General features: G+C 37.9%; 3 protein-coding genes across 19 annotated transcripts; 1 reads left to right on the forward strand and 2 right to left on the reverse strand.

The window, feature by feature from the left end:
* Positions 1 to 8,619: 8,619 nt before the first annotated feature.
* NRCAM (neuronal cell adhesion molecule) lies at positions 8,620 to 316,736 on the reverse strand. Of its 13 annotated transcripts, XM_054564305.1 has the most exons (33): positions 316,607 to 316,736; positions 257,531 to 257,688; positions 125,127 to 125,213; positions 90,075 to 90,275; positions 87,926 to 87,943; positions 84,866 to 84,971; positions 82,828 to 83,024; positions 81,291 to 81,413; positions 78,752 to 78,922; positions 78,179 to 78,235; positions 76,221 to 76,332; positions 73,405 to 73,589; positions 71,841 to 71,972; positions 64,388 to 64,531; positions 62,827 to 62,938; positions 61,265 to 61,431; positions 61,024 to 61,171; positions 59,367 to 59,491; positions 58,885 to 58,914; positions 57,248 to 57,349; positions 52,941 to 53,138; positions 52,774 to 52,844; positions 51,427 to 51,652; positions 50,937 to 51,052; positions 47,932 to 48,136; positions 45,462 to 45,584; positions 44,454 to 44,630; positions 43,365 to 43,400; positions 38,185 to 38,310; positions 36,887 to 37,039; positions 29,291 to 29,422; positions 28,640 to 28,718; positions 8,620 to 11,026 (listed from the first exon to the last, which is right to left on the reverse strand). In XM_054564305.1, exons 4-33 carry the CDS (start codon positions 90,178 to 90,180, stop codon positions 10,789 to 10,791), a joined length of 3,915 nt encoding a protein of 1,304 aa, XP_054420280.1. In that variant the 5' UTR covers positions 90,181 to 90,275; positions 125,127 to 125,213; positions 257,531 to 257,688; positions 316,607 to 316,736; the 3' UTR covers positions 8,620 to 10,788. The 13 variants fall into 13 exon arrangements, with proteins under 13 accessions (XP_054420280.1, XP_054420270.1, XP_054420267.1 ...); XM_054564295.1 differs by lacking the exons at positions 36,887 to 37,039; positions 38,185 to 38,310 and having other exon boundaries at positions 78,182 to 78,235; XM_054564292.1 differs by lacking the exons at positions 36,887 to 37,039; positions 38,185 to 38,310.
* Positions 316,737 to 353,980: 37,244 nt separating this feature from the next.
* On the reverse strand, positions 353,981 to 397,447 carry PNPLA8 (patatin like phospholipase domain containing 8). 5 transcript variants are annotated; one of them, XM_054564171.1, is made up of 10 exons: positions 397,288 to 397,447; positions 390,226 to 391,374; positions 389,940 to 390,089; positions 383,368 to 383,519; positions 379,241 to 379,335; positions 375,201 to 375,372; positions 370,697 to 370,754; positions 368,388 to 368,582; positions 358,188 to 358,383; positions 353,981 to 355,016 (listed from the first exon to the last, which is right to left on the reverse strand). In XM_054564171.1, the coding sequence occupies exons 2-10, from the start codon at positions 391,285 to 391,287 to the stop codon at positions 354,742 to 354,744; spliced, it is 2,355 nt and encodes a 784-aa protein (XP_054420146.1). In that variant the 5' UTR covers positions 391,288 to 391,374; positions 397,288 to 397,447; the 3' UTR covers positions 353,981 to 354,741. The 5 variants fall into 5 exon arrangements, with proteins under 5 accessions (XP_054420146.1, XP_054420147.1, XP_054420150.1 ...); XM_054564172.1 differs by lacking the exon at positions 397,288 to 397,447 and adding an exon at positions 397,103 to 397,277; XM_054564175.1 differs by lacking the exon at positions 397,288 to 397,447 and adding an exon at positions 397,103 to 397,218 and having other exon boundaries at positions 390,226 to 391,243.
* Positions 397,448 to 466,216: 68,769 nt separating this feature from the next.
* Positions 466,217 to 509,676, forward strand: NME8 (NME/NM23 family member 8). The gene is made up of 16 exons (XM_054564196.1): positions 466,217 to 466,250; positions 466,546 to 466,585; positions 466,664 to 466,721; positions 466,911 to 467,017; positions 470,586 to 470,657; positions 474,614 to 474,730; positions 481,105 to 481,171; positions 482,083 to 482,156; positions 484,382 to 484,474; positions 485,591 to 485,778; positions 497,425 to 497,600; positions 503,080 to 503,224; positions 503,913 to 504,020; positions 507,894 to 508,045; positions 508,616 to 508,760; positions 509,439 to 509,676. Exons 2-16 carry the CDS (start codon positions 466,553 to 466,555, stop codon positions 509,674 to 509,676), a joined length of 1,773 nt encoding a protein of 590 aa, XP_054420171.1. The 5' UTR covers positions 466,217 to 466,250; positions 466,546 to 466,552.
* The last annotated feature ends 24,138 nt before the right edge of the window (positions 509,677 to 533,814 follow it).

Raw genomic sequence — 533,814 nt, forward strand, 5'->3', positions numbered from 1 at the left:
ACTGCATTTTCACACTCCCTGGCCCTTTCTAGGCATTGACGTTTGCTCTGGACAATGGCTGAAGGCAATTTCCTTATCCAAGGCAAACCCATTTGAGGTGTCCAGATATGGAGGAAATTAGCAGGATCCCCAATTCCTATCATTGCTACTTACGCTTCTGTTCATACAAACTGCTCCACAGCAGAAGCTATTTTCAACAGTGTCACAGACTTCCTCATGAAGTCCTCCGCACGCAGCCAAGCAGACGCCTCACAGTACAGACCCTTTTCACCAACTTGCGTCACCAGGGAGTTCACGCCTTAACAACTTGGGCTCAGGCCAGGGGAATCCCTCTCTCTGGCGCCAAGGTTATGACAGACAAATGCGCTCTGCTCCCAAACCAAACAGCAGAGGCTCTCCAGATGGGGACGTATCCCCTGGGGAGGCCGACCACACTTCGTCAGGCAGAGCGGTTTCATCGGCCAGCTGCCCCTGTGCTGAGGCTTCCAGATACGACGTCGGGATCATCGATACTTACACCGGGCTCCCGTTGACAACCCCCTTGTGGAATCCCTTTTCAAAACAGGTCCTCGCTTTCCTTACTAAATTGATATGTCTTTGGATAGACAGACATTGACTCTGACCAGTGCACTACTTTACCTCTGAGGAGACTCTTCAACCTAATCTTCTTTGGGACTTCCGTCCAGGTCCACGTTCGCAGGCAGCTGGACGCCCCACCCCGCTACCCCTCCAAGCGTCCTAACAATTGTCATAGAGACATTACTTAAGTCACTCTCAGGCAAGTGGTCGTGAAGTGGAGGGCACTCTTGCCCTAGACGTTACTAGCAGGTAGCATCACCATCGATAAGCTGAGACCAGCACAAAACACAAAACACAGCTATTACTGAAAGTAGTTCTATTGGAATACAGCCACACCCATTTATTTATCTTACACAACATAAGTGTTAAGTCTGAGGCTGCTTTCATTCTATAGCAGCAGAGCTGGGTACTTGGCAACAGTGATCATGTAGCCTGCGAAGCCTCAATTATTTATTCTCTGGGCCTTTAAAGAAAAAGTTTGCCAAGTCTGCTCTATTGTGGGGTATAGGCTTGCTGGCGGGTGAGAGGAGCCGGCAGTACACAGGATCCACCAGAAATAGTGCCCGGTTGAGTGTGGTTGGTCGGGTAGGTGAATGTCTCGCATGAGATGGACAGCAATTTGAACTTTTCACCTAAAATGTCGTATGGTGTGCTTGAGCATGCTTTTGTTATGTTACAGAATTGCATGCTTATGATTTTGTAATAAAACATTTTGTAATTTAAAAAAGGGGATTATTTCTGCCAGACCCTGTATTTGGGAGACTAGAGATAAGGAAGTGTGGATGTAGTCAACACATATTTTGGGAAAAACCTAGGGAATTAGCTGTTGGTTTTGTTGGGGTGGGGAGGAAAAGCAGTGACTCCTAGGGTCGCCGGCACCCTGATCCATGTGGTGTCATCTGCTGAGTTGGGTGCATCGAGGAAGGGAAGAGTTACAGAGCATAAAACAACTGAAGATTTATCTTTAAGCAGCTTAATTCTGAGATGTCAACGAGACCTCATTTGGATGGAGAATTGAAAACTAGGAGACACAATGTTGTTTAAGCCCAGAGGAGCAAAACTGAGCAAGCTAGCAGTGAGGAGTAAGGAAGATAGTGAAAAGCCTGAGGAAGAACAATAAGGAAGAAAGGAGGGATGGCATGAAGTACCAGGCTGGAGGCAGTAAGCAGACCGGGGTTCAGACAAGCCCCAAAGGTGGCCTGGTCACACAGAGATGTAAGTTACGCAGGGCCTGTCTCCCGGACCTTGACGCACTACCCAGGTAGGTGCGAGTGTGTGCTGGAGCCAACTAGGAGGCTCAGGTGCCTGACAGACTCCCTGGACACTGAGTGCAGGGCTGGCTGAGGCGGGGAAGAGAGGGCCTCTGGAAGATCCTTCTCCAGAAGGCAGGCCGGGTCCTGGCCACTTGCACTTACCACACGGAAACAGGAGCAGAGACAAAGGCTCCAGCCCATGTCCCCTGCTCTAGCCCCTCTTTGGGTAGGTAGACCCAAGAAAAAACAAAAGAGGATCTCTTAGACCCAGTTCCTTATTTTTTTCCTTTTAAAACCAACTTTATTGAGATATAACTATGTACAGTAAAACATACCCATTTTAAGAATTTAGTTTTGAGTCCTGACAAATGAATACAACCCTGTGAACACCACCATAATCAAAAGATAGGCCATTTCCCTCAGCCCTGAAAGTTCCCTCAGCGTCTCTGTGGCAAAGCCCACCCACTTTCAGGCCCCAGGCAACTGCCCGTGTGCTTTCTGTCACTATAGGTTGGTTTTGTCTGTTCCATATAAATGAAACTGTTGTGTTGGCTTCTTTCACTCCGCAGAATGAGTTCAGTAGTTTATTCCTTTTTCATTGCAGATTAGTATTTTATTAGCCTAAAAATTGATGTGATATACCAAAAAGTGTTCATCCATTACCTAGTGTTGGACATTTGGGTTATTTCAACATTTTTGCTATTATGAAAAGAACCTAGTTTCTTCTTTTAATCTCAACAGATTCCTATTCCTACTCCTATTCCTACAGGTGGCAGAGGAGAGAGCCTGGCATGCAGGCTGAGTGTGAGGCTTCTCACCTGCTACTGCTATCAGGATCTCCCCGAGCCTTTGGTAAAACAGATGCTGCTCTGCCCCCAGAGCTTCTGATTCAATAGATGTGGGTGAACCAAGAATTTACATGTCTAACAAATAGGGTGCATGGTGCTATTCTGGGACCACACTTTGAGAACCACTGGTCTAGTGATGTGTCCTTGAGGAAACAAGAGGACAGGGACATGGAGTGGCCTGTACTGGTGGTGTGTTCATCATACGTCTTGAGCACTTCTCAGACATGCATGTAAGCCTAGAGATGGTTAATCTTAACAGCTTTATTGAAGTATAACTTACACATTACAAAACACATTTTATGAATACAATTCAATGATTTTTAGTAAATTTACCAAGTTATGAATCATCAACAAAATCACATTTTAGAACATTTCCATCACTCCAGTAACATCCCTCCTGCCAAGTTACAGGTCATCCTTGTTGCCATTCCCAGTCCCAGACAACCACAATCTGCTTTCAGTCTTCATAGGTTTGCTTTTCTGGATATTTCAAGTAAATGCAATTATGCAATGTGTGGCCTTTTATGCATGGCTTCATTAATTTAGTGTAATGTTATCGAGGGTCCTCTATATTGTAGCATCTGTCAGTACTTAAAAAAAATCACCACATAGTATTCCATTTAATTGCATGGATATACCATTTCATTGTAAGAATAGGCCACGTTTTGTTAATTTATCATCAGTTCATATCTTTTGGACATACACCCAGAAGTGGAATTTCTGACTCATATGGTAAATTTATATTTAACATTTGAGGAAACTGCCAAACTGTTTTGCAGAGTGGCTATAACATTTTATATTCCTACCAGCAATGTGAAGCCAATTTCCCCTAGGCATTTTTTTTTTTAATGTGAGAAATACAGGAGAATTTGAGATTAACATGTATGAAGAAATGTATTCAAAATACTGTTCATTAGCTACGTTAAATGCACACACTAGAGTGTGGCAACATGTTTCTTTCCTCTGACCTCCATCTCGGCTGCACACGGCAGTCATCTGGGGAGCTGCGGCAGGGCTGCGCCTCAACTGCAGCTGAAGGTGAGAGGGCAACAGTGGGGCGCTAACCCTCCCCAGTGATTCCAATGTGCGGGCGGAGAACCCCTGATTTAAAAAAAAAAAGTTTGAGTCCATCATTCTCTGAGACAACAGCTACATAATTACTGGTGAAGAAAGACAGTGTCTTCGGACAAACTGAGGGAGACTGGAGGTTTTATGGCTATAGAAGAAACAAAGGATGCACTCGCTGGCAAACAGTAGCTTCTACGATTACCGTCATTTAATTTTCCTGGTATTATTTCAACTTTTCCAACATTTTTGACCATGAAGTAGAGGAGAGAAAATGCTAACTGAAGGGGGTGCACTTGCAGGGGAATCAAAGCTTTCAAAGTCTCTTTGTTCTGGGTGGGAGAGACTTCGAGGGTGCTTAAGTGTCAACAGAAAATCCAGTTGAGCAGAAGGGATGACTGACAGCTGAGACTCCACTGAGGGGAAGAGGAGTTTCCAAAACCCAAGGAGGAGGACTAGCCCATGGTGGAAGGACCGCTCCTCTATCTTCACAGGAGACAGAGGGCAAGAGTATATTGAGGCAGGCATTCTGGTTTGCTGGTAGGGGAGGGAGCTCCCATCTCTGCTTTTCTTTCTCTTGTTTTAACTAATTGTGATGTAAGGTCATTTTATAGAGAATGATTTGTGAAGCTGGGTGGGGAGATGAAGCAGGGTTGAATGTCTGAGGAGAGTAGAAAAGATGTGAAGTGGACATTGCTGGGTGTGAGAATGTAAGTCTGCCTGGGGAAAATAAGCCGGTCCACTGTGCAGTGCGGAGAGTTGAACCGTTTGAGGATATTGATGACTTTATAATGACGCTGACCTCTGCTCTCTCTTCCAGCTCCTAGGGGCAGGCAGTAGAAGGCAGACAGTAGACTTGATCCTGAGTAACATGATCACTCCACAGGTATTTAGAAAAGACAGAAGGGCAAAGGACTTTGGGGTAAAGCAAGAGTATTTCAAAAATAATGAACTCTATGAATGTCAACTGTAATTAAAAATAAAATTTAAAAATGAACTATAAAATCCATGCTAGAAAAGGGAAGGAAAGACAGAAGCAGCTAAAAGATTGATAGAAAGTAGAGGGGTCAGTAGGTTGGAGGAGAGGTTGGGAGCAGAGAGTAGGCTCTATATTGCAGAGGCAGAGGTGTCAAGGAACCGAGCCAGGGACAGGTAGGCTGTCCAGGGGGGTGATGGCAAATCTCACTGTCTGTTTCCTCACCTCCTCCTTGGTCCTCAACTCACTCCATTCTGTGACCACACTCCACCCAACAGCCTTTACTGAGGTCTCGAAGGACCTCCATGCCTTCAAATCCAAAAAGTATTTTCCAATCCTCACTTTGCTTGATTTTTCAGCAATATATAACACTGCAAACCATTCTCTATTTTTGAAGTGGTCTCTTTCACTGGCTTCCAAGACAACACAGTCTCCTTATTTCTTCCCAACTTCTCTGGCTCTAGTTTATTAGTCCCCTTTAGAGGTCCATCTATACATGGGATTTTCTTAATAGGGTTAATCCTCAGCCTGCTGCCTATATTTTTTCCCTGGGCAATTGCATTGGTACTTCGTGGCTTCAATGACTACTCATCATCTTGGAAGTTCCTTTTTGAGCATTAAGCCCATATATCCAATTCCGACTAGTCATTTCTACTTCGCTGTCCCAGAGGTTTTTCAAACTTCTCATTTATGAACTTGAACTCATAACTTACTCCAAATCTGGTTCTTTCCTGAATTTCCCTCCTAAGCCTACCTCATGTCTGGGTATACAAGTCAGAAATCTAAGAGATTCCCTTTCCCTCAACCACCTGTATCCGACCTCTTACTCCCCTCACTTTGCTTCCTGAGAATCTTTAGAATCCACCACTTCTCTCCTTTTCCAGTGTCACGGCCCAGATCCAACCTCGACCATCGTTTGGCCAAATCACTGCCGAGCTTCTCGGTGCCTTCCTCTCAGTCTTTCTGGCTCCCCTTCAGCCCATTCTCCACACTGAATCTCATGAATCCTGTCTCCTCCCGAAACGCAGATCTGATCATATAGCTTTTTCTTTCAGCTGCTGTAATTTCTGCCCACTTCCCACTACTCCTTGAATGAATACAGAGACCTGTGCTGTAGTCCTCAGGCCTGAGCGTGGCCTGGCCCCAGCGTCCGCTCTTAGCACACTGACCTTGCCCTGCCTTCTCCTCTTCTGTTTGTCCCCCAGCTCTCTGCTCACGCTCCCTCAGGCAAGCCTCCCTGGCCCCTCTGCACAGGTCAGCCTCCTCCACTCTTTGTTCTCACACAACTTCATGCCTTCCCTCCACAGTGCTTATCTCAGTTTGGAGTCACACATTCATTCAGGCGGCTATTTGGTTAATGTCTGTCTTCTCACACCGGACTTCAGGCACTGGAGCAGGAACCCTGCGTCTGGTTTAGCTCATCTTGTACCCTCCCCACACAGCTTACCCTCCCCGCTAACCTATCGTAGGTGCTCAAAATACATTTTTTTAGGGAAGAGCAGGTTACTTAAAACCACGGGACTTGATCAGAAAGGGAAATTAGAAGTCATCTGTTTTTTGTTGTTTTTAAAGTTGGAGAAATGGAGGCCTGAAAGAGGCCGGAGGCGAGAGGACTTTATTTACACAGGGTTATACAGCGGAGCTGGAATGTAAATTCTGGTCTCTTTCTACCTCAACCTGGGAACTGTTTGTTCATTTTCTCAATATAAATACTCTGGTAGTATTCTCCCCCACTCCTGCTTTTTTACAAGTTAAAAAAATAAAAGCTGTCTGTGTGCAAACCGTGCTTTTGTGCTGTCCAGTCACAAAACAGCAGAGCATTGGTGGCAGTCAGAATGGCATGCTCTGGGGCAAAGGGAGAACCACATTAAGGCCATGGCCATACCCTCACCCTCACCAACCTGCAGCTGCAGGGGGTGCCTAGTGGGAGCCAGGAGGCTCCCTCCTCCCCTCCCCTGTGCCCCGCCGCCAGCTGCCTGCACAGTCAGTAAGAGGGAGGCTGGGAGGCTCACAAGGCTCACAGCGACACACTCCCTGGGAGCTGCAAATCCCATTTGCCCGGCGGGTGGCCACAGGCACTCTGCCTGTGCTGTCAGATCACGGGCTGTTTCTACAGAGACTTCATTTCCTCAGTGTTTCCTTTGCACTGAATAAAGCACGGGAGCCCTCTGGTGCTCATTTGTAGAAAGATTTATTAAGAGGTAGAGATTTGCTGAGTTTGGGTGAGAATTCTCAGTTCTTAGTATGTCTCTTGCCTCCACAAGCCATTTCCAAAATCAGCCATTAAAAGTAAACCAGCCCTGACTGGTGTGGCTCAGTGGGTTGGGCGTTGTCCTGCAAACTGAAAAGTCTCTGGTTTGATTCCTGGTCAGGGCACATGCTTGGGTTGCGGGCCAGGTCCCTCTCACAGAGATGTTTCTCTCCCTCTCTTTCGCCCTCCCTTTCCCTCTCCCTAAAAGTAAATAAATAAAATCTTTAAAAAAGAGAGAAAAATAAATAAAAGTAAAGCAGGGTTATTATAAACCATCTGAACAAGAAGGCATCAATGGACCAGTGCTTTTTGTGGTCAGGCTTACAACTTGCCAGCCCTGCTGCTAAACAGAGTTGTGACTGACGATGCGCCCTGAGGAAGTGGACGGTGAACCTGGCAGCAGAGTGAAGTGGGGGTCCCGGTTTTCTGTTCAGAAGCAAGTGCTCTCCGTGTGAGACACTAAGGTCTAGGCAGCATTCTACCGTTGACTTACCTACAGTAGTCCCCAAATCCACAATTTTGTTTTTTGCAGTTTCAGTTACCCACAGTCAACGGTGGTCAAAAAAATATTAAATGAAGAATTTCAGAACAATTCCTAAGTTTTAAGTCACAAGCCATCTGGAGCCATCTGCTCCTCCAGCATGAGATACGAATCATCCGCTTGCCCAGTGTCTTTGTGCTGTAGAGGCTCCCCTCCATTAGGCACTTGGTAGCATCTTGGTTATCAGATTGATGGTTGGGTATCACAGTGTTTGTGTTCAAGTAACCCTTATTTTACTTAACAATAGTCCCAAAGCCCTGCACATAACTTTTATTACAGTATTGCTATAAGTGTTCTATCTTATCATTAGTTATTGTTGTTAATCTTTTACTTTGCCTAATTTATAAATTAAACTTTATCATAGCTATGTATGTATGTTTTATGCATCTACAGAGAGTCTTGGAACCTTATTCTGCTTGGATAAGGGAGGACAATTGTAACATGTTGTTATCCAAATAACTGCAGAGAGGGGGCGCTCTGTGCCAGCAGGGGGTCTCGTGGGTGGAAAGCTGGGACCAGGGGACAAGTGAATAAGGGCAGGTGGTGGGAACAGCGGAACGAACCAGACGTTGGCAGTTTACAGAGCTAGACAGGTTTGAGACAATGAAAAGAACAGGGCTGGGAAGAAGCAAGTGGATGACATACCCGTAATACTTGTAAATGCCCAAACTGTCTCATCAAGAAGGAGAGGGTAAGGAGTCCCAGTTATCTGTGGTGGGGAGGGCAGAGATGAAGGCAGGAAGAAGACAGGCTGGCAGCAGCGTGGCAGGGAGCCAGGCCGGTGGGGGTCAGGCTCCAGGACGAGCAGCAGCACCTGATTTCTCAGACTGTTTCTAAAAGGGCTGGTAATATCAATTCCTGGTTTTCGTGAAATTTTTTGATATGCCCTACTTTATTAGCTCTATTTTATGTGTTTAATTTTGTGTTTGATTTTATCAGCATATAGTATGGTTTTAAAGGCAGAAATAAGAATTTGCCCTATTTTAAAACATTAGGAAATATACGTTTGAAAGAGTTAAAAATTACAAAGAGATCACGACTGTTTAATAGTTACTTTTTGATGAAATCCAGTCATATCTGCCTGTACCGTTACATATACTGTTGGACATTCATGCTCCACTAGGAATATGATATATTACAGAAGAGAGAGGGACTTTTAAAACCACATTTAATTTTTAATACAAAATGTGTTGCACTATTACAGAAGTGACCCCTTCATGCACAGATAAATTTAGCAACTACTGTTATGGAAGAGTAAAAACTATACTTTTATTGTTTCCCCCAAACACTGGCAAATTTAAAGTAACGTTTATCTTTGTGCTCTCTGATGCTAAGGCAAGGCTGTTTTGTCTTTTGGTATTTCCATGAGAAAGGCTGATCTGTAAAAAGCAAATATGGAGACGGGAAAGTATTTAGGGCCATCTTTACCTGGGATTACTTCAAACTGTGCTCTACCTATTTGTATCAAAGATGCCACATGACTGAGCCCCAAGGAAAAGCTCTGAAGAGTTCATCTAGAACTTGTTGTCAATATGTAGAATAGTTCACTATTTCAGTTTCACAGCAAAAAGGGAAAATAAAGACCCAAAGATATATAAATGCTTTCCAAACCCATGCACTCTATTAATTAGCTAACTTTTTATACAGTACAACATAAACATTGTTTGCAGGTTTATTTGTATGTGACACCCATAAGCATATAGCATCTACATTTTAAGTGTATTTACAAATTCAACAAAATATCTACATATAAAAGCTTTACTTAAAATTAAACTTGATGCAAGTTATGAGAAACCAATTTATTGGCAAATGAAACTGAGCACTCCTTCAACCATAGGTTGTTATAGAATTTCGTATTTGGAGGTAAACCATTCAATAGATATTATTTATGAATATGGCATAGTATATATATTTGAAACTGCAGATGTAATCTATTTGACTCTTGACCTTGTTAGCACTTACCAGATTTTTTTAGATTCTGAAATGTGTCCATAGCAATTTGCATACATATCTTTAAATGCTGCAGAGAGTTTTAAAAGCTGCCACATAGATAAGAACTTAGAGACAATAATAGATTCCTGTTGGCTTTTCCTGTATGCTTTTAGTTTTGAAATAACTTGTTTTTAAAAAATTTTTTCTACCAAGTTGACATCTTTTTCACTAACAGGGACATGTTTTAGTAGAAACCATAAAAGGCTAAAAAAATCATCATGCACTCCAGTTGGTGATAAAGTTTTTCTTTTTATACATACGGGGAAAATGCCTCTTAAAATAAGCTGTCTTATTAATTTTATTTTCACATTTCCTTTCCCCTCAGCACTGCTACTTTCATCACCTCTGCTTCTTTAAAGGTTACTCTTAGACAATGACAGTCACCTAGAACTCTGGGTCAACCGTACCTTTGATACAGAAGGCAGTATGTTATGGAATGCTTCTTGTCTGAAGGCACTGCATGTGTCTTGCCCTGTGCTTTCTGGAATAAGGTTTGAAATTTAATTAGAGTGATTTTTTTTGATTCTTTAAGTATGGCACAAATGCCAAAATGCATTGTAATACACATTGTTTATGCCTAAAAACAACTGAACACAGAAATGATGTAAAAAGAACACTGTACTGCTGTAATACCTGGAAGATTAAGAAGGCTATGAAGTAACAGGAGTGAAGAGCAGGTAACAGAGTCTCAGTAAGCATCAGCAAATGCAACTGTCATTATTAACTCATTTAGCAAGTATATACTGTACATACTGTTCCTAACAGTCTCCCAAAAAGACTACAGCTAGACATAGAGTCACCAATTTCACAACAATGTCCACAAAGACATTGAAGTTCTAAAGAACACTATAGTAACACTCTTGACAGTGAAAATGGAATTCATATTTAGGGTTTCAGCTGAGGATAGTATAAACAAAGTATCAAACCATGTTTTAGTAACATACACAGGTATGTTCTCTAACTGTGCTGCATTTTTCATGCATCATATTGACCTGTATCCTGAAGAGGAAATAACATGACCTGTTGATGATGTATTATTTTTTATCAGTTTTCAGAAAAGCAAGAATGCCTATTTTGAATGCAAAAGTGTATGCTTTGCACTGCAGTTCACATTAATATATCATTTGATTGAATTATGTTCTTACTTTAACTGTTCTCATAATATTAGCATAACAGCAGAATATACACTTTCTGCCTCTATGTTCATAGTATGAGAAGGCTGACAGATAAGTGTTTAAGATAAACATTCTAGAGGAATGGGATATTGGCAAGAAGCTTACAAATTAAACAAAGGAATTCATGGCGTTAACGGGAGAAGGTGCCTCTGAGCTCTCGTTTCCTTCAGCAGGTTCTTTCTCCTTCTTACCACTGTATTGTCCAATAAAGGAGCCATCCTCGTTAAACTGGCCATTCACGCCCTCTCCATAGTCAACTAGGCTGTCATCACTATCTTCTTTTTTCACAGTCCTGTCTGAAGGTGTTCGACTACCTTTTTTCAAAGGCTTGTGGTCTTCTGCATCACTGGAAAAACAAAGGAACTTTTTGTCAAGAGTGGCATTTAGGTAAAATGTTTTGTTCTAAAGATCATGCATGCAAATTATGATAAAGCATATGGAGTCCTGAGCCACCACATCTAATCGTCAGGTTAACTCCAGTGACTGGCGTGTGGTTGGAATGAAAATCAGGTGCAGAAATGGTTTAATCATGAAGTCTTCAGTAGGTGGATGGCTTCTTATTGTGCATGTCACTCAATATCAGTGTCAGATTTGGACTCCTGATTTGGAAACAATTCAGAAATAATCACAAGCATTAATAAAGGAAGACTTGAAAAACTATGAAAATTGTCACTATTTTGAATTCAAAAGGGGATAAAAGATTATGGCAATTAGAGAAGTTAGTATGTATTAAACTGTGTAATATCTGATTCCTTGGATATGAATGAAGATGATTTTGGTTAAGTGTGAAATGTGGATTTTTTTTTTCTGAGCAAGAAGAAGAAGCAAAATCCTGTATTTCAAATAATTTTGTTATTGAGTGCAGGGCAGACTTGTAAACTTTAACCTTACCTTTCAAGAGACCTACAAATTCCATTAAAAGGATGCAGAAGAAACAAATGAAAATAGCCTAAGAAGAAAAGCAAAATCCTTATACTGATAATATACAGTATTTTTTGTTTCTGTAAGATTTCAGCTAATGGGTAAAGATTTATTATTTTAGAAAGCAACACAACTGAACTTCAGAGAACTACATTTGTACTACTAAAGGTTGGCCAATATATTCTAGAGTATGAGTGATTCCAAAACTGTGAAAGCAAGCATTTCCTGTACACTTCGCCCCACGGCTCCCTTCTCCCAAGTGGGGTATGCAGCCCATCCACGGCAGATGGGAGTCTAAGGAGTGCAATTTAATAAATCTTTATATATAACATACATTTTTTTCTCATTTCTCTGTTGAACCCCTAAGGACAGTATCTTGAAATAGAAGAGGAATTGCTATGCTTTAGTATATCCACTCATATAGCCATATAACTAGGTATGCACATCGATCTGTTCCTTAATTGGTAGCATTTGGCTTTAAAAAAAAGAAAAAAAAGACAATAACAATATTTTTTTCAAAGAACAAAAATACAGGCAAAATAAAAATACCATAAACAATACTAGTAAAAAATAAAAAGGCTTAATGTAAAAGGGAAAAAAAAAGGTCTCATTACCTACATGTCACCCACCAATTTGGCTAGGACTTTATTGCTCCCTTTGTTTCTGAGAGTGACTTTTTTTCTAACCAAGATACATATATTTCAAAATGCACAAATATTCTGGCTCTTTGGCCAATAATTCCTACTAGTGTTTACAATTTTTCTCCAGGAAGAAAATCTTAAAATAATTGTAGCTTAATAAGACATTTGCGTATGCCATTGAAAACTACCCACTTCAGCAAAACACAAGTTTTTGTCACAAACTGAATAAACTATATTATCACCACTACTAATAAACAACTGGGCCCGTATCACAGAGCCTTGAGGTGGCCTGTGCTTGGGCCCTGTTATGGGACATGGCATCCATTCTCCAAACTGCTGCAAGAATAACTTGCACATCTTTAATCATTAACTTCTAGGTTTTGCTTGAATACTTCCTGTGAAATATTGCTCATGACATGGCGACACTGAATCCACTGATTCCATGACTTAAATCCACTGAAGAGAATAAGGAGAATTCTGTCACCTGGATTCCAATTCTAGCCTTTTGCATTTCTTTGACCCATCCATGCATTCATCCATGTATCCATCCATTATCTAATAAATGTTTATTGAGAGTCTATTGTAGGACCAAGAATGTTCTAGCCGGTGGGGATATAGCAGCAAACAAAATAGACTCAAACCCTGACCTCACTGAACTACTTCTAGTAGGGGAAAATACAGGTATAAACAATCAACATATTAAAAAATTAGTTGTATTAGTATATCAGAAGGAAAAGTGCCATGAAAACAAAGAGCTGAGTGAAGAGGAAGGACGTTGTCAGGGGAGGATGTGAAAGGTTCACATTGAAATGGGACATCCAGGGAAGGGCTCATGAAGAAGTAACATCCGATCAAAGGTTTAAAAGCTGAATTATCCAGGTGGATAGCTGGAGGGAGAGGGATTCCAGGAGAAATAACAAGCAGTGGGAACGCCCTGAGTTGGAGGCAAGCCTGGCATGTTCTAGGAACAGAGCAGAGCTTGTGTGGCTGAAACTGAATGTGAGAATGAGGGGCAGAGAGAGGTGGAGGGGTGAGGGGAGGAGTTAAAGTAAAAGAGAGGAGACGGGGTTAGACTAGATCCTGGCCTTCCTTGTAGGACATTATAAGGATTCTGTCTTTAACTCTGAGTAAGATGGGAAGCTATTGGAGGATTTCCAATGGATGAGTGACAGGATCTCATATTTTAAAAGGATTACTGTCATCGGTGTTGAGAACAGCCTACCCTAGAGGGCAGGGTTGGTAAACTGCAAAATTGGACCATGTCCATTTATTGCATACTGCCTGTGGCTGCTTCTGCACTGCAACAGTGGAAGTGTAGAGTTGCAGCAGCGGCCACGTGTCCTGTAAAGTCAAACATTTGCTATCTGCCCCTCTACCGCGGAAGTCTGCTGTCCTCTGCACTAGGAGGCCAGGGGCCCATTGCAGCAATCCAGGAGTAAGATGACTGTGACTTGCGCCAGAGTGGAACACTGGGGGTGGCACAAAGCAGTCAGGTTGTGGACATATTTTGAATGTAGAAAAAACAGGATTTTCTGATGGATTAGGTAGGAATAATAGAAAAGAAAACAACACCAAGATTTGTTTGGTTTGAGAAACAGGAAGGCTAGAATTACCCTCCTGGAGTACAACATGTTTGGTGTGGAAGACCAAGGTGTTCAGTTTTGGAAATGTTAAAGTCTGGCGTGTCAGAAGAACCACTCTTTTAATCATTTTGGGAGTCTAACACAACACTGATATCTGAAACTAACAAAAACACTTTGAGAAATTAAAATTACAGGCTAATCTCATTTATGAAGATAGATGAGAAAAATCCCAAAGAAATAATGATCATACAGAATTTACCAATCTACTAAAAAGATAATATATCAGGACCAGGTTGGGTTTATTTTAGGAATGCAACTTTGGCTTAGCTTTAAAACACTAATTCATATAATTCCTCATTCTACCAGAAGAAAAGAACAGTATCTTATGATCATTTCAGTAGATTTAGAAAATGGTATAAGGTGATATTCAACACCCATTCACAATAAAAACTTTAATACACTGGAAAAAGAAAGGACATTCATTAACCTGATTAAAGGTACCTATAAGGAACCTGGAGCAAATGTCATCCTTGATGGTGAATGTTGAAAGCTTTATGCTTGATGTCAGAAATAACAGAAGGGATGGATGCCTGCCATCGTTAGTTCTCATCAGAAAGAGCAAAATGATAAGAAAAAGATATAGAAGGCATATATATTAAGAAGAAAAGAAACAGTCATTATTCATAAATTATATCATTATGTGTGTACAAAATCCAAAAGAATCTACAGGCAAACCTTAGAATGAAAGTCAAGTTTATTTATGTATTTGCAAACAATTAGAAAATAAAATTTAAAAATGATTCCATTTATGATATCTTAAAAATGATGTATATAAGAAATAATTCAACAAAAATATGTGTAAGACCTCTATGAAGAAAATGAAACTTTTAATTAGAGCTACTAAAAAAGAGCTGAATAAATGGAGGAATATACCGTAACCATGGACAAGACGACTCAAACACGGTGAATAGGTTAACCTTCTCCATATTGCCCTTTAGATTCAATTTCTGTCCAATAAAAACCCAGCCAGTTTTTATATGGCTCTTGGCGAGCTGGTTCTAAGATGTAAATGTAAATAAAAAGGGTGAGGACTGTCTAAAAAAATTATTGAGGAAAAATAACAAAATTGGAGGACCTGACCTACCAGATATGAAGTCTCATTCAAAGTTATAGTATAAATTAGGATAATGTACTTTTTGGTGCAGAGATAGACAAATTGACCAGTGAAATGGAATACAGAGACCTGAAAGAGTTAGGAGATCTTTTTGTTGGGTTTATTCTAACATCATATTTTTATGCTATAATAACTGGAACTAATTTTAAAATTTTATTTTTCAACTGTTTGCTGGTACATAGAAAGAAATACAATGGACTTTACATTTTTTTTTTTTGTCAAGGAACATTATTAAATACTATTATTAATTCTACTATTTTCTTGCAGGTTCATTTGGATTTTTCCATACACAATCACAGGGATTAAGAAGGGGCTCCCTGGAAGCATCCAGTCCAGTTTACGGGCCATAGTGGAGGAGAAAGGAACTACAGCAAGAAGGGCTGTGACTGAAGAAATGAAGTTCGAAGGGGATGCTCTAGCCACAAACAGAATCTTTCAAGGAACAGCTCTCCAAAGGCAGCTCAAGGTCTTTTTAAGACTAGTTTTGTAAAAGTGGTGTGATGTCATGTCAAACTTCCATCATTAGAATCTGGTTACATGAGAAGAAATATGAGGCACCAGCACAGTGCCTGGTGTGTGATGTGAGCCCATTCACCTGCCCTCATACCTTTTCTCTCCACTCCAGGTACTCACCACAGAGATTTTTTTTTTTCTGAGAAATACTTTGTGTAACACACACTTAGAACTTCCTAGATGTAATGAGTGGTTTCAAGTCTGTGTTGAAACACTGTATTAGTGCTTTCCTTTTTGAACTCAAAGATGAATTTTATAATGAAACAGTAGATTGCTTTTGACATTGTACCAAGGGAAGTGTCTTTCTCAAGTTTAAGTATGAAGAGGTAGTTTCCCAAATGATAGAAATTTAAAAGGTATAGAAGATGATTTAAAAGTCATATACTTCTTTAGGTACATTGTATTCAAAGCTTAAAAAGTTATTCACATTTTTATGAGAACTTTTAAGGACAGGAGAGATCAGATGTTAATTCTGAACCTAGAATGTCAAAAATTAAACAAATTTCAGAATGTCATAAAATAATCATACAGTACTAATATCTAGCCACAAAATATACTTTTGATACTTTTATCCATGAATAAAGATGATCTTGCAGTGAAAATAAATGTTCACATTACAATATTACAACTCAGTTCCTGCATCACTGCTTCTGGGGAGACTATTACTCCATTCTCCTTCTTTGCTACCCACTTGGCTTTGGCTTTCTGCTTCTGCTCCCTTGGCACTGTAGTTTGTATCACTTTCATAGAAGTTCTCACACTATGCTCAGATTGTTCTTCTACCCCCTGCATCCCTCATTGGACTATAAATCAGTGAAACAGCATTTTATTAGTTTTGATGTGTCTACAGGCTGCCATACTGTAGCCACTCAATAAGTATGGGTTAAGCAAATTCATTCTAAGTATGCTAACAATAGAAGAGATGGTAAGCATTTTAGAAATTTTGCAGAATTCTAACATTAAATAAATTTTCAGCCCTGGCTTGCGTGGCTCAGTTGGTTGGAGTGCCGTCCCATAGATTGAAAGGTCATGGGTTTGATTCCTGGTCAGGGCACACATACTCAGGTTGTGGGTTCAATCACCAGTCAAGGTGCACATAAGAAGGCAACTGATCACTGTTTCTCTCTCACATCAATGTTTCTCTTTCACATCGATGTTCCCTTCTCTCTCTTTCTCTTTTTCTCTCCCTCCATTCCTCTCTCTCTAAAAGTGATGAAAAAAAATGTCCTTGGGTGAGGATTAAAAAAATATCATTCCATCTTAATTAATTTTAGAATATCAGGGAAAGCACTGGAATACGTGTGTATTCCTTCTACTCTCTTACCGTAAGAATGTATTTTAGGGAGTTTACATTTTTTTCCAAAAGCACTTCAGGGTTGTGCACACTGAATGTACCTTTACTGAGTAAAACTGAGCAACAGTGGATAAATCTGTAGTCATTTGATCTCATTTCCTATGGTCATGACCCTACCATGGCCAAACCATGCTTCAGTTTCATTGACTTCGTGACCCAAATATTCTTTCCAAACACCCTCTCTAAAAGTCTGTCATTACTTACACTGCTCACACACTAGTTTATGTTTTTAAGCAGAATAAATATAAAGTAATATAACAAATGTGACACATTTTCCTATCATTCAAGCCTTCTGAGCATGGATTAGAATGCTTGCAACGAGACCGTGGTCACATGAATGACAAGATTCCCATACCAAGAGCCTCTATTTATGCTATGAGTTCAAGTATCATGGCCATATGGCTTATGACCCAGGTTCATTCTCATTTTTAGTAGAATGATTCTGAAGAATAAAAAAGAAAAAGACTTACGGTCAAGAAGGAGGCATAGGTAACATGGCTCGCCTCCTTGCACAACCACAGCAAAAATTACAACTAAACTACAAAACAACTATCACCCAGAATAGTCAGAAAATGGAGCTGTATGGAAATCTGACAACCAAGGAATTAAAGAAGTGACATTCATCCAGACAGGTAGGAGGGGCAGAGGGGCAGAGATGTGGAGATAAGGAACAAGTGGTCCTGTACCCACATGTGGTGGATAAAAATCGGGAGGGGTACCTTGGAAGTGAGGGATCCCAGTCCCACACCAGATCACCCAGTCAAGGGTTCCAGTGCCAGGAAGGTAAGTCTCCATAACTACTGGCTATAAAAACCAGGGAGGGGTTGGGGTGGCAGAGGACACTGGGAGATTCTTAGGAGTCTCCTTTTAAAGGGCACACAACAGACTTAGGACTTACAGGCTCACTCCCTCTGGGCTCCAGCACTGGGCCAGCAGCTGGAAGGGCACCAGAGGCATACAGGGAGAAACTGAAGTGTCTGGCATTAGAGCAAGTGCCAGGGGACAGCTTCCTTCCAGACAAAACTCCAGAGGCCAGGCAGTGGCCATTGCCCCCTTTCTGAGTCCTCAGCCATACAGAGCCACAGACCAGAGACACCACATCTGACACTCCATCAACCTAGTTCACATGGGTTGCCCCGCCCTGGCAATGACCTAAGGCTCCACTCCATCCAACTCACACATGTGCTTTTCTACAATAGGTCACACTATTAAGACAGGGAGTCAAAGCATCTCTACCTAATACGCAGAAACAAACACGGGGGCTGCCAAAATGAGGAGACAAAGAAATATGGCACAAATTAAAGAACAGAACAAAACTCCAGAAAAAGAACTAAACAAAATGGAGATAAGCAATCTATTAGATGCAGAGTTCAAAACACTGGTTATTAGGATGCTCGAGGGACTCACTGGGTACCTCAACAGCATGAAAAAAGGCTCAGACATAAATAAAGGTTATACTAAGTGAAATAAATAAAAATTTATAGGGAATCAACTGTGGAATGGATGAAGCTGGGAATCAAATTAATGATTTGGAACATAAGAAAAAAACATTCAATCAGGACAGTAAGAAGAAAAAAGAATCTAAAAAAAAAAATGACGATAGGGTAAGGAGCCTCTGAGACAACTTCAAATGTACCAACATTTGAATCATAGGAGTCCTGGGGAGAGAAGAGAAAGAGCAAGAAATTTAAAAATTATTTGAAAAAATAATGAAAGAAAACTTCCCTAATTTGGTGAAAGAAATAGACATGCAAGTTCAGGAAGCAAAGAGAGCCCCAAACAAGAAGGACACAAACAGGACCATACCAAGACACATCACAATTAAAATGCCAAAGGTTAAAGATAAAGAGAGAATCTTAAAAGCAGCAAGAGAAAAGCAGGTAGTTACCTACAAACAAGTTTCCATAAGATTATCAGCTGATTTCTCAAAAGAAATTTTGCAGGATAGAAGGGACTGGAAAGAAGTATTCAAAGTGATGAAAAGCAGGGACTAAAACCTACATTACTCTATCCAGCAAAGCTATCATTTCGAATTGAAGGGTGGATAAAGTGCTTCCCTGACAAGGTAAAGCTTAAGGAGTTCACCATCACCAAGCCATTATTATATGAAATGTTAAAGAGACTTATTTAAGAAAAAGAAGATTAAAACTATAAACATTAAAATGGCAATAAATTCACAACTATCAAAAACTGAATCTAAAAAACAAACTAAGAAAACAAGTAGAACAGAAACAGAATCATAGATATGGAGATCATTTACAGTGTTTTCAGTTGCGAAGGGGAAGGAGGATAATGGGAGAAAAGGTGCAGGGATTCAGAAGTACAAATTGGTAAGTATAGAATAGACAGGGGGATGTTAAGAACAGTACAGGAAATGGAGAAGCCAAAGAACTTACACGCATGACCCACAGATATAAACTAAGAGGTGGAACTGCCAGAGAGAATGGGGGGTACCAGGTGCAGGAGGACAGAGGGGGAAAAATTGGGACAACTGTAATAGCATAATCAATAAAATATTTAAAAAAGAATAAAAAAAATACATGGCAGATTCCATTGTTTCTCTAACTTTTCTATGTACTAGTAAGGATGCAGATCCTATTGTCTGTATAATCAAAGAAACAAAGAAAGCTACAGGTTTCCAGAAGAGAGAAACTGCTTGGGGGTGGGTTTTAGAGTGAGGGCACCAGGTTATAGCATATAAAAAAAAATCAGGAAGGGAGAAGATGGCAGAGGAGTGAATGGGAGTCACGCTGACCTCCTCCCAAGACCAAACTGGAATTGCGACTAAATAGTGGAGTAATCACCTGGAAAACAATGGAATGATAGTGGGAGAGGAGCCTTGGAGCCGCAGACAGACAGTGGATTCGACTCTCACACATCCTAATGGGTGAGAAGTGCGGTGGAGGCTCGAGAGGGTGGGCTGGGTGCCCAAGGGGACTAGCACCAGAGGGACATTGAAACGGCCAGTTAGCTTCCCCCGAGAAGAACGGGGTCTGAATCATAAACAGGGACCCCTAAACTACAGCAGCTAAAACCAAGAAAATACAGACAAAACGCAACCCCAAAAAGCTTAGGGGCGCTCTCTGCCAGAGACAGGTGGCTGGGGATGCAAAGAGACATTTAAAGGGCCAATGCAAAAATTGCAGTGGCAGCCATACTCCTTGATCTCTGGGTACAGGCAGCAGCAGGGTGGGCTAGTGCCTGGGAAAAGACCGGTGAGGAAAACTTTGTGAAGAGAACTGACACAGCCGAGGCTGCTGGTGGAGCCCGGTGATAACGCACCTCCCACTCTGCAGCTACCATCTCGCTCAGGCATAAGGGAATCAATTAACCCGCCTTTTGTGCGCTCTGCACACAGCTTCTGCGTGTGTGAGCTGCAGGGCTGAGTGCAGACTGGCTGGGAGAGCCTTGAGGAGAGACTGGAGACGGAGGCATTGGGGAAAGAACAGGAGGAGGAACCAGGGAGCCCTGACTCCCTCCCCATTCTTTAGTCTCCATTGTGGGCTGGAAAGGTGCGCCCCCAAAGAGGCAGAAGAGGGGCGCGCAGGAACCAGACTGCCTGCGATTGAAACACAGGCCACACAGGTGGTGGATCCTTGGCCAAAGGGGTCACAGAACTGCCCAGAGACCCCTGAGGAGAGACTAGAAATGGAGGTGTTGGGGAAAGAACGGGAGGAGGAACCGGGGAGTCCGGACTCCTTCTCCTTGCCATAGTCTCCATTGCCTGGGAAGAGGCCACATTCCCAAAGAGCCAAAAGCCGAAAAGCACACATAGACACCCCAAAAACACCCAGTGCAGGCGTGCACACTTGTGCTGAGTGACTGGCCAGGGTTGGCGAGTGTGTGTGTTACCTGCGCGGGCTGGCGAACACTTGCACCGGCAGGCAAGGCCTCCCACAGACTGGCACCCATGCGGCCTGGGAGGGAGTGCACAGCTGCAAGTGCAGGCGTAAATTGACCCGCCCGCCTGCGATTGTGGAGCGGCCCACAAAATTAGTAGAGCTGCCCAGAATCCCTGGAGGAGAGACCGGAGACAGGATAAACCAGAGAGCCCTGGAGCTGACTTCCTCCCATTTCCGTAGTCCCCATTTGGCGAGGGCAAGCAACGCACCCAAAGAGCCAAAAGTGGGGAAAACACACAATAGAAGTCCCTAAACTGACCAGTGTCGGGGAGCTCGCTGGCCAGGGGGGCCAGATGAGTACGTGACGTCGCGAATAAGCCCCCTGGTCTGGGGCAAGCACATGCGAGCCCGGGCAGGTGGGGGATCTTGCCACACCGGGAGCATGCTCAAGGAGCCGGCGTGAGAGGGCAGAGAGATCCCAAAAAATAGCCCAGCCCTGACCGAAGGGGTCACAGAGCTGCCCCCGCAGGAGTCAGACAGGAGACTCCTAGAAGGCTCAAACAAATAACCCAAGGTCCTATAGGGTCAACAACTGACATCATCAGAGGCAGGCCCAGAAAGAAAAGGACAAAAATACTTAACAGACCCTCACAAATATGGGAAGAAAAAGAAGTTCCCCCCAAATGAGTGGAAAAGGGGACTCCCCACAGAGAGAGCTCAATGAAATAGAGGCAAGGGAACTATCAGATACTGAATTCAAAAAAATGGTTCTAAGGAAGCTCAATGAGCTCAGCCAGCTCAAAGATAACTATAAGAAACTGCAGAGAAACTATCACGATCTTACAGCAAACTATATCAACCTGGAAAACGACATAGAAACTATCAAGAAGACACAAGAGGATACGAAGAATACCATTTCTGAATTGAAGAACACAGTAGAAGGAATCCAAAGCAGGCTGGATGAAGCCGAGGATCGAATCAGTGATATGGAGGATAAGATAGAAAGAAACTCCCAGAAAGAACAAGAAATGGAAAAACGACTCAAAAAGAATGAAGAGGCATTTAGGGAAATGCAGGACAACCTGAAACGCAATAATATCTGTATAATAGGGATACCAGAAGGAGAAGAAGAGCAGCAAGGGATAGAGAACCTCCTCGAAAAAGTAATGATGGAAAATTTCCCTAATTTCAGGAGAGAAAGGCTCTCATGGATCCAGGAGGCACAGAGGACCCCACTCAAGAGGGACTCAAGGAGGTCTGCTCCAAGACACATCATCATTAACATGGCAAATGTCAAAGAGAAAGAGAGAATCCTCAAGGCAGCAAGGGAGAAGGAGAAAGTAACATACAAGGGGGCCCCCCGATATGCCTAGGTGCTGACTTCTCAACAGAAACACTACAAGCCAGAAGGGAATGGCAACAAATATTCCAAGCCATGAAAAGCAAGGGCCTATAGCCAAGGCTGCTCTACCCAGCTAGGCTCTCCATTAAAATAGAAGGGGAAATACGGAGTATCCCAGACAAGAGAAAACTAAAAGAATACATTTCTACCAAACCAGCACTCCAAGATATGCTAAGGGGACTGGTTTAAGCAGATGAAGGAAAAGAATGAGAGAGAGAGGAACACAGGTACAAAGAAAAAAGATGAGTAAGTTTCTATCAGTAATATCTCTCAATGTGAATGGACTAAATGCCCCAATCAAAAGACACAGGGTAGCTGAATGGATAAGAAAACATGACCCATACATATGCTGCCTACAAGAGACCCACCTCAGAGCAAGAGACCTACACAGATTGAAAGTAAAGGGATGGAAAAAAATATTCCAAGCAAATGGACAAGAGAAAAAGGCTGGGGTTGCCATACTTGTATCAGACAAAGTAGATTTCAAAACAAAGGCCATAAAGAGAGACCCAGAGGGGCACTTTATCATACTTAAAGGAAGAATCTATCAAGAAGACATCAACATTGTAAACTTATATGCTCCCAATAGAGGAGCCCCCAAGTTTATAAAGAAATTGTTGGATGACTTCAAAAAAGATATAGACAGGAACACACTGATAGTAGGGGATTTCAACACCCCACTGTCAAAAATGGACAGATCTTCCAAACAAAACATTAATAAACATATTGTGGCGCTGAATCAAAGAGACTTAACTGACATATATAGAACCTTACATCCCAAAGAAGAAAAATACACATTCTTTTCAAATGCTCATGGCAGTTTTTCAAAGATAGATCACATGATAGGACACAAAGCAAAAATCAGCAAATTCAGGAAAATTGAAATAATACCAAACTTTTTCTCAGACCACAAGGGATTGAAACTGGAAATCAACCTCAAAGAGAAACTTCAAAAACTTGCAAACTCATGGAGATTCAACAGTAGACTATTAAACAATGAAAGGGTCAATAATGAGATAAGAGAAGAAATCAAAAAATTTCTGGAAACAAATGAAAATGAACAGACAACTGTCCAAAACCTATGGGACACAGCAAAGGCGGTCCTGAGAGGGAAGTTCATAGCAATACAGGCTTACCTTAAAAAGATAGAAACATTTCAAATAAAAGACCTAACACTACAACTTCAAGAACTGGAGAAACAACAACAAATAAATCCCAGAGCAAGGAGAAGGAAGGAAATAGTCAAGATTAGAGCAGAACTGAATGACATAGAGACAAAAAGAACAATTCAGAGGATCAACCAATCCAGAAGCTGGTCTTTGAAAAGATAAATAAAATTGACAAGCCTTTAAGCAGACTCATCAAGAATAGAAGGGAGAGGACCCAAATTAATAATATCAGAAATGAAATAGGAAAAATAACAACCGATACCACAGAAATACAAAGGATCGTCAGAAACTACTATGAACAATTACATGCCAAGAAATTTGAAAATCTTGATGAAATGGACAAATTTTTAGAAAAGTATAATCTTCCAACACTGAAGGAGGAAGAAACAGAAAGCTTGAACAGACCGCTAACAGCTGGGGAAATTGAAGCAGTCATCAAGAAACTCCCAGCACACAAAAGCCCTGGGCCGGACAGTTTCACAGGAGAATTTTACAAAACATTTAAGGAAGAGCTAACCCTTGTCCTTCTCAGACTATTCCAAAAACTCCAAGAGGAGGGAAGACTCCCAGAATCTTTGTATGAGGCCAGCATCACCCTGATCCCAAAACCAGATAAAGACGCTACAAAGAAAGAAAACTACAGGCCAATTTCGCTGATGAACATAGATGCTAAAATCCTCAACAAAATATTGGCAAACCGCATCCAGCAATATATTAAAAAGATTATCCACCACGATCACGTGGGATTCATCACAGGCATGCAGGGATGGTTCAATATATGCAAATCAGTAAACGTGATACATCACATAAATAAAAGACAAAAACCACATGATCATCTCGATAGATGCAGAAAAAGCATTCGATAAGGTACCGCACCCATTTATGATCAAAACACTGAGCAAAAGGGGAATAAATGGGACATTCCTCAACATAATAAAGGCCATATATGAAAAACCTACAGCCAATATCATACTCAACGCGCAAAAACTGAAAGCCTTCCCACTAAGATTCAGAACACAACAAGGATGTCCGCTCTCACCGCTTCTTTTCAACATCGTAATGGAAGTCCTAGCCACAGCGGTCAGACAACAGAAAGAGATAAAAGGCATCCAAATAGGAAAGGAGGAAGTAAAGCTATCATTGTTTGCAGATGACATGATAGTGTACACAGAGAACCCTGTAGACTCTACCAGAAAACTCCTCAACCTAATAAGTGAATTTGGGAAAACAGCAGGATACAAAGTCAATATTCAGAAATCAAAGGCATTTTTGTACACCAGCAATGCAATAGAAGAAGAAGAAATCAGAAAAAAAATACCATTTGATATAGCAAGAAGAAAAATAATTTTTCCTACCTAGGCATAAATTTAACCAAAGACGTAAAAGACTTGTATGCAGAAAACTATACAACATTGAAAAAAGAAATTAAGGAAGACACAAATAAATGGAAGCATATACCGTGCTCATGGATTGGAAGAATTAATATCATCAAAATGTCCATACTACCCAAAGCAATTTATAGATTCAACACAATCCCTATTAAGATACCAATGACATATTTCACAGAAATAGAAGAGACATTTCAAGAATTTATATGGAACCATAAATGACCCCGAATAGCCTTAGCAATTTTGAGAAAGAAAAACAAAGTAGGAGGGATCACAATACAGGACATCAAACTCTACTACAAAGCCACTATACTCAAAACACTCTGGTACTGGCACAAGAACAGACCCATAGACCAGTGGAACAGAATAGAAAGCCCAGAAATAAGCCCAGGTCTATATGGGCATCTAATATTTGACAAAGGGGGCAGAAGCATAAAATGGAGCAATAATAGCCTCTTCAACAAATGGTGTTGGGAGAGCTGGACGGCTACATGCAAAAAATTGAAATTGGATCATCAGCTGACACCATACACAAAAATAAACTCAAGATGGACAAAAGACTTAAATAGAAGTCACAACACCATCAAAGTCCTAGAGGAGAACATTGGCAGGAAACTCTCGGATATCCCACACAGCAATTTTTTCACTGATATGTCTCCTAAAGCAAGGGACATAAAGGAAAGAATAAACAAGTGGGACCTCATCAAAATAAGAAGCTTCTGCACGGCAAAAGAAAACATCAGAAAAATGAAAAGGGAGCCAACCCTATGGGAAAATATATTCGCTAATGATACATCAGATAGAGGTTTGATCTTCAAGATATAAAGAACTCACTTGACTCCACTCCAAGAAGACAAACGATCCAATCAAAAAATGGGCAAAGGACCTGGGCAGACGCTTTTCCAAGGAGGAGATACAGAGGGCCCAGAGGCATTTGAAAGGATGCTCAGCATCACTAGCCATCAGAGAAATGCAGATCAAAACCACCATGAGGTACTACCTCACACTGGTGAGAATGGCCATCATAAACAGATCCACAAACAACAGGTGCTGGCGAGGCTGTGGAGAAAAGGGAACCCTAGTACACTGTTGGTGGGAATGCAGACTGGTGCAGCCACTGTGGAAAGCAGTGTGGAATTTCCGCAAAAAGCTGAAAATGGAACTGCCTTTTGATCCAGTGACTCCCCTGCTGGGACTATACCCTAAGAACACCAAAACTCCAATACAAAAGAATCTATGCACCCCAATGTTCATAGCCGCACAATTTACAATAGCCAAATGTTGGAAGCAACCTAAATGCCCATCAGTAGATGATTGGATCAAAAATTATGGTACATATACACAATGGAATACTACGCAGCAGAAAGAAAAAAAGAGCTACTAAACTTCGCGACAGCATGGATGGAACTGGAGAGCATTATGCTAAGCGAAATAAGCCAGGGGGCGAAAGACAAATACCATATGATCTCACCTATAAGCGGAACCTAACCAACAATACAAAAGTGCAAGGAAAATAAGACCAGCAACACTGAAAGGAAAAGAAACCAACGGAGAGAAGAGGGAAGTAGGGGGGGGCGGGGACAAGGAAGAGAAGGGGAAAGTCAAGGAACATATAGCAAGGACTCATGGACAAAACCAAAGGGGAAGAGCTGAGGGAGGTAAGGAGGGAGGGGGCAAGGGAAAGTGGTTGGGGGGAGGCAGAGAGAAATGTATTTGAAAAAATAAATTAAAATAAAATTTAAAAAAAAGAATTAGGTAGTGGAATGAATCAATTAATTATTAAAATAGCAAAATTATTCAGATGGGGAGATGGTATATAGTAAAATAAGAGAATTAATCAATAAAATACAGACAATTAAAAAAAAAAGAAAGAAAATAAGACCAGCAACACTGAAAGAAAAAGAAACCAACAGAGACAAGAGGGAAGGAGGGAGGGTGGGCGGGGGAAAAGGAAGGGAAAGGGCAAGTCAAGGAACATATAGCAAGGACTCATGGACAAAACCAAGGTGGGGAAGGACTGAGGGAGGGAGGGGGGGCAGGGGAAAGTGGTGGGGGGAAGGCAGAGACAAATGTATTTGGAAAAATAAAGAAATTAATTTAAAAAATTAAAAATGGAAAAAAAAGATTAACTTCATCAAAATACATATGCAAGCATTTGCATATCTTATGTAGAATTCTAGCAGCAAGAACTCTAGTAATTATCAGCTCCCGTTTTATAGGAGGAACATATAGAAGAGCGAGTTAAATCAGCAAAGCTTTCAACTCGTTCAGTTTAGGACGTGGCTGCCCTCAGCTGTGGCCACCTGCAGGCTCTCTAATGAACAATGAAAGCTTCCGGGTGGGCTGGGTTGGGGGCTGCAGGAGGATTTCATGAACTTTCTGCCCCAGAGTCAGCATCTGAAATCACGACAACCCTCACTAGACATTTTCTATATCATGAGATACAGAAATCCTGAGAATAAGAAATCATAGTCATCTCTGTTGAAGAGACCAGAATATGCAAGTTCAGTGCAGAGACACAAAGACAAAACACTAGTAACTGCATGAAAACTGGTATAAAAATCAATCTTGTCAAAAATATGTTTTGTCCCCAATCAGTTCAATTATCTCTTATCTTTGGCATTATTTCTCCCCTCGGGATGCTGATATAGAAATACCAAAAATGAGCTCTACAGACAGGTAGAAATTAATACAAATATTTACAAATGTCACCTGGAAATCACAGCAGTGAAATATTTTATTTCACCTAATAGCCTTTTCTTCTGCCAAAAAAGCCTCAAAGTGGACTCAGTGTCTATTTAAAGGATTATATTTTATGTAATCAAGAGGCTTATAAAAAGAAAACACAAGGTGTAAAGGCATTTTATAAATAGAAGTATTCTTCCAGCACACAAAAATCTCAATCTTTTAAATGAGTTAATATATATTTTGTTTTTTAAAAAACATATATAAAGTAATCATTTATCTTTCTTTAAAAAGGCCTACAGCCCTTGACAAGAATACCTTTGTTTAAAGTTTCTTCCTACCTTCCTTCCTTTATTTTTAAACTATTTTACACATAGGCTATGCTAAAGTTTGCACTTAATGATAGAGCCAAGCCAAGAATGTATAATCAAAGTACTGTGAGTTTACATACTCTGCCCAGAGCTGTGATATTTCTTAATAATTAACAGCCTCTAAAACAAACTAGTCATCATTTTATGATTGGTGGGGAGTGTTATAGATACTTGCTTTGGAAAGGCAAGTTTCAAATCCAGGGTTAAAAAGGGTAACACCAGTTTCTAAATTTACTTCTTATGTTTATTTATTTATTTTTTTTTATGAGGACAATGTTTTTCATTGCTTTTAGAGAGAGGAAGGGGGAGAGAGGGAGGGAAGGGGAGAGAACGAGGGAAGGAGAGAGTGACAGACAGACAGACAGACATCAATTGGTTGCCTTTTCATAGGTCCTCTGACCTGGGATCGAACCTGAATCCTGGATATGTACCCTGACCAGGGACTGAACCCACAACCTTTCAGTTATGGGAAAATTCCCCAACCAACTGAGCCACACCAACCAGGGAAAGTAACACTGATTTTTAAGAGGACTGTGTAAAAAATGACAGGCATAGTTTTGTGTACAATGCAGATTTGTAGGGTCTTTATTGTTGCTTTAACTCTTGTTGTAACATACCAGTTTTGCTAGTTTGAGCAATACAACAAGGCCTCTCTATAATATTTCAGAGAAGAAGATACTCTGCCCCTCAACTTATGACTAAAATGGAAATTTGTTATTGAATGAAAAGTAAGAGACCACTTTAACTGTGAGGGATGTGTAAACATTTAGACATGGAAGTGTTTGTAAATTAATATTTGAGGAAAATATAAAATTACAGGGAGATCCTGTTCCTGGCCTGATCCCACTCCAGGGAGACGGAGTCAGTGCCTGCATGGGGCAGGGAAGGCGCGGGTGGAGCAGAAGCAGAGGCTCACCTGTATTCTCCAAATGTGCCATCATCTTCCTTCATTGGCTGGATTTCAGGGTCAGCATGGGCATCCTCCTTTTCTTTAACTAAAAATATCAAAATGGCATTCTTTAAAATTTTTTTTTTATTGTTGTTTAATTACAGTTGTCACCATCCCCCACCCCATACATTCTTATCTATTGATTTTGTGTTTCCTTATCCAAGTTTTTAAGAGTGCACTCTGGAGAGTACAGGGGTAGAAAATACTTTTATACAGCCGTATGGGTTGTATAACATTAACCCAGGAAAGCAATGTTAAACATCATGGTATGGTATCAACACTCAGTTCATGCATTATTTCCTCTGGAACACTTTAGGTACCTTCTCCCTCCCTGCCTGTTGCTTGGAGGTGCTATTTCATCACCTATGGTTTATGTGGAGCCTAAGGAAGCAAAGCCACTAATATCTTCAAAGATATTTTCTCCCCCCACATGCCTTCTGATCCTTGACAATGTTTAGGCACTATTAGATTAAAAAAAAGACAAAAAATTGAACAGAGTCCAAATTCATGGCTCTGGAAAGACATACTTATTACAATCCCCATGATTTACTTTCATTGATTTTACTTCAGTGGATTGTTATGCAGCATTATAAGGCAGTTTTAATTTTTATTTCTTACCTGGATATTTACCACCCTTGTTCCTTCTGATGAAGCAAACAATCAGCAAAATTAAGATAAGGAGGGCAACAGCACACATTAGACCAATGAACCAGCCTTGAGTTGCAATGTCCACCTGTCGGCTTGCCATTGCTGGAAAAGAAATGAATGGTGTCAATGGGAGTGGATTAACAGAGAGATGAGAACTGTTGTCTGTAGTGTAAAAAATTGCCATAGTATATAAACTTTTACAGATTTTACATGTGGCCCCAAATTGGAATCTGTCAGTTATCAACCAGGTATTATATAAATACTTAACTTTGAAAAATCAATTAAGACAATTCAAATAGAGAAATCTGAATGCTAATACCATTAAATACCAACAAACCCTGCTGAACAATGTGTTCACAGTTATTTTAACTATGTATTCTCACTGGAAACATAGTCCCAAACCAATTAACAAATTTATTGTTTATAAGATAAATTGTTCATTAAGTACAATGGTAAGACTATAAGACTGAATTTTAAACAGAACAGAATGTATACATCTAATGGAGTATTTTTCCTTCAAAGGAAGCACTTTAGAGGCTAAAATATTACAATGCTGCTGTTTTTCAAAATGTTGTGGAAATCTGTTAAAAAAGAAAACTTTCCACAAAAGAAACCTGTCTGTATAAGATAACCAGTCTTACTATTTTATACCTCAATTTTCACCCAAAATATTAGATTTGTTATTCATCTCCATTGTTATTAATTTTATTTATAAGAGTTGGTTCTAATGACTTCTGCAAATTTCTAAAAAATCCAATTTATCCTCAAAATGTCAATATTCAATACGCTTAGTATCCATATAAAAGACTTTGAAATATGTCTTGATCAGTGGCATCATTATTAGAATAAGTGACCAGTTTAGAGAGAAAATACTCATTCACATGTATACATATTTAAGTCTTCATCTATTCTGTTTGAGTCAATAACTGTAAAGCCTCTTTTTCAACCAATGGTAGTTTACAAATCTCCTAAGAAAAACAGAATAATTAGCATTTCTAGTGTTTTCAAAATTGTCAATCAAATGGGACAAAGTGCAGCATCAATGGCTATTCAGACATGCCCATGAGGATTTGCTCAAATAAGTTGGTATAAATCTTTTTTTTAAAGAAAAGGTCTTTATTTTTCTCTTTTGACTATAATCAAGATAGTCCAAATAAAAGGTTTTCTTCTTTTGATTCATAAGCATGCCTCTGCCATGCTTTTAATTTGATTGAAATTCTTCTGAATATATTTAACATTGTTGGGTCAGGTGTATGTAATCTCTGGATGCAGATATAAGCATGGCTTCATGTGTCTCAGGTTCTGATATATGTACACAAATGCCACCTCATTGCCTTTTTTTCTCCACACAAAATACAAGGAGAAAAATGAAATGCTTAAAATCAAGTGTGAAGAGGAATGTGAAAAGTGTGTAGATGTGTGTTTAAGAAATAAAATGAGAAGTGAAAATACATTATCTAGAATACAAATCAAATGCCAGTAGCTCTTCCCCAAATAGCCCCTCATTGGGTAGAGGGGTTTTGAGTTGTATCATAACTTGAAGCACCAGCATGGACAGTGCTCCCCTTCCACACACACACTGTCATCATGATGATGATGATGAAGATGAAGGCAGTCATAATGAGAGCTTACATTTTGAAATTATACTATCTGTGAGGCACTGTGCTGGGAGAAAAAAATCTCATTTAATCTTCACAACAATCCTTTGAGGTAAGCATGAAGAATAAATCCATGCTTGCAGAGGGTAAAGAACTTGCCCAAGAGCTGGAGTTCGACCCAAGTCCGCCTAACTCGAGGGTACATGGTAGTAGTCATTACATTCTGCTGTTATATCATATTCCTGAAAACATGTACAGACATCAAATCTGCAGGGGTCTTTACATATAAGAATAATATGTTGTAGGGACTTTCCATTCTGAGACAGGTAAAAGTATTTTAAAAGTTCACCATTATATACTCTTTAGCAATATATTTCTGTCAATTCTCATATAGTTTTTGTGTGTTTCTTCAAAACTGAACCAAAAACCAACTGGTGTTAAGTTTCTTGAGCATTTGATTAAAGTTAAAGAGTTTTTAGTATGCTTAATGATTTATAGCCTTGTCATAAATGGTATCTGCATTTACATTTTTCCCTCTAATTAAATGAAACTTATAGGGAAAAATGCAGTAAGATACTCAAAAACTAGTACAAACATTGTTTTGCAAAGATGGTGACTATCTACATTGAACTGCCCACTAGCAGCTTGCTACTATGCAACTATGCAAAGAGTGGAAATGTTTCTCTGACAGTTCATAAAGAAACATCCAAATTGACCTTCAAGTTTTGCTTCTATGTCTACAGAAGAAGTGCCAAATATTTCACTACCCCATTATTTAAGTGTAGGCAGACACAGAATGCTAACAAGTGCATGTGTGTGCACACTCATACACACACAAGTGCACCAGAAATTGATATAAAACAAAAATTATGTAAGTTAAGATAACTTTGAGATCCAGAAAGAAAAAAAACAATGGTTTCCTACCATAGAATTTCACACCACAAAGTCAGGAAATCAAGACAGATCAATTTAAGAAGCAAAAGCAAAAAAGAAGAGTCTAACAAATAATGAGAAGACAAAGAAACACTCCCCCCTCGAAGGGAAAGGAGGTATCTCCATAAAGAGAAGTAAATGGAATAGAGGCAAGTCAACTATCAGATACTGAGCTCACAACAACTGTTCTAAGGAAGCTCAATGAGCTCAGTGAGCTGAGAGAGAATTAGAGAAAACTACAGGGAAACTATGAGGAACTTCTGAAAACTCTATCAGCATGAAAAAGAGCATACAGAAGCTATCAATAAGAGACAAGAGGAAATGAAGAATACAATTCAGAATACATTTCTGAACTGAAGAACACAGTAGAAGGAATCAAAAGCAGGCCAAATGAAGCAGAGGATCAAATCAGTGAGCTGGAGGATAAGATAGAAAAAAGTGCCCAGAGAGAGCAAGAAAATGAAAAAAGACTCAGAAAGAATGAAGAGGCATTTAGGGAAATGCAGGACAACCTAAAATGTAATAATATCTGTATAATAGGGATACCAGAAGGAGAAGAAGAAGAGGAAGGGATAGAGACCTGTTTGAAAAGGTAATGATGGAAAACTTCCTTAATTCGAGGAGAGAAAAAGGCCCACAAGTCCAGGAAGCACAGAGGGTCCCATTCAAGAGGAACCCAATGAGGCCCACTCCAAGACACATCATCATTAAAATGGCAAATATCAAAGACAAAGGAGAATCTTAAAGGCAATAAAAGAGAAACTGATAGTAATATACAAGGGAGCCCTGGTAAGGCTAGCAGCTGACTTCTCAACATAAACACTACAAGCCAGAAGGGAATGGCAAGAAATATTCCAAGTCATGAAAAGCAAAGGCCTGCAACCAAGACTGCTCTACCCAGCAAGGCCCTCAATTAAAATAGAAGGCGAAATAAGGAGCTTCCCAGACAAAAGAAGGCTGAAAGAATATACCTCCACCAAACCAGCATTGCAAAATATGCTAAAGGGACTGCTTTAAGAAGATGAAGAAAAAGAGTCTTTGAATACCCAGTTCCTTTCACAGTCTCCAATACTTGATATTACCAATATTTTTAATACTTACTAATCTGAGTGTGACAATGATGTGTTATTTTGTTCTTTTATTATTTGTTGAAACTAAACCTGTTTTCGTATATTTCTTCCCTATTTCTATTATTTTTAAAAAGATTTAAATGACATTTTGGTATTCTTTATCCAATTTTTGACTAAATGTTTGTAGAATGTTTTTCCCCTAAAAAAACAACTATGAACCCTTTTTAAAATGTGTTGCAAATAGTCTCGTATTCTATTACTTATCCTTTAACTTTTTTTATATATATATTACTATAGAGTCTTAAATGTTTAATATAGGCATATTGTCAGTATCTTACTTTATAGCTTCTGGGCTTGAATATTTTACTTCAGGGTAAGAAAAGTATTATTTTGTATTTTCCCCTAAAACTGCTTAGATTTTACATATTGATTTTTAACTCACCTGAATATTGTTTGTATAATGTGTGAAATAGGGCTCCATATTTGTTTTATTTCAAGGAATAGTGGTCCATGCATCTTATTTGTTGAATAAACCTTATTTCCCCATTGATTTGAAATATCAATTTAATCATGTATTACATTGTTAGATATATATGTTGGTTTCTAGAATGCTAACTTTATTTTATTGACCTGCTTGATTATTTCTATGCTGGTGTCAGGATGTTTTAATGGCTGAGATTTTTATAATGAATTTAAATTTTTAAATATTTTATAATGGATTTTGACATTAAAAATAAATAAATAAAATCTGCGTTAAAAGAACAAACTTCTATTGAGTCCCCATCCATAGAAGAAAGGATCTAAAGACCACAATGATTATAAAAGGCTTCAAGCCTTCCCAGGACACTCTACAATCATCTTAACTACAAATGATTTCACAAACCGAAGTCGTGGCCATCACTGTGTATCACACACACACTCATGCAGAATGAAACCTGTGGGCTGCTTCTTACTGAGTCTGGTTTTTAATGGGTGGGTTATTAGCAGGATTGGGTAGAAGAAAGGATTTTTAATTTACCTAAAAATTTTATAATAAAATTATATCGTGTATTACTTGAATTACCCATAATGCCATAAATTAACCAAAGAGACAAATATTGAGACTATGAAAAAAGAAAATAAGCTAGAGGAATGAAATTTGCTTTGTTTCTGAGAAGTCAGTTTTAACAAGTCTTTTGCTATGGCATCGCTTCTTGTCTCATGGATACTTTTGTGTTCTGTGGTAGTAGGTCTCTGAGGAAAAATTTCTAAGTACTTAGAAAATAAAATAAACATAGACAAGACAGTGGGATGAATGGTTATGAAGAATCCATTATAAATAAAAACATGTCCTGTTCCATTAAAATAGAAATGTATAGAAAGGGAAAAATTACCTTGGCCAAAGTTTGGAGGCGGCTGACAGGCCTCAGTAAATACAAATCTGCTCTGAATTTTTTTGTGATACGAGAGAAGAGACAGGGTAGCTGAGAGAAAGAGCTGAGAAAGCAGGAAACGGAGCGGGGCTCCTACCAGGAGTGTGGGTAAGAGGCACAGCACGAGGACACCTCCCACCGTCATGTTTGATTTAGTGCTCAGCTTGTGCCACAGGAAAAAAATTAAGAAATATATCTTAAAAACTCAGACCATCAAAGGCAGAGATGGTGTCATGTTAAGAAGATTCATGAAACAAGTATAGATGAAAGTTGAGTATATGTCGCTGAAATTAGAACTCAGAGAAGCAGTCCATTAATTCAGAGTTAAAAAATTAGCCCGAATGGTATGCTTCCACGCCCAGAACTGACATTCAGTCTCAGAACCTGGCATGGAGGAGAGGAGAAGTAAAAGCAGTAAAAGACATTCTTTTGCACTGGAGGTGATCCAGTAGCCCTACAGGATAGAGCAAAGAAAGTGGGAGAACAAGTGGTTGGATTAACAATACATTTTTGCCCCTAGGGGTAATATGTTACACTAAAGTCACTAGGGTTTAATTAATATTTATTCTTTTTAATAGTTACATTTATACGTAAAAGGCGACAATAACTGGTTGCAGCCTTGTCCTATTTCTCCATTGCTGGCACACAAGAATGGCCCATCCATTATGTTGGCTTACCTTGAACTGTCAGCTGCAGCTGTAATTGTAGATACTGCAACATTGAAGAAAATTTTTTTCTGAGGGGTTCACTTTCTGTCCTATAAAAGGACAAAAATGCCACACCTTTTTAAAGGGTGGAATCTAATTCTAGCTACATCTGCAAACTGGCTGTGCACTGGACTGTGGGTTCATAAGAGCTGAAAAGATTAAGTGGTTATTTCTGAGACTGCCTGTTCCCCTCACACGTGGGCCTCTGTGACCCTGTATGGGGCCTGTAGTGAGAGCCTTTCCCACAGTGGTGGAAGGCCGAGCCTCTGAGCACAGCTCTCCCACATTCTGGCTGGGTGATAGGCAGGCCATAGATATGATGTATAAGTGGGTAATAACACTGCCCACTTCATAGGATTGTTGTAAGGACTGAGTGAGAAAAGCTGTGAAAACCATTCAACTGGTATAGATTAGAGCTCATTAAATGCTAGTGCTATTATTACTACTAGTGTTCTAGCTATAAATGGTCTACTTGAGCTTTTAGCATTTTGAAATTAAAAGTTATCGATAACAGCAAATACCTTGTAATACTGCCAATTGATATTCCTCTCTTAAGTTTAATACTGAACCACTTCTAGTACTTTCCTAGAACTTTGTACACAGATGGATATGAAAATACAAGAAAGAATAACAGAAAAAATTGTCTTTATACATTATGATTTTAGCTCATAAATACTTAAAAATACGTTTAGTACATTATTATTACCTTTGGTCTCTCTTTTTAGAGAAACCAAAAGTTTCTTGATTGTATATTTTCTACATTATAAGCAAGGACTTTAAAATCATAATGCTTGGGTAACGAAAGATAAAAAATACATTTCGCCTGTAGGTTCTACAGGAAATGCAACATTTCCTCAAGAACACATGAAATGACTGAACATAACGTGGATGTGTGGATCAAAAATGAACACGGGTTACCACACAACCCTTCTTTAAATTTAATTAATTGTGAGTAAATATGAATATTTTTGACTCTTATAGGAACATTTTTCTTTATGTTAGAGACTATTCTGTGTTTTGATAATGTTCAAATAACTAAAACAATATACGGGCAGTCAAACATGGTATGATAACAATGAAATACATGACTTGAACAATTCCTTGTTCTATACAAATTTAACAATATTTACATCAGTTATCTAACCAACCTACAGGGTTCTGCTGGGTTATAGTCCATTTTAAGATGAAAAATTGTGACTTTATCAATTAGTTATTTCAGCATCAAAAGTGTTTCAAAAATTGCATTCTAACTCTGAGGGAAAGTTGATACATGTAAATGATGTGAACGATTGAACTACCTAACTAATTTAATTTGATGGTTGCCATCTGGGAGGGGGGTTGAGGGGACGGGTGAAAAAGGTGAAGGAATTAAGAAGTACAAATTTGGTTGTTACAGGGGCTGTAAAATACAGCTTAATGCTGTACTTTAACTTTATGGTACAACTGTGTATGGAGTCAGATGGGTGCAAGGTTTATTTAATGGGATAATAATTTAGTAAGTTATGTAATGTCTAATCACTGGGATGTATACCTGAAACTATTATAATAATATATGTCAACTGTAATTGAAAATAAAAATGACCTAAAAATGAAAAAAAATCGTATTTAACTCTGTTTTTGTGATGCTTTTTGGCAATAATGTGGTTAAAAAATAATTTGCTCGATTCTATAATTCATTTGATATAAAGAACAAAAGACAATTAAAAACACAACTCCCAACCCAACCGGACCCCACAGAAAGACATTCACAGCCCTCTCCGTACACCACTGGCTCCCATCTCCACCTGGAGCGCTCGGTGGCTTCACCTGTGAGCATGAGCCAGGGCTGGCGTGGCGTGCACCTCACCTGGGCCTGTCTCAAACACATCCTCTGAACTCACAAAACCAGAGTCCCCCTCAGCACCAACTCGAACTTTGTATGCTGTTCCTGGCATTAGACCCTTTAACCCAAAGAAGCTCCGAGAACCATTTACAATTTCTTTCCTCCATTCTTCTTTGCCTATGGAAATTTTGCAAAAACAACAAATTATAATATTTTAAGGGACTGGAAGTCAGCGCTTCAAGAAAGGAAAAATCTTTATAAGCTAAAGACAAAATCTAGGATGCTTAGGTATATTGTTTTAGGTTAAGTCAAATAAATCAATTAATATAAAGAACTACATGAAAATATCCTCAAAGAAAAACTGACTGGATATCCAGATTGCTTAATTGCATATATTCCCATACATTAAATTTTCTTTTTAATACAAAGGAAGCTTTTTCATCTGCACTTTCCTTTGTAAAATATTGAGTTTTTCTATTAATGTGTATGAAAAGAAGTGTTATACATTAAATAGTTTAAATGAACTATGGTAAGAACTGTTTTTAAGATTCACAAGATGAATCTTTTAGTAAACTTAAACGCCCTCAACTTTATCCATGTTACAGATTCAATCTTTCCTGCATATTAGTTTTCCTAAAGGAATGTTATTTCTAAAAATATTTATTTGCCGGACTAAAGCCTACACAGGAAGTTGGACTATGTTCAACATTTTCTTACAAATGTTCCTTGGCCACCCAGCTTATTATGTGCAGAGCACACTGCGTTAGGAGGGGCACTGGTTTTTCATAAACTGCTGAAGATTAGAGCTGCCCCATGTCCTGGTAGAGGTAGCCAGGGTATAATAAGGAGCCTGGCTCAGGAATACATTTAACATTGAAATAAAAGTAATTTTCTGCAGTTTCTGATAAAATTCTCTTGTGTAGTATTGGCAAAATGACTACTTTAAGTAAATTTGACTCCTTACTTCAAGGCCCAATTTTAAACTTTTCTTTCTTTCCTATGTTACTTACAAATGTAATTATTCATTGTTACACTTGTTTACACATTGTGGTTATAGAACAGTCTTAAGTGCCATGATATGAAAATAATATATGCGATGGAAACATGTTCCTTCATTTTAATAACAGGAACAAAATAGATTGTTTGTTACGTACAACATATACAGGTTGATGGTTTGCTCTAATTTTTTTTAGATACATTTGATTCATTTAATTGGATCAAGTTATTTTTCAAGATGATATATAGTAAATCCTTAAAAATGTTTTTAAGCTCTTTAAATGTATCCCCCAAATTAAAAACCAGGCAATGAAGTTGTTTCTTACTGCCAGCTACACCATATTCAACATAAAAGTCGACATGCTCTCGTCCCTCATATTCCCAACTGATATTGGCATAGGTCTCAGCAGCTGCGACAGTAAGTTTGTTGATCCTGGAATATACTGCTTGAAATAAATATACAATAGAAAAAGAAAACAAACAATCAAATTGCAACACCATATATACAAATATAAAATAATTTAAGTACTCTGAAACTGTGCAAATAAAATTGAATTATAATTTACTGCTAAAATATAGGGTTCACTCATACATCACTTTCACTACAGACAGGTTTTTCATTTAACTACAGCATTAGGAAATAAATCAATAATCAGAAATAATGATGCACAATATTAAAATTTATGATTTCTATTATATAGGTCCCGAATAATGTGAACTGGTGTCCATTGGATACTGTCCCAGGAAACATCAACGTCTTCATTTACTGATGTGTGGTGAGGCCTGGGACTGCTGAACAGTGATCGGGGCGGGGGCCACGCGTATCAGAGACTGCAAGGTAAAACCCAACACTAAGTGGCTACTTTTCAATTCTGTTTATAATCTCAATGTGGGTCTTTAAATAATTTGTGTTGGGGTGAGAAAGGATGCTCCTTAGAATAGCAGCTTTTGACCTCTTTGAGTCAGAAACATCTTTAAGATTCTGCCTCTGAGGAGTTCAGGTAGCCCAGGTAAAGAACACCTGCTTTGGAGGATGTTGGATGGTTAGGGTACACTGAAGAAAAGCTGTCAAAAGAACTGTCAAATACGATTTTATCAGAAGTTAAGAAAGAAGAAATAAAAGAACTATTTTACTTGACACATCCCAGAGAGCAATACGATTTTACCTGCTAAGTGCATCATGTTCTGAAAAATCATGGTGCAACCTAAGTAGCTTCTTAAAACACCAAATTATGGAGATTATATGATGATACATATACTTCCTACTGAGCAAAGATGACACCTATCGCTATTAAAAGATGTTATTTGGCCATCTAAGGCTGAGAATTTTATCAGCCTACTGCAAACTGCCTGAACTAAAATGATATATTTTCTGATATATTAACTTTGGTAGTTAAAACTGGCAAGGTCAATTTATTATCTCAGAGGAAACATCCTAGGATAGTAAATTAGAAGGTTTACTCAGACACCAAAATTAAATTTCAAATTATGTTCTATAACTTAGAAGTGAAAGGCCTCTACTAAATCTAAAATGTGATGAAACAGCATTTCTTAGGATAAAAAAAAGAGAAGTATATTAAGAAATTAAATAAGGCACTTGACCTCTGAGATGTAACATCACTTGTATATTGTCTGCCTCTCCATGTTAAGGGTAGGAAACAAAGAAAAATTAATTATTGAATCATGTAGAGTTCTTCTGCAGACCTAACTGATTTTGTACTTAAAGGCACAGATGATAGGAATGTGATCAATAAACAGAGACACTAAATAAGAACATGCATGTAAAAACATCAATGGCAAAGAACCCAGGCAAAACATTTATTTTCTTTAATATATTTTGGAATCATGGAGCCTAAACAATTTAGTCAGGTGTGATTATGGAAGACATTCAAGGTAGAACCATAGTGAAATACTTTCAACAGAAGAGCATTTAGCTTATTCTTAAAGGCACCCAGCGAAGATACCACAATTTCCTAAGGTGACACTGTCTGGCAGTTTTTACCAGAGAATTCTGCCTCTCCTTGCGTTGACTCCCCACTCATTCACTTTCTTACTAAACAAATACTCACTGAGCACTTGTGATGTGCCAATTTCCTGGGATGTGCTAGTGTCATCTCTCAGCTGCGCTTTGTCAGGAGTTGGCTTCTAGTCTCCCTTCCTATTGTGTCTTTCTTTGCAGATCCTGCCAGTGTAGTTACCTACATTTTCTCCTCAAAACTACATATCTGATTCTGTCATTGCTGTTTAAAACATGGAGATGACTTACCACCACTGACAGGTAAACCTAAATTCCTTAGCAAGCCATGCATGGCCGTTAAGGATCATTCTGGCCTCATCTACCTCTTCAGTCACATCTCAAGTTCTCTCTTCCATGCATTCTATATTTCTGCCAAATTGGACTTTTGGGTATAACCCAAATGTTCTGTGGGTTTCCAAGCCCCATGCCTTTACTTGTTACTCTACCAAGAATTTATACACCCCAACCCCGACTCCTCTGCCAGAATTCCTGTCTCAAGGCCTAGTCCATTATTGCTTTCTTTTTCAAGTTTTTCCTGATCCTGTTTGGCAAAATAAACGGTTCACTCCTCTGTGCTTAGGTAAGATTTTGTTCAAATAACTAGCTTAGCATCCATTTGTACTTTTTTGTATGTTGGCCTTAACTGGCAGGTGTTAAACATATCAAAGGTAGAGTGTGTTTTACCATCTAGATACACAGTATCTTACAAAAGGCTGTTGCATTTTATGTGCTAAGTAGACATTAGCTGTTGAACTTGACTGAACCTTCTATATAGTTTTTTTTGTTGTTCAGGCCAAATAAAGTTGTGAACTTTAAACTTGATTTTAATTTACTGGTTCTTTAGCTTTTCCTGTTTCTTGACCTAACTGGTAGTGATGGGATCAATCTGACATAATTATATAGTGAAAATCTGATCACAGAGAGGGTTTGTTAGCAGCTCCTCAGTGCCCTCCTTTTAATTAACAGTCAGCTAGCTGCTCATTAGGTCAAGTAACACGTTTAGATTCTGACTTGCCATTTAGTTTCTCCCTACTCCTGTGCCCTAACTAGTGACCTTACAAAGTCTTTTGAAGACTGGTCTCAAGGGTGAGAAAGTAAAAGCTATGTATAAAGCAGTGTCTGTCTATCAGCCATGCTGAGACCTTAACTCAAATTGATTATTTGTGTTTTTCGGTTCATTTTTATAGATGCCTTCACAGCTATATTTCCTGGAGTTCCAGACACAAAACTATTTAAAGGGACACAGAAATTGAATAAACGCAGCCAAGCTACTACGATTCTTATGAAGATACCGAAAACAAATAAGGACATGGTTCAAAATGAGTGACTCCTGACAATAAGAGTATTTCCACTATCAAATTGAGGAGAGTGCTTGTTAAGGAAAAGGGAAAGTAGGCATAATACAGCAAATTGAATTATCCAAGCTTCTTTTCTGCGATTTAAATAGTTCTTTTAAGTATACATTTGTAAGCTTGGGTTTCATTAACATATCTTAAAATCTGTAAGAAAATTAAAAAATGTAAATTTAGATGCATCTCTTTCCCCACCCCTCAATCAGAAGTTAATTAAAATCATTAGGGACTGGTGCTTCTCTAGCTAAGGCCATCACGCATGTTTTCTTTCAATCACTTCTCTCTTATTTATTCTCTTTCATGTTGTTTTAAATTAATATATAAAAGAAATATAAAAATATTACAATATGGAAGGATTGCGGTGCACTTTTCTTTTTCTCTCTTAGGGAGTAACTAAACTTTGCCTGGAGAAGAAAAATGGAGAAGATAAAATTTATTCTCAGATTGAAAAAAATATTTTCAAGGATAACAAATTTTTGAGCAGCTTCAAGTCTTATCAGTAAAATGTCACCATTTTATGCAAGCAATGTTTATTTACTGGGGCACTATTAAAAGAAATAATATAGAAAATAAGGATAGAGTTAGCTTTCTTTTGAAATTTAAAAACCATTTCTCTTCTTATCTGAGATCCCAGATTTCAACACTGGGAGGCTTCGAGAACCTTCTGACACTCCATTTTTATTTGTCTGTATAATCATAAGTAATTTATATTTCAATTTAGTAACAGTAAATGGTAAAACCTATTTTACTGAAATTTATTTTTGTTAGTTTTAATTCATTGAAATAAGCGGATGATTGTCCCCAGTGGATTGCATGTCCACTAACATGACAGGTTAATAAAAAACTCAGACTCACTTTGCAGGCAGCCCTATTGCCACACAACCGCTCTGCTCCGCCCCGGCAGAGCAGCCGGGCCACGCCCGCCAGGGAGGAGGCCGGCTCTCCGGGCGCCCCAGTGAAAGGCTAGGAGGGCAGCGCGGCAGTCAGCTATTGCAAAACAACCAAGGATTTTAACTGATATCTAATTATCTCAGGAAAGAAAGGTATATATAAAGGACAGGTTTACATCTTTCTACAATACTGTGGAAATTTTGAATTTTCACAACTTGTTCATGTCTAAAAAGCACATGTATAACATATTAAGATTACTGATAATGGCTGCAGTTCTTCAATCACTCCAAAATCTATCTAATCTACATTTAATAATTTACCAAGAACATTTCTAAAAATAACTAAAAGGTATATATGAGGCCTAAGCTCACAAGATTTGAATAATTTAGGACAAAGCACTTATTTCTCTCCGTCTTTCCCATTTGTACTCATTTAGTCTGTCAAAGCCCCAGGAAACTCTACATGAAAACAGTAGCCAAAGCTGCAAATGGGGGATCTTTGGCATTGCCTCACATGGAAGACCTATTACAACTTATTTAAGCACCATTCTCCCAACAAATCCCTCTCACCCAGAGAGCTGTGAGAAATAAAGGAAAACGAAAGCAATCCATTGTGATAGCTGGCTATTACCCAGGAGGAGACTTCAGCAGTTGGTGAGGACAGGATGAAGTAACACAGCTGAGGAGAGCATGCAGGCAGACGGGAAGACGGGCTCTAGGGAGTCCTGGTGGGGAGAGTTTTAGTCTCAGCCCAGTTAGAGGGGATCCAAAATTTCAAACGGACAGTGTAGTGTAATGCCAGCAAAGTGTACACTGTGTCTATGAGGAGTAAAGCTAAATCAGATTAGAATGGAAAGCTCAGTTGATCTTATTTGCTCACAGGCTATTTTCATCACAGGACTGATATTCCTGAAGCTTTAATATGTGGCATGGCCATATAGAGGACATGTGACAAATCCACAGTTTGTTCCTGTCTGATCCAGTCACAATCAGGTCATAAGAAGCTAACATTAGGATTTGCACCAGGGATAAGGCTTGAGAAAAGTCTTAGTAGAATTTAATGTGCGGCTATTTGTAAAAAAAAAGGCTATAAATTTTAAAGTCAAGATCTTCCAAGATCTTCTCTTTCTTTAGTGTTTCAAAGCTTATTTTATTTTTTCTCTTTTAACCCATGCTGCACTTCCCCATGTTTAATTAACATTGCAAATTTCACACATGTATAAAGTCATGCATATGAATTATGTTACCTTTGCCTGCACCTACATCAGGTGGAAGAATACCAGCTTTAATGAAGGGAAACAGAAATAGGACACTATATAGTTAAATGTAACACACCCAAGAGCATGTAAAGCTATATAAATACACTTCTTATAATGTTAAAGCATGCAAGAAGAATGAAGTATACCATGTCAGGTACAAGAGACAAAGATATGTCGGTGTTCCCAAAATTACCCAGTATTCAAATCCACACTTTACTTAAGGTACATTATTCATACTTGCCTATTATGTAAGAAGGCTTAGGATATCTGAAGCCAATTTTTGGGTGGAAATGTGAATTTCTTAACATATAGAAGAAAACCAAATAATTAATCCTTAAGCAATTCTACAACTTAGAGACATGCAAAAAGAGATTTTTTTCACAATATTTTTCATCATTTTTATTGAAAAAAACATTTTTAAAAATAATTTTTAAAAGTATTACAGAAAGTGTTAACTCCTTTTCTAGATACCTTAATAGGGTATTTTGCTTTCTCTATACCAGATGGCCTACCAAGATATGGAAGTCCCATGCTCAAACACAAAATAAATGCACTATTTAATAACAGTTTCAATTTCATTGCTGGAAACCTAAATCAGTATGTGGACTAGCAAGTTATTTTCTGGTGAATCAGGACCATAAATAGAATTACATATATTTATTTGTGTATATGTATGTATACCTGTGTGTACATATATGTATATTACATGTATGTGTATGCATATGTTTGTGTGTATATATGTGTAAACTTGTAGAAAAGAAAATACAATGCCTTGAACTTTGAATTCAAGTGTGGCATGATACTGTGTAATTTCTCACTCTCACTCAATATTTTAATATAAGTTTAAAAATTTCATATGGACTTGGAAAATAAATATCGTTATCATTTTAACGTGAGTTAAATAATTGATTTTATACATATCTGAATGAGAAATTACAAATAAGTGTTTGTATTAATTGGGTAAGATGAATACTTCATGGTCAGAAAAAAAGAGAAAGTATAAATTCAAGTTAAAGATTTTTCTTCAAAACACTTTTACGGATTTTTTACATACCCATTTATACATAACCATCTTACCTTCATCCACAGTTGTTATTCCTTCCTCTGTTATTTGACTTCCTGATCCTGCTGCTGTTTGTGCATAGAAATAAAACTTATACCGAGTGCTGAAATTTAAATTTTTTAAAGTCCAACGAGTCTTGTTGGCAGGAATTTTCAAATCTACCAGTGGGCCTAATTCATGGGTGCTGTTAACTGTCAAGAAGAATAACAAACAAGAGCATCCTCCATTAACTGCTATAGGAATACTACTATAAATAAACATGTCCACCAGAAATGTCCAGCTTCGATTCCATTGATTTTTGTAACCCTACTCACTTTTTGCTTGACATAACAGATAACCTTTTATAGCTCCTATAATAAGGCATAACAAGAGAAAATATATTCTCCATTGGTTTATAAGCTGGGGGAATTTTATAGTTGAATCACAGCAGTATTTCTCATCTCCACGTCTTTGCAGGTGGAGCCATATATTGTTAAATAATCCCAAACCTCATCTTCAGAGGACTTGTGCCAAAGGAACCCCTCTTCTTAGTATTTTCTCATTATGGATAATGTCTGCCTAATCTAATGATAGCACCTACCTAAACCCCATTGCTCAAAGGTCTGTACTATTCTATAGAATACTTAATTTTCAATAACGTCTATGTAATTTTTCTTTAAAAGTATGATTTGAAGTTCCTTCTGGAATAACACTTGCAAGTATACAGGGTCTGGCAAAAGTAACGTCTGTTTGAGTATCATTGGTAGGTTAATAATATGGGTATAATAATTTATAATTTTAATGTGAACATTTCACCTAAAATGTCATATGGTGTGCTTGACTGTGATATTTTTGTTGCATAATTACATGCTTATGATTTTGTAATGAAAGATTTTGTAACAAAAAAGGGTGTTATTTGTGCCGGTCCCTGTATGTATACATTCTACAGCTATAAAATAATAACCAGTTGATATTTTAATATAGCAGTTAAGTTTTTTTCTTTTTGAAAGATATTGTTTCTTTCTCTTCCCCCAAGAACTTACTTGGCTGATATTTTAAGATGTACGCAGTCAAAATGCCATTTGGGTGGCTTGGTGGATCCCATTCCAAAGTGAGAGAATCTAGTGTTGGATTAATGATCTTCAAAGAGGACGGGGCACTGGGAACTTACAATGAGGACACAGTCAAAATAAAGGTTTTCCAATGTTTCAAAATGTATTAAAATGACATACTTCATTGTGTTCACACAATTCATCAAGGTTTTTGGTTTTTGTAACACATTCTTGTTTCTGATTTAGCTGAAAATACCTTTACAGAAACCTGTGACAGGTACCCATTTATCTATTCTCTTCCTCTTTTTTTCCTCACCATTTCCATTTAGATTCATTAAAACCATTCTCTCAAGATATATACAGACTTTGCCCTCATGTGGATTCAAAGCAACACTTTTAAAAGAGATAATAAATTTGATAAAATTAAAAAAGACTGTATTTGTTTGTTTCACGAATGAAGCCTTAATGAAAACAAACTAGTGACTGATACTATTCTAGCCAGACCTTTGAGTAGAAGCAGCTGTGTTCTGGGCTATTGAGGGCTGTTTTCCCCAACAAACCAGGTGTCTCCAAGCAGCCAGAATATCCTGCCTGCTGGGCTCTGGGCATGAGCGAGCCTGCCCAGGTGCAGAGTGGTTCTTACCCGGAGAGCTGACAGACGCCCAGAATCTCACGGCAAGGACGGACAAAAGCCCCAGTGCTGGCAAACCCTGACCCTGGGGCACGTCTGCAGGTGACATGTGCTTTGTGGCAGAGGCTGGCAAATTACCAGAGGAGACATGCCTGGGCTGCTTTTCGTCACTCCTTAAGAGGAGAGGATGATGGATGGTGGCAGCTCGCCCTCATGATCATTACCTCTTCCACCCAGCCTGCCATAGTTGCTAGACCCCTGAATGGCACCACTGTCCCTCCTGTCACTCTCGCCAGAGATCAGGGAGTTTTTCTGAATGACTTAATTTCCACCACTTCCTGGGACACTAAATACTGTCAGCTCCACTTCATTCATCTCAACAATATCCATTACCTCCTCTGCTCTCTGCCACCACTGCATCTCAGGGCCTCTGTGGCCTTTGTCTGGGCCTAGAATATACCTGGCACATAGTTCTAAGCTTCCCAAAACTAGTGAATGGTTCCTAACTTTAGAAGGTCGCAGACCCCTTTGAGAATCTGATGACAACCATACAATCCCCAGAAAAATGTACATCTTTTTCTCTAATATTTGGGTCCATGGAGCTCCTTAAACCCATTCATTGATCCCCTGTGAAACTAGAGTCCCCAGGTTAGGAGCATCTGGCTTAATATCCACAGCATTGAAGACCATCCATGATACGGGTCCTTGTTAGCTGACTTTTCCCTCTTTTCTCACCATTCTTCACTACAGTACTTGCAGTTTCCTGAAGGACCCATGCTGTTTCATACCTTTGTGTTTTTGAACATACTACTTCATCTCTTCTTCATCCTTTCATCCTCTGGTCATCTCTTCTATGACACCTCCCCATGAGCCATCTAAAGGGCTAGAGTGGTGTCTCACTAGGGAAAGCTGTAGCGGCAGAAGCCCTTAACCTCTAAGGAGCAATGAGACTGAGGACCAGCGGTCATAATGCGATGGAAGCTGGGACACAGGATCACTCTCAGCAGCTGGGAAGCTGCTGATATCATGAGCTCTTCAACTGGGAGCCAGGACAGAATTTGTCTGCAAACCGCTTTTATCGAAAAGAACTCATGAATCCAAAGAAGTTCTCTGGTTCATTTTCAATACTGGCTTGAGGCAATACTCAAAATAGGTAAGGCCCATTTTCAGTGCCTTCTCAAATCCCTATCTTTCTTACGTATGGCCCCTCTTTCCCTCATCCACTAGGCTCCCATGTCCCTGTCCAAACTCCCACAACGTATATGTAGGCCTCCCTTCCTCTTCCCCTGGTGGTGGCCCATACTAGCAATGACTTTTTCCTTCTCTTCCCAACCAGTTTTGTCAAGACTTCCAACCACCTAACTTAGCTCATGTTTAGCATAAACTATGAAGTGTACTGAGAAAGAAATAAACTACCATTTACAGAATTATTTTCTTTTCGAGATGTTTTTCTTAGGATATCACAATTAGGTCCAACTTTTCAAATGAGGAAACTGAGGCTTATCGAAGTTATATAATTTGCTTCCAATCAGGAAGTTAACAACCCAAATAAACATTGAATTAGCAAGGTTTCTGACTGTGACTAAACGTGGAGAAAGAAGTTTAAGTCAAGAGAGAGATTTTAGGGCAGCATTTTGTGATGTGCAGTCTTTATACCCTGAGTCTGCATACAAGCTGACACCCTGTCAGCTTTGTGCATGCTGTATTCATCTCCGAGAAAATCACATTTGGCTTCCAGAACATACTTTATTTGGAGGCCATTCTGTCATGCAAAGCCTCTCAGCCTGTGCCATATGTTGCTAGGACATCAGAGACATGGCCACCTCATACCTCCTTCTGGAGTTTCAAAGACTCTGTCCGGGCTAGCTGGGCCCTCTCCCTTCCCGTTGACCACGCGGATGTTCAGTGTGTAGTGGCTAAAGGGCTCCAGCCCGGGCAACATGCCGTGGGTCTTGCTGCCCTGGAAAGTGAGGATCTTTTTCTCAATGTGGCGTCTGTTTCTTTTTGATGAACCCTGTGTCTTCCAGTAGTAAATCTGAAGCAAGAACAACAGCCAAGGACGTATAAGGAAGCAAACAAGATTAAAGTTTTATGGTTTTTTTTCCCTAGAAAATTCCCTTTGTACATTTTAGAAGATCACTGGTTAAACTGAGAAATATTGGCTCTGAGGCAAGAGAGTAAGAGGCCCACAGATAATGAAGAAAATTAAATTAAGAACATGGGATGAAGCTTGGCTATATTATTTTGTTGAAAGTATATAAGTGAAATAAATGAAATAATATGATACCCATACAGTTCTCTCTAAAAGACAACAGACGGATTTATCTTTCACCGACTGGCTTATTTCATTTAGCACAACACTTTCCAGTTCCAACCATGCTCTTGCAAATGGAAGGAATTTCTTCTTTCTTTCTTCTGCATAGTATTCCATTGTGTAAACGTACCACAGTTTTTTTAATCCACTCATGTACTGATGGGCACTTAGATGTTTTCCAAATTTTGGCTATTGTAAATAGTATTGCTATGAAATAGGGGTGCATAAATTCTTTTGAATGGGTGTTTCAGGGTTTTGAGGGTATATTCCCAACAGTGAATCACCAGGTCAAAAAGCAGTTCTACTTTTAATTTTTTGAGGCAATTCCATACTGCTTTCCACAGTGGCTACACCAGTCTACATTCCCACCAACAGTCCACTAGGGTTCCCTTTTCTCTACATCCTTGCCAGCACTTGCTGTTTGTTGATTTATTAATGATGGCCATTCTGACTGTTGTGAGGTGATACCCCACTGTGGTTTTAATTTGCATTTCTCTGATGGCTAGTGATATTGAGCATTTTTTCATATGCCTATGGGCCATCTGTATGTCTTCCTTGGAGAAATGTCTCTTCAGGTCCTTGTCCATTTTTTAATTTGACTGTTTGTCTTCCTGGTGTGGGGTTGTATGAATTCTTTATATATTTTGCAGATTAAATCCTTGTCTGATATATCATTGGCAAATATGCTCTCCCATACAGTTGGTTCCCTTTTCATTTTGAAGATAGTTTCTTTAGTTGTGCAGAAGCTTTTTAATTTGATATAGTCTCATTTGTTTATTTTTTCATTATTTCCCTTGCCCTAGGATATATGTTGGCAAAAATAATGCTACATGGGATATCTGAAATTTCTCTGCCTACGTTTTCCTCTAGGACATTTATGGTGTCACAACTTATATTTAAGTCTTTTACCTATTTTGAGTTTATTCTGGTGTAGATGTAAGTTGGTGGTCTAGTTTTATTTATTTATTTTTTTTGCGTGTACCAGTCCAGTTCTCCCAACACCATTTATTGATGATGCCATTTTTATTCCATTGTATGCTCCCTTTGTGAAACATTAATTGACCATAGAGACAAGGATTTATTTCTGGGCTCTCTATTCTATTTCATTGATCTATAAGCCAGCCAGTGAAAAACAAATATTATATGATCTCAGTTTTAAGAGGAATGTAATGAGCAAAATAGAATCAGAGACATGGAAACATGGAACAGACTGACAGCTGCCAGAGGGGGGAGGGAGGGGAAATGGTGGAAAGAAGGGGAAGGAATTAGTCAAAGAACATGTATGAGGGACCCATGGACATGGACAGTTGTGGGGATTGACAGTGGTGGCAGGGGGTGGTCGGAGGAGGACAAAGGGGTAAAAATTGGGACAACTGTAGTAGAATAAACAATAAAAAAAATTGAAAAAATAAGTAGAAAAAATAAAAGTCAATAGAAGGATTTGAGTGTCTTATGTAAAATATTCTAAAAGTTAAATTAGTGGCCAATATTTATATACTTTTCCAGAGTTAATAGAACTTCATGTACAATATATCATTTAGTTCAATCCTAAAAACCACAGTGAAGCTTTTATTATTATTATTAGTCTTAAAGTACATATGAGCCTCCCTGTTACCAAGTGACTTGTCTAAAGCCGTGGGGCAATCAAGAGTGACAGGGACTTAGCCCTTCATGCTAAGTCTGGGGCCTATTTATTTATTTATTTATTTATTTATTTATTGTAGTTGATTAACAAAATGCTGGTTAACTTTGGTTAAAAATCCAGAATTGTTGTTTATTAAGTCCTCTTAAGTTCTTCTCTGGAGTTTAAAGCCATGATGTCAACTATACACAGAATCTAGCAATGTTAAAGAGAAAACACAATTGAACATTATGTAGAGCAAAAAGTGACCTCTAGAGGTCAGGGTTGACAAATCAAAGGAGTGACCTTTCTTTTGTGGATGTAAAAACAGTTCTTTGACCATTAATCTGTCAAAAAGAGCCCTCTATAAACAGTCTTTCTGTGCTTCCCAAGAACAAAGATAATTGATGTTCTTAAGAATGACCCATTTGGCACTGACTGCTGTGGCTCAATGGATTGACTGCTGGCCTGCGAACCAAAGAACGACCTGTCTGGTACTATATAATCTTAAAGTATAATCTGAATTATTTTTTAAGAAGTCAACATTACTTTCAGGATAATTTGTGTATTCAACACATGTAGTCAGTATTGTTTTAAACCTAGGTGCATTTGGTTATATCCTAGTATTTTAAACATTAGTTTTCCCCAAGTTGTACATATATTAATTGCTTAGTTGGCAAAATCTTAGATTATCTGTGGGAAAAATGGAGAAAACATTTTCTTTTCCCACTTTGGATGCAGTAAGATTTTGATTCAGCTTCAGCGGGGGTTATTTAGTTGTGGCTGGTCCAAGGAGATAAACCAGAGGAACTCAAGGCCTCCTCCAACCAAGAGAAGTGCATCTGACATTCACGGATGGGTTATTCCTAAGGAAAGAACAGGAAAGCTCCCCCTACTTACTCGATAGCCTTGCAGGTGTCCTCGGATACTTTTTGGAGGGACGGGGTCCCAGTGTACCTCAGCTAAGGTACTGTTCATCACTTTCACATGCACATTCCCAGGAGCCACCATTGGGACTAGGGATAAGGAAGGAGGAAAGAAGTATCAATGTTATTTTGAGTTTCATGCAAAAAATATCACTGTCTAAAAATCTGGCCTCACTGAAGCATGCCTCAGCCCTATTCAATAAATTATCAAGGATAGAGAGTAGATTTTTGGTATCTGTTCATTTGACTTTGTAAGAATAACATATCCTTTAAAAAATAATAACTTTCAACATTTGGAATCTATTGTCTACATAGCAGGTTGTTTAAATCAAGAAATGTTGAACAAAATAATCGCTGCATGTCTTCCTCCCATTCAAAGCTCCTCTGGAAATAGACTTGGATTATACTTTGGTAAGTCTGTTTTGCTGGGAAAAAGTATAAACAAAACAGTATCAGGCACTTACGGTCTTCTCCAGAATGTCCCATGACTACGGCTGGTTCCGGAGCAAAGCCTATGTCATTCAGGGCCTGAACTTTTATCAGGTATGGAACAAAGGTTGGTGTGCCTGAGACAATGTATTTGGATACGTTTGCCACAACCACAGATGTCCATTCATCATCACCATCTTTCTGGCGCCAGCTCACTTTGTACTGAAGGCCTGGCCCATTTGATTCAAAACCACTCAAAGGCTACAAGAAAAGCCAGATAATTAGGGCTTATAAAAACAGATCGAATACACAACCTTTTATAGGAACAGCAAAACCAATTCCCAGACTTAAAGGGGGCACTGAAACACTAGAATATAAGCTACTAACATATTCTCTAAGGACCTTTTTTTTTTTTTTTCATTTTTGATGAGATTCAAAGCTTGTTTTCGAGTCAACATTTCAAAAGTTGTTAATTTCTATCTTGAAGTAGTAAATACCACATAAGCCTCTCAAACTCTGGCTCTACAGTTCAGTTATATAGGTCCCTTTATATTCCTGTTTATGTAATAGTACATGATTGTCTATCTCACTTGGAGACTAACACTTGTGAACTGTTTCTTTCTTTATTAAAAAAAAGTTGACTTGTCATCCTATCCTTTTTCTACATGTAGGTGTGTATATAAGTATGTACAAATATGTTTGCATATAAGAATGCACAAACAGATCTATCTAAAACAAGTTTTTAAAATTATATGGTATATGACTTTTCCAAGTCCAGAAAGTACAGATAAGCCAAGAAGGAAAGAAAGAAAAAGAAAAAGAAAGAAAGAAAGAAAGAAAGAAAGAAAGAAAGAAAGAAAGAAAGAAAGAAAGAAAGAAAGGAAGGAAGAAAGAGGAAGGAAGGAAGGAAGGAAGGGAGAAAGGAAGGGAGAAAGGAAAGAAGTCAACTATGGGGAATAAGTTGGTACATGTTGGTATATATTTTCTGGATGGTTCTCTATAATAATGATAATACGAGCTAGCATTTATTGAGCACAGGTATGTGCTAGGCACTGTTCTGGGCAATATAGATATTAACTCTTTAAATCTTATGGGGTTGGTTCTATTATTATTTTAATTATACAAATACATAACAGAGGTGTTAAACAACTGGCTTAAAGCCACACAGTAAGTGGTAAAGCTGGGATTTGCACTCATTTGTATTTGCTTCAAGGATCAAGATTTCAACTACTAAACCTTTTAAATAAAGATATATAATGTATATATATATATATTTTCCAAAAATGGGTAAAATGGGATTTTAATACACATTATTTTAAAACAAGTGTTTTTTCACTCTGAAAATATACTGAGGAAAGTTGAGGGCTTTATACATAGCTCACCTTCCATGTAATCACCAAATTATCAGGCTCTGATCCTAGCCCTTCCACAGTCGTGGGATTTTTATCCGGTTCTAGAAGTTAAGCAGCCACATACATGTAAGCTTTGTCTTTTTCAAACAGTGGAAAACTTTTTAATTTTATTTCACATCACAAAAGTCCTGTTTTACCTGCAGCTTTAGTCAAATACTGTTCAGACGGCTCACTGGCCAAGCTCCTCCCGAGGCTGTTCTCTGCCATCACTCGGAAGGAGTAGTTCACATATGGTGAGAGCTTCAGCTGGGCTGTGGTCTGTGTCCCAGGAACTTCGGTTTGGTGGTGCCATCGCCCTGCCTCATGCATTGCATCTTCATATTCAATGATAAATTCTGGCCGCAACATGCACACACACACACAACAAATGCAAGACAGTGAATTCAGTCACTCAAGGATGGTTTGCTAGAATAACAAATAGGCCAATCTAACATGACTAGTCAGACATGAATTATTTCACTTTCAAGAAATATTTCATTAGAATATTTTGACTGCAGAATTCTATCACCATTCTCAATACTTTAGCATACCCAACAATATTTCTCTGGCATATTGAATTTAGTTACTTAAAACATTTTAGAAGGGATCCATATACATCCCTAGGAAAATTTAAGTATATGAAAATATGGTTAATGTTTTCATAACAGAAGTTACATTAAATACAGTGAGATACCATTTTCCACTAAACTGGTAACAGTCAAGAGTTGAATATACTTCATTGACTGTGACTCAGGGAAACAAGCATTCTCTTACTTTGTGGGAAGTATAAATTGGCACAACTTCTATAGAGGACAATTTAGAACATAAACCATATTTAACTCAGATACCTTTTGAGTGAAAAATTGTACTTTATTTTATAGTAATTTATTTTGAATAAATGCACTCATGCATATACTCAAAGACACATGAAAAAAGAGCCATGTTGCCGCATTGTTTGCTCTTCAAACAACCTGATTAAATGAATTATTGTGCATCCTCTCAATGGAATACTTTGCTGCTGTAAAAAATGAATGGGGCTGCTTCATATGTACTGAAATGGAATGATTTCTAAAATATATTCTTAAGTCAAACCAAGTAGGGTATAGATAAGTATGTGCCAATACTAACTACACTTGTGTAAAAGGGAAAAGATTTACTATGACATATATATATTTATATATGCTTGAATGCACATGTATTACCTCTCAGAGGATATGTATATACACTGGTGTCACTGGAGGAACTGGGAATTGGGTGGGAGAAAGACTCACTTTCCAGTGCATACTGTCTTGCATCTACCAAAATTTTGTGGTATGTACATGTTTTACTCTTATAAAAATAGGTATTTAGATATTTATTAATTGCCTAATAAGCACCAGATGCAAGAATATGAATTATAGATATAAAGATGAACTAGAAACATCATGTGTTACAGTGCTCCAAAGCTCAGTACTTATGATTTCTCCATTCAATCTACATTAATTTGGAGGTGATCTTTAGTCTCATAAACTGATGACTTTCACATTTGTAACTGCAGCCCTACCTTTTCCCTGAACTGAAACTTGGATAGTTAATTGCCTATTCCACAACTCCACTAGTTTGTCTATTACAGCAGCCTAAATTGGATATGACCAAGACTGAGATCCATCTTGCTTTCCTACTTCGTAGTGACAACTCAGGTCAAAACGTTGAAGTCCTTAGTTCCTTTCCTTCTTTCAAACTCCCAGTAGTCCTGTTGGCTCTACTTTAAAAATATATGCAAATATGACCATTTTTCAGCACCTCCATCTCTCTCTGCCTATTCCAAGCCTCTATAATCTCTTGTCTCAATCATTGAATAACCTACTAACTCACAGGTTCCCAAGCTATCTCAGTTCATGGTACACTGAGTGTTTAGTAATTTGTTTCATGGCTCCCTTATCAAAAAAGAAACGACTAACATTTCCATATAAGTAGTTAGGTCTATTTACCTTAATAAATATTCATGTCTTAAAAACTTAAAACCTACAGGTACTGTGTAACTTCTGAAACCTTGTAAACAGATTGGACCCCACTTTCCTCATTTCCTGTTCTGCATTGATTTTCATATGGTCCTTGCTTTTTATCACAGAAAAGGCTTTGCAGAGATATGACATCATTACAATATGATATAACATTGTCATATTAAAACTGCAAACTGCCTCAAGCTAATATTTTATGTGGTGCCTGATTGATGACTCTGTTTTCAAATATCAACATTTAAAAATCAAAAACTTAAAAAAAATATTCTGAGGCACCCCTGTGAGTTTGCTGAGGTTCCACAGGGTACTCAATGCAGTTTGAGAACAAAGAGACTACTGTTATTTTCAATAGAATTACAACAGTGATTCATGAATTACAACTCTACTTAAATCCCTCCAATGACCTCCCAAACTTTTCTAATGGCCTACCCAGCACTCCAAGTTCACACTCCCCCTGACTCATGAACTGTACCTCTTTGACATTTTCTCCTACTTCTCCTACTCCTCTTGTTCATTTCACTCAGCCTCACTTTGGCCTCCTAGCAGACATGTCCCTGTTCTAGGGCCTTTGCTCTTTTCTTGCTGTGTTGGGAAAGTTTTCCCTCAGAAACTGCGTAGTGTGTTCATTTTTTTTCCCCTCTCATGTCTTCATTGGCATACTCAAATGTTATCTTCTTAATGTGGTCTTTACTGACCACCCTATTCATAATTATACCCCGGACACCTATATTCCTTAACTTCCTTTTCATGCATTTTTTTTTCCTGCATGGCTTAAGTACACACACAATATATATACACACACACAACCATGTGTATAGATATATATGTGTTTGAGTCCTTTAAGAAGCAGATGTTAAGACAGAATTACAAGAGCAAAAGGCTTTTGGGGGGAAATGCCCATGGAAGATAAGAGGGAGAGAAAGCAGGAGTAGGCAGGGAAGGTCTTCAGACCAAGGTAAAGGTCTGATGTCTGTGAAAGGAGAGGGAGAAGGAAGGAGCAGTGTGTAGGAAGAGCCTGACTGCAGTATAGTCTCAACCACATTAACAAGGAGCCCAGAGTAAAGTTCTGTGCTGGGTGTGGCTGAGCTCTAGGACCCTCACTGTCCTCTGTCACTGGAGTAGCTTAGGAAGAGAGTGGGGTCACGTGAACAGTGCAGCGGATCTTTGGGGAAGGTGCGGCAGATGGAGCTTGCTGTTAACAGTCCTTGCAGCAGGTTCTCTCTTGAAGGGAGTTCTGAGATGTGTGTGTGTGTGTGTACATATATACACGTATACAAAATATGATCACATTATTTATAATAACATAATATATATTATCTTATTTGTGCCTTGAAGTAAATATAAGCTCCAAATAAGCAGAAACTATTTTATTATTTTGTTTTAGAACAATGCTTGGTGCATAATGGACACTCAATAAATACCTGTTGAATGAAGAAGTGAAAGAAGGAGTGAATAGAGATGCCTTGAAATCTAACACTATCATTGCAACCAAGTCTCCAAGCATCCCAGACAGCTAAATCGGGCTAATGTATTGAGTTACCTGGAAGACTCAGCATGAATGAATGAGTGTTCTGATCAAGGACACTAAAAACTCAATTGAGAAAGGAACACCACTGAATTACACAAGATAGAGAGGAGGTTTATTTAATTTTATTGGCAATATTCTGCTTTACAAAATTCTGCAAAAAATCAACACACATATCACTTCAGAATAATATGAGGTAGTCATCAGATAGGAATTTAGTCTTCCTGCAGTATGTACCTGAATGTAATATTATAGGTTTGTGTCTTGTTTGTGCCTACACTCGAGGATCTTTATGGTTTTAACATTTCTAAGCTTATATATAGCCTAACTTTATTCAGCTCTTCCAGTACCCTTATGGCATGGTCCGCCACCTGATTTTGTTCCCTAGGCTTAAGTCATCAAGGTGAGGAGCTGACATTGCTGACTGTGCCGTCACCTTGCAGTAAGGCTAATTAGAAGAAAGAGACCTGGGACTGGAAGTTAACAGCCCTGATGTCAACACACAGTTCTGTTACCAGTTGTAGGTTTGAAAATTCATTTTACTCTCCGAGTCTCAATTTCCTAATATACAGATTAGGCATTATAGCGCCTGGCCTTCTTATCCTTTTCGCATGTGTTAATGGGCAAAATGAATAACTTAACAATGCATTTTCCTCCTGTGGTAGAAATTTAAGATGATCCTAATGGATCTTAAACACAAAATGATAGTGTATTTGTGTAATTAACATCTTCAGCAGTTAATTAATGTCCTATACCAAACGCTGAACCAGAAATACTCTAGCTCTGAAGAGAAGAGAACCATAAATAAATATTTTTCTTCTATTAGTAATGAAGCAGAGAGTGCCAGCAAATATCTCTGTAAGGAATTTCAGCTGCATATGATAAAGTGCTTCAACAATGGTCGTTATTTTTATGTTATAAAGCGAATGACACTACATACTTGTAATAGGGCTATTGTTGTCATCGCCCGGGGTCCATGACAGCTGAACACTTTTGTCAAGTTGATCTGTCAATTCTAAATCAAAGGGACGATTTGGGACATCTGTGAACCAAATACAGGCGTCATAATTAACTGTCCATCCTTATAAGGTTCTCCTTTACTTGTGATATTATTCACAGAAGGGACATATTAAAGACATGACACACTGAATGGTCAATAAGCATGCAACTGAAATTAAATGGAAACAGCTGAGGTTGCTGGGACCACACAAGCACACCCAAGACAGTCCCTCAATGAGTTTTGCTTGCTTCTTTTTCAAATGAAACTAAATTACTTGTAACAAAACCAGTGAAGTGGGCATGGACGGTTCACCAGCACTCTCAGCATGTGTCTTCTAATGAACATGAATGAGCGAAGACAGAGAAAATCATATAGAAACTTAATTTCTAATAAATGAAAAAACAGAATGATAAATGCTGAAAAACAAATACAGGCAAGTACATGTACAGTTTAAAGAAGACTAAAAATCACTCAAATGCTCTTCCTGAAACATGCAAAGTAAACTGTAGATTTGGGGGCTCCTGAAGAATATTTATATTTTTAAGGGAATTCTAAAATTGATACTATATAGGTAGCCCCCAGCATGCATACCTCAGGCAAATACTCAGTACAACAGTCAGTCAGGCAACTGGGGAGGTGTGTTTACTCCCAAAGGACACAAGAGTTCAGAGACTTTTTGGGATGAAGGTGTCCCAGAAGCAGTCTGTCTCTTTTAATGGTGCTTCTGAGATTCAGAGAGTTAATGTTCCTCCCTGGGACTTTTCCTGACCTTGCTCCTGGGCTAACTGTGGCTCTTGGGGGATCAGAGGGCATATAGAAATATGGGCACTTTTTTTCTTATCAGTAAAGCAGCAATAAATGCCTACGAAGGACAGGTCTTCTATAGCACAATTAATAATACTATGTAAAATCCAGCTGAGTTTATGCCACAAAATTAATTTATGTATTTATATACTGAATGAAGATGAGGGTTCTTTAAGCAGTAAGACTTCTGGAAATAATTTCTGATTTATTTTCCAGACTCAGAAAATTCACACAACCTTAAGTACCCTCCTTTTGGTCTCCCTTTAGTGATTTGTCTTTTGCTAACATACAGTGAGTTCGTTTTCTCCGAAACAAAGGTCAAATGTTCTAAACATCCATTGCTTTCCTATGTAATAATCGCCAGACATTTATTTTTCTAAAACAACTATTAATAGACTGAAATAAAAATCTGATTTGTGGGATATTTGAAACAGCTTTTTCATTCTGTAAAATGTAGATGATAGCTTTTGAGAAAACACCATGCTTCTTTCAACAGAAATTGTATCAAACAGGGGTTTGTATCAAATGAAACGACTTTATAATAACAGATTCCAGATTTCTGAAATCTTCAGAAAGAGTGGCAATCTATTTAGCGGAAAGTTCTAGAGTTATAAGGAAGAAATGATGCATAGCAGTAAAGGAGCAATCCAACAGAACACCTGACAGAGCCCCTTTCCTTGGAGAAACACAATGGTATGATAAAGAAGAGTAATTTTTTCTGCAAATGTGAAATTGTTTGACAGAAAATAGAGAAAGAAGAGTCATTAGTTTACCGTAAATGGGAGCTGGAGTTGGAGTAGGAGCTAGAAAGGACATTAATATAAAGGATTTTAATCACAATTAGTAATGGAAAGATATGATAGCACAAGAAGACAAAGATTAAACATGATCAAGATTATAAAACTAAGTCTTATGCTTAGCTGTGAGATATGGAATTGATAAACATTCAGTAACAATTTAGGGGGAAAACCTTTCCTTTTAAATAAAAGTAGCTTATTTTCCCCATTTTTTAAATACAAATATCACTAATATGCATAGCCACCACTTTATTCCAGTACTGCTACAGACTATATTTACACTGGATTTACCAGCTCACGGGTATCTTGCAAAGAAAAAACAAACATGTGAGTATTTAATTCACCTATAAAGCTGTAAAACTCTAACAAACAAACAAAGCAAACAATTACTATGAACAATTTTTCCTTTCTACCTAAAGCAGGGCGGCCAGTGGTGCCATGAGTGGCCCAGTTCTTACCAACAACGCTAAGCACAGCACTGGCAGAAACGTTGTCCAGACTTGTGTTGGCCACACACATGTAGGTCCCACCATCATCGTCACTTACATCAGTGACCACCAAATGGTCCTGGTCTACAGTGAACCTGTGAATAAAACACATTTAGAGCAACGGATATGGACATCTAAGCACATCTGATGGTTTTTTACTGGCATGAAACTGAATTTGATAAAAGAGAAAGATGATGAAGATTTGCAGCACATTAGAGCTAAAACCTTATACAACATGTACCACTTTGATAATGATTCAAGTTGTAAAGCAATTAGAATGAATTATCACCTGGGTTATTAGGGCTGTCTATCACCTGGTCTGGTGGTGTTCAACCATGCCTCTGGAGTTTTAGGAGCTTCCTTAGAGACCAGAGACTTCTGGAGGTGGGGGTGGGGGTGGCAGGAGGCAGCTCCAGTTATCTTACTAGCGGGCTTTCCTATGGCTTCTGCTGCTAAGAAACCTTTGAACACCACTCATCCAGCTCAATTTCTAGCAGAGCATATATTTTAAAGTAATTCAGTTTTTACTGTAGAAATTTTGTGTCATTTCTGCCACATGCATAAACTCTTATAGGAGAAAGTAAATGCAAAGAATACAATCAGCTATATCACTAGAAACAGAAAGATTTAGATCAGTAGTCACCACGAAGAGTTTTCTAGAGGTCACTGCAGTCATGAGAAATAACTGAGTAGGTCAAAAATCCATGTAAATAGGATTCATGCAAGGTTTTAACAAGGCTGTATAAATCATAAACTCTCTTCACAGAGAATTTCAAAGTTAAAGATTTAGCCAACTTAGCCTAAAGGCCATTACTTCATATTTCCTTCTCATCTTTATCACTCAGATCCCACAAACAAAAGTGACCAGTTGAAGGACAGAACTAGATGGAAACTCTGGGCACACAGAGAAGACCACATTGTTCTTTTAGGGGCCGTTAACAGCAACAGGGCACCATTTCCTCACCTGGCAAGCAAACCACAAGGACTATTTCCACCAGCATCCGGCATTCCTTCCAAAGGGGGTGATGCTTGTAGCTACACTCTGGTAGCTAAAATTCACACCTTCAACTCTGTACTTGCTCAGTCAAATTGAAGGCCTTCACACATTCAAACAAGCTAAAGGGTTGTAACGTGCTCAGGATCTTTTAAATGCTTTTTTAACTTTTTTCCCCTTTTTTATTGGCTTTAACTAAAATCAAAAGAAAACTCCCTATCCAAATAAAAACTAGTGTCCTTTAAAACACAAGGATTGAAGTGCACCCTGGTGATTAAACAGATCATATTTTCTGCTTATTCATAGAATAGTAATGAAAATGTCTGCTGAATTTCACTGTACAAAGCAGAAAACAATGGATGTTGTCCAAAGCCTGAAAGGTTTTTCTCATCCTGAATTACAAGGAGACAACATACAGTGATAGACAAACATTCTCAGGGTCTTGTTTAAATAACTCAATGTCTTTTTAGGTATAAACATTATATAGTGGGGAGGAAATGCATATCTATTTTGGAGAGAGCAGACTTCAGAAACATTTAAAACATCATGGTTAAGTAATTATATAATAAACTTTTAATTGAATAGCAGCTTAAAGAGAGAAGCAAGGAAAGGAAAGAAATCATTTTCAAATACCTTCCGTCATTGGGCAGCTCACCATTGTCCTTCAGCCAGATGACAGTAGGGATTAAGGTGTGATCGTGTTTCACTTTACATTCAAAGGACACCGTGCTCCCTCTTTGTACAACTGCATATTCAGGCTGTTTAATGATCCTGGTTGGATCTGAAATTTAAAGTTATCGTTATCGATTGCCAAAGCTGGAGAACTTGCTCAAAGTCACATAATTCTTAAAAAATTTTGTCACCTCTGCCTTACCTTTGATTTCTAAGTGGACTTCATTCTTTGCCATTCCTAACTTATTCCTTGCAACACATGTATAAGTTCCTGTACTGTTTTTTTGGGCCACAGGAATTTCCAAAGTTCCATTATCATGTAAAACATAACTATCTTCATGAAGAGCACTACCTTCAGCTCCTTTAAACCTTCATTATGGAAATAACCACAATGAGAAATAAAACACATTATAATTTGAAGTCAGACATAAAATGTCATGTTTGCAGTCAACATACCATGATCTGCATTATAGTATCAAGTTCAAAGGTGCTTGGAACCTGCACAGCATATTGCATGCTTGTAAGTCAGTGGGGTCCATGTAAAGATAGGATGTAAAACTGGAGAATTCAATGATCAACGGTGCATAAAGAATTAAAGCGACAATTCAAAATACTACTTAAATTGTAATTTTCATTATAAGAGATTCATAATTTTATAAACACATTATTACATACTCTCTCTCTAAATAAGTGATAAGATAGGCAAAAATGAAGACTGCTCTTTCTGACGTTTTCCCTCTACAGTGGTGTATTTGTAACTCTGCCCGCAGGATACAATTCTAAAGAGATTTTGATTTCAAGGTTACAAGGGTTGTTCTTTTGAAAAGTATGACTAGGAAAATATTCAGAGAAGGAAAAAAATAAAGCATGTATGTAAATCATGTGTACCTGCAGCTTCCTGGTTAGTATCAGATAGAAGTGAGGATGGATGAAGAGGCCAAATCAACCGGGACTAAGGGTTACCCTGCCGCCTTCACTAGGAAATCACCTGCACAAACACCCACGCTTCTCTGAGGGTGAATTGGGGACATGGAGAGACTATCCTTTAACCCTGCACCTGACTTTCATCTCTCATTGTAGGCGGAGCCTGGCACAGTGTCTGGCACCTGATGGAGGACCAATAAATGAATGTTCCAATTTTCTTTCACTCATTCTTTCTGAGCTGTTGTTTATGTTAGCCTTGTTCCTTCCAGCTCATGCTAAAGTCAGCAAGTAAGGAGGATGAACAGAACTTGTATCAGGAGTGTTAGAGGAAAGAGGATGGTTGAAAGTGGGGAGTGAAAGAACACAGGAGAGCTTGGCTGGATCCAAAGTCAGGAAATTCAGGTGGGAGAGGCACTAAAGATAAACACTGGTGGTAATAACAATTGTGATTTTGTCCTTATAGACTCTCTCCCCAACCCCAAATGATATTTTATAATCAAGAAATGTCCCCTAACCAATCCTTCCAGCCACCATTCACAAAGTCCCAGGTAATGTGCATGGCACTGTAAAACACAGCAACCTCAAATTTTTTCAAAATCATTTACGTATATCTCTGTGGTTGACAAAGTGTGCTTTTTTTTTTTTAATAAATAGATTATACATGTAAAAAGAAACAGCACAGAGCAAGTAGTTAACAAATATTTGTGAATAAACCTAATGATTAATAAAATGATGGGTTCTGTGCTGCCTTTCCCCTATCTGTTCTCTAACCCAGCACATTGAGAAATATAAAGGCTTTAGCAAATGCAAATATTAAAAAGAAGTAGGACCAATACTTACCACTCAATGGTAGGCAGAGGAGACCCAAAGAAGGCACAGTCTAGTAGAGCGGGCCTGTTTGCAATGACCTGATAGAGTGCATTTGCAGATGTAAGGATCCGTGGTGGCTCAGCTAAAAACATTATAAAAAGGTAAATATAAAATAGAACAACCATTTAGATGCACCATGGATTTTATTGCATTTTTTGTTTTAAGGCCAATAGAGTTTATGGTAAAGCACAACAAATAAGCCTCTGTTCTTATGTTTTCTATCAGGTGTGGTACTACCAGTGACTCAAGCAGGAAAAATGAAAGTGTTCTCCCTTTACTGCATGCCTCACGTATTACTCAGGCATAGTATTTTAACGATTAATTTATTTATCTAGTTCTCCTACTATACTGCAAGCCCCTTGAGGGCAGAGAATGAAACTTTTATTGTTTTTCCTCAGAAATTAGCGTAGTGTCTAGCACAAATATCATGGCTAAGTACATTTTTGTTGATGACTGGCCCATCATAACCCCAGGGTTAAAATGGGTGTTGGTGGGTGAGAATGGAGCCAGCGCAAAAAGGCAGAGTGCTGATCAGTACAAAACAGATCCGGCCCTGGCCAAGTGGCTCAATGCGTCGGAGCGTTGTCCGTACATCCCCAGTTGCGGTGCTTATGGGAGGCAACCAATCGATGTTTCTCACATTGATGTTTCTCTCTCTCTCCTTCCCTCCATCCATCCCTCCCTCTCTTCCTCTCTCTTTCGAATTAGTGAACATATCCTTGAAGGATTGAAAAAAAAGGACCAGAGATCAAAAGTGCTTCTTAAACATCCACCAATACTTAGCTGCTCAGCTCTTTGTTTGACTTACTGGCCTTCATTTCAAGCACAAAGGAAAAATACCAAGTACTGGTTGGCTTCCTAACTTTTATTTTGTTTGAAAGGGAGACTAATACACTGAAAGAAGTGAAATATAATTCCCTGGCACCATGAAAACAATTTTCACATAAAATTTAACAAACTTGGTATTTTGGTAATTTTGTCCATTATGAGAAATACAATGTTCACATAAACCAAGTGTTTCAGGATATGCTTGGATGGGCCATGGTTTTCTAAATGTATTATTATGAATTAATAAATAAATGCACATCTGTGACTTGGATGAAGGTCAAATGTGATCAATGATTTATTTTAAGAAAATCCAAATCAAGAAACTGTTATTCAAGTTGTCATTTTCTAAGGATGGAACAGCAGTAATATCCCATTACTAATGACAGATCAATGCTATTTTTCTATTGAGGGGTTTGACACTTGGTCTAACCATCTGTGAATTGAGTGGCCTGAATATTTGATTATTTGTACAATGAGAATATCCATTGATGAATACTGTGTTACAAAAGAACATTAGGAGCAGACTGCAATACCCTTTAGACAGAACAACAGTTGTATTTTATTCTTCTTTCTATGTCCTTTATTGTTCCCAGTACTAAGCATTTCCATTTCACATAGTAGATGCTCAGTGCATTTTTGCTGAGTGAACGGAAAACAATAGAAGTCATTAATTTAATTTGCCTTTAATAAAGAAAGAGCTTACCCAGCACATTTACAAATGCATTTGCCAGTAAATATCCATATTCGTTAGAAGCATTGCACTGATACACTGCACTGGATCTTTCTTGAACTTTTGAAAAAATAATGGTATCAACATCTATTTTTCTGCTGGGGTCATCGGGGGCAACTGTTTGGGTGTAAAAATAAAAAGTATATATTTATTCCTCTTTGCTTAGAAGATATAAAGCTTGAGGTCTACATTATAGTAAGCAAAACAGAAATACAGATGGATGAATGTATTATCCAGTAAGAAGGAGAAGACCATGAACCCAAGCAGAAGCCGAACTTTTCTTCCTCAGAATTTAGTTATCACTTAGCATGGGTGTATGCTCGATATTCATTTAGTTTTAAGTGGATTGATTCTGTAAGACTGAATATTATTTTGAGAGATGCAGGAACAGAAAAGCACAAGTTAGGTGAAAGCAACAATACAAATTTAGGAAAACAAAGAAATGGGGGTCATTTATGAGGAGGCAAGTTAATAATATATTAACAGGAGATAGCAAAGCTGGTCAAAAAAATATAGAAACCCTCTAGCTAATCTAAATCTATATTTTAAGAACCTCTTATTGAAATAACTAGATAAGTAAATAAATATAGAACTAATAATCAAATGTGAAAATATTTATGTTTTTGCTTTGGAAATTCCTGAGGCTGATATAGAAATAAATTGGGTAAAATTTCTCTTAAAGGTAGTATTTTCAGTTAAATCTCTTAAGTAATTTAAAAAATGTTAACTCCAGGATTGATCCTTACTGAAGCAGAATGAAACTGGTTGGGAAACATAATATGTGAGAATTATATCCAGGGCATGCCCAACAATTTGGAGGAGCTGTGCTACCAGAGATAAATTCCTTTTTGTAAATGCTAAACCTTAGGCTGGGACCCTGCATTGTTTTAAAAGTACACTAAAAGGGATGATAGGTATCTGCCTCAGCATGCTGAACAAAATCAAAACTAAATAACAGCTGCCTTTCCCTTAAACTGTGCTTGCAACTTGAACCACTTAAGTAGATTTTACTTTCATTCTACATACCATTTTCCTCTTTGATGACAGGAAAACTACGTGCATCTAAGACATGATTATCACTGCATTTAAACTCCTTTGTTACTTTAAAGTCTCAAATACTTGGTTCATCTGTGACTTACTAACTCACTAATAAAAATAAGCTAAAATATAGTTATTAATCCTTGTTTTACTACATATATTTAAAGCATTGTGCTCACTCTTTCTGCATTAGTTTTCTACTGCTGCTATAACAAGTTACTACAAACCTAGTGGCTTAAAACCACAGAAATTTACTATCATACAGATTTGTATGTAGTTGTTCAACCCTCTGATCACAATCAATAGTTAATTTATGAATCCTCTTAGATACTCCAGTTAATTCCAGTTAATAAATGGTCCAGTTGTGCCAAGACGCTTGAGTCAGCATCTTACTTCTATCTGCTGTTTATGGCTCTGGTATTTTCAATATTACCTTAGGAAACACATTTTTTTTTTTAACCAGAAGACGAATACAAGTTCTAATTCCTTGAACAGGTATAGATTTCACCAATAAACTACAGCAGAGGACAGAAATGTCATTCTGATCTAGGAAGTGAACTAGAGCTGCGGCTCGGTAGCCGGGCACCCTAAGAATGCGGCAGGCCTTGGGACAGCCAGGTTCCTCGGCTCAGATCCCAAGCGTAGCATCCTCAGGGTCTTTCTGGCTCACACACTTTCAGTGATGTCCATCCACTGCCCCCCTAAGGCGTGCTGGAACAGAGCAGCATTTCTGAGTCTCTTTCTCTGACAATTATTCTTAGCATTTTTGGACCTAGCACGTGGCCACTCACTGTTGGGACTCCTCAGAGGACTCTCAGTGTCCCCACATGTCCATTCAGACTGCACCTCTGCGGTCATGCTATGCAGTGGAGGGCCGGGAGTGAGTGATAGGCATTTTAGGCGGTGTTGAGGCCCGGGGAGAGCTCTGGCTAAATCTATCTGGATGGGTGGCAGACTGAGTAAGAAGAGCTCCTCTAATTCCTTGAGCATATTGACTTCTTAGGAGTTATATCACTCTGTGATTTAATGGCATAGAGTTCCAGTTTTGCAAGATGGAAAAGTTCTGGAGATCTTGTTTACAATAAGGTGAATGTATTAACAATACTGAACTGTATGCTTAAAATGGTAAATTTTATATGTTTCTTAACCACAATAATTATTTTAAAAAGTTATATCGCCATGAACATGGAAGACTGCTCAATGAACAAAGCCAGTAGGACAATCTCCCAGTATGGACTTTCATCAATTACATTACAACATAAACTATTTGTAAAAGGTTTTGTGCAGCTCACAGTTGTATTTTTTGATGTTATTCTTTACCTGAAAGGCATCGAACTGTATGTACCCTATATCCACTAAATGGAGCAGGATTTGAATATTTTTGGCAAGGTATTTAGGAATAAAATAAACCTTTAAGTAACAGTAGTGAATAAGCACGTCTCTCTCCATGGGGTTTGGGCTACATTTTCCTTAAGCACCAACTAATGAAATGCAAACAAACCCAGGAACTGTCCCTATGACATATGGAGGCTCAGCTGGTATTCGGACAAAGAATGAAATTGTTAGTACAGAGATATTTGAAGCCTTTGACTCTGTGCTGGCTACTGGGTGGGGATAACTCTCTAGCGTCCAAATCTAAGTTATCCAAAGGAATAATAATTGATTCTGGAAATAATTAATTTCATTTGCTATAAACGAACACTGGAGAAAGAAATTTAAGAGCATAGGATCACTGCACGTAATTTAAAGTCCTGAAGGTGAGGCTGAGAATTGGGGTGGTAGCCTTGCAACAATACTTTCTTTTATCCTTACTGTCCTGACATGGCTGGCCAAACTCTAAATGCTTCCAACATTCAGAGAATGAGAATAAAAATAATTAGGGCCATCTTACATGTATAAAGTACTATCAATTTTAAAACATTTTCTATCTATTACATAATTTTATTTTAAAAAGAACTCTGTGAACTAGGTTAACTAGATACAATATACATTTTGGAGATGGGAAACTCAAGACTGGAGCACTTAATAGTTTGTTTAACATGAGATCACTGCTCTGAGTTAGTCTGCTTCTTAAACATCTCCGGAAATCTGAATATTTGGGAATAATGTAGAACAAGTCTGTAGGTGAAGAGATAAATTTTCCTCTTCGATTACTTATTCCATCCACTCTAAGGGGGTGCAAACTAAGCCCTTTACTTTTGAGCAACAGAAGAAGATGCCTTGATGGAATCTTGGGACTATCCTGGTCCATCTCTCCATCTCCCTGGCTGCTTATCATGTGTTTCTGGTTTTCAATCTCTCCCTGAAATGTCTGTAATATATGTAATTGTGTCAGGAGAAGGTGTTCTGTGCATTCTTATTCTCCTCATTCCTTTTAACATAATAATGGTGTGATCTTATATATGCTCCCTTTGGAAAGGTCTGAGACCTACCACAACTCACACGGAACATGATTCCAGATCTACAAGCATTAGGCTCTCCTGCTGCCTCCTGGGACAGGGACAGAAACTATGGTGCACACACCCTTGGACATTTTCTTTCTGGTCCTGGGTTCTGCTTCCGCACTATCCCAGACACTGCCAGTCATGTGATAAAATCAAAGTTCTCTTTCAGCACCAGCTCTTGGCAGCTGTGTTCTTTTTCCTGACTTCTATAGATTGTTTAAAAAATATTTTTGGTAGATTTGGGCGAGTTACATATTTCATAGTTTATTTTTTGCTTCAAGAAAAGTTTAAAGTAACCCGTGAATTCTGGGGACACAGAGTTTTGGAAGACATTGAGATTAGAGCTCAGTTGTTGAGTTTGTTCTTTTAGTTTTGTAAAACAGGTTTAATGTCTGAAATACTGTCACAAATCAAAAAATCCCTCTCTCTCACTTATCCTGCTTCTCCCTTTATAGTATTTATGTGTGCTTGCAGCTAGGGCCTGCAGAAGTCAGAGGAGTGTCACTGTCCTTAGGTGACTGCCTGCAAGTCAGGGGTGGGGAGGCTGTGTATCTGGGAGTGTGGCACCTGGCAGGAATGCTACCCAGCTCCCTGCATGATAATGCTGCAGAGGCACAGCTGTTCCCTGCTCCTCATTCTCAGCAGCTGCTCTACCCAAGGTGTCGGCAGCCTCTTTGATGAAAGGTGTTGTCAGCAAGTCAGGTTGCACTCCCAGCTAACTTCTGGGGACAAGCCTAGGCCCCCCTGAAGGTTAGGAATATGTCCCATGCCAAATCCGTGCCCCTGTATACTGCTGCAGACTTTGCTCTCCTACCCCTGCCTCCCTGCCATCCTTTCCCAGGGACCCATCATTGCTGGGTGCAGCAAACTGCAGATGAGAAACAAGCCCCAGTCCCCTGTTTCCAGAACTCAAAGGCAATTCTGTTTAACGTCTTCTAAATTCATAGGGGTACCATCAAGCAAGGTGGAGAGGCACAAACCTCCTTGAATTTACATGAAATTCTTCTTCCTCATTTATTCCTTATGTTGACTTAGGGTAGGTCAACACAAGGTTGGGGCATGTTGGGTTGACTATGAACTTAGCTGTTTATGACTGAGCATCGAGCCAAAAGGTCACTCAGCAGAAGCTGTAGGTGGACCAGCTGTTCAGGGCGGGGACAGGGAACAGGTGTCCCTGTAGTATCATTGTGCAGAGAGCTATGAGGATTCCCAACAGGTATATCAGCAATTTACGTTTTAGTTATGAAATTTAAAAGCAATCCATACACATTGAGGTTGGCCACCAAATGTGGAGAAAGACACCTTTTATGGATGCTTCACATCACTGTGGTATAAACATACAGCACCTTCCCCTGGCACCACGGGCCGCCTGATGGGCCAGGGAGGGCTCTTGTCCGCTACCATGCTGCACCGTGTTTCTCCCCTTGCTTGTCCACCAGAGTGACAGCTCTGAAGCACACCAGAGCTCGAGGGACCTGTGGCACTGTTAGGATTCTGATCCTACCTTTGCTCAACCTCCTGTTTCCTTCCAGTGGGGACTTAAATACTTTTGAAATGGAAGAAATGAACTAATATGGAAACTGACTTGAGAGATTTTTGTTCTTTTTCTGCTTTGGACCTAATCAGATGACTTGAGGTTACAGTAGAAGGGCCTACCTTATTTCCTGAGACCACTGTCCCGTGCCAACACCCGCCCCCCGCCCCCCAAAAGCAGGCCTTTCACAGTTAATCCTCCGCCAAAATATTTCATTTAAGGAGGAGTGTCTGTGAGTGCATTTCAAAGCTCCTAATACAACTGTCTGTGCTGGGTTTGGAAGGGCAATAAGCCAAGGGCAACAGGAGGAAAGATCAGCTTCATTATTTAATCTCCCTTTTTCTTGTGTCACTAACCACTTCTGTCTCGATTTTCCTTGCCTATAACTGCATTCTGGCTGCCAAACTCAAGGGTTTATTTTTTCAACATTCCCTGGTGCCCTGGTTTTCCTACTGAGTGGCTAGAAGGATGGCCCTGCCCACTGAGTTCCACTGAAGCCAGACCTCAGGTACATATTTAACCTTCCACAAATGGGCACAGGCCTGTCAGCTGTAAAATATGGTGTCCAAGTGAGGAGCATGCTCCATCTTTTACTGCCACGCGTTCCTAACAAAATCAGAAAATGTACCATAAACCTTGTTTTAGTTTTGGACTTTCTTTCACTTTTTCTCTCAGTTTTCATTCATATGTCTCTGAGAGTGGTAACAGCTTCCCAATGCACAACCACTCTCTGCAGCTCTTCTTGATTCTGATTACGGTTAAAATTGATAGTAGAAATATCCAAACCACCATTTGCTGGGGTTTAGAATATGCTTTAGAATCTGTTTTCTCCTGGGAGCATATTTTCTTTTATAGGCTGTCTGTTTCAGAGTAGAGCCAGTCACTGCTTAACGACAGGGATCACCCTAAAAAATGAGTCATTAGACGATTTTGTCATTGTGAACATCATAGTGTGCACTTACACAAACCTACTGTGTGTGGTGTGGCCTACTACACACTCAGGCTAAATGGTATACCAGTGTTGTATATGCCTTCTGTCATTGACTGAAAAGTCATGGTGTGACTCATGACAATATCTGATAACTCCTGTGTGACAAAAACAAATTCATAAAAAATACTCATGGAATAGGGTGCTCTTACTCAGTCTAGACCTGCAAATGTAAGACCTTGCTTGCGAGAAAAAGGGACTTGTGCCATTTCAAATCTGCCAGCAGTTTTCAGATTCATGTTAGGATAAAGACTGTTTCGGGTAAGCCAGTTTAACAGACCTTTTGGTTATGTAAATGTAAAATCAATTTTTGATTCTGTCTTGAGGCAATGAGGATCCAAGCTGCTCTACATCATAAGTCTAACAGGTTGTCTTTATTGTGAGTAAAGAGTATCTTTGCAGGTTGTTATGCTTTTGAATGAAAGGGTGAACCTGAGGTTGGGTTTTAAACAGAAACTGATTATATCTTTTTCTGGTCTAAGGGAAGGTCTGCACTCTAAGGAGTGTGGAAGGTTTCAACATTCTCCCTCAGGCAGCAGCTGGTGATGGGCGAGGTTGAGAAAGAGGAGACTCAGTGGGTTCTCTGTGGGTGGCCGTGGCTTGGGAACCCAGGGGCAGAGAAGTATATTTGTCTTCAGTTTTCTTTTGCTAGAAACCCCTTCTATTCTCCTCAAGGCTTTAACCACTTTTTGTAAAACTGGTCTTTGCTGTGATTTAGGAAATTAATGGAAGGGCCTGTGGCCACACTTGAGGAACTATCTGGGCAGCAGAATGGCAGCCTAGAGAAGGTGGCTAAGAAAGTTGCCTGGAGGGGTCCAGGGAAGGTGGCAGAAGAGGTGACATGCAGAAGCCAGGACTCAGGGACTGAGTCAAAGACCGAGTGTCCCGTACACGACTAGGGTGAGAGGATGTGTTTTTCTCTGGGTGTTCAATGGGGTGGCAAGCCCTGAAGCCTTGAGAGCTTGGGAACATCTGGGCTACATATAGGAATAAAAACTCTTTAAATTAAGACAGCTATGTTTCTTATTTTTATATTACTGGCTCTTTTTCTAGTCTCCCTACCCACCTCTTCCAATTCTTATGATGTTTCCACAAACCACTTCATGTTGTGAACAAAAAAGGTAATCTGAACTTCTCCGTGATGTTTATTTCTGACCCTGCTGTTCCTCCTATGATGAATGTAAAATAACAAAGGAAATGTCCCCAAGTCCCAATCAACAAGTACCACTACAGTACAAAATATTCAGTCATAACAAACATCTAACAGTAGTATGATAAAAATCTAAAGGTAATTTGGTGCCTTTTAACTTATACATTGCTTCCTTCCTTAATCCAAATTATTTTTACCACTGTGTGTTCACTGTTGAGATGTGGTTATGCTCTGAAAATACACCACAAATGGAGCCGGTTCAGGAAACTTACTTTCTATCGGGACTCCGTTTGATAACCAGCTAATTCTGGGCTTGGGGTTGCCGTTAGCCCTGCAGATCAGGGCCCCATCCTCTCCTGGGGACAGTACAAGATTTTGAGGTGCCATGATCCAGTACGGAGCCGCTTTATTGGGGAAAAAAATACAAAAATTTGAATCAAAGAAGTATTCTAGAAAATTTAGTACATTAAACTATTTTAATAAAAAGTAATTTGCAAGATATTTGTTAGTTTCATTTTTTAGAGTGAATAGATTTATAAGTGGTGCTTCAAACAATACAGATTTTCAAAAGAATGTTTAAAGAGATGCATTGACATCTATGTATTATTTCTAGACCTTTTTGATATAATTATCATAATCTGTTTTACATTAATTAATCATACATGAAACAGGCGACAGTTTTATCTGAGGGTGAGCAATTACAGGCATAGATAGAGCTAAAAATGTGAATTTAAATTTTGAGCCGCACAGAATATATGTAATTATGAAATTAGGAAGCAATCTTTAAAACTTTGAAAAGTTGCAAAGTTGATATTTGTTCCCACAAGCCCTCCACCCAGCCTTCTCTAATGTTAAAATTTATATAATCATAGTACAGTTATCCAAACAAGAAATTAATGTTGGTACAACACCATTACCTAAACTACACCCTTTATTAGGACTTCCTCAGTTTTTCCACTGCCTCATTTCTGCCCCAAATCGCTGTCCTGGGCACCACATTGCGTTTCCATGTCATGTCTCCTCACTTAACTTCCTCCAGTATGAGAGTTTCTTAGTCTTTTGTATCTTTCATGACTTTTAGACTTTCAAAGAATACCAATGAGTTATTTTGTAGAATGTCTTTCAAGTTGGGTTTGTCTGTTTTCTCATGGTTAGAATGAGGTTTTGGGTGATGGACGCTTCTGATTACACCATATCAGGGAGCACATGATATCAACATGACTTATAACTGGTTATGTTAATCTCGATCACTTTGTTAAGGTGATGGTTGCCAGGTTTCTCCACTGTAATGTTACTATTTTCCTGCTTTCCATACTCTTTGCTCGTGAGTCACTAAGTTCAGCCCACATTCAAGGGTGGGGAAATTAAGATCCATCTCCATAAGGGAGAAATAGTAAAAAATAAGCAGACATATGTTAAAACTGCTTCAGTAATTAATTTTTTTTTTTTTGGTGGAGGTGGGGGAGATAAATACTTTGAGGCTATGCAAATACCCTGTTTCCCCTCCTAAAGGTTTCACCCAATAATTTTAGCATTCATCATTGGCTCTTGCCTGCAGTAATTATAATGGTGGGGTTCTAATGGTGATTTTCCATTTCTGCCCTTCTTTCTACCTTTATTAATTGGAATTCTTTTGTAAGGAAGATTTGAGGGAGATAATTTTTAATCTGATTTAGATGCACTATAAACATTAATAGCAGTAAGCAATTCAAGGTATCCTGAATGTGATATAAACTTACATTTATTATTATTAGGAATATAATGAAAGACATGCTAATTGAAGATTAAGGGTCTCTCATGAATGCAAGAGTAATCCTTTTAAGCAATGATATATACCTTTAACTGTGACAGAAATGGTATGATGTATGGCTCCTAATTCATTTTTTGCTATACACTGGTAATTTCCAGAGTCTGCTTCTGAAACCTGAATGATTTGTAGTGTTTTCTGAAAGTTCCTATAAAATGTCCGGTTGACGGGGAGGGTTCCATCTTCTTTGATCCAGTAAATAAGTGGGGTAGGCCTGACAAGATAAACAAATACATGACGATGATACAAAAAAAGAAGTTGACCTACCTGCTTTTGAGGATGAATTTTCATGCAAGTTTGTAACAAATTCTTTATATACTTGTAAAGCTAATGAGAAGTATATAGGTACTTTACCATCCCACTTTTATAAATAATGCTTACAATCTTATATTTAGAACTATAAGCTACCATCTTCACATAAGCAGAACTGTACTACTTCATGGGCATACCGTGAACTGTGAGCTCAGTGAAGCAGTGAGAATGCCAGCGTGACCAGCAGGAGTTGCTTTTCTGAAGGGATCTAAATGTTTTCTTCAAAGTTCTGATCAACTAGACACTCATGGAAAATTTTGCATGAAGGTATTATGTTAATAAAAAGAATTACCATGAAATTAATGATACTGAGGTAGAATTTTTTACCAGCTAGAGTTAAAGACACACAGAAAAAGAGGTGATACACATATTTGTGCCCAGAAACTTTTCCCCACATTTCTATATCAAATGGAAGAAACTTTTTATTTAATAGCAGGCTATTTGGTAGTGTAAATGAAGTGACTAGAGAAACAGTGATCTTTCTTTAATTTCATCATTAGTTATATTTTAAAATATTTAACCAATTGATAAGAATAGATTAAACTCATGTATTATTCACACCACTTCTTATGGTGTTTTTCATTAAATTATGAAATATAGAGACAGATGAAGAGCCAGAACATAGGCTTGAAGTTAAAGATCTACTGCAAAGTCCCCGCCCTGTTCCTAAATTGTTCTCTGACCTTGGATCCCTGAGCTTCTTTGGGCTTCAATTTCCTTAGCTGTCTTACTGGTGGTAAAAACAAGTGGCTTTAGAAGGTTTTCATGAGGGTAAAATAAAAGTCCATTTGACACATTTACTAAGCACTGAACTAGAGACCAAGCACTGAGTTGTGTGTTGGGAAGATAAAGATGAAAATAGAATGATCCAGGCCCTCAAGAAGATCACAGTATTTGTCATTAGACATGCAAGTGGGATTAATTGATGTTCATAATTGATTTTGGTTTATTTGGTTGAATAAAAATAATTGAACATGCATAGTTGATGAAATTGTTTCTAAAATGAGACATGTTATGACTATAACAAGATGTAGAAAATGTGAAATCATTTTGAAAAGTTGAAGATATAATACACATGTGGAATCTCATAGCATATTATGATGTTTCCTTATAGTCAGATTAATCTGTATCTTATACCACCTGAAGGTGAGAGAGCTTGACTAAGTCATAAACTGTCCCAGAGGCCTACTACTCCACTGAGCAGGGGTTAAGAATTAGAAATATTTTGATCCCATGAGTCTTATGCTTATTGATTTGTAAGTGACAGAGCTGCAATCTTAATCACATTCCAAGCTTTTAAAATATTTTTGGAAGTTTGATGCACTTTCCAAATACTGACCATATTTGAGTTCTTAGTCTTAATATGTCATTTGTGGGAAGGGGGATCTCTAAACCATGAGAATGAGTACCTCTACTCCCATAGGGTCGAAGGTTGGTAGATTAAAATTTTTAACACAACAATGATGAAAATTGCAAGGGTTTTGTATTTTTTTTTTTTAATTTTAGTGAGCAAGATATGTACTTTAAAGGAGGTATTGCTGGATTTCAATTATTCGAGAGTGTGATTTCTGGCCATGACCACAAGAGGCCTCCATGTGTCTCCAGCAGTAAAGCTGTTCCTGAAGGCTGATTCTGGGAACGAATGTGAGACTGCTGAGTTAGCAGGTCAAGAGTAGCATGGATCACAACACATGATCACAACAGGTTTCTGAGAGTCTACTCAATGTTTTCAGCATATATGCCTATAAATAGTACTTGCTCTGTGCCAGGCCTAAGAGGGGACTAGGTAGAAGCTTGCCTCTAATGTGTACCTAACGTAAGGGGTTCTTATATCTGAGTGAGGCCTCCCTGCAACTACTGTCGAAGGTACGTGGGTTCTAGGGGTGGTATCAATTTTGAGGTGGGCACAGATGAGACATTTGCAAAGAATCTGGGCTTGTGACTTGCCATGAGGAAGTAGTGGAAGGAACAGTGTGCCAGTTCTGAGGCTAGGCCTTAAGAGGTCATGTGTACCTCTGTTGTTAGGAGAATTAGCCTGGGCTGGACTGCAAGAGGGATATAAGAAACTCAAAGCCAAGAGCTCAGCTGCCAGACTCTCAGAACTGTGAACCCACCGCTGAGCCACCTAGCAGACACATGAGTAGGCTCAACCTATACCAGCTGGATCTAACCCATTCTAGCACAACTTCCCCAAAGACCTGTAGAAAAAAGATCAATGAAAAATAGCTATTATTTTTAAGCCACTAAGTTTTGAGGTGGTTAGTTAAACACCGTAGCAAAATAATATACCCTATTTATAATCATAGGACTCATACGATGATTTCTGATACTTATTTCAGGAGAAACTATTACATTAAGATATTTTAGTAATATGAGATTTATTTGGCCTATTTTGGAAATAATTTTCAGATTCTTCCTGATGTTTGATGGAATTAGTATAAAACAGTGACTATTCCTGTGATAGTAATACTTTTCTACCAATCTGTTAAGTTTTTATAAGGAATGTACACCAAGACAGAAAGTATTAACTCACAGTCCTTCTGCAATGCACTCTAGTGAAAGAACATTTCCTCTTAATTCCTCTTTGTTACTTGCATTGCCTTCTGGAGTTAAAAATGTTGGCGGCCTCTCTCTATTTGATTTAGCTGAAAATGAGAAAATCGATATCCGTTAAAAGTTATGAATATGTATTTCTAGAAACACAGTTCACTGCCTGAAAAATCTAACGCCTTTTCAAAACTATTTAACATTGTAAAATTTGTTAAACTACACATGCACACTCTCAGCCTTACAAATAGCTGTTGCTCACTCAGCCAGGAATACAGACAATTTTGGTTGCATAAGCACTAATTATAGTAAGAACTATTCTCTTTTGTATATTTTCTTAATTTGGGTTATATTTTTATGAATTTTTTGCGAGTACATAAAATTTCAAAATGTAGACATAGAAAGGAAAATCATATTCTCAAAATATACATCACTTAAAATTAGTGCTCAGGTCAAAATGAAAATTGACTATTTACAGTCTGGAAGATGTTATATTTTTCTGAAAGGTATGACTATGGAAGGGCTATTTCAGTTTATACTAGGGACTACATTACACTCAATTCCATAGATTAACCATGGAGATATATCTGTGGTAGATGTTTAACATATCAAACTCCCCAAACTGTAAGATTTATAGAAAACAAAACAAAACAAAATAAAACAAAACTAGAAAGTTACTGACAGAGGTCTGGCAAATTTTACCATAAATTTAAATAGCAGTGGAGTTAAAGAAATTGAAATTGGTTTCCTCAATGAAAATATAAAGAGGACTCAAGTCAGAGGTCTCAGGGAGATTTAGGCAGGACACCTTCTTTCTCTTGGAGACATTGCCTAAATGTGGCCTTATATTCTGATGAACTCTCAGAAAAACTTAAAAGTAGAAATCAACACATTCAGAGTCTTCAGCCCTTTAGAGTTTCAAAACTTCAACGCATTAACTATTTGATGCTCACAAAAACTGGATAAAAGGCAACATATGAATTATTCTCATTTCTCAGAAGAAAAAAATTGAACATAAAAAAAGGTATTACCTGAGAGAAATTAGAGTTTTCCTAAGATTTTAGAGATAGTAGAGGAAATCTTACCCTTCTGAAATCACTTTGGGAATGGTTTTGAGGCCCATATCTTTCAGGAGTATATTAAAATAAAATAAAATACAATAAGACAGGAGTTGTGGTATGCATATTCTGGTCATTGAGAGAACCTTAATGTTTTTTACTTCACATTTCAAAGGTAAAAAATTAATACAGCAGAAATTCTGCCTTATAGATAATTAAGAAGACCCCATATCCAGAACCCATAATTTTCATTGATTAATTCTCTACCTGAGACCCACATTTCCCTTAAGGAAATCAAATTCTTTTCTTTTTTCTAATAAGAATGTTCTATTTTTAGAAAAGTTACTTCCACTGAAGATAGTGACTGGGTTTTAACAGAAACTAAGAGAAATACTATTGCTAATTTTATGATTTTGATAATGTCATGTGAAAACAGATGGGAAATATGATGATTTACTTATCAAAATCCACTTAATGGTAGTTGCTAAAGGTTACTAAGATTTTAAAGAATTAGTATTTGAGCAGGTTAATGTACCCTGCCAATTCTTATTTAGTTTATGAGGAAAATTTATGAACAAGACAAAAAGTGAAAAGTGTAATTTTGAACATACATGATAAAAATTTTCCAAATAACGTGAAATGGTTCTTTACATGAAAACAGCTATAATAATTTTCATTATTAAACATACAAAATGGAAAATGTTTTAGTGGCATGTTTGCAAGCTTATAGCTAAATTTCATAAGAAACATACATTTATTCTAGTGGTATTAAACATGTAACTAGGAATTTCATAAAGAAATAAGGTTAAATAGCCATGGAGGTGAAGTTAGTGAACTAAATTCTACAATGAAGGAGAGAATATCAGTTACAATCACCATAACTCACCACCATAAAACTCAGTGTCACTCAAATTAGCAGCTATAGTGTCATTCAATTCATCCACTGAAATAAACAGAATATTATGAAGAATGTAAAAAGTAGGGGAGAAGGTATTGTACAAAAAAGTATTGGGCAACAAAAGCAAACATATACAGCTACGCTGGCCAAGTACCATCCTTACCAACTAATAACAGTGCTTTATATTGTACATAACTAACTTGTTAATTTACTCAATTACCCCCAACCAGTATTATGTGAACATATAATTGAAGCTGCAGGACTGCCAATTAAAGGCATCGTGGGACATAAAGCACATACAAATGTGCAGAACTCTAAGTAGATTCAGAAAGTTATCAGGGAAACAGATATGTTAATAACAGCAAAGCATGTAAAACATAGTATTAAGGGTATGTGTGCATGCCCTTTATAGCATATATGCCAACACTTTAGTCACTATTCACAAGTAGTTGCCTGATCAATGGACCTCCTGTTTACTTCAGTCAGTAGTAATTTGTAGTTAATATTTTGCACATATTTGTACACAAACTGAAGGACAGATTCAGGAAGCTAAACTCTTACCTGAAATCACCTTCACAGAAATAGGTTGCTTCTGCTGAATGGTTTGAGTGTGGTTAAATCTGGCATAACAGATATAGTCTTCGCGGGTATCCTCTGGGAGAACATTGGAAAAATAAAGGTCTCCATTCAGACCCTGGGAAACCCTCTCACTTTGTGGAAGTCTTTGAAAGGCTGGAGAAAGGCAGAAAGATATGCAGGTCATCCTATCATAAAGTGACCACTTCCCAAATTAGCGAAACAAATGTGTAACTAATAGTTCCATGAATTTCACTTGAATATTTTTTCTCTAAAAAGCTCTTTGAGTAAAAGCATATAACTAACTATAAGCAACAACAACAAAATAACATATTAGAACTCCAATTGTACCTGTTGACCCTATTTTCTCCAGAGCAGAGCAGAGGTGAGATTAGAGTTGTACAGTGAAATGTTTTATTAAGCAAGTGTAAACCAAAAAAGAGTTTGACAAAAAGAGTTTGTGTGCCTTTTCCTAATATTTAAGTAGTTCTTAATTATTAAACACATATATACACACATGCTTTGCAAAATGCATTAAAGAAGCTTATAAAGATGTTAACCTGGGTTGCACCTTCACAAGCGGCCAGACGTCAAATACTATGAGAGCACCTAACTGTGAAGTAGGCCCTGCGCGAGGTGTTGGGTCACACCAGCATCCCTACCCTGTCTGAGCTTGTCTGACAGAAGAATCAGACAGCAAAAGGGCAAGTAACAATAGGGTGCAATGATGACACTATTTGATGCTGCAGGCTACCTAGCCTCCTTCACATACCCTACTTTTTCTTTTCTGAGTTACTTATCATCTTCTAACATGTAACATATTTTATTTGTCTCATATATATGGCTTATTGCCTATCTCCCCATGCTGGAATTTAAGTTCTAGGAGGACCGAGACTATCATCTGCTTGTCTACTGTTGAAACACTAAAACAGCAACTCTTTCTTCGCCTTGTCCTGGGGACACCACTTTTTCTGTCTTCTCTTCTTTCCTCAGTGACACTCCTTCTCATCTACTTTTCTGGTTTCTCCCTCAATTCTTGGTCCTGGGGGGCTCCTGGTCTCAGTCTCCCAGGCTGTGCTCTTCACCACCTGCACTCCCTCCCTCCCTCTGTTCTCTCATCCAGCCCCTGGCTCTACACACAAACACTGGGGCTAAAGCCCTGAGTCTTCCTTCTGACTCATGAAGCTCTGACGCCTGCCGGCCATCTCACCATCGATATCTCATCGGCCTCTCCCATCCAAAACGCTGACTTCCTAGTCTAATAGCTGAACCATGCACCCCCTTTGAGGCAACATGCTAACCACTTTGCAGAGAAGGTTTCGGAGGGTGGAGAGACAGAGCGACAAAAAAACTTCCCTCAAGGAGAGGCACAGGAGAACACATGTTAAGCTGCCTAATGGGTGACTTCATGTCTCCGTGCCTTGGTTACCTCATCTACAAAGTAGAAAGAATAACCAGACATACTTCATGGGGTTGTTGTAAAAAATTGATGAGATAATGCATGGGAAGTCCTTAGCAAAGGGACTTAGTAAATACCTAATAAATATTAGCTGCTGCCTGGGATTAAAAAACAAAAAACAAAAAACTGAATAAAATTAAAACAACTTGATTTCCTCTCCTTTATGGGCTTCTGCTGTTTCAGGAAATGGAAATTTAATTTTACCAATTGTTCAGTCCTCAACTTTGGAGTTACCTTTGATTTTTCTCTTTCATGCCTCTACCTCAACCTCAATAAATGCTAGAGGGTCTACCTCCAAAATATATCCAGAATCTGACCATTTTTACCCACTCAGCTGCTACTTAGCCTAATCCACCATCAACTCTTGCATAGATTATAGCAGTGGTCTCCAAACAAGGTGGCCCATTCTCACTTTGTCCTCTCTCTTGTCCACAAATAAACCTAAGTGATGTTATTACTACTTGTTTGGTTTTAGGTAAAGTCACTCCCTTAATGTCTCCTACTTCATTCAGGGCAAAGCCAAATCCCTCTGCACTGAGCCCCTGGACTTGTCTGACCTTTTCTATCACTCTCCCCTTTGATGCGCTACTACTGGCTTCCCTGCTGTCTTTTACATATACCAAGGTCTTCCTGCCTTAGGGGTTTGCCCCATTTTTTTTCTGTCCCCCCAGGTGTTTAGAGGTCTGCCTTGCTTTCTCATGTTAAAGCTTTGCTCAAAACTCTGCTTATTTTCCTTCATAGCCCTTATTGCTAACTGACACATGTTTCCTACGTATTTTCTACAGATCTATTGTCTGCTTCCTTCTCTACCCCTATTTCCACTGCATAGAATATAAGCTCAAGGAGAGTAGGAAATTTGCTTGGTTTATTTAGAGTAGTGCCTAGAACATAGTAGATGCACAGGAAAATCAAATGAATGAAATGACATGTTATTTATTTAAATGAGCATTTATTTTCCTGAGCAGCTCTAAAATACTTTATGAATCACAAGCGGTAATGATTTACTGTGACAGAAAATAATTTTAAGACACTTTAAGAAAGAAAGTTCATATTTTTAAAACTTACAGTTATCCATCCAGAATATTATAGGTGGTGGTAATCCAATTGGGGGTCTGCAGGGAAGTACCAAAGCCTGGCCACTTCGAAGTGTTATTGGTTCAAGTTTTTCTTTGGTCCACAATGGTGACCCTATGAAATAAAATAATAGCTTCTAAGTTATTTCTGTACTGAAAAATAAAAAGAGTACTAGAAAGAAAGACAAACTAAACTTTTGGGAAAATAGTAACTTGGCATTTATATGCATTAAGATAACAAAATAATTTTTAAACACAGTGTTAAAAGTTTTAAAAAATGACAATTTCCATTCACTGCCATTATTAGTATAAATTCTGAGTCCGTGATTCCAAGCCTAAGAACACACACACACACACACACACACACACACACACACACACATTTAGATTTTATTTATTTTTAGAGAAGGGAGAATGGAGGAAGAAAGAGAGGGAGAGAAACATCAATGTATAAGAGATATATCGATCTGTTGCCTCTCATATGCTCCCAACTGGGGACCTGGCCTACAACCCAAGCATGTGGCCTAACTGGAAACTGAACCCGCAATCTTTTGGTTCACAGGTCGGCAACCACTGAGCCACACCAGCTATGGCTTAAGATCTTATACTAAATAAGTCATTAAGTAGATATAAAATAATTTTGTTAAAAGCATGTTATTCACAAAAGAATGAAAAACATTTAAATGTCCAAAGATTTGTAAAACAAAAAACATAACTGTACAATTACACCTTTGAATATCATACAGTATTATTTATTATTATACTTATTTATAAGATTGATATGAGAATATTCATATCATAGGTAAGTCAGAAAATGTTATAAAATAGTACTTCAGAATGAGCTCATTTTAAACACAAACCTATCTAGAAAAAGAATGGAAAGAGCAGTAATTATTTTCTTGAGTGGGAGAATTCATAAGTAATTTTTAAATTTTTTTTGCTTATTTATAATTGATTTTTTATATAATGAACACATGCTATACATGTAATAAAAGAAAATTTAAAAAATGACCAGAACAGCAGTAGTCACTTTTCTTTAAATACATGCTCTTGGGTCATAGGAAGGATTTGGGTACAGACCACTGCAAAAGAACCACAGTAACACCAAGGTAGTGAGGCCACTCTATCTCCATCTAAATTTTGAAACAAAAATGTTAAAAAAAAATTACTTAGCCCTCAATTAGCCAATTCATACTGAATTTATTTCCATCTGGCTGTAGGAAGTTCACTCACACATAAAATACATAAGAAATTAATAATTAGATCAATTTGGGAAAGAAACACTTTTCTTAGCCCTCGTGTTTAATTCTGGACTTTACAAGTAAAGGACACACTGGATTGGCAAAGTATCAGGCTGAGAAACTTAGGGTAAAGTGGAAAGGAACAATAGTTTTCATGCAAAAAAAAGAGTATTGGAATCGATGCCATTACTTTCTTGTAATAGTATTTGGATGATGTAACAGATGCTGAGGTTTAGAGCCATACTTTAAGAAGGTCCACCTGTTTGTTGGTGGACAAGTCCCACTTACTAGATGGACGGACAACAATGTTATTAGAAATTGCAGCTCCACGGTCATTCCTAGCTGTACACTGATAGACTCCTTCATAGGTCTCCGCTTTCCCTTCGTTCATGATGTTAATTATGAGGGTTCCTGAGCCAGGCTTCATAGTAACAAGAGGGTCTTTATCTATGTCAAAATGAGTCCCATTTCGGGTCCAGGAGAAGCTGCCCAATATATAAAGGATTAACCTTGTTAATGGTCCAGAAAAACAGGATTATTTACTATTTAACAAATTCTTAGCAGTTTACGGGTTTCCAGAAATAGCTATTAGATTTTAATATTCAGTAAAAGAGCAATAGGCTCCATAGCTAAAATATTTCATTGAATCATGACTTACAAAAAAGTGCTGGCCACACATTTGAGGTACATGTCTTTAATAAAACTATCCAAAAACTGACTCAATAAAGAAATAATGTGCACAAACTGCCTGCCATTTTTTCAAAGAACTATAGAAAGTAGGTCTCCTAGGCACACTATATTAGAGCTTCATTAGCATTTTTATTGTAAACTCCATTGTTCATAGCTTTGACAACCTAGCTACAAAAATTTGCTCTGGGCTGAAATGTGATGAGAAAGGTCTTCACAAGTAATCAGACAAGTTTCAAGTTACCAAAATGCAACGTGTAAGTTTGGGGGAGGGGAAGAACTATGAGTTCAGTGGCATTTTAAATGTTGGTTGTTAAAAGTGGTAATTCTATATATAATATATTTTAAGAATTTTTAATCCTAGAGATGATTTTGTAAATTGCTTAGGAAGTATTTCGTATTATCAACTGAAATTCTTCTTTTTCAGTTTTATCTCTATAAAAGATTTCCTTATATAAAAGTCACAGTGCTCATGTAATTTAATACTTTGTAACTAGTCACAAATAAACAACGGACATGCTCATACAAAGGCATGAATCTCTAAACTTTACTATTTTTCCAGGCCCACTTGGATTTCCCTTCCTCCAGCTCTCCTTGTAGCAGTAGTGGTCGCAACTGCTAGGGCAGGAGGTGGTGGTGGGTGCTCCTGGCATACGCTAGGTGCAGGTCAGGGATGCTGCTAAATAACCTGTAATGCACAGGACAGCCCTGTCCCACAGTAAAAAATTATCTTGCCCACAACATCAGTAGTGCTGAGATGAAGAAATTCTGCCTTACAGAGAGTTACAGGAGGTATTAAGTAAATGTGAAACTAAAGGGGAACTCCATCAAATGATATCATGTTAGGGCTTGAGTGCTAGAGAGTTAGTTTCTAATGATATGGCAAAATATATTGTTTTGCAGCAAACCTTTGAAGAGAGTTTTTGATGTACTTCAATATTTAGTACCCATTCATTTTTTTCTCAGGTGCTAGTCTGTGATACTTTGGTAAGGCCAGTAATAAGATAAACTCAAAATATTTAGAAACTTTCACTTCTTTATTACCTAAAAATCTAATCTAAATTACATTTTAATAATAATCATCCAACTTTCCCAAACTCCTATATGTTACTAGACAAGTTATAGATCATCCACTAATTAGCCATGGGACCTTGGATAAGTTATTTGGGCATCAGTTTCCCATCTATAAAATATATTGATAGGATCAGATAATTTCTGTATCTCTTCCAACTCTAAAATGCCATGAAGTGCTCATTGAACCCAGCCAAGTTTGGAAACCCACCTAAGACTATGTTATTGATCTCTCTAGAGATAGGAGAGATCTTAGGAGTTATCAAATTCAACTTCTTTATTTTACAAATAAAGAAACTGAGGCCCAGAAAAAAAGGGATTTGCCCACGTCATAAATCAACTACAGCCATTGAACGTTCTTTCCACCATCTCCCCACAATTTTTGAGCATTTTGTAGAAAGGCATGGATACAGAAATGCAATCATCTGGGTTTTCAAGAAGGACAAACTGACTAAGCAGAGAGACAAAACAACGAACCCACAGGTGACACTTGAGAGATGTGCGGGAACTTCGGTGTTAATATCAATGCTTACTTTTGTTATTATAACAAAGCAGAAAGCACACCCACCTTGGAGGAGGTTTCCCTTTGGCCTCACATTGGATTACAATATTCTCTCGAGGGTCAATAATGTAATCTTTTGGAGACTGTTGAGTAATGGTTGGAGGTTGTACCACTTAATTGTGGAAAGAAGAACATTGTAAAGAAATAAATCACTTAATATCATAATAGCAATCATTTTTTTCTTTATCAAAATCACTTACCCCGGACTAAATATGCACCAAATTTTTAGAAATTTTTATGGTGGCAGCACATACGCAGTCAGTTTTTAACCAGCAGTCTCCTAAAACTTTGAAGTCAAGGCATAACTTTCTTTTGGTAGCTTTATATGTACTACTCAAAGCCCATTTTCTCCCACTAAAAGTCTGGGAAAATAATTATCAAAACCAGTTTAATATTAAGACAGTTTCTTTTCTGATGTAACAATGAGAAATTCCTTCCTCTGATTCCTTTTGTTCAGAAGGACTTCCCATGAAATTTCAGCTATGAATTAAATTTGCATTTCTTAGGAAAGAGTAACTGACTTACAGTTCATTAGTGAGCTAATGTAACAACATACAGGGTGGGGCAAAAGTAGGTTTACAGTTGTGAGTATGCAAAGCACAGTTTAATCTTGTATTATTATTTTTAAATTATTGTATTATTTTCCATATGAACAACTATAAACCTACTTTTGCCCCACCCTGTATGTTGGGAACAAATAAATATGAGAAGTTAATGTTAAAAAGATGGTTAAATTAGAGACTTGACATGTCTTCTTAGAGCCAGGATGTACATAGGTGGCTAGTAGGAACAAGGATAAAAGTCTTGTTTAGGAGATAAATAGATTTGGGAAGTTCTCTGTTATAGGAGATAATATTTCCATTTCACTCTTCAAAGTGTTACATGATCATTTATTATCAAATCATAGAGGTAAACGATTATGACCCAGAACAATTTAATATGAAGAAAGCTGGTATCTGGACATCCAGCACTCAAGTCACTCAAAAATTGCCATGTTCTTCTTGTGAAATCAGAATTAGAGTGTTAGAATAGGTAGGACTCAAGAAATAATCTATTTCAACTTATTTTTTGCTTAGGACAGTGACTAGGCTTGATGAGGAAGGCACAAGCAGAGTAAAGAACTACACTCTCCTGGTAGAAACCACCGACTTGCACAAGTCCAGGGAGAGCTAGTGGTTCCCAACGAGGGGCAATTTGCCCCCTCCCCTCAGGGGACATTTGGCCATATATGGAGACAATTTTGGCTGTCACCTCTGGGGCTGGGGGTGGTACTGGCACTTACTGCAGAAGCCAAGGATGCTGCTAAATGTCTAACAATGTATAGCCCCCCTGGAACAAAAGTTATGCCAATCACTGAAGTTTCTCCCCTTTTCTCTCTGCCCATGCACTGTGCTTCCTTTGTGAAATCTCTTCCACCTGCCAACCAAGTGCTTCCCTAAGCTTAATAATTGCCCTCTGCTCTTGTCTTTCTTTACTGTGGTTAAATGTTGCCAGGGCTAAATTTATTACTTCCATGTCCAAGTCTTATAAATCTGCAAACATGGTTCTCTTCTCTTGCTTTGTCTCCAGGCCAGTACTGTTCACCAGACATCTTTCACTAAGTATCCAAATGACACCTAAAATACAGATCAAAAGCTGAACCCATTATTGTCACTACTTATTGTGCATCTATTACACGCAGGATACTGGACAGTATCAATTTCCCCTCCTTTTAGCAAGGTCTGTTCCCCTCCTGGTCCCCCTGATAAGCCAGCTGCCCTTCTCGGCTTCCACAACAACACAGAGCCCTCATTCTTCCGGCTCTGTCAATTCCCAATATTGCTTAGGGGTTTGGTCTGGTGGCTAAGAGCTGTTTCTTTTTTCCCAATTTTGAAACTTCAAGCAAGTTTTTTAACTTCTAAGTCCTAGTTTCCTCAGCGAGAAAATGGGGTATAAGAGTGGTATCTAGCACCTACAGTCACTGGAAGATTAAATAAATTGTATTAAATTCTTAGTACATGCCGCTACTATAATGGTTTAGCGATGTTGGCTATGTTTACATTATTATCAAAATTATTTTTACTCGGACCAGCTTCACCTTTGAGTGATCCTTTAAGCTCTGGGAGTACAGAGTTTGGGATGGTAGAAAGAAATCTGGAATTTCACACCCAGAAAATATGGACATACGTGGTAGGTGAGAGAATTCCTAGAAGTGACTCAGCCCAATTTTTGCGCTTTTCTATAAGCAGGAGAGGTGCAAGTCTGGTGGCTTTCAGACCCAGAACTTCTATTTTCGTGTTAACAGAGCTGGCTCTGATACCACTCCTACCTGCCAGGCGTTTACCATCTAGACTGTGTGCTTAGATCACCAGGCAACTAACAAATGCTTTGAAGTAATAAGGAAAATAGGTACTTTTACATAATTGCCTGGTTAATCCAACATCAAAAGATTTTTCAAATGCTTGAAAACTATTTTTTAGGTAGATGATAGATGCTGCTCAACTGTTCGAGGCAGCAGAAGTTTTTGCTTAGAGTAGGCCACTCAGAAACGCTGGGAGGGAGCGCTGTTGATTGCATTTTGCACCTTTCAAAACAATATTCAAGTTCTTCAGGGCATTATAATGATAACACCTGTCTACACAGGCAGCAGGCTGAAGGAGGATAAGAGGGTATACATACAGATGCTGACTTGGCTGAAGTGTCTGCATGCATCCACTTTCTAAAAGATACCAAAGACATGTCTGTATTCCAGCAAATATTTAATAGCATTTTGAACCAGGTAGTCATTCTCTTTAAATTTTGTGAATTTTCTCATTGAGTTACATCAGAAGTGAATAAAACACAGAAGTTAGTAGAGCATAATTTAGGTAAATGAAAAATAGTAATACCTGAGTCTTCAAAATTCATGCAGGGACTACATTAACTTGTATCTTGGTATTTTAATGTTTAGCCACAGTAAATACACATGCTTAAAAATACTTTAGTCACAAAACATAAAACTGTACAATTTAATTCACACTGTTTCATTCAAAAACAAAGACATGGCCAAATTTTCACACTGCCTAATAATTACAGAAAGACACTTACAGTCTTCAAGAAGTTTTGCTTTTTCCCCATCAATATCAGCAGGTGAGTGGGCAAACAGGATTAAAGAAAACCAGATGTTAGTAATAAGAATGTTAGAACCCTGCAGATAAAAGGGGTGTCTTATCTATTTGGTTCGACCTAAAAAACTAGTATAGCAAAGCTTGAAGTTGTGAAGTTGGAGAAGAAACTCCCATTCATGGTCCTGTTTATTCCTTCAGCAGTTATCCTACATAACATATGGAAGAACCAAAAGGAATGTTATAGGCAAAAAGAATGGTTCTTTCAGGAATAAGAATGCCTAATGCCATTGTATCCATGTTGTACTGGACAAGTAATTATGTTCAATTTGAAAAACTGCTGAAATCTATAATTAATTCGAGTTGTCACATATTTGTAGTGTTTGATCCTATTGATCCTATTATCCCACACATCACTATGCACACCGTAATGATACTTAACAATGGGACAGGCTGCAATGACAGTGCTCCATCCAAGCCAAAACCCAACACTGATCTTAGGTTTTTAAATTTCTATGGTTAACCCCCAAATCAGACTGTTAGCATACTTCTTTCAAAATCCCTTAATCACCCAGGGGTTGCAAGTAGCCACACCAAGGAGCAGCTCATGCAGAAGGGATGTAAAGAATAGGGGCAGGGAAGAAATTACATTAGTATGCAATTCAAATGATTCTGCAGGGCCGCCTGTCACTAGTACTTGCAAAGGTTAATGCAGGAGCGCCTGGGTTGTCTGTGACTTTCTTTTCATCATGGTTATGCCTCTTCTCCATTAGGAGGGATAATTGAGTTAGCCCTAGGTGACTGTTTCCCCCTGATTGTTAGATTGAGCAGTCAGATTAAAGGGGACTATATTTAACACAAAAGACAACAAAAGCATTTCTCTCCAGTGCTTTTCTTTCTCTCCTATATATCTCTCAGTGCAAATGCTTACTTAAGCATTCCAACTCCAATGAGTGTAAGCAATCTTTTTTTTTAATTGAAATTAAAGCCATTGAAATAATATTTTTGAAAATAAGTAAAATATTGCATTATATTGTACTTTAGACTTGTAGAGGCAGAGTAAAGGAATTCAACAAAGTGTAGGGCAAACCACTTCTTAATGTCTTCCCACTGGCAGTTGTAACCTCATTGGCAAAAAATGACATCCCAACAAATGAATAGTCCTAGGAAAGTGCTATCTTCCTTGCACCTTGGAAAGCTTGCCAAACAGATGTTCTATTCAGGAAGCTAATGGATTTAAAGTAGTCAGGCAGATTAAGGATAAAGAATAAATCAATTCTGAAGTATAGTAAGTGTCCAGATTTGAAATTCTGCTTTCCATTGCACATAAAATGTGACCAGTTGAAGCCTAGCATTACCTTTATTTTTCATAAATAGGCCACCCAGACCAGGGAGAGTCCTACATATACTTTACTAATTAGGAAAAGGTGGCTAATATAGTAACTGTTACTTGCTCTATTTTAAATAGCATTTTTGTAGATGACTTATTTTATTTTCAAAATTTACATCTCAATCTTTGATTACATTTTTTAAATACAGAGGACCCTTTGCTGGGCTTTACATAAGATACACTTGCTAGACCTAAATTCATATTTAAGGTTCAAAAATCAAAGGTGAATTTTTCATTGTCTGAATCAAGAGAAGTGTATTAACAGGTATAGTCTGGGGATATAGAAGTGGTGTGGGGTTGGCTGAGAGACCATCTCTCAGTCTTTTCCAGAGCACTGTCAGCATATGAGAGGGTGAAGAAGTGGGGAGGTGTCTACAATCATTTTAAAGTAATTCATATAGTTTTCTTGGAGGACTGCTTCTATAAATAGTCCCCTGTTGGGGACAGCCCACAACGCAGTCCTTCCTAAGACCCTCCCTCCCCAACCCCTCACAGTACACAAAAGGCACCTGAGGGAAGAGAAAGATAAAGAGAGGGAGGGCAAAATGTGTATGACCATTTCAATGGCCATTTCTGTGGTGTGATTCTTTATAAACACCAGGTGCTGAAGGTAAAAGCCAAATTAATTTTGATTAGCTTTCAGTATCGCACAGACACCTCCATTCACACAGTTGAGAGTGATGGTAAATGCCGGGGAGGTTTTGACTCCCAGGCCTAACAGCTTTAAAATGTTAATACTTACGATCAAGAGGTACTTCCAGTGCACTAATCATCTGGCACAGGAAGAGAATCAGGGGCACTCTGCCTGCAGATAAGCGCTTCTTTTTTGGCATTATTTTAAGCTGCATTAGCTTAACTCCTGCTGAGACCCACAGACTGAATTTCCTTTTCTTCTTTCACAAAAGATTTGTGAGCAATGTCTAAGTAATTTTCATGCAGGAATCTGGAAAAGGATAGAGTAAGAGTTATAGTGTATTAAAAAAAAAGGAAATGAGTAGAAATCTGCAGCTCTGAAAATCAGTCCTGGATTATACATGAACTCTAAAAGTGAGCTAATTTTTAAATATTTAACTCTCAGGACTAGAATAATCATTTATTCATAAACCAGCTGAAATCAGATCAGAAATACTTGCAGTGATGCTAAGCAAATCTTCCTACTCTGCCATCTTTATGGCTTTTTCATTTTAAGTGTCTGCATTTCTGTCAGAGGCTGCCATGCTATTCCTCCTAGGTCACACAAACTTGGTTTACAAGTCAGTCAGAAAGTATGACTTTAGGCTTATTGACTTCTTTATGCTAGAGATTATCTCAGGGAAACTTGAGGGTACTGCTGCAAATTTGCTTCAAACCACATACACTGATTTGCCAGTTGAACCACGGACAGCTCAGGCCTTCCCCATCTCTCACTTAGACTATGGCAACAGACACGCCTGGGCTCTGAGTTCCAGGCCTTCTTCACTGAAGTCACCCGCCTGAACAATGCTGATTAATTCTTCCTAAAGGGTCTTCTTTAGTTAAACATTGGAAGTAGCCATATGGGATCTACCAAATAGAGTTCTATATATCCTTAAACAGGTAATAAAAAAATCTTCAATAATTTGGCCTCAGTTTATCCTACTGACCTTTATCTCCTCCTGTTTCCACATAACTTTTTTTGTTTGATGGTCTGATTCTGTTTTTCTTTCTTTTCTTTCTGATGGGTCAGTGCCTTAAAATTTACCACCTTCTTGCCTTTGTTTATTCTATTCTTTCTCCTTTGAATGCCCATTCCACCATATTTCCATATCAAAGTTCAATTTATTTATGTATAGATCAGTTAAAATTGAAACCTTAGCTGATCACTAAAACTAGAAGTCATTTCACCACCTAAGAATTCCTGAAATTCCTTGTTTTAATGATCACATATATTCTATAGAGAGACAGAGAGATAAATAGATCTTTTTGGTATGCACGCTCCCTCCCTTACTCCTTAAGGCAAAGATTGTGTCGCTCCTGTCTGCATCCCTCTCCCATCACACCATGGAGTGTGCCTTGCACATTAAAGTGTTCACTGTGCACAGGAGAGCATGAACACAAACACAGGGCCCAGGTCCCTGTCCTGCAGCGGACCCCTACCTGAGATGACAGGTTTAATCATGCCTTCTCATTAATGAAGAGAGGTGGCAGTGACCAATGGTTCTCTTGAGAAGGTAGAAGGGATGTCATTGTTACAAACAAGGGTAGCTCCAGCTTAATTACTGAATCATTTATGTGATTTTTACTATTTGTGTAACTGCATTTTTATAATGTCCACCTTTCCTACTAAACTGAAAGCCTCTTAAAGATAGTGACTACATCTTTCCTGTCCCCAGAGCCCATCATGGGGCACACGGTAGGAAGTAAATTATTTAGTATTGGAGAAAAAAATGGAGGAAGGAAAGGGGAAAGAAATGGAGACAACATCTTTGAAGATGAGGTTTTATTCACATAGGCAGTCTGACCAAAGTCGTCTAATTCTATATTTATACCTATTAGGTTTGAAAACCAAACTCGTGTCAATATGATCAAATTAGATGTCATATTATGTCTGTGTGTGAAATAGAGTTTAAATGATTAAAAAGAAAAGGAAACGATACTGATAACATGTTTTGCTAGCAACTGAGTTCTGATTTTAATCTAATTGTAGTTGGACACTTCTTGCTAAACTAATACAAAAAAACTTACTGTGTTAAATATAAACATTATACATATATAAATATTTTGTGAATAAAACATCCTTTCTATGTGGTTTCATTTAAGGTCTAGGAAATCTGGCTTTCCATCCATTATACAATATATAAACAATCAGGCCCATTAAGCATTGAGAGGCAAGTATAGAAGCTCACACAAATATTTCTTACCAAAATACAAACCAGACTACCTTTCTGTGTATGTAAAGCATAATTATATCAATTAGCTAAATTTACTTAGGTCTGTCATGATTTTCTGTTAAAATGCTAATTCTGCATTTACATATAAGTTTCAGGGAAAATAAAAGTAACTGACATAAGAGTTGATGTTATGCACTGCACATGTTGAGAGAAAACTACAGAATCAAACACTGAGAAAACAAGTGGCATACCTGCCTGATTTATGTGTCAAGCTAATTGAGTTTATTAGATTTAAGTGCCTGGCTCTCTGAATAGGTGCCAGAGAACTAACACACTCTCTCAAAGGTGTACTAATAAATTGCAATGCTCGTAAGGTCTTATGCAACTACATACAATTTCTGTTATAACTTCTTCACTTATTATTTATTTTTCCAGGATGCCTTAACTACTCATCCTTCAAAACAGAGAAAACCATTAGCTAACTTCATATAAGAGAAATTATAATTCAGCCTGCTTTACCTTTTCAGAATATATATAGAATAAAATATTACACATTAAATCACAGCATTGTATAAAGAAAAAAATTAAGAAAAACTGAGAAAGCACTTACTTAAAGAGACATGAGTAAATCCTCACAATGAGGGAAGGGCATGAACTATGTTAACTGAAGATGCGATCTCTCTTCCAAGAAGCCATAAGTTAACTGCACCAGCAGCCACAAAATTGCCTTCAGTGTAGGTTCTGTTTAAGGAGGACAAAGCAATGGTCCGGTCCAGCCTCTGACTCCTGCCCATGGAAAATCACCCAGTCCTCCTACGTATGTCGTCATAGGTGAAAAACCCGATGCCCAGGGACAGCATTAAGTCCTCAGCACTCAAAGTAAAAATTAAATACAGCTACAAAAAATTAAGTTTACTCTTTGGAAGAGTAATGCGCTCCGCATGCCTCGCAAAGAAACACCGCTGCTTCTGCACTCTCAGTACTGCTGTCCACGCCCGGCCCTGCTAGGAGCCCACTACTTTGTAGTTTACCTTGGGAAGTGATGGCCACTCTCTTATCAGAGAATCAGGAAGTTAAACTAAATTTTTTATGTAATTACATTAAAATGAATGAAACCCCAATTTGAAACAGCAAGTCATGTTTATTCAAGGCTAAAGAGTACGTTAGTACAATATAGCTTGTAATTTGGGAAAAAAAAAATATTTGCCACAGACATTTTAAAGCATGCTTGAATGACAAATTTTAGGTTCATCTTCGGAGTATAAATCACCCTTATATTTGAAACCACATATATTGTTAAAATGACCCAGAGTAAGATAAATAATAAAACCTTTTAATATTTCATTTAACTCCATTCAAAGCAGCTATTCACATATTACCTACAGAACATCTGAAAGAGTAGGGAAAAAAATTTCTCCTTCTTCAGTAAACTTTTCATCATTAGAAAAGAAATGCAATTCAAGTTCCCTTACTGCTTTCTGCCTAAAATTCATATTAAATCATAGAGCAAATGTTCCACTGCATTATTTATCATATATTTTTTAAAAACCTAATGCTTTAACAAAGGACTCATATGAAGCCCAAGAAACCTGGCTCTTCTGTTGTTTACTTAAGGAGTCTTCATTAGAAAGAAAATAAAGTCTTTTTCTCTCAAGTAAAAGAGGAAATGAGTTATATTTTAAAAATACCGATTTTTAATCAGAACTGGAATTCCATGCATTACTTGCCATTTCATTCTAGTCAGGCGTTTCAGCATCCCAGTACGGGCGGCTCAGTGCTGACTGCTCAAAGCAACATGATCGACTCTCTGAGCCAATAAACTTGTGACTGGACACTCTTTGGCACACTAATTATTGCTCTGGTGACTCATCAGTGGCTGGCCTTGCTGACTGGATAGCTAGCTGGGTGTGCCATTATCTTGATTATGAAAGGTATTTTTCATCAGTGAACCTGAAAATGGTAACTTTTTATATTTAATTAAATATTTACCATAAGGAATAAGCACTTTAATGCCCATACTTTTACTTTTCAACCACAGATTTTGAGTCTGAGACTATGGAAGTGAGGCAGGATAGTGAGAAGCTAGGAAAATTCCTTGGCAAGTGGAATAGGGGACCTGAGACAGAGAGCTGAACACGATGGCCGAGCAATTTACAGCCAGGTGCAGACGGTCACCAGGGTGGAAGGCCCCCACTGCCTGGCAGGCGACAAAACCGGGAAAACAAGGATCTGGCCCCCAGGGTAACCTTTCCTCCCCTGGCCTTTCCTTCCTGGAGGTCACATCCAGGCCTCAGGTGTACTTCAGCTCCAGGCCCAGAAAAGCAGCAAAACCAGGTGGGCAAACCAGGAGCAAGTGTAATGACTAAAGACCCCCTGCCTTGTCACTGACCGGTCAGAGGAGACAATGACCCTGAAAGGGCACACCTGGAGACAGGTGCGTACTTTCCTGAACCCTCCCCAGAGATCTCCTCTGAGAGAGAGAGAGAGAGAGAGAGACCTCAAGAAGAAGGACCCGGCTCGAGCTCTCCCTCTGGGGAGAAGCCAAAGCCATTCCCTTCTTCTTCCCCTACTTCTTTCTCCACAGGCATGTGTTTCCTAAACCCTAAGGCAATGGGGTAGCTGGCCCAGACTAATCCCCCGTAACTGTCCCCAAATCCCTCTTCTCTGACTTGCCAGTGAGCCAGGGCAGCCCAGCCTAGGCTCTCCTGTTGCTTCTTCCATGCTAAGCCCTTCCTTGTCTTACTGTCCCCAGCTTTAATAAACATACTCAATAGTCATCTGGACTCGTGTTGTCAAAGCTTTTGTACATAAAGTCAAGAACCCACACACTACAGCTGGCCCTAGGCAGTCCCATTCAGGGCCAGGCCCCTGGTAATAACAGAAGGAAGGTTAGAGAGTGGACAATGACTGCATAATTAGCACATCAACAAAGTCATGCATAAATCTACACAATGATGCTACCATGAATGTGCCTCAAAATAAAGGAGTTTGAGATAACATGACTGCAGAGATTATAATGATCTCTTTAAAAAAACAAGGCAAACTTTATGAAGTACTAAGGAACATGTTTCTAATTTCCTCCTAGCCCAAAGCAACATCTCATGGTAGAGTTTCTACAAGGAATCTGGTAGCTAGAACCTGCAATAGTACTGAAGGAAATGTGAACAACTGACAGATTTTTCTTTTTTACCCAAATAATAGATAATAGAATACATCTTGAAAATAGCTCAAATCTCCCTTTCTCAGAGCACTATAACTGATTAACTTACTTGATATTCATAAAAGCTTCTGGAACTAGGAAAGCTGGTATTATACCCATTTATTAGATGAGAGAGAAAAAACCACTCATGATGGCTATTATTCACTGAGAACCTTCCATGTGCCAGGAGTCACACTGAGTTTACTCCATGCAAACTTCATTTCTCTTCTTGCCAATTCCTGATTAGGAATCTAAGATGAGGGATAGTGAAGTCATGTGCCCAAGGACACACACGGTCTGAGAAGTGCCAGACCTGGAACTCCAGTCCTGAAAAGCTCTGGAGCTTCCAGTGATCTCACTGTCACATTCTGAGAAGCCCATTGTAATGCCCTCCCTCTTCTCTCCTCTTATTCTGCATTTGATCAATTGGCAAACAGAATTACCTAGCTTAGGCTCTGATGTTAAAAAAAAACATGAATGGTTTCTGAATATCAACAGATCTTCACAGCGGGGGCCTCTTCACGATGTAGTCTAGGAAAAAGGTGCCAGCTGGAATTGAACCACATCTTGGCCCTGGCCTTTTAAAGGAACTGCAAGTCAGGACAATGTAGACAAGACACACTTTTAAAAAAAGTTAATTTTAAAAGTAGGCAACATATTTACCTGTTACAACATTCACAAGGTACAAAAGACCATATAATTCAAAGTAAGCAATGCAGAAACCCAGTTTCTCCCTGGGAGGGTTACTATACAAACTTGTGTTAATCCTTCTAGAGATATTTTATACATAAAGAAGTATAAAAATATATAAAACAATGTTTTAAGGACCCCTTGGATTTTGCAAAAATTTTAAAAGCCTCTTTGATATTGATATTAGACAATCAAAAATACCAACGTATTTCAATAAAATCTAATTACTTGCAACACATAAAATTATTTGGATACTGGATTTTTCATACTTCCTTTATTCAGCACAGAAATTACAAGGAAGGATATAGTAGACAGTGATATAATTGAGAGATCTACGATAAAGGATAAAGCATGTTTAATGAAAGTCCATATGCTTAACACTAATAGTGACTCTGATGAAGGGTGGCACCTGTCCTACACATGTTCAGCCAGTTATCTGATGACATTTGCCAGCATGAGCTTCGGGAGTGAGAGAGCTGACTGGAAAAGAAAGGAAGGGTGGAACAAGAGAGAAAAGGAATAGTGCTTCTCAAAGGACGCCTTCCTCACTCCTACCTGCAAATCCAACCACAATTAGCTGAACAGAATGGAGAGAAGACTATTCTACTCTGAAGGCTTGCTGTGCTCACGGTCTGACTTTCTGCACTGACTCCACCACCCTGACCAAGGTTAGAATTAGGGCATGGGAGGCGTCTGACCAAAGGGAGCAGCTACATAGAGCCTGTGAGATGACTTGCTTGTTTCAGAGGGCTGAAGAATGACCGATGAAGTGGTAGGAAATGTCTTTCTCATGGGGCGAGTGAATATGAGGCAGAATGAGATGAGTCAACAGTCTGAAGCAGGAAGAAAGGTCAAAGATCACACAGAGGCAAGACAGCACAAGAAACCATGTGTAAGCAGAGGATATGATGTATCAAGAGCAGAATCAAGTCAGTGAGCAGCAGCAAGATCAGCAGAAATAAGACCAAGAGTCACTGAGTGACCACAGCATCTGACAGGTGATAACGAGTATCTGCTCCTGTTGCACTATGATACCCAGGCCTCCAAACCTCTTGGTATCCCAAATGATGTTCCAATTCTCTATGAATTTTGCCAGAATAGTGATTGTAGTTGAAATGTCTTCCTGCCTCAGCGGTATCTGTGAATTCTAAACAAGCCTTCATTAACATGGTACGATGGGTAGACTGCTACCCTGCCGGCTCACAGGAAGCACTCCTCCCAGAATCCATACCCTTGGGTAGTCCCCTCTCACAATGACTCTGGGCTTGGCCATGTGACATAGTTTGGTCAATGGGATTTTAGCAAGAACTATGCAAGATGAGGTGTGCTGCACACTGGGGGCTTATTCTCTTGTAATGTTCCCTGGGGGAATTTTGAGCTGGACTAACGAATGATAACAGGCCTGTGGCAAGAGACCCTGGGACATGAACGACCATCTTGGACTTTCTTGTCACAAATGAGCTACCCCAGTTGAAGGCAGTTAAGTGACTTGTTAATCCACATGCAACAGAAGAGCCATCTGAGAACAGAAGTGGATCTGAGGGTTAGCAAACCCTCAGAATTATGATAAGTAATAAATTATCGTTGTTTTAAGCCATAACTTTTAGAGGTGATTTGTTACAAAGCCCAGATATCTGAAACAATTAATTAAGATAAAAGGTGATGGTTTGTTTCATGTAATCAGCAAGACCCTAATGTGAACATTTGAGAGAACACTTAATGATTCAAATACACGTGCTCTCCTTACAAGAGCTTGATGGGAACCACAGGAATTCTAATTGAATAGTATGGTGATGTAGGGTTTTCCCTCTAAAATGATGTATCATTTTTCCTAGATATATTTTCTTCTATACATGTTGGTGCAACCAAAAGACAAGTTACATTTCTCACACAAAACTTATACTCAGGATAAATGGAAGTTATTTATCACTGATGTCTAACAAATTTGTTTATACTGAAATAATTGTGGATTATGCCTAATTGAGAGTCAGGTAAGACCAGGTAAGTGGCTGCAAATAAAAATGTATGCGTTGGTCCTTTAAATGGCTCCTTGTGTCTCTAGCTACCGGTTCTGGCAGAGAGCAGCCCTGCTGCTTTTTGCAGCTGGCTGTTATTTGTGTACTTTTTGGGCCTCTGGTGCTGTGGGCAGGGGATCCCCATGTATGTTTAGACCACACTCTTTTCAGGGGGATCCAACTGGCCATTTAAATATCCCTCTGGTGCTGCCACACATGGGCGCCCAACCAGCCTTCTTGAGTATCTACCACACTCCTTACCAGTTAGGTTGTGCTAAAGCTGATTTTTATGTCTGTCCAAGGTTATAAGGCTTCTCTCTAGCTATTGCTCAGTTGTTGTTCTGGGTGATTTCTCCACAATTTAGTTGTAATTCCAGATTGGTCCTGGGAGGAGGTCAGTGTGAATTCTATTCACTCCTCTGCCATCTTGCCTGTCTCTCTAAATAATATATATTTTTAAAAAGCCAAGAGAGAAACGGTAATGAGCCATTCAGGGTGGAGAGGCAGTGCATGGGCCAAAATCTCACTATGTGCTCCTCTCCTAATGGGGGTGAACGGAAGGTTAATGCAGAAGAGAGAACATGCAAGAGAATGAGTCTATACTGTAGTAAGAATTAACCCAGAGATCTCAATGCTTAGCACAAAACAGATCATACCTCACTCATGCTAACGTCCAGAGTGGGTGGCAGGGCCTCTGCTCCAGACTGATGGAGGGTCCACCACTTTGTGATGCTGTCATTTCAACAGGTGGCTTCCAGAGCCCCCATTTTCCCCTCCTCTTTACTGCCTCTACTTAGAGATGATGCACACATCTTTTGCTCACAACTCATTGACTAGAAGTAGTCATGATTCCAGCTACAAGGGACTCTGGGAAATGTCAGGTGCCTGTGGAATATTTAGTGAGCACTTCCACCTGTGACAGAGTATGTACTTGATTCACAGTAAGTCTGAAGGTGTATTTTTTGGACAGAATTTCAGAAGCAACATTCTACAGGAAGGCTGTCTTATGGTTCATCTCAGTGATCAGTTGGGGAGCAGAATGATGGTTATGAGCAAGGGCTGTGTGGGTGTTGGTTGGCTGCAGTCACCCTCTCTGCCTACCTCCCAGCTGTACTTCTGAATCCCTCTTTCCTGAAAGTTGGGCTTTTTCCAAACACAGGCCTGGGTGCAGGGGTAAGGGTGCAGAAGACCCAGATTTATCAAATCTAAGGGACATCACCTCTTCTGTGTCACAGGTTACTATGATCTTCACGGTAACATTTCCAAATATATTTTGCTAAGGTATCCAGGCTCTGAGTAATCACAACAGGACCATGAAAATGAGAAATGGAGACTGACATGACATGAAGAATTGTGTTTTCCACTTGTCATCAGCGCTGGGGAAGATATATTATCATAAATTAAATAGCTGAAAATCCTTCATTCCAGCCAGAGGCGATCTTACATAAAGAACAAATCTGAGTCACTTGCTGATATGCATTTTGTACTGCAAAGGATTTACCAGCAAAACAGGGGAGTAATGCATGAAATGCTATTTAGCTCCAGGCACATTTAATTTTAAACAGGCCAGCCGAAAATCCAAGAAACAAATCAGTAAGTGATCATTTGCATCCAAAATAACTTATCAGATTTACTCCAAAGAATATCTTTCTCCTGAGCATTTAGAATATAATTTGGTTTCCAGGAAGTAAAATATTAGTTCCTCAGGAGCCCATATTCTCTATAAAAGCTATGTACACAAAAATCTGAATGTTAAAAATGACATTCTCTGCAATGTGAGATTTAACCAGCCTAACATTCAAAGTTTTAGCATACTCTGCTGTGTGTGTAATGAACACCACCTTCTCCAGAATGACATTTGCTATGAGAAGATCGTATTGTATTTCCATTACTACTTAAACAGACTCTATAGAAAGAATATATTCCATTGCTTTGGTGTGAAAGAAATGGCAAGTTAAAGAGCAGGTCAGAAATACCATCAGGAAGAAAGGATTCTTGGTTCAAGTGTCCATTTCTCTGAAGGAATCAGCACAAAAAAGGTCCTCAGAGGTTTTTATCAAAGTTGGTTGATAACATTAAACCCAGAATTACTGCCTCCTTGTGTTTCTTCAGTTGAGTTTTCATGGAAAAATTTTTTACGGTAAACTGAGCATTTATTTCCTAATGACAAATGTTTGTGCCTTTCTAAAAAGAAAGTTGGGAAGTAAGAAGGAAAAGTGATCTTAGAGGACAAAGAGAAAGCAGTAAAAGAAATGTCATGGGTGCAAGAAATTTCCAGTTAAATTATTATTATCATCATTTTGGGGGGGATTCAGAAATTGTAATTCACAAAGAAACTGGGCAGAAAAATACCTATAGAAAAAAATTTTAAGCATATGAAAGGAATCACAAAAATTTCAATGAAAGTGTTTACATAGGAGCACCTCTGTAAGGGCTCATGCTTAGACCACCTGCAAGATATCTTCCAGTCCTACTCTTTGAATCATGAGAGCTGCATCTGCTACACTGTAAATGGAGTCAAATAAAGTAGTCATCAATAAACAGTGCAGCCATCAGTAAACTGTACAGCCACTGAGATGCCACAGCAGAAGTAAACACCAAGACCAGAAATTGGAAAGCAGGAAGTTAGGCATCAGATTCTGTGAGGCTGCTGGTTACTGGGTCTGACGAAGGTGGGCAAGGCAGGAATGAAGAAATGAGTGTTAGCCACATATTTCTGTCTCAACAAAGGGCAGCACGATGCGAGCAGGTAAGGCAAGTCTGTGCCCAGTGCCTTCTCAGAGAGGAGTGCGCTTGGAGATCGTGGTTGAGACTGAACAGTGGTTTCTTAGTCTGGGCACCACTTGATGGATCTCTGAGTCTAGTAAAGCCAACTTGGGCAAAACAAGAGAAAACCTCTTGTGGAGAAGGCAATTCAAAAGACTGGCTGAGCAGCCAACAGAGTCTGGAAGTGAAAGGCTTGGATAAAGAACACAATCCAGGTAAGAAATAGCAGAAAAGTTCCTAAGGGAGACGACAAGGTATGAAGTTTGAGAGCAAGGGATGTGGGAGACAAAACCTAGAGACATTCCTAGAGCTGAAAAGAATGATTACATATGGCTTTTACAGGGTTTTGAATGTTAGTGTGGGAATTGCTCAGGCACAGGTGGAGAGAAAGAGTTAAAGTTCCCCTCTCTGCTGGGTCAGCAGGTTCAGGATTAAGTCAGTAAACATTGGGGGCTCTCTTGCCACACTTCACTAGGCTGAGGGCAGCATCTTAAATATGTCCAGTTAGTCTGTCTGAGGAAGGCAAAGTTTAGGTTTTTGTTTCCTTCAAGAATTTAAAGTAAGAGCGTTCTAGGCCATTGCTAGAGTAAAAAACATTAATTGTTGGTCTCCAACTCCTCTCACAAGCCTTGTAGAGAAGAAATTTGTGTTTGTTTTTGGAAGGCCCAGTACACTTCTAGAAAGATCTGTCAATACTCCATGGCAGCTCAGTGTTAATTTCTAATTTCTCGTCAAAATTGATTACAGAACATGATATTTACATTCTTACTTTTCTCATATATTTAACTAGTTCACTGTGGGTTGATTGATTGTAATAAGTGTCCCACTCTGGTGCAGGACATTGACAGTGGGTGAGGCTGTCCATGTGGGGGCAGGGGACATATGGGAGTTCCCTGTGCTTTCTGCTCAATTTTTCTGTAAAGCTAAAAATGCTCTGAAAATAAAGTTTACTATTAAATAAACAAAGAACCTGATTCTTATTTACATCAAAAATTGTGTTAAACTCTCAGGTAGACAGGCAAGAAGCAGAAAGCAATAGTCATGTTTAGAAAATGTACTTTTGGTTTCAGCTGAGAGCAAGGGTTTAAATGGAGAAAAACTATCTGGATATTTTTATGAGTCTATTTTGCTCATGAGAGGGAAGCAAGTGATAAAATCTCTACATTGGATGCTGAAAATTCTAACTGGAGGGCAAGGCTACAAAATTGAGAAGAAAGCTCACATTAGTGGCATGGGGGCAGCAATGCCTGCGAGGGCTGCCACGCCTGGGCACTTCTAAAATCACAGAGCTTAAGGGAGAGTGCACTCAGTTTTACCCAGAAGCTTTAAAACTGCAGCATTAGAGTTGTGTCTAAGTACAATTAGATAGTCTTCTTTGTAGGACTGGTTTTAAACATTTTCTTTAAAATATTCATTGCATACCTATTAAGTTTCAGATATTCTAGAGGGATTTCAAAAGTGAATTTGACATAACTCATGCCCTTGAAGTGCTGAAATCTGAGCTTTAAGTAAACTCTATAAGAACTAATATTAAAACAATGTGATAAGTTCTCCAGCAGCTGTAGGACCTGAGCTGATGGGAGCGGGGAGAAGGACCAGGCAAGTGATTCTGCTCAAGAGGAGAGAGACCCTTCCTGAGGAAAGAGCTCAGGAGGTGAGATCTGAACTCTGCCTAGAGTAACAAGAATCCTCCAGGCAAAGAAGATGGAAGCCCTGAGTAAAGTCACAGGCCACTGAGGGTACTGCATGTTTCTGGCAAGTGCCTAGATGGTGCTGAAGGACACAGGGTGGGAAGGGAGGAATGGGGTAGAAGGGGCGAGCTGGTGCCAGACTGTGAGTGAACTTAAATGCTATGTTGCTGGGTTTGGACTTTATCATAATATTAGATGAGTTTCAAAGTACTAAGCTGGGTACAGTAAGTTAATTTTTTCAAAAGGACTATGGGTAGTACCATCTTCTTACGCGAAGAGTAAAATGTACAGGAAATTTTAGAGGATTCAATTAAATTCAATAATCTGAGAATCAATTATATACAGATAAATGGCTGCCTGAAGCTGAGGGCAGTCAAAGAGGAGGCGAATGGCAAACAAGCAGGAAAGTATTTCTTTTTTTAGTATAGTGCTAAGCAGAATGAATGATAAAAGGCTTCTGGGGCCAAGTTGTATTTATTTAAATACACAGGTCTCCTGACCCCTATCACTACCACAACCACTAGACCAAATATACCTTAACTGTGAGAAACAGACTGGATTAAGTAACGGCTCTGAGTCTCAATTTAACATATTTACTTAATACCTCAAATACTGCATATAAATAAGTTTTGGGACTGTGATTAAGAAACTTAAGCCCTGGCTGGGTGGCTCAGTTTGTTGGAGCATCATCCCATACAGCAAAAAACTGCAGGTTTGATCCCTGGTTTGGACGCATATGGGAGGCAGCTGATCGATGTTTCTCTCTCATATTAATGTCTGTCTGTCTCTTTCTCTCCCTTCCTCTCTCTCTAAAATCTATAAACATATCCTTGGGTGAGAAATTAAAAAAAAATAGAAACTTAAAACATAGAATTCTCAAGTCATCCGTTTAAGTTTTCTTTGTTTAATATATCTAGGTGACAGTTTATTTCTGGCATTTCTTGCTTAAATAAGTTCTTTTTTTCCTCATTAATAGTCCCACTTTCAAAAGCTCAGCATAAAGAAAAAAAATTAAATAACAGGAATTTTCTTTTCAAGTTACCATTATGAAATAAAAAGCAAAGTATTTTTAAAGACAAAAAACCCCATAAAACTAACTAACATAAAAGTCAATAGTTCTAATGCAAAAAAATAGCTTTGTGATTTTGGATTAGTTAGATTTCTTAGATATGATACTAAAAGTATGATCCATAAAAGGCAACAAAAGATAAATTGAACATTATCAAAACAAAAACATTTTTTAAAAAAGGTACCAATAAAAAATGCAAAGCCATGCCTCAGACTGGGAGAAATATATTTACAAATCATATAGCTAGTAAAGAACTTGTATCCACGACACATAAAGAAATGCTTGCAACTCAAAAATAAAACAAAAAAAAAATGGGCAAAAGTTGAATAGACACTTTCCCAAAGAAGATATACAAATGGCTAATATGCCCATGAAAAGATGCTCAGTATAATTTATCATTAGGGAAATGCAAATTTAAACCATGAGATACCGCTATACATCATTTGAATAGCTATATTCAAAATGACTGATTATATCAAATGTTAGAAAGAATGTGGAGAAACTGCAATGCTTATACATTGCTATGGGAATGTAAAAAGGTATAGTCATTTTGGAAAACAGCTCGGAAATTTGTTAGAAGGTAAAATATATACTTACTCTAAAACCCACAATTCCATTCCTAGATATTTACTTAGGAGTAATGAAAACACATGTCCACAGAAGTAGTTGTATGCAAATGTACACAGCAACAGTTTTTATAATAATATAAAATTAGGAACAATCCAAATGTCCATTAGTTGGTGAAAAGAAAAATGAAGTATATTCATATAATGGAGAACTATTCAACAATACCAAAGAATGAACTACTGATAAGTGCAACAACTTGGATAAATCCTCAGAATTATGTGTGAAAGAAGTCATACACAAAAGACTATCCAGTTGACTCTTAAACAATGTGTTAGAGTCAATAACCTTGTGCAGTTGAAAATCCTTGTTTAACTCTTGATTCCCCCAAAACTTAACTACAGTCATCCCTCAGTATCTGCATGGGGATTGGTTTCAGGACCCCCACAGCACCAAAATCTGTGTATGCTCAACTCCCTTATATATAATGACATAGAATAATGCATACAGTCAGCTCTCCAAATCCATGAATTTCCCAAGCATGGATTCAACATAGTTTTCCATCTGCAAACGGTTGAATCCATGGTACATGAATACCATCATGGCCCATGAATACAGAGGGCCAACTATATTTATTGAAACAAAATCTGCATATAAGTGGCCATGCAGTTCACTCATGTTGTTCAAGTGTCAATTGTATATAATCCTATTTATATGAACTTTCTAAAAAAAGTAAAACTAGAGAATCAGAAAAACAGTTCAGTGGCTGCCTGGGCCTGGAGTTGGGCGATGAGATTGACTAGAAACAGTCATGAAGTAATTTTGGGGGGCAATAGTAGTGTTCTAAAGCTAGATTGGGGTGAAGTCTGCACAAATGTCTAAATTTACTAAACTCATCAACTGATACAGGTAGAACTGGCCAGATGTCCTAGCCAGGCACCGAAGTGAGGGAGGGGTTGCAGGAGGCAGTGGGGGTGAAGCCATACTGCTAGTGTAGCATGCGATGACAGGTTTCCCTACAGCTAGGGCAAAGACACTGCAGGAGGAGGCCCTGCATGGAGTATATGTGAGGCTAGAATGATGGACAAAGGGGAAAGCCCTCCTACCCGCTTCTGATCCCTAATTAAAGGGGGCACCAGAGGGTATGGTCACCTGTACCTTAAAAGTCAACATGGTAGCAGGGGAAGGTGCTGCACTGGAATAAGACCTGTCAGTCTAGGCTGGGAAAAGGGCAGGATTGACTGAGGGAGCTAAACCCTCTGAGTGCACGGAAGTTTGGATTGGGAGATTTAAATGAAGGGAAGGCAGAAACTTGTCTCACTCTCTTCCTCTGGGATGTGCAGCACTGACATGTGGGCAAGAGTGCTGTGGACTGGTGGGCTCCAGACCCTGCAGCTGGCATGACAGAGCCCCTGCACCACTGGCTGCAGTGTTTGGCAGCGGCCCAGGACCCTGGCATGGGAAGCCGTAGCAATGGCAGTGCCAGCTCCATGTGCAGACACCAGGGAACCTGAAGCCAGAGAGCTGTCTGCCTAGCAGCGACATGCTCCGGAGGACAGATAAGGATGAGCGGTATTTCTGGGCATGGTTTGGGTTTCAGTCTTTTTGGCAACAATTTTTTTTTTCCTGTTTTGTGGAAGAGATTGGCTTGGAGATGAGGAATCTCCCATTCTCCCAAATTGTTCAACATTTTAGTAAAGACCTCTCTCCTTCCCCACCAACCTTTGTCTTTGGAATATATTCCTTGTTGTCCCAATTTCCCCCCATTGCCCACCCCTTCCCCTTCCCACCCTCCTCGGCTCCCACAGTCAGTCCACGCCTTGTTGTCCATGTCCATGGGTCATTTATACTTGTTCTTAAAACTACACTTAAAATGCGTAAATTTTGTGGTATGTAAACTATATCTCAATAAAGTTACAAAAAAGGAAAATAACTTGAACACCCTGTATTTTCCAAATCTGGACACACTTCAGAGGATATATTTATGGCTTTATTTCCCCTGGTATTATATGTGCTCTCACATATAATACTCTAGGCCCAGTGTAAGTTAAATATAGATATATTTTTTTTCTAAAGAGAAAAGAAAACTAAGTAATACTGAGAGAAATGACAAATAGTACATTACTTTATGAGTCTAACTGAATTATTGACAGAATCATTTTAAGAGAAGAAACGTAGAGATAGGAGCTTTTCTAACTAAAATAGATAATGCCAATGAAAATAAGCACATTTATCACTTTGATGAAAAATAATTTCTATCATCATCTGCAAATCAGTTTCCTTAATAAGAGATCAGGACAATTTTAGTATTTTAAAATTATTTTTAGGATATATTAAGGCTCACTTCTATATAATTTTGATTTCAAATCAAAAATACATTTAACCTCACATTTACTTCCACCTCAGCTAAGGCACATGAGATCTTAAAACACAAGTCAGGCAGAGAGGATCTGCGTCACCAAGAATTGTAGGTGAGGGCATATGCCATATCTTTACATCCCCAATGCCTCCTCCCGGCTTCATGTTGCTTAGCATGTTGAGGGTTACAAACACTGACTTTTAAAACTCAATGCTATTTATTTCTATTTCACTGAGCAAAAATATGCCACCAAAATAGAGATTTAAAAAAATAAAACTTTTGAAACTCAGACTCTATTTCTGAGAAATCCGTTTGTTCACCTGGAGGAGGAGCCTGGGTCTCTGCCTGTTGGAAGAAGAGGAGGTTGCCTATGTGCTGGATGGGAAATTTGCCAAAGGCTTGCTCCACCAATTAACATCCTCAGTTCCAGGGCTGAAAATAGTCACATAGTCCTCTGGATGAAAGCTGCTAAAATGGCAATAATCCCCTCTGACCATAACGTCCTCACCTGCAGTTCTCTTAATCATTGCACTGTCCCTGTTCTTTGGCCTCTCTTATCTTTACTTCTTTCTCTTTCTAGCCTGCGCCATCCTTCATTTTTCTGGCCAGTCCTCTCTACCCCTTTGTCTCCTTGGTTGTACATCATGTCTGCCTAGGAAAAATACCAGTGCAGACTAGTCTTGCCTAAAATGACAAAGCCCAAACTACCCATGTGGCATGCATAGTGGGGTGAAGTAATAAAGTGGGAAGAAGATAGGCTGTGGAGTCAGACTTTGCTTTAAATCTTGGCTTTGCCACTTAGAAGCTGTGTTGCACTGGCTATGTTAAATCAACTCTGTGTGCCTTAGTCTCCTCACCAATAAAATGGGGCTAATTAACCCAGCTCCAGTGCTGCAGAGAAGATGAAATAAATATGTAATGCACATAGCAATGTGCCAGAAGCTTAGTGTACACTTAGTAAATGGTGACTTAGTAAATGTGAAAAGTTGCCACACATAGCCTCCATATACATTTCTAGACTCTTTTTTGGTCACTTGATTTATCACAAGACTAATAAGCTGACACACTGATCTCCATGCCTTTCGCTGCTGTTCCCTGTGATTGGGACACTTGACTCTCACCCTCCCCATGACCTGGATAATGCCACCTAATTCCTGAAGACTCAGCTAAGATGTCATCCTCTAGAACAGTGCTGTCCTAAACAGTAGCCATTAAGCACATGCAGCTATTTGGATATAAATTACCTAACATTAACCACAATGGTGAATTCAGTTCCTCAGTCACACTAACCACATTTCAAGTGCCCAATAGCCACATGTGGCTGGCTAGTGGCTGCTGTGGTGGACACTGCAGAATAAAACTCATTTTCATCCCCACAGGAAGTTCCGTTGCACAGAACAGCTCTAGAAGAAAATGTCTTTGCTAACCTTTGACCAAAAAACCAATGTGTACTTTGAAAAAAATTGTTGTTTTATTAGAGTTGTCCCAATTTTCCCCTATTGCTCTCCCCTCCCTTCTGACTCCCCTTTCCACAGTCAATCCCCAGCCTATTGTACATGTCTCTGGTCATTTATACCTGTTCCTTGACTGGACCCTTCTCTTTCTTTCCTCCCTTATCCCCCTCTTCCCTCCCCTTTGGGCCCTGTCAGTTTTTTCTGTTTCCCTATCTCTGGCTCTAATGCTCATTTGTTTGTTTTGATCATCAGGTTCCTTTTATAAGTGACACCATATGATATTCGTTTTTTGCCACCTGGTTGATTTCACTTATCATAATACTCTGCAGTTCCATCCATGCTGTCAAGAAAGCTAGGAGTTTCTTCTTTCTTTCTGTTGTGTAGTATTCCATTGCATAAATGTACCATGGTTTTTTAATCCACTCATTTACTGATGGGCACTTAGGCTGTTTCCAGCACTTGACTATGTAATAATGCTGCTATGTAAATAATGCTGCTATAAACACAGGGATGTAATAGGTTCTTTTGAATTGCTGTTTTGAGATTCTTAAGGTATAATCCCAGCAGTGGAGTCGCTGGATCAAAAAGCAGTTCCATTTTTAGTTTTTTGAGGAAATTCTATACTGTTTTCCACAGTGGTTGCACCAGTCTGCATTCCCACCAACAGTGCAGGGTACCCGTTTTTCCACATCCTTGCCAGCAGTTATTGTTTGTTGATCTGTTAATAATGGCCATTCAGACTGGTGTGAGATGGTATATCATTGTGGTGTTAATTTGCATCTCTCTGATGGCTAATGATGTTGAGCATACTTCCATATGCCTATGGACTTCTGCATGTCCTTGGAGGGGTGTCCGTTCATGTCCTTTGCCCATTTTATAATTGGATTTTTTGTCTCCCTGGTGTTGAGTCATATGAGTTCTATGCATATTTTAGAGATCAAACCCTTGTTCAAGGTATCAGTAGAAAACATGTTTTCCCACATGGTTGGTTCCATTTTCATTTTGATGTTTTCTTTAGCTGCACAGAAGCTTTTTAATTTGATGTAGTTCCATTTGTTTATACTTTCCTTTATTTTCCTTGCCCTGGAGGATATATCAAAGAAAATACTGCTGCATGGGAAATCTGAAATTTTACTGCCTATGTTTTCCTCTAGGACTTGTATGATGTCATGGCTTATATTTAAGTGTTTTACCCATTTTGATTTTATTCTTGTGCATGGTGTAAGTTGGTGGTCTAGTTTCTTTCTTTCTTTCTTTCTTTCTTTTTTTTTTTTGCATGTACCATTCTAGTTCTCCCAACACCATTTGTTGAAGAGACTATCTTTACTCCATTTTATGCTCCTGCCCCCTTCGTCAAATATTAATTGACCATAGAGACATGGGTTTATTTCTGGGCTTTCTATTCTGTTCCATTGATCTATGTATCTGTTCTTATGCAAGTACCAGACTGTTTTGAAAACAGTGTCCTTATAATATAGTTTGATGTCAGGTATTGTGATTCTTCCTACTTTGTTCTTCTTTCTTAAGATCGCTGAGGCTATTTGGGGTCACTTTTGGTTTCATAGAAATTTTCAAAATATTTGTTCTAAACCTGTGAAATATGTCATTGGCATTTTAATAGGGGTTATGGTGAATCTATAGATTACTTTGGGTGGTATGGACATTTTAATGATGTTAATTCTTCCAACCCATGAACACGGTGTATGCTTCCATTTATTTGTGTTTTCCTTAATTCCTTTCCTCAGTGTTGTGTAGTTTTTGAATACAGGTCTTTTACCTCCTAGGTTAAGTTTATTAACTTATTAATATTATTATTATTAATAATATTACGTTAAAGTACTCCCAGGTATTTTATTTTTCTTGTTGCTATAGTAAATGGGATTTTTTTTCCACAGATTTTGTTTCAGATATTTTTATGGTTGGTGCATAAAAATGCCTTCAATTTCTGAACATTGACTTTGTATCCTGCTATTTTGCCAGATTCACTTATTAGGTCAGGCAGTATTTTGGTGGAGGTTATGGGGTTTTCTATGTACACTATTACACCATCTGCAAAGAATGACAGTTTTACTCCCTCCTTTCCAATTTGGATGATTTTTATTTCTTTTTCTTATCTGATTGCTGTGGCTAGAACTTCCAATACTATGTAGAACAGAAGTGGTGAAAATGGACACCATTGTCTTGTTTCTGATCTTAGGGGGAAAGCTTTTAGTTTTTGCCTGTTAGCATGATGTTAGCTATAGGTTTCTCATATGTGGAATTTATTATGTTGAGGTACGTTCCCTCGATACCACTTTGCTGAGCATTTTTATCATAAATGGGTGCTGTACTTTATCAAATGCTTTTTTCAGGATCTATTGATATGATCATGTGATTTTTGTCTTTCATTTTATTTATGTGGTGTATTACATTTATTGATTTGTGAATATTATACCATCCTTGATTCCCATGGATGAATCCCACTTGATCATGGTGTATGATTTTTTTAATGTATTGCTGGATCTGGTTTCCCAATGTTTTGTTCAGGATTTTAGCATCTAAGTTCATCAATGATATTGGCCTGCAGTTTTCTTTCTTTCTTGTGTCTTTACCTGGTTTGGGGATTAGGATGATACTGGCCTCATAAAAAGAGTTTGGGAGTCTTCCCTCTTCTTGAATATTTTGGAATAGTTTGAGAAGGACAGGAGTTAGCTCTTCCCTAAATGTTTGGTAAAATTTGCCTGTGAAGCTGTCTGGTCCAAGGCTTTTGTGCGCAGGGAGTTTTTTGATTACTGCTTCAATTTCACTAGTTGTTATCGGTATATTCAGGTTCTCTGCTTCTTCTTCATTCCATTTTGGAAGATTATATGATTCTAGAAATCTGCCCATTTCACCCATGTTGTCAAATTCCTTGGCATATAGTAGTAATTTCTTACAATCCTTTGTATTTATGTGGTATCAGTTGTAACTTCTCTTCTTTGGTTTCTGATTTTATTTATTTGTGTCTTCTCTCTTTTGGTCTTGATGAGTCTAGTTAAAGCCCTGTTGATTTTGTTTATCTTTCCAAAGAACCAGCTCCTGGATTTATTTACCCTTTGAATTGTTCTTTTTAGTCTCAATATCATTTAATTCTTCTCCGATATTGATTACTTCCTTCATTCTACTTGCTCTGGGCTTTGCTTGTTGTTGTTCCTCTGGTTCTTGCAGTTGTAGGGTTAGGTTGTTTACTTGAAACTTTTCTATCTTTTTTAGGTAGGCCTGTATTTCTATGAACTTCCCTCTTTGGACTGCCTTTACTGTGTCCCATAGGTTTTGGGCTGTTGTGAATTCATTTTCATTTGTTTCCAGAAACTTTTCAATTTCTTCCTTGATCTCATTGTTAACCTATTCATTATTTAATAGCATGTTTTTCAGCCTCCATGAATTTGAATGTTTTTGAGTTTTTTTCTTGAGGTTGGTTTCTAGTTTCAAGCCATTATGATCTGAGAAGATGCTTAATATGATTTTAATTTTCTTGAATTTTTAGAGGCTTGTTTTGTGTCCTGCCGTATGGTCTGTCATTGAAAGTGTTCCGTGTGTATTTGAAAAGAATGTATATTTTGCTTCTTTGAGGTGAAGGCTCTGTATATATCAATTAAGTCCATTTGATCTAGAGCGTTGTTTAATGTCACAATATCCTTGTTGTTTCTTTGCCTGGAAGGTCTATCCATTGTTGACAAAGGGTGTTAAAATCCTGTACTGTGAGGGTTTTGCTTTCGATATCTATCTTGAAGTGCTCCAAGATTTTCTTTATATATGTTGGTGCTCCTATGTTGGGTTCATATATGTTTACACGGGTTATATCATTTTGATATATTATTCCCTTAAGTATTACAAAGTGTCCTCTGTTGTCTCTTTTATATTTTTTGTTTTGAAATCTATTTTGTCTGATATAAGTATTGCTACTCCAGGGTTTTTTTCATGTCTATTGGCTTAAAATATTTTTTCTATCTCTTCACCTTCAGTCTGTGTAGATCTTTTGTTCTGAGATGGGTCTCTTGTAGATAGCATATATGTGGGATGTGTTTTCTTTTCCATTCAGCTACCCTTTGTCTTTTGACTAGAACATTTAATCCATTTGTATTTAAGATTATTGATAGGTATTTATTCTTGCCATTTTTTTCCCCTTTGTACCTCTGTACCTGTGCTCCTCTCTCTCTTTCTCTTCATCTTCTTAAAGCAGTCTTTTTGGCATCTCTTGCAATGCTGGCTTGATGGAGATATATTCTTTTAGCCTTTTTTGGTCTAAGGATCTTCTTATTTTGCCTTCTACTTTAAATGAGAGCCTTGCTGGATAGAGTAGTCTTGGTTGCAGGCCTTTGTTTTTTATTACTTGAAATTCATCTCAGTAGAATCTAGTATTTACCACTGTCTTCTCTTTCCAGATCCACCCTTGGTGATGTCAGATGGTGCCCCAGTCTGGCCCTAGGAAGCTCGTTGGAGACTATCTGTGATTCATAGAGTGGCTGTCTCCTTCAGTTGTTAATCTAATCAATCTGTAATCAGCAGTCAGGCTTAAGCACCACAGGGTGGGGCAGAGTAATTTCTGTGGGCTTCCTCTCAAGCTGATGCCACTTGTAGGGTATTGCTCTGCTTGAGCAAGGTGGCTACTGTAGTATGGAGAATGACTCAGCACAGTGATCCTGGTGGCTGCTCCCTCAGTTTTCTCCCCAAAGCCACCATCTCCACACTCTCCTCAAGTGTCTCTAGTCCACTCTGTCCCCCTTTTGCTGGAGCCCAGGATAAGTGGCCATAAATGAAATTTTGTGCATTGGCCCTCTAAGAGGCTCTGTGTGTCTCCAGCTGTCTCTCCCTGGCAGACAGAAACTGTGCTGCCTTTCATAGCTGGATGTTCCTTTCTGGCTCTGGTGCTGTAGGCTGGGGTTTAGACCCCACACTTCTCAGGCGGAAATCCCCAGACACTGATATTTCCCTCTGGCACTTCAGCTACCACCTGTGGGAACCCAGCCAGCCCTCTTGCTTCTTCTCTGGACTCCAAACCAGTCACACTGTGGTGAAGTGGTTTCTTCTGTCTCTCCATGGTTATAAGGCTTCTCACCAGCTATTGTTCAGTTGGTTATTTTGGATGATTTCTTTACAATTTAGTTGTAATCCCAGATTGGTCCTGGAGGAGGTTAGTGTAGCTTCCATTTACTCCTCTGCCAGATTGGATCCTCCCAATGCATACTTTTATAAGAGTACTCATTGTCTCACATTTTGATTATTGATTATTTGTTTTTCCCTATGACCTATGAGTTTTCTCAAGTACCACCTCAATTAGTAAGAGTTTGCTAAATAAGTTACTGAGTAATTGATTAAAAAGTTTAAAAAAGTCTTTTAATTGTCTGGAGGCCCCAGAGCCATGAGGAAGGGGCTCCTGATATCCTTGCTTTCACCAGTTGGACCTGAATGGTTTGCCTTGTTTGATCTCCATTTCTTAATCCATTCAGAATCCTTTAATTCAGTTTCTAACCTCCTTGACTCCTGACCCTTGTCTCTTTTCGGATGTGTCTCTTCCCAGATCAGCTGCTATGTCCTGCTTGTAATGTTCTGTCCCTGGTGTCCCTCCTCTGACTCTCAGTGTGTGTGTGTGTGTGTGTGTGTGTGTGTGTTTGTGTGTGTGTGTGTGATTACATTTGTTTCTAGTCACTCTGATTCCCTAACCTGTTTGGGCAAGCCAAGCTCTACACCATGTGGCCAGGATTTTTTGACCTCCTGGAAAGGAAATTAAATAATATAGCTTCTGGGAAAATATATGATGTCAGATAAGTCACTGAGTATAAAAAAATCTCTGTACTTACAGTGTCTTGGGCAGTATCCAGCATGTAATATGTACCTTACAAATATTAGTCAAAGGAATGATTGTGCTATGACTTTATCATGGAATACAATCTCAGGGAGGATTGAAGTACAAGTGGAATGAGCTGAGAAGGAAGAAGAGGTAATATGGGGAAGTATATTAAGCTGCTGAGCATGACTGTCTAGTCCATAGACCATAGCCCCAAGATGCTGTATCAATGATGGTTAAGAACCAGCCCTAGGATAAAGTGAGAAAAGGAGGGAAAATTTATCCTAGATTCCACTTGGTCACCTCTGGGTTGTGCATTCCAAGGCATGGCATCTAGTAGGTCCTGCAGTGGGTCAATCCCAAAGCCTACAGCTGGAGATCAGAAGTGTACCAGCGCTAAGTTGGTCAGAGTCCATGCAAAGCTGGAACAAGAGATGGGGAGCCCAAGAGGATCTGAAATGGAGCATGAAAGATACCTGGCACAATGTATATAAATTTGTCTTTCAAATTATCTAGACATCATGGGCAGGACTTGGATACCAGAAGTTAAGACATTTGGAGAAGATTTACAACATTCTGTGTTGTAAATCTTCTTGCCACACTTGACTCCTGGCATGGTTCTGGATATGATAAGCATCAGTAAGAATCGACTAAATGACAGCATAGAGGCATCTGAGCAGTCCAGTGGGATTCTAGGTTCCCAAAGGGTGACGATGATGCAGAGATAGTGAGTATGGGATGTTAGGGGAGACTGACGGTCAGAGAACAGCTGAAAACAAACATGATCCACTTTATAATTTTGCCTGGAGTAAAGTGTATTTCAAAAGGTTTCCTATGTCCTCTTCTTAAATTTCATGTTAATAAAACCACTCTGGCACCCCTTCCAAAGTTTCACCTTTAATAAGATTACCTGAATTATAAAAACCACTTAAGGCCCAGGTAATGGTTATGGGTACTAAGAATCAATAAATTTGACCTTTCACTAGATTTTCCTCAGAGCCCAAGCACTGATTTCTTTGTTTTCAGTGTACATTACAGCTGCCTATTCAGTGTTTATTTAAACACTGGATATAACTTATTTTGCTCTACACCTTGTCTACCACACCTCGTCTACAGCTGGCAGATATCTTCTGGAGAATAAATTCTGTTGCTGTGACCTGCTGTGTCCATTCACATTTTATTAAGGTATTTTTAGCAAGGTTTTTTCCCATTTTCATCAATCATAGATGTGAAAGGCCAAAGACACTCCAAGAAATTATTTCAGTACCTTCCTTTTAGGGAAAAGGACAAAAAGAGGCATTTCCATGAGAGGTAGTATGTTCACCCCTTTTCTGAACCACTCCAAAACCATCAGTTGCTCCTTCTACTTCAGACACAGCTGTTAGGGTCTTGTTCCCCTGTAGGCTTTGAGCAGCTTTGCCCAGGAGTACCTAGATGGCAGCCTCACCTCATCCCTCATAAGGGATTGTTGCTTCCTGCCTGGGGCACCTCTATTCTGTAGCTCAAAACTCCCAGGAATTCACTCTGCACTCAGGCACGCTGAGCCCAGCAGAGCCCAGCAGAAACTTAGTGCTGTGGGGCCACCCTTGACCAATTGGAACCAGTGAATAAATGCATCACACTTTCATCTCCTGGCAGACAGTTCTGAGAGGCATTTCATATCCCACCTCACAGGTCCTGGGGTAATGAAACAGCAGTGCCATCATACATCCTTGCGTTCGCTTTCCCTTTTTTCTCTTTCATTCCTCCTGTCCTGCATTTCTATCCCCTGAGATGACATTTTCAAACAAACTAGCTAAGCACAAGTTTTGGTCTCTCACTCAGCTTTTGAGAGACCCTAAGCTAAGACAAAAGGGTGCAGTCTTACATTGGATTTGCAAAGTCTCATGCCATGAATTCATGCTTCAGGATTACAACATCCACAACTGGCCCCTTGAGGTCTCCGCCCCTCCCCCCAACACAAGGACTCCTCAACTGCACTGATTTGTCTCTTCATTCCAAGGCTAACAGGGGAAATGGAAACAGCTATTCCCTGAACACTTACATGCCCAGCTTTATTTTAGTTTTCTTATTAACCTCCTTGCACAATGCAGAAACAAGTTCACTATGGCTAAATAGCTCAGCCAATATCTCACAGTGAGAATTCAAACTAGGATTTGTACTAAGTCCTGTGGGTTCAAAGCCCGTAATCTTTCCACAGCATACTAAGAGTAGACAGGTCTTTATTACTACAAGTCTTAAGCATCCTTTTCTTCCTACGTTCATCCTCTGAGGATCTGCAGCACAAGTTTTATACAAGATGTATCTCTAGACATGAAGTTTCACTCCTTCGTGGGACCATTTTTCTCCGGACTCTGTGATCCTTCATCTCCACAGGGAACACAGGTGTCCAAGGGGCTCACATTGATTCTCACAATGTGAAAAGTCTTTCTGCTTCACTGCTTAGAATATTTTTTCCCCTTTCCCCTCCTTTTGCATCACACTTTTCCACTTTGAAGCCTCTTGGCTTAACTGTTTATTCACCTTTGCCTCACTGGAAACAAGACTACAAACTCCATTGGTGCAAACACTTCTTCTATGTAAGAATGCATTATCCAAATCTTGGAGAGGCATCTCTGACATCTTTAACATCTCATCAAGCTTGGCTACCAGCTTGATATGGGGACACACACTGGAAGGAAAATAAACATACCATAGCCTGGGAGACAACCAAAACCACTCTCAATTTCCAAGGCGCTAAGTTAGAGCAAGTACCTTTCGTCTATGGCCCTCTTGAGAAATACCTTGATGCCCTGTGGCAGCAAACCTCAAATTTACTTTCAGGTTCTAGACCCCAGGAGAAATAATCAAATCATATTATTTTACCTGTTTGCCTCATTTCACTCTGTTAATTCTTCTTCACAGAAGAGAGTTTTACTACTTTCCTTACCCCACTTTTTGATGCAAATGAGAACTGGACGTCCTTTGTCCCCCAGGGTGGGGACCAGAATAACCCTAACTCCAAAGGTTAGAAGAAAGCAATTCTCTGCATGTGAATGACACAATAGTCTGGACTCTTTACTAACAGGTGCAAGGTGGCTTCCTCATCAGGCAGGGCTGAAGCTGGCTTGCCCCACGCCCGCATTCTGCCAGCACCGTTTGGCAGGTGCTGCATTTCTTAGCCATGAATTGCGCTGCGTGATTGCCTCAAATCATGGGGTGTTTCTCTGAAGGCTTTAGCCTTGCCATAAGCACAACTGTCACACAAAACCCACTTAGGAAACTAGAAGCCATTCATCTCCACGAACAACCGACTCCACAGAGCTTGGCTCATGGGCTTTTATGAGATGACTTAATCAGAACAGCTCATTTTCATGAGCTGTTGGGTGGGTGCCATGAGTGTGGAACACATGTTAGACAGCTGAAAGTGACCTGGGTCAGGACTCATACTAGCCCAGCAGCCTGGAGAGTTCCTGAACTTTATTTACCCTATAATCCATACAGGTCTTCTCTGATTCAGTCTTTCCATATTGCATTGCCTGCTGTTTCTGAAACATACCATAATATTACTGTTATGTTTAATGCTATGCATTTGAAAATAAAACATGGATTAGCATCTTCTACTTCCTGTGTAAAGCTCTTTGTTCATTTATTTAAGAAGCTATTTAATGCTGCATTATTTAATTTTTAATTATGCTTATATTCTCTGCAAGCTGTGTTCCATGTTTTGTGTTTTTCAGTTTAATTTTTAAAGATAACACACAACTGGAGCTCTTGGGGAGATCATGAGGACCTTAATTAAGGTCCTTAGATCTCACCAAAGCTAGGATTAGTTCTCTACCTTTAATTGAAATGATCACTCCAAAAATGGTCCAACCATTGTAACAAGCTTATATTTAAGAGACATATTCATATCCCATACTGAATAATACCACATTTAACTTTAACTGGCATCAATTGTTTATACAGCAGCTGTCTTTAAAAGCCTTTTAATGGCAACCCATTGTTTCTTACGGTCTTCTCCAGAGTTAGGACAAAAAACAAAGACCACTGTTCCTGTAACAGACATGTATGTTTCTCCTTCCCTGGGTTGTCCTCTTTAATCAGAAATTAGAGTCTGTTTCCAGTCTGATTAATTGGACCAAGCCTTCAATCAGTTTCTTGGTTTCTAATTCTATGGAAGTGGGAGAGGAGAAGAAAAGTTATTCTTTTCCTCTAGGCAAGGTATACTGAAAAAGCAGCACTTTCTCCCTCCAACAGCAGATAAACACAATGAGGGTCTGCTACTAGGTAGGTAGTGAACATTGACCTTATGTTTTCTCAAGAGGGACTGAAATATTGAGCCTTAAGCTCCATCAGGTGCTTTCAGGGCAATGGTAGCACCTGTGTAACCTCTGACAACTGATGGTGAAAGATGTTCATAGCTGATGTGTGGCAGCTAAGGCTCACACAAGGCTTCAGGGAACACAGCTGCATTTAGAAAATAAACCTGTTTGACAGTACCCAGGACACACTCCCAGTTGTCCCTCCCTTTATCATCAGTGGAACTCTGGTGTTCTGCACGGTGCTTCTGGATCTTGCTGTCAACCCTGGGTCTTTGGGATAGAGGTTCATGGAATATCCCGCCCCCTGGTGGAAGGCCTTACCAGTGAGCTCAAGCTTGAGTCAGTGGTAATGGTGGCTCACCTCATAAATGGATCCCAATGTCCCTCTGTGAGACATAGATGATTTCACCGCACATCTATGTTTAGACCTATCCTAATTTGACCCAGTTTAGCAAGTAGGTAGAGTCTTCCTCATCACCTACTAGGAAACAAATTCACATCTGACTTCTATTTTATACTTTTCAAATTATACAGCAGAATTTGGCTCCCTCTGGATACTCCCAATGTCTAAAATACTCATGTTTTAAACTGTTCCTTTCTTATAATAATAGTCAACATTTACTGAGCATTTACTACATGCTGAGAAATTTCACACATTACCTTATTTGATCTTCAGAGCAGTTCTGTGAGTTAGGTATTATAATTAACAGATAAAGACTTCTTAATATAAAGTTTCACAGATGCTTAGCAGAATTCACAAAAACTACAAGATTCTTCAAAAATTAACTGGCACAATTTTATCCTGACAGAGCAGTTCTCTTTATATCATATCTTTCTTATTTGCAGTATATTTTACACTAAATATACCATAGATGTTTAGACAATGAAAGCATACCTGTTAGAGGAGAAAACTGGTGAATAAGAAAAACAGTGGTCATGTAAGTGCTAGAATAATATTCAGTATTTTGGATAGTTCTGAATGGTTGAAATCATTTGAAATATGCCTTTCATGCATCTAATCTGTTTTTATTGAAATTTACCATTTTTTTAATTCTTTCTTTTTTTAAATATATATTTTATTGATTATGACATTACAGTTCCATTGTTTTTTCCCCTTTATCCCCCTTGATCTGGCACTGCTCCTTCCCCCAGCATCCCCTCCCCTTAGTTCACATCCATGGGTTGTGCATATAAGTTCTTTGGTTTCTCCATTTCCTATACTATTCTTAACCTCCCACTGTATGTTTTGTACCTTTTTCCCCATTCTTTTGCCCCCCCCCCTCCCCTTTGATCTCCATTTCTACTATTCTGTTCCTTTTCTAGTTGTTTGCTTAGTTTGTTTTTTTCTTTTTAGGTTCTGTTGTTGATAGTTGTGAGTTTGTTGTCATTTTACTGTTCATAGTTTTTGATTTTCTTCTTTTTCTTAGATAAGTCCCTTTAACATTGGATAGAGTAATCTTGGATGTAGGACCTTGCTTTTCATGACTTTGAATACTTCTTGCCAGCCCCTTCTTGCCTGCAAGGTTTCTTTGGAGAAATCAGCTGATAGTCTTAAGGGAACTCTCTTGTAGGTAACTGTCTCCTTTTCTCTTGCTACTTTTAAGATTCTCTCCTTATCTCTAATCTTGGGTAATGGAATTATGATGTGCCTTGGTGTGTGCCTCCTTGGGTCCAATTTCTTTGGGACTCTGTGAGCTTCCTGGATCTCCTGGAACTCTATTTCCTTGGCCAGGTTGGGGAAGTTCTCCTTCATTATTTTTTCAAATAAGTTTTCAATGACTTGCTCTTCCTCTTATCCTTCTGGCACACCTATGACTTGGAGATTGGATTGTTTAAAGTTGTCCCAGAGGTTCCTAAGCCTCTCCTCATTTTTTTGAGTTCTTTTTCTTCATTCTGTTCTGGTTGAATGTTTATCTCTTCCTTTTGCTCCCAGTCGTTGATTTGAGCTCCAGTTTCCTCCCCTTTACTATGGGTTTCCTGTATATTTTCCTTTATTTCACTTTGCATAGCCTTCATTTTCTCCTCCATTTTGTGATCATACTCAACCAATTCAGTGAGTATCCAGATTACCAGTGTTTTGAACTGTGCATCTGATAGTTTGGCTATCTGTTCATTGCTTAATTCTATTTTCGGAGCTTTGATCTGTTATTTCATTTGAGCCATACTTCTTTGTCTTGACATGCCTTGGAAATGCTTGGTAGAGGTGGAGCCTTAGGTATTCATCAGAGTGGGGCAACCCAAGTCACTGAGTTGTGACACTGTCTGTGGGGGAGGGGTCCAGGAGGAAACAATGCTACTTGCTCAACTCTCAGCCAGCTTTCCGTCACTTCCCCTGCTACCCACAAGCAAATTGGACCCTTCTGGTGCTGATTCCTGGATGGGTGGATTTGTGTACATTCTAGGACCCTGTGTGTCTCTCCAACAGACTCTCCTGTGAGGCTGGGAGTTTCTCCTGCCACTGCAACCACCACAGTTTTTTATAGCCAGAGGTTTTGAGGTTTTCTTTTCCTGCACTGAAACCCTGGATATCATGATCTGTCTCGCTCCCCAGATGTTCTAGGTTTATCTGCAGGCAAATGTGGAACCATCTGGTCTGCCAGCTGCTGCCTCGCCCACCTGGTCCTCCAGCCACTGCCTTACCATGCGTCCTTTCCACCCCTGCTGCCCATCTCTGCCCCTCTTACAGGTCTGGATGAATGTTTCTTCTTTAGCACCTTGGTTGTCGAACTTCCATACAGTTCAATTTTCTGGCAGTTCTGGTGTTTTTTGTTTTTAAATTTGTTGTCCTTCTTTTGGTTGTGTGAGGAGTCAAAGTGTATCTACCCATACCTCCATCTTGGCCGGAAGTCCTAGAGTTTGTCTTTTAAATTGAAACTTTTATTTTGCCATTTTCACATGAATATCTTGAATAAGTAAAATTAATTTACAATGAATTTTCTTCACTTTTTAAATTAGGATTTTTTTCCTGTTTACTCTTTATACTATTAAAGTGTAAGCACAATACCTTTGCCATAACAGAATGATTTTCATTAAAAAAATGCTTTATATGAATAAACAGAAGGGTGTTAGGCTCTGTAGAATCACTGTGAGTGAAATTTAAAATGGCACTAGAAATAAATGCTAGCAGAAGGCTAGGAATTTCCCCACAGAGAGGAAGCAGTGGATTTTACAAGTGGGGATCCTGACGATAGACTCTCTGTTCACGCATGTACAGAGCTCTGAAAAGGCTGTGTGAGAAACTCTTTAGTAAGTGAGGGTGAGAATCTAAAGGTGGTGCTTATCTCATAAACAACACCGCAGTCATGCAGAGGCTGGCACAGCCTCAGCGCAAGAAAAACACAAACTCATGAAATGTTCTATGTTTCTGAAAGTGCCTAAAAGATGCCATTGCCTGAAGGTGATGGTGGACTCAATTCTCCACCATCTCTCTGGTTATTTAAGAGAGGAGGAGGAAGAGGAGGAGGAGGAGGAGGAGGAAGAACAATGAGGAGGAGGAGGAGGAGGAGAGGAAGGAGGAGAAGAAGGAGAATGAGAAGAAGGAGAAGAAGAAGAGAGAAGAAGAATGAGGAGGAGGAGGAGGAGGAGGAAGAGGAGAGAAGAAGAAGAAGAAGAAGAAGAAGAAGAGGAGGAGCAGGAGGAAGGAGGAGGAGAAGAAGAAGAAGAAGAAGAAGAAGAAGAAGAAGAGGAGGAGGAGGAGGAGGAAGAAGAAGGAGGAGAAGAAGGAGAAGAAGAGAGAAGAAGAAGAAGGAAAAGAAGGAGGAGGAGGAGGGGGAGGGGGAGGAGGAAAGGCAGGAGAAGGAGGGGGAGGAGGGGGAAGGGGAAGAGAAATGAAAAAGAAAATGCATTAAGCAAGTTGTCTACTTTTGAAATATACAGCCACATTAGCTATAAGACTTCCTAAGTAGTATGTGCAAATCTAGCAAAAGTTCTGGGGGTTAGAAACCCACTCATGGCAGCCTGGTGAATTCAGACATACAGGATCCAGCTCATATTGACTCATTTGGTACTAAGCATCTTTCTTCGTTACACATCTTAAATACATGTAATACTTTGTGCCTGGCATGAAGTACATCTCTGATGCTTTACAAACATTAATTTATTTTAATATTCCTGACAATCTTTTGACATACTACTATTATTATCCCCATTTTACAGATGAGGAAACTGAGGTACTTTGTACAAGCAACTTGCTCAATGTCACACAGCTAGTGAGTGGCCAAACCAGGACTTGAAGTCAGGTAGTTTGGCTTTGGAGCAGGACTAGGGCTAGGGTGAGGTGAGTGAGGCACTAGCCTTAGGTGCAAAATTTAAGGGGGCACCAAAAACTCAATAATCAAGATTAATAATATTTTAATAAAGTATTTGAGAAGACAAATTAATGCAAATCACCCATTTGAACAAATATCAAAAGCTGAAATAAAGATAAGATCAATATTACTGACTTACCCTTTTGCCTCAGCCTCCAATCTGGCTCAGCATGGCTTTACTTTGGAGTTTGTGTCTGTAACTATTATGATCAATGATCTCTTTTAAAAAGTCTCTCTCTTCTTCAAAGCTCTAATTTCGGTTTGTAATTGTACAAATTTGGTGTGTTTATTAGGCTACTGTTCCTCTGCCTTTTAGAAGATGATAAACTCTGTGAGAGCAGGAGTCTGTTTTGCATCACTATTTTATCCCAGACAGGCTGAAAGAAGGGTCTGACTGGGAGGTAGAAGGGCCTGACAGGGAGGTTGTTAGGCTGTCATAAGAAGGAAGGAATATGGCTCCTACAGGTTACACACTCAAATATGACATAATTACACATCTGATAGGAGGAACCCATATAAAAGATAATGAATACAAAGCTAGGCAAAATTGTGAGTAATAATACACTCCAGGAAAATAATCAAAGTCCTATCTGCCTAAATCATAAAAGAAGTTGAGCTGAAAATAAATTGAGCTGAAAGCAAATTAAAATTTTTATTAAAATTGAAAATATCATCCTAGTGCTATTTCATCATATAGCTACAAGATCCAGCCTTTATCACCATAGCACTTGTAGGAGTAGGAAGGAATAAATAAAAATTTGTAACTATATAAAAGGTTTTGAATGTACTAGAAATGTGAATGAGGTTTTCTGACATGATAACCATAATCTACATTATCTGATTCTACATCTAAAAGAGACATTGCTTTTTTCACTCTGTTTTTAGAGTTCATTATATTTAATCTAAAAAAGCTTTCCTTATCTTCACAACCTATAATGAATTTGGAAAACAATAGTTTTCCCTATTTCATAAATCTTCATTATTCCTATTTTGTAAGGAGATTATTTGTTGATTACTTGAAAAACTGTAAGATGGAAAAAGGCAGCAAGGTAAGAAGAGCAATAGTTTGAGACTCAAAAATAATTCAGAAGGAAAACCAAGCACTTCCCTTTCCAGTACATTTTAGATTCTAAGGTTAGAACTGGCCTTCAGGACCTGGAATAAGAAATCTACCTGGTGGTGCTCTTGCATGTTTCTTTAGTCAGAGAAGACCAAGCACTGCCCTTTTCAAGGCTCTCCTAATATAGAGACTGGCACCTTAGTAATTCACAGGTAGGCAACAGGTGAAAGATCAGTGTTACATGGTTAAATCTTCAATTTAAAACTGCTGTGTATGCTAAATTTCTGCTATTGAGACTTTAAATAATCAAATTAACATATTAACAGGCTTATTTTTATTATAATATGAGAATCACTGAACACACAAGTAATAACTATACTAATTCAAGGTCAGACATGTATATACCCATGTTCACAGTAGAACTAATCACAACAGCCAAAAGGTAGAAGCAGTGCAAGGAGCCATCAATGAATGAATGAATTAAAAAAATGGATATACATACATATATGCAAACATCATTCAGCCGTGAAAAGGGAGGACATCCTGACAGATGATGCTATAGCATTTATGCATCTTGAAGACATGCTAAGTGAAATAAGGTGGTCATAAAAGGACAAGCGCTGAATGATTCCACTTGTCTGAGGAACCTACAGTAGTCAAATTCTCAGACAAATGTAAAATGGGTAGTTGCTAGTGGCTAGAGGAAGGGAGGAGTGGGGAGTTAAGCGGTTATAGTTTCAGTTGTGGAAGATAAAAAATTTGGTGATAGATGGTGATGATAGTTGCACAACAATGTGAATGTACTTAATACCACAAAACTGTACATTTAAATATGGTTAAAACAGTAAGTTTCATGTTATATATTTTTTACCATAATGAAAAAATTAAGCAGTTGTCAAAATTTTTAAGAATTAATCTTTCAAAATGTAACATAAAACACACTTTTAAAAGAGATTAAAATCTACATACTTTGATTAAGGAACATGTATAAAGGACCCATGGACAAAGCCCAAGTGAGGAAGAATGGAGGATGGGAGGTGGAGGGAGTGGGTTGGGGGAAAGTGGTGGCGGGAAAATGGAGACAACTGTCCTGGAACAACAATTTTTAAAAAAAAGGAAAAAATAAATCATGTGAGGTAACAAAAATAAATAATGGGCGTGAAAAAGAAAAGGATAAACCATGAAAAAAAAAAACCCAGGCAGATATGCTAGAAAAAAGTGTCTTTAAAAAAATTCAGGCATGAGAGAGACACAAATTAAAACCACAATGAGATATCACTTCACGCCAGTCAGAATGGCCATCACTAACAAATCAACAAACAAGTGCTGGTGAGAATGTGAAGAAAAAGGAACCCTAGTGCACTGTTGGTGGGAATGCAGGCTGGTCAGCCACTGTGGAAAACAATACGGAATTCCCTCAACAAAACTAAAAATGAAACTGCCTTTTGATTCAGTGACTCCACTGCTGAGATTATACCCTAAGAATCCCCAAACACCAATTCAAAAGAACCTATGCACCTCTATGTTCATAGCAGTGTTATTTACAATAGCCAAGTGCTGGAAGCAGCCTAAGTGCCCATCAGTAAATGAGTGGATCAAAAAACTCTGGTACATTTACACAATGGAATACTATGCAGCATAAAGAAAGAAGGAACTCCTACCTTTTTTGACTGCATGGATGGAACTGGAGAGTATTATGCTAAGTGAAGTAAGTCAGGCAGCGGGAGACAATTACCATATGATCTCACCTATAAGAGGAACATAATGAACAAAACAAATAAGCAAAATTGAACCAGAGGCATGGAAACAAGGAACAGACTGACAGCGACCAGAGGAGAGAGGAGGAGTGGAATAAAGGGGGAAAGAAGGGGAAGGGTCTAGTTAAGAAATAGGCATAAATGACCCACGGACATGGACGACAGGGTGGGGGTCGACTGTGGGAGTGGGGGATGGGCAGGGCAGGGCAGGGGAGAACAATGGAGGAATATTGAGATAACTATAATAGAACAATGAGAAAAAAGTTCTCCTGCCAGGACGTGTTGAGTAACATTCAATCAAGACACTCTCCAGCACAATGCCCTCCCTTTTCTCTTCCATTTAAGAAAGTATATCAGAACCTAAGAAAGTGAAAAGGACGTTATCATATAGTAACCTGAAATAACAACTCATTTACTTTTTAATTAAATAAGTCACAAACTCAGGTACTTTATATTGGTATAACTTTTCATGAGACAGCTCACACTGATCCTGGTACACCAGTGAGTTGAAAACTGCTAGTCTAAGGTCACATCAAGCATAAGCTAGCAAGCAAAAGTTAGCATGAAGAAACATTAGTCACTTTAGAATGTTCAGACACTAGCTGAACTAGTGAAGTGATTGATTTTTATCCCCTCAAGTAAGAATTATGGCAAAAGGGAAAAAAAGCTAAAAATGTGCTGGTGCTAATTTTAACTGTATATAATGGAAATCTCATTTCCTGTACTATATCTGTAATTCTGATCTTATCAATCATCTCAGAGCAGAGTATCTATCAAGATCTAAAATTACTGAAGAAAGTCATTTATGCCCTTTTGTGAGTATTTTCTTGAAGAGTGAAATTCACCATTTTTTAAAGTATTATAATGTCCTTTTATGAAATTCAGTGGGAATGAGAGGATCATGGTGAGTAGAATTATTCACATTCCAATTTTTGTTAAGAGAAGAAATCCACATTATCTGCCATTAATGCTAATAAAAACAACAGCTACCATTGGTAAAACAACTTCTATTTGCTGTACAAATACATACATCCTCAAAGAAAAGATTAGTACAGGTTCACTTATCCATAAATTCTGAAAAAGGCAACTTTTGGTGACAGCTTTGACCCATGTATACACTCTATCCCACTAAATGTGACTAGTATGTTTTACTGCAGAATTACTAATGTATTTGATTATATGATTCTTCTTTAGACCCTGCTGGGGCTGTTATATAACATTGGTATTTACACTGGGTTATCTTTCTAAAATGAAAAATTTAAGAAAACCCTGAATTCTAAAACTCACCTGGTCCCAAGATTTCAGAAACAGAATCATGAATTTGCATTCTCATTTTACAGATGAAGAAATCAAGTCTCAGAGAGTGGTGGTATCTTGCCAAGGCAAATAGCAAGTAAAAGGCAAAGAGGTATTGAAAGTGGGCTTTCTCTTTATAATGCCTGTCCACTTTCCATTATATTAGATGACAGGAAAAGAGTGTAAGGTAAGAGATTAGTGATTTGGTGCTATCTGGGTGGCCTTCCTGGCATAAGTGGAGCAGGACTAAAAATGTTGCACAGACACTTACTGCTTGAGCGTGACACTGGTAGGATTTTTAGTTTTTATCAGTTCTATTTTCTTTGTTTTTATTTCCTATCTTCATGAAAAAATATGAAAATTTTCCACACTCACAAATCAAATAGAAGCCTGGTTTATGTTTCACATTTTCTACAATTTGTTTCATATGCTTTTAAACACTATGAGCTTAAAATATTAAAAATATATTGTATATAGCCCTGGTTGGGTGGCTTACTTAGTTGGAGCATTGTCTGTATACCAAAAAAAGGTTGTGGGTTTTTTTGTCCCAGTCAGGCCACATACCTAGGTTACAGGTTCAATCCCCGGGTTGGGATGCATAAGGGAGGCAAGCAATTGTTTCTCTCTCATATTGATGTTTCTATTTCTGTCTGTCTCTCTCTCTTCCCCCTTCCTGTCTCTTTAAAAGCAATAAACATATCCTCAGGTGAGGATTTATATAAATATATTATATATAGTATACATAAATATATAAAAATATTATATTTTTGGGAATTTGGGGGTGTGGGAGACTTATGCCCTCTCCCACAGTAAGATTTTTCCCCACCATTTTAATTCTTCCTAAAGGAAATGGGTTTTATTTGTAATTTGGCAGCAAGATAACTATGGGCAGAGTGTTTTAAAGGGGGGGGTGATCTGAGCACTGAGGCAGAAGAAACAATGGCATTTCACATTTTCAGCTGCATATTCACAGCTTCAGTAGAAACAATGCCAACATTTACTATCAAAACCAAAAGTCTGAGGTCTCTCCAGGCAATTTTTATCCAAACAATTTAATAGTAAATATAATTTTAAGAGATTAGGATGAAAAGATAACAATGGAACACTCTGGGGTGAGGGCTGGCCTCCCGTTTGTTTCAATGGATTCAGCATCATCTTTCTTTTGGTAGTTCAAAATAAAATGATTCTTTTTATTGGCTATCAAGCACTGAAGCTCCAGCAACTCTGGCACCTTTCACTAGAATGAAGGTCAATGCAAAAGGCAGGAAGAGGCCAGAGCTTTAGATGGGAGGAAGAAATGAGATATTTAGTATGCAGTGTAAAAGCCTCTTTTCTTGCCCAGGAGAATTAGTGGGATGCCCAAGAGCTACACATGCTGTCAGTCCGTCCTAATCAGTTACGATACGACTACCTTTTAGAAAGAACTATTGAAATCACAGAATGGTAAGAGTTGGGACAGAGCCCTCCCATTGAACAATAACAAATGCACACAAATCTGTATCTCAACATCATATTTTTCATTGAACTGTCTCAAAAATTATGATGAGGTTAATCCAGAATTCTACATGTACTGCTTTTGGTGCTACTGAAAATATAGGATCCGGCAGAAGTAACACCTGCTTGAATGTGTTTGGTAGGATAATAATATGGCTGTAGTAATTTATAGCTTTAATTTGAACATTTAACTTAAAATGTCATATGGTATGCTTGAGTGTGATACTGTTATGTTACAGAATTACATGCTTATGATTTTGTAATAAAAAAGGGGAGTTATTTGTGCCAGACCCTGTCATTTGAGCCTTGTCCATTTTAAACTGGATTGATAGGAATAAAAATGTCATTGTGTTTTACATAATAAAATAAAGGATCTGGAAATAGAGCTAGCAGCTGTTATAAAGATACAAATGCTACCTTAATATAATTTCATAAAATATTTAATAAGTTGTTTTATACTGCTCACTAACACTAAGTCAGAAAAAGATGAAATTATGAATTATCTTCCTCATAAAGACAGGGAAGGTAGATGGAAGCAATGGGCTTATTATGCCAACAGCTCTTAAAATGGAAGCATTAAATGCACTTAAAGATTAAATGATGAAAAACCTGTCCTTCTAAAGTCCCAACAGTCTTTAGAAATGGGTTCCTTACTAAAGGAAATAAGTAATTTGCTGTCTGCTCTTTGGTGTAACACAATCACTATGATAATTACTTCATGGAATAACTTAAAATGTTTAGATAAATTGCTCTAAATGATTGCACATGTTTCCATTTTAAAATACGTGAAAAAAACTGTAAAAACATAAATCTACTTTATTTCCCTAACCTAATGAAATAAACAAAATTAAGACCTTGACCAATTTTCTCATGTGTTCAATTATACACTTGTTTACATATGTAATATTAGCTTCATATGATAATAACCTAACTACGCATTTTATAAATGCCTATATTTTTACTTTTGTATCCTGTACATTGTGGGCAATAAGAAATGAATGATGAGACTTCTCAAGGAGCTTTGAATATAGCAGGGGAGATAAGACAGGAGACTGCATTATAAATAACTGTAATACAAGGAATAAAGGAATAAAAGGTTTAGAAATAGCACAATATTCTGTGACAGTTCAGAGAAAGGCAAGCTATCTTGGGATTTTGAATCAAAAGGTTTCGTGGGGCAGGAAGTATTTAAATTAAACTACGGCAAAGATTTGAAAGGATGCTGCCCAGGGGCTGAAGGAGGGACTATAATCTACCCTCCAGAACATGCAGGTAAAAAGAGCCCAAATGGCAGTTGTGAGGTGGGAGGGGGGTGTTCTCGGGCACTCAGGGCAGAGCAGTGTGAAATGGCTGTGGGCTAGGGGAGGGGGGGTTCTGCCCATACCAGCGGGCTGGAGCCGGGGAATGCGCAAAGCTTTGGCTTTCAATAAAGTTGACAGTTTTGATGAATAAACTAAACTGGACATAATAATGACAGAACTCAGAGTGTGTCGGGGCTTCAAATGTCTGGAAGACCTTTCATTAAACACAGCGAGTGGATAAATCGAGATTTCTTCCATGAGCAGAAGTGTGGGGGCAGCCGTGGGAAAAATAGAGTTGCTGTCATTTAGTCCTGTTTCTTTGACATAACTGTTTTATAAATATAAAATATTTTAAATAACAATAAAATTAATTCCAGTAGCCATGTATGATAATTTACTTAGTACTTTAAAATAAACCTAGCTCTTTATAAAGAGTGGATATATACACAAACTTAGTAATATAACAAGGTATATTATAAAGAATAAAAGATATTACTACTGTTTCTAATGAAATGACCAACATTACAATTTGTAACAGAGAAGGTAAGTAGGAAATCATTTCTCCCATGAAACACAAGCAGGAGTATTTTACTAATGTCTGCAATAAATTGATTGATACCTAGGGTTTCTCTCTTGTTCTTTTATTTCTCTTTAAAGAAAGAAACATTCTATATACTTTTTTTCTTGAGACATGATTACTACGGATACATAAAACTTGGGCAGTAGCACCTATCCAACATATTTTTTATTGGGAATTTCAGTTCAGTGGAACTTATTAAGAACAAAGCTAATATGGGGACTTAATACCATTAATGACATGCATACACCCCAGAATTTCAGTATAAAATATTGTTATAGATTCAAGGTTTTGTTGTTTGCTGGCATATGGCCAAAGTGACTCGCTGATAGTAGAGAGTGGCATTTTTCTCCTGGCAGAGAGAACACTTCTGTCAGTCATGCTTTCAGGATTGTTCTCTCATGGGTTGGGAGCGGAGAGTAGAAGGAGAAAGAGGGAGAGGGAGAGAATACATTACGTTTGAAATGAATTTCTGCTTTATAACTACGCACAGATTTCAATGTAGGAACAATAAGTCACCACCAGCAAAAGATGGGAAGCTTCAAATGCAAATCAGCTTGAAGAACAGTGGTTCTCAAACTCTACTGCTCACGAGAGCCACAGGAGGAGATCTGAAGGCTCCCAAAGCCCAGGCCACCCTCCTCACCAGGGAAGTCAGAAGCTGTGAGGGTGGAACCCAGACATCAGTGTCTGTGTTTTAAAAACTCCCCCAGTGATTCCAGTGTGTGAGAACCAATATTTTCAAATGCTCCCCTGTTTCATGCGCCTTACACATACTAGCCTTTTGTAATCAAATTTAAATTCTCTATGACAATGAAAAATGTAAGAATATTATAAAAGAAAATCAGCTTACCAATTTCATATCACAAGTGAAATTTCTGATAAGTGCTAAATTTTGGTGGTGGAGAGTTGATTTGGGGTTATTTAAATCATTAGCCAAAGACAATCCCATGTTTTTAGTATGACTTAACAGTTGAATCCTAAAGTATTCTGCAAATATGATTTGTGTGCTTTGCAAGTGAGCATAAAGAGGGTAATTTCATGAATAATTATAACACTAGGTAGAAGGTGACTAGTGACACAGAGATATAGTACAGATAAAATGCTATGATTGCTGAGAAAAGGGGAGATCAATCCCAATTCAGTCAAAATAGAAGGTGACGGTATTTGATATGAACTTTGAATCATTCATTCCATAAAGTAAAGAGAGCAGGAGATGCAAGTTGGAAACTGAGGAATACATCCAGGAAACAGAATAGTTCAATTTGGCAGAAGAGAAAAGAGAAATGTGATACATCCAAAAAAGGAGACTGAAGCGCTTCTGGGAGAATCATCCATGTCAAAGTTTGAGATTCTTGGGACAGGACTGGCAGTTTCTTTTGTGGTCTAACTAGATCTTCCTGCAGTGTGTGGCACTGGTGTCCGCTTGCTGTCCTCCTTCTTGTACTCTTTTCCCTCAGGATCCACAATGTCCTTCATTTTCTTGCTTTCTGGTGCCCTTTTCCAGTTCCCTTTAGACTTCTCTTCCCCCACTCATCCTATATATTGCTCATTTCCAAATTTCTATTACAATGTCAAAAATTTTTGATCCCTGAATTTACTTTATCCTGTCTTCATTTCTCATACAGCAAAAGTACAGTGTTTGAACTACTTTCATGTGTTTGGACTTCAAGCTGGAACCTATGTGTCATCTACTCATCTCTCTCCTTCTCTCCCACCTTAAGAAGGTATGTTGTTTAGTTGAGGCTTTCTCCTCAATCTTTGTTTTTCAGCTTCTATAGATACCCTAATTGCTCTTACTAGGCTTTCTGCTTCTGGCATTAATACACTGCAGTCTGTTCTCCACATGGCTTCCAGAGCCTCATTACAAAATCCCGATCACATGACTCCCCTGCTCAGGTTCTTGGGTTCCCAGGTTAATGTTCAGACTGCCTACCTGGCACATTTGCCCCTCATGATTTGACACTTGCTCACTTTTAACGTGATCCCTTTCATACACACTTGTGATTCTAGCCATTCCAACCCACCTGCACTTAGTTGTTCAGGTCTGTACGCCTTCCTAGACGTGGTTCCTCCTTGGCTGCCTTACAGTCCTCCCTTCTCATTCCTCAAGTCTCAATCCTCTCCCTGGAAATCTTTGGAGATTCTTACTTTGAGTCATATGTTCTTCTGACTTCAACTTGTGGCTTATACTGAACCGTGACTGTTAGTTTAATCGTCTGTCCCCAAGGCGAGATTTTCACTCCCACAGGCATCTATTAGGAGCCCACCATACTTCACTACACTTGTTTACAAGTCTGTCTCTGCTGGGAGCCTATGAGCACCTTACAGTGGGAGGGCAGGAAACACTTCTTGTTCTGCTTTGTGTCTCATGCACTTAGCTCTATGTCTGGCACATAATTAGAACTCAGCTGAATGAGTGACTGACTAATCAGAGTTGTGCGGGAGAAGGGCTCATTCATCTTCTCACTGAATGACTGGAGCAGCAATGTGAACAATAGGCTGTGGTGAGACCGAGAAAAGAGAGAAATAGAGGCTACCATGAAAAGTTAGGAGAACTGATGCAATTGACAGATGGCATTCATTAATTTATTAAACACATTGGCTTGTCTAATTCAACCATCTGAGCTTTAAGTAGTCCACGTAATGGTTTTATTCCTCTGTCTGCTCCCTCTGTGTCAGTCATTGGATACCAGATCACACCGTGTCTTTGACATGGCTGCAGGAAAAAACCAACCTCCAACCCTTTCCTATTCACCCTGTTCCATTTCTTTAGAGCAAAACACTATACCATTAACCTTCCCAGGAATAGCTATTTGCATTTAATTGAAAAAAACAATACCCATGTGTTCACAAATGTCAGTACTGGCTCCATCTGGGGGTACTATCAAGGAATATGTGATCAGTTTCAACCTGTTTCTAAAAAAAACATTTACAATGGGTTTCAAGGTGGATACTTGATCTGGTCAGTCTTCTCCTAAAGAGGTACAATGGAATTCCCAGCTTGCTCAGGGAAAACAATGGATTTCTTCAATGGAAGGCGAGGGATTTACATTGTCACTGGATATCTTCTGAAATACAGGTCCAAACCATTCCTGGGTATTGTTTTAGTGAAGCCCTGCAGCACCCGTCTCCCCCAGACTAGTGCCCTGATTGCTTCATAGATAGATTGGGCTAAAAAGCATCAAGGAGCTAGTAACAAAACTCCTTTGTATATGCTTATCATTCATTAAATTCTGTCAGGAGTTAACAGAATAAAAGCAGAGAGGTGGATTTTTGTCTCTGTGTGGGCAATTCTATTAGAAGCTCCACCATCTATCTCCTTGAATGCTCCCCACACAGTCACCTGAGAAGCTTAATACTCATTCTAACCCTGCAGCAGCAGCTCCTACCACGAAGCTCCCCTTTCAGAAATGGCTTCAGTACCAAATTAAAATGCACACATGTTCCGTTCCTTTAGAGTGCATGGGTAAACTTCTGTAAAGGGTCAGCTAATAATTATATTTTAGATTTTGTGACCATATGCTCTCTATTGCAACAACCCATTTCTGGCATCATTGTGTAAATGCAGCCTGTTTTTCCATGGTGGGGATCCAATAAAACGTTATTTATGGACACTGAAATTTGAATTTCATGTAATTTTCACATACCATGAAATATTCTTCTGATTTTTTCTTTTTTCTTTTCTTCTTTTTAGGGGATAAGAGAAGAAGGGTTTCCACCAAGCATGGCTATAGAATTGTCCCAGAATGCTTTACCTGATGAAGCTGGTAATTCTTTGTTTGCAGTCAGATCCAGTCCATTCCAATTCTCCATGCTGAGAGTCTGATTTTTTTTGTTTCCAACCATTTAAAATTGTAAAAACTATTTTTTACTTGCAGGCCATACAAACCAGGCAGAGAGCTGGATTTGAAGCAGCAGTAACTTGTAGACCACTGCTTTAGAACAATGTTCACCAGCCTTATTCACAGGTATAGCATTATTTATAAATGATATTTGACCATTTCAGAAATTAAATTCAACCTCACAGGTGAAAATGATGATAGAAATTCAATGAGATGATTTTGAGAGGGGTAGTATGCTCTGATACAAATCAAACAACGGAAATAAAAGGAGAAGGAAGTAAGTCCAGGAAAAAGGAGGAGGAGGGGGAAGGAGTAGAAAAAGGAGGAAAGAGAAGTAGAGAAAGAAGGAAGAAGAGGAAAAGGACAGGATGAGGAAAAAGAGGAAGAGGAGGAGGAAGAGGAAAAAAGGAAAGATTGGAGGTGGAAGAGAAAGTGAGTAAAATTTATTGAGTGATTAAAAGGCATCAAACATTCTTCTAAGTACTTTATGTACCTTATTTTATTTAGTCCCCCCAAATCCTGTGAAATAGGTATTACTTTTCCCATTTTATCAACACCCAGCTATTAAATGGCAGGGCCAAGATTCAAAGCCAGGTCTATTTTACTCTATGGCCCATACTCTTTCCATTCTGCTTTGATGTCTATAAGATCAGCTATGTCATTTTTATAATTTTTAACATCTTATGTAGCAGCAATCTTCAACCTTTTTAATCTCATGGCACACATAAACTAATTACTAAAATGCTGTGGCACACCAAAATGTATAGTATATTTTCTGCCAATCTGACAAAAAAATAAGTTTAATTTTGATTCTTCACACCAGATAGCTATTGTTGTGTTAACTCTTGTAAATTTTTTATTTGACAGTCTAAGAGAAAAGAGGTCAGTGTTCCCAGACTAAATAGTCAGGTATTGTGTGTTTCAAAAATTCTTATGGCACACTGTTTGAAAGTTGCTGTTATGTAGTAATGTCCCAGTACACTGAGTTTTTAAATCATAAGAAATTCTAAATAGGAAATATTTATGGCCACATAAAAGATGTTTGCACGTGCAAACTGTTTACTATTTTCTAACATTAAAATGCATGTATTAGTAATGGTTACTTAATGGTACATGGGAAATGTATATCAGTATAGTATTTTGAGAACTATAAGTAAGCAACTGTAAATGTGCCTCTCTTTGCCAATTAGTTTATTTTTTACTTTTTAATTTAATTTTAATTTTTCATTGAATGTGCCAGTTAGTCTAGACTCAATAAGACACTTTTATTTTTAGCTCACATTACATGGGTTTACACATTTATTGTATTCCTCTATCTTTGCTTAACAGTATGTTTTATTGGAGACATGAATCCTTCCTCGGGTTGGTAGGCAGTTTAAATTATATTAGAATCTTTCCCCACTACTACCTCTACTCTCTAAATGCTTTTCAGGGTAAATCACCAATCTGCAGCAGCCAGGGAGAGAAGGGGGAAGTAAGTAGAGAAAGAATAACAGTTGAGACAGTGTTTCCCGCACTAAAAAGATGTCCTATAACTAACCATATGGGCCATCACTTCTGAATTTGCTTATTTTTATCTTGGATTCAGGTATAATCTGCCTTCTGTGGGAGAAGATATGACTTAATTCTTCAGCCAAAGACTATAATTTAGACCCTGAGTCTCTGTTACTGCTTATGATAGCTTTTCTCCATTCCTATTTTTGGGTCGGGGGCAAAACAGGGGATGGTGAAAATCAGCCTGGTTGGAATAGCACATGCTGTGAATTGGGCTGGGGTTTCTCAATATAAAGGTTATTTAGGGTTCAGAGTAGTCAGAGGACATGACCCCCTGTTTCAAAAAAAAATGCAGACTAACCACTGCATTTGGAATAGTATGATCAAAGAATTTTGACATTATGTTAAAATTCCTATATATACTGCTAACAGTGTAAACAGAAAAAGTACAGAATCTCTGCCTCTCAGTAGTTATTTAGGTACTTCACATATGTTTGTAAGCATTTTAGGTCTTTGTCTAACTCATCTTTGTTTCACTTCTCACGACTAGCTATATCTGTCAGAGCCAGGCACTCCACGCACTCAAGAAATGATTGTTGAATTAAATTGACTCAACAGCTAAGTCACAGAAGTTAAGGCTTCAGAGCCTTATCTGCGAATTCCTCACTAGGAGAAATTTTGACCTGCTGTAGATAAAAGTCTTCTAACTCAGTGATTCTCAAAGTATGGTCTCCAGATTACTAGCGTCAGTGTCACCTGGAAATTTGTTGGGATGTTAAATTCTTGCGCCCTATGTCAGCCCACTGAATCAGAAACTCAAGATGGGATTGGAATCCATCTGGCAACAAATCCTTCAGGTGATTCTGACACACACTAGTGTATGATAATCACTGTAATCAAATTAATAACAATATTGTGGGGTTCCTGCTTTCCTGAAGAGAAGGCTGCTAAGAGGAAGAAATACCTTTCCCACATTTGGGGCAAAACTATGGTACTGCCAAACATAAACTTACAAGGTTTTAAATAAATAAGTAGGCTTAAACATTAATCTCATCAAAGTTTGAAGGCTCCATTTCATCTCAGAGTCTCAAAATTCAGCACTTAGTGCTAAATCCAATGAATTTGTCATATGGAAAAAGAATAGTCATGAGGCATTTACCTTTTTTTTGCCCTGCCCTATTTTGCTGCATGAAATATGGACATTCCCAGCAGTCAAATGCAAATAATGAGGACCAGGGACACAGCCTAAGGAGGGAAGAGCAGAAAGCAAGAAGGATCTGGTATCTCGATCATCATCTGTGGAGTACCATATTTCCCTGAGCCGTAAAGCGCTGGACTTCTTGGTCTGAGCAAAAATAGTACTATGTCATTTAACTCACTCTCTTTCAAGTTTCTGTCAGCTGAACCCCATTCCTATGTCATACAAAAGCTAAACAACATTTCCCTCAAACATTTAAAAAGCAATCGTTTATACCCTTAAAAAGTTGAATCAGCAACAATCAGCATAGGGCACAGCAGGGTCAACAGTACAGAACAAAGCAGGCAGTTCTGCTCTTTGTGATTACAACTGTCTAAACATTTCTGACAGATTTCATGTGGCAATGGTTTTCTGATTGTCATTTTACAGAAGTTAAACAATAAAGAATTAAAGTCAAAACTTGAAAAGCTAATCAAAGAAAATGAACTGTAATTGTCTTTTGGAAGCTATATTGCATCAACATTTGAATAGCCATTATTCCTTTCCTCATTTCAGCATTATACACTACCAGTATCTATTCTTTCTGAGTTCTGAAAAGGCTTTAAGAATCTGCTGATTGTCATCAACTAGTTACTGAAGCCACAAAGCTCTGCAACACCACTGGACCATGGTAAATGTAAAAAAGATAGTTAACTACTGCAAACAGGGCTTCTGTTGCCAGATAAATGGTATTACAAAGCTGCAGTTACAGTGTTCACATCTGAGCACTTCCAGAGACCAAAATGTATGTGAGCATGAATAAAACCTCCTGGGATTAGTCACATTTCCAATGGTTCCACAGGAAAAGAAACTGGCAAATCCAGAATCTAACCACTTAGCTGTTGGCAGGTGAAATACACAAGATCAAAAGAAAAGAGCTGTGTTTCTGGGCAACCTCTTCGTCCACATACCTCTAATCCGACAACAAATTAATTTGTGTGCATGACTGTTTTGAATTAAACATGCCATAAAGACATTTTATTATCTCCTGCATTTACTTTGGGTAAATACTACTTAATTTGTCACCCTTCTGAGTAATTAAAAATACATTATTTGAATGGAAAATAGAATTAGTTTCATTATGCAATTTATTTTTGAATTAAAAATAACCAGATAGCAAGCAAATGCTTATAGGTCATAAGCTTGATGATACATAATTAGAAACACAGAAATTAATACAATTTAATGACTGGCAGAACAACATAAAGAAAGACAATATGATTCTAAATTACTTTTTCTTTCATGTGTCTTTCTTGAGTCAAACATGGGTCACAAAAACTAGCTAATGACAGCATCACCAGTGTTTTGGTTTAAAAAAAAATTAAAAACTTTACATTTTAGAGCAGTTTTAACTAAAAACAAAATTGAGAGGAAGGTAAAGAGATTTCCCATGTATTCTTTATCTCTACACATGCATAGTCTCCCCTATTATCAACATTCCCCACCAGAATGGTACATTTGTTATCACTGATGAACCTACATTGACACATCATAATCACCAAAGTCCATAATTTATCTTAGGGTTCTTTCTTGGTGTTGTACTTTATAGGTTTGGACAAATGTATAATGACATGTACCCACTATTATGTGAAGTATTTTCACTGTCTTAAAAATCTCTATTCTTTGGCTATGCATCCCTTGCATCCCTCCTCCCATCCTGACCCCTGGCAACAACAAATCTTTCACTGTCTCCATAGTTTTGCCCTTTCCAGAATGCCATAAACTTGGGTTCCTATAGTAATATAGCCTTTTCAAATTGGCTTCTTTCACTTAGTAATATGTATTTAAGGTTTCTTCAAGTCTTTTCATGGCTTGCTACCATTTCCTTTTAGCTCTGAATAATATTACATTGTTGTACCATAGTTTTGTACATAAGTGTTATACTTATCTATTCACCTACTGAAGGACATCTTATTTGCTTCTAAGTTTTGTTATTATATATAAAGATGCTATAAATATTTGTATGCAGGTTTTTGTATGAACATAAATTTTCAACTTATTTGAATAAATACCAAGGAACATGATTGCTAGATCATATAAGAGTATGTTCAGTTTTGTAAGAAACCTGAAACTATTTCTCAAAGTGGTTGTACCAGTTTGCATGCCCAGCAGCAATGTATGGGAGTTCCTGTTGCTCTACATCCTCATCTGCACTGATGTTATCAGTGTTTGGAGTTTGGTCATTCTGATAAGTGTGTACTGGTTTCTTGTTCTTCTGGTTTCTTTTTTTTATTATGGAAGTATAATTGACATACATTATATTAATTTCAGGTATATAACTTAATGATTTGATATTTGTATATATTGTGAAATAATCACAACAGTAAGTTTAGTTAACTAACACTCATGACCATACATTGTTACAGATTCTTTTCTTGTAATGAGAACTTCTAAGGTCTATTCTCTTAGAAACTTTTGAATATATAGTACAAGATTATTAATTATCGTCGCCACGCTATATACCATATCCCCATGACTTATTTATTTATAACTGGAATTTTGTAGCTTTTGGCTCCCTTTACCCATTTTGCCCACCTCCCATCCCCCACTTCTGGTAATCAATCTGTTCACTATATCTACAGTTGGCTTGTTACAAAATTTATTTTTCATTTTGTAATGGGGCACTGCCAGGGCCCCCCGACAAAGGGTATTTATAACGGAGTCCAGAGATTGGGGTGTCCAAGAAAAATATATTCTCCCTACCCCAGGGCGGGCTGCCACAGGGGATGGGAACCTTGAGCAGGGCCATTGAGAGTCATTTTGTATGTCAATAACAGGATAACTTCGTTCCTCATATGCAAAGAGGGTTATTTAGCATATCACCAAGGCTAATCAGAAAGGTTTGAAAGACTTAATAGAGAATGTAACTGGGAGAGAAAGGAGGAGAGACTGGGGCCCGCAGGAGAGACAAAGGGACACAGACAAAGGGACTTCACACTCAAAGGGAACAGTGTGAAGACCATGCAGGAAGAAAGAGGGGAGAAAGGAGTCTTGCTAGTGGGCCAGGAGAAGGTGCCACATGGTTATGGATTAAGAGCTGGAGATGGCGGTGACACAGTGGATGGTGCTGCCTGCCTAGCCAAGTCCCGGACTTTTGTTCTTTTTCTTCTGAAGGCTGGTACCCCTGACTGGTCTAATTGGGCAAAGGGGGCAAGGCAGGATGGTGTGTGTGCTGGTGGTTGTTTTGAAGGGATTTGGAGGTTTAAAGGTGACATTTAGCCAATAATCAAACCTGTAAAACTTGTGAATAAATAGTTCCTTTTCCTTTTCACCAAACTCTGCCATTCAGAGCAATAATTCCAAGGGCGGTGGGCAAAGGACCCACAACCGAGGGGTCCCGGGGAAGGAGGGTGTCGCTCTTTCGGTAATAGCATCTGGGCATCCCCTCCCTGGGTCTTTTGTTCAATAACAGTTTCACATACAAGTGAGATCATATTGCATTTGCCTTTCTCTGACTTACTTCATTTAGCAGAATGCCCTCAAGGTCCAGCCATGTTGTGACATATGAAAAGATTTCATTCTATTTTATGGTTGAATTATATATTTTTAAATAATGTGTGTGTGTGTGTGTGTGTGTGTGTGTGTGTGTGTAAATAAACATTTTTATTCATTCATTCATCAATGGGCACTTAGGTTGTTTCCATATCTTGGCTATTGTAAATAACACTGCAACGAACATGGGGGTGCATATATCTATCCGAGTTAGTGTTTTTATTTTCTTCAGATAAATACCCAGAAGTGGAATTGCTGGATCATATGGTAGTTGTATTTTTAATATCTTGAGGAACTTCCTCTCTGTTTTCAATAGTGGCTTCACCAATGTAGGTTCTCACCAATAGAGTCCAAGTGTTCCTTTTTCTTCACATCCTTGCCAAAATTTGTTATTTCTCATATTTTTGATAGTATTCATTCTAACATGTGTGAGGTGATATCTCATTTTGATTTTGATTTGTACTTCCCTGATTATTAGTGATATTGGACATCTTTTCATGTACATGTCTGGCCATCTGTATGTCTTCTTTGGGAAAAAACATTTATTCAGATCCTCTGTCCATTTTTCAATTGAATTGTTTGGTGTTTTTTTTTTTTCTTTTTTTTTTTTTTTGCGCTATTGAACTGTATAAGTTCTTTATATATTTTGGATGTTAATTCCTTATCAGGTGTATTATTTGCAAATACTTTCTCCCATTCAGTAGGTTGCCTTTTTGTTTTCCTTGATTGTTTCCTTTACTGTGCAGAAGCTTTTTAGTTTGAGGTAGTGCACTTGCTTATTTTTGTTTTTTTTTGCCTTTGCTTTTGGTGTCAAATCCAAAAATCACCTCTAAGACTGATGCAAGAAACTTACCACCTATGTTCTCTTCTATGAGTTTTATGGTTTCAGGTCTTCAATTAAAGTCTTCAATCCATTTTGAGCTAATTTTTGTGCATGGTGTAAGCAGTGCTCCAGTTTCATTCTTCTGCATGTTTTCCAGTTTTCACACCATTTATTGAAAAGACTGTTCTTTCCTAATTATATGTTTTTTTATTTCCTTTGTTGTAAGTTAATTGACCATATATGCATAGGTTTATTTCTGGAACCTTTATTCTGTTCCATTGATCTATGTGTCTGTTTTATACCAATACCGTACTCTTTTTGATTACTATACTTTTGCTATATAGTTTAAATCAGGAAGCCTCATGCCTCTAGCTTTGTTCCTTCTTAAGATTGCTTTGACTATTGGGCTCTTTTGTGATTCCATTCGATCAGTGTTATTTTAATTTTCATTTTCCTGATGACACATGATTTGAAGAATCTTTTCATTTTTATATGATTTGCCATCTGCATATCTTCTTCAGTGTGCCACCAGTTTTTAAATATATAGGTATATATTTATGGCATATAAATGAGGAGAGTGACTAAACTTTCTTTTGAACATGCCTGAAACTAACGTGTAACCACAGGTCCTTGGAGAGGAGAGGGGAGTGAAGAAGGGGAAAAAAAATGGGGTAGGGATGAAAGACACACAACTTCATCATCTCATAAGAGAAGTTAAACAGACTATAATCTTCACTAAAACACTTTTTAAGGTATCTGAATTGTAAATATCTGTATCATTTGCTGAAAAGAACAATGTGATAGCGTAAAAGGACTTGATTAGAATCAGGAAATCTTTTTCCCAAACCAGAAGTCTCACATTAAAATGCTTATGAATGGCCAAGTAGTAAAAGAGAGACTACGGCCAATGGAGAAATGAAGACTCAGGCTCTGCAGCTACAGGCCTGCTGCTTGCTACTCAGCTCCTGCTCAGTGTGGTCAGAGGAAGAAAAACCCAGAGTTACCAGACCACCTAATTTTTTTAAAAAACAACCAGAAATTCAAATTTACATATTAAATTAACTGTTTTTAAAGTAGTAGTAACTAACGTAAAAGTGTTGTGTGGCTCCTGGATAAAGAAACACATCGATAGCCAGATGCCCTCTAGATATGTGCTGCTACTAAGTAGCTGTGGGTCTCCTTGAGACTGGTTCCTTATCTGAAAAACTCATGTCCAAGTTTCTCTTGGCACAGATGCCTGCTCTGGTGCTTTTATGTAATAAATTTCTTTTTATTTAAAAAGAAATTAAAGTTTGGAAAAACTTTAATTATTGGTAAGAGTACTAAAATACATAATATCAAAATCCAAAAGGAATTTTTATTTAAAAAGAAATTAAAGTTTGGAAAAACTTTAATTATCAGTAAAAGTACTAAAATACATAATATCAAAGTCCAAAAGGACAATCGCCATCCAGAGACTCGATTACTAACTCAGTAATATGATTTAACTGCAGAAGTTTCTGCTGTTAAATAAGCCATATCTAATGAGGCGAACAATCACCAAAAAATAAGAGACATGAAAGAAATTTCCATTTTTGAGAGGCAGTGCTTCCTAGCGGTCAAGAACATACACTGGAGCCAGCCTGGCCTGGGTTCAAAGCCCATTCCTCCATTTAGTAACTGTGTCTTACACAAGTTGCCTAAGATCTGTGTGCCTCAATTTTCACATATGTAAAAAATCGGAATCACAATTCTTACCTCATACGGTTATTATGAAGGTTAAATAAATTTTTGGTAGGGCTTAGAACAGTGTCTGACACAGAAAAAGCATCAGGAAAGAAATGGCTGTTATTATTACTAGTGTAAAATATGTTAATAGCTAAATCCACCAAATCTACACTGGTTAAACTAGCATTTTTCTCTAGAATATATAAAACAAATTAAACGTTCATCCAATCAAGGCCAAAGTCATGTCTAAACAACTCCACTGACAACTTGTAAATGAGGACCTAACATGCCACAATTCAGAGAAATCTAAGAGAGGTCAACTTAGGAAATGCAGGTCAATGCAGTGGAACTGGGGCCATTAGAAATCAAAGGGTGTGAAGGCTTCATCCTTGGTTTCCACCCCCTTGTGATTAATTAACAGCCTTACTGCATGCACCCACCTGCTGTATTCCAGCTCTTATGCCTGACCCCAACAGAGGACTACAACAGTATAATGAAAACTGTGCTTCTAATTGTCCAGCAGGCGATCATGGCTTGGCTAAGAAAGGCTCTTTTCACTCTTCTCCTTTCTGATTAACTAGATGGCTTTATAAGTCCCCTTAATAAGTTCATTTGTGTAGCCCAAGGCTAGCTGCCCTTCCTTCCTGCTGCTAAGAGGGCTCAGCTGCTTATCTTTGGATGTGACCCATCAAAAGAGAACTGTTAGATTTTTTTTAATCTGCTAAATTGACAAATACCACTAATCTCACATCTCCCACAATTTAGTAATGTTCTCCTGTATCATAAAGGAAGTCTAATTCCATGCAAGAATGGCAATCTTTCTAGTTTATAAAAAGGCCCTTATGATTGTTTCATAACAGGTCTGTGTAACAACATATTCACAGAGAACTCTATCATTTTTAAACAGTTTCCATATGCGTTATCTCATTTAGTCCTCAAACAGCTCTTTTAGGTAGTACTATTATCATTCTCATTTTACTAGCAAGAAAGATGAGGCTCAGAGTGATTAAGTAACTTTGTACAAGACCACATGACTACTAAGTCTTAGATATGGGCTTGGTTTCAGGTCTTCTGATTTTAAATCAAACACTCTTTCCATTATAATTATGCATCTGTTGTCTTTCAGTTCTACACCTGTCCTACCATACTACTAGGGCTAGGAGTTTGCAAGCTAGATTTCCAAACTCTTTTATCAGTTGTTTTTCCATTTTGTTCGGCTAACTGTAGGTACTGGTAGGTAATACAAAAGAATGGTAAAGACAAGATTCGTGGTTTTGACTCAAAGTGAGGCAGTTGACGGTAGTTGATACAGTAGCAGTGGGGCTGGTGTGATTCTTGACGCCAGCAGCACCAGAGGGACCGCCACTTTTCTCCTATTGACTTCAGCCTGGTTGACTAGTACCTCTTGAGTAGATCCAGAATCAAATGCGTGCATCTCCATCCCACTGGCAATAGCTAAAGCAAGTTCACGGGTTCCAGCTCAGACACATTAGCTGCTTCTGAACTAGGTATCACCTTTTTTTTCCTTTTTGTCCCTCCAACATATCTCTCATATATATATAAAATCAGCCCCAGCCTTTCTAATACAGTCTCTAGTTTAAAATACCTAAAATGGCTTCTGTTTTCTTCTGTACCTTGTCTTCTACAAATATACCTGCTGTGTGGCAACACTTTGGGAGAGGGATACAAAGCCTTGCCCTGATTAAATCTGTAATCTACCTGCGTAATAGAACTAATACATTTGAACAACAAGTAAACAAGAAACAATAGATATATTTGATATATTCAAGGGCTGAGATAGATGGCACACAGATTATTTGGGAGATGGGAAAGTACATGGGTAATACATCACAAACTTTGCCTGATGCAAGGGGAGGGACTTGCACATGTGTTTTCCCTTCAGCACACAGTGAAATCCGTTCATAGCCGGTCCAGATGCAGCCCCTTGTCCAGTCCACTCTTCTGGTCTTCCAAATCACTTCCCCTTTCTGGACATGCTGGGTTTATACTTCCTGCCCTGAAACCATCTCTGGTGCCAAGTTGTCTGCCCCATTCTTGTTCAGTTTCCTGTTCATTAACTTCTGGCTCATTATAACATTAGTATCCCTTAAATCCACATTTGCATCACCATACATCAGAAACTTTTTGTCTATAGCAAAAAGGGGCAGAACTATTAATTATAACAGGGGTTAAGAGTGGGAGAAAAAGGGATTAAATGATTGCTAGACTGTCACATTTTTTCAGTCCTTATTAAAGCTACCGATTTTATTTTTTTCTCCCCTAAAATGGAAGCACTCTGTATCATTTGGGATTAAGTTTTATTTATTTTTACAACTATTTTTTACTAAGGGCTTACACTGTACCAGGTACTTTGCATATGTTACTCCTTTATACCTCTTCAAAACCAAATGTTTTCCCATTCTACAGATGAAGAAAGTGAGGCCCACAGTGGTCCAGTTACTTCTCAATGTTCCTTACTTATTATTGGTAAAGCAAGGACTTATGTTGTCTAATTAGGTTGCCTGACTCCAGAGCCTGCACACTTGAAAACAACACTGAACTGGCACTGTTTACATGGATGGAGAACAGCATTCATGACAACCACCAAAGTACCTCTGTGTTCAGTGTCCTGTGCCAGAGGAGAGCATCACAGAGCAGGGCCTCTTCAGGGCACCGGGGAAAAGCTTAAACGGAGGGGCTCCAGAACAGCTCAGCTCTTCTCTGAGTTGCATGCTGGGATTCTACACATGACTATATTTGAAAAGGGCTCCACTGAACTTACTGAAAGCAGGCACCTGAGCTAGTACCGAGTTCCCAGAGCTTGTCTCAAGAAGCAAAGGCTACTTCTTTGTTCTGCGTAGTTAGAGATGTAAATCTGCACTTCTGCCTGCTGTACTTTCACACCTTCAAGGTCTTAAAAAGGGTGGAAGAAACAGGGCATCTACTCAGAGAACCACAGGTTTTCAAGCAACTGGCATTTTTATCCCTATAACTTGTGGACAAGGCTGAAACTCTATACAATTTTAAAGCCGCGAAAGTTTCTCTATTGTACTTTCCAGTTCAGTACCAGTATCCGAATATTTTTTTCCTGGAAAGGGCTGAAATATGGAGCCACTAAATCATTATATGTGAATGAGACCTCAGATTTTGGTAAGGATCAAAGCTTAAAGGTCCTGGCATATGGGAAAGTATATAGGTGACTCAGTGCTAATGCCATGTCTGATATGTGATTAAAGCAGTAGAAGCTCAATAAATACAGAACTGAATTAAGGAAACCAAGCTCTAGCAGAAGTTTAGATACTAGCCAGCAGGCTGGAGAGCTCCGAACATCCTGAATGATGAATGTGACATCAAGGGCGGGTCTTGGTGGTTGATAAAGATTTTTACTGTTGATAGAAAACCAACTGGCTTCAATATTTGTACCAGAAAACAGATCTAAAAATTGGAAGACCATTGGGAACACTGTTCTGATTCACTGTGATTTTGCAACCAGCAAATTAAATGAATTATTGGAAAAAGGAACTTTTAAGAAACAAATAATGATAATCCCTGTCCCTAATAATCTGTTTCCCTCTATCATAGAAACTGTTGTGACTTTGGCAGAATTCTAAATGTTATTTATATCTTGAGCAGTGCATTATTTTAATCTAAATGAGAACACTAGGCAAAAAAAAAATCAAATTTCTTTGAGGACAAGCATCTTTACTTAAAATATATGTGCCTGCGCCAGTTCAGAGCCTCCTCTGTGGCACTGCCAGGAATTAGTCACAAACCAAATGCCCAGTCAGCCTTTATAAACTTATGATTAGCTTTCATCCCAACAAAGCCCATTTTTGTCACTGGGACACATGCTTTTCCAGCTACTAGTTAAAAGATCAGTGACACACTTCAAAGATTTTGGGAACAGTTTCTGTTCTTTGCGAAGAGCATTTGTTCTCACAAAATCAAATGCTAGATTTGTTCATTTGTTCCAAAAAATAAGAGGCACATTTCTTTTGATTGTTTTCCAACTCCACCTCCGCATTTAACAATGGGAAACCACAGTACCCTTTCTGACTGCTAGGAGAATATGTGAGTAAGCTGAGTTCTTAATCATGACATTTTTGAAACTCTCGAAGTCAGAATGTTACACAAAAGTGAAGCAGAATTTATTTAGCTAATGATATTATCTGACAAACGGCTGAAACTTAAAATTTTCCTAAGTCTACATTCACTCACTCATTGGCTTATTCGTTGAGCAAATTAAGCACCTACTATATGCCAGGCAGCATTCCTGGTGCTGGGATAATTAATGAACACAACCGGTAAAAGTTCCTGCCCTCATGGACCTTACACTCCAGTGAAGGGAGACAGATAATAACAAGATAACAGTTTATTGTACAGTTTGTTAAGTGGTAAGTATTCTGGAGAAAAAAATAGAAGTAGAGAACTAGAGAAGGAGGTAGAAGTTCCAAGATTTTGTGTGTGTGTGTGTGTGTGTGTGTGTGTGTGTGTGTGTACATGCATAAGTACACTTTCTTACCACAGGAGCTGGAAATAGTTCACCAAAAAGTGATATTTGAGCAAAGGCCTGAAGAAGAGGCAGCAAGCAATTGGAGCATATGCAGGAAGTGTTCCAAACAGAGGGAATCACAGAGTGAAGACCCTAAGGTTAAGAGTGTGCTTGGCTTGTTCAAGGGACATAAAGGGGGTCAACATATTGAGAACAGAGTTGGGGAAGGGAACAAGAGTGAGGTCAGGATAAGGGGTTTGGCTTTGTACACGCTTAATTAAGATAAATAAAAAGTAATATCCACAATAAAACACTTGATAATAAGATAGTTAATAAAAAGTACAAATTTAAATAAAATGTATGTTGCAAAGCCATATTTTATTACTAATGATCATATTTAAAGAAAAGAGTACATATTAATCATGATCATTTACTGACATTATTATGATCTATGTAGGTGGGGGATTCATGAATAGATAGTTTTACTGTGTAGTACTTTCAGGGGCTTGCGGGACAGTACTCCCCTGTCCACAAAGAAAAACCCTCAACATGGAATTCTACTACTTTAATGATATTCCTGCCTTTACAATTCAAGGCCATTTATTTTCCAGATTCTTCTATTAAAATACAAACACTGGGTTAGGATCGGGAGGGAGCAGGGAAAAGAGCAGGAAGTCACAACGAAAGCAGTTCCATTATCAGGTGATTTCTGAGAAGCAGTAGGCAGCTGGCTGTTGATAATCCTGTGCGAATAGAACATGGCAAGGGTCCCTGTGGAAGAGCTCTAGGAGGAAGAGGTGGGGTGGGCAGGGGGTGACAAGGTACAAAAAGCAAGCTTTAATTATGACTATTTCTATTAAAGTGGAAAAATGTTTTACCTGCGAGCAAATCACACTGACACTAAAATTCCAAGAACTTTTCTTTCAGGTATAATCAGCCACATAAGAGATAAGAAAAATGGCCAACACCGATGTCATGGTACCTTGGTAGCAAGCAAGCATTCCTAACTGTATTACACTGTTTGGCCTAGAGTTTTTTTCTCATTCTGTAGCCCCCGTTTATTCCAAACAATGTGCATGGACATGAAATGGATATTTAGAACCACAGGTGGGGTGTCAACAACCTCTGCAGCCTTTAGATTTATTATTTGACGTGAATAGGCAGCAGTGCAGTAGCTTTGACTTCCACAGATATTTTATTTGTCATGTACACATAGCATAGTGACCAGAATTCCTAAGGCCAAGGGCTTCTCTTATTAATGAATTAAGCATCTTGTGGGCACATCTCTTGCCCAGGGACAGGTGTGGTGGTGAGGCATATGTGCCCTAGAATTAGATTAACTTGGTTTGAATCCCTGCTCTACGATTTATTAGCTACGTATCTATGGGCAATATGTATAACTCTGTACCTCATCTATATAATGAAGATGGCAACAGGTTACCGGGAGGATAACATGAGATAAAACATGCTTAGAGCCTGGTTAGTACATAGTAAACCTTATGGATGGTGACTATGATTACACTAGAACATAATGTTTTTCAGCACAGGTACCACTGAGAATATTCAATTCCACTATTATAGTATTACTGCCTATATAAAAATTAATCCTTCCCCAAACTTCTGTTGACATTTCCTCACCCAAGGACATGCTCATTGATTTTAGAGAGGGGAAAGGAGAGAGAGAGACAGACAGACATGAACGAGAGAGAAACATCATGCCCTGACCAGGGATGGGACCTGCAACTTAGGCACATGCCCTGACCTGGAATCGAACCCACGGCCTTTCGGTTTACAGGTTGATGCTCCAACCAACTGAAGCACACTGGCCAGGGCATTCTGTTGGCATTTTTTATAGGTATGAGCTAAAAAAAAAAAAAAGAAAGAAAGAAAGAAAAAGAAAAAGAAAAAGAAAAACTTGATATTAAAAATAAAATACTGCTTAGGGCATATTTTGATTATTCTCAATTGTTATTGTAACATTGTGCTAATTTTACATTATTAAATATTGAAGAAGGGCCATCACCTTGGGAAGAAATTAAAATATATTATATGAAATTAAACTAATTTATCTTTATGGAATACAGCCTTAGAGGATCCCAGATGCTATTTTTATAACAAACATCTATTTTCCAAAAGGCCATCGCGTTGTACATATATGCCAACAAAACAGAGAAACATAAGACAAATGCATCCCTGGGTAAGTTATGACCCTTTGGAAGAATAATTTGCCTCTGTTGTGCTAAACTAGGGGCAACACTGAGACAGGAACAGGTCTAATGAGCAGTTCCAAAGAAGAATGGCAAATGTCTACCATGGTGGACACACATAGCCAGGAAGAAAGGTGAATTAATAACAAAGGGACCAGGCAAAATTTGTATCAGATCTGGCTTTATAACATAGAATTTCTTCATTTTCTTTTCTAATTTATTATAAGATTAAAATTATGGTGCTAATTTTGTGGCACTAAAATATTTTATGAATCAACAGAAGCTTAATCATGAAAAAGAATATTCTTAAATTCAAATATTTTTGATCAAAATATAATACTATCAACTCTAAAAAAAACCCTCTGTTTTACTTTACATTTTATTCAGGAAACAAACTGTACTTGTATTGAATGAATATTTTGATAGAGCTAGATTTCAATGATTCATAAATTCTCATTATAACTCTTTAAAAAACTAATAAAGGAAAATGCACAAGATTCTCTGTATTCTATAAGTAGACGTAAAACATTTAATTACAGTGAAGAAGTATACAAGGCACACATATATAATGCCAAGAAAGGATAATTTTAATAAGAAAATAAATTTAAGTTGTAATAAACTCTGTAACATCATTTGCAAATTCTACAGAATTTGAATAATTTAAACATAGTGCTATTGTATATTCTGACAAATATGTTCCATGTCTTTTATTAGGAAGCAAATTACTGCCAGGTGATAAATATAATTTCATTACAGATGCCAAAGTATATTATATGTAAACCAGATTCAAAACAATACAAGTAAACTTTGAAAAACAAACCAGAGAGTTTCCACAGATAAAATTTATAGATATTAAAGTAAGTATTAGACAATTCTCCATAAAAATAGTTTCCATGGTCCACATGGATCACCAGTATGACTTCTAGGACAACAGGAACAAATGAGGAGTTGGTAGCAGGCACCTGGGAACTTATTAGTAACAAGACTTAACTGGTAAATTGTAGAGGAAGCAAGTAGGGCGCCCCCATGACGTGAACCACATGACCGCTTACTCTTCCAGCCCATGCTTCTGGGATAAATGAAAGAAGGGCCACGTCAAATTTAGAGTTTTTCCTGCTTATCTTAAGTGCATGAGAAGTAGATGAGAAAGTAGATAATTTTTTTATTCTTAAAATAACTATAGTTCTTTTCCTTTTGATTGATTAAATAGAAGATGAATGGACAGTAATACCAGTTTTGTTTTAAAAATACCTAGGAGCTCAAAATTAAAAAATTATGAATATAAATTATGATTTGGGCATTTAAAATTATGATTTGGGGTACTGATTACACCAGAATTTGCCTGTAAGTACACACAAATGCCCTCCGTAGCCAGTGCACCATGGCAGGACGTTATTTCTGAGACTTGGGATTCATGTTAGCACTACCCTAGGGTTAAGTTGCCTTTTGTCTAGAAATCTGAAAGAATTATTGAAATAAAAATGTTTAGTGTTAATATCATCTTGGTTATTTGACATGTGTCCAAATAGAGATTGCAGGACCAAAAAAAAAAATAGACATGAACATAACAATAGAAACAAACAATGCATCTTTCCCCCCTTACATTGGACTCGAATTTGTCTGCTTAGTAATAATGACATATTATCCCATGTTATTGTTTCAAAAAAATGTATCCAGTGACTCTTGGGAATGCTATGCCCTTGGCAAAACTTCTTTGTTTAGATCACTCTTTGAGAAAGTCATTTCAGTCTAAATTGTGTACGTTCTAGGTCCTTAGGTTAATAAGAGTTTTTGACCTTTTGGTTTCTACAGCCTGCTCTTCTCTTGGATGATTGATGGCATTAATTCTCCTCACATGTGGTCCATGGGAAACCACCCCACTTCAAATAATGTACTAATTCCACGGACAACCTGAGATGATCCGTTATCACGCTGCTAGCTCAGTTCTTTGAGTTCCAAAAGTGGAGCTCAACTAAGGCAGAGATGTTTCAACTAAGAGTGTATTCATAAAATAATGAAACAAAAGCTTGGCAAAATTTAAATAAAATGATGAAAGGCAAGGCGCTTCTCTTCTCCAGCTGCAGCAGTTTGATTCCGGGCATCTCCACTTCCCACCCCCACAGCCTGTCTCCCAGTTGTGGTATGCCAGGGCTCGTGCACCTGCCACAGCCATGGTTTCCTGCTGTCCTCACAGTAACTGCTATCCTTGTCTTGAAGGTGCTCTCATTGAATTTTCCTAAAACGCTGATGCCAAATTAACCTTTTTAAAGCAATGGTGGGCACACATCACCTCTCACTCAAGAATTAAATGGGTTTATAACTGAACATAATTCAAACTCAGTACCATACATTCACAGTCAGACATATTTCAGACTCAACATATTTATGACAGGCTCTCTACCTTCCTATCAAAAGCAGCCCTTCAACATTTTATATTCTGGTCAGTAGCACCACCATCCATCCACTCAGTCTCTAAGGTCAGATATCAAGCCTTGCCAGTCTCCTTTCTTCATTCCCAATTGGCATATAGGTGCACTGAAGAATAATGTGATTTAGACCATCTCCTTCTCTGTAGCACCTCTGCTAGGATCCTGCGTATGGCATTATCATCTCTTGCCTACTGCTGGATTCCAGCTTCCAATTTCATCTATCTATTCTGCATAGTTACCAGGGTATTTGTTCTAAACTCAGATCAAATTATGTGACTCCTCTACTCAAAATCCTTAAATAGACTCCCACACCTATCCCAAACTCCTAGCCCTCTAGACAACACTCTCTGACCTGCCTTCACAACACCTCCAACTTCTCCACCTTCAGTCATACCCATACACTCAAAGTATATCAACTGCAAGGCTTAAATGGTATGTGAACAGTCAATAGCCATATCTTTTAATTCAGAATGCATTATTAGAACCTCTCATAGTTTCCTATATATAGAAAGCAATCGACAATGTTTATTAATGAAGATGGTGACCATATAGAAACTATATGTAGGTCCCATAAGTTAGTATTTCATTTGTATTATTAAAACTCAAATAACTCCAGAAAAAACTTTGATTTATTATAAGTAAAGTAGTGAGAGTCTAGGTTCCAGTATGGGCAACTGTCCCACAAGTCATTCAGTGGGTACTTAATACTCTACTTGTGAAGTATTGGGTTTGACTCTCAGCTGAGGGAAATCTGTTTTATAAAAGACAGTTTTTTAATTGTTTACTCTTTATAACAAAGATCTGTCCATGCTATTTCTGTGTCTATTAAAACACTTGCTGGATCAAGGCAGCTACGTTTCAGTAATAAAAATAATTTAGGTCCTGGCTAGGTGGCTCAGTTGGTTGGAGCAACATCCAACCAAAAGGTTGAGGATTCAATTCACAGTCAGGGAACACAGCTAGGTTTGGGGTTCCATCCCTGGTTAGGGTGTATATGGAAGGCAACTGATTGATGTTTCTCTCCCTTTCTCTGTCCCTCCTCCCCACCCACGCACCACCCCCTTTCCTCTCTCTGTAAAATCAATAAATATATCCTTGGGTGAAGATTTAAAATAATTGGACAGAATTCAACAAATCCATTACAGTGTAGATATTTGAAATATACTTTCTCACTGAACTTGAAAGATGCTTAACCTAGTGTTCAAAAATTTGTTTTTAGGAGAATGAAAATGTCTATCAATTTACCATAATAAAGCTGCTTTGAGTAACCAACAACCATCAGCAACCCGTGGAAAGACCCAGAGAGAATTAGTGCGAGAGTTTTCTCGACGGATGCCTTCTGGTTTTAGTACATAACAAATATTTGATTTAACAAATATTTACAGAGAATGAACTAAGTACCCAGGATGGTGCAAGCAGCTATCTAAGACATATTTATTTTTTCCCATTCCTTTATGGCAAGAAAGCTTTCTAGAGGCCTTCAAAAATGTATACCAGTCAAATAATTTATTTTGTACAACATATCAATTCAAAGACTCCTTTTTTTGTATTGAAGCATATCTGTAGTTATATTCTCTATAAGAGGGAAATGTTACACAATGAAGAAATATTTTCTAAGACACTTGGAACCTAATATTTTCCAGGTCATTTGAATAATTTTAATGTGGTAGTTTTGTCCAGTAATATTAGTCAAACTCTTTTTCAGATTTTTTTTTTTTTGCCCCAGGGAACAAAGCCATTCTGGAAAGTAAATTAACTACATGTTCTCTGTGTCATTGACAAAAAAATAAGTAGAAACTTGCAGAAAGCTTTTCCTCTGTGCTCCTTCTCCAAGGGGATTGTTCTCTGCTTTCCATTCTCTCCTTTCATAACCTATTCCTATGGCCTTTCCTTTACCAACTAACAGCTTCTGTCAGCAAGGCTTTTATTCAGTACAGTATGAAAAGCTTTGCAGAAAAACAGATTAATCATGTTCGTTGCTTCTCTTTGTTTACCCCTTTGGTTCTTGTAGAATTTAAGCAAACCAAGGAAGTGCATGTCTAATCACAAATGTGAATCCCCTCTTAGTTACTTTGGTGCATTTCTTTTTTAAACGTATCATATAAAGAAAGATTCTCTGACAATCAAATAAAATTAGTTTTCCAAAATATGTCTTCCACATCAAATATGTATTATGATTACTTAAACACGTATTCTGGCCCTCATTGGTGTGGCTCAGTGGATTGAATGATGGCCTGAGAACCAAAGGGTCACTGGTTCGATTCCCAGTCAGGGCACACGCCTTGGTTGTGGGCCAAATCCCCAGTAGGGGATGTGCGAGAGGCAACCACACATTGATGTTTCTTCCTCTCTCTTTCTCCCTCCCTTCCCCTGTCTCTAAAAATAAATAAATAAAAGCTTTCAACAAACAAACAAAAAACATGTATTCTGTGTTCCTCAAATCCCAAAAGAGCTTATGTATTCAAATGCCAAGGAAATAATTAAATATTTTACTTTTTCAATTTTTGCATAAATATTCCTTGTGAGTCAGACATAAATAAGCATTTTACAGTCATGGAGTTAGAAATCATTAATCAAATAACAGAAGTCATGTAGTCTATGAATCTCCAAAATAAACCTTAGAATGGTCTTATCACTGCTAAGTGTAAATGGAATAAAGAATCTTCACTCAAGTCTTATTCTTGAAAATACAAGAATGCCATCCTTCACCATTACTTTCATCCAATAATTAAATGGGATAAATATTAGTGACTTTACTACTTCTTCATTTAATAGTTTCATAATTCTTGGATATATAAAAGCTCCCTCCTGCTCAGGGTGAACTTGTTTGCTCTGCTTTTCCTAGTGTCAAAAGAAGTATTTCTGAATAGCAGTGATGGTTTCCTCTGTTAAAATGTAACAGCTGGAACCTGAGACATGAAGGGTGACACCACCACCCCAGCATGAAGGAATTATTTCTTCTCTCAACATTTTAGAACATGGCTTTTTCATCATTTTTGTCATCTTGCTGAGACTTCAAGGGACAGAAAGTTTAAAAAGTAGCAGTAGAATTCTTATGTCTCAAGTATCAAGTAAATGATACTACACAAATAAAAACTCTCACTCTTCTTTTTGAAACCATTGGCCAGGCAGAACCCCATTGGGATCAGACTTTGTGGAAACAACACATGAAAACATATGTGATTTAATGGGAATTCATAATACTGCAAGAAAAGTCACCACCCTGAACAAGGCTGACTGCAGACAGGAGTACCCTGGCTGGGCTGATGGGAACCCCTGCCTCTGGTGAGACTGGATTTCCAACTGAGATGCCAAGTTCACCAAGTATCTAATGGACAGTCCATTTGCATATCCCTTCCTGTTTCATTCTAGAGAAAATTGTACACAGTAAGTATTTTCAGCTTTTTCTGTTTACAAAAACACTGAGAACAAAATTTAAAATCAGGGCAGAATCATCCACAGGAAAGACAGATGGCACCAAGTATATAGATTTAGCTACCAGATAATTCCTTCCATATAACTTCATAGTGTTTAGAGTCCCTGCTATTGTACATTATAGCATAGGACACTTTTGTGAGAGAATATTTCTGTTAAAAACCTCTTAGGTCTATGGTTTTATTTAGATAAGCGCTGATGTGAAATATACACACAGAAGACCCATGTGCAAATGGGCTCATGTGAGCGACGCAGCAGTGGGTGAGAAGGCACATTCTGTACACCTCAGGTGCAGTGGCAGCTTAAGGAGGCATTGCAGGAACACATTAATCAACACATTTGAGGAATGCATTAATCAACACTGCCATGCTGGCTGGCATGCCCTATTGTTTAACCATGCATGCTAAAGAACACGAAGCAGCAATATGAATGTGAATTTCCACCATGTTGCAAGAAACAAAGCCCTCTCAGGACTGGCCCCATGCACCATATCCTACTCAACACTTTCAATAGAAATCCTTCTCTCCTATATTTGCACTAGTTCACGTACTTGCTTTCTACAAGTCAACCAGAAACAAAGACGCTTTACAGACCAGCTAAATTTGACGAAAGCTGTAGAAATGCCTTCTGCAGATATGAAAACTTGAATCCTTCCAAGAGATTTTTTTTCTTTGCCTTACAAAATGAATGCCGTTGTTATAGGCAAAATAAAACAAAACAAAGCAAAACAAAAGGAAAATCCAAGCATCTATTTGTGTATGCAGTCAGATGTGACAGCAACATACTGCATTACCAGCAGGGGCTTGGGTCTGGCCTCCTGTTCCACATTGGGCTTCATTTTCCCCCTGGGTAGTTCCCTAGATAACCCTCCTGTCAGGATTTGACTCCGTCCAAGAGCAGCCAGGGATGAAATGGCCAGATGCTGGAAGAAAGGGATCTGCCCCTACAGAACCTAGGCACACATTCCTACCTTTGTGTGTGCAGAGTTACCTGGACCTTAACATTTAAGGCTTTCTGGTATTATTATTAACACTCAGTGTATCTCATGCAGTAGGTTATGGTGGACGAAATTCAATAACTATTGATTTTGGTCATGAGAAAGCTGAACATAAACATCATAATTCAGTGATGTTTATAATAAACATCATAATTCAGTGATGTTCAGTGAGTGAATAACAGATACTATTGATAATTATCTTTTTGAATAAGCTTCCTCTCAGGGGCAGAGTTATTTCATTAGAGGTTGTACTTGTTGGGAACAAGGGTTGCAGGACAGAGGATCCCCTCTCTGGTGGCAGACTTACAGTCATTTTACTGAGCCCCCAAATTAAAGTCCACGGCCCACTGATGTAGACTTATCACCAGTTCTAATTCTGGTAACACGAGAAAACATTTTAAAAAGCAACACGCCAAAAGTGCATCAGGGGAAACAAATCTGATCCAGTAAGAGCTATTTGCAAAGGTCATTGCATCAGCCCTTTGGTGTATAAATGCTAAGTTGTTATGCATTTCCTCTACTGGAGTGACTCAGGCAATTTTCTCCTTCCAAATTTCAAAGCAGATATTTCTCTCCACTAGACCACAGTGGGAGGAGAGGAGAAGAAGACTTGAAAGTTGCAAGATTCCTCTTATAACTACTAGCACTAATTGTTGCTGCCACAAAAATCATAATGCCACCTTTTCCACCCTTGCACGATCACTCGCCTCCCACTATCTCCTGAGAGAACATGCTAATGTCTTTCTTCACATACCTCTCAATGGCTCTTTCTGAGCCTTCAGTTGCTGTTAACAATATGAGCAGTCCAGAGTAGTGGGGAGGGGAAATGAGTAAATTTCCAGAGACAAAAAGTTGTGTCAAGAATTATGAGGACAGAATGCAAGGGGCTGAAAGGACATGATGAATAAAGGCATCCCAATCATGGATGCCATAACTCAGTGCTAAATATCACGAAGTATATCATAATCCAAGATCCCTACAGAATCACTGTATACAATATTTTAATATTCTTCCATCTGACTTCAGGTCTCAGAGCATTACTCAGTCTCCAAATAGAAATGGAAAACTGGGTGGTACACGGGATGGAATAATAGAACATTTCCTCTCTCATTCAGCTTCTAGGAATGCTGAACTTCGGTGAGGAGTAGTCATTCCATGAAAAAGTTTGGTGCAATCACAATGGAAGGTGCTAATGTTTCAAGGGATGTGGTCACTCATCATACATCAGGCTAAAGAGGGAGTAAGTCAGTAAGTATAAGAAAAGATCATTCTGGTTTTCTAGGTGACTAAATAGCTCATTGATTTAAAAGAATAATGATAATCATCATGTGTCTCAGAGGTTTTATTTTTTTCTTAATCCCTTCACCTTTTTCACATAGCCCTGCAGGGTAGAGGTAAAAGAAGGTCAAGGGGGAATAAATGATGATGGAAGGAGACTTGACTTGGGGTGGTGAACACATAATACAATATACAGATGATGTATTATAGAATTATATACCTGAAATGTTATACACTGTCACCCCAATAAATAAACAAACAAATATATAAAGTGAATATCCTTTGCTTAAATTTAGATCCCTATCTTGTTGTTTTGTTTTGTTTTTTAAGTTCTAGGCTTCCCAGGGTAACTGCTTTTACTCATCTCCAGTTTCGTGAGGTGAGTGTTCCTTTTGTGGATGATATGTGTCTCCTGGATTTGTCTGGTATCATGTAACGTTAGTATTAAAACAGTAGTCCCATTTGTTCTTTGTTATAAAATATTGACTCACGTTTACAAAACCAGCTTAATTACAACATAAAATAGTCATACTGTTATCACTTTTACTACGATCTACTCAATATATGCAGTTGACCCTTGAACGACAGGTTTGAACTGTGTGGGTCCACTTACACACGTTTTTTTTTTTCAGTAAGTGCCTGTACTGTTTTTGATCAGTGTTTGGGAGTCTGTGGATATGGAAGGTCAACTGCGTGCATTGATCTATGCCATTTTATATAGGGGATTTGAGCATCCCCTGATTTTGGCATCTATTCGGGGTGCGGGGGGTCCTAGAACTAATCCCATGTAGATACCAAGGGACAACTTAAGTTTTAGGGGAGCCAAAAATTATACTTGAATTTGTGACTGTACAAGGGGCCAGGGCCCCTAATCCCTGTGTTGTTCAAAGGTCAGCTCTAATTACCATTCTCCTGAGATGTATGCATAATTTCAAGAAGTTAGTACTATGAGTCCAAGGGAAAGAACAACTCTCAAATCATTAATGAAAAACAATTACTAAAGAACTCCAGTAACACAGAGTTTTCTTTTTATATACCTTGTCAAACGGGAGCATGCTTTAATGTGCGGCATGACCATGATGCTTCTTTAGACTTATTATGGTTAAAACCAGAACCAAACTTATATAAATGCAGCCAGAGCAGAAAACCAGTTATATGAAGTAATTTTGAGGGTGTCCATTCTCCTCACTCTGGTTGCTGCTGAAATTCCACTGTTGCTCTCCTGCATTTTAGCTCAAGGTTTTCAAGCCAGGTGGATGGCATATTTTCATTGGAGAGAATTTAGACAATAGCATTAATTATGAATGTGAGCACAGTTTTTTATATGCCACTGGAAACTGGAAGAGGTAGCACTTTCCAGAGAGAAGGATGCGGAAGTGGGAGTGGGGGTTCACAAACCACAGTTCTGGCTGCTCTCATCTTTCGGAGACCAGAGCAAGCCAGTGAATGTGGGAAAGACTACTGAAAACACTAGCTACAAAAAACTTTCTTATTCTAATGTCAGAGGCCAATTCTTGAATAGCCTAGGGACATTCTGAATACAAGTGTGCTTTAGAATTTCAGGAAGTTTTCGGGAGTCTTTGTGAAGCAAGGGAAAGAATGGGGAAGACACTCAGTATTTAGTTTCAACCAGATTAAATCATTCACAAAGGTAAAATGAGATATTTTAGTGGCTCCACTAGCGCTTCACAACTAAAAGTTCACTTCAATCATTTAACAAAAGACTAGCCAAAAGGATCAATGAGAATATGTTGAGAAAGGTAGAATTGAACCTTTTCACCTATTACTCTAGAAGATAGAGATTTTAAGTCAAAAAACTCTCACACAATGATTAAAAGAGAAAAGAATGGAAGCAGCTAGGAGAACTCCCTTAGAAACCAGTGAAGAGCATCCTCAAAAGTGAGACAGCGCCGTTTGTTGAGCCCCATCGCTGTCCTCTTAAAAGGGCCCCATGCACTCCTTCCAGTGGTCCCTTCCCTGGCCTTGTTTTCAAGTCTTTCCTTCTTTCACTAAACACGACCATTTACAGACCTGGTCTTGCTGTCTTTCTACTTCTCCCAGATATCACACAATATATTATCTACATAAGAACTTGCCGTAAGTTATTATTGTTTTATTTAGGTCACTTAACACCATTACTACTAATTCCTAGTTCCTAACAACTATGGTTTGGTAGACACAGACTTTCATATCTCTGTCAGAACAAATGAATCTTACTAGTACATTGCTCTACCTTGCAGGAGTGTTTATTTTATGAAACATGGACACTTGTTGGAGAGGGTATGTATAGGTATATCAAAACATTATAAAATTAGACATTTTACAACAACAAAGGGAGGTTTCTATTAAAAGAGCCATTTATATAAATTAAGTCTCTTTTGGTATTGGTCATACTCAAGCAAAACATATTTGATGTACAAAGCAGCATTCTTCATTTCCAGGCTACTGATTTGGGGATTTCTGGTGGTATTTTGAAACACCATAAAAACTAGTTAGTCATATAAAATCATTTTCAATACAACACAATGGAAGCAAATTCAACTAAGGCATGAATCATTTCCTTTTAAATATAAAACAACATCTGAATGAATCAATTAAAGAATTATCAGGGACAAGGGACAACATGTTCGAACTATCTTATTACCTCAAAATCTTGCATAAAATCTTTCTCTTTATTAATTAAAGTCCATGAGAGTTTATTTATCAAATGAAACCTATGAGGTATCTGACTAAATGTCTGAACAATCATGCTCTCACAAATTTTTTAAGAAAGCCATTATTGGTTGAGATATGGTTCTCTGAACTGTGTTCCAGATCTCCAAGTAAGATATTTTTCATGAAGTTCAATACCATAATAATGGCCTTTCAGAAGGCATCATAGGCCTGGGAGAGTCCATTCTGAAGCTGATAATTTTAAATGACATAAATAAGTGGGAATGGGGTGAGCAGTGGGGGTGGGAGATGAGTGGCGGGGAAGGAATTTACAAAACAGAAAGCACATAATCAAAGTAATATTTCAACTTTCCAAAAGGACTTTTGTATTGTTTGGAATTCACTGTGAGACAAGAAAAATCATGTATAGAGTACGTTCTCTGGAAATTTTGGATAATGATTAAATAAAAAAGAAAACTCTTTTCTTAAAAATGATTACTAGTTACATTAAATCTTTAATTCCTTCATAATTTATTGTTTATGCTTTTATTAAGCAAAAAAGAAAGCACTTTTCTTATAAATGACTCCTGGTTTTTTTAAATCTTTAATTCCTTCAGAATATATTGTTTACTAGCAATGCTTTTATTCTGCTACTTCCTAAAGTTTATGATTCATAATTTAGTAAAACAAAAATCTTATTACTATGAAAGAACACAAAGGGCTGGTTTTCTTTGCTGTGTATCCTATGTATTTGATGTATCCTCTTTGACAAGCAGTATGATTAATGTTTTACATCTATGTTCCTACTTCCTGTCTTTTATCATACTCTCTGGATTAAAAAGTATTATGTGTGGCAAAAAATATTACATAATCACATCATTTTATGGTATAATTCCTCCTTTAAAAAGATAAACTACTACCTCTGAAGAAGGTCTAAGTTGTTCTTCATTTTAATACTGTAAACTAGAAGTCTTCTCAGTATTGCTCTATGGGTTGGGGGATGGGGGATGTTAACAAGACATTTATCATCAATCACAGCAGACTGTCAATACATTAACTCCAACTGACTCCCTGATGGGAAACACAATTATAGGGGGACCACTGTAAGGAAAGACAAATTATGAATAGATCTGGCAAAACACATCACTGCTGGTTTCAATCAAAACTGACAGCAGAGAGGTTACTAAATCTTCGGTGGCTAACCCCTTAATGGATCCCACCCCAAAGAGTCATGTCTGTTTCCTCTTTTCAGTTTAGCAGACTAGAAATGGTTTTTTTTGTAATGCATTTATACTGTGTGAATAAAATATTTCCTTGCTGTGGGCTTATAATGATTATTATTCAAAATTTCCATTTAGCATAGTAGAAATTGTTTTGACTGTTTTTGAAAGGTCCCAAGTTTTCAATGAAGGTCATAAGTAGATGACGGGAATAGCCAAAAACGGAGTAGCCCCACCTGGGCTATGACAAAGGCTCAGCTATGGACAGCTTCAGAGCTTGGTCCTGAACTCTTTTCTCCTCAGCCTAAATGTTCCCTTTGCACAAATTCCAGCTGAAAATTAGCCAGAAAAGGGGAGCAGAGACAGGGGGTAGTGCAATCACAGCTGAGCACATTAGGTCCCATTTTTTTCAGACAACCAGCTCAGTGACATCCACAGTTTTCTAAAGGAGGATTTGTGGCTCTTTGGACTTTGGACTTTCAGAAACAGAAGCCATACTATAAACCTTTGAAAACCCTTCAGAAACGAGAAACAAGTGTCAATTCAGGACTTCCTGGCTGCACTCAAATATTAAGACAACTATAAATTTCAAATGATTCCATTGATTAAAATAAAAGTTGTGTAATCAGATGTTTTAGTTTATGGATGCGTTATAAAGCATTTTCTGAATTAAATTGGAAAAAGCTTTTTCTTAATTACACATAAAAACACTCTTAATAGAGATTTTCATTGGATTCGATGCAATGATATTTTATCAGCACAAACTGTTAATGTTGTGAAGGTTGGTAACTCTTTCTTGCAATTAAAACTCATTTTATGGCAAGGTTTTAGAGTGAGATTTTAGACAGGGTTTTCTTTCATTGTCATTTATTTCCTACTTTTATTATTTTTTAAAATAATTTTTATTGTATTTTTCATTACCATTTAGACCCTTCCTACTCCCCTCCCCCCAGCAATCACCACACTGTTGTCCACGTCCATGAGTCTTTTTTCCTTTTTGCTCAATCCCACCATCCTCTCACTTTCCTCTCCGCTTAGCTGTCATCCTGCCACCTATGAGTCTATCTCCATTTTGCTTGTTCAGTTTGTTTGTTAGATTCCATGTATGAGCAAAATCATATGGTATTTGTTTTCCTCTGCCTGGCTTATTTCACTTAGCATAATGTTCTCCAGGTCCATTCATACTGTCGCAAAGGGAAAACCTTTCTTTTTGTTACAGCTGAGTAGTATTCCATTGTGTAAATGTCCCATAGTTGTTTTATCCACTCATCTACTGATGGACAATTGGGCTGCTTCCATATCTTGGCAATTGTAAATAACACTGCAATGAACACAGGGTGCTTATGTTCTTTTGAATCAGTGTTTTGGGTTCCTTTGGATATATTCCCTGAAGTGGGACTGCTGGGTCAAAAGGCAGATCTCTTTTTAATGTTTTGAGGTATCTCCATACTGTTTTCCACAGTGGCTGCACCAATCTGCATTTCCAGCAAAAGTGTAGAAGTGTTCCCTTTTCTCCACATCCTCACCAGCACTTGTTTGTTGATTTATTGATGATACCCATTTTGACACATGTGAGGTGGTATCTCATTGTGGTTTTAACTCGCATTTCTCTCATGACTAGTGATGTTGAGCATCTTTTCATATGCCTATTGGCCATCTGTATGTCCTCTTGGGAGAAGTGTCTATTCATGTCCTTTGCCCATTTTTTATTTATTTATTTTTTCTTTCTTTCTTTTTTTTCTGGTTTGAATTTTTTTCTTTTTTTTTTTTAAATTTTATTTTAATTTATTTTTTCAAATACATTTGTCTCTGCCTCCCCCCACCACTTTCCTTTGCCCCCTCCTTCCTTCCCTCCCTCAGCTCTTCCCCTTTGGTTTTGTCCATGAGTCCTTGCTATATGTTCCTTGACTTTCCCCTGCCTTCCTTTTCCCCGCCCCCGCTCCCTCCTTCCCTCTTGTTTCTGTTGATTTCCTTTCCTTTCAGTGTTGCTGGTCTTATTTTCCTTGCATCTTTGTATTGTTGGTTAGGTTCCGCTTCTAGATGAGATCATAGGGTTTTTTTTTGAGTTGCTTGCTTTTCTGGTGTTGAGTTTTGTAAGTTCTTTATAAATTTTGGATATTAAACCCTTATCAGATGTATTGGAGAATATGTTCTCCCATTTCATGGGTTGTCTTTTTATCTTGTTGATGTTTTCTCTTGCTGTGCAAAAACTTTTTAGTTTGATGTAGTCCCATTTGTTTCTTTGTTCTTCTTGTCTAGGGAGTTATGTCTGATAAAATATTGCTATGAGCTGTGTCCGAGGTTTTGCTGCCTATGTTTTCTTCTAGGATTTTTATGGTTTTGGGTCTAACATTTAAGTCTTTAATCCATTTTGAATTTATTCTTGTGTGTGGTGTAAGAAAGTGGTCTGGTTTCATTTTTCTGCACATACCTGTCCAATTTTTCCAACACTATTGAATAAACTATCTTTAGCCCATTGTATGTACCTGGTTCCTCTGTCAAATATTGATTATAAAGATGTGGGTCTATTCCTGGGCTCTCTTTTCTGTTCCATCGATCTATGTGTATGTTTTTATGCCAGTACCATGTTATTTTGATTACTATAGTTTTCTAGTATAGTTTGATATTAGGTAGCATGATTCCTCCAACTTTGTTCGTCTTTCTCATGATTGCTGTTGCTATGTGGTGCCTTTTGTGGTTCCATATAAATTTTTGAAATATTTGTTCTAGTTCTGTGAAATACATCATTGGAATCTTGATAGGGATTGCATTAAATCTATAGATTGTTTTGGGTATACAAACATTTTAATGATGTTAATTCTTCCTATCCATGAGTATGTTAGGTGCTTCCATTTATTTGTATCTTCTATTTTTCTCTTCAGTGTTGTATAGTGTTCTGAGTATTAGTCTTTCACATCCTTGGTTAGATTTATTCGTAAGCATTTTATTCTTTTTGAGGCAATTGTAAATGGATTTTTTAAAAATTTCCCTTTATGTTAGTTCACAATTGGCATATGAAATTGCAAATGACATCTAGATATTAATTTTGTATTCTGCTGCTTTGCTGAAATCATTTACCAGTTTTAGTAGTTTCTTGGTCAAATCTTTTGGATTCTGCATGTACAGTATGATGTCATCTGCAAATAAAGAAAGTTTTACTTCTTTTCCAATATGGATGCCTTTTATGTCTTCTTCGTGTCTGATTGCTGTGGCTAGGACTTTCAGTGTTACGATGAGTAAGAGAGGTGAAAGCAGACATCCCTGTCTTTTTCCTGATCTTAAGGGGAATGCTTGTAGTTTTTGTCCATTGTGTATGATGTTGGCAGTGTGTTTGTCATGTATGACCTTTATTACATTTAGGTGTGTTCCTTCTATTACCATTTTGCTGAGAGTTTTTATCATAAATGGTTGCTGGATTTTACCAAGAGCTTTTTCTGCATCTATTGATATGGTCATGTGGGTTTTATCTTTAATTTTGTTTATGTGATGAATCACATTTATTGATTTGAGAATGTTGTACCAACCTTGCATTCTCAGGATAAATCCCACTTGATTACGGTGTATGAAATTTTTGATGCATTGTTGTACTCAGTCTGCTAATATTTTGTTGAGAATTTTAGCGTTTATGTTTATAGGGATATTGGCTGATAATTTTCTTTTTTTGTAGTGTCTTTATTTGGTTTTGGAATTAGGATAATACTGGCTTCGAAAAATGAGCTTGGGAGCCTTCCTTCCTCTTGAATTTTTTGAAATAGTTGAGAAGGAGAGGTTTTAGTTTTTTTTGGAATGTTTGGTAAAATTCACCTGTGACACAATCACATCTAGAGTTTTTGTTTCTTGGGACTTTTTTGACTATTGCTTCAATTTCACTAGATGTAATCTATCTATTCAGATTCTCTGATTCTTTCTAATTTAGTTTTGGAAGATTGTATGTTTCTAGGAATTTATCCATCTCTACAAGACTGTCCAGTGTTTTGGTATATAGTTTTTCATAATATTTCCTTAAAATTATTTGTATTTCTTTGCTCTCAGTTGTTATTTCTCCTCTTTCATTTCTGATTTTATTTGGGTCTTCTCTCTTTTTTTCTTGATGAGTCTGGTTAAAGGTTTGTCAATCTTGTTTATCTTTTCAAAGAACAATCTCTTGGGTTCATTTATCTTTTGTATCATTTTTTTTAGACACTATTTCATTTACTTCTGCTCTGATCTTTATTTCCTTCCTTCTGCTTACTTGCTTTGGGCTTTGCTTGTTGTTCTTTTTCAAGTTCCTTTACATATAAAGTTAGATTGTTTATTTGAGCTTTTTCTTTTTTTTCTTTTTTTTAATATGCCTGTAATGCTATGAATTTCCCTCTTAGGATTGCTATCTCTGTGTCCCACAGATTTTGGATTGTTGTGTTCTCATTTTCACTTGTCTCAAGGTGTCTTTTGATTTCTTTCTTGATCTCCTTGTTGACCCATTCATTGTTTAATAGCCTCCATGTCTTTGTATGTCTTTCAGTGTTTTTCTTGTGATTGATTTCTAGTTTCATAGCATTTTGGTCAGACAAGATGCTTGACATTTTAACCTTCTTAAATTTACTGAGACTTGTTTTACGTCCTAACATGCGGTCTACCCAAGGAAATGTTCCGTGTGCACTTGAAAAGTATGTTTATTCTGCTGCTTTGCAGTGATATGCTCTGAAAGTATCAATGAAATCCACTTGATCTAGTGTGTCATTTAAAAGTGCTGTCTCCTTGTTGATTTCCTTTGTGGAAGATCTATCCATGGGAGTCAAAGAGGTGTTAAAATACCCAACTATGACTGTATTTCTGTCAATCTTTCCCTTTATGTCCATCCAGATTTGCTTTACATATTTAGGTGCTCCTATTTTGGGCGCATAAATGTTTACTAGGGTTACATCCTCTTGTTAGATTGTTCCCTTTATCATTATGTAGTGTCCTTCTTTGTCTCTTACTAGCCTTGGTTTTAAAGTCTATTTTGTGGGATATAATTATTGCTACCCCAGCGTTTTTTTCCTTTCTAATTGCATGAAATATATTTCTCCATCCTTTTAATTTTAGTCTGTGTGTATCTTTTGATCTGAGGTGGGTCTCTTGGGGGCTGCATATATATGGGTCTTGTTTCTCATTCATTCAGCTACGCTGTGTCTTTGGAGCATTTAAGCCATTTACATTTAAGGTGATTATTGATAGATAGGTATTTAGGGGCATTTTATTGTTAGACTATTTTCCTCTTCTTTTTTCATCTTTCTCTTTTTTTTCTTCTTCTTCTTAAAGAAAGCCCTTTAACATTTGTTGCAGTACTGGGTTGGTGTTAACAAATTCCTTTAGCTCTAGAGGTATGTAGGAAAGGATCCACAGGGATTTGAAGTTATGTCTACAATAATAATTCAATTCCACAAACATATTGAACACTTAACATGTCTGTCAATATATTAGATTAATATAAATAAGGAAAAAAATAAAATGTAAATAAGACATATTTTGTACCATAATGGATCTTAGTCCAGGTGCTACTGGGAAAAAAAGAACTACCACCAACCACCATATAATGAAATATTTATAGAGCATTATGAGACCACAGAAGAAGGGGGCATAAGGAAATAACACTCTATTTGAATATTAAAGGTGGGTAGAAAGGGAATTCAGAATATAGGGAAGGGCAGGAGCAAAGTAATGGCAATGACAAAGCAGGTGATATATCCCTCTAGTAGAGCAATGAAGCTATAGGCACAGTGATGAAGCGGGTGGGCAAGGAGTATGGCAAAGAGAGAGAGAGAGAGAGAGAGAGAGAGAGAGAGAAAGGTCTTTTGGAGGCAGAGTGCGTAGGCCCTTTTGAGCACCTACCAATTTATGAGTCTGGACTTGACCTTAAAAACAACGTGGACTTATTGAAGATTTTAGGTGGGATAAAAGAAGACTTGTCAGTAGTGTGGGTAACTGACTGAGAGAAGGTAGAAATTGGAAAGGGAGACTGTTCAAAGGGTGTTTCAGGGATTAACATATAAGATTATTGAATTCTAAGGGTAATCCCTGCCTCCTTCGTGAGCCCAACCCAATAAGCACACATTCGTCTCCTCCCCAAGATGAATCAAGACACACAGATGGAACACCGATTTACGGGTAAGGACACTGATTTGGCCATGATGGCTAGTATTATTACACATCTTTTTACTTTATCAATGGAATAATTTTGTCATTTTCCATTGTCCTGATATGTGAGTGCACCTTTATAGGTAGAACTTGGTTAGGTCAGTAGGTGGCTGTGGTCTCATTTCTCTCCTTTCTACCTAGCTGTCTCTTCATCTTCCCACCATCTCTCTCCCCCAGGGCAGCTTGGCTGTGCTTCTGGGTCTGCTTAGGACCTGCGGCAGGTGGGTTAGCCCAGTGCCATATTTGACAGTTGGGAAACATCCCTCTGCATCCATTTTTCCTGTTGCTGGATGTGGGCCTTGGATCTGTTTTTTGCTTCACAATGCAGTAATATTAATGTCTGACGCTGGTTTGGGCTTAAGGGAATCAGAGCCTGCCTAACAGAATATTTTACTTTCAGGTCATTCAAGCCAACCTCACTTAGGGGACAGGAGCCTGTCACCTCCTCTCGCCTATTGAATTGGGACTCGAGACCAAAGCCTAAGCTAATAATACGTTTGTACTTTCTCTTGTTTTGTCAGTGTCCCTACTACAAGTCTCGTTTGGGGGCCTCATAGGCAGAACAGAACATAAGCCTTCATCTCCAAAACCTTATGGTAAGATAGATGTGCAACTCAAAAGGGTAGCATGTTCCTTCCTTCTTAAAGTCTCTCCTGAAACAAACTTCTGTGTATGGTAAAGTCAATAGAAACTTAGAGACCCCTTCAGTTTTCTGAACCAAGTCCTTATGGGAAATCTTCACCCTGATTATTTGGGACTCCTCCTTGTGTCTGAAGAGCCTATTCCACCTTGTTGTGAAGCTATTGCTGACAATCTATATCACAGATGAATGAATCAAAAACACATGTCAATAAAAATAATTTTACTATAATTTTTATCAGAAGAGATAAGAAAATGCACATTTCATGGGCTACTACTATGTCCCAGACCCGGTGTATTTATTGCAGGTGATGCAACAATTCTGTAAGTATCACTATTGCTTCAACACATAGGCAGAGACTGAAGCACAGAGAGGTTAATGAAATGACCCTAGTCACAACTAGCAAACAATACATCTGGAAGGAAATACCGCCTCTTTCTAAACACAAAACTTGTGCTTCTTCATCTTCACCATATAGCTTTTGAGAGAGGACAGGATAAACTTGGAGTTGGCATGCTACTGAGATTTAAAGGGAGGGCAGCAGCAGCAAAAGTTGCAAGAAAGAGTGGTCAGACTAAGAGGGAGGTATTGAGAAAACCAAGAAATAAGAGGATCAGGAGAGGAGGAACGTGATCCACAGGGTCAAAGCCTTCAGGAAGGATGGAAATGGGAAGAACTCAACAGCTGTCAGTGCGAAGTCCCTGCAGCCAGAGCCGGCAATTTCCACAACCTCCCCGGGACGGTGGTGTCACGCTTTTGGTGACACATAACTGCACTACTATTTCTATGCCCCTATGCCAAGTTTATCTTTTATTAATAATGTTTCACAAATAAGGCAAGTATGAAAATACTACTGAGTATTGTGTGGAAGAAGACGCAATGTGGTTCTTTTGATTAGTTTGAATCGTTTGTAGTATAATTTAATTCAGGGCCAATTGCCCTGAAAAGAACACATATATAGTTTGGCACAGATATGCTTTCCAAAGGCATGATATGGAAAAATTATTTCATCCTTGCTAGTGTTATTATTGGTAGGGTACTGCCTCATGTGTAGTCGCCCTGTGATGATTTAAACCCTCAAGTGTTTGCAAAATACACCAAAAACCTATGTATTAATTGTATTGCCATATCAGCAATTATGCCAAACATTTCTACGGAATGTATTTTTGTTACATTCATTACGCTTGCTTTGACAACTATGTCAATGGGTTTTCATCACTCTGAAACACATTTAGATTGAGGGAATAAAGTTATACCTCATTGCTAAGGATTATTTTTCCAATAACAAAGTAACAGTTTAATCTTTTTACCAAAATATGATAAACTTATCCCATTAAATAAAACCAGTCCTAAGTTAAAAGGTCAGGATGAGATATGACCTTTTGTAATTTAAAAGTAACCTTCAGAAAAGATGAATAATACCTAGGTGAAAAATGTAAACCCAAAGGCCATAGTACATATAATACACCAATTACAATAAAAATAATTCAGTGGTACATAAGTATTACATAAAGATTTCAATAATTCAAGAAAGTGAATACATGCCTTAGCCACTCATAGAAAAATAAAATATTGAACCTTCCCTAATCTTTCCAAAGTAGATTGAACTATTGACTGGCATAAATTTTTTGCAGGAATATTTTTGTGTTTTTTAAAATTAGAATCTACAACATTTAATATAACAAAAACATCAATTATTGAAAATGCTATTAGGTAAAAATTATCATCAAACAAAACCATTCAAAAATCTCATTTGGATTTTACTCTATGGAACAACTGTGACATTAAACATGCTTACTCTTTGGTTCCTGTGAGGCTGATTTCTAAAAACTGGCCTTACTGATGATACAGAGAAGGATAGATTACATTTAAATATCCAGCATCTGTCCCCTCAAGCCAAATGTATTTTCAACAGTGACAATTATTTCCTGTTTATTCTCTTAAAAAGTAAAGAGCCGAGAAATACTTTTTGGAGTGTCAATTTTGAAAACCTTACATGTAACAATATATTTATAACCCTGCATTATTATGTATTTCTGTAGTATACAAAATTGTTTTGAATTTTTATCACTGTAAAATTACAGCAATTTACAAACTTATTTTTAATCTTTGATTTTAACAAAACTTCAGTAGTACTAAAATCATGGACTAACCTTGAAATACTTCTTTTTTTCTTAACTGTCTGCCTTTGACATGCTCTTTTGTCTGAAGTTGGGGTCCCTTCATACTTATTAACTTGAGAGAAAAGGGTAAACAAACAACCCTATTAATATTGGCACTTATCTTTAGTTTCTCTGGGGTATGTCTGTCACCCAGCAGCTTAATTCAGCATGGCATGAGAAAAAGCCAAAATTACCCTGAAACCCTGGCTTCAGCAAGCTATGAAACATAACACATCCCAAAGAGCAGAGAGTATGTTCTGAAATACAGCAGGTTCTCCACCTAGTACCTCAACCCGACATTGCCCAGGTGGGCCCACCTCTACCATCACCTGGCTGTATTCTGGGTACACGAGATCCTGACTCAGCTCCAATTTTAGCCTCTTGCAAAACTAGTAAGTTTGTTGGGACTCGGGACCAACTCCATGACTTTTTAAATGTCTGGAAGGGAACAAGGCTGATGGGAACCCTTCTGATGGGAAACTTGCAGGTGTGTCCTGCTTTACCTTTTAGAGAAAGGAAACCGCTGATCCCTTGATAAACCAAATTAAACAGATAAAGACTGACCACCCCAGAAGCTTTCATCTGTTTCAAGTGACATCATCATCCATTACCTTGTAGGTTGGTGCAAACATCCAACAATGGGAAAATTACACTGATCTATGGCAGGTTAGACATATGCCATCTTACCATCTGTCAGTGCACCGATACACTGTCACATAATTATTGCTACATTTTATTGTTTTGTAGGAGGAATTATTATATGTATAAATAGAAGCCTTGCCAATCCAGTATGCAATACTGGTTAGCGTCACATGCAGGGCGGTTTTGGGGAAAAGGCTCCTGTCTAGGATCTACATTTCCAGCTCCCCCTATGTCCTGGTAAGACTGAGGTATAAGAGAGCTAATATGTATCACTTATTTGCCCAGACGTTTAAGAAGCAAGTGTGTCTTCCCCACCCCTTTTCTCTCTCCAGTGCTGCTGGATGTCAATGCTTAGTATGACTGGAAGTCACATGGCATGGCCTCTGTCAGCATAGATCCCTGAAGGGTGACAAGTGGAGATCCTTCCCTGCACACAAATGGTCTACCTTATGAGCTCTAGACTGCTACATGAGTAGGAGAGGATCTTTAATCCAGTAAAGTTCCTATAATTTGGGGGTTTGCTATACTGGCTAACTCTGCACTATTTAGTAGAGTCAGCATGTCATGAACATAATAGAAATGTTAAATTAAATCTATTCTAATTTAAAAATATTAATGTATCTAGAGCAGTAAAGCAATGTGATAAAAGATATAAAATAAGTCCTACTAAAGACAATTAAAGTAACAGTGTTTACTTTTTCCAGAGAAGAAAAAGTTTAAATGAGGCTAGTTCAATTGTCAGTAAATATATGAAGGTCCTAAGAATTTTTATAGCAGACAGTGCAAAACTATTTTTCACCTTCATTAAATGTAAACCAAACAAATAGAGAAGATTTGCATGATGCTATATAAAACAACATTGTATCTAGAACATTGAAAGTTTTTGAGAGAATCTGATTCAGTAAGTACAGGCAGGCCTGGAAATTCACTTCACTAACAGGAGGCCCCAGGGGGTTCTGATCCAGTCAGTCATGGGATACACCATGAACAATATGATGAAGAATGTCCCTGGGGTAATGGTTAAACAGTGAAATATGCATATCACTTGGTGAGGTTGTCAATTTCCTTTCTATAAGAAAGTAAAACTGGGAAAGTTTTTCATCTACAAGGTGGAAAACACATTCTGTCAACAAACATTACAGAGGTCTGGGAATCTAGACAAGTAAGTTATGATCCCAACTCATAAGCAGCTCAAAGTCTCAGTAGAGCGACCTTGACTGTATATCGGTGTGTGTATGTATGTGTGTGTGTAGAGGGGCTGGTGATGAGGAGAAGGAAGAAACAAAGATGACTTTGGGTTTGAATAAGAAAGATAAGGTCTTATGCCTGGGTGGGCAGATGTTCCTCAGTGTGGCCCCAGGTTCCCCAATCTCCCCTGGGTATCCCTGTCTTGGAACACAGTCTCTAGATAATGTGAAGATCCGGAATGAAACAGGAAGGGGAGGCACCCAACACTATTCAAGGAGCAAAAGCAGTTCATGTTTACATACTTTACATATTGAACAAGTAAAGTGCTGGTAAGAAAAGATTCTAAGGTAAGCAAATAAAAGTTTTATAAAACCACATGACTGTTGCTATAGACTTCTTTCTAATTCTGTAAGTTAATGAATCTAATAGGATATTTGAAAGAAAAAAACTCAACTTATATTTTACACTATCCCATTAATACTTTCGATGTCTTTGAAAAGTCAGGAAAAATTAATTAATTCAACAAATATTAATGAGGACTGTTCTATGGCTCAGGCACTGTTCTAGGCCTGTAGATACAGCAGTGAACCAAATTTTTAAAAGTCTTGTCCTCATATCGCATTTGTTTATTCATTCCCTCATACACTCAACAAATATTTATTAAATGTCTATCACTTGCCAGTCTCTATGCTGGACACCAGAAACATAATGATAAAAGATAATGATGAAAAGCTCAGCAAATCAGACCCTTTCTTGCCCTCATGAAGCTCATTGTCGACTGCAGGAGGTAGATATATTGGCCAAATAGCCACAGTAAGGAATCTAAAATATCAACTTTGAAAAGTCATCAAAGCAGAGATATGTGAAGCTCCTAGAGTATGCCATGATGGGAATTGGTTTAGACAAGGAGGCTAGTTTTTCTAAAAGAAATGATAACTGACATTCAGGGTTGGGAAGGAGAATGTGGGCTGAGGAGAGAAGAGGAGAAGGGAGAGTGGTCCCAATGAAGCTGGAGAAGCAGGTGGAAGTCCCTTGATCAAAAATAATACTTTGCTGCTCTAACAATTTAAAAATGACTGACTGAAAATGAGGGTAAGAACTACAAGTGAATTCCTATACAGTTATAAAAATAGGTGGAACTCTTTGAAGCTTTCAGATGAAAGATAGTGTTTAACATATCAAATAATTATCATTATCAAATAAGAAATTATAAACACTACTCCAATTTTTAATTCTCTAGATTGATCAAAACAGAATCTCTTAAGGTTCTATTATATAATTTACTAATGAAGCTGAATTTGATTAAAAGTGAGTTGCCTGAATGTGTAAGCCTGGTAACTTAAGTTGCTCACACTTGATTAATACTGTTTAACAGAAATAAAGACAGGGAGGCTGCTAAAATGAGGAGACAAAGAAACATGGCCCTAATGAAAGAACAGATCAAAACTCCATAAAAGGAACCAAACAAAACAGAGATAATCAGTCTATTGGATGCAGAGTTTAAAACACTGTTTATAAAGATGCTCAAGGAACTTAGTGAGGATATCAGTAGCATAAAAAAGATCTAGTTAGAAACAAAAGATACACTAATTGAAATAAAGTACAATTTACAGGGAAATAACAGTAGAGTGAAGCTGGGAATCAAATCAATGATTTGGAACATAAGGAAGAAAAAAACAATCAGAAGAAGAAGAAGAAAAAAGAATGCAAAAAAAAATGAGAACAGTGTAAGCAGTCTCTGGGAGAATTTCAAGTGTTCCAACATTTACATGATAGGGTTGCCAGGAGAAGAGAGAGAGCAAGAAATTGGAAATCTATTGAAAAAAATAATGGAAAAAAAAACCTCCCTAATTTGGTGAAGGAAATAGACATGAAAGTCCAGGAAGCACAGAGAGTCCCAAACAAAATGGATGCAGAGGCCTGTGCCAAGACATATCATAATTAAAATGCCAAATGTTAAAGACAGAGAGAATCTTAAAAGCAGCAAGAGAAAAGCATTTATTTACCTACAGGGGAATTCCCATAAGACTGTCAGCTGATATCTCAAAAGAAACTTTTCAGGCTAGAAGAGATTGGCAAGAAATATTCCAAGTCATGAAGAGCAGGGACCTACAGCCAAGATTGTTCTACACAGCAAAGCTATCATTTAGAATCAAAAGCAGATAAAGAGCTTCCCAGACAATAAAAAGACTAAAGGAGTTCATGACCACCAAACCAGTATTATATTCAGTGTTAAAGGGACTTATTTAAGAAAAAGATCAAAACTATGAACAATAAAATGGCAATAAATACATACATTTCAACAACTGAATCTAAAAATAAACTAAGCAAACAGGAAGAACCGAGTTAGAATCATGGATATGGAGAATGTTTTGATGGTTGCCAGATGGGAAAGGGGTGTGGGAGAATGGGTAAAGAGGTGAAGGGATTAAGAAGCACAAATAGGTAGCTACAGAATAGTCATGGGGATGTAAAGTGTGGTATAGGAAATGGAGTAGTCAAAGAAATTATACGCATGACTCACAGACATGAACAATGATGTGGAGATTGCCTGAGGGAGTGCTGGGTGGAAGACAGCAAAGGGGGACAAATGAGGCAACTGTAAGAGCATAATCAACAAAATAGAATTAAAAAAAAAGAAATCTGTTAGGAAAAAGGTAATGATGACGAAAGATAGAGTGTTAGAGAAAGAATAAATGAAGGTAAAATTTTAAAAAGTGGAAACTTCAATGGGAAAAAATGAACTATTTTATAAAAAATTATTTTTTAAAAAGATTTTATTATTTTATTTATTTTTAGAGAGAGGGGAAGGGAGAGAGAAAGAGAGGGAGAGAAACATCAATGTGTGGTTGCCTCTCACTCGTGCCCTACTGAGGACCTGGCCCACAATGCAGGCATGTGTCCTGACAGAGAATTGAACTGGCAACCCTTTGGTTCACAGGTCGACGCTCAATCCACTGAGCCACACCAGCCAGGGCAAAAAAATAAAGTATATTAAACATCACAAAATATGATTACTTAGGAATCTTCTATTAACATAAAGTGACGACTTGGGTGTGAACACACTATATACATATGAAGTAGTATAGAACTGTGTAACGGAAACCTACATAATTTTATTAACCAAAGTCATCCCAATAAATTCAATAAAAAAGTAAAAAAAAAAATACCCAAAAACAAAACATAAGGTGACAACAAGACATTTAACTAAATGTTGCACCAATTTGATAAATATTTAAGAACTTGAACAAAGAATCCAACACACAGATACCATTTTCTCCTTTAAACTATGGTATCAAGGTTAATATTTATTTTTTTAAAAGATTTTATTTATTTATTTTTAGAGAAAGGGAGGGAGAAAAAGAGGGAGAGAAATATCAATGTGTGGTTGCCTTTCGCATATCCTTAAGCGGGGAACTTGCCCGCAACCCAGGAATGTGCCCTGACTGGGAATCAAACAGCGACCCTCTGGTTTGCAGGCCAGCACTCAATCTGCCAGTGGCTCAATGTTAATATTTATTGTTGAACAGAAAAAAAAAAATTCAGAGTGCCATAATGCTGTGTACAAAGAACAGATATATAAGGTAATAAGAAAACTCCAACTTTCATGTATAATCAGGTTAGTCACGTGCTTACTATTTTAATTTAGGCAGATTTAAAAATTTAGTAAGTAGGTGACAGATAATTCTGTATTTCAAATTCTGGTTAATCATAGGGGTAGGAAAAAGAAAACTTTTAATTTGGTAGAGAGCCAATTTGACCTCTAAACAACGTAATAGATTCCAGACCGTCTCTCAAAGTTCAGAAAAGTTGTATAGACTTGACCCATATAATTTGCACAATTCCCCTTTTCACCAAATTGTCACTTATACAATTCAGATCTGTCAGTCTGTTGTTCTGCTTAAATTAAGAAGGAAATGTATATAGCTAGAAGACTGCTCCCAAAGACTTTAGCTACATTTCATTATAAATCACCAAAGCCCCCTTGATTTCATAGGTTCTGAGAATTATAGTTACACGCAGAGGCCTCTACTACCACCACTTTCTGAGCCTTACAAAGATCTTAATTATAAAGTTTAATCTGACTTGAATTAAAATATAGCAGTTTTAATGTTCTATCAATTTACACTTTGGTCTGACCAATTTAATATACTTGGATACAAAACATTTTTAAATTTCATGTGCAGAATACTTCCAATTATTGACACAAAGTTTTAAAGGCCTAGCTAAATCACCCATTGTTATTCAAAACTGTAATTCATATTCCTAGCAGATATTACAAATAATAAGTCAGACTGTTCTAAAGGAAGGGATAAAAATGTAGTAAATCAGATTTAGGAACAGTAAAGAAAAATGAATGCATTTCCCATAAAATGGAAATATTTTTAAATATTAAAATTATAATTTGGTTGTATATTTTTTGTTCTTGCTGGCACTAAACAAATCTCACTATAAAGATAAAATGAAAGAGGTTTGAAAAACTTTCAAACATTTAAACACTAGACATTTTTTTCTTTTAACTATCAGTATTCAAAGTCAGAAAGTCATTTTTGCTTCAAAATTCTCTTTAGATGCTCTAGATTTCTAGTCTTGCTACAAACATGAACTCACAAGTCGTCCTCTCCCTTTATTTTTCCTTACAACTTCCTGATTAGTTGCCATGTTCATTGAACTGAATTTGAGGTCTTTTCATAATACTGCTCTGGAAGGAAAAAGAAATGAACAATAGAAAAATAAAATAAAATGGGCTCCACATACAACTTTAATGTAGCTTCAGCAATGTCTATCCTGTTTCCCATAATATTGATAGGTACTTGGGACTTCTTAATGGGGATTTGTCTCCATTTCTCAGTTATCTGTGCAAGCACTGATTTTCAGTTTTAGTTATACTGATTTTTTGAACCAAGGGGAACTTTATTAACCTAAAAAAATAAAAGCAAAGAAATTCAAACAGGATTTAGGTTATGGCTTGGGGGTATCCGCAATCACATCTAAGCCCACCATTACAAATTCCTCCATAGTGGTATCTGAGCAGAATGGCCTAATCCTGGTCAATACCAAAATGGCTTTGGGAGTCTAAAATCTCTCAGTTCTCTGCATCACTCTCCCAACTTGAGAATTTGAAACTCTGTTCTTAGAGAAACCTGCAATTCTATTAGTTCCAGGTCACTAACTAAAGTTAAGTCCAAATATGAAGCTGTCCTTTTAAAAAGAGGATGTCTTTAATGCAACATGACCTGTATTAAACAAGCTATTATTTCTAAATAAAGCAGTTAAATTATGAATTCAATAGCTTACTAGGTGACATTAAGCAAATTACTTCCTCTTTGTGTACAAAATGGGGTTAATAATCTCAATCTATCTTTTAAGGTCTCTGGAGACAATGCGTTTAGGAATTGTCTAAGTGCTGTATAAATGTTGCTGGTGTTATGAGAGCTTGGTTTTATTGTCATCAGAATGCCACTATCATAAAAAGGAATTCAGAGGTTTAGTCAGAGGTGAATTAACAAAGCAAGGTCTATGCAAATACAAGTGCCCTCTGACCTTGGATCACTGAGCTTGAAAAACAGCACAGATCAGAATGTAAATGAAGTTTGCATTTTCAGAGACACAGAGTTTTTGTTAATTTATTTCCTATTCAGTTCCTTTGCTTTGAAAATCACTATTTTGGAAGCAAAACAACCATTTGCAATTTCCATCACCTCCTCCCCCCCCTCCCCATTATTCTCATTGCTACTCCCAGCATAATTTGCTTTAAAGCAGGACAGTGGAGCATCTAAGGCCTTTCTTTCTGAATCAACTATCTGGCACACCCAGGAAACATGCCTGTCATCAGGCATGGGCTGTGTAGACACTACATTTCTTTCATTTTAAGGTCTTTTATTGTTTGATTCCCAGACTTTCATTACTTTTAGAGAATGTAAGTTCTCTTCCCAAGTTAAATTTCCATGATTCATGCACTTTTGGAGGGTGGGGGGCTAACAATATTTTTTTTATTGCCAATATTATTACAGATGTGCCCCGCTCTTCCCCACCTTTACTCCACTCCACCCAGGCCCCGCCCCTCCTCCTGGCCTGACATATAGTTACTACTGAGTACCTAGTAGGTACAAGGTATTGTCCTAGGTTCTGGAGACAGCAGTGAATAAAGAAGTCAGAAATCTCTGTTCTCTCATTGCTTATATTCTAGTGGTGAAAACAAACTGTTAGCAAAATAAATATATGTTAGAATGAAGAAATGGTGAGAGGATGAGAGTGTAAAGATGGGGAAAGGCTACAATTTTAGATGTGGTGGGTAGGGATAAATCTCCTTGAGAAGGTGTGATGTGAATAAAAATTTGAGGGACTTGAGTGTGACAGCCACTGGGAAAGGGCTTTGCAGGTAAGGCAAGGGTTCCAGGCAATTACAAAGGCCCTGAAGTAGGATTTTTTGTGTTTGAAAACAGGGTGGCTGAAGGGAGTGAGCAAAAGGACAAAAGAAGGAGATGGAGGCAGAGATGGAACGAGGTACCAGATGATCTAGGGCTGGTACATCATTGCAAGGCCTCTGGTATTCACCCTAAGTGAAATGGGAAGCCCATGGAAGGTTTTGAGCAGAGTGACATAATCTGACTTCTATTTTAAAGACTGGAACAGCTATATTGAGAATAGGCTGAAGTGGAGCAAGGTTGAGATAGGAAAGCCATTAAGAAAGCTATTGCAATAGTTCAGAGCAGATATTACTGGCTGGATCCAGTGAGGGTGGCACATGGGCAGAGTTTCACAGCTTTTAATTATTAATCACATCCTTCTTCATCTAGTTGTGGTTTCTTATGTGAATTGCTTTTAAGAAGGTATTTTTTCTTTAAAGCCTTCCCTTCCATCCCCTCCCTGTCAATAACAATACTTTCCCTTTGATCAGACCATCTTAGAAAGGATCAAAACATGCCACATTTGGATATAGTCAAATCAGCAAGCACACTACTGTTAAAAGATAAACTGAGTGCATACTACAAAACTTTAAGAGTTTATTTGAGAAAAAACCTATTTGAATCAGAAAACATCCAATCTAGCAAATAGAAAGGAACTCCAAGGAGCTCTACTAAATTAAAGACTTTCAAAGCAGGAGTGGGAACAAGGAAGTTATACTAGGCAAAAAAGCGGGTTGGTTATTAGAAGGTTGCTTTTCTCTGAAGGGATGGCAAGGGTCTATGAGGCAGATTACCTAACTATTACTGATCAGGCGACTCCTGTCTGATGGGTTTAAGATTCCATTTCTAGGAGAGCTGAAACTATAAGTTAAGTCTCAGTTAGCACAAGTGATTCCATTCTGGGTCAGTTGTCTTGTTTTTAACACTGCCCTCCCAAAGCACAAAGGACCTGATAGGGTTCTATCAAAGTTCTCAGTAAAGACACCTGCCACTCTTCAACAGGCACTGCATTACAGTATATTTGACTGTGGAGCGAAAGCCTCCCTTCAAAGTGGAGTGAGGGTTCGTGAGGAGTGATTGGATTGGGTACAGAAATCTGGGATGAGGCCAACAGCTTCAATTTTCAATAAGCTCTACAAATCTGCCTGTATTTTGAGTTCATTGTACCCTAGTTAGAACACAAAAAACACTTTTGAAACTATTATCTTGTTTTTCTATGCTCGTATGTACTTACAAACCAAAGAAATACTCATTGCCTTCTAACTCTTGTGTGTGTAAAAGTTAGTACTTAAAAAAAATAAATCTTTAGCCAGGACCCCTATAATGATGCATGTACCAAGCAAGCCTAAGCCCTGAGCCCCAATTGCAAAGAAACAAGGGCAGACATTCCCTTCACAAAAGCGAAAGGAGGTGGGCATACTTCAGAACAGTTCCGTGTGCTCTAGGAATGTAGTGGCAATGGCTACTGCCCAAAGAGAAGATTGTGGAAATGGTCATTGTGCGAAAAGAAGGAAAATACATTAGTCTTTATAGCCAACCTAGAAGCAAAGTTCTTAGCAACTTTAAGACCAGTGGTGAAGAAGAATGTGTAAGCAGAGAGTTCCTGGATTACCATGTGGTCTTCTCTAGGTAGGCGGGAGTACACTTACTTTTTAACTAAATCTCATTTAAAAAACTTTTTTGCATAATAAGCAGAAATGAGAATTTCCATTCTATAAGTAAAATGACATATATCATTTATTAATAGATTATTACTTTAAAAAATTATCTGACTTCTCTTCATTTTGGCTGGCTTACCTGGAAAAAAGATACCTCTTGACGTTTAGAAGAAAATGTTTTCTTTCTGAGCTTGGGGGCCTACCCTTGGCACTAGTTCCTACAGATATTTGTATTGTCTGTTCCTACATCTGCTTCAGGGCCTGAACGCCATCTTCCTGGTGAGACTTTCTGTGGCTGGCCTTGTCTGACACAGCGGCCTGCCCCCAACTCTCCGTACTCTTTGCCTGTTTTATTTTTCTCCTTAGCACTAATCACCATATAACACATTACATATTTTATTAATATATTTTGTTTGCTGTCTTCTTGAGTACAGATATTTTTGCCTGCTTTTTGTTCACGCTCTCATCCTAGTGCCTAGAACAATATCTAACATACAGAGAACATCAGGAACTATCTACTGAATGAATGAATTCCACAGAGTGATCAAATAATAATCTTAACTTGAAATGCTATATTTAAAAGATCAGTTTTGGCTAGCACACGCATAGTAAGATTTCCGGAAGGATACACAAGAGACTAGTAACAGAATTTACCTTCAGAGAAGACTTGAGAGGGAGAAATTTACATATCATTGCATAATTGAATATACTATCTACATCTTTAGATCATTAAAATTTTTTTCTTATCATTCAGAGATACCTGGATGATATGAATTATGGGCCATTTTAAATTCTTTTTTATAATCTTCAATAGTAAGAGAAACTAAATGTTCATTTAAAATTAGTTAACCACAAAATATGTGTAAAAATATACACATACACATATACAAAGTGTTTGAAGAGACATGCGAAGTTAATGCAAAAAGATACATCTAATTAGTCTACTTTTCCAGATCTCACACATAACAGGATTAACAGATCTGGTTAGTACCAAAGACAGCTGTAGCTTCCCAATAATCAGGACACTTTGAACACTGAAGAACTTTATTTATACTAACAACATGGTAGCAAGTATTTGAATTGAAGCCAAAGCTTGAAAACCATTTCAGTTTTCATTTGAATTTCAGGGCAAGGCTATTATACAATTTAGTATGCTTCATAATGAGATTTCCTCAGAAAAATGACAGAAGCCATGAACACCAGAGTACAGTCAGGAAAGTCAGAGAGTGGGTTGACAAAGCAGTAGAATTCAACTGTAAGAGCATAGTTATTTAAAGAGTAAGAAAATTCAGAAGGAAAAGAAGGTAGACATGGCAAGCAAATGCAACTTGAAATAAATATTATTCTTAATGTAACTCAGGTAGACAAGAGATCTAGGCCACTTGCCATATAAAGGGGAGATTTATAGATCTGATAGTTTATCTTCTGGAAATGACATGTACGTTTAAGTTTAGGAAATGTACCCTGGAGTCTATTTGTAATTAACAGTGGCTTGTGGTGATGAAAAATGGCAACTTTCCCAAAAGAAACAAGAGACAGGGGAGAGAAGCTGGAGGGGCAGAGAGAAAAGAAGGAAGAATGAACCTCATGAACCACATTGCTTTTATCCCACAATTCTTTTAACATCACTCAAGATGTTTTAGTGTCTTTTTTCCCTTTTCTCTCACTCTCTTGATTACTCTACTTTCCAACCATGGGCTTTGATTTTATTTTTAATCCACCTAACACCAGCTGTTGCTAGAGCCTTCCTATTAAAGGGCTTAGTCCAAATAGTCTGATCTTTAAAGCAAACATTCAGTACAGGCAGCCAGCACAGTGTCCTGGAAAGAGCAGTGGCCCAAATGCCTGAGCCACAATCCAGCTCTGTATGTTCTGTGCTGAATTACTTGGGGTGCAGCACTGAATCTCTCTAAATCTCAATTTTCTTATCCTGAAAATGGGAATAATGAGACCTCTTTCTGCAGAAAATAGTTAAGAGGGTCAAATTATATAATGTAAACTAAAAAGAACTATATATCAATGTAAATTAATTTTATCATGACTTTAATGCTATTTTACTACTGTCAGTGGAAAATGTAAACATAAAGAGAAAACTGCCACAGGAAAGTGGCAGAATGTCTTTCAATACACTTGCTCTGTGCCTCGCTATAAAAAGTCAGATAATGGATATTTTTAGGGGTATTTTCAAGGATGCAAAACTTTGTTGCATTAGTATAATCACACCATTTTTCATTTCATGAGATTAAAAAAATGAGACATTAAATATAACCTTACAGGTGATCTTTGAATATATTTCATGAGCTAAAGCTAACAAATCCAATTATAGCATTAAACAATATGCCTCTAATCTTTTCTCATTCTCTTGACCACTGAATTCTCTGGAATACAGGAGAATTAATACAGAAAACTTGGGAGAAACTCTCAAGCTAGTGCGGAAAGAATTACAATGGAATCCTCTTTTTAATTAAAAAGACAAATGTGTAAAGCTTATATCACACCTTATGCACAAAAATACTAATTACAATAATTTAAGAAACAGGAATGCAGCAGATAGGGAGAAGAAGGTCTAGCTGGAAAATTGTTTACAGGTAATATTAAAAAAATGGTACATGAGATCACTGAGAACAAATATCTACACACAGAATGACAAAATACATTGAAATTACATTAACCAGATCAGCACACTAAAAAAAACCAAATCAATGAACAGAACATTTGTTTCAGACAAGCCTTCACAGTTGGAATACACCTCTAATTTTGACTTCAGTTTTAAACAAATCATTAAAACGATACCTGACAGTGGGAACAAAAATCGATCAGTCCCATAAGTAGTCAAACATCACTGCGCTCTGCACAGAAGCAAGCACAGATGTTACCTTACAAATGAAGTTATTTTACTGCTTCCCGTTTCCTTCCAGTAGCAAAAGAAAAATCTAAAACAAATTGCCCACCCCAGCACATTTCTGCAGATGAAACATTGGCAACTGAATTCTGCTGTGGCCGGACCAAGCGCAGTAAAACGTTAAAGTCCTCTGACAGCCAATCCGAAGCTGCTCAGACCTCTGGGGCCTCCCAGGGCGACCGGCCTGGCTTTGTGGCCATACAATGGGGGTTAAACATTTCCTCATATCCATTTAGGAGCAAGAAAAATCTGTTTAGTTGCTCAAAATTACTTACCAGAATACGCATAGGTTCTATTTTGGTAATATCATAGGTTTAAGAGAGTAACTGCCTTATTTTCTTCTAAGGGGGACATTATATAATTTCTTCTACTTTGTAACCTAGTACTAACTTGAAGTAACATTTCAGAATGCCTATCTGGTCTTTGTTTAATTATTCTTTCTTTACAGGACACAGTAACTGCTTGAGACTGGCTCGTTGATTTCAGCGTCAGAACCTACTTCATATAAATGTCTACCTGCCGTCCAAATAACTCACAACATTAATTTCTACCCTTTTCCTTTCATGGTAGGTGAGAAACTCTATTTGCTTCAATTAATTTAATATGAGATCTTAATAAAAATAAATATTATAACTATTTTTCTTTGTCTCTTTCTCCTATTTCTTAATTTCATTCCTCTTTTAGGTTTCTCTAGTATCTATTGTCAGTAGTATTTACCTATCCAAGCTGTAAAAACTTTTAAATGTTGATTATTATTATTATTGTAAATCAGATATTATTGATAAATAAGTACACCAATAAAAACAATAAACAGGGAACAAGTATTTTCATTAGAGTCTTAAATACGTCAGGGTTATATTTCATGTTAAGAAGACCTAAAGAAAGGAGTGGAAGGTGTTTTAAAAAGTATGTATAGGGCAACCTCACTGTTGACATTGCCAGGGAGCCTTAAGTCACACGTTTTTCCTTGAGTTTCTCTTGATTATTTTGCAAGCTTTAAGGTTTTCTGGAAAAACTTCAAGAGAAACAGGTTTACAAATCATTCACCAGCTATGATTCAAGTTTAGAAAGGGGCCATTTACTGTATTTTCAATTACAGTTATTCACTTCCTAAGAACAAACCTAAAAATCTGTTCCCCATTTATTATAGTGACAGTCATGAACAATGGGTGGATATATTTCTTTGAAGCACTTTTCAGCACTTCTTAAGACCTGCTCAGAATAATGCTTTTCTTCACAAAAGCACAACCAAAATGTAACACAATCTCCTTCAAAGCACATTGTCAGGGGGACCAACAATAACCACAGCCACATGACCTCTAAAATCCAACCAAGTAGAGACGTCAGAGAATCCTGACTGCGCCCTGGCTCTGCACAGCTGTTTCTCTGCTTACTGTATTCTAATTAGCTTTGAATTTGCTCACAGAAACTTGGAAATATAAAATAATTCTCTGACTTAGTTTTTACTTTTTTAAAAGATAAAACAAGTATGGGGGAAAGACTTGAAAGGTATTTCCTCCTGACTATATATCTGCAGCTCTGTATATGTGTTATTAGTGGCACTATCTGATAGGAAACAATTGATCAGCTGCCCCAGTCACCAATATGTCACACACTCCTAGTAACAGAAGCCAGGCTAGAGAGTATGATTTATACCTGTTTACCCTTTTGGTATTTTCCAATCATTTCTTTGGAGTGAATTTTATTCATTTAAACACTCCCATTGCAAAATATAACATGGCTATGTTTTTCTATAATATGTTAACATAACTTTATCTTTTCCTGGTTAGCTATTCCCACAGGTATAAAAAAGACTTATGCAGGAACTTGAATGAAGGTTGAATTTCAAAGAACAGTGTAAGGACGACTTTAAATGGTGCTATAAACTGTGATTGTGCTCTGAACAGCAAGGGCCGAATGGAGAGGAGCCGAGTCTGATTGTGCAGGCTGACTGACCGAGCCTAATCAGGATTATTTCAGCACAGTGCTTCCCTACAGCCGCAGACCCATTAAACGCTAAACGCTTCTGCAGGCCCATTTCTTGCTCTGTCTCCCACTGTGAGCTGTTACTTTTCAACAGTGGTTACTCAGTGGGCTACTGAAAACATTTTTTGGTAAATAGAGGTACTGGGTTTAATAAGCTTCTGAAAATCCATAATCAAATCTGTCATTTTATGACAAGAATGGGTAGAGCCCCACTTTAGAACAGTGCCATTGGGACTGCCATGCAGAGGAGGGCCCTTTGAAGGAACTCTTTCACTTTGCAATATATTTTTAGTAAGAAAAGTTGAAGTTGACAGTTATTACTTCTTCCACAGGAACAGCTCTGTCTTGGAAAATGTAATTTTGGATATTTCATTTAAAATTCATTGGCTACCAACTCATCATCCTGCTTAACACATCATTCTCAAACAGTCCCATTTTGGAACCAGGTGAGGCAATGTATGGCACCGAAATGTACTTTCTGTTTCCCACACACAATCTCTCAGATTGTACAGACTTGTCCATTTCTGGCATGTAACTGTGATTTTTCTGCATGTTATTACCTGGTACCCATTTTTTTAAGTACATAAGAATATTAGATGTGCTTTTTTTTAAAACAGATATCATTCTTCATTTAAATCTAAAATTATGTATCTAGGGTTTTATTAAAATAGACACAATCAGAAATTTTCAATTTTTAAAAAAATTACTTTCTATCCAAATTTTGTAGTTCTAAATATCATAATCCATGTGCAGAATATTCAACCTCTGTGCTTCAGTTTTCTTATCTGTATAATGAGGATAATATAGTACCATTATCACAGAGTTTCTAGTCAGATTCAATTAGTTAATATTTGCAGATTACTTAGAACAGTGCCTGGCACATAGTAGATGCTATGTGAATGTTTGTATTAAATAAATAAAAATAAATCAAATAAATGGCAAATCAGAGACCCAGGAACCCCACAGATAATACGATGGCACAAAAGACTGGCATCCTATTGTTTTTTTTAATTTACTGGGAAACAGAATGCCAAGATTCTAGAAAGGCATTGTGATGCTGAGTTAAGGAGGGAGATTGAGAGAAACTGTTTTTGAAGAGAATCGGTACATTTAAATATTTCCAGAGAACAGCAGAGACATATTTTCTTTCTGAATCTGTGTACCATCAGAACAAAACATCCATTAATTTTTAGCTCCTTCTCTTTTCTTAAATTTTTAAAACATTTTTCCTTCTTATTAAATTTATTGTGGTGACACTGGTTAACAAAATTATACAGGTTTCAGGTGCACAATTCTATAACACATCACCTGTACACTGTATTGTGTGTTCAATACGAGTCAAGTAAGTCTTTGTCCTTCTTTTCTCAATCCTCATCTCCTTCCCACTCCTCCTGCTCCATCTTAAAGTATATTTATTTATTTATTTAGAATATATATATATATATATATATATATATTAATCTTCACCCAGGGATATTTTTTATTATTGATTTTAGAAAGAGAGGAAGGCGGGGGGACTGGAGGGAGAGAGAAAGAGAAGGAAGGAGATGGGGAGGGGGAGGAGAGAGAGAGAGAAACACTGATGTGAGAGAGAAACATCAATCGGTTGTGTCTTGTATGTGCCCTAACTGCGGACAGAATGCACAAACTAAGTAAGTGCTCTGACTGGGGATTGAACCCACAACATTTGGTGTATGAGATGACATTCCAACCAGCTGAGTGACCCAGCCAGGGCTATATATATATTTCTAATGGTAACAATACCAGAGATCTTTTTTAAAAAATGGTGGTTTATAAAATGTTTTTATTTTTAATATATAATAAATATATATTTATTTTTTAAAAATAACTCTAATATGATTACAATTAAGAATGATTCTATAAGAAAAGAGTTTTTCAAATGTAAGTGATGAAAACACTGGATACCTTTAACAAAAGTAACAAGAACCAGAATTTTTTGGACATTATATCCTTGCAACATTTTATATAGAGGTCCTTTATGGCAATTCATATGTGTATCAATATATTATACAACATGCATTTTATTTAAAACATATGTCTAACTGCATACCATTTAAAGTCTTCTTAGTTAGAATTATCTTTATATACATGAAAATGTATCAATGTAAAGAATAGAATAACAACAATGCAATCATAACTGAAATTGGAAGGAATTATAGTAACAAGGAATACAAATGAGGACAGTAAAAAAGCATGTTATGTTTTCCCAAATTAAGCATGTATTATCAGAATGTTAAGAGATTTCCATTCCCTATGAAATACAGTCCTTAGAATGCTATTTAAAATCCTTTACAATACAGCCCCTACCTATAACTCTAAACTGATATCCTATGAGTCTTAAACACACACAGTCTCTTTCATCTACACAGGTCTATGATCCCTGCCATTGCAGCTTTTCACCTCTGTTGACTGTTTCCAGACATCACTCTTGGAATGTGCTCCTGAGCCTCTCCCTGTCTAAATCTCTCCCTTCCAACAAGACTAAGATCAAATCCATTTGTCCCCATGACAATATAACTGAAGTACACAGTCATCAGAGAACTAACTGCCTCTCTGCCCTTAGACCTTATCATTTAGCACTTATCTTACATTTACTACCTATTTTTTGTGATTTAGTTTTTTAAAAATATAATTGTTTCGTCTTCCCAGTTTGAATTATAAGCTATTTTCTATCACCTCTAACACCAAGCACTGTGCTTTGAACAGCAATAGCTACTTATTAACTGTTAGACCAATCAGTGAGTGTCTAAGTATGGCTATGCTTTCCTCTATATGAACTTATATATAACTTGAGAAAAAAAATACATTCAAATACAACAATCTTTACCTCCTCACATACTCATTAGCATGAATAATTACATCTTGGCTATATGCCTTTTTCTGCATATTGTCACTGCTTGTTCTTCTATATCTCTTACCTTTCTTTTAACAGCCTTTCAATCATTCCATCATTTCCACCAATTCAGATATCATTATTTATTTTTCCTAAAACATTTCTTCCTCAGTTCTTATTTCATGTTTCCTTTTCCTTTTCAGCTCATTTATTCTATATATTCATAGAGGGACCTAGTGGTTAAGAACTTAGAGGTCAGACTGTCCTGGGTTCCAACTCTGGCTCTGTCCCTTTACTAGTATGTAATCTTAGGCCATTTTGCCTCTTTGAAGTCCATTCCCTCCATTTGTGAATGGCCCTAATAGCAGTAAACTACCTCAAAGAGTCTAAAGGAAAAATATTACAATATATGCAAAGGATTATCTTACTTATTCATAAATGTTTAATGTTAATTAACTTTTAACAAGCTCCATCTGCTTGTTTTATATATTCTTTATTTTAAAATTTTGTTACTTCTCCCAATGACTCTTATTTTCCTACTATTTATCATACAAATCCTCTCTACCTTTTCTTCTCTTTTTCATTATTAATTGAAAAATAAAGTAGAAAATAAGTGTAATTGATTAGTAAAGAAAAACTGCAATGAAATGATTAACAATAGAAAATTTGAAAGCAATTTTGTTAACCTGTATCTTCTTTACCCAGGACTCTTCCATTAGCTTTTTTCTTTGCAGGCTCATTGCATACCTTCTATTTCATAAGCTTAAATAGTTCCTTAAGTCCTTTTATTCACAACCATATTCCCAAACAAAATGTAGTTATGGTTGGCATTTCTAAAGCCCACTACTGTACAAAGCCATCCTTTCTATAGTAGTAAAATATCCATAGAGGAAACAGAAAAATGATGAGGTGTGTGCCCATCTCTGGGAAAGAATAGGGGAGGTCCTCCTGGGTGAAAAGAATGAGAGGAGCAAAGGTGAGAGAGTGACAGAGGGACAAGATCTGGCATGACCAGGAAAGAGTGCTGATTGCTAGGGGGCTTTGTCACTGGTGACAGGCAAGATCACAGCACAGTCGTGTCTGAGATGAGGAATTTGACAGAGGCATGACCCACTGGGCAGCTTGTGCCTGTGAGGGACTCACACAACCTGAAAGAAGGGCTTGTTAGCAATCCCCATTGGATTTCTTTCAATTATTTTAAAATAAATATAAAAGAGTATCTAATAATCAAGGAATAATAAAGTGGGAGCCCTTGATGTAGTTAATATTTTATACAAGATGAGGAATGAGAAATGAAGAGACAAATTAGAAGATGGGGAAATTTGACATAGTTAGGTAATAAAAGGTGGCATTTGCTGAATCTAACACTGTTTTAGGCATATATATACTTAGTAACTAATTTAATCCTCCAAAAAAATGATGATGTATATCCAATTATAGCTGTCATTTTACAGAAGAATACACAGACAGTCAAAAAGGTTTCATAATTGGCCTAAAGTAACACAGCAAGAATTGTGGAGATGGAATTTGTTAGTGTACAGACCTTGGTGTTAGTGGTTCTCGTGCATTCCTTCAGACACAGGTATCATATCAAAATTTCTATTAAGCCTCAAATGGACCATGCCATTCAAATCTATAGAGCTCATAATTGGCTCTATAAACCCACAAATGCTTCTGCCACTGATGTATTTTCTCTCAGGACAGATAGGAGATTCCTTTTTTTTTTTCCTGATAACATAAAAAAGAAAAAAGAAAAGGACAAGGGAGGGGACACTTCCCCTTTCAATTCCTCATTTGGTTGGTTCATATCCTGTGAATTTGTTCTGCCAACTTTTCTTTCTCCTCCTCCTCCTCCTTCTTTTGAGTTTTCACTGCAAAGACAAGAGGCTGGCTGGCTGCCTGCCTAATAAGGGAAAGTAATTTTGAGAATGCTTGGGCTATCTCAGATTTAACTATTTTGATGTCTTCTCCATCCTTTAGATTCAGAAAATGCTTCACTGCTTATTTTACACAGAAGTTTCCAAAGACCTGGGCAGGGTTTTGTTCCTTTAGAGAAAGTTTCAAAGTGGTGGAGTAAAAAATGCTGTTTAGTGATTTTCAGATTTTTTTTTTCTCTAACTGAAGCACAGAAATCTTAGTATTACTATAAACTGACTGCAGTGTCCTCCGATACCTCAAATTCCAGTCCTGGGAAAGCTTACTGCTCACACATAGGACTCAACATCAGTCTATTAATGGTCCACTGTGTCCCTTTGTTGCTTAACTTTTTTCCTTCTATTTTCTACAAGAAGCAGAAAAAGTTATCATTATGGGGATTAATATGAAGGACAAAAGCATATTTTCAATTACTTATTCTAATCAAAACGCTAATTCTGAAAAGGCTTCTCTCTCATTTATTTGATTTGAAATGACCTCATATACAAATGGAACCTCAGAGACCCATTTTGTTCTGGTCTATATGAATTGCTTGTAGTTCATGACCTCTGCTTCATTCAAATGACCTCTCTCTAGCTTAAGGTTTTGCGGACCTTATTTTCTATAATTACTCATATTCAAAAGGTTGTATAATAGCACCCAACTCATTCACATAACGGAGGCAGACAACATACCCTCCAAGTGCCTGTTTCTGGCTGTCTAATCCAATCTGAAGCTTTTTGTGGGTGAGCCTCTGTCATTTGGTATGTTTGTATCCACTTTTATGTATCCAGAAGAATGGATGCAGTGTTTACAAAAATATAATAATGAAAAGCATAGAAGGCTTTTTAAAAGGATGCAGGCTAGAGAGATTAGCTGATTTAAACATCTGTAGGAATTACAGCTAAAACTATTAGCTTTTCAATATTATATGTTTTTTAAATCCTGGGTTTTGATTGCACATGTATTAAAAATTACAAGACTTTCCAGGAGTTGAAGCTGGGGAGCAGATAAAAAGCAGGCCATGCCAACTGCCATGGACTGTAGGAGCCATTGATGACGTCCAGCATGAGATGATGAGGTTTTTATTTAGAAAGGTTTCATTGATGGCAGCATAGAGAACAGAATAGATTTGAGAAATTGCTAAGGAGACCAGTGGTGGAAGTTCAGGTGAGAAATTATGCAGTAGGGCTGGAGAAGAGACAATGGCTATAGAATTTATTTAAGAGGCCAAGTCAGCACAACTTAGGAGAAGGAGGACATGTGATCCAATCCCTTTATTTTAGGGATGATGAAACTGAGGGCTAGACAGTTTAATTCACTTGTTTAAGAACCTAAATTTAACTACTTAGTTGCAGAATAAAAAACTAAAATTAAAATCTCCTGACCTCCAGTGCTCTTTTCTCCTCACCACCAGAACCACCAGAATATATATTTTTTTTAACACTCTAAAAATGTTTTTCAGGGAACTCTTTAGCATTAGTTTTCCTCATTATGACACATCTCTATACAAATTATGTATTTTGTCATCATTCATTAATCCATTTTTCTACTCACTACATGGTCAACTAGCTGGTCAATTCTATTAGATTGATTTTTTAAAACACAAAAATTTATTTTGAAACTTAAAACATTCTTTCCTCCTCCCTCCTACTCAGTTGTAAATAGAGGACAAAACGTACTTAGTTTGATATCATCTCTCACAGTAGTGGTGTTTTTCATATCAATATCCATGAGATTTGGGAAGATGAAATGTCAGAAAGGCTGGTGTGGGAATACAGACAGCCGAACATCCAGAGTATGCTGTCCAATCCTGCAGCCACTAACCACAAGTGGCAACTGAGCACTTGAAATGTGGCTAGTCTGCACTGTACTGTATGAGGACATATATGCTGGGTTTTGAAGAGTTAGTGTGAAAAACACAATGTGAGATATCTTATTAATTGTTTAATGTTCATTACATGTTGACACAGCATTTTAGTTTTACTGGGTTAACTGAAATAGATTAATTTCACCTATTTCTTTTTACTTTTTTAACATGGCTACTAGAAATTTTAAAATTACATAATGTGGCTCATATTACATTTCTATTGAACTGTGCTACTCTAGAAATTTACATTACATTTTGAAGCAGTATGGCATTCATAATAACATCTTAGCTGCTGGGTGCATGGTATGAGAGACTGGGGAGATAAGTTCTATCTGTAGTAGTCAGGAATCAGACTCCGATCCCCCAAAACCTGAGAAAGAAAATCGCAGTAAAATAAAGTCCTGGTTTCCATCTCAGATTCTGGAATGAAAACCATACTCTAATCATTTGATTTAAAAAGATCTTCTAAGGATATAAATTCCTCAGCTAACTTTCAGTCCTCAAACCCTACAAGTTCATAATGTTGAAGCACTATTTTCCTTACTCAAAGGGGCCTGGGGTTCGTCCGAGGGCTCCATTACCAGAAACTCTTGCTTGTCAGAATAGAGTCTAACAGAAGTTTTGAGCTGCTTCCAAAAATGTGAGGAATGCCCCAAAGCTGGGTGCACAAGGCACTCTCCTTGGTACTGAGAGACCTCTCGCTGATTGAGCTCAGCCCTGGCCCTCTGTGCCTGCCAGCAGAACTCCTTTGCCTTGCCCTGCATTATTTGCTATCCTGTACACTCCCAACCCTAACCCCTGTTCATACCTCAATCATCGCACTCACCATGTTCTACAGAGGTATATTTCTGCATTCATCTCTCCCAATGGAATCATCTTCTTGGGGAAGGAGCATTCTATATTCATCTTTGTGCACTAAATACAGAGGTTGATATGAAGTAGGCACTCAATAAATGGCTAAATGCTAGGCTAATACTTGTAACTGTGCTACTTTATGATCCTCTGCTGAGATGCATCAAATATAGGAAAGGTTTTAAGAAAAACACTGAGACTTCCAGCCAAGATGGAGGCGTAGGTAGATACACTTTGCCTCCTCTCACAACCAAAGGACAACAACAAATTTAAAAACAAAATATAACCAGAACTTCTAGAAAATCAAACTGTATGGAAGTCCAACAAGCAAGGAGCTAAAGAAGAAACATTCACCAGACTGGTAGGAGGGGAGGAGATGGGCAGCCGGGTGGAGAGGATGCGTGGCAAGGCTGTGGCACGAGGACCAGGCGGGCGAGGCAGCGGCTGTCAGACTGGGCGGTTCCATATTTGTGTTGGATAAACCAGAGGAACAGCTGGGGAGCGAGACAGACCCCGCCACTGGCGGTTCCAGTGCGGGAAAAGAAGGCCTCAAAACCTCTGGAGGTAAAAATCTGTGGGGGTTGCAGTGGCAGGTGAAACCCCAGCCTCACAGGAGAGTTTCTTGGAGAGATCCATGAGGTCCTAGAATGTACACAAACCCACCCACCTGAGAATCAGCACTAGAAAGGCCCAATTTGCCTATGGGTAGTGGGGGAAGTGAATGAAATCTGGCTGAGAGCCAAGCAAGCAGCATTCTTCCCTCTCGGACCCCTCCCCCACACACAGCATCACAACTCAGTGACCAGGGTTGCCCCCCTCCCCCGGCAAATCCCTAAGGCTCTGCCCCTTCCAACAATTCCCAAGGCCTGCTGAGACAAAGAAATATGGACCAAGTGAAAGAACAGATCAAAGCTCCAAAAATAGAACTAAGCGATGAATAGATTGCCAACCTATCAGATGCACAGTTCAAAACACTGGTAATCTGGATGCTCACTGAATTGGTTAAGTATGGTCACAAAATGGAGGAAAAAGTGAAGGCTATGCAAAGTGAAATAAAGAAAATATATACAGAGAACCAACAGTAAAGGGAAAGAAACCAGGACTCAAATCAATGATTGGGAGCAGAAGGAATAGATAAACAGTCAAATAGGACAGAATGAAGAAACAAGAATTCAAAAAAATGAGGAGAGCCTGAGGAACCTCTGGGACAACTTTAAACAATCCAATATCCAAATCATAGGGGTGCCAGACGGAGAAGAGGAAGAGCAAGACATTGAAACATATTTGAAAAAATAATGAAGGAGAACTTCCCCAATCTGGCCAAGGAAATAGACTTCCAGGAGATCCAGGAAGCTCACAGAGTCCCAAAGAAGTTGAACTCAAGGAAACATACACCAAGGCACATCATAATTCCATTGCCCAAGATTAAAGATAAAGAGAGAATCTTTAAAGCAGCAAGAGAAAAGGAGATAGTTACCCACAGAGGAGTTCCCATAAGACTATCAGCTGATTTCTCCAAAGAAACCTTACAGGCAAGAAGGGACTGGCAAGAAATATTCCAAGTGATGAAAAGCAATGACCTAAAATCTAGATTGCCCTATCCAGCAAAGCTATCACTTAGAATGGAAGGGCACATAAAGTGCTTTCCAGATAAGGTAAAGTTAAAGGAGTTCATCATCTCCAAGCCCTTATTACATGAAATGTTAAAGGGACTTATCTAAGAAAAAGAAGATCAAAAACTATGAACAGTAAAACAGAGTGGAGAGGGGAAGAATGGGGGAAAGGGTACAGGGAATAAGCAGCATAAACAGTAGGTATAAAATAGGCAGGGGGAGGTTAAGAATAGTATAGGAAATGGAGAAGCCAAAGAACTTGTATCTACAACCCCTGGGCATGAATTAAGGGTGGGGGGGATGCTGTAGGGTGGGGCAGTATAGGGTGGAGGGGGAAAAAGGGGAGAAAAATGGGACAACTGTAATAGCATAATCAATAAAATATATTAAAAAAAGAAAAAGACGAGGTATATATTTTTTGTAGGCAGAGATGGGTGTGTGTGTGTGTGTGTGTGTGTGTGTGTGTGTGTAACACAATGTAAAATTCCAGAATAGGGGAAGAAGAGCAAAGACCCAAAGCAGTAGCAACAAGGTGTATTCATGACAAGCTCTATTAAGCTCAGGTTGAGGGTTGTGAGGGAGTGGCAGATAAGCCCTATCTAGCAACTAAGGAGACTGTTATCCTAGGCAAGGAATAAGAACCTCAGAAAGATTTCAGTCAGGGAACTGACAGGTTAAAAGCAGTATTTTAGGGAACAGTGCACTGTGTGCTGGGAAAATATCAAAGGCAAAAATAGCACTTAATCTATTTCGGTAATGAATGAGGTGTAATGGCACCTTTGGCTTGATATTGTGGGCAGCATTTACAGAAATTTAGAATTGGGAAGGAAAGTCTTTAGGGGCAGCCCAGGAGCGGATGAGCTATCTGATAGAAGGCATGTATTGGCAAAAGAGCATTTGGGAAAGTTTTGCTATGTGATAGGCAAAAAATCCCGAGGCCCAAAAAGCTAACTACAATCTGCGTTATTATTCAGAAATTTCACAGTTGGGCTGATGAATAACTAAATGTTACTTTATGGCCTAGAAACTTGCCAAGGTTTTAGGTTGTTTGCATTTTATTTTTATTATTGCCCTGAGCCTCCTGGTTCTTTTGACTTTCTTGCATATTTGTCACTATCCTTGTTACTGCCCTCTAAGTATTCACTTAGTTATTAATTCTTAAATTTTGTTCTGAGTCAATGACCAATTCTGTTTTTAGATCTTGTTTGCTATATATTTCATTCTTGTATTATTAATGATTGGGTAGCACTTTTTTGTGTAAGGAAGTGCTTTCCTTTATCATTGGAACATTTCTTATTGTAGTATTTCTACTTCTCTGCTCTAAGCCACAAAAGTCTCTCACTGGGATTGTTACAATAGCCTCCTAATCCATCTCCTATTTCTACTCTTACTACCATACAGCGGTCAAAGTGATTGCTTATGACAAGACAGAATCATACATACTGCTCAAAACCCTTTAATAGCTTCCCATCATATTCAAAATAAAATCCAGATTCCTTATCATGGCTATAGGGTTCTACATGATTAGGCCCTTGTCTACCTGACCAAAGGCATTCCCTACCATTTACTCCACTGTTGACTATGCTTCATCCATAACAGCTTCTTTAGTTCCCAGGACCCGCCAAGCTTTCTGCAACTTCAGGGCCTTTACACTCGCTGGTCCCTCCACCGGAGACCCCTCCCTCAGGTCTACCAATGCTTCGGTCCTCAATATTCTGGATTCTGCTCAAGTGTCACTTTTTGTAATGCATACCAATGCTTACCATTTAGGGATTTCCCACCAAATCCCTAAAATGGCATTTCTCCCCCCGCCTCTACAACTTTCCTCCACTTTATTTCCTTCATGGTGTTCACTGTTATCTAAAATTACTGTTCCAAAATTCTGAGGTGCTCAATGTAACAGACACTGTCAGTGTTCCCCCAGTATCACCTCAATGAAATGCCACCTCATACATGTCAGAATGACTATCATCAATAAATCAACACACAAAAAGGGCTGGTGAGGATGTGGAGAAAGGGGATCCCTCATGTACTGTTGGTGATAATGCAGACTGGTATGGCCACTGTGGAAAACAGTATTCGAGATTCTCAAAAAATAAAAAATGGAGCTGCCTTATGACCAGCAATTGTATTTCTGAGAACATATTCAAAGAACCTGGAACACTAATTTGAAAGAATATATGTACTCCTATGTTTATTGCAGTATTATTTACAATAGCCAAGCTATGGGAGCTACCCAAGTGCCCATGAATAGATGAGTGGATAAAAAAGCTGTGGTACATTTACACAGTGGAATATTACTTGGCCAGAAAAAGGAACTAAATCTTACTATTGTGACAGCATGAATAGATCTAAAGGGTATAATGCTCAGTGAAATAAGTCAGTCAGAGAAAGACAAATACCAAATGGTTTCACTTGTATGTGGAATCTAAAGAACAATATGTAAATTAACAAACAAACCAGAAACAGATTTGTAGATACAGAGAACAGAATGATCATTGCCAGAGGGGAGAGGTGTAGGGGACTGAGTGATAAGAGTGAAGGGACTGAGAAGTACAAACTGGTAGTTACAAAATAGTCATGGGGATATAAAGTACAGCAAAGGGAATATAATCAATAATATTGTAATTACTGTGTATGGTGCCAGTTGGGTACTGGAAGTATCAGGGGGAACACTTTATAAAATACATGATTGTCTAACCACTGTATTGTACATATGAAACTAATATGAAATAATATTCAATGTAAAAAAATGAGTTTTTATAATTTTAAAGGGTTGTAACAACAATACCTTCCTAAATTTACATATATATAGAATATGTGCCAGAGCTGAAAATATTCACTATTTAGTCCTTTACAGAAAAATAGCCGACCCTAACAGTCACAGCATATCTGTGAATAGCTGTAAGTGTGTTTTATGAATTCCTGAAACTCTGGAGTGTACTGTTATTACTATACTTTCTTTCGTGAACTGAAAATGTGGTCACATTGTAGTAGGTGTTATATTTTGTTAGTTATATTTTGTCACATAATAAATGCCTATTGTATCAGTGCTCCAAAACAAACTGTTCTTACAAAACATTTTACTATGGGGAAAAAAAATGTTGGTAGATAAATATCCCATCCTCCTTGCAACCTGAGTAGGACAACACAGGCATATTGTAAACCACTCCCAAAACTCACAGTGGGATTGAGTTCCCTAGTTGCCCATAGGTAATAAGGTTACCTGCTCATTACTACACCCTGCTTGATTCTTTCTCTTTCCTATTTCACATATCCACTCCCTTTTTGTTATTCCCTGGGACCACTCCCAAATAAATTACTTGCATCAAGTTCTTATCTCAAGTCTTCTTTTGGAGTAACCCAGTTTACCTTCTTTCCTTCCTTTTTTCCTTCCTTTCTTTTTTTCCCCTCTCTGTCCCTGTCCTTCCTTCCTTCCCTCCCTCTCTTCTTTTTACAACTTAACATCTTTGAAATTAAAATCACCCTCTATGTAGTAGGTGGTTTGTCACAGTTTAGTTGGTAGTGTCGAATGACAAAACTAAATCAATTTAATAAGGAGTTCAATGTTATTTCTTTAAGGGAGAACAACCCATGCATCTGGGAGCATACAGAGCCTCACAAGCTGTGGAGCACTCTTCCTGAGTGATTTTGGGCAAGAGCGAGTTTTACAGAACGTTAGTAAGAGGCAACACAAAAACAGGGCAGGATTGGCTGGGAGTGTGAGGATTTCTTTATAAGCCTAGCAGGACTTGTTTTCTCTGCTAAGGTAAACTGGCTAAGCTGAGTTGGAGGATTGTGATTGGTGTTTGTAAGGTTTCCTCGGCAGGTGTTTTCCATTAAGTCCTGGCTGACTTGGGTTTAGATTTGTGACATGGGCTGGGCCACTAAGGCAGCCTCCATTGGGGGTCCCTATACAAACGAACTTACCAGTAGCATCTACTCATGGTGTTAAATAAAATAGATTGCTTGTCAGCTATTTGTTGACTGGGACCCCCAATAGAATATATACTACCTGCAGAAGTTTGTTTGGTTTTGTGTTCTCCATTCTCCACTATGTTCTTGCTAAACTGAAAAGAGCCTAGTATAGAATAGATGCTTTACTAAAACACTTGATCAAGTGTGACATTGAGGCAGCAGTATTGCCTCCTTTCAAGAGCCACAACTCATCTCCAGGTCACTGAAACATCAAGCTCCCTTCAAGCGTAGACTAGCTTCACTGCTGGACTGTGGAGGACCAAGAGGCAGTGCTGGTAGCTGCAAGGAGCAACAGCTCTCTACTGGACTGATGGGAGAAAGGCTCACTCCACTGAGCACAGAACTTTAGATAGGCTTCTGGGTTGGAGTGCCTAAGACTTCTTATTTGTTTCACTTTAGATTTTACAACTTAGAAGGAAGGTGACCCTGTGGAGGAAGATATTGGACTTAATGAATCAATTACATATTTATAGAGAGGAAATCAGAAATTGTACCTCAAGATTGTAGAGCAGGTCATACTTTTGTTTTTTAATATGATAGTTAAGGTTATTTTTGGAACAAGATGGAACATAAGTTTAAGAAAAGTAAATATTTGTCCTTTTGTATTTCCAGTGGAAACGCTGCAGTGTAATCATTGGATTGTACAGGTCTATTAGTCATCCATAGTGAGGCGCCTAAAAGACAATGTCCCGTAAAGGGGAGACAGCTGTGCTGCAGCCCTGAGAGTGCCGCGGGGCCTCCGGGACCCCTCTGAAAGCAAAGATTAAAAGACCACTCATTCCCTGACTGTGGAGTCATTAGTGCTTGAATGGCACTAATAGTAAAGCCACCACTACACGAATTACTGTGTTATTTGTAAGAATGATCTGTCCTTTAAGATTTGATCTGAGATTACATCTTTCTAGGTAAGTCATCAAAAGCTTGCAAATGTAGGTTGCTAAACATTCAAAATAGTGAATTTTGCTAACATAAATGCAAGATGCTGCATCCCATTATCAAATCCCTGGAGTCTACCAGTCCATTTAAATAATGAGAATTGTAATGTTTCCCCTGCAATATTAAGAGCATCTTAATTATTTAATCTCCTGTGAATGACATACATATAAATTTTATGTATAATCCAAAGAGGTACTGAACAGTGCTCTGTGTTCAAGTCAAAGAGAATTTTCCCTCAAAAGTGACACATGGTCAGACAGTATCAGAAGAACTACTGAAGAAAGTAAATATGGCATAAGAGATTTGCTTGAATGTCAGAAAGGCTGCTTTACCTGTGATATATATTTTCATATGTGCAGTTCTATGGAGGAAATAAAATTTTATGTGACATTTTCAGGAGTTACTATAAAAAATAACCACATATAGAAATAATTTTAAATATTTTGTGAAAGTTTTACTGACAATGTTTTACTTGACAGTTACCAACAGTAAACATGATTCATATTCACAATGTTTAGATATGGGAATAGTAATTAATGGTGCACATGCTTACCTACATACATTTTAATAAAAAATATACTTTACATACTGTGTAATGGCCCTATATTATAAAAAATATCACTGAAAATAAAGAGAAAATTGATTTGTCAAAAATATAGTTCTGCTTATATTTTATATTTATTTTTATTCCTTTCTTGCAAATTTATAAATATTTTGGCTCATCAAAAGAGAAGAAAGCAATGAAGTTCAGAATATAATTCAAAGATAGTATAATTATGCTATAATGGTGGCAATTTTTTGACAATCAACTCTTGTTCACCAGTGGGGGAATACCTGTTCCTCCCTCAAATGTTTTGATTTCAGTAAAATGGATGGCCCAGTTGTGAAAATAAAAAACTAGGAGTCATCCTGAATTATTCTCCTTTGGCACACCCCTTTCTCTCAAGTAGCCACAACTATAAAATATAAGCTAAAAAAAAAAAATCGCTAACATTCACTCATACAGGTAAGCCCACTTATTACATTTACAAAATATATTACGAATTTCTCACAAGTTTTGCTCTTACCACATAGTCCCAGCCACTGTGTTCACTTACTTGCTCTGAAGATTGTAACAGCCTCCTACTATCTAGCTTATTCTCCACAGAACACTCAAGCGATCTCTTTAAAGTATAAACCACGTCAAGTCACATACATTCTGGGAAATCCGTCACTGATTTACCATTTTCTTTTGCATGCATTTATTATCTGTCCCTTGATACTAGGATATAAACTTCTTGAAGCAATCACATCTTCTGTCTTATTTTCTGCTATATCCTCAATTCATAGAACACACGGCAGGTGTGCAGTAATTGTTTGTTGAAAGAAAGAATAAAATGAATGAATACATAAATGAATGAATGATTTCTTTACCGTGTGCTAAGAACTGTGCAAAGCACTGCAGATGCATTGTTGCTTTTAAGCTCAGAAGACCTGAGATAGGGACTACTATGATCTCCACCATACAGAGGAGCACTGGGTTCATGAAATAGTAAATGAAAGAGTTGTAAAACTCAGTAAGTACAACCATTGCACATACCAGTAACTCTTTGTTTCCAATGAGTGGCCTTAGATTGGTCAGTTAGTATTTTTAGTTTCCTCCCATGAGGGAAAATGTATCACATACATCTTCTTCCCAAAGTTTTATACAAATCATAGAGTCCTTAAAATAAATCAGAGAACAATGGAGTCACAAGTTACTTTAAACAGCCTTCAAAGTCTAGCTCCCAATTCTATTAGATATTGCTGAATGAAGTATCCGACAATGCATAGAGATGTATAAATATAAAATAGGTTTTCCAAGGAATAGATAAATAGTTCAACATTAGAAAATATATTAAAACAACAAAATTAACGACAAAATGTTATGGGGCTGTAGTCTGAAAATCTGTTTAAGGAGCTGCAAAAAGACTGTTTTTTAAAAATGATTATTACAGCCTGACAAAATACAGCTATATAGACCAAAGAGAAGTCTGAGGGCTTGTCTTAAATGAGTTATAAATCACACGCACGACATAATGAATTAGAGATCCACTAAGGTTGAATGTTCTAGGTCAGGAAAGGATCTGAGTCCAGCACAGAGTCTCTGCAAAGCTCTGGGCTGGCCCAAATGAAAGAACAGATCAAAGCTTCAGAAAAAAAACTAAGCAAAATGGAGATAAGCAATCTATCAGATACAGAGTTCAAAACACTGGTTGTAAGTATGCTCAAGGAACTTCATGAGGACCTCAACAGCATAAAAAAGATCTTGTCAGAAATTAAGGATATACCAGGTCTGGAAGATGGTGGCAAGGAACATGGGAGCTGAACCCACTTGCTCGCACATCCAACTGGGACACTTAGCCGATCTTCTGAAGGACAGAGTGAATGGACAAGAGAATCCCAGCTAATATGAAGTATGGAAACCAAAGGTTGCAGAGAACACTTGGAAAGAGACAGTAAGAAAATTTTGAAGGCCAATAGGAAGGTCCCTGGGCCTTGTACCAGAGACCAAAGCTGCTGCAGGAGCATTGGAAGAAAGCAGGGTCAGTGATTGCAACTTAGCAGCTCCCTCCCCTCCCAGAGTGGGGAAATCACGGACCTGTGCCAGGAGGGACCCGCATGCTTAAAGTCACTGTGGGGATAAACAGGCAATAAGAGACACACAGCTGGTGGCGTACGGGGCGGGGGGCGGGGGGGGCGGGGGAGCTCTGGGCTATTATGTAGGCACCACTATTTTGCTGAGTCATCACTCTAGCCAGGTAACGATGGCAGGAAAAAAAAAAAAAGAGGTTAAAAAGGTCTCAGTTGGGAACTTCACTTTGCAAACAGCATTGTCACTATAATGTATATACTTTCTGGGCTATGGGGGGGTTTTTTGCCAGTTTTTTTAAAGCTCTTCTGAGATTTTCATTGTTCTTAAGTCTTTTCACAAGGGGGTATTAAAAATTTTTCTCTTGTTAAATGGGTCCAACATTTTAGCAAAATGGAAACTATACAACTAGCCATACTGCAGGAGTGGAAGGGCTCATTCTTCTCTCTCTTGCCTTCATTAAGGGCACCTCCTCTGTTGATTAAATCAGATGAAAGTATTCTGACCTAATCAGTTTTCTGAGACATTGAACAAACATTCAAATTTCTCCAGCTATGTTTTTCCCTCCCCCTGCTTATGTGGCCTGTTTGGGAAGGGAAAGAATGAGGCTAAAACATTATTCCTTTGGCTATCAAGGTCCCCCTGACCCTTGAAAAGAGTATGTATGGCAAGAAGGGGTGGGGAGGCCCTATCCTCCATAAGAACTGGTCTGCCCTGGCAGACTGTGTATAAAAATCTCAGTAAAGAAACTTATAAATGAAATTTCAATAAGCTAATGATGAAACTCACAAACATTCCTTTTCCTGGCCAAGTGTTCTTTGACTACTCTTTCTTATTGAGGGTTTAAAAACTTCTTGCCTCCTTCCCAGGATACCTCTATAAAATTAATTTTTTAAAGGTCGAGAGGGAACATGTTGGCTTTTTTGTTACATTTTATATAGAAGGTTCACCAATGTCAGGCAATGCTGAATTCACAATCACACACAAATGCACCCATAATGCACCAGCCCCTCCTGAAAATGTACATCTCTTGAGCTTGAGCCAGGCTTCCCTGTCCATTGACTGTAGAGCTGCCAGATCTTCACTTGCTTGCTTCAGCAAGCTCTCTGAACATTGTAAATCACCCACCCTCCCTACCCCCACAGCCGTCAAGGGGAGTTTGTTTACCCTATTAGCAAAACCAACTAACTACTGTCTCTGGGCCCATCAATGTGCCAGATGCCAGGGTTGGGAATTACTGCCTGAGCACAAAGTCTAAAGGCACTGCCAGGATGTGGACATCATAAACCCCCAAGAGTGAGAGGATTATAATGGAGAAAATCATTTAACTGACTTTACAAAACTGTTTAAAAATCATTCCAGGAGCTGTCATGTTTTCCATTTTGCATACATCTATTTATAAGCTCAGTACTAGCTGACAGCCACGAAAATTTTCTTTCTCTCTTGTCATATTTCATCTCATCCATTGTACCTTACAAGTAGGACATAGGGTATGTTAGAGGTTTTGAAATATGCTGAGATGGCTACCGCTCTCCAGCATTCCCCACTGCCCATACCATCCAATTAATTCATCCATCCATCATTCTAACTCGCCATGCATCTATTTAATAAGTGCTTATCTAGGTCCTGTGGGTGATAGAAAGGAGGCAAATGTAAGTCTTGCTTTTAATGGAACTTATGGGCTGAAGTTAGAATATGACGTTCATAAACAGTGCCAGGAACATACAAACACAGAAATATAAATAATTACAATAAAATCAGGGGAAAGTCAAGAGTGCCAAAAGAGAAATATAAAATGCTACCAAGATAGGCATTTAGAAAAGGGATGGCTTTTGATATGGAATTTGAGGGAACATAATTTTGACACATGGTGATCAGCAATGGGTTATTGGAAGACATCCCTCACTGAGAGAAAAGTGACAGCAAAGACACAGAAGTGGAAAAACAAGGCCAGAGGCAAGATGGCAGAGGAGTGAATTGAAGTCACACAGACCTCCTCCCAGGACCAATCTGGAATTACAACTAAATTGTGGAGAAATCACCCAGAACAAGCAACTGAGCAATAATAGCAAGAGAGAAGCCTTATAACCTCAGACAGACGGAAGAATCAGCTTTAGCACAACCAGACCAGTAAGGAGTACAGCGGAGACATGAGAAGGCTGGCTGGGTGCCCACGGGAAGCAGCACCAGAGGGATATTGAAATGGCCAGTTGGAGTCTCCTGAAGAGTAGGGTCTAAACCATAAGCAGGGACCCCCAGCCTACAGCACCGGAGCCCAAAAACTACACAGATAATAATCAGCTGCAAAGAGTGGCTGGGTTGCACTCTGCCAGAGACAGGCAGCTATAGGTACAAAGAGCTGTTTAAAGGACCAATGATTAAATTTTTATTTGCAGCCACTTACCCTGGGCTCTGGCAAAGGTGAGGGCAGAGCAGAATAGAGACAACTGAGGAAAGACTGGAGACTGAGGCTTTGGGGGAGGACTGAGCGCATAGCCAGCAGGATCCAGGTGCTGACTCATCCCTTTACACCAGCAGCCATCTTGCTCAGGTAGACCACACCTCTGAGGAGCAGCAGCATGAAATGACACAATAGATCCGCCCCCAAAAGGGAGTCTGCCCCACCCTGTGGGGCCTAAGCCTGGCTCCTGAGTACAGCATGACTGGATCAACCACTGAACAAGACAGCCACAGACAGTAGATTCCTGGAAGTCTTGAACAGACTGCCTAAGGTCAGATGAAGTCAACATATGACATCATCAGAGGCAGATACAAAAGAAAAAACAGTGGTAAATACTAGAGGCTACTGAAACAAAATTGACTGTGGTCTCCTCCATGATTTGAGATATTTTCTTTATGACATAGCTTTTTAATGTTCATTATAGGTCCATCAAGTTTGTGTATATTAAGTCATTAGATTTTATACTAATAGTTTATTTCTTTCCTTTCTTATAATAGTCTTAATCTCTTTACAGCCATCTTAATAATGGTTCATTTGCTGTTGATAGGGGGATTCCAGGGGGGAGTTATTTTTGTAGATATGGATTTGTTTCCTGGGGGTTGTGGATGTTCTGGCAGCACCTGCACAAAAACATGCAAGATGAGGTGAGCAGAGTAACCCTCAGTCAATCAGCTGGAGGGGAGGACCCACCAAAGAATGACCAAACAACAATCAAACTCAATTACTTTCATAGAGCCAACATAAACAGCATAAAAGTCATATAAAGAGCAGGAAGTTTAGGTGATCAAGGTAAGTAACTACACTACTGAATCTCACAGGTCTCTTGCCATAGAAGTTCACACCACAAAGTCAGAAAGTCAAGACAGGTCACTTTAAGAAGCAGAAGGAAAAAAGAAGGGTCTCACAAATAAAGGGAAGACAAAGAAACAGCCCCCAATCAAAGGGAAAGGAGGAATACCCAGAAAGAGAAGGAAATGAAATAGAGGCAAGTAAATTATCAGATATTGAGTTCAAAACAATGGTTCTAAGGAAGCTCAAAGAGCTCAGTGAACTCAAAGAGAATTACCAAAAACTACAGGGAAACTATGAGGAACTAACTGAAAACTATATCAGTATGACAAAGGACATAGAAAACTATCAATAAGAGGCAAGAAGAAATGAAGAATACAATTTCTGAATTTAAGAACACAGTAGAAAAAAAATCAAAATCAGGCTAGCTGAAGTAGAGGATGGAATCAGCAAGCAGGAAGACAAAGTAAATAAAAAGCTCCAAGAAAAAGTAAGAAAATGAAAAAAGACTCAAAAAGAATGAAGAGGCATTTAGGAAAATGCAGGACAACCTAAAACGTAATAATATCCATATAATAGGGATACCAGAAGAAGAAGAGGAGGAGGAAGGGATAGAGAACTTGTCTGAAAAAGTAATGATGGAAAACTTCCCTAATTGGAGGAGAGAAAAAGTCACACAAGTCCAGGAAGCACAGAGGGTCCTATTCAAGAGGAATCCAATGAGGCCCACTCCAAGACACATCATCATTAAAATGGCAAATATCAAAGACAAACAGAGACTTCTAAAGACAGCAAGGGAGAAAGAGGTAGTAACATATAAGGGAGCCCCAATACACCTAGCAGCTGACTTCTCAACAGAAACACTCCAAGCTGGAAGGGAGAAGCAAGAAATATTCCAAGTCATGAAAAGCAAAGGCCTGCAACCAAGACTGCTCTCAACTAAAATGGAAGGTGAAATAAGGAGTTTCCCAGACAAAAGAAGGCTGAAAGAATACACCTCCACCAAACCAGCACTGCAAAATATGCTAAAGGGACTGCTTTAAGATGAAGAAAACGTTTCTATGAATACCGAGTTTCTTTCAGAGTTGCCAATACTTGATATTACCAATATTTTTAATACTCATTAATTTGATTGTGACAATGATGTTATTTTAATTGTTCCTTTACTATTTATTGAAACTAAACCTGTTTTAGTATATTTCTTGCCTATTTCTATTATTTAAAAAAAAAACTTTAAATGACATTTTGGTATTCTTTATCCATTTATTGATTAAAGGTTTGTAGAACTTTTTTACCTAAAAAAAAACCTATTAACCATGTTTTAGAGGTGTTGCAAATAATTTTCTATTCTATTCCTTGTCCTTTAACTTTTTTTATATGTATATTACTATGTAGTTAAAATTTACAACTTCTGGTATGAATATTTTACTTCAGGTCATGAAAAATATTAGTCTACTTTCTTCTAAATCTCCTTAGATTCTACATATTGATTTTTAACTCACCTGAATATTTCTTGTATAATGTGTGCAAAAGGGTTCTATATTTGTTTTATTTCAGGTAATAGTGGTCCATGCACCTTATTTGTTGAATAAGCATTATTATACCCATTGTTTTGAAATATCAACTTAATCATATATTATATTATTAGATATATACATTTGTTTCTAGAATTTTCATTCATCTTCTTATTTCTGTTCTGATGTCATGTTGGTTTAATTGCTGAGACTTTATAATGGTTTTAAATTTTTTAATATTTTAAAATTAACTTTGACATTTAAAAATAAATAAATAAAATCAATCTGCACTTAAGAAAGAAAGAGAGAGAAAGATGGAACTCCTACCTTTTGCGACAACATGGATGGAACTAGAGAATATTAAGCAAAGTGAAATAAGTCAGTTGATAAAAGACAAATACCATATGATCTCACCTGTAAGTGGACTCTATTCAACAAAATAAACTAATGAACAAAATAAACCACAGGCACGGAGACATGAAGCAGACTGAAAGTGACCAGAGGAGATAGAGAAAGAGGGCGATGGCAGAAGGAAGGGGAAGGGACTAGACAAAGAACATGTATGAATGACCCATGGACATGGACAACAGAGTGGAAACTGACTGTGGGAGTGGGGGGTGGGGGTGGGATGGGTGGAGGTGGGTAAAGGGGTAAAAATTGAGACAGCTGTAATAGAATAAACATGATTTAAAAATTTTTAAAAAATCTCAAAAAAATAAAACCAGTCTGCTACTGGCTTAAGAACAGACACATAGATCAATGGAACACAATAGAGAGCCCAGAAATTAACTCATGTCTCTGTGGTCAATTAAGATTTGACAAAGGGGGAAGAAGCATAAAATGGAGTACAAATAGCTTCTTCAACAAATGGTGGTGGGAGAGCTGGACAGCTTATATGCAAAAAATTGAAATTCAACCACCAACTTACACCATACACAAAAATAAACCCAAGATGCATAAAAGTCTTAAATATAAGTTGCAGCACCATAAAATCCTAGAAAAGAACATAGAAAGGACACTCTCAGATATCCCACACAGCAATATTTTCACTGATATGTCCCCTAAAGCAAGGGACATAAAGGAAAGAAGAAACAAATGAGACTTCATCAAAATAAGAAGCTTCTGCATGTCTAAAGAAAACATTAGCAAAATGAAAAGGGAACCAACTGTATGGGAAAATATATTTGCCAATGATATTTTGGAGATCAAACCTCAGACAGGGGTTTGATCTCCAAAATATATAAAGAACTCACATGACTCCACTTCAGGAAGACAAACAATCCAATTAAAAAATGGGCAAAGGACTTGAACAGACAATTCTCCAAGTAGGACATATGCAGGGCCCAGAGACATATGAAAGCATGCTCAGCATCAGTAGCCATCAGAAAAGTGCAAATTAAAACCATGATGAGATAACACTTCACACTGGTAAAATGGCTAACATGAACAAATCAACAAACAACAAGTGCTAGGGAGGTTGTAGAGAAAAGGGAACCCTAGTACACTCTTGGTGGGAATGCAGACTAGTGCAGCCACTGTGGAAAAAACAGGGTGCAACTTCCTCAAAAAGCTAAAAATGGAACTGTCTTTTGATGCAGCATATCCACTGCTGGGGTAATACCCTAAGAATCCCAAAACACCAATTCAAAAGAACCTATGTACCCAAATGTTCATAGCAGTACAATTTACAATAGCCAAGTGCTAGAAGTAACCTATGTGCCCATCAATAAAGGAGTGGATCAAAAACTATGGTACATTTACACAGTGGAAGGCCACACAGCAGAAAGAAAGAAAGAAAGAAAGAAAGAAAAGGAAAGAAAGGAAAGAAAGGAAAGAAAGGAAAGAAAGGAAAGAAAGGAAAGAAAGGAAAGAAAGGAAGGAAGAAAGAAAGAAAGAAAGAAAGAAAGAAAGAAAGAAAGAAAGGAAAGAAAGGAAAGAAAGGAAAGAAAGGAAAGAAAGGAAAGAAAGGAAAGAAAGGAAAGAAAGGAAGGAAGAAAGAAAGAAAGAAAGAAAGAAAGAAAGAAAGAAAGAAAGAAAGAAAGAAAAGAAAGAAAAGAAAGAAAGAAAAGAAAGAAAGGAAGAAAGAAAGGAAGGAAGAAAGGAAGAAAGGAAGAAAGAAAGAAAGAAAGAAAGAAAGAAAGAAAGAAAGAAAGAAAGAAAGAAAGAAAGAAAGAAAGAAAGAAAGAAAGAAAGAAAGATCTGTACTCCTAGGCAACAGCATGGATGGCACTGGAGAGCATTACATTAAGTGAAATAAGCCAGGGCGTGAAAGACAAATACCATATGATCTCACCTACAAGTGGAACCTAATCAGCAAAACAAACAAGCAAGAAAAATATAACCAGCAACACTGAAGAAAAAAAGAAACCAAAAGTAACCAGAGGAGAGAAGAGAGGGGGGTAATGAGGGAAAGAAGGAGGGGGAATAAGAAGTAGAAAAACATGGTGCTTGTGAAGAAGAGAGAAAATTCTATTTTGCTGTGTTACAGGGCATGGAAGTGAAATAATAAGAGAAACTTGGAAAGTTATTTGGATATCAGGTTTTCAAAACCCTTAAATGAGAAGTTAAGGTATTTGATCTAAAGGTGATGGGGCACCACCAAAAGTTTGTATTTTATTTTTTTACTTAAAAAATTGAAGTATATAATTCTATACAGAGGATGCATACATCTTCACTGTCTAACTCAATGAGTTGAGACAAATGTTTACATTCATGTAACAAATGACCCAAACACCCTAGAAAATTCCCTCTTGTCTCATTGAAGTCTAATCCTTTCCCCATTTCCAGTGGCAACCAATGGTCTGAATTTTATTTCCATAGATCAACTTTACCTGTTCTTAGGCTTCATGAAAAAGCAATCATACAATAGGTACTCTTTTATGTGTGGCTTCTTTCACTCAACATGGTTCTGAGATTTATCTCTGTTTTAAAATGTTTTTAAGCAGCAAAAATAATATCATAATTCTACTTTGGATAATTAATCTGGCCCTAGTGTTTAAAAGTTGCTGAAGAGAGGAAAATAATTTCAGCAGCATATATGAGGGAAGTGGAATCGATGGAAATGTACAAAGGGACGGCATTCAAATGATATTGGGGTAGGTGGAAGGCTACCAAATCTGCCAATTAACCAGAGAAGGAGAAGAGGGGAGGGAAAAAGCCAAAAATCACTAAAAACATGTCCTCCCCAGGTAAATTCCCTGCAAGGTCCAAGTTAAATCAATAGGATTATTTAACAGCTTCGAATAGGATTATTTCACAATGAGTTGATTGGTCCTGAAAAAGGGTAAGTCATTGGTAAGAAAGAGCAAGAGTGAATACATACTAACACTACATAGAAGGATAGAAAGGAAGAAAATAATTAAAAGATAAATTTCCAAGATTAAAATATTTCTAAAGCTGGAATTCACACGGAAATGCAAGGAATCTAGAATAGCCAGAAGAATCTTTAAAAAACAGAACAAAGGTGAAGAGCTCATACTTCCTGATTTCAAAACTTATTACCAAAGCTGCAATAATCAAGACAGTGTGATACTGGCATGAAGACAGACCTACTACGCTGTTGAAAATGTTATACCTGATACATTGTGTGTGTGCGCACGCGTGCATGTGCGTGTATGTGTATACACACACACGTATATATTCATATTCATATACGTGTGTATATATATGTCTTACACAAAGTAAATGGATGATTGATGATAGAAACCAAGTTTCTCACTGTTGGAGTAAGTTTACATATAAGCATGGGGAAGAGACTAGAATGATCCATGTGGTAATGAATTAGAATGGGGGACATTTGTAGGAACCCATGTTTAGCTTAATATGGATTCAGATGGTTACATATGTATATAACACAGGTTATTATGTGCCTATATACTTCTTTGCTCTGTCAGGCCTGGAGGCAAGGACATCCTCATGGCAATGAGCACACATAGTGGCCACATCTTAGTTTCTTATGCCATTTTCTTTTTAAAGATTTTATTTATTTATTTTTAGACAGAGAGGGGAAGGGAGGGAGAAAGAGAGGAAGAGAAACATCAATGTGTGGTTGCCTCTCATATGCCCCCTACTGGGGACCTGGCCCTGTAACGAGGGCATGTGCCCTAGACTGGGAATTGAACCAGTGACCCTTTGGTTTGCAGGCTGGTACTATACCCACTGAGCCACACCAGTCAGGCTCTAGTGCTATTTTCTAATAAAAGAAACTAGTGCTCCTTGGAAAAAGGCTGACTATAGGTCTGCAGCAGGAAATACACGAGATGATCCTGGAGGACCTAGTGGTGCCAGGAAATAAGGCAGTGGTTATAAAAACCCACCATAATAGATATATGTCAAAGGGACACAGGAACCAACTAAAATAGGCCACAATAGTTCAAACTGGAACAATATGAGAAATAAAATAAATATATAGTATTAGATTATATTCAAAGTATAAAATAAATATTCATGAGTGCATACCAATATTAATAAATAATTGAATGAATTTGTTTTCTTAATGTTAAAAAATGTTTATTTTGCAATTTTTTTAAATTTTTGAATCATGTTTATTCTATTACAGTTGTCTCAATTTTTACCCCTTTACCCACCTCCACCCATCCCACCCCCACCCCCCACTCCCACAGTCAATCCCCACTCTGCTGTCCACGTCCATGGGTCATTCATACATGTTCTGTGTCTAGTCCCTTCCCCGTCTTTCCACCATCGCCCTCTTTCCCCATTCCCTCTGGCCCCTTTCACTCTGCTCCATGTTTCCGTCCTGTCGTTTATTTTGTTCGTTAGTTTATTTTGTTGAATAGAGTCCACTTACAGGTGAGATCATATGGTATTTGTCTTTTATCAACTGGCTTATTTCACTTAGCTTAATATTCTCTAGTTCCATCCATGTTGTCGCAAAAGGTAGGAGTTCCATCTTTCTCTCTCTTTCTTTCTTAAGTGCAGATTGATTTTATTTATTTATTTTTAAATGTCAAAGTTAATTTTAAAATATTAAAAAATTTAAAACCATTATAAAGTCTCAGCAATTAAACCAACATTAATTGAATAAATTCAATAATGAATACAAAGAGACAGATCTCTTGTGCAGAATTCCAAATAATTTATGAAGATATTCTACCCTCAAGAAGGTGGAGCCTATCTCCATACTCCTTAAATACAAGCTTCTCATAGTGACTACAAGACTATGGAAAGGATGTGGAAAGAGTGGCTATGTATTGAAGAAACCTGACAAACACTACCTCAGTTAGGTGATCAAAGTCAAATTAACATATAAGACATTTTGATAGTATGTACGCTTGATATTATGAAAATGGTACTATAGCACTGTGGTCTTCCTCCCAAAAAAAACCATTAACTCCAGTATAATCATGAGAAAAAAACATCCAAAAAATCCCAGTAGAATGACATTTAATAAAATTTCTGACCAGTATTCCTCAAGACTGTCAAAATCATCAAAAACAAGAGGAGTCTAAGGAACTGTCACAGGAGAGAGGAGCCTAAAAAGATATGATGACTAAATGCAGTGTGATATCCTATATGAGATCCTGGAACAGAAAAACAACATTAGGTAAATCTAAATCCAAGTAAATCTAAATAAGCATAATGTTAATAATAGCATATCAATATTGGTTCATTTATTGTAACATATATCACACTTATGTGAGATGTTAATAATAGGGAAACTGGATGTTGTGTTTAAAGGAATTCTCTGCACAATCTGAGCAATTTTTCTGAGTCTAAAACTATTTAAATGAATAAAAACTCTTTAAATGGGCAAAGGATTTGAACAGACATTTCGCCAACAAAATTAAACAAATGGCAATAAGCACAAGAAAGGATGCTCAACATTAGTCATTAGGAAAATGAAAATCAAAACCATAATAAGATAGCACTTCACATCTACTTAGACCATGGCTATAATCAAAACGACAGACAATAACAAGTGTTAATGAGAATGTAGAGAAATTAGAATCCTCATACATTGCTGATTTAACTGTAAAATAATAAGGCCACTTTGATAAATAATTTGGCTGGTCTTCAAATTGTTAAACATAAAATAACCATGTGACCCTAAGTATAGATCCAATAGGGTTAAAAACATATATCCACACAAAAACTAGTCTACAAATGTTCGGAAGAACATTATCATAGCTAAAACATCCATCAAGTGATGAATGAATAAACAACATAGAGTTATGCACACAATGGCATATTATTTTGTCAGGTAACTGACACATGCGACAGCATGAATGAACCTTGAAAACATTATGCTAAGGTAAAGAAGCCTGTCCCTAGCTCACCCTGAGCTAAAAGCAGTAATAATGTACCTAGGTGCTTGTGTGGAGGGTGTAATCTGTGAAGGGACCTACACATACTGTACTTGAGGCTGCCTGATAACTTAGCATTTAATATATATTAGTTTATCAATCCTCATAGTCAAGCCAAGAAATACATATTATTATCTACATTTTAAAGATGAAGAATTACCTGCATTTTAAAGAATTGTGGCAGAGCTGGATTTGAAACTATGCTGACTCATTTTACAGCCAGCTCTCAACCATTACATTTCCCAGTATCTCAGTCTCTCAAATGTTGGATTTCTCATCACTGTCCTATTTGTCTCATAGAATTGTCTTTAAGATCAAGTTAGAGAATATAAAAATTCTTTGTAGCTTATGAATTATTAATTTATTCTTCCTTTTTATATTCAAATACATATTCAGAATGAAAATCAAACAGCTAAATCGAACAAATAACATATCCTCCTGTTTAAGGATACAAAAGGCCTGAATACTGAAGCTGTGAATAAAACAATGCTACAAAAATTTATAGTTGCTTCAAATTTAAATATCTTATTTTCCCAATTCAGAAGTGATTTTGTGAAAACGTACTTTCTTTGGTTATTTGTGGGGGGATGGAGTAAAATTGTGCTTTTGTGTTGAATGTTTAAGTATAATAATATACAAATGTTTTAAACATAATACCTATCAGATTCATGATTTGTCTCATTTTTTGGTTACTAAAAGAATAGGTAGGGGTGCATTTTAGACAATTTACATACAACCTTGCCATTAAGTCACTAATATAAATGTGAAATTACATATTCTGACTGTTTGCTTATTTTTAAAAGTCATATGAATATATGTTTCCTAAACCGAGTTTGCCAGAGTAATGTAATGCAGAGATGAAAGACCAGTGCCACAGTCAGATAACCTGAATTTAAATCTAAGCTCTGCCTTTTGTTTAAGTTACTTAACCTCTCCAAGTTTTAGGATTTATTTTAGCTGGATTTAACTAAACAGTTATATAGCTGACATTGAAATCCAAATGCTTGACTCATTTCATTGGACTACACCACAGTATACCATAATGGTCCTTTACTGACTTAGCATGAAACCTGAGAGATCACTAAGTAAACCTGGGACAAGAGGCTAAAGATTACCATCCAAGATCAAAATGCATTATCTTCATTATTATTTTTATACCATGGAGCAATTCTATACAAAGATAAATAAGAAGAAACTGTTGAAATGATTTTGGGGAGAGATGCCATATGCCTAATCTCAAATGTTAAAATGGCATTTACTCAATTCTATGGCAGTAAACTACTTTAACTAAAATGGATATATGACAGTGAAAATGGTTGCCTCAACCAATGATGGGCCTGGAAGTCACACGGATTGTGTCTTTGGAGATGCTTGTAAAAAAGGTGCCTACATGCGTTGGCAGGGTTGCTCAGTGGGCTGAAGTATTGTCCTGTACACCAAAAGGTTGCAGGTTCAATTCCCGGTCAGGGCACATACCCCAGCTAGGTTATAGGTTTGATCTATGGTTGGGGCACATTTGGAAGGCAACCAATTGATATTTCTGTCTCACATCGATGTTTCTTTCTCTCTGTTTCTTCCTTCCTCTCTCTCTAAAATCAATAAAAATCCTCAGGTAAGGATTCAAAAAAAAAAAAAAAATAGGTGCCTAACTGATTCCACTCAAATATTTTAACCACTATACCCATAAAGCAATTATTTTGACATATTATCGCATTAAAACTCTAGGTTCATCTTTTTTACACATAAAATTAAATAATCATATTAGATAGAAATTATATACATAATATTTTCATTTTAATTTATACCTGATTTAAGCTGGGAAAAGGTATTTGACTTATTGTGTGGCATCTTATAAAATATCTCAGTTTTTAGGACTAATTCTAAAATTAAAAACTGAGGTTCTATCTCTAGGGCTCCTACGGCATCCACTAAGACTTTTTTAAAAATAAATCTATTGCTTGCTTAGGAATGATATGGCAGTTTGGAAAGCTATTTCATAAGCGAAGTTGAGCTAAACTTTGGGAATTTGCTGGAATTTTTCATATTTAATGCTTTTGCAAAACATGATCTTTTCTCTAAAATCAACTTTCTTTTTGCATATATCTAAACAAGATTCTCAACAAAGAACCATGTGAAAGATCACATTTTGTAAGTGAAAATATTTTTGAGGAGTTTAAAAAATTGCTTATACAGATAATGAGGTGTCATATAAATATCCATTTACAAAAATGGTTGGAAAAGATAAAAGGTGTCTGGCTTCCAGATAAGATGGCAGTGTAGGTAAATTCAGTGCTGGCTTCCTCCCACAACTACATCAAAATCACAACTAAACTACAGACAACCTTCATTCAGAGCAACCTGAAATCTGGATGAATGGAAGTCCTACAAATAGGGATTTAAAGAAAAGGCCACATCGAGACTGGTAGGAGGGGTGGTGATGCAGAATAGGCTGGTCCCACATCTACATGTGGTGAAGTAAAAATCAGGAGAGAGATCTTGGCTGCAGAAGTACCCCTTGAGGAACGAGGGGTCGCAGCCCCACACCAGGCCCAACTATCCCAGGGTTCCAGTGCCAGGAAGAGAAGTCCCCATACCTACTAGTTGTGAAAACCAGTGGGGATTGAGGTTGAGGGAGACGGAGGACTTCTGCAGTCCCAGGAAGTTCTTCTTAAAGGACTTACTCAGACTTACTCCCTCTAAGCTCCAGCACTGAGGCAGCAGCTCGAAAGGCACCAGAGACATATGGGGGAGCGGGGGGACTATCATCACATCTATCATTAAGGCAAGAGCTGGGGGCGCAGCTTTCTCCCAGACAGGAGCGCTGGCAGAGACCATTGTTCCTTTAACGAGCCCTCCCTGCAACAGAGCCAGCAGGCATGCTCCCATCAACCTAGCTCTCACTGTTTGGCCCACGCTGGTAATTCCCTGAGACCATGCCCCACCAACCTGCAAACCCACACAAGCTGTTTCCAGTGACTTTTCCAAATGAATGGCCTGTCTTGCCTCATGCTTCATATTTTCCTAAAATCTCTCAAGCAAGCAGCATTTGGCCTTAGCATGCCCCATACCTCTCACTAAGTGGTCCCAGGCATGGCACTTAGCAGCAGCTGGCCTTGGTTCACAGCTTGGCCTCACCTGGGCATTTCTGCTCAGCACAAGTAACAGCCATCTGCAAACGGCTTTGTTCTTCATCCCTAGAGGCCACAGAGGTACCCAGTGGATAGCTTCCAGATCAGATCACATTGAAGCACCACCACCTAATCACCTCAAGTGACACGCTCAAGGGGCAGACTCAGCAGGTACCAGGGTCCCACTGACATAAGTCCTGCTCTTTGAGGTGGGCTCCTGCACAGCTGATCCTCCACTGTGGTAGCTGCCAGTCCTTGTAGCTGATTGGCCTGTAGGTAAACCCTACCCATTGACATGGCAAAAGCAGTTAAGGCTTAAATACAAGAGGAGGTGTACACAGCCCACCTGGGGGCACACCTTAAGTCTCCCGGTTGGGTGATTGGGGAGGCTATGCCACTGGACCTTATTTTGCAGGTCAGAAGGAATTGGCAAGAAATATTCAAAGTGATGAAAAGCAAGGCCCGACAACTAAGATCACTCTACCCATTCAGTGATTCCCAGACAAGGAAAAACTAAGAGTTCATCACTGCCAAACCAGTATTATAGGAAATGTTAAATAGTTTTCTATTAAAATAAGAGGAAGAAGAAAAGAAGATCAAAAACATGAACAAAATGGCAATGAATACATATCTATCAACAACTGAATCTAAAAAACAAAATGAACAAGCAGAACAGAAACAGACTCATAGATACAGAAAACAGTCTGATCATTGCCAGATGGGACGGGTATTGGGGGTGTGTGTGAAGAAGGTGAAGGGATTAAGAAGTACAAATCTGTTGTTACAGAATTGTCATGGGGATGTAAAGTACAGCATAGTCAATAATTTTCTAGTAACCGTATGTGTCAGATGGGTGAGAGATTTATTGGAACAATCACTTATTAAGTTATACAACATCTCATCCCTGGGGTGTACACCTTAAACTAATATAATTAATGTATGTCAACTATAGTAGAAAAATATAAAAATTTTAAATAAATTTTTTTTTAATTACTGGCCAAGATGGAGGTGTAGGTAGATATACTTTGTCTCCCTGCACAACCAAAAGGACAACAACAAATTTGAAAACAAAAAATAACCAGAACGACCAGAAAATCAAACTGTATGGAAATCCAACAACCCAGGAGTTACAGAAGAAACATTCATCCAGACCAGTAGGAGGAGTGGAGACAGGCAGCCAGGGTGGAGAGGACACGTGGCAAGGCAGCAGCAGGAAGAACAGGCGGCGAGGACACAGCTGGCAGACTAGGTGGTCCCATGTTTGCCTGTGGATAAATCAGGAGGAACAGCTGGGAAGTGAGACAGACTGAGCAACCCAGGGTTCCAATGCGGGAAAAGTACGCCTCAAGCCTCTGCCTGTAAAAACCCGTGGAGCATAAGGCAGTGGAAGAAACTCGCAGTCTCATAGGAGAGTCCTATGACCCACCGGGTCCTAGAACATGCACAAACCCACCCACCCAGGAATCAGCACTATAATTGCCCAATTTGTTTGTGGGTCGTGGGGGAAGTAATTGAAAGCCAGCCCAGAGCCAAGCAAACAGCTTTCTTCCCTCTCGGACCCCGTCCGCACACACAGCATCCCAGCACAGTCACCTGGGTTGCTCCACCTTGGTGAATCCCTAAGGTTCCGCCCCTTCCAACATAACAGACCTGCTGACACAAAGAAATGGGGACCAAATGAAAGAACAGATCAAAACTCCAAAAATAGAACTGAGAGATGAACAGATAGCCAACCTATCAGACGCACAGTTCAAAACACTGGTAATCTGGATGCTCACTGAGTTGGTTGAGTGTGGTTGCAAGACGGAGGAGAAAGTGAAGGCTATACAAAATGAAATAAAGAAAAATACACAGGGAATCAACAGTAAAAGGAAGGAAACTGGAGCTCAAATCAATGATTTGGAGCAGAAGGAAGAGATAAACATTCAACCAGAACAGAATGAAGAAACAAGAATTCAAAAAAATAAGGAGAGCCTGAAGAACCTCTGGGACAACTTTAAACATTCCAATGTCCGAATCATACGGGTGCCAGAAGGTGAAGAGGAAGAGCAAGAAATTGAAAACTTATTTAAAAAAATAATGAAGGAAAACTTCCCCAGCCTGGCCAAGGAAATAGATTTCCAGGAGATCCAGGAAGCTCACAGAGTCCCAAAGAAGTTGGACCCAAGGAAGCACACTCCAAAACACATCATTATTACATCACCCAAGGTATGGCCCATGGATATGAACTAAAAGGGCAGGGGCGGGGAATGCTTGTAGGGGGATGCAGGGTGGAAGGGAATAAAGGGGAGGAAAAATATGGGACAACTGTAATAGCATAATCAATAAATTATATTTAAAAATAAAAATAAAAAATTTTGAAATTAAAAAAGAAATGGTTGCAAAATAAAAAAATCTATTAAATTAAATATTTTATCTCTAAAAGTTACCATATAAACCATATATTGGCTATCCTTCAGTGTCAAGCAATTATATAAAAAAGACCCAAGCGCTAACACACTGTATGGTTTAATATTTTTTTCATGCTTTGAGAAGTAGTTCAGTATTTTATCATGCCTCGGTATCACTAGTATACCCTTTAATCATCACGTAATACAGTTTGATGAAAATGCACTAATTATTTAAGCTTTGAGGCTGACTGTCTTCCAGATGTAGGGGGCGTGACAGAATTGCTATTTTTATCAAGCTCCTCACCAGGTTTTTGCTGTCTGCCTAGATCCCACTGTGGTATATTTAGCACCAGCTTTTCCTGCAGCAGCCTAGACCACATGAAATCATGCTTTCACACCCCCTTCACTACTGCTGAATATATAATCTAAACCCTGAAACGTGGTTTCTGAATGATTAATTTCTACTCACAACAATATGGGGGAAACATCTTTTAATGTGACTTAACTTAGCAAATCAAGTTTATTAAGGCTTGTCAAAAGCCTGACTTGCTAAGTACACACACACAGACATACACACTCAATATTTCTGAAATAAAGTTTAAAAAATACTCTACATTGAAAAAAGAGAAAATGTTAAGGGAATAGATGATAGATGAGCAGCATGTATTTTAAATGTCCCTCTCTAGACCACACTTACGTGTATGTTTGGTTTGTAACAACAATGGCCCAGTAAATGTGAGCAGACATATATTTCTCTCAGATGTTGCTATGGAACCCTTTCCTAACTGAAAACTAAGTTTCTCCATCTGTTTGCATGACTTTGTATCACTGCAGTGCTGAGGGCCAGCTGATCTAACAAACATGCCACTGAACAGATTCCTCACACCAGAAAGAAAACAAGCACGAAGTAAAGCAAATACCATAAGAAACCATATAATTCTGAAAGATTCATCCTCCAAAAGGCCCACTCAGGTGGAACTTTAGAGATGCATTCTCACACAGACAACCTATGATATAAACTTCTCAACAGTGTAATGAAAATAACCTGTTTAGAACAGGCTATAAATCTAAATATTGAGTTGTCCTGTGACCAACTATAAAAGGAGAATTTAACAGACAATTTGGTCCTGATTTGTGCTATATTTTAAAAGTACCACAGAGATAAACCATAGAAAAATACTAAATTTACTAACTCGTATAGTCCCCCTTTGTGAAACCAAATTAAAGATTCTTCAATAAAACAGCAGATTGTCATATAGACAATATATTTTTAACTTTATTTAAATTGTTTATCTTGTCATACATTAATATTGTAATTCATGTTAACAGCTTTCAGAATTTTCAAAGTCTATAAGCCTATTCCAATGAATTTTAACTATATCAGTGATTTTATACTCGATTTTAATTACAATACTAGTCTATATAATGGTATGCCCACAAACACATAAATATTCTGACACCTATTTATACATCTTCATTATTTATATTAGTAATTTATAAATTTATCAAAATATTATATAGAATCAATTACTAACAATAGTTTCTTGAAATTTTAAAAGTATTTTATGAAGTAGAATCTACTGAAAAGTATTTGAAAGCATTTTCCTTAAAAAAATTAACAAAATTTTTAAATGACCTAAAGAAATTCTGTTCCTAAAGAAATGTCAACAGATGATATTAGTTCATTATGTTTCTCCTCTTCAAATATATTTTGTTCCCCAATAGTTTCTTAGTTATTTGTTTATATGAAGCTTGTAGAATTTGTTTACTTCCTGAATTTCAGTTAATTTACTTATTGACAAGTCTGTCTCCCCATAGTAGACTAAGTCCTGAGAGCAAAATATTATTGTGCAATTACCTAAAATGTATGTTGAAATGAATGATCCATCTTTGAATTCTCCCATATCAATTAACCTATTTTCTTATCACAAAACATCTGCTTGCTGATTAGCTTTAACATACAGATTCAAACTAAATTTTCCCTTTGCAGTCACAATACTTCAGGTATTTAAGAAATAAAAAAATGTTTAAAGGATATATAATGTTTCCAAGTGTTGCAGTTGACCTTTAACATCATTTGGAGAAAATGCTATCTGATAACAAAATATCAATCTTATTTGATAATTTTATAGTAATGAAAACTAAGATTTTCTTTTTTAGATTTGTTAACAGAATAAGCAAATATAAATATATATACACACCTCATAGACAAAGACAACTAACTATGTGGTGATTACCAGAGAGAAAGGGGGTGGGGAGAGGGAGAAGAGGGTAAAGGAAGGATAAATGATGACAAAAGGAGTCTTAACTTCGAGTGGGCAACACACAATGCAATATACAGATGATGTATTATAGAATCATACACAAGAAACCTATATAATTTTATAAACCAATGTCACTCCAAGAAATTCAATACATTTTTTTTAATGGAAAGAGATAAAAAATAAAAAAATAAAACAGGAATTACAAAAAAATTTTCACTCCAGCTGTCTGAAAATACTTAGAAATAGAATCATTCATTCTGGTGGGACTGCTGATTTATTTTATAGATTTGGTGAAGAATTTAATATATTTCTCTATACCTTACCATTATTTTTCTAATATAAAATCTAAAATTGCCCCAAAGATATGATAAAATTGATGCAAATAATTACTGGAAAGGAATTCAATATAGTACTATAATCTTGGGAAAGATCCAACCTTGAGCCAATGTTTTCCAAAGTTCCAAGTTAAAGCTATTCTAGGCAATCTGGGCTTGGAGTACATTATTTTGTACTGGGAGGGCTTTCTTTTCATATCACTTGCTATGTCAAGTATCTTAGAACCCCCAGAAATAAAATCAGAGAGTCAGGTGGCAGATAGTGTTTTCACGTATGGCGTAAAGGCTCCCATTGTTTTCCGGTCCCACTCTAAAAGTATCATATTCAAAGACAATAGGCATGAATGGCAAGGAAAAAATATCTTGATGAGAAAGTAAATATAAGAAGGATATTTTGTCAAAGTTTTCTGGGACAACACATTAGTCATCATTATGTCTCTTCTATAGACATTAATAAAACCATAACTTTTTCACATAGCCAAATATTTCATTCACTAACCCCTCTTTCCTTAACATTACAATAAATAACTCTATGTGCCATAAAGTAACAGCAAAAGTAGAATGGATTAAACTCCAACATTTGCTGTATCTATTCCTGTAACACATCTCCCACATTATATATACAAATTAAAGCTTCAAGACTGTGGTTAATTTTAAATCTAGTCAAGATGGCAGTCCACCCACGTTTCTAGGCTTAAAATACAATATCTTTCACAACAACTTCTTCACACCTTACAAAATTCATACATGCTTGCAATCATGCTAATGATATTTTTCCAACCACCTTCTGCTTACTTCAGCCTCCAAAGTTTGCTTGGTTTTTATGCACTGGTATCCACCAGAATTAGATTTCCTTCTTAAAAAACTGTGAAATCTGTCACAGACTATAGACTAAGTGAAACAGAATTTTCTACTGCCTCCTATAAAGACTAAATGTATTTTTTCAGATTAAAAACAAAATTGCAACTAAGGATAATTCAGATTTACTTCTTTTTACAGAGACTCTGAAGCCTTAAGCAAACATTTTATAAGAATTAATTTTACCTAGATGTTAGACACTAGACATATCAGTCATAAAAATGCCTCAGAAGGCAATAAAGAAAGGAAAAAATTGAGCTTAAATTTATTTCCTTAAACACTTCTTGATAAAGTGGAAACAGGAACTTTGTTGTTTTAATTCTTAATCAGCAACATCTCTCTACCCCATTCTTCTCATACACCAACTATGGAAAGAAGGAAAGAAACAGGAGGGGACTGAAAGGTTTTTGGCTCTCCCTATACTTCTCCATGTGGCCAATATGAGTAATATCCTCGGGATCCTTGGGTGGTAAAATCTGAAGCAAGAGGCTAGAACGTTTTTCTGTTTGTTCCTGGTGCTGAGACAACCCTTGGGAATCTCACAGGATGCCAAAGCTATATTCAACCATTCCTGCGTGTCAGACATAAACCATCTAATAGCTCTCTATTCCCTACTATAACCAACGGAAAGAATAATTTTGCTTTTCTGGGAAGTGGTATGTGCGACCAGCAGGCAAAAGGGCCACATGTACTTTGAGTGGACAGCATTGAGTGCCAGGGCACAGGGGCACGCTAATGCACATATGTGTCTCCAGGGTTTCCTTAGAGGAAATGACATGTTGTCCCCTTTGTAGGTTCAAGGAAACTTGATGCTATAAAAGCATTCTCAAATTTTAGGATAAGTATACATATTTTTTTAATTATTAATAACTACTTACTGAGCATCTCTGATGTAAGGCACTAGCATGGCCACTGTGGATATACAGATGAATAAGATACCACCCACTTGTTCCAAATTTATCCAGCCAGAGTTGGAGCTCCATTAAAATGTTATACAGACAATGCAGAGAAAGTGCTCAGATGGAAGCCATGTACTTTAGAAAGGCTGAGGAAAGGATGGTTAACTCTAACTCCCAAACAGCAACAACAATGAACAAAGGCTTTCTGGGCCAAGGAAACAACCATATAAACAAAAGCAGTCTCACTCTTTAAAGGAACTTATTAATGAATTTTCTGGTGAAACATAAAAATGCTTCTTCAAAAAGAGGCCCAAAGACTTTGGTGTGAACAGAACCCTGCCTCTGTATTGTGCTACAGACCTGTTCAGAGGACAGGGAACTGCTGCCACCTCTTACTTTCAAACACAGACCCAAATCTACCGTGACGTGCAGCTGCTCTCCCCACAACAGGCTGATGCTAAAGTGAGGTGAAAGTGACAAAAGTCAGTTAGGGTTCCCAGCATGCTGGTGTTATACCTGCAAATCCTGCACTAGGTATGCAAAAGAGCCATTGAGTATGCAACTGCCTTATCCATAGTCATTGCAGATTGCCCCAGATAATAACAGGAGGGCAAGACCTGTAACCTATAAAGCAAATAGTTACTACTGGGATGTAAGTGGGTAGGCCACATACACTTGGACTGGAGGTAACTGAAGAGTAACTTGCTAAGTTACTGTGGTAGTGGGGATGTTAAATCATGTTATATGGGAAGTGTCATGGCAACCACATTTATTCTAAATGGAGAATGCACTTAAGTTCCCATATGAAGACAGTAATTCTATTTGCCAAGTATATTTTTAAATGTTCTTCCCTTCAATAAAGAGTGCAAAAGAACATTGATGCTGGAAGAGAGGAATACAGCCACCAAACAGAATTAAGAAACAACACATCCAGACCAGAGAAATAGAGCATTGCTGCACATAGAGCTATGTCAAAAGCAGGGAGTCAGTATTTTACCATGCACACTAGAGTAAAGGAAAGACCCCTAATACTTAGTACTTACACCAATACTTAGTACTTAAATGGCACTCTTGAAAAGTGTATAGTTTAAGAGAAACCTGTAACTTATGAGTTACTCAATGACAGTAATTAGGACTCTGAATGAAGAAGTAAGCATCCCAGTGGAGGAAGCCAAGTGGAACACACAGGATTTTTAGGAGAATCTAGTCTGAACCAGACTTAAGTCACAATCTCTAAAGGTTATCAATAGACCTTGATGAGGAAGAACTGATAACTGATCAAATCTAGCATGTATACTCAGAGTTTGTTGCAAATACTTAGGTATAATATATCACTACATTTACCAAATTATTGTCTCATGACATCTCAAGCAAAGAATCTCAGTGTTTAGTGAAGTGATGCCTAGGGCAAGAGAAACACACTACCTGAACATTGTGATTGATGCTCATTCCCAAAGTGAGCAAGAGCACATCTGAATTTATGATGGAGTACTCTCTTAATGAGGCTTGCTTCTATCTGAGTTCGCTCAAGTCAGAGCAGATATTAAGCATATGTAGAAAAATAATGAATCCAAATTATCAAATGAGATTTCAGTTCAACAAACCCCCATTGAGCTACATGAAGGTTGCTCTGCTAAACACTGGGGTTATACAGATGAAACAAAGAGATTCCTTTCTCCAAGTACAAGATAAGCCTATAAGTAAAAAGATGCCATGAGATGAAATAGATGCCATAATAAAAGCAAAACTCAGAACACAGTGTTGGTGTGCATAAGCTCATGCTCAAATGATTAGGGAGAAGTCAAAGAAGGAGTCTGTCAGTCCATACAAGTCATGAATAATGACTTTCCTCCTAGCGGTTCTCTTAAGCAGGAGATACCTTCTTGTTTTTTTTTTCCTTGGTGATTACCAAGAAAGATAAGTCTGTAGCTTTAGACATCAAATACTTACTGAGTGCATGGAACCGTGTAGATGTCAGGAGTTAAATGTTTTATATAAAATACAACCTATCTGAAAGTTAAGAGAACCTGGCCACGCCGCCCAGACTGCCTATCTTGGTAGGTTTAGCTCATTTTCAGGCCTCTTTTTTTTTGACTGAGGAGCCCCTAGTTAGTGGTACACATAGTTATTTGTGTGCTTATGTCCTCCTAGTGGACCATAAGCTACTTGGGGCAGAGGTTAAGTACATGATATACAGAAGGCACCATTCTCTCTCCCCAAAATAATCAATACCAATCTTTAAACTCCTTCAAGGGATAATTTGTCCCAACTTCTTCTAAGAATCAAGATGTTCTTCCATATGACACATCTTAGTGAATATTAACATTAGAACATTTCCTGTTGTATATGACCTCTGAGAGTTTAAAACCACTCAGAACAAACCTGGAAATAAAAGGGTCATAGTCTTGAAGCACTCATTAAGTCACCACTTTTCTCTATTCTAAGATAAGCAATTTCTCCAGAAAAAAGCACAAGCAATAAAGGTACAGTTATCTCTTTAGAGACATTTCAAACTTGTTAATCAAACTATGGCTTATCTTGAGTTGTCAGTTGGTCTGATATATATATTACACAAGAGTATTAAAATTAGTTAACCCCATAAATATCATTACACTCTTATATTCTTCATTCCACTATCCTTTAAACATATTTTCTATTTCATTTTGTATGCACAAATGTGAAGTTTAACAATTGTCATCTGTCCAGTCTCTTGTAGAGAAAATAAGAAGACCTGAAAAGGCTAAAGGACAAAAGAAATAAGAAGAGGAGAAAACATACCTGAAAGCATCTGAGAAAGTACTAACAAACCCAGGAACATTTAGAATTGACTGTATTAACCAGAGGTATTGTAGATGGCTAGTCTGATTTTGACCTTAAACTGCCATTGCATTAAACATTCCAGTGATTCACGGCTAACCTGAGATGGACATCTATTAGTTTGGTTGCCTCATGCCATACCATGTTTCTAAGTGCACCCACAATTTCTTTGGAGGGTTATTTCTACTTTGGATATAATCTGGAGTGGCTCTGAATCTTGTTCCTTAGCTCTCCCAGCCTTGGGGCAGTATATGTAACCCTAGCTTGATCAATCTGTCTGAAATTCAAGTCCTGAGCAGAGTGCCTAAGAGACTGAAATGACTGAGGCTCATCCATTTAATCACTGTCATCCTACCAGACTGCTCCTGTTGTAAGATGATACCTACTGTCCCTACTTCCTGTTGGATGGAGATGAACTGGTTCCTGACTATCCTCACATTTGGTCAGTGAGTCATCCTGTAACTTCTGCGCTCTCCTAGTGGCCTTCCAATAAATTACCCTTAAGTCAGTCAAAGTTGAGTGTTGTTATATGCATATATGCAGGACCAGTGTGGGCTGGTACTTGTTGCCCTCCTAAGAAAGGATGAGTGTAAAGTGCTGGAGAAGTGGGTCCGGGTTCTGTGGTTACTGTAGAATCTTCTGGCAGGCTGCATTTACCAATGAGTATATGCAAATTGTGTTGGGCAATTCCTTCCTCATTTTTCTTTCCTATTTTCGTCTTCTACCTCCCTCGCAGCTAGGGTTCAGTTAAAGATGAATGTTAGGCAAAGTTCATATTGGAAAGCTGGTGAAAGGACCATCCCAATTTTTTTAAAAATCTGTCTTAAATCCCAGCAAAAATTAATGTCTACATAAAACCTACTGTTGAGCAATTCTTTCTAAAATAATGTGACTAGGGACTCCCACAAGTGATAGTTTATGCACTATCTTACTAACGCTGAAAAGAGACAATAGAATATTAGTAGAAAGTTATTTTATACATATAAACATATATAGATAAAACATATATAAACACATATAACACAGGGTCCAGCACAAATAACGCCCCTTTTTATTACAAAATCCTTTAAGACAAAATCATATGCATGTAGTTCTGTAATATAACAATATCACACTCAAGCACACCATATGACATTTTAGGTGAAATGTTCAAATTGCTGTCCATCTCGTGCGAGACATTCATGTACCCTACCAACTACACTCAAGCAGGCCTTACTTTTGCTGAACCCTGTATTTATAAATATACATATATATTTACAAACAGGAAACATACCTGCATATGTTCCCAAAACAAAACTTAAGCATCAGGAAGTTCATAGCCAAGAAAAAGAACTGCTTAGCAAACAAAACAAATCCAGAGCAGCTGTAGCAGTTTCACACTTGGGAACCTGGTTTACAGTCTTATGAAGAGAAAGACATATGAAAAGAATAATTACAAGATGTCAGAAATGAGCATCAACAAACCTGGCTATAAACACCCTCGATGAGAATTCTCCTTTGGAAAATGATCAGATTGCGAGTGGATAGTATCAGTTAGGAGAGGAAAAGATCAAAATTAAGAAAATGGAGATATTTCAGAAACTAAAGCAAACTCAGGAGCCTCATAATATTATTTGACCATACCACTATTCCTAGAAACTCAATAAGTCAAAAAGGCTTTTGGATAGCTTGGACTCAACAAATCAGAAAGGCTTTTTTGCTAGCCTTCAGCCTACACCAGAGCAAGGGCGCCATCCCCTCTCATTATTACCAACATCAGAGCGATATTGTTTCTAATATTCTTGAGAAGTGGTAGCATTTTAAATGCTAATAATTTGCATTCCCAGCAATGCAGCAGACCACACATTCTGAAACCCAAGTAAACACCAAAATATTCTATTATAGATAAAATATAAAAGACATGCTTATAAAAGAATAACTGAACTATAAGAAATTAGATGGGAAATATCAGAGGATAACATTAAAGTGAAAACACTAAACAAAAAAGGTTAAGCCAGATGGAAATCAGTAGTTATTTTAAGGATAATTTTCCATTTCCCATTTCTGGAAATGTAGGAGGAGGGGGAAAGTCTTGGGCTTGTATCAGGAGAGAATTCAGAACAGAGGCAACTGTATAAAGCTTGGATCCCCAAGGGCTAGGCCCTTGGTCAAGCAGGAAAAAAGCTCACACCACCAAGAGAGATAGCCAAGAAACTGCTCCATTTGACTTTGATATTGAGTGAAGGGTAAAATCTAGACAATATGTAATCAGAAGCCAACACTCACCTCCTTTTTGAATTCAGGTCCTGATTTATACTTTGTGCATAATCCTCCAAATCCAAAAAATTGAACCAGTTCCTTTTCCTTTAGAAATTAACCTAAATCCTCTATGGCAGAATGCACCCTCAAATCAGACCTTACAGAAGTCCCACAGACAAATCCCAATAAATATCATTTCACAATTAAAAAATTAGATTACATGAAAACAACACCATAAATGAGAATCAGCAAAAGAATATACTGTATAATGAGCCAAGACTTCATATGTTAGAATTATAGGAATCAAAATATAAATTATCTGCTATTTTAAAAGATTAAAGAGAGAATTGAATACATAAGCAAAGAATATGAGACAATGAAAGCCAATTTGAAAAAGAACCATGCAGAACTTCCTGAAATAAAAAATATACTGATTTAAGTGAAAAAAAAAAAAAATCAAATGGGTCACTAGCTAATAAGATGCAGGTAAAAGTAGGGTTTTAGATAACTGGAACACAAACCTGGTAACAGAGACAAAAATTAAAAAAAGAAAAAGAAAATGTGCAAAAAAGATTAAGAGGCATAAAGGGTGAAAATAAATGAATAACATACATAATAGGAATTCTAGAAAGAGATAATAGTGAGGATAACAGAGAAACAATATGTGAAGAAAGAAGGCCTAAGATTTTTCCAGAATGGATGTAATATACAAACTCTAAGATTCAGGAAGCAGGATAAATAACAAGCAGAATTTCCTTAAAGAATAAATAAATAAAAGAAAACAGAAACTAGACTCCTACACATAGAATAGAGTGAAACTTCATAATGCCAAAGGCAAAAAGAAAATTTCAAGAACTTGTCTCAAAGGCAAGTCATTGTGGTGAATAAAGAGAAAAAGCAAAAAGAGAAGGGGTGAAGAGAAAGAAGAATTAAAAAAAACGTAAGGAAGGAGTATTATGGAAAAGAAGCAGGAAAGGGGAAAAAGGCAGCTGAAACTATAACCAAGCAGACAGGGACCTGTCCACATGGCAACTTGGTGAATGACCCAACAATTAATATTGGAAGGAACAGGTCTTTATTTACAATATTGCAACCTTGGGGGTGGGGGACGCTCAAAGCACTTATGCCTGGAGCCCTCCTTTCCCACAAGACCCAGCACTTCCCTTGTTCCCCAAAAGGCTATCAGCCAAAGGCAAACCCAATAGTTCCCCATATTCTTATCTTAAGCCGGCTGTGTAAACAGTTCTCCAGTCTCTCTGGAAGGTACCAAAGTTGCCTTCCTCACACAGCAGCTCACTCCTTGAGGACCTGGGGTGTGTTGTCATCAGCCCCTGTGTAATAGCCTAGGAAAGCATGTGCTGTGGTGCACTGGATCGTGGAGAAATCCATGAACTGCACAAGTCTCAAGAGTCCAGATAAAGTCCGGGTCTGCAAGGCAGCAGGTCAGCATCTTGCAAGGAAGGGTCCTTGATGGCTCTGGAGTCCGCTAGAGTGGGCAAGATCAAAGCAGCCTGTCTGCTTTCTTACTAGCCCATGGCAGACTAGCTCCTACAGACTGCATGGCTCCTATCTCCCTACCAGCAGCCTGCTCGAATCTACCTTCACTACCAGCTGCATCATGGCTTTCTCATGGCTCTTCTCCCTTCCAAGCCACACGGCTGAATTCCCTCATGGCTGCCCGCCGCTAGTTTAAATCCTGACCCAGAACCTCCTATGTGACCTCATCCCTGACTCTTCCCACAATGAGCAACATTTGCCAGGTCTCCTTTCATCCACCCTACCCCACCCCCCAACCAAGGTCTGTGGTGATTTTCTCCTATTTTCCAGTGGGTACCCCTTACCCTGTACCCCCTTCCAAAACCAGAATGGTGCTGATTCACAAAGAGAAAAGGCAGACTTTCCTAGGGAGTGAATGCTGACAACAGCCTGGGGCTGCTTGTGAGGTGGGGCTGCACCTGAAATTCCAACATTAAGCCTGAAAGGTTAATGTGGATCCAGGTTGGTAGTACCTGGGCTCCTGACAGAAGCAAATTAAAATTTTTGAGATAGATCTCAGGTTTCCCAGATACAAATTCATTCTATTATAATCTCATAAATACTACTACCAAACACAGGGGAACAAGCTATTGTGAAGGAAAACTAGAGGAACAATAACTTACCTAGATGCCCAAGAAAAAGAAAACTAGTAGAATAATAACTTACCTAGATGCCCAAGAACTTCAAATGTTACAATTATCAGATACTAATGAAAAGCATTATATCTGAAATAGTTTAAAAAATAAATATGGTAATAAAAAATACAAACATACAATGGAATGTTATTCTGCCTTAAAAAGGAAGGAAATATAGCACTGACTGGTGTGGCTCACGGGGTTAGGCATCATCCCGCAAGCTGAAGGGCCACCAGTTTGATTGCTGGTCAGGGCCCAGGCCTGGGCTGCAGGCCACGTCCCCAGAGGGAGGTGTGCGAGAGGCAACCAACTGAAACTTCTCTTGCACATTGATGTTTATCTCCCTCTCTTGCTCCTTCCCTTCCCCTCTCTCTAAAATAAATAAATAATAAATAAATAAATAAATAAATAAATCCTTTAAAATAAAAAGAAGGAAATCCTGACACATGTTACAACATAGGTGAACCTTGAGGACACTATGCTAAGTGAAATAAGCCAGTCACAAAGGACAGATTTTGTATGATTCCACTTATCTAAGACACTTAGAATAGTCAAATTAATAGAGATAGAAAGTAGAATAGTGGTTGCCAGAGGTTGGGGAAAATGGAGTTGTTTAAAAGGTACAGAGTTTCAGTTTTTCGAGATAAAAAATCCTGGAGATGGGTTGCACAACATTACTGTAATTAAACAAACTGTACCACTTACAAATGATCAAGATGGTATGTTTTTTATGTGTATTTTACCAAAATTAAAAATTGTTTTTAATCACAAAGGAGAAAATGTTCTAAAAGTGACCAGGCAGATTTACAAAATAGCAGATAAAACTTATGAAAATGAAAAATGAAACCACTTACTTTTTCAAAAAACCCATTATATAATAAACATCATATTAGATACAGCTAAAGACACTATTATTAAAAGGAAAATAGAACTAAATAAACGATCCATAGTATAGCACAAGCAGAAGGAAAATATGAAAGAGAAGTTAATAGAAAATAAAATGAGGGATCCAAGATGGTAGTGGAGTAGGTGGATGTTACACCCACTTCCTCCCAGGACCAAACTGAAATTATGGCTAAATTATAGAACATTCAACCTAAATAACAAACTGAAGGCTAGCTGAAGAGGAGTCTTAGAACCACGGATTTACAGAAAAAGCCACAATGAAACTGGTAGAAAGGGTGGGGTTGCAAAAAAGGGCTGGCCCTGCTGGCAAGAGCAGCAGCTGAGATTCTTGGAGGGATATCTCAACCGTAAAAGTTCCCCCATAAAGCATGGGGTCTCAACTCCAAGCAGGGCTCCCCAGCCCAGATCATCAGAGCTAAGAATAGGTGCCCACATAACATCTGGCTGTGAAAATCGGTGGGGTTCTGTCTACCAGGGAGAAACAAAAATTTGCTGGAGAAACAGGTGCCCTCTTAAAGAGCCAACAAACAAAATCTCATTCACAGACACACATCCTGGGATCTGGCAAAGAGAAGGTGGAGCAGGCTCGTGTCCTGTGAGGAGAGACTCAGGTTTGTGGCTCTAGAGAGAGAGCTGAAGGGACAACTGCCAGGATCCCTGAGCTGAGGTCGTCTCCCACACCGCAAACCCTCTCTCTCTGGGGTGGAGAGCTACATACCTACAGCATCATCCTCGGAGAATGCAATAGCCCTACCCTCTGGACTCTCAGTAGCCCAACCCTAGAGAACTCGGAACCTGCTGAGGAGTCAGCTGCCTGGGCCAGGGTGTAGAGGTCTGGATAAACTCAGGGGGTTTTAGTGACTGAGTTGTACAGACCTGGGGTGGGGACCTTTCCTCCCACTACCCTGCGAACCTGACTGGTACCTCCTGTTCACAGGAAAGGTGCTAGCCCCAAGTTCTGAAGCCCCAGCAGCCCCACCCTCCTGACTTTTAATGGCTCCACCCTGCCGAGGTCTGGGTGGAATCCAGGACAGACTCAGCTGTCCTGTTGGGGCTTTGAGGTGGGAGCCACTCCCCTCATCTTTCCCCCAAGAGTGACTGGCATCTCTCTCTCATGTGAGATCTACTAGCCCCATTCTCCTGAATCCTGGTGGCCCTACCCAGCTGAAATGGGACTCTGGGTAGAATCTGGGACAGACAGAGCTGTATGACTCTAGAACAAGGAACATTTTTCCCTGACACGCCTGAGCAGTGCAGAGCCCTCCCTTTGATGTGGCCAAATTATGGTCTGTTTGGACCTGATAAACTACTGGCTTCACCCTGATGACTCTCTGAGACCCTGCTGCATCACTGAGGTGTGTGAGCACCCAGAAAGGGACAGCTGGACTTGGCACTCCCTGGACTAGCTGTTATGGGGCCTCAGATCCAGCACTGGCACCAAGTCTGAACCTGTATCACTCTGGTAAACAACACTCACCCCTACCTGGTAACTCGCTGAAAACTCACCTCATGTAACTTGAGTACTACCAGAGGCAATTTCAGTGACTGAGCCTAACAGGCAACTGGCAGGCAAAAGAAAGTGGAGGTAAATCTTGGGATGCCTTGAAATTTTTGCTGATCTGTCCCCAGGCCTGGGGCTGGTAAAAGCCAGCCATGGTGCGCAGCTTGATTGTTCCTGTGACAACCAGGTCCAGCAGAGACATGCACAAATTGTGGATCATTCTGTAGCTCCAAAGAGCTTGCGCAGGGCCAGCCAGGTAGCAACTGACATTGGCCTGCACCATAGTCCCTCCCAAGAGATCCCAGAACCAACATACCCAGAGGCCAGATTCAGACAACATCAGAACAGGATCCCAATAGCTTCACAAGCAGCATATCCGAAGGGAAACCTTGACAGGTGCCAGACCCTGCTGAGGCAAATTCCACGTCAGGAGGTCAGCACCTGCACAGGAGCTTCTACACTGTGGTTGGGGCTGATAGTCACAGTCAGCCTGAGGGTCAGCCTCTCCCTTAAATGGGCCAATAACAATCAAATTCAATTACAATAGAAGGGCCTACATAATCCATACAAGGAACATTCCTAGAGTATGGATAGCTGAGGTGATCAAGGAGGCTGTACCACTGTGTCTAACAGGATACCTAAAACTACATAAGTCCACCCTAGCCTGGGTGTCACAGCAGATCTACCTAATACATAGAAACAAATTCAAAGAAGTAGCCAAAATGGGGAGAGAAAGAAACATACCCCAAATGAAAGAAGAGGAAAAATCTCCAGTAAAAGAGCTACATGAAATGGAGATAAGCAAGTTATCAGTTCAAAAAAATGGTGATAAGGATGCTCAAAGAACTTAGTGAGAACTGCAACAGCATTAAAAAAGACATAGATATAGACAGCAACACACTGATAGTAGGGGATTTTAACACCCCACTGTCAAAAATGGACAGATCTTCCAAACAAAACATCAACAAGGACACTGTGGAACTGAACAAGGCATTGGATCACAAGGACTTAACTGACATACATAGAACCTTTCATCCCAAAGAAGCAAAATACACATGGAATATTTTCAACGACAGACTACATGATAGGACACAAAACAACCCTGAACATATTGAAGAAAACTGAAATCATAACAAGAATTTTCTTGGACCACAAGGGTTTGAAACTAGAAACCAACCTCAAGAAAAAAACTCAAAAACATTCAAACTCAGGGAGGCTAAATAGCATGCTATTAAACAATGAAGAGGTCAATAATGAGATCAAAGAAGACATTAAAAAGTTGCTAGACAAAAATGAAAATGAACACAAAACAGTCCAAAACCTATGGGACACAGAGAAGGCAGTCCTGATATGGATGTTCATAGCAATACAGGCCTACCTAAAGAAGATAGAAACATTTCAAATAAACGACCTAACCCTACATCTTCAAGAACTGAAGAAACCATAAACAAAACCCAGGGCAAGTAGAAGGAAGGAAATAATCAAGATCAGAGCAGAGTTGAATGACATAGAGACTAAAAGAGCAATTCAAAGGATCAACAAATCCAGGAGCTAGTTCTTTGAAAAGATAAACAAAATTGATGAGCTTTTGAGCAGACTCATCAGGAAGAAAAGGGAGAGGACCCAAATAAATAATATCAGAAATGAAACGGGAGAAATAACAACTGATACTGCAGAAATACAAAGGACTTTAAGAAATTACTATGAACAATTAAATGTCAAGAAATTTGAAAACCTCGATGAAATGGACAAATTTCTAGAAAAATATAACCTTCCAACACTGAATGAAGAAGAAACAGAAAGCCTGAACAGACCAATAGCAGCTGGTGAAATGGAAGCAGTATTCAAAAAACTCTGGGCACACAAAAATCCTGGACCAGACGGTTATACAAGAGAGTTTTAAAAAACATTTAAGGAAGACCTAATCCCTGTTCTTCTCAGACTATTCCGAACAATCCAAGAAGAGGGAAGACTCCTAAACTCTTTTTTGGGAGGCAGCATCACCCTAATCCCAAAATCAGACCTAAAGACACAACAAAGAAAGAAAACTCAGGCCAATATCATTGATAAACATAGATGCTAAAATCCTCAACAAAATATTGGCAAACAGCATCCAGCAATATATTTAAAAGATCATCCACCATGACCAAGTGGGATTCATCTCAGCAATGCAAAGATAGTTCAATATGGGCAAATCAATAAACGTAATACATCATATAAACAAAAAGAAAGGCAAAACCACACGATCTTATCAATAGATGTGGAAAAAGCATTTGATAAAGTACAGCACCCATTTATGGTAAAAACAGTCACTAAAGTGGGGATAAAGTAGGCATACCTCAACATAATAAAGGCCATATATGAAAAATCTACAGCCAACCACATACTCAAAAAGCAAAAACTAAAAGCTTTCCCACTAAGATCGGGAACAAGACAAGGTTGTCAGCTTTCACCACTTCTAGTCAATATAGTATTGGATTCCTAGCCACAGTGATCAGACAAGAAAAAGAAATAAAAGGCATCCTAATTGGAAAGGAGGGAGTAAAGCTATCATTGTTTGCAGATGACATGATAGTGTACATAGAAAAACTCATAGACTCCACCAAAAAAACTACTCGACCTAATAAATGAATTTAGCAAAGCACAGGGATACAAAGCCAATATTCAGAAATCGAGGCATTTTTGTACAGCCACAGTGAAATATCAGAATCAGAAATCAGGAAAAAATATCCCATTTGCTATAGCAACAAGAAAAATAAGGTACTTAAGGAAAAACTTAACCAAGGAGGTAAAAGACCTGTACTCAGGAAACTACACAACACTGAAGAAAGAAATTAAGGAAGACACATATAAATAGAAGCATATACCGAGTTCATGGATTAGAAGAATTAACATCATCAAAATGTCCAAACTACCCAAAGCATTTTATAGTTTCAACGCAATCCTGATTAAAACACCAATGACGTATTTCACAGATACATAATAAACATTTCAAAAATTCGTATAGAACCATAAATGACCTCGAAGAGCTGCGGCAATTTTGAGTAAGAAGAACAAAGTAGGAGGAATCACAGTACCTGACATCAAACTATATTACAAGGTCACTGTAATCAAAACAGTCTGGTACTGGCATAAGAACAGACACATAGATCAATGGAACACAATAGAGAGCCCAGAAATCAACCCATTTCTCTATGGTCAATTAAGATTTGACAAAGGGGGAAGAAGCATAAAATGGAGTACAAATAGCTTCTTCAACAAATGGTGGTGGGAGAGCTGGACAGCTACATGCAAAAAATTGAAATTTGGCCATCAACTTACACCATACACAAAAATAAACTCAAGATGGATAAAAATCTTAAATATAAGTTGCAACACCATAAAAATCCTGGAGGAGAACATAGACAGGAAACTCTCAGATATCCCACACAGCAATATTTTCACTGATATGTCCCCTAGCGCAAGGGACATAAAGGAAAGAAGAAAAAAATGAGACTTCATCAAAATAAGAAGCTTCTGCATGTCTAAAGAAAACATTAGCAAAATGAAAAGGGAACTAATTGTATGGAAAATATATTTGCCAATGATACCTCGGACAGGGGTTTGATTTCCAACATATATAAAGAACTCAAATGACTCTACTCCAGAAAAACAAACAATCCAATTAAAAAATGGGCAAAGGACTTGAACAGACACTTCTCCAAGGAGGACATATGCAGGGCCCAGAGACATATGAAAGCATGCTCAGCATCAGTAGCCATCAGAAAAATGCAAATTAAAACCACAATGAGATACCACTTCATACCGGTCAGAATGGCCATCATAAACAAATTAACAAGCAACAAGTGCTGGCAAGGTTGTAAAGAAAAGGGAACCCTAGTACACCGTTCGTGGGAATGCAGACTGGAGCAGCCACTAGGGAAAACAGTGTGGAATTTCCACAAAAAGCTAAAAATGGAATTGGCTTTTGACTCAGCTATTTCACTGCTGGGGTTATACCCTAAGAATCCCAAAACACCGATTCAAAAGAACCTATGTATCCCAATCTTCATAGCAGCACAATTTACAATAGCCAAATGCTCTAAGCAACCTATATGCCCATCAATAAATGAGTGGCTCAAAAGACTATGGTACATTTACACAATGGGATACTATGCAGCAGAAGGAAATAAAGAGCTACTACCCTTTGCGACAGTATGGATGGAACTGGGGAGCATTATGCTAAGTGAAATAAGCCAGGGGGTAAAAGACAAATACCGTATGATCTCACCTATAAGTGGAACTTAATCAACAAAACAAACGAGCAAGGAAAATATAACCAGCAACATTGAAAGAAAAAAGAAATTGACAGTAACCAGTGGGAAGGAGGGAGGAGGGTAACGGGGAAAGTAAGGAGAAGGGTCAAATCAAGGAACATGTATAAAAGACCCATGGACATCAAAGTGGGGAAGGACTGGGAATGGGAGATGGGGGTGGGTGAGCGAGTGGAAAGTGGTGGTGGGAAAATGGAGACAAATGTATTTGAACAATAAAAAAAAAAGACACAGAAACCATAAAAAAAGAATGAATCATAAATGAAGACGACAATATCTGAAATGAAGAATACACTGGAAGGAATAAAGAGCAGGTTGAAAGGACAGGATTGAATCAGCAATTTGGAAGACAAGGTAGAAGAAAACACCCAATTGGAGCAGCAAAAAGGAAAAAAGAATTAAAAAATATGATGATAGTTTAAGGGGCCTTTAGGACAACATGAAACTTACCAATATCTGCATCATAGGGGAACAGGAAGAAAGAGACAGAGCCGTGTCTTGTGTGGCTCAATGGATTGAGCACCAGCCTGTGAACCAAAGGGTTGCCAATTAGATTCTCAGTCAGGGCACATGCCTGGGTTGTGGACCAGGTCCCCCATTGGGGGTATGCGAAAGACAACCACACATTGATGTTTCTCTCCCTTTTTTTCTCCTTTCCTTCCCCTCTGTCTAAAAATAAATAAATAATATCTTTGAAAAAAGAAAAGGAGGAGGAGACAGAGCAAGAGATTGACAAAGTATTTCAAGAAATAATAACCTAAAATTCCCTAACCTGTTGAGGGAAAATGACACACAAGATCATGAAGTGCAGAGTCCCAAACAAGACTAACACAAACAGGCCCACAGCAAGACACATCAAAATTAAATTGGCAAAGGTTAAAGACAAAGAGTGAATCTTAAAAGCAGCAAGAGAAAGAGTTAGTTACCTACAAGGGAGCTCTCATAAGACTAACATATGATTTCTCAACAGAAACATTTCAGGTCAGAAGAGACTGGTATGAAATATTCAAAGTGATGAAAAACAAGGACCTAAAATCAAGGCTATTTTACCCAGCAAAGCTATCATTTAAAACTGAAAGAGAAATAAACAGCTTCCCAGACAAAGAAAAGCTAAAAGCTAAAATACTGGTTACCACCAAACCAGTATTACAAGAAATGTTAAAGTGCCTTTTAGAAGAAGGAGGAGAAGGAGAAGAAAGGTGAAGAAAGAAGAAAGAAGAAAGGAGAAGGAAGAAAGAAGAAGGAAGAAGGAAGAAGAAGGAGGAGGGAGGAGAGGAAGAAGAAAAAACAGGAACATATTTAAAAGAATAAAATGATAATAAATATATACCTATTAATAAGCATTTTAAATGTACAGGGTTTAAATCCTTCATCAAATGACATAGGGTACCTGAGTGGATAATAAAGCAAGGCCCATATATATGCTGTCTACAAGAGATCCAACTTAAAACAAAAAATGCACAAAGACTAAAAGTAGAGGGTTGGGGAAAGATATTTCATGCAAATGGAAATGGAAAAAAAATCTAGTGTAGCAATATTTATATCTGACAAAATAGATTTTAAAACAGAGGTTATATTAAGAGACAAAACACTACATAATGAAAAAGGGAGCAACCCAAGAAGAGGATATAGCCCCTGTAAGCATTTATGCACCCAACACAGGGGCACCTAAATATATTTAGAAAGCAAATCTTCATGGCCATAAAGGGAGAGGTTGACAATAATATAGCAAAAGCAGGGGATTTTGATGCCTCATTCAGTTCAGTGGATATCAACTGAAGTGTCTAGCAATAGAAAATCAACAAGGAAACAGCAGCTTTAAATGACACACAAGATCAGAGGGATTTAATTAATATTTTCAAAGTATTTCATCCTAAAGCAGCAAAATATATGTACTTTTCAAGCATACAAGAAACATTCTTTAGGATAGAACATATGTTAGGACACAAAACAAGTCTCAATAAATTTAAGAAAACTGAAAATATATCAAGAATCTTCTCTCACCATAATGATAAGAAACTGGAATTCAATCACACACACACACACACACACACACACACACCTGAAAAACACACAAAGACATGGAGACTAAATACCATGTTACTAAACAATGAATGGGTCAACAGTGAGATCAAGGAAGATATCAAAAGATACCTTGAAACAAATGAATATGAGAACATAACCCAAAATCTACACAACACAGCCAAAACAATCTTATGAGGGTAATTCACAGCCAATACAGGACTATCTTAAGAAACAAGAAAAATCTCAAGTAAACAATCTAACTTTATACTTAAAGGAACTTGAAAAAGGACAACAAACCAAGCCCAAGCTGAAGAGAAGAAAGAAAATAATAAAGATCGGAGCAGATATAAACAAGAGCTGACCCATTAAAGAGATAAACAAGATTGACAACCCTTTAACCAGACTCATCAAGAAAAAAGAGAGAGAAATCAAGATGGTGGAGGAGTGAATGGAAGTCACACTGACCTCCTCCCAGGACCAATCTGGGCTTACAACTAATTGTGGAGAAATCGCCCAGAACAAACAGCTGAAAAATAATGAGAGAGGAGCCTTATAACTTTGGACAGACAGAAGAATTGGCATTAACACAACCTAACTGGTAAGGAGTGCAATAGAGACTTGAGAAGGGGGGCAGGGTGCCCATGAGTGACAGAGCCAAAGGGATATTGAAATGACCAGTGGGATCTCCCTGAGAAGAGCAGGGTCTAAACCATAAGTGGAGATCTCCAGCTTTCAGCACCAGAGTCCAAAAAGTACACAGATAACAGATAGCTGCGAAAAGCAGCAGGGTTGCTCTCTGCCAGAGATGGGGAGCTGGAGATGCAAAGAGCCTTTTAAATGGCCAACACTTATGTTTTTATTTGCAGCCATTTACCCTGGTCTCCAGCAAAGGTGGAGGCAGAGTGGGCTAGAGATGCCTGAAGAGAGACTGGGGAAGGAGGCTTTGGGGAGAGAACTGAGAGAGTAGCTGGCAGGATCCCGATGCTGACTCCTCCCCCAAACAGCAGCCATCTGGCTCAGGTAGACTACTTCCCTGAATGGCCACAGGGGAGAGGACCCAAAAATCTCACCCCCAGGAGGGACTCTGTCCTGCCCTGTGGAGCCTAAGCCTGACTGCTGAAAGTGACCAGATAAACAACTGAAGGAGACAGCCACAGACAGTAGACTCCTGGAAGTCTCGAACAGACTGCCTAAGGTCTAACAGGGTCAACATCTGACATCATCAGAGGCAGATCAAGAAAGAAAAAACAGCAGTCTCCTACCATAGTTCACACCACAAAGTCAGGAAGTTGACAGATTAATTTAAGAAGCAGAAGCAAAAAAGAAGATTCTCACAAATAATGGGAAGACAAAGACAACCCCAAATAGAAGGTAAAGGAAGAATTCCCAGAAAGAGAACTAAAAGAAATAGAAGCAAGTGAACTATCAGACATTGAGTTCAAAACAATGGTTACAAGAAAGCTCAATGAGCTCAGTGAGCTCAGAGAGAATTACCAAAAACTACAGGGAAACTACGAGGAACTTACTGCAAACTGTATCAGCATGAAAAAGGACAGAAATAAGAAATGAGAGGAAATGAAGAATGCAATTTCTGAATTGAACAACACAGTAGAAGGAATCAAAAGCAGGCTAGATGATGTAGAGGACTGAATCAGTGAGCTGGAGGGCAAGGTAGAAAAGGCTTCCAGAAAGAGCAAGAAAATGAAAAAAGACCCAAAAAGAAGAAAAAACGAGATTTACAGTCAAGATGGCGGCATAGGGAGACATGGTTCACCTCCTCGCACAGCTGCATCAAAACTATAGCTAAAATATAGAACAACCATCACTCAGTAACATCAGAAATTGAGCTGAATGGAAGTCTGACAACTGGAGAATTAAAGAGACCACATTCATCCAGACTGATAGGAGGGGTACAGACACAGAACGGGCTGGTCCCACAGCAACGTGGAAAAAATTTGGAAGGGATAACTCGGAAGCAAGGAGTCGCAGCCCCACACCAGTCCCCTCAACTCAGGATTCCAGTGCCAGCAAGATAAGTCCCCACAACTTCTGGCTTCAAAACCCAGCAAGGATTGAGCCAGTGAAAGAAACTTCTAGAGCACCAAGCAGTTCCTCTTAAGGAACCTACATAAGGACTCACCTACTCAGACTCATTCCCTCTGAGCTCCACCACCTGGGTAGCAACTTGAAAGGCACAAGCAGTGTACAGGGAGGAACTGAAGTGTCTGGCATCAAGGTGAGAAGATGCCGTCATTCCTTTGCTAAACCTTCCCCCTCACAGAGCCGACAAACTGGTGCCATATCTGAGACTCCATCAACCTGGCAACCACTGTTTGACCAGCCTTGGAGTTCCCCAGAAGCTCTGCCCCACCCAAATTACAGGCCCATCCAAGCTGCTTTTCCATAAGAATGACTGGTCTTCGATCCTAAATCCTATCAAACAAGCAACAGCTAGCTTCAATGAGCCACAGCAGCAGCCAGATTAGAGTCACGGTTTAGCTTCAACTGGGAACCTCCAAGCCCAGCACAGGTAGCAGCCACCTGAGATTACTTTACAGCTTAGACAGGGTGGCCCAGACAAAAAACAGGTTGGGGCTGATCTTGGCCTGCACCACCAGGGAAACCTCAGGGCAAGCACACCCACTGGACAGTTACAGACAATGTCCAATGTTGGAGCACCACCACCCTGCCCCTGCACAGCTGATCCTCCATGGAAGGCAGAGGTTGGTAGTCAGTACTCACAGCCAGTGTTTGAAGCTGACTGGCATGAGTAAATCCCTCCCATTGATCTGCCATCAGCAACCAAGTCTCAACAACAAGAGGGGGATGTACTCAGCCCACATGAAGGTCACACCTCGAGTACCCAGCTTGGCTGATAGGGGAGGCTGTGCTGCTGGACCCTACAGGACACATACTACATTAGGCCACCTTACCAAGGCACAGAGTCAAAGCAGCTCTACCTAATACATAGAAGCAAACATAAGGAGGCTGCCAAAATGAAGAGACAGAGAAACATGGCACAAATGAAAGAACAGATCAAAACTCCAGAAGAAGAGCTAAACAAAATAGAGATTAGCAATCGATCAGATACAGAGTTCGAAACACTGTTTATAAAGATGCTCAAGGAACTTAGTGAGGCACATCAGCAGAATAAAAAAGATCCAGTCAGAAATGAAGGATACACCAATTGAAATAAAGAACAATTTACAGGGAAATAACAGTTGAATGGATGAAGCTGAGAATCAAATCAATGATTTGGAACATAAGGAATCAAAAAACAACCAATTAGAATATGAAGAAAAAAGAATCCAAAAAAATGAGGATATATAAACAGCCTCTGGGACAACTTTAAGAGGTCCAACATTCACATCATAGGGATGCCAGAAGGCGAAGAGAAAGAGCAAGAAATTGGAAATCTATCTGAAAAAATAATGAAAGAAAACTTCCTTAATTTGGTGAAGGAAATAGACATTCAAGTCCAGGAAGCACAGAGAGTCCAAAACAAGATGGATGCAAAGAAGCCCACTCCACAACACGTCATAATTAAAATGCCAAAGTTTAAAGATAAAGAGAGACTCTTAAAAGTAGCAAGAGAAATGAAGTTAGTTATCAGATGGTTACCCAATGGGAGGGTGGAGGGGAAGAATGGGCAGAGGGGATTAACAAGTAGAAATAGATAGTTATAGAACAGCCAGGGGGATATAAAGTAGAGTATAGGAAATGGAGTAGCCAAAGAATTTATACACATGATCCATGGACATGAACAATGATTGGAGGATTGTCTGAGAGAGTTGGGGTGCTGGCTGGAGAGGGGCCAAGGGGGAAAATTCAGGACAACTGTCATAGCATAATCAATAAAATGTAATTTAAAAAAAAGATAGAGGACTCAAATAAATTAAAGCAAAATTAAAGAGGAGAAGTAACAACTGACACCAACGAAATACAGAGATGGTAAAGAAATGTTGCAAAAACTATACGCCAACAAATTGTACAATTTGGACAAAGGGTATAAATTCCTAGAAATATGTAAACTTCCAAAACTGAATCATGGAGAATCAGAAGGCCTAAATAAAATGATTACAACTAATGAAATTGAAGCAGTAATCAAAAAAACTCCCAAAAAGCAAAAGTCCTGGTCTGATTTCACAGGCAAATTTTACAAACCCTCCAAGAAGCACTAACACATCTCCTTCTCAAACTATTCCAAAAAATTCAAGAGAAGGGACAACTGCCAACCTCATTTTATGAGGCCAGCATTATCCTAATTCCAAAACCAAATAAAGACACTCCAAAGAAAATTATAGGCCAATACCCTGATGAACAAAGATGCTAAAATTCTCAACAAAATATTAGCAAACACCATGATCAAGTGGGTTTTATTCCAGGAATTCAAGGTTGGTACTATATCCACGAATCAATAAACATGATACACCACATAAACAAAATGAAGGATAAAAACCACATGATCATATCAATAGATGCAAAAAATGCATTTCACAAAATTCGGCACACATTTATGAAAAAAGCTCTCTGGAAAGTGGGAATAGGGGGTCATACCTCAACATAATGAAGGCGGTATACGACAAACCCACAGCCAACATCATACTCAATGGGAAGAAACGAAAACCATTTCCCTTAAGACTGGCAACAAGACAGGAATGTCTGCTTTCACTGCTCTTATTTAACATAGTACTGGAAGTTCTAGCCACAGTAATTAGACAAGAAAAAGAAATGAAAGGCATCCAAATTGGAAAGGAAGAAGTAAAACTGTCTTTATTTACAGATAACATGATACCATATAAGGAAAACCCTAAAGATTCCACCAAAATAAAACTATTAAAACTGATAATAAATTCAGTAAAGTAGTAGAGTTGTAGGTGGGAATTAGGCTTTTCCATTGAATCACAAGAAAAGCATTTCAAGAACCCATGCACATGAGATTCTGGGGTTGTGAGACGGTTTATTTTTGTGATAGATGCTGCCCGCTAGGTTTCCAATGTCATACCTCCCTCTGACATATAGATCAATGAAACTGGATAGAGAGCCCAGAAATAAACCCATGCCTTTATGGTCAATTAATATTTGACAAAGGAGGCAAGAACATACAATGGGGGACAGATAGTCTATTCAATAAATGGTGCTCAAAAAATTGAACAGATTCATACAAAAAATGATACTAGATCACCTTCTTATACCACACATAAAAATAAACTCAAAATGGATTAAAGACTTAAATGTTAGACTTGAAACCATAAAAATCCTAGAAGAAAACATACACAGTAAAATCATACATTTCTTGTAGCAATATTTTTCCTGATATATCTCCTTGGGTAGGGAAACAAAAGACAAAATAAATGTGACTATATCAAACTAAAAATTTTGGCACAGCAAAGGAAATCACTAATGAAATGGAAAGGCAATTCGCTGAACTGGAGAATGTATTTGCCACTGACACATCTGATAAGGGGTTAATAACCAAATTGTATAAAGAATTTATGAAACTCAACACCTAACAAACAATCCAATTAAAAAATGGGCAAAGGACCTGAATAGATACTTTTCCAAAGAGGACATACAGATGGCCAACAGACACATGAAAAGATGCTCAATGTCATTAATTATCAGAGAAATGCAAGTTAAAACCACAAAGAGATATCACCTCACACCTGCTGGAATGGTTATCATCAATAAATCAACAAACAGCTAGTGTTGGTAAGGATGTGGAGAAAGGGGAACCCTAATGCACGGATGGTAGGAATGCAGACTGGTGCAACCACTGTGGAAAACTTTATGGAGTTACCTCAAAAAATTAACAATGGAACTCCCTTATGACCCAGTGATCCCACTTCTGGGAATATACCTGAAGAAACTCAACAGTAATTTGAAAGAATATATGCACCCCAATATGCATTGCAGCAGTATTTACAGTAGCCAAGGTATGGGAGCAACCAAAATGCTCATCACTAGATGACTCGGTAAAAAAGTAGTGGAATGTGTACATGATGGAACACTACTTAGCCATAAAAAAGGAGATCTTACCCTTAACAACAGCACGGATGGACCTGTAAATTGTTACGCTAAGTGAAATTATTCAGCAAAAGAAAAGTACCATATAATTTCACTGATATGTAGAATCTAATGAAGAAAATAAACTAATGAACAAAGTAGCAACAGACTCACAAATAGAGAACAGACTATAGCTGTCAGAGGGCAAAGGGGTTGGGGAGGGGGCTAGTGAATAAAGTAAATGGATTAAGCAAAAAAGAAAAAATCCACTGACACAATCAACAGTGTGGTGATTACCAGAGGGAAACAGGGTAGAGGGAGGTAGGAGAGGGTACAGGGGAGCTAAATGGTGATGAAAGGAGACTTGGCTTGGGATGATGAACACAATACAATAGACCGATGATATATTATAGAATTGTACACCTGAAATGTGTATAATTTTATTAACCAATATCATTTCAATAAATTCAATAAGAAAATAAATAAATAAATAAGATGGTCTAAGTAAGTCTAGTTAGAGTCTCAAAGGGAAAAAATGAAGGTGAGGCAATCAATGTTCAAGGAAGGAGTGGATGCAATTTTCCACCTGTGATGGAAGACATGGATTTATCGACATAGAAACTGTGATATATACCAAGAAGGATGAATAGTAGGAAATACCACTCAGCATATTATAATAAAACTACAGATCCTCAATGACAAGATAATATCTTAAAAGCACTCCAAGGGAAAATGCATGTCATCAATACAGAGCAAAAGTTAAATTGCCTACTGACTTTTCATCTCTTATAAATCCAAGTATATATATAACACAACAATCATTTTGGAAAATAATTCTTCATGATCTAGTTAAAGATGCATCTACTTAGCAATTAGACTTCTTTAAAAAAACAAAAGAACAGGCCCAGGCTTCTATATAGCACAGTTGGTTACGAGGTCATCCCGATACGCAAGGTTGCAGGTTTGATTTCCCCAGTCAGGGTACATACAAAAATCAACCAATGAATGAATAAGTGCGACAATACATCAGTGTTATTCTTTTTCTCTCTCCCTTCCTCTCTCTAGAATAAATTTAAGAAAAGAAGAGCAACAAACTTTGTTCATGTGCACTAAAAGACATGTTCATAGCAGCACTGCTTTTAATCATATAAAATTTAAAACCCCCCCAAAATTGTGATATATACTAGGCATTGTTAAAAAAAAATCACCTTGAAGAAATTTTGAAAGCATAATGTTAAGTAAAAATTACTATGACTTTAATTATATGAGGTTCAAAATATGTAAGCTAAACAATGATTTAGGGTAATGTTTACCTCTGGGAGAAAGGGAGGTGTGATCATGGAATAAAACACAAGCAAATTGATAATAGATTTCCTATGTTAATTGTGTTTGTTTTTATTCTTCTCTCCTTATATATGTCATACTTATTTTAAAAACAGTAATAGCTAACAGTTTATTATTTATTTCTAACAATAACTCCATGAATGATATAAGGACTATTTATCCCCATTTTATACATAGGAAAACTGAGCATAGAAACATGGAGTAACTTTCCCAAGGTTCCAGCACAGCAAAAGACAGAGGCAAGACGAGAATCTAGGCAATGTGTTTCCATAGTAAATGTTCCTGAATACTGAGTTATTTTCCCTTTCTTTTGTGTATACTATGTTAATATTCCATTCTAAAAACAAAAAGAATTGGAAAGGAAAAAAAATGGTTGGCATTAAAGTCCCAAGGAGGAATTCCATTAAAAACATTTTGCAACAAATGTGTATATTTATACTTGTGCATGAGTATAACAAGAAATATACATCAAAGACTAATAATCATTTTACTTATTTTATTCTCTTCACATTTTTCTTCATTTTATAGGTTATCTGTAATGACTATGTATTACTTTTATACTCATAAGGAAAAATCGATATTATTTAAAAATACCTCTGCGCTTTGCTTTGTTTAAATGACATACCTTAAATCGTGTGGTAAATTACATAGGAAGCCTAATTACATCTTTCCTTGGCAGATCATAGACAATTATGAGTGTTACTGGTTTCCAAAATAAGGGCCTTCATTTTGTATCCAAAAGTAAACAGTGTTTTAAATTTTGGCAAAAAAATTTTAAGAGACTGGTAAAGGGTTGCTTCAGGCTTGTCTTAACACGTGCCTATGTGACTTTGGGACAATCCCTCACCTACCCAAGGCATAAAGGTGCTGGGTGGTGACAGTGGTGAGGACTATCTTCTGACCACAGCCATGAGGCTAAGTAAAGAGAAACGCAGAATTTTATGCAGCAGTCAAGAAACAGACTCACAATACCAAGAGATTAGCTGCCTGACTACAAGTTTAGAAAAGCAGTCCCTGAGTGGGAGTGCGAGTGTCCTGCTGACATTCAGGGAAGCAGGGGGGGCTGCAAAGGGGGTGCACAGCAACTGCTGATCGTGTGGTGCCGAGCCACAGGGTCACTTAAGAGTTGCATCTGTTGTGCTTTCTAGAGGAGGGGACAGGAACACATTTCTGCAAAGCAAAGCTTTCCTGAACAAGGGAAAATCTCTTTACAGGCTGATAATGGCAGAGTTTGGTAGCATTCTCCAATAAAGAAAACACTAACTTAAAGGGCAATCCAAAGAAACACCAGGTCAATCCCCTGGCATCTAAGTGCCAACACCCAGCCTCCAGCTTAAGTGAGCTCAGGAAAGACAAGCTCTGCTCCAAGTAGCCCAGCTCTATTAACATTTTTTCTTAACAAGTTAATCTACCAAAGTAAAAAGCATATCAACTCTTTAAAGATAATTACTCCAAAATTACCCACTATCAACTTCAAGAGGATAACTAGAAGAGCACTGTGCAGCACTCACTTTTCAACAACTTTTGACATCATGGCGTCTTCACTTGCTAGCTTCGTGAATTGGGGCAAATCACAAACTTTTCCTAAACTCTAGTTCCTAGCTTGTAAGATGGATATGATTACACCTGTCTCACAGCGCCCTTGTGAAGATATGGTGGGATGGTGGCTCTTCCACCTAGCACAGCGCCCCTGTAGATGCTCTGGAAATATTCCTTGCATTTAATCGCTAGTCCTGTTTACTCACCCACTGAGCCACAAGCCACTCCACCCCCAACCCCCATACATATTCGGAGCCTGTGCCTTCTCAGAATGATGTAGCTTAGGAAAAGAGTCTTCAAAAGTTACTTCTGTCTGGCTCATGATCTCCAAAACTCAGGCTTATTTAAGTAAAAACTGGGAATTATTTTTCACTTTAGATTTCACTTCAAAATAACAAATCACAAAATAGTAACTGGAAAGGGAACCTACTAATAAATATTATTTAAGTAAAAACTGGGAGTTATTTTTCACTTCAAAATAACAAATCACAAAATAGTAACTGGAAAAGGAACCTGCTAATAAATATTTATGAAGTCTGCTAACCAGAAGTAAAGACAAAAACTGCCTTTTCTCATCACATTAAACAGAAAACAAACAAAATATGGAGGAGGGAACAGGACAGTCAAAATAAAACTTCATTACAGGGATGAACATAGCGAGAGAGAAGTTTGATATAATATATAGCTTGGGTTGGGTGATACACAACCCCTAAGAATTCTAATGAACATAGCCCCCAGGAACTTCAATGGAGTTCCTCTTGGACATTTAAGAGGAGTCATTTGGCTCATGGTGAATAGACTAAGTCTTGGCTTCCTAGACAGAGAATATTAAAAATTTCCAATAAAAATTAAGAACAACAGCTTAACAGGTGTTTCTCCCTAATGAAGTATATTCTCATACTTTAACTTCAGTCTTTGCCAATGACAGCCATTATCTCCTCCTTGGGCCAATAACTTGGTGAAATATAATGAATAAGAACTGAAATTTCTTAGTTATTTTATGTTGGGTATGTGTGCTTGGTATTTATTTCTGAGTTTTACCGAAGACTGAGTAAGGCAACTGAATTTCTTGTTCTGAAAAATGAGCATTGTCATGATACATCACTAAGAGGTCTTGGAAGCAGTACATGTGGTTTAAGAGAAAGTTGATGAATAAAAAAAAATTGTTGAAGTGCACAGCTGGGCTGTGGGCTTTTACTTCCACATGAGTTTGAAGTTTAAAAGTGGACTAGAGTGTATTAAATTTTTAAAAACCTGAAAGTAACAAAAAAAATCTATCAGATCTGCTAGATACCTTGTCAAAGGGAAGAGCAGATGTGATCCCAGTGATAAGAATAAAAATAAAACTGTTTTATGTTTGTACCTCAGAGGCTTACACTGTCCTTAACTTACAGGGATTTTCCAAGTTTAAAGTGCATATAGCTCCCTGGGCATCTTGTTAAAATGGGGTGGAGCCTGAGCTTCTGCATTTTTAACAAGCGCCCTGGTGATGCCCATGCTGCTGGACTACAGACCGTACTTTTAGTAACATGTATGTAGGACACTAAAATAGAAGCCTGCAAGTTTGTGTTTCAGTGCCTGCAGTCAATTTAACACATTAGGATTTGGGGCATGTCCCTGACCTCAGTTTCTTTGTTTGACAGATACTAGCTTGCCCTAGTTACCTCATGGGTCATTGTGAAGCTAAACTTAAACAGCATGCAAAAGTGTTTTGTGATATGCAAAAACCCAAGAATAGGAATATTATAGTTATAAAAAAGAAAGGACCCAAAGTGAAGAGGCAGAATTAGGCTTAAAACTTTATCATCTGATCTTAAGCAAGTGCTTTGAGCTTCAATGTGTTGCAACTTAAGGTAACATGAGGACCAGATCACTTTTATTTCCATCCATGTTGCTGAAATTTATTTCCAAAAACATCTACCTTCCTGTCTCTATTCACATATTACCTTGAAAATTTACATATGATATGGGGGTGATTCAAACAACCGTATTTCTCTAGGTCACTGTACTTCCTGTACTCACAGCAATAATAACACTCTGCACACAGCCTACATAACACCATTGTCAACCAGGTAAAATGTAATGTAGACTAGTATAAATACCCAAACACATGAAAGAATTTAGAGATAGACAAATGAATGTAGACTAGAATAATCAAGGAAGGCTTTTTGGAGGAAGATAATGTATTTTGAGGTTTGCTGAAGAGGAAGAGGATGGCTTCAACAGCCAAGTAGAGGGTCAAGAACAATGCTGAGCAAAATTAGAGAGGGAGCTCAACAGGATGAGGGTCTTGGGGTGGCACTCCGCCCTGGATCCACAACCAGGTCAGGACGGCGCTGTGTTAGAATACCGAGGCACCTCCACTCACACTGTAAGCGGGGAAGCCTGGATACGAGGGTAAGGGTTGCATATGTTTTTCCTCATGAGGTATAGAGCCATTTGAAGAGTTTTAGCTTGGCAGTAACAGAATAAAACTGGGTCTTTTGATGGAATATATTGGGGAGAATATTGAAAACATGGGAATCAGTAAGGATACCTTTAAAACTCATTTTTCCAGCAGTGGATCCATTTAACCAAGTAAAATCTTAAACAAAATCTCTACCTATTATGTTGCTAAAAATTTTTTTAATTAAATCAGATATACTTTAGGCCAATGTGTGATGGGACTCCCAGGCTGAACTCTCAGAGGCTGTACCCTCATGTCTGCTGGGCTTCTTTTGAAAGAAGATACTGTAGTGTGATGAACATCTAAGATATGACAATGGAACTAGAAATTAAAAGGAAACTTACAGAGACACAGTTTTATGAGAGAAGAAATCATTTGGTGGCTGTGATTAAAAGAGCCACACATTTTGGCTTCCAGTCCAGTGCTCTTTTACCTCCGTTCTGTCTCTAGGCCTGTCCCTACTTGACAAGACATGCCAAGGACAAAATGCAAAATCCCATATACTTATTAGTAATTTAGAAACTTCTCAGTGACCTCCTCTTATCTTCTGACACTGAGATTTTAAAAGAGCATTTAGTGTAAAAACCTAGCTCCATTATCCATTCTTTAGTCTTATCTATGAGCAATTAATTGATTGAAAAAGATGTTCTACTCCAAAGTTCCAGACTTCGTACTGTTGTTCTAAAGTCCTTCATAGAGATGTAACACTCATTAGTATTTTAACAATGTCATCCCAGGATCTGAGTCTCAAAAGAATTCACATTGGATACAGAGAAATGGTCCATGTTGATTGATTTTAACTTATTTTTATATAGAATATAAAGAGATGACATACAATGAGATTGAAAAGTAGGATAATATCTAACAGATTTTAAAATGCACAGAAAGACACCTATTTGGTGAAACAGATTTGTTTCATTATCAGGAACCACATAAAAAGTGCATATGGACACTTTCAAATATACTCTTAAGAAATTCAGTTATTTAAAAAATGTGAATAGTTATTTTTTCCCCATTTGCAAAAAAAGAACATATGTGATTGAGTTTCTTGGAAACATCATTTCTGAAGTATGAAATCACAAAATCAAGAGTTCAGAGTTTTCCATAAATTCTGTGGGAAGTATCTCAGTGATTAAGGACTTAATGTTGTCTTTTCTTTTTCTGAAGATTTTTTTTTAAAGTGTGTATTCTATAAGCTCTTTCCTGTTTTTTATTGTCCAAAAGTAGAGTAAGTCCCTTGATATAAACCCAATTATTTTCCTCCTTTAATTTCTGCCCATTTTCTGCTGTTCTATTCTCTGTAAACATGGGCAAAATATGTTAAATAACCCAACCCCGCCCCCCCACACACACAAAAGACCTCCACTCACTTGAAGATAGAAGGCAACTTAATCTTCCATTCTTCAACAACTCCAGATCCTTTAACTTTTACTCATAGGGCTTATTTTAATCTCTTTAACCACTTTAGGTTTCTTATGGAACCATGTCCAATTTCTCCACATACTTTATAAAAGGGGACTAACAAAGTAGAAAAATTATTTAAATTTGCAGGTGATGCATCTTTTATTAACCTTCATACTCTACTAAAATAAATGTAGTAATAAAAATGACATTAAAAGCATTCTGCATTTTAACCAATTGGTCAGAACCAATGGGTTATTTGTAAGTAATCACTGGTAATTACAATCAAAGGTATAATTGAGTAAGTGCTTCGTTTGTGCTAGGCACTGAATACCTTGCTATCAAATTCTGGCAACATCTCTAAGAGGTAGGCATTGTTATCCCTATTTTTCACAAAAGTGCCTGGCCTTGATTTCCAGAGATTGATTATGATTTCAGAGCTAGTACCATATCACAGTGCTATAAAGATACATAGTCACAGACTCACACATGTATGCATGACATGGTCCATGTCTGGTGACTGCTGCAGGTCAAGTTTCCCTAAAGCCAGACTCTGAGATGAGGATTTGCATGCAGGAATTTTATTGGTGAGGGCTCTTGGGTTCAGTATGTATGGATGACTGAGCAAAGCCAGACACGGCATTTGGAAAAGCTGGGCTGTGATGCATTCACGGTAGAAGTTTCAGCTGATCCTACAGGTCCTGCAGAGCTGTCGTGAATTGGGGTTAAGGGCCTTTGTGTCCCCAAATAGACCAGCCATTGAATGTATGCTGCTGTCCTGAGGCAGGTGGTATAACTGAGTAATACAACGCTTTAGCTGGAGGTTGGGGGCAGTCTCCAAAAGGAGGAACTGGGCTATGAGCTCCCAGCTGTCAACAATCCCAGAAGCTGGAGGAAGAATGCCTCAGTCCTCAAGGGGGAAAGGGACCTGGGGGGGCAGTTCACAGAGCAACTACAGTGACTATATTCCGATGCCCACCTTAGGATATAGTTCTGTGTTCCTGTTTATGGATTTGTACATTACAGAAATCACGCAGCTTCAATGACAAAGAAATCAAAGAAATAAGATTGAAGGGGGAAGAACTACAAATACTGCTTTGATTTATGTGTTGGAAATGAGGAATATCCATCTCGCTTTTCAATCCCTCTCTGTTCACCTTGGTTTCTCTTCTTCCCTCTGTATCTGTCCCTTTTATGTGTCACATACAACAAACAAATATCATGACTCTCAATAAAATATGGCAAATTTGATAGCAACGAGGGGAAACAAAAGAGAACAACTTGAAATATTGGTAACAGAGAATTATTACCCGAGTGGATATTGTCATTTTTGAACAGTTCTGTCAATGATAATATATACGTCCTCTAAATGTAACATTTTGCAAAGAATGAATAAACCCTATTAGTAGTTCTACATCCTCAATAATTTGTTTTATCCTCAATCTTTCCTCATAGACTTAATTTTCTAAAACATTAAAAAGACAATTACTTGAGGATGGTTCTTGCCAAAAAAAAAGCACAAATTGATTGTGAAGAGGAAGTTCTGTTCCATTTTATAATGAAAACAATCAAAAATGTTTTTTAAGTTTAAAATCAAAATGATTTATTATTGATAGTTATATATCCATTATGTAGAAGCTTTTAAAATGCTAGAGAGGCAACAACTAGCAAGAATGGTTTGTTAGGGCATGAATTTGAAATAGATCCCCAGAGGATCATGAATCCAGCTTATATTATGGGAAAATTTGAAGAATCATTAATTCATATTATGCTGCCTTTCTATTCTATTAACAAATGCAAAAATAAATTCTCCGGTTACCATTCTCATTTTAACATGAGCAGCAAGATATTAGTGCAAAAGCTAGAGTTTAAAAAGAGTTTAATAATACACCTGAATCAAGAATAATTTTGAAAGTACTCAAACAACACAAAAGGCAGTGGAGAGTGAAAATTCAAATGTAGCAGGACATTATCAGATTAGAAATCCATTATCATTGTCCTCCACCAAAAATGGCCCACAAATTGCTGATGCAGTCTATGACCTCTATAAAATGAATGAATTTGTATCAAAAATTGGTGGCTCAGCACTTTCTCTCCCCTTTCTTTATAAAAATCCCACACTACAGAAAGGCATAGGATAATACATTTTACTGCATATTTCAAAAATGTCACCTGCCAGCTCATCTATGTCTTCTTTCGAATAGGAATTTCCCCTAAACAATCCTCCTCCAGCAGCATTCCATGTTCTAACCACTGGGCAGTAGGGCAGTCTTAATTACTCTTTCAAATTCTTACTACTTCTAAGTGGCATCTCCAAGCCAACATAAACTCTATCCATTATTTTGTTGCCTAATGGTACTCTGAGCAGCCACCCACTACTGCTGCATTCTGTACTTTGGCCACGGTAAGATGGTTCAGAAGAAGACCCCACCGCTAAACAACAGTGGTGAAAGCTGTTCACCAGACATACTGTCTTGTGTTCACTGACACAACCTGACAGATTGTGTATCTGTCAATCCGTGTCCATGTTGTCATCCTGCCCAGTGTAGCCCAGTTATACAGGGGCCAGCCATGTCAGGCAATGCCTCCACAGCTCTCACGCCTCACCAAATGAAGGGCGTCTCATCTGCTTCCACAGCCAGTTCCATAAACAAAAACTGTCAAGGGTCTCACATTCTGGAGACATCATTTTAGAATTTGTCTATCACATAGAGAACATGAGTGAGACAGGAAAAAGACAGAGAGACAGAGATGAAAGAGGTAGAAAGAGAGCACCCCCCCCAAAAAAAAATAAAAAGAAGAAAAAAACAGAAAGATATCAAATCTGGGAGACAAATTTCTTGTCTTACAGAGAAATAAGAGGAAACTCCTTTAGTTACTGGCAGCTTTGGGGAAGAGTGAATCATGTTTTGTCCACGCATCCTGATGATTTACAGCCCACTGGTTTCACAGCAATGACTGACCATTCTGTGAATTTCAGAGAACAATTCATTGTCCTTGAGACCACCTACAACTTGCATGCATGTGACATAATTCTAAATTACACCAACTCAACATTTCCATAAACTTTTATACATAAAATTCATAGGGTATTGTAATGTATTTGAGCTAGTTAGAACTATATTGTGCTTAAAAGTGTCAGTTTTATAATAATTGTTGAGTGCCTTTTTATGTGTTAAAGCTATCTTTTATTTAAAAGAGAAAATAAAACTGAAAAAAATAGGATGTTTCATGACACTGGGTAGTGAAGCCACTTGCACTGTTAGTGAATGTGCCTGATACATTGTTACTGAAAGTACCTACTGGGGAAAAACTGGAATGATAATCGATGTTGAGAAGATTGTCCTTTTTCAACGAAATTTAAAGCACAGTTTTGATTCTCTCCCAATCCTTCATTTTAACCAGTATGATAAATAAAAGATGCTGAAAACAAAACACCTGTTAAAAAGTTTAAGATAATAACATCTTAATCAGAGCCAAAGTTATTAATGCAAAATCTGTTTGTTAAATGAAAAGTGACTAGCCAAAGCCAACGCCATCAATACGAAGGGACTTCCTTAATTCAATTTCCTATTTTAGGACATACAGATAAGTTCACAGTTCAATAAAGATTTGGAATAAGAGAAAAAAAAATATGAAGTGAAAAGGGCAGAATGAGTTTCAAGAGACCACGGCTCTGGCTTCAGCTGTTAGTATTAAATAAGTTAATTTTGCTTCACATTAATTTTCTTGTGTATAGAAATGAAAGTGAGAGATTAGCTGATCTTTAAATTTTGGGGGAAAGATTGTGGTGAAGTGGACTATAAAAAAGGAGCATTTTCCAAAATTCCAACAGGTCTTAAAAAAACTGTCAGTAAGGTAAGGAAGGCCATGGTAATCTAATAAAACTCACTCAAAATAATACTATTGTAAGTATTATTTGAATTTAAAATTTTTACCCATGACATTCCCTCAAAGAAGGCTCTGAGTAATGTATTTCAAAAGTGTAACTTGTGCGGACTCGATCTCAAACAGTGCAGCCTCTGTTATAACAGGCCCTTAATGACATTCTGGGTTGATGCTGGGAAGACCCAAAGTGGCGGTGAAATGCTGGCAGCACCCCACTGAAGAATGCCAGAGAGATCCTACGTAGCCTCCCATAGACACTGTCCATATCCTAGGCAGAGCAATGAAAGTGAAGAATTGACAAGAAACCATGATTTGTACAGAAAAAGAACGATATTTTGGAAAGCAAAGTACCTTTCTTAATTTCTGTAACTACTGTGAATTAAAATGGAGAATGGTACTGGCTTATGACTCTTCTAAATTTTAGGGTTTACATTGTCTTTTAAATACTGGTTTAAATTACATTTATCAAACTAAAAAAGTTATCACATATGTTCCTAGGAAGAATCTTAATTTATTACGCCAAGAAAATAAGACCAACAAGTACATATATAAATCAAATGATAGGTAATATCAAAATGAAATGGAAATTGAGAATGTGGTGAGTTGTTTTTTAAGTATATGAATAAATAATATTGAAGGCTTAAGTACAAAATCAAATTTATATTTTAAAAATATTTTTAACCATTGCCTCCATCTCCTAAATCAATGTTTCTAACCCGAACCCCTCCCTAAACTTCACACTTACACTTCCAACTGCCAATAGACATTTCTACCTAAACGTCATATATATACCTCAAAGTTTTCTTCTCCCCAAGAATAAGTCCTCTTTCCTCCTCAATTCCCTTTATGGTGTAATCATCCTCTCAAGCACCCAAGTCAGATACCTCAGAATCCCAAGTCCTAATATGTTCTCACTTCCAGTGCCCAGACTATCACCAAATCCAACACCTTCTAGCTCTTTCACATTTCTCTTTTTCCCCTGTTCCTCACTGCTTCTACCCTAATTCTAGCCCTCCCATCTTCTCCCTATATCATTACAAATGAGTCTTCCTCCTTTCAGTCTCGCTCACCTCCAGCTCTTTCTCTATACTCTCTCCAGGGTAACATACCTACAATGATAATGATTGTGAGCTCAAAACACCTCAGCGCTTGCGCACAGCCCCCATACCTGGTATAACTTATTATTTCCACACGTGGGTTCCATACCCCAATCCCACTGCTACTGTCTGCAATGCCCTCCTCCACCCCCATCCCTGCTCTTTAGCAAGCTGACTCCTATTCACCTCTCAAGAGCCATCTCAGGGGTCACCTTCTCCAGACAGACTTCTTTATATACAATCTTCTGGCCTCAGGCTCCATTTCATGCCTTTTCCATTCCTTAATATTCTCTCAGTATAATTTTATCATATTGGAGTTGAGCATATTGATTTACGTGTCTGTCTCTTGCATTTGACAGATATTCCTTGAAGGTAGGTACTTATAGTTATGATTTATTTACAAAGTGTTTTCATATTACTTATATTGTTTGAGCCTTAAAACAATCCTAGAAGGCAGGGCAAAGTAGATACGAAGGCTCTAAACACAGTAGACTCTAAATAGAGTAGCCCCCCCGACACACAGTTTTGCTTTCCACAATTTCAGTTACCCACAGTCAACCATGGTCCAAAAACATTACATACAAAAATTCCAGAAATGGACCATTCATAAGGTTTCAATTTCACGTGGTTCCGCGTAGCCTGGTGAACCCTCACGCCATCGCCATGCGTCTCCCCAGGCGGGACTCATCCCTTTGTCCAGTGCACCCAGGGCCCCTAGTCACTCAGCGGCCATCGTGGTTTCCAGATTGAATATCACCATATCTCAGTGCTTGTGCTCCAGGAACCCTTATTGTACTTAAAAATGGCCCCAAAGCACAAGATGCTGGCAATTCAGATACATCAAGAGTAGCTTCCTTTAAATGAAAAGGTATATATGTGTGTATGGGAAAAAACATAGTATATATGGGATTTGGTACTATCTGCAGTTTCAGGGATCCACTGGGGGGTTTGGAACATTTATCCTATAGATAAGGGGGCGCTATTGTACATAGGAAATTTCCCTGAGAAGGAAATGTTATTTGATTTTTTTAAAGATAAGGGTGGGTTTGCATGTGCATGTACATGTGTGTGTTCAATAAGACTTCATAAGTCAGAACTATAACTTCAAATAAATTTGTTTGGTCAAAATAGCCAATTGATTCCCTTCATAACTACTAAAAAATTCTCCTAATAAATAAAAACTCCCAGTTCTTTATAGTTTTCAATAGCCTAGTCCTCTATCCACTCTATTTTAAAGCATATATATCAGAAGACAGAACAGCTAATTCAGATTTACAAATACAGAAGGAGAACTGATTGGTTCTCACCTTCGGACAATCTAGTGGGCCAAGAGTTTCCTGAACGCTTCCCTGATTTTTGAAGCCGTCTTTTTCTCGGGTTGATGCCAACAGCTGAAAAGCAGCTTTGGTGAAAGTCTTCAGCAAGCAGGGGTGGAGGTTGCTGAGGAAGAATATCACAGAGATTCCTGAAAAGAAAAAAAGAAACAGAACAGTGAAATATTGTTTTGGGTAGTTAATTCTATTAACTGAAATTTCATTCTATTATCCTACTACAATTGACAAGGAGAACTTAATACATATCAAATTCCATGATTAATTTGAATCAAGAATTACCTTACTTAGGACATCAACATCTAAGAAACTTTAAGCAATTTAATGACAACAGATAATGAAATAAGGGTAGCATAATTCCAATTACATTTTGGTCTGAATGACTCCTAAATAGTAGAAAACACTGTATACACAAATCAAAAAAAAAAAAAGGCACCTGATCTTATTCTACTCTCATACTTCATGGGAATACACTGTACTTTATAATCACATAAACACCTAGGCCATGGGTGGGAAAAATCTAACACAGACTGAAAAGAACAGACAACGAATACCAAGTATTTGATCAAGGCTGACAATGTCAGAGAGGAGCTCAACAATGCAATTACATTTTAGAGGTGTCTTTGAAGGCAGTGAGAAGAGGCAACTGTGGATAAGAAAAGCATATTGTTAGGGAAGAACTATACAGAGTAAAACCTTAATTAAAAAGAAAACAGAAGAAATTCTTGAATAGTGTGCTTATTTAATACCTCCCTTTTTTGAGAAAGGGTGAAAATCACAGAAAGAATCATTTACAAAGGCTCTTTGGAACCAGAACTTGGTGTCAGTCAGTAGTGAGAACAGAAGCCAGGAGATCCAGACCTGCTTCCACCACTCACAGTCTGACCTTGGGCTTGAGCTTGCTAAGTGTTTCTCAACCTTATAGGTCCATAAGCACCACTGGGAGAGCTTTTTAAAAATAATGATGGCTTGCCCCCACACAGGCCAAACAAATCCTCAACCAGTGGGATGGAACCCAAGTACAGACATTTTTTTCAAAATAGAGAAAGTCAGAGAAGATGTTCTTTGACAACTCATCTACTTTTAACATTGTCTTCTCTACTAATTTTGTACATGATAACTCAAGTTTGTCTTAAGACAAATTTAAATTAATAGTATCCAAAATTTTAAAACCCAGTAAAATTAAATAGATCCCCAATTTTCAAGAGGAGGTCCCATAACCGAGGCTCTGAGAGGTATAGTGACTTATGTAAGGTCAGAGAAAACACCAGGACAGAATCAAGTCATCTGGAGAGGATGAAGTCGGATCATGAACTGGAGCTGAGACTAACTCTATTTCTGGCTGGGCTGGGTATGATCAGAAGATGTGGAGCCACACTCATGACTAGGCACTGATGCCATGGCTGTCTGGGCAGGGGAGAGCCTACCCTAAGGGTTTCCACCCCTTAAGAAATAATAAAGATAAAAATAATCCTAGTAGCTAAATTATTGAGCACTTCACATGAGCTAGACACTGCTAAGAAGCGCTTTAATTCTCACAGAAACTCTCTGACTTAAGTACTGTTATTATCCCCAACGTATAGAAGAGGAAACTGAAGCAAGAGAGCTTAGCCTTGTCTCCAAAATAATGGAACTAGAATTTTTACAAAGCTGGTCTCTCTCTCTTAACCATCAATTGACTTGAGGGAATGCAGTTAACAGGCAACTGGAGGCAAGGCTACTCTACCTGCCCTTGTATCCACTTTGTATTCTTTTGTCACAATGCGTTTTCATGCTGGAAAGTAGAAACAGAAGCAATCTGGAGTCTTCCCAGTGCTTTCAGATTTTCTCAGATTAAATCACTAATTTCTGTTTTTTGTAAAAGGATTCACATTTCTTCCTTCACAACATACACACATGTGCGCACGCGCGCTTCTAAATTAGTAGAGTTTGAATGCTGAGATTTAATTATACTGTTTTGGAGACCAGCTCAGGCAACTATCAGAAGAGTCATCACTGAAATCTGCCCTAAATGACTCAGCCCATCATGAGATATGAGTTTAAAAGCCTAGCTGAAGTCTCTGGAACATCGTTTTCAATTCATTTGGAAAAAATTCACCAAACATTCTTACACTCATCTTCAATTACCTTAGAGAAATATCTTTGTTGCAGTTTGCTGCCTCATTACATTTACATTATTTAAAATCATTTCCTTTCTTTATATTATTGTTATTAGCCCTAGCTGGGTACTCAGTTTGTTAGAGCATTGTTCCAATAGGCCAAAGTTACAGATTTGATCCCCAGTCAGGGCACATACAAGAAGCAACCAATAAATACAAAAATAAGTGGAACAACAAATAGAAGTTTCTCTCTCTCTCTCTTCCCCTTTCTCTTTCTTTCTAAAAATCAATAACTATAAAATGAAGTGTTGTTATCAACTCTAATAAAATTTAATTTACAAATATTCCACATATTAAATATATTTTATTTTAGAGGTTAACGCAAAAACATTACTGTTTCTGACACTGTAGGCATATTCTACTTATATTATGGCAGAATTATCTTCATGGCTTGTTATAATAATAATAGAAAAAGATGGTTTTCATTTGACACTTCTGGGAAAAAACAAAAGAGTGATTTTTTAAAAGACCACCCAATTTTGGGAACTGGAAGAGGCCTGAAAGGCCATAATATCCAACCATTTAGTAGTGCCTATGACCTATTGCATGTTTAAAGAATTCTGTATAGAGTTGAGTCTCTCTTCCTGCAGCTTTCACTCATTGGTCCCAGTTCTGGCCCTTAGAAATATATACAGATTTGCATTCTAGTGTGAACTTCCTCTACCACAGCCCACTGTTCTGAAAAGCAGGGCTAAACTGTTGTTTTGGCACAGGACTGAGGGTGAGCATGACTCAAGGTGGATGACCCATGAGGTAACTTGTACAAAGGTCTCTGCCCTAGAAAAGAAATGATAATCAACCAAGCCAATTAAACAAGTTCTCTCTGGGATTAGATATCAGGACTCAGAGGAGAACCTAATGAATATGAGGTGGTACTCAGAAAGGCCAAAAGAGATACCATGAGAGAGGAGTCAGTCCCTGAAGTTGCCTCATAACTTCCCGCTGGTAATTTTTTGATGACCTTGATAACTTTGCACTTTCCAGATCCAGACAGGGATGCTGTGTTGGTAAGTCCCTCTTATGGTGCTCTGAGTGAATCTGTTCTCTACCACCCCAAATGCACAATACATATGAACTGAAAGTATAGCATCTCGTTTACCAACTGATCTTATAGCTGAATCTCAACATGACAATATTTCCCTTATCTTTTTGTAGGTATTTTTGTTAGAACCTAGTGAAGGCTTTATTTTTACCCCATTAATATTTCACCTTTTTAGAATAGGGTTCTCACCCGCTCAGAACTCTGGCTTCTCAGTCTGTCCTTCTAAAATATTTTTTATGCCTTTCCTCTTCATGTTATCTACAAATTAGGTAAGCATCCCATCTAGATTGATTTTCATGTGAAAATCAAATCACAAACATTAAGTTGGACACTATTCCACAGAGCTAATAATGGCATAAAACTAGTGAAAACCAAATAGCCAATAAATTTAAATGAATTTATTTTAGTGTCAAAGTAATTACTTAAAATTAGTAATTGCCAGCTCTCCAAACTGACTGCAAATCGTCCTGAAGATATAAATAGCTACATAAACGGACATGACCAAGCAAATCATTTGCTGAATAAAGGTTTTAACGTTTATTTGGTAGAGACTGCAAAACCCAGGAGAATTAGATTCCAGCATCATTAGAGAAAATTAGGCCATAGTTGAGATAACTGGCAATGTGAACTTTGTAGTTAGAGTAATTACCTGTGCAGCAGGCCATGAAGTTATGTTTGAGAAACATATTGTAAAAACAGAGCCAACTTAGCTTCATCCTTCCCTGAGGCAATCATGGAAATTAGGAGAATCTGTCATGTTAGGTCACCTGGTATACTCCTGCCAAAGTGAAATTGTTTTCCAAACATCTCAACTGCTTTGTCTAATTTACCTTTCAGTAAGCCTCACTGGAGCTCTCCTTAGCGTTAAAAGTACCTCACTGAATGGCTTTTTAAGTTCTTGTGTCTGCTTTTCTTAGTTTTTCTGTCTCCACCATCACGGTCAGACAGTCAGACTCCATTTTCCTGTGGAGGTCAGTGTGCCTGCCTGGAGCAACCAAAGCCATCCTCATTGGTTCTGACTGGATACTTCCAGCCCTCCCAGGAGTGTATGTGTAGACTTCATACCAACCATCTCTGTTGACCACGCAGGGGCCTTCTTGGAGTGCTTCTTTTTTGTCAGTTCTGTTGAATTACTATATTACTGTTCAGATCTGCTAGGGGGGATGTACTACCCTGTGGGCCACAAGAAACCCAAAAATGACCGAGACTCGACAGCTCAAAGACAGAGATGAAACATAATACCATTTTGTGTTGTATGGCATTTTGTGGTTTATTTTGCACAGAAGTAATCTCACTTAATACTGAAAAGTAAGTATTTTCTCAACATTTTACAGAGAGAAAGAAAGGTTCAGTAAGAGTAGATGACTTCACAATGATTCATCACAGCTAGTAAGTGGCAAAGCCAGGACCCCAGAGGCAAGCTTTGTGATTCCTAGACCATATTACTTCCAACAGCCCATAGGTTCACTCATTGTTTATGCAAATAAATGATTACAAAGCAACATGTGTATGTAGTTACTTTTGTAACTGGCTGGCATAATTTTGGTCCTCATAACAACTAATGAGGCGAGCGATTCTATTATCCCCATCTTATAGAAGAGAAAACTGAGGCTCAGAAAGTGACTACTGACCCACAGCTACATGGCTGACAGGTGGCAGAAAGTGATAAAACACTCCAACAGCAGTACCACACCGGAAGAAACATGGAGGGAGTCACTGGATCTGTTGCTAGGAAGAATGCTTAGAAAGGTTGGGAACTTTTTTTTGTACCATTTCCAGAGCAGTGAAACTTTTCTTGTTAATCCTGTGAGAAGACACTGGCACTGGAGACAAGAAAAAAAAATGTCAATTCTAAGAAAAGAGGGAAATATGATGCTCCCCCTTTCCCTCCTCCATGAGCATGGCAGTGCGAGTGACTTGACATCACTGAGAGCTTGCAGTGAATGAATAGCGCCTGCTGCATTAGTACTTGCAATATGTGTTTTCTACAATTTCCAATTCTTTGGACAGATCACACTGGCTGAGCAAAGCAGAGAGAGGGGACCCTCGGTATGCAGGGTTGGTGATTTTGCAGTGACTGCCTGGGAGGTTCATGAAGTGTGATTAGGCAGTTTGCAGGGACACCAGCTTGATTTACACAAATTTTTGGGGGGATAGGCACTCACATCTCAGTGCAGTACTCTGAACCTTTTTTCAGGTATGAAAAGAGGGAGTCTTCATTTCCTCTCCCATGTACAAAAGAAACCACATTTAGCAAGTAACTGTCATGGCCCAGACATATGGCTAAAGGCTTCTTTTAATCCTACAACAATCCCCTAAGGTGGCCGTTGTCGTACCAATGTTCCACATGAGCATACTGAGACACAAAGAAGTCCAATAATGTACCCCAATGTCAGAGAGCTTGTCCATGTCAGAGATAGGAGTTAGGCCTGGTATGTCTGAGAGATAAAGCTTTATTAAAGTTGGAAAAGCAGTTAATTTTAGATGTGAGGTATATGTAAAACAAACAAATAAGCAAACAAACCAAAACAAACAAACAAAAAAATCCCAGAAGGTGCTTAATGGAAATGGAAATATATTCCACAGGAAAAACCAGGAGCCTATACAAACTTTCCATATTCTTAACCTGAAGTCTCAGAATCAGCCCCCACAGAGCCTGCTGTGTTCCTAAAAAAATTAGAGGTAGAGGGAGAAATGTGTCAAAAACAGGAATGTGCCTGGCCTCCCACTGATAAAAGTGCATGGGGGTTGAGAAAAGGAAGAATATACCCTTGGCAGGGATCAGGCAGTAACTACCAACGACCTCATTGAGCCATTGGCAGCGAAAGAAAGGAGAGGAATAGAATGCTAACTCCAGGGAGCAGCACATAAGAGAAGCTAGTGGGGATCTGAGCACATTTGAAGGTGGGAACACAGATGCAACAAGGGGAGACTGACAGAGAATGAAGCTGCAAGTGGCAAGAGTAGTGAACAGAGCCAAGGTCCAATGAAGAGAGCTTGGTAGAAGGGATACACACATAAGGAGTGGAGTTCTTACTGTACTAAGCCAGTTTACCTCAACATAAGAAATGTATGAACTCATTTCATTTCTTCTCCCATGTGGGAGAGAACACTCCTCAGATTGAAGCACTTCTGAAATCCGTTTTCAAGAACTAATGCGACATACAGCCCATGTGCAGAAACATGCTTATTTGCATATTGCCCAGTCCTCTTACTAAAAACAGTTGGAGTTAGTCAAAATGAAATGAAATGCCAACACACTTCAACTGTAATAACAAATGCCTTGCAACCTCAAACTTGAGTTTAATAGAATAAACAAAACAAAATTGTTTTGATGACTCTGAAAAGCAACTGAACTAGTTCCAGCTTTAGCAGGGGTTTGTTTATTTTGCTTAGCTCCATTTATTCTAATCGCTCAAAAACATTTGTGAGTGCCTTTTGGGTAATATATATTAGCTTAAAGCTGGAATGCTAATTAATTTTATTTTCATTCTTCATTTTGACTGAGTTGTTTTAGAAAGGGTTTTACTTTTATTTTTGGACACTTTTAAAGCTATTTTTTCATAATGTTCATTTTTTCTGATAAGAATATCTTTTTATTTTTAAAAATATGAAAAGTACAGAAAATTTTTTAAAAATAAAGAGCAACTTTCTTTCCACCACCAGAAATAAAAATTGTAAATATTTTGGTGTTTGTCTTGCAAGTGTTTTATTTTTCCTGTATGTACAAAGGTCTGCATACACATTTTTTAAAGTAGAAGCTGTATCATACAGTGTGCAAGGATTTAGTAACCTGCTGTTCTCACTTAACAACATAAAATGAACATTTCCCCAAGTTATTAAATGTTCTACAAAATCAGTTTTAGTTTCTGCATATTTTACCATGTAAAAATCATATTTATTTAACCAATTTCCTAATATTGACCATTAATACTGTTCCATTTGGCTGACTTTTTTATACCATTTACTAAAGATGTACTATTTTACTAGAACTGGCTGAAAAGAAGTCAGTAAAATTCTTACACAGTTATTCCGCGGGGCATTATTCAGCAACAGGGTTTCAGTCTGGTGCCTACTCAGAGCAGCACCAGCACACGTCCAGCTTTTGCCACCCCAGTCCTGCCCTTCTCCTTTGCCAAGCGTCTGTATGGGGCAATGAGTAGTCTGCCTCATTGCATGTGATCAACGACAATGGCTGTTTCTTCACTCAGATTATTTTATTTTTTAAGTATGTTTTATTGATTATGCTATTACAGTTGTCCCATTTATTTCTCCCCTTTATCCTCCTCCCTCCAGCAATCTCCTCCCCCCTTAGTCCCTGTCCATGGGTCATACATATAAATTCTTTGGCTTCTCCATTTCCTGAACTATTCTTAATGCCCCCTCTCCATCAATTTTGTGCCTAGTAATTATTCTCCTTATTTCCTGTACCTTTCCCCCCAATCTCCTTCTGCCTCCTTCCCTCTAATAACCCTCTGAGATCTCCATTTCCATGATTCTGTTCCTATTCTAGTTGTCTGCTTAGTATTTTTTTTTTAGGTTCAGTTATTGATAGTTGTGAGTTTGTTGTTACTTTATTGTTCATAATTTTAGTCATCTTCTTTTTCTTACATAAGTCCCTTTAACATTTCATATACTAAGGTCTTGGTGACAATGAACTCCTTTAACTTTACCTTATCTGGGAAGCACTTTATCTGCCCTTCCATTCTTAATCCTTGATCCTTGTTTTTAATCTAGATCCTTGTTGTCTTAATCTAGATCCTTGTTTTTCATGACTTTGAGTACTTCTTTCCATCCTGTCTTGCCTGTAAGGTTTCTTTTCAGAAATCAACCAATAGTCTTATGGGCACTCCTTTGTAGGTAACTTTCTCCTTTTCTCTTGCTGTTTTTCAGAGTTTCTCCTTATCTTTAATCTTGGGTAATTTACATATGATGTGTCTTGATGTGTTTCTCCTTGGATCCAACTTCTTTGGGACTCACTGAGTTTCCTGAACTTGCATGTCTATTTCCTTTGCCAGATCGGGGAAGTTCTCCTTCATGATATTTTTCTTTATTTCACTTTGTATAGCCTTAATTTCTTTCATTATTTTGTGTCTGTACTCAATTGTTTCTGTGAGCATCCTGATTACCAGTATTTTGAACTCTGCGTTCATAGGTTAGCTATCTCGTTAGTTAGTCTTTTTTCTGGAGTTTTGATCTGTTCTTTCATTTGGGCTATATTTTTTTGTCTCAGCACACCTGTTTTGTTGTTAGGGTGGAGCCTTAGGTATTCGCCAGGGCAGGGCAACCCACTTCATTGTGTTGTGGTGCTGCATGTGGAAGAGGGGTCAGAGAGGGAACAATGCCCCTTGCTTGGCTTTAGCTCTACTCTCCGTCATGTCCCTTACTTCCTACAAGTGGATTGTGCCCTTTCAGGTGCTGATTCCCAGGTGGGTAGGTTTGTGTATGTTCTAGTATCCTATGGGCCCCTCCAACAAACTCTCCTGTGAAACTGGGAGATTGTCCCACCACAGCAACCCCCATAGATTTTTATAGCCAGACATTTTGAATTTTTAATTTCCTACACTGGAATCCTGGGTTGTGCCCTCTGTCTCTCTCCCTAGTTGTTTGTCCCTGTTTATCTGCATGTGAATGTGGAATATCCCTCTCTTCTTTTTCTGCCAGCCACCTCCTCACCTGCCATGGTCCGCCAGTCATCTCATTGTTGCGCGTCCTCACTGCCCCTCCTACCAGTCTGGATGAATGTTTCTTCTTTAATTCCTTGGTTGTTGGACTTCCATACAGTTCAATTTTCTGGCAGTTCTGGTTGTTTTTTTTTAATTGGTTGTTATCCTTCTTTTGGTTGTGCCGTGAAGCAAAGCATATCTACCTACGCATTCATCTTGTCTAGAAGCCTAACCCAGATTATTCTACAAGCTCGAATTTTCCAATGAACATATCAGAGCAGGATAGATGAACCAACTGGCCCCTAATTCCAGACTATGTAGGCAGATAGTCCTTCCAGGGACAGAAAGAGAATTTAGGGGAAACACTGATAGATAGGCCAACATTTAAAAAATGATAGTTTCTTCTCATTATAACGTGTTTATGTCTCAAAAGAAACAAAGGGCTAGATTGTGAAATTATCAATAACTATTTTCTTTTGTGTTATTATTATTATTACATGTTAGATGAGAAGAATAGACTTCTAGTCAAGATGAAGGCATGTATAAACACACCTTGCCTCCTCAAACAACTACTGAAAAAATTACTACAAGACTACAAAGCAAATATCACCTAAAATAGTCAGAAAACTGAGCTGTATGGAAGTCTGACAACCAAGGATTTAAAGAAGCCATGTTCATCCAAATGGGTAGGAGTGGAGATGAAGAGACATGTGGAGAGGTGTGGAGAGGTAGAAAGGTGCAGAGAGGTGCAGCAGAGTGGTGTGGAGAGGCACAGAGACATGGAATGGGTCGTCCCACATCCGCATGTGGTGGATGAAAATCGGGGGGGATACCTGAAGAGTGAGAGATCCCAGCCCCAGACCAGACCACCCAGCCCAGCATTTCAGTGCCAGGAAGATAAATCTCCATAATTTCTTACTATGAAAACCTGTTGGAGTTGGGGTGACAAAAGAAACTTCCTGATTCTTAGGACACTCCTGTTAAAGGGCCCACAGTGAACTTAGGACTTTCACTCTCTCTGTGATTCAGCATCAGGGCACCTGCTGGAAGGGCACCAGTGGCATACAGGGAGAAACTAAAGTGACTGGCATCAGGGCAAGGGCCAGGAGACAGCTTCCTTCTGGGCAAAACTCCAGAGGCCAGGTAGCAGCACTGTTCCCTCTCTGAGCCCTCCCCAACGCAGAGCCACAGAGCAGGGACACAGGTTGCCCCACCCTGGCAATTACCAAAGGCTCCACCCCATACAACTTACAGGTGCACTTTTCAACAATAGGCCACACTACTAAGACAACAGTCAAAGCAGCTCTATCTAATACACAGAAATAAACACAGGGAGGATGCCAAAATGAGGAGACAAAGAAATATGGCCCAAATGAAGCAAAAGAACAAAACTCCAGAAATAGAACTAAACAAAATGGAGATAAACAATCTATCAAATGCAGAGATCAAAACATTTGTTATCAGGATGCTTGAGGAACTCATTAGATACTTCAACAGCATAAAAAAGACCCAGGCAGAAATGAAGTTCACATTTAGTGAAATAAAGAAAAATCTACAGGGAACACACAGTGGAGGGGATGAAGCTGGGAATCAAATCAATTACTTAGAACATAAGGAAGAGAAAAACATTCAATCAGAAAAGAAAGAAGAAAAAAGAATTTAAAAAAATAAGGATAGGCGAAGGAGCCTCTGGGACATCTTCAAATATACCAATAACTGAATCATAGGAGCACCAGAAGGAGAAGAAGAAGAGTAAGAAATTGAAAACTTATTTGAAAAAAATAATGAAGGAAAACTTCCCTAATTTGGTGAAGGAAATAGACATACAAGTCCAAAAAGCACAGAGTCCCAAACAAGATGGATGCAAAAAGGATCACGCTAAAACTGATCATAATGAAAATACCAAAGGTTAAAGATAGAGAGAGAATCTGAAAAGCAGCAAGAGAAAAGCAGATAGTTACCTACAAAGGAGTTCCCATAAGACTGTCAGCTGATTTCTCAACAGAAACTGCAAGCTAGAAGGGACTGGCAAGTATTCAAAGTGATGAAAAGTAAGGATTTACAACCCAGGTTATTCTATCCAGAAAAGCTGTCATTTAGAATGATAGGGCAGAAATAAGTGCTTCTCAGACAAGGTAAAACTAAAGGGGATCATCATCACCAAGCTATTATTATATGAAATGTTAAAGGGAATTATATAAGAAAAAGATCAAAACTACAAACATTAAAATGGCAATAAATTCACTGTTTTGAACTTCCGGCCAAGATGGTGGCATAGGTAGATACACTTTGCCTCCTCACACAACCAAAAGGACAACAACAAATTTAAAAATGAAAACAAGAACTGCCAGAAAATCGAATTGTATAGAAGTCTGACAGCCAAAGAGTTACAGAAGAAGCACTCATCCAGACCTGTAGGAGGGGCAGAGATGGGCAGCCAGGGTGGAAAGGACACATGGCAAAGTGGAGGCTGGAGGACCAGGCAGGCAAGGAGGCAGCTGGTGGTACCACATTTGCCCGAGGATTAACCAGGAGGGACAGCTGGGGAGTGAGACAGACCATGCAATCCAGGGTTCCAGCATGGGAAAAGAAAGTCTCTAAACCTCTGGCTATAAAAACTTGTGGAGGATGTGGCAGCAGGAGAAACTCCCACCAGCCTCACAGTAGAGTTCACTGGAGAGACCCACAGGGTCCTCAAACATATACAAGCCCACCCACCTGGGAATCAACACTAGAAGGGCCCAATTTGCTAGAGAGTAGTGGGGGAAGTGACTGAAAGATGGCCAATAGCCGAGCAAGGGGCATTGTTCCCTCTCTGACACCTCCCCCACATACAGCACCACAACACAGTGACCTGGGTTTCCCTGCCCAGGTGAATACCTGAGACTCCGCCCCTTACAATGTAACAAACTCGCTGAGGCAAAGAAATATGGCCCAAATGAAAGAACAGATCAAAACTCAAAAAATAGAACTAAGCAATGAACAGATAGCAAACTATCATATGCATAGTTCAAAAAACTGGTAATCTGGATGCTCACAGAAATGGTTGAGTATGGTTGAAAAATAGAGGAAAAGGGAAGGCTATGCAAAGTGAAACAAAGAAAAATATATAGGAACCAACAGTAAAGGGAAAGAAACCAGAACTCAAATCAATGATTTGGAGCAGAAGGAAGAGAGAAACATTCAACCAGAATAGAAAGAAGAAACAAGAATTCAAAAAAATAAGGAGAGGCCAAGGAACCTCAGGGACAACTTTAAACAATCCAATATCCAAATCCTATGGGTGCCATAAGGAGAAGAGGAAGAGCAAGACATTGAAAACTTATTTGAAAAAATAATGGAGAACTTCCCCAATCTGGCCAAGGAAATAGACTTCCAGGAGATCTAGGAAACTCAGAGTCCCAAAGAAGTTGGACTCAAGGAAGCACACACCAAGGCACATCATAATTACATTACCCAAGATTAAAGATAAGGACAGAATCTTAAAAGCAGCAAGAGAAAAGGAGACAGTTACCCACAGAGGAGTTCCCATGAGACTATCAGCTGACTTCTCCAAAGAAACCTTACAGGCAAGAAGGGACTGGCAAGAATTATTCCAAGTGATGAAAAGCAATGACCTAAAACCTAGATTACTCTATCCAGCAAAGCTATCACTTAAAATGGAAGGGCAGATAAAGTGCTTCCCAGATAAGGTAAAGTTAAAGGAGTTCATCATCCCTTATTACATGAAATTTTAAAGGGACTTATCTAAGAAAAAGAAGATCAAAAACTATGAACAGTAAAACAGAGGGGGAGGGGAAGAATGGGGGAAAGGGTACAGGGAATAAGCAGCATAAACAGTAGGTATAAAATAGGCAGGGGGAGGTTAAGAATAGTATAGGAAATGGAGAAGCTTAAGAACGTAATATGCATGACCCATGGACATGAACTAAGAGGGGGATTTCTGGAGGGAACGGAGATTCCAGGTGGAGGGGTCCAAAGAGTGAAAATTTGGGACAACTGCAATAGCATAATCAATAAAATATATTTTTTTTCTAAAAAAAAAGGAACAGCTCATGATTCTACATCTCCACTGTAATAGTTCTCAACCCTGCTTACACTTAGAAATCCAGAGATGATGTGTTCACTATCTTTAGTGTGGTGGTGTTATCACAGCTGGTCAAAACTTATCAAGCTGTTCATTTTAAACATATGTAGCTGTTGTATGTTAACTATACCTCAATAAAGCTGTTAAAAAAAATTAGGACCTGAGGTGCCCAAAACCCACACCTGAGATTCTGATTTGACTGGTCTTGAGTGGGGTTCCTAATGTGAAACCAACAACCATTGATCTAATATAGAAAAAAATCTTCTCAAATTAAAATTATTTAATTAATTGATATGAAATTGATAAGACAATATTTTTAAAGAAATTAGTTCATTCTTTTTAGTACAAATAACAAAATCTGCTGTTGTAAAAAGTGTTACCCAGTAAAGAAATGTACTGTCGCCTTAATAATTTTAATAATTCATTTATCAATTTTAAAGAGCCTATTGTGTACCAAATACTATTCTAGCCATATCATGGATCATGTGTATATGCAGAATTGTTACTTTTTAAGAGTTCAACATTCTCTGAAGTGGATTTAAACCAGATTAATTCAAAAACTAGTTTAAACGTTGATTTATCTAAGAAAACTAAACACAGAAAATGTAAAAATGAAGCTGTTATGGCCCAAGAGGGCAATCACAGATTCTCTATGAGGGTGGTTAAAATCCAGGAGGTTTTGCTCTATTTGACAAGCCAATGAGCTGGGCACAGGCTTTTTAGCAAGAACGTAGGAATAGCTGTTCCAGAAAATTAGAAGCTTCCTGCCAGAGGGCACCATCATCCCCTCCTCATACCTGAGGCTCTATGCCAGTGTTCTACCTGTTGATACCAACACAACTTCACATCATAATAAAATAGCCAAGCTATCTTATTTGAGAAAATTAATATTCAATATTCACTCATATATGTCTTTACTGTTATTAATAAGAAACTTTGAACATAATTAGTGTTGGCTTTGAGTACAATTTGGAACTGCACCCAGCTGGCCATGGGCCATGGAGGACAGGGTTTCATTATTCACCAGGGCTGAGCACTCTCTGAAAGGGATTAGAAGAAAAGAAATGGAACCGACCCACTTCATTCAGAAGGAAATGGTCTAAGTAAAGTGGAATGACTGCGTGTGGGGATGGGGACAGAACTGTGGCTGACAGAGCTCCTTCTCAGTTCCTTGTCACCTCTGATCTCCAGAAGGCGCCACAAACTGAAGTCACAGATAAATGACTGTGCTTTGGGTGGGGACTGAGAGTGTGGCTTGTCTGGGGAGTTGCTTGTGGTGAGGCCAGGCGCAGCACACCCGCCCAGATGAAAAGGCATCGAGGAGAGTCACACTGCTGGGCCGAGTAAGACCACTTTAGTCACAATGAATGAATGAACACCAAGCAGGAATTCAAGACAAAGGTTAGGGTCCCTGTGTGCAGAGCATTAAGAAAAATGTAAAATGGGAAAAGGTATGATTTCCAGACTGCTGGCCACTATCACCACTTTAGCTAAAATTAAGCAATATTGAATCTGTTTTTTCCTCAATAGAAATGGATGAAATAGATTATATCCCTTACAGAAAAAAAAGTAAGATCAACTTGCACTTAACCTCAGCTCAACGCCTTATATAGCACCCTCCTACTAAGAGCCAAGATAGACAGCTACATTCATACTAAAAACTGGGGCTCCCCTTGGCACCTCCCTCCCCAACGTCCACAGCTATCTGACACCCACTGTTGGTCTCTCTTCAGAGCCTCTTTAGATCCATGCCTGGATTAGTCTTCAATTCCATTTTCAACCCCAAAGCCATTTCTCAGATCACCCATCTCCAGGCCTGAGGACCAGGTCACCCCACCTTCATCCAAGTGCCTAGATCAGGAGTTCAGAAACTAGTTTTTTGATGGGAGTGTAAAAGGAATATTGAGGTCCACCAAAAATGTGAAGTCCCCCACTAACCTGGCTTGAGGGAAGGAGAAGGAGAGCAGGGCCATTGAGAGCTACTTTGCATATCTAAAGAATCTTGGTCAATGTTTTAGTAATGCTAATAGCTGTGCCTGAGGTATTAGAGCCAGGGAGGTGGGCATGACTTTAACCCAGGACTCAGCTGGGAGGCAGTCCCACATCTACCAGGCCTGGAGGGCAGGAAGGCGGTTTTCTAGTCCTGGGGCCACACCTGCTCAGACTAACAATGGCAGCTGAGAGAGGCAGAAGTAAACAGAGTACTGGCAAGTATAACCCTTTGTGGGAGGAGTCAGAAATGGGGTTATGTAGGAAGACCTGTGCTGGGATTTAAACTGAAGTATGGGGCAGCCACGCTTTCCTTGGGAGCGGAGGAGGGGGTAGTGGCCGCATGGTCTGAAAGGATGCAGGAGGACCCCCAGTGGCCCACTATGAGGAGTGGCCATGTGGTTTTGGATTAAGAGTAAGAGCCTAGCCAGGACAGACAACTGGGAGAAGCCAGAATGTTAAAACAGGAAGCTGCCCGGCTAAGCTACAGACTTCTCTTTCTTTCCCTGAGAGACTGTACCTCTGACTGGCCTCGTTTGGCAAGGGGAGGCAGGGCTGTATGTGTGTTTGTGGGTGTTTTTTTATTTTAAGAGATGGGACTTAACAGAAAAATTCTGCCATTATTTTAATCCTGTATAACTCTTAAATAAATAGTTCCTTTCCTTTTCATAAGACTCTGGCATGGGGAGTCACAGTTTTTTTGGCAGCGGGCAACAGAACCCAGAGTGGTTCCGTTTCAGGAGGGCCGCAGTGCCTTAGCTTAACCTCCCCCGCCCCCCCACCACATACATTGTTCTAAGTGTTTGAACATCACCTATGAGAGACCTGGATGGACTCATTTTAGCAGCGAGAATTTCAACAAAATTTCCTGAGGCAAAACCAATCCTTATGCTCCATAGAAACTGTGAACACAAGGCTATGTTTACCTTATTTTGCAAGAAAAAATAATATGCATAGATTTTGGAAGGAAACCTAGATTCTGAAATTATCCATATCATAATTTCTAGTTCTCACTACTAAACTTGAAACAAACAAAAAAAAAGTATATCCTTCCTGTTACATCTTTCTTTTTAAAAAGCTGTATATATCCCACCTTTGGCTTATTTCTGCCACTGCCTTGGGTAGGTTTTTAAATCATTACATAAGGCAGAATGCTGAAACATTTAAAAAACAGAGGTAGACTCAGAAGAGCCTGCTCAGCATAGAGATTTCTGACTCAGGAAACTCCCAAATCCATATTCTTACAGTGGATTTTAATCCAAATGTTGCAACTGAATAGACCTTGAATTTCAAGTTAACAAACTTCATTAAAGTATAGATACGAAAATATAAGCCCATGTGTATATACTAAATAGCCCATGGTTAAATTTTGGTCTGTTTGCTAGTAATAGGATTCTTATCACTACAACTGTATTTCACATAATTTCTAATAAAGAAAAGCCCTGTTATAATTATTTCAGTCATAAACTGATACTAATTATACAGACCTTTAAAATATTACAAGCAATTTCACAAGAAGACTGGAGGACAATTTTCTTAGAGAAGAGATGAAGGTGAACCACGAGAGTGCCCTTTACAAATAGGGCAGGCAGCAAGGAGCCCAGCAGCTGGCAGTCTGCTCTGCACGCAGCTCCCTGGGGTACGTGCAGGAGTGGCTGATACTTGAGTCCCACTCCTGGGGACTTCACTGGTCTAGGGTGGGACTGGGCCTCAATCAATTTTTAAAGCTCAATCTGTGTATTAGAAATAAACCTTCCCCCAAGGCAGATTTTACTTCAGTAGTGCTGGGGGTGAGTCACCTGCCACAGCAAGCCTGGAAGGAGGGACTACGTATCTGAGCCCCAGTCATGGACCATGGAAAAAGGAGGCCTAAAATCTTTGAAACTGATTTTTTTTTCTTTTATACTAGTTCTACGTAGGGTCAGTATTTTAAGTTAGAATTAGAAAACAAAAATACCTCATTTGCAATGCCATCCTTAGAACAAAAGAGTTTGCACAAAATCTTTCATATTGTCCACATAAAAGTTGCTAATTTACAAAGTAAAATCGAATTTTTATTGTTTTCAGTATTAGTCTATTAATTTTTTTCCTTCCACAATGAAGTGAGTTATTATAGTCTAAGTTTTGATACTCTTTTCCATCTTTCTACTACTTCAGCCTGTAAAGGGCTTCTTTAAATTAGTTGGCATTTGTTTTTCTTCAATTAATAAAGAAAAAATCATCATTCTAAATGTTCTTTGCAATGTCATTGGTACAGAACTACTTACGGATTCTTTTTCAATTATCTTTTCTTAAAAAAATTTTTTTTATTCTTAAGCATTAATATTAAAATTTGCTCTGACCCTTTCTGGGAGATAAACTTTGGTTCTTATTTAAAAGATGATACCTTTAAGGGTTTTGTTTTTTTTTTCCTCTTAAGTTAATCAAGGTAGTATATGCAGCAGCAAACAGAACAACAACCACCAAAAAATCCCTTCACGTCCCAATCCTTTGGTAGGAATTTTCTTAAAAGTTTTGCTCCTCGTTGTCTCTTATACCACTGGGTTGACACTATATAAGCTCTTTTGCAATTTGCATTTTCAGTGTAACAATGTGTCTTGAGATCCTTCCATACCAGTACATATGGGTCTGCATCTTTTAACAGACATACAAAACTGTGGCTTCCCTCCAGTTTTCTTAAGTGGTTTTCTTATTCTCAAATGTTTTTTATAGCAAGTGGCCTTTTCTGACTATATTTCTGCCATGGAATTTCTTATTTTTCTGAGAGATACTACAAACATCTCAGGAACATTTCATTAATTTGTTATCAACTCCACTGTTAATAGGTATTTCATTTGAACCCATTTGCACATTTAGAAACAAAACTGCAGTGCGTAATCATGTAAGTATATATATATTGTAAAAAATAGAATTTCTGTGTCAATAATTTATTTGGATTTCAAATTTTGGTAAAAAAATATAGACTGACTTCCAAAAATGCTGTGATTATTTACATACTTCTAGCAATGTATAAGAAAATCATTTCTCTACCTCTTTCCAACATCAGATACTTAACACCTTTGGGTTTTGCCAAAGTTTGGAGTATAAGCCAAAATAGCAATATTCAAGACTGTTCTTGAATTTTTTTTAAAAAACAGTGAAGATAAACTATTTCTAACAGATGTCAAAAATCTACCCCCAACCTGGCATTTTGCTCAGAGTCTAAGATTCCAAGAGACCTTTGCAGACAACTCCTTCCTATCTATAAATCCTTACCATCATAGCCTTCAAAAGACATTTCAAAACTCACCTTCTCCAGAAAGCTTTCCTTGATTAATTTGCTTGATCTCACACATTTTAATTCTTCCTCTATTCTGACCTTTCAATACTTATATATTTATTTTTGCTGACTCTTAAATCTCCCTTTGTATCTCCCAATAATATTGGTAAGGTAAAAATATAGGAAGCAATTAACCAAAAAAAGTGAGTAAATGTTGATTATACATTTATTATATTTAGTTGTTCAGTCAATATTTATTTATTGTGTGCTGTACTGGACTCAAGACAGTCCCTGCCCCAGCTGCCACCTCGTCTACAGCACCCCCAGCTGTCTCGGTCTCTCCGGAGGCGATGCCTCTGGCTCAGGCTCTATCATGAGCACACGGCGTGAGCAGTAGCAGCGCTGGCACCCTAGTCCACCTTAACCGGTGTTGTGGAGGCTCTGGCTCCCACTCCACTTCAGGAATCCCACAAAGCCCCATGGGGTATAGGATCTGGCTTCCTCAAAGTCTCATCAGAAGAGCTGCGTAACACAACCTGGAAACAGGGACTTAAAATCTCATGGGGTAACCTTGGCCAATTAAAGATAGAAGACAAGAAGCATCTAGAATATCAATTCTTTGCCTTTTCTCCCTGTGACAGGCTGTTGTGAGGTACAGTGCTTCCAATGACCTATCTGCAAGAAAATGTGTATCACAGCGCAAGAAGCTACGGGCAGCTTTGTAACATGTTATCTTGTACTGGCTTCCCCTTTTCTCTCAGTATAGCTGTTCTGAAATTGCACCTTCCATGTATGTTTTGCCTCAGAACCCAAGCTAAGGCAAGTCTACTATGCACATAAACACTGCACTGTACATTAGACTAGTCCTGGGTAGGGGTACAAAGACAGACAGAAAAAACAATCCTGTTCACAGCAACTTTGCAATCTAATTGGGGAAGCAAGATGTCTATACATGTAACAAACAGTAAGTGAAGAAGACAGAATGAAGAAAGGGAAAAACCAGGATGAATGGAATGAAAGGATTTGTTGAGCAGAGGATTAGAAAATGGGAATTATTTTATGGTACTCTTTGTAATAGGACATACAATAAATACGAAAAGTATTCACAAAGAATCCACCTACAATCCACCCACAGCCAATTGCTAGGGAAGAGGCTGGGAGGGACTGTGGGAGGGTGCTCCACCCTGGTGCAGACGGCGCAGCTGCGGCAGTGCGTGTGCCACGGAGGGGAAGGGGTGACAGCCTCCTCACAGCAGAGGGGTTTGGTGTGGAACGTGATGCAATGAGAAGCGTGACAAAGGAGGTAATGAAAGCTTCTTAATTAAGTGGTTGTCCCTCATCCTAATTTCTGCCCATAGAAAGGTCAAGAGAGGGCTCCGTGGCTTCTATATGATTTCTCTTATGTGGTTTTTCTTATCCTCAAGTGTGTTTTACAGTGGCCATCTCTGGCTATATTTCTGCCATGGAGCTTCTTTTTTCTCTGAGAGACACCCTGATCATTTCATAATCAGGGTGTTTTCATTTGTTTTCTGCACCCCAGAAGAATGATTCTTTCATGACAGAACAGGGCCAGTAAGCACAAGTGAGCCCATCCCTCGCCTTATTCCTCGCCTTATTCTAGCAAGGACTGCTACAGGAGATTTAGACAACACATTTGCTTTAGTAAAACTGCAAATGCAATTCTAGGAGGTGAGATAGAAACACAATAAAAACAACATATTTCTTTTATAGTACCATAATATCTGTTTTAATCAGCATTTTACAGATGTTTTGAGACATTCCAGTACAATTGACGTGTTTGACAATTCTAGGGGTGGGGGAGATAAAACCTTAGGCGTGTGGCAAAGAACATGCTTTATCAGAACTATGCTTTGTCATCATTTCTCTGATCACAGAGATGTTTCCATGGCAGCAGGTCACATGTTCTGGCCAGAAGGCAATCACGTAGGGATTTTTTTTCCTTTCATTGTATATCTAATTGCATACCTCTTTGGGAAAGAAACCACTAACAATAAGTCTTTCTTGACTAGACAGATTAATATCCCAAGGAAAATCTTGGGTTTTTATAACATACTTTCAAGACTTGAATTTCATGACCAGGTTGAAGGTCTGGGACCTCCTTCCACAAAGCAGAAGGAAACCAGAAGGAGGGAAAGGAAACTTTAATGAATTTTAGTCACTGCAGAGCAGTTCACACATCCTATTACTTACTATTGCCATTCATAATTAAGTGAGGTTCCTCATGGATCTTACCAGCCCTGCTATCAAATAGCACATACTTTTATGAATCTTAAAAGAGGTTATGCTTTATGACAGTCCTCACATTTTAGCTCCACCCTGTTAGCTTTTCTGCTCAATCAACTGACACCATGACAATCACACATCTTCCAGAGAAGATTTCTAGTTTGGGAACGTCACTTTTCAGAGTTTGCGGTTGTTGTTATTGGCCATTTATTTCTGTTTCCCATCTTCCCTTAAAGAGTAACTAACTAAATACCTCATGAGTCTCTGCTTTTGCCATAAACACTGGTGCTTCTAGGAATATTTAAGATAATGACAGTAGCCTATTAAAATTACAATGGAGACAAGAAATAATATTCTTGTCTCCATTTACCTCAATTTAACGGAGGTAAATATTCCAGCAGTTCAGTTAGGAGATCATGTCACAATCACTTACAGAATGTTTCTTCTTATTGAAACATAGAGCCCTCAACCCCCAAATCTCTGGACACTGGGCAGGTGACTTTTCTTTTATTTCTCTTCTTTTACAAGCTGCACAGGTGACACATCTGTATATAACTGGTTAAACACCACTCACTGACAGCCACTCATTACTCATCCTTCTGATACTACGGCAGCCAAAGTGACTTTCCAACAACGTATTACACTAAGTGGGCACCAATTCTCAATTTCTCACCTTGAACTGCAACCACAGCCGTTTGGCACTGAAGGCTGCTGTCACTAACAGTGAATCAATAGGCTCCACACTTTATTTTAGCAGAGAAATAAAAGCATGGCTCTCTGGAAGCCACATCCACAGAAGAAGCTACACCTGTGACACACAACAAGTGACAACCTCCAAGTGACTGGGAGGGGTAAGGTCCCCCACTTCCTTGAGAGCTGTGGTACCATCGATCTGCATTTCTTTGGTCTTTTCTGGAGTTCAAGGCCAATCAATGCAAGACAACTGGCTGACTTATATAATGTTTCTATACTAGAGATGTTCTGACCAAACAAAAGATTTCTGTGGTTCTAGGAAGCACACACTACCGCAAGCATATTTTGAGAAGACAAGGCCTTCACAGAACACAAGCAGATGAACTTCTCCATAGACATGAATGGTTAGTGTGTTCTCAGGACAAGAATTTTACTGAAGACAAGAAAAAGAAATAAAAGGCATCCAAATAGGAAAGGAGGAAGTAAAACTATCATTGTTTGCAGATGACATGGTAGTGTACATAGAAAACCCTGTAGACTCCACCAAAAAACTACTCAACTTAGTAAGTGAATTTGGCAAAACAGCAGGATACAAAGTTAATATTCAGAAATCAAAGGCACTTTTGTACACCAGCAATGAAATAGAAGAAGAAATCAAGAAAAATATCATTCGATATAGCAACAAGAAAAATAAAGTACCTAGGAAAAAAATTTAACCAAGGAGGTAAAAGACCTGTATGCAGAAAACTATACAACATTGAAGAAAGAAATTAAGGAATACACAAATAAATGGAAGCATATACCGTGCTCATGGATTGGAAGAATTAATGTCATCAAAATGTCCATACTACCCAAAGCAATTTATAGATTCAACACAATCCCTATTAAGACACCAGTGACGTATTTCACAGAAATAGAAGAGACATTTCAAAAATCTATATGGAACCATAAATGACCCCGAATAGCCGCAGCAATTTTGAGAAACAAAAACAAAGTAGGAGAGATCACAATACTGGACATCAAACTATATTACAAAGCCACTATACTCAAAACTATCAAGTACTGGCACAAGAACAGACCCATAGACTAGTGGAACAGAATAGAAAGCCCAGAAATAATCCCAGGTCTCTATGAGTAACTAATATGTGACAAAGGGGGCAGAAGCATAAAATGGAGCAATAATAGCCTCTTCAACAAATGGCGTTGGGAGAGCTGGACGGCTACATGCAAAAAATTGAAATTGGATCATCAGCTGACACCATACACAAAAATAAACTCAAGATGGATAAAAGACTTAAATAGAAGTCGCAACACCATCAAAGTCCTAGAGGAGAACATTGGCAGGAAACTCTCAGATATCCCACGCAGAAATTTTTTCACTGATATGTCTCCTAAAGCAAGAGACATAAAGGAAAGAATAAGCAAGTGGGACCTCATCAAAATAAGAAGCTTCTGCACAGCTAAAGAAAACATCAGCAAAATGAAAAGGGAGCCAACCGTATGGGAAAATATATTCGCTAATGATACATCAGATAGAGGTTTGATCTCCAAGATATATAGAGAACTCACTTGACTCCACTCCAAGAAGACAAACGATCCAATCAAAAAATGGGCAAAGGACCTGGGCAGATGCTTTTCCAAAGAGGAGATACAGAGGACCCAGAGGCATTTGAAAGGATGCTCAGCATCACTAGCCATCAGAGAAATGCACATAAAAACCACCATAAGGTACCACCTCACACCAGTCAGAACGGCCATCATAAACAGATCAACAAACAACAGGTGCTGGCGAGGCTGTGGAGAAAAGGGAACCCTAGTACACTGTTAGTGGGAATGCAGACTGGTGCAGCCATTGTGGAAAGCAATGTGGAATTTCCTCAAAAAGCTGAAAATGGAACTGCCTTTTGATCCAGCGATTCCCCTGCTGGGACTATACCCTAAGAATCCCAAAATGCCAATTCAAAAGAACCTATGCACCCCAATGTTCATAGCAGCACAATTCACAAGAGCCAAATGTTGGAAGCAACCTAAATGCCCATCAGTAGATGACTGGATCAAAAAATTATGGTACATTTACACAATGGAATACTACACAGCAGAAAGAAAAAAAGAGCTACTAAACTTCGAGACAGCATGAATGGAACTAGAGAGCATTATGCTAAGCGAAATAAGCCAGGGGGTGAAAGACAAATACCATATGATCTCACCTTTAAGTGGAACCTAACCAACAATACAAAGATGCAAGGAAAATAAGACCAGCAACACTAAAAGGAAAAGAAACCAACAGAGACAAGAAGGAAGGAGGGAGGGGTGAGTGGGGGAAAAGGAAGGGAAGGGGCAAGTCAAGGAACATATAGCAAGGACTCATGGAATTTTACTGAAGAGTATGGTAATATTTGGGGCAATGGTGACGCTCCACCTTGAAGTGGTGAGCACCGCAGCCTAAGCCATGAAAGCTGCCTTGGCCTGACCACACTTACTAAACATCTAAGCATCAGAAAGTACACCACCATTCTCATGTTCACATTATAATCAAGGCTAATACTTGATTTGATTGGTTCCAAACATCTAATATAATTTTAACATTTTTACAATCATGTAGACTTTTTCTAGCTTATTTTTCCAGTATGAAAATTTATTTGTGGGGGTGGGTGGCTGAAAAGGTAAAGGAATTAAGAGGTACAAATTGTCAGTTATAAAAATAATCACGGAGATGTAAAGTACAGCACAGAGCATATACTCGTATTTTGCTGTGTATAATGCGCACTTGCGTTTTGTGGATGTGCATTATTATACCCACTATTATACCCATGGTATGAAATCATTATACCCATGTATGATGCTCATCCTTATATTCCCTTCAAAAGTTTGGGCAAAAAAAAGTGCTCATTATACACAGCAAAATATGGTAGTCAATAATATTGTAACAACTATGTATTGTGTCAGGTGATTACTAGACTTACCAAGGTATATAAATGTCTAATCACTATGTTGTACACCTGAAACTAGTATAATATATTATGTCAACTATAAAGGGAAAATAAATAATTATGAAGGAAAAATTTCATTTGATTATTAATAGAGTGGCATTAGGTTGTGGCACAAATAATTTACAAATAACTCAGTGGCAAACAAAAATTACTTTAAAAGTTTTTCAGTAGTGATTATTCTCTTCCCATAACCTCCATAAATATCTCAGTCCCTTTGATAATAAGAGGCACTAATAGGATAAATGTATGTTTAATTGGTTTCACCAAAAAAAGTTCAGTGTGTCTACCCTGTTTAAGTGCCTATCACATGGGGTTTTTTTCACCCTTCTCAGATTCATTGGTTCTTTTTGTTTGTTTGTTTGTTTAAAAGAACTGCCATCAACCCCAAAACTCTTCTTAAAAAATAATGTTTGTCATCATGTTTTCATAATATGCTTCTCATCTGGCAGTTAATTTCCCCTGGGAGTGCTGCAGACTTTTTTTCCCCCCTAGATAATCTTCAATTAGCTTCTTCTTTTCATAACTCTGCCCAGCTCACATCCAACATTTTCTCCTGTACGACCTCCTTCTTTTATCACATTTCAAGGGAGACATATGAATTACATTGTTTCTTATTCAACCTCACTATTTGCTCATTCACCTACTTACCAGAGATTTTAAATTGTAATGCTCAAAATCCAAATAAAATAAAACTTATGTCTATTAAATATTGCTCTTTCCATCTAAGTTCATTCAGCATTCAATATTTTTATGAGCTTGGAAGGGTATTTCTGAGATACATATTAAATATTATCCTGATAAATAAGACATGTCTAGGACATAGAGAAGTGAGGGCTCGCCAGGTGCTCTCACTTCAAAGACCCCCCCCCCCGCCAAGAAAGTTACATGTCTCCAGTCCCATGTCAACACCAGAAATTCCTCTAGATAAGACAAAATCTTTTTTATGCCAGAACTACAGAGACAGCTTAAAACATGGCAGGTGAATAATGATCTGATTTTGCACTAATGGATTTAAAGTTGGGTCCTTTTTTGAGGACAGGTTTTGTTCTGGGGTGGGAGTGTCCAGTGGGCATTATGTCCCTCCAATAGCACCACAGACAGAGAAAAAGTGTATAAAAGGGAGAAGTTGGCATCAGTAAATGAATTCTACTTTATTTTTCATGTTTCTGTATGACAGAACCACCTTTACTTATTCAGTACCAGATCAGGAAGTCTGATACCTTAGTATTCACACAGTGCTTTAATTTCATATATAAATTTAATTTGTTGTCACTTGGATCTACAAAAGGTATATACTTTTATAATATCTGTACAAGATTGAGAAATCTGGGAAAAAGAACAGATCTTATTTTTCTTTGGCCTTAGTTAATATTTACTTCTTCCATCAATCATTAAAAATACCTGCCTTCAGTAGATATTACTGCAGAGATCCTGTTTTCTGAACACATACAACATATATCTTTGTAGACACTTGATGATCTACTTTATGCATTTCTACTTCTGAGAAGATCCCCATTCCCAAAGAGCAACACTTTGCTAAAAGAAGAAATAATCTGTGTTTTTTAGTGCAAAGTTCTTAAAAATATGTGAATTGGTAATTTTTAAAGTATATAAGTATAAAAACAAATTCTTAACCACCTTTCTTTTGGCCACATATTTTAAGTGAGTCCTGGAGTCTTTTATTGTAGGATGGGTTTCTCAGCTATTTAGACCAATTCCACAATTCACAAAACATTTCTCACCTCCAATAGTACTTATGGATAGACTACTAATTTTACACTTATTCTATGTGAATTTATGTCATGGCTTGACTTTTTAGGAACCCATAGTTCCTCTTGCCAGCTATTCCATTAATCTCCTAACCTTGGTCTCATTGAATCTCTTCCCATGGCCCAGAGTAAAAACAGAATATTAAAAATCCAGATAACTTAGATGTCTCCATACCCCTAGTTTTATATTCTTTCCAGTACATGACACTGTCTCAGGGCTCTCTGAGGAAGCATCTTTCAGAATTGGGGGTGGGGAGTGGAGGAAAAGAGGGACAGGGTGTGCATTTGGATAAAATGGGAAGAAACTAGTTATGGTAAATATCTTCTTAATATAGTAAGCACATATTGGTAAAAGTGCCTGTTAACTAAGGGTTAATGAAAACTACAACTGTTTGAAAGCAAAGACCTAATTCCACTCCCCCTACACACCCTAAAATAGCACATACAGGAAGGCAACCCTACACAGACAGTTAAGAAGGATTCATTATACCACCAGTATGAGTTCAACGTTATGGTAGGTGCTGGGAAAACAAGATTGTGCGTGTGTGTGTGTGTGTGTGTGTGTGTGTGTGTATTAAACAACATAAAAGAATCATCAACTTGTGTTAGATGGAGTGGAATAGGTTGAAACATTATGAGAGAAATTAGTGTGAGCTAGATATTAGCATGTTCTGGCTGAACTTACAAAACCTTATCTTTGACATGTCACACTGAGGTATTGCCTACAACAATTTCATATGCCATTTGTTAATGTTTAAGTGTATCATAATCACATATAAAAATATTTGTAAGTATGCCATAATATAAATTACTGCAATTTTATTTGTAATACACAAATGTTAATTTTAAAGGGTTCAAAAATAAATATTATTAAAACTTTGTAATAAAATTTCCAAAGCTATTAGCAAGTGTTTATCAATCAACAACAAAACATGTCAATGCTTTCTGCTGAGAATGTGTCCATCACTGTAACAGCACTGAGAATTAAGGAAGTATGTAAAAAATAATTTTACCATTATCTGTCCTTCACAGGTTCTGCATAATTAGTATGGTAAGAAAGAACATATTTATGGAATTTGTTTTAAAAACTAAGTTTCTCTTAATAAGAAAAGTAATTAAAACATATAAACACCAGGTTTTCTGAAGATAAACTGAGAATGTGAAAACATTTGTAAATGGAAAATCATTATCATGAAACAGTGTCAGAATCATCATTAATGTTATTTTATTTGTAAAATTACTTGGAGGAAAAAAGCTGACCATAAAATTAATATACAATATGACCTCAATTCTGTTCCTTTTTAAAAAAAAGGTATCATTCTTTATTCCAGACTGGAAACTGAAGATATTCACAACTCAAAGAATATCAATGGAGTACTAACCACTAACAGAACAAGTCATTTTGCTCTTCAATCCTCAAAAATTAAACTGTGGAAATAAACTGTATATTGGAGCACACTCTGCCTAACAGAAGGAGAAAGATCAGAGAGATAGAATGGCAGCAGCCCCTCCACAGAACACTGTAGGCATGTTTATTTCATGCCATCCACGGTGGACCAGCAGTAAGAACAGGTCTATGGGACATGGGGGTTCCAACCGCCTCTGCAGCAACGTGACATTTCATACACAATGCCTCCTTCAGGGGCCACTTCACAAGCTCTAAGGTTAGAAGAATGTTGTTCCTATAAGGAATTTTCCCCCTTCTCCTATGCTTCTTTTCTGAGCTGCAATATCAACCACCCAGCCTTCAAATGCTATATTCCACCCTAAAATAAGGACTTCAAATTAATTATATCTCAGTTTTATGTTCTAAGCTCAAAATCCAATGTTACTATAGCTAACCTGTATTTAGTGCTGCATGCCTTGTACAGCAATAAGCACTTTATATGCATTTCCTCCTTGCATAAACAGCTTTGAGAGATGGTGCTATCATCTCCCTTTTTCCACATTTAAAAACCAAGGCTGACAGTTCTGGATGGGCGCTCGGGGGGTGAAGGGATTGAGCAATAAAGAAAAAGAACTCATGGACATGGACAACAGTGTGGTGATTGTGGAGGGGTGGTGGAGGTGGAAGAAGCTATAAGGGGAATAAATGGTAAAGGAAAAAAATACAATAAAAAATAAACTATTGCCCTGGCTGCTGTGGCTCAGTGGACTGAGCACTGGCCTGCTAACTGAAAGGTCACCAGTTCGATACCTGGTCAGGGCACAAGCCTAGGTTGCAGGCAAGTTGGGGGTGTGCAAGAGGCAAAAGATTGCTGTTTCTCTCACACATCGATATTTCTCTCCCTCACCTTCCCCTTCCCTTTCCTTCTCTGTGAAATAAATAAATTTAAAAACATAAAAAAGTAAACTATTAAAAATAATAAAAATAAATAAATAAAAACCAAGGCCGAGAGAACCTACGGAATTTGCTTAAGCTCATCCAACCAGGAAGTGGCTGAGCTGGGGTCTAGCCCATGTCTGTATGCCTCTGGCCCAAACTTTTTAGTATATGTGAAATATTTCAAACTTAGTAAGGAGCAGAGAGTATAATACGCATTACCCAGCTTGTCAACAAATAAATTGAAAGACACAAATAATCTCTGATATAAAAAATACATTTTAAAATATAATGGGAGTTTCTCTACCCCTAAAAAAGGGTAATAGGAAGAAAAGACAGAAGTGAATCTACAGTCCCACACAGAAAGTTCTATTTGGCACAGTGCCAACTTGAGAAAGTGCTTACTAAAAGTTTATTGGACCCTTAACATTTTCTTATTCAAATATGTCAAAGAGGTCAGGAAAGATCATCTAAATAAAAACATGACTCTCAATGGGGAAGCAATGCAGCCAAGTTCTGTAGTGAAAGCTACGCCTTCCCATCTGTCTGGCCCTCACCCCACCCCAGATTCAGTGGGGTGGCCGCCTCATGTCAGCCTCCTGGTGCCCCAGCCCAGGCGTGGCTTCCAGCAGCCAGGAGACTATGCCATTGGAAAGGCTAAGAACTGGGGATGGCATCCTTTCTCCTGCCCCGGACGATCAGAATAGGATGTGAAATAGAATATAAGGCATTAATTACCTCTAGGCAGAAGTGTGGAGGATATAGTTGGGGTTAGGGATTCAACTAAATTGGTGTGATGTTCTGCTCCTTAAGCTCAGCAGAGAGGACAGTGTTGTTCATTGTATCACTCTTTTTCTTTTCATATATATGAAAGTAATTACATATATATGTAATACAAAGAGCAGAGGTAGTTTGAAGGAAGAAAAAAAGTATAGTGAGTCAGGGAGGGAAGTAATGAAAACATAAGAAAGATTTAAGGTAAGAAGGAATTGAAGCGAGGAAAAAATATCCAAGGTAGAGGGGGTGCAAAGGAAAGCTGAGGCAGGAATCCAGCCCCTCAGCAGGGATTTCTTAACAAAAGTGAGGAAAACTTACAAGTCAGAGAGGAAAGGATATAGACATAAAAATGAAGAAATTATTAGAGAATGATGGGATAAAAATAAAGGGTCAATTCAAACATGACTATATGCTTTGAGCTGCTTTCAAGGGGAACTTGAGAAGTGCAAACATGAACACGTTGATTGATGAGGCTCCGAAACAAAATCTAGTGGGACCTCACCTCAGCCACTGCATGAGTCAGTATTCCAGATAACAGATTTATCACTTTAAGCCTTCAACCTGATTTTGAGTTGAAATCTTGCTAAAAACATGCCATGCTTCCCAACCTTCATAAATAGAATTTAACCTTTTCTCTCTCCCTCAGGGTCATCACCAAGGACATCAGTGATACGTGCTACTGCTGTGGGAGGGTTGGAGCCCCATTCTCTAACTGGGCAAGGGTGAGAAATTCCAGAGAAGGAAGACATTTAGCTACAGGGAAGCCAAATAATTGGTACGTACTGACACCAGGGTGGAGAAATCCCCTCTCTGGAAGTCGATCTCCAAGTTTCTCCTACTAAATAGAGTGACAAGCCTCACATCTAATCTACTGTTGCCACCACCTCTTCTCCACATGCTTCTCCCTCCTTTCCAAGAGGAAAGCAGCCACCGTACTTACCCCAAATGCACTCCAGGCCAGTTGGTCTGATTATCAGTCACATGCCTCTGTGTGCTCATCAGCCTTGGATTTTCACAATTATTTAAAAGAAAAGAGGTATCACCCCTGCAGAATCATAAATCTTAGTACCCCAGTTTGGCTCCGAGTTGATTAACGAGGGTAATGGGATACTGTGTTTCCTACCAGGAATGGAGTATCAAAGAGTTGGGGACAAGAGAATAAGCTAGAAATGGCCATTCCCAGCCCTGTGTGGCTTCCCTGTGAAATCACCGAGATGGCAGCCGTTCTGTTCACACAGCAAGATAAAGTACTATTGGAAAAACTGCATGCACTGGGGCTTCCTAGAAGCTCTGAAGAGAACGAAGTTAGTCAGATGCACAGTTGGCATCTCAAGTTGACAATTTGCATGTCTACTAGTCACTTGAGTAGAGTGATGTTTGGCCTGTTGGGTGAGTAAACAAAGACGTGTGGAAACAGAAACATCTTCTGCTTCCTTTTACACAATACATTAAAACATATCACTTTCAAACTTCTTAGCTTTTGTCAGTGGAGTTTACATTGTCATTCTGGATTTTAAAAATTGAATGCAGGGTAATACTATCTGTAGCTAGTGTGTAATGGTGCCACGCAAATAGTCGTTTCAGTGAAATGGAACATGCGTTATTCTAACAAAAAATATCAGGGCAAAAAACATACTGGAAACTAATCCTTCTTTGAAATGCATAATTATTAAATTTCAAACTTGTATATTATTTTCAAGTGGTAAGATGACTATAAATTTACCATATAATATATTAGGATTTTTGTTGTTTCACCCACAGCCTTTCTCAATCAGGGCTTCACTTAATTTTCAACGAATTAAGCTCTACAGAAAATGATATGCATGATTATTTTCTCAAACATAGCCAGGGCATAGATAATAAGTTAATTCATTACATTCAATGAATACCTTAAGACTTAGGGTCTGACAAATTTCATGAACCCCTCTCCAAATTTCATAAATATTTTTGTAAGGATGTGCACGTGAGTGTTTTCCTGGGGTAAGGGGTCACGGCTTCACTGGATTCTAAAAGTAATTGTGTCCTGAAAGGTTAAGAACTACTATACTAGATTATTAGTAAGATTATAACAAAGCATGATGTTTATGGTAGAAAATAACTCAGAGAACTGAGACATTAAAAAAGTAAAGTTATTTTCCCAACATTTACTTCATATATCTTTCTAAAATCATTTCTGATTAGTTTTTATTTATACATATGGGGGGCTGAGACCTCTGTACAACTCTAAACCTCCATATTCCTCTCCTACCACTCTGCAAAGTGGGAATCCAACCTGGAAGAGGTAACATGGGCAGTGTCTTAAATCAGCAGGTTTTATATGTGGTGGTTTCAGAGGCTTTCAGATTTACACTTATGGCTGTTTATTGTTCTCACAATCTATTAAATGAGTCTGTCAAGATATGTAAACATATCACAACAACTCTACTGCCTCAAGCGATTGCCCAAGATTTTATAGTTCTTAAATATATTTAAAATTATACCCTTACCCTAATAATCAGATCAAAGTTCAAGATTATAAAATAAAATACAAAATAGTAATAGTAGCCACCCAAACACACCGAATTGTCACAGCAGCCATCTAGCTCCACTGACTGTACTGGGAAATCATGCGTCATCCTCATTAGCATGACAGATTAAATGAACTGTTGACACTGAACATTGTTTAGGGACGTCCTGAGAGAAATGGACAGAGAGCAGAACAGACTTCAGGGACAAAGGCCATCACTAAGGAAAGCCTCAACTTCCCTGCCATCCTGAGGAAAGCAAAGCTCTGATCTCTCTGTGCCACTACTGCCCCTAGTTTTCTTTAGGATCTGGATCAGGTGGCCTAACTGTTGTCTTCTCTATTTATGATGGAAATGTTAAGTTTTCCACCTCACAAGGATGGCAGTAATGCATTAATTATTTGAAAGAGTGAATTCAGATCTTCAAGAGGGACTGACGGATGACTCCAGGTATGTCTGAAGCAGGGCTGATTATGTCTGTATAGCCAAAAAGATAAGTAGATCTATGCCGTCAGAACTAAACATGAGAAAGAATGTGGTACATTTCTAATTTCATCTTCACTTGTGAGCTGAAGCTACATGACTGTTTTCCATTTTATATTCTCTTATGAATGTCAGCGTACCAGTCTTCCGTAAAACTCTAGATGCCAGTTGTAGACAAGGGAACATACCATAGCTATTGCTATGCCTTGGGCACAAGACTTAAATGATTAAGCACTTGATAACCTTTTCCTCTTCATTCTAATTGTGTAAAATAAATATTTAACTAAAGGCCTTTGCAATTGATAAAGCTTTCAATTGCATGGTGCCCATGTGGAAAGGTCATTCTGACCAGAAAAAAATCTACATTTTTCTTTCTCTAAGCAGAAGCCTCATTCAGGGTAGGGCTGAAGCCCCTCTACATACAGAACAAGAAGGGAGTGCATACCAGCTATATTGATCAGAGGAGACCTTGGCTTCTTTTCTTCAACAGAAGATTAAGACCACCTGTCATTTCATCCAAACAAAAGGCACACATGCTTATTTCACTCAGCAGTCAAAACATGTAATTCTTCCCATAATCTAAAAGAAAATTATTTTTTGTTTTAAAAATATCTGTAAAACCAGTTTACTTCAAAATGCACAAACACTTATGGGGGGAAGAAACAATGTGCAAAACACTGGGAGACATTCAAATTATATGTGGATCCTGTTATATATGGCAGTTTAATGGTCATTAAAAATGCTTTTATTATCTCACTTATTTAATCAAAATCTATTATTGCTCTCCATTGTCCTGTGCTAAATTATTTTTTGACTAAGGAAGTTTATCACTATTTGGTCCACTTTACTCATCCAATCTACTTCTATTCCTAAGACAAAAACTCTGCTCAAACCAGTATTCCTTACTGTTGTTTCACAAACTTGTCTTTCTTCAGAAATTCCCTCTAGACTCCTCACTCCAAATGCTAGGGCACCTCAAGGCCCAACTCCATCTGTTTTTCTTCCAGGAAGCCTTCTCCAACCATTGCTACTTTCAGAGATGATTCTTTTCCCTGGAGACCCACTGCATGAATAACTCTACCCTTGACCTAGCCCTTAATTAATGAACAATGCCAGCACAGGTAATTGTTTCAGCTGAGCTACTCTGTTCTTCTCAACTTGATGAGTTCCTAGAAGACAAACACTCCCTGTGCCTCCCACAAGGCAGCTCTTATGGATAAATAGTAAACTGCCTCCCCTAAATTTTTAAAAATTTTTTTAATACTCATCCGAGGACATTTAGAGAGAGAGAGGGAGAGAGGAAGAAGAGATGGAAACATTGATGTGAGAAAGAAGCATCCATTGGTCGCTTCCTATATAGGCCCTTGCGAATCAGACCTGAAATCTTGATGTGTGCCCTGATGGGGACTCAAACCCTCAACTTTTTGGTTATGGGATGAAACTCCAATCAACTGAGCCACACCAGCCAGGCCTACCCCACATTTTTACTGACAAAGAAATGTATTCTCAAGTTCAGGGGTTTTCAAAATGTGAATGTGCATCAGAATCACCTAGAGAGTGTTTGGCACAGATGACTGGGCCCTACTGAATTTCTAACTCAGTAGGTGAGAGGCAGGGCCCAAGAATCTGCATTCTAACAAGTCCCCAAGTGAAGATGCTGGTCCTGGGGCCACACTTCAAGAACTACTGGTATGGTTCACTTACTTGAGCAGTAGATGATAACTGGCAGGAGAAAGAATGCAGCGCAAAATACTGGGAAAGGCACAGGAGAGGAAGCCTAAAGAACTGGCTTCCTGGCTAGTTCTGTTAGTAGCTATTACCTGGTCATGGCAAGATCATGGTGTTAGTTTACTCCCTTATAGCGAAGTTGGGATAATAAATATTGTTTACCCCATTGCTTGAGACTGTTATGAGGATCAAATATAATCAAAGGAAAAAATGAGGATCAAATATATGTGGAAGCAAATTGGAAAGTAACTTACTTTACAAATGTGCCTGGCACATGATAGGCATTCAATAAATGTTTGTTGCATTTAATTATTATTTGGCCCAAAATTTCAATCTAAATCAAGTTTCTGGAGGAATGGACTGATTTTATTCTTCAGTACAATTTCATTAATTGGAGAGAAAATTTTATGAGAATTACTCATAAGTAGCACTAATTTTATCTTTAAGAGAAAAAGAGAAATTTATTTAAGACTACCATCCTTACTTCACTAATATCTGAACGCTACTGTATTTCCTGCACATATCAGTATTTCCAAAAGAGAGATCAGAAACTTAGAATCCTTTACTCAACAGCAAGAAATGGCCACTAACACAATTTTTTCATTCAGAAAGTACTTACTAGCTGGTAATGAAAATAATTATTTCAAAAATAAACAATAAGCCCGAGAAATCCTATAAAACATAGTTATCTGAACTTGCTTTAGATTTTTTCTTCATTATTTTACTGTCATATTTTATTTGAGTGATTAATCATCAATCAAATTTTAAGATTCCCCTGTGGTCTAACAATCTGCAAATTAGGAAAATGAAATGTCTCCTTTACAACTGGGTGAAGACCCATAACCTCCTCAAGTATGTCTAATAAAAAGGGGCCATGGGTCATTAATGACAAATGGGCTACAGCTGGTAGCTATAACCAGAGAAAGGACACAAAAGAGCAAAATGAGTAAATAAACAAATAAATAAAACTCTAAAACTTCATAGAAAAAAAATGTAAAATCTATAAGAATTTTGCTGACATTAGTTATAGCTACATGATGTTATATACAAAAAAGCCATTCACAGTATTTCTATACACAGCTGAGAAAAGGGAAAGTGGCCTTTAAATACATTTTTGGCTAATATATCTAGAATTATAAAAATTAATTGATTAAATAGCCTACATTAGTTCTGCCTAAATATATTAACAAAAATATATAAACATTTCCGCTTCAGACCTCTTTGCTTTCTATGTGACACCTATTTTAATTGTCCTAATAAAGAAGAGAAGCATGTGAACTAACCCACTGTCCTGAGGGGTAGAGAACGAGGGCTTTGCACATGGGACCTTTTGGCTTGTGAAAAGGCTACATATTCTTGCCAAAAAACTCACAAAGACTGCAAATCAAAAGATGCTGAGATCCTTGGACAAAAAGAAGACAGAGGAGGAGCGAGGGTAAGAGAAATGGAAAAGGGAATAGAACAAAGCAGTGGATTCATTACACACTGATGGGCTCAGCAGCCAGGGGTCACCCCTCAGTGGGCAAATAGCTAACACACTAAAAGTAGTAGCTTTTACAGAAATTTTCCTTGATGTCAATGTAAATAATTTTATGTAGTCTTCAATAAGCATGTTTAAAATAGAACTCCTTTCCTTTCAGACTTTGAAATATTTCATATTCTTTTTCATCTATCACTCTTCATTTACACCTGTTTTTCAGTCCCTTGGGTTTGCAGAAGAGTAGAAACACTTTTTGACAAGCTGGTGGAATACATGCTATCCTTTTTTAAAAATTATTTTATAGTAATTCTTGGCAAAGACCAAGAGTAAGAAGGAAAATTGTTATTCTGAAATTCCATTTGGACCTCAAATTTTATTTTTTTAAAGGCATTCCAAGAATTACCAAGTGACCCAGTTCTACAGACCATAAAGAGGAAGTTGATGGCTCCACGCAAGCTTTGTTTAGTTCAGAGGTCCTAGTGAAATATGCATTATGTTAAAGATGCTCAGTCAATGACATTTAATTTTTTAATTGCAAAACAAGACCAGGGAGTTGATTTGAAAGAGTCTCCTCTTTAACCAAATGTTCATTTCTCAAATACACACTCTCCACACAGAAGAAAGGCTTGAGTTCACTTTTACTTCTCACCATTGTAGACCTTTTATGACTCTCCCAACTAAAGATGATACAATATTTAAATTGCAAATAATCCAATATGGTGCACAATTGTTTCAGTGCTGCCCATCATTTTTCCTCACATAGAAAAATTTCTTGACAATATACACTGTGACATTTTTCATTTATTCATTCAACGAGTATTTGCTAGGAACCTAATGTATACTGGATTCTATGTGCTTGGAATGCAAAATCTCTGGCCTTGTGAAGCTTAAATTTCTTTTGGGGGAGACAAACAAACAAATACACAATATTTAAAAAGTGGTAAATACTATGGAAAATGGAAAACTACAGCAAGTTAAGGGGAGTCAGAAGTAAGGGATGGGGGGAGTTGTAATTTAAATAGGATGACCAGGTTAGCCTAATTAAAAGGGGACATTTGGACAATGACATGACAGAGGTAAAGGAGTGGAACAGGGAAAGAAGGTTCAGGGCCCAAGACATAGCTAATGCCAAAGCCTAAGGCAGGGGCAATGCCCAGAGAGTCTTGCTTTTACTCTGAGAGGAATGGGTTGTTAATAGAGGTGACATGATCTGTCTTTTATTTTAAGAGGATCTTTATGTTTCCTCTGTCAAGAATAAAAAGTAGCAGCCAAGGATGAAACAGAGCAGGAGGAGGCTCTTACAGTAACCCAGACAGCAGCTTGATCCTGGGTAGAACTACACCTGGGTGGTGGTGATGAGAAGTAGATGGATTCTGAATATATTTTGAAGATACGAAGAACTAGATTTCCTGACAGGTTAAACATATCATATAGAAGAAAAAAGGGACTCAAGGGGACCTTCAAAAATTGGGTAGAAACAACTAAAAGGATCAACTGAGATGAAGCAAATCTGGTGTGGGGAGAAAACCAGGTCAGTTTGGGATGTATTGGGCATGGGACACTTCTTTTTTTTAAATCTGTCTAGTACCTAGGACACAAGTGAGTATATTGTAATTTCCCTACTATCCAAGACACTCATGGAAATCCTTGAGAGCCAGAGGTTCATCTACCGTACTCTAGGGCCCAACAGTGGGGAACTAAAAGCTCCTAGCTGAAGGAATGAATGCAGTAGGCTGAATAATGGCCCCCTGAAAGTAGTTCCTGTCCTAACTCCTGGAGCCTGTTACTATGTAGTCTTATGGAGCAAAAGAGATTCTCAGATGTGATTAAATCAGGATCTTGAGATGGCGAGATCATCCTGCATTATCCAAATGGACCCAGTATAGTCACAAGAGTCCTTATAAGAAAAAGGCAGGAGGTCCAGAGTCATAGAGAGAGAGAGTTTTGAAGATGCTACACTGCTAGCTCTGAAGGTGAAGGAAAGTCCATGAGTCAAGCAATGGAGGCAGCCTCTAGACATTGGAAAAGGCAAGGAAAAAGGTACTCTTTTAGAGTCTCCAGAAGGAATGCAGACCAGGTGACGCCTTGATTTTAGGACTTCTGATCTCCAGAACTGTAAAAAAAACACATTTGTGTTGTTTTAAGCCATTGAGTTTGTGGTAACTTGCTACATTAGCCATAGGAAACTAATAAAATAAACAAATTCAAAAGTACATAGGGACTGAAGCCATTTTATTCACTGCTCTTTCTCCAGTCCTTAGCAGTACCTAGAGAGAGAGTAGGTTCTCGGTTGGGTTAATTTTAATTTGATGGTAATATTATGTGGTCACACTTCTATACCTTTGAACATGCATGTCCTTCTGCCTAGAATGCTCTTTCGCTCCCTTTCAGTCTAGCAAACTTCTCATTTTCCAAGAGCCACATCAAAACCCACTATCTCGGTGATGAATTCAACTACTTCCTTAGGCAGCGGTAGCCAGGGCCACTTTTGTTCTCTTATAGGATTTCGTAGGTGCGTAAGTTCTAACACCCAACCATGCTGCACTGTAAGGACATATTTATTGGTTCATCCTCCATTAACCCAGTAGCCACAGGATCCAGCTCATGGATCAGCTATGTGTCTCCTAGTGTAAAAATGCAGATAGTGCATGCTTGGCATGTATATGTTTGCTACAGGAATTAAAAAAACAGTACTAATATTTGCCACTGCTTTGCACTTTTTCAAGGCACTTTAATTATCTCATATTATCTCAATAATAATCCTGAGAAGAGAGGGAACATTGTTTCTCTAAGTGGGAAAAATGCTTGACTTGCTATGAGTGACATGTTATGTTATGTGCTCTTTGATGGAGAGGAAAGATCTTACAGAGGCTTCAAGTCATCATTCTGCATAACTAGAATCAGTAATTAGACCTGCAGATAAATACTGTGAAAACCTAAGCAGTTAGGGTGATTCTAAGCAAATGACCTATCTTAATACATATTCCCTCTGGGCCTTATCACTGATGTAAGGTGGTGCACTGGGCATATTTTCTGTATCTGATTGTCAGTAATTCCATAGATACACTAGAGTTGATTGGTGAATCCTTCTTTCTCTGCAGGGAAAGAAGCTAACTGTGACAGGACTGGCCTCTAAAGAGAGACCAGTGTCACTTTTCATCCTTTAGTCTCACGTAGGTTTAACATGGGTGAGAACTTTATTGAGAGCCTACACCCAGAGATCCATTCTGGACTGGGGGAGGAAAAATACCTATGGAAGGAAAGAATGAAGGTTCAAGGCAGGAGCTGCCTCCCGTGGTGGTGGTGTTAGAGCACCTGCCATGAGCACAGCCCTGGGCAACGCAGTACTGAGGAGACAAAACTAGAAAACAATCCTTGTTACCAGGATCCCTCCATAGTAGGTGAAGCTAAAGACCTGTTGGCAAAGATTTGATACTGGTCTCTCTTTTTTGTGTAGATTCTTTCTTTGTCTTTACAATCCAATGTGCATCTCATCAGCATTTCTATACATTTCTTAATTCAATACTGTTTAATACTAAGCTTAAGTTTCTCCCCGCTTTCTCTCTTGTGGTGACTCATTCCAAATCCTTTAACCTTTCTTCTAACAGTCCAATTTTCCAATTGTTAAAAAACAGGTGCCATAGTCTCAATCTTTTAAGGAAAAAACTATATTCTATGGGTCAATGTTAATCACTTGCCAACTTTGTACAACAGGAACTGGTATTTATTAGGCTTTTTAACTATATATTGAGCCCTAAGTATTTTTAAGTATCTCAACCCTTACAATCACATTATATAGGAAGGTATTATAACCCCTATTTTACTAATGAAGAAACTGAGGCTCCTAGAAATTAAATAACTAGTCTGAGGTTATACAAGTAGTAGCAAGCAGTAGAGATGGGTTTGAGCTTAGGTCTGTCAATGTTTAAAGTCATTTTATCTTTATTTCATTTCTGCCATGCCTGTATAAGTGAATTTTAGAAACAAATCTATCCTTTAGATAATTGGACCACGTAAGTGTCTCAAATTTACTCCTGGGTCCATTCATTCTGATGAGTGAGCCTTCACAAAACAAGCAGTTATGTTGAGGACAGTGAGGAGGTTAACAAATTCTCCCCCACACCCCCTGCAAAAAAAAAACTATAAAATTGGATAAAACTGTCAAGAAAAACCCACAGCCATTTCAGTGCTCTGGAAGTTGACCAAAGACACGCAACATTTTGAGCACTTATTCCTAACAATTTCTGAACTTGTGGTCAGAACAGTGAGTTGGTGTCAGTGCTGTTGCCTGGATCTGCTTCCATCCCATGCCCTGCACTGTCCACCCTGGCTCTGTTGTACTGGTAAGTCATTCAACCAAGACAGGAAAGGCTATGAAAATCAGCAGCTTCACTGTACCTGCCAGAGTGGGCTCACTTGTTCGGCTCATTCACAGATGAAGTGGAAGTTCTTACTGGAATGCAAGCAAGCATACTAGCAGTTTGGATAGCCTGAGGTGGAAGTCCTACTTAGGGCAAACAAAAAACTGGTGGACTGATCAGGGACTTAACAAGGAGTTCAGCAGGTGAACCAGGCACAGTGGAACTAGAACAAGCTCTTCACATATGCTGGGCTGATTGAGATGGCACAAATGCTCAGCAGAGACTAGAAGGGCCCAAGCCACCCTTATACCTATGAACAGTGGAGCTTGCACACCCACACAGAAGACGCAAGGAAGTCCAGAAGACTGTATAAGCTGGGGGAAGACTTGAAAAATGGCAAGATGTTTGAATGCATTTCCTAGGCATAGATAAATTCATCAATAGAGAGTAGAAACCTTATTGGCTGGAAGTGTTTGAGCACAACTGATTGATCATTGGCTGACTACTAAGCTATGGAGACACAAGAACAAACAAACCCTAAGAAGCTAGGCTAAAAAAAAATTTTTAATTAAAAGAAACTGAGTGGAGACAATAGCAGTAACACTTTGCAGAGGAGACAGTTCACAGACTTAGTGCAAATAAGTTACTGAACAAAAAACTAACAACTACAAATCCCTCAGATGGAAAAAAAAGGCAGAATCCAGAGTTGCTACTACATACCTTAATTATCAACAGTCATCAAAAAAAGTTACAAAGCAAGAAAAAAAAAGAAAGTATCATCCATACACAGGGAAAGAAGGGCTATTGGTAGGAAATGTCCCTGATTGGTTCTAAAAGTTGGACTTAGCAGACAATGACTTCAAAGCAGCTATTACAAACATGTTCAAAAAATAAAAGAAAAAAAGTTTAATATGTTAAGGGAAAGTATTATGACAATTAATCAAGCAATAAAGAACCTCAATAAAATAATAGAAGTTATAAAAGAAGAATCAAATAAAAAATTGGAGTCCACATGTTTGATATCTGAAATGAATATTTCACCAGAGGTATGCACTGCCAATTTGAGAAGAAAGAAGAGAGAATCAGTAGACTTTAAAACAGACAAACAGAAATTATACAACCTAAAACACACACACACACACACACACACACACACACACACACACAGAAAAAAGGGTGGAGAAAAACAAGTAGAGTCTCAGAGAACTTTGGGACAACATCAAGCATACCAATATTACTGCAATGATAGTCCCAAAAAAAGAGAAGAGAGGGGAGAAGGGGCAGAAAAAATATTTGAAGAAATAATAGCTGAAAACTTCCCAACTTGGGTGAAACATATTAATATACACATTCAAGAAGTTCAATGAATCGTAAGAAGGATAAACATAAAAGATCTATATCTAAGCACATCATGGTCAAACTGTTGAAAATCAAAGGTAAAGGAAAGCTCTTGAAAGCAGCAACAGAAAAATGACTCATCATCTACAGGGAAACAAAAATTCAGATAATTTATGATTTCTCATCAGAAACAATGGAGGCTTAGACTATGGTTGCCAGAGGGGAGAGGGGTTGGGAGTTTAGGTGGAAAATGGTGAAGGGATCAAGAAGTACAAATTGGTAGTTACAAGTCATAGAAATGTAAAGTACAGCACACAGAATATAGTCAATAATATTGCAATAACTATGTACGGTACTAGATGGGTACTGGAAATATTCTGTAGAGGGCAGGCCTCATGTAGTATAGGCTTCCGTGGCTAGGTGAGTATTCTAGGAACATATCTGTATCAGTGTACCAGCTGGTATTGTTGTGAGAGGCTACATTCAGTTTTGGTGAATTTTTTTTGAAGACTCTTTCATTGGGTTTGCCCATTTCATAGTGGGTGATTTATAAGCGCACCTGCCCACACTGCACGGAGTGTTCATCAGTTTTTGACAATAAAACAGCATGACTCCCATGGCCCACCCACCCTACTCATCAGAACTCGCCCCTCGTGACTTTTTTTTTATTTCCCTAGATGAAAAAGTCCTCAAAATAAAGTGTTTTAGCAATGTGGATGAGGTGATACAAAAGATGGTAGAAGCCCTAAAAGGATCAAAATCAATGAGTTAAAGAACTGTTTTGAGCAGTGGAAAAAGTTTTCCATAGGTGTAGTGCATCAAATGGAGAGTACTTTGAAGGCAATCGAAATTTAAACATGTAAGAATAAATACACATTTTTTAATAAATAAACTCCAGGGGTTGTTTGGGGTCCCCCCTCATATGATTGTCTAACCACTATGCTGTATACCTAAAACTAATAAAATATAATATTGAATGTAAACTGTAATTTAAAAATTTTTTAAAAAGAAACAATGTAGGCCTGAAGGCAGTGAATGACAATCAAAGTTCTGAAAGAACAAAAATCTGTCAACCAAGAAAATATCCCACAAAGTATCCTTCAAAATAAAAAGCATCCCTAAAAAAGATATTTCTAGGTAAAGGAAGGTATTATGAAGCAATAACATAGCATTAAATGGAGGATTTATAATATATAAGTGTAATCTAAATGATAATAGCACAAAGGAGGAAGAGGAAAAGGACATATATTGAAGCAAAGTTTGTGTATTTTGCTAAAAGTATATTTGTGAAGTACAACATGATAAGATGCATGTTTCTTATTCATTAAGGAAATAATTCAAGAAAAGGGTGTAAAAACTTCAATGCAGGAAGTGAAATGGTACTCTAAAAATTACTTAATAAAAAAAAATCAGAAAAGGAAAATCAGTGAAACAAAAAATGAAACAAATAGAAAATAAATTGCAAAGTGTCATACATAAACCCAACCAAGTCAATAATATTAAAATGTATGGGATGCAACTAAAAAGCAGAAAAAATTGAAAAATTTATACTATCTAATTTCAAAAGTTACTTATAAGCTACAAATATGCTAAATGGAAGAAGCCAAACACATAAGATTCCAAATTGAATCATTCCATTAATATGAAAATGTCCAATAAAGGTAAATGTGTAGAGAAATAATAAAGATCAGTGGTTGCCTTGGAGTGGGAGAAGTGTTTGACTGCAAAGAGCCTCAGGAATATTTTGAGATAAGTGATGAAAATGTTCAAAACTAGATTGTGGGGGAAGTTGCTATATTACTTTCCTGTGATATGCAACAAGTTACCACGAACTTAAGAGTCTTGAAACAACATATGTGTTATCTCACAGTTTGTCACAGGTCAAAAGTCCAGTCATGGCCGAGCTGAACCTATCAAAGTGTTGGTCAAACTGCTTTCTTGTCTGAAGCTCAGGGGTCCCTTTCCAAGCTCACTCAGGTTGTTGGCAGAACTAAATTCCTTTCGGCTGGAGGACCACAAGAAATTTCTCCATAAGTAATTCATAAAATGGATAAAAACTTTTTGAAGGCCTGTGGGAAAGTGTCTCTCTTGTGACTGTTTTTTTTTTTTTTTTTTGAGGCTTTCCACCTGATTAAGTCTGGCTAGCCAGAATATCTCCCCTTCCACCAACTCCCAATTGCCTGACTGGGGACCTCAATAACATGTGTAAAATCCCATCACCTCTGCTGTACAGTGTGTAACCTAGTTATGGGAGTGCCATCTCATCATATCACAGGCCCGCCCTCCCTTTAAGGGACGGTATTATACATGGTTCACATACGAGGGAAGAGACTCTTAGAGACCCTCTTAGAAATCTGTTTACCATGATTGCACAATTTTTAAAGTTATTCCATTTTTAAATTTATTTTAAAAATCACTAAGTTGCATACTTACCATGGGTAGCTTATGTAATATGTAAAATAATGCCAAGAAAAACTAAAAGTTGCCCATATATCAATCAGAATTGCATTTTTTGGGGGGGGGGTACATTTTTTTTTCATTAAATCAACTAAGCCCTTAGGAAATGATTCAACAAAAAAATTTTCTACATTTATCTGACTATGCCCTTTACAATTTGTTATACCAATTAATTCACAGTAACCACTTCACAGTAACACGGCAGTCAACTTTTCCACTAGTTGGGTTTTGTTCCTCTGTCAGCTTTCTTAGTAAGGAATGGAAGCTCACTTAAATTCAAAGACTTCAGATTTTCAAAGAGAGTACAGTTACCTCCCCGCAAGTTTCTACTCTCTGATTTCTCCACCAGGGAGCAGATCCATTTTGAACTTCTCTCAAACAAAGAACAAACAACAATGTTTAGTCACATGAAGCTTCCATTTTACCAGTGGCATACTTCCTAAAATTTCATTCACCTGGAGGTCAGGAACTGTGAGTTCTGGAACTCTTTATGGAGTCTTGGGAACGTCTTTGAAGTTTGGCCACTCATGGTATTTTGCGTGTGCTGAACTGCTGCTTAAAACTAAATATTTCCTAACTTCAATCTATTCTGAGAACCTTCAGCCTTTAAATAAGAGCTTGCTGTACAAAAAAAACACAGCAAGCCTGTGATTTTCTAATTCAGGTGCTATCTTGACACCATGAAGCATTACAAATTCCCTAAGGGGATGCACAACAATGTCAACTGGATGGTTATCTTGGAGGTTTGTTGTTCCCAAGTTGAAACTTAACTGTTACCATGGATATAAGTCACAAAAGGAGTTGTCCATCCTGGAAAATAAAAACTGTTCAGAATTCTCATTCAAGGGTTTTATATTAAACGTGAGACTCCTCTGCATAATTTGTTTTTTGTAAAAATAAAAATCTTTCCTGGGACTATGTGAGTTATCTGACTACATAACACATGGACCACCAAAGTATAAGCAAACTTAAAAAGTAAGAATTTACATATATTTTTAAATTAGGGTAATTTGGCTTCTGCAATCCTATTGATAAAAATATCCACATTATCAGGTCATTTGGAGAATCTTAAGAGGTTTATTCAATTACTCAAGGATGCAGTCCCATCACTTGAATGTGCTGTAAGATTAGACTGCCTGTATTACCTAACCAGCATCTTCAAGAGATGGACTGATACTCTTCAATTCACAAGTTTCTAAGGGAAATGGAAGTTTCTCTTCAAAGTTTGGGTCATAATCTATAACTCACATGTGGAAACTAAATTCCATTTCTTGTCATTTCTCATGGCTGGATAACCAATAGCTCACAGGAGTTAAGACTAAGGAATGGAGGTCAGACTCCTTGGGTTCTGCAATTTAATGGTTACATTATTTTGGTCCCTTACTTAAACTCTCCAAGCCTCAGTTTTCTCATCTTTAAAAAGGGTATAATAACATAAAACGGGGTTTGGCAAACTGACCCATGGGCCAAATCTGGCCCACTGACTATTTTTGTAAAGAAAGTTTATGGGAACATAGAAATGTCCATTCATTTACACATTTTCTGTGGCTGTTTTGAAAGAGACTGCATGACCTACAAAGTCTAAAATATTTACTATCTGACTCTTTACAGAAAAAATCTGCTGGTCTCTGACATAAAGGGTCGTCATGAATATTAAATAAGATAATTCATGCAAGGTGTTCATATAGTTAAGCAAACAATAAACATGGGTTGTTGTTATTTATTAATAGTAAAAAGTTGTAAAAGTCATTGTGATCTTATTTCCTAAAATTCAGAGAGACGTCTCTATACATTCTGCTTCGGGAGCAGACTGCCCATGAAGTAACACTTTGGGATCAGCAGGCTCAGCCCCCTTTTTTGATGGAGGGGACCGAGATGGTGTGATGGCAGGATGTGATGTGCAGCTGTTGGTGCAGGGCAATGAGCCCGGTGGGCCACAGACAGCAGCTGCCACAAGTCATCCATTTCAAGAAACTGATACTCTGTCATTTCTGGATGGAGGATATCTTGGTCACAGGTGTGTGACACATGAATATTCATCATTGGCCCCACTCCTCACTGTAGATGAGATTGGAGGAAGACTGGGAAGGACTGAAATTATGCTCAGAAGATGACCAGAGCAGAACCTATTTCCATTTTCCCTAGAAATAACTGTTTTCCCAAGATGTATTCTACTCGTTCAGGGTAGGAAATAAGAAAAGTGTGGTCTTGTACATAAAAATTTTAAATGTTAGTTTAATGTAGCAAAATCTAGGCTAACAATTCAAAATAATAAAATGACCTGGCCCAGTGACTCAGTTAGTTGGAGCCCCATGCGATTCACCAAAATGTTGCGGGTTCAATTCCCAGTCAGGGTGCATACGGGAGGCAACCAATCGATGTTTCTCCCTCTCTCCCTGCCCCTTCCTCTCTCTCTAAATCAATAAACACATCCTCAGGTGAGGATTATAAATAAATAGGATCTAAAGCTGGTAATTTATCCTAGAACTAGCACTGCTAGCTCCATATTAATACATTCTCAAATAAATTTTGGTCAATACCAAATGTTAGAACAGTTTCCATAAATATTTCAAACCTTCTTCACAAAACTGTCTCTCAAGGCAAATATTAAAAGATGTAAAGAGATTACCCTGAGCTGGTGATTTTCAGAAACAAACCACGGCCTATATTCTGCTCTTGTCTAGGGCCTTGGACAGTTCACTCCATCAATTTGTACCTCGCTGCCTTGCATGGGGAAGAGAAGCTTTAAGAACCTGCAAAATTAAAATAGCCCTGATTGCAAATTAGTTCCTGCTGGATGCTGGTGGGTTTTTGTCAGTCCCTCCGGACTTCAGAACATCGCAAGGGAAAAACATTATCACCAGGAGGAAACCCCAAATTAGCAAATGGTTAACAGGTTAAAATGTAATTAGTAAATCATACAACTCAGAGGTGTAAAGTCCTCAGTGCTCATTCAAAAAACCTGCCTACCAAATAGCTTTATTTTTATTGAAAACAACTGGGCCCTTCTTTGGACGTGCACCTCATTAAATGCCATACATAAGACATTAATAGATAGGGTCATTGCCTTGAAGGGGCTTACCGTCTAAGTCATACAAGGCTGTCGCTGGTGGAAATGAAGAAGGGACATTCATATGAAGAGGGCAGAGGTCACTAAGGACCAGCCAAAATGCTTTCAGAGTTTTTAATTCATTCAAACTAATATTTAAGTTAATTAAAAGCACTTGACAATCTGCTCCTTCAAGTGACAGAGGTGCTGCCTGATTACATTGAGCTGCAAAATTCTCCACAATGTTACCCTTCACCCTGTTCCACTGAAGTGACAAGGGAGTAGCCTGGCAGCTCACCCAAGCCTTCGCTTTCCTCAGCGTGAGGAAATATCAGCAACCATACCATTTTCCAAGTGCAAATATACCTTCCTTGATTGGCAAGGAACAGCAAAGGCACCTGCAAAGACTTGAACAAAATGTGCCCCCTTATGTTCCCAAGTGATAAGAAAGTCAGCCAAGTTGGGCTCAACTTGATTACAACCAAAAAGAGTAATCACCTGATTAAACTACTAACTTCATAAATTGTCCAGTTAAGAAAATGGATACTCTCCCCACCACTCCCAGTATTTCTGCGCTTTAATTCAAGGTATGGAGACTTTCTAAATAGATGATTTATATACACATACTCCTTTGGTATGCAAAGTAGACCATGATGGATATAGAGATATAGACATATGACATAGTTCTGGGGGCTGGACATCCAAAATTAAGCTGTGACCAGGGTTAGTTCCTTCTGAGGGCTGTGAGGGAGAATTTGTCCCATGCCTGTCTCTGGCTTCTGGTGGTTTGCTGGCAATCTTTGGTGTTCTTTGGTTTGTAATCTCTGCCTTCATCTCCACATGGCTTTCTCCTGCTCTGCCTATCTCCAAATTTCCTCTTTTTATGAAGACACTAGTTATACTATAGGAATTAGGGCCCACACTAATGATCTCATTTTAATTGTAAAGGCCTTATCTCCAAATAAGGTCATATTCTGAGGTACTAGGGTTTGGAATTTCAACATAAATTTGAAGGTTCACTGTTGACGTACAACACATTCCAATTTCTAAAGTTCTGTGTCTACACCCAGGTCAATGATGACTACTACTTTTTGGCTTTATTGAAGTATAACTGGTAAATAAAATTGTAAGATATTTAAGTGTACATCATGATGATTTAATGCACATATGCATTGTGAAAAGGATTCCTCCCATCTAGTTAACACGTCTGTCACCTATTTGGGGGAGGAACAGGGTAAGGACATTTAAGTGTTATTCTCTTAGCAAATTTTAATTATACAATACAGTGTTATTAACTATAGTCACCATGTTTTAAGCTAGATCCTCAGACCTTATTCTTCTTATAACTGAAAGTTTGTACCCTTTTACCAACCTTTCCCTATTTCCCCATCCTCCAGTCCCTGGCAACCACTTTTCTACTCTGTTTCTATGAGTTTGACTTTGTTTTTTAGATTCCACATATAATTAATATGATGCAGCATTTGTCTTTCTCTATGCCCTCCAGGTTCATTCATAATGTTACAAATATATATATTTATATATATGAAATGTCTTCTTTATCCATTCATCTGTTGATGGAAACTAAGGTTGTTTTTATATCTTGACTATTGTGATAATGCTGCAATGAACATGAGGGTGCAGATGTAGATGTCTCTCAAATATCCTGCTCTTATTTCCTTTGGATATATACCCAGCAGCGGAACTGCTGGATCATATGGTAGTTCTGTTTTTAATGTTTTCCAAAGTGGCTGTGTGGCTACTATTTTTAAGAACCTATCTCTTCTCTGAGGTGCAGAGGAACAGAATAGATACAAAGGAACAGAATAAATACAAACAATGATATATACACAAACCTACTCACAAGCTTCACTGCATATGTTTCTCTTTATGTAAAACCACTAAGCATATTCAACTTGTGAGCTTGATTAATTTATATATTGACATGGTTTCATATTTTATTTGCTTGTGGAGTTGCTAGTTCATTGTGACTGACATAAAAAATATTACTTATTGTACTCTTGAAAAATATAAATAGGATATGGCTTGAAATAAAACAATTAGATTTCAAAAGACTATTGTGGACAGAATACATCTGGAAAAATGTATTTGCTGAGTTCCCAACATCAAGCTGACTTTTGCATACCTATTATCATTTGTTGAAGAATATAGTTTGTGTTTTGAAAACAGTCCCACCATGCAGCATCAAAAAGGTATCAACCTATTTGCAACATGAGATGACTTCATTTATCTAAAATCAAGTAGATATAACTGTTGTTAAAGATTTGTGATACATATATGTGTCTCTGAAGCAAATTTGGAATAATGTGGAAAAATGGCAGGCGCATTCTACCTAATAAGAACATAGATTGATGTTGTCTTCCTCTCAGCACTTTCATTGTTATCACTTACCATTATGACATACTCTTGTGAGGTAGGTTGGATGATGAGAAAATTTATGTTTTATCTTAAAAATTTATGTTTATCTAGCTAAAGGAAGAGAAGTACTTAAGCTGTTTTTCCAAAGCTATAAATATACTGAGGTCTTTTTCAGTTTGTGTAGACGGGTACTTCTCAAAATTTCATTAATTATAAATTTCATGTACATCTTTTACTCTAGGTGTCTCTCAAACATGGCACCACTGCTTTGAACCCGACCACTATAACCCACTAACTAGTTGGGAAAGGCCAGGCCATAAACTCACACCTTGGAATATAAAGAAAACAACAGATAGGAGTACTTAATGACCAAGCAAACTGTAGGAAAATTTAGCTTTTAAAACTGCACGCTGAGCCCTTCTGAGTCTGGTTTCACACACCAGCCTTTATACTTTTCATTTCAGTCCTGTCCTGTGTGTCTCACTTCTGATTTCGTCAAATTCAGAGAGTAGAAAGCAATCTTAGGAAGTACTTAACTCAATCAGGGTGCAGCCACCCGGAGACTTCCAAAAGGAAACGACAAACACCAGCTTCAGACAGTGAAGGGAACAGAAAGCCTTGTGCAAATTCGGAATCATCTGCCATGAGCAAAGTAGACAATTACAGAGGAACTCTTTTGGGACACAAAAATGTCATTTAGGGCTCCAAAGAAGCAATTTAAAAAATGGTACCCTTCTGGATTAAATTATTTCACCTGTCTGCTCAAGTGCCCACTTTAGAACCAGGAAGCAAATTACAATCATACAGAATCCAGGCATGAAATTATGAATGTTTGATTTCCATTGGTCTAGACTTTTGTCTATGTCTTTAAACCAGAGCTGAGGATCAAATTGTCCATTTTCTCCAACCAAAGATCTACTTGACATTTTGCAATATTCAAGTATTCGGTCATTCATTCTCACATTCACTCATTCATCAAATATAGGGACTTTTGCATACTTACCACATGCATAAGAAATGCAGCTCAGGCTCCTAATGGAACAGAGCAAGGGCTGACTTCCACAGTCAGAAGCCTGGGAGAGCTAACTGAATTCTATTATGAGCAAGGCCAAAAATGCCTGCATTACCTGGATGACTATTATCTGCTTTTCTTTAGCATGAGAGACTTGGCCTCTCAATGTTATCCAGAGAAAATACCAAATCTTTTCATAAAACAGAGGAATTCTCTTCCCTTACCACCTGTTCACCACTTTACTGATTTTTCTTTAGCCTTATTTGCTTGGGTTCCACTTGATATCTATTACGCTCTGCTCTTTCAGTAGACAGTATAACCTGTCTACTTAGATACCCCTGAAAAGCTGTTCCTGAACTGAACTTTAAAACATTATAGGAGCTCACTCATCATATAATCCTGTGCAAAGCAAAAACACCCTACTTACTATTAATAATCACCCAAAATATATTTGTCAAGTTCATGTTTTAATATATCTGATATTCTCAAGGTGAGGCCATATATATATTGTATAAAGGAAAAAAATAGCTAAAGAAAAGATGATTTGATTAAGAATTTAACTGTTTTATGCTGAAATTATTTTAGCCTTGACTCTTAGTAAGTTCTCATTTCATTTCTTTTCAATGTAAATGTATTATCATATTTCATTTTTGAAGAATGACTTGAGTTATTTCTATTTTATGATGTCTATTTTATGATGTTACTTAAATGACATACCACAAAAAATTCCCTTTAAAGTATTTAGTATTAAACTCTCTGAAATGGAGACTATTCTCCATTAGCCAACCAATTACCACAACCATTTTCACTCTCTTTCTTTCAGATTTTAAGTTACTGCCTCTACAGTGCTTGTTCTTTAGTCTCTTGTCATCCTTTAAAATCCCTTTCACTCCCCCTGCCTTCTGTAGAGGACACTTCTCCAGGTCACAATTCTCATCGCCCACCTGAGCCTCCCTCCATCTGAATCCTTTCCGCTCTCTGATCTCTACTTTTCCAGCCCCAGTCCTACCAATCAATCTGACCATGAACTCACTCCCTGCTGTTTAATGAGTCCCCCCATAGTTCTAGGACAGCGATAAACCCTTGATATATTTTACCTTCCACTTAATTTCACAACAATAACAAGGTAACTGTTACTAGGAACATATGTATAGTCATGGAGTTTTTAAAACTCTATTCCAACTATTTATTAAAATGCAAGTTATCTTAAATTCTGTGAGATATACAAAGCATATATCATGATTTATGTAACATATACATGTAATAGAAGTTAATATAATCAATTCCAAAGTAAATTTGCCTTTGTTTATATTACATAATTAATAGTATTATCTCTGAATTTCTACTTTATTATTTTGTTCATGTAAATTTGATTGCCATTGTTTCTCTAAAAGTAGAAACAGTCAGTAAAATGTATTAAGTGTATATAAAAATGGCTTTTACCTATCATATCACTTCCATCAGAAGAAAAGGCTATTGCCATCAAATCATGTAACTGGTCAAAGATACCAAAGCAAAATTTTCCAATTGTAGTTTTATGGAACCCCAGGAAGCATTTCAAATTACCCCAAATTATTTTTTATTTCCCTTACATTCCAGTAGCCTTGACTTCCCAGTAGCTATTTATTATTCTATTTATATACTCAGCTAACTTCTCTTTCTGAAATGTTTTAAACGAGATGCTGCCTACCAAATTGAATGGCAAACGTGTGCCATATTAGAAACTAATAACAAATATAATAGGGATGGATTACCACTAGAAGCAGAAAGCTGAAATCACTCTTCTTAAATATTCATATAGGAGAAAACAATGGTTAGTCAATGTTTATGACAGATTTATCTTGTCACATATCAAAACAATCTGTGATCAATATCAAAACACTACAATGAGATTTTACAAGGGAAGTTGATTAGGCATTTCTGTGTTTATTCAACTAGATACTAGATGGAAAAGCAGCAGAAGAGTCAGAAGATTTGCAATGCAATTAGGAGGGACGAGTGCATCTGAGTGTATGCCAGATGCAGGGGCCTCTCCTTATTCACAGTCCAATGTCTTAATGCAGTGTACAGCATCAAACTGCACTTCCTACAATTTTAAAACTTTTGTCAGTTAACTAGATGTTTACCAAGTGCCTCGCTTGGGCACTCAACATTCGGGAACACCATCCAGCTCTATGTACGTTGTTCCAACACCATCTGTCACTTAAGCTTCCACAGATTCACAAATTTCAATTCAAACTAATCTACTCGGCACTCAAACTAAAGCTATAATTCAAATTTCGACATGAAGCTTGAATTCCTTTTCAGTGTTCTTCAACTTTGACCCAGCTCCCCCTCCTTCCTTCACTGAAAAGGGCCAAGACAACAGCCCAGCAAGTGGGGCAGGCAAAACAGGCCTCCTTTGTTCACTTTTGTCCGTTCAGCTCTCTATTGAGGTGAGGATCTGAAAAGCACACAGGCTTTGGGAGGCAGCAGCACACCAGCTCACAAGCCATCCTCCTCAAAGACGAAAAAACTGGAAGATGAAACTCTTTCGACAGTCCGTTTTTACCTTAAGGCACAATTAATGAAACATTAGTACTTTCCCTTTTCCCTTGAGAGAGAATATGTTAATGGTGTTTTACACGAGTTTGTAATGTTCATCAAAAATGTATGCTGCAAATCATACCATCCAAATGCCAAGGGCCTCTGAAAGTAGCATGAAAGTGGCTTTAAAGTTGAAATTTGGAGAAAAGATCACTACACACTGAATACATATACTGAATTTTTTGAATGCTCTCTGCCCACTTGAGAAAGATAAATCAAATTCATTGCATATTACACAGTAGAAGACCTCCTACAGGATTCCCTCAGATTGCCCTGGGAATATATTTTTCTGGCTACAGTCAGTTTTGAACCAATATACCATGCCCATCATAAAATTTAAATATACATATAAATTTATATACATCTATAGTCAAAATACTTTTTCCAGCCTTTTCTATCAACATTTAGCAAGAAGAATTTTTAAAAGGATCATTTTCATCTGATAGTAACTGTCATTTTTACTCTCATGTAAATTCAACAATGCTTCATTTTGTACAGGGCAATATGAAAGAAAATCAAAGAGCACAAAAGACAAGATGAGATTTACTTGTTATTCCTGTTTTTAAACTGAATAAGCCAGTTGGACAATATGTGCAATAGATGAGCATCAGTGTTTATAGATGTGTTCCCTTTACCATTGGCATTTCTTTTATTCACTAGTTTTTAAGTCAGTTGAGGGAAACCCTTCATCAAATTTGTTAAAATTGTCTTTTTCTAATTTAAAATTCCAATCTTGTATGCTAATAAAATAGGTCAATTAAGTTGACACCACATCTTTTTTATTAGCCTAGCTAAGCAATTATAATTGGGTGGTGAGTGTGCTGTCATCTTTAAAGGCTCAATGGTGGGGAGAAATGCCCAACACAGACCTGGAATGTACAACTCCAGCACATCCCTAAATATTTCTGGAGGTGAGGCAAATTTGCTCTTGATATGGGTTAAAATAATGTCCTTTTTCCCAGTAAAATAAAAGCACACTAATGTTTAATCTACCTCACAGCAAAATCACTTAGCACAAATGCACTATAAACATATATGCTCTAATTCAACATAAAAAAATAACATGATTATATGTCACCATTGCTGGCTTATCCTGCACTATGACACACACGCTACACAGCATCTATTTTATGCCTTGTACAAAGTATGGACTCAATACTTCTTAAAAGCCATACATCCCTTATTAATGAAAGTTAAACAAATAAGTTAGAAAACATTATGGATAACTTGTTCATAATACACTGTATATTAATTTACAACTTTAAAAAATAACAACTATAGCTCTTGACAGCAACAGAATGGTTATTATCAAGAAAACAGAAAATTAGAGTTTGAGATGATATGAAGAAATTGGAATCCTTGTACAATCTTGGTGGGAATGTAACATTGTGTGGCTGCTATGGAAAACAGTATGCTAGTTCCTCAAAAAATTAAAATAGAATTACCATATAATCCAACAATCTCACTTCCGGCTACATACCCCAAAGAGTTGAAAGCAGTGACTCAAAAAAATATTTGTACACCTATGTTCATAGAGACATTGTTCCAAACATCCAAAAAGTGGAACTAGCCCAACTGTTCATGGACAGGTTAATATTTTTTTTAAAGTGGTATGTATATACAATGCAATGTTATTCAGCTTTAAAAAGAAAGGAAATTCTGACACATGGGTGAGCCTTGGAAACATGATCCTAAGTGAAGTAAAATAAGCCAGTTACGAAAGGACAGATGCTGTAAAAATTCACTCATATGAGGTACTTAGGGCAGTCAAATTCATAGAGACAGAAAACAGAATGATTCTTTCCAAGGTTTGGGGAAAAAGGGAATAGGGAGTTAGTGTTTAACGGACATGGGGTTTCAGTTTGGGAAGGTGAGAAAAGTTCTGGAAATGGACTGTGGTGATGGTTCCATAACAATATTAAGTATTTAATGCCACTGAACTATACAGCTAAATATGGTTCAAACAGTATTTTTTTAAAAAATATTTTATTTATTTATTTTTAGAGGGAGGACAAGGGAGGGAGAAAGAGAGGGAGAGATTCATCAATTGGTTGCCTCACTTGTATGCCCCCAACTGAGGACTTGGCCAGCAACCCAGGCATGTGCCCTGACTGGGAATCAAACCAGAGACCTTTCAGTTCACAGAATGGCACTCAATCCATTGAGCCACATTAGCCAGGGTATAAACAGTAAATTTTGTTATATGTTTCACTACAATAGAAAAATAACTTAGCAAGAATATCATTTTCTATAAATATTGATATATTGCATTTACTGCCCCATTTAAAGACAATCCGATATTGAGAGTTATCATTGCTAAAACTGGAGACAGAGCCTTTCCTATATTTTCTCGTGTAGCCCTCTCCTTCACATTTTGAGGAGGAAAATAAACATTCATCAGTTCATTTTGGAACACTTCCATAGTCTGAGAAATTTCGGCCTCCTAAAGGGGCCTTTCGTCTGCCTGGGTGGACAAGGGTTAAATAAAATAAGCCACCAGGTTCTTACCCCTGGCATCCCTAGATGCTAGGAGATACCTACCATCTCATCTGTTCTCACCTGGCAGGAAAGCCAGGGCTCCTTCAGGTGGGAAAGCACGAACCATACAAGGAAAATACTTCTGAATGTACTTAGTAATTTTCAATCACTTCAAATCATTTTCATTTTCTCTTTGACAATCATCTCAGCAGCTGAAGGCCGACCTAAAGCAGTCCTGAGGTGCAAACACACAAAACTTCCCAGACAAAAGAATACATTAGGAACTCTATATTCTTGTTAAATTTGTTATTGGTTACCATGCTTCTCAAATGGAAACGGTTATTTGGAACTGGGGATGGGACTCCAAAGGCTGCTAAGAGAGGTGGCAAATCAGGACTCCTCATATGGACTGAACTGTGCCCTGCAAAATTCATAGGTTGAAGTCCTAATCTCCAGTGTGACTGTTTGGAGACAGAGCTTTTAGGAGGTAATTAAGGTTAACTAATGTATTAAGGGTGGGTGGTAACCTGAATAGATCAGGATCTTTATAACAAGAGGAAGGGGTGGGGTGGGGGTGCCTCTCTCTCTCTCTCTCTCTCTCTCTCTCTTTCTCTTTCACACACACACACACACACACACACACACACACACACACACACACACACAGGAGAAGATGGTCTGCAAGCTAGGAAGGGAGCTCTCACCAGAACCCACATTTGCAGGCACCTTGATCGCTGAGTTCCAGGCTACAGATATGTAAGAAAATAAACGTTTGTTCTTTAAGCCACCCAGTCTATGGTACTTTGTTATGGCAGCCCAAGCTGACTAGGACAAAGACTGATTTCAAGGTGAAAGCATGGGTGTCTCGGTGGTTACCCTTAGGGAGAGTAATGACTGGTAGGAGCCACAAGATGGCTTTCTCTGAGGTTCATAATGCTTTTCTTTTTTTTTTTTTGAGCTAGTCTGGTGTGTTCAGTTTGTGCAAGTTCAGCAAGCTGTACATTAATAGTATGTGAAAAAAAGAATCTCTGTGTGTGGAAGAATGTAGCATAAAATTAGAATTATTCTCCCCAAAGGCAGGAATTCTGTTTTGCTCACCACTGTATCCCCAGTGCCTAGAGCACTAGGACCTGCACCCAGTAAACAGTGAATGAATGAATGAGTGAATGAATCCCTTTATTAGAAAAGCTTCCTGTGGGATTCCATTAAATAACTCCTTTGTACATACACAATATAATAATTTCAGATTCTATTCCTAGTCAATCAATTACACAAGGAAAACTACACCAACGCGAAAGCATTATTTGAAATAAGTAAATTTTCTACAGCCCAGGTGTATCCATTCTCATTACCCTCTCACCTGCCTGAAGTATTCACAGCCAATCATTATTGTCACTGTCACATGGGCCTCACAGAAAATATGATTTCCAAAGACAGCTTGTTTTTCACTTACTGTCACTTGGAGAGGCTGGGTAAGCTCTCCAAGCCCCACTGTACTTATTTTGAAACCCAAAGGTCAGGCAGTGTTTTCTTACAGGCCTAAAATTCCTGGATGACGTAAAATGTTTAGCAAATTTCCTGCAATAAAGTAAAAGCAAGTTGAAAGAAGACAATGAGTTAGAATTTAGAAGTCATTTTTCCAATTGATCAGTCAATTATAATCATTCTAAAATCTACTGCAGGAATAGCTGCTTTCTCTGTAGTTCAAATTCTTCTCTCTAACAGTTAACATGGAGCATTTTTGCAAATGCACTCCACAGTCTTATATATTTAGGATATCGAATGCTTTTCTAAGATTTTACACTAGGGTTCCATTCAAATTCAACATCCAATTTGAGAAGTAAATCTCCCTCAGTCAAAAAGATCTACAAAAGAGATTCTGGGCTGGGAACCTGAAATAGAAACATTTGCCAAATGGAAACATTGGCTTTTATTTAAAAAGAAAATAACTACATAAATTAAAAGGTTTCTCAAAAATTGTCATGTGCCAGGAACCTCTCAGCCACTCTGTAATGACAGAGGGTCCTGGTCACTGAGAATAGTCCAATGACTGTAACTAGTTGGATTGTGGGTTAACAGCCAAGTACTTAAAAGCTAACAAGAATAAAGGAACTTGTAAAGGAATTAGAGAGCAATAAAAGGCTATTACACAATACAATTCACTGAATTACTATATTGCCTGCTACTGTGAGGTCTGCAGGGGTTAGAATTAAATGGGTTTATAATATGTCCCTGATTGTGAACACTCAGTGGTTTCAGGCCTCCTCTAAACTAATGATAAGCCTCCAAAAGGCCACATTTTCACAGTTTTGAATGACAAAGTGTAGGGGCAAAAAGCTAACCCTTGCTCCTCCTAGCTATGTGGCCTTGGGAAAGTTACTCGACTTCTCTAAGTCTCCATCTCCCAGTTTTTAACGTGGGATTGTTTTGGAAAGTAAATGAGATGATACGTGTAAGATACCCAGCACCCTGCATTTCTGAAGCTTTTCAAAAAATGTTGACTGTCATTACCATTAAAGTAGAAAGCATCCAATTGTCTAAACCCATTTCAATACTTCTGGAAGGTCTCATTTACTCATGAGCTATTAGTACAATATTTTCATAACAGGACATGGTTAGCATAAAACAGTCCCATCCCAAAGCAGCCCAGCCTCCTTAGGTTTGTATTCAGCGGCTACCGTCGAGCCTTCCCAGGATAGCCCCAGGGGGAGCTCCGGGTACTGCACGGAACGACTCCCTCCCTACTTCATTCGCCTCCACCTCCTGCTAGAGCCTTGGGCGGGGGAGGGCACCTCGGAACCGCACCTCTGCGCGTTAAACCTGTGGGGCCCGGCGGGAAAAGCATGCTCGTCTTTTCGGACAGGCAGCTCCGCGCTTGCTGTGGCTTCCGGCTGGAGCTGTTGGTACGAAAAGGCGGAGAGGCTGCGTGGGGGAAAGAGGCCACCGCTCAGCGCAAGCATCCTTTCTCCCCGCCCTCCGCTGCGAAGGGGAGTGAGTGTGCGGGGGTAGAGGATGCGGCTGCGGACCGGGAGGCGGGCGGGCGGGAAGGCGATCCGAAGGGAAGGAAAGAACAGCTTGCTCGCCAGTCCCCCAGACCCAAGAAAACACACCGGCGCCGCTTGCTGCCGGGTGTACACCGCTTTGGAAGAAATGACGACTCCTTGGCTCCCCCTCTCTGCGCGCTGGCAGATGCGGGCTGCGAATGGTTGAGCTGGCGATCCACTGGGGACCAGTACGCTGCGGTTCCCACCCGAGCGGCGTGGAGGGACCCGGCACAGAAGGTGCTGGCCGCGCAATGGATGCTCCAGAACCGGCAGTTTCTCCCGGCTCAGCACAGCTTCCCCGGCCTAAGCTCTTGCCAGATATCGCCTTTGGATGCATGGGCAGGAACCCCTTTTGGGTACTTGGGTAGGGAAGGTGCTCCTCCCAGTCAGCCCCAAGCCGTGGCGAGCCAGCCCCAACAAGTAACAGCCCACAGAGGCTGGGCGAGGCGCCAGATCCCCTGCGGCCCGCACCTGTCGGGCCACAAAGCCCAGGAAAGCCCCCACCCTGCCGTTCCCTTTAGTCTCCCCGAGTTCCCTTCGGCTGCAACAGCGGAGGTCGGCTCGTCCCAGAACTCCAGCGGTCCGCGCAGGTGTGAGCACACACGAACAAAGCCCACGCCCAGATGTGCCCGCGGGGACCTACAGGCGCACACGCCCGAGCGCGCCGGCCCGGCCCCTGCGCTCCCCGGCTGGCACTGGGGCGTGACCTCCTCCGCGCCGAGTGTCTGCGCCCGGGAAGCCCAGTGTCCGGCTCAGCACCCGCTCCAGGCCCAACTCTGCACAGAGAGACGGCCAGGCAGGGTTTCCCGAACGCGTGGGGCTCCGGCGCGGAGGCAGAAGTTGGCCACAGCCAGGAGGCGGTGATGGGCGCCCGCCCGCGCCACCCTGGGCAGTGGTAGGTGCAGGAGCTGTGCCCTCACTCGGGGGCCCAGGGCGGGGGCGGGGGCTCGGGGGGCCTGAGGCAAAGCAGGAAGTTGGCCACAAGGCTCGTGCTGCCTCAGGGACAGCCAGCGCAGCGCTGCCGGCAGCGAGAATGCTCTGCGAAAGCCCGAGCCGGTGTCCCGGTGACCACACAGTAGCCCCCGCGCCCTGCTCTGCTTCAGTCAAAGCCCCAGTCAGGACCGAGTGTCACCACCAGACTTGCATCGAACTACTCACGTTCTAACACGGCGCCCTCCTCTCAGCCCAGGAGCGGTGGCCTGGGAGCCCAGCACGCAATGTCGATAGTGACGAAGCTGTCGCCTCTGGCTGCCCCGCGCCGTCCCTGCGCCCGCGCGTCTGAGGCTCCGACTGCAGCGCGCGTCAGCCGGCGACCCGAAAGCAGCTGGGCCGGCCCCGCGCCGGCGCGCCCCCGCCGCTCCCGCCCTCGCTGCTCCCCTCCCCGCGTCTCCTCTCCCTCCTCTGGCTCCCGCACTCCCTGGGATACCCCGCCCCTTCCCTCCTGGCCAGCACCCCTCCCGCCACTGCTGCTGTGGCGACGGCAGCGAATGCACTCTGGCCGGCAGCGCCTCCGGGGGCTGGGTGGCCGCTCACCTGAGCGCGGGCCACCGCCACGCAACGTCATCCTGCCAGCGTGCGAGGTGGCGGTTGTCGGGGGGCGGGGGGCGAGAGGAATCGCCGGGTAGAGAGGGACGGAGGGATGGAGGGACGGAGGCTGGGAGGGTTCCGGGGACGAGGGGGGTTGGGATTTGGCTACAAAAGATGTTCAGAAAATAAAAGGGTGGTTCTTAAATGCCACTCTCCTGGGTTTAGATTTCTGTGCAACGTCTGTGGGGGTTTTTTTTTTCTTCTTTTTATTTTCAAACACTTAAATTTCTTCGAAATTCGCCAGTTGGGATGATTGAGATGATTTCCTTTTGTTTTTACTTTCTTATTTTTCAAGCATTGTTTCCAAACAGCCCCTAGAAAGGGAGCCTTTTGGGTGAAGTAGGTGCTCTCTATTCGCAGTAGGAATTGGGTCTTCTGGTCCTAGAGAATAGAATTAGTTCAAATTTGCTTATTTTCCGCTTTGGGAACATTATGGAGAATTAACTGAAATGTAAGAAGAATTGCGATTTTTCTAAATGTGTTGTATTTGAGCAAACACCCTGAAGGCTGCGTAGGTCAGGCTGTGGGGCCCTCGCTCCACTGTATCCTAGAGGGTGTCCAAGACCCTCAGCCTGGCACTCAGGATCCTCAGCAATCTGCTCTGCTCCGCAGCCTGCTCTCCCAGAGGTTCCTCTGGACCACCAGGTATCACCGACTTGACCATTTCTCCAGTTACTGCAGGTTCCACTCTCACTAGGCCTGAGCCTTGCTTGGGTCAGTTGTCTAGTTTAATTCAAGAAAACAGTTATGTAGCCCATGGTCCCCTCTCCCCACTCTCAGGCTCCGGCCCCAGTGCCAGGGAGGGGTTTCAGGAATAAAAAAGGCCCAAGGTCATCCTTCAAGGCCCTGACAACTCTGCACTACCCTTAACTTCAGTTTGACTTACCACTTCTACTGACAGCTCCACGTGTGCAAGTGAGCAGCCTCTTTTCTTTCTCTTGCTGCTGCCATCCTCTCCTCCCACCAAATGTGCTCCAGCCACACAGAACCTTCTGTTCCTGAAACCACAGTTCCTGAAACAGTAGTATGATCTCTAGCTATGGGGTCTTTGCATAGTTTTTCCTCAATCCCATCACTCTTCTGATCCTGGTCTTTACCCTATCCTACCCCCTGGGTACCTTTCACCTCTCAGTTGTCCAAATTTCCCTCTAAATTACCTTAAATAAAAAAAAAAAAAGGAATGTGAATCCATGACACCCTTACTTAAAAGTCTGGCTGGTTCCCTGTTGTCTATCAAATAAAGTCCAGATCTCCTGTCATGCTCTTTCATAATCTGCCCCTAACTTAATTCTCCATGCTTCAGAGAATTTTTATAGCATGAAACCCCTGCATGTAAGAGTCTTCTTATCTAGATTATTCCTCCCATTTTTTTCATCTGGCAAACTCTTGCTAATCCCTCAGAGCCTTGCATTTGTTACCTCATTTGTGAAGTCTTTCCTAAGTTCCTAGGTGTTTTATTGTAATAGTAATTGCTACATTTTAATTATGTTAGCATATCTGACTCCAGAAAATAATTTTTTTGAGGACAATTTGTCTTATTTTTGTGTGACTGCATTCCAGACTAACATAAAACAGAGCCACAGATAAGCGTAATTAAACTCTCACTGCCTCATCATTCCCACCTGTGTAAAGGACTTCAGACTTCGCAACTCCATGCTCTGTACAATTCGCAACCCTTTCATTGCCTGGCGTTGTACTGCATGTTCTTCTGCTCTGCGCTCTGGCACGCCAAGGGTGCCTCTTCACCCAGCCACTGTAAGGCTGATTTCCTGATGACATTCCGTTCCAGGGCACCCACATGGCAAACTTCTGAGGTGAAAAAAAGGCACTCTACCCTCTTCATTTCTTGCCCTAGTTCTATGTAGCAATTGGTCCCCTGGGCACTGAAGCACTGCTTTTGTTTCCCGATGTTACAACCTCATAAAGGCCATCCTTAAACAACTCCAGCTTCTGCTTGGAATGGGTCTTTCTCTTCAGACCTCAGCCCTGGTGCTTGGAGCCTAGTGAAGTCCAGGTCAGTCCTGTGCCTACAATGCAGAGGCACTCAGTTGGTGAAGGACTGCAAACATGACAATCTCCGGCAAGTGACAACTCCTCTAGGTATAATTTTCCTTATCTCTGCAGGTAGAATAGCAATACTTAATACACAAAGTTATTGTAAGGGTCAACTTAAAACACAGCACAAAGTCTAGGACATAATAGGTATTCAGCAAATTCTAGTTTGAAAAACAATTGTTTAATCAGATGTTTTGTCATATGAATATTCCTTCAATAAAAAGAACAAAGACAACGGAGGGAAAAAGCTCTGGAGGAAATGGGGCAACAGTGACAGCATCAAAAAAAATTTCTTTGATATACATAATACTTGTAATAATATAAAATTATTACATAGTCCTAATTTCATTTCAGCTCTATACGTTGGGGATTAGTGTCCCAAGAGGATAAATGACAGGAAAAACCAAACAGCTGCTGCACAAGGAGCTGAAGAGAGCATAATAAAGGGGAATGATCTGGAAAAGGGTTAAAAAGATGCCTGAGTGGGCAAAAGATTCATTTGATTTGCTTGGTAATACACATAGTATTCTTATCTGACTGCATACTGACACACCTTATTCCATCCCTGATCCTTACCCTGTCCTCTATCCCAAGATTCACTCCATCCTCAAACCCAGTTTAGGGCAGAGAATAACTTTAGTTTTCCATACACCCAGCACTATTGTTTGCACTTACAGTGATTAACTCATTTAATCCCATGGCAATCCCATGCAGTGTGTACTACTATTATCCCCATTGTAGAAAACAAGGAAAGTAGGGCTAAGTAACTTGCAGAGGTCACTTGAGCCCAGGGCAGGGTTGGGATTCAAGCCTGGACATTCTGGCTTTAGAGTCTAGTCTTAACCAGGTGCTCCGCTGCCTTGCAATGACAGCACACTACAATGTATGGATGCCCCAGAGTGTTACTGCATTAAAGCAGCTCTTTTGGAAAGTCATGGAGCCCCCCAGTGGTACCTGCAGTGCATATGTTTTTAGCCTTTCTCCTTGCCTCTTTTGCAGCCCTGCTTGTTTCTTTCTCAGAATTTTCCTTCTCTAATTTTCCTCTTTCACTTTTTTCTTCCCTCACCTTATTTTCCATCCTAGTTTTCTTGATCTTCATCCATGCTCAGGCCACCCAGGTGTGGCAGTGCCATTAGCTCTGTCCTAAAACCAATGTTAAGTTCACCAAAACCTAATGTGGACTTAGCTATACTGGTACCAAGTTGTGTGTCCCTGAACAAGTTATTTCCTCTTTCACTGTTTCCACATTGTAAAAGGAAGGAGTTGGGCCAGGTAAATACAAAAATTGTTCGTTAACTGTGTCATTTTATGATTCTGTTGGCAACTGCTGTGGTAAAACTCAGGTGAAAGCTAGCTGAACTCTAGGTAAGAAAGTGGATCACTAAAAATGTTCTGTAGTAAACAAGGTTGTTTGCTACAAGAGTGGCTTACATCAGTGTCATCATTGTCTTAATATAGTATCTTATGTTTGGGCAATATGCAATAGGTTTCTGACAGCGATGTGGTAAAGTCGGTAATTTTTAAAACCCTTCTATTTGAAAGGATATTGTAATCCAATGTTTTCAAAAAGCATAGTTGTTTTGGTGGGCAGCCTCCAAGATAGCTCCCAGGGATCCCCTCCTCCTGGTATTCATTCCGTAACCCTCCCCTTGATATAGACCAGAGCTTTGAATGAGTAGAATATGGCAGGAGTACTGGGATGTCACTTCTGATATTGTCCTGAAAAGACTGTGGCTTTAAAAGAAAAAAAGACTCTGGTTTCTTCTGTCTTGCAGTCTTTTCTTTTGCTTGCTTGCCCAGAGGGAAGCCAGCTGCCATGTTGTGAGTGGCTTGCATGTCGAGGAACTGAGAGAGGCCTCTGGCTAATGGCCTGTGAGGAAAGAGGCCCTCAGTTCAACAGCCTAGGAGGAGCCGAATCCTGTCTCAGCCATTGAAGTGACCTTGGAAGAGACTCCAGTCCAGGCTGACTCCATGACTGCAGCCTTTTGAGACCCTGAGCCAGAACACTCAGTTCATCTGTGTTGGGAAATAAACGTTTCTAGTATTAAGCTGCTAAATTCATCACTGATACAGTGATGTAAGTGCATCTCAGAGCTCTAAATTTGCATCTGACCACACCAATCATATCTATTTTCTGTATAGGAAAAGAGAAAACTGATTAAACAATAGTTGTCATAATATGCAGATATAGTGATGGTTAAAGAAGCAATTGTGGAAAGCAGGATCAGTATGACCTGTCCAAGGTTAACCTCAGCAGCTCCTAGTGCCACACTCCAAAGACACACTTGGCTCATACAGCAAAGCCTGGGGTTAGCCATCCACTGTGCCCACCCAGAACTGCTCCTTTCTCCTCTTTGATGTCAGCCACAGGCTCAGCTGTGCCACACCTCTGGAAGCTTCATAGTGGGTGATTATTACCCACCATAAATAATAACAGGATGTACAGTTATCGATAATATATAAATAAAATGTGCAGTTTCATATACTTCCTGACCAGTGAGTAGAGGAAGTTACCTCAGATGCAAAATACCAGTTGTCCTCTCATGCCTCTCCTCACCACCCGCCAAGTAACCATAAAATTCTGTGTGCTTGTCTGGCACCACTTGGGCAAGTGTCAAACAGAAAACAGAAATTTGCAATCAATTTCTTGCCTACTGCTTAGCAATACAGTATTCCTATACCTACCTAAAGAATGTAATGCTTAAACTATTGGAGGAAAATGTGACTTTAGTGGCTGTTGTATGTGGATTTTTTTCTCTAGAAGCTATGAGCCACTAAGATCTGCCCATCCTCATGCCTGGAGAACCAAGCTGGAAAAAAGAGGAACATTTTCAGTAATATTTAAGACACTCCTCCCTCTGTTCCTACAATGTCTGTCTATAAGAAGGTACAAACCCATTCTGCTAAATGGATTTCAGACTAGCCAAGGTCAATGTGCAATCAGCCATTGCAATTGGGGTCATCAGGGACAGAAAACTTGCTCTGGAAAACAGAGATACTGACCAACACTCTTGCTATGTGCCCTTCATTATCTGCCTTAAGAGGGAACAGATGACAGGTACAATGAAGATTAATTCACTGTGGAGAAAAGGAAGGAAATGGCTTCAGATACAATACTCTGAGGTCTAAATGAATGGTTGACTTAAAAGCTTTCCTATTTTTGTCACATTTTTAAAAGAACAACAAAGGTGTTAAGTAAATAGATACTAACATTTACTTCTGTTTATATTTTCTTTAAACTTTGATTTAAATTTTACTTGAAGGTCCTCCAATACTTTTATATGACAGATTTTTATAGGACACAAACAAGTGCAGTGTTGCAGGGAGCACGGGGCTCCCGGATCTGAGGATCACTGTCCAGGGCCAGCTGAGGCGCTAGCAAGGGCTCTGATCCAGCAGAGCCCATTCCTGGGTTGTCATGGATGGGGGCAAACAAAATGAGTCTTCGCGAAAATTTCTCTGTTTACCAGGAGAGGGGAAAGGGTGCTTTTCTCTAGTGGAGAAGCCCAGAGTCCCCATGTCCAAAGGCTTTTATTGAGAACCATATGCACAGGGTCATACAACAAAGCTCTTCAATCAATGTCAAAAGGCTATGTTTACAGAAAACAGATAGAGATCATAGATAACAATTGGAGGAACACAAGAGATCTGCCTCAGGTCAGGGTATACGAATTATGTAAATCTCCTTCCCAGTATGAGCCGGTTATCATAGCTTTTGAGGGAAAAACAAAGCATGCTTAGAGGAACTTACTTCTAGGTATGATTTTCCCTGGCAACTGCCCCGATCCAGTTTAGGGCTGTACCTGCCTTTTGTATTGTTTCAAGCCTGAGCCAGGTGGGCGGGGCAGAGCCACTAAGAGACAAGGAGACTTCTTTCAGATAGAATAAGGACGCCAGCCTTGTCCAAGCCAAGGCAAGGGGTGTGGGCCTTTTCTCCTTGTCCCCCTAAGTCCTTGTCTGCTGCCTGTATCGGCTGTGTCTGTCTTACACTATTCCTCCTCTTGAGGAATCTTACCCATCATCAACTACCAACCATCAAAGGGCCAAGCAGGGTGATGTGAGGGGGGCAGGGGCTGTGTCCCTGCAAGGGGGACAGGTTTCATCTCCTCAGTGGCCTGTTTTCCCAAGGCCTCCTAAATTAGCTCTAGCCTTGGGGCCCTCCTGCTTGTTGGCAAGGCTACAGTCCCTGAAACCAGGCGGGATGGTTCCCAACAGTGCAGCACTACCCTACCATGGGCCTTGTGCTTTAGAAAGCCCTGCTCTGGTTCACCAGGAGGCCATGCCACCCTAAGTACCACTTTTGGGATCATCAGAACCTGCAAAGGCTTCCTTGTCATTCTCCTAACAGAGGACTGCTCTTCTAGCATGCAGAGCTTGAGGCCTGAAGAGAATAGATCTAAAAAGTTCTCCTTTGGTCAAGATAGCTAAGTAAATTTTGCTCACCTCCTCCCAGGGCAACGTCAAAATAACAACTAAATTATAGAAAAACCACCTTTGAGAACCACCTGCAAACTAGCTGAACAGAGCTCCTATAACTAGAGATATAAAGAAGCCATGTCCAAACTGGTAGAAGGTGTGGAGATGTTAAAAGGGCTGGTCCCCCATCCACATGCAGCAGTTAAGAATAAGTCAGGAAGGATATCTTAGCTGTGGAGGTCTCCTCTGGGCTGCAAGAGGTCTCAGCTTCACCTGGGCTCCCCAGCCTGGAGCACCAGTAACAGGAAGAGGACTCCCCACAACATCGGGTTGTGAAAATCTGCAGGGACTCTGTACAGGTGAAACAAGTGCTGCTGTAGACCTAGTTGTCCTCTTAAGGAGCCCAAGCACAGATCCACTCACTCACAAACACTCACCCTAAGCTCCAATGAAGGGACTGTAGCTGAAAAAGCACCAGGGACATAAGGGGAAGAAGTAAGCTATCTGCCTTCAGGCCAAGGGTGGGAGGTACAGCTCTCTCCCAGACAGAAGTGCTGGCAGGCATCATTGATCCTTTGTTGAACCCTACCCACACATAGCTGGCAGGTATAGGCAGGTGCCCATTCTTAGTCTACATCAATCTGGTTTACACCGCTTTACCTACCCTGGTGGTTCCCTGAGACCCTGCCCAACACAACTCAGTGAATCAGCTTGAAGCTCTTTCAGTGCCTGTTCCCCACAGAGAGACCACTCTGCCTGTGCTGAAGATATCCCTAAATTCACTCAAAGGTCTACAAACCCCAAACAAGCAGTGGCTGGCCTTGCGTGTCTTGTACCTCTTGCCAAGTGGCCCAAGCCCAGCACTACTGGTAGCCAGGCTCAGTATTCCCCTCCCAAGCAGCCCCAGAACTAGAACACTAACTTCAGGCAACACCAGAGTACCAAAAATTAGCTTCACAAATGACACACCCAAACGGTGGACTCAGCAGGCAGCAGGGCCCCACTAAAGTGAACCCCACTTGTCTGCTGTATTACAGCCAGTCCTCACAGCCAGTCAGCCTGAGAGTCAACCCCACCTACTAACGTGCCAACGACAATCAAAGCTCAATTACAATGGGAAGGCACATGCACCCACATTCAGGTGACCAGGGAGACTATAACACTGGGCTTCACAGGACACCTACTATGTAAGGCCACTTGGCCAAAACTTGGAGACATAGCAATACCTAATACATAGAGACAGGCACAGAGAGGCAGCCAAACTGAGGAGACAAACATGTCCTAAATGAAAGAAAACAAAGCTTCAATAAAAGCACTAAATGAAATGGAGGTGAGCAATCTACCAGATACAGAGTTCAAAATACTGGTTATAAGGATGCTCAATGAACTTAGAAGAAAAATAGGTGAACTCAGTGGGAACTTACCCAAAGAGATAGAAATTAGAAAAGAACCAGTCAGAAATGAATATATTAGAGGAAATCAACAGCAGATTAGATGAAACAGAGGATCAAATCAATAACTTGAGATACAAGGTTATGGAAAACACGCAATCAGAACAACAAAAAGAAAAATGAATTTTCAAAAATGAGTCCATTTTAAGGGACCTCTGGGACAATATCAAGTGCACCAACATTTGTACTATAGTGGTACCAGAAGAGAGCAAGGGATTGAAAATCTATTTAAATAAATAATGACTGCAAACTTCCCTAACCTAGTGATGGAGATAGACAAACAAGTCCAGTAAGCATAGAGTTCCAAACAAGATGAACCCAAAGAGGCCCACACCAAGAGACATAATTAAAGTGCCAAAGGTTAAAGACATGAGGAGAATCTTAAAAGCATCATGATAGTAATAGTTAGTTACCTAAAAGGGAGCTCCCCTTAGACTGTCAGCTGGTTTCTCAACAAAACTTTTGCAGGCTAGCAGGGATTGGCATGAAATATTAAAAGTGATGGAAAGCAAAGACTTAGCCAGCAAGGTTATGAATTAGAATCCAAGGAGGGAAAAAGAGCTTACCAAACAAGAAAAAGCTAAAATAGTTTTATCACCACCAAACCAGTACTACACGTGTTAAAGGGACTTCTTTAAGAAGGAAAAAAAAAAGTTCTCATCACAAGAAAAAAAATTTTAACTATGTGTGGTGATGGATGTTAACTAGATTTATTGTAGTAATCATTTCATAATATATTCAAATATCAAGTCATTAACTTGTACACCTGAAACTAATATAACATTATATGTCAATTATATCTCAATAGAAAAAAAAGTAACTGTGTGTTGAAAACCGTCCCACCTGGTTTCAGGGACTGTAGCATCGTCAACAGGTAAAAGGCCCCAGGGCTGGAGCTGAACAAGGAGGCCTTCGGGAAAATAGGCCACTGAAGAGACAAAAACATGTCCCCCTGGCAGGGGTGCAGCCCCTGCCTCCCTCACATCACCCTGCTTGTCCCCAGAACATGGCTGGTTAGTCAATGACAGGTAAGACCCCTCAATGGCAGGGGCAACCTAAGACAGGCACAGTCGCATAGGGGCCATCAGGAAAGGACTTAGGGAACACAGAGGAGGGGCAAAAGGCCCTCACTCCTCAGTTTTGTCATGGCTGGAGTCCTCATTCTATCTGAAAGAAGTCTCCTTATCTCTTGGCTGCTCTGCTCCACCCACCTGGCTCAGGCTTGAAACAATATTAGAGGCAGGTACAGCCCTAATCTGGATCAGGCAGTTCTGGGGGACAATTAGGCCTGGAAAAGGATTGCATTAAATTCCATGAAACTTACTTTGCTTAGAATGCCCTAGAGTTAATGAGTACTGATGTTTGGGCCTGAGCATAGGATGAGATCAGTTTCCCAGGTTTCAGAGCTGAATGTGTGCCACCCTGTCTGCCAGAACCTGACCTGAGGCAAATCTCTATGTTCCTTCAATTGTTATCTATGATCTCTATCTGTTTTCTGTAAGCATAGCCTTTAGGCATTGATTGGTAAGCTTTGCATGCATGCTGTATACCCCTGTGCATATTGTTCTCAATAAAAGCCACTTTAAGAGAAGGGCTTGGAGCATTCTCCACTGGAGGGAATCACTACCTCCTTTTCCTGGCAGACCAAGAGTGCCTGGAACGACTTATTTCTTCATCTGTGGTGGCTGGGGGGACTCTACAGGACGGGGTACCCCCCTCATCTGGTGCCCGAACAGGGATCCCACAACTGTGAGGTGATGGATGTGTTAATTAATCTCGTGTTAATCATTTTGCAATATATACATGTATCAAATCATCTTATTGTACACCTTAAAACTTATACAATGTTATACGCCAAATATATCTTGCTAAAGCTGGAAAAACAACAAAAACAAACAAAAAGCTGTTGTTCTGATAAGTGAATGATACAGGGGTGTGGACAGAACTTGGACATGCAGGTTGGGGTGTTCACCTAAGTATGCTTGAGGCCTTTGAAGGTTCAAGACCAAGTCAGGGGTGGGGCATGGGCTATGTATGGTCTGGGGCTGCTCCCCTACACCATCACACTCTGGCACTGAACTCCAAGAATTTTAAGTTCAAATGGGGACTTCAAAATCTTTATGAAGGTATCTTTGTCAAGGTAGAAAGTCAGACTGTTTTCATTTCAAATAGCATAACCTGCACAGATAGTAATTTGTGCAACCTAAGGGAAATACAATTTGCTGAATATCTTAAAGTATCTTTTTAGGCATAAATAAAACACTTAAGGCTTACAGTTTCTAAGTTCATACATGTTTTATTTTAAAATAAATTTCAGAAACTAGGGCATTGAAAATTGTTTAAAATTATTTGGATGCAAATCACATGAAATGCACGAATCATGTGCAAGAAGAACATTTGTCTCCAAGATCTATATTATTATTTTCATATAAACAAGAGTGGGTGTATTATATCCTCAATTTATATTCCCAAAGTATAATACTAGTATTAATATTTTTAGCAATGTACCATATTGTACAATATAAAATAATAATAAAATATAATGCAGAAAAATATAGAGGTCATATCAAGTGATTCCATATTCCTTTTAAGAATTGGAGGGGAAGAGTTTTGCACAACTTAGATCTGTGACACTGTATTTGAATTCAGAAAAATACATTGCAGTAAAAATTAATTTGATTTTATACTTCCCTCAGTATTTTAATTGCCCAGGACACAAATATAACAGCTATCATTTATTGAGCACCTATTACAGTGCAGGCACTTTAGCCTCCATTACTCCCAGTGCTCATAACTCTGCATTTTTCAAGTAAGGAAACTTTCAGGGATTTGAAGTAACTTGTCTAAGGCTTCACTTTGAATCCATTCAAGTAAGTGTTTTCAAATTAAGATTGATGATACAAAGGGCACTTAACAAATGTTATTTAGATGATAAAGGACTCCCAAGTCAGAAATATAAAAGCAAACCTCACAGAAATACAAGTTTTGTGCAATATTGGAAAATAATCCAAATTGCCACCATGATCAAACCTATTCATTGCGTACAATCTCACCACCCCCAACTATTATTTGGAGAGCACAGGAAAGAGCCCTGGGCTGAGAGTCCACTGGCTCCAGCCATCTTATCTAACCGGACAAGGTCAAACAAGCCTTTGGATTTTTCAGTGCTATACTTTTCATATATGCCTTGTTGGGATAACAACGTAGGCCTTGCCAAACCCACAGGATGGCTGTTAGGGTAAAATGAATATATTTAAAGGTGTTTGGAAAGTACATCCATGTTCTATGCAACTATTAGTAAGTGTTGTATACAAATGTATTACTATAGTTATTGTTCATTGAAGGTACAGAGCTCCCCTACCCATAACGTTAGTGAAATAAGGTGTATCTTTAAGGGTCTAGGCAACAGGGCAGCCCAATAAAAAGCTTCAATCTGACAAAATGACAAAGACCTCAAGCTAGAGGCAGTGATGAGAAACACACTTTTAGAATGAAAAGATGGATACTGATCAGAAAGAGGTAGGCCAAAGAAAAAGCTCACACTTCAAAGAGAAGAAATCTTTCTTCTGTGCCCAGAGGGTTGTATTTGAGTCCCTGTCAACATATAGGATATGCAAACAGAGTGAATAATGTTTACCTCAGGTGCTGGATGGGATGAAATGACAGACTTTGTAAACTGTGCAATTTTTGTTGTCTAGAAAGGGTCTTGCTCACACTGAGGATCCTACCCCCAGCTGTGATCCTACCACCAGGATTTTCATTTTGCACACCTCCCCATAAGGCCATAAAGCAGATCATTCAATTAAGCCTAATTTAAGGAAAATAATTATTAAGAACCTATAATGCATCTAGCAGGTGATAGAGGCTATGAGATATTCTTTTTTAAAATATTATTTTAAAATTTTTAGTGTCTTTCCTTTTTATTGAATTTATTAGGGGTTAAACTGGTTAAAAAAATTATACAGGTTTCAAGTGCACAATTCTATAACTGAAATATTCTTAAGGAGCATTATGACAATTGAGTTGGGAACGCATAAAATAATAGAAAAAATAAAGCTACATTATTTCAGTTTTGCCCAATGACTCTTTCATGCTTCTTAAAGAAGCACATATAATAGTTTAATCTACATGTTTTAAAATTTTACTCATGACTTTTGCATGTTTTCAAATGACTGCAGTGCATTCAAGATACTTTTTTTTTTAAAGCTAACTCTCTGATTGTTAAAATTTACTCTAACGAGAGTTGTGGTTGACCTCTTATTCTTTAAGCTGTTGATTATGCTTCTGATGAGATGGATATAACATTTTCCCACACAGTATAGTAGACACATGGGACACTGTCTGGATATCAGGATAGAGCCACTTACCCATACTCAGAAAATGATAATGGTATCAGCTGTGAGCCCTGAGAAAGAAGATACCTACTTGGAAGGGTTCCTGATGTTACCTACACTCAAATTAAAAACAGAACAAAACAAAACAAAAAACAACCTGGCAGCCATTTCTACCCAAGGGCCTCTCATGTAAACCATACTTCAGGAAGCAGCCTGCACTAAGCTGCCTGCGTCCAGCACTGAACTGACTTACTGCATTGTGTTCCTCTGAGCCAGCTCAATCAGGACAGTGCCTTTTGGACCAATCAAACTGTGAGGATTTGAGTCCTCACTTGTATGAAAACAGGCCTATCTAAGATCAGGGCTGGGGACTTCTGCCTACAGAAGTCAGTGCCCCTGGCTCAGGGAATACACTTTCCCATTCCTCTGAAAACTGAAGACTGTTTCCCTGGCTGGAGCTGAAACACTGAAACTGTCTCATCTGAGCAGAGCAAAGCCAAGTGGATTAGAGCAAGTGGAGCAGACCAGGGCTAAGCAGGGCTCTGTAGGTGGAGAAGGGCCTTGTCTCAGGACCGACTCACAGCCATGCTGCTTCATAGTTGAGCTGTAACACTCCTGAGCTGTTCCATAGCCTTGCTGTTTTCACAGCTGCACTGTATCACAATTGAGCTGTTTGCACTGAATAAAGTTTCCTTTTTTATTGCACCCCAAATCCTGTTGGTATTTAATTGATGGCCAATGACAATCAGTTGACAAAGCTTATATTAAAATTCTGTACTATCTGAACTCCATCAAAACCGTGAAGGATGGATTTCCTTGTTATACTCCATGTGCATATATAAACAAATATCTGCATTACATATTTACCATAGTCTAAGGTTCCATTGTTTCTACACTGCTTGAGTGTCAGCACTGGGCACTTTTCCCACAATTCAAAATGGAAATGGATACCTGAAGGCATGTTTAGATGTACATGGATCAACTGTATCCTGATACCAAATGTGTTCATCATATTAAGCAAAATAAGAGCACTGGTAATTTACAAGAATGTGGCTTTAATGACTAAGACACAGAAAAGAATCATGACTTTAAATGGCTCTTAATTCTACTAGTTTTATAAAAAAACTTGTTTTTTAAATAAATCTGAAAGGCAGAGAGAAGTGTAAGTTACACTAGTTTTAACTTTTTCCAATTTGAGAAACTTCTGATTGAGAATTTTTCAGATTGTTCATATATGTTACCAAAAACACAAAAGTAGAGTGACTATGTTTGTTATGCTAGAACATTTATTTTTAAAAATGTGGTCCAACTGTACAAAACATAATGAAAGATAAGAAAATTTCTTTTGAGAGATTCCTATACTAAGTACCAAGGATTGTCGATCTTGGCAAAGAATACTTGGTGACTTTTGTTTTGTCTAATATTGTTCTGTTTTTGTCAGATATGGGTTATTTTTAATTGCATTCACAGTTCTTTTAAAGTTATTTTGATAGGTAATTTAATTGCAATGCTGTGTTAAATACTATTTTGGAGCAAGGTACATTGGGACTATAAAGTAATTAACATAAGATGACACAGCTTTCCTTTCTTCTCAGATAATTGTACTTTTAGATTGCTGTCACTTTGTCTTTTACAAACATTGTCAGTAGTAGTGCATGCTATAAGAAAGAGTGCTACAAAGAATAACTGTTAACTACTTCATTCTTCTAGAAGACAGGTACATTTATCTTAGTTTGATCCTTGAAAACTGCCTAAGTAATACAAACCAGGCATTTAAATGTGGTGTGGGTTAGATTAGGATATGTGAAAGGATATTTATCTTAGATATATAATTTAAGAAAGACTGCTATACACCATGTTCATACTATAATCTACACAGAGTCTAAACTTAATAGCAGTCAAAAAATAGAGGACTTTTCTCGGCATCATCATCCCAGTGCTAGTATAAAATAGGGATAGTGATAGTACCTACCTCATAAGGTTGCTGTGAAGATTAAATGGCTAAATGTTAGCTACAACTATGACTGGAATGCAACCATTTCAGGCCTTATTCAATCAGACTCAGATCTTTAAAATACATAATATATACTGTCTAGAGGCAAGGAATGGGTCTGTATTAAGTTAAAGATTTTTACCATGAGAGTTAAGTCAACATTACAGCCAGTACTTTATTATTAACTAATTATACAGACTGGTAATACGTATCTGTAAAGTGATAATTTTCAAGCCACTTGTATCAGTTGAATAAAGAATGTAATAAACAAGGCAATCAGTGTGACTTCTGAAAATGACATTTATCAAATCCTTGGACAAGTACATGTAAATAATTTAGTCCAGGGACATCTCTACTCTGAGTCTTTTTTGGATGGTGGATAGCTCCAGAAAGCAGAACAAACTTTTTTTTTTAAAAGTGATCTTCCCCCTTTCTATTTCCTACTTATGAAGAGTAGCTGCCATAGGCTTGGTCCAACAAAAGTGAGAATAAGTGAACAGTTCAGTTGTATTTAAACTGGGCAGAGAGAGAGAGAGAGAGAGAGAGAGAGAATGCACCATACAGAGCTGGTACTTTTAGGGTGCTGCCTCCCATGAGGCTTTTGTCCACAAATCAGAGGTGGGTTGTGTGGCTACATTGTGGGGGGTCAGGTGGGCACTCCTAGCTCCACTGCGAGCTCAGGCCATGCTATCCTGGTGAGGGGAAGAACTGCCCTTTCCCCTCAACCACCCTCAATGAGAAACTCTTTGGATCTGCCCCCCTAAGTCCCAGTGGGCCCACCCAGCTGAGTCAGTTCTGCAAGCGGAAGGGAAGGCTGCTCGGAACGGGGATATTTGAAGTCTGTCTCCCTTAGAAGCTACTGTTGGGGACCAGGGGACAAAGTGCTTGACCTCCAAATACAGACTCAACTCATACCACCCCCAATGACTCTTTGGATCCGTCTCTGTCAAATCCCAGGGCTCTGCCCTGCTGAACTTGCTCCTGCAGAGGGGATGGCTGGCTGCACCCAACCTGAAGCTGCAATGTGCAGCCCCTGGGGGAGCTAGAATTGGAGTTGGAGACTATGGCAGAGACTGAGGTTTGGCTCTGGAGTACAGGCCACTTTCCCCTCATTGAGTGCCTGGCTATTTTGCCCCCTAATAGGGGAACCACTAGCCCCATCCTCTCAACCATCCTCTCCACCATAGCATGTTTCTGACCTGTGAAAAGGTATGGGGGTGCTGCCAGCCTGGGCCCAGCACAGTCTTTCTTGGGAAGGCTCCGCAGGAAGACCAGGCAACCTCAGAGGGAGGTGAAATAGCTGACACGTGGAGGCCTCGAGACTTTTCAGATCTGCCCCCAGCTCTAAGCTGGAAGAACCAGACCTTTGTACACAGATTGGCCCCTCCCATGCACACCCAGGCCCAGTAGACACAGCAACAGTTAATAGCATAGTAGCTCCAGACACCAAGGGACCTATCTGGAACTACCATGTGACTCACTCTAGCTGAACCCCACTCAGATGGACCCAGAACCAACACAAACAGTACTGGGCTTCAGACCACACCAGAGCTCGACCCAACTAGCCACACAAGCACACCCAAAGGGGGACCCCAGCAGACATTAGACCCTGCTGGGCACAACTCTGCCTTGAGGGGCAGCCTCTGCACATTTGACTCATACATGGTCATCGAGGTTTATCCTTATAGTCAGCCAGCCTGAATGGTGAATTCCACCCAAAAACGGGCCAACAGCGTTTAACACAAGTATAACTGGAGGTTGTTCATAACCCACAAAATAATATTCCTGGAGCACCAAGCTCAGGTGATCTGGAAGATTGTGCCACTGAGTAAAAAAAGACACCTATATCATAAAGCCATCATAGTAAGTTGGAAGTCATAGCAGATCCAATACACAGAAACAAAATGGGGAGACAAAGAAATACGCATCAAATTAAAGAACAAGAGAATACCCTGGAAAAAAGAATTAAATGAAATGGAAGCAACCAAAGTATCAGATGCAGAGTTTGAAACAATGGTTATAAGGATGTTCAAGGACCTTAGAGGAAATGGATGATTGCAGTAAAAACTTAAATAAGAAGATAGTAAGCATTAAAAAAAGACATAGAAACCATAAAAAAGAACCAGTCTGAAATGAAGATATCTGAAATTAAAAATATACTAGAAATAATCAATTACAGGTTAGATGAAGCAGAGGATCAAATCAGTGATTTAGAGGGAAAGAAGAATAAGAGTAAGCATCTAAGCAGAGCATCAGAAAGAAAAAGAGTTTAAAAAACTGAGGAAGGTCTAAGGGACCTCTAGCGCAACATAGGCAAAACATCTGCAACATGGGAGTTCCATAGGAGAAGTGGATGAGCAAGAAATACAGAACCTGTTTGAAGAAATAATGGCTGAATATTTCCCAAACCTTGTGGAAAAAAAAAGTCACAACTGTTCAGAAAGCAAGAGTCCCAATAAAGATGAACCCAAACAGGCCCACATGAAGATACCTCATTATTAAAATGTCAAAGGTTAAAAATGAAGAGATAATCTTAACAACAGCAAGCGAAAAGCAATTAGTTACCTACAAATGAGGTCCCAAAAGTTGATTTCTCAACAGCAACATTTCCTGCCATAAGGAACTGGCATGAAATATTCAAAGTAATGAAAAGCAAGGACAAACAACTAAAACCACTATATCCAGCATGGATATCATTTAAAATTGAAGGAGAAATAAAGACCTTCCCAGTCCAAAGAGAAAAAACAAAAAAACTAAAACAGCAACCCCTAAAGGGGTCCATTACTACCAAACCGGTATTGTAAGAAATGTTAAAAGGCTTGCTTTAAAAAGAAATAAAAAAGTAGAGAGGAATATCCAAGATGGCAGAGGAGTAAATGGAAGCTACACTAACCTCCTCCTAGGACCAATCTGGAATTACAACTGAATTATATAGAATTCATCTGGAATAACCAACTGAACACTAGTTGGAGAGAAGCCTTATAACCACAGACAGAAGAAACCACTTGACCACGACGTGACTGGTATGGAGTGCACAGGAGACGCCAAGGGCTGGCTGGGCTCCTACAGGTGGCAGCTCAAGTGTGGGAGGGAAATCTCAGTGGCCAGGGGATTCCCTTTGAGGAATGTGGGGCCTGAAACCCAGGCTTGGCTCCCAGGCCTATAGCACCAGAGACAGAAGGGAACCCAGAAAACAGCCAGCTGTGAATTGCAGTGGGGTTTCTGTTTGCCAAGCAGAGACTGCTGGAGACACATTGAGCCTCTTAAAGGGCCAAGGCACTAAATTTCATTTGCAGCCACGTACATGGGGCTCCAATAAAGAGGGACAGAGAGGACTAAAGATGTTTGAGGAGAGTGTGGGGATGGTGGCTTTGGGAAGAGAACTGAAGGACAGCCACCAGGGATCCCTGTGCTGAGTCACCCACCATGCTGCAGTAGCCATCTTGCTCAAGCAGAGCACTTCTCTCCAAGTGCCTTCAGCCTGAGGAAAAGCAATGTCTCTCCCCACAGGAATTACTCTACCCCACCCTACCCTGTGATACTTAAGCTTGACTGCTGATTACAGATTGACTAGATTAACAACTTGAGAAGATCGCAGACTGTGGGTCACTGGTAGTTTCCAACAGGCTACCTAGGGCCTGACTGGGATACCATCTGACATCACCAGGGGCAGATCTAGAAAGAGATGACAATAGTAAACACTATATTCTACTGAGACGAATTCTAAGTAATGAAAAGCAAAGGCCTGCGACCAAGACTACTCTACCCAGCAAGGCTCTCAAATAAAATGGAAGGTGAAATAAGGAGTTTCCCAGAAAAATAAAAAGGAATACATCTCCACCAAACCATCATTGCAAGAGATGCTAAAGGGACTGTTTTAAGAAGATGAAGAAAAAGAGAGAGAGAGGAACACAGGTATAAAAGGACAAAGGGAAAGAATGGCAATGAATAAGTACCTATCAATAATAACCTTAAATATAAATGGATTACATGCTCCAATCAAAAGACATAGGGTAGCTAAATGGATTAAATTCTCCAATCAAAAGAAATAGGGTAGTTGAATGGATAAGAAAATATGACCTGCAGATATGCTGCCTACAAGAGACCCATCTCAGAACAAAGGACCAATACAGACTGAAAGTAAAGGGATTGAAAAAAATATTCCAAGCAAATGCATGTGGAAAAAAAGCTGGGGCAGTAATATTTATATCAGACAAAACAGATTTCAAAACAAAGGTCATAAAAAGAGACACAAGAAGGACACAACATAATACTTAAGCAAATAATCCATTAAGATGAAAATAACCCTTGCAAACATGTATGCCCATTGTCAATGATGGACATATAGTCCAAACAAAATATCAACAAGGATATTATGGCATTGAACAACACTCTAGATCAAATAGACTTAATTGATATATACAGAGCCTTTCACCTCAAAGAAGCAAAATATACATTCTTTTCAAATGCACATGGAACATTTTCAATGACAGACCACGTTGTAGGACAGAAAACAAGCCTCAAAAAATTCAAGAAAACCGAAATCATATCAAGCATCTTCTTAGATCACAATGGCTTGAAACTAGAAACCAGCCTCAAGGAAAAACTCAAAAATATCCAAATTCATGGAGAATGAATAACATGCTATTAATGAATAGGTTAACAAGGAGATCAAGGAAGATATTGAAAAGTTTCTGAAAACAAATGACAATGAATACAAAACAGCCCAAAGCCAATGGGTCACAGTGAAGGCAGTCCGCAGAGGGAAGTTCATAGCAATATAGACCAATATAAAAGAGACAGAAGAACTTCAAATAAACAACCTAGCACTACATCTACAAGAACTAGAAAAACAAAAACAAAACCCAGAGCGAAAACAAGGAAGGAAATTATTCAAAACCTGAGCAGAATTAAATGACATAGAGACTAAAAGAACAATTCAAAGGATAAATCAATCCAGGAGCTAGTTCTTCGAAAAGATAAATAAAGTTGACAAGCCTTTAACCAGACTCAAAAAAAAGAAAGGACCCAAATAAATAAAATCAGAAAAGAAAGAGGAGAAATTACAATCAATACCACAGAAACACAAAGGATTGTAAGAAATTCCTACTATATGCCAAGAAATTTGACAACCTGGGCAAAATGGACAAATTTCTAGAAACATATAACTTCCAAAATGAAATCAAGAAGAAGCAGAAAGCCCGATTAGGCTGCTACTAGTGAAATTGAAGCAGTAATCAAAAAACTCCCAGCAAACAAAAGCCCTGGGCCAGATGTCTTCACAGGTGAATTTTACCAGACACTTAAGGAAGCACTAACTTCTATCCTTCTCAAACTATTCCAATATTCAAAAAAAGGAGGACTCCTAAACTCTTTTTATGAGGCCAATATTATCCCAATTCTAAAACCACGTAATGACACAACAAAGAAAGAAAACTACAAACCAATACCGCTGACGAATATAGATGCTAAAATCCTCAACAAAATATTGGCAAACCAGATCTAGCAATACATTAAAAAGATGAGAGAGAAATCAAGATGTCAGAAGAGTGAATGGAAGTCACACTGACCTCCTCCTAGGACCAATCTGGAATTACAACTAAATTGTGGAGAAATCACCTGGAACAAACAACTGAACAAATAGTGAGAGAAGAGCCTTGTAACCTCGGACAGACAAAAGAATCAGCATTAGCACCACCTAACTGGTAAGGAATGCAGTAGAGACTTGAAAATGCGAGCGGGGTGCCCACGGGCAGCAGTGCCAGTGGGATCCCCATGAGATAAGCAGGCTCTAAACTGTAAGTGGGAACCTCCAGCCTACAGAACCAGAGCCCAAAAAGTAGAGATAACCACCACTGCAAAAAGCGGCAGGGTTGCTCTCTGCCAGAAGATGTGCAGCTGGAGATGCAGAGTCTTTTAAAAGGCTAATGCACAAATTTTTATTTGCAGCCACTTACCCTGGTCTCCAGCAGAGGCAGGGCCAGAGACACCTCTCAGGCTGGAGACACCTGAGAAGAAGCCAAGAAAGGAGGCTTGGGGGAGAACTGAGAGAGCAGCTGGCAAGATCCTGGTACTGACTCAATTCCTATACGGCAGCAGCCATCTTACTGAGGCAGATTACTCCCCTGAATGGCAAGAGCCTGAGAAGACACAATAGCCCTGCCCTGTGGAGGAACTCTGCCCTGGACAGGTGGTGTTAAAGCCTGACTGCTGAGTACAGCGTGGCAGCCATAGATAGTAGATCCTTGGCTAAAGGTGGCACAGATTGTCTAGAGGCACTTGAGGAGAGATGGGAGGTGGATACTCTGGGAAGAGAACAGAGTAGCTAGCAGAATCCTACAGCAGCAGCCATTTGGCTCAGGCAGACTACTCCCCTGAGTGGCAGCAGCATGAGAGGACCCAATAACCCTGCCCTCTGGAGGGGCTCTGCTCTGCCCTGTAGTGCCTAAGCCGGCCTGCTGAGTGCAGAATGAATAGATTAACAGCTGAAGGAGACAGCCACAGACAGTAGATTCCTGGAAGTTTCAAACAGACTGCCTAAGGTCAAACAGGGTTAACATCTGTCATCATCACAGGCAGATCCAGAAAGAAAAAACAGCAGTCTCCTACCACAGAAATGCACACCACAAAGTCAGGAAGTCAAGACAGATCAATTTAAGAAGGAGAAGCAAATAATAGTCTCACAAATAATGGGAAGACAAATAAACACCCCTCAATCAAAGGGAAGGAAAGGAATCCCTAGAAAGAGGACTAAATGAAACAGAGGCAAGTAAACTGTTAGATATTCAATTCAAAACAATGGTTCTAAGGAAGCTCAATGAGCTCAGTGAACTCAAGAGAGAACTTCAAAAAACTACAGGGAAACTATGAGGAACTTACTGCAAACTATATCAGCATGAAAAAGGACATAGAAACTATCAACATGAAACAAAAGGAAATGAAGAATACAGTTTCTGAATATAAGAACACAGTAGAAGGAATCAAAAGCAGGTTAGATGAAGCAGAGGATCAAATCAGCGAGCTGGAGGATAAGGTAAAGAGCAAGAAAATGAAAAAAGACTCAGAAAGAATGAAGACGCATTTAGGGAAATGCAGGACAACCTGAAACTTAATAATATCCGTATAATAGAGATGCCAGAAGGAGAAGAGGAGCAAGGGAAAGAAAACCTGTTTGAAAAAGTAATGATGGAAAACTTCCCTAATTGGAGGAGAGAAAAAGTCACACAAGTCCAGGAAGCACAGAGGGTCCCATTCAAGAGGAGCCCAATGAGGCCCACTCCAAGACACATCATCATTAAAATGGCAAATATCAAAGACAAACAGAGACTTCTAAAGACAGCAAGGGAGAAACAGATAGTAATATATATAAGGGAGCCCCGGTATGGCTAGCAGGTGACTTCTCAACAGAAACACTACAAGCCAGAAGGTAATGGCAAGAAATATTCCAAGACATGAAAAGCAAAGGCCAGCAACCAAGACTGCTCTACCTAGCAAGGCTCTCGACTGAAATGGAAGGTGAAATAAGGAGTTTCCCAGACAAAAGATGGCTAAAAGAATACATCTCCATCAAAATAGCACTGCAAGATATGCTAAAGGGACTGCTTTAAGAGGATGAAGAAAAAGAGTCTATGAATACCCAGTTCCTTTCACAGTTACCAATACTTGATATTACCAATATTTTTAATACTTATTAATTTGAGCGTGATGATGTGCTATTTTTGTTACTTTATTTGTTGAAACTAAACCTGTTTTTATATATTTCTTGCCTGTTTCTATTATTTTTAAAAAGCTTTAAATAATTTTTTTCTATTCTTTATCCATTTTTTGATTAAATGTATTTTTTCCCTAAAAAAAATTAACCCCTCTTTAGATGTGTTGCAAAAACCTTCGTATTCCATTACCTGTCCTTTAACTTTTTTAGATGTAATTACTGTATAGTCTTAAATGTTTAATATAGTCATACTGTCAATATTTTACTTTATAGCTTCTGGGTTTGAATATTTTATTTCAGGGTAAGAAAAATATTACTTTGTATTTTCTCCTAAAATACAAAATTTTACATATTGATTAGATTTTACATATTGATTTTTAACTCACCTGAATATTGTTTGTATAATGTGTGAAATAGGGCTCTATATTTGTTTTATGTCAAGTAATAGTGGTTTATGCACCTTATTTGTTGAATAAGCCTATTTTCCCCATTGTTTTGAAATATCAATTTAATCATGTATTATATTGTTAGACAGATATACATGTTTGTCTCTAGAATGCTCATTTTATTTCACTGATCTACTTGATTATTTCTGTGCTGGTGTCATGTTGTATTAATTGCTGAGACTTTATAATGGATTTAAATTTTTAAATATTTTATAATGGATTTTGACATTTAAAAAATAAATAAAATCAATGTGCATTTAAAAAAATAAAATAAAAAATAAAAACATCATACACCATAATCAAGTGGGACTCATCCCAGCGATGCAAGGATGGTACAATATACACAAGTCGATACATGTACTACACCACATAAACAATATGAAAGACAAAAAAAATCACATAATCATATCAATAGACGCGGAAAAAGCATATGATAAAGTAAAGCACCCATTTATGATAGAAATGCTCAGCAAAGTGGGAATAGAGTGAGATACCTCAACATAGGAAAGGCCATAGATGAGATACTTATAGCCAACATTGTACTCAACAGTTAAAAACTAAAAACTTTCCCCTTAAGATTAGGAACAACAGAAAGGTGCCTGCTTTCACCACTTTTATTCAACATAGTGTTGAAAGTTCTAGCCACAGCGATCAGACAAGGAAAAGAAATAAAAGGCAGCCAAATTGGAAAGGAGGAGGTAAAACTGCCATTGTTTTCAGATGACATGATAGTGCACATAGAAAACTCTATAGGCTCCACCAAAAAACTACTTGACCTAATAAGTGTATTTGGCAAAATAGTGGGATACAAATTCAACATTCAGAAATCAAAGGCATTTTTGTACACTAACAATGAAATATCAGAAAGAGAAACTGGGGGGAAAAAATCCTACTGCTATAGCAACAAGAAAAATAAAGTATCTAGGAATAAACTTAACCAAGGAGGTAAAACTTAACCAGTATTGTGTTTTCAGAAAACTATACAACACTGAAGAAAGGAATTAAGGAAGACACAAATATATGGAAGCATATACCATGTTCATGGATTGGAAGAATTAATTTCATTAAAACATCCACACTACTCAAAGCAATCTATAGATTCAACACAATTCCTATTAAAATACCAAAGACATTTCACAGGTTTAGAAAAAATATCTCAAAAATTTATATGGAACTCAAAATGACCCTGAATAGCTGTGGCAATCTTGAGAAAGAACAACAAATGAGGGATCACAAAAACTGATATCGAACTGTTACAAGGTTAGTATAATCAAATCAGTCTGGTACTGGCATAAGAACAGACACATAGATCAATGGAACAGAATAGAGAGCCCAGAAATAAACCTATGTCTCTATGGTCAATTGATATTTGACAAAGGGGCAGGAGCATAAAATAGAGTAAAAATATTCTCTTCAACTAATAGTATTGGGAAAACTGGAATGGAATATGCAAAGAAATGAAACTAGACCTCCAACTTACACCAGACATCAGAATAAACTCAAAATGGATAAAAGACTTAAACATAAGCTGTAACACCATAAAAGTCCTAGAAGACAACATAGGCAGAAAATTTTCAGCTATCCAATGCAGCAATATTTTCATCATTATATCCTCTAGGGCAAGGGTAATAAAAGAAAGACTAAACAAATGAGACTACATCAAATTAAAAAGCTTCTGCATGGCTAAAGAAAACATCATCAGAATAAAAAGGGAACCAACCACATAAAAAAACATATCTGCCAATGATACCACAGACAAGGGTTTGATATCCAAAATACACAAAGAACTCACATGACGCAACACCAGGAAGGCAAAGAATTCAACTAAAAAATGGTCAAAGGAGCTGGACAGACACTTCTCCAACAAGGACATACAGAGAGCCCATAGGCATATGAAAGAATGCTCAACATCACTAGCTTTCAGAGAGATACAAATTAAAACCACAACGAGATACCATCCAACACAGGTCAGAATGGTCATCATTAACAAATCAACAAACAAGTGCTGGCAAGATTGTGGAGAAAAAGGGAACCCTAGTGCACTGTTGGTGGGGATGCAGACTGGTGCAGCCACTGTGGAAAACAGTGTGGAATTTCCTCAAAACACTAAAAATGGAACTGTCTTTTGACCCAGCAATTCCACTGCTGGGATTATACCCTAAATTCCTGAAACACCAATTCAAAAGAACCTATGCACCCTAATGTTCATAGCAGCATTATTTACATTAGCCAAGTGCTGGAAACAGCCTAAGAACCCATCAGGAAATGTGTAGATCAAAAAACTGTGGAACATTTACACAAAGGAATACTACGCAGCAGAAAGTACTCCTACCTTTCATGATAGCATGAATGGTACTCAAAAGTATTATGCTACCTGAAGTAAGTCATGCAGTGAAACGCAAATACCACATGATCTCACCTAACAGATGAACCTAATGAACAAAACAAACAAATGAGCAAAACAGATCCAGAGGCATGGAAACAAGGAATAGAGTAGTAGCAACCAGAGGGGAGGGAGGATGGAGACAGGGGAGGATAGCAGGGGAAGGGTCTAGTCTAGGAACAGGTATAAATGACCCATGGACATGGACAACAGGGTGGGGTTTGACTGTGGGAGTGGGGTGGGGGAGAAGCAGGGTAGGGGAGAGCAACAGGGGAAAATTGGGACATCTGTAATACAACAACAATAAAAAAATTAAAAGGGGAAAAAATAAACATTAGTAGTGGGTTTAACCTAAAGAAAAGTAGAGAGGAGGAGTATAGGTATAAAAAATAAAATGACAATAAATAAGTACCTATCAATAATAATAACCTTATATGTAAACAGATAATGTTCCAATCAAGACACAGGGATGGCCCTGGCTGGGTAGCTCTGTAGATTAGAGCGTTGTGCCAATATACCAATTTGCAAATTCAATCTCTGGTCAGGGCACATACAAGAATCAACAATGAGTTCATAAATAAGTGAAACAACAAATCGATGTTCCTCTCTCCCTCTCCCTAAAATTAAAAGACATAGCTGCCCTGGCTGGTGTGGCTCAGTGGATTGAGTGTCAGCGTGCAAGTCACAGGGTAGGGCACATGCCTAGGTTGGGGGCCAGGTCCCCAGTAAGCAGCGCACGAGAGGCAACAACATATTGATATTTCTCTCCCTTTCTTCCTCCTTTCCCCTCTCTAAAAATAAATAAATAAAATATTAAAAGACATAGGATAGCTGAATGGATAAGAAAACATGACCCATATATATGCTGTCCATAAGAGACCACCTCAGAACAAAAGAGACACACAGAATCAAAGTGAAGGGATGTAAAAAATATTCCATGCAAATGGAAATGAAAATGCAGGGATAAAAATACTTGTATTAGACAAAATAGTCTTCAAAACAAAGGACATAAAAAGAAACAAAGAATGTCACTACATAATACTAAAAGGATCAATCCAACAAGAGGATATATAACCCTTGTAAATATATATGCACCCACCCTAGGAGCACCTAAACATATAAAAATAATGTTGGTGGAATTTAAGAGAGAGACAGAAAGGAATGCAATCATAGCAGGGACCCCACAGACATCAATAGATAGATCTTCCAGGCAAGAAATCAACAAGACAACAGTGACTTTAAATGACACACTGGATCAGATGAATTTTATTGGTATTTACAAATCATTTCATTGTAGAGCAGCGAAATATATTCTTCTCAAGTGCAAATGGAATGTTCTCAAAGATAGACCACATTTAGAAAACAAAATAAGACCATAAATTCAAAAAGACAGAAATGATATCAAACATGTTCTCAGCCACAATGGTATGAAACTAGAAATTAACTACAATTAAAGAAAATTAAAAAAATTCAAACATTTGGAGGTTAAATAACAATGAATGGGTTAATAGGATTAAGGAAGGAAATCACAAGTTACCTGGAAACATATGAAAATGAACACACAGCAACCAAAAATCTATGGGATACAGAGTAAGCAGTCCTGAGAAGGAAGTTCATACCATTACAGGTCTAGTTCAGGAACAAGAAAAATCTCAAATAAATAATCTACCCCTATATCTAAAAGAACTAGGAAAAAAACAAACAAACAAAAAACAAAGCCCAGGAAGCAGAAGGAAGAAACTAATAAAGATCAGAGCAGAAATAAATGACATAGAAACTAAAATAACAATAAAAAGATCAATAAAACCAAGAGCTAGTTATTTAAAAAGAGAAAAAAGACTGAGGGACCTCCAACCAGACTCAAGAAAAAGAGAAGACCCAAATAAATAAAATGAGAGATAAAAGAGGAGAGGTAGCAACTGACACCATGGAAATACAAAGGATTATAAGAAAAGATTATGAACAACTATATACCAACAAACTGGATAACCTAGGCAAAATGGATAAATTCCTAGAAACATACATTCTTCCAAAACTGAATCATGAAGAATAAAAAAACCTGAATAGACTCATTACAATTAATGAAATTGAAGCAGCAATCAAAAAACTCTCAGTGAACTAAAGTCTTGGTCAGGATGGCTTCACAGGTGCATTTTACCAACCATTCAAAGAACTATTAACATCTACCCTTCTTAATCTATTCCAAAAAATTTAAGAAAGGGAAGAGTTCCAAGCTCTTTTTATGAGGCCAGTATTATACTAATCCCAAAACCAGGTAAAGGCACTGCAAAGAAAGAAAATTATAGGCCAATATCCCTGATGAACAGAGATGCTAAAATCCTCAACAAAATATTAGCAAACCGGATCCAACAATACATTGAAAAGATCACACACCTTGATAAAGTGGGATTTATTCCAGGGATGCAAGGTTGGCACAATATTTGCGAATCAATAAACATGATATGTCACATAAACAAAAAGACAGACAAGTCACATGGTTAAACTGATAGATGCAGATAAAGCCTTTGATAAAATCCAGTACCCATTTATGATAAAAACTCTCAGCAAATAGAGAATAGAGGGATCACACCTCAATAAACTAAAGGCCACATGTGACAAAACCACAGGCAACATCATACTCAATGGGCAAAAACTGAAAATGTTTCCTTTAAGATCAGGAACAAGATAGGGATGTCTGCCTTTACCACTTATTCCACATAGTACTGGAAGTCCTAACCATGGCAATCAGACAAAAACACAAAATTAAAGGCATCCAAATTGGAAAGGAGAAGGTAAAACTCATTGTTTGCAGATGATATGATATTGTACATAGAAAACCTAAAGACTCCACCAAACAACTATTAGATCTAATAAATGAATTTGGTCAAGTAGCAGGATACAAAATTAATATTCAGAGATTGGCGGTATTTTTATATACCAATAATGAACTATCAGAAAGAGAAAGGCAGAAAACAATCATATTTACTATTGCAGTAACAAAAAATAAGGTGCCTACAAATAAATTTAACCAAGGAGGTAAAAGACCTATAACTCAGAAAATTGTAGGATACTGAAGAAACTGAAGAAGATGTAAATAAGTCAAAGCATATACTGTGTTCATGGATTGAAAGAATTAACATCATTACAATGTCCATACTACCCAAAGATATCTATAGACTCAGCAAAAATTCTATTAAAACACCAATGGTGTAGTTCACAGATCTAGAACAAATACTCCAAAAATTTATATGGAACCAAAAAAGAACCCGGATAGCCTTAGCAATCTTGAGAAAGAAGAACAAAGTTGCAGGTATCATGCTACCTGATATCAAAGTATACTACAAAGTTATTGTAATCAAAACATCTTGGTACTTGCATAAAAACATGAGTATAGATCAATGGACCAGAACAGAGAGCCCAGAAATCGACTCATGACTTTACTGTCAACTAATATTTGACAAAGCAGGCAAGAACACAAAATGGAGTAAAGACAGTCTCTTCAGTAAATGGTGTTGAGAAAATTAGACAGCTAAGTGCAAAAAATATGAAACTAGACCACCAACTTACACAATACACAAGAATAAACTCTCAATGGATAAGACTTAAGACACAAAACCATAAAAATCCTAGAAAAAAACACAGGCAGTATAATCTCATAGACATCTCTTGCAGCAGTATTTTTTTCTGACATATCTCCTTGGACAAGGGGACAAGAAAAACCAATGTAAAAATAAACACATGGTTCTACACAGAACTAAAAATCTTTTGCATAGCAAAAGAAGCCATCAGCAAAATGAAAAGGGAACCCACTGAATGGGAGAACTCATTTGCCAATGATACATCTGATAAGGGGTTCATTTCCGAAATAGATGTAAGAACTTATACAACTCAACAACAGGAAGACAAACCACCAAATTAAAGAAGTGGGCAAAGGACCTGAATGGACATTTTTCTTAAGAGGACATACAGAGAGCTAACAGACACACGAAAAAATGTTCAACATATCATGAGAGATGCAAATTAAAACCACAATAAGATATCGTCTCACACATGTCAGAATGGCTATCATCAATAAATCAACAAACAAATTCTAGTGAGGATGCAGAGATAAGGGAACACTTCTGCACTGTTGGTGGGAATGCAGATTGGTGTAGCCATTGTAGAAAACAACATGGACATACCTCAAAAAAATGTTAAAAATGGAACTCCCTTTTGACCCAGCAGTCCTACTTCTGGGAGTATATCTGAAGAAACCCAAAGTAGTAATTTGAAAGAACAGATGCACACCTCTTCGCGTTCACTGCATCGCTCTTTACAATAGCCAAGATCTAGAAACAGCCCAAGTCCCCATCCGTAGATGAGTGGATAAAAAGGCTAAGGTACATTTACACAACAGAATACTACTTGACCATAAAAAAAGGGGGAAATCTTATCTTTTTTTGTTGGTATGGATGGACCTGGAACTTATGCTAAATGAAATAAGCCAGAGAGAGCAGAATACCATATGATCTCATTTTTATGTGGAATATAATAAGCAAAATAAACTGACAAACAAAATAGGAACAGTGGCATGGATACATGAAACAGAATGACAACTGTCAGAGGGCAGGGAGGTTGGGGGCCTAGATGAAAGTGAAGGGATTACGCAAATAAAAACACAAAAGCACAGAAAAGAGTGTGGTGACAGTCAGAGGGAAAGCGGGGTGGGAGCTAGGCAGAGGTGGGCAAAGGATGGGAAAATGAGGACATGAAGAAACTTTGCTTGGGATAGCGGGTGCATAACAATGTGCAGATCTTCTTTAACTGAGTTGTGCACTTGAAACTTGTATGGTTTTGCGAACCAATGCCACCCTAATAAATTCAATTAATAAAAAAATTGTTTAAGGAATCTTCATGTTTCCTTCTGTGTCGTTTAGGCAAGAATTCTGGGCCAAATCTCTATACACGTTTGGGACATACCTTGGGATACATGTTTGGTGATTAGGGGAAAGCAGAAGCTCCATCACCCAACATTCTATTACTTGGTATATACTCAGGGGAAGTAATACATATCCACCTAAATATTTATACACTAATGTTCACATGTCCATCAACCAACGAAATGGATAAAATGTGGTGTATCTATATAAAAAATAAACTTGGCAAAAAGTTAAAAAAAGGAAAAGGAGCAATTAATTTTTTAAAAATTCCTGTTAGGATAGCATCAAAGTAGAATTTTACAAATGGTTTATTTCCCCTAACTCTGACAAAGTATATACTCAATTTCTTGTGGAAGAAATTCATTATTGGTATTCTGTGGATAAGCAGCTCATAGTTTCTGAAAGGGAACAATGTTGGTGTTTCGGGTGGGACAGTTCTTCATCATGAATGGCTGTCCTATGCCCTGTGCATTGCCTAACATTTGCCAACTCTGATTAACCCCAGGCAATGTCTCCTCAGCCTCCCAGATTTTCAAATTCTTCACCTAGCAGAGAACAACTGGGGTAGACAAGGACACCAGGAGTATATGCAATTTTATGTTGAAATTACATTTCCTCATGGACTAAACCTGAGTTTACCAATTTCAGTTTAGTAAACTAGATTTGAATTCATTTTGTAACATTTCAGGAAAGGACATTTTACCAAAGAGTGACAGAAAGAGTTGCGGTCAAGAACATGAACTTATCTTAGCTTTACCACTTCTTAGCTGTGATAACTTGGGCAACTTTTTCTTAGAAAGGGAAAATGACGTTACTCACCTCATAAGCTTACTGTGGGGATTAAACGTTCTAATACGTGTAACCTGCTTAGCTCAGTTCTTGGCATTCAGCAAGAACTCAAATGGTATGGCTGTCAGGCATAAAGGTAGCAAAGTAGGAGTTTATGTATTTAATGAAGGTCATTCAGAAGGACCAAGAATTTGTCAGAATAATGTACACTGGAAGAAACAAAGGAAATTAGGGCAGCTTCAGAAATAACTAAGAATAAAGCAAATGGCAATTTCTACTACTAAAAATGACTTCTTCTTAACTGGTGAAAAAATGAATGCATTTTAATAAAGTTATAAAGTCTGAGATGAGCTTTCATGTTTCTTATTTTGTGCCATATTTTAAATTCATCACTATTCCTGTTTCAAATAGATACTATTCAGGAACTTTTGTATTTGATAGTTTACAACTGCTGAGCCTATGTCAAAATGTTTTGTTTCTTTAATTATGTATTCAGCACAGGAATCAACAGTAAAGAAATATGAAAAGAAGAAAAGCATGCTAATTCCTTACTTCTTAATCTAACAAATGTATTGAATACCTAATACGTTGATCTTCCTTTAAAATAGTCTGCAATGCATTACTAAGACTGAAATCTCATCCAATTCAACATATTTAATCAGAAATAAGCTCAAAACATTTTACATAAGAATAACAAAATACTGAAATGCAATGAGAAGCTCGCCATATACTGAGTGCCTGCAACAATAAAATATAATCCAATCCAGATACCAGGGCAGGATCTGAGTTTCTTCTAAGTAAATATTTCTTTAGATTTACATATCTTTATGCCAAAATAACACAGTAATGTAAATATGATATTTAACATATATACATACATATAGAGTTGCACAATTAGAACTGAACACTTTAAAACTATGCCCCAAATCAATGCCCCAAAATAAAAACCCAAAACTATCACAGTCCTGCATTATCAATAAGATACTACTACAATTATTTTTCACAAATTGTAGCATTCTGTACATACTTCATGGATTAGGTCATTGTGGCATTACTGGTCTGAAAAAGCATGCTATCACCAGAGCTGAATCATATGTATATATTTCTACATACTAGTCACAATCAGAAAATGGAACAAAAAGTTCCGTTCACAACTGCATCAAAATGTAATTTAAAATTAAATTTTACAAAAATGCACAAGACTTGTACACTGAAAACTGTTAAAAATACCTAAATTAATGGATAGTCTATGTTCATTATATGTTTCAAAAGACAGACAGCACTAAAAGACTCAATATTGTTAATATGACAATTCTCTCAAATTTATACATCAATGCTATCTCTATTAGAATGCAGCAGGATATCTGTGTGTGTGTGTGTGTGTGTGTGTGTGTTAACTGATAAGCTGATATTAAAATTTATATGGAAATGCTAAGGAACCAGAAGAAACAAAATAATTATATTGTCTGATTTCAAAACTCATATGGCTGTAGTAATCCGAACACTGTGGTAATGGCATAGGATTAACATATAGATCAATGAAACAGAAGAGAGTCCTAAAAGAGACTCCCAAAGGTAATGAAAACATATTTTTGATAGAAGTTAAAAAACACTTCAGTGGCGAGAGGGTATGTTTTTTAAACAAATGATGCAGAAACAACAGGATATCCCTATAAATGAATAACTAAATAATGAATCAATAAATTCAACTGTTATTCACAACAGATACAAAATTAACTCCAAAGAACAAATTGATAAACTGACCACCAATATTAAAAACAAAATAAAAAGACAAGCCACAGTCTAGGAGAACATAGTTGCAAATGCTGTATGTGGCAAAACACTTGTTTCCAGAATATACAAAGGACTCTTAAAACTTAAAACAAACAATTTAAAAGTGGACAAATATTTGAATGGACATTTTACCAAATAAAACACAAAAATAGCTAATAAGCACCTGAAAAGATACTCAACATCTATAATCATTAGGAGACTGCGAATTAAAACCATAATGATATACCACTATACACCCCTACAGATGGCTATGATTAAAAAGGCAAACAATATCCAGGGCTGTTGAAGATGTGGTGAAACTGGCACTCTTATATATAGACTGCTGATAGGGACATAAAATAATAAGACACTTAGAAAAACTGGCTGTTTCTTGGAAGGTTAAATGTGCACTTACCACATGACTGTAGCAATTCCACTTCCAGAGGAATGAAATCATACATCCTTACAAAGGTGTGTACATGATTTTCACAGCAGCATTATGCATCATTGTGGGTAAATCCTGAAAACTATTATTTAACTTTCTATAACCTTGGTGCCCTTAGTTAGAAATAGGAATACTACTACTACCTCCTTCACAGATGTATAATAAGACCTAATGAGATCACAGATATAGAGCTTTTAATATAGTGCTTGGCATGTAGGTGCCAGGTACTGGCTATTAACCATCATAAAAATATTCAGGCTTCCTTTATAGATGTGACAATACTATAACACAGTTGTGTTTTTCTATTTCCATAGCTATGACATTTCTCTTAATGTAAAAATAGAACTACAATTTAATCAACATTACTCAGTTAGTTGTAATAAAACTATTGAGTAAATTTTTTCTCAATCAGATTTTTCAAAATATTGCCATGTTCAAGGCACACATTGCCATATTTTAAAAATATCAAAATGATTAACAAAATGAGATCCACTGGCATGAATGAAAACTAATTGATTTAAATATGTAAGTCTATCAAAAAAGCATACTTTTAAAAATATCAGTTAAATTTTAGTGAATAAATGATACAATTAAACAATATCCTGATTTCTTCTTTGACCAACAAACATTTCTTTTATCTGATCATTGTAGCATATGAATTATGCTACACTGTGAATTATCACAGAATTATAGGGTTGGAAGGAACCTAACTAGGCCACTTACCTATATTTAAAATTTCGGTCATACAAAACTTAATCCTACTAAAAAACAGTCCAATGGAGAATCCATAACCTATGTGGTAGTGAGTTCTCATCTCTCAAAAGATTGTTCTTTAGTTGTTCTTTCCCGAAAGAAATACCATCTGCTTTTGAACAAAGAAAAGCACTGGCTTCATTATAAAATGAGGATTATCCCAGATAAATGACACAGTTCTTCAGATAACCAGTTTCGAATACAAATGCAAATGACAATGGCTGAAAATTTGTACACCACACAACTGGATGTACCTCTGGTTAGAGAATGTTAAGACCTAAGAAAACATGCAGCATGGGAACATACTTAGGTGCCATGCTGTAGCTGAGCAGCCTGGAGCCGGCTGCCTGCTGCTGTGTGCAAGCATAATGCGAGGCTTGGTGGAGAAGGAAAAAGGTCTTTATTCACAGGGCAGCCAATTTGGTGGGGCTGGGAACATCTCTGCTCCAAACCAAGCTCTTCCGCAAAACATAGAAATTCCCTTGTTCCCAGGAAGAGAGAAATCCAAACCCATGCCCAGAAGCTCCCCATCATACTTATCTGTCCTTTTGGAACCCAAGGCAGCTACACAAAAAGGTCTCTTGTCTCTCCAGCTTTTAGGCTCTCTCTGGGGTGCACACTTGTGGATTTCAGAGTAATCACCACCTCACTCAGCTTCCTCTCTCCCCCAGGGTCTGGAGTGCACCCTGCCAGGTCACTCCAGTGGGTCATAGGGGCTCCCTCTGTGGGGCCCAGGTGCCCAAAGCTGCTTGTATCCCTGGGACAAAGGAACCTTCCCAGCCACGCATTTGTGTGCTCCTCTCAAGGTAAGGGAATGGAAGCAGTCCAAGACCCTTGCCGTGTGGTGCAGGATTGCAGCATCTCACCAGAGCCTACCACTGGTGGAGCGTGTGTCCTGCACATGGGCTTGATCCAAACCTCGCGAGCAGGACAAGAGCTCTGAGTGAAGCTCCACATCCTGCAAACACTCTGCACCCCAACCGAAGGCAAAGGGCAAGAGAGTGTGCTTCTGCACTCTCTCTTTTGTTCTGTTTTAAAGCCTAGGCCCAGAAACCCATGTGTGATAGAACATCCAGCTTTTCAACCAATGTGGGCTAATGTCCATGTCTGTCACAGTGTCTTTGCTCCTCTTCCAGCAGCCCTTCTGCAGAAGCGGACAGAAGTTTCTCAGCTATGCACAGGCACACAAGTGTCGCAACCTGAGGTGCGGTGTCTGGACCCCACAGCTCACGCAGGCTCTTTGCAGGCTGTGTCACAAGCTGCTCAGCTGCTGGGGCAACACATGCTGGTTCACACAGCCTCATTGCCTTGGGATGTGGAAAGGTTTTCACATGGTTTTAGTTGTGATTTCAATCCCAGCAGCCTCTGGCACTTCCTGCAACTCTCCCCCTTGAGGTGGGGGAGGTATTCGCTCTGGCATTGCTTCTGGAGTCCCTCACCTGCTCCCCAATGATTTGGCCTTACCCACCCTATCACAATACTATGTAGTTTAAGAAAGAAGCTATAGTCAGAGTACACTTAGTGCAAAAGTAGGTTTACAGTTGTTCGTATGGAAAATAATAAAACTAATAATACAAGAATAAACTGTGTTTCACATACTTACAACTATAAACCTAATTTTGCCCCACCCTGTATATTTTATTGCTATTCAAGAGGGAAGTAATCAGCTAAGCAAAAACAAGGGGCAGAGTTAACTTTATGATATGTGCATATATGCAAAATTCATTAAGTATCTCTTTATTGTGCATGAAATTTGGCTTATTACAAAGAATACTCAGAAATATTCTAATTTCCAATAATTTGTATTTTTCTTAAGTTTTTCTAGTTGCACATGAATATGAAATATTTGTTGTCCAAGAGTTATTTTGCATTTTTAGAAATTGATACCTTCATATTTGCTTATACTGCGTCTAACAACTGTGATTCAGATATTAAGAGTCAGTGTTTTTAATCCTATTACTAGCACCAATACTTGTGAAATATTCAAAACAGTACAATTTTTTCTAGAGCATAACAGTTAGGTAAAATTGAGATCTAAACTCTAGGGGTCCTAGCTACTTCAGTAATTAGCAGCCTTCTCATAAGTGAAAAGGAGAGATGGTTGTCAGGAGCTGCTGGGGGAGGGGAAGCTAAAAAGGACCCCCTCCATCCAACTACCAAAACAAAGTTCTAAGATCCTCCTCTATCCCCTCAGACTGCAGAGTGACTTTTCATTACTTCCTTCCCCACTCAGAGGATTCCTTTGTTATCTACTTTCTCCTGAATAAAATGCAGTTTGGGCGAGAAAGAAGCACACAGTGTAATTATAACCAAGGCCAGGTTCTCTCCAACCCTTAGGGGAACTCCCATCCAGCCTGTACGCCTCTAGGGACAACCTATCTGAGGTACTATTTTTAACAAGGAATAATATCTGCAGCAAGTAGGGAACTGAAATATCACCAGCATGCCATTTATTACAGAGATAGCATTCTGAAACACCCCCGGAAGGCCTGCGCAACAAAACAATTTTTATTCTTTCTATATTTTTAAATATTTTATTGATTATGCTATCACAGCTGTCCTGATTTTTCCTCCTCTGCCCCTCTCCACCCAGCACCCCCTACTCCCTCAGGCAATCCCCCCCACCATTGTTCATGTCCACGGGTCATATGTTTAAGTTCTTTGGCAACTCCATTTCCTATACTGTGCTTTACATTCCCACGGCTATTCTATAACTACCTATTTGTATTTCTCATTCTCTAAATTTTTAAAATATAATTGATGAGTTGGAGAATTTATTACATTTTATTTCTAAAATATTCTTCTCTGCTTCTGTAAAAAAAATATTTTACCCATGTAGGACTGAAAATTTATTTTCATATCTCTTCCTATCTTTCTTTTGCTTGTACATTTACAGAATTTATAGTTTTTAGGTTGCCATAAAGTAAATAATATTTTAATATTTTAGAGCTAGCTTTCCTAATTTTACAAATGAAGTATCTGAAACCCATAGAGGTTGTCGGCTCTCCTTCAGGTCACAAATGGGACTCTACATCAGAGCTGGGATTTAGCATTCAGACGCTCAGCTCCCCTCAGCAGTCACTCAACCACATCATACTATATGAAGCAGCGTTGCAAAGAAGCAATATGATCATCTGGGCAAGACAAGTTGTTAGCTTTAGTTTACACGTACAAAGCAAAGGGCACTTACCTTTTTTCATTTTCTTCACAAATCTAAACATGACTAACAAGGCAGATAGATAATCCAACAGAGATGAATTTGATAGGCATAAACAATGATTTGAGTTGGTATGTGTTATTAATTTCTGTGAAATCCAGACAGTTAAAGGAGTTAATATGGTAAAACAAGCCTAACATTTCTTAAAGCATACTACTGTTAACTGGTATATTCAAATACTACAAAGAGATGGAGAGCTACATTATGAACAATAAATAATCTTAAAATGACATTAGCCTTAACAATAAATTATTTCAATAGTTTATTTTTGTTAATGATAGGGATATTTTCTTAGTAAATTCAAGTAATTAATTTCATAACAGTGAATAGTAATCTAGAGCTAGAAAAGTTAACATACAGAATTATCTTGACATTTCAAGGGCAGAAAGTGATTGACTGGAATCTCTTCTATGATTTTAAATGAAACAATGTTGAAATAAACAAGTTTGAATAGAGAACTGTATCTGGTCCTTTCATATTTCCAATGTAAAAGTCCTCTGACAAAGAAAATTCCAATTTTCTCTATGTTTAAATGATTTTACAGTAAAAGGCAACATTTGGATTGCGGAATATAGCTCATAAAAACATGTGATGTAAATTTAAGAAATTAGCTTTTCCACATTGAAGAAAATCAATGATCAAATAAATTCAACATGATTATGGTGACTAAAGAAAAAATATCAAGTATATGATATTTTTCAGTTTGTTTGGCACATATATTAATAAATTTTCAAACATCAAACAATATTAACACCAATATTTACTACAACCAACTAGCACAATAATAAAATTCCTAAAGCATAGTTAATTATTAACATCATAAAAACCTAATTTCCTTATAAATTCTGAAACCAAGTATACTCCTTGTGCTGTGCAAGCTGGTCCAAGCACCATCTTTTTTAGGATTCCCAAGAATTTACAAGTATTTCAAAGTTAACTCATGTTGAACCCTGCGATTCCTCACTGAATTCAGTGGATCTTCTGAACAGGCCTTCATTATGAAAATATATGCACACACTCATCACAATTTTGAAAAGAATGGAAGGCCTTCATACATGTCAGTTTTTAGTTTTATCCAATCATTAATTTTCTGCAAAGTTGTCTTTTCTTGACTTAATATTTTTGCAAGTTTTTTCATTTTTTCTTCATTTCTTTCTATATATTTCAACCCTTCCAACTGCAGCTGATCCAGCTTTTCATTTCGACTTTCATCTAGAGGTATGTTTTCACACATTACAGGATTGAATCTAAAATAGGTGTCAGGAGGTAACAGACCATCAAGCATTACATGGACTTCTGTTAAAGAGAGAATAGGGTGGAAAAGAAAACAGTTATTCTGCAGTGATCTAATGTTCTTTTTAAAAATTATCTTTGGGAAAACTACAAAGCCTTGCTTATTTCATCATTCCAGCTAATTAACAATAGCAAAGAAATCCATAATAATATAAATATAACTATACAATAAAATTCATCTCCCAGAATACTTCATATAATTCTGTTAAATTAGGATACTTGGTCCAGTACTCTCTTCTGTTTTTGATCACACTGTAAGCTACTGCTGAAATGTCTTTCCAACCTCGTATTTTTGTTTTTAATGTGTATTTCTGTGATCATCCTTGTTGAGGCATAATTTACATACAATAAAATTCACCAATTTTATGTGTATATTTTGACAAGATTTGACAAAGGTATATATACTTATGTAACCACCACAACAATCATGACATAGAACATGTCCATCATTCCAAAAAGTTCCTTCATGTCTGTTTGTAGCTGGTCTCCCCTTACTTTTGTCTTTTCTAGAATTTCACATAAACAGAACCATAAGGATATAGCCCTTCTATGTCTAGCTGCTTTTACTTAGCAAAATACTTTTTAAAATTTATCTATGTTGTAGCATGTATAGTTTCTTCCTTTTATTGCTGACTAGTATTCCAGTGTACAATTTAGCATAATTTGTTCTCTCTAGTTGTTTCTCTTCAGTTGTTAGATATTAGAAATAATCCTCATTTAAACATTTATACCTAAGTATTTTTGAGATAAATGATTCCATTCCTCTACGGTAAATACCAGGGGACGGAAATGGTAAATGTATGTTTATCCTTTTAAGAAGTGCAACTCTGTTTTCTAAACAGCTGTACCATTTTGCATTCCAACCATTAATACAATAGTTCCCACTGCTTCACATCTTTACCAAAACTTAGTACCGTCAGTCTTAAATTCAGCCATTCCAGAGGATGTACAGTGGTACCTTGGGGCTTTAATTTTCATTTCCCTAATGACTAATGATGTTGAGAAGTCTTTCATGTACTTATTAGTCCTCTGTGTATCTTCTTTATAGAGTGTCCGTGCAAACATATTGCACAGTTTTTTACTCAATTTCTTGTTTTCTTCTTTGTATATTCTTTATAGATATAATGTAGGAATTCTCTATATATTTTGGGTACGATTATAGATTCCTGATAATGGATCAGATACAAGTTTTACTAATACTTTATTTCAAGCCTGTAGCTTGTCTGTTCATTATTAGAAGTGTCTTTGAAAGGGGAATTTGTAATTTGATAAAGTCTAATTCATTTTCTCTTTTGTTTCAGGCTTTTTGTGATACATCTAAAAAATTTTACTTAGCGCAGGTCATTAAGATTTTCTCTGGGGTATTCTAGGAAGTTTACAGTTGTAGTTGTTATATTTAGGTTTTACGATCCATTCAAGTTAATTTTTATATATGGAACGAAGGGTCAAAGTTCAATTTTTTTAAGACAGTTGTCCCAGTACAATTTGCTGAAAATTTGCTTTTCTCAGAAATCTTTGAAGCTTACATGTGTAGATCAACTTCTGTACTCTCTATTACGTACCACAGATCTATATCTATCTTTATGCAAATAACATAGTCCTGTGCTTTCTGTAGTTTTACAGTCTTGAAATCAGAGTTTCAGTCCTCCAACTTTGTTCTTTTTCAAAATTGTCTTGCCTACTTTAGGTCCTTTGCAAAGCCATATAAATTCTTCATTAACTAGGGTGTAATGAGTACAGAACGGCAGCATTTCACATTTCTTGAAAAGCCCATCAAAGGGTTTGCACAAAGTATATGTTTAAGTATTATGAAACTGCATAATTTAAAGCTATCTTTTTCTCAGTAGATTGCTTACAATAAGAATACTTTATTGATTTGACACAAAATTTCACATAGTGAAAAACCAGTATGCACATCAGCCTTTCTTGGGTTATCATTTAAATTGATCAAAGTCCTTAGTGGGTTAAGATCCTTACATAGGCTAATGACTTAGCTAATAACATGATAATATGAAAAAGTGAGATTCAGAAGCAAGGGGTAAGTGGTAACAATTCTTTTTAAAAAATTAATAATTGATTTCACATAGGATTTAAAATTAAAATAGTAAAATAAGGAGATCTAGATCTCAAGGCCAAAACTAGTAATTCAACAAATGCTGACTGCCTACTAAGTGCCAGACACTGAAGTCAACATGTTCAACAGGATAAATTCCTGCCTTACACTCTTGTAGGGCAGAGAGATAATAGGCATTAAGCAAACAACTATGTAACATATATCCAAATGAAATAAATGTTCTAAGAGATTGAACAAAAGAAAGAAACAAGATAAGGTGTTAGAGCGAGATGGTGACAGAGTTGGAAAGCGGTCAAGAAAAGTCTATCTAAGGATATGATAATCAGAGCAGAGGTCTGAATAAAATAAGGGAATGAATCAAGCACGTATCTTGGAAAGGTCTTATAGAGAGAGAATACAGCAAATGCAGTGGTCCTGAGGCAGGAGACTACTCAGCAAGTTTGAGGAACAGCAAAAATTAAAAGTGCAGTTGGACACACTTTATAAAAAGGACATATTTTGGGGGGTAGGAGGGGAGGAAGAGATGTAGTCAAAAGCTGGGTTTGGCAGGGCCTGGTAAATTTCAGTGAATGAGACTTCTGGATTTGCTTCTGGATGTGATAGGAAGCCTAGTGGGTTTTGAGCAGGGTAAAAGACACGACTTATGTTTAAAAAAAATCACTCCAGCTTTTATATGAAGACTAGATTACAGGGGCATCAAGGACAGAAGATCTTCTTCTAACTCCAGTTTGCCTCCACATTACTAAATAATCTAATGTTGTGTGTATATTTGAACCAATCTGACTCCTTTTCTTTTCCCAGTTTCTTAAATGGATTAGAAGTATCCAATCAAGTCTTTGTGCTAACCCCCAGCTTTAGATCCTTCTCCAACTGTAAACATACAAAAAGGAAGCACTAACTCCCACATGGAGAAGTCTCTATTCTAGGGTCACGTAGAAGAAATGAGTGAGGAGAAATAAAAACCATAGAAGACTTGCTCCAATGTGCTTCCTAAGTCTACAACACAGACATAGCACAAACTCTTTTGCAGTAAGCACCAGCATACTCAACAAAAGCTGAATTCTAGAAGTTAAAGTGCTCTAAGGTAGCAAACAACTAACCTTCTGTATCTGTAGCACTGTTGATAACATTAGACAATTTGGTTTTCAAGCTTGTATATGTCATGGTGTTTCTCACATCACTCTCATAACGTCCAGTGCCTAGGGACACTATACACTCTAATGGGACGTCTGGCCAAAGACATTTACACTCATGCATCGCTAATGCTGAAGGGTTATTCAGAAGCAAACCTCCATCCTGCAAAATATAAGTCAAGAAAAAACTCTTAAAAGTGAAGTTCTATTTTACAAATATGAAAACAAAAGAATTATTATTTTAAACAGTTTAAAATTTACTCACAGAGAAAGCTGGACTATATAATAAATTCAACAAAGTATTATTTAAAAACCAAAGGTTCCTTTAAAGTGCCCTGACTGGTGAGGCTCAGTTGGTTGGGCATTGTCCCACGAAGCAAAATGTTGCTGGTTCTACTCTCGATCAGGGCACATGCCTGGGTTGCGGGTTTGATCCCTGGTCAGGCACAAATGAGAGGCAACCCACTGGACTGCTTTTTTGCTCAAAACTACTGAAATGAATTGAATTACTTTTTAAAGATATACTATCCTTGAACTTACTGGTTAATATAGAGTCTATATAAAACCTAAGAAAAAAATTGTGGTTCCCCTAAACAGTTAAAACTAGTTCTTCATTCAGGAGTCAAATATAACCAAATTAGTGCAAACAGTTTAAGTTGAAATTTTATTAACAGTACAATTTCAAAGTATTAGAGTCATAACGTAGACATAAGCTAAACAAAGCTGGCAAATTTTATATTTCTATGCACTTATTAATAATAAATATTATTTTGAAGAATTCAAAAGGAAAGAAGGTTATAAAATGCTGATATAGTACTGTTAAAGTATAGTAGAAGTATACAACCAGTATACAACTTGGTACTAGTGTATCCATTCAATTTTGAAAAGCTATAAACTGCTAGAAAATTATTCCTTCTAATAAGCGCAAATTTATACCTGCAACTTTTACCTATTAATTCTAGATTTTGCATTTTCCAGTTACACAGAACTAGTTATATAATCCTAAAATCTAGCCATTTGTGAATTATTTGCAGTTTCTGAATGAGCAACATTCTCCTGCCTTCCTGCCTTTGCTCTTGTTGTCATCTCAAAACACTCTGTCCGTGGCCCTCTTCTTTGCTCAGCTAACCCCCATTTATTCTTGAAAATATGGTCCAAGAGTCATCTATTCTATTAAGAAGCTAACTGAAATCATACTAATATACTGAGTAGAAAACAATCCATTTCTCCTGGAAGATAAGACATTACTGAATTTGATACTAATACATGAGAAAAGATTTTTGAAATGTCTTCCACAATGATAGGAAGAGAAATATAACCTTAAATTGTCATGCAATAATGTGATACTTATTTTAAAGGAAGGTACCACCATTATAGTAATTCAAACATTCTTGTGCAAAGATACTCAATGAACTAAATTTTTTTGTGAAACACAATTTTTTTCAAAATTCCTTTTTAATGTACTAGTACAGTAAAATTATAGTAATCTAGAAACTTTGGCAAATGAACTGATTTCCATAGCAGTTTTCCCTAAAGCAGCATATTTAAAAACTAAACTTTTTCTAAAATGCCGTATACTTTTAAAAAATATAACGTATTTAAATTTTTTCTTGAGGATTCATCACTGGGGGAAAACACAGATTAGGAATATTAATTTTATAATTCTAATCTCAGCTCTTGTACTTATTAGGTCACTGATTGAGGTATCATGACTTTTAAAAATAAAGTTTGACGAGGTAATTCCTAAAGTCCATTCCAGTTCCAAAGTTTTATGATTAGGTATTGTACTGATCATAGATACACACAGAATTTTAAATGAGCTCAATGGGAATTTATTTCAGTACAGGCCCTAGAACTTTAACAAATTTTCATTTCAAATAATTTGCAAGTTTCTGATAAAAGTAAAAAGAACAAGCAGCAACCCAACCTCTAGAGAGGTAATCATTTGCCTGTCTTTTTACAAAATTAGTTTATCAAAGGATCAAAGAAACTTCTCCCAAGTCGTTTCCTTTCCTTGTGAAAAATCTACCCTGAACCTCCACCACCGTCAACATTAGTGGTCTCTGGCTTGAAGGCCTCATTAACATCATGCAGGACTTTGCTCTGCTAATGAAGTATACTACTGTTCCTAAAATTTATCATGGACTGTGAAGGAGAAACACTCCTAACCCTTTTGTGTATTTATATTCAGTTATTTTAGGAGGGGTCATATTTATTTCACAAATCATTGGTAATCGTTAACTCTTCATTTTAAACATTACCAAAACAACCTTCTCAAAAACAGGTATCTCAAATAACAGTTTGGTTCAACTACTTGAGATTACACTAGAAGGCAGCAATGTAGAAATGTTCCAAAGTAGAATCACACTTTCCAGAGAAAGTTAATTAGCTCTTTAGCTAGGGAATAGTCAATGTGAGGTTAATGGTCCTTTATCATGGCATTTGTCATTCATCCCCAATATGTAGCATTATGATACCTCTGGCATAATAAGAATACACAAGGCTGTGTGGACTCTCAGAAAAGATGTTTTATCGCATGTTCTTACTGCTTGCTCTGTTTGCCATTTTAGAATGGGTTGTTTACTGCCACTTTCAATCCAATCTCTACCTTCCCAAGTTGCCAACCTCCACTCCCCTCTAACTATATCTCTTCAAAAGAATGTCTTATGTTTCCATATTTGTGACTTTCATAAGAAAATGCTGTCCTTTTAAAAGAAATTTCCTGTCAATAGGGGCACATTTAATTATAGGCCCACCATACTTCAGGTCTTTGGCTCTTTTTATTAATGTCCCATTGTGGTTGAGGTGTGCTTAGGTTCAGAGTGTCTCTGAAACCTACATACAACGGAAAAATGGTCTGTAAATGACCCCGGTCTGGGATAGGAAAAAAAAGGTGGGAATGGGGGAGGGTTGGGTTCACCTAATTTGCCACCCAACTGGCAGTTAGTGTCCTAAGAAAAGTGAAACCTCCCTCCTTTCTTTAGGCTCAGGAAGAAGGAAATCTACCAGGAGCACAACAAAAAAAGCAACATACACGCTAGCATTGTATTTATCTTTATTACAGACTCAACAGGCCTAAGTTTCAGTGTAAATCTCAGTAATAAAGTTAAATGCTATAGTACTAGTTGAATCACTCCTAAACTCACAGTAGGATGGCAGAGGATATGCACAAAACATCAGAATCCTAAACTGAACTTATCAAAGTGCAAGTTCAGACTGTAAAAGGTAAGCATTCTCTGACCAAGCAGATCGTTTCAGTTCATTCATTAAAAACTTAAATGTCCATCTACTTGTGTGTACTATTTGAAGCAGATAAACTGAGACTATACCTGCTAGAACTGATCCCTGTGGAGAGTGGGACAACTTTTTAGTGCCACTAGGCCCACTTTCCTTCGTGTTCTTTAAAGACTCTGCTATTCAACTAGGCTACCGTTTCCCCATCACTGTTGTCACCCATCAACTTCCAGTCACTCCTCCTCAGTCAACAAATCAGTCAGCCCACGGCTCACAAATTTACTTTCTAGCCTTTGTAAAAAGGGCAGAAATTCTTTACATCACTCAACTTAACTTCACATCTTCTCAGTTCCCTGGACCCTCAGTTCTGTAATCCTCTTATCGACAAAAACTATTGTGCCTACTCTCCAGGGTCACACATTAGCTTTTGTTATCAAAATAAATGGAATCACACAGCACATAGTCTTTTGAGTCTGGTTTCTTTCACCTAGAAAATGCTTCTGAGATCCTTCCATGTAATTTATACCCTTTTATGGTTGAGTAATAGTTAATTATTCCAATTATTCAAATTTAATAGTTTATCCATTCACCAGCTTAAAAAAACCTTTTAAATTTAGCTATCTTTTGAAAGTCACAAATTGGCTAGGAACTTTTATTGTTTAACTTTCTAAATATCTACTTAATTTCCTTAAATGTTGGTAATAATAATTATCTCCTAAAGATTTTCTCCAGTAAAATTTAATCCTTTCAATGTTTTGCTTTGTTTTCAAGTAACAGAACATTAGAATGATACCCATCTCATAATAGAGGTAACATCTGATTTCTAACTCAGCAAAAGTTATCTCTTTTACTCAATTATTTTTATCCTAAATTCTATAGTTATACTCTGTGTAACTTCTAATCATCTGAGCATATCAAATGAAACACTTCACTATTATAAATGTTTATTATGAAGGACCAGAAAAGACAAAAAGGGGAGAAAAAGTAAGAAGAGACAAACAAGATTTAGCAAGAATTGATGATAGGACGATCAATCCCAAATCAAGAAGTTGCTGGATCTGCAATGTTTTCAACAGCCATACTTCAAAGTAAATTCCTGTTCTTTAAACTTTACCTGCTCTCCCTCAAAAAAGTGCAGAAGTTAAGATTTGGTACTCACTCTACTCCAGTGGTAAGGCTTACCATCCCTAAAACTCTGTTTACAGTTGGCCTAGTCCAGTCATGCCTCTTCTACCAGTAAGTCATTAGGCAAATGTTATATCTAAGGTATGTTACGTAGCCTTTCCATTCCTTTAAATAGTCAAATTCACATTTATTTATTTATCATGTACTCAGCATTTGCCAGGCACACTGCTAGGTGCTGAGGTAAAAAATACTTGAAAAACAAACTGAAGGAATAATTTTAGAGATATATGCAGGATTACATTTTAGCTGCAGTACATTGTGCATGTATTTAATAGCCTAAATTTTAGGTACTTTTTCATTACTAACAATGCATATTTAATCTTTTCAAATCATAAATCAGAGAAACTACCAGAAAATAAGCAATAGGCAATATAAATGTCTCCTGATCACATCATTTTTCTTTTAAAAGTTAGTTTTTTATTATGTTAAAATATAGGTAACATAGAATTGGTCTTTTAAGCCATTTTTATGATTCAGTGGCATTAATTACATTCAAAATGTTTTACCACAATCACCACTATGTATTTCCAAAACATTAACTACCCCAAACAGAAACTCTGTAACTATTAAACAGTCACTCCCCATTCTCCTCTCCCCATCTGGTTCCATCGTAATCAATTATTTATTCTTTATATATCAATTCAGATAAAAACATCTTTGTAAAGCCAATCCTGACAGAATAAATTACATCTTCTGTACTACTTCTTAAGCCTGTACTAATTTTTATTATTGAATTTATCATCTCTTTCTATAACTGTATTTATATTCTTCTAGTTTGAGGGTAGAATCCAAGAAATACACACAGTTAGGCTAGCACTTACTAAAAACCTTTATATTTCGCATGGCTAACATAATGCCTGGCACTGAATAAGCGCTCACTACACTTTTGTCCAGTCATAACAAAAATTAATAGTTGTGGCCTGGCACATGCACAATTTGGCAGGTGCTAGGCAGGCTCTCTGCAAAAAACACTATTTACTTAAAACATTTATATGAAATATCATAATTCCCTTTAGGTTAATGCATTCTGAGTTCTGAATATAACCTTTTAAAATGTAAATAAGGCCTAAAAAATAATATATGAGACTCTGTCATAAAATCCCTAATGCAAAGTAATTTATCAGGATTTTTCTCTAAAAACACGGAGTAAAGAGTCATGTCTAAATTCATCAAATTATATACATCAAACCTGTGCAGGGTTTTTTTTTGGGGGGGGGGAGGGGAGATAGAGAAGCAGAAAGAGGAGGGAAGGGAAAGGGGGAATAATTTTGTGGTAAAAAGTACTATTTCAAGATAAATATGCTAGTTGGGCAGGGAAATGAGAATACATTGGAAACTACTCAAAAATAATTCTTCCCACTTTATAATGTGAACCATGAGAAAGAAAATACCTACTAAAAAGGGCCCTCAGTAGTTTAACTGGGTTCAAATTTAAAAAATCAGAGCCCAGCAGTCATTTCCACATAGGGGCCTCTCATACAAATCACACTTCCGGGGGAGTCCTGCACTAAGTTGCCTCCTTCCAGGACTGAACTGCCTGCCTGCGTGGGTTCCTGCCACCTGAGCCAGCCCTTAAAACGGAGTTCCTGGAATATCACTTAAACCAGTAAGACTGAAGCTTTCCCCACCCACAATCAGAGCTGTGCACCTCTATCTCCCATCGACATCTTCACCAACCAATCAGAGCAGCTCTATTCTGACCTATCAGGGCAGTGCTTTTTGGACCAATCAAACTGGGAGGATTTGGGGTCCTCATTTGCTTGAGGACAGACCAATCAGGGACCAGGGATGGGGACTTCTATATAAGTCAGCTCCCCTGTGGCTTTGAGAGCAGTTTCCTTTTCCACCACAGATTAAAGACTGTGTGTCCCAGGCTGTAGCTGAAACACCAAAGACATCTTGCCAGAGAAGAGCAGGAAGGGAGGAGCAGGGCATAGCAGGCCTGAGTGGACTGGACAGGAGCAGAGTGCAGTGGTCTAGCCAAAGAGGGGCCTGGCCCCAGGGCTGCCTGGCCCTAGCGCCCGCCAGCCATGCTATTTCACAGCTGGGCTTCTTCATAATTGAGCTGTAACACTACCGAGCTGTTCCACACCCAAGCTGTTCTCACAGCTGTTGTGTATAATTGAACTGTTTGCACTGAATAAAGTTTCCTTCTTCACTGCACCCAAAATTAAGGATCCCTGTTGATGTTGAATTTATTCCTACAACCATGGGTTGACAATAATTTTCTAGGATGTAATAAACCTCTAATAATATTCTCTTTATAGTCAAAGGCAAATGAAATCTGTCCATCTACCTTGCGTGAAAACATAAATGACTCCACCGTAATCTGCCATCTTGACATCTGGGTAAATGAGGATCCTTGACCCTCTTGGCTTCCCCCAGGTGACTGACAGAATATGTACACAGAACTCTGGGCTGAACACAGGATTTCCAGTAGTTATCTCTCCAGGGCAAGTTGCCTTCAATGCTGTCTCTCTCTTAACTCGTCTGTCTCTGGCACCAGAGCTTCCCAGCACCTGATACCTTTGGTCATCAGAGCATTCTCATTGCTTCAGAGATATAAGGACAAGGTCTGAGGGATGGAAACTGTGGGGATCCATTTCAACTTCTTACTGTCCAGGACTGTGTTTCTGTACATAAGTCCTCTATTAAAATCTTTAACCTGCAGGCTGGACTTGTCTGCTCCATTCTTTGGTCTCTCAGCTCTGTCATGAAACATTTGAGGGCCACATTTATATACACAGCTGTCTTCCAAAGTACAATTAATTAACTGTAGCACTACCTTCAATAACTGCCGAAATAGAATATTAATTTATAATTTATACTCTCCTGATTCCAAAAAGGATACGAAGTAACTTATAATACTTAAAACATAGGTCGAACATGACAATTAAAAGGAGTTTTAAAAATGAGACTGGGGATAACTGAATATTCCAAGAACTTATCAGATAAAAGGATTGTAATAAGTACCATATTTTAGTTTTAAACTTTTTGGCAACTTCTGAAGAACTGGAAAGAAACTTTGCTTAAATGTTTTCCTAGTTTAAGCAATCAAGATCATTCACACCTTAAAGTATGTTAGTCAATCTTTCACAGTGTCTATTGAAGAGAAAAATACCCCATTTCTTCCTCAAGTACTGGAAGAGAATACAGTAAAGAAAATATTACTTAAGGTTTGTTTAGACTCCAGATTCCATTTGAAATTCTTATTAAAACTGATGTGCCAATCTTTCTGAAGTCAGTCACTATTTATTTAAAAATACATTCTCTGTACATGTGGTCATATGCTTTACATAAAATTTACAGAAGTTATTTTAACCTAAGTTCAAAGATTATGGTCATCAAAACAGAAATGGCTAAGCATGAAAAGAAATATCACTGATCCATCTGAAATGAAAAAGAACCACTAAATTACTTTTGTTATATGTATTCTACAGGGCTGAATTACACTTTAGAACTACTTCTTCTTAGATAAAAAATAAAATCTGGGAACATAAGGTCCTGAAATGCAATGACTTACTTGAGACTTTCACTAATATTTGCCATAATGGCAATTTTGTAGCATGACAACCATCTTTTTTTTTAAACTTTATTTTTTATTGTTGACACTATTACAAATGCTTCTATTCCCCCAAACTTTGCCCACCTTCCCCGCCCTTCTCCCCTCAGCCATCACCACACACAGTTGTCTGTGTTTATGGGTTATGCATATATGTTTTTGGCTAATCCCTTAACCTTAAAATGGTGGCACAACAACCATCTTAAAGTTATAAACCTTAACTATCATATTTTGAATGCACTAAGTTCACTATTTATGACATGGTAAGAATATGGAGAAACAGTTGTTAAGAATAGCAAGCTACATACTAAAATAAAAATTTTATCTTGACCAATAAGGCCTGAAATCAATGTGAGAAAAAGTCTATAGCTAGCACCTTCTGTCTTGAGGGGGTGGCAAAAAGAAGAGAAAGGCAAAAAGAAGTACCTTATAAAATTCAACAATGACAGATTTGACAAATAAATAGAATTGACTCCAAAGACAAAAGAAGTCATACTTTAATTTCTTAATCACAAAGACAGAAAGAAAATGAGAGCTGACAGTCAGATTTTAAAATATATTTAACCTACGATATGAAAAATTAGAAAAAATAAAATTGATAAAAATATTATAACACATAGAAATTAAAATTATATAGTTGATGTGTAGTTTATATAGATCTATGTATGATGTTTTGAATAACATTTGAAAATTCTGTCAAAATTTTAGTTTATTTTTCTCAACATATATTGTAATACTAAATAAAGAGCATACCATACTTCAGTGGCTAAAGAGGAAAACTAAGGCTATGGATTACATCAAATAGAACTAATTTTAACTGAAATATAAAAAATTCAGCACATATAAAATACATATATTTTAGCAGTATCAGCTCAAAGTGATAAAAGCCTTTATTGCTTTTATCACTTAATGTACGTTATAACTTAAGATTTCCATAAATAGTGGGAAAAACTTTTGACAGAGGAAAACATTTATAAGTAAATTAGTCTATATAACAGAAAAGGAATAAATTACTAGAAATATTCAACTTTATATATCATTTAGTTACAGAAATCATCCTGTCACTTAACAGCTCTAATCCTAGTTCAGTTAATCTTTCTAAAGATTCAAATTTATTTGTAAATGGAAATAACTCTACCTACCTCACAAGCAATGAGATAATGTATGCAAAGGACTATATTGTATCTTGCACGTACGTAACTTAAGTGTTTATTATTATTTTATTATATTCTCTTATTCAAAATATGACCACTAAATGTAAAGTACAGCACAGGGAATATAGTCAATAATATAATAACTATGGTGTCAGATGGGTACTAGACTTATCCGAGGGATCACTTTTTAAGTTATAGAAATGTCTATAAATTACTATGTTGTACAACTAAAACTAATATAATACTGTATGTCATAATAACTGAAAACACATTTTTTAAATGACCACTCAAATTGTCAAATAGATTGTGTTCTGCACTTCCAGGGACTGTGTTTCATTTTTAATTTTTATCACATTTGGAAAGCCAATCATTATCATAATTGGCTATGAATCATGTTATGGAAAATATAAAGAATCTTTCTTAAAATATGTTCTTTAAGCCAGAAGGCTTGTTAATTTAAAGAAAAACAAACAACAACAACCAAACATCTTCTACCACATGAAGACATGAAGAAGAAAGTCTCCTTGACTGATCCAGTGTAAGTTCAGTGACATTTAATAAGTGGTGATTCTTTTTTAATCAGGTAAAGTTTTCTTTTTTTCCTTTCTAAACCCTCGCCTGAGGATATGTTTATTGACTTTAGAGAGAGAAGAAGGGGAAGAGGGATGAGAGAGAGAGAGAGAACATTGATTGGTTACCTCCCATACATGTTCTGACTGCTGATCAAACTTGCACCCTGGGTATGTGCCCTGACAGGGAATCAAACCCGCGACCTTTTAGTGTACGGCTCAGGGGTATCCAACCCACGGCCCAGGATGGCTATGGATGCTGCCCAACACAAAATTGTAAATTTACTTCTTTTTTGTTCATCAGTTTTGGTTAGTGTGTGGCCAAAGATGACAACTTTTCTTCCTGTGTGGCCCAGGGATGTCAAAAGGTTGGACACCCCTGGTATGGGATGACTCTCCAAAGGAGCCACCTGGCTAAAGCAATCGTGTAATGTTTTAAAGATAAGCCATAGACTCAACTTACCTGATGGAGGTCATTTCCTAATGCATACTCTGCAAAGTAGCCTGGAGCAGCAGACGAGGCTCTGATGGCCTGCCACATTTTGTACTGACAGCCTCCCAAATAGTGAGAATTGACTCCAGGAAAATGACCATAGTTTCTGAACACAAAAGCTTTTGGTGTTATCCCTCTGTTTACTATGGTACTTACTGCAGCTACCTAGTAAATTAAAAAGGGAACAATACCCACTGTAAGCAGCAATATTTGGGACTTGTAAAAATTAAATACTATTTAGTAGTATAAATGAAAAACTTACAACTCTACCCATCAAGATAAATGTAAAAAAAAATATAATGTTAAGCAATGGGAACCCGATCTTTTTAAATATGTATTTCTTAATAAAGAAGTAGATACAAGGACTGAGATAATTTTAAGAAATATAAGAGAATAATAAAAAAAGATATTTTTGACTACATGATTTGACAGATATTTAAGAAGACATTCAAGGCACACATTTGCATATCTTTATGTAATAACTGATACAGCAACAGTAGCAACAAATAAAAACTACCTAAAGATAAACTGTTTTCATAATATCATTTACTAATTACTTTTGTTTTTAAACTCTTTGAAAACATTATGACTTTTAACAACTGAAACTCAGACTACATAAACTCCCAAGACTTTCTGATAATAGTTAATAACTGGCAGCTGGGTAATTATTTTTATTAAAAAACTAATGTTCATTACCCTGGGTCTCAGATTTTAAAGATGTCAACTGAATTTATGTGCTATAGTTATTAATGATCTGAAATATAAAGTTAAACAATGAAAGGTATTGAGAAGGCCAAAGCTGTTAAGAGTCCTGTGCCAGCCCTGACAGAGGTCTGTTTGCTTTGCTCTCGTACAAACTAAAGGCCATACCCCAAGTTCCTATGAGTGATCCAAGTGCAGCCCTAGGCAACTATGAATTAAAGTTGGCCACATACTATGATACAGAATATCTTTCGATCAGTTGGTATATAGACAGGCTGAATCAAGGAATATATGGGTGACTTCCATTTATCATGTGTGAATTACTATTCAAGGTGCCCAAAACTCACCCATACCCACTCTATTCTTAACTATTTAAAGCTGGCAATTCCCATAATTTAAAAACAAACAAGAAGTCCTAACGATACAGGGAACAAACAAGAGGTATATAGAGCATCATAGGGTCCTCTCCAAAAGAACGATATGGCTCTCAGTATAATGGCTTCTAAGGCCCTGAATGGTCTAATCCACCTACCACTCCAGCCTCATTTCACAAGTTGCCCTTGGATCCGCAGGCTCTAGTCTTCAGGAACTCCTCCAGTTCCTGCATCTCTCCCGAGTTCCTCCTGCAGAGATCATTCCCTTTGCCAGGCATACTCCTACTCATCAGCCTTCACACACTGAGATCTCAAATCTCATTTCCTTGGAGTAGCCTTCCCTCATGTCCCTGTAAATATATGCTTTCAGAGAACTGTTTTTATGCTCCTTAACAATTATTTCAGGGAAACTTTATCTCATTTGTGTGATTATTTAGTTAATACTACTTTGCCCTACTGGATTATAAACTCTATGTCTGCATTTACTCACTAATGTATCCAAAGTGCCCAGCACCATTCTGGCACATTGGGTGCATAATTAATACCCAAAGAATCAATGAAAATATATATAAACAGGAGTGAAAGACCAATAGAGCAAGCTGTATTTGATTTTTCATTACTTTAGTGTATAATCTAAAAATAAATATAAGCTGCATAGAATTCCTAGATGCAGAAATCCTATTCTTTAATCGAATAACAAGTATTATCAAAGAACACAGAACTCAAGCAATACTCAGTACATTGTGTTTCAAACAAAATAAAGAGAAGACACGCTGAGACTTATTCTAATAATAACATTTTTAAAATTAGGATTCCATGTGTGTATTAATATGGGGGTGTGTGTGTGTGCGTGTGTGTGTGTATCTCCCTTTCTCTCTCTCTCTCTCTAAGGGGCATATATAATTTCTAAGAGAGAAAATGCCACAATTTTTCTTAATCACTGGATTTGATTAACCCTTATGATAATTCTTCTTTATCTCTAATCTCAGTCTTTCATGTTCTTAAAACTTTTATTATACTTTTACTATATACAGAAGAAGTCTAATGATCACATCATATATTTTCAGAGAATGACTAAATAAATAAGGAATCAATATAATCTATTAAAAGAGGTTCCTAGAATTTTTTCCTTAAAGGGTCTTCAAGATAAGTATTTTCAACTCATATTCAACTCTAACTAGGTGTTATATACTCTAAACTTACCTTAGGACATGTGGGATTTCTTGCTGTTTCAATCATTAGTGAAGATCCCATTCTATCCCTTTATTAAAGGAGAAGAAATAAATTATATCAAAATAATTTTATCTCCTAATATAAGGGAACATAAACTATGCAATTATTGTTTGCCCATGGCTTTGTCAAAGTGCTATGAGAGACCGGAATTTTTTAAAAAAGGTGTAAGACTCTCCTCCAGGAGGCTTATCATCCAATTAACGCACATGAAACAATATTGGTTATTTATTAATCTCTGATACAAACTACAAGTACCTATGGTTCTGGGGGTGGGGGGGTAGGGGAGGATTATATAGGCTGCAGTATCTAGGAAAGATACATGGAAGTGTAGCTTGAAAAGGACCAAAACATGGCAAGGTAACACATGCAAGGTCAGGACATAAACAGGGGAAAGGCACAGATGCAGAATCAATCTGTTGTTTTCAGGGCCCTTCTGACAGAATAAAGAGCTATGTTGAGATAACAGTGCAGAACGGGTAAGCTAGTTACAGAGGAATCCAAACACCAGATCAAGGACACTTAGACTCTAAACTTCTAAAGCAATACAAAGCTAATGTCACCCCCTAAAACATGTTTTTTAAGTCACCTGAGTTGGCATTTGAATTACTATAACATTATAGAAATTGCCCTTGGGCAGCAATTTTTACAATTGCATTACAGGGGAATTTTATTTCAGTGTAGTGTTTTTCCTGACTTAAAATCGTCTTTTCCCCCCTGTATTGAATATAAAGACTATGCTTTTTACCAACTTGCTTCAATTAGAGAAAACATTTTGCTAATGACTTTTTTTTTCCCCCAGATTATACTCATGTCTCTCAACTAGAATGTTAGTGAATTCACCTAAGGGTAGTACTGACAAATTTTGTAGTAATCTACCTCTCACAAACTTTTAAAAATATCAATGTAAAATTCTTTCTAAAACAGAAAAAACCTTTGTCTTTCCCAACCTGACCTATATTTCTTCTGCATCAAGATCAATGCAATTTTATTCTTCTACACGTCTTGCACATTATCTTTCCCAGAATTCTTGCTGTAAAACTGGGGCAGAGATCCTGGGAGCATGCTGCTTTCACACTTTAAGCACAGTTTCCATTTACTTTTTGTTTAAACTTTGATTTTATTAACAGAACCAAAATGTGTTTGAGAATTAAGTTATAAATATAAATTCAATGAGAAAGGAACATTGTTTATTTCAGAGATGTCAAAATATTTTTTTAAAAAAAACTCAACATTTTCAGACTCTGCTGATGCTATAATTGTCCCTAAAATAACACAAAATCATTTTTACAGAAGAAAAAAACCTATAAAAATGCTCTCGATAAACAATGAGAGAAAAAAAGACAAAGCCAGAGAGCAGGTGTGGTAGATTATAATAATAATGACCCCCAATGAATTACACTTCCTGATATTCATATCCCTGTACATGGTCCCTTCCCAACCTAGACCCTGGGTTTGAATCGCTTTGGTTAGCAGGACATTGGCAAACATGCTGTAGCAAAACGTTTTCATTCCTACAATCTCTACTGATAATTTTAAACTTGGTCTGTGTTAACTAAAAGTTAAAACATACACTGCAAAGTGGAGAAGGATTTGTTTTAATGAACCCAATGATAGATTTTATTACTAAGTTTAAACTATTAACTGTTTAACAATTCTAGACTTGTAGCTTTTTTCCTTTTATTTCTATGCTGCACTAGTATACTACATAGCAACTGCACTGTGTGGTATTACAATACAGACTGGGAATATTGTTATGGATGTAATGTCTATTAGAGTTTGTGATAGTAATTCTCTCTTCTCAGTGATTTAAATGTGATCAAGCCTCCTATACTTTGTCATAAAAAGTGGGTTTTTCAGGCAGCTATTTTAGTGCATATCAAAAAGAATTTATGGTGTATTACTGTTGATTCACTTTGAATTAAAAAATATGTATATTGTAGCAAAAACAAATTGAAATAAAATAAGGCTTGGTAAGTATTTTTGCACGGGGTCTTGCCTTCTTGAAACTCTGAGGCCACCACTGTAAGAGTCCAGGATGAGAGTGACCATGTGGAGAGAGAGACCAGCTGTCCCAACCATCTCAGCTGAGCAGCTGACAGCTGACAGCCAACAGCCATGTGAGTTTCGAGAACAGAAGAAACACGCTCAAACCACAGAAGCATGAAACTAAATCAATGCCATTTTAAAACACCAAGTTTTAGAGTGTTTTGTTTTACAGCAAAGGTTGAGTGGAAAAGTTGAAAAAGGAAAAAAACAACTGATCACACTTAGAAAGTTTATCAGTGATGTGATTAGAAATAAAAAAATCTTTGAGGAAGCATCAGTTAAATAGTAATAAGCAAACAATGAAAATATTCTAATGAGGAACAAAAAAAAAAAAAAAAAGGAAAAACATTCCACAGCACAGAGGCTGGTTTTACAATAAATTTTCAAATATTCAATAAAATTGTTTTTACCAGTACTACGATTTTATGAGAATACAAAACTTTTTTTTAACAGACACAAATGAAGACCCCAAAATAAGCAATGAACAACATTAATGAGTGGTAAGATCACTCAACTGGGAAGATGTCATTATTCCAAAAATAAGTTTACATTTCATGTAATTTAAATCAAAATATAAGTGGGATTTTTAAAAAATAAGTAAGAGTAACCCAAGATTCTCTCTGAAGATAAAATGAAAATAGAGAACAGATTTATGAAAATCAATATAAAAACAATAACTAAATAATGAATTTGGACTAAAAGTGTTAAAATCAACTAAAAGAACCAAAACCTTGAACACAGACTCTAATGTAGATAAGAATTTAAAATATGATTAATTGGTGTTTCAAATCAGTGGAAAAAAAGAACGAAACAAATGCTTGGTAATAGGTACAGAGATGTTTGAATTAACACTGGAGTAAAACGTTAACTCTGATCCCCTTACAATATACATCTAAATAAATCTCAGATGACAAGAATTAAAAACAAAATAATTAAATCTTAGGACTAGAAAATAATATAAAGATGTACTTCATTTTAATGTAAAAATACCTTTCTAAACATGAAAGCAAAGTTAAAAAAAGATTTGACTAAAGATTTTAAATTCCTCTAACATTAAAAAAATATTGTTAATTAAAAAACACAATCACCATATAAATGTTTAATATATTTACAATATAGTGAGGAATGCCCTGGTAGGAAATGAGGAAATTTTATGCCCTTGAAATGTGTGTGTGTTTTATATATATATAAAAAAAAAATCAAAACAAAAAAATTGTTCCAACTCATCAATAGTCAAAGTGATGCAAATTTGAAACATCAGTTCAAAAATCTCTCAAATGATGATTTTAAAATTAAAATGTTTGGTAAAATGGAAAAAAATTGATGCTGGCAGGTGAATAAATTGGGCCAACTGTTTTAAAAAACAATTCATACATATATATTATATTTATATATAATATATAGATCTCTCGTATATCTATTTTTAAAACATGTATATTTTCTGTCTGAAAAGTTCACTCTAGAAATTTACCTTAAAGATATAATCCAAGATTTTAGTAGAGATATAGGAGTTCATTTAAACTTCATTTTAAACTGCAAATATTTCTTAACTATGCTCCTTTTCCAATAGGGAACTTGTTAAATAAAAACTAGTACATCCATACAATAGGACAGTGATAAACCATTAAAACATGCCTCAGAAAACAATGACGTAAGAAACTGTTCATGATAAAATGCTAAGGTAAAAATGCAGGATCAAAATTAAATATTCATTATCACACAACTTTTGTGAAGGGTATTAAGCACATGCATATTCAGAACCCCATACGTACATACACTTATTTATCTGTAAGAAATTCTTAAAAAGAAAAGTACATCGTTATGTCAATAGTGTAATTATAAGTTATTTTCATTGTTTTCTTTATAATATTAATAGTGTGATTATATATTATTTTCATTTTCTTTATATGTTCTCTATTTCCTATATGATTATTTTAAAAATACATCAGCACTGGTCCAATTATTATGCATCTTATAAACTGACCTGTATAGCAAGGTCTGGAGCTCTAAGTATTAAGACTGTGGATAATTTCAGTTTCTATTTAATGCTTCTACTTTTGTAAAGTGGTTATAATGGCTTTGTTGTGCTTTGAAAAAAATGTTAAAAATTAATGTTTTAGAAGAATATCTGTTAATGACTTCTGAGGAAGACTAATTTGGTAAATAAAAACAATTGGATGCAGATGTGGTCTATATACAGCATGGTCTCAATTTTTAAAAAGCAATCGCAACTTTTACGTGCAAATCTCACACATATGACACCAACAAAATAGTGACTACAACAGACTCACCAAAATATTAATAGTGATTATCTCTAACTAGTGGGATCAATAATTTAATATTCTCTCTTATATTTTTCAGCATTTTTCTAATTATAATATACACTATTACCCAAATAATCAAAATGTTTTTAAAAAGTATAACTTACTTAAGAATCTTTTCCCATGTTTGACTGTCATAAAATGCATGGCTCCAACTCATTTTGACTGTTCCAACGATGACATTTTGGGAAAACACATCTGTTCCTAATTTTCGATAAAGTTCCTCACATTCATCCAGGGGCATATGAAATAATCCCAACATGAAAGCTAATATAGCACCTGAAAGAAAAAGTCTTTAGTTTTTGTCAGTGTTGATATTACAGTACTTTTATAAAATCTCCCGAATCATAGTCTTGGTTAAAGCTCTACTTTTGATACTTCTAAATTGTGTCACCTGGGACAAATCACTTAACCTCTCAGAGTACTAATTTTTTCATTTATGAAGTAAGGGTAATTACAACTAAAATTTATAAGGATTTTATATTGGGATAACACATGTAAAGGGCTTTATTTACTAGGCCTCAATAAGGATACATAAATGGCAACCGATGATGATGACAACAATTTAAAAATATATAAAAATGTGTCATTTTACCTTACATTAAATCATATATAATTAAGATACTGTGGTAGGGAATGTCCTTTCTAACCTTATCAAATTCCTTAGTTTTGGTCACAGAACACAGTATATTTAACAACTTTCCAATTGATTAAAATAAATGTTCCTCCTTCACGTTCATCCTGGGAACGAATGTAATTAAAGAAATTAGGTCTCTGGGATGTATTTTTAAATAGCGGATTTCATATCCTAGCTGCAATTGGTAGGACACACTGCCACCTAGTGTACCCAATTGGCCTAACCCTGAACTAACAAGAAAAATTGGAGACAGGTTTAGGGGGATAGGGAGGTGGTTGGGTTGGACAAGGCAAAGACCTGTATAGTATCCCTGCTTACTTTGAGATTGCAAAGAAAAAGAAAACGGAAAATCACTATCATATTGTATTTTACATATTTTACGTTTTTTATTATATTTAGTCTTATTCTAGTAAAAGGTAAGGCAGCTTATATTTTAAAATACACTGTGTGGCATAACTGTATAATAGATATCGTTATTTTTCCATTTGTAGAAAAGTTGTAATTAACACAAAAAATAACTCACAAGAAATCAAGTTCCTTTCAAGCAGACCTACTACATAAATTAGCAGACATTTAAAAAACTGAATTTTATTGGCCCAGCTGGTGTGGCTCAGTGGATTGAGTGCTGGCCTGTGAACCAAAGGGTCACTGGTTCAATTCCTAGGCAGGACACATGCCTGGGTTGCAGGCCAGGTCCCCAGTTGGGGATGTGTGAGAGGCAAGCACACACTGATGTTTCTCTCCCTCTCTTTCTCCCTCCCTTTCCCCCTCTCTAAAAGTAAATAAATAAAATATTTTAAAAAATAAAAACATAAAAAACTGAATTTTATTGAACTGGTAAGGACATCACCCTTGTAGTAAGTATATATTTATTAACTATAGAAATTATAAGTGAAACAAAATTTCTACATTAGAATACACAAAATGGAAAAAAGAAAAATTATACTGTATTATAAATTAAGTTTAATTTAAACTAGAAAACAACAGAAAAGATATATTGTGATTAATACAGAAATGTACATATTACATAAACATATTCTACTCCATGGGTCAATCTTTGAGACTTAAAATTCTCTTTACTAAGCACCCATCTATTAAGAATAGTGTTAAAGCAAGAAGTTACCTTGTAGATTATGTTTAAATGTTTGAACTGCTAAGACCATTCTAAAGTGTAAAAGAAGCAGTCAATGTAACAGCTCCCAAAAAATTACCAAAGAAACTCTGGCCCTAGAAAATGTCTCTTCAAGAAAAATATCCGTAATTAAATCAATTTGCTTTATACATAATTTTCCAATTCTGAAAGTCACAATGCACTTCTAACACACTAAAAGATCTCAAAAGTGCCTCCTCTGTTAAGAAACTTGTTTAACTTCCTTTAACCGAACATTTTCCAAATACACGAACATCTTGAGGAATTAGTATTCAGCGTAATATCATAGAAATCATTGATTCCCTATGCTACTGAATCATCCCTGCAACTGTTCTCATTTAGTTTATACAACTTGTCATACTTGACACAAATACTGTGCACAAATCATTTGATTTTTTTTGCTAGTAGCCTTCAGAACTATTATCGTGCTTCCAAAAAATTATAAAAACGATACAGAAATTAAAATCTATGAAGATACACTAAAGTGAGACATTATCATATCAGACAATAAAATATACAGCACTGATCTGCAATCTTAATAATGCTTGAGTGTTACCTGGAAGGTAAGCAATAGCAATGGGTATCCTGAGAGATTTGATGTGAAGGGGTGGGAGGTGTGGGGAGTGCGGAATAGAGAGAGCTGGGGTAAGTAGATAGAAAAACAAAACAAAGAACAAAACAAAAATTCATCTAATGGTGAGTCAGTCAAAACTAAGAAATCATTCAGTACAATTATATTCTAAGTTGCCAATTTCTTCTATACAAACATGAAACTATAAATTTTAACTATTCACCAACTAGCAAAATTTTAAAAAGCCTTTAATAAACATAGATTCTCCCATTTATCAATTTCAATTCTGGCTTCAAATGAATCGGGGTGCAAAGCAGGGACCCCCCCCCAAAATACTCCCCACAACCTTAGGTTGGGGGATGGGGGAAGAGGATGATACCACAGTTAAAATACTTTTCATAACAATGGCAAGTTGATAGCTAGTTGATAGTTGTACAGCTGCCTAGGATAAAAGGCCTCCTCGGTGACATTCAGACCACGACTTTCTGTATAGTGACTCCTGATGTAGCTGGAAGCTCTTATAACACTTGCAGAGAGGCGGGAGCCAAAGACTTCTCTGTGTCACAGGGTACTCTTGCCCTGACTAAGGATGGCAGCCAAAAGGAAGTAAAAGATACATGGAAACTGGCAAAAGTAGTACATTGTCAGGGGCCAGATATGAGGTCACGGAGGAAGCTCTGGTTCGGCATTTAAAGTAAGGGCAGGCTGAGAGAGAGGAAAGGTAGTAGCCATGAGGTTTGACAGGGTGTAAAAGGGCCACCCCACTAGCCATGACATCAGTAGTGAGCAGCAGCTATGAGGTCTGAGATAGGAGGATGCAGCCATGAGAAAAACAGCCATGAGGAAGATGCCATGAAGTAAGGGGCTTCGGCCATGAGGTCTGGTGTGTAAGGAGGTACCACGTGGTTTGGAGTAAGGAGATGCCATGTGGTTTTGGATTAAGAGCTAGAGTAAGAAACAGGAGACCCACTGGGAAACCTGCCTGGAGAACAGAGTGGCAGAGCCAATGGAGCTGTGCAGGGACCTGCCTACCCAAGCACAGATTAGTGGGGGATGCCTGGAATGCTGAACTGTGACCAGAAATGCTGAGCCGAGGATTTCTGCTTTTTTGAAAGACAGTACCTGACTGGCATGTTCTGAAACTGGCCTGAGTTGGCAAAGGTGGACAGGATCATGTGTTTAGGTGTTTTAAACGGAGTGGGACTTAATGGCAGAAATCCACCATTATTCTGAATCTGTATAACATGTAAATAAACACCCTCTTTCCTTTTTCACTGAACTCTTGCCTTGGAAGTCATGCTTCTTGGCAGTGGGCAACTGAACCCCACAGCTGTTCCAGAACAGCATAGGCAGGGTTCTGTAATACAACCAACCAGATTAAAGAAAAACGATAGAAGAAACAGTTATCTCACAGAGGGACACCTCTCACAAATAAGTACAATCTTAATCACCTTTAATAGTCCATTGGTTCAAGTACAAGTTGAGTACCTACTGTCCTTCCATTTCATCACTGTCCTTAAGGTAACTATAACATAAAGCAGTAATTCATAGTTTGTAACCTGTCACTGTAACTTATTTAGAAAATATTAGAAAACACAATAAAAACTTTTTTCTTAATGTTACCTTATTCCCAATACATACTTTTAAAAGTTCATTAAGCAAATCATAAGATTATTCATGAAAACATGAAATTAATACTCATCATTTCAAAGAATGACCTTGAACATAAGCGCTTAATGTTCTTTTTACTTAATGCAGTGCTAGGATGTACTATTCCAATACTAATTACCTGTGCTTACACCACAAATGTAATCAAACAGCTGGTGAACTGGCTTCTGAGTAAGTTCAACTAATTTTCGTAGTGTCTGAAGAGCAACCAAACCCCTATAGAAAAGATAAAGGCAAATAAGAATTCCTATTTCAAGGAAAGTAAAGTTACTGAATAAAACAATCCTAACAATTGCTTTTCTAGCTTACATGCTAACACAAAAACTAATAATATAATTTAGCACCAGCAAAAGTTGCATAAGTTTTTAAGATGGCTTTTGAATATCCCATATCTAAATAATGGTACAAAACCTGTGCTATAGCTGCACATTTTAAAATTTATACTAGTATCTAGATCACAAAGATATGTCAATGAAGATTAAAAAAAAAAAAATCCTAACCATCCTGCCTGGGTAGCTCAGTCAGTCAGTGTCATCCCAGTTGAGAGTTCCATCCCTGGTCAGGGCACATACAGGAATCAACCAAGGAGTGCATAAGTAAGTGGAAAAACAAACTGATACCTCTCTCTCTCTCTCTTTCTAAAAATCAATACATAAAAATAATAATAAAGATGAAAAAATAAAAAATACTCCAATGGTAGAAAATACTTAAAAGCCTCCACTCACCCGTTTGGGGATGCCAAATACTGGTTTCTTCTCTTACCAATGCAGCTGGTCACCTATGTTTCTATACGGTTGTGTTTTACACAGTTCACTAGCCATATTTTTAAGCTTTTATTCATGTTTTAAAACTCTTAACAATCTTAGGGCAGTGCTCTACATTCAGGATTTATTTATTTATGCTACTGACTTCATTCATTTCTGGATCTTTGCCAAAGGCCACAAATAACTTCATAATGGACGTGAAAGATGAAAGAGTCTAGGAAGTGTAAGTCAATTCAAGGTGTGTGTGTGTGTAGGCAATTTCAGGGTGTGTATCTATAGACCAATTCAGGGTATGTGTGTAGGCCAATTCAGGGTGGATAATTCTTTTTTGAAAATTTCTCAATTTTTTTTTTCAATTATAGTTGACATACAATATTCTATTAGTTTCACGTATATAACAGAGTGATTAGACATTTATATAACATACAAAGTGATCACTCCTGTAAGTCTAGTAAACTATCTGGCACCATACATATTTATTACAACATCATTGACCTATTTCCTATGCTGTACTTTACATCTCCGTGACTATTTTGTAACTACCAATTTGTACTTCTAAATCCTTTTACCCTTTTCACCCATTCCTGCAACCTCCTCCTATCTGGCAACCATTAGTTTGTTCTCCGTATCTAAGAGTTTTTTTGGTGTGTTCATTTATTGTGTTTTTTAGATTGCACATTTAAGTGAAATCTTCTGATATTTGTCTTTGTCTGACTTACTTCACTTAGCATAATAACCTCTTGGAGGTAGAAAATTCTTAACACTGGGAGAATATACAGAAATAATGAAACATTATAATCCCAACACAAAGTATGGGGCAGAGAAGTCCTGGAACACAGCGGTAGTCAGACAACACGAAATAAAATTGAGTGCCAAACTGTACTCTGATACTGCTAACAGGAAGTCACCAGAAAATCAATGCTTAATGCTTAATGTTAATGTTAATGTTAACATAATGCTTATGTTTATCTTAATTATAAGAAGTAATGTGAATTTGAAGTGTTGAGAACATAAGATGGCTTATAAGAGAGCTATGCTATGAATTCAAGGTGAGACATGAAGAATTAAAGATAATGCTGGATAAAATATATTTAACAATGACCTTCATTACTTATAAAAATGAAATAAAACGTGCATATATATTCACAGGAAAATATCTGAATAAATCAAAATATTAAAAATAATCTTGAAATTCAGAGCTATGATTAGTTTTACTTTATAATTTTCCTTTTTTTTCCTCCCAGGTTTTACTTGTAAAATGAGAAAGAAAACTACTTGTAAATGCTACATTTAGAAATTAACTCAGGATAAATTTTAAAATAAATATACTTGCCAGGTTGGTTCTATATGTCCAACACTGTATCAGGCTTTCTTATGCAAAAGAAATAAAAGTTTAGAATTCTTTTCCTTAAAAACACTCTTATCTTACTCCTTTCAACACAAATTTCTCATTCTGGCTGCTCTGTCACATTCCCCTAAACCAAGGTTTCTTCCAACACCATTATTGACATTTTGGGGTGGATCATTATTTTAGAGGGCTATTCTATCCATTGTAGATACTCAGCAACAACTGTCTTCTCACTAAATCCAAGTGGCAGTCCCCTGGTTGTGACAACCAAAATGTCTCCAGACACAAATGTCTTCTGGGGGAAAAGATGTCTCCAGTGGAGAATCAATGATCCAATCCTACCTTCATCCTAACCCACCTCTAGGTTTTCCCAAATTATCTTCACTCCAATTTCCTATGACTTTCAAAACTCTCAATCTAGGATGTCAAATACTTATCGGCCATAAAGCTCTTTTCACCATTAGCTTCCTCACTCTAAACAGACATCTGAATGACTTTTAATGTTCTTATTTCCAATCTCCACCTAAAATGCTACTTCTTCAAAAAGAAGTCACAGTCATGCTCACTCTTTGAAATAGCACTGTTACTCTCTATCCCTTTTCCTTGCTTTTATTTTCTTCATAGCACCCATGACTCAATAATGTTTTTTTCTAGTTGCTGCCTCTTTCCTTCTCTAGAATAGCAGCATGATGAAGACTTGTATTTTGTCTGTTTTATTTACTGAGTCACACCAGGATCTAAATCAGTATTTAGAACATGGTAGGCACTTAATCAATACTCGTGAGTTGACTCAATGAATGATACCATCTCTCCCAACTCCCCTAACCTTAATGGCAGAGAGGACTGGCTTCTTCCTCCTCCTCAGTGAAATTCCTTACTCACTTAACTGCCACTGTCCCTGCTTCTTATCACCTGAAACCAATTCTGTGAATCTGAATGATTCTCTCCAATTTATCACATCAATGATGTCCACCTTCTTCCATTACTTCACTTCCCTAAGAACAATCCAAAAGGTCTTCTAAGACTTTTCTCTAAATTAATCCTATCTTCATTTACCAACTAAGCATTTCTATGTGGCAATGTGATGTCTTATATTCAACATATCCAAAACAGAACTCTTTCTCAGTATCAGTCACCTTCTGCCCATCCCTGTAATTCTGCCCTAGTCATCCACAGCATTTATACTTAAGAATGATCTTGGCCTATTTTTGTTATATCCAGTCCCCCTTTCTCTTCAAAAAAAATTTTTTTTGCATATTGTTCCTTTCTCTTGCTTCCTACTTGCCATCACCTGAGGTTAGTATGCTATTGTCATCTGCCAAGATTATTAAATAGCCTCCTCCTCTTGTCACTCACACTAAAGGATTTGGCTCACATGTATGACTATGGAATTTAACAAAAAAAAAAAAAAAAAAGGGTAGTACTTGAACATGCAGAAGAGTGGCAAAGCAGGTATACCAAAGAAGGAAGTTAGAGATATTAAATTAATCTAAGAACAACAGGCAATGCATGTACTATGAATCTAAGAGATAAAAGTAGAAATGGCAGGGAACTGGAACCCAAGATAGCAAATTTGGGAGAAATTTTCATAAAACCAAGTCAAAGAATCTAACTAATAAGTAAGGAACGAGACAAACTAAGACAGAATAAGAAGCATGGATGGACTCCCAGAATGGGGCTTGATGGTAGAATTATCTCCTTCTGAGCTAAGAATGCATTTAACAATTCTTGTGTAGCACCAGAACTGGCATCTGCAAGTGTTGGGGGTCAGGAAGTTACTGACATAGGCTCCTTTTATTACCATCAATTTACTAAATGAGTAGGTGACATATCGGTAAGATAAACGTAATAAAAGAAATCATATGTTATAGAACACTGCCAAGATTTTAAGAGAATCTTGGTTGATAAACTATCCAAAACTACCAAAATTGTCTGAAAAGACCAAACTAAAATATAAATACTAGGTTGAATAACAGGAAATTCAGATATGTTAAAGAGGTAAATGAAGAAAATCTATGTCATGTTTTATTTAAAAAATTTGATTTTGTAATGATATAATTACACCAAATTATTTCTTAAAAATTCCTAGGGCTGAATTGGAGTTACAGTTTTTAAAAATCATTTCTCCAGTCTTACCTTGTTCCTCCACCATCAATTGTAAGAATTCGAATCCCTCTTCCTTTCACTGGATCCACATAGCCAATTAAAGCCAAAATTTCTCTAACTGCAGCCTGAAGTGTTTCATCCTTTATTTGTCTCAATCGTAATAAATATGGAATAATTTTCTCCTATATTGAGAAAAAAGATTTTTTGTTACTTTTGTCAAATCAAAAGTGAAAATGTATAATTATTTGTCACCAACATGTATATACCATCATACACAATCAAGGTGCCAGTGTTTATTAAATACTTTTTTAGTAATCTTAAGTGATACATTAATGCTTGACATATTAATGTCAATTAATATCTAGAATATATTTGTTCTAATATCTAGGTCAAAAATTAACCTCCATCCAAATATTTCCTTTAAAGATGCAACACTTAACAGAGAAAATATAATTTGCTTAACACAAGTTTACAATGTTACAACAAAAGTTTAACATTATAAATTTTATACAGTATTTTGTCTAAATCCCAAAGTTAAGATGAAACTGCTTCATTGTAATTGGAAATTACTATCAAAAGAAAAAACCCATCTTGAGTACATTGAACATGGAACACAGGGTAGGTCACAGTGATATATGAACAAAAGTTAATTAATAAAGTTAAGTTAGAAGGCAAACGCTGACCTATTACAATTAAAAAGTGAAACGAACCTGGGCCTTCGAGATACAATGTGTCACAAACACCTAAGTCAATATTAAGAGGAAGAACAAAGTTAAAAGATTTGTGCTACCAGACATGAAATTTATTATAAAGTTACAATTTCAGCAGTAGAGTATTGGAGCAAGGATAAATATTCCAGTGGAACAGAATACAGTATTCAGAAACAGACCCATATATAATTACCTGATTTATGACAATTATGTGTCAGGTCAACTGGGTATGAGTATTTAAAAAAAAAAATCAGGACTCACACCATATAACCTAATCTATTCTAGATGAACAGCATATATATAGATGTGAAAAGTAAAACAATAAAGTTTTAGAAGAAAACACAGGAAAATCTCTTTTATGATCTCAGGATAGGCAAAGATATCTTAAAAAGGACACAAACACTAAACACAAAGGAGAATATTTATAAATTGACAATATTAAAATTAAGAATATTTGTTTGCCAAAAACCACTAGCAAGAATAAAAAGGTAACCCAGACTAGGAGAATGTATTTATAATAAATATAGGTATATATTGTATATACATATAATATATAGAAATATTTATATCTATTATATGTAAAGAGATTCTCCAAATCAGTAGGAAAAAGTTGGTCAACTCAACAGAAAACTGGAAGATGCACTTCACACAGTAAATATTCAAATGACCAATAAACACTGGAAAAGGTACTGAACTTCACTATTACCAGAAAAAAAAAATTAAAGCCACAACTCAGTATCACTAAACATCCAACAAAATGGCTAAAATAAAAAAGGGAATATAAAGTGTTGAAGAGGAAGAACAACTGGAAGGCTCATACAATTCTGATGAACGTATAAATTGGTATACACACTATGCAAAATTCTCAGGCAGTATCGCTGAAGACAAAAACATGCATAATCTATGACCAGGAATACCACTCTTGGGTATACACTCCAAATAAATGAAGACATATGTTTTCCAAAGGATACATTCCAGAAGCACTATTCCTAAATATTCCCAAACTGGAAACTATGCAAATGTCCATCAGCAGTAAAATGGATATACACATTGTGTTACGTCATACCACAGAATACACCACAATGAGAATGAATGTTCCACAACTATGCTCAATATAGAAGGTTCCAGCAAACATGTTTAGTATAAAAAAGAAACATAAAAAATCACATACTGTATTATTCCATTTATATAACATTTAGAAAAAGACACAATCTACACTGCTAGAAAACAGAAAAAAATGGTCAATCTTTTTGGAGAGAGTGATTAGAGGGGGGATAAAGAAGCTTTCGGAACACTGGTAACATTCTTTTCCTTTCACTGGGTGATGGTTTCATAGATGTGTACAATTTTTGAAAATTCATGGAGCTGTATACTTATACATACTTTTTCTATATATATATTTTTATAGTAATGTTTTAAACAGATACATAAATCAGCTTGAAGGGGAACCTACTAGTCAAAGTTGCGATAAATTCAGCTTTGAAAAAAAGAGAGAGGAAGAAAATAACAGGAAAAAAATTTACTGAAAACTATGAGTCCATAATGAGAGTAAAGAAAAAAATGCCCCAACTCATGTCACCATTGAGGCAGCTTTTGAAGCAACTCTTAACTTTGAAAATTGGTAAAAAGAAATGATTTCTCTTGCTTTTCCTGTAAAATTGATCTCTGAGACTAACCCAACAGCTTTAGCTAGTGAAGGAAAGCTCTACTTTGACAGAATAATATCAATTATAATGCAAAGGAATTACAGAATTAGAAATTTATTCTGCAACCCTAATGAAACAACCAGTTCTGGAAATAGGTTAATGGTTGATGAAATAATGGTTCCAGCTTAACTGTCCAATGAAAAGGTCAGATGGTCACCTCTGTAATCCAGTGGTCAGCTTTAGTCAGCATTATCAGTGGTTGTTCTACGAATTATGTGTTCTAATAGAATGTTATGAAGCATATAACATCAACTATAATTTATTCTGTTAAGAAAATATTTAACTCAGTCAAGCCTTTATATTTAAATTCCAGCATTCAGGAAATAAAAAAGGAAAGAGGAATATAGCAAGTAACACCAAGAAGAGAAAGCCAGGTAAACCCAGAAAGTTGAGCCTTTCTACAAGATAAACAGCCTGGTCTTTTCAACTAATCAGTTCTAATGGTGCAGGTAAGGAAGGACTATGTTATATTATATGAGATCTGTCCAGAAAAAGTGCACCCATTGTTAATATAATGAGAGCAGTTTGCACAACATCGATGTAACCTGGCAGCCAAGGAGAGTGGACTGGCATGTGTATGTGTGAACAATGATGACTTCACTGTACTAGTCAGCGGTGGCAGTACACACCGTTGAGTGAGCATGTGTACTGTGCGGCCACTGCATTCAAAATGACTGAGAGAAAAGAGCAATGAACCTGCATCGGATTTTGTGTCAAGCCTGAGCATTCCTCTGGGGAAACTATTTGGATGACTCAGAAGACTGTGGGGGGACGATGCAATGATTGCAGCACAAAGAAAAGTGTGGCACAAATGCTTCAAAGATGGTCAAGAATCTGTTGAAAGTGAACCACATTCTGGAAGGCCTACAAGCAGCAGAACACCTGAGAATGCTGAACATATAGGAGCTACAATCAACAAAGATGGGTGACTGACAGTGCGAGATCTAGAAGTAGATCTGGGGATTCCAAAAACTACTGTTTCTGAGATTTTGATGCATGATCTTGTCATGAAACATGTTGTGGCAAAATTCATTTCATAGCTACTGCTACCAGAGCAGAAGAAACATCATGCTGTAGCTGCTAATGACTTAATTCAAACCACTACCAACGAACCACATGTCCTCAAGAAGTTCACAACCAGAGATGAATTGTGGGCCTACTGCTATGATACAGAAATGAAGGCCCACTCATTCCAATAGAAGTCACCTGGTTCTCTGTGCCTGAAGAGGGTACAATGAAGTTGCGGCAAGATCAAGACCATGTTAACTTTGTTTTTTTGATTGGGAAGGTGTTGTCTATCACAAGTATGTCCTTCAAGGCTGAACAATTAATAAGGAATACTATACCTCAATGTTCTTTTTCCAGTCCATTTGAGACATGCAGTATGTTGAAAATGGCCACAACTATGGGCAACTGGTGATTGGCAGCTTCATCACAACAACGTGTCTGTGCATGCAACATGTCTTGCACAGTTTTTTGGTGTAACATCTTTTCACCCAGGTGACCTGGCCAACCTACAAGCCCAGATTTGGCACCCTGTGACTTCTGGCTTTTTCCAAAATTAAAACTGTCTTTGAAAACGAAGAGATTTCAGATGATTGATGAGATTAAGGAAAATACTATGGGACTGCTGACGCGATTCCAACAAAGGATTTCGCAGTGTTTTGAATAGTAGAAGAGATGCTCGGAGAACTGTGTGAGGTCCTAAGGTGCCTACTTTGAAGGGGACTGAGGTGTCATTGTCCTATGTACAGTGCTTCTTTTATCTTCTTTTATAAACATCTCTATTTTTCATAGTACACTGCTGGATACTTTCTGGACAGACCCCATAAGTGACTTAGGGAAAATAACCAGATAAAATGTATGGTCTAAACTGGAACCTCATTTAGACCCAATCAGTAATATAAAGAACATTTTGAACTGGGTATAGGACGAGATGAAAATTTACTGGTACAGAAAGGTATGCAATGCAAACTGAACCAAACAGGTTATAAAACAGTATATATACAATGAGTTTATTTTGATATATATGTAGAACAATTGCTAGAGGAATATTGTGTAGACAATTGGTAGAGGAATTGGTAGACAATTACCAATTGTCAGTTCACTTCCCTTTCTAGGACTACAAAGACAAATATTTTTCAGGCCGGTAAAACTGGGCAGGACAAATAGGTTTTGAGTAAAACAAAATTGTAGTACTTTCTGCTGAAATACTCTTACCCTGATATAGAAAAGATGGAGGAGGCCTCATAGTGAGATATAAAGAAACAGGATCAAAGTAACCAATACATGGAAGTATACTTTCTTGTAGTCACCCAGAATCACAGTTGACTTTGCATGAGTAACAAATAAACTGTGTTAAGCTGCTGAGAGTTTGGTATTGTTTGTTATTAGAGCTTAACTCACCTCAATCTAGTTAATACAAATAGATACTAATACTTTAATAATAATAGTAATCTTGGGATAGTAGAAATATGTTTTTATTTTCCTAATTTTGCTTTTCTCTAAAAACTGTCTACAATGTCCATGTGCTGTCTTTTTAAAAAAATAAAAGGTTTTTTTAATTTAAAAAATAGTTAAGGGATATCACCTTCACCACCAACAATGAAAAAAATCACCAAAGATAATTTCCTAGATATGGCTGCCATGGTACAGTACCCAAAATGAATATACATAAAAGAAATTAGCTTCTTTTAGAGCATTAGATACAAAAGACAATTGCCTAGATTTGGCCATCATAAATATGGTACACGCACACAAATAAAACTCATATAGATGTTTTATAAACAATTATAACTTTTTTAAACAGCTCAATTCGTGCTGATAATTAAAAATTTAGTCAGGAAAGGTCACATGAAAGTGTACATGCTAACATGTCCTAAGCAATTCATCAAGTTCATTGTTATTGAGATGCTTATTATTTAGGAGGAGTGAAGACTTTCTTTAGATTACCTACATTTTTATTCATAGCCGATCTGACTATACATTCCTATATCACATTTCTCCTTTGCATTGAAGGGTCCTTAGATTTGGGAGCAGTTATGCAAAATAAGAGTCCTCAAAATTTCAATTAGCAAGACTATTCACAATAGACTAAAACTGAAACTAATCAGAAATCCATCAACAGTGCAATGAATAAACTGTGATATATTCAAACCATGAAATATAAAAGCAATAATGAATAAATGATATACAATTAGCCACAAAAATATGAGTGATTTCTTCTAAGAAGCCAATCACAGTATTCCATATAATATACAACATCAGGGAAAACTAACCTGTGATCACTGTTTAGGAGACTGTGATTGGCAGCACAAGGCAAGCTTCCGAAGCACTGGTCAAATTAATTCTTCAACCAGGTGTCAGTTACATGGATGTGTTTAGTTTCTGAAAATTCACTGAACTTTATATTCACAACTAACTTCAATAAAATGTTTTTAAAGAGTTCTTTAAAATATGAAACTCTAGATCTCTGCTTTCAGTATATCACTGAAAATGTTAAGTAGATTTAAATGACTACATTTAGAAAATTTATCTTTTAAGTAAGAGATTATATCTATATGAAAGATAATTCCAAATTTATGAACATGAAAATATAGCTATTATAATGTAAACTTACATTATTCAAAGACTTAATTTTTCAGCAAAGATGGCTGACAAAAAGTTGAATATGAACTAAACTAACTTAAAATTTTCTGAATGTTAAGTTAAAAATAAGCCCTACAGACTTCTAATGAAATGTTAACGCTATCTATTCATTATATTTACAAATAATCCTAGTACAGATACACAGAAACTCAGCCACAGCACTCATATTTTATACTATTGTTTTGAAAACATTCTATTTAAATGGGTGTAAATTATCTTGACTATTTTATATCTGAAAAAACTCAGGCAAAGAAAAACTAATATACTGAGATTTATCTTCCATTTTAAAATGTTTAATTTTAAAGTACAGATATCATTACTAACAGCACAATTTATATCATAGAATAAAAGGGAACATTTAGGATAATGTATATCATAGAATAAACAGGGCAATTTACTGAATATCACACATCACATGTATGATATAAACCACAAAAATATTTAAATAAAATAATGAAAGGCACTGCCTTCTCCATTTTAGAAGGTTTATCAGTATTTTTATTCCACAACAAAACCAGATTAGGAACATTAAAATTACCTTGACAGCCACTCCTTTTCCTTCAGGAAATTCAAGAAGATGAAAAGTTAGTTCTTCAACCCTATTAATGCAGAGTTTTGGGTCAGTTGTTCTTCTTAATGCCTGAACTAATGCCCGGGTTCTGTTATCAATACTCACTCTTGCAATAATCTACAAAGACATATTAAAATATACGATTACAGTATGAAACAGCTCTAGTAATACTAACAAACAGTTAAAGTTCCGAATGTCCCATAAGGAAACAAAACATTTGGCAAAACTTAAAACCATTGTAATAACTACTTGCCTTTTCTCGCTGAAGAGATAAACGCTTTTTTTCCTCTGCATTTTTGTCTTTGCTGACAGCCTGCTCAGCTTTGGTGGCTTCTTCCTGTTCTTCTGACTGACTCTTTGAATCATACTTTAATTTGGGGACAAGTCCACCAATATAACCACCTACTAAAGCTTGAACACCTTCAGTGGGGCGAGAAAGAAAGTTAGCAATACTTTGTTTAGTAGAAACAGGAAGAACCTCAGGTGTGCCGCTGGGACTTTCAGGCTTGTCCACAGCACATGAAGAAGGTTCTGAGCCTCGCTTCTTATCAGTCTGCACCCCAGGATCTGGAGAACTAGATTTCTCTTCTTCAACCTTTTTATCTTCAAGTTTTGATTTGTCCTGGAAATGTTTGTTTTCCTTTTTTTGAGACATTTTTTCTTCACGTTTGAAGTATGAATTAATATGACTGGATAAAAAGTAGAATGACTCTCCAAATTTTGTGGTTATACTATTTGTGTAATGAGAAACACTTTGTTTACCAATATCTTCTTCTTTATCTATAATGTGACTTTGCTTTTCTGGAACAGAACTCTTTTCTGCTGATTTGTCACTATGGTTTTTTAGAGATTTGATGATTTGTTTAATGTTTTGCTGTTTTAACCAGCCACCATCTGATACTTTTCTTAATGTTTTAGAACTTGGCTTAAATTGCGCTAAACGTGAGATCATTTCATTCTGATTTCCAAAAAGAGCCTTTGAAACAGAGTTCAAAGTACTTTTAATACGGGACATACGAATGCTCACTTTTGTAAGTCCCTTGGGAGCAGAAGTGCTGAGTTTCAAAATTCCAATATGTAAACCATTGTTGCTTGGAGAGTAACAGTGTTTACTGCAAGAATAGGCTTCACTTCTGATCCATTTACATCTTATTTTGCTTGTATGAAAACCTCTTTGTAGACTGATGTGGCTTATCTTCCAGGAATATTTAGGTGAGCACAAGAAATGGAGTTGCTTGCTTTTCTGCTTCCCACAAAGACTTCGTGCATTACTAAGGAGGTAAATATATATATCTATAGTCAAATTAATAGACATAACTTAGAAATCACTTTTCTATTTGTTATGACTTTCACTTCATTCCTGAATGCTTCATTTAAGAAATGCCATATTTCATGGTCTTACCTGAAATGGCAAGGAAAAAAAATTAGGATTCAAGGTAAAATTGAAATTGGGTATAAGAAAAATACATTAATTACTACATGAACTAAACTCAGAAACTTGTCTCAAGAAAAAGAATAATATATTCCATTATGGTTGATACAGGTTTCACTTTAAAGATAATAGAAAATAATTCATCTTTCAGTACAGAAGCCAATGGAAAAAATAGTAGGATGTTTCATGAGCACTACTTAGAGAAGCTACTCAACAGATAAGTTTTTATACAACACTTAATTGAATGTGCATTTTAGATGCTATGCTGTTTTTCTTCCTTGTTAAAGTCTTGACAAGTTTATGTGATGCTAGATTTTATGTTCTTTGAAGACAAGAGTCAGGCTGTATAATTCATTCATGGCAAATCATTTATAGAATATTTAATCTATACTACATGTTGCTAGATGCTGAGGACACAAAGACAAACAGGATACTAAGGAACTTTGAGTTTACGGCTAGAGGTAGATACGTAAAGAAAAATCTCACTATCTAGTAATAAGTTCTTACTAAATTAAAAAAGTCAGACTAGCCCTAGTTGGTGTGGTTGAGTGGATTTAGTGCCAGCCTGCAAAACAAGGAGTCACTGGTTCGATTCCCAATCAGAGCACATAACTGGGTTGCAGACCAGGTCCCCAGTGGTGGGGATGCGAGAGGCAACCACACGCTGATGTTTCTCTCCCTTGCTTTCTCCCTCCCTTCCCCTCTAAAAATACTTAATAAAATCTTTAAAAAAAGGAAGTCAGACTAGCAGAAGCTATGTGCAACATCTAACAGCTGAGGGGTTCATAACCACAATATAAAAAGAACACACATAAGTAAAAAAAAGGAAAGAATAATCCAATAGAAAAACAGGGAAAGAACAGGCCAGTCACAGATGATTAAATACAAACAAAAAAATCATGAAAGTATCTTTGCATCAATGAAAAATGCCAATTAAAATAATTTTGTTCTTGCAATTGGTAAAAATTTAAATGACTGATAATATCCAGTATTAATAAGGGGCTGGGGAAATGGGACACAGAGAGCTCTTTGACAGTATCTAATGAAATATTAAATGCTATCTATCAAATTTTAAAGGCACATATTTTTTAATCAGCAATTCCCCTCTTCAGAATTGCTTGCATAATAGTGCAAAGGTTACACACAATCCCTGCTGCACTGCTGGAAATATCAAAACACTGAAAAACAAATCTAAATTTCTTCTGGCAAGGGACTGTTAAATAAATTATGGTACATACATACAATGGAATGAGTTACCACCAGTTAAAGAGAACCAGATGATCTGTGCATACTGACATATCCTTCATACAGAGTACAGTAAAAGGCAATTTGCAATACTGTATGTAGTATACACACATGAAGACATAAATGTAGATATATAGATACGTAATAAATGGAAACAAAAGCCTACATATGTAGTTTAAAGACGTGTCTACACACACACACACACACACACACACAGAGGCTGATTGATTCTGAAAGGATAAGCATCAGTTTATTCCTTTGAACTGAGGAATGGGATCAAAAGACATTAGAAGGACTTTTACTTTTTATTTTACTTTTGTAATCAGAAAAAGCAAACAGTTTAAAGCACTTTAATAGATGGTGCCTTGTGAATGGAAGACACAAAGTGAGAGTAAACATCCAGCTAAGTATGAAAAAAGATGCTAAAAACTGGGCAAAATTAAAATGTATCATCATGGGATAAAGATAAGAAGGGAAGGAGAGAATTCTAACTAATGGAAAAAAATAAGCACAAACAAAACAAAAAGCATTTAAGAGAGCAAACACTACATGAACAAAAACAGCAAGTAGTCTAGTTTTGCTCCAGGATGATGAGAGAATGATGATAAGAGGTAGACGATAGTGAAAAGGCAGTTTGGACCACATAAAGCGTCTTACAAATCTTGCTAAGGTGATTAAAAATCAAACTGTCAATAAAGTATTTTAAGCAAAGGAATCACATTAAGTGATGATTCTAGCACATCTCTGACAAAAATGAAGTAATGGGACAAGGATGAAAGACAGAAACCAAGAACCTAGTGACTGTTCAGAAGATGGCAGTCTGAACTAAAATCTTTCTAAATTGCATGTGAGCATATTAAAATACCCAATTTTACAGTGGGGAGGAGAGAAAGAATCAAACCTATCCACCTTCCTGGCTCTTCTGAGCTCCTCAGGACTTGCAGTCAATGTAGTAAGCTGAATTAACAGAAAAGCTCTAAAATCCCCAACACAGAAATATTTGATAAAATACAATTATAATTATAGTACTTGTGGATAAAAAGCCATTCTCAAAACCAATAATGGACTCCTACAACTCAACAACAAACAACAATCCAATCAGAACACAGGCAAAGAACTTGAATAGACTTTTCTCCAAAGATAATATACAAATGGCCAACAGGCTTATGAAAAGATGCTCAACATCAGAGAAATGCAAATCAAAACCAAATCATATACTACCTGATTAAGATGGCTATTATCACAATAAATAAATAACAAGTGTTGGCGGAGATGTTGAAAAGTTGGAACCCTTGAGCACTGTTGGTGGAAACAAAACGGTGTGGCAGCTATAAAAGACAATATGGTGGTCCCTCAAAATATTATTAAAATGGAACTACTATTTGATCTAGGAATCCTACTTCTGGGTATATAACCAAAGGAACTGAAAGCAGGGTCTCAAAGAGATTATTTGCACACCTATGTTCATAGCAGCACTATTCACAATTACAGAGGTGGAAACAACCCATGTTTATGGACAGATAAACAGATAAACAAAACATGGCAAAGAAATACAACACTATGCAGACTTAAAGAAGAAAATCTCATCACATGCTACAACATGGATGAACCTTTAGGACATTATTTTAAGTGAAATAAACTAGTCACAAAAGGACAAATACTGGTCAAATTCAGATACAGAAAGTAGAATGGTGGTTATAAGGGATTTGGGGAATAGGGTAAAGAGCAGCTGTTATTTCATAGGTCAGAGTTTCAGTTTTCCAGATAAAAAAAGTCTGGAGATGTTTTACAACAAGGTGAATGAACTTAATGCCACTGAACTACATGATATGAATGGTTCAGATGGTAAATTTTATATCTGTTTTTTAACACACACACACACACACACACACAGAGTGGGAAATACACAGGTGAAGAGGAATCACAGACCTAGATCTGCAGTCACATTACCTTGATGGTACAGAGACCCTACGCAAATGAAAACTAGCCAGAGCTAGAGGAAGTCAACTAAAATTAATATTTAAAAACACTTCCAAAGCTCAAGGCAAAGGTACTCCCACACTAGGTCACCATCACTGAAGTTTAACTCATAAAGATTACAGAACAGGCAAAGAAATAAATCATCACTTTGAATCAAAATGCAAAATGTGTAACCAGGATTTAGAAATAATAGAAAAAATTAAGTAAATTTACAACACCAATGATAAAACAGAAGGAACAAATATAAGGAGACAAGAAAGACCTGCACAAAGAGTGAACAGAAAGAACAAATTTCTGAAATGACAATTTCAGTTACGTGCTAGTTACTAGACATACCTATACCATAATGACAAAGAGCAATTGAAACTAATGGAATATGGAAAATGATATACTATGCATGTACTAACCAAAAGAAAGCAAAAAAGTAAGGCAAATTTAAGGTAAAAATCATTAAGTATGGATAAAAAAGGGATACTATAAAATAGTTAAAGGAACAATCCATTTATTTATTAAATCTCAGGTAGTCTTTTAGGCCTTAAAGAACAATACAAGCTATTACCAAATAAATATCAGGTGGAGAAGTGCCATAATGAAAAATAATATAGAATATAAATATAGAAAAAATAATACAGAATACAGAAAAAATATAGACTATAACATATAATATCAGGTAGAGAAGTGCCATAATGAAAAATAAAGGTGGGGGTTGGAGAGGAAAGGCACAGAGAGTGTTATTTAAGTTGAGGTGGTCAGGAGAAGAATTGACTTGATGTTTTATTGGAAACCTGAATGAAGTGAGGAAGCAAATTATTGAAAGTGTCTGGGGAAAAAAAGCATTCAAGGCAGAGGAAAAAGCAACCAAACCTTTGGAGACAGGAATGAGCTTTGTCTGTTCAGGAATTCCAAGAACAAAAGTTGGTTGAAGGGAAGTAAGAAGCAGGAAAAATGGTAGAGATGGGCCCAAGGGTCAAGCAGAAGACAGAACTACATAAGCCCAGACTACAGTAAGAGGTCTGAATTGTGTCTTTCCAATAGGATATAACCCTCATGACCAATTATAAAAATACCTATCAACCTGGCATTAAAATATAGTATAGAAAGCAGAAAAAAAAGGGGGGGGCAATTACAGGAAGACTAGACAATTTCATATTCATAATATTTTAATACACCTCTCTAGAAATGACAATTGTCAAGAATAATTACTAAACATGTTAGAAAGAGGAAGTCTTCCAAGGAAACAAAAAAGCAAAGGAGAAAAGATAGTCCCAAAAAAGATCAGAGCAATGAAACCAATACAATAACAAGTTCTAAAAACTGATGGATAATGAACAAAGTAAAATATAAGAAACGGGAAAGGTGAGAACTAAGACATAAGGGGACAGGACGGTGTCTAGACCTAACAGTTCTAACTCTGACATTTTCATAAATATATGTTACACAAGTGACGCAATATGTACCTTCAGCACAATTCCTCTCTCAAGGACTGAGCCAAAAAAACAAGTCGAAGTACAAGCTGTACTTTTAACTTTGCATGTGAGTTAAATACATAAACTAGTGAAACTGATCCTTTTACTCAACATCACTCATTAAAAGGATATTGCTGTCAAGATTTTAATTTACATCTCACATAGAACTGGAAAAATATCACCATTAAGGAAAAATGGATTAATAAAAATTACGAAATCAGAACATGTTCTTATATTGAAAGTATACTACTAATCTGCAAGAGCAGTTCAACAAAATTACTATAATAGGCTTGAAACAACTGCCTTATAGACATAAACTCTAAAAATGCTGTTTTAAAATTCTTAATAATACACTGTTTTAACAGCATTTTCTCGATACACTGAAACACTTTTGTCACTTTTGAAACCTCAACAATTAGGACGGTAAAACCAGGATGCAACTGTTACTGAAAGTTAAAACACTGCTTTAAACAGGATTATATGACAGTCCCTAATGCCAAATCTCTAAGTTTTTCCTAGGAGTCACCACTTTTCTTTAACATGATCATTGTATTAAGCATAGAAACCAGGTTCCTCCCAACAAGGAAGAAATGACAATGATAGCAAGCACTGCAACATAATGATTCACAGTATCACCTTTTAATAGCACACAACTGAATCTGCACAAGCAACAGTTAGGGATAGGGTTAAATGCGGGTGGGGTTAAAAAGTAGTCGCTGACAAATACCGAGCAAAGGAGTGACCCCGTGCGATGACATTCAAGAATGCTGTAGAATAGGAAAACCGTTTGACAGTCACCGGGGAAATGCTGGAAAACCCTACCGTCGGGGGAAGCCAAACAGACTCAGGGTAACTAGGTTAGGAGTTGTGGGGGTGGAGCAGGAAGCGCGGGGAGGGACCAGAGAAATCAAAACAATTTGCTGGGAGGGACCAGAGAAATCAAAACAATTTGCACATCTGAGACAGCAAAACCCACGGGGGTGACAGGGGCGGAGGGCACTGCGCACCAAAGAGCCCCAGCACTCGCGAGCTCCTTCTGTAGTCTGGTCGCGTTTTGGAGCCTAGGTCCTGGGGCCTCCGGCAAGCTGGGAGTCTCTCCGCCCTCTGCCTGGAAGCGTCCTCCAAGGAGAGATCAGGAGACCGGGCCTACCAGGCTTCCAACTTCCGCCTCTGTCCGCCAGCGGCCACTTACCCTGATGCAGGCCGCAACTACTACCGCGGCAGGGGCGACGTGCCTCTTCCTGGCACCTACATCCACTCCAGCCGGCCTGCATCAGCTGAGCTTCCAACCCTAGCCGAAGACGAGCGACTAGCCAGGAGCGACCTCCTCCCCAGCTCCGCCCCGCCCCAGCGGAAGTGACGTACACGCGGTCCGCGTCTACCCGTCCGTGCCGGTGGACCTGGCCCCGCCACCCAGTCAGTCACCCCATTTCCCCCGCCTCAAAACATGCGCAATAGAGCAGAACTGAGCGCGAGGAGAGAGGCGTGCGTGCGGGCACGCTCCTGCTTGCGCCTGGAACGCAGCCGCTTGGGGGCGGGCGAAGCAGGTGGTTTTCTTCTCCTCAGTTCTTTCTGGGTCTTCATTCTTTGTCAGTTGAGCTCAGCGTAGGTCTCCACGTTCCTCGGAGCAAGAGCCCGAGCCTCTACCCCTTAGCTGTCACCATTCCTGGGCTTGGCCACCAGAGTAAATATCATTGGAAAGCAAATTAACATATATTACCTCGTTGGAAGTTAGCCTTATACTCAAATTATGACATTTTAAGCGTACCAGGTCAGCAAACTATAGATAGCCCATCCTCTGTTTTTGAGTATCTGTGAGCTAAGAATGGTTTTTACATTTTTTTCAATGGTTAAAAAAAGATGTTTTGGGACACGTGACAATGACATGAAATTCAAATTTCGGTGTCCATAAATAAGGTATTATTAGAACCCAGCCATGCCCATTCTTTTTACATATCAAGCAGCTTTCGTGCTACAGCAGCACATTTGGGTAGTTACAACAGCTTCCCTTACTCTCTTGAATTGAACTAGCAAGTAAGTTGAGGTTAGGAAACAGGAAAGTGTCATTACTGTACCTCAAACTCAAAATGTTGCCAAGGCTGTTACTCTCTCCCCTTAGGCTCACCAGTACTCACACGGGTATTAAACTTTAGCTCCCATGTAAAACTACTGTAAAGTCTTTTAGGAAGGAATTGTAATAAGCTGCCAAACACTGTGGGTACTAGATGGACATTATTATCGTTATTCTCTTATTAAGATGAGAAAGCCAGCTTGCTAGACTCTTGGGGCACAAATGGATGGATTGTGTACATCATAATGGCTGGTATACCCCTGCAGTACATAATTCAGACATGTTATTTAGCTATACAATAGTTAAAAGATACATGTACAAATTAAACTTTGCAGGCATATGGAGATATCTTTAGTTTTGGAGAAATGTTTCTCCCTATTGTTAAAGGAAAAAAATATTCTTATACTTGTTAAAATAATTAGGAAGACTTTATTTAGGACTATTGCTGTAGGTGTCAAGACTACTGTAATAAGGGAGACAGATTGGCCTCAACCATGAATATGACAAAGACAGACGGAGATATATAGCCCAAGAGCAGAGGGAAAGAAGTCAGTGGGTGGAAAATTACTGAGAGGGGACATTAAGGGAGGTGTTGGTTCTTGCTAAACTGTCTTTACAGGATTCTTGCTCAAGATAGACCAGTGTGATGACTATTAAAGGTGAGAAATTTGATCAAATACCAAGGATGATAAGATCTCAAGGGTGGGAGATTCTGTCTAAACTGACTAAACAGAATTCTTGCTAGACCTGGACTTGGCAGGCCAAAGACAGGGCCCAGACAGGAAGCCTAAGGAAGAAGAGAGCTTAGAGAAACCTAATGAAAGTTCGATCAAGGGGAAAGTGTTTGCCACCATTGATTCACCCCATTTTTCTTTATTCCCCAATTTAGCCGGCCATTATTAAATATTTAGATTTATATTTACCATGTCAGAAATTTTCAAAAACGTCAAATCCTCTTCTGCTTTTAATGTTCATTTTCCTCCCTTGCCCTTCCCTCCTTTCCCTTTTGCACATCCATACCTTTAACAGTCATGAAGTCTGATGATTCTTCAAAATCTCTCCACTGTTCTGCATTGTCATTTCTGCTACTTTAGTTTAGGCTTTCATCCCTACAACCCCATCTCTTTTTTTTTAATGTTAAATTTGAATTGTACTTTTTAAAATTGAAGTAAAGTTGACATAACATTTTATTATTTTCAGGTATACAATACAATGGTTCCATATTTGTATATATTGCAAAATGATCACCTAAATAATTCCAGTTAACATCCATCACCATGAGTTGTATAATATTACAGTCATGTGCCATATAACAATGTTCTGGTCAACAATGGATTGCATATACAATGGTGGTATATCATATAGCTTAGGTATGCATTGGGTGGGCCAAAATTCGTTTGTGTTTTTTTTTTTTTGTAAGATGGCTTTAGTAGTGCTTATTTGTTTTTAACTTCATTCAGAACAGTTTTGTTAGATTGTACTGTGTCAGCTATCATATCAGCATGCATTTAAAAAAACTTAATCAAAATAGGTGAATTTTTGTGTAGCTATTTTAATATTGAAAATGGAAATAGCACAACATTTTTGGTGCATCATGCTTTATTATTTCAAGAAAGGTAAAAACACAACTGAAATGCAACAAAAGATTTGTGCAGTGTATGGAGAAGGTGCTGTGACTGATCGAACATGTCGAAAGTGGCTTGTAAAGTTTCATGTTGGAGGTTTCTCGCTGGATGATGCTCCTTGGTCTGGTAGACTGGTGTAAGTTGATAGCGACCAAATCAAGACATTAGTTGAGAATAATTAACATTATACCATGTGGGAGATAGCAGACATACTCAAAATACCCAAATCAATAAAGTTATTAGTGAAAGTGGAAAACGTATCTTTTATTGTACAGATAAAACCATAGAGACATTTTGGCCAACCCAATAGTAGAATCTACCAGCTAGGTTTGCATAAGTACACTCTACAATGCTCACACAACAATCTAGTTGCCTAACAACACATTTCTCAGAATGTATCCCTGTTTTTGTCTAATCTGGCTTTCCAGTCTGTAACTGACCCGCAACTCAGTCATTTTCTTCTGTGTAGCTAACAAAATCTTTCTAAAGTGCAAATTTAATCACACATTTTCCTTGATTAAAAAGGTTTTGCTGGAGCTTTCTCTCCATAGAATGAAATGCATGGCAGAATAGGTTCTGACCCTGCCAACCTTCCAGCCTTAATTTCACCAACTTGCTCCTTGCTCTTTATCCTCTAACCATACCTAAAGTTTCCCAAATACCTTGTTCTTTTTTGTGATTCAGTGCTTTGGCTCATGCCTCCTTCAACTAGGAAAGCCTGTAAAACTAAACATACTCTTACCTCCAGCAATAGTGATCCTTGTGTGGACCCAAAAAAGTCAAAAACTTATATTCATACAAAAACCTAGACACAGATGTTTATAGCAGCTTTATTCATAATTGCCAAACTTGGAAGCAACTGAGATGTCCTCCAGGAGGTGAGTGTATAAATAAACAGTGATACTTCCAGACAATGGAATATTATTAAGCACTGAAAAGAAATGAGTTTCAAGCCATGGCAGAATCTTAAATGCTTATTACTAATTGAAAGAGACAAATCTGAAAAGACTATGTAACTGTATCATCTCAATTATATCACATTCTGGAAAAAGGCAAACCTGTGGGGACAGTAAAGAGATTAGTATTAGTTAGGAGCTGAGATGTCAGGGATAGGGTGAATAGGTGGAGCCCAAAGGATTTTTAGGGCAGTGAAAATACTTGGTATGATACTACAATGATGGATACATGTCATTAAACATTTGTCTAGACCCACAGAATGTACAACACCAAAAGTAAACCCCAAAGTAAACTATGGACTTTGGGGTATTTTGATGCATCAATGTAGATTCACTGATTGTAACAAATGTACCATTCTAGTGGGGGATGTTGAGAATAGGGGAGACTATGTATGTGTGGGAGCAGAGAGTGTATGGGAAATTTCCGTACTGTTCTCTCAGTTTTTCTGTGAACCAAAAACCTACTGAAAAACATTGCCTTCAAAAATAGGGGGGGACAAAACACCCCGCAGGGAAGCCTTATCTTACTACTCTATAGAGTAAATCATTCCTTCCATTTCTTATTGCTTCTCTTAGTGCTCTGTCTGCACCGTATTGTAATTTATTCATTTTGGTGCCTGTGAATTTCCTATAGGCAGGGAGAATAACATAACTATATTCATATCTTCTTGATCTAGCATAAATACCCAGCAAATAGTAGGTGCTCTAAAATTCTATATTGTTGAATTTTAATTTTATTCTAGATTGCTAGTTAAGTTGAAATAGAAAATAAAACCCACTTGTTATTCTTTTGATACTGGAAAAAGTTTTAAGAGAAAAGTAAATTTCAGTTAATTTCAAACAAAATAAATTCAGTAGTGTGTAAAATAGGATATTATCTTGTTTTTAATAGCAGATTAATAATACTTAATAGCCTTTATGAAACATCATACTTATAATACTGTTAAATACAGTTGTTGTTCAACCTTATTATATTCTTTTGATACTAAGCCAAATAGATAACCACATTGTTCTTTTATCATTTACTTGTTGTTTTTATTCCAGTTACACAGTCTATTTTAGATCTTTCCCTCCTCTAAACCTTTAGTCAACCTCTCTTTCAATTAACTATTAAGGTCTGGCTCATAATTAAGTTCTCCATAAAAAACTTCTAGTCTTTTTATTGTTCAAACTTAATGCTATACCAAAAATAAATTTAGTCATATCACTGCAAGATATTTTTTAAAATCACCCAAATGAAGGATAGGCCAGGGAATAATTCAAGAAGAATAGTTATTGTGGTAAATAGAATGATGGCCTTCTTAAGAAATGTCCATGCCCTAATCCCTGACCTGGTGAATATGTCATGCTACATGGAAAAAGGGACATTGCAGGAAGCGCTGCATGGGGCGCTCCTGGACCTGAGGGTCAGTGTCCAGAGCCAGCTGAGGAGGGATTGGGGCTTTGAATCCCTTAGAGCCCGTCCTGGGGTTGTCACGGACATGGGGAATAAATACGAGTCGTTGCAAACAATTCTCTGTTTGCCAGGAGGGGTGCCATGGCTCTTCCCTCTAGTGGAGAAGACCCTGAGCCCTCATGTTTAAAAGCTTTTATTGAGAACCATATGCACAGGGGTATACAACAAAGCTCATCAATCAATGTCAAACGGCTTTGTTTACAGAAAACAGATAAAGATCATAGATAACAATTGGAGGAACAGTTGAGATCTGCCTCAGGTCAGGGTCTATGAATAATATAAATCTCCTTCCCAGTCTGAGCTGGTTATCATAGCTTTTGAGGGAAGAACAAAGCATGCTTCAAGGAACTTACTTCTAGGTCTGATTGTCCCTGGGAACCGCCTGATCCAGTTTAGGGCTGTGCCTGCCTTTAGCTTTGTTTCAAACCAGAGCCAGGCAGGCAAGGCAGAGCCACCAAGAGATAAAGAGACTTCTTTCAGATAAGAATGAGGATTCCAGCCAAGTCCAAGCCGAACCGAGGAGTGCGGGCCTTTTTGCTCTTTCTCCCTGTCCCCCAAGCTCTTGTCTGATGTCCATACCAGTCGTGTGTGGCTTAGGTTGTCCCTCCTCATGAGAGATCTTACCTGTCTTTGACTAAGGGGCTCAGCCCTTACCCCTCTCACATCACCATACTTTGTCCATCACAGGGCCAAGCAGGGTGATGTGAGAGGCATAGGGGCTGTGCCCTGCCAAGGGGACAGGTTTTTTCTCCTCAGTAACCCGTTTTCCCAAGGTCTCCTTGATTATTTCCAGCCTTAGGACCCTTTCGTCTGTTGGCAAGGCTACAGTCCCTGAAACCAGACAGGGCATTTCCCAACATTTGCAGATGTAGTTAAGGGTACAAATTTTAAGAAAGATAAATTATTTTGGATCATCCAGTTTGGCTCAGTCTAATCACATGAGCCATTAAAAGCAGAGAACTTTCTCAGGCTGGAAGCAGTAGCAATGTGGCAAAAGGTTAACTGGAGATATTCTTGAATGGTAGAGGTCATGGGGAGTAGAGGGGACAATTTGGTAAGAAATATGAGGGGGGGCCGTTACAGAGTTAAGAGATACTCCTGGCTGACAGCCAACAAGAAAATGGACACCTTACTTCTACAGCTACATGAAATTGAATTATGCCAACAACCTGAATTTCCCCCAGAGCCATGAGATAAAAGCCTGGGCTAACTGACATCTTGAGTTAGACCTTATGAGATCTGATGCAGAGGAACTAGTTGACCCTACCTGGACTTCTGACCTACAGAATTGTGACGTAATAAATCAGAGCTGTTTTAAGTTACTAAGTGATACTTTGTTTCAGCAGCAATAGAGTATACTATAATTACCTTTATATAGTTTGAGGAAATAAAGGTAAAGATTTTATCTGTTCTGATCCTTAGCATCTAGGCCTGGCCTTTAGTAATTACTCAGTAAATATTTGATGAGTGCGTCTTGATTGAATTAGATTCATTGATTTAACACTTATTTTCTGAGTGCCTGCTATATGCCTATCAAAAAACACCAAGCTTTTTGATAAAAAATATTGAAGAGCCTTCATGGAATTCATGTATAAGTTTAGGTAATTATATTACTATTGTGGAAAGAGCACTAATAAGGATATGGACCCAATGTTATAAGAACTCAGAGCAGGAATACCCAGCCCAACTCATAGAGTTAGAAAAAACTTACTTGGAGAGGGAATTTCTAAGATGAGTCTTAAAAGATGAAGTTGTTAGCAAGACAGATGGCAGTAGTGGAATTGGTAAAGGTATGGAAGAAAGGAGATAGCTGTACAGAGAGAATAGACATCATGATCAAAGGCAATGAGATAAAATACAATGTAGTTACTGAGTACTCACCATTATGCATGAAAGGAACTATGATCTTTTCCATGTTGCTGGTCCTGGAAATGTGATAGAAGAGTTGGGGGAATTCTGACACTTAGCTTGGACCTAACCTTCTTGGTAATCAGAGTCATTGTTAGATTTTAAGGCAAAAGAGTACTACGGTCATATTTAAGTTTTTTCTTCTTAATCCTCACACAAGAATATGTTTATTGACTTTAGAGAAAGAGGAATGAAAAGACAGAGAGAGAGAGAGAGAGAGAGAGAGAGAGAGAGAGAACATCATTGTGAAAGAGAACATATATTGGTTGCCTCCTGTACACACCCTGACTGCAGACCAAACCCGCAAACTAGGTATATGCCTTGACCAGGAATTGAATCCACAACCTTTGGTATACTGGATGATGCTCCAAAATGATGCTCCAACTAACTAAGCCCAGCTAGGGCAAATTTAAGTTTTCAGCAGATTCTTTTTGGCATCATGAGACAACAAGGTTTGAAGGAAATGAGGAGCTCTGTTATTGTTATCTATTTTCCTATTTAACCTATTGTTTCTTCACCCCCCCCCAAAATTGCCTTAGGTAATTTGCCTCTATCAAGCTTAAAACAGGACATCACCAGAGGAGCTAAACCAGTTGTATGATATAATTTTCTGGGTGAACAAACAATAGTTTTATTAATAAATAATTTATATTTCAGGTTTAGCATATAAGTAACAACACAAAATTAAAATCTTAAAGACAAATAATTATATTTTATTTAACTTCCTTTTGAATCCAACTTACATTTTACCTTTCATATAATACTTTTGTAGGTTATTTCTTCACTTATTTGAAAGTCATCTTATCCAGTTAAAAGTTTAGCAAAAATGTTAAAATGCCCTGCTAATGAATTTTATTGTCATTTTCTTATACTTAGCAAGTACCAATACTTAACTTCAGAGTTAAGTATTACTTAACTTCAGAGTTAAAACAGTATTGGAGCCCTAGCCTTATTTAACTTTTACTGGTGCAATACCTTGAGCAAATAACTTCTACAAGCCTCCCTTTCTTCATCAGCAAAAGTTCTCAGAATTCCAACTTAAACACCTAAGGTATTATGATCTACAGCCTGTGGATGAGGGAATATGATTAGAGAGAATGATAAGGCTACCTCAAACTCCTCAAGAAAGCCCTAGGATGTTGGGTCATTTAAGAAAACAGCAGCTTCCCTGGGACAACAAAATTTTTCTTGGGAGAAAGTTTTTTTTTTCTTCTTCCAGAAGAAGGAGGGGAATACAGGGCAGAAACACAAAAAGGCTGGGTCGCACAGCAAGCAGATAAAAGCTGGTTGGAACTATGAATGAATCAGTACTTACGTGCAAGAAAGCAAGTGGCTCTTTTCCTTCAGTCTTTTTCACAGTTCCTCAGAGCTTAGAGATTTGTCAGGGACTAACACTACTTGGGAAATACAGCACTTGTGAAAAGCAAGGGCTTTGAAATTGGTCAGACTTAAATTCTTGTTTTACTTTTGCCAGTTATTTGAGCAATCTACCCAATTTTAAAGTCTCAATTCCAATGCTTGAAAAAAAAATGTATTCTCCTGTTTGCAACAAACTTTTCAGGGACATTTGGATCCAATTTGAGATAAAATATCAGTTTTTGAAAGGCAGCAATATTTGCTTGTACCATAGCATAAAATCCTTCCAAGTATGAACTTCAGAGCTATATGAACCAGAATTGTTTTATCACTCCCAAAATGATGGTGGGCAAGTGTTATAACCTCCTTGAGTCTTATTATTCTCTTCCAAAAACAATAAAAATGGGTGCAATAATACCAATTGTACAGGGCTTTACAGAGGTGTAAATGAGGTAATATATGTAAAATGCCTAGTATATAAAAACAAAAATTTATAGCACACATTTTATAACCTGATCACTGTGGTAGTCTTTGAATGTATACGGGTCAATAAAAGAGATGTAGTCCTAGCCCTGGTGATCTGTATAATTTAGCAGTATGAACACCGAATATACTTAATACATTTTGTTAATATTATTAGCATATCAATACCAATTTAACAGGGATGAAAATAAGTTCTTATGGTTCTACACGTATTATTTTAAGAGGCTAGCCTGAACCAATGTAGCAGGATAATAAAGTCTATTCAGTAGACATTCCATTTATGAGCATTGACTATATGCAAAACAGTGAACTAGATGCAGTTTCTGAAACTGGAAAAGCTGGAGTTCATGCTACCTGTCACTACCAGAACTAATAAGTAAAGAAAAGTATTGAGTTTTATGGATGCTTTATTCAGATGGCCGGTGACCTGAGAAGGCAGCAGGCCATGTACCCTCAAAAGTAGTCTTAATATCTCCTTTCCAGCTGACATTTTTATAAGGAGAAAAAAGAGTGGGTAAAGGGTTTGTAAAATGTTAATTGGATAGATGGGTAGGTAAGGAGTTTAGAAAAAGATTAATTGGATAAGATTTGCAGTCCAACAGCGATTTTCCATGCACTTCTTTATCTGTGGATCAACAATTCTTTATCTGCATCAAGTGCATTCCCTCCCTGGAACACAATGGCTCAGACACCTTTTCCACAGCTTGCAGACCCCTAGGGTACAAAGGTTGAATTGCTTGTGAACCTGGAGTCACTCACTTCAGTTCCTAGAATAACAGCTTTCCAAATGAAGTAGTCTTGTAAGTATATAAGCCTATCAACTAAGGCTAAAAGCTTTAATTTTTGAGTTCCCCTCTTATTCTCCCCTATTAGGTTTTAATTATCTTATTTGCATAAAATTAGTTTACAAACTAAAACAACATAAGAGACATTAGTGGTGGTGTTGCAATTTCTCTAAAACAGTTTTAGTACAGTTGACAAATTTGCACATTTTCTAGCTAGGGCTACATTAACATTTTTAAGGAAAACATTTCCTGTCCTTTAGAGTTACCATAGGTCCCCAATTACATTAATAATTTTGGAGGCTTCCCAGGGAAGTACAAAAGCTTACAAGAAGTGAAGTGAAAGTTTATTTAACATATGTTCTCCTGCAAGACAAAAGTCAGAGATATTTAGTCTAAATGTACCCAGCTATTTTCATTTCACTTGAAAGGAATAAGTTCTCCATTATATGGGAAAAGAATATGTCATTGGTTTTGAAAGATGACTTTCCAGTCTTCTTATGGTTTGGTGGTCCATTGTTCTTCTGGTGCTTTCTTTATTCTAGTGTGATGAATTCAAAGTTTTACTCATGCTAATTTCTCTGTGGTTGGGGTGGTGAGGAGTACTTAGCAAGTTCTGGTCCATTTTTCTTCTAGTTGGCTTTCTGGAAAGCCTGTCTTCCAAGTCTTGAGTAACACCTAATCTTCAGGTTCAAAGAAATGTAGTGAACCTTCACTTCTTGACCTAAATATGCATCTCCCACTCCAGCCATAGCCTGGAATGGTTGCCCATCCACAATTTCATAAAGACTCAATTGAATCCCTCTTTGAGGGGCCACCCTTACACTGAGCAAGACAATAGGTAAAACTTGGTCCCAGTGGAGACGAGTTTCATGACACAATTTGGCTATATTTTTCTTCAACATGTAATTTATCTTCTCTACCTTCCCAGAAGCCTGAGGACTCCATGCCATGTGGAGTGTCCACTTGATTCCTAAAAATTTACTAATCTTCCATGTAATTTGTGAAACAAAAGCAGGTCTTTTATTTCCCTGGATGCTGCCGGATAGGCCAACGTGAGGAATTATTTCTTTGAGTAACTAAAGTTATCATTACCTGTGAGGATTTCTCAGTTCTAGTAGGCTAGGCCTTTACCTATCCTGAAAAGGTATCAACAAAGACTAACAAATATTTCCACCCTTGGACCCTCAAGGTCTGAGTAAAACCTATTTGCCAGTCCTCAAACAGGTACTGCCCTTGGTGTTGTTTCCCTCCTTTTTCCTGATGGGGATCTGTCATAGGATTGTCCTTATGGCACATGTGGCTTTAGAAATTCCAGGACCTGTGAGCCACGGTTTAATATAGGTGGTTCAAAACCTCCTCATCTCTTAGCTTTCTCTAAGTCTGCAGTCAAATATTCAGGGTTGAGTTGTGACAAGTCTAAAATAGGTATCAAAGGCATTATAAATGTTCTTGTAGTAGCTTTTTTCTCTGCTTGATTGGCCAGATTGTTTCCTCTAGCCACTTCATTATCCTCTTTCTGATGCCTGGGGTAGTGTAAAGTTGCCACCCGTAAAGGTACCTGGACAGCTTCTAATAATTTTAAAATTTCTGCTGCATGCTTGATTTCTTCTTATTGCAGTTTAAGAGTCCTCTTTCCTTCCAGGTTGAACTATGTGCATGCAAATTTAGGAAAGTGTACCTTGAGTCAGTATACACATTGACTCTCTTTAATGTGACAATTCCAGTGTCCTCATCAGTGCAGTCAGTTTAGTTTCCTGAGCAGAGGTTCCCAGCACTAAGGCTTTGGCCTCTACCATTCCTTCAAGAGTCACAACTGCATATCCAGCCTTTCTATTTCTGTTGCACATGTAACTGCTTCCATATGCATATATAGAGTTCAGTCTGTCTATTCTAGAGGATGGTCCTGTAAATCATTTCTGCTAGTATAAACTTCATCAATTATTCCAGCATAGCCATGCATCAGTGCAACTGCCTCAGGCTCCAGAAGGGAGGCAGGATTTAACTCTCTCACAGTTTTGAGGGAGATGCTGGGATTGTCAGGAAGAATTGCTTGGTGCCTGCCCATTTTTCCAGCAGTAAGCCACATATTTCGTTTTTGCTGCGGCAGGCTCAGCACTTGGTGGGGTGCATAAATAGTGAGAGGCTGTCCCAAAGAAAACTTTTCAGCTTCCTGTAAAAGCTCACAGGTGGCTGTCACAGCTCTCAAGCATGCTGGTCCCTCTTGGACAGTGAGATCTAGTTTCTTTGACAGGTGTGCGATGGGTTGTGGAATGTCACTAAGTATTTTGGTGAGGAGTCCTAGAACAATGACCGCCTTTCATAAATGTATAATTGAAAGGGCTTTCACAGGCTTGGGAGGCTCAAGGCTGATGCGGAAGCCATATGTGTGTTCAGGGACTCAAAAGCCTGAGTGCACTCTATAATCCATTCTAAAGGGCTGTATTCTGGTCCCTTCAGAGCTTCATACAGTGGTTTAGCAATGAGCCCAAAGTTTGGAATCTAAACGTGGCAATAGCCCTCCTTTCTCAGGAATCCTCAACTATTTCCAGGTATTGGGAGCCTTCATTTTAATTATGGTTTCTTTTCTGATTCTAATAAGACTCCTTTTGCCAGGTTCAGGCAGGAACCCAAGAAACCTCATTGCTTGTTGGCATATCTGGGCTTTCTGTACTGGTACTTTATAACCACACCATGCCAAGTGGTTCAAGGTAGCTATCGTATTAGTTAAACATTGCTGAAAAAAATGCCCCAGTAATTAAGAGGTCATCTATATACTGTAACAGAGTTCCTCCTTCTAATTTTAGACCTTTTAAGTCCGGGCTCAGGGCCTCCCCCAAAGTCATGAGGGATTTCTTGAAGCCTTGTGGTAAGACTGTCCAGCAGTACAGAGTCTTGACTGGAGATTCTGGGTCCTGCCATTCAAAAGCAAACTACAGTTGAGAGTCCTGGTCAACCAGAATGGCAAAAAAACAGACAAACAAACGAATGAACAAAACCCCCCTTATTTTAAGTCCAATACTGAGCACTGGAGGCTGTCCCTGGGTGTATTATTCACCAAGGTGTAAGGATTCAGGACAGTGGAGTGAATGTTCTGTACAATATCATTTATGCTATTGTACTTGGATTGTACTGGGAGCAGTAGGGCCAAATGAGCCTATATTCCTGGAACTTCTGAATTATTGGACATGGTCCCTCTAGGAACTCCTTTTCCAATGGACACTGTCCCTTATTGGGAGTCCTCAGGTGAGAACTTAAAAAAAGATTAAGAAAAAAGAATTTATTTGAGCCACACTAATGACACACGCTGGGGAGCAAGATCCCAAATGTGCGTGATGAGTGTGGTATTTAAGTTCTTTGAACATTCAAAGCATGAACTAGGTCACCACAGGTCCCATTTTGACTTTAATATTCAAAACCAATATATCTCTATGGCCATTGTCCCTTGTGGCTCACAAGTAGTGTTTTCAAATTTTATCACATAAATAAGCAAAAATCTTATATCTTTAAAAACCCTCATTTGATCCTATATTGCACCAACTATTACTCTTTTACTCTACTCGCACTTTCATAGTCAATGGAAAGCTTTCAACATTTGATACTGTTGACCTTCCCATCCCTGAGATCCTTTTATTCTTTAAATTCCTCAACAACTTGTTTCCTGGTTCTCTTCTGCCCCATCTCCCTCAGTTCTAAACACACCTGCTTCACTATCAAATGCTTGCCATTTTTAAAATAAAACTGGCAGCTGATAATTAGGAAAGAGAGGAGATAAGATCATGGAGACTAGTAATTATTTAATACATTGTGCTTTCTTTAGTAAATCCGTTCAACAGAACTTTCTGTAATTGAGCACTTGAAATGTGCCTAATGCAACTGGGGAAATGTGTTGTTAATTTAGTTTAAATTAATTGACATAACCATATGTGTCAAATGGGTACCAGAGTGCACAATGTAGTGGAGTCTTGCTACCCAAAGTGTAGTCCATGGATCAGCAGCTTATGCATCACCTGAGTGTCAGTTAGAAATGCAGAATCTTAGGCCCTTACTCATACCTACTGAATCTGAATCTGCATTTTAACAAGATCTCCAGGTGATTCATAACAACAATAACATTTGAGAAACATTGCTCTATAAAGTTATTTTTAAAGTACTACATAAGTGTGTGGCCTATCCCAGTTTCTGTATTTTATTATACCCTGAAAAAGCTTCTTTCCGTGAATTTTTGTCAAGTCCTTCTTGACAATCAGATATACTGTTAACCATATCTTGACTGAAGTACCCCTGGATATTAAAGTACTAAGATAATTATCATTTCAGAAAGCAATTGAGTTTAATCTATTAATCTGAGTTCCATCTCATTCTTCAGTCTAGTATTTGTTATGTGTTAGTAAAACCACCTGTTCCTTTCCTGTGTTCTGAGGAAACATCACCTTCCTTTCATAAAGGAGTAGACTAAAACAGAAGGGAAAAAAATTAGACTACACTATATGTAACCTCCAAAGATAACCTGCTTTTCCTATATTGAAATCAGATCGGTACCCTCAGGCACAAGAGGTGATTCACATAAAGCATTTAGAGACTTGAAGCTAAAAGAAAGATTATAGGAATAGTTTATGTTGAACAAAATATTTCCTTACTATTGATTGAATGCCTCCATGCTCTGGAATGCTTCCAAATGACTAGGAGACACAGCTACCTAAAAAAAGAGAGAGAGAGAGAGAGACTCTTGAAATATGGTGAAGCCTCCATTGTTGTGGCCTGGAAGATTGTCAAATGGTCACCTTGGGTGGCAGAACAGGTAAGAAAAGGAATATGGGCGGGAATATCTGAGGCATGGCTTCTATGTAGCTTCTATTCAGGCTGCCTTGCCTTTGTGGCCTCAGTTCCTTCTCCTGTGAAATGATTTACTTGGATTCAATGGAGCCTATTTGAGGTCAATTCTACCTTCCACATTCAACCCTCGATTGAGAAAAGTTAAAAGTTATTAAATAATTATCTTCAAAAGGAGTATTATTTCTAGCCACTCTTAGAAAATCATGTGCATTTATACATTCATTCAACAAACATTAAATCCATTCAACAAGTATGTGCCAGGCATTGTTCTAGGTATTGGGACGTAACAATGAACAATACAGTTAAGGTCTGGTGTAGTACGTATTTAGGAAAGTGGTAAATAAATCAGCAATGGCTAATTCTCAAACATGTTTACAATATCAAGTCATTGACCAAGACTTTGAAATGCTAGGCAGGCTACCCTTTTTGACCATAAAGTCCAAATGCTAAGTATATTGAGATACTGAAGGCAGATAAAAACCTTGTGATGAACAATTAAACAATTAAAATACCTGGTGAAAAACTCATATACACAGATTTAAAACAGGGCAAGGAGGCAGTACCTGAGCAATTGCCTAACACTATGGCAGTCAGAGAGGCCTTCCTCAGGGAAGTGACGTCAGCACAGAGAGCTAAATGACAAGAGGCAGCCTGCCATGTGTAAGTGATTAAAGCACTCCAGGCAGAAAGACCCATAAAGGCAAAGGACACAATATACAAGCACCTGGGTAGGCTCAAGGAGGAAACCAAAGTTGAGGCATGGAGCATGCTGTGGTCTGAATCAAAGTTGGGCACTTTAATGGAAGGCTTTTGGGGCCAGTGCAAATCTCTCCCTGCCTTCATTAAATTTTTCTTTTTAATGGCTCCTCTCAATCTCTCTTGCTCTACTTAAAATCATGTAATTTTTTTTTATCAGCTGTAGAGAACACACAGACAGGATAAAGTATACATTTATATGTATGTTCAAAGACTAATATCCACGGCTTTCAACCATCTAAGACTATTGCACATCAACTTAGATTTTATTATTTTAGACTATATCAGCACTAGAAAATAAATGCTGGAGAATATTTAATTTTTTGAAGAAATACTGGCTTCTTGCAACTTGCTCGTTTGATGCTCTTCAGTTTGTTTGCATGTAAAGATGATTAGCAATGCTGCCCTTAGTCACCTTTCTTTAGGGGAAAGAGTGAAAGGGACAGAATGATTTTTCTGGGTCTTCATATCCTATCTGTGAAATGGAGGAGAGGGATGGGGGTGTCTCTCGACTCCTCTGGTTTCAAATTTCATGTGTCCATGGAAGAAAGTTATGTTGCACTTTGGAGAGATGGAGAAAGATTGAGCCATGCACATAAACAGAGAGAGGGACAGGGAATGAAGGTACCTGAAGTGGGAGACATCAAAGTCCCAAGTACAGCCTCCAGGATCTTTGTGGGCTTAGTCTTTGGACGTTTTGAGTCAAATAGGGCACCAAGCCAGGCATTTCACAATGTTGGTTAATAACTTTTGAATATAAGCAGGTTTGAGAATTGGCATTTATAGATTTTGTTACCACTTTCCTAAGGATATTTCATAGTAGTGATATAGATTGATCTGGCCAGACAGCCTGGCCTGGCCCTGGAGAAGTGAGGGTTTGGAGGACGAGGTGGCCCAAAGCAGCAATAAATAAGCTAGGATGCCCATAATGACAGATTTCCCTGCCTGGGGCCGAGATGCAGCAGGAGGCTGGTGAAAAGCCCTCCTATTCCTTTCTTGTATATGGCGGAAGGTGGATGTGCTGTGCTGGGAAAATCCTGTCAGTCTAGCCTGGGAAAAGAATGGGACGGGCTGGGGTGCTGAAGGCCTCTGGATTGCATGGAACTTGGGCCAGGAGATTTAAATGGAGGAAAGGCAGATACTTGCCCGTCTTCTCTTCCTCAGGGTCCATGGCATGGATGTGCATGCCACAGCACTAGGAGACCGGTGGGCCCTGGAAATCGTGTGGCCAGGAGGCCAGCGTCACGGCCCAAGAGCAGGAATCCACAGTGTGGCAATGGTTGTGTGAGCCATGTGTGCAGACTCCAGGGAGTCTGAAGCCAGAGAGCCATCTACTTAGCAGTCTCAAGCTCCAAATGACAGATAATGATGGAATGAGATTTCTGGGCATTGTTTTGGGTTTCAGTCTTTTTGGGAACAAAGAGGGTTTTTTCTGTGTTTAGTGGAAGAGATTTGCCTGGCGCCAGAGAGTTTTCCATCCCCCCAATTGTGTAGCATCTTAATAAAGACCTTTTTCCTTCCCCCCCGCCTTTGTCTCTGGAATTGCCTAGAGGGTGATAGTGGGCAGCAGAACCCCTTTTCTGATTGGTACTGTAGCAATTGAACAACTCTGGACAGACAAGTGTCTTGCTCACTATTCTTTCAGGAGCTGAGATTGCCCACAACGGCCACCTCAAATCACATGTCCCATGGAGGGGGAGACATGGGCAAGATGGTGGCATCTCCAGCAACATTTGCTTTGGACCTGCTCCTGCAGAGTACAGATTAACTTTCCCTTCTGAAAACTATCTTAGGCTAATTACCAATGCTAATTCCTTATTCTAACATTTTTTGGGGGAGGGGGGGAAGAACTATATTTAGAGAAGAATTTTAATTCTCTAGGATTTAAAAAATGTTTTTACTTAAACATTAAGGTCCATGCCAAGAATAAGATTCCAGATGTTACAGAGAAGATGGAAAAATAAGCCATAGATTGTTAATGTGTCACCAGAAATTATCTCTAGTTCATCGTATGTGCATTGTGATGCAGTGGACATGTATGCTTGCAACAGGGATGTGGTTTTCACCCTTATCTTCTCCCTACCTAGCCCTGTGGCCTCTGGTAGTTTTCAAAACTCCTTGAATTGTGGCGGCTCTGTCTCTCACATAAGAGGGTTGTACTATTCTGCATTCTGTGATTTCTAACTCTCATATCAAGGTTTTGTTAACCATGATATCTTTATCTTTAAGCAGTGTCCAGATTTTAAAGATATCTCATATCTTTAAAATCTGGACACTGCTTAAGGAAAAAGACCTGAATTCTGAATATAGTGGGGAAAAATATGGAATACATGTATTCTTCTTACTCTGTATAAATATAAATATATACTTTTCAGAACTTTGAAATCCTTATGTAATCAATATTAACAATTAATTTGTGTGCTGGCCATACTTCCAAATAATAACTAAGTTTTATTTGTGTGCTCCACTCTTGGTCACAACTAACTTATTGCCAGTTTAGTCCTTTGTCAGACTAGGGACTAGGTATAAAGGAACCACTAAATATTGCATGGTTTTTTGGGGAACATGCTTTATCCTGCAGATTCCAGAAACATGTTTACACCTAAAAAATGAGTCCTGCCAGAAAATATGTTCAAATACAGACATGAAACACAGGTTTTTCTAGTTTTGAATTAATTTTATTAATTTGATTTAAGGATATATATACTCATCATATATATATTTAGTTGAAAAATTGGTTCCATGGGAAATTTTTCCAGCTGAGCTGAATTGGTACAAATTTGCTTTTGATAATAAGAGTTGGAATTGTATCTTCTATTGTGAGTTTTTCTTGAAATAATTAAGCATATGGCTTCATTATGTTTTGATTTTATTTTATATCTCTGTAGCTACAAGCACCATTGGACAATTGCATAGCAAGTGACACAAGAGAGGATGATTCTCATTCTTTTCCAAAGAAAGTGAGAATTTTATCAGTTATTATCTAAATGCAGACCATAATGAGTTTGCTATACAGTAAAAAGAGTTTTGGTCATTTTGAATTCCTGTAGCTGAACAATATGATTTGGGGCTGGATTTGCTTGGAATTTCTGAAGGCATGTTGGTTTCCTACATCTTTATGTGTACTAAACACAATACATTCTTAAATATGCTTTGAGTTCTTAGCATACCTAAAGATGACTATGAAGTTAGGACAGGAAGTGAGAAGATTGATGTAAGAAAATGAAAGACTTTCGAGAGAAATGAAATGAGCCCTCTTGTTGAAGTGATATCCTTGGAGGACTGGGCTTCAGAAAGAACTAATTTCCAACCGGCAGTTAATGAAGGAAAGGAGTCTTTGGAAATTGAAAGGCAAAGTATAAATATTTTGAGCTTGCTGCTGAATCTATGAAAATCTCACAGAAAGTACTTCTCTAGGTCATTTTTATTCCAAATGTGAAACATTTTGGGTAAAACAGACAGGTGTGATAAAAATAGCATTTTAAAAAGAACTCTAAGTTGTTCACAGTAATAAGAAATATTCCTCCAGATAAGTCATTGACAGTAAAAATGAAACTCTTTACTTATGGAAATAAAGGAAACGATATGGAAACTGTTTAACCACAAGCTGTCAAAACAAACATCCGTTTGTGGTGCATTCATTTTATATGGGTCCTCCATCTTGGCTGTTTAACTTCAGAAGCATCTGTCTAAAGCTTGAACTATTCTCCAGTTCATCTTTCATTTCATAACTTCTCTTGACTGTGACAATCGTGAGTCTTGATTATAGCAAACTGCTCTTATTGCCTACCCTGATGTAGATCACCAACTAATGACCAGGATGCTTTAAGTCCTCCACCAGAAGCAAATCATTAGAGGAAAAGAACAAGTAAGTAGTTTTGGTAGTAATTTGTTTCTGCATAGAAAACGAATCTAGAAATTTCAGTACTTGGTTCTAATGAGCAAAGAAATTACAGGTTGTTGAAGAATAATGTTGGGGCTGTGATGGTCATAAGGGTAATGGCCTGAAGTAAAATGAATTGATGAGTGTGCATTTAAATATTCATAGGACAGTTTTGAGAAGCAACTGAAAAAGAACAGAGTCTTGGGCTTACAAAAGAAGTTGGTGTACATTATGGAGGGAGAAGTAGCATTGACACTTTGATGACCTATTCTCTGTCGGTAAATTTGTTATGTTCTTTGTAGATGCATTCTAATGTTCTTCTCAAAACATTCTTGCAAAATAGATCTTCTCATTTTCATATTTACAGCTGAATTCGTCCCATAAGTATTCGAATTAAGTATTCGTCCCATAAGTATTCGAATTAAGTATTCCTCCCATAAGTATTCGAATTAAGTATTCGTCCAATAATTAGCCAACTAGTGAGAGACAGTGCAACCTGTTTCCCAATGTGCCCATTCAAACTGTGGATCTGATAAATAATTTAGGTTTTCAATGCTTTAAAATAATTTCAAACTTAAATCTTGTCTGCTTAGACTTAAAGACTAATAAGATTTTAAAACTAAGTTAGTATCTTATGTGTTTATAAGTCATCTAAACTATTCAATTTTACACAAAAATCATATAAGCATTATATTTATGTGTGTGTGTGTATGTGTATATATATATATAAAGTATATATAAACAAAGTATATATATATACTTTGTTTAAACGCATATTTCGGCACATTAAATTTAGGTTTGTTATGCAAGTTATAAAAATCATATAAGCATTATATTTATATGTGTGTGTGTGTATGTGTGTATATATATATAAAGTATATATATAAAGTATATATAAACAAAGTATATATATATACTTTGTTTAAACGCATATTTCGGCACATTAAATTTAGGTTTGTTATGCAAGTTATAATTATGTTGTTAAGTTACAATAAAATTTTGCTTGTGGGTATTAAATATGCCAGGTCCAATATAATTTTTCGCAAACAAAACCAAGTTCTTCTATAAAGATTCTGTAGTAGTAGAAGGAAAATACTAAAATATTTAGATATTCACTGTGGAATATCTTCTTCCTCAGATACAAATGCTCAGACTTTGCTTCTAGCCAGGTGGGCAGAAGATAGGACACAGGAAAATGGACACAGACACTTTCTGGAGGAAAGTTGCCTGGATCTTATACAGTCTAATCAATGGTCTGAAAATCCAATGGCTGTCATCACTCAACTGATAAAGGTTCTCTGGCCTGACATGTTGGCCCATCAAGAGTACAGAGCTCAAATCAAGAGCTTCTTCTTCCTTGTAGTAGTAGTTGTCTGTTTTGTGCCCCACCATGTATTCAGGGTACACTTTATTCAAAATTATTCAAGATGATGCCTGGGTCTCATACAGTTTAATCAATGGTCTGAAAAAGCTTTCTTTAATTGTCAGATATTTATTAAATACTGATGCAACAGCAGTTTTATGTAATATAACTGTATATCTGCTCCTATGCAGAGTAAGAAGAAAATAATGTCTTTTTGTTTTTATTGTTTCACCTTAGGAATCACCACTTCTATGTGGCTTTTTATTTCAGTTATAAAGCTGTCTCGAACACACTAACTCATTTGACTTTCTAGTAACCCCTTAAAGTAGGCAGTACAACCTTTCCCATTTCACAGCTAGAGCTCCATGCACATTCCCACAGAGACTACATGGCAGAGTTAGCTCTTACTTGATGGATGGAAGACTGCCAACACTTTTTCTGCTACACAATCACTGGCTTTTATGTATCCATCCTCGAAAAACATACAACAACAAACAGAACCCATTCTCAAACTCAGACTTTTCATCAAAATGTAACACATCAGTCTAAGAAAAGACTCAGGGTTAGGAAGAAAAAAAAGAATGCAGATAATTTATATTATATGCTGCTGTTGCTCAAAAATTGGTCAAGAAAATATTTTAAAATGTTGTCTGATATACCGTCTTACAAGAATTGCACAATTTATACTATCTTCTCTACACTATCTGAAGTTGGAATTTCTGACAATGACCTTTATAGATCTGATATGAATATGCACTATGTGTACACTGACCCAATTTTTATTAAAAATTTCTTATTTTGTCCATCATGAATTTTTTTGCATAGATTTTGATTTTTAAAAGATACTGCTTTAAAATAGTATTTACTTTGATTACTGAGTTTTTGGCATTAAATTTCATGCTAGAGGCTAACATATCTCACACTGATCCTGGCCTTGGTACTTGAGCTTAGACATATATGTTAATAGAATGCCTGAGCATAGAGTTACAAATTTTATATTAAAAATTTATTTTTTAAATTTTGTTTAACTCAACTCTATCTCTTAATATGTTTGTGTAATCAGGTGGAGTCTATGACAATATTTATTGGAACACAGTTTTAGATTTGTAAATGTCTAGGATTGCAAAATTCAATACTATTAATGTGCAGTTGCTATAAAGTTTCAATATATTCATCATAATTTTGTAAAACTTCTTATCTAAGGGTTTGTGATCTTCTAAGCATTTTGCGGTGAAACATGAAGTCATCCAATACAACTGCCTGGTTGAACATCTCAAATGTAGACCAAAGCTACTGCAACACGCACTGCAAGATGATTCTGATAACACTCTACAGTGTGGTTTTTCTTGGAGGTACTACTGGAACAGTACTGATGTCACATATAATGTTCAAAAGGAAGAGCCGGTCAGCAATTGCCACAATTATTCTTAATATCATGCTACTGCACTTGATCCTCCTGATCAGCCTTCCATTCCGCCTCAGCTATTACATATTAGACACCTGGAAGTTTGGATTCTTTACATGCCGATTGGTTAGCAGCATAATATACTGGCACATGTACTTCACCTTTGTTTTCTATGTGACCACTGTCATACTCCGATTGCTCATCTATTTTAAGAAACTCCAAATGCAAGAGTTAAAAAAGTACCACGCAGTAGTTTTAAGCATTATTATTTGGATTGTGGGTAGCCTAATTTTTTTGCCATTTTTTTTTTTACAATACGGAGTAGATCCAAGTTACTCAAAACAACACCGATGCTTTGAGTTCTACAAAGATCTCAACTGCAAGAAATTCATTATCTGGAACTACTGCATGATTGTGATTATAATCACAACGGTAGTGACTCTCTTTCTGATACAGACGGCTGTCATCACTCAACTGATAAAGGTTCTCTGGCCTGACATGTTGGCCCATCAAGAGTATAGAGCTCAAATCAAGAGCTTCTTCTTCCTTGTAGTAGTAGTTGTCTGTTTTGTGCCCCACCATGTATTCAGGGTACACTTTATTCAAAATTATTCAAGAATAGAAAATTCTGAGTTAATTCTTTATAATGAAATTTTTGTTGCCTTAACTACTGTCTGCTGCCTGGATATGCTGTGTTTTATAGGTGGAGTTATTCATTAAATACTCTTATGTCACTTGTTTTGTAATCAGTTTTTCATCATTGTAACAAAATGGTTTTAATTGAATAGGTTCTACTATGATTTCAAAATTTTTCAAATTTTCTGCTTTTAATCATTACCAATTTATTTTTTTCCATGAAAAAGTGTAGCGAGTGTTTGTTCCCTTCTTCTCAAGAGAACTGTTATCTATTTTCTATTAACTATATAATAGAGTTTAATTTCCTTAGCTCTGTACAAGTTGACCCAAAACATCCCTTCCAGACTTAATCCCTTCTTCTTTTTTCTTGTAATATTTATTTCTCCTAATCACAGTTATTGGCTTTCCCTATACACCATGCAGGCTGTTCTCCTTTCTGCATTTACTCTCACTGAGATTTAATCTTAGAATGTTCTTTGCTTCCATCTCCAAACTAGAACTCCAAGACAGTGACTCTATAGAAACCTAAACTTATTCAACTTATGCTTAACTTGAGAGAACTGCCTCTTTAAGATGACTGACATGTGGTTAATCTGTGGCTACTGGCTGTGATATTTGGAGGAAAAGAGTAGCTCATATAGCAAAGCGACTTAGAAGCACTTTCAGAATTGAAGGAGAATCGAGGTGATTTGATTCCTAAGACAAGTAAGAGACTCCCTCCTAGATCTGCCTTCCCAGACATGGATTCATTAAGCAAGAAAAATAAATTTTAAAGGTGGAAGACATCAGGACACAGTCTACGACTAGAAGAAGATTGTATTAGACCCCAACATTTGAGACTGTGGGACTGTTCTTAAGCTTGTTTAAGGCACCCTGTATGACCAAGTAGTGTTACCTAATTAAAATCAATACTGGTATCAGTTAAACTAAATAAAAACAACCAGGACAACCAACCTGGATTCCACTTATCTGATAAAAATTAACATGTTCTTATGCTTTGCTTACAATAATGCTACTACCTTTAAGACTAAATTAAATGAATCCAATAGTCAAACAATGCCCTTACTGGTTAACAAGGCAGCACAGTTAATATGAACAAGTTTTGGATTCACCTGGAGAGCCTGGATTTAAAACTGCTCAGTAACTATGGAATCTTGGGTGAGGTATTTATGTTAGCAGCAAAATGGCACCAGAATATTACAGCAATTGGATCTTGGCTCAGCAACCTTGGTATTTGAGTCATAGCTAAGAAAGATTTCAGAGCCAAGATTCAAATACATGCGAAAGTTTATTTGTTGTAGAAAGTCGCAGAGGTAGAAGAAGTGAACCATGGAATAAGCCAGCTGGTATGCGTGAGCTCAGGAATGAGTTGCAGAGGCAAAAGAAAGTGCCCTTGGAGCTTAAGAGAAAGAACGGTAGTAGTAACACACCTGGTGGTGTGGGCAGGGGGAGAAGGAAAAGCTGTGGTTGTGCTGGGGGCGGGGAAGGGAGTGTGGGGAAAGAGAGAACACAAACTGGGCCCTCCATTCTGAGGGTTTTTATCCTCCCTCTAAAGGTGGGGATCTTGGAGGAGGTTCCAGAGGAGGCTCTCAATAAAATATTCATCAGCTTTTCTAGGTGTGGCCTTTCAGGATTGTTGTCTCCACTGATTGATCAGCAGTAGGGGAGGGGATGATTAGTCATTGCATCTGGTCTTGATGGCGTTGTTCTCTCTGGTTTTCCAGCTTTTCTGGGCCTGGAGCTAAAACACAACTTAGGCTTAGATATTATGTCCACTTTGACCAAAACTCTATCTCTGCGGTCAACAGACCTGAGGATTTGTTCCTAAGATTATTTGATGTGGGTCAGAATCTCATTGTCTTAAGGGATTAATGTTTAAGTGAGTGGTAGTGCAAGGGCTTTTATGGGAGTTGTATGAAGCTATTATGCAGCCCCTTTGTTCCTCCTCTAAGGGGTTCTACAACATGACTAGTGACATGTTAAGGGAGGAAAGGTCACCTTGGGGGTAAGGTCCCACTTGACAATTTCTGATTGCTAGGCACCTGGGACTTTCTGCCCTGTTGACCTTTTGTACCTGGCCTATTGTTCCTACTCTGCTCCTGTCTGTCTAATTGCCTATTACATTTATAATCTTAGAGCCCCAGTTTTCTGTGTTACAGGGTTTTGGCAAAGATGAAACAAGATAACAGCATGTGTTAAATAGTGGTATAGTACCTGGCATATAGTATTCAGAATAATATTACAGTTTACTCTTTTTTTACCATCCTGTTTTATTAAATTATATTTTATTGATTATGCTATCACAGTTGTCCTAATTTTTCCCCCTTTGCTCCCTTCTACCCAGTGTCCCCTACTCACTCAGGCAATCCCCCCATCATTGTTCATGTCCATGGGTCATGCATGTAAGTGCTTTGGCTACTCTATTTCCTACTCTGTACTTTATTCTTTCTCTCTTTTTTTTGTATATTTTATTGAATATGCTATTAGAGTTTTCCCATCTTTTTTCTCTCCTTTATTCCCCTTTGCCCTGCACTCCCCTCTCACCAGCATTCCCCCTGCCTTACTTCTTGTCTATAGGTTATACATACAAGTTTTTTGGCTTCTCCATTTCCTATACTGTTGTGAACCTTCCCTGTCTATTTTGTACCTACAATTTATGCTTCTTATTCCCTGTACCTTTTTCCCCTTTCTCCCTACTCTCCCTCCCCACTGATAACCCTACATGTGATCTCCATTTCTGTGATTCTGTTCCTGTTCTGGTTGTTTGCTTAGTTTGTTTTTGTTTTTGGTTTTATTGTTAGGTTTAGTTGTTGATGGTTGTGAGTTTGCTGTCATTTTACTGTTCATAGTTTTGATCTTCGTTTTCTTAGATAAGTCCCTTTAGCATTTCATATAATTAGGGCTTGGTGATGATGAACTCCTTTCATTTTACCTTATCTGGAAAGCACTTTATCTGCCCTTCCATTCTAAATGATAGCTTTGCTGGATAGAGTAATCTTGGATGTAGTCCTTGGCTTTCATGTATTTAAAAAGTTTTAAAATAGAGGTAAAAAATGTTGATCCATGTAGAAATATATTGTAGAGTCTCAGATGCTATTATTGGTTAATATTGATCTTGTGGTTTATGGCTTTATTTAATCAATAACTAAATGGATGCTTATTCCTATTTTTTCCTATAAGAACCATCATTATTAGTACTATAATTATTAATTTTATTTTAAAATAATATAATAAAACCATTCTATAATTCTGTTGTCACAGAAGGAAATAAGTAGCACATACTTAAAGTACATGTAATATCCTTTTTAGGAAACTAAAGGGAACAGAATTTTTCACTTTACAATATGCCCCTTTGAAACACTAATTATTTTAGGCTAGTTAATTTTAAGAAACAGTTGACATGGGAGAAATTATGAAAAGCAAGTAGAAATTACCTTTTGTAAAAGGACATTTATATTTGCAAGGGAACTCTCCACCTGTAAAAATGTTTTCCTCACTATCAGGTCTGCCTTTACTATCAATGGAAAAGGCATAGACTTAAATCTGTAGAACAATCTTACGCTGTTTATTGTGCATTTCTTGCTAACCTTCATAACTGAATCTCCATGCCAAATATTTTCTTTTGTTTATAATTGAAGGTGGTATTAAAGGTGGTGGCTTCTGCCATTTTGGCTAGTTACTTAGTTTTCCTGGATCACCCTCATGTATACAGGAAGTATACATGTTATTAAACTACAATTTGTTTCTGTCCTGCTAATGTGTCTCGTGCTAATTTGATTATTATTCAAACCTGAAAAATGGAAATATGGGAGGAAAATTATTTTTCGACCCTGACAGTTTTGGCAAGCCATCCAGGAGAATTTGCTGGCTGGTGCACTGCTTGCTCTTGGGTAACTGCTACAGCTAATAGATTTGTGATTGACCAAAGCTGGCAAGAGGTAAGCATTCTTACCCTGTCAGCATCTGTGATCTCTGTCTGCAGCATTCAGTGGAAATAAGAATTGGTGATCTAAATTTATATTGGCAGGAGAAAATATTTGTGAAGTTCATGTAAATGGAATAAAAAGGGGGTTCTGCGGAAAAGTAACCTTGTTCTGTCTCCAAAATCCATATGCCCGATGGTTCAAAAGGCCAAAACTCAAAATGTCTGAGTTTGGACTAAGGAAATGTGTTTTTATCGACAAGGCACCAACTGAGAAGATGGGAGCCCTAGTGGTACCTCAAATTCGTCTTAAGTATTGATAAATACAGAGTTTAGGCTTTTTTTATGGCAAGAAAAGGGAAAATGGGGCTGGCTGTTCTTGTAAAACTCAAGCTGCAACCAGAATTCCTTTAATGATTAGTGCGTGTGTGTGCGCACACACACGACTAAGCAGAAGCTGTTAATCTGAAGGCCACGGTAACAATGCAGACTTAGCCAAATGGAGTCATAGAGACTCCTTTTACTCCGTTACAGCCTACAGAGTTCCTAAATGGGCAGGTCATGGTGGGTAGTCATGGCCTAGGCATATAACTTTTTAGTAAAATGTTTATCTTTTTCTTAAGCAAACCCTGTCCATTGTTTTGTGCATTGAGGTTAACTATCTTTGAAATAAGCTATAACCAATCTCAAGAAAAAAAGGGCTCTCTTGCTGCTTTTTAGATTCTCTCTCTGTGAACTTTGGCATTTTGATTATGATGTGTCCTGGTGTGTACCTCTTTGGGATAATCTTGTTTGGGACTTTGTGCTTTGTTGACTTGTATGTCTTTTCCTTCGTCAAGTTAGGGAAGTTTTATGTCATTGTTTTTTAAAATAGGTCTTCACTTCCTTTCTCTCTCTCTTCTCCTTTGGCACTCCATACTGCAAATGTTGATATACTTTAAGTTGTCCCAGAAGCTCCCTAAACTATCCTCATTTTTTTCGATCTTTTTGCTGTTCTTCTTTGGTGTTTTTGACTTCCTTATCTTCCCAATCTCCGATTTAATTCTCTCCTTCATCTGCTCTACTGTTGATCCCCTGTAATGTATTCTTCATTTCAGTTATTGTATTTTTAATTTTGACTGGTTCCTTTTATGTTTTCTATTTCCACTTTTATGTCTCCTCTCTCTTTGTGGAAGTTCTTGCTAAGTTCATCTACTCTCCTAGGTTCATTGAGCATCTCATAACCAGAGTTTTGAATTCGACATTTAGTAGATTGCTTGTCTCCATTTTGTTTAGTTCTTTTTCTGCAGTTTTGTCTTATTCTTTCATTTGGGACATATTTCTTTGCCTCCTCACTTTGGCAGTCTCCGTATTTTTGTTTCTACATATTACGTAGAGCTGCTACATCTCATAGGCTTGGTAGAATGGCGTTTTTTTGGTAGGTGTTCTATAGGGTCCAGTGGCATAGCCTCCCCAATCACCCAAACTGAGCACTTGAGGTGTGCCCTTGTGTGGGTTGTGTACATCTCCTCTTAGAGTTGAGCCTGTGTCTTTTGATTGGGGCATTTAGTCCATTCACATTGAGAGATATTACTGATAGAAACTTACTTATCTTTGCTCTTTGTACCTGTGTTCCTCTCTCTCTCATTCTTTTCCTTCATCTGCTTAACCTAGTCCCCTTAGCATATCTTGGAGTGCTGGTTTGGTAGAGATGTATTCTTTTAGTCTTCTCTTGTCTGGGAAACTCCGTATTTCCCCTTGTATTTTAATGGAGAGCATAGCTGGGTAGAGCAGCCTTGGCTGTAGGCCCTTGCTTTTCATGGCTTGGAATATTTGTTGCCATTCCCTTGTGGCTTGTAGTGTTTCTGTTGAGAAGTCAGCTCCTAGGCATATCGGGACCCCCTTGTTTGTTACTTTCTCCTTCTCCCTTGCTGCCTTGAGGATTCTCTCTTTGCCTTTGATAGTTGCCATTTGAATGATGATGTGTCTTGGAGTGGACCTCCTTGAGTCCCTCTTGAATGGGGTCTTCTGTGCCTCCTGGATCCATGAGAGCCTTTCTCTCCTGAAATTAGGGAAATTTTCCATCATTACTCTTTCGAGGAGGTTCTCTATCCCTTGCTGCTCTTCTTCTCCTTCTGGTATCCCTATTATATGGATATTATTGTGTTTCAGGTTGTCCTGCATTTCCCTAAATGCCTCTTCATTCTTTTTGAGCCATTTTTCCATTTCTTGTTCTTTCTGGGAGCTTTTTTCTACCTTATCCTCCATCTCACTGATTCGATCCTTGGCTTCATCCAGCCTGCTTTGGATTCCTTCTACTGTGTTCTTCAATTCAGAAATGGTATTCTTCATATCCTCTTGTGTCTTCTTGATAGTTTCTATGCCCTTTTCCAGGCTGATATAGTTTGCTGTAAGATCCTGATAGTTTCTCTGCAGTTTCTCATAGTTCTCTTTGAGCTGGCTGAGCTCATTGAGCTTCCTTAGAACCATTGTTTTGAATTCAGTATCTGATAGTTCCCTTGCCTCTATTTCATTTAGCTCTCTCTGTGGGGAGTCCCCTTTTCCACTCATTTGGGGGGAACTTCTTTTTCTTTCCATTTTTGTGAGAATCTGTTAAGTATTTTTGTCCTTCACTTTTCTTTCTGGGCCTGCCTCTGATGATGTCAGTTGTTGACCCTATATGACCTTGGGTTGTTTGTTTGAGCCTTCCAGGAGTCTACTGTCTGTGTCTGACTCCTGCTTGAAGCAGCTCTGTGACCCCTTCGGTCAGGGCTGGGCTATTTTTTGGGATCTCTCTGCACTCTCACGCGAGCTCCTTCAACATGCTCCCAGCGCGGCAGGATCCCCCGCCTGCCTGGGCTCGCATGTGCTTGTCCCAGACCAGGGGGCTTATTCGCGACCTCGCATACTCATCTGGCCCCCTGGCCCACGAGCTCCGCAGCACTTGTCAGTTTAGGGTCTTCTATTGTGTATTTTCCCCACTTTTGGCTCTTTGGGTGCGTTGCTTGCCCTCACCAAATGGGGACTATGGAAATGGGAAGAAGTCAGCTCCAGGACTCTCCGGTTAATCCTGTCTCCGATCTCTCCTCCAGGGACTCTGGGCAGCTCTACTAATTTTGTGGGCCACTCCGCAATTGCGGGCAGGCGGGTCAATTTACGCCTGCCTTTGCCGCTCTGTGCACTCCCTCACAGGCCTTATTGGTGCCAGTCTGTGGGAGGCCTTGCTGGCTGGTGCAAACATTCGCCAGCCCGCGCGGGTCACACACATGCTTGCCAACCCCGGCCAGTCCCTCGGTGCAAGTGTGCGCGCCTGCACTGGGTGTTTTTGGGGTGTCTATGTGTGCTTTTTGGCTTTTGGCTCTTTGGGGATGTGGCCTCTTCCCACTCAATGGAGACTACGGCAAGGAGAAGGAGTCAGGACTCCCTGGTTCCTCCTCCCGTTCTTTCCCCAATGCCTCCGTTTCTAGACTCTCCTCAGGGGCCTCCGGGCAGTTCTGTGACCCCTTCAGCCAAGGATCCACCCCCTGTGAGGACTGCGTTTCAATCGCAGGCGGTCTGGTTCATGCGCGCCCCGCTTCTGCCTCTTTGGGGTCGCGCCTTTCCAGCCTACAATGGAGACTACAGAACGGGGAGGGAGTCGGGACTCCCCGGTTCCTCCTCCCATTCTTTCCCCAATGCCTCTGTCTCCAGTCTCTCCTCAAGGCTCTCCCAGCCAGTCTGCACTCAGCCCCACAGTTACATGCATACGAGCTGCGTGCGGGGCACACAAAAGGCATGTTAATTGATTCCCTTATGCCTGAGAGAGATGGTAGCTGCAGAGTGGGAGGTGCGTTATCACTGGGCTCCTCCGGTGGCCTTGTCAGTTCTCTTCACAAAGTTTTCCTCACCAGTCTTTTCCCAGGCACCAGCCTACCCTGCTGCCACCTCTACTCAGAGATCAAGGAGGGTGGCTGCCTCTGCAACTTTTGCGTTGGCCCTTTACATATCCCTTTGCCTCCCCAGCCACCTGTCTCTGGCAGAGAGCGCCCCTAAGCTTTTCGGGGTTGCTTTTTGTCTGTATTTTCTTGGTTTTAGCTGCTGTAGTTTCGGGGTTCCTGTTTATGATTCAGACCCCGTTCTTCTCGGGCGAAGCTAACTGGCCATTTCAATGTCCCTCTGGTGCCAGTGCCTGTGGGCACCCAGCCCACCCTCTCCAGCCTTCACCGCACTTCTCACCCATTGGGATGTGTGAGAGTTGAATCAACTGTCTGCGGCACCAAGGCTCCTCTCCCACTATCGCTCCACTGCTTTCCAGGTGATTACTCCACTATTTAGTTGCAATTCCAGTTTGGTCTTGGGAGGAGGTCAGCGTGACTCCCATTCACTCCTCTGCCATCTTCTCAGGTTTCCTTATAGTTGAGCCTTGATTGCTGTTGGCATATCAATGGAAAAGATTTTCCTCCAGGCCAATCAAATGCAAGGACTGGCTACAATCACTGACCTCCAACCACCATGGAGAACCAGCTGTGCAGGGTACACCCACAAAGCAGGACTTACTCCAGAGGGGCTCTGTTGCCCACTGAGTCCACCTTTTGAGTGTGCCACTTGTGGAGGTGGTTGGGTGGTGGTACTTCAATGTGGTCTGATTCTGTCCATTGGGTGTATTTGCTATAGGGCCTCTGGGAAGGTACAGGCCAAGGTCAGCTCTCACCTGTGTTCTACCTGAGGCCCCCTGGCAGGAGCTACAAAGTGATCTGCAGTTGGCTGCTACTTGATATCTGGGCTTGGAGGTGTCCAGAAAAGGCCATGTTGTGAACCAAGGATGACTGCTGCTAGTGCCAGGCCTGGGGTCACTTAGCAAGAAGTACAAGGTACACTGAGTCCAGGTACTGCTATTTGAGAGATTTTAGGAAAATCTGAAGCATGTGCCAAGACAGGTCCTTTGTATAGAAAAGCCCCTCAAAACAACTTCAGGGTGGCCCTGAAAATTGGGTGGGGCAGGGTCTTAGGGAATCACCAGGTCAAGGCGAACTGTGTAAGCAGGTTAATAATAGTGCTTGCCTGCCACCTCTGTTGGGGGAGAGCTCATCAAAGGAAAAATGACCTCTGCCATCACTTCTGTGTGGGACAAAGATGTATCCCCAGCTTTCGCTCTGATAATAGACTCCCGGTACATTCTTGATGCCTTTCAAGCTGCTACCCCATCACTAAAGCTCAGAGGGAGGGAGTCCAAGTAAGTCCATGTATGGGCCCTTTAAGAGGAACTGCCTGGGGCTTTAGCAGCCCTCCATCTCACTCAGCCTCAATCTCTTCTGGTTTGTACAGCCAGAAATTATGGGCACTTGTTTTCTTGGCACTGGAACTCTGGGCTTGGAGGCCTGTTGTGAGGCTGGGACCCCTTGCTCCTCAGGGGGACCTCACCAGTCAGGATATCCCTCCCAATTTTTATTCTCCACAGTTGGTTGTGTAGAGCAGCAAGTTTTGCATCACGCCCCTTCTATAAGTCTCCATGTGGCTACTTCTTTAATTCTCTAGTTGTACAACTTTCACTCAGCCAGATTTCAGGTAGTTATGAATGATATTGTTCTGTAATTTGATGTAGTTGTGGGAGGAGGTGAGTACCACATTTACCTATGCCATCATCTTGGCTGGCAGCTCATCCCTGGACATTAAAAGTCTTTTTTTCTCTTATGAAAGAGACATTAAAGTAATTAGGACTATTTTGTAGGTTAAGTTGCATGGGAATCATTGTCAAATAAATGATGATAAATTTCTAGGATATATGTATGGTTAAAAAATGGCTGTAAACTAAATAAATAGTTGGGATAATGAGAAACCCCAGATGGCTGCTTGGTTTTTTTCTAGCTCCATTTTTAGTTTTTGCATTCTTTCATTTACCATAGTGCACTTAAGCTTCATTCAATTACCACTTAGAATGGGTTATTAATATATACTGTTGTTGTATGTGTATTTTCCAGATGGATTGAAGTATTCCCCTGCTGCCAAGCTGATAACTATACAGTGGCAAAAACAAAAAACCGAAAAAATCCCCCACCTATTGGAAATTGTGTTTTCCACTTGGGGTATACCTTCCATAATCTCTAGTGATTGAGATACCCACTCCACTGAACTCATTGTACAAGCTCTTTGAGGTTTTGTTGATGAAGGCCTTGCAAACTTCTTGGAATGATCACTGTCCCTATCACCTTCAATAATCAGACATGGTCACAAAACTAATGAAAAAAACTGTATTAAAAAGAACAAGTCTTAATTATGTGGGAATGAAAGAACTGAAGAACATTTATCTTTTTCTCTCTACTATCCCTCCAGAATTTGGACACTCGTAGTGAATATTCTTATTTTTATGGCAATATTGTTATTTGCATAAATTCAATAGGAATCTGCTCTCCTTATAACAGGACACAATTGGAAACTGGTTATAGTAATAAGGCTTTCACTAGAATGTCACATTTGAAAGTGATTTGCTTAAACTCAGATATGCCCAGATAGTTTTAAGGAACTAGATTGACTATGTAAGCCAACAAAAAGCCCCTTGGAAAAGTCAGCCTGGTACTTTTATACAGGGTTCCCAGCAACCTTCCCAGATGAGTTAGGAAGGTCACTTTCTGGAAAGTTCAGGAACCTTGGGATACTTTGGGAACATCAAAAGAAAGGAAGTAACCCAAATCTACAGTATTGCAGGTGCAGTCTGAGTCTGACGGCAAGGCCTTAGCCTGGCCTCAGCCTTGAGAGGCTGTTAAAAGTTCAATCTGGAGATTACTTATAAAAATTCCATCAGAAGTGTTTTAACAGAGCCTATATGCTCAATTGCTATTGTTGGGCTCATATAAATAATCAGGCCAAGTTTATTGTGCAGATAACTAAGTATTAATTTGGTTACTTTTGGTAAAAATGAGGGTGATTTTAGAGAGAAAAATTGTGTTTCAATAGAAACTATAACAAATACTTGTGGATATTAGATTCTAGGTCAGTTGTCTTTGAGGTTTTGTTTTCTACCTTTGAACTGGACTGGATCCAGCATTCTAGTTTCCCTCAATATTTGGTTGCATTCTCCAAATTAATTTTTCTAGTTTTCTTCATCCTTTGATTTAGAATGATTGAGAACTAAAACTTTCCTTTTTATCAAAGCCCTGCGAACTACCACTAGACAACTTGATATAAACTTTAGATAAATTACTACAACAGCTCATACATGGATAATCTTTGTGCCTGTTGAAGAAAGATCACCAGAGACTTCCAAACTGCAAACAGTGTTTGACCCTGACATCCAGAAATATTCTCAACTGCCTTCTTTCAGAACTGAAAAACTGGGATTATAATTTGTTCTAATCATTAACTTTTGGTGTTCTTTAGTTTCCATAGAAATACCTTTTATTAATTACCTAATTCTTGCATCATACAGGCCTACCTTTGCTTGCAGGAACCCATCTGCAAGACTGCCTCCTGAAATGAGACACAACTGTTTAACTGAACTGACCAGTTCTCAAGACTGAGACTGATTTAATGAGATATGGAGAAATCTGTCAACTTAGTTTCTGAAATATAAAACTTATTTGAAGTTTCTCATAACTGACTCTCCGATCCCAAGTATCTTCTTTTGTTTTTAGCTGAAGGTGCTATTTAAAGTGATGGTTTCTGCCATTTTGGTAAGTTATTCAGTTGTCCTGCGTCTCCATAGGAGATATACATGTTACTGTATTAAACTTTCATTTGTTTTTCTCCTGTTAATCTCTCTCATGTTAATTTGATTATTAATTCTGACAGAAGAATTTAGAAATGTGGGAAAAATTATTTCTATCCCAACAGGGACATGTTATTTGGACATAATAGCAACCCCAAGATCATTGTGATTAGTTATAGTTAAGATATAGTTATACTCAACTTACTAAAGTGTTGTGTTCCTTGAGTTTATTTTAATATATGGGCATCAGAGATGAAAAGGCCTCTAATGACCCCTGCCTACTAATATTCCTGCCTCTGTGTAAACTCCTCCCTTTTATCAACTTATTATAAATAGGATAGGGCAGAGCAATGAGCTATCACTGCCAATGTTAGGTTATGAAAGGACTGTGGCTTGCATCTTGGGCACTCTTTCTTTCTTACTCTCTCTTGGATTACTTCAATGTGAAGAAAACCAAGTGTCATGTCATGAAGCAGCATACACAGCAAAAAAGTGAGACATTATAACAGCCACGTGAGTGAGCTTGGAAGTGGATTTTCTGAGACCTGTTAATAGAGATAGAGTGAGCTCATAAAGAGATCCTCTCTCAGTTGAAGCTTGAGATGCTTGCAGTCCTGGCTGACACTGACCTCAGCCTCATGGAAGACCCAGAGCCAGAAACACTTGGCTGATCTGCTCCTAGATTCTTGACATAAAACTATGATATAATAAATATTTCTTGTTATAAGCCAATAAATTTTAGAATAATGTGTTTTACAACAATAGATAACAAATACAGTAAGCAATTTATTTATACCTGTGAAATGCTGCTACATAAGGTACTCATGTCTGACATTTACAGTCCACTTGTAGTTCTTGTCTGCTCCAGTTCCTCACAATAACAAACACATCCTTGACTGTTCTCTGAGTCAATAAGAATTGTCTGATATTGTAGAAGCCTTACTTCTCTCCCTAAATAGTATATGATAGTACATGGAAATACATTGGGGTTGTTTAGGGTAAAGATCTCAAGGGGAACAATTAGGGAGTGGGTAGGCAATTCTCTTTGCTACTTATATTGATGTATGAATCACTGGTTCTCCAAGTATAATTCCAAGACCACCACCAACAGCAACACCTGGGAAGAATGATAATGTATTTTTTAAATCCTCATCCAAGGATATGTTTATTAATTTTAGAGAGAGTGGAAGGGAAGGAGGGAGAGAGGAGAGAGAAACACCATTGTGAGAGAGGAACATTGATTTGTTGCCTCCTGTACATGCACTGGTTGGGATCATACCTGCAACTTAGGTATGTGCCCTGAACGGAGATCAAACCCACAACATTTTGGTGTATGGGACAATGTCCCAACCACCTAAGCAACTCAACAAGGGCATGATAATGTATTTTTAACAAGCCTCCAAGGTGATCTTGATGTGAGCTAAAGTCCAAAAACCACTGCTCTAGATTAAGTAGAAAGATTGAAAGAGGACATAGATTTCTTAAGATGGCGCCATTGACAGGTGGACTCTATATTCCCAACCCATTTACTATTGATGGAATTTGTGACAAATCCAGCCAACAGAATACAGAGATGACACTGCCAATTTCTAGGAGCCTTAAGAGATTGGTAACCTTCATTTCCTGTCCCTGATTCACTCACTTTTAAACCTGAAAGGTCAAGAAGTCCATCTTCTCTGTGGGAGAGAAAGCCTGGAGATGTCTGGGACTACACAGAGAGGAAGGGAAGATAAGCCTAGATAAGCCCAGCTTTGTACCCAAATCACCTGATGTGTAAGTGGAGTTGCTTGGACCCTCCAGGGCAGCCCAGCTGTCACGTGGCTACCACCAAGTGATTCCAGTCCACACCCACCTTGTGCAAGAGATTTGCTCACCCAATTTTGCCTGAACACTTGGCCCATACAATTAAGAGATATAATGAAATGATTGTTTTGAGCTGCTAGATTTTGGGGGTAATTTGTTATGCAACAATAGATAATTACAGTAATTAATGACTCACTACAAATAAAACTCTAGATTAGTGTTGTTCAATAGAAATATAATACAAGTCAAGTCACAAATGTGATCCACATATGTAATTTAAAGTTTTCTGATTGCCAAAAAGAATCATGATGGCGGAGGAGTGAGTGGAAGTCACAATGACCTCCTCCCAGGACCAACCTGGAATTACAGCTAAATTGTGGAGAAATCAACTGGAACAAACAACTGAACAATCGTGAGAGAGGAGCCTTATTGCCTCAGACAGAGAGAAGAATCAGCTTTAACACAACCCAACTGGTAGGGAGTATGGTAGAGACTCAAGAAGGTGGGCCTGCAAGCAGCAGCACCAGAAGGATATTGAAATGGCCAGTTGGATCCCACTGAGAAGAGCAGAGTCTAAACCATAAGCAGGGATCTCCAGCCTACAGCACCAGAGCCCAGAAAGTGCACAGATAACAGCCAGCTACAAAAAGTGGCAGGGTTACTCTCTGTCAGAGACAGGTGGCTGGAGACGCAAAGAGCCATTTAAAGGGTCAATGCATAAATTTTTATTTGCAGCTGCTTACCCTCGTCTCTGGCAATGGCAGGGGAAGAGTGGGCTAGAGATGCCTGAGGAAAGCCTGGGGAAAGAGGCTTTGGGGAGACAACGGAGAAAGTAAACAGAGGGATTCTGGTGCTTACTCATTCCCCATATGACAGCCGCCATCTTGCTCAGGCAGACCACTCCCTGGTGTGGCAACAGTGTGAGAGGACACAATAGCTCTGCCCCCAGGAGGAACTTGACCCAGCTGAGTATGAAGTAGCAGCCACAGGTAATAGGTCCCTGGCTAAAGGGGGCACAGAGTGGTCTAGAGACTCTTGGGGAGAGACTGGAGATGGAGGCTTTGGGGAGAGAATAAAGAGAGTTGCTGGTGGGATCCTGGTGCTGACTCCTCCCCAATATGGCAGCAGCCATCTGACTCAGGCAGATCATGCCCCTGAGTGGTAGCAGCATGACAAGACCCAATAACCTTGCCCCCAGGAGGGACTCTGTCCTGCCTTGTGGTGTCTCTCAGTCAGCCTGCAGAGGCAAAGTGACCAGATTAACAGCTGAAAGAGACAGCTACAGAAATAGATTTCTGGAAGCCTCTAACAGACTGCCTAAGGTCAGACAGGGTCAACAGCTGACACCATCAGAGGCAGATCCAGAAAGAAAAAACAGTGCTTTCCTACCATAGAAGTTCACACCACAAAGTCAAGAAATCAAGAGATCAATTTAAGAAGCAGAAGCAAAAAAGAAGTCTCACAAATAATGGGAAGACAAATAAATACTCCCCAGTCGAAGGGAAAAGAGGAATCCCTAGAAAGAGGACTAAATGAAACAGAGACAAGTAAACTCTCAGATACTGAGTTCAAAACAACCGTTCTAAGGAAGCTAAATGAGCTCAGTGAGCTCAGAGAGAACTTCAAAAAATGATGGGGAAACTAAGAGGAACTTACTGCAAACTATATCGGCATGAAAAAGGGCATAGAAACTATCAATAAGAGACAAGAGGAAATGAAGAATACAACTTCTGAATTGAAGAACACAGTAGAAAAAATCAAAAGCAGGCTAAATGAAGAAGAGGATTGAATCAGCAAGCTGGAGGATAAGGTAGAAAAAAGCTCCCAGAAAGAGCAAGAAAATTTAAAAAAAGACTCCAAAAGAATGAAGAGGCATTTAGGGAAATGCAGGACAACCTGAAACATAATAATATCTGTATAATAGGGATGCCAGAAGGAGAAGAAGAGGACGAAGGGATAGAGTACCTAACTGGAGGAGAGAAAAAGTCACACAAGTCCAGGAAGCACAGAGGGTCCCATTCAAGAGGAGCCCAATGAGGCTCACTCCAACACACATCATCATTAAAATGGCAAATATCAAAGACAAACAAAGAATCCTAAAGGGAGCAAGGCAGAAAGAGGTAGTAACATATAAGAGAGCCCTGATAAGGCTAGCAGCTGACTTCCCAACAGAAACATTACAAGCCAGAAGGGAATGGCAAGAAATATTCCAAGTCATGAAAAGCAAAGGCCTGCAACCAAAACTGCTCTACCTAGCAAGACTCTCAGTTAAGATGGAAGGCGAAATAAGGAGCTTTCTAGACAAAAGAAGGCTAAAAGAATACACCTCCACCAAACCAGCATTGCAAGATATTCTGAAGGGACTGCTTTAAGAAGATGAAGTAAAAGAGTCTATGAATACCCAGTTCCTTTCACAGTTACCAATACTTGATATTACCAATATTTTTAATACTTATTAATCTGAGTGTGACAATGAAATGTTATTTTAATTGTGACTTTATTATTTGTTGAAACTAAACTTGTTTTTGTATATTTCTTGCCTATTTCTACTATTTTTAAAAAGCTTTAACTGACTTTTTTGTATTCTTTATCCATTTTTTGATTAAATGTTTGTAGAATTTTCTCCCTAAAAAAAAAGTATTAACTCTTTTTAGATGTGACGCACGTACTTTCCTATTCTATTACTTGTCCTTTAACTTTTCTTATATGTATTTTAATATATAGTCTTAAATGTTTAATATGGTCAAAATTTCAGTATCTTTATAGCTTCTGGGTTTGAATATGTTACTTACGGGTATTATTTTGTATTTTTTCCTAAAATTCCTTAGATCTTACATATTGATTTTTAACTCATCTATTTTCTGTATAATATGTGAAATAGGGCTCTATATTTGTTTTATTTCAAGTAACTGTGGTCCATGCACCTTATTTGTTGAATAAACCATATTTTCCCCATTGATTTGAAATATTAATTGAATCATATATTACATTGTTAGATAGTTATATACACTTGTTTCTATAATGCTCATTTTATTTCATTGATCTACTTGATTATTTCTGTGCTGGTGTCATGTTTTAATTTCTGAGACTTTATAATGGATTTAAATTTTAAAATATTTTATAATGGACTTTGACATTTAAAATACATAAATAAATAACATCAATCTGCATTTAAAAAACCATAAGAAAGAAAGAAGGAACCCCTACCTTCTGCAACAACATGATGGAACTGGAGAACATTATGCTAAGTGAAATAAGCAGTTGGTGAAAGATTAGTACCATGTGATCTCACCTGTAAGTGGCATCTATTCAACAAAATAAACTAACGAAGAAAATAAACCACTGGGAAGGAAACATGAGACAGACTGAAAGTGACAAGGGGAGTTGGAGAAGGAGGACAGTGGTGGAAAGAAGGGGAAGGGACTAGATAAAGATCATGTATAAATGACCCCTGGACATGGACAACAATGTGGGAATTGACTGGGAGCAGGGGGTGGGGGTGGGATGGGTGGAGGAGGGCAAAGGGGGAAAAATTGAGACAGCTGTAATGGAATAAATATGATTCAAAAATAAAATAAAATTTTCTGATTGCCACATTAAAAATTAAAATGAAAGAGGTAAAATTAAATAATATATTTTAATTCTATTCATATTATTATTACAAAAAGGAGTCAATATAAAAATTATGAGATATTTTGCATTCTTTTATTCATAATAAGTTCTTTAAAACTCTGGTTTGTATTTAATGCTTATAGCACATTCTAATTCTGAGTAGCCACATTTCAGTAGCCACACATGGCTCATGACTAGTCCAGAGGATGCACCTGAGGGCCCTTTCCTTACAGGAGACTGGCCCTGTGTCTCCCTGACATTTAGTTTCCTCATATGTAGAATGGGAATGATAGAAGCTACTACAGAGAGTTGATATGAAAACTAAATGATATTGTATGAGGTGCAAGTAACAGTGCCCAACAGGTAGCATATTTTAAAAAAATGGAGTATTGTTATTTTTATTGTCCTTGTATAAGTTGGGAAGAGAAGGAAAAATGACAGGGAACTGTGTGATCAGATGCTCTGCAGTGTTTCTGGGATGGTTTAGTTTGAGCCAATCCATGTTATTTTAACACCAGGTGTTCTCTCTCACCTGAATGTGACATCCACATCTAAGACATCCACACAAGTTACTCATTTAAACTAAACACTTAACTAAACTAAACAAATACATTAAACACATGTGTGATGGTTAATGTGTTGAACTCACCGGCCATGGAATGCTCAGATTAAACATTATTTGTTGGATTTGTTTGTGATGGTATTTCCACATGAAATTAAAATTTGAATCAGTGGACTCAGTAAAGCAGACAGCCCTCCCAATATGGGTGGGCATCATCCGATCTGTGAGGGCCTGAATAGAACAAAAGGAGGAAGAAAGGAGGAATTTGCCCCATTTTCACACCTCACTGCTCATCTCATCTTCTCCTGCCCTCAGAATGGAACTTACACCTCAGCTCCTCTGGTTCTTAAGCCTCTGGATATGGACTGAATTAACCACTGATTTCCCTGGGTCTCCAGCTTGCAGAGAGAAGATGGTAAGATTTCTCAGCCTCCACAATTCCTCATAATCAATGTCTCTCATATGTAAATATATATAATTGGTTCTGTTTCTCTAGAGAATCCTGACTAATATAATATGTAACACAAAATATCCCAGATATCACTAGCTTTTGGTTATAGGAAAATGTCAGGTATATTTTCGTTAACCCAGTTATGATTGCTGCGGGCCCGCAGACCTACAGCAGGCCCACAGACCTACAGAAGAGTCAGGAAGCCTTCCTCCTGCAAGTTCACAGACTGGACCATCAGCTGCGGTCACCACATAGAGCCACCCTGTCCTTCCTCTTCTGCTCATGCTGCTGGTTGGCAAAATCTTCTTCCCACAAGATGGCACAAGATCTCTCATGTCCATGCTGTAGATTCTCTGATTCTTCCAGTGTTTGCAGTCCTTGGAACACCAGACCTCTCTGCTGGGTTCCAGGGACAGACAGAATAAATGTTCCCCTCTCCGAATTCAAGCCATGCTTCCTCAGGTGACTGACAGAGCAGTTTGCTTTGGCCCAGAGTCTCACAAGCTCTGTCTTTTGTAGTTCTATTAGCTTTGGCCTTCATTTCAGTCTAGAGTCTCTTAATATGTACATATTTTTTACTGATAAAAATGTAGGATTAAAATAGTCTGAAATCCACTGTTCCATTAGACCATTCAAACAAAAACAATATTCTTTCTCAAAAGGTTTTTTCAAGATACTTTAGGGAAATATCTTGATAAAACATAATGACTGGAAAAGCTAGTGAATTCCTCCAGCTAGTCTTGTTGAAAAAACAGAAATTAGCCAGAATTTGGGTATCTCCTAGTTGCCAAAGAAGGGACTTAGAGGATCTGGAAAAACATTTGAGTTGGGAGATTGGGCAACTGCACCTTTATTTTAAAAGATAGACCCAGGGTAATAATGATGCAGAGGCAGAAATAACCAAGGACATTGAGGATGTCAAATATTTAATTTGATGTTATTTATTTTATTTTGAATTGTTTTCTGCTGTGCTGTGCTGTGCCTTTATGTTAATATTAAAACTTTTGCACAACATTTTACACACACAACAGCCTAGGTTATGGGTGCTTTGGGCAAATGGATGGAATGGTGGGATGGAAAGACAACGAGGGTAATGAGACAATGAGAATTCAGCCTAACTCAGGAGTTTGGAGCAAAGAGTCTCCAAGAAAGCACCAATTTTGGAGAATTTTTATAAGTATTTGCAAGGACACCGGGTCAACAAAAGACACATAGAAAAGGAGTTTGAGTTATTTTATTAGGCTCTGAAAAAAAACGTGATGTCAGAAATTCGGCTGAACATCACCAGGTTACATATTAAACACAATGATTACAGTGGTGATAGTAATTCCCCAAAAGGAAAAAAAACATTGGCTTGGTATGTTATAAAAATGTATTTAATGGTTTTTCCTCTTTACATTAGCTGAAATATATTGTATGGATTGAGGCTCCTATACCTGGGCTCCACAGCACATTCTTAGAAATTTTCTTCACTGATTGCTTGTTTGTCAAAGCCTTGTTCAAGACAATACCCACCCCCACTCCTTTTATTCTTAGTATTTGTATTCAAACTCCAACATATTAAATGCAGGCACTATGGGGGCTCTACTTAAAGCTCAGATTCAGGGCAGCTGCCACGGAAAGGCCAGCGTGGAGCCAAGGGTGGAGACACACACAGGGCGTGCTCCTAAGGGTGCTTCAGTCAAATAGCTGGCACTCCATTTGGTTATAACTTATCAGTTCAGACAAGGTTAAAAATTCTTTTAGACATTGAATATTCCTGAATTGTTAGTTCCTGGGAATATGCAGACTTCCTTGGCTCATTTAACTTTTTTCTTTTTCATTTCTCAGGGCCTCCATTGCCCTTCTCGTACACTGTGTGGCTCCATTCCATCTTTACATGAATCCTTTTGGTATTTCCCTTTGAACTCTTTCATTCCAAAATCTTCAAGAGACAATGACTGAAAAACAAAATAACCGTAAAGATAATATAGGAAAACACAATGGACATTACTATCAAACATGTGACAAACATATTTGTACAGACCATCTTTATTGCCCTTGTAAACTGTCTCATAATTATTTGTCTATAGGTAATTCCCTCTTTTACTTCCTACACCTCAGACCATGAGATACTTGAGAGCAAGAAAGAAATGGGTCTTATCTGATTGTATATTTTTACTCCAACTTGCAAATCAAACCATTCTTTAAGCTGGCAAAGGCTGAAATCAGACACAGGGGGCTGGATATTGTGAAATGTGTTCTCAAGTAACAGTCATCTGTTCATGAGTCCTCTGCCCAGAATGAAAGCTGCTCGCATAACAGAGAACCAGCCAAAGACCTCATAAACTTGGGCAGATAAGGGTTTGTGAGAATGTTTCTCTATCTGGATAATGATAGGCATATGGGGGATAATAAAAATGAAAGTTATCAAGTTGCAGAGTAGAATAGACCTCAGAAATTATTAGAGCAAGAACAGATCTTCTGACTTACTGATTTCCTGATTATTTTGTATTCCTCTCAACCAGTTATTCTGTCACTTACTAGCAGATAAATCTTTCATAAAATGTAGTGTGTAAAAGATTCTCCATTCTACCAAATTCTCCATTTATGAGGAACTATAAGGAAGATAAACTATCTACCTACTTTTCCGATACTAAACCCAGAATTGTCAATGCTTCAGGCATAGTCATCTGGATCAAGTAGTTTCAGCTTATACCCAGTCAAGGTGCCATCAGGAAATGTATATGCCACGCAGGCCAAGATAACTCAAGGAAAATTCAGTGATGAGAGATTAATGTAGGGAAACCAAAAATAATAGTATTGCAGGGCTAGTAACAGCATCATTGTCACTATCTCTGGATCTAAGATGGCAAAGACAGGGGAGTGGTTACTAAAAGCTGGAAAGAGGAATAATGTGGAGTGAGCTGCTTTGAAAGAAGATATCACCTTTGGTTGAAGGATGCAATCATCCCAAAATAACACTGCAGAAAATAAGCCAGGGAATAAATATTACAGTCTCATTCTTCTCTATCCCTCCAATCTTTCTATTGGCTGAATTCACCAGAAGTCAGAAGCAAGGGAGCCTGCTGAGATAGTTCATACAGGGGAGCTTCTCTGGGCAGAGAGCAGGGTAAAGAAGCATGGAGAAAAATGTTGACAAGTGCCTTATTGAAGTTATTCTCTCTAAAATGAAAGCAAAAAGAAATAAAATTTATCAATTAAATATGGTAAGAAAATAGGTGATAAAATATGAGATTTTGCATTTCAAAGAATAAGCAACAAAAAAAATTTCAGAAATGAAGGCCATATTGAAAACCTCATGAAAGACAATTGGAATTGCTTAAAACATGGCAAAAACTGGAAATAAAGATTGACAAAAGCAAATAATTATATAAAACTTTTTTAAAAATTGAGAATAATTAGCAAGAAAACAATAGTTATGGAACACAAAAAAGGAAATCTAACATAGATAGTGTTATCCTCTAAGATGTTATTCCTCCTTTATTTTTTTTGAAATATAGAATTCTAGTTGACAGTTCTTTTCCCCCCACTATTTTCTCATTTAGAGCTTTGATTTCAGTGTAATTTTGGCCTAACAGAATAAGCTTAAAAGTGTTTCTCTTCTATCTTCTGGGAGCATTTGAGAAGGCTTGACATTAAGTCATTAAATGTTTGTTGGAATTCACTTCTGAAGTCATCTGGTCCAGGATTTTTTTGATGCAGGGTTTTTGATTACTCAGTCCATCTCTTTACTTGTTATATGTCTGTTGAGATTTTTTCATCTTGAGCTTTTTCACATAACTTGTATTTTGGTAGGAATTTGTGCATTTTGTCTGAGTTATCCAGTTTGTTAGCAAACAATTATTCATAGTATTCTCTTAAAAATCCATCTTATTTCTGTAAGTTTGGTAGTAATTCTGCCACTTTAATTTCTGATTTTGTCATCTTTCTTTTTTTCTTTGTTAGTCTAGCTAATGGTTTGTTAAGTTTTACATTTTCTAAGAATTACTTTTTGGTTTTGCCAATTCTCTCTATTATTTTTCTAGTCTCTATTTTATTTATGTCTAATTTAAACTTTAGTATTTCCTTTCCTCTGCTAGCATTAAATTTAATTTGCTTTTTTCTTAGTTCATCAAAGTGTAAAATTAGGTTGTTGGTTTTCAACCTTTTCTTCTTTTTAAATGTGTCTACATCTAAAAATTTTCTTCACTGCATTGATGAGCTTTTTTTATAAGTTATGTTTTCTCTCTGTGTTTTATTTCAAGAGTTTTCTGTGTTTTGTCTTAAAGTTCATTAATCTTTATTTCTGCAGTGTTTAACTTGTCATTAATCCCATTTAGTATAATTTTCATGAGACAGGGTGTCTGTTCATCTCTAGAAGTTTGATTTGGGTCCTTTTTATTTCTTTTATTCACTTTTCCTTGGTGGTGATATATGGAATAAAATTATGATTGCTATTTTAATATTCTTATCCACTAATTTTAGCATCTGTATCAGTTCTGGATCAATTTGGAATATTTTTTTCCCCTTCATTGTGGGTTATATTTTCTTGCTTTTCATGTCTAACAATTTTTATTTATTTATTTGGTTCAAATACATTTGTCTCCACCTTCCCACCACCACTTTCCCCTGTCCCCTTCCCCCACCTCCCTCCCTCAATCCTTCCCCACTTTGGCTTTGTCCATGAGTCCTTGATATATGTTCCTTTGACAATTTTTAATTTGATGCCATTCATTGTAAGTTTTACCTGGTTAGATATTGGATATTTTTTGTTTTTTTATAAATATTCTTGAGCTATCTTCTGGGATGCAGTTTGATCCTTTTAGGTGTTGTTTTTAAGATTTGTTAGGCAGATCCAGAGCAGTTTTCAATCTAGAGCTATATTTTCCCTATTATTCAGGCAAGATCTTGAGTAATATACAGCTAGAGTCCCTTAAATTATTATTATGTTCTTCAATCTGTCTGGCGGGAATATGCACTATTTCCAATCCTGTGTGAGCACTGATTACAATTTCCACTAATCTTATATGTATCCTTCCCTAGACTCATAAGGGTAGTGGGGTGCTCTGTAGATGCCTGGAGTTCTCTCTCTGTTTTTCCATTTACTTTCTGTTACCATGCCGTGCAAATTTTATCTGCTTAGATTATCAATTCAGCCTCCTCAACACAGGGATTCTGCTGGTTCTGTTTGGATTCCTTTTTCTGATGTTTCAAACTTTTAGGAGGTAGTAAGATGGGGCAATTATAGGGCTCATCTCATTTGTTTCCCATCTTTCATTGATAACTATCCTTCTTTGCTTGATGTCCATCCAGTGTCTTTAAAACCATCATTACATGTATTTTGTCAGTTTTTTTATTGTTTCAGGGAGTAGGTTAAATCTGGTCTTTGTTACTGCATCTTGGTGGGAGCCACAGAAATATAATATATAACAAAATATAAAAACATGTCACAGATATTCCTGACCTTTTCTGTGGGTTGTGCAATTTGTCTCAGATGTTATAATAGTGCTAAGATGACCTACATACAGACACTACAATCAAATTTTTGTTTTCATTTAGCAGTCACTCACTGAATCATCAGTGTAATAGCATATCAGTATCCATCATCTGAAAACATTTTAGTCATGTAATTCTTCCTTCCCCATGCCCACACTTGTCTGCCTAGCATCCTTTCTCTACCATCTTCATTCACTTCTTATTTAACAGTGATAGGAATTTTTGTGAAAAGATAATTTTGCAAGTTTTAGATAAACTGGACTTTCATACAGGATTACTAGTCAAAATATTTTAGAGTTTTAGTTCTGCATGGCAATTGATAACAATTATTGAATGTTCACCATAAGCTGAAGCCTATTTTAAGCCTTTTCTATGTTTTAAGTCATTGAATCCTCACAGAAGAGATTAAATAGGTTCCATTATTATTTCCAGTAAAGATACTGGAGTGCAGAGGGGTTAAATAACTTGCCTAAGGTCACAAAGACCACCACTATAAAATATTGTCTCATGGGAATTTCATAGAAAATGTGTGTGTTGGAGCAGGTGGCAGATTAGCCAAAAAAGACCTTTTCTTGGACAGGTGGCTCAGCTGATTGGAGTGTCACCCTGTACATCAAAATGTTATGAGTTCAATTCCTAGTCAAGGCACATACCTAGGTTGTGGGTTCGATTTCAGGTTGAGGCACATGCAGGAGGCAACTGATCAATGTTTCTCTCTCTCTCTAAAATAAAAAATATATATATCCTTGGATGAAGATTTAAAAAAGGACTTAATGTATGTAATCAGCATTATTTATTCACAAATTATTGAACACAAAGAGCAAGGTTGATCTTGAACATGCTAATGCTGTAATGGGGTTTGGCTGACAGGCCCCAGGACGCCCCCCACAGAAGCCTAGTTTGGGAGCTGGGAAAAGCAGCAGTACAGGGATTGAGAGTTAATTTGCATATCAATAACAGCAGGTTAGCTAGGGAGGTGGGCGTGACTTTGACCCATGATATAACTGGGAGTCGGTTCCCCTGGTTACAGCACCTGTGCAAGAGCTTGGGGATGGTTTGTTCCACAACACAGGGCCATGTCTGTCTGGAATAACTATGGCAGCCAAGAAAGGCAGAGAATACAGGAGTGCTAGCAGGTGTAGCAGGTGGAAGGAGTTGGAAATGGGGTTCCAGAGGAAGATCCATGCTGGGACTTAAACCCAGGCACAGCAGCCATGCCAGGCTTAACTACACGGTTTTGGGAGTGGAGAGGGGCTCTCTTGACCACATGGCTTAGGGAGCGGGACAGTAAGATGTAGAAGCCATGCGGAGCTCTCTCTCAGTGGTTTGAAAGATTGCAGAAGGACTCCCACTGGCCCACCAGGAGGATGAGGTTTTGGATTAAGAATAGAAGCCTAGCTGAGTTACAGACTTCTATTTCTTTTCCTGGCGTATGGTACCCCTGACTGGCCTGGTTTGGCAAGGGAAGGCAGGACTGTGTGTATTTGTGGGTGTTTTAAAGGGACTTTGGGATTTAATGGTGACATTCTGCAATTACTCTAGACCTGTATAACTTTTAAATAAATAGTTCCTTTCCTTTTTACCAAACTCTGGCATTGAGAGCCACAATTCCTACCTGGTGGCAGGTGAGAAGAACCATAGTACAGAAAGACCCTGGGGTGGGGACGCCAGTTTTGTTAACAGTATCTTGGCTCCCAAATGGGCTGGTTCTGTAACAATGCTATGGTGTAGAAGGGCTTTGCCCTACTAATTGTTCTCTTGGGATTCACCGATGTTGTGGATCATAATAATCCCGATTTAATTGTCAATAGTCATGAGTCTCCTCCTTCCACCTTATTATCCTACCAACTTGAACCATGGCCTTTCCTCCAGGTCTGGTCCTCCATTTACCACCCCCCACCCCATTCATGTGAAAGGCATCATTCACTTACCCACACCTGAAACTTAGGAGTTTTCTGTGGTTTTTCCTTGTTTATGCCTACAAAGAGTCTCTCCCCAAGTCTTGTTGATAACAACCCAAATATCTCAAAAGTTTTCTCGTCTTCCCTTTACCAGTGGTTTTTGCCTTCACTTAGGCCTTCAGCCCAGCTCTCCTGGGTTGCTTCAGCAGCCTTCTATCTCATCGTCTCCTGTTTCACATCCCAAACCACATTTTCTCCAATTGTCACACTAACGTCACAGTGGTTTTTCAAAAGCTAAGACATTTTTATGCCATCCATCTGTTGTAAATCTTCCCACTTTGTACTTTGAGATGCTTCACCCTGTTGTCATATAAAGCTCAATCTATTATCATACTTACGGGAACTTTTGTGTTCCAGGCCCAGCTTGCATTGCCAAATGCATCATGATCCCACACAGATCCTTCATTTCAGGAGAGCATCACATTCGCAGTTCACCCTATATGTTAAGCTCTTTCATCCCCCTATGACTGTTTTCTCCACCTTAAAGTTGTCTTTCTCCCTGTGCCCCATTTATCCCCAACTTCCTTTCTTTATGCTCCATGCTCAGTTCTACCTTACTTTCTGCACAATGCCTCTGATCCTTTATAGAGAGCAGAAAGAGTAATTACTAACTACTATTTATCCTTTAGAAAGGTTCACATATCAGAATTTCGTGATGCTCCTTTCCTACCTCCAGACTGGGTTATAAACCTTCCCTTTAACCAACTTCCCTGTTATCCTGCATATAACTATCATAGCACCTTTCCTTTGGCATGCTAAGGCATAGTACCAGACAGTGAGATCATGGAAGAAATTAAGGGATATTTCTTTCTGTGACTTCAGGCTCTAGTACAATACCTTGTTGTTCAATAAATATTTGCCAATGAGTAAATAAGTGGAAAATAAATTGACAAATATCCTAACGTTTTCACCTTCAGATAAAAAGAGGTAGAAATCTGAACTCCTACCTGAACCAAGTCTAGCTGACCATTTTCGGTTAGTAACATTTGTGTTTCCATTAAATAGTATAAATATAAATGAAGGTTTAGTGAAGGTACTTCTGATAGATATGTTACATATTATATAAATATCATAGAATGAAAAAGACAGGATCATGAAAGGACAAAGTACTAAATAGGACAGAAATGTATGGATTTCTTTCCATTGACATCTGAAATGATTTAGCCCAAAAAATATGATTGTAAATAAGATGTGTTACTTTATCTGGGACCATTTATATGAATATAAACTGAATGCTTTAATATTTTTCTTGCATTTTATATAAATTTTAAAATAGTTGTGATTATGGATTGACTGGATTAAAAAATAGTTTATGGAAGTAGATTTTTAAATGGTAACACTTTTGGACTGTAAGGAACTTCCAAGATACTTGTAATAGAAATAATTTGTGTAAAGATGCTAAAAGAGTCACTGAAAGCATAATATATTTAAATAAATAAAATAGAGGAAAAGGGGATGGAGAAAGACATTGTAATTTTTCCTCCAGTCGTACTGGAAGGTGCCCTTACTCTCATCTGAGGCTGTTCCTTCCACCTGTGCCCTCCTAGCTCCTCAAGGACTACTATTTCATCAACCTCTGACCTCTTGTAAAAATCGGCATTTTTAGAGTCAAACATTTTCCACCTTATTGAAAAAAGAGTAAGACCAGCACTTCACCACCCACATTCCCTTGCAACTGTCCCTACTCTTTCTACATTCCTTCACCCTTAAGTTTCCAAAGGTTCTCTTTGCCTTCACTTCATAACTTGTATTTTTTGAGTGACTTTCTCCAGACCATTCCACTAAAAACTCTCATGATGTCAACACTGATTTCTTTGTTGTTCAGTCCACATTTATTTGACCATTTCCTTTTTTATTTGCCCACTTTGTAGCACTTGGCAATATTAACTATTGCTCCTTTGATTTCTATGATGTCACCGTGTTTTGGCTCCCCTCCTCCTTCCTTCGTGAGCTTCTTTTCATGTGTTCCAAAATGTTAACACTCCTACTTCACCCTCTTCGGTGCTCACTTTCTCAAATGACACACTCTTTTGGTCATCTCTTTTATTGTTATGTCTTTAATATGCTGATTATATGCAAATCTCTATTTCCTACTCAGATATTTTCTGAACACCTCCAGTTTATATCCAGTTGTTCTCAATGTGTTATGTATACCTTTCCTGAGGTGTGAAAAAATAATCTGTGAGGTAACGGAAAAAGAAGTTGGTTATTTCTAATTGTGTTTCTTACCTGAAAAATGAGAAAGATACTATGCTTTGTTAATGCTTGTATGTTTATCAGCAGCAGTGTCCTCAATTACTTCTTTGTTCTCTCATTTTTGGGTCATGTAGGACATGCTTTATCTCTGGCTCTCCAACTACCACAGGTACCAGGAAGCTCAAGGGCTGTTAGTTGCTTCTCATATAAAGCTGGTCACATGTAGGCACATCCCAGCTATGTGAGGCAATTGATCTCCCTCTCACCCTTTAATCTTCACACCCAAGCTCCAGCAAAGTCAGGTGGTACAAATTATAAATCTAATTATTATTCCTAAAAAAATGTTGGCAAGTTCATATGTTTATTCTAAAACAACTCATAGGCCTATGGTTACATAGTATCATGTATACTACTTAATATATTCCATAGCATTGGACAAGAGTCACTAATGGTGCTCCAGGTACCTTGGGAAATAAGCATGTCATCAATCCAGATCAGCTGAGATTAGCCTATTCTATACATATGTTATATTACATCCAAGCTGTTAATTTCATTAAAAAAAACCCCCAAAACCATGATCTTAACACAGAATCTTTGCACTGCTTTTTGTAAGATGGAGAGTAGCTATGAGAATACTTTGTTCTACACTTTTACTGGTTATTTTATGGGGAAGTTCATTTTTGGGGGGAAAAAAGTGTTTTAAATTTGAGGATATGCTTATCATCATTTTTTTATCTAACAGGTATATTTTTAAAATCATTATTATCTGTCTCTCCAAGATTAGAATGATATTTTAAACAGCAAAATAATTACTACTTTTGAAAAAAATTCATGGTAAGAAAATAGAACTATATGAAAATTGATATTAGAAATATTCCCATAACTAACATGATTTTAACGGTGAAAACATGTACATAAATACCTTGAAACTTGCACATTAAAAAATCTTAGAATTGCAAATTTTCTATTCTGTTTTAAAAGTTTCTGTTTTATAGGTCACATGTTAAACTAAATATTATTGTTTTCTAGAAAAGTGATTGAAATACTATAGGATAATGTATGAATGACCCATGGACATGGACAACAGTGTGGGAATTGACTGGGGGCGTAAGGTGTGGGATGGGTGGAGGAGGGCAAAAGAGGAAAAATTAGAACAACTGTAATGGAATAACAATTAAAAATGATTTCATTAAAAAACATGTGGTTCTTGCCTCTCAAGAAACTTAACACTAGTGACTCTCTATGATCTATTTGTTATGCACTATTTTAATTTTTACATGAAAAATAACTTTATAGACCTCTCTTACAGGTTCACTTATGTTCTCAGTTTCCACATATTCTTTTTCCTATGCAATCTTAAAATCTTCAACAAATCCTTCAACCACAAGGAGAATTGAATCAAATTCTTACATTTGGATAAGAATATTATTATATTGCTTCATAAAAATAATAATATAGGAGGATAAAATATTACAGAGTAATTGTAACAAGTTTTTGCATAATTTCTAGAAGATATTGAAAGGTGAGTATAATGATAGAATAAATGCATGCAATGAGGGAGAAATATTATTCATTTTAAATGATGTTATCCCGTGAGAAAGTATTTCCAACATTGAAATACCATTTAAAACTTAGAAGGAGACATTTGAATTACTCTATTGTACAATATTAAACCAAGATTTCAAAAATATCCAAAACATGTTCGGTCACGTTTCTCACTATAAATTAATAATGTTAATATTTTGATTTTAAGATGACAGCAGAATACGTGGATGTTATACTCTCTCCCAGAACAACACTGGAAACTAAATTTTTTCAAATTATATTTTATTGATTATGCTATTACAGTTGTCCTGATTTGTCTCCTATGCCCCCCTCCACTGGCATCCCCCGCCACCCCCTCAGCCAATGCTCCCACCAATGTTCATGTCCAGGGGTCACACATATAAATTCTTTGAATAGTCCATTTCCTATACTGTACTTTACATCCCAATAGCTGTTCTGCCACTACCTATTCATACTTCTTAATCTCCTCACCTCTTCTTTTAAAATTTTTATTTATTTATTTATTTTTAAATCATGTTTATTCTATTACAGTTGTCTCAATTTTTCCCCCTTTGCCCTCTTCCACCCATCCCAGCCCACTCCCTCGCCCACAGTTAATTCCCACTCTGTTGTCCATGTCCATGGGTCATTCATACATGTTCTTTGTCGAGTCCCTCCTCTTTCTTTCCTTCATTGTCCTCTTTCCCAATCTCCTCTGGTCACGTTCAGTCTGCTCCATGTTCCCATGCCTGTGGTTTATTTTGTTCGTTAGTTTATTTTGTTGAATAGATGCCACTTATAGGTGAGATCATATGCTATTTGTCTTTTACCAGCTGGTTTATTTCACTTAGCAAAACAGTCTCTAGTCCCATCCATGTTGTCACAAAAGGTAGGAGTTCCTTCTTTCTTTCTTTTTTTTAAAATACAGATTGACTTTACTTATTTATTTTTTTGAAATGTCAAAATCCATTATAAAATATTAAAAATTTTAAATCCATTATATAGCCTCAGCAATTAAAACAACATGACACCAGCACAGAAATAATCAAGTAGATTGATGAAATAAAATGAGCATTCTAGAAACAAATGTATATGTCTGTCTAACAATGTAATATATGATTCAATTGATGTTTCAAATCAATGGAGGAAATAAGGCTTATTCAACAAATAAGGTACATGGACCACTGTTACTTGAAATAAAACAAATATTGAGCCCTATTTCACCCATTATATAAAAAATAGTCAGATGAGTTAAAAATCCATATGTAAAATCTAAGGAATTTTAGGAAAAAATACAAAATAATACTTTTCTTACCCTGAAGTAACATATTCAAACCCAGAAGCTATAAAGTAAGATATTGAAATTTTGACCATACTAAACATTTAAGACTATATATTAAAATACATATAAGAAAAGTTAAAGGACAAGTAATAGAATAGGAAAGTACTTGCAACACATCTATAAAAAGGTTAATAGTTTTCTGTTGTTTTTTTGGGGAAAAAATTCTATGAACACTTAATCAAAAAATGGATAAAGAATACCAAAAAGTCATTTAAAGCACTTTTAAAAATAATAGAAATAGGCAATAAATATACAAAAACAGGCTTAGTTTCAACAAATAATAAAGTCACAATTAAAATAACACATCATTGTCACACTCAGATTAATAACTATTAAATAATTGGTTATATCAAATATTGGTGACTGTGAAAGTAACTGGGTATTCATAGACTATTTTTCTTCATCTTCTTAAAACAGTCCTTTTAGTTTATTTTGTAATGCTGGTTTGGTGGAGATGTATTCTTTTAGCCTTCTTTTGACTGGGAAACTCCTTATTTTGCCTTCCATTTTAATTGAGTCTTCCTGAGTAGAGCAGTCTTGGTTGCAGGCCTTTGTTTTTTGTTACTTGGAATATTTCTTGCCATTCCCTTCCGGCTTGTAGTGTTTCTGTTGAGAAGTCAGCTGCTAGCCATACTGGGGATCCCTTATATGTTACTACCTCTTTCTGCGTTGCCCCCTATAGGATTCTCTGTTCGTCTTTGATATTTGCCATTCAATGATGATATGTCTTGGAGTGGGCCTCATTGGGTTCCTCTTGAATGGAACCCTCTGTGCTTCCTGGACTTATGTGACTTTTTCTTTCCTCCAATTAGGGAAGTTTTCCATCATTACTTTTTCAAAAAGGTTCTCTATCCTTTGCTACTCTTCTCCTTCTGGTTTCCCTATTATACAGATATTATTACATTTCAGGTTGTCCTGCATTTCCCTAAATGCCTCTTCATTCTGTTTGAGTCTTTTTTCATCTTCTTGCTCTTTCTGGGAGCTTTTTTCTACCTTATCCTCCAGCTTGCTGATTTAATCCTCTGCTTCATCTAGCCTGCTTTTGATTTTTCCTACTGTGTTCTTCAATTCAGAAATTGTATTCTTCATTTCCTCTTGTCTCTTGACGATAGTTTCTATGTCCATTTTCATGCCGATATAGTTAGTAGTAAGTTTCTCGTAGTTTTCCCATCGTTTTTTGAAGTTCTCTCTGAGCTCATTGAGCTCATTTAGCGCTTCCTTAGAACAGTTGTTTTGAACTCAATATCTGAGAGTTTACTTGCCTCTGTTTCATTTAGTTCTCTTTCTGGGTACTCCTCTTTTCCCTTTGATTGAGGTGTGTTTCTTTGTTTTCCTGTTTGTGAGACTCTTCTTTTTTTGCTTCTGCTTCTTAAATTGATTTGTCTTGACTTCCTGACTTTGTGGTGCGAACTTCTATGATAGGAGACAGCTGTTTTTTTCTTTCTGGATCTGCCTCTGATGGTGTCAGCTGTTGACCTTGTCTGACCTTAGGCAGTCTATTTGAGACTTCCAGGAATCTACTGTCTGTGGCTGTCTCTTTGAGCTGTTAATCTAGTCGCTCTGCACTCAGCAGGCTGGCTTAGACACCACAGGGCGGGACAGAGTCTCTCATGGACGCTGGTTTATTGTTTCCTCTCATGCTGCTTTTGCTCAGGTGAGTGGTCTGCCTGAGCCAGATGGCTGTTGACCTATAGGGGAGGAGTTAGCACCAGGATCCTGTCAAGTATTCTCTCCGTTCTTTCCCCAAGCCTCTGTCTCCAGTCTCTCCCCAAGAGTCTCTACACTACTCTGTGCCCCCTTTAGCCAGAGATCTACTATTTATGGCTGCCACTCTGTACTCAGCAGTCAGGCTTTAGCACAGCTAGACCAGGGCCGAGTCCCTCCAGGGGGCAGGGCTATTGTGTCCCCTTAGGCTGTTGCCGCTCAGGGGAATGGTCTGCATGAGCAAGATGGGTTCTGCCACATTGGGGATGAGTCAGCACCGGGATCCCTCTCACTACTCTCTCAGTTCTCTCCTCAAAGCTGCTCCCCCCGCCCCAGTTTCTTCCCTGGCATTCCAGCCCACTCAATGCCCTTATCTGCTGGAGTCCAGCATAAATGGCTGCAACTAAAAATTATGGTGGGCCTTTTTAAAGGCTCTTTGAGTCTCCAGTTGCCTGTCTCTGACAGAGAACAACCCTGCCGCTTTTGCAGCTGGCTGTTATCTGTGTACTTTTTGGGCTCTGGTGCTATAGGCCGGAGATCTCTGTGTACGGTTTTGATCCTGCTCTTCTTGGGGACCCAACGGGCCATTTAAATATCCTTCTGGTGTTGCCTCCCGTGGGCACCCTACCTGCCTTCTCTAGTCTCTACCACACTCCTTACCAGTCAGGTTTGCTAAAGCTGATTCTTCTCTCTGTCTAAGGTTATAAGGTTCCTCTCTTGCTATTGTTCAGTTGTTTGTTCCAGGTGATTGCTCCACAATTTAGTTGTAATTCCAGGTTGGTCCTGGGAGGAGGTCAGTGTGACTTCCACTCACTCCTCCACCATTTTGATTCCCCCCCGTCCCATCTTCACCCATTCCCCCATACACCTCTCCCATCAGGGAATCATCAAAATACTCTCTGCATCCATTAGGCTCTGTTCTTCTTGTTTTCTTAGTTTGGTATTTAGATTCAGTTGTTGATAGATATGTTTTTTTTTTTTTTTTGCCATATTATTGTTTATAGTTTTGATCTTTTTCTTGAATAAGTCCTGTTTACATTTAATGTAATCATGGTTTGGTGAAGATGGACTGCTTTATTTTTTCTTGTCTAGGAAGCTCTTTATCTGCTCTTTGATTCTAAATGATAGCTTTGCTGGGTAGAACAATCTTAGTTCCCAGCTTTTCATGACTTTGTACACTTCTTGCCAATCGTATCTAGCCTACAAATGTTCTTTTTTGAAATCAGCTGATAGTCTTATGGGAACTCCCCTGGAAATCACTAACTGCTTTTCTCTTGCTGCTTTTAAGATTCTCTCTTATCTTTAATCTTTGGCATTTTAATTATGATGTGCCTTGGTGGGGTCCTGTTTGGGTCCGTTTTCTTTGTGACTCTCTGTGCTTCCTGGACTTTCATGTCCATTTCCTTCACCAGATAAAGGAAGTTTTCATTCATTATTTTTTCAAATATATTTCCAATTTCTTGCTTTCTCTTCTTCTTCTGGCACCCCTATGATGTGAATGTTAGAATCTTGATGTTGTCCTAGAGGCTACTTATACTATCCTCATTTTTTTGGATTCTTTTTACTTCTTGTTCTGATTGGTTGTTTTTTCTTCCTTATGTTCCAAGTCATTGATTTGATTCTCAGCTTCATCCACTCTACTGTTGTGTCCCTGTACATTACTCTTTATTTCAATGAGTGTTTCTTTCATTTCTGACTGGATTTTTTTTTAAATGCTGTTGAAGTCCTCACTGAGCTCCTTGAGCATCCTTATAAACAGTGTTTTGAACTCTTTATCTGATAGATTGCTTATCTCCATTTTGTTTAGCTCTTTTTTTGCTGTTTGATCTGTTTTTTCATTAGGGCCATGTTTCTTTGTGTCCTCATTTTGGCAGCCTCCCTGTGTTTTTTCCTACGGATTAGGTAGAGCTGCTTTGAATCCATGTCTTGGTAGTGTGGCCTAATGTAGTAGGTGTCCTGTAGGGCCCAGTGGCACAGCCTCCCCTATTAACTAATTTACATACTTGAGATGTGTCCTTTGTGTGAGCTGACTACACCCTCTTCTTGTAGTTGAGGCTTGATTGCTGTTGGCAGATCAATAGGAAGGATTTACCCAGGCCACTCAGCTGCAAGGATTGGCTATAACCACTGACTATCAACTTATGCACTCCACAAAGGATCAGTGGTGCAGGAGCAGGGTGGTGATGCTGACACCATGCACAGCTGTCCACTTGATGCCAAGGTCAGCCTCCACCTGTGTTTTGCCTGGGGAACATCCCTGCCTGAATTATAAAGCAATCTGGGGTGGCTTCTGCTTGTCCTGGTGAAGCCGTGCTGTGAATCTTGGCTGGATGCTGCTAGTGCTGGGCCTGGGGCTCATTGAGGCCAGCTGTTGCTTGTTTGATAGGATTTAGGAATTTGTGAAGCGTGAGCCAAGACTAGCCATTCATATTGAAAAAATGCTTGGATTGGCCTGTAAATTGGATGAGGAGGAGTCTCTGGGGATTTCCAAGGTGGCTCAAACAGTGTTAGCCAGGTTGATGGAGTCTCAGATATGGCACCAGCCTTCTGATTCTGTGGGGCAAGGGTTTAGAAAAGGGACAATGGCCTCTGCTCACCTTGATGCCAGACATTTCAGTTCCTCCTTTTAAGCCACTGGTACCTTTCAAGCTGCTACCCCAGTGCTGGAGCTCAGAGGGAGTGAGTCTGAGTAGGTGAGTCTATGTGTGGCTTCTTTAAGAAAAACTTCTTGGGGCTCCAGAAGTTTCTTCCACCGACTCAATCCCTGCTGATTTTTGCAACCAGAGGTTGTAGGGGCTTATATTCCTGGCACTGGAATCCTGGGCTGGGACTCCTCACTCCTGAGAGACCACATGTGGGTGAGGGACCATCCCTCCCCGACACATCTGCACCCCTCCCACCAGTCTGGATGGATGTGGTTTCTTTAATTCTGTAGTTATCAGGCTTCTATTCAATTCAATTTCTAAAAGTTCTGTGTGGTGGTGGTTCTATATTTTAGTTGTAATTTTGATGTGGTTGTGCAAAGAGGTGAGCCATGTCTCTTTACACTGCTGTCTTGACCAGAAGTCCCTCATACAACTAAATTAAAGAAAAATCATCATGTTTTTCATGGCCATGTAGTATTTCATTGTGTAAATGTCCTGTAGTTGTTTTATCTACTCTATTGATGGGCACTTGGGCTACTTCCATATCTTGGTGATTGTAAATAATGCTGCAATGAACTTGGGGGTGCTTATGTTCTTTCAAATTAGCATTTTGGTTTCCTTCAGATTGAACAAAAAAAGGGAAAGGACTCAAAGACATGGACAAAAGTGTGGTGATGCTGGGTGGAAAGGGTATAAGGGGACTAAAAGGTAATGTAAAAAATACAATAAATGTTAAATTAAAAAAAGAAATAGAAAAATAAAGAACAATCATTATGAATAACCAACTAAGGACTAGCTTAAGAGGATTCTTATAACCTCTTATAAGGATTTACAGAGGAAGCCACGTCAAAACTGGTAGGAAGGGTGGAGATGAAAAAAGGGCTGCCCCGTTCCCACAGATGGTGGCTGAGGTTCCAGAGAGATAGATATCTGAGTGGTGGGGAGGGTCCCCTTGAGAAGTTTGAAGCTTAAACCTCAAACCTTGTCCCCAGCGCAGAGTACCAGAACCAGAAAGAGGCACCCACATGACATATAGCTGTGAAAAGCAGGGGAGTTTCTATTTGCTAGGGAACTATGGAATCTGCTGGAGACATAAGGACTCTTAAAAGGCCAATGCACAACATTGTTTCCATGGCCACTCAACTTGGGCTCTGGCAGAAGGAGGGCAGTATGGACTATTATTGCCTGAAAAAGTCTGGGATTTGAGGCTTTGGGGAGGAGGTTGGGGGGACAGCTGCCAGGGTCCCTGTACTGAGTCATTCTCCAATACTGTAGTCACCAACTCTCTTGGGCAGAGCACTCCCCTCAGAGTGGCATGAGGCTGAGGGAAAGCAATTATCCCACCCTTGGAATCCCTCATGCCCTGGGGAGCTTAAGCCCTGCTGAGGAGTTAGCAACAAAGGCTGGACTGTAGAAATCTGGACATTCTCAGGGGACTATCACTAACAGACTTTAGGACAGAGCCACTTCCTCTACTTTCCTGTGAACCTGACTGGTGCTTCCTTCTCATGGGAGATCCAATAGCACCAACCTCCCTGCTTCCAGCAGACCCAACCTTTGGGCTCCATAGTCCCCATCAGTCCAGCTACAAAGAGCTCCACCTTGCTGAGGTGAGGGAAAAGTCTGGAACAGACTCAAGCATGTGGCTCTGGGGTGGGTACCTCATCATCACATTTCCTGAAGCCTGAGCAATACCTCCACCTCATGGGAGAGCTACTAACCCCATCCTATCAATTCCACCAGAGGTTTTTTCAATGAAAGAATCTAATAGGCAACTGACAGGCAAAGGCAGGCCAAAGAGGATCCCAAGGTGCCCTGGGATTTTTACTGACCTGCCTCTGGGCCCAGAACTGTTAAAAGCTGGCTTTGGTGCATACCTTGGTCCTTCCTATGAGCACCCAAGCCCAGCAGAGGCAGCCACAAACTGGACTGATTGCTTGTAGCTTTAAACAAGTTGCCAAAAACAAGGCACAGAAAGTGTCTGACACTGTTCTGCACCAGGGTCCTTCCCAGGAGGACCAGACCCAACACAAGAAGTGGCCAGCTTCAAACAGCACCTCCAATAAACTTTACAAACAGCATATCTAAAGGGAGATTGCAGTAAGCACTAAACTCTGCTGAAGCAAATTTGGCTTTCTTCTTTTATTTATTTTTTCTTTTGTTTTTTCTTTGTCTTTTTCTTTTTCTCTGTTTTCTTTCCTTTCCTTTTTTTGTTGGCACCTGCACAGCCGCAGCTGGCATACCATATTTGGGGTTGAGACTCACAGTTAGCCAGCCTGATGTCAATCCCATGCACAAATGGGCCAACAGCAATCAAGACTCAATTACAAGATGGCCCAGATAATCTACTCAAGTGACGTTCTTAGAGCACCCTGCTGAGGAGATAAAGGAGACTGCACCACTGGGCCCCAAGAAACACCTACTACATGAGGCCACCCACTGAAAACTGGGAGTCTTAGCAGATTTATCTAATACATAGAAACAAATATGAAGAGACATTCAAAATGGGGAGACCAACAAATAAGCTCCAAATGAAAAAACAGGAGAAATCGCCAGAAAAATAGAGATAAACAAAATGCAGTCAAGCAATATATCAGATATAGAATTCAAAATAATAGTTATAAGGATGCTCAAGGAACTTAGTGAGAAGTACAATAGCATGAAAAAGGACATAGAAACTATGAAAAAGAGCGAGTCAGAAATGAATACCACATCTGACATCAAGAATACACTGGAAGGAATAAAAAGTAGGTTGGATGAAGCAGAGGATTTAACAGTGATTTGGAAGACAAGGTAGGAAAAAACACCCAATTAGAGCATCAAAAAGAAAAAAAAGAAAAAGAATAAGGATAGTTTAAGGGAATATTGTTGGGACAACATGAAGCATAACAACATCCACATTTTAGAGATGCAAAAAGGAGAAGAGAGAGAGAAAGGGATCAAAGAACCTATTCAAAGAAATAATAACAAAGAAATTTCCTAACCTGGTGAAGAAAAAACATGTTCAAGTCCAGAAAGCACAGAGTCCAGAACAAGAGAACCAAAGAGGCACACAAGACTCATCATAATTAAAATGAAAAAACTAAAGACAAAGACAGAATCTTAAAAACAGCAAGAGAAAAGCACTTAAATACTTACAAGGGAGTTATCATAAGACTTTTAGTTGATTTTTCAACAGAAACATTTCAGGCCAGAAAGGGCTGTCATGAAATATTCAAACTGATGAAAAGCAAGACCTACAACCAAGACTACTTAACCCACCAAGGCTATCATTTAAATTCAAAGGAGAAATAGAGCTAAAGGAGTTTGTTACTACCAAACCAGTATTATAAGAAATGTTAAAGGGCTTGCTTTAGGAAGTAGTACAAGAAGAAAAACAAACAAGAATAACAACAACAACAACAAAAAAACCCTAGAACACAGTGAAAAAGTAAAATGGGAATACTGTACCTATCAATAATCTCTTTAATGTAAATGGATTAAATGCTCCAGTCAGGTAGCTGAATGGATAAGGAAGCAAGAGTCATATATGTGCAGTCTACAAGAGGCCCACCTTAGAATGAAAGATACATGAAGACTAAAAGTAAAGGGATAGAAAAAGATATTTCATGCAAATGGAAAAGAAATAAAAAAGCTGGAGTAGCAATACTTTTACCTGACAAATAGATTTTAAAGCAAAGGCTATAGTAAAAAAAAAAAAAAAAAAAAAAACCAAAGGACAATACATAATGATAATACAGAAAGATCTGATCAGATCACTGGGGAGGAGTAGGAAGGGGCCATAGAAGGAGGCTGCCCGAGGCAGTGGTAAACAGTTTAGGACAGGATTGGCTGAGAAGCTGAATGCCTCTGGAGCATATAGAATTATGAGCCAGAAGATTTAAAATAAAAAGAGGGCAAAGGCTGGCTCTCAGGCTCTCTTCCTCGAGGATGCCTGGATGATTGTGCTGAAGCTGCCTGTTTTTCCCTAATGATGGTATTTTGGATGGGAAGGAATTCTGGGTGCAGCCTAGGTTCGGGTTGGCCTGGAGGAGGGTGACAGGGCTATTCCCTGGGGGCTCTAGATGGGACAAGCTCTGAAGCAGAAGCCTGCCATTCTTCCAAAATTATGTAGCTTTTGTATCTCATGTTGTTTTACTTTGTAAACTAACCCTATAGAAATAAAATAAAAACTAACAGGTGGAATGATAGAACTGAGGTGTTAAAGATTTTGGCCTTAATTGATAAGCTTAAGTGATTAAAGCGATGTGACTAATGCATGTGAAAAGATGTTATTTAAAAATTTTGTAGCTTTTGAATAAAGACTCCTTTCCTTTATCACCAACACAATGCCTCCAGAATTTTGCCTAGAGAGTGGCAGTGGGCAGCAGGACCCCACTTGTGCTGTTTGGTAACAATAAAGGAGCAATATATCAAGAGGACATAACTCCAGTAAACATTTATGCACCCAACATAGGGGTGCCTAAATATGTAAAACAAATTTTGATGGCCAAAAAAGAGACTGATAATAATATATTTATTGTAGGGGAATTTAACACACCATTGACATCAATGGATAGATATTTCAGATATAAGATCAACAAGGAAATGGTGGCCTATTATGACACACTAGCTCAGATGACTTTAGTTGGTATCTTCAGAGCATTTCACCCCAAAGCAACAGAATATACATTCTTTTCAAGCACACATGGAAATTTTTCACAACTGACCACACATTAGGACACAAAACAAGTTTCAATAAGTTTACGAAGACTGAAATCATGTCAAGCATCTTCTGTGAACATAATGGTAAGAAACTAGAAATCAACCACAAGAATAACACTAAAAAACTCACAGAGTCCTGGAGGCTAAATAAGGTATTACTAAACAATAAGTAGCTTAACAATGAGATCAAGGAAGTAATCAAAAGTTCCCATGGAAAAAAATGAGAACACAGCCCAAAATCTATGGGACTTACTGGAAATAGTTGTAAGAGGGAAATTCATTGCATTACATGCCTCTCCAGAAAACAAAGAAAAACTCAAATAAACACTCAACTCCACAGTTAACAAAACTGGAAAAAACCACCAACAACAAATAGAGCCCAAAATGAGTAGAAGGAAGGAAATAATAAAGATCAGGGCAGAACTAAACAAAATAGAGTCTAAAAAAATACAATAGATCAATGATAACAAGAACTGGTCCTTTGAAAAGATAAACAAGATTGACAAACCTTTAACCAGACTCATCAAGGAAAAAAAGAGAGAAGACCCAAGTAAAATCAGAAATGAAAGAGGAGAAATAACAACTGACATCAAAGAAATGCAAAAGATTGTACAAAAATACTATGCACAACTACATGCCAACAAATTGGGCAAGTTTGACAAAGTTGATAAATTCCTAGAAACATACAGTCTTCCAAAACTGAATCTGGAAAAGTCATAGAATCTGAATAGATAGATTGCAACTAGTGAAATTGAAACATTAAACAAAAAACTCCCAACAAAGTCCTGGTCTAGATTGCTTCACAGGTGAATTTTACCAAACATTGAAAGAAGAACTAAAACCTATCCTTTTCAAACTATTCCAAAAATTCAAGAATAAGAAAGACCCCTTAGGTCATTTTATAAGGCCAGCATCATCCTGATTCCAAAATCACATAAAGATACTACAAAGAAAGAAAATAATAGGCCTATATCCCTGATAAATGTAGATGCTAAAACTCTCAAGAGAATATTAGCAAACCAGATCCAGCAATACATTAAAAAGATCATACACCAATAAAGTGGGCTCTATTCTGGGATTGCAAGGTTTGTATAATATCCACAAATCAATAAACTTGATACATCACAAAAACAAAATGAAGAGTGACAATTATATAATCATATTAATAGATGCAGAAAAAGCATTTGATAAAGCCCAACACTTATTTATGATAAAAAAAAAACTCTCAGCAAAGCAGAAATAGAGGTAACATGCTTCAACATAATGAAGGCTATACAGGACAAACCCACAAACCATTTCATACTCAATGAGTAAAACTAAAAGTGTTTCCTATAAAATCAGGAACAAGACAGAGATATCTGCTTTCACCACTCTTTTTCAACATAGTACTGGAAATCCTAGCCATAACAATCAAATAAGAAGAAGACATAAAAGGCATTCAAATTGGAAAGGAGGAAGTAAAACTGCCATTGTTCACAGATGACATGATACTATACATAGAACGCTAAAGACTCCATCAAAAAGCTACCAGATCTATAAAGGAATTTGGTGAATTAGCAGGCTACAACATAATTATTCAGAAATTTCTAGCATTTTTAAACACAAAGAATGAACTATCAGAAAGAAAAACTAAGAAAACTATTGACTCTTCCAAAAACAGCAAAAATAAAGTACCTAGGAATAATTTTAACCAAAGAGGTAAAAGACCTTTACTCAAAAAAATTACAGGATACCAAAGAAAAAATAATGAGGAAGAAACAAATATGTGGAAGCATATACCATGTTTATGGATTGGAAGAATTAATATCATTAAAATGTCCATACTACCCAAAGCAATTTATAGATTCAATGTAATTCCTATTAAAATACCAATAGCTCTTTCACAGATCTAAAACAAATATTCCAAAAATTTATATGGATCCAAAAAAGATCCTGAGTAGCCTCTAAAATCTTGAGATAAGCCCTGGCTGATGTGGCTCAGTGGATTGAGAGCAGGCCTGTGAACAAAAGGGTCCCCAGTTTGATTCCCATTCAGGGCACATGCCTGGGTTGCAGGCCAGGTCCCCAGAGGGAGGCATGGGAGAGGCAAACACACATTGATGTTCCTCTCCCTCTCTTTCTCCCTCCCTTCCCCGTCTCTAAAAATAAATAAATAAAATTCTTTAAAGAAAAATCTTGAGATAGAAGAACAAATTAGGAGGAATCACAATACCTGATATCAAAGTATATACTACAGTGCCATTTGCCATACATTTGTCAGCTTTGCCTTATAACTGACTGTCTGGCTATATTGTCAGGCTTCTAGAAAGTCCTTTCACTCGTGAACAGAGACCCCTTTAAAGCTGGGAAAGAATGAGCTGCAGGGCCACGTGGAAAGCTGTGAGTCCCAGAGATAAGTTACAAATGGGGGTGTCATTTTGGAACTGTGGTGGAAGATGATTGAGAAGAGGAAAGACAATTCTGAGCCTCAGAATATGAGATTATATAGCTCTTTGTATCTATCTCTGTATATCTTTAGTTCTTCAGGAGAGTAATAGTCCTCCAAATGTGCAGGGGCAGGAGGGCTGCAGCAACTTGCCAGCAAGATGTGGTCAGACATGTTTGATTTCACAGTGACCTATTTCTCAACTGCCACCGTATAAACAGCCACTATATGGACTTTTTGAGAAATTGCCCTTATAGATTACTACTTAAAAAATTCAAATAGTGCTGACAGTAAATAATGTCATGAGTTGTTTTTATAAATATGTGCAAAAAAACCCCCACAATTCACTTAAAGTCTTCAGGCAGAATATACTTAAATGGAGAGTTTTGATTTAGATTTCACCAAATAAATTAAATAATAGTAGCAAGAGAGAAAATTCTCAGAGCTCTTAAATATTTTAGCATTTAGGAATTTGTCCTTTTAAAACTAAGGTCCAAGAACATCTTGTTAAAAAATTAGATTTCAGTTATTATACTAGTCATGACACTTATATCTTTTAAAGTTCTATAGCTATCATCAGGTTCTCTCTCAGAAGGAAACAACCAAAGAAAGCAGGGGGAGAGAAGCAAACACATGTGCCAACCATGGGACACATTCTTCATTAGGCACTTTCTGTCATTTATGCCTATTATTATGCCTATTAATCTCACAAATGTGTTACTATAATCCCCATCTGAAGGTAGGAAAATTGAGGTTGGAAAAGTCATTGCAATTTGTTCTAGGTTAGAGGCTAAGGGGAAAGGGACTGCCAGGGTTTAAACCTTAATTTTTAGACTTCAAAGTCTATGTGCATTCACATCAAAGAGGGAGGAGAAAGTACTTTTGAAGGGTCACTGAGTTATCTAGTAAGAGGGTGGTATTAAGATGTTTCTGTAAAAATGGCTATTATAATGGGAAGAAAAGATGTCTCTGAAAAAAATACCCATTAGCTTAAAAAAGGGGCAATACCCAGAAAATAAGTGAAATGCCATGTTAAAATAGTGAGGAAAACCAGATTAAGTGAAAATTAATCTTCATTATTAATATAATTGAAAGTAGTTGAGAAAGAACCCAAGGACAATCTAAGAAAAGATACTGTGAAAATACTGAGAAAAAAGATTTAAAAATATTTACTGCTTTTTCTGATTCTAAAATAAATATAATTGTATAAATTATGGAAAATATAGAAAAAGTAGAAAAGTAAAGATCACAAATAATTTTACCACTCAAGGATAAGAAGTAATATCTTTTCAATGCATTCATTATATTCATCCATAAGTATAAATCATCTTTAATATAATCTCCTTTTTTGGGGTCATTTATATGGCTTCTTATTTTTATTCTAATAAATAATCTTGCTTAAATATTAACAATTATTTATTTAGAATTAATGTATTTTAAGTATACAAATAATATTCAATACTTGACAATTTTCAGTATTGAATGTCAATATTCAAATATTGCAGATATAATTAATGGCTTATTTTACCTACTCTTCGTCACCCCCCTAGATAAAAACTGCTATAATCTGATATGTCTATATTTTGGTATCTTTGTATATATTTAAATATAAAACATTTATATTTTATAACAGTTGTATTTAAAAATGCAGGTTGCATTTTTCAAAGAATTTTTATTTCATCTAAGTTTTTTAAGTTGATAGCATAGGTTGTTATAATATTTCTTTATCGTTCTTTTATTTGCTGTGAGGTCACTAGTGATATCTCAGCTTTTATTTGTGATACTGGTAATTGGTGTTTACCCTATATTTCTTGGTCACTATAGTTCTGAACATCAATTTCACTGATCTTTAAAAAAGCTTTCCATTTTTGTCAACATCACTTTATTTTCTGTCTTCTATTTAAATGAGTTTTTATTCTAATCTTTTTTATTTCCTTTCCTTACCTTACTTTAATATCTTCTTTTAGTTCTTAAGTTGTAACTTAGAGCATTATATATTTTAAAACCTGTCTAATATGTCTTTATAATTTTTCTTTAACCACTGAATTATCAACATCTAGCAAATTTTGATATGTTGTGTTTTAATTATCATACAATTTGAAATATATTCTAATTTACCTTTTGATTTCTTATTTGACTCATGGGTTATTTAGCAGAGTGTTGCTTAACTATCGGTTGTTTAACAATTCACCAAATATTGCATTGTTATTGATTTCTAGTTTGTTTCTATTGTGATTAGAGAAAATATGCTGAAAGGTTCTAATTTTTCAAATTTATTGTGCTTTTAAAAATTACCTACTATATGATTCATTGTGGAAAATATTCCAAGTGCACTTGAAAAGAAGGTGCATATACTGCAGCTATCATTAAATGTCATTAAATGTCAATTAGGTCAGGATGACTGATTGGCTATTTATATCTTCAAAAATCTTACTGATTTGTGTGTACTTATTCTATCAGTTATTGGGAAAGGGATGTTAGAATCTCTAACTATGATTTTGGATATGTCCATTCTTTCATTTAATTCAGGCAACTTTTTTGTTCTATGTATTTTGGAGCTCTATAGTTAAGTATATACATTTAAAAATATTTGTCTCCTTGATGAAACTTTTTGTCATCAGGAAATGTCTATCCATGAAAATACTCTTGTATTGAAGTCACTTTGTCTGATATTAATATGGTCATGTCAGCTTTCTGTGCTTACTGTTTACATTATATCTTTTCCATCATTGACTTTCAATTTATCTTTATCTTTATATTATAAAGCTTGTCTTTTTATTAGATGCTGCACATCATGGGGTATTCTAATTTTGCATTTTGAGTCCAGAGAAAAAAGTTAATCACCTGCTAGAACAACTAAATATCAATGTTTAAAGTAATACAATAGAACTCAGTCAGAGTCTTTATGAGGCTGACATTATTATTAATAATGCCTAGTTTTTGACTAAAACTTATTAGATTTTCAAAGAAATGGAAAAGTATACCCTTTGCTCAAGAAGAAAAAGGGCAATTAAAAGAAATTGATTGTGAGTGATTCTGAGAAATTGGTTATATTGAGCAAAGATTTCAAATGAACTGTGAAAAAAATATGTCCAAAGAAAAAACATTTTTGAATTAATGAAAATATGACATCAATAAATGTATCAAGATAGGAAATCTCAACAGAAAATGCAAAATATTTAAAATAGATATTCTAAAGTTGAAAAATACAGTAACTGAAATAAAACATTCATTAGATGGACTCAACACATGAGAAATGGCAAAGAAAAGATTCAGTAAATTTGAAAAATATCAGTTCCTCTTCTCTGGGTCTACATATATATTATATTTAGACAGAGGTAGAATGAATATTCAAATGAAACAGATGGTAACTTTATGACCCAAGAAAATAATTAAATACTATAAATTGTGCTGTGCTAGAGGGAAAACAGGCAGATCAATGTACGAAAGAACACTTTTCAACAAATCTTGAAAGATAGTGTCAAATACATGCAAGGAGCAAAGCAGACTATTAGACCTTTTCAGGAGTAACATCTCTCATAGGCTATTTGACATGTATAATTTACCCTCTGTTTTAATAAGATACAAATAGATTTTCTTATAAATAACATTTTCAGAGTGCACTTGACCTTGAAGTCAGTTGTAGGAAGACCCAAATCAAAATCTCATCAGGTTTATGTTTCAAAGCTTCAGCATTCACGCTTTCTGCAATCAATACGAATGAAGTTTAAAAACCTATTTTCACCTATTGCTTTGCATGGAGGTGCTGAGAGAGGGAGGAGGCAGCTGAGGGAGAGGGGAAAACAGGCCTTTGTAGTCCCTTCAGGGTAGGGGCACCAGAGGGGCGATTTTCCTGGCCGAGGGCCGACCGCTCTAACGGCAGTCGGGGACTGAGCGGGAGGGTGAGGGCTCGAGGCTCGGCCTGGGCGGGCCTGGGCGGGTCTGGGCGGGCCTGGCAGGTACAGGGCCCAGTTCCCAGACCATCCCAGTCCCTCTTCCTGGTGTTTGCGCAGTCTAGTGCAGACAGAAAGCCCAGGAGGAGTGCGGTCGCCCTGCGTCCCTGCTTGCCAAGCCTTCAGGTATTCGGATTTGGTGGAGCTCATCCCACGAAGGCTACAGACGTTGGCAGAGGGGACGATTTCGATGTTGTGGGGATTGTTCCTTTCTGTTCTTTAAACGTCCCAATCGAGCTTAAAGAAGGCTCTGTTTTGTGTAAGGTTTGTGGGAGATTGCCGCACGTTTTGCTGGGATGTAGTCTGGTTGTCCGTGGTCACTCCTGTTCCACCCTCGCATCTGGTACCACACAGACAGTCAGACCACACTCTGAGTGTCCCTGAAGCCACTGACTAGGACATTTGGGACTCACTGATTTAACACCTGTGAAAGTTTATGTTGTGCTTCACACAACTAGTGGCCTTGTTCTAAAAATTAAATCTCCTTGGAGGGGGACCCAAGAAAGATCCCTAGACAGTTAACGTGTGTGAATGAAAATAGATAACGCTCCATAATGCTTCAGGAAAATAAACACAACTGTTTTTAAGAAATTTTAACTCCTAACAATTTCAGGATTCTTAGTTTGCTTCAGGATTCTTGGGAGAGTAAGAAGTTTGGCTGTTGTAAGTAAGTAAGGTAAGTAAGTAAGTGAGTGAGTGAGTGAGTGAGTGAGTAAGTAAGTGAGTAAGTGAGTGAGTGAGTGAGTGAAAGTAAGTGAGTAAAAGTAAGTAAGTAAGTAAAAGGTTTTTAAACAGCATGAAGAGCACGTCAGGGACATTGAGGCATCTCTTTCTAGAGAAGGGGGAGTACATAGCCAATACTGAAGGAAAATCTCTATGATCCTTTCAGATGCTGCTTAAATGCATAAACAGAACATTATTTAAAATTTTCTGAAATGTTTCCTATTTTTCTTCCATTTTTCATGTGATAGTGGATAAATGGCAGGCAAAAAGCGAGAAATCCAGTTGCAGGTGAGCATGATGCATCAATAATTCTTTATTTGGTGCATTGGCACTTGAAGATCTTTTACATCGCTTTCCTTTTTGCAGGCAGTCATCAATAATCAAAGCCTATGGGATGAGATGTTGCAGAACAAAGGCCTAACAGGTACTGGGGCTTTCCTGTTGTCCAGTCACCTGTAGTTTGGCCCAAAAAGCCTCATGGCACCCCAGCACAGAGCATGGCTCCCTACTTCCAGCATATAGCCCTGCTATGTCCTTTCCTTTGCCCCTGGGGCAATAGCCCCTGCTATTCCAGAATCTTTGACTCTGTTCTTTCATAAATATCATCTTCTAGTGATCGATGTTTACCAAGCGTGGTGTGGACCTTGTAAAGCAATGCAAACTTTATTCAGAAAGTTGAAAAATGAGCTGAATGAAGATGAAATTCTGCATTTTGCTGTAGTAAGGATTTAATTTCCATTAAACTTTTGTTTTCAAGTGTTGAAATATGCTCTGTAAGGATTGTCAGCTCCTCAAAATGGACAGTGTTTACTTGGTAGTTTTACTATATGTTTAGTTATATCTGATATGAGAACAAATGTGATTTTTATTCCATTCCTATAGCGCTGAGATTATTGACAATGGTTGTGAACGTTAGAAAAGTATAAAAATGGATATCTGTCTATTGACCTGTTTCCTTTCACCTGACCATATGCAGTGCGTCTCTTAGAATAAAGGCTGGAAATGCTGTTTATTAAACAGCTTTGGGAAAGACTGTGGGCATTTACCAGGTAGTGATTTCCTTCACTAATTTCCACCCAATTGTGATAAGGGATTAACTTTATTGATTATTCAATTTATCTACATGAAGTTATTAACTATTCCGAGCTTTGTTATCTAATATGGTAGCCACTAGGCACAAGTGTCTTTTGAGCACTGCAATGTGGCTTGTGTGACTGAGGAGCTGAATTTTTATTTTTAATTAATTTATTTAAATTTAAAAATATACTCAATTCAGTTATTATAAAACTTTTAAAGTTGTTTGGGGAAACTTGGATATGTGAATATTTTTTTTGGCTGTAAATATTATGAAATCAAATTAGAGAACAATTATTTATGGTTAAAATTTAACCCATAAATTATGATGTACTTTAAGTGTAAAATAAACACAAGTTTTGAAGACTTAGTATGAAGAAAAGAATGTGAAATATCTCAATAATGTTGATATTGATCACATGTTAAAATGATCATGTTTTGGATATTATTGTATAAGAAAGTTGTATTATTAAATATAGTATTAGATTCGTTCCCCTTGTTTCTTTTTACTTTTTAAATGTAGCTACTAGAAAATTTAAAAGTATAAGCTTGGCTCACATTCTACTTCTATTGGACAGACATATGTCCAAACCAGCGAGACCTAAGATGCAGAAGCAGATAACCGATTATGTATCTTTATTTCTTATCCCTAAAATGCATAATCCCTGATGCAAACATGAAACCTCAACCCACTGCACGTTCTCAGGCTTTCTGTGATCCTTCTCAACCCAGACATTGGGAATGAAATTGCTTACTGACCTTAACTTATGTTTGATTGTCCATCCATCTCCTTCTGCAGACACATTGTTTACAGGATTTTTTTTCTTAGTTCAACATTACAAATAAGCAGTGTAAATCTTAGAAACTCACTTCATATTATTTTTTTCTCTTCAAGACAGTAGGTGGTAAAGAAAAAAATTAAGAACCAAAAAAGAAAAATTTTTAAAAATGAGCTACAGTTTGGGTTGCCTTCTGAAATAAGGGCCCTGTAGTGTTTTAAAAGGCAGCTTACCTAACAACCTGCTTTATTTACTATGAAGAGTCACAGCCACCTGAATGGGGCTGGAATATGATTCTAAATTTGATCCTTGGCAGGGAAGAGAAGCTAATTTTAGAGGACAGAGTATGGGACCTAAGGGCCCCGTTAGACATGGAATAGACAATGGGTTGGTATAAGAAGTTAAAAGACAGTATCAGAAAGCTCTAACAGTTGGCAAATGGAACACAAATGATCAAACATCATTAGAAAATTCTCATGAATCCTGGCAGCTGTCTGGTTGTGGTAGGAGTGCAAGTTCATGGGCCAGGAAACATGGGGGAAATTCCAGTGTCTAAAAAGCAAGTTGGGGTCAATGGGGAGAGGCGGACAACAAGGCAGGCACCCCTGTTCATCTGTCAGGCTAGCTGGGAAGGGACTTGAGCAGCGGAGAGCAAGGAAGATGTCCTTAGGCAATGAGGTAGTGTAACTGGATGCTGTGTTTCCAGGTTGTTTAGAGTCATCATATCCCTCTTTGTTTGTTGAATCTAAGTAGGAACAAACCTGGGGTATGTGTGGGGAGGGGATGGTGCTGGAGGCTGTCAAGTGAGTGTGGAAGAAAAATGACACCATTTACATTGTTAGACTCTCATCTCAGCACAGCTCAGAACTGTGTGAGGATACAGGCCTGAGGTTTATGACTGTCCTCCCAGCAGTACCCGGACCAGACAGAACTCCATAGCCACGAGGCATTAGTTTCATGACTATGTCTATTCCACTGGGAAGTGCTGGTAGTCTCTCCAATATAGGTCCTATTTATAATACTAGCATCTGTTGAATTTAACAACAACAACAAAATTTTGTGTGTTGTCCCTGAATGGTTTTGCTTCTATTATGTTTGAGCACACTCAACAATAGTCACATAAGTTGATGCTGATTTTATGATATGACTTGCTCATAAAGGGTGAAGAAAATTTGTAGTTTCCAAACCTCCATTGTCAACAATGGAGGGGCACCTTTTGCTGGATATTTTTCTTAGCCAAGGAAGAACAACCATTCAGAACTTGTCATTTTATTTTTTTATTTATTTTTTATTTAGTTATTATTCAAAACCTGTATAACATTTGAATGAATAGTTCCTTTCCTTTTCACCAAACTTGGCCAGTGAGAGCCATAATTTCTTTTTTTTTTTAAATTTTATTTTAATTTATTTTTTCAAATACATTTGTCTCTTCCTCCCCCCCACCACTTTCCCTTGCCCCCTCCCTCCTTCCTTCCCTCAGCTCTTCCCCTTTGGTTTTGTCCATGAGTCCTTGCTATATGTTCCTTGACTTTCCCCTTCCCTTCCTTTTCCCCGCCCCCCCTCCCTCCTTCCCTCTTGTCTCTGTTGATTTCTTTTCCCTTCAGTGTTGCTGGTCTTATTTTCCTTGCATCTTTGTACTGTTGGTTAGGTTCCGCTTATAGGTGAGATCATATGGTATTTGTCTTTCGCCCCCTGGCTTATTTCGCTTAGGATAATGCTCTCCAGTTCCATCCATGCTGTCGTGAAGTTTAGCAGTTCTTTTGTTCTTTCTGCTGCGTAGTATTCCATTGTGTATATGTACCATAACTTTTTGATCCAATCATCTACTGATTGGCATTTAGGTTGCTTCCAACACTTGGCTATTGTAAATTGTGCTGCTATGAACATTTTAATCCAAAATTAAAACCTATGAAGTTGATTACCTATTGACATCACCCTAAGCTAAATGATCAACAAATTTTCTTTTTCTGTTATGTGCCCTTTTAAAAGACTAGCAAACTTTTACTAACATTGTACCTATACATATACAAAATCAGTAAATATTGTTTACTGTAGTTTATTGTTTATAATATTAAATGCTTTACTCAGTGCTCTATTATGATATAAACATTGTAATTATGGTATCTAATTGCTTTAAAGTATAATTTTTGCCTTTTGTTCTTTAATATTATAGTTTCTTTCAGCCCCTTTCATTATTTCTGTGGGTGGGGGACCATAAATGTGAACAGCCAGAAGTTATGTTGAGGTCAACTGATGTAGGGCCTGACTTGCCAGGATTTGCAATTTGATCCTTAAAACAACTATCACATACTAAGAGAATGTTAGTGAGTATAAAAATAAAAATTATATGTGTATTTGTTTTTTGTACATAGTGTATCTAATGACTTGGACAGTTTCCTTTATTATCATGTGAAAGATTAATGTATTTTTTCCAGGCAGAGGCCGACAACATTGTGACTTTGCAGCCATTTAGGGATAAATGTGAACCTATTTTTCTTTTTAGTATTGTAAGTATAATATTTATTGTCTCAAATGTCTTATCAGATTCCAATTTATAGTTAAAGAGCCAGTAGCATTATAAAATTATCATAGAACTCTTTTTGATGATACTAATTGTAGATTTTTTATTTTATCTTTATCTGTGAATATATTTTGTAACCTTCTAGGAGCTAATAATGGGTTGAGTGATTAGACAACTACACACTGAGCTGATTTGGGAAAAGAAAAACAAGGTGTATTTACCTTTCTTAAAGAAATAATCAGACATTTGTATGATGAGTTATTATTTACAGGGGTGAAAAACTGGAAATTTCTTAGATATGTGGTAGGAGAAAATTGCTTATAAATATTCACATGTACGAGCCCAAGGAAATAGCTGTATGATCACTATTTTGTAATGTCTATCACTTTTATCTCTGTATTTACAAATAAATGGAATGAAAACAGTGTAATCACGAAATGTCAGTAGTTTTCTGTGTATGGGGGAAGATTGCATAATTTCAGTTTTCTTCTTTATATTGACTAATGTTTTCCAAATATTCTGTGATGAACACAACAGCTTTAGCAATTAGAAAACCATAATAAGTGTTGTTTTCTAAGGGGCGAGTATACAGTTAGGTGCTAACTTGTGTGACACAGAGTACAACTGGTTCATACAAAACTGAAGGACGGATCCTACGGAAAGGCTTCCCAAAGAGGGCGTGGATGGTTCCTCTGCTGCTGGACACTTCAGTTGTCATTTTTGATATTAAAAATAATGATTTAAAAACACTTCTGGATATAACTTTTTCCTTTGGTTAAATAATATTTTGCAATTATTTCAAGGAACTGAATTATTACCAGGTTAATTAACTAGAAAATTGCATTGTAGATCTGGGTATGTAGAATTTGATAAGTTAGATAAGGGGTCGGCAAACTAAGTATTTTAGCTTCCCCAGAACACTGGCTCTGTGTTGGGTCATAGTTTGCTGACCCCTGGCCTGGAGGTAGTTTAGGGAACCAGAATAAGTAAGTATGAAGCAGAAATGGACTTAGACTAATGAGATAATAAGGAGACTGTAGCAGCAGGAGCAGTTAGGAGCATGGGAATGAGGAAGAAAGACTGGGTAGGTGGACCACCATGTAGAGTCTGGAGCTCTGGGATGACCATCAACCTGCCAAGTTAGTCAGGTTTGATCAGTAGACCCATGCCCACCTTTCTGAAATGGACCATCCAGTCAGTGTTCTTTGATCTGTAATCAATGCCCAAATTATAAGACCACCATTCCTTTTAGCCATGCATGCTCCATCCCCAAACTCAGAATTTTTTTTCCTGACCTGTTTCTCTAGTACTACCCTAAGTCTAAGCCCTTTCACTGTGTGACATCTGGAATTGATATAAGCAATTATCAGACTTCTAAATCTTTACCCTTGGCTCTGAGCTTTTGTTCCACTTTCTTGACTTTCTTAAGTCTGGCTCCTTACTTAAGACATTTTCTCTTCTGCCCGAAATGGTGACTGTTTTCTCAGATTGTTTTTTGAGGCCAGGAGTAGAGTAGATGTTCTTTTATCTCTTACCACAATAACTTTCTTTCCCTTGTGTGTTGGAAGTCCACTCTATTTGACTCCTTCTCCACCACCTTACTTCTGTCATTCACTGGCCTTTGGATCAGCTGTGAAGATGACTGAAGACTTTGACGTGTGGCTTAAATTTTCCCTTTCATACCCAAGTCGTGCCATCACCCTAGGATCTCACATTGACAACCAACCCAAAATCCTGGACTCTCAATTCTTGGCCACCTAACTTTCAATGAACTTTCCTTTCTGTGCACCTCATCCAATCACTCCTGTGCTTATGCCTCAGACTTTGTCATCACTCATGTTCTATATCTGCAATCATTAATAGTTTCAGTCTGTAATCACAAAACCACCATCAAGCCCACTGTTTATTTGTTCAAAGAGTTCCACAATGGCCCTTTGTATTGGTCAGCATTCGTAGCTGACAACAAATTTATTTCAGCAAATTCCATCAGGGAGGGCTTTTTCAAAGGACATTAGAAGGCTCATAGAATTGTTGGAAAGTTTCTTTCCGTGGGAAATGGTTATTAGAATGTTGGATTTCATTTAAATCTTTCTCAAATGGATTCTTCCCTTTGGCCTTTGAATATAATTCTTTCCTGTTAAGATAGAATACTTCTTTTTAATACCATGTGCCTCTCTAATGTCTACCCATCTCTTTTAGTTCTTAGCTAAATTGCTCAGAGAAGTTTTTTATTCATTTTTACTCCATTTCTTCTCATCTCATTAACTCCACACCCATTCACTCTAACTTATGTCTTATTATGCCACCAAAATTTGCTGTTGCTAATCTATCCAGTTACCAGCCTATTGCTAAATATAATGAATACTCTTAGGCTTTCATCATACTGTACCTCTCAAATGTATTGAGTGCAGTGACCAGGTCTTCCTTTTTGAAACATTTGCTCCCTTTGGTTTTTGTGACTTGGTTTTTCTTTTGCCTTCCTAGATGCTACCCCCTCTCCATCTCTTTTGCAGATCCATCCTTCTTTATTCAGCTGTTAAATATTGACTGTATCATGCCATGTACTTTTCCTAGAAAATCTCCTCTACACAGTTTCATTTGTCTCCTCATATATCAGTGACTCGAGTTTATGTCTTCATCTAAATCCTCTTGTACTCCACACTTGTGTAGCTAACCGGTGGCTTGACATTTCCTCTTGGTTGTCTCAAGGGCATCTCACAATGAACTGATCCAGTCCTCCATCCCCAAGAAAACACGGTTTTCTAGAGTTGCCTCTTTTGGTAAATAACCGCTTAATTTATCCAGTTTCTCAAGCCAGAACTGTAAAGTTATCTTAGCAACCTCTATTTTTAACATCATACCCAATCCACACCAGAACTTGGACCTGTCAATTTTACCACAAGATTCCCTCACATTCATCTGCTCCTTTTGATTCTTTCAATTTCATCACCACTGTCAGAGATTCAGCAACCATCTCTCTCATCTTCAACTCTAGAATAGCTTCTAATTTGTATATCTCCTCCTGCTTCCCCTCTAATCTTTTCTCCATATAGTAGGTGAATTGTTCTTAACAAACAACAGTTTTAATCATGGCTACCCCTTCTGTTTAAATATTTTGAAGGCTTCCTAGTGCTGTGAGGATAAAGACTGCATCCTTCCATGACCACAAGGCTCTGCAGGGTCTGGCTCCCACTGGCTATGAATTTCATCTCAGACCTGTCATCCCTCACTCTCTTGGCTGACCATCTCATTTGACATATTCTCTTCTGGCCTTCAGACCGTTTGATCTCTATTTCTTTTGCCTAGAATGCTCTTTCTTTGTCCTTTTTGCCTAGCTATCTCTTACCCATCCTTCATACTTTAAACCAAGAATTATTTCCTGTTATTGATAAATACCTTCTGTGATCATCTTGGTCAGAATCCAGTTTTCATAGATTCTCCAAGTTCTTTGTTCCTCTCTTGATGGTGACTGTCATGGTTATTTCATGTATGTATGTGTATGTGTTATAATTTAACTAAGGTAGTAATAGGTAAAACTATTATTCCATAACACCATGCCTGGCAAAGTGCTGGTAAACAAATATTTATTAAATATGTGCTGTAATACAGGTAAAAGCAACATAATGTCAGAGATAATTAGGGAGTGTAATTAGGGAGTGTAATATTGGTAAGCCTACAAAGAACCATTAAAATATAGTGCAGGGATGGCCTGTCTTTAGTTGTAGGAAGACTGGCAAACTGCAAATTCAAAGAGTGAGATTTACCAAATCGAAACATACTTTCACATCACTGATACCTCATTTTAAAATGGCTAATTTCAGTTGCTAAGAAAGGATTGGTGGAGGTGAGGGTCAAAGTGGGTTTACTTAGTTTAATTGAAATATTAATTTTTGACTTATCCAGAAAGTGAAAGTTTCCTTCATGATTTCTTTTCCTTTATAGAATGGCAAAATTGTTGCAAAGATTGAGGGTGCAAATGCACCACTTATTAATAAAAAAATTATTAACTTGATCAATGAGGAAAGAAAAATTGCAGCAGGTAAAATGGTTCGCCCTCAGGTAATATTTCTGATTACTGACTATTTTGTTTTAAAAAAAATGCATTACATCTTTTTTGTTTTCCTAAAGCATTTTCCCTAATTTTATAACTCTCTAGGTATCTAAATGTTACAAAGTTCCTGGGGAGTATTTTGGCAATATGAATCAAAAGCCTTAAAAAACAAATGTATCCTTCGACTGAACAACTACACTCCCAATAATTTTCATAAGAAGAGAATGAGACAAATATAGAAAATAATATTTATTGCAGTGTTGACTGTTAAAAATTTTGAAATAACCCAAATGCTAGCAACAGCCAATAGATGACATAAAATGTCTGTAATTTATGTCATAAATTACACAAATTCATAGAAGAATGTTAATGTGTTTTAACTATATTATTAATGTGGAAAGAGGCCAAGATAGATGAGTTATAAAAAGAGTACATTTAATGGGATATTTAGAATAAGATCTTGTGTATGTGAAGTGTATTACCTGTGTTATAGGAAACAAAATATTTTAAAATCAAGAAACAAACCATAAAGCATATGGAGGTATGAACATAATAGTCCAGGAAAGTAAGCTACATAAAAAAGTGATCAGAAATTAGGCATGTAAATAGGAACAACTATTTATATGTTATTGAAATACATACATACATATACACACAACAAACAACAGCAATAACAAAAAAAAACAAGGGAAATGTGAATTTAAGAAACAGAAAGTAGATATTGACCAAGAAATATTGAAAAATAGAAATGTTAAGAAAGTATAAGCCCAAACTTTTATAAGTATTTGCTATAAAAGTCAATTTAAATCAGGAAATGACACACAATTCAATTAGGAATATTTGGTTTACTATTTGTGTAAGAAAGTTACATCATTTCCCCATATTTACATAAATAAATTACAAATGAAGAGCTGAATATGAAGAAACTAAGTATGAAAGTGTTAGAGGAAAATATTATCAGATTCTTCTATAGATTAAAGAATGCCTTGTGAGTATAACACAAAACAGAGATCTCAGAAAAGGAAAATAGATTTAATTATTTAAAACTTTGAAGTGCACTCTAAAATGTAAAGGAAGGCAGTAAACTGGGAAAAATGTACTATGTGTCTTTGTGGTAATGTTGACATTGCCATTGTTTACAAAGTACTTTATTAAGAGCATTATGAAAAAAACAAATATGTTGATTGACAACTGAAAAGTGACAGGTATAAGGAATTTACATCTCTAATAGAGATTTTTGTTTTCCAAGGGCATTTTTCTTTACTTTTTCAGGTTTTCTTGTTTTTCTGGGAATCTTCTTCCTTCTCTTCCTCTCTCTTCCCACTCTCCCCACTTCTTTTCAAAAATTACAATCACTAGGAATTATTGGAGACTTACAGTTTGCTACAATTTGCAAGCAGATCTTCTCATGTAATCCTTACAGAAACCTTTTCACCTCCAGTTTTGTTGAGATATAGTTGACAAATAACTGTGTATTAATTTAAGATGTAATGATTTTATAAATGTATATATTGCAAAATGATTATCACACTGAGGTTAGTTAACACCTCACATCATTGCAACTTTAAAGAACTTTTAAGATCTCAGCAATTTTCATATATACAATATGGCCATCATAAACAAATCAACAAACAACAGATGCTGGCGAGGCTGTGGAGAAAAGGGAACCCTAGTACACTGTTGGTGGGAATGCAGACTGGTGCAGCCACTGTAGAAAGCAGTGTGGAATTTCCGCAAAAAGCTGAAAATGGAACTGCCTTTTGATCCAGTGATTCCCCTGCTGGGACTATACCCTAAGAACACCAAAACGCCAATGCAAAAGAACCTATGCACCCCAATGTTTATAGCAGCACAATTTACAATAGCCAAGTGTTGGAAGCAACCTAAATGCCCATCAGTAGATGATTGGATCAAAAAATAATGGTACATATACACAATGGAATACTACGCAGCAGAAAGAACAAAAGAACTACTAAACTTTGCGACAGCATGGATGGAACTGGAGAGCATTATCTTAAGCGAAATAAGCCAGGGGGCGAAAGACAAATACCATATGATCTCACCTATAAGCGGAACCTAACCAACAGTACAAAGATGCAAGGAAAATAAGACCAGCAACACTGAAGGGAAAAGAAATCAACAGAGACAAGAGGGAAGGAGGGAGGGGGGCGGGGAAAAGGAAGGGAAGGGGAAAGTCAAGGAACATATAGCAAGGACTCATGGACAAAACCAAAGGGGAAGAGCTGAGGGAAGGAAGGAGGGAGGGGGCAAGGGAAAGAGGTGGGGGGGGGGGGAGGCAGAGACAAATGTATTTGAAAAAATAAATTAAAATAAAATAAAAAAAATACAATATAGTATTTAACTATATTTACCATGCTGTATATTATACCCCAGAACTTATCTGAAACTGGAAGTTTGTACCCTTTGACCACCTTCACCCAATTCCCCCACTCCCCACCCTCCTCCTCTGGCAACTACCATTCTGTTTTCTGTATCTATAACTTTGGTTTTTTAAGCTTCTACATATAAGTGAGATCATACAGTATTTGTTTTTATCTGGCTTATTTCACTTAGTGTAATGCCCTCAAGGTCCATTCATGTTGTTAAAAATGGTAAAATTTTCTTTGTCCATTCATCCATTTATGGACACTTAGCTTGTTTCATATCTTGGCTATTGTGAATACAGTTGCGTCTTGGACAATGTGGAGGTTAGAGAAAACGAGCCTCGCACAGTTGAAAATCCCCATTTAATTTTTGACTCCTCTCAAACCTAGTCCTTTTTCTAAGTGAAACTGGTTCTAGGACACCCTGCAAATACCCGAATCCACTAATGCCCAAGTGCCTTATATAAAATGGCATAAAACAATGCACACAGTTGGCCCTCTGCTTCTGTGGATCGAAAGGACTGTACTGATTTGTATTTGAATGCCAAAACCAGGGATGTAGTCGGGCAACAGTATGTTTACCTAAAAAAAAAAGACTGCCTGTAAGTACCCACGCAGTTCAAATAAGAGTTGTTTAAGGGCCAACTATAATGCTGCAATGAATATTAGAGTGCAGATAACTTTCTGAGATAGTGATTTAATAGTTGGTTTTAGCAGTCTCTTAAGATTCTTTGTATTTCTGCAATATCAGTTGTAATGTTTACCCTTTTATTTAAGTTTTCTCTCTTTTTTTCTTTAAAGTCTAGCTAAATTTTCTCTATTTCCTTTATTTTTTAAAACAACCAGTCTTAGTTTCACTAATTTTTTTCTATGTATTTATAGTTTATATTGTATTTACCTCTGCACTGATCATTGTTATTTCCTTTGTATACTAACTTTGGCTTCATTTATTCTTATTCTACTTTCTTCAAGTGTAAAGTTATAATGTTTATTTGAGACTTTTAAAAAAATGTATGCATTAATTGCTGTAAACTCCCCTCTTAGAATTCTTTTGTTGTATTCTTTATGTTTTGATATGTTGTATTTCCTTTTTTATTTGCCTCAAGGAGTTTTTAGATTTGTGTTTTGATTTCTTCTTTGACCCATGTTGTTCAGTAGCATGTTGTTTAATCTTTATATATTTTCTTTTATAATTATCTAGTTTCTTTTTATAGTTGATTTCTAGTTTCATACCATTATGGTCAGAAAGATGCTTGATATAATTTCCATCTACTTAAATCTATTGAGACTTGTTTTGTAGCCTAACAGCTGATCTATCTTAGAAAATGTTCTATGTGTACTTGAAAAAAATGGGTATTCTGTTGCTTTTGGATGCCATGTTTTGTCAATGTCTGTTAAATCAATCTGGTCGAACATGTAGTTTAAGTCCACCGTTTCCTTATTCTGTATCTGTCTGGATGGTTTTACTCATTGCTGGTTCTTCTTAAGCAACCAACACCAGTCTTGCTGGCTGCTAGAGCCAGGCTATCAAGGGATGTGTCCTATGGGAATCAGTCACAAAAGCTGACATACCAGATGTGCACTCAATTTATCTTCATGTGAACACCAAGGACTGGGAACAGAGAAGATGGAGAGTGCAAAGATGGCACTTGGCAGCCTCCCTTGTTTTGGGAGAAGATTTCAGCTAGCTCCAATGTGTTTGTCAGAGTAAGAGCCTGACTCCAAGGCTGCAGCCTCCCAAGACATGCAAATAAGATTCTCTCAGGGAAATATTAGGAGCTGGGTGCCTCTGACTGCTGCCTCTCCACTATGCCCTGAAGGGTAGCCAGTTGAGAACTGTTTCATTGTTAGCTACAGTCCTGTGGGACCTGTGAATGCAAGCTCTACTGGCCACAAGAACCAAGGGACCAAGGGTTTTGTCTCCGGAGCAACAGCTATAGAAGATGGGGTGCTAGGCATGTGCACAAGCTCTCTCCAGGGACACCAGCAACCTGGGGAAGGGCAGAGGGGGAGCATGAGATGACTTCTGTTGGCCTCCATGCTCTCAGGAGAAAATTACAGTCAGCTCTTAGACCTTTGTTATATTAGGGGCCTAACTCTTGGGCTACAGCTTTAAGGATTTCCAAAAAGTCCTCTTTAAGGAAAAATGGGGCATTTCAGTCTGCTGCCACTGCAGTGAGCCCTGGGAGGACTGTTACAGTTAGTCCTCAAGGGCCTGTTGAGAACTGTTACTTTACTATAGTCTGGTGGATCTCATGGATGCAAACCCCACCTGGCTTTCAGAACTAGGCTTTTGGGGGCCTCTCAGTTGGAAGTCTTAAAATTGGGCGCACTTACATGTTCAATCTAACCCATTCACTCCTCAGTGAAAATGCTGGGAGTTATGAGTTCTCTACGGATTGTATGTCATTGTGCCAGGGGTGGAGTGTATGGACAGACTGTCTCAACCTCTCCCATCCAATACAGTATGATTGTATTTTTTTTTCATTTGCCTGAGGGGTAGGACTCAGAAAGTGTCTGGATTTCTTTGAGAAGGAATTATGCTGTACATAGCTAAGATCCAGGAATTTCAGGAGCCTCCTATGTTGCCATCATGAATTGGAACCTCAAGAAATCTCACGAGATATTCACAAATAAGACAATGCTTAAAAACATTAAGTCCTTTCCCCAGAAACAGGCAACTAGTAGGTGGTGAAACCAGAATTTGAAGTCAGGCAGAGTAACTCCTAAACATTGTCTCCTAATTTCTATATTCTATCCAGGTTTCTCTACAGTGTTCTATGGTTATATTGTTGCTGTTATCATTGTTCTTTCAGAACAACATCCTGTTTTAATTAAAGCAGTGAACATATAAGAAATTTATTAATGTCACATTTATTTTATATCATTCCATTTTGTTGGACAAATCTCTTATTTACCTTTGTCATTTAATTGCCTTGTCTAGCACAGCCCTGATAGTAATCAAATATAAACCATAACGTGAGCCACATACATAATTTAAAATATTCTCCTGGTCACATTAGAAACAGTAAAAAAGAAACAGGTAAAATTAATTAAAATTTTTTTATTAATCTAGCATATTTGAAAGATTCCACTTAAAGATATATTCAATATAAAAAATGAGGTATATTATCTTCACTTTTTTATACTAAATCTTTTGAATACGCTGTGTGTTTTTCACTTGCTTTGGACTAACCTTATTTCAAGCACTCAAATAGGCTTATGTGGCTAGTGGCTACCCTACTGGCCAAAACAAGTCCAACAAATACAATGTTAAAACAATTTTGAAGTTATAGCTGGCATGATTATCTCATTCCTGATTTTAATGAGGGTGAATACTTCCAATATAGTTATATCCAAATATTTCTGAGTCTTCATTCCATTCAGAACCTGAAATTATTCAATCTCTCATGAAAACAATGTCTATATGTAAATATATTAATATATACAGAGTCACAGAAGCACTTTCAGGGCTTCTCAAGTAATTAAGACCCTCACTCCCCATCCTTTGTAGTATTTTACTCAATAGTAGGAAATTGGCTATTGTTTTGAGCAAGCCTTTTTTTTATAAGTTAAGGTGATGTCTTTCTGTTTCTAATATATTAATAACAATGTTCAGGAATGGGTCTTGAAACTTACCAAATACGCTTCTGATCTTTTAACATGATAATTATGTATTTATTGCTTTCCTGCTTGTTAATCTATGCTTCTTATTTTATTCATTGTGCTCTTCTTAAGTTTAAAAGGTTCTTCTTTAATCATTTTCATACAACATATATGCATTATTTCTGATAATTCCCCTACCCCAACTATTTTAAACATTCTTTATTCTATTTTAGTGGAAAGCTTGGGAAAAGTAGTATTAGATAAATGCAGACACACTTCCCCTTTATCTGTTATTATTAAGATTAAAAATATTTATAATGAAATATTTACAATTTCTAAAAACTCACCATCACATTAAAACATAACTGCTTTATTTGCATTTTCTTCCATAGTATCATGAAATTGCATTGGTAGACTTAGATACAGAAGATGCTGGGGAAGCATCCAATGAAAATGTTGGTAAGTAAATTTAAAATAATGCAAAGGATTGTGTACAAGGATGTTCATTACAGCATCACTTAAACCAGCAAAGTGCTCATAATGACATCAATATTAATTGATAAGGAACTGGTAGGATAAATAATGATTTGTGCAGTACTAGACTCAGCTATTAAAATGAAACCTCTTTTGCTTCCTCTCCCTTCTCTTTGGTCTCTATGCCTGGAGCCTTTCAGATGTTACCAGGGCAGGCCAAAGGGTAACTCATCTGGACAGCAGCTTTCTCTTACTTCATTCTTCAACTTCTGAAAATAATCTCTTTCTTGATGACCTATACTCCTGATTTATTTTACAGTTAATAATTTCCTGCCTTCATTGGATTGTCTGTGTAGATGTATAAGTGTACATTCAATCCTCCTGAGGGAGTAGAGCTAAAGCATCTAAGAATGTGTAGATAAATGCAAATAAATCCATAATGGTGAATCCATGAGTTTGTAATGTTTGCTTGCATTTGAAACTTCACTCACTAATAATACTGAGCTTAATGGGTAATGGGTGTGATTCTAATTTATGTGAATTGTGCTAAAATAACCAGTACCGTTTTTCCCTCTTTCTCCCTTCCTCCTTTCCTCCTTCCCTCCTTCCCTCCCTCCCTCCCTCCCTTCCTTCCTTCCTTCCTTCTTTCCTTCCTTTTTCTTTCTTTCTTTGCTTATTGACTACAAACCCTTGTGAATGTTTTTCTTGTATGCAAATACAAAAGTACACTTTGGTTCTAAGTAGAAACTCATTGGTAGTTGAAATGCCATAATAAGAACAAAGCTGTCAATTGACAAAAATTCACTGGACATTAGTAGTTTACATTTTTAATTGCCAAAACCTTCATTATCTAGGCTTTGAACCAAGAAAATGAAATTTGTCTCTTTTTTCCCTAGACAAACTATACAGTATCATTATTATCAAACCTGAAGCTGTGATTACCAGGAAAGCTATAGAAATTAAAGAAAAAGTAAGTAATATTTTGCCACAATAATTTAAATTAGTTGAAAAATAATAACCACTTAATTTTCAATTGAGAGACAATTTTATTATTTAGAGTAAAATGAACTTCTGATGCCTTCGATGGCTTTGAACAATTTATCTTTACAAAGGCTAGACCTATTCAGGCATCCTCATTTAAATAACTCTGCTTTATCAGCATCAAATATAAATAATAAAAATTATAGTTTTTTAAAAAAAATAAGGTTTTATTAGAGTTTATTTGAACCAAAGTACATGCCTGGAAGCAAGATCTCAATAGATTGAGAAAAATGCTTCCAAATTTATAGTTCTTATATTGGATTGTAGCAAGTGTTTTTTCCATGTTGAGTAATTAGTGATTAACATATGTTAATTATTATATAATAAGCTTGTTATAAGTTAACATTAGCTTGCTTTATTTTCCTGTATGTTGTTCCAAATGTATGATTCTTTTTAGATACATGATAGCTTAAGGACCCTTTTAATGTTTTGGTTTAGAGCATTCCAATGCAAAGGCCAGCAGACATTTTCTATAAAGGGCCATTTGGCAAAGACTTTCAAGTTTGTGGGGCATGTGATCTCTGCCACAACTGCTTAACTCTGAGATCATATGGAGGAAGCACCTACAGACACTATGTAAACAAATGGGTATGACTATGTTCCAATAAATTTTATTTCCAAAAATAAGTATTGGGCCAGATTTTGACTGCAGGCTGTAGTTTGCTGACCTCTGAACAATGACTTTGTGTTGAAACAACAAAATTATATAGAAATTTGAAAGAATGTTTCATGTGTAGTAGAGACCACATAGGGAGCTATGTAAGGGGTTGGGCATCTCTTGATGAACTTCCCATGAAGCATTCTTTCTTTAGTTATAGCAACATTATCATTGATTATGGCCCATGGGTCATGGTAAACATAGTCTCTCTCCAACTATTAATTTAATTAATTAATATCAGTCTCTAAGTATAGCTCCCCCTATCCTTTTCCAGATTCTGGTGTATGTGTGGAAGAGGGGAACACCAGACTACCCTAGTCCCCATATTTGCTTATACTTTATAAAGTTTTCAAATTAATATCACACATGAATGGTTTACAGTTCCTTATTTCAGTATGTTTTTTAATAGCTACAATAGTGAAGATTTTAAAAATTATATAGTTCTTTAGTTGAGGCAATACTATGAATCATCTGATTTTTTTTTGTTTTGACATACTAAATGATACTTCAGAAATGTAAATTATGAATATCTTAAATACCTTTCATCTTTGAAATACAGCAGAAAGCCACATAAAAATGTTTTTAAACATTTTGAATAAAAAAATGAATACACTGCATTTTTCAACTATAGTAAAGGAGAAGTTATCAAGTTTCAATGCTGATTAGATATTATCTTCCTTTGTCAGACACTTAGTAACTTAACAGATATAATTTGAATATTTAGAAATTTTTCAAATTGGAATGTCAGGAGAGGGGTCACTAAGATGCAAGGATAGCTCTGCAATACTTGGAACCAGGTCAGGGCTTGCTTTCGTAATAGATGCAGAGGTACTTAGTGCTGGGTACTCCCAAATAAAATTGAGCTCAAATTATTGGTACCATTTAGTGTAATTACTAAGTTGCTTTGAATCCAAGTTACACTTATATTTAATTGTTTAATACCTCACTGGACTTGTTATATTAGCTTCAAAACTTCTCCCTGTTATATTTTATTATATTTGAATGACATGCAAGCTAAATTTGTCACTAAATTTTCTTTAAGACAAGTAAAGCACTGCTAAACCTTAAATTCTGTCCTTTCTCATAATTTGCATAATTTTTTTTTTTGCTAAGAGTAAAATATAATAGATTATGAGTTATAGCCTTAACAAAGAAAAGCCTTAAAAAATGTTAAAATGATTTTGGAAATAGATGATTAAGAAGTGCTTGTAGATTTATGATTTTATGATTCAGAAAGCTATGATATCTTTTTTTGGAATTCAGTTAGTTTTTCCACATCTTGAGACAATTCACTTAAATATTATAAATATTGTGGAGTCTCTGATTTATATATTTTTGAGCCTCTTCAAATCTAGTGCCCACTGGATTGTGCTGAGATTTTTACATGAAATACATAGAAATCTGGGTGGTATGTTAAGCCTAGGGCACAAATCTCTTTGACTTGTTTTGTATATGGTCCCACAATGTTTGGATCTGACCCGTTTCTCTCATTGAAGATTATCAATGCAGGATTTGTCATAGAAGCAGAAGATAAGAGAGTGCTCACTGAAAAGCAAGTGAGGGAATTTTATAGTCAAATAGCAGACCAGGTAAGAAAGTTAAAAAAAGTCACTGTGTTTTCAAATACAATATTCTTATATGTTTCTTATTATAGAAAAACAAATGAATTCGTGTGACCAACCATAATAAACCATAAACCAACACAAATAAATGATAGTGTCCCTGTTAATGTTCATATCATGGTAATACCAAATATAGTGACTCTGGAGAAATCTCTAGTAGAAATGGTAGCTGTCAAGCAAAAGTGAATGGATGACCTGACTGTGTTCTTTTGGAGCAAAGACCTCATTATGTTATGTCTTCTAAGACTCCTTGCATCAGCCTTGGAAGTGATTATCCGGGCACTTCCTATATATTTTTATCTTAGGTTGACGGTTCCTTGTCATACACTTTATAGGAAAGCTTTAATTCTTTCTGTGCCTAAAGGCCTTTCTTTCAAGCTATTTTTAAAATTCTTGCCTGGGGGAATATGATAAAAGCAGTTCTGTATATTGGAGAGTGCACTGGCTTGGGGGTCAGGAGATATAGCTTCTACAAATGCACTGTCCAATATGTTAGCCATTAGATACATATGTCCATTTGAATTTAAATTCATTAAAATTAAGTAAAAATGTAGTCCCATTTGCACTCACCATATTTCAAGTGCTTAATAGCTGCATGTGGCTACATATGTTAAGGAGCACAGAATATGTTTGTCATCACAGAAAGTTCTATAAACAACACTTTGTAAACCAGTTGCACCACTCAAAACATCTCTTTTGGCCTCAAGAAAAGGCTGGACCAGCATCATCAGCATCACCTGTGGACTTTTGTGAAAACCCAGTTCCTAGGTGCCCCTCTCCCCAAGTCTACTGAGTAATAAACTCTGGGACTGGACTCTGGAAACTGGTGTTTTAATAAGCCCTTCAGATCATTTGGAAACATCCTAAAATTTGAGAATAGTTATTAGACTATCTTTAAAGTCAACCCCTGCTAGCTGTGAACTTTTATTTTTGAAAGATGTGTTTGTTAACAGGGGTTTTACATGTATACCATACCCTTGCCCAGTAATCATGAAGGAGAAGATGTCACTTGACTTAGGCAGTAGCTGCGACATTAGTCTATCCGTTTCAGGAACCTGAACAGTTTCTCACTTTATTTTGTAGCCTGAATTCGAAGATTTTGTTCCTTCAGTGACGAGTGGCCTAAGCTATATTCTAGTTACATCTCAAAGCAATAAACAAGAACCTCCCTGGGAAGAAACTGTACCAAATCCTGAGACCGAACATAAAGAACCACCTGAAGATCAACATGAGATGGCCACACCTACCGTGATGAAAAAAAAGCGGGACAGGTAGCTCAAGACCAGGAAGTTATGATTTACAATGTCTTAGTAGATAATGAAGTGTAATATCCAAATATTTCAAAATCTAAAGGCAAACATTTATGTTGAAATCACAAGTATTTCTCTCAATCTAAAGTACTGTATATTCAGCAAAGCTGGGATTCCCCTGAAGTTTATATCAAGAGGATTAGCAAGAGAAAAAATTTCATTCATCTTTCCACAGGTTGGCCCACCAGTCTGGCCTCATTGGCTGGGTCTCCAGAGGTAGGCTAGGACCATGCATAGTCCCTCCTAACCCTGTCTCCTCTCCCATTTCCCCACATTCCACTTCCACCTTCCCTGTATCGTAAAGACATCAAACATGCTCTGCCTTTTTACTTAATGCAGCTAGTGGTTATACATTGTTGAGAGTTAAGTCATTGTATATTTTTGTTAATGGGTTTTTAAATATTTGGAACCAAGTGTAAGTAATTTATAGAAGTTGGCTTTATGCATTATTTATGCCTTTTATTCCTCTGATGACTCAGAAAATCCAGAATTTAACACAAGGGTTCTGAGTTGTGCCTGAAGGAGAGTTGGGTGGGAACATATTGAGATTAGTTAAGTCTCGAGGTTTCATTATTACCAGAGGAGGACTGGGCTGGAGTGGGCCTGCTAGTAGCATGTGGGTTCTTGACTTCATTCAGGAAAGATTTCACAATATGAGTTCAGGTGCTTTTGAGAGTTTGTGTATTGAAGCTGGGGAGAGTGAAACAAAGGCCTTAAGATATAGGAAATAAGTGAGCCAGAAGCAAAGGCAGAGTTACTTTGGCTCACTGAGAAATCAGTCACAATGAAAGAAGTAAGCCAAGGCAGGGCTGCTGTTAGCTCACTAGAAAGTCAGAGAAAAGGGGCCTTGGAGACAGGTTCAGGGGGTTAGCCCAGTATGAGCTGTCACTGCCCACTTCTCCTCTGGTTCAAAGTCTCATGGAGACTCTTAGAGTTTAGCAGTGATACAAAGTGTGGGCATACTTTAGTGAGAGTGTGCTGTGGGTCTTCTGTCTTGAGACTTTTTAACTTATCTTTGACTGGCCAAAATGCTAGGGGAAATCTTAATGGAATATTCATTAGCTTTTTAGGTGTGTGCTTCAATATGTTGATTCTTCAACATGTGCATAAAGAAGGGTCAGGGTTTATTTTCTATTTAGTTTTATTTTCAAAGAATGTCATTAAGAATGGCATTGAAGAGGGACTGAGATCAAAGTTAGTCTGTCCCAGGAAAGCCTGGAATGTGTATAAACCATTTATTTCTAAGTGTCCTTGATTAGGGAAGATAAAACCTTGTAATTCATTAGCTGGCTATAAATTGCTCAAATTATTTGGTCTTGTTTAATTATTTTTGTCTCAATTTCTCTCATTCCACTTGTCAAGGAATTTCCCTAGCCTCTTACTATCCTGCTTTATTTCCCCCTTAGCAACTTCTATCCCCAGAGTCTTTTAGGATAGGTGAGGGAGGATGATTTGTCTTCAGTATCTAATTCCTGCTGACAAGGCATGTGGTCCCTTCCTGTGTAGAGTATGGAAGTCTCTCCATGCCTGATTTAAGGGGGACAAGGGAATGGGGCCTGAGATCAGAACAGAGAGGCCATTGGCTGCTTCTTTTCAAGTACAGATGGGTTGAAATTTCTGAAGTGTCATCATCTTGACATGGAATTGTATCCTAGACGTGACAAATTTGACAAGGTAAGTGGAGTGGAGAACCTGGAACTTTATCTAATAAGGGTTAAATCCAACAGGGACAGAAAAATTCTTTTCCTGGGGCAGGAGGCTGAGTGTGTAGAGAGACTTTTAGAAAGAGTGTCAGAGATTTGAGAAAGACAATTATATTAAAGCCCAGCTATTATATTACTTATCTATAACAGGCTTTTTGTTTCTTGAAGAGGAGTTTGAGGTCTTCAATGGGTTCACAAGAATAGGTCCCAGGTTGTGGTTCCTGTTGGGACTCATAAGAAACAGGTTTAATTTGAGATAAGGGCACCCCATTTTGTATCCCTGCGAGCTTTACCGTAGTTGAGGTGCTTAGTAGAACCTGATGTGGACCTTTCCATCTGAGTTGTAGTTAGGACTTAGGACAGTTGTCCCTCCAGGTTTTTAAATAGATCACATGTCTCCTGGTTTAACTTGTTTGTATTAGTGGTCTTTATTGGGAACAGGTAGAATTTTGTTTCCATAGTCCTGTAATGCAGCTGTACCTGCCCTAGATTAATGGTGTGAGACAGCAGCTGGAGGGTTTCCTCGTATATTAGCAGGTCAGGTTTGAGAAAGGGCCAGGCTGACCCCTCTATACATTGCATTTTCTGACTGGGAATCTCTAGAACTTTCCTTGTTGTGTTGCTAATGGACTGTATTAGCTTTTCTTAAGTAGCTACATCTGCTGGTTCCTAGCAATGTTGTAGTTTTTTTAGGTAACAGGGAGACTCTAATATCACTCATTCCAATTCTTAAGTAGGGTAGAGGAACTCACTAAGGTAAATCAACTGCGGACAAAGAGCTTTGTAAACAGTGGTTCCTATTTTCAGAGTTTTAAGAAAAAAATATGATAATCAGTTGTCAGAAGGAAGGTTCACGTGAGCAGGGTTTGGCTCAAAACAATATCAGATTTCATACCAGAATTTTTGGGCCATAAAAAAAAGAGATATGTGAAATTCTCATTAATGCAACTGACATGAGAAGTCAGTATTGCATTTTGAGAAGTAGGTATCTCCAGTTGTTCAATATCCACATAATAGAATGAACAATTTAGGCAACTGGCAGAGTGGGAGTGAAGTGAGATGTGCTAATCTTGTTTTGACCAAGTCTGCAGAATTTTCTTTCTAGACTTAGAGATTCCATTTGCCTTTGGCCATGTTTATCCAGCGCAGTGGCCACAAGCTGGCAACATGGGTTACTGGGGAACGCGGTGGGAATCAGATTTCATAACTCTTGTTCTGGAGGCAGGGCTTAACAGGTACTGTGCACTGCCACTTGTCATCTTTTAGTAGATCTGAAAACTAAAGAATCAAGAACAAAAACTCTCGTGAGTAATTTACACATTGGTTCACTTTTATTTTTTCTTCCACCCTCCCACACTTCAAAGCCTCCTCCTCATCCTTTCTGGGTGGTAGGGGATCAGGGAGAGGCAGAATGGAAGTTAAAAGCAGAGCAGTTACACTGCAAGTAATAGGTGGCCCCTCCTGGAAACATGAACTAGTCCCAAGACAGCAGAGCCCCAGGTCTTTGTCAGGTTGGTTATCCCTACAGATAGAAACACAAATGGTGTGGGAATACTTCGTCTATGCCAACAAAAGCCCACTTGATCCAATGGTTGGCCAGGGAGGAGTGAGAAAGAACAAGGAAAACAGGACACAGGCACCCAAGGTTTTCACCCAGATTCTAAATTCACTTATGATGGCTTTTTATCACATTATTTGTATTATCTGTATACATTTCTGTCTCCTTAACCAGCTTGTATATTAAGAAGCTAAAAGACAAATGTTGTTTATCTTTGTTTTCCAGTCATTCTTCAGAAGGGGAAGGTGTGGTTCCTCAGCTGCTTTTCTCAGTCATATAAGTAGTTTTAGGCAGTCTTCACTCATTCATTCATTCATTCATTCATTTATTCACTCGCTCATTCATTCATTCATTCACTTATTTATTCTGTTACTCATCTTTTCATTCATCTAATATTTATTAAAGTCCTATGTGCCAAGTCCTCAGGATACAAACATGAGGAAAATATTAAATGATTTCTAAGGTCTCTTTCAGCTTTATGTCTTTATGCCTGAGTGAAGATAACAATTCCTAACTCCTATAATATATTGTATTTCTCTCTCTATAGAACACATGTATCCTGTTCTTGGTAACCCATTTATTTCTGTACATGTCATAGCTATAGAGAGCTAGTTTTTCTTTTACAAAATTCTCATGTAAATGAAAAGTGATACAACTCCTAGAAAAATCTTCAAAAGTGTTCCTGGGATCAGAGCAGTCTGAATTCTATAACTTCACTCTCTACTCCCAAATTCAGACTTTTCTTGCCTCTTTAGAACCAAAGGGAATCTGTACTAATAAGCAGATGACCATAGGTGAGGCCTGGAGTTCACTGGACCTCTGACTCCTGAAAGTCAATGGTAAAGCTAACCAGGATTACTGACTTCCTTGCCTTCAAAGTCCAGTTCTCTAAGGGCTTTTTCTAGTTGTTTCTGTAGAGGAATGACAGCCTGCTGGCTTGTAGCCTAGAGGCCATTTTTGCCTTCCAAGTACAGGGTTTCCAACACTTAACACACCAAAAACCAGACATTAATCCGCAAGAACTAACAGAGAGAAATGACTATCCACCTAAGGAGCCTAGTGTCCAGAGAAAGGAAGGTGCACACGGAAATCAAAATACAAGCCCAGTGAAAAAGAGCTGCTAGGGACAGAAAAATCCTTAAATAAAATAATAGTAATATTGTAACTACTGATAGTAAACTTTCAAATATGAACGGTAAAAATCACAATTTGAATTGTTAAGTGAAGAATTAGAGGGCGTGATAGTTATTTGAGACTTGAATTAAGGATTTGGGAAATTAGCTGCAAGAAATGACTCCAAATATAGAAAAAGAAAAATGAGACAGACATCCTGAGAACAGACATAAGTAATCTGAAGAATATGCTGTGGAATCATGTAATAAGAGACACTCCATACAGAGAAGAAAGAACAGATGGACAAACTATAAATCAACAAGTAAGAGGGGAAAAATTCCCTGGAGTGAAGAAATGCATGTGGATATCCTGGGAAAAACACTGTACACTGTTTCTAGAGAGAAAGAACAGGCAGTGGTATACTTAATATGTCTGAGACCCAGAGCAGGTAATTTTCTTAATACCCTTCTCCTCTATATGACAATGTTATATTAAGTTCCAATTATTGAGTGAGACAAATAATAAACATAGTGAAAATTGCCTCTTACGGCATTTTGTGTATAAATGAACAAAAAAAGTATTATAACACCAAAACTGAAACAACAGGTTACTACTACCTAATTATATTAATGCATTTTTTAAAAAGTATAATTTTTGTTTGTAAGCCTTAACTTTTGAAAATTTGTCAGTGACAGTCTCAAAATTGATCTCTACTATATGAGGTCTTGCCCTGGCTGGTGTGGCTCAATGGATTGGGTACTATATGAGGTCTATCCAGGAAGTATCGGCCATGTACCATAAAAAATAGAGACATTTATTGATGAAGATACAAGAGACATTGTACATGGAACAGTGACTCCTCAGTCCCCTACAAAGTAGTCACCATGAGACCTCACACAATTCTCCCAACGTCTATTTGCTGTTCAAAACATGGCAAAATCCTTTGTTGGAGTCAGCGTCAGCTGACCCATCATATTTTCCTGAATCTCACCAACAATCTGAAATCTCTTCCCTTTCAAAGGTGATTTTAATTTTAGGAAAAACCAGAAGTCTCAGGATGCTGAATCTGAACTGTAGGGGGCTGAGTCACCTGGGTGATTTGATGCTTGACCAAAAAACTCTACATGAGACATAATGCATGAACGGGTTCATTGTCATGAGAAGCTGCCAATCACCAGAGGCCCATAGCTACGGCTGTTTTCATTGTATTGCATGACTCAACTGATGAAGAACATTGAGGTAGTACTCCTTATTAATTGTTTGGCCTAGAGGGATGTATTCATGATGCACAACAGTTTCCCAATCAAAAACACAGTTAACATGGTCTTGATCTTGCTGTGACTTTGCCATGCTTTCTTTACGCATGGAGCTTTAGGCAACTTCCATTGGGACAACTGGGCCTTAATTTCCGGATCATAGCCATAGACCCACGATTCATCTCTTGTTATGACCTTCTTGAGGAAACCTGGTTCACTGTTAACGGTTTGAATCAAGTCATTAGCAACTGCAGCACAATGTTTCTTCTGCTCTGATAACAGAAGCTGTGGAATGAATTTTCCCATGACATGTTTTATTCCAAGATCCTGCTTCAAAATCTCAGACAGCAGTTTTTGGAATCCCCAGATCAGCTTCTAGATCTCACACTGTCAGTCACCAGTCTTTGTTGATTGCAGCCCGTTCATGTTCAGCATTCTTAGGTGTTCTGTTTGTTGCAGGCCTTCCAGAGCATGGATCACTTTCAGTAGATTCTTGACCACCTTTGAAACATTTGTGCTACATTCATTGCATCGTCCCTGAAAGCCTTCTGAATTGTCCAAATAGTTTCTGCAAAGAAATGTTCAAGCTTAACGCAAGATTTAATGCAGATTCATTGCTCTACTTGCTCAGTCATTTTGAATGTATTGGCCACACAGTACACATGCTTACTCAACAATGTCTACTGCCCCACTGACTAGTACAGTGAAGTTGTCATTGTTCATGCATGTGCATTCCTGTCCACTCTCCTTGGATACCAGGTTACATCAATGTTGAGCAAACTGTTATTATATTAACAATGACTGGACTTTTTCTGGAAAGACTTTGTATATTGATGTTTAATAAACAGAGATACATAAAATTCCTGTTTCACAATAAATTCCAAAAATTGAAATACTGACAATAGCTTTGTTATTTTAGGATTGATTCTTTCATGCAGACTACAACATAAAGTACACTGTTTATTAAGGATAACTAACTTGAAGCCTAATTATATAATATATTTAGAAAATTCAGCACTTACCACAGGAATTGTTTAGCATATAGATAAACAAATTTTTTTTTCAAGGAAGAGTAGTTTATCAACAACATTGTTTAGAATTTCCAGTGCATCGGTGATCATAAAGAAGCTCAGCTTTTAGTTGGTTTTACAATTGGCTTAAAATTTCCCTAGAGTCAACATCCCCCCTTAGGTCACCCCTTTCACCAATTCCATTGTTGGCAGCAACTGAGTTACTTACAAAGGAAAAAATCTCTGACTGCAATAGGACTTGTCAGACTACTAAGAGAAAAGGACTCGAGCACCTGCATTCTTTCTTTTTTTTTTTTAATCCTCACCCAACGATATGGTTTTTAATTGATTGCAGAGAGAGAAAAAGGAAGATAGAAACATCAATGCAAGACAAACAGTGATTGGTTGCCTCCTGTATGCAACCCAACTGGGGATCAAACCCACAATCTAAGTATTTACCCTAACCAGGATTCAAACTGACAACCTCTTGGTGCACAGGATGCACAGAATGATGCTCCAACCAACTGAACTCCCCTGCCAGCGTCAACTCCTACATTCCTAATGAAGCCAAGATATCACTTATCTGGTGGAGCAAAGGAAGACGTTCAAGGATATGCTTAGAAATATATCACCTATATAATCTTTCCATGGAAAAAGTTTGAGGAAAGACTTAACAAAACCAAAAATGAAAAATGACACCTTGATATGGGGATAATAAATAAGAGAAGAGAAACAGTTGTTACCAGTGAACCTTGAAATTTATGAACACAGACACTCCCTGCCCCACACAACACACACACACACACACACACATTACATAATTCTGGGTTATAATATAATAACTAATGAAGGACTCTTTAAATAAAAGAAAACTCTGATACACCCTAAGTTACTGCAACAAACCTAGGAGTTACTGAGTATGTACGACAAAATGGTTAAATAATCCCTGAGAAGAAAGAGGAAAGATGAGATGAGTAAAGTCACAAAATATTTTAAGGCTATTACTTGAACTTGCAGAAAGGGGAGAGGTGAATGGAGTGTTAATTAAAGAAATAGTATTTCAGATTGCAAGAAATATTTGGCATATATGTGTTTATGGAAGCAGGTATATGATGGCAAACATTAATGCAGTGAATAAATACAATAACATTGCTACATTAACAAGGGGAAAAACAAGGAATGAATAGCAACTTGCTCAGACCAGCAAAATAAGGGAAAGAAAAAAAAGAAGACAGTACCATTTAAAATAAATAGTACATATAAAATAAGATGAAAGGAATATAGTCAAGTATATGGTTATTTTGCTAATTATATGAAGTTTATTATTCCATTAAGTACAGAGATTATGAGGCTAAGAAAAAAACTAAATTAAAAAGCATTATAATAAATTATTGATGCAGGAAAGAATCATCAATGGGTGCTAAAACCATTGTGTGAAAAATATGTAGTTTCTTTTTATAAAGTATATTATATTGATTATGCTATTACAGTTGTCCCATTTTTTTCTCCCCTCTTTTCTCCCCTCTGCCCTGCACCTGCCCTCCCGCCAGCATTCTTCCTGCCCCTATAGTTCATGTCCATGGGTCGTATGTATCGTTCTTTGACTTCTCCATTTCCTACACTATTCTTAACCTTCCCCTGTCTATTTTGTACCTAAAATTTATGCTTCCTGTTCCCTGTACTTTCCCCCCCGTTCTTCCTCCTCCCCCTCCATGCTGATAACCCTCCATGTGATCTCCATTTCTGTGATTCTGTTCCTGTTCTAGTTGTTTGCTTAGTTTGCTTTTGTTTTTAGGTTCAGTTGTTGATAGTTGTCAGTTTGCTGTCATTTCACGGTTCTAGTTTTGATCTTTTTCTTAGGTAAGTCCCTTTAACATTTCATATAATAAGGGCTTGGTGATGATGAACTCCTTTAACTTGACCTTATCCAGGAAGCACTTTATCTGCCCTTCCACTCTAAGTGATAGTTTTGCTGGATAGAGTATTCTTGGTTGTAGGTTCTTGTCTTTGATGACTTTGAATACTTCTTTCCAGCCCCTTCTTGACTGAAAGGTTTCTTTTGAGAAATCCGCTGATATTCTTATGGGAACTCCTCTGAAGGTAAGTGTCTCCTTCTCTCTTGCTGCTTTTAAGATTCTCTCCTTATCTTTAATCGTGGGTAATGGAATTATGATGCGCTTTGCTGTGTGTTTCCTTGGGTCCAACTTCTGTGGGACTCTCTGAGCTTCCTGGGCTTCCTGGAAGCCTTTGTTTTTTGTTTTTTGTTTTTGTTTTTTTTTGCCAGATTGAGGAAGTTCTCTTTCATTATTTTTTTCAACTAAGCTTTCAATTTCTTGTTCTTCCTCTTCTCCTCCCGGCACCCCTATGACTCAGATGTCGGAACATTTCAAGTTGTCCCAGAGGTTCCTAAGCCTCTCCTCATTTTTAAAAATTCTTGTTTCTTCATTCTGTTACAGTTGAGTGTTTACTTCTTCCTTCAGCTCCAAATCGTTGATTTGAGTTTCAGTTTCCTTCCCTTCACTGTTGGTTCCCAATATATTTTTCTTTATTCCACTTTGCAAAGCCATCAGTTTTTCCTCTATTTTGTGTCCCTACTCAACCATTTCTGTGAGCATCCTGATTACCAGTGTTTTGAACCCTACATGTGATACAAGGTTTGCTATCTCTTTGAAGCTTAGTTCTATTTTTGGAGTTTTGATCTGTTCTTTCATGTGGGCCATATTTCTTTGGACACTCCTGTTATGTTGTAAAACATAACAGCTTGCCTTCAGTCACTTCCCCCACTACCCACCAGCAAATTGGGCCCTTCTGGTGCTGATTCCAGGATAGTGGATTTGTATATGTTCTAGGACCCCATGGGTCTCTCAAAGGAACTCTCCTGTGAGGCTGGGAGTTTCTCCTGCTGCTGCCACCCCCATAAGCATTACAGCCAGAGATTTTGAGGCTTTCTTTTCCCACCCTGGAACCCTGGGTTGCAAGATCTATCTCGCTCCTCTGTTGTTCTTCCCGGTTTATCCTCGTGCAAATGTAGGACCACCAGCTGCTGCTTTGCTGCCTGTCTCCACTCCTCCTACCAGTCTGGATGAATGTTTCTTCTTTAACTCCTTGGTTGTTGGACTTCCATACAGTTGGATTTTCTGACCGTTCTGGTTGTTTTTTTGTTTTTAAATTTGTTGTCCTTCTTTTGATTGTGCAAGAAGGCAAAGTGTATCTACCTACACCTCCATCTTGGTTGGAAGTCCTAAGTATATGGTTTAAAATAGTGTCCTCACAAATATCATATCATTTACAAAATGGAAATTTTAACTTTTCAGTGGAGAAAACTAAGGAGTACTACTTTAACCATATTAATGTCACTAGTAATGGGGAAAACTGGTGTTGTGTACTTCTATTGTGATGCACCAAGAAGAATACAGCACAATTTATGCAATATTCCTGGCAAAGGTTAATACCTGAATGTAATAGGAAACATTCTGGGCCACCCAAGAGTTTGAAACCATTCAAAACAAGGAACAGTGTACAAAACAACTGGCTTGGACTCTTTAAAATATCACTGTTTTGAAAGACAAAAAAGGCTGAGGCACTGGAGATGAGGAGAGATTAGGGAACTAGGACAACTACATGCAAGTGTAATCCTGGATTAGGAACAAGTTGCTACAGATAAGCCTTATTATAAAATTGATGAAATTTGAATGTGGATTGTGTATGAGATAATAGTACGTGACAAAATGTTAACAGTTGGTGAATTTAGAGTTCATTATCCTACTCTTGAAACTTTCCATCATTTCAAAATAAAGTTTTAAAAACTACTCATGTTGTTTAGAAGAAACACACAAAGAAAAATAAAAATAAAGGATGGCAAAAAAAATAATAAAGCCAAGAAAAATGAAGTATTAGAATTGAACATTAAAAGTGTTAAACTTGATTAAAAAAGGAACGCAATGTAAAAGGCAGCATTTATGTAGAAGATATAGTAGTCAAAATGCCCTAAACAATGTAACAGTTAAAAATATAAAAATAAAAGTATTTGAAAAATAAAGACTGGATAAAAATACCTTTGGTAAAAAATTTCAATACACAGCAGACAAGATAAACAAGGATATATAGGAATGGAAAATGCATACTCAATAATTATATATAATATCTATAATATATGAAATATAAATATGTTTACAAATAAAATTTTCTTTGCAAAGAAAACCATTATGTTTTTTTTTCTTTTTTTTAAATTGAATTTATTGGGCTAACATTTGTTCACAAAACTATACAGGTTTCAAGTGTACAACTCAACAAAAAATCATATGCACACTGCATTGTGTACCCATCACCCAAAACAAAGTTTCCTACCATCTCTACTTGTCTGCCCTTTGCCCACCTCCATCTACTCCCATCCCTTTCCCTCTGGTTATCACCAGACTATTGTTGTTTTGCTTAATCCCTTCACCTTCTTTTATCTAGTTCCCCCAAACCCCCTTCCCTCTGACAGCTGTCAACATTTCTTTTTTAATTAAGATTTCACCACACACATTTTCTGTTTATAATCCAACAACATTGGAAATAAACAACTAAAAAATGACCAAAATGTTGTATCTATTTGAAAATATGAAATGTGTTCCTTAATAACCCTTGGTTGAAAGACAAAATATAAAAGGGAAAATAGAAACTTTCTGAAAATATTTACCCAGAGGAAAGAAAAAAAATAAACATTTTATTTTGGTCTTTTTTATCCTCTCTTGAAGTCAAATATACATGATTTCATTTGATTGATCTTTGGATTAGTTCAATAAAAAGTTGAATTAAATCTATTATTCTTTGCTGTAATAGAGAGATGTGTTATATTTATGTCAAATTATATTTTTGTTTTACTAATCCACAAATTCTTAATGAACATATTATCAGTTTTAATTTCCTGGCATGGTTATTAAACTTCAGTTTATAATCTTAAATTATATTTTGGATTTCAACAGTTTACAAGAATATCTGGAAAGACAAGCTATATCTCAGTTTTGTGATGTTGAAGAGAATATAGATAATGTTAATAAGTTTATTGATATCTTCTTTCCTGATTTTAAAAGTATGACAAATGTAAAATTAGAAAGGATACTGGCATTACTTCGACCAGATCTCTTTCGAGAAAAGAAAGGTAAGAAATAAGGTGTAAATTGTTAAAGTATTTCATACATGGATTTGAATAAACTTTAGTGTAATTACAATAAAAGATATTTTAGAATTTAAAAAAGTACCTAAAATAAGAAATTTAGTTAATGTTAATTTAATAGTTTCTCAATAGTCAATAATAAAACATTTTTATAGTTGGAGAGTTTACAAAGTATATTCTAACTTATGAATTTGGTAGGGTAAATTTTAACATGGCAGGAATTATTGCATAAGAAAGACTGAAAGCTTTCATGTCTGAAATGCCTTAATTCGAGGCTTGTGTCAACTCCTTATTAACAGTGTGATTTGAAGAAGATGCTTTATCAACTCTATTTCTTATAATACAGAATAGTACTGAACACAGACTTTAATTGAAAAGTAAATTTTAAAAAATCCAGATTTAAATTAGAAAACATAAATACAAGGCCTACACTTAAAAAGTTCTAGTCACTTCCTAACTCTATATTCACATAGCAGAGTGAACATGGTGGCAGAATAAGAACACAAACCATAAATTCACACTATTAACTCTTTTTCATAGCTAACGTATCAAAATACTATAATATTTTAATATTGACTTGCTTAACTGTTTTAGAAGCTTTGACATAGTCTCCTTGGTAATTTCTATGTAGAGTAGAATTTCTTAATGTCAGACCTACTTACGTTTCAGGCTAGATAATTCTTGGTTGAAGGAGGCTGTGTCATGTGCATTGTTAAGTGTTTACAACACCCTTGGTCTCTACTGAGTAGATGCCAGTAACACTCACCCCCACCTGCCATGCCCTTTGTGACAACAAAGGATGTCTCCAGGCATTGTCAAGTAGATTCTTGTGGGACAAAAATCTTTGGCCCCGAACTACTGATGTAGACAATGATATTGCAAATCAAGACAGTTACACCTTTTCCTTTCCAATCTGTATACCTTTATTTCTTTTGCTTGCCTCATTGGATTGACTAGCTAGAACTTCCTATATTATGTTGACTAGGAGAGGTGAGGGTAGACAGGCTTGCCTTGTTCCCGACCTTATATGGAAAGCATTCAATTTTTACCATTAAATATAATGTCACTGCTAAATATTATTTATCAAATTAAGGAAATTTCCACTTATTCCAAGTTCTGGAATTTTTTTTTCATGAATAGATGTTGTATTTTCTCAAATACATTTTCTGTATCTACTGATATAATTTTTTTCTTTGAATTTGATAATATGGCAATTACTGTGATTTTTGAATGTTGAAGCAACTTTGCATTCTCCAGATAAACCATAGTTGGTTATTGTACACTGTTTTTTTTATTTTTACATACTTCTGGATTTGATATTTAAATATTTTGTTGAGGACTTTTGTGCTTATATTCATGGGGGTTATTTGTTGTTTTCTTTTAATGTCTTTTCTGGTTTTTGTGTCAGCATAACACAGTCCTCATAAAATGAGATGAGTTGTTATTCCTTTTCTACCTCCTGGAAGAGACAGTGTGTAATTAATATATCTTTCTTAAGTGTTTATCAGACTTTATTAGTGTAACTATCTGGGCCTACAGTGTTGTTCTTTGGAATGTTTTGTTTGCCTTTAAAATATTTCTTAGTATATACATGCTTGTTAAGTGGATACATTTTTGTAAATTAGAACACTTGTAGCTTTATAGAACAATTAAGATTGTACAGAGTTCCCACATGCCTGCTTAACAGTTTCTCCTATTAACATATTATTGTGATATGTTTTTACAATTAATGAACCAATATTGGTACATTGTTAATGACTAAAATCCATAGTTCACATTAAAGTTCTTTATGTTGTAACTTCTATGGGTTTTTACAAACGCATAATGTCATGTGTCCTCTTTACACATGTAATCATACAGAATGTATGGTATCATACAGAATGTAATCAGCTATTCATTCCTCCCTTCCTCCTCCTCACCCCAGGCAACCACTGATCTTTGTGCTGTCTCTGTGGTTTTGCATTTTTCAGAATGTCATATAGTTCGAATCATATAGTATGAGGCCTTTCCAGGCTAATTTTTTGTACTTAATATGCATTTTTTTTAGGCTAAGCAAATAGAATTTATTTATTTATTTTTATTTTTGCTCAGTTACACTTGTCCCACTTTTTCCCCATTGCTCCCCCTGCCCTACCCTCCCACCTCTCACATTCAACCCTCCCCCCACCCTGTTGCCTTTGTCCTTGGGTCCTTTGTACATATCCCTTGATTTGACCCTTCCCCTTTTTTCTCCCGCTATCCCCCACCCACTCCCCTCTGGTTACTGTCATTTTGTTTTTTATTTCCATGTCTCTGGTTCTATTTTGCTCATTTGATCATTTTGTTGATTAGGTTCCACTGATAGCTGAGATCATATGGTATTTGTTTTTCACCACCTGGTTTATTTCACTTAGCATAATGCTCTCCAGTTTCCATCCATGTTTTCACTAAGGGTAGGAGTTCCTTTGTTCTTTCTGTTGTGTAGTATTCCATTATGTAAATGTACCACAGTTTTTTGACCCATTCGATTACTGATGGGTACTTAGGTTGTTTCCAGTACTTGGCAATTGTAAATAGTGGTGCTATGAACATTGGGGTGCATAGGTTCTTTTGAATTGGTGTTTTGGGACTCTTAGGGTATAATACCAGCAGTGGAATTGCTGGGTCAAAAGGTAGTTCCATTTTTATTGTTTTGAGGAAATTCCATACTGTTTTCCACAGTGGCTGGACCAGTCTATATTCTCACCAACAGTGTACTAGGGTTCCCTTTCCTCCACAACCTAGCCAGCACTTGTCATTTGTTGATTTGTTTATGATGGCCATTTTGACTGGTGTGAAGTGGTATCTCATTGTGGTTTTAATTTGCATCTCTCTGATGATTACTGATGCTAAGCATCCTTTTGTGTCCCTGGGCCCTCTGTACGTCCTCCTTGGAGAAATGTCTGTCCAGGTCCTTTGCCCATTTTTTAATTTGATTGTTTGTCTTCCTGATACAGAGTGGTGTGAGTTCTTTATATATTTTGGATTTCAAAGCCTTGTCCGAGTTATCATTGGCAAATATATTTTCCCATACAGTTGGTTCCCTTTTGGAGATCTGGACAGTTACATGTAAAAAAATGAAACTCGACCACCAACTTACACTATACACAAAAATAAACTCAAGATGGATAAAAGACAAATATAAGTCACAACACCATAAAAATCATAGAGGATTACATAGACAGGAAAATTTCAGACATTCCATGAAGCAATATTTTCACCAATATGTCCCCTTGGAACAAAGGATATAAAGGAGAGAATAGATAAAAGGGACTACATCAATTTAAAAAGCTACTTAATATGCATTTCAGTTTCTCCATGTCTTTTTGTAACCTGTTAGCTCATTTCTTTTTATTGCTGAATAATTTTCTATTTTATGGATACACCAAAATTTATACAGTTACCTATTGAAAGACATCTTTGTTGCTTTTAGTTTTTGGCTTTTATGAATAAAGCTGCTATAGGCATTAATATATGATTTTTTGCATGTGTAGACATAAGTGTTCACCTCAGTTGGGTAAATATTTAATACCTAGGAGTATGAATACCAGATCATATTGTCAAACTATGTTTGGCTTCATAAGGAACTCAAATTCCTTCCAAAGTGACTGTTCCATTTTCAAGTCCAAACAGCAATTAATGGAAGTTCCTGTTGCTCTGCAGGTGGTTGTTTAGATTTTTTTCTATTTTAATAAGTATATAATGGTATATCATTGTTGTCCTGATTTACAATTCCCTAATGACATATGATGCTGGGCATTTTTCTGTATGCTAACTTCTATTTCTACATCTTCTTTGGTGAGATATCTCTTCAGATTTTTGCCCATTTCTTAAGTGAGATGTTTGTATTGTTGAGTTATAAGTTCTTCATATATTGTGAATATAAGTCTTTTATATACTGGTATATGTGGTTTCCAAATATTTTTCTAGATTTTTAATTCTGTGGTTTTTAAACAGTGTCTTTCATTGAAAAATTTTTATTTTTAATATAGTCCAACTTATCAGGGTTTTTTAGGGGATTGTTCTTTTAGTGTTTAAATTTAAGTATCATTGACAAACCCAAGATCACCAAAATTTTCTCCTCTGTTATCTTCTCAAAAGTTTATAGTTTGGTGTTTACATTTAAGATTATAATCCATAAAATCATTTCCATAAAACATATAAGGTCTATGTCTAGATTTTTTCTTTTTTTTTTACATTTTTCTTTTTCTTTTTTTAAATTTAATTTTAATTTATTTTTTCAAATACATTAGATTTTTTTCTTTTTACATGTGTATGTTCAATTGTTCTACCACCTTTTGTGGAAAAGACTATCATTGTTCCACTGTATTATCTTTGTTTATTTGTCACAGATTGGTTAACATATTCATGTGCATATATTCGTAGGTTCTCTAGTCAGTTCTGTTTATCTATGGGTCTATTGTTGTCTCTCTGTATAGCTTTGTAGTTGGTCTTGAAGTGGGTAATATCAGTCCTCCAATATTATTTTTCTTTTTCAATACTGAATTGGCTATTCTGAGTTTTTGCCTTACTATATAAACTTTAGAATCAGTTTATCAGTATCCATATCCACAAAGTAACTTGCTGGGCTTTTGATTGGGATTGTATAGAACTTACAGAACAAGTTGGGAAGAATTGACATCTTAACAACATTGAGTCTTCCTATCCATGAACAATAATTATGTTCCCATTTTTTAAGATCTTTGATGCTTTTTGCCAGAGGTTTGTAGTATTTCTCATTTAAGCCTTATATATGTATTTTGTTAGATTTCTACTCATGTTTTTAATTTTTTGAAATATGAATGTAATTGGTATATATGGTTTGCAAATATTTTTCCTCTAATACATGTGTAATACTAATGTACTAATGTAAATGGTATTCCAATGTTCATTGTTTGTATATAGGAAAGTCATTAACTTTTGTGTATTATAATCTGCAACTTTCCTATAGTAGTTCCTTGGTAGTTTCAGGAATTTTGTTGTTGTTTCTTTGGGATTTTCTACATAGACAATTATGCCATCTGTATACATAAACAGTTTTATTTTCTCCTTCCCAATCTGTATACCCTTTATTTCCTTTTCTTATGTTATTTCACAAGCTAGGTTTTCCAGTGTGATGTGAGATAGGAGTGGAGAGAGAAGATAGCCCTGCCTTGATTCCAGTCTTAGAGAAAGAGCATATAGTACAGAAAATATTTGCTAATAAGATACTTCAATGTGTGTGTTTGTATGGATGTTATGTCGTGAAAAATTTGACATAGTTTTATAATTTGATATGTTAAGAATATTGGTCACTTTAAGTTAAAATCTAATCAGCTATTTTTGCCAAGTTTTAAATTTCATAATAGAATATAATGCATTATATACCCCCATGATAATATATTCTATATTGTGTGTATAAAAATAACCTAGCAATTTAAAACTTATTATGTGACTTTTTATTTAGAGGAAGTTTTGAAAATTATTCAAGATGAAGGCTTTAAAATACTGATGCAAAGGCAAGTAGTATTATCAGAAGAAGAGGCACAAACACTGTGCAAGGAATATGAAAATGAAGATTATTTTGAAAATATTTTAGAAAACATGACCAGGTAAAGTATATTTCAGCTGTAAAATGCACAGAATAACTTACTTTCAAATCATTTAAATCTTCTCTTAACCTTTTCTTCTGCTCAAGTTGCCAAACCTCTCAATTCTGTAAACAAGTGCTAAGTCTGCTTTTTTGCCAGTCTCCCTCCCATGTCTATACTGTGTTCAACTGCCTGTCTTCTCCAGTCCTCTGGGAATGTTATTGGAGCAATGGATATATCCCAGGTGAAGTTCCTGGAGTCTGCTTGAGTTGAATGCCAGAAATTCAGGGTGTGCAACGTCATCAAGCCCAAACCAAGAGCTGATTGACACAAAAGGACTTTTGTAATCCTAAAGATCATTAGTTCTAAGAGAGGCATGTGATGCTAGAAATCTATCAGGTTTCTAGAAGTGTAAGTGAAATAGAAGCTGAGGTAGAAATCCAGCAAGAGTATATATATCAGTAGGAGTATGGGAACTATACAGGAACCACTCTATTAGAACCAAGGCCCTTCTTTTCTCTTCATGTCTGCTTTCATCCAAAAATTTTATAAATATACTCTTAAGAATACACCAATGGAAATTAATTTCAGACTCTTGATAAAAAGATAAAAGAATTTTTTAGTCTATTTACAAATACACTTGTATTACCTATGTATAATTAGCTACTGAGTCATATTTTTATTAGCTTGTTTTTTTCTCTTCTAATAGTGGTCCATCTCTAGCCCTTGTTTTATTAAGAGACAATGGTTTACAACACTGGAAAAAGTTAATTGGACCAAGCACTGTTGAAGAAGCCAAAGAATATCTTCCAGAGAGGTAGGATTCATATCATGGAATCCAAAATATTCTCATGGGAGCCATTATAATTTCCTTTTGATATAGAGTGTGGAAATAGCTCTAGATCAAGGGAGGTTCTCAGGATGACTACTTTTCCTAGGTCAGTAATAGACTGCTTTGACTAGAGTCCTAGCCCAGTGCTAACCTAAATATTGCCAAGGTTTTGTAGGAGAAGGTTGTAAGCTGTTTGGTTTGGAGCTGGGAAATAAGTGGTGGGTACCCAGTCCAAAGGCCAACTCTTGGTAGAAATACTTACCCCATTCAATATTTAGGAGAAAATTTTTAAAACGGGTATTTAATTTATTATACTATTACAGTTGTCCCATTTTTTTCTCCCCTCTTTTCTCCCCTCTGCCCTGCACCTGCCCTCCCGCCAGCATTCTTCCTGCCCCTATAGTTCATGTCCATGGGTCGTATGTATCGTTCTTTGACTTCTCCATTTCCTACACTATTCTTAACCTTCCCCTGTCTATTTTGTACCTAAAATTTATGCTTCCTGTTCCCTGTACTTTCCCCCCCGTTCTTCCTCCTCCCCCTCCATGCTGATAACCCTCCATGTGATCTCCATTTCTGTGATTCTGTTCCTGTTCTAGTTGTTTGCTTAGTTTGCTTTTGTTTTTAGGTTCAGTTGTTGATAGTTGTCAGTTTGCTGTCATTTCACGGTTCTAGTTTTGATCTTTTTCTTAGGTAAGTCCCTTTAACATTTCATATAATAAGGGCTTGGTGATGATGAACTCCTTTAACTTGACCTTATCCAGGAAGCACTTTATCTGCCCTTCCACTCTAAGTGATAGTTTTGCTGGATAGAGTATTCTTGGTTGTAGGTTCTTGTCTTTGATGACTTTGAATACTTCTTTCCAGCCCCTTCTTGACTGAAAGGTTTCTTTTGAGAAATCCGCTGATATTCTTATGGGAACTCCTCTGAAGGTAAGTGTCTCCTTCTCTCTTGCTGCTTTTAAGATTCTCTCCTTATCTTTAATCGTGGGTAATGGAATTATGATGCGCTTTGCTGTGTGTTTCCTTGGGTCCAACTTCTGTGGGACTCTCTGAGCTTCCTGGGCTTCCTGGAAGCCTTTGTTTTTTGTTTTTTGTTTTTGTTTTTTTTTGCCAGATTGAGGAAGTTCTCTTTCATTATTTTTTCAACTAAGCTTTCAATTTCTTGTTCTTCCTCTTCTCCTCCCGGCACCCCTATGACTCAGATGTCGGAACATTTCAAGTTGTCCCAGAGGTTCCTAAGCCTCTCCTCATTTTTAAAAATTCTTGTTTCTTCATTCTGTTACAGTTGAGTGTTTACTTCTTCCTTCAGCTCCAAATCGTTGATTTGAGTTTCAGTTTCCTTCCCTTCACTGTTGGTTCCCAATATATTTTTCTTTATTCCACTTTGCAAAGCCATCAGTTTTTCCTCTATTTTGTGTCCCTACTCAACCATTTCTGTGAGCATCCTGATTACCAGTGTTTTGAACCCTACATGTGATACAAGGTTTGCTATCTCTTTGAAGCTTAGTTCTATTTTTGGAGTTTTGATCTGTTCTTTCATGTGGGCCATATTTCTTTGGACACTCCTGTTATGTTGTAAAAGATGGAGCTTTAAGTATTTACCAGTGCGGGGCAAGCCACATTGCTGGGTTGTGGTGCTGTATGTGGGGAAGGGGTCAGAGAGGGAACAATGCCGTTTGCCTGGCTCTCCCCCAGCTTGCTTTCAGTCACTTCCCCCACTACCCACCAGCAAATTGGGCCCTTCTGGTGCTGATTCCAGGATAGTGGATTTGTATATGTTCTAGGACCCCATGGGTCTCTCAAATGAACTCTCCTGTGAGGCTGAGAGTTTCTCCCACCTCCACAACCGCTAGGTTTACAGCCAGAAATTTTGAGGTTTTCTTTTCCCTCAAAGCCCTGGAACCCTGGGCTGCATAGTCTGTGTCACTCCACTGAGGTTCCTCCCAGTATATCCACTTGCAAATATGGGACCACAAGCTGCCATCTCGCCCACCCAGTCCTCCAGCTTCCACCTTGCCAAGCATCCTCTCCACCCCAGCTGCCTATCTATACCCCTTCTACTAGTCTGAATGAATGTTTGTTTTTTAACTCCATGGTTGTCGCATTCCATCCTGTTTGATTTTCTGGCAGTTCTGGTTGATTTTTGTTTTTAAATTTGTTGTCCTTCTTTTGGTTGTGCAAAGAGGCAAAGTGTATCTACCTACACTTCCATCTTGGCCAGAAGTCCCAGGAGAAATTCTTTGAGAAGGATGTGATAGTAGCTTAATGTTCTTTAGTTGATCATAAGCATTTCAAGTCAATAACGATTATCTTGATGTGTAGCCTATAATTTGGCAGGAACAATTACTAAGTTAGTTTATCAATGAACCTTAGATATCAGCTAAACTTTGTAATTAATTTAACACATGATATATTACCTGGCACATAGGGGGCACTCTCCAAATATTTTTTGATCTTAACTGTCAGACTTACTATCACCTGCAAGATGGGAATAGTATTTTATACATCCCCATTCTTGGGATATTACTGATGGAAACTAACTGAAGTACAATTAGCTTAAATTCTTCATGACAATATTCAGTTGGAGGATTCAGTTTAGGGGAACAAAATTCTGCCTGCAAGTGGGTAAGAATAGAGATGCTTCATCAGGCAGTGGAAGCTTGACACATATTTACACAATAAATAACAGTACTTATAAAACATCATTTATATAAATGTGCGCTTACTCTGGGCCTCCTGGGAGATGCAGGCCAAGATCAGCTGCTCCCTGTACCCTGCCCTAGAGCCACCCAGCATGAGCTACAGAGTGATCTGTAGATGCCTGCTATTTGTGCTGGGCTTGAAGATGCCCAGAAAATGAAAACCTAGAACTGAGTCTGGCTGCCACTAGTGCTGGGACTGGGTCCACTGTGCAAGAGGTAAGGGCATGCTGAGGCCATATGCTATTATTTGGGGGTTTGTGAACCTTTGAGAGACTTTAAGAGTCTGCAGCAAGAGCCAAGACAGGTTGTTTTTATGGAAAAGCCACTAGGAACAGCTTGGTTGGGCCTGCAAGCTGATCTTGGCCTGCATCTCCCAGGAGACCCAGAGCAAGCACACCTGGTGGACAGCTTCAGACACTGCCAGACTGGAGCACCACCCAACCATCTCCATGAGCCACACACTCAGGGGCTGATTAATCAGACACTAGGACCCCATTGAAGTGAGTTCTCCTCCGGGCTGTCATCTTCTGCACAGCAGCTCTTTAACTGTGGTCATACGAAGTCCTGGGCTCCTCTTTTGTTGCTGCTCTTGCTTACCAGGATGGTTCCATTGTAGTTTCAAATGGCTTTAAAGTTGATAGTTTTGTATCTTTGGTATTAAATGCCATCTCTAGTGCTTGATAATAGTTAGTGGTGAAAGAATGGAAAAGAACATTTACAGAGAGCTTAACGTGCACCATATATTTGAAATACATCATCTGATTACATCCTCAAAATCACTTTCCAAAACAAGTTTTATTATCATTTTTATATTCAAGACAACTAAGCACAGAGAAGTAATATCACATAGCTAGCAAGCAGTGCGATCAGGATTCTGTCACTGCACCAGGGCATCCATTCCTCCATTCATAGCAGTCTGTCAATTTCCATTATCAGTATTATTTAATGGCCATATCCTTTCTTCCTGAAGACTGTTATATCCTTAAAAGGAAGTAGCATGCCCCAAGGTACTCAGTAATTAATTCCTTTTCCACTATGCTTAGATCAGGGAAGAGCTATTATTGCTTGGTAATTTTTTAACAATTTATATAAATAGTGTTACGTTGTGTTATGTTATGCTATAACAGTTTTTAACTTGATTTCTTTTCTAAAGTTTATGCATACGATTTGCAACAGGAAGTTTGCCTATCAACCAGTTGTATGGAAGTGACTCATTAGAAGCTGCTAAAAAGGAAGTACAACATTTCTTTCCTCCTCAAAGCACTTTAGCACTGATTAAACCTCATGTAACACATGAACAAAGAGGTAAATATTTAGAAATAAAAGTCAATGTATATATTTTCTCCAAATTGAGTGAATTTTTTCAAACTACAGAAAAGTTGAAAGAATAATGCAATGAACACCTTCCTCTGCAGAATGCAGCCATCAGAGTTCAGGCTGTTGGTGAGATTTTGCAAGGTTTCCTTTATTTAATTCGCTCAGTGGCACTCTTGCACTTTAGGAAGAAGAGTTCAGATTGCCTCTCACCTTCAGTCCACATCTAGCAAGAAGTTCCTTGGCATTTGCAGCATGGAGGTGAAACGTCTTCACTTGCAGCACAGGAGCAGGTCTCCTCCTCTCCCACTTCCGTAGTCCACCAGCTATTCCAGATGTTTCTGGACAAACAGATATCAGAGATGGAACATCTATAATAATATATTAAAGTTCTTCTGAATGTCAGTCTGGTGCTTTTTAAGTTCCAAAGTTTAGAATATATTTTTTTAAAATTACAGTCATGCAATAAAATGATTACTTTCCTTAGTTATTTTAATCTGCTTGAATATGAAGCAAAAATGTAGGCAATATATATGATCAGCAAATATCTGTTTTCTCTAGAGGAGATCTTCGACATTATTAAAGAGGCTGGATTTGATATAACACAGATGAAGGAAATGCTGCTAACCAAAGAGCAAGCAGACAAAATTTATTTTAAAATTGTAAGAAAAGACTTTTATAAAGATGTACTAGAAGTACTATCTGAGTAAGTTTCTGATATATAGTTCTTTGCATTATTAATTAGTAAATGTTCATTGTAGAAACTGAAAAGTATAAAAGTTAATTAAAACATTCCATCTAATCTCATTCATAAAAAGATACCTTGTTAATATTTTAGGTTCATTTTTTTCCTATTTCCTTATTTTCTTACTTTTTTCTCCTTCTTGCCTTCCCCTTATTTATTTATTTCCCTTCCTTCCTTCCTATTTCCTTTCTCTTTTTTATTTAGGTGTTCACATTAGATTTAGAGGTTATTTGGGTTTAAACCCCTGTTACCAACAAAATTTATCTGTGTCTTAGTTTTCTTATATGTAAAATGGGGGTAATAATAGTACCTACCTCATAAGTTTGTTTTGAGGGATAAATAATTAAAACATTGAAACTACTTGGAACAGCCTGGCACATGTCCCTAGAATTAAACCATAGCATTTTTAAATGTGCATGCATGCACACGCCACACACACACACACACACACACACACACACACACACACATTGTTGAAAGAGGGATAAATGAAATTAAAAAAGCATAAAATCCCACTGGTGAGTATAAGGAATAAAGAAAAGGTCTCTGGATAAAGCAATCGCATTCTGTCTTTAGCCATGTATTCAATCTGTACAGTTGTGTATAGGCCAAGTCTTCTGAAAGCATTGTTTTTTGCAGGGGTCCATCTTTGGTCATGGTTCTGACCAAGTGGAATGCTGTTTCAGAATGGAGAAGATTGATGGGTCCCACAGACCCAGATGAAGCAAAACTACTGTCCCCAGACTCCATCCGAGCCAAATTTGGAGAGAGTATTTTGAGAAATGCTGCACATGGATCATCTAATACCTATGACGCAATGGAGGCAATCAATAGAGTGTTTGAAGATTTTGTTCCTGAGAATACTGAGGAAAACTAAAACATAATATCTCTTTAATAATTGTTTCCTTTTCTTTAGTTGTTATAGTCACTCAGTCTAGGACAAGGTTATTCTGGTCAGAACATTCCCCATATTCCTGAATTAAAAAAATTTCTGGCCAGACAAATATAATGCTGTTCCATAGCAGCCTTGAAGCCTCAAAATCAAGCCTTGTAGACACCAGGGACCTGGGAGAGAGTGAGGCAAGCAAGATACCCTTGGGTTTGAAAGCCTTGATCCCAAGCTATTTGTGCTGTCATGACAGTCTCATGAAGTCCCTCTCCTTGACTTTCCTCCATTTCTCCTCTTTGAATTTCCAGGGTCTCATTCAGCAATCTCAGCTCTATTCACTTTATATTTGAGATCTTGGAACCTGATAACTACCTGTGAGTGATACATGATAATGGAATACTAGAAATTATAAAGCAAAAGGCAGTCATTTCTATTCCTTGGCAAATAGGTACTTATTGGGGGAGAGATAGCTACATAATATGGATGTAAATTGAGCCTGTTTAGTTGTTGAAAAAACTTGAAAACTTTTTAATCCTGGACAATGTGCGATACAGAGTGTAAAACAGGTAATTTTCCCCATTAAACCTACTTTCTTTCTTCATTTTCAAACAGCAGGCTCACAAATGTACACGTGTATAGTTTTGAATACTGACTTGAATATGGCCATGCAGACTTTTCACACCTGGAGTGTTGTCCCCAGCCAAATTAAAAATCCATTTCTTGAGCATAATGAGAAAAAAATGTGAAATGCAGAAACCCCTCCACACCCATCCAGGTTTCTCAGGAGGAGAAGAGTTCATTGTTCCCTTAATATTGTCACTGAGGCTATGATATCTCCATGTATAAGAACATTGTATCAAAACTTGAAATGCAAAAATAAAAGTAAATTGTGGCATAGTACTGCTTTTCCCATAACCTTATTCAATTATAGACCAAAGCATGGTTGTACAACCTATAAACATTTATTTTGGGAAAATATGTACTGTATATCTGTTTTAACTGTGGGTTGGTTAATAAAAAACTGGTCAAATGAAGGTTCTTACTTCTTGGGAGGTACAAATCTAATGGAGAGACAAAACTCACAAAAATAACGTCTAATTATAGTCAAGATAATACAGTATGTTATTAAGCATATCAGTGATGAATAACTTGGGTTAGGGGGGTTAATGGAACTGCATTGTGTTAATAACATCTATTAGCAACATGTTGTAGATCTATTATAATATTTGCATATCCCTCCCATTTTTGATGAGGGGAGCATTATGAATAGTATCAGGGGCTTCAGATTAGTGTGTAATTCAGTGCCAAATTGGCAAGTGTATATTTGATGGGTAGGAGGTTGAGGAGGTAAGAAATAAAATAGAACTTGAATAAAGGGTAAACTCAGAAGTAAGGAAGCAAGAAAATGAATTCAGTTTTAAAAGTTTCTAAATTGTTTTATATATATATATATATATATATATATATATATATATATATATATATCTTTTTAAAAAAGATTTTATTTATTTTTAGAAAGAGGGGAAGGGAGGGAGAAAGAGAGGGAGAGAAACATCACTGTACTGTTGCCTCTTGCATGCCCCCTTCCGAGGACCTGGCCTACAACCCAGTCATGTGCCCTAGACTGGGAATTGAACCAGTGACCCCTTGGTTCACAGGCCAGTGCTCAATCCACTGAGCCACACCAGTGAGGGCTGTTATGTATATCTTTATGTTTATACACATTGTCTTGCAGCCAGTCAAGGCCAGGCAGGTTCACTCAAGACTCAGGCATACGGAAGAAAGTCATGGAGCCATGTGGATGCCTGTCATGCCTTTATTCAAGGGTGGGCGAGCCACACACTCTGCAAGCTGCGTGTCTCCATGTGTCACATTGCATGTCACCTGTACCCTCTCTCATCTCTACTAGTGGGGAGCCCCTACCCCCTTATATACTAAAAAGAAACAAAACCAGCAGAGAGTCAAAACAGTTTGTATAACATAAAGAGATTCTGTGCATGCGGGCCCAGTCTCAAGGCTGTTGGGAGTACTTACCAGATCCAGACTCTGGGCTCTGTGAATATTTATTGGGCCCAATCTCAAGGCTATGAGAACATTACTTATCTTAGTTCCCCAGACATCTGGGTGAGGAAGCCAGATAACCTCCTGAAAATAGATAAGGGCACCTTCATGGTTGATTTTATTATGCCTATTATATCATATCATTGACAGATAGTATTGTGGGACCATTTCAAGCATTCAAGAATCATTTGTTCAGCTCCTGGTATATGCTGGACAATGTTGCAGGGCTGAATAGTTCTAGCATGGGAAAAGAAAGCCTCCAAACCTGGGCTGTAAAAACCTGTGGGGGTTGTAGCAGTAGGATAAACTCTCAGCCTCAGAGGAGTGTTCATTGGAGAGACCTGCTGGGTCCTAGAACGTACATGAACCCACTCACCTGGGAATCAGCACCAGAAGGGCCCAATTTGCTTGTGGGTAGCAGGGGAAGTGACTGAAAGCCGGAGGAGAGCTGAACAAGTGGAATTGTTTCCTCTCTGACCCCTCCCTCACATTCAGTGCCACAACCTAGCAATGTGGCTTGTCCAGCCTTAGTAAATACCTAAGGTTCCACCTCTTACCATAAACAGGAGTGCTCAGACAAAGAAATATGGCCCACGTGAAAGAATAGATCAAAACTCCAAAAATAGAACTAAGCCTCAAAGAGATAGCAAACTTATCATATGCAGGTTTCAAAACACTGGTAATCAGGATGCTCACAAGAATGGTTGAGGAAAGACATAAAATAGAAGAAAAAGTGAAGGCTATGCAAAGTAAAATAAAGAAAAATATATGGGGAACCAACAGTGAAGGAAAAGAAACCAGGATTCAAATCAATAATATGGAGCAGAAGGAAGAGAGAAACATTCAACCAGAACAGAGTGAAGAAACAAGAATTCAAAAAATTGAGGAGAGACTTAGGAACCTCTGGGACAACTTGAAATGTTCCAGAATCTGAATCATAGGGGTGCCAGGAGGAGTAGAGGAAGAGCAAAAAATTGAAAACTTATTTGAAAAAATAATGAAGGAGAACTTCCACAGTCTGGCAAAAAAAAAAAGAAAGAAAGAAAGAAAAGAAAAGAAAAAGAAAAAGAAAAGAAAAGAAGAAAAGAAAAGAAAAGAAAAGAAAAGAAAAGAAAAGAAAAGAAAAGAAAAGAAAAGAAAAGAAAAGAAAAAATGGGCTTCCAGGAAGCCCAGGAAGCTCAGAGTCCCAAAGAACTTGGATCCGAAGAAGCACACACCAAGGCACATCATAATTCCATTACTGAAGATTAAAGATAAGGAGAGAATCTTAAAAGCAGTAAGAGAAAGGGAGACGCTTACCTACAAAGGAGTTCCCATAAGACTATCAGCTGATTTTTCCAAAGAAATCTTGCAGGCAAGAAGGGGCTGGAAAGAAGTTTTCAAAGTGATCAAAGACAAGGACCTATATCCCAGATTACTCTAAAAATAAAGTGCTTCCAGGTAAGGTCAAGTGAAAGGAGTTCATCATCACCAAGCCCTTATTATATGAAACATTAAAGAGACTTAACTGAGGAAAAGAAGATTAAAACTATGAACAGTAAAATGACAACAAACTCACAACTATCAACAACTGAACCTAAAAACAAACTAAGCAAACAACTAGAGCAGGAACAGAATCACAGAAATGGCGCTCACAAGGAGGGTTATCAGCATGGAGGGAGAGGAGGGAGAATGGTGGGACATGGTGCGGGGAATAAGAAGCATAAATTGTAGGTACAAAATAGACAGGGGGACATTAAGAATAGAACTACACAGGTCAGGGCTAACAGTTACATTCTAAAAAATATTTTTTATGTTTTAATTACAGGTGATGTACAACATTATATTAGTTTCAGGTGTATACCCAGTGATTAAATCTTTATATAATTTATGAAGTAATTACTTCACTAAATCTAGTACTTATCTGACACCATACATGGTTATTACCATATTATTGACTATATTCCCTATGCTATACTTTACATCCCCGTGACTATTCTGTAACAATCAATTGCACTAATCTCTTCAGCACTTTCACTCATCTCCCAGCTCCCTCCTATCTGGCAACCATCAAAATGTTCTCTGTATCTATGAATCTGTTTCTATTCTGCCTCTTCATTTATTTTGTTTTTTAGACTCCATATATAAATGAAATTATATAGCATTTGTCTTTCTCTTTCTGACCTATCTTACTTAGCACAATACCCTCTAGGTTCATCCATGTTGTTGCAGATGGCAAGATTTCATCCCTTTTTATGGCTGAGTCACAGTCCATTGTGTATATGCAACACTTCTTTATCCACTCATTTCTTGATGGACACTTAGGCTGCTTCCATATCTTGGCCATTTTAAATAATGCTGCAATGAACATATGAATGTATATCTTTTTGATTTAGTGTTTTGCGTTTCTTTGGATAAAGGCTCAGAGATGGAATTCCTAGGTCCTTATTTGCCTTGGATTTAAAGTCAATTTTGTCTAGTATAAGTATTATTACCACAGTGTATTTTTTTATTTCCATTTTCTTGAAATATCTTTTTCCATCCTTTACTTTCAGTCTTTTGTGTGTCTTTTGATGTAAAGTGAGTCTCTTGATGGTAACATTTGTAAGTGCCCTGTTTTCTCATCCATTCCATCACTTTATGTCTTTTGTTTGGAGCATTTAATCAATCTTCACTTAAAGTAATTATTAATAGGTATATACTTATTGCCATTTTTCATCCTTATTTTTCTTCTTAAGTAAGGCTCTTTAAAATTTCTTGTAATACTGGTTTGGAGATGATGACTTCATTTAGCTTTTTCTTATCTGGGATGCTCTTTTTCTGTCCTTTAATTCTAAATAATAGCCTTGCTGAGTTGAGTAATATTTCATGTCAATTTCTTCTGGCAAGCAAAGTTTCTGTTGAGAATTTAGCTAACAGTCTAAAGCGAACTACTTTCGGGGTAACCAACTGCTTTTCTCATGATGCTTTTAAGATTCTCTCTTTGTCTTTAACCTTTCCCATTTTAATTATGATGTGTTTTTTGTGGGTTTCATTGGGTTCATCTTGTTTGGGACTCAATGCATTTTCTGAACTTGTGTGTCTATTTTTTTTCACCAGGTTAGGGAAGTTTTCTGTCATTATTTTTTCAAAAAAGTTTTCAATTCTTTAGTCTCTCTCTCCTCCTTCTGGCAACCCCATGATATGGAAGTTGGTAGGCTGGAAGTTGTCCAAGAGACTTCTTTACTATCCTCATCTTTTTGGAATCTTTTTTCTTTTTGCTATTCCGTTTGAATGCTTTTTGCTTTCTTACCTTCTAAATCTCTGATTTGAGCCCCTGCTTCATCTACTCAACTGTAGTTTTCCTATAATGTATTCTTCATTTTAGTTATTGTATTCTTCATTTCTGACTATTTCTTTTTTATGTTTTCTACCTGCATTTTTATACTTCTTATTTCTATTAAAGTTCACCCGAAATTCATCTACTTTTCTCCTAAGTTTATTAATCATCCTTATAACCAGTGTTTTGAACTCTGTATCTACTAGGTTGCTTTTCTCCATTTTATTTAGTTTTTTCTAGAGTTTTGTTCTTTTTTTTTTTTTTCATTTGGGACATGTTTCTTTGTCTCCCCATATTGGCTGCCTCCCTGTGTTTTTTTCTATGTATTAAGTAGAGCTGCTACCTCTCCCAGTCTGGTAGTGTGGCCTTACATAGTAGATGTTTTGTATGGCCCTGTGGTACAGCATCCTTGGTCATATGAGCTGAACTCTGCAAGTGTAACCCTCTTGTAGTTTCTGTGCACCCTTCTGTTGTAGTTGAGACTTGATTGCTGTTGGCATGTCAATAGGAGTGATTTACCTCCAGGCCAATTGTCTGTGAGGACTGGCTGTGACCACCGTTAAGGAGTTGCTGCACAGAGGCCAACAGCTCAGAGCAGAATTCACTTCACTGGGGCTTTGGTGTCTGATTAGTCAGCCCCTGAATGTGTCACTCACAGAGGTGGTTGGGTGGTGCTCCATCAGGATCTGAAGCTGACCACCAGGTGTGCTTTCTCTGAGTCTCCTGGGAGATGCAGGCCAAGATCAGCTGCTGCCAATTCCCTGCCCTAGGACTGCCCAGCAAGCTGGGTGGAGTTGGGTCATGGAGAATCAGCAGGGCAGGAAAAAAATGTTAACTAAGTTGATGGACATTCATATATGGAACCCACCAGCAAGCTCTGTGTGGGGAGGGCTCATCAAAGGAACAATGGTTCTGCCAGTACATCTGTCTGGGAGGAGGCTGCCCCTCCAATTCTCACCCCAAAGTCAGACAATTCACTTCCTCCCCATATATCCCCAATGCCTTTCAAGCTGCTGCCCCATGCTGGAGCTCAGAGAAAGTCTAAGTAAGTTTATGTGTGATCCCTTTAAAAGGAATACCTATGACTCCAGAAGCCCTGTGTCTTACCCAGCCACAATCCCTGCTGGTTTTACAGCCAGAAGTTGTGGGGACTTCCCCTCCTGGCACTGGAAACCTGGGCTGGGGGACCTAGTGTGGGGCTAAAAGCCCTTGCTCCTCAGAGGGGACCTCTGAAGACTAGATATTTCCCCTGATTTTTTTTACCACCACACATTGGTGTGGGACCAGCTGTTCTGACTATCTGCCCTTCCTATCAGTCTTGATGTGGCTTCTCCCTTTTATGCTTAGTTATAGGACTTATGTTCAGCCATATTTCAGGCAGTTCTGAATGATGGATGTTCTGTAGTCTAGTTGTAATTTTGATGTGGATGTGAGAGGATGTGAGTACCACATTTCCCTATGCTGCCATCTTGTCTGGAAGCCTCTAGATAAAAACTTTATACCAATTGTCTTAATATGCTCAACAGTTAAGGAAACCATTGATAAGGGAATTTGGGGATGTTATGTATGAATAAAATTAGAATATCAATAAAGAGAAATTATAAAAATAAACCAAGTAGGAATTTAGAGCTGGATAAATGCAATAACTAAATTGAACAATTTACTAAAGGGTTCAAAACAAATTTGAGCAAGCATAAGAAAGAATCAGTGAACTAAAAGATAGGACAGTGAGAATTATCCAGTCTGAGGAGCAAAAATAAAAATGAAAATTTGACAAAAAGTGAAAAGAGCCTAATAAATCTGTGGGAAACTATCCAGCAGACTAGCATATGCACTATGAGATTCCCAGAAGATAAAGAGTGAGAAGGAGCAAAAAATATTTGAAGAAATAATGACTGAAAATTTCCCAAATATAATGAAATATCTAAATCCACACATCCAAGGAGCTCAATGCAAGCATGATATTCCAAGCAAGATAAACTGAAAGACATTTACACTGTGATGCATGGTAGTCAAATTGTTAAATTCCAAAAGTAAAGACAGACTGTTGACAGCAGTAATTGAGAAGCAACTTGTTATGCACATGGAACCCTCAATAACAGCTTATTCCTTATTAGAAACCACGGAGGCCAGAAGATATTTAAAGTGCTGAAAGAACAACAGCAAAGAAAACTCACCCAAGAATTCTACATCCAGCAAAACTAAACTTCAAAAGCGAAGGTGAAACTAAGACATTCTCAAGTTTAAAAAAAAAGAAGAAGAAGTTGGTAATTAATAGACCTTCTCTCAAAGAAATTTGATTTTATCAAATGCTTCAACTGAAATGAGAGGACATCAGACCATAGCTGAAAGCCAAATGGAGAAATAAAGAATGCTGATAAAGGTAATTATGCAGGTAAATATGAAAGCCAGTATTATTGTACTTCTGGTTTCTATTTTTCCTATAGTGTGGAAAAAACCAATAATAAAAAGTTTATACACAGGTTAATGGGCACAAAATTATGAATATGTAATCTGTAATATAAAAGGACAAGAGACAGAGATGTATAGGAGTAGGGATTCAAATATACATGAAAACTTTGTTGGTATTATTTAACTAGGTTGTTATAAATTTAAGAATATTAATTGTGATTTTTAAGGTAACAACTGAAACATTTTTTATTTTGTATATATTTTATTGATTATGCTATTACAGTTGTCCCATTTTTTTCTTCCCTTTATTCCTTTCTACTCTGCACCACACCTCCCCCAACCATATCTCCCGCCTTAGTTCATGTCTAAGGATTGTACATATAAGCTTTTTGGCTTCCCCATTTCCTATACCACTCTTACCATCCCCCTGCCTATTTTGTATCTAATATTTATGTTGTGTATTCCCTATACCTTTCCCCCCATTCTTTCCCCTCCTGCTCCTCTGTTACACTGTTCATAGTTTTTTATCTTCTTTTTCTTAGATCGGTCCCTTTAACATTTCATACAATAAAGGCTTGGTGTTGATGCACTCCTTTAACTTGACCTTATCCAGGAAGCACTTTATCTGCCCTTCCATTCTAAATGATAGTTTTGCTGGATAGAGTATTCTTTGTTGTAGGTCCTTGTCTTTGATGACTTTGAATACTTCTTTCCAGCCCCTTCTTGCCTGCAAGATTTCTTTGGAGAAATCAGCTGATAGTCTTATGGGAACTCCTTTGTAGGTAAGCGTCTCCTTTTCTCTTACTGCTTTTAAGATTCTCTCCTTATCTTTAATCTTCAGTAATGGAATTATGATTCCTTGGTGTTAAAGGCCATATATGGCCTTTACTATGTTTAGGTGTGTTCCCTCTACTCCCACTTTGCTGAGAGTTTTTATCAGAAATGGGTGCTGGATTTTATCAAATGCTTTATAAAATCTATTGATATGATCATGTGGTTTTTATCCTTCATTTTGTTTATGTGGTGAATCACATAAATTGATTTTGTGAACGTTGTACCAACCTTGCATTCCCAGAATAAATCCCACTCAATCATGCTGTATGATCTTTTTGATACATTGTTGTATTAAATTTGCTAATATTTTGTTGAAGATTTTATCATCTATGTTCATCAGGGATATTGGCCTATAATTTTCTTTCTTCATAGTGTCTTTGTCTGGTTTAGGAATTAGGATAATGTTGGCCTCAAAAAATGAGTTTGGTAGCCTTCTCTCCTCTTCATTTTTATGAAATAATTTAAGAAGAAGAGGTGTTAGTTCTGCTTTGAATGTTTGGTAAACTTCACCTTTGAAGCCACCTGGCCCAGGGCTTTTCTTTGTTGAGAGTGTTTTGATTACTGCTTCAAGTTAATTAGGTATAACCTGTCTATTCAGAGTCTGTGGTTCTTTCTGGTTTAGTTTTAGAAGATTATATGTTTCTATGAATTTATCCATCCATCAAGGTTGTCCAGTTTTTTGGCATATAGTTGTTCATAATATATTCTTACAATTCTTTGTATTTCTTTAGTGTCAGTGGTTATTTCTCCTCTTTCATTTCTGATTTTATTTATTTGGATCATTTCTCTTTTTTTCTTGATCAGCTTGGTTAAAGGTTAGCCAATCTTTATCTTTTCAAAGAACCAGCTCTTGGATTCATTGGTTTCTTGTATAATTTTTTAGACTCCATTTAATTTATATCTGCTCTGATCATTAATATTTCCTCCCACCTACTAACCTTGAGCTTTATTTGTTGCTCTTTTTCAAGTTCCTTTAAGTGTGAAGTTAGATAGTCTATTTGAGCTTTGTCTTGTTTTTTAAGATAGGCCTATAATGTTATGAATTTCCCTCTTAAGATTTATTTCCCAGTATCCCACAGGTTTTGGATTATTGTATCCTCATTTTAATTTGTTTCAGGGTATTTTTTGATTTCTTCCTTGATCTCATCGTTGACCCATTCATTGTTTAATAACAGGTTATTTAGCTTCCACATCTTTGCGTGTTGTTCTTGAGGCTGATTTATAGTTTCATATTGTGGTCAGAGGAGATACTTGATATGATTTCAATCTTCTTAAATTTATTGAGACTTGTTTTGTGTCCTTACATGTGGTCTATCCCAGAAAACATTTCATGTACACTTGAAAAGCATGTATAATCTTTTACTTGAGGATGAAATTCTCTGAAGGTATCAATTAAATCCATTTGATCATTTAAGGCCACTGTATCCTTGTTCATTTTCTGTCTGGAAGATCTATCCATTGAAGTCTATGGGGTGTTAAAATCCCCAGTTATGACTGTATTTCTGTTGATCTGTCCCTTTATGTCCATCAAGATTTGCTTCACGTATTTAGGTGCTCCTATGTTGGGTGTATAAATATTTATTGGCTCTATGTCCTCTTGTTGGATTGTTCCCTTTATCATTATGTAGTGTCCTTTGTCTCTTAATACAGCCTTGGTTTTAAAGTCTATTTTGTTAGACACAAGAACTGCTACCCCAGCTTTTTGTTTTCCTTTCCATTTGTGTGAAATATCTTTTTCTATCCCTTTGCTTTTAGTCTGTGTGACTTTTCTGATCTGAGATGGGGCTTTTGGAGGCAGCATATACATGGTGCTTGCTTTCTTAACCATCAGCTGCCCTATGTCTCTTGGTAGGAACATTTAAGCCATTTACATTATTAATTATTGATAGATACATATTTAGTCCCATTTTATTCTTAGACTATGTTCCTCTTTTCTTTTCTTTCTCTTTTTCTTCTGTTTCTTCTTAAAGCAAGCCCTTAACATTTGTTGCAAATATGGTTTGATGTTAACAAACTCCTTCATCTTTTTCCTGTATGTGAATCTCCTTTTTCTCCTTATATTTTAAATGATAGCCTTGCTGGGTAAAATAGCCTTGGTTGTAGGTCCTTGTTTTTCATCACCTTGAATATTTCATGCCACTCTCTTCTGGCCTGAAATATTTCTGTTGAGTAATCAGATGACTATCTAATTGATGATCCTTCGTATGTAACTAAGTGCTTTTCTTTTGTGGCTTTTAGGATCCTCTCCTTGTCTCTAAACCTTGTCATTTTAATTATGATGTGTCTCACTCAGTGTAGGCCTCTTTGGGTCCAAGTTGTTTGGGATTCTCCGAACTTCCTGGACCTATGTGTCTTTTTCCTTTACCAGATTAAGGAAGTTTTCGGTCATTATTTCTTCACATTGATGTTTGATCCGTTGCTCTCTCTCTTCTCCTTCTGGTATTCCCATGATATGGTTGTTATGCTTCATGTTTTCCAAAATGTTTCTTAAGTTCTCCTCATTTTTTTCAATTCTTTTTTCTTTTTCTGCTCTGGTTGGGTGTTTTTTCTACCTTGTTTTCCAAATCACTGATTTGATCATTTTCATCTAACCTGTTTATTCCTTCCAGTGTATTATATATTTCAGCTATTGCATTTTTAATTTCTGACTGGTCCTTTTTTTATGGTTTCTATGTCCTTTTTCATGTTCTTGAGTATCCTTATAATTATTACCCTAAACTCTCTCTCTGATAAGTTTCTTGACTCCATTTTATTTGGCTCTTCCTTGGAGAGTTCTCTTGTTCTTTCTTTCGGGGTCTTATTTGTAATTTCCACATTAGTTAAGCTCCATTTTTTTTCAACACTTTGAATATTGTACCACTTTCTTCTGGCCTGTAAGGTTTCTCTCGAAGAATCTGCTAATAATATGGCGTTCACTTGTATGCAACCAATTTACTTTTTCTTACTGTCTTCAAAATTTTCTTATTCTTTGGTGTTTGACAAGTTGATTATATGAGTTTCCGTGGGTTTGTGGATTTATTTTATTTTGTGAGTTGGGGGGGCTTTTAAATCTGGATGTCCATTTTCTTCTCCAGATTTGGGGAATTTTCAGCCTTCTGGTCCTTTCTTTCTCTGTCTGTCTCTCTGTCTCACTCTCTCTTTTCTCTGAGATTCTATAATTTTTTTTTGTCTACTTGATGATATTCCATAAGTCCCTTAATTTTTTCTTTCTTCCTTCCTTCCTTCCTTTCTTTCTTTCTTTCTTTCTTTCTTTCTTTCTTTCTTTCTTTCTTTCTCTTTCTTCCTTCCTTCCTTCCTTCCTTTATCTCTCTCTCTCTTTCTTTCTTCCTTTCTCTCTCTCTCCCTTCCTTCCTTCCTTCCTTCCTTCCTTCCTTCCTTCCTTCCTTCCTTCCTTCTTTCCTTCCTTTCCTTTCCTTTATTTTCCTTGTCATGAATCATTTCCAAAGACCTGTTTTAAAGTTAGCTCATACATTCTTCTGCTTGGTCTAATCTATTGTTGAACTCCTGTAGTGAATAGTTCAATTCAGTCACCGTATTATTGTTTCCTAATATCTGTTAGATATTTTGAATTTTTAAGATCTCTTTGTTGAAATTCTCACTTTGTCCATGTCTTATTCTCTTGACCTCAGTGAGTATCTTTAAGATAGCTATTTTGAATTCTCTGTCAGGTAAATAATAGAATTCTTTTTTTTTTAGGGTCAGTCTCTGAAGTTTATCTTGTTCCTTTGTTTCAAATATCTTCACCTAATTCTTAATTTTCCTTGAATTTCTGTGTTGATGTCTGTGCTTTAGACAAAAAAGGCACATCTCCTGGTCCTCATAGACTGGCCTCATACTGGGCATGACCCCCACATATCAGCTTGGCCAGCAATTTAAAGACCTCTACCAAAGTTTTTTTCTCCTCATGAAGAAGTAAGTAACTGTGTTTTTTTTGTCATTTAACTCTCTGTTGAACCAGGAGGGGCAGCTATTTGGGTGCCAGCCCAACCTGCCATCTCCATCCTCTCCCAGGCTGCTAGTATGTGGTGGACCCATCTAAATTCCACAATTGGCAGGACCAAGGTAAGTCCTCTGGAAAGCACCTTTGGAGAAATTGGGGTGCTATACATGCAGCTCTACTCTTTCCATTCCCAAAGGAAAGCTGACACTCGGGTGCTTTATTGTGGTCCTGCTGTCCCTGTGGTATGCAGGCCCTCTCTTGTAATCAGGAGTCAAAGTCTCTCATTTTAAGACTCCCTGATGCAGCTAAGCATTGCATGGCTTCTGAGATTCCACAAGATCTGGCTGCATGGAAATAGCCTCTTTTGTTTTGGAGTGGCCTGGATCTTGGCAGAGTGGTGTGGCCCACAGATAAACACATCCGTAACATAGTCTCTTTCTCTGTAGCCCAGATCAGGGATGGGCACATGGGCTCCCTGGATGGTAAGAGTTGTACAGTGTGTACATGTGCAGTTTGCAACCTTGCAGTTGGTCTCAGGCATTTATGTCCTATAGGCCATCATGGCCAGAGTTTTCCCCTGCCCACCCAGCCAGTTGCCTGAGACACGTGAGTCTTCATATTGTTTCTCTGATGCAAAAGCTATATAGGCTGTTAGAGCTGGACACCATGTGGCCCTATTATCTGTATGGGATGTGGGGCCTCTCTTCATATGTCTGCTTTTTTATCTGCTCTCTCTGCATAGGGCAAAAGGGGAAGCTATTGTGTTTTCCATCCCAAAATGCCATCTTTGTTCTACCCCAGGCTGTTAGGCTGTGGTGGATCCATCCAACTCTAAGACTGACAAACAGAAGTTATTCCTCTGAGATTCCTCTCAGAAAAGTTGGGGCACTGGACACATGAAAAGACCCTTTAACTCCCCTGGGGGAAGCCAAGGTTTAGGGTGTCTCTTTCTGATTGTATAATGCTACACAGGAGGCAGGGACTCTAGCCAGAGGGTATTCCCAAATCTCCCTACCAGCTTTAGTGAGTCTATTTTAATGGTCACCTAGAATATAGGAGATTTTCACTTGATTTCTGGATTTCTCACATATGGAATTTGTCCATGAATTGCTGCTGAGTTAGTGAGTTTGTGGGGAAAGGATGGTTCAAAGCTACCTAATCTGCCATCTTGCTGATGTCACCTCTTGAACATTTAGTGTTGGTAACACATTACTCACCTCAACACTCTAGTATTCTGACACTATGAGAAGCACACCTGTGGATATTCATCTGTTTTGTAAAATGTACAAAATCTAGTCATGTGAATTATCAGTCAGGATATGTCTCAATCTTTTTCAGAACGCATTTTTTAAAAAAACTAGGGGAAATTAATTATTGGGTTTTTTTTGGATTGTGCAGAGAAATAAACATAGTGAAAATCTTCACCTTTTTTACTTCTTTCACATTCTGTACTCCTTCAAATCAAATACTGTCCTTTTTTTTAATCCTCATCCAGGGACATTTTTTCATTGCTTTTAGAGAGAGAGGAAGCAAGAGAGAAAGGAAGAGAAACATCAATGTGAGAAAGAGTCATTGAGTGATTGATTTCTGTATTCTCCCAGACCAGGAATTGTACACACTTGGACTGGGGGGCAAACCAACAAACTAGGTATTGCCATAACTGGGAATTGAACCCGCAACCTTTCATGTATAGGATGATGTTTAAACCAACTGTGCCACACTGGCCAGGGCCAAAGCAATTACTCTTATTTGCTGCTTTGCATGCCTGATAATATTTGGGTCTCATAATCTAATATAATTGTGTTAATTGGTGCATTATTATTCAATGATCCAGAACTTCAAAAGCATTAAAACAACAAACTCTCTTTCTAAAAATTAATAACATATAAGTACTTCACCAGAAGATGGCATACTTCACTCAGTTGTTTATATATGTGCATATATCTATAAAAAAGGTTTTATAAGCAATACATTAAGAAAGACAATTTCTTTCAGATTATAGAATTAGTCCTGAAGTAACTAGTCAGAAATCTAATAGTCAATGTCCAAAGAGATATAGTCAATTAAACTTTAGTTTATGTTGATGTTGGCATTGAGGGGATTGAATTCAGTGGGTGGAAAACCACAGTATGAAGCAAGCATGTGAGGACTGAGATTAGTAGTACCTGGGAATATCTTCTTGGCCTTGGGGAATAAGGTTAGAAAAGGCTAGAAGTTGTCAGAGCTCCAGCTAAAGGAGCTGATCTTGAATCTCACCTGGACCTTAGGCTGAAAATGCATGTTCTGGGCCATTGTGGCTGAGGTGGACAATATTGAGGACTGTAATATTGGCGGACACACATTAGAGCTCTGAGCTGAGGTTTGCAAACATGATGAGAAGCATATCATGGTGAGGAGATGGGTCCAAATTGGCTCAGAGGTTAGACAATAGTATACCTGTGGGGGTAGTGTTTCTATCTCAAGGGCCAAACAGAGTTGGGGATGAGGTCTGTGCCTTCATGAATTGAACCGTACAGAACTCCATTACTTAATGCTGGCTCAGTTATACACCTTGACTCTGAAACCAGAGTTTCTTTGATTGCCCTACTTTCCAAGACAGGAGACCTGAAGCATTCTTGATTTGAGACTAATACTTTCCAATAGTACCTCCCTGAATCCTGTATCTTGTAAGAAGATGCTTTGTAGGAAATGGACAAATTTTCTAAAATATGCTATGCTTTATTTTACATTCTTCTTCTTGGACCCTTTTGGTGCCCTTTCTTTTCACTGTAATGATCCACTGACACTGATTGTTGCCTGAACTGTGGCTAAACTTCCTCACCCCTGGAAGCTACTTTGGATGACCTACCAAGCCTGTTATTTAAATGCTTTAAATAAAGAAATAAAAATCACTAAGCCACTTCCCACATGTTATTCAGTTACTGAAATGTTTCAGTGATATGATATTTGAAATTGTTTGAAGACTAAAAATGTTAACAAATATGAAAAAGCCATCAGTTTGATTCAAGACAGCATTTTATATATTTCTCAGTACACACATGGAATTTTATTCATAATATTTTTTGTTTAATGTCAATTATTTATACCTTGTTATGTTATTTATGTTATTACAATTTTATGAGATTTGGGTTCAGCCCTCTGGTTATGAGTCTGCTGTTAGGTAAATTTAATTGTTAATAAAATATGCTCTTTTTCCCTCTCAAAGTATTTCGCTAATGTGATTCAAACTTCACATTATAGAGTGGTTCTCATCTAGATATCACAGCTACATATTTTAGGATTATCAAGTTATAAAATTGTTCTCAGACAAATATTGCAGCTAAAATAAGAGGGTTATGCTGTCTGAAGAGGTAATGGCAAAATTACTCATCATAGCATTTCTTATTGCCATTAAATACTTCTAAAAATGTTTCCTTACATTCTAGTATAATGAGACCTCTTTTAGAAAGAATAAATACATAAGCTTTGTAGTTGTACTCAACACATTTTTTCTTCAATAATTTTGAAATAAAACATAAAAGACAAAAAAGACATGGAGACATAAAAGGTTTTGACATTTAGGGATTCAAATAGTGTATTGATGACAATTATAGAAGCTGACAGAGACATTTTGTTGCTTGGCACCACCACTTTATAGATTTTGTTGAAAATGTAACAGCAAAATCTCAATATTTTTATAATTTTCATACTGTGAAGTGTATGAGGATTGGAGTCATAGACTCCAAATGCAGGGAACCATAATTAATCCAGTGTGTGGAATCTATTGCTACCTTTGCACCAATACCAGGCTGTCCATGGGCTGCTCCCAGTCAATGACAGAGTGCAGCAGGGCACAAAGTTGGAGCCATTTCCAAGAGCAGGGAACTTTTGGATGCTTGCCTCAGTGCTTCCAGTGGCCTTGACAATCTGTCTTCAGAAGATGAGGCAGTCTGAAATGCTTCCTTTCCCCTTTCCAATCCAGCCCCCACTTAGTTTCTCTCTCTGGTGTTTCCTCTAATAGAATCCTTTCACATTTAGTTTAATTCCCTCTTGGTGCCTACTGTTCTGAGGACAGAGACTAACAAACATATAACCAATAAAATAATAGTTCACATGTTTGCATGTCTACATGACTTAAATCCATCTCTCATTTCTGTAGTATCTTCTGCTTATAAAAGTAACACATGTTCATTAGAAAAAGTACAAAAAAATTGATGCCCCATTTTTTTCTTTAGATCTGGATGTCCACATCTAAAGGACCAGAGAATTCAATAATAGTAGAAAAAAATGATGTCACAAAAATCTGTCCTACCCTAGCATGCCTGGGAACTACATTTAAAAGTCTGTTCTCACAAGTTATTGGCAAAATAAACTCTGATACGTTCATGGTATGCAGCTGTGAAAAATAAAAATTTAGTTGTATTTCTTACAGGAAAAATGTTTATGTCATCAAATTCATACATGCAAACAGAAAATCCAAAAGGATTCATACTGAAATGCTAATTTGACATTTGAGTTAGGTATTTTGACATTCTGGATGCTTTTGTTTTTCTTTTTTTCTTTTATCTTATCTCATTTGTTTAATAATAAAATGGGGTATATTTCTTTGCTATTCTAGTGTTAAGCATTTTTGGGGGTAGGGATACTGATATTAAGGCAGATGCCCTATCCCAGGTACTCCATTGATCTGAGAACACAACACTGCTTGCTTATCAATTAAGTCACAAAGGTAACAGTTAACTAAAATGTTTTGTTGGTATATCTTTCAGTATAACATAATATATCTCTCACTATAAAATGTGTTTTTCAAAAAGTATTTTCCATTAGGACATATGGTCATTATTAGCACATACCAGATTATAACCTATAGCAGAAATTTTTCTCTTGTTCTCTCTTTCATGATGAATGATTATTCCCTTTAGTAGAATGGTTTTATATTACAAAAAAAAAAATCAGTACAGTTTGGTCTGTTAAACTAAAATTGAGCAACTCTGGGGTCCCAGATCTTTCTCTAACAACATGTGAGACATCAGCTAAGCCCTGACAACCTTACTTAAGCAAGCTAGATGATGATTTCTAAGGTCCCATTCAATGTTTTTAGTCCATGCTTCAAAATAACTCTTTTTGCTGATAACAGCAAGTAGGGACTTGTAATGTTCCCTTTTTTATTCAGGGACTGGCTCCACCAAGTAGAGGTATCCCTTGAGCTAGCTTAAATAAGAGAATTTTATACTATGTTCGCAGTGGACAATCTTATAAGAATCCAAGGCCAGAAACCAAAAGTGTTGTCAGATTGCATTGGTTTAGAACGGGAAAGTATGAAACTATGGCTGGCTGGTGTGGCTCAGTTGGTTGGAAGCATCACCCGGTAAACCGGAATGTTGCAGGTTCAATTTCCTGTCATGGCACATGCCCAGGATGTGGGTTCAGTTCCTGTCCAGGTGTGTATGAGAGGCAACCAACCAATGTTTCTGTCTTACATATATGTTTCTCTTCCTCTCCCCCTACTTCCCTTCCTCTTTCTCTAAAATTAATAAGCATGTCCTTCAGTGAGGATTAAAAAAAGAAAGAAACTAAGGTTATTTAAATTCTCATGTATCTTAAAGAAAACTAGAAAGAGAAGAAATCAGTTGGCACTTCTGCTAAATCCTAATTCTTTCTCTAGCTGATAAATTATATTAAATTTGATTTATTTAAAAAATAGAGGAGATTATATAGGTTTTCCCTGGAAGTCAAGAAATGTATCTATCTAGCCATCTACCTATCTATCTGTCTACTATCTAGCTACCTAGCTATCTACCTATCTACCTACTGTTGCTGGGGAAGTCAGGCTCTTTCATGGAATAGTGAGAAAAGCATTTCACCGACACATGCTCAGGAGAATGTGGTGTGGCTGTGGTAAGATTTATTCAGGTGGAAATAGAAGGCTGCTTTTGTGTCCTATCTCTGTCCAGCTGTATCTTGAGCAATGCCAAACAAAGGCCAATGTCCAGATTTTCTGTTCCATTGTTCTCGCATTAGCAGTCTCAGTCCCCGCCCAGGTAGTTTAGCACTGTTCCTGGCTGTGCCGCTGTACCCAGGCTTCTACCTGGAGCCTGCATTTGGAATCCACAGCTGCTAGACCCGTGTGGTTGCTACCAAAAGAACGTATGAATGAAAGGGGTGAGCACATGTTCCTAAATGAGAGAGAGAGAGAGAGCTTCTTTGTTAAGCTGGGTTATATTATCTTGGGTTTGAGATGAACTAGGCTCTTTTTCAAAATAACAAATCAACTTCCCAAGCTTTTGCAGACTTTGGATTGACCCGCCTCCCAACCAATCCTTTCTTCCCTCAGGCTAGATTGACAGGCCTCTATGGTCAATCACCTCCCGCAGCATCCTTTTGACTTTTATTACACATGTTCTTATCTTCTCCTGCTCCCCTGAGAAGCTGGCACTGAAGGGTATACAATGCTCCTGGAGAGATTTTCTATTTGCCCCAAGGATTGAGTCTCCTCAGTGGTAATCCCCTGAAGTGTTTGAATGAGTCTGTAAATGCTGTCCTGGTGAAGCAAGCAGGCTCATGTTTCCTAGTTGGTTATGCCTAATGGTGTCCAGTTGCCTTTGCTTCCTTTCTTTATTAATAAATAGCTAACTATGCTAACACTTCCCCCCTGAATATGTCTGGCTTTGTAATCTTACAATGGTAAATGGATGAAGATCTCACATCTGTAGCTGCTTTTTGAAGTCAAGGGGCATAGTCCTGCCTATCCCCAGGCCCAGAGGCACTTCCTACCTGCTAAAGGAAGAAAGGAGCAAAAAGGAAGGGGGGTTTTCATGTAGGGGAGAGGGATTTTGCAAGGTCCAGGTCAGTCCTCTGTCCTTAGGAGGTGTCACACATGATGTCCAAAGGCTGGCAATGTTGCATAAGCTGGCATCCTTGCTGTATTCTGGGGGGTAACAAATATGACAAGAAGGTAAAAAACATAGTCCCAAAATGAGGAAAATTATAGAAATTAGAGGTCCGGTGAGAGGTAAAAACTAGGTGATAGAGGGAGGGGCTAACTTTACAGTGTCCCAGATTAAGTTGGAGGAGTGGCTTCCATAGCAGAAAGTATGTCACACCTGTCTGAAGTCCCCTTATATACCATGCTTAAACTAGGCTAAGGTGAACATTTTAAGATTTCCTCCCTGAAGACCATTGAGCCTCCTTTGTTTGAATCAATTTGGACATAAAAGGGAAAGCGGTTTCAGGTGAAGCTGATAGACTGCCCTGTACTTCACCAACTCAAACTTTAGTCCTGACAACAAGTCAATCCAGTCAAACCATTGAGTCTCATTTCAGGATGTGATGAAGCAGAAGGGCTTCTAAAGTGAGGCCTATACTGTGTAAACAGGCAATCTGGTAAATAAAGGTGTATAGGTTTCATAGGTATATAGATATATACCCTATTAAAACAGAAGAAAAAACACAAAGGTTAATGGACACAGCAAATCATAAACCAGTTTCTCAGTCTACAAGACTATCAGTTGAGAAGATTTCCAAATGCAAGGCTTTGCTAGAATTTAAGTGAGCAGTGACAATTTGACAGATCCTCTTTGTCTGCATTGTGAACATCTCTGGTGATATCATCAGGTGCTAAGGTAAATTTTGTATGGCATACACAGACACCACCTTAGAAAAAGTTTTAGTTCCTAATAATTTCCAGTCCAAAAATGGGAGAAAAAATTAAACATTAATTTGGAAGGTTGAGAAAAACGAGAAGAATTCAGGAACCAGTCCTGTTTACAAGTAAAAAAAAAACAACAAAAACTTTGAAGGCAGTTAACTGCACTGAAGTTCAACATCCACAACGATGCATTGTGATTTCCATTGAAAGACAATTTTTCTCCTTAAAATAACCCTAATTTTTTATCAAAGAGACTGCATTAAGTCCAGCATTAATTTGGCCTGATTATTTGCATAAACACAACAAGAATAGCAATTGATCACACAGGCTCTTTCAAATCTGCTTTGCTGGAATCTCATAAGGAATCTTCAGATTGGTCTTTAATTGGTCATTCAGGGTATAGAAGCTGAGGCACACGGTTACAATCAGGCTTTATCTCTAATATTTATAGGTTTGAGTAAATTCCTCAAGTTCTTGAGATCTCCAAAAATGTCTTGATATTCCTTCCTTGCCATCTTTCAGGAAAGCAACTTTTGTTCCTTATCTGGAAAGACTGCCATGAACCATGTGACCAAGCAGGGTAACAAGCTATTTTTGCAGTGGGCTTTTATTAGCTTCAAAAGTCAATCTCAACTCCTTAAGGATTTCTGGTGGCATCTGGAATTCAGGCATGTGTCTCTTAGACATGACATTCCAGTCATGGTGTTGGTTAATAAACCACAATTGGAAATTGGTTTTTATTAATTTCATGCAAAGAAATGTATTGTCATCATTCGCTCATTAAGAATTGCCAAATTCTGGATGAATCAGTAGGGAGAAAAATATAAAGCAAAAGGAAAATCCTTGTCCTTTTAACACAGTGGAAAAGACCAGATTCTAGCCCTAGCTGGCGTGGTTCAGTGGATTGAGTGCTTCTCTGCAAACCAAAGCATCACCAGTTCAATTCCCAGTCAGGGCACATGGCTGGATTGCAGGCCAGGTCCCCAGCAAGGGGCACGCGAGATACAACCACACACTGATGTTTCTCTCCATCTCTTTCTCCCTCCCTTCCCTTCTCTAAAAATAAATAAATAAAGTCTCTGAAAAACAAATGAACTCAAAATCTATATTAGATAGCTAAAAGTAAGCAATTAGCATTCATTAGATTGACAAACACGGTCCATAATTTTTAGAAACATACGCTTCTTGATTGGCAAACACACTTTTGAGAAACATATGTAGCTCACTGATCTAGAAAGTTTGAACCCCTAAAATAAATTAAATTGATTTGCTCAGATAGCTAAAGTTTTTCTCTCTTGATAAGATTTACCTCCCAGAATTTTGCATTTTAAAAGATGATCCAGATAAGAGTTTTTGGAGACCAGTTATATGCACTTCAAAGGCAGACTTTGGTTTCATAAAGCCAATTATCTATAAGCCCTTTCCTTGAGGAATCCAGAGACATTTTTTTGCCAGTTGACAAGTCTGAACCTAAACAGGGTTTCTCAGGGCACTGTAGATGGAGACTATCATCTGTTGTCTTTGAGGAGAGATAACTTTTGTCCCTGTAAAAGAAGGAGAAAAATCTTTCTTTCTAGTAAAAGAGGGTTATATTGGGTAACTGATGGAGTCATAAACATGCTCAGCGCTCACAGACCAAGACCCAGGATGGCCTGTGGCCCATTTGCTAACCGAGGGGTCCCACAGCCTGTTCCCGCCTGTGCCGGCTGCGTGGTCTGTTCCACAGCCTGTGTCTTGCCTGTCCTCTGATGTGGGCAAAGACCTTCCTGAAGTGGCAATACAATTTGTCCAGGTGTGGAGCCTTACCAACAGTCAGAGACATGGCTAATTGAATTTATTTAAAACTCCACATGGGTGATTCTGATGATCTTTGTTTCAACTAGCCTTACCAGAGGTTCCCAACCTCGAGTTTGTTGCCTTCGGTAGAAAAACTTGTCCTACAATTCTGGTCTTTAGTTGGGTAAGTAACCTGCTTCCCTGTCTTTTGTATTCCCAACAGCTTGGTACTTCAGGTGGCCTAGTAATGTTAAGACAGCCACTCCCAGGAGGGCAGGGAGCTTTCCTGTTAAACTGTCCTAGCTGGCACGCAGAGGTTAACACCCTTGTCCTGGGGCAAATCCTCTTGCCCGCCTCTAGATAGATTAACAAACATTTAATCAGTCTCCAGATTAGTCTATACAAACCACCCATTTCTGTGAGCACTTGAATTTGAGGCTTCTTTAGTTCCTGTATACCTATAGGAGCATAAATGAGAACTAAGTGTTTGGTCATCCATGTGTTGCAGGAGATGGTGCTTCTTTAGTTCCTGTATACCTATAGGAGCATAAATGAGGACTAAGTGTTTGGTCATCTGTGTGTTGCAGGAGATAGCATAGAAGAAGAGACTGCCACTGCTGTTGCTGGCCTGCGGCTAGCATCCTGGTTGCCAGGCAACACTTTTAATACTTAGGTAGCAGCTAGGAATGAGTGGCCAGAAGGGAAATAAAGGCAGGGCCCTCACCATTACAATATAACAAAGAACTTAATACATGAGGTTAAAAGCAAAAGCTCACACACTGACCATGGTCTGATAAGGCTGCCTTCAGTCCAGAACAAGGCAAGTAAACTATGACAGTGTAGGGGGGAGGAGCCCTTGAAAGTCTATGTGTATCATCTCCATCAGTTGGGAAAAGGAGAACGTTGAGACTGTGTATTCATCCCTAGGCCTAGGAGAGAGAAGGGGAGGGGGACTACAGTGCCCAAAGAAAAGCTCCTAAAACAACTTTTTTTAATTGCCTGCTCCCCATCATCTGTACAAAATGAGCAAATAGAGTCTGGAGCAAGATAAGGATTCTGGCTAACAGACTCCCACCCATACCTATGTTTGGGTAGTCATGTCTCCTCAGAAAGCTGACATCACCTTTACCTGCCAATCAAACTGTAACTTCTTCACCCCCAGCCCACCAATTACATAAGTCCTCAGAACAAAGGACTCTTTTGCTCTGCTGGCCTCCCAGCTTCTAACCACCTGGCCCCTGGCCATCTGGGTGCTAGCCACTGAGCCTCTGGCCACCCTACTTTTACCACCCTTGCTCTAGCCACCCTTGCTTTTGCTCTCCCATTCACTAATAAACTTTGCTTGAATGTTAATAGACTCGCTGATCTGTAATTCTTTACTACATCTGCGAGAAGAACCAGGGTTTCTCCCATAACACCATAATATCGACAAGCCACTGAGTTTGAGGTAGGAGCTAAAAGCACAGCAGCAGCTGCAAGTCCCAAGTGGGTGCTCTGGCTTTGATGCCTTAGCAAAGTGAGTTTGCTGGGGTAACTGGGGCTTCGAGTTAGGGGAAGAACATGCAGCAGCTCCAGCCAGAGGCTTTCTCTGCATCCAGGCTGTGTACATGAGCAGCATTTTAGCTGGTGCCCGTCCATGACACCCAGTCCCTGACGCCCAGTCCCAGGCCGCACAGAGACAGGCCACTGGGCTAGGGAGTGCATGGAGCCATAGGCCCAAGTGGTCTGAGCCACACCGTAAGCCTGTGGGACTAGGCGCATCCACTGGTTGGAAGAGGGAAAATTCCCAAGATACTTCTGGGCAGCGGACCCAAGTTCAGTCTGAGCCCTAGAGATGGAAGGCCCTCCCTGCATGGTCTGAGCCAAGAGGAGACAGTGGGGAGGGGAAAAGGGGAAAAGGAGCTCTGTGCTCAGGTTGCCACTATACCCCTTGGAAGTGCTCAGTCATTCATTTCCCAGTTGCCTGGAGATTGGGAGTGATGAGAATATTGTCAGCTGATGGCTCACAGATGAAGAAAGGAGCTTCACCCCAGTTGATATCCAGTTCCCAACTACATTTAAAAAAAAAACTATGGAAGGAGGAAGCAATCTTAGTGAAGAGTTGGCAAGTCAGCACTTTGGTACCATCTGTGGTCCAAGCATTCTGGAGAATAATTGACAGTATAATCCAGAACTTTT

This window comes from Pteronotus mesoamericanus, unplaced genomic scaffold (genome assembly GCF_021234165.1).
Source record: "Pteronotus mesoamericanus isolate MK-2021 breed Mesoamerican mustached bat unplaced genomic scaffold, CSHL_Meso_final scaffold_85, whole genome shotgun sequence".
In the NCBI taxonomy this organism is placed as follows: Eukaryota; Metazoa; Chordata; class Mammalia; order Chiroptera; family Mormoopidae; genus Pteronotus; species Pteronotus mesoamericanus.

What these genes read in the sequence shown, in the direction of transcription:
- NRCAM (XM_054564305.1), bottom strand. Translation starts at nt 90,180, where the DNA reads ATGCAGCTTAAAATAATGCCAAAAAAGAAGCGCTTATCTGCAGGCAGA. An exon ending in GTATTTGACTAAAGCTGCAG is followed by an intron (nt 52,845 to 52,940) that starts GTAAAACAGGAC and finishes CTTAACTTCTAG; the next exon opens with AACCGGATAAAAATCCCACG. An exon ending in GACACCTGCAAGGCTATCGA is followed by an intron (nt 48,137 to 50,936) that starts GTAAGTAGGGGG and finishes TTCTTGCTTCAG; the next exon opens with ATTTACTACTGGAAGACACA.
- PNPLA8 (XM_054564171.1), bottom strand. Translation starts at nt 391,287, where the DNA reads ATGTCTATTAATTTGACTATAGATATATATATTTACCTCCTTAGTAAT. An exon ending in TATCTCTTCAGCGAGAAAAG is followed by an intron (nt 390,090 to 390,225) that starts GCAAGTAGTTAT and finishes ATGTCTTTGTAG; the next exon opens with ATTATTGCAAGAGTGAGTAT. An exon ending in ATTGATGGTGGAGGAACAAG is followed by an intron (nt 379,336 to 383,367) that starts GTAAGACTGGAG and finishes TCTTTTCTATAG; the next exon opens with GGGTTTGGTTGCTCTTCAGA.
- NME8 (XM_054564196.1), top strand. Translation starts at nt 466,553, where the DNA reads ATGGCAGGCAAAAAGCGAGAAATCCAGTTGCAG. An exon ending in AGCGAGAAATCCAGTTGCAG is followed by an intron (nt 466,586 to 466,663) that starts GTGAGCATGATG and finishes TCCTTTTTGCAG; the next exon opens with GCAGTCATCAATAATCAAAG. An exon ending in GTACTAGAAGTACTATCTGA is followed by an intron (nt 508,761 to 509,438) that starts GTAAGTTTCTGA and finishes TGTTTTTTGCAG; the next exon opens with GGGTCCATCTTTGGTCATGG.